Genomic DNA, 487,587 nt, shown 5'->3' on the forward strand with positions numbered 1-487,587 from the left:
GGCAACAACCTACTCATTGTGTGAAGCCAAATCCGGTTGACTGAATACATCACATACATCTAAATTACCTGCTTCATGGTTTACTCATAATTTGGTGAAATCACTTTGCCCAACAAGCATCTGTATACTGAGAGAGTTGTGCTGAAGACCACTAGTGGGGCAATACCATGGAGAAATAAAGGGAAATATGGCGTTCCTAAGGTCTCACCCTTTTGAGAAGAGTCCAGAAATTCCTTCACACCATCTGTGGAGGAACTAGCAGCTCACAAGAGGTCGCCTTCTCTGTGATCCATTCTATTACAGTGGTTCCTTCTTCTCTGCAGTTATGCTTAACAGGAAACCAGGATTCATCTTCCCAAATTTTGGCTTTGAGATGCACCACGATATAGCATGTGGTGTTGTGATTTCTTGACCACACCACATTTGCCAGTCCACCAGATCCACCATGGCTGAGCTTAGAGCTCAGTAACCAGCATCATCACCAAGCTTCTCAGAGCTTCTCACTGAGGCCCAGGACAGCATTGATACATCCATTTCAGGCCACCAGGGGGAGGTAAAACTCTCTCAGAGCCTCTCCTTACTAAGCAGTGTTATTTTTGCAATGAGGTAGCCTGCTGGACACAGAAGACAAAAGTCAGCACTCAAATGAGCCAACTCCTAGGTCCCTCCCTGAAATTCTCCAGTCTTGAGAGTGTTTTCCCGGTACTCAGTGTCCACCTGGGGCCTCTGGTCCCCTGCGCCTGCTGTTTATTCTGGCTGAAATGTCCTTCTCTAATCTCTCTTCTTCTTTGGATCTGTCTATTCTCAGTCCTTGGTCACCTCCTCTAGGAAGTCTATCCTGACTGCCCCAAGGTTATAGTATAATCCACTTATATCTATGGTCCCTAGCACCCTGTGCTCGCTTCATTATAGCATTTATCCAGCTATGGTGCAATTTCTTTTTTACTTTTCTCCCACTAGCCTATAAGCTCCATGAGGGAAGGGTCTGCATCTGGTTCATGGCTGACTGATAGCCAGTACTTAATAGAGTGCATATTCTGGACCTTGACAAATATTTGCAAGAGGAGTTAATGTTGGAACCCAGCTGATGTAGAGAAGTGAAGGCATCATTCAAGAACACAGTTGATTTCAGACAGGCCTGGGTTAGAATTCCAGTACTGCCATGTACTAACAAAGTGATCTTAGACCTACCAAAACCTTAATTTCCTCATTTAGTAAAATAACAACCGCAACAATGACAATAAATAATAATTATTAGATTTGTGTTTATTACTGTACTTATCTCAGGATTGAAATGAGGGTTAAGTGAGATATTCTTAGTGCTTACAACAGAGCTTGTCACCTTCTAAAGGCTTGACAAATATTAGCAATACGCCCTCCCTTTCTCTAATGCTGGCCTAGTTTCTCCCCTGCTCAGGTGGGTTTTGAAAAGAAAAATTATTAATATGTTTAGAAAATCCTGAACTTCATATTTGTAGAAAACAAAATGGAATTATTTTTCAAAGACAGCCTCCAGTTGGCCAGAAGCACTTAGTCATCTCTTACAGAGATGAGTTAATATCCATCACGCTCTCATCCGGAATGACTCACAGTGACAGTGTCTCATCTCCAAGGGTGAGTTTGAAGTGTTTCTCAAGTCATTTTTTTTACTGACGAAACTCACCATTAGGTGGCAGCCAAGCCAGAGCTCCTCAGAGAGAGCAGCCTGACCCTTGAAAGAGGGCCACTTGCAGAGGCCATGCTGCTCGGAGGCAAACATCTGACTCATCCCGGGAGTGTTAGCTCAGAAAATGGCAAGGGCTTATTTAAACAGTGTGTGAAATATAACATCTCTGGGCCCAGGGTAGGACAATAGATATGGTAAGCCTGAGTGTCATCTCCCCAGAAATAAAAAATTAATGTGGTTGATAAATGAAGACATCAGAGCTTAGACTAGTAAACTATTTCAGACACATGCTATGCATTTGATTCCAAGATAATTAATTGATATTGCAAGCAACCTCACCAAGTCAGGTGTCTCCCCTCCCTACTTGAAAGCCTACAATGACCCCATTTCTCAACCAGTGGTGGGCATAGGGGGTGAGAGACTGATGTCAGGACCTTCAGGGGAGCAATTATGGTGTGAGGAAGCACATACAACACTCGTTTCATAATATACTAGTAAACGCAGGAAAGTAAAGCTTGATGGAACTATCCAGTGGCTATATGCAAAAGATAAGTGAAAAAGCATTGAAAGGACATGAATTTTTAAAAATATATCGGAACATGGCATAATATTAACAACAATAATGATAATTAGCACTTATCAGGTCCTTAATATGCACAATGCTATCTGCCTTACTTACATGCTTTATCTCATTTAGTCCTCACAATCCCCATGAGGTGGAAATTATTAATATTCCCACTTGACAAATAAGCAAACTAAGGCTCAGAAAACTTAAATAATTTGCCTCAAGGCAAATATACAGCTAGAATCAGAGACAGTATTCAAATCTCAGCATCCTGACTCCAGAGAGTACAGGAAGTCTGAGGTGGTTGGCAGGACTCCTGAATGCTCTGCAGTTATTTTCCTGCACCCTCTTTTCCCAGGTGTACCCAGACCTCTTGGGGAACTAACTTGCCTGCAGAAGAACAGCTTCCTGGGCTGGCTGGACATTGCAGGAGCTGAGGTGTCACCAGAGGTAACACTGAAGGAAGAAGGGACCAATGGATAAACAGCTCCGTCAAACAGGTATTTGTGCCCTAGTCAGTTTGGCTCAGTGGAAAGAGCATCGGCCTGCGGACTGAAGGGTCCCAGGTTCGATTCCGGTCAAGGGCACATGCCCAGGTTGTGGGCTCCTCCCCTGCCCTGGTTGGGGCATGTGCAAAGGCAACCAATCACTGGGAAAATATCCTCAGGTGAGGGTTAAAAACAAACAAACAAACAAACAAACAGGTATTTGTCCCTGGTCCTCAAGACACCTCCACTTAAATGTTTTATTACCCCCATGAAATGTGTCCCAACCTGACTCCTTATTTGTTTATGGCCAAAATTTCCTTGTTTTTTATGGCCAAGTGGTATTCCATTGTGTAAATGTACCACCATTTCTATTTTTTTTTTAATTTTTAAATAAATCTTTATTGTTTCTTTGTCTCCGCATTTTGGCTGCTTCCCTGAGTTGATAGAGTGGCTTTGTGTGCTAGGTGTCCTATAGGGCCCAGTGGCTCAGCCTCCCCACTTACCTGAGGTGGACACTCTTGGTGCACCCCTTTGTGGGCTGTTTGCACAGTCTTGTTGTAGTTAAGCCTTGATTGTTGTTGGTATCACTGGGAGGAATTGACCTCCAGGCCAATTGGCTGTGAGGATCAGTTGTGTCTACGCTGGGAGAACTTCTGTGCTGGAGACATCCTTATGGGACAAGACTTGCAAAAGCCTCTGTGCTCAGCTTGGATGGGGCGGAGTCTCAGGGCGGAGCAGGCAGCAATGGCTTCCTGTCAGCCCTGCTCTAAGAGGCCCCTGGGTCTCAGTGTCCCGTGGTAATCGCTGCAAGCACCTCTGAGAGAAAGCCGCCCTCGAGTTTCGCCCGCTGCCAGACAGTCCAGTTTCTCCCCGAATGAGTCTGGATCCCCAGAGTCTCGCCCGGAACTGGAGTTCAGAGCCGTCGGGAGCTTTTGTCTCCCTCCCGGTTGAGAAAGCCAGCCGCGTACTCAGTTGCCAGCCCTCTTCGGGCGCGCCTCTTGGTACCTCTGCCTTCTGCAGCTCCTCTGAGTCTCAGTGTGCTTTTCTCTTTCCTTCTAGTTGTAGAATTTCCACTCAGCCAGCCTTCCTGTGGTTCTGGATGATGTCCATTTTGTCTTTTTGTTGTAGTTTTAAAATTGTTATGCGAGGCAGCAGTTTAGGTGTTTACCTATGCCACCATCTTGGTTTCTCTCTGTACCACCATTTCTATACCCTCATCTACTGATGGACTCTTGGACTGCTTCCACCTCTTAGCTATTTTAAATAATGCTGCAATGAACATAGGGGTGCATATATTCTTTCCAATTGGTGTTTCAGGTTTTTTTCAGATAAATTCCCAGAAGTGGAACCTCTGGGTCATAACACAGTTCTATTTTAATTTTTTAAGGTAACTCCATAAAGATTTCTCTGAAATCAATAAAAACATATTTTAAAAAAATAAAGTAAGCACTCTATAAAGGTAAGCTATTATTATAGTTTCGGTTAATGGTGGTGAATGAGTTGAGTCATTCAAGTTGAAGACCTAGGACTCATCATTGATTCCTATATTGTCGCTCCATATGAATTTACCAAGTCCACTGACTCCACTTCCTTGACATTTCTCACACCAGTTATTTCTTCTCGTTCTCACTGCCCATTCTATAGTTCAGGTCTTCATGGCTGCTTATCTGGATTGCTGGCCTCCCAGTAACCCCTCTTGTCCTTCCAATCCTTTCTCCATGGTACTGCCAGAATGATATTTATAAAACAAATTTTATCGTGACAGTCCTCATTGCCTTCAGAATAATATACTTACTAGTTGTGGGACTTTGAGTAAGCTACTTAACATCTCTTGCCTCCATTTCCTGATCAATAAAATGGGAATAATTATTGTACCTCTTACAGCTATTGCAATCATATGATATAATTTATGTGTGATGTGCATGGTGCATGATGTACACTTTGAAAATATTACTTCTAGTTATTAGTTTCTCATGTTCATTATTTGCTAATACCTGTAGTGATTCTGTGATGCTGGTTGTATCTTCAGCATCCTATTATTTTCCTTATTTTAAACAGTATCTTAAGTCTCAGCCATGTCGTTTGGGTTCAGTTGACCCCACCCCAACTCTAGGAGTGAGTCCCAATTGACTTAAGCCAATTTAGAGTATCACCTTAAGTCAAGAACAATGAGAGGCCAATTTAATTAATTCCAGTGGTTCAGTTTTCATTATTAAAGAATGGGCTTGCCCTGGCCTGGTAGCTCAGTTGGTTGAAGCATTGTCCCATACACCAAAATGGTTGTGGGTTCGATTCCTGGTCAGGGCACACACCTAAGTTTCGGGTTCAATCCCTGGTCGAGGCACATAAGGAGGCAACTGATTGATGTTTATCTCACATTTCTCTTGGATGTTTGTCTCACATTTCTCTCTCTCTCTCTCTCTCTCTCCCTCCCTCTACTCATCTCTCTTTAAAAATCAATGAATACTGGTACATATCCTCAGGTGAGGATTAGAGGATTAGACAAAAAAAAAAAAAAAAAAAGGCTATTCTTTCCTGGAGATTCTGAACAAGAATAGTTGGAACTATAGGCTGCCATTATAAGATCACAAGTGAAACTAGCTTTATTATGAAGAAACTCAATGAAGGGTAAAGTGGAGGCTTGGAATGAATCATGATTGAGCTGCTGATTTCAGCCTCACCTGAAGCTAGACCTATATCTTGACTTTTTGTGAGCCCATAAATTTACTTTATTGTTTAGGTCAGTTTCATATAGGTTTTCTAGTGCAACATATATTCTAATATATAGTACCTAAAAATGGATTCTTGACTATGTCTTTTTCTTCAGGTCATTCTGTTCTAAATGAAGCTGACTCTAAGGTCCTTACCTGCTATGGTGGGTTGAATGGTGGCTCCCCAAAATATATGTCCACCTGGAACCTGTGGATGTGAATTTACTTGAAAAAAAGGGGGGCTTTGCAGATGTAGGATCTCAAAATGAGATATACTGAATTAACTGGATGGGCCATAAATCCAGTGACAAGTGTCCTTATGGGAGACAAAAGAGACATGGAGAGGAAAGAGTGGAAAGCCATGTGACAGCAAAAGTAAATGTTGGAGTTATGCATCCAGAAGCCAAGGAATGCCTGGAGCCACCAGAAGCTGCAAGAAGCAAGAAAGGAATATCCCCTGGAATCTTAAACAATAGAGTCTCAGGACACTTTAATTTCGGACCTTTAGCCTCCAGAATTGTGACAATAAATTTCTATTGTTTTAAGCCATCCAATTTGTGGTAATTTGTTGTGATAGTCCTAGGAAATTAATACACCTGTCTTATGAGGGCAATTTGCATATATAGAACTGTAATATATAGAACTGTTGTTAGAATGAAGAGATGCTTGTCTCCATAAATTTCCACCTTATGTAAGAGAAATTGTCTGAGTATATTTCTTCATAGATCTTTCTTCACTATGGTTCTTCCATCTATATCTATAACATGTGACTACTTCATATCCATATGTTGCAATTTTATCTAGGTCTTTTTTTCTCTCCTTTTCTCTCACAATTTAAGCCATATATGCCACTTTGCCTGAGACTGTTCCAGTCTACACCTACTATTCCAATGTTATTATTAATAGCACCATTTCTCTCTCAAGTGTCTTTATCTGTTCAGTTAATTTTATGGCCACCCAAGCTTCAACCCTGGTAATGAAATCTGTCAGCTTCTACCAAACTCATTGCATTTAAGATCTGTCATCGCCTTCCTACTTACACTTCTTGAAGTCACATGCCATGCCCAGAGCTCTGGTCCCTTAATGGCCAGCACCACATGTTTCCCCAGTAGTGATGGACTGGGGTGGTCACCTGGCTCAAGTGTCCTTCATCCATAGGCTGGCCAGAAGCAGGTGATTTTTGTCATCTGTTTCAAAAAGATGAGCTGGATATGTTAAGTTCCTCTCTCAAGAATTTGAAATTGGGAAATTAAGAGACTTGGGTCATATAGTACAGCTATAATGAAAGGGCATGAGACAGCATTCAATATGTGAGTAACAATCTGTTTATCACCCAAGTAAAGGGATGGAGAGAGTATCTATCATCAATATTGCCACAGGATTGCACATATGGAGCTGTACTCTAGGGTGGACCATTCACACAGAACACCTTGTGACTGATGCTCCCTAAAACTGCAGTACAGTAGCCTTGATCATTTTGTTTCCTGGCATTTTCCTACTCCAGTTCCAGTTGTTATATATCTCTATCAATAGTTCTTAAACTCTGCTTTATGTTAGAATTACCTAAGGTATTTTTTTAAAAAAATTCTGATCCCCAAATCTCACTCCAGACTGAATAAATGGCTATAGCTGGAGTGAGACCCAGACCTCAGGAAGTTTAAAAATTCCTCAGGTATGCCCGGCTGGCATAGCTCAGTTGAATGTCGACCTATGAACCAAGAGGTCAAGGTTCAATTCCTGGTCAAGGCATATACCTGGGTTGCAGGCTTAATCCCATATAGGGCATGCAGGAGACAGCTGATCAAGGATTCTCTCTCATCATTTATGTTTCGATCTCTCTCTCCCTCTCGCTTCCTATCTGAAATCAATAAAAAATATATTAAAAAATAATAAATAAATAAATATTCCTCAGGTGAAGTGAATGTGTAGCCAAGTTTGAGAACCACTGATAACTCCCTGGGCCGCTTTTTCTGAGGTCACTTGAATGTGTCTTTGTTGCGATCAAAAGGTCCTCATACTTCACTCTCCCAATCTTTTTGATGGGCTTTGACCTTTCCTTGGTGTTCTACATGGTAGGTAGGTTATGGTCTATGGCAATCTTCTTATTGGCTTAGACCTTCTTCTTGCTTCTCTATTGATTACAATGCCCAGGTGTCATCATCCCTATCTAAAAAAACCTGGTGTACTTTGCCTGATACTGTATATAATGAGGTAGTTAAATTGCTGGCTAATTTCATGAGCCTTTTGAACAGCTCTTAGAATGAAAATGAGAATTATGCAAAACAGATCCTTGTTTTTGTTCGTCCCCTCTGCTTCATTTTTCTTGGTGCTTCTGTCAACAGAATGAGTCATCTCTCAGCTACCACTGGACTAGAATTTCTTTTAAAATACCCATCAAAAGTTGATTGTGCATTCTTTTCTTCATATTGCTTTCAGGATGCTAATTTCCTACCATGTTTTTGTGTCTCAGCAGTAGCTGGTGGATGCCTGTGGTTTATAAAAGCATATAGACACATAAGAACTGTATCTGGGAATGGCCACTTTTAATGACAAATTAATTCATGCTTTGAAATTTTCTTTATTAAATGAGCATGGAGGAACAGACTTTTCTGCCCACTAGGTGACTTTCTCCTATATTTGCTGGAAGAATCATTGATCATTTGTTGTTAGTAGCAGTATCCACCCACCCATTACCTCAGCACTACTTTTAAAAATGAGATTAAATGATTCCAGAGAGAAAAATCTCTCATTGTCAAAACAGGGATAGGCAGAACCTATTTATAGCCAGACACCGCTCTTGTGATTTGCTTTCTTATCCCTATGAAAGGGTAACAGAAAAGTATGAGCTAAGCATTTTCTAGATCAACTTGTAGGCCTGGGCTCATTTATGGAGCTCCAAGCTCCAGTCTGCAATGGGCATTAATAATTATTGGCTTCTCTATTGATTACAATGCCCAGATATTTGAACGTGGATGTGAGCCAAAAGAGAGACTGTAATAATTCCAGTTCAGGCATTCTAGAAAAGAAAGAGAAAAGCTAATCAGTTTTAGAGCACTCCATGCTCCTTCTGTCTTGGCTTTTACACTGCTCTTCTTACCTGTCTGGTGAACTTATTCTCATCCTTCAAGGTGAAGTTCAAGAGACACTTCTGTAAAGTTCTCTCTTATTTCCTTTGCTGGGAGATGAGGACTGAGAACATGTTTTTATTGTACATACCATTTCCTTGAGTTCACTTAGCCACACCTGTCTTTTTCACTATATTAAAAACCCTCTGAAGCTGGGATACTCTCTCTGAGGCACCCCTACACTCCATAGTCACAGCACTTGTGTAAAGTGCCTTCTGGCACATAGCTGGTACTCAATAAACAGATGGTGAACGCAGAAGGCTAAGTAAATGGCTAGAAACGTAGACAGGAATAAACATTATTTAACGATGCCTTATGTGCCCAATACTTGCATTATCTCATTAAATTTTTTAACAATCTAACAATCTCTCTTCACTCTATAATAACCTGAGTTCCTCTAAAAGCCTCTTTAAAAATGGAACCATACGTTCCTCTTCCTTAAATAGAACATGCTAATGGGTCCAACTCATTTCATTTGAAAATAGACATTCTGAATATATTAACTTAATTGTAGCCTCTTATATGCAAAATCTTTAAAAGTGTAGGTATCCTTAAGTGCAAAGGGAAGTGGGTTTTTTCCAGGAATAAATGGAGCAGGACTCATTGTACATACTCAGTATATTAAAAGCATCAAGGGGGCTCATGAGATAGGAGTCCACATCATGGTGGGCTTCTTTCAAAGAGCCAGATCAGAAATGCAGCACAGAATGTGTTAGCATCTTTCAATAGCAGAAACATCCTGCAGGGCTAAAAAAATGATCTCAGTCCCACAAGGGCTGTAGTACAATCACTCCAACTGCAGGTGAGCTTGGAAAGGTCTAGTAGTAGTAGTAGCAATGAGATTCACCCTTCATCAGAGACTGCTGAGTATTACAGGCCACAGCTCATTGATACTGTGAAAGTAGGGTCTTGAAGAGATACTTGTATACCCATGTTCATAACAGCATTACTCACAATAGCTACAACATGGAAGTAACCCAAATGTTCACCAATGAATGAAAAGATAAGCAAAATGTGGTCTATGCATACAGTGAAATATTATTCATCTTAAAAATGGAGGAAATTCTGGCATATACTACAATGTGGATGAACCTTTAGGACATTATGCTAGGTGAAATAAGCCAGTCACAGAAAGACATATACGGTATGATTCCACTTATATGAGGTACTTAGAGTAGTCATAGTCATGGAGACAGAAAGTAGAATGATGGTTTCCAGGAGCTGTGGGGAGGGGGGAATGGTAAGTGAATGTTTAATAGGTCTGGGCTTTCAGTTTGTGAAGATGAAGAAAGTTCTAGAGATGGATGGTGGTGATGGTTGCACATTATGAATGTGTTTAATACCACTGAACTGTACACTTACAAATGGTTAAGATGGTAAATTTTATGTTATGTGTATTTTGCCACAAAAAGTTGGGGATACAAAACAAAAATAGAATATATGTATATAGGCATACTTGGAAAATGGACCAAAAAGGGAATAGAAGGCTACATACTAATTTGATAACAGTGGTTCCCTCCAGTGTTGGGATGGGAAAGGAACCAGGATTGGAGAGGTGGGCAGATAAAACCTGAGCCTAGCTGGTGCAAAATGAATGCCTGCCTCCTGTTTTCCCCTCCTCTTCCTCCTGGTTGAGTTCCAAACCCCATTCTACCATGAACACATCTGATTGGCAGCCTCTCAACCACATCCTGAAGCCTAACTATAAGGAAGCGTGGGAAATGTCAATTTTCCCCACCTCCCCATGCTGTGATAGAAAAGGGTTTGGGCTGCATGTAGAACTTGTCAGTACGACAATAATATTCTAAGCAACAAATGCTTTGGCCAAATTGCCAGATAAAATCAAGCTAAAGTGAAAAGGATGGAAGGGTTAATCAGATGGGCTTGTATATGATTTCTTACTCCACAAGGTCAACAGTAGTCTGAAACTGCAATAGTATGAACACACGGGAGAAAGAAGCTGCACAAAAGATCTTGACCTCTGTGAACCAAAACACTGTTGTCATCTCAGGCTGCCCCTCCTCCATCCGACCTGCCGAAAACAGTCACTCTCACCTCCTCTTGAGATGCTTTCATTCTGCCATAAAGAAAGGCACCACTATGAAATAATTTAGAGAAATATTTGGGAACAAACGTGTTCATATCACATTATTTATAATTACAAAATTGAAAATATTTTAAATATTCAAAAAATAAGAGAATTAGTTATGTATTTATGGACTGAGAAAAAAGTCAAAGGCAACATTTCAAAATCTTACATGCAATAATTATTGGTGATTTCTTTGTAGTTCCTTTTTTTATTTTCCACATTCTCCACAGTGAGTATGCATTACTTTTATAATCAGAAATATGGTCATTTGCATAAAAAACACATCTTCCCTTTCTCATCATCCCTATCTTCCATCACTCTTGCTATCTTGGCATAAAGTTTCCCCTCCACAATGTTTATTTTCCAGACAGGAAGTTCCACTGTGCTCTACTTTCCCTCCATCTTGCTCTCCATGTCTGACATCATTTCATTTCTGTTGGCAGCAGCTTCTCTTCCTCTTGTCAGCCCTATACCAGGGGAAGATTAAGCTGTTAGGCTTTAGAGATGGAGAATTTTTAGGTGCTTAGGGTTAATCCCACTGGCAAAGGCCATGGATAGGTAGAGGAAGGGAATATTTGAAACAGAATTAGACCGAGGCACAATCTGCACTCCACAAATACCTGTGTCACCATCTCTGTCAGGAGCTTTATAGTGCCATCCAGTTCCCAGCTCCGGAAGCCACCCCCAAATCAGTAAATGGATCAAATGGAAGTGAGAGATGTGGTGACAATAAAGTCTCCACCCCCAACCAAGAACACCCACAGATAGATCCCCTGTTACCCACAGGTCCCTTCTTCTGTTGCCATTTAAGGTCACTAGGCCAAACCTACAGTAATTTGAATTTCCAAATTACTGTAGGTTTGGCCTATAGTAATTTGGCTGGCCATCATTAATTTGACCTTTTAAATCAAAGGCCCAGTCCATGGTTAGAAAATCCTTATTCCTGGTTTGGGTTTAGATAGTATTCTGATAGCAGGGGAGAAGTTTGGCTGAAGTCAGAGGCTGTGCTGTCACGTGCAGACAGCTCCAGCGGATCAGGGATGATCAGGGATAAGGAAATGTCTGTGGGACACCTACAGCTCTGGGCAGCCCAGCCCTGGATGAAAGAGCAGGGCGACAGGCACACTAAGGACTCACAGACAGCAGGGTTATGAATGAGAGTCTGGGGGTTGGCTCAGTGAACTACGCTTGCTGGCCAGGGGCATTGGTAAGAAAAAAATTGCAAAATGCCTTCAGCTGGGGCTCCCCCCGTGCAGAATGATAAGCCTGTTGGCTGCCTGTGGTGCTCTCAGTCCCTGACTGAACTTGGCCGCCTGGCTGGCTGGAGGTTGCCAAGACTTCAAGTAGCTCAGGCCACAGAGAGGAAGGTGTGGTGAGAATAGGAACAAGTGACACGAACTTTCTGAGGAGCTTCTGCCTGTCGCGTTAAACTGTGAGACTGTCTGAAGATAAGGCAGCTTACTGTTCCCTGTCAGTGAGAGAGGGCTACTGTCTAGTAGCTGATGAGGCAGGACAAGGGCAAGAACAGTAAATCCCAACACACTTGTGTTCCACTAAGAGGAAACAACACATCAACTAAAGAGAGGACTGCTGCAGAGGTGGAGAAACGTGGCAGGGTACCCATTCTGTGCCTGGACCAATGATGGGAAAGCTCCTCTCACCAACTTAGCAGGAGTGGTGGTAAAAGGAAGGCACCTGTGGTGTAAGCTAGACTAAGCTCTACTAAGTTCTAAGAAAGCAGAGACCATGTGTGTTCTTTTTACCACTATGCCCGGAGTCCTAAGACAGTGTCTGAAACATTGTAGATGCTCAGAAAATATTGGTTGTCCACAGGGAGAAACATATCAAGTGGGAAACTATAGGTTAGAAAATCTGTAGGCAGGGCCTGAACCATTTCTTACTTCTCTCTATTCGGCATGACCTGGGTTGCAGGCCCTTCTCAGTGTGACTTTGGACAAGTTACAACTTCTCAGAACCTGGTGTTTTGTTTCGTTTTGTTTTGTTTTCATATGTAAGATAGAGATAATAATACTTTATAGGATTCTTATAAGGATTAAATGAGATCACACATATTGAGGTGATTTATAAATTATAAAGTGTTATATAAATGTTAACTTTTGCTGTTGTTTTTTTTTTAATTGATTTCAGAGAGGAAGGAAGAGGGAGAGAGAGATAGAAACATCAATAATGAGAGAGAACCATTGATAGGCTGCCTCCCGCATGCCCCACACCAGGGACCGAGCCTATAACCTGGGCATGCGCCCTGACCGGCAATCGAACCGTGACCTCCTGGTTCATAGGTCGATGCTCAGCCACTGAGCCACACCGGCCAGGCAACTTTTGCTGTTTTGTGATGATGATATGATGATGATAACAATTATAATGATGGTTTCTTTTAAAAGAAAATGATGTGAAATGCTGAAATGAACCTTAGAGAATTTCATATGTGGAACAGGAGTGAATGTGAAAGAAAGTTCACAGAAGCCAGAGACCCCAAAGCAGGATTTTGCTCAGGTGGCTTGCCCAGTGGGCAAAATGTTTGTTAGTTTTGAACCACAGATTAGGGAAGCTCATTTAAGACAAGGAGTGTCTTTTCCTTCTGTTTGCTCCCATGCACCTTACATAGTACATTGTTCATAGCAAGCAGTAAACATTTGTTCAGGGGAAAAATGAATAAATGATTTGATGGAGGGTGACATAGCTGCAATAAGCAAAGAGAAATGAGAATATTAATTGAGCAGAGACGATTCCCTGAAAGTGATTTGTTTAGCCAGAATCAAAACTGATCTTGTCACTTCCTGATTTAAAAACTTCTTTGGCTTTCACTGCTCAAGAAATAAAAGCCAGTGTATTAGTAGGGCATAGAAGGTCCTTCATAAACTATCTTTCTGGTCTCATCTTTCATCACTCCATCTCCCAGACCCTAATTTCCTTCCCCACTATCTTTATTTACCCTACATTCTAATGATGGTGAACTTCTTAGAGTCCCCTGGATATGCCAGGTCTTCTCATAGGTTATTTTCTCCCCTTGGCACATTCCTATGTGCTTGTGGAGATACAGCTGTAATGCTCTCTGTTTTGTAAATTGCTCCCTGAATCCCAGGCATTTCCTCATTCACAGAACAAGTATTTCCTTAGTGCCTGCTATGAACCAGACACTGTTCTAGGTGTTGGGCACGGTAGTGAACACGTCAGACTGAGTCTCTGTCCTCATGAAACATTCATTCAAATAAGAATGGGAGAAAGAAAATCAACATATCCTATGCTAGGAAGTGGTAAAAGTAAGGGGGATAGGGTACTGGAGAAGGGGTTGAAGGTGATATTGTATTTAAGGTGATGTATCAGTCAGAATAAGCTGAGTTATGTTGAAATAACAAACAACCCCCTACAATTTTAATGGTTTATAACAACAATTTGCTTCTAGCTCATGCTACATGATCACTGAAGGTCAGTTGGGGCTCAGCTCCACATTCTTCACTCTGAAAATAGATCCAAGTAAACGGTTCTCTGCTCTGGCAGAGGCTACAGAAAATGAGGAGAAGCATATATTAAGGGTTTCACCTGAAAATGGCAAAAGTCTTATCTGCTCATATTTCATTGGACAAAATGAGTCACGTGGTCACTCCTGAGTTAAAGAGGACATGGAAGAACAATCCTACCATCTTCCTGAGAGTGAAGAGAACCAAGTATATGTGAGTAACTGTAATGACTGCTACCCATGGTCAGGGAAGGCGTCTCTGAAAAAGGGACATTTAAGCAGAAACCTCAAAAAAGTAAGGAGCTAACTGGTAGATACTGCGAGTCAAGGACATCTCAGGCCAAACAGTTTAGAGTTATCCCAGACTCTTTGATCTCTTCCTTTCACAGCCTACAACACATCCATCAGCAAATCCCATCAGGTATACATTTGACATCCAGATTTAACCACTGCTCACTGCCTCAACCTCTGTCTGGTTCAAGCTGTATCATCTTACCTCTGGATTATTGAAATTAGCCTCCCAGCTGTTTCGCTGCTTCTGCCTGTGGCCCTTGCAAATCTCTTCTCCCACAGGTGTCACAGATGGAAGGATGGAGAATGGAGAGGCAGACACCCTGCTCGGTCCCTCCCTGGGTGGGGTCAGGCAGATGGAGGCCAGCCAGCCGGCCCCACAAATGGATGAGATAGCATCCTCTGTGTCCACCTCTCACCCCATGGGCCCGGCAACTCCCCTCAGCTCCGGGCAGCCCTCTGTGTTCCATGACAGCACGCTCGGTCCTCACATGCTGCTTGCCCTAAAAGAGAAGGAAGAGAGCAGTATACAACTACACAGAAAGATACGCAGTCACCACAGAGCCCAGCACCCATGCACGTTAGGGCCATCCTGTGAAGTGAGGCCTGTGGCCGGCCTGGTATTAGTTTCTAGAGCACTTAGATTTTGTTACCATGTGGGTGACATTCTTCTTGAACCCCTCAGCCTGTTAGATTTTCCTGGGTTGATAACTGAGACATTGTGTGAAATTACCTATATTCTGCTTTCAATCTATTTGCAGTGCAGTTTCATCCTCTGTGGTAACGTAGATCCATTTCTGATTATGGAATAAACAGTTGAAGTGTCAAAAAAAAAAAAAAAAAGCAGCTGCCAGGTAGATCCTGAAAACTGGGGGGAATGTCTATGGGATGGATCTGGATCCCAAGCAGGCAAGGGCATCCCACTGCCCGCCCAGAGGGCCGATCAGGTCCTGGATCCCCCGCCCCCCTTGGGACCCTACTTGTGCATGAATTCATGCACCAGGCCTCTAGTATTTTCATATGTCTCTTGGCCTTCCATATGTCCTCTTTCAAAAAGTATCTATTTAGGTCCGTTGCCCATTTTTTTAATTGGGTTTTTATTTTTATTTTGTTAAGTTGTATGAGTTCCCTGTAAATGTTGGAGATTAAACCCTTATCGGTGATAACACTGGCAAACATGTTTTCCCATGCGGTGGCTTTCTTGTTGTTTTGTTGATGGTTTCTTTTGCTATACATAAGCTTATTTTGATGTAGTCCCATTTGTTTATTTTCTCTTTAGTTCCCACTGCCCTAGGAGCTGTATCGGTGAAGAAGTTCCTTCAGCATATGTCTGATATTTTGCTGCATGTGGATTCCCCTAATATTTGTATGCTTTCCCATCTTGCGTTTAAGTCCTTTATCCATTTTGAGTTTATTTTTGTGTATGGTGTAAGTTGGTGGTCTAGTTTCATTTTTTTTTGCATATTTCTGTCCAATTTTCCCAACACCATTTATTGAAGAGACACTCTTGACTTCATTGTATGTTCTTGCCTCCTTTGTCAAATATTAATTGAGCATAGTGGTTTGGGTCAATTTCTGGGTTCTCTATTCTATTCCATTGGCCAATATGTCTGTTCTTGTGCCAGTACCAGGCATTTTGAGAACAGAGGTTTTGTAATACAGCTTGATATCTGGAATTGAGTTCCCTCCTACATTGTTCTTTCTCAGGATTGATGAAGCTATTTGTGGTTTGTTTTTGTTTTTTATTCCAGATGAATTTTTGGAGAGTTCGTTCTAGGTCTGTGAAATATGCCATTGGTATATTAATGGGGAGTGCATTGAATCTAAAGATTGCTGTGGGTAGTATGGACATTTTAATGATGTTGATTCTACTAATCCATGAACACGCTATGTTCTTCCATCTGTTTATGTCTTTCTCTATCTCTTTTTTCAGTGTCCTATAGTTTTCCGAGTACAGGTCTTTTACCTCCTTAGTTAAGTTTATTCCTAGGTATCTTAATTTTTTTGGTGCAATGGTAAATGGGATTGTTTTTTTAATCTCTCTTTCTGTAAGTTCTCTATTGGTGTATAAAAATGCCATAGATTTCTTGGCATTAATTTTGTATCCTGCTATATTGCAAAATTCATTTATTAAGTCTAATAATTTTTTATGGAGTCTATAGGGTTTTCTATGTACAGTATCATGTCATCTATGAATAAGGACAGTTTTATATCTTCTTTTCCAATTTGGATGCCTTTTATTTCTTCTTCTTGTCTAATTGCTATGGCTAGCACTTCCAGTACTATGTCGAACAGGAGTGGTGAAAGTGGGCATCCCTGTCTCATTCCTGTTCTTAGGTGAAATGGTTTTTGTTTTTGCTCATTAAGTGTGATGTTGGCTATAGGTTTGTCATACAAGGCTTTTATTATGTTGAGGTATGATTCCTCTATTCTTATTTTGCTGAGGATTTTTATCAAGAAAGGGTGTTGGATTTTGTCAAATGCTTTTTCTGCATCAATTGATATGACTATGTGATTTTTATCTCTCAATTTGTTTATGTGATGAATCACGTTTATTGATTTGCGGATATTGTGCCATCCTTGCATTCCCAGGATAAATCCTACTTGGTCATGTTGTATGATCTTTCTGATGTAATGCTGGATACAATTTGCTAGAATTTTGTTGAGGATTTTGGCATCTATGTTCATGAGGGATATTGGCCTGTAATTCTCTTTCATTGGGTTGTCTTTATCTGGTTTGGTATTAGGGTGATGCTGGCTTCATGGAATGAGCTTGCAAGTGTTCCTTCCTCTTGAATTTTTTGGAGTAGTCTGAGGAGGATAGGTTTTAGTTCTTCCTTGAATGTTTGGTAAAACTCCCCTGTGAAGCTGCCTGGCCCTGGGCTTTTGTTTGCTGGAAGCTTTTTGATAACTGCTTCAATTTCTTCCATAGTTATTGGCCTATTGAGATGTTTAGATTCTTCCTGATTGAGTTTTGGAAGGTTGTATTTTTCTAGGAATATGTCCATTTCCTCTAGGTTGTCTAGTTTGTTGGAATAAAGTTGTTCATAGTATTTTTTAACAATCCTTTGTATTTCTGTGGGGTGTGTTGTTACTTCGCCTCTTTCCTTTCTGATTTTGTTTATTTGGGTTCTCTCTCTTTGCTTCTTGGTGAATCTGGATAGAGGTTCATCAATCTTGATTATCCTTTCAAAGAACCAGCTCTTGGTTTCATTGATATTTTGTATTGTGTTTTGTTTGTTTGTTTGTTTGTTTTGGTTTGTTTGTTTGTTGTTGTTGTTTTGTTTTTGGTTGTTTTTTGTTGTTTTTTTTGTCTCTATGTCATTTATTTCTGCTCTGATCTTTATTATCTCCTTCCTTCTGCTCACTCTGGGCTTCTCTTGCTGCTCTCTTTCTAATTCTTTAAGTTGTAGAGTTAGATGATTTATTACCTTTTTTCTTGTTCTTTGAGGTAAGCCTGTAGAGCTATAAACTTCCCTCCTCAGGACTGCTTTCACTGTGTCCTATAGACTTTGGATTGCTGTGTTTTCATTGTCATTCATTTCCAGGATGTTTTTAATTTCTTCTTTGATCTCTTTGGTAACCCAATCATTGTTTAATAGCATGCCATCCAGCTTCCAAGTGTCTGAATTATTTGATTGTTTTTATTGTAGTTTATTTCTAATATTATGCCATTGTGGTCTGAGAAGATGCTTGATATGATTTCAATCTTGAATTTGGAGAGACTTTGCCTGTGACCCAATATGTGGTCTATCTTTGAAATGTCCCATGTGCACATGAGAAGAACATATATTCCGTGACTGGAGTGAAATGTTCTGAAGATGTCAATTAAGTCCATCTGATCTAGTAGGTCATTTAGGATTGCTGTTTCTTTACTGATTTTTTGTCTAGGGGGTTTATCCAGTGATGTCAGTGGGGTATTAAAGTCCCCTACTATGATTGTATTATTGTCGATCTCTCCAGAAGTTTTTTTTATGTATTTGGGTGCTCCTGTATTGGGTGCATATATGTTTATCAGGGTTATATCCTCTTGTTGTATCGATCCCTTTAGTATTATGAAGTGGCCTTTCTTATCTCTTGTTATGGCCTTCACTTTGAGGTCTATTTTGTCAGATATAAGTATTGCTACCCCAGCTTTTTTTTTTTTCATTTCTATTTGCCTGAAAGATATTTTTCCATCCCTTCACTTTCAGTCTGTGTGAGTGCATTGTTCTGAGGTGGGTCTCTTGCAGACAGCATATACACTGAGTGGGCAGATTATTATGACCACCTCATCAGTACTTCGTTGGGCCACCTTTTTCTTTCAATACTGTGGAGATTCTTCTTGGCATTGACTCCACAAGAGGTTGAAAGGTGATGCAAGGAATCTGACACCATGCCTGATGAATAGCACTGTCCAGTTCTGTGAGATTTGATGGTTGTGGATCCAGCTGCCTGATGGCTCTTTTAACTTCATCCCACAAATGCTCAATTGGATTGAGATCTGGTGATTGTAGGGGCCACTTAAGCAAGGTAAAGTCTCCCTCATGTTCTTGAAACCACTCCTGCACAATACGAGCACCATGGCATGGCACATTGTCTTGTTGGAAAAAGCTATCTCCATTGTGATATGCCATCAACATGATAGGATGAACTTGATCAGCAATGATACTTAGGTATGTTGCTATTCAGACGTTGTTCCACACGAATTAAAGGGCCCAAATCATGCCAGGAAAACATGCCCCAAACCATAACACTGCCCCCACCAGCTTAAAGGGTTATACTCATGCTTGTGGGGTGCATGCTTTCATGCTGTTTCCACCAAATTCTCACTCTGCCATCTGCATGATGCAACTGGAAACATGATTTATCGGACCACATACTTTTTTCCAATGCTCGACTGTCCAATCCTTGTGTTCCTGTGCAAATTGGAGACATTTTATCTTGGTAACTACAGACAGCAAAGGTATTCAAACAGTCCTTCAGCTTCCATATCCCATACGATGCAGTGTATGACTAATTTGCCTACAAAAGTCAGGTGGTCATAATAATCTGGCCACTTATGGGTCATGATTTTTTATTCATTCAGCCACTCTATGTCTTTTGATTGGAGCATTTAGTCTGTTTACATTTAAAGTTATTATTGATAGGTACTTGTTTGTAGCCATTTTTATTTTTTGTGCCTGTGTTCCTTCTTCCCTTTTTATTTCTTCTATTTACGCCAGTCCCTTTAGCCTTTCTTGCATTGCTGGCTTGGTAGTGATAAACTCCCTTAGCCTTTTTTTTTTTGCCTGTGAAGCTCCTTATTTCCCTTTCAATTTTGAATGAAAGCCTTGTTGTATAGAGTATTCTTGGATTCAGTCCCTTGCTTTGCATCACTTTGTAAATTTCCTTCCATTCCTTTCTGGCTTGATGTGTTTCTGTTGAGAAATTATTTGATAATCTAATTGGATATCCCTTGTACATAACTTTCTGTATCTCTCTTGCAGCCTTTAATATTCTCTCTTTGTCCTGAACGTTTGCCATCGTAATCACGATGTGACTTGGTGTGGGTCTTTTCAGGTTCATCTTGTTTGGGACTCTCTGTGCTTATGTGACTTTTTCTTCCTCACACCAGGGAAGTTTTCTTACATTATTTTTTCAAACTAGAGGCCCAGTGCATGAATTTGTGCATGGGTGTTGTCTGGCTGGTTTGTCCCAATTGCTGTGGATCAGGGCTGGCCCTGTTGGGAGGAGGAGATGGCAGGAGGTTGGCTGGCTGGCCCACCCTGATCAGCACCCAATCAGGGCCAGGCTGGCTAGGGGAAGGGGCTGCGGGTGATTGGCTGGTGGGCCCTGCCCCATAAAGGGGTTGGGGGACCGATTGGGGTTGGGGCAAGCTGGCCCCTCCCCTGAATAGGGTGGGGGGTGCAAATTGGGGCCAGCAGCCTGGGGGAGGGGCCATGGTCAGTTGGCCAGCCAGCCCTGCCCCTGATGGGGTGGGCGGTTCGATCTGTGTGTGCTGGCTGGGGGGAGGGGCTGCAAGAGGTTGGCAGGCCGGCCCTGCCCCCTATTGGGGTGGGGGGGCAATCAAGGGTGGGGCTGGTGGGGGGAGGGGCTGCAGGAGTTTTGCAGCCCAGCCCCGCCCCCTATTGGGGTGGGGGGTGTGATTAGGGGCAGGCTGGCCACGGGGAGGGTCTGCGGGCCTATTGTGGTGAGGCAGGCTGATTGGGGGCTGGGCTGGCTGGGCAGGGGGGAAGGGAGGGGGTGTTTTGTCGGTGACCAGCTCTAGATCAGGGTGGGAGAGTCTAATCAGAGGCAGGCTGTCAGGGTGGAGGAACTGCGAAGTTGGCTGCTGGCCCCACCCCCTGATTGGCCGGTTCGCTGGCCACAGTGGGCATCATAGTGACTGGTTGTTATCGTCATTATGGCCATTAAGGTCGCTGGCTTTTTATATATATATAGATAGGTTTTCTAACCCTTGTTCCTCTTCCTGTCGTTCTGGGACCCCTATTATTCGTATGTTGCTTTGTTTCATATTGTCCAAAGCTCCCTTAGGCTCTCCTTCTGTCTTTTAATTTTTTTCTCCAATTCAGTTTGGGTGTGTTTTGCTTCCCTGTGTTCTAATTCGGTTCTCCACTTCTCTTAGTCTACTGTTGAAACTTTCCATGGTGTTTTTTATTGCAGCTATATTACTCTTTATTTCTTCTTGATTCTTACATATGTTCTTAATTTTTTCATCCATCCAGTTTATGAACTGTATGACCCTTATTCTGAATTCTTTTTCTGACATATTGCATGCCTCCATTTCACTTAGCTGCTTTTCTGGCGATTCCTCCTTTGGGGGTTACTTTGTCTCCCCAATTTTGCTCTCACTGAAGTATCTAGGTGTCGAGTCATGTGGGAGCTGCTCCTTGAGCGGCAGCAGCTATTCGGGCAGTGGCTGCTCTGTGGGCGGCAGCAGCTCCTTGAGCAGCAGCTGCTCCTTGGGCGGTCGAGGCAGCAGCTGCTCCTCAGTTGGCAGCAGCTCCTTTGGTGGGCGCTACTCACAGCAGTGGTGGCTCCTCTGGCTAGCGGGGGCAGGCTTCTCCCCCAGCTTCTGCACCTCAGACAGGGGCAGGCTGCTCATGAGGCTGCTGCTCCTCGGACGGGGTCAGGCTGCTTATACAGCTTCTGCTCCTCGGAAAGGGGCAGGCTGCATGCAGCTGCTGGTCCTCAGAAGGTGGCAGGTTGCTCACAGGGCTGCTGCTCCTCATCTAGGGGCGAGCTGTGTGTGGCTGCTGCTCCTCGGACAAGGGCAGACTGCTCATGGGGCTGCTGCTCCTCGGACGGGGGTGGGCTGCTCGTGCAGCTGCTGCTCCTCAGGCGAGGGCTGGCTCCTCACAGGGCTGTTGCTCCTCGGATGGGGGCAAGCTGCTTGTGTGGCTGCTGCTCCTGCGATGGGGCAGGCTGCTCACAGAGCTTCTGCTCCTCAGATGGGGGAGGGCTGCTTGCAGGGGCTGCCGCTCCTTGGACAGGTGCAGGCAGCTCGCACAGCTGCTGCTCCTCCAAGGGGGCAGGCTGCTCACATGGCTGCCGCTCCTCAGACATGGGCATTGTTGCTCTGCCACTACAACCTTGAACAACTGGAGAGAATTCTCTGCTCCAGATTCCATTCAAATCTTCTTGTCTTTAGATTGGTAATGGGTAGAAGCACAATACTCAAATGTGATATACCTTTTCTATGAAATTCAAACATTTCCACTAAACATTTTATTTTCCTTTAGTGATGGGGCTTGCAAGATACAGCAACAAGTCTTCAGTTTATAAGGTTATCCCAATGTGCCCCAGACTACTGGACCCTCAAAAAATCTTCCCTTTGGTATCAAGCCTAGTATTTTCATGGGGGTTATCTCCCAACATCTGTCATCCTAATCCATGCAATGCATATTGAGTTCCAGCAATGTTTTGCCCCCAGGGTCTAGCTCATCAATGTAGTGGAACAGCATGCTTTTCTGTGAGGTAATGAGATAATCATGTCCCTGAAGACTGACTTGTAGCACAAGGACAGGGAGTTGATGTAACCCTGAAGTAATGCACTGAAGATACACTGCTCTCCTCACTGGGGAAAGAAAACTACTTCAGGTATTTTTGTTTGGAGGGTGGATAGAGATCTACAGCTATATACTGATGACATGGGATGTGGGTATTTACAATTCATCTAAACCAGTAGATGCAATTGTAATTATTTCCTAATTAAGTTTACAACAAAATGCTGTCATTATCAAAGATGTATTCATTTTTAATATTGCCCAAATGGCAATCAAAAGAGAATATATAAGTCATCCAATCCTATATCTTTTCAGGTCCATAATGATAGCATGTATGTCTTTGATTTTACCAAGGATGCAGCATTGTTTTTGATTTATTGTTTTAATAGGAAGAGGGAGAGCCAGAAGTTTCTAATTGACCCTTCCAACTAGAATAGTCCTATACCATAGGTCAAGGACCCAATGAGAGGATTCTGATGATTGTTGAGTAAATCTATACCAACTATATGCTAAGAAACTATGGAAATAAATATGGGGTCTCACTGAACCTACTGTGAGATGGAACTTAAGTTAAATCTCCAAGACCCTAATTAGCCTTCACTCCGACCGTGGATTAGAGTGGCACTCTGGGTCTTTGGAAAGCAGTATTGTTCAGAAACAGTGTCTAATGTCTTGTATAGAGTAGGTAAGTAATTACATGACCATTTGGAGAAGCTGTGAGGTGATATACAATAAAGTACATGCATATTGTACTTGGACCTTCCATAAGTTGTTCCTGGCTACCTCCTTTCAAGGGGTTCTGGTTTGTAAATGGACTCAACCTGGGAATAGGAAAGCAGAGAGTGACTCTTTTGTGGTGTCTCATGTAAAACCTTTGTTCATACTTCTTAGAGTTTTGGGGGTAGGATTTATAAATTGTCATATTTTTATAGATAATATTGGTTCTCAGAATTCAAGACCACTGGTTCTAAAAGTGTGCCTGGGTCAGAAGTATCAATATAACCTTGGAGGTTGTTAGAAATTAAATTTCTTACATCCCATCCATACCTACTAAATAAAAATCTCTGGGGATGAACCCAGCCATCTCTCTGTGGTTTAACAAGCCTTCCAGGTGATTCTGGTATACACAAAAGTTTGAGGACCAATGAATTAGTCACTTATGAAAACTGTTGTTTGATGTTTATCTGATTTACATACTGGTAGCCATATTTGCTTTGCCTCTGACAGTGTTACTTTGCCTCTGCCACCCAGTTTCTTGTTATCCCCATGTAAAATAGGGATTACATTTCAACTGCAGTATTTCTCATTAGATTCCCTGACCTAGAGTTTGTAGCCCCTATAGTACCATTCTCCTCACTAATCAATATATTTCTCAAAGCTTTGGTGAAAGGGGTGTTTTCTGAGACTTCTTACAGGATATATTTAGAGTGTGGGTGAGCAGGCCACACACTCTAAATCCCTTTTAACGTGCCCACATCCTAAGCTTTTGGCTTCCTTACTCTATATTATATCAAAGGGTTTCTGGCCTATCAACTTTAATAAATAACAACAACCATTAACGTAAAGTTTTAATCAACCAATGAAGCAAGCACTTAGAAATACTCCCAGATGCTTAAACTAGTAAATTGAACTCAGCATCTCTACTAAGTGATAAATGTGGATAAAGCCAGCTTGATCTAAAGTTATATTCTTTACTCTTTGGTCTAGTACCTTCAGATTCCAGTCCTAAAAGTATTCACAATGTTTGCTGATGTAAGCTAGCAAAATGTTGCAGTTGTTTAGTTATGAAAGTCTTCCTTCTTGGGTTGACTTTGTATTTGGATCCCTGAAGCATAACGTAAGTCTGGAGATAATGAGGAGTAGGAAAGATGGGGTTTGAGGAGAATTGGCTGACACTTTCAAGGTAATTACATTAGATAAGCTCATTTTAAAATCTTCCAGCAAGATAGGAATATCCTTATAAAGAGAACAAAGAGGGGCTGCTTTGGTCAACAAGAGAGTCTCTGTGGGGTTTTGGGGTTGAGGCTACCGAATATGTGGGTGTGTACTCATCCAGAGTGTCCTCCTACATGTCCTCATTCCAATTTTCAGGGTTCCAGTATTTCCCAAACAATGTCTGGATTCTCATACGAGAGACCTGTCAAAACTGTGACTTCAATTGGTGTTAGAATTTTAAAAACCCTTCATTACTAAACTTTGAAGGATTTTATTTGTTCAGTTTGGGGTTGTTTGTTTGTTTGTTTTACTCCATATTCTTGGCTCAAGTCATGGACTGAAGATCAAGAATTGAAGCTTGTTGTTTTGTAGTGTTACGTTGTCCAGACCATTCCACTCCAAGTACAGATTTTTGGATCATTCAGAATTCTTGACTGCAAGCAAAGTAAATCAACTTATCTACCTTAATGAGAAAAATAATTTATTAAAAGGTTATTCCATTCTGGCCGGTGTGGCTCAGTGGTTGAGCGTAGACCTACGAATCAGGAGATCACGGTTTGATTCCTGGTCAGGGCATATGCCCAGGTTGCAGGCTTGATCCCCAGTGTGGGGCGTGCAGGAGGTAGTCAATCAATGATTTTCTCTCATCATTGATGTTTCTATCTCTCTCTCCCTCTCCCTTCCTCTCTGAAATCAATTTTTAAAAAAAGGTTATTATACAACTATACAACTTGTTGTGAGGACTGGAAAACAAGGCTAAGAATATCCAGTCAAGAGCAATACCAAAATCACGTTCAGAAAGGATCCTGTGAGTTCACACTGGCAGTGCTGCTGAGCACAAAATACTGGTGCTTGTGCCCTCAGCACTGCTGGTCCCCTCCACTAGATACTGCTACTAATGTCACTGTCACTACTGCATGAAGGACTTGATTTTCCTGCCATGCTACTATTGCTCTGTCACCAAAGAGAGTTCCTAATGACTCCCATGATTCTAAAATGGGTGCAGTCTAATTGGTGGAGTCTGAGTCACATACCTGGTTCCTAGTTGCAAGGGAGGCTGGAAAAAATGAGTATCTGGTATTTTTAGCCTTACAAAGGAAGACAGGTTCATCAAGCAGGTGAACTTTCCCAATTCATCCCAGGGAGGGGTTTCAGATGTTGGGCAACCAAAATGAATGTAAATACCCACTACAGTGAGCAGCATGGAATCAAAGCAAATACAAATATTTGAAGAATATCGATAGCCAATGACAGTGGTCTGTGATGTCTGAAGCATCTCTCCCTACTATCAGGAGATAACTATAGTGAGGATCAGGGCATTCCCTCCCCAGCACACTTCTGGGTGAGCACCATCAAATGCCAGCTCTCTGGACTCCCAATGTCTAGGCTTTATCCTATTCATCTATTTTTTAATGAAGCATTGATCAGACTAGAACAGTGGTTCTTATCTGGGGATAATTCTTCTACCCAGGAGATATTTGGCAATGTCTGGAGACATTTTTGGTTTTCATAAAGGCAGAGGGGGTTAGTGTGGTGCTACTGTCATCTAGTGGGTAGAGGCCTGCATGTTGCTAAACATGCTACAATGCATAAGACAGCACCCTACAATAAAGAATTATCCAGTCCAAACTGTCAATGATGCCAATGTTGAGAAACCTTGGACTAACATCAAGTCCTTCCCTTCTTGTTTTTGGACTTTAGAATATGCCTTATTCTTTTAAATGGCTTCTACAAACACCCAATCTTACCAGTCAAATATTGATTTTACTTTCTTGGCTTCCCAGGGTGCCTTGCCATCAACCCTGTATTTTCTCTAGTGAAATTTACTACATGTGGCCTTGGGGATTTCCTCTTGTCTCCTTGAATAGGATGGCAGTTGTAATTAATCTTAGAAGTCCATAAGGATTATCTGTCCCAACAGTTCTCAAACAGGTACAATTTTTCATCCTAAGGGAAAGTTGGCAATATAAGGCACTTCCAGTTTGTCATAACTGAAGGAGAGAGGGGCAGGCCCTGCTAAGTCGAGGCCAGGGATACTGTTAATCATCTGACAATGAACAGGACAGCCATGCAATAAAGATTTATCTAGCCCAAAATGTCAGTGGCGCCAAGGTTGAGAGCTGTGATCTAGCCTTACTGAGATGAGACCTGGATAAGAGATTATTCATGTTAAGGGCCTTGACATGCAGTGTAGTTACCAGAGGTGGGAGGACAGACTTGGCCAGGGAAAGGTGTTTTCATGTGGTTCCAGAGCCCAATAACTTGAGGGGGCATTCACAAGGAAGAGGAGGCAAGAGCACCAAAAATGGCAAGTGTCCAAAATGAAATGGAAGAACAAAGGGCAACCCTCTCACACCCCATTGTATAAAGAATAGTGTACAGAGATCTTAAAGCCTGGGAGAGGGCAGGGTTAAGTTAGAAACTCAGCTGTGGTATCCACCTCTCAGTGACAAGGATTGGGCTAAGATAATATTGGTGCTGTGGAAACCATATTCCTGTTCAAGTCAACTCATGTTGATTGAGTGAGCACCTGCTATAGGTAGTCTGTAGACTGTGGGGGACTCAGAGGTAAATAAGAGATAAGAGACATCCTTCTTGCAGGAACCTTGGGATCCAGAAAAAGAGAGATGGCAAGCATGCAGATGTCTCTCAGATACAGCAAGAGAGCATCACCCCAGAGGCACAAACAGCCATGGAGCACCAAGAAAATCAGAGTTAAGGAGGAAGAAATACATTTTTATGTAGGACAAAAGGAAGGGCAGAAATTTTCTAGGAAGAGACAGGGCTAAGTGAATTCTCTTGAAACTGCATTTGCATAGCAAGCATATTATTTTATTTACATTGCATATCTATTTAGGATGGCTTATTCGGGAGGCTGAAGGAGATTACAGGAAGCTAAAGACTCTCAAACCATGTCTTGTCCCCACTGAACTTCCCTGAAGATTCTATCATGGCAGGTCCACTGGGCCCAGCCAAGGGCAGTGGGGATGACTTGTGAGAGCCACACACATAAAGGGGAGATGTTCCAGGAGTTGAGCGGCAGGGAAGGTCCAGGAGGCTCACCTCTTCCACATGATACTGGAAATGACAACAGGCCTCACTGGGGAGCCCAGGTATCCCTCCAGATGCTGTAGCAGTGGGAAGGGGTCCACAGTAGACAATGCTCACACGCCCTTGCACAGGCACATGCAGTACACACACACTCATGTGCACATATGTGCACACGCACACACAGCTTCATATGGCCTTTATAGTACCTTAATAGCACTTGCCTGCATGCCAAGTACTAGGAGTTAAGAACTAGTGACCAGGCTTTTCTTCTGAAACATATATACCATCCGACTCTGCAAATAAGATGAGAATTGTTAGTTTGCAGCCAAAAATATACCTCAGCTATTCCATTCTTGTGATAACATGTTGCCTGGAGGCAGGACCACCTTGGTTAAAGACACTGGCTGTGTATGGCACAACTTCAGGGGTGCCATTCCAGCTGTGCAATGCAATGTTTTCATCTAGTGGAAAGAGTACTAGATATGAAGGGATACAGCCTGGCGTTCAAGCCCCAACACTGGAGCATGCGACCTGGACAGACTCTGATACATTAACTCTATGCCTCAATTTCCTCATTTGCAAAACAGGGGTCTCAGCTACCTCTTGTAAGCTTATGAGAAACTCAAATAAGAGAAAGTATATCCAAGTACATCCTAAAATTTATAGCACTATGGAATCATAGGATCTTATTACTATTATTTTCTTCATAGCTATCTACCAACACAGTTTCAGCATTCACTGAAAGGTCCATACATATTTTTAAACCTCCCCCTTCCATATTGATGCTACTCAGATGTTCCCATATCTCACCAGCCTGTGGGTTCAAATGGAACCCAAGAACATTAATTATGTAACTGCAGATCCTCATCCCACCACCCTTCTCTCCACATCCTTCCCATTTAGTGGGGTTTCTTCAAGTGTATCTGTGTGTTCATTGGCAGGTAGGTCCACCCCAGCCTTGTCAGCAGGGTCTGCTGCCTACAATTGGGCCTCCTTACCCTGTCATAGCTGCTGGGCCCTCAGAGAGAACAGAACACAGTGCCCCAGTAGCTCCAATTGCCTCCCCAGGCACTGCACCCTTCACAGAGGCTGCATTGAACCTCAGCATAACAAAGCTTCATCGCACTGGTGCTCCTCTCTACTCTGCATTGCATGTTGTCAACTGGACTCCAAAGCAGAACTGCTTGGACCCCAAGTCTCACAAAGTTCTTTTGGCCAAGTCTCCTTGGTTTCTGCCTTAAGACCTTCTTCCAAAAAATAAAATGTTGTCCCTGATTGGGCTCATCAGGGAACTGAACACCAACTCACCATCTTTCTCCCTACATCCCTGCCTTGCCCTACCCTCTCCTTTCTCCCTTCATCCAAAAAAAGGAGTCTTTATCCCTATCATCTTATGGCTGGTTGGCATTCTCTATTTCCACAGGTCCAAGTTCCACACAGGTTTGGCCAACACCACCCTATTGCATTTGATTTAGTAAAGTTATAAATAAAGGAACTGGGGAATTTTTAAATTTTGGAACCATCATAGCCAACAATGACTTGTTACAGTGGTTTGTCATCATGACTCACACTTAGGAAGCCTCCATTTAGCACTGCATCAGCATAATACTTTAATTCAGCAAGCAAGTGGTCTTTAGTCATTGTCCCAATGCTACGTAAATAGATGTGCTCTCATTAGCTCAGACATCAGCTTTTCCTGCTGTCATCAATCCTTGGAAGTTTATCTCAAGGATGATACACATCCCTTCCCCAAGGCACACATCCTCCCTCCACTCCTCTCCAGAAAGTTCTGTTCATGGGCCTGGCTTCAGGGGTTCACATCCAGCCTGATGCGTGGATGTGTCTCCTAATTCTCTCTGAGAATGAGTCCCAGGCTTGAGTCCCCTGAACAACTCTATGACCTACATCTCCATAGTGAACTTAAGCTCCCTTTGGGAGACCTAGTGGTCTCTTGAAGGATATTCAATAGTACTTCTGTTAATGAAGGGATGTGTTCTGACAAGATACTTTGTGATCAGAAGCACTATTCCTAGAAATAAACTTGGACCCATAAGCATGCACACTTTGAAACCAGTAAAGGTCCCAATAATCTCCTGATAGCCAAATTCAATGGATGCTTTTTAATCATCCCATTTGATTTCTCTTCTACCTCTGACATGGTTGAAACAGAAAATCAGGAGAGAGTAGTGGAAATACACAAACTGGGTTCAAATTCTTGCTTCACCTTACTAGTCATGGGACTCTGAACAAGTTACTTAACTTCTTTGGAACTAACTTTTCTTCATCTGTAAAATGAGTAAGTGACACATAAGAAAGTTCCAGGAAAGATTATAATGCATATAGAACTATTGGAATACAGAAGGCCCTTGATAGCTAGTAGTTATTATTTTTCTTTTATTATTTCTTTCATTGACCAACTTTGATTCTTAAACTCTTTCCTTGGATATTGTGACACCAATATACGATGGTTCTCTTTCTATCTCACTTTTCATTCCTCATTCATTCACTCAACAATAGTTATTAAATGTCTACTATGTGCCAAACATTTACTAGGCACTGAAGTTACAAAAATTAATAATATACAGTCCCTGTTCTAGAGAGGTTCACAGTCTAGTGGGGAGATGGGCAAACAATGATGACTCAACATGGTAACTGTTACACTAGTGTTTCACATACAGTGGTCTGAACACATTGGTTTAATGTGTCAACAGATACCTGGGAAGGCTTCAGGCTTGAACTTAGCTTTGAAAGATTGCTTTAAATTTGCCAGGCAAAGAAAAGGGAAAGATGTCCTGATCAGAAGGAGTATATGCACATTATCAGTGAAAGTTAACAAGCTAGTAACAAAATCAAAACACTCAAACAAAAGAAAAATGTTGGACAATACCATTTAATTTAGTCACAAAACATGATGTGGTCATTTTTACTCACAAACTTTTGATCAAAGTTATCTTTGAAAATCACTTAGGAATATTGGTCAAAATGGCCAACAGTGTTGTCTTAGCTGTAGGAGGCTTATGGTATGAAAACCTGACACATGACAGGCATTCAATAAATAGTGAATGGGAAAAGCTATACAATTCTGAAGTGAGATGAAGAGGATATTTTCAAATTGGAAGCTAAGAATCCCTGCTACACTCCCCTAACCAGAGCTAAAAAATGTTCACATCAAAGTTTTCACCTCCATGCAGGAAACTGGTATAGCATTCTTTGGGGGAATTTGCCAGCTCAAGGGAATAGAACCAAAGACTCTGACATTGGGTTCCCCATGAAAATTTCCAGACAGTACACCTTATAAAGATAATCACAACTAGGGTGACCTCAGCTGAGATTGAGGGGTTTCCTGAGTCATGGGACTTTCAGTGCTAAAACTGAGATAGTACAGGCATACCATGGTGTTTGATGACCCTACCATATCCAGTAAGTCCCACCCATATGCTCAGAGTTTCCAGTACCTCAGCTATGATCAAACTTTCTAATCTGTTATCAAGATTACCAGAAATCATTGGCTTGAAATACTGAGACCAAAATAATACCTAGTTAAAAAAATAGCTGGTAGAAAACAGAGTATGCATGAAGAAGGCCAAAAAAAAAAAATCATTGGTATCCTCAGAAAGATAAAAGAATATTACAACAATGAAAAGGGACAAAAATTAAAGATAAGAAAACTAGAGAATTAATCCAGAAGATTTAATAGTATGAGTTCTATTAAGAGAGGACAGAGAAAACAGAGGAAAGGAATCATTAAAAATAATTCAAGAAATTTCCCAGAGCAGAAAGACTTACATTTTCAGATTAAAAAGGGCTTACTCCATGACCAGCATAATAGGTGATATTAGGTCTACAAATAGAAAGACACAGCAATGTGAAATTTAAGATCCTTGGATACAAAGAGAAGATTTTAATGAGAGAGAAAAAACAAGTCACATACACAAAAAAGAAGTTAGAATGGCCATTGACTGATAAATATCAGCATATCAAGTTATAAGACAATAGAGGAATGTCTTCAAAATTCTAAAAGAAAATTATTTTTAACATAGAATTCTATATGAAGGCAAACCAACAATCAAGTGTGAGTGTAAAATAAAGACATTTTTATGCATGTACAACCTTAACATTTTTTTTCTCATGTACCCTCTTCTCAGAAAGCTACTAAAAGATGTTCTCCATTAAAACCAAGAAAATAAACCAACAAAAAGGAAGACTACATGAAATTCAGAAAATCAATGCAGAAGGTTTCAGGAATCCCCAAAATAACTTTGAAGGAAAATCTCAGGATAAGAACTGCAAATCAGATACAGAGGGCAATGAGCCCAGAATGGAGCAAGTCACAAGAATCTAGAAGAGATTTCAAGATTAAATTGATGGTTTAACAAATAAGTCTGATTATCTTGAAGGAAGACTTAAATAAGAGGTGAAACATTTCAGACTGAAATTTCATGAAAACTAAGCAAGCAAACAAAACAAAGATAATAGGGGAAAAGTGCAGTAAAAGAGAAGTGATCATGGTTTATTACATGGCTCAACTGCATAGCACTGTTTTGTTGAAAGGCCATATATGCAAAGCAGTCCCCAAAAGCTGTAAAAGCAGAGAGACAAAAGATCCAAGCGAAGAAGTCCAGCTTGTTGGTTAATGAGTTTAATAGGGAATTTACATACAGAAACACAGTCTTGAGCGGCCACAAAATGGATTTATCTCTGCACCTTCCACTCCCCAGACCATCTGCTTATCTACCCTAAGCAGTGAGCCTGCCTGCTAGGAAAAAAACGTTGGGATGACCAAAGGGGCCAAGGTCTGGGATACTGGAAGCAGAGTGACTTAAGAGATAGATAACATTGAGGGCACTTATCCTGGAGGAAGGATTATTGGGAATTACGTGATTAGCTCCTGTACATATTCCAGGGTACACCCAGGTAAAAGGGAGGAGAGAAGGGTCTGGTTGACTCAAAAGGCAAGATGGTGGATTAGCTTCAAATGGAGTCCTTATGTTCCACATAAACACTTATATGCAAAATATTATATAAACATTAAGTATTGAGATTCCAGTTAAGATGGTGGAGTAGGTAAACACTGTGCTCACCTCCCTCATGAATGCATCAAAATTACACTCAAATTATAGAAGTTATATGGAGACCATCTGAAGATTAGCTGAACAGAACTCATATAACTAAGGATATAAAGAAGAAACCATGTTGAGACTGGTAGGAGGAACAGAGATGTTAAACAAGCTGGTCCCAGACCCATATGTGGCTGTTGAGAATCAGGAAGAATATCTCAGCTGCAGAGGTCTCCTCCTTAAGAGCAAGGGTTCCCAGCCTTACACAGGACTCCCCAGCCTAGGACTCCAATTCCAGAAAAGGAGTTCCATAGCATCTGGCTATGAAAATCTGCAGGAAAAGCCAGGCATTCTCTTAAAGAGCCTGCAAACAGACTCTCTGGATCACAGACATCTATAAGATCCAGCAAAGGAATAGACAGCTCAAAAGGTGCCAGAGACATTTGGGAAGGGACTGAATTGTGTGGCTTCAGTGCAAGGGACACCATTGTCCCTGTAGTGAGTCCAGCCTGCAGGCATAGTGGGGGCTAAGTCTACATCTGCATTAACTTGGTAAAACCACCATGATCTCATGCAGAGATCACAGGAGAGCAAGACAAAAGACTCAGAGCTTACAAAAAAATTAATGAAACCATGAGTTGATTCTTTGAAAAGACAAACAAAATTGATAAACCTTTAACCAGACTCATCAAGAAAAAAAGAGAAAGGACCCAAATAAGTGAAATAAGAAATGAAAGAGAAGTGACAACTAATACCACAAAAATAAAAAAGATGATAAGAAAATACTACAAACAATTATAGGCAAACAAATGTGACAAGGTGGAAGAAATGAATAAGTTCCTGGAAACATATAATATTCAAAACTGAATCACGAGGAAATAGAAAATCTTAACAGACCAATAACTACTAATAAAATTGAATCAGTAATCAAAAACTCCCAACAAACAAAAGTACTGGATGGAATGGCTTCACACGTGAATTTTTCAAAATATTTAAAGAAGAACAAATACCTATACTTCTCACACTATTCCAAAACATTGAAGAGGAGGAAAGGCTCCCAAGCTCATGTTACAAGCCCAGCATTATCCTGATCCCAAAACTAGACAAAGACATTATAAAGAAAAAAAAATAGGCTAATAACCTGATAAACATAGATGCAAAATTTCTCAATAAAATATTAACAAACTGAATTCAAAAATACATTAAAAAGATCTCACACCATTATTAAGTGGGATTTATTCCTGGGACATGAGGTTGATTTAGTATGTGCAAATCAATTAACATTAAACAAAATAAAAAATAAAATTATATAGTAATATCAATAGATGCAAAAAAGCATTTGACAAAATCTAGTATCAATTTATGATTTAAAAAAAAACTCTCAGCAAAGTGAGAACAGAGAGAATAAACTTCAACATAATAAAGGCCATATATGACAAACCCACAGCTAACCTCAAATTCAATAGGGAAAAGCTAAAAGCATTTTCCTTAAGATCAGAGACAAAGCAAGGATGTCCACTTTTACCAATTTTATTCAACATAGGATTGGAAGTCCTAGCCACAGCAATCAGACAAGAAAAAGAAATAAAAGGTATCCAAATTGGAAAGGAAGAAGTAAAATTATTTGCAGGTGACATAATACTAAATATAGAGAACTCTAAATATGCCATAAAGAAACTATTAAGAGCTGATAAATAAATTCAGTAAAATATTAGGATACAAAATTAATATTCAGAAATTTGCTGCATTTTTATATACCAATAACAAACTATCAAATGAGAAATTAAGATAACCCAATTTACAACTACATTTTTAAAAAATACCCAGGAAGCCCAGCTGTGTGGCTTAGTTGGTTGAGCATTGGCCCACGCACCAGGAGGTGGTCAGTTTGATTTCTGGTCAGGGCACATCCCTGGATTGCAGGCTCTACCCCCAGTAGGGAGCGTGCAGGAGGCAAGTGATCCATGTTTCTTTCTCATTGATGTTTCTAGTTCTCTCTCCCTCTTCCTTCTTTATCTGAAATATATATATATATATATATATATATATATATATATATATATATATATATATTAAAAATACCTAGGAAGCAAAACATTTTAACAAAGGAGGTAAGAGACCTGTACTTGAAAAATTATAAGACATTGAAGAAATGGAAGAGTATAAAAATGAATGGAAGCATGTACCATGCTCATGAATAGAAAAAATTAACATCATTAAAATGTCCATACTGCTCTGGCCGGGTGGCTCAGTTGGTTGGAGCATCATTCCCTGCACCAAAAGATTGTGGATTCATTTCCCGGTCAGGACACATACCTGGGTTGCAGGTTTGATTCTTGGTCAGAGCACATACAGGAGGCAACCAATTGATGTTTCTATCTCATATCAATGTTCCTCTCTCTCTCTCTCTCTCTCTCTTTCTCTCTCTCAAATCAATAAACATATCCTCAGGTGAAAATTTAAAAAAAATTCCATACTACCCAAAGCAATCTATAGATTTAATTCAATTTCTATTAAAATGTTAATGTCATTTTTCACAGAACTAGAACAAATAACCCTAAAATTTACCTGAAACCACAAAAGACCCCGGATCTTGACAAAAAACAAAGTTGGAGGTCTCATGCTACCTGATATAAAACTATACTACAAGACTATAGTAATCAAAATAGCATGGTCCTGGAATAAAAACAGATATATAGATTAATGGAACAGAACAGAGCTCAGAAATAAAACCTTGCCTACATGGTCAGTTAATCTGTGACAAAGGAGACAAGAATATACAAAGGGGTAAAAACATGGTGCTGGTTTGGCGTAAATGGGGAAAATGGCACCACCCAAGAGTCACACAGTTTTTTCACGAGTCACCTGACCTCCTGGAGGGTCTTCTGCCTCGGAGCCCAGGCTGGCCACAGCGCACTGACAATACTGTGGAGTGCAAGCTCAGCAGCACGGGGCCACTGGGAGCTGGGATAGTGGAGCTAGTGGTCTCCCTTGGTGGGGATAGTTGATCTCCTTGGCGGGGGGGTGGTGCTGGGGCATCGCTACTCTGGCCCACGGAGTACCGAACACAGCTTCTCAGGCACCCTGGGCACACATTGCAGCTGCGCTGGCCTGTGCGAGGCACCTCCAGTGTGCAGGCATAGCTGCTCCTCAGGGGAGGGGAGTTGAAATGGTCTCTGTCCCAGTGCCACACAGCCCTGTATCTGACACTTTCTGAGTTCTCCATCAAGGTCTCTTCTAGAAATTCTGTACCACAGATTCAAGCAACAGACTCCTCCACAGGACATGAGCTCAGCTGGGTGGGGCGACAGAGGGCTGGGAGGATGGCTTGTGCAATCCACGCAGGCCCATGCAGTTTGGAGGGGTGTGCTTGACTTAGGACAGATGATGTCTGTGCAGAAGAAGGACGCAGTACAGGGACCCTGGTGGCTGTCCCTTTCACTTTCTTCCAGGAGCCACACAACCCAGTCTATCCTCTCAAGATTCTAGTCCACTCTGAGCCATCCTCCCTCTGCCAGAGCCCAGGGTGAGCAGCTCTGCACACTAGAGTTTGTGTGCCTGCCCTTGAGGAGGGCATCTGGGTCTCTAGCAGACTCCTTTCTCTCCTGGTCAAACAGAATTCCCACTGATTTTCACAGCCAGGTGTTATGTGGGCACCTCTCCGTGGCTCTGTTGCTCTGGGCTGGAAGCCTGGCATCAGGTTGAGAGCCCATGTTCCTAAGAGTGACCTCTGCAGCTGCGATAGCCCTCCAGATTCTCAGCTGCTGCAGGTGGGGGTGGGGCCAGCCCTTTTCGAATCTCTGCTCTTCCTACCAGTCTCTATGTGGCTTCTTCTGTAAATCCTTAGTTATAAGACTTCTGTTTAGCTCATCTTCAATTGGTTATTCTGTTTGATTGTTCTATAATTTAGTTGTAATTCCAGTTCGAGTCTGGAAGGAGGTGAGTGTAACTTCTTCCCCTTCAAAAAGAATGAATCTTACCATTTGTGACAACATGGATGGATCTAAAGAATATCATGCTCAGTGAAATAACTCAGACAGAGAAAACCAAATACCATATCATTTCACTTATATGTGGAACCAAAAGAACAAAATAAACAAATAAAGAAAACAGAAATAGGGTCATAGATACAGCGAACTAACTGATGGTTTCCAGATGGGAAGGGTTTGGACAGCTGGGTAAAAAAGGTGAAGGGATTAAGAAGTACAGATTGGTAGTTTCTACAAAATAATCACAGTGATGTAAAGTACAGTATAGGGAGTCTAGTCAATAATATTATAATAACTATGTATGGTGTCAAATGGGTACTAGACTTATTGACGGGAATCACTTTGTAAATTTTATAAATGTATAACTACTGTACTATATACCTGAACTAATATAAAATAATACTGAATTTCCACTGTAATTGAAAAAAATAAAATTTAAAAATGAAATATTAATCAAGCTAAAAAGATAAATAATTCACATTGGGGGGGGGGACATAGAGTTGAGAAGAATATACATATGTACAGGAAGTGGATAAAGGAAAACGAGCTATACATCCCTGTCTTCCAATTTGGGAATTCAATAGACAATGCTTAACACTGAAATGTTAAGAAGTGCAATCAAGCATGTCATTTAGACCTATGGATGTCAAAAGCAAAAGCATCAACTACGAAAACTGGGAGAGGTTACCTGTGGGAGGAGGACATTGCAGGGTGAGGGTGAGGGAGTGGGAAGCAGAGAAATGCTGGTTTTAAGTCTCATATAGCTATTTGAGTCTTTAAAAGATGTGCATGTAAAATTCATTAATTTCTTATTTTAAGTGAAGGTTTTGTTGAAATACAACATAAGTTGAGTAAGTATACAAATCATATATTCAATGCATTTTTTTACCATGTGGACATACTATACAATAGTACCAAAATATAGAAATAGAACTTTACCAGAAAGCCCCGTTTTTCCCACCAAGGATAACCAGTATCCTGACTTGTGACATCATAAATCAGTATTCACTATTTTTTAAATTTGTATAAATAAAATCATATACATGTGTTCTTTTTCTTTGTTTTGTTTTTATTTTAGTTGATCCTCACCCGAGGATATTTTTCCATTGACTTTTGGGAACAGTGGAAGCGAGAGTGAAAGACAGAGAGAAACATTGGTGTGAGAGAAACACATCGATTGGTTGCCTCCTGCATGAGCCTCATCCAGGGTCCAGCCCAGGGAGGATCCTGCAACCAAGGTACATGCCCTGGACCAGACTCGAACCTGGGACCCTTTGGTCTGCAGGCCAACGCTCTATCCACTGAGCAAAACCGACTAGGGCTACATGTGGTCTTTTGATTCTAGCTTCACTTGCTAGTATTTTTGTAAGATTCATTCATTTTGTTATATATAGCAAGGCTTACAATATTGCTGTGTAATACTCCAATTAATGAAAACACAATTTATTTATCCATTCTCCTATTGACAGACCTTTGGATTATTTCCAGTTTGTACATTCTTGTACATGTATGCATGCAATTTTGATTAAAGTAAAAATTGTAATGGAACAGCATGAAGATATGCATTTAGTAAGAAAAAAGCAGGATATAAAATTATATGTATACAATTACTGTAACTATTCATAAATTCATTCAACCACAACAAAAATTTTTAGCATCTTCTATGTGCCAGGCAATGATATAGGCACTGATGTTTCAATGGTGAAGATAATTATAGCTTCTGCCTTCCAGTGACTTAGAGAGTAAGAGAGAGAAGGCAGGGAGACCTGTAATTACATGTCTGACTATTTGAAGCAGAATTGCAGTGATCTATTCTAACACTGTGACATTTGTGTTGCGATCTGAAAGAAGACAAGAAGTTAACTGGGGGAAGAGGAATGAGGAACTGGGAGAAACAGCCTTCTAAGGAGGAGGTACAGAACATACTTAAAAGACCTGAGAAGGGAAAGAACAAAGTGTGTCCAAAAATATGAATCAAGTCCATTCCTGGAACATAGAGAAAGAGGACAGTGCTGCAGGCCTCAGCTGTGTTGAGTGCCATTGTTGGGCCATGTAAACTAAGAACTGAAAGGAGTCCACTGGGTTTAGGACTCTGAGGTCATTGGTGACTTTAACAAGAGCAATTTCAGTGGCATGGTGAGGGCAGAAGTCAGACTAGGGTGGGTTAGGAATGAGTGGAAGGTAAGGACATGAATATAAAAGTAACTGGGAGGAAATACATGAAAATAAAAAATGTGTATTAAGTAAGGATGGGATTATGCATACCTTTTTTCTTTAAACTTTCTTTTAGGTCTATCTGTTTATCTTTTTAAAGGAAAATTGAACTAATACATAAAAATTTAAATATTTACATGAAGGTCAAAAATTACTTTTTTTTAGAGAGAGAGCCTGCGCATCAATTTTACTCTTAGTCTTTCTGGATTATTCAAATATCCTATATTGTGAAAATGAGGTAGTTTAAATATATCAGAGATACATTGTTTTCATTGTGTAGTAAAAACATTGGTGAATGTGTTAGTAATAAAGAATTGGTCAGACTGTCAAACCTCAGAGGGAAGGTAGGAGAGGGTGGGGGTAAGAGGGAGAGATCAGCCAGAGGACTTGTATGCATGCATATAAGCCTAACCAGTGGACACGGACACCAGGGGGGTGAGGGCATGAGTGGGCGGGGGTGGGGGGCAATGGGAGGGATAAGGACACATATGTAATACCTTAATCAATAAAGAAGAAATAAAAAGAAAGAAATAAATAAAATAAGATAAAGAAAAAGAATGTAGTGCCTGGGTGTGCTGATTTTCATTTGCTACACACACACACACACACACACACACACACACACACACACACATTTTTTAATATAAAACACATGGTGTAGTGAGGTCCGTAAATCTGATGATTCAACTTTGGCCAAGAATCAAAGACAGTTTCACAACTTCAAGTGCCTTCGTGCCACAAAATGGAAACAAAACGGAGCTGTCAGAAACAGAGGAAGGTTTATGTTTATAGAAATGACGTCCCTCTTTAGGGAATGCATACCTTTGGTAGAAACACTCTCTACATATTTATGCCAAAGGCTTTATTCAGAAGATGAAAGGTTTATTTTATTTGAAAATCGAGGCATAAGTAATCCAAGTAGCAAGCAATATTTAGAAAAAGATTACTCTCCTCCTCATGAATTCTCATACCACTTGAACATTATTTCTCTTGTGGCCCTAATACTTTATTTATTATATATGTATATTTTGACTCCATTGATTTAGTAACTCATCTCTAATTTCCTTCAACACCAGATATTGCTCAGAAAAGCAACTTAATAAATTCTAATTAATATATTTTTACATGCATCCATCCAACATGGCAGTGGACCAGAAGTAGAAACCTTTACAACTGTGTTTGCTTTTCCTATTCAGACTTTCATTGGTTTTCAATATCTTCTTTGGCTACTAGGTCATTGCTGTTACTGAGTCTGCAGGAATCCAAATGGCCTATATAGCATCAAACTTGGGTCTACGGTCCTCTGAGTAAATGAAAAATCATTTTGTCCACCAGAATACTGGCCCAAGATTTGAACCAACTGCTCATATTATGTTCCTTTTCCAGCTACTTTCATCAACATCAGCTATGTCTTATAATTAACATTATCATTATAACAACATAAGCCTTTGTGATTAATTTGCTCATGAACCCTTTATTCCCAAGAAACAGTGACTCATTGTCTTTAATTTTCAATACATACTCTATTTTTCAATTTTCTATTTAACATTCTGAGATAAAAAAATCAATTTCTTCAGGGTCTTATAAAAACAAAATTGCTGAGATGGGATTAGAATACTATTACCGAGTCCCAGATATTGGTGTTGTGTCACAATCATTCTTCTAATAGTCACAGTCATCCATCCATCCATCCACCCACCCATTCACCCATCCACCTATTCATCCATTCAGTATAACTTTATCATGCTAGGCACTGGGTTTAACTTAATACAGACAAAAGTTATTGTTACTGCTCTCAATGAGTTCACAATTTAGTCGACAAATACACACAAGAAAACAGGGAGCTTTAAAAAAAAAAGAGGAATAAGTGCAATGATTAGAAATGTGTTTTGCAAACATAGCTGTAGCTTCCTGATATTTGAACTAAGAGTTTTAATACTTTCTATGAGACCAAACTTGTTTCCCAAAGAAAACCAGCATGCCACCACCAACTCTCAAATAGGAATTTTACAATTATTTGAGAACAGTTTTAGGATTGTTATGTGACACTGGTTTTTGAAGTTTTTTTCTTGTAAGCCACAGAACCTGTCCTTCAAAGGAAATTATACAGACATGTAAACAAAGCGAATACCAAGGAGCTGCCCCTGGATAAAGGCGGAACTAACCGTTTGGATCCCCATTCAATTGGCTTGTCCAATGCTTCCATGAAACCCCAAAGGCTGCTTCAAGCACCACGGAAAACCAATGAAGGGAAGTCCCCTCCTTCTAAGTTTGATTATCAATGTGTCAAATTAGTCCAATTTTTCTCGACTGTGAAAATTAGCTTAGGGTCTAATTAATACCTCAATCAAACCTGGCTAACCTAAAAGTGATCAGCCTGTGGGTAAGAATGCTCTACTCTATAAATAAGCCTCAGCAAAAGTTTGGTGGCTCTTTAGGTTTATCAGTGGCATTTTTTTTTTTTTTTTGTTCCCTTACCTGAGTGATATGTAGAATGCTTTCAGATATTTTGAATCACTTTGCCTTCCTTTCCTCAAAAACTGAGGAAGTATTTTTGAAGCCTAGTCATATAACATGATTGGAGATTTAGTGATAAGTAGGACAGATACACCCCTTCCCTAAAAGGAGAAATAAATACTGCTAGGGAATGTCTATGCATGTTCATTATAGCCAGCATTCATACAACCATCTTATAATTCTACTAGAGGACCGATGCACAAAATTCGTGAATGAGTAGGGTCCCTAGGCCTGGCCAGTGATCAGGGCCAATCTGTAGGGCAACCGGCCAGGCAATTGGAGGCCCCCCTGGCACCTGCCTTGGCCAGCCTGGTGCCACCTGCTCGCCGGCCCCACCCCTGCCACCGCCGCCAGCCGCCTCCCTCTGCGGGGTGACCACCAGGGCGATTGGGGGGCCCCCCACTGGCACCTGCCTTGGCTGGCCTGGGGCCTGTGGGCTTGGGGCAGCTCCTGCATTGAGTGTCTGACCCCTGGTGGTCAGTGTGCATCATAGCGACCAGTTGTTCCACTGGTCGTTATGCCATTCCATTGATTTGCATATTAGGCTTTTATTATATAGAATTGACTTGCGTTACCAACTAAATGTCACATACTACATTAGACTGAGGAAGACAAAATAATGAATGCTATCTTCACCCTCAAGGAGCTCACAAAACAATGTATAACAAGGAAAAAAAAAGCATATAAGTGGCAGGCCATTAAATGTCAAAGTGGATCACCATCATGGTTTCTAAAGAGGGTGAGATTAGAATAATTATAATCAGGTGTGGAAAAGTCTATACAACAGGCTTTTTTCTGGATCATTTGCATGGCTCATTAAGATGACAACTTTCTTTTTGGAAAACCAAAAGACTTTCAGAAATTTTCTTTTCTTTGAGAGGGAGCTGGGGAAGGAGAGCAAGAGGGAGAAAGGGGGGGTGAGAGAGAAAGAGAGAGAGAGAGAGAGAGAGAGAGAGAGAAATCAATTTATGATCGCTACACTCAGTTGTTTCCCTTGAACTTGATTTACTAATTGTCCTCCTCTGTCTTCCCTCTCCAGATAGGTTACCATTTATCCAGCTAGTTATCCAATCATGTCCTTGACTCCTCGCTCATCCACACTACCACCCCCACTCATCTATATATATAAAAGCCCAGTGACCGAATGGTGGAACAACCAGAATGACCGGTTGAACAGTCGCTATGATACTCACTGACCACCAGGGGGCAGACGCTCAATGCAGGAACTGCCCCCTGGTGGTTAGTGTGCTTCCACAGTGGGAGTGCAGCTCTGCTGACCAGGATAAAAGGCACTCCCACAGCTGTCAATCCCTGCAGGCAATGCCCCACCAGTGCACAAATCCATGTACTGGGCCTCTAGTATCTAATAAATAACTAGTATCTAATAAATAACTAGGTCTGTTGATTCAGCTTATTTAATACTAGAGGCCTGGTGCATGAAATTCATGCATGGAGGGGGTGGGTCCCTCATCCCAGCCTGCACCCTCTCCAATTGGTGATCCCTTGAGGGATGTCCGGGGCCTAAACCGGCAGTCGGACATCCCTCTCACAACCTGGGACCACTGGCTCCTAACTGCTCACCTGCCTGCCTGATCACCCCTAACTGCCCTCCTCTGCTGGCCAATTTGGTTTTGATTGGTCGGCTTCTATGCCAGTCAGCATCAAAAGCTCCACCTCCTAGGCAGCCATTGGCTCCCACAGCACCCACATTTGGTTCTGATTGGTTGGTGTCTATGCCAGTCAGTGTCAGAAACTCCGCCTCCTAGGAAGCCATTGGTTCTTCACAGCACCCACACTTGGTTCTGATTGGTCGGTTCCTATGCCAATCAATGTCAAAAGCTCTGCCTCCTAGGCAGCCATTGGTTATTCACAGCACCCACATTTGGTTCTGATTGGTCAGTTCCTATGCCAGTCAGCATCTCTGGGCCTATCTCTGGGCCTGGTCAGAGAGATGGGGCTGAACAGCAGCCCCTACAGAGGCCAGGAGAGAGAGGCCCAGCTGCTGGTGAAGCCTGGAAAAAAAGAGGGAGAGAAAGAGAGAGGCAAGTACTGATCAACAGCTGCCACTGAGGCTGCAGATCAGACCCTGCCTCTCTCTCTGGGTCTCAGCCCCCTGGGAAGTCAGTGCTGGGTTGCCAGGCTGCAGCATGGCAGTCAGCGGGGCATGGCAACCCAGCGCTGACTGAAAGACTTTCATGTTGGTCAGCCTTCAGTCATGATCAGTTGTTACAACCCTGGGCTTTTATATATTAGGATAACTTGAACATATCCACTTTTCTCTTTCATGCTCTAGCACCTCACTTTTCTACACAGCACTTATAAACATTATAATTAATTATCTGTGTAATTAGTGGTTTGATATTTTAAATCATCTCATCTACTCATTACCCTCATCTGAACTGTAAGGTCCATGAGGCCAAGGACTGTGTCTGCCATGGTTACTACTGTATCCCCAATACCCAGAACAGAGTCTAACACAAAGTGCGTGCTCAACGAGGGGATGGAGAAAATAAATAAATCAGAACGCAGTAGTAATCAGCTCTTTCATTGAAGTCTCTCATAACTATGTGAAGACAAAGTATAGATGGAAATATATATACTAGAGGCCCAGTGCATGAAATTCATGCACCGGCGGTGGAGGGGTGTCCCTCAGCCCAGCCTGAACCCTCTCCAATCTGGGATCCCTCTCACAATCCAGGACTGCTGGCTCCCAACCGGTCGCCTGCCTGCCAGCCTGATAACCCCCTAACCACTCCCCTGCCACCCTTATCGACACCTAACTGCTCCCCTGCCAACCCAATTGCCCCTAACTGCCCTCCCCTGCTGGCCTGGTTCCCCCCAACTTCCCTCCCCTGCTGGCCTGGTCCCCCCCAACTGCCCTTCCCTGCAGGCCTGGGTCCCCCACAACTGTCTTCACCTGAAGGCCTGGTTCCCCCCAACTGCCCTCCCCTGCTGCCTGGTCCCCCCGCAACCGCCCTTCCCTGCAGGCCTGGGTCCCCCCCAACTGCCCTCCCCTGCGGGCCTAGTCACCCCTAACTTCCCTCCCCTGCAGGCCATCTTGTGGCAGTCATCTTGTGTCCACATGGGGGTGGCCATCTTTGACCACATGGGGACAGCCATCTTGTGTGTTGGAGTGATGGTCAATTTGCATATTACCTCTTTATTATATAGGATATATATTTTATAATTCACTATAAGACAGTATCACTATTTCACTGAAATAGTTAACTTCTGACATGTCAAATATTCAAGATTACTCTATAATAGATTAAAGATTAAGAAACAATACAATGTGTGTATAATCACCATTATTTACATTTTCAGTATCTTACAATTTTATTTGTGAATTATACCTCAATAATTTCAGTATCTTACAATTTTATTTGTGAATTATACCTGAAATTTCATTAAAAATATAAAAGAAACAGAACAACATATCCCTTTAGGAGTTGATATAGTATGGCAATAGACCCAGTTGTTCACATTTTGAGTCTTTTAATTTATCGTCTGGTCTATAAACACTATATAACTTGTGCAATCAAATTTTCTATGTGCATATGGTGGCCCTGCCAAGCATCCAGCACTTGATTGAGAGAACATCCTGGACACATATATGAGTGAATCTAAACTTAGCATCTGTGATATGCAATAAGTCCTTGATTTATCCTTATGTTTATTTCATTTACCAGGAAATACATTAGGCTCTTGTGTCCACTGCTGATTTGGAAACATGTCCTTTGTTTGTGAAGGTTGTCTCATAAAACAGTCACAAGTTCCATACCACTAGGGCCAATATTTCCCAGATCAACACACTTCAAAGCAGAACTCAATTTCAACAATCTTTTTCAGAAGGAGAGGCCTCCATAAGAGTAGAACATCTGCTTTGATTTGGTAAACAGTAATGTTTCATTGCCTGCCTGTCTACTGCAGAGGCTGCATATCACAAAACCCTAAATGCCATCAAGGATTCAGCCTCCAGGCTGGATGCTCTTTATCCAGTCCAACCCAGCAATTCTTACCAAGCAAAAGCAACCTCATTGTAGCCTGTTCCATCTGCCTTTAGTCTTGGAAAAGGTTAAACTTCTGCAGAAGCTCAATGAACCATATCCTGCTCTGAGAAATACAGATTTGTTATTGTTTTGCACAGAAATGAAACAAATGGAATTAAAACAAGAGCGGATCTTATGAATCACAGGATGTGGGTGAAGAGCTCTTACTGAGTTGAGAACTTAAAAACTAATTCATTGAACTGACAGCAAGGATATTTGAGGTCACGGTCCTGCTGTGCACCAATGAGCTGTGTGAGTAAATCACTGAACTCCTCTGAGCCTCTGTTTCCACACCTCTAAAATGGGAATAATAATTTCCATTTCCATTCTTTTAACTTGCCTTCAGGACTGATAAAAGAATGAGATGACAGGTATTAAAGCACTTTATAACTCTAAAGAAAGCTATAAACTAAAAAAAAATTCCAAAATGGAGAAAAACCCCCAAAATTACTCTGATTGGGAACCTGAAACAAGTAGGTAGCTTTTTTTTGGCGGGGGCGGGGGGGGGGGGAGAGAGCAACGTATCTGTTTTTCTAAGTGAATATTTAACGAATTCAACATTTCTTGAGTGTGCATCTGTGTTTCAAGAGAAAGTTTTTAGAATTTGGAAGGACAGAAGAGGAAAGACATCTCATGATTCAAATTTTCCTACAGAAACTCCAAAGAAGTACATAATTGGGTTCATTTATTCCTATGCTCACACACTCATCCTATAAATAAACATTGAAATCCACAACTGTTTATTGAGCATCTACTACACTCTAAATACTGTGCTAGCCACTGCAGATTCAACAAGGAAAAAGTCTATCTTGATCCCTGCTCCTGTGGACCTTACATCAAAGCATTTTTTTGAAATGCAAGGATAAATTAGACATGATTTCTACCCAGAGCAGCTATAAACTCATAGAAAAGAAAGTGGACATAAAGCAAAATTAAATAATTCTCAGAGGACTCTGCTTTTAGCAGCAAGAAGAACAGATGAATGAGTTGTATCAATTCTCTCTTTTTCCTAGATCACCAAACAGCATCAATACCAGCATATACTAGTAGATATGGTTTAGTACCTTCTATCTTAAACTCTCCTTTGACCTTATTTCCTTTCATAGCAAAACTTCTTATAAGGCTTGCCTATAGATAGTGTCTCCACTTGCCCTCCTCAAACCAATTCAGACTATTCTACTGAGACTACTCTTGGCAAGATCACCAATCACCTTCATCTTGACAAATTAAATGGTCACTGAATCCAATGGTTAATATCTGGTAGTGATATTTTGTTCTATTTACTCAAGATTTTGAAATCTGTAGTCATACTTTAAAAACACCTCTTTCTCATGGAGTGTCAGTCTTACGCAGTTTATTTAGCATTATCTCAGACTATGTGTAGAGAATGCCAGTGGTAAGAGAAAGGCAAGAACATCATCTGGAAGTGGGGGAAGTGGAATAGGGTGAAAAAAATTCAGAGTTGAAAACAAAACACAGAAATGCAACCCTTCATTTAAGTGATTGATGTGCATATAGTGTTCTCAGTCTACTCTAGCAAAATGGTTCTATGAATCATAGATGGGTCATGGGAGGTATGTGGTAATTTTAGCTTCCACTTTGTTTTATTAAGAGCCATGGGGAATGGATCCTGAATCCCTCTTCTAAATTAGAGTCTGTGGAAAAAGACAGCTGTTGATCCCACCATTTCCACCTCCTAGACACCCCCCTCTCCACCGGGATGTCACTTAAAGGTAGCTCTCACTTCCCAGGTAGCCGGTGGGAGAGCACTCTGACTAGAGGTAAAATAGGAGGATTATCTGCCTTCCTTAATAGCCAGGGGTTGCTGTTTTGGCAGGAGGGGAGACCTCATTTTGTATCACACACATATAGCCACAAGGCCCCTGTCAGTCTGACATAGCTGTTATGTAAAAACACATCTGCTCCTACCTGGAATGCCCCAGTCCTGGCCATGGCTTTCTCCATTTTATTCTCAGCAGCAACGTGTATTTTTTTTTTTAAAATCTTACATAAGTTGAAATGATAAGAGAGTTTACCCATTTTTCCAGGATATATACTAGGGAAACAATTACTACCTGTACATAATGAATACAAAAAAAATCTCAGAGGCTTTAATTTAGAAATGACATCCTTCCCTATGGAAAGCTCATGAGACTCAGCAGCTGACCTGGGGTGTGAATGGAGGCTTCTCTGCCTATGAAAGCCTGCTCTTGCTCTCCATAGCAGGATGAGGCCTTAAAGGTGAGCAGTATTGTTGGCCCAAGTCAGAAGAGGCAGCCACTGAAGTAAACATGCCCCATATTTCTCCTTGGACTTCTCCTGGCTCTGAGCAGGAAAGTCTATCATTGTTTTCTGACTCTTATATTCACCAGCTTGGCCTAAGAATGTAAAAATGAAAAACTAAATGGGAAAGCCCTGTACAGTCATTGATTTTTCACAAGCAGCCATGACCTTGGGCTTAAAAAGTATTTTTCAAATCAGAGCCACAGATCTGGTGAGAACCTGGAGTAAACAGTTATCCTACAGAGAATGCACACAACCCTGCAATCTGGACTACATTCCAGAGATTCTACGCTGGCCTTCTTAGCATATTCTAGGAATTAATGGCTTCTCAACCAAAATGCACTGCATCCCATCAAAACCTATTGGCTCAAGATCATAGTGTAAATGCAAAAGGGCTACTTCTTCTCCTCCATATAAAGCATTTCACCTTTTAGAAGACATTTATTTTATTTTTAACTTATTAATATGATTGGGTGCCTGTGGACAATTATAAACCAGACTTTCTCTCCTCTGGCCAATAAAGATCTTTTCCTTTTCAATAGTTCCTCAATAGTTTCACACAGACAAATCAATTCTGAGCTGCCCTCCCTGACCCGTGAGACCCACCACTGCTTGGCTTCAGCCTACCTGTCCAAATCCATTTCCCACTACCTTCACCCTCTGCTCTGGGGAAGTCATTCATATCGGTCCATGACAGAACATCTTCAGTCCTCGCTTCACTCATTTTTTCCATCCAATGTTCCCTGGCACCTTCCATCTCCGCCCTTACAAGTCTTGCTATGCTTTGGACTATTGAAGAAGTCAGCCTGCACTCCACAGTTAACATTGTATAATACCATTACCATTCACTGTTGTTCCACATGTGATCTGCCCCCTGCCCCACACTTTTTAAAATAAACCTTTTACTTTAGAACAATTTTAGATTTACAGTAAAGTTGCAAAAATAGTACTGAGGGTTCCTGTACACCTCTCACCCCTCACTTTCAGTTTCCCCTAATGTTAGATTGTATATTAGTTAAAACTAAAAAACCAATGTTGATAGGTTGCTATTAACTGAATTCCAGACCTTATGTGGATTTCCTTAAAGTTCTTTTCCTGCTCCAGGATCTAATCTGGAATACCACATTGTTTTTATTGTCATGTTTTCCTTATAAGTACCTTCTTGTCTAATAAGTGATAGTTTCTCATTTATCCTTGTTTTTTCACCATCATCTTGATGGTTTTGAGGAGTACTAATCAAGTATTTTGCAGCATGTCCCTCAATGTGTATGGGTCTGTTGTTTTTCTTATGATAAAACTGTGGTTATAAGTTTTTTGAAATAATACCACAGAGATGGAGTATCCTCCTCATCACATCACACTGGGAGTACATGGCAGCAACAGGACATCACTGATAATGTTAACCTTGGCCATCTGGTTAAGGTGGTGTTTACCAGTGTTCCCCAATGCAATGTTTCTGCTTTTCCCTTACTATACTCTATTCTTTGGAAATACGTCTAGTTCACACTCAAAGTACCCTACACTCCTTTATAATCACCTAATTATTTTAGCTCTGATTTAGGGGGACCTTTCTAAGTTTTTAATGTCTCTTTCCAAAGTTCATCTCTAAAAGGAATATAAGCCCAGCCGGCATAGCTCAGTGGTTGAGCATCAATCTGTGAACCAGGAGGTCATGGTTCGATTCCCAGTCAGGGCACATGCCCAGCATGTGGGCTCAATCCCCAGTGTGGGCAGCTGATTGATGACATGGTGAAAGCAGTCCTGAGAGGAAAGTTCATAGCACTACAGGCTACCTCAAGAAACAAGAGAAAGCACTAGAAAACGATTTAAACCCACAACTAAATATATTAGAAAGAGAACAGCAAGAAAAGCCCAGAGGAAGTAGAAGATTTCACTTATTTGTGGAATCTATTGAACAAAATGAATTGACCAATAAAATAAGACCCAAAGCGTGGAGGCATGGAACAGACTGACATACCTTGATGTGGGGGTGGGAGGAGGAGAAGAGATAAACCAAAGAACTTATATACCTACTAGAGGCCCAATGTACGAAATTCGTGCAAGAGTAGGCTTTCCTTCCCCCGGCTGCCAGCACCAGCTTCCTTCCGCACCCAGGATCCGGGCTTCCCTCGCAGCCCCAGCTTTGTCCAGAAGGTTGTCCGGAAGGACATCTGGTCTAATTAGCATATTATGCTTTTATTATTATAGATATGCATAGCCCATGGACCCTGTTTATTAACACTCATGGACTCCGGGAATAATTTCGAAATCAGAGTGAAGAAACACGCAGAGGGCTTCACTCTTTATAACCTTCTGGGGTCTTTGTCTTGCAGATATGGTTCCGCCCCCTTTTCTGGGCTTACAGGAAGGCCCCCAGGTGTTGGGGGTTCCCAGGCCATATCCGAGGATCTGTCCTGGGGCCAGCTATAACGACCCTCCCCTCCCCCAGGGAAGTGCATTGTTCACAGTTTTTATGGCCTGACACGCCTTGCAAGACCAGTTTCCTGCTCAATACAAAAATAATTAATAATAATAATATTTTTTTAATACTTTAATATGAATTCAATCAACATGATCAACATTTTTAAAAATCTGCACATTATACACTGGTCTAATGTTTTAGTCTTGTTACATTACCCTACCCCATAACTCTTTTGCAGCTATTAGAAATTCACATCTTAAATATTTTTTAATTTGTCTCTTTCAAATTGTATTTAAAAATATATGGGAAGAAAGCAATCTTAAATACATATTTTAAGAAACAGTTTCAGAAAACATTTGGAGAACCAAGTTGTGAAATACCAGGTTTATCAAAGTATTTCCAGCAACATTAAAGAGATAGAAAAAATAAAAATGGAATTTTATTATTTTTAGAGTGAGTGGGTTGAAGCAAGAGAACAAATATACTGAAGTGTAGGTGGCAGAATGGCCTCAGGGGAAAGAAATGCAGTGTGTGGAATTATCTGCAGAGGTATTTCTCCCTGGTAGTTATGCAAATGAAGAAAAAATCATATATTTTTATTGAGTGGACCATTATTGGATACAAGGATGGGACTGAATGACCAATTAAATCTTTAATAATTTTATGACTGTACAAAATTCAAATTAATTGGAAAATTGCAAGACTTTTACTTTTGTTAATCCTATGTTGGTCTTCCCCTAGTCAGTGCCTCCTAGTGCAGCAAAACGCTGATGCCATGAGACTGCCCTCTACCAAAGGGCTCTGGAGCAGTGTATTTGGACAACTTGATTACTATACACTGGGGATTGGCAAGCTTTTTCTGTAAATGTTTTAGGCTTTGTGAGCTACATATGTGGGCTACATAATAGAGAATCATATTTCTTCTTCTTCTTCTTCTTCTTCTTCTTCTTCTTCTTCTTCTTCTTCTTCTTCTTCTTTCTCCTCCTCCTCCTCCTCGTCCTCCTGCCTCCTGCTCCTCTTCTTCCACCTCTTCCTCTTATTCTCCTTATTCTTCCTCTTCTTCAACCCTTTAAAAATGTAATGCATAGTCTTAGTTTGTGGGTTATAAAAAAAATGGACTGTGGGTCACATTTGTCCTATGACTGGTAGTTTGCCTACCCTTACTATGCACCCTTACTGAATATTCCAAGTGTATATTAGCACATTAAAGACTCTGAAAAAAATCTGTAAGATAAAAATCTCTTTACTATTGTTTAACCAGATTTATCTCAAACTTATTTAAACTTGCAACTTTTTTCTGTTACCCATTTAAGATCTTATATAATTAGTTTTCTATAGAAAATGTTTTGAGAAGTTCTGGTACTTTTCACAAAAAAATAATAAAGTTTATCTCTATCTCACCCCATATGCAAAGAAACAATCCAGATCACTTAAACACATACATAGAGAAAGTGTTGGTGACTACCTCTGTGACCTGGGAGTATGAATAGATTCCTAAGCAAGACTCCAAAACTATTAAGCAAAAGGCAAAAACTATGGATTTGACCACATCAAAATTAAAAATTTCTGTTCAACAAACAGCGCAATATAAAAATATAAACATTGAGTAAAAGATTGGGTGAAAATATGTATAAGGTGAAAAATAATGAAAGATTAGTATTTCAAGAAACCCTTGCCAATTAATAAGAAAAAGATTGGGACCCTAATAGAAAAATGGACAAATGATATAAATGAGCAATGTATATAGGGAAACACCAGAATGGTTAATCCTATCTAATAAAAGAATAGTATGCAAATTGACCGTCACTCCAACACACAAGATGGCTGCCCCCATGTGGACACAAGATGGCCTGGAGCGGAGGGTAGTTGTGGGCGATCAGGCTGGCAAGGGAGGGCTGTTAGGGGTGACTGGGCCAGCAGGGGAGGGCAGTTGGGGGGGACCGGGCCTGCAGGGGAGGGCAGTTGGGGGGGGACCAGGCCTGCAGGGAAGGGCAGTTAGGGGTGACCAGCCTGGCAAGGGAAGGCTGTTAGGGGGGACCAGGCCAGCAGGGGAGGGCAGTTAGGGGTGACCGGGCTGGCAGGGGAGGGCTGTTAGGGGGGACCAGGCCTGCAGGGGAGGGCGGTTGGGGGCAAACAGGCTGGCAGGGGAGCAGTTAGGTGTCAATCAGGCTGACAGGGGAGTGTTTAGGGGGTGATCAGGCTGGCAGGCAGAAGCGGTTAGGGGCAATCAGGAAGGCAGGCAGGCGAGCAGTTGGGAGCCAGCAGTCCTGGATTGTGAGAGGGATGTCCGACTGCCCGTTTAGGTGGGATCGGGCCTAAACAGGCAGTCAGACATCCCTCGAGGGGTCCCAGATTGGAGAGGTTGCAGGCTGGGCTGAGGGACACCTCTACCCCCCCCCCCCCCATGCACGAATTTCGTTCACCGGGCCTCTAGTATGTATATGAATAAGATGTTCAACCTCATTAGTAATCAGAGAAATGAAAATTCAAATAATAAAATACTCCTTTATACTATCCATAAGTTGAAAAAAATTAAAAATTGGATAATGGTCCATGTTGGCAAGGATGTAGGAAAATCGTTTTCCTCATGCACTGCTTGCAGAGGCATAAAATCATGGCAACAATTCTGGAGAAAAAGTTGGCAGAACTTAAGTGAAATTTAGCATATGCATACTCACTCTTGGATATAAACCCTAAGAAAAGTATCCACAAATCCAAGAGTGACAAAAACAAAGTAGTTTATCATAGCATTTTATTTTGTGGTAGGGGTGTGAGAGAGAAAGTGACTAGATACATAAAATATGGTAGAAGCTCATTTTGGAATATTATACAGCAGTCAGAACCAATAAACTGGAGGTACATAAAGCAACATGGAGCTTTCAAATCAGTGTTAGGTGAAAAAAGTAAACGGAGTAAGATCTATAGCAAAACATCAATTGTATAAACTTAAAACATACAGGGTAGGCAAAAGTAAGTTTATGGTTGTGAGTACATGAAACAGTTTATCCTTGTATTATTATTTATTAATTATTGTATTATTTTCCATACAAACAACTGCAAACCTACTTTTGCCCACCCCTGTATATGCATATTAAAGCATATGACATATGTAAAAATAGTTTTCAAAGATGCTTATCAGGAGATCCAAGATGGCTGCCAATAGGACAGCAGGCTGCAAGATAGTGTGTGAGTGAGAGAATGAAAGGAGAGTGCGAGGATGTGCGGGGAGAGTCTGTATTTGTGAGTGAGGGACAGCTATATTCCAAGGGACTGTTGGAGACTGGTGGACCAGGCTCCCCTGCCCAGGCAGCATCTACTTCTGCTGAAATCTCTCCCAGAGCAGCCTGCTCTGCCACAGAGACCACATCATCTTGAAGGGGAGAGTGGCTGTGATCTGAAGCCCAGCCTTACCTTCAACTGGGGATACCTTGGATATGTCCCGGGACCCTACAACCACAATGCCCAGGGACCAGCTGCCTCAGCTGCGAACCCAGGAACACCAGGACTCCAGCCTCCCCGACTGCGGGCACCTAAAAATTCTGTCCAGGGGAAGACAAAGTGGCATGAATATGCGGATGAGCTTAGCATCTTCTCACAGAGCAGACAGAAGGAACAGCTGAATTGAACAACAACCTCCTGGAATTGGCAAATTAAATACAGCTGGTGAGGCAATCTGTGGATGGAAAGGTCAGATATCGCCTAGAGAAAGGTGAGATCTGGGATCCAGGCTAGATTTCACACACAAAACGTGCTTAGCGGGAACTAGAGTCTCAGAGGAAGACTTCGCCCTACAAAATCCACGGCTGTTGGGGTCAGTGTAGCCCTCAAATGTGGAAGGGAGTCCACAGGGCTGCTGGCAAAAGGGGACTCTAGAAATTAACCCACAGCTGGGCTGGGCCCAGAAAGGCAGCCTGAAGTCCTACAGTATATGGGCTGCGCAGTGCCAGGGAAAGAAGATGTGAGTCTATGTGCATCCTTTGGCTTTTTTTTCTTTTTAAATCCTTGCTTTTGATTGCTAAGTCTAGTACATAGGATCTTCCAATTAAAAACACTCATCAAGACTGCAGGGGAAAGTTGTTTTTGTGGAACTTGGGGATCAGAGTGGGAAGAGACGAACAGAAAACCAGCTCTGGGACAATCCATCCCTCCAACCCAGTATTAAGTGTTGCAGGGAAAGCAATCTAAACACCAGGTAGAGGGGCCTTTTAGCCCCAGATATTAATACAGAAACACTGCCACCCAGGGGTTGTATCAGAAATAGACTCTTGTGTAAATACAACTAAAGGCAGGCGGAGAAAAAAAGAGATCCCGCCTGCTTGAAAACAGGGTTGTGGCTTATGACACAGAGGAGCGGTGGATCACAGGTAACTTCAATATGGTGCTGACTACTTTACAGGAAACAGACCTGCCAAGAAGAACAGTAGAGGAAGTAAACGACCTTCACTAATTCACCTTTTTATTTTTTATCTTTTACTTAAGAAATCAAATTTTTTTCTCACTTAATTTTACCTTTTTATAACATTTTTATTTTTAATTATTATTATTACTACTATTATTTTACTTTTTAAAGTTTTATTTTGTTTTTTCTTTATTGTATTTTATTTTATTTTATTATATCTTGGGATTAGTGTTCTACATTCTATTTTTATTTTTCCTTTAACATTATTTTACTCTACCTCAATTTCTCCTTTATGCCAACACTCTCTTCCTCACTTACCCTTTTTTTTGTCCTGTTTCTCTTACCCTGTTCCTGCTTTAGTTTTTCTCTATCCTTTCTTTTTACTCCCTGTTAAAAAATGATATTACTCATATATCTAATTTCCGCTCCCTGGCTCCAAGTCCATACACACTTATCTCTTCTCTTTCTTCACTATCCAAATTTTATTTTTTTTCCCGTTTTTTTTTCCTTTCTATCTTGCTGCTGTTGTTTGTTTGATTGTTGATTAGTTTGATCTTTTGCTTGTTTGTTTGTTTTTTGTTGTGTGTTTTTTCTTTTTTTTTTTATTCTGTTTATCCTCTCCTCACTTGTTCTCTTCTTCTACTAATAGCTTAAATAATTCCAGTCGCCAACTCAAGGCTATCTACTCTCTATTCTCTTTTTCCAATAGTAAATGAATACATCGATAGATGAAAGAAGTGAAAAAATTACATATATATTTTTTTTCTTTTACATATATTTGAATATATATATTTTTTTCTTTTTTTGTAATGTGTTTTTTACTTTTCTTCTTATACACTCATTCTCTTTCTACCTCCTCTATACTGAATTGTGGCTATTTCCCCATTCATTCAATTCCTTGACCTTACCTCCTGGAAATAAGCTCTGCTTCCTCAGATTTATCTGGATGTTTGTTGTTTGGGTGTTTGTTGTTTACATATTTTGGATTAGTTGTTGTTTTATTGGAGTTTTCTCCTCATATACATATATTTTTCCCCCTTCTTTTTTTTCTCTTCTTTTTCTCTCTTACATTTTTTTCCTTCTCTTAATTTCATTTTTGCACTCTTTTCTGTCCCCTAATTCTCTTTTCTCTGGTGGTCACCTTTATTTGGGGTTATTAGTATCGTGAATACATTTGTGTTTGTGCCCTGTGCGTTGTGTCTTATTGTGTTGTATTTTGTGCCTTTAAATCAACGCAGGAGAGAGAGAGCTACATAACCAGACACCCAGAGAGGAGTCATCATGGGGAGACAAAGAAAAAGCCTACATACGAAAGAAAAGGAAGAATCACCAGAAAAGGAAGTAAACAAAATGGAGGCAAGCAATATTTCAGAGAAAGAATTCAGAGCAGTGGTCATAAGGTTGCTGAGAAGAATGGAAGAAAAATTCAACAATATGTGTAAGAACCAAGAGGAAATGAAAAAGAACCAAGAAGAAATGAAAAATGACATCACTGCAATAAAGAACTCAATAGAAAGCATCAACAGTAGACTAGAAGAAGTGGAGGACTGCATCAGTGAGCTAGAAGGTAGGAAAAAATACCCAAGCAGAGCAGCATCTATAAAAAAACTTTGAAAACAGGAGAGCCTAAGGGAATTTTGGGACAACACAAAACAAAACAACATCCGCATAATAGGGGTGCCAGAAGAAGAAACTGAGCAAGGAATAGAAAACCTGTTTGAAGAAATAATGACAGAAAACTTCTTTGATATTGGCAAGAAAAAACTCAAAAAGTCCAAGAAGCTCACAGAGTCCCAAACAAGATGAACCCCATAAGACCGACACCAAGACACATTATAATTAAATTGGCAAACACCAAGGACAAAGTAAGAATCTTAAAGGCTACCAGAGAGAGACAGAAAGTTACCTACAAAGGATCCCCCATGAGACTAGCAACTGATTTCTCAACAGAAATACATCAGGCCAGAAGGCAATGGAATGAAATATACAAAGTCATGCAAAGGAAGAGTCTGAATCCAAGAATACTATACCCAGCAAGGCTATCAATCAAAACTTAGGGTGAAATCAGGAGCTTCACGGACAAAAAAAGACTAAGGGAGTTTATTACCACCAAACCAGCAATGCAAGAAATGCTAAAGGGTATGCTATAAAAAGAAGAAATAGGAAGAGAAGAAGGAACACAGGCATAAAGAATAAAAATGGCAACAAACAAGTACGTATCAATGATAAATTTAAATGTAAATGGATTAAATGCTGCAATCAAAAGATATAGGGTAACTGAGTGGATAAGAAAACATGACCCATATATCTGCTGTCTACAGGAAACCCACCTCAGAAAAAAAGACTCACACAGACTGATGGTGAAGGGATGGAAAACGGTTTTTCAGGTGAATGGAAATGAAAAAAAAGCTGGGGTAGCAATACTTATATCAGACAAATTAGACCTCAAAGTGAAGGCCATAACAAGAGATAAAGAAGGTCACTTCATAATACTAAGAGAGCAATCCAACAAGAAGATATAACTCTGATAAACATAAATGTACCCAACACAGGAGCACCCAAATACATTTTTAAAAAACTTCTGGAGGATATCAAGGGAGAGATTGACAGCAATACAGCCATAGTAGGGGACTTTAATACCCCACTAACAGCACTGGACAAATCCTCTAAACAAAAAATCAGCAAAGAAACATCAATCCTAAATGACTCACTAGATCAGAGGGAATTAATTGACATATTCAGAACATTTCACCCCAAAGCCACAGAATATACATTCTTCTCAAGTGCACATGGGTCATTTTCAGAGATAGACCATATATTGGGTCACAGGCAAAGTCTCTTCAAATCAAGAAAATAGAAATCACATCAAGCATCTATGCAGATCACAATGGCATAAAACTAGAAATAAACTACAATAAAAACAATAAAAAGAAATCAAACACTTGGAGGCTAAATAGCATGCTATTAAACAATGATTGGGTGACCAAAGAGATCAAAGAAGAAATAAAGAGCATAATGGCAATAAATGACAATGAAAACACAACAATCCAAAATCTATGGGACACAGTGAAAGCAGTCTTGAAAGGGAAGTTCATAGCTCTATAGGCCTATTTTAAAAAACAAGAAAAAATGGTAATAAATTAACTAACCCTACAACTCACAGAGTTAGAAAGAGAGCAACAATAAAAACCCAGAGTTAGCAGAAGGAGGGAGATAATAAAGATTAGAGCAGAAATAAATGACATAGAGACCAAAAAAAAAAAAAAAAAATGCAAAAGATCAATGAAACCAAGAGCTGGTTCTTTGAAAGAATAAACAAGATTGATGAACCTCTAGCCATGCTCAACAAGGAGAAAAGAGAGAGGACCCAAATAAACAAAATCAGAAAGGAAAGGCGAAGTAACAACCGACCCCACAGAAATACAAACGATTATGAAAAAAATAGTATGAACAACTCTATTCCAACAAAATGGACAACCTAGATGAAATGGACATATTCTTAGAAAATCACAAGCCCCCAAAACTCAAGAAGAATAAAAAACCTGAATACTACTGAAGAAATTGAAGCAGTGATATAAAATCTTTTAACAAACAAAAGCCTTGGTCCAGACAGCTTTACAGGGAAGTTCTACCAAGTATTCAAAGAAGAAGTAAAACCTATCCTCCTCAGACTCTTACAAAAAATTCAAGAGGAAGGCATACTTCCAAGCTTTCTATGAAGCCAGCATTACCCTAATCCCAACACCAGATAAAGACACCAGAGAGACAGAGAGAGAAAGAGAGAGAGAGAGAGAGAGAGAGAGAGAGAGAGAGAGAGAGAGAGAACTACAGGCCAATAGCCTTGATGAACATATATGCTAAAATCCTCAACAAAATTCTAGAAAATCGGGTCCAGCATTACATTAGAAAGATCATACACCATGACCAAGTGGGATTTATTCCAGGGATGCAAGGCTTGTACAATGTCTGCAAATCAATAAATGTGATACATCACATAAACAAACTGAGAGACAAAAATCACATAATCATATCAATTGATGTAGAAAAAAGCATTTGGCAAAATCCAACACCCTTTCTTGATAAAAACTCTCAGTAAAGTGGAAATAGAGGGGTCATACCTCAACATAATAAAAGCCTTATATGACAAACCTACAGCAAACATCACACCCAATGGGCAAAATCTAAACTCATTTCCCCTAAGAGTAGGAACAAGACAAGGATGCCAACTTTCACCACTCCTGTTCGACATAGTACTGGAAGTGCTAGCCATAGCGATCAGACAAGAAGAAGAAATAAAAGGCATCTAAATTAGAAAAGAAGAAGTAAAACTGTCCTTATTTGCAGATGACATGATACTATACATAGAAAACCCCAAAGACTCCATCAAAAAACTACTAGACCTAATAAATAATTTTGGCCATGTAGCAGGATACAAAATTAACACCCAGAAATCTATGGCCTTTTTATATACCAACTAGAGGCCCGGTGCACAAAATTCGTGCATGGGGGTGTGTGTCCCTCAGCCCAGCCTGCACCCTCTCCAATCTGGGACCCCTCGAGGGATGTCTGACTGCCTGTTTAGGCCAGATACTACTGGGATTGGGCCTAAACCGGCAGTCAGATATCCCTCTCACAATCCAGGACTGCTGGCTCCCAACTATTCACTTGCCTGCCTTCCTGACAGCCCCTAACCGCTTTTGCCTGCCAGCCTGATCACCCCCTAACCACTCCCCTGCCAGCTTGATTGAAGCCTAACTGCTCCCCTGCCAGCCTGTTTGCCCCTAACTGCCCTCCCCTACAGGCCTGGTCCCCCCAACTGCTCTCCCCAGCAGGCCTGGGTCCCCCCCAACTGCCCTTCCCTGCAGGCTTGATCGCCCCAAACTGCCCTCCCTTGCAGGCTCGGTCCCTCCCAACTGCCCTCCCCTGCTGGCCATCTTGTGATGGCCATCTTGTGTCCACATGGGGGCAGCCATCTTTGACCACATGGGGGCAGCCATCTTGTGTGTTGGAGTGACGGTCAAGTTGCACATTACTCTTTTAATAGATAGGCTAATGAACTCACAGAAAGCGAAATGAAAATAAAAACAAACAATCCCATTTACCATTGCACCAAAAAAATTAAGTTACCTAGGAATAAACTTAACTAAGGAGGTAAAAGACCTGTACTCGGAAAACTACAGGACACTGAAAAAAGAGATAGAGGAAGACATAAACAAATGGAAGAACATACCAGGTTCATGGATTGGTAGAATCAACATAATTAAAATGTCCATACTACCCAAAGCAATCTACAGATTCAATGCAATCCCCATTAAAATACCAATGGCATATTTCAAAGATCTAGAACAAACTCTCCAAAAATTCATCTGGAATAAAATTTAAAAAGACCCCAAATAGCCACAGCAATCCTAAGAAGAACAAAGTTGGCAGGATCACATTTCCAGATATCAAGCTATATTACCAAGCCACAGTTCTCAAAACTGCCTGGTACTGGCACAAGAACAGACATATAGACCAATGGAACAGAACAGAGAACCCAGAAATTGGCCCAAGCCATTATGCTCAATTAATATTTGACAAAGGAGGCAAGAGCATACAATGGAGTCAAAACAGTCTCTTTAATAAATGGTACTGGGAAATTTGGACAGATATATGCAGAACAATGAAACTAGATCACCAACTTACACCATACACAAAAACAAACTCAAAATGGCTAAAGGACTTGAATGAAATATGGAAAACCATAAAAATCCTACAAGACTCCATAGGTGCCAGGGTTCTTGATCTAGCATTAAGAAGGGTTCAGCAATCTGGAGAAAGGCTGTGCATAGATTAAGTAGAAGTCCAGAGATGAAAGATAATTTTGAAAGGCACTGGGGGTCAGAGGAGCCTAGCTGAAGGAGCTAAGTTCTAAGTTCTCCTTGTCTCAGGACCCCTTGCTTTTTATTAACACAAATTGTCCTTGCTTTTTATTAACACAAATTTATTAACGCAAGGTGGAGATAATACACTAAGGGTAGGGTTTTGTCTACAGAGGCATTGTCAGAATGGGGAATAGCCTACAGCTGTTCAGGTGTTTGGCCAACAGGAGGTAATAACATGTTGATTAAGATGCCCTGAGCTGTCTTGCACCAATCAATCAACCTTTTCAGGTTTGGGGAAATGCCTTTAGCCATTCCCAACAGGTGATAACATATGTGACTCAGCCCTTGTTGAGTCCCCAAGTTCCATCAACTTTTTGATGAAACTTTTGCAATTATGACATGCTGGAACTGGCTTCCAGCACATAGGCAGCAAAATAGAAGACATATGTCATAGCAATATCTTTACAGACACAGCTCCTAGGGCAATGGAGATTAAGGAGAAAATCCTATCTAATAAAAAAGAAACATGCAAATTGACCGTACCTCCGCTATGCCCACAAGCCACACCCACCAGCCAATCAGGAGCGAGTATGCAAATTAACCCAACAAAGATGGTGGTTAATTTGCATACACAGGTGCCGAGCAGCCTGGGTCCCGGGAACATCCTCGGGACCCAAGCCGCTCCTAGCCTGTAGGCCCGCACTTAGGCCCTGAGCAGCAGGGGTCCTAGAATGCCCCCGGACACTCCAGGACTATGGGTGCAGCCGCCAAGTGGCTGGGGGCGGGACAGGAACATCCCCACGTCACAATGGCGACGCGGGGATGTTCCCGCCCCGCCCCCAGCCGCTTGCGCGTGCTCCGGCGCCAAGTGGCAGTTCGGGTCCACGCCCCCAGCCCAGCACCCACGACAGGGGGCTGGCTGCCAGTCTCTGGGGTGTGCGGAAACCCTGGAGGCCACCACCGGGTGGCGGGGACACCCCCCTAGCCCAGTGGATATAACGCAGGGGCCGCATGAGCTGCAGAGGAAACACCATTTTTTTAAAAATATATATATTTTATTGAATTTTTTACAGAGAAGAGGGGAGAGGGATAGACAGTTGGAAACATCAATTAGAGAGAAACATCGATTAGCTGCCTCCTGCACACTCCCCACTGGGGATGTGCCTCCAACCAAGGTACATGCCCTTAATAGGAATCAAACCTGGGACCCTTCAGTCTGCAGGCCCACGGTCTATCCACTGAGCCAAACCAGTTCGAGAGTAAATACCTTTTCTGATCGCTCATTGGCTAATCTCCCGGTACACCGCCAATTGCAGTATTCTTGGTAGCTTGGGTTATAAGTATCCAAGAAGGTGATCTAGGGTTTTTCCACCGCACTCTTGGAGGAAAAAATGAAGGTCCACTGCTGGAGGGGCTAAGAAATGTCATAGCCTGCCTTAGCCGGTTTGGCTCAGTGGATAGAGCCTTGGCCTGCCGACTGCAGGGTCCGGGTTCAATTCTGACCAAAGGCATGTACCTAGGTTACAGGCTCCTCCCTGGCCAGGGCCCAGGTCAGGGCTCCATGCAGGAGGCAACCAATCAAAGTGTCCCTCTCACATTGATGTTTCTCTCTGTCTCTCCCTCTCAGACACTCTCTAAAAATCAATGGAAACATATCCTCAGGTGAGGATTAAAAAAAAGAAAGAAATGTCATATCCTATGAGAGACACATCTTGAAAATGCCTAAAGAAAGTTGTCATTTTTTCACAGTAAAGGGACTAGAGTCCATGTTGATGAAAACACCTTAGCAGCTGCAGTGGCTGGCAGTGGCTGCAGCAGTGGGGTAATGGGGCTGGCGCCTTCCCTTGATCAGCCCGGTCACCTCCCACAGAACGTGGCCAGACTGCGGCTAAGACTCGCTACCTCAGACTGCAGCTGAGGCCGTCAGTAGGACATCTCCTGAGGGCTCCAAGTCTGTGAGAGGGGGCAGGCTGGGCTGAGGGAACCCCCCACCACGCACGAATTTCATGCACCGGGTCACTAGTAAACAAATAAAAAGCTTTACATCAAAATAAAAAGTTTCTGCACATCAAAATAAAAAGCTTCTGCACAACAAAAGAAACCATCAACAAAACAAGAAAGCCCACTGCATGGGAGAACATGCAGTGGCCAGATTATTATGACCACCCCATCAGTGCTTCGTTGAGCCACCTTTTGCCTTCAATACTGCAGCGATTCTTCTTGGCATTGACTCCACAAGATGTTGAAAGGTGATGCGAGGAATCTGACACCATGCCTGATGAATAACACTGTCCAGTTCTGTGAGATTTGATGGTTGTGGAACCAGCGGCCTGATGGCTCTTTTAACTTTGTCCCACAAATTCTCAATCAGATTGAGATCTGGTGATTGTGGGGGCCACCTAAGCAAGGTAAAGTCTCCCTCATGTTCTTGAAACAACTCTTGCACAATATGAGCACCATAGCATGGTGCATTGTCTTGTTGGAAGAAGCCATCTCCATTGGGATAAGCCATCAACATGATAGGATGAACTTGATCAGCAACAATACTTAGGTGTGTTGTGCTATTCAGACGTTGTTCCACATGAATTAAAGGGCCCAAATCATGCCAGGAAAACATACCACAAACCATAACACTGCCCCCACCAGCTTGAAGGGTTGTACTCGTGAATGTGGGGTTTATGCTTTCATGCTGTTTCCGCCAAATTCTCACTCTGCCATCTGCATGATGCAACTGGAAACATGACTTTTTTCCAATGCTCAACTGTCCAATCCTTGTGTTCTGTGCAAATTGGAGACATTTTATCTTGGTAACTACAGACAGCAAAGGTATTCGAAGAGTCCTTCGGCTTCCATATCCCATACGATGCAGTGTATGACTAATTTGCCTACAAACGTCAGGTGGTCATAATAATCTGGCCACTCAGTGTATTTGCCAATGCTATTTCCAATAAGGATTTAATCTCCAAAATTTACAGAGAACTCACACAAGTTAACAAAAGGAAGATAAATGATCTAATCAAAAAAATGAGCAATGGATCTAAATTGCTCATTTTTGAAAGAGGACATACAGAAGGCCCAGAGACATAGAAAAAACATGCCCAAAGTCACTAATCATCTGAGAGATCCAAATCAAAACAATAATGAGGTACCATCTCACACCTGTCAGAATGGCTATCATCAGCAAATCAACAAATGACAAGTGCTGGTGAGGATGCGGAGAAAAAGGAAACCTCCTACACTGCTGGTGGGAATGCAGACTGCTGCAGCCACAGTGGAGAACAGTATGGAATTTCCTCAAAAAGTTAAAAATGGAACTCCCATTTGACCCAGTAATCCCACTCCTAGGACTATATCCCAAGAAACCAGAAACACCAATCAGAAAGGATATATACACCCCTATGTTCATAGCAGCACAATTTACAATAGCTAAGATTTGGAAACAGGCTAAGTGCCCATCAGCAGATAAGTGGATTAAAAACCGTGTTACATCTACACAATGGAATACTATGCCACTATAAAAAAGAATGAACTTTTAACATTTGCAACAGCATGGATGGAACTGGAGAGCATTACGCTAAGCAAAATAAGCCAGTCAGAGAAAAATAAATATCACATGATCTCACTCATATGTGGGATATAATGATCAACATAATTTGATGAATAAGAATAGATCCAGAGACAAATGGTAGGTTAGAGAGCAACCAAAGGCCTTGTATGAATGCATATTTGCATAACCAATGGATACAGACACTGGGGTGGTGGGGGCTTGCCCAAGGTGGGAATGGCTGGGGGGCAGGGGTCAATTGGGGAAAAAGGAGACATATGTAAAACTTTACACAATAAAAAAAAAAATGATGCTTATCAAACAGGTATACCAATTACAGAAATGGGAGTATCAGGCATGAAGAGGAAAAATCTGTATATATAAAAGCCTAAGTGACCATTACGACCAGCCGGTACTTATGACGTGCACTGACCACCAGGGGTCAGATGCTCAACACAGGAGCTTCTGCCTTGTGGTCAATGCGCTCCCACAGCTAACCTCCCCTGATCATCCAACCTCCCACGGTCCCTCCCCCTGGCTGGCCAGCCCTATCAGCCCCGATCACTGGCCAGGCTGAGGGACCCCACCCATTCACGAATTTGTGCACTGAGCCTCTAGTAATAAGATAAATTAAGAGGGCTTTGCATGAATGAATTATTGTATCATGAAAAGAAAAGTACAATCAATTCAGCTCTTGGAAACTGATGTTAAATTAAAAGTTATATCAATGTACGGTAAATACCTAGATTTTCTCCAGGATTCTTCCTATATCGCAGAGGAAAATTGAGTTGAACTTATGTTCTTTTCCCCCACTCTGATGTATTGATAGTACTCAATAAAAAATATCTTGATTTGAGCATATGAAGAATTTTTACATGGTAAAATATTCATAGTATAAAATTTGCCATTTCAAACATTTTAAGTGTGCAATTTAGTAGCATTAAGTACATTCACATTATTGTGCAACCATTCCACTATCCAAAACTCTTTTCATGTTCACAAACTGAAACTTTATACCCATCCTATATAATAAAAGGCTAATATGCAAATTGATCGAATGGCAAAATGACTGGTCACTATGACACGCACTGACCACCAGGGGGCAGACACTCAATGTAGGAGCTGCCCCCTGGTAATCAGTGGGCATCATAGCAATCAGTTATTCCTGGTTCCGCTGTTAGGGTCAAATTGCATGTTACCCTTTTATTATATAGGATAAGTATTTGTAGCCATTTTAATTTTTTGTGCCTGTGTTCCTTCTTCCCCCTTTTTTATTCTTTTTACAACAGTCCCTTTAGCATTTCTTGCATTGCTAGCTTGGTAGTGATAAATTCCCTTAGCTTTTTTTTTTTTCCTGTGTAGCTCCTTATTTTCCCTTCAATTTTGAATGATAGCCTTGCTGGATAGAGTATTCTTGGATTCAGTCCCTTGCTTTGCATCACTTTGTATACAAATACTTCCTTCCATTCCTTTCTGGCCTGATGTTTTTTTGTTGAAAAATCATTTGATAATTTAATGGGAGATCCCTTGTAGGTAACTTTCTGTCTCTCTCTTGCAGCCTTTAAGATTCTCTCTTTGTCATTAACGTTTGCCGTTGTAATTATGATGTGTCTTGGTGTGGGTCTTTTTGGGCTCATCTTGTTTGGTATTCTCTGTGCTTGTATGATTTTTTTCTTTCCCAAATCAGGGAAGTTTTCTGACATTATTTCTTCAAATAGGTTTTCTAACCCTTGCTCCTCTTCTCATCCTTCTAGCACCCCTATTATAGGTATACTAGAGGCCCGTTGCACAAAGAGATTCATGCAATAGGCCTTCCTTCCCTTGGCTTCCAGCACTGGTTTTCCTCTGGCACCTGGGACCCAGGCCTTCACTCCGGCCAGTCTGCCGCCTTTGCAGCAGACTCTGGCCAGAGTCTGCCGTCTTCGTCTTCGTCTTTGTCTTCTCTAGTCTGCCATCTTCATCTTCGCTGCTTCACTGCAGACTCTGGCCAGAGACTGCCGCCTTTGTCTTTGCTGCAGACTCCGGAGTCTGCAGTCTTCGTCTTCGCTGTGGCCAGAGTGCCACTCCTGTAGATCCCTTCGCCCGCCACCCTCCCTCTCATAGCAGGCATCCTGCCCCACCCAGCCGCTCCATGCATGGAGCGGCTGGGTGGCTGCCATCTTTCTCCTTCTAATTTGCATATTCCCTCCTGATTGGCTGGTGGGTGTAGTGGAGTGATGGTTAATTTGCATGTTTCTCTTTTATTAGTGTAGATTGCTTCATTTCATGTTTTCCTAAAGCTCTCTCAGGCTCTCCTCCTGTCTTTTGATTTTTTTTCTCCAATTGCAGTTCAAATTGGGTGTGTTTTGCTTCCCTGTCTTCTAATATGCTAATTTGGTCCTCTGCTTCTCCTAGTCTACTGTTTTAAGCTTCCATGGTGGTTTATATTGTATCTCTATCACTATTTATTTCCTCCTGGTTCTTACATAAGTTGTTGGTTTTCTCATCCATCTGGTTTATGAACTATACTAGAGGCCCAGTGCATGAAATTCGTGCACGGGGGTGTGTGTCCCTCAGCCTAGCCTGCACCCTCTCCAATCTGGGACCCCTTGAGGGATGTCCAACTGCCCATTTAGGCCAGATCCTACTGGGATCGGGCCTAAACGGGCAGTCGGACATCCCTCTCACAATCCATGACTGCTGGCTCCCAATGCTCACCCGCTTGCCTTCCTGATTGCCCCTAACTGCTTCTGCCTGCCAGCTTGATCACCCCCTAAACACTCCCCTGCCAGCCTGATTGATGCCTAACTGCTCCCCTGCCAGCCTGTTTGCCCCTAACTGCCCTCCCCTGCAGGCCTGGTCACCCCTAACTGCCCTCCCCTGCAGGCCTGGTCCCCCCAACTGCTCTCCCCTGCAGACCTGGGTCCCCCCCAACTGCCCTTCCCTGCAGGCCTGGTCGCCCCCAACTTCCCTTCTCTGCCGGCCTGGTCACCCCTAACTGCCCTCCCCTGCAGGTTTGATCGCCCCCAACTGCACTCCTATGCAGGCCTGGTCCCTCCCAACTGCTCTCCCCTGCTGGCCTGATCGCCCACAACTGCCCTCCCCTGCTGGCCATCTTGTGTCCACATGGGGTCAGTCATCTTTGACCACATGTGGGCAGCCATCTTGTGTGTTGGAGTGACGGTCAATTTGCATATTATTCTTTTATTAGATAGGGGGATTAGATAGGATAGAGGCCTGGTGCATGGGTGGGGGCTGGCTGGTTTGCCTTGAAGGGTGTCCCAGATCAGGGTGGGGGTTCCCTTGGGTTGAGGGGCGGCCTGGGTGAGGGACCTGTGGTGGTTTGCAGGCTGGCTATGCCCCCCGGCAACCCAAGCGGAGGCCCTGGGCCTGGGGGATCTGGGATTTATTTATTTTCTATAATTGAAACTTTGTAGCCTCAAGCGGAGCCAAGCCTCCTGCTCACTCTGTGGCTGCAGCCATTTTTGTTGGGATTTATTTATCTTCTATAATTGAAACTTTGTAGCCTTAAGCAGAGGCCAAGGCAGGCCAGGGCAGGCAGAAAGCTTGGCTTCCTCCATTGCCGGGGAAACCCAAGCCTCCTGCTCGCTCCATGGCCACAGCCATCTTGGTTGGGTTAATTTGCATACTTGCTCCTGATTGGCTGGTGGCCATGGCTTGTGGGTGTAGTGGAGGTATGGTCAATTTGCATATTACTCTTTTATTAGATAGGATGTCTTTTATTCTGAATTCTTTTTCTGACATATTGCATGCCTCCATTTCATTTAGTTACTTATTGGCAATGCCTCCTTTTTTTTCCTTTGGGGGTTTCTTTGTCTCCCCATTGTTGCTGTCTCTTTCTGGACCTGGGCTACCTGCTTGGAGTCCGAGGGGTTGAGGCCCCTCACAGTCCAATGGTCCTGGACTCGCTAGCCCCAGGGGCTGGGTCTGCCTTGAGTTTCACACCTTAATTGTCTCTGCTCTGAGTTGTTCCCCCTTCTTCCACAGTTCTGGTCCCTCAATTATCCATTTCTCAGGGTTGGTGGGGGCAGGTGTACAGTACCCCTAGTATGCAACTCTCTGTGAGAGCCCAGAGCCCTCTGGCATGCAATTCACTGTGCTGCTCCAGCCTCTAAGGTGGGATGGTACCCTAGGTCCCTCTGGCAGTGCACTTGCAGCATGGTCCTGTGACTTGTGGTTTGGCACATGAGGTTGCACCAGCAGCTCTACCAGTGCTGAGGGTAGGGCATGTGCCAGGTGACAACTCTGTCTGTGCTGGGGGCAGGGTGCATACCAGCCACAACTCTGTCTGTGCTTGTGGCAGAGCACCCACTGGTTCAAGGCTCTGTCTTTGCTGGGTGCATAGCACACACTGGGCTGCAGCTCTGTCTGTGCCAGGGCAGGGTGCACACCAGCCAAAGGATCTGTCTGTGCTGGCGGCAGAGTGCACTCTGTCTCTTTTGGGGTGTGGGGTGCTTGTCCAGTAAGGACTCTATCTGCTGGCGGAGCATGCTCAGTCTATGCCTGGAGCACACTCAGTCTATGCCAGGGGCTGGGCGCTCACCCTGTGAGGGCTCTGCCTGAGCTTGTGGTGGAGTGTGCTCAGTCCCTGCCAGGGGCAGGGTGCTTGCACTTTGAGGGCTCTGCCTAAGCTGGTGGCAGAGTGCACTCAGTCTGTGCAAGGGGCAGGGTGCTCGCCTGGCTAGGGCTCTGTCTGCCTCCAGTGCACTCAGTCTGTGCCAGGGGAGGGGTGCTCACCTGGCTAGGGGTCTATCTGGGCAGGGGTGTAGGACACACCCAGCTGAGGTTCTGTATTGGGACCAGGGATGGAGTGGGGAGTGGGGAATCCATGGCTTGCACCCACAGAGTGAGGACCTGAGTATGGGATCCTGGGATGCTGGGTTTGGGCTCTGGTTAGGAGGTACAGCTTGGGAGGGCTGTCTGGGGTGCTCTCACTGCAGACGTCTGGGACCCATGTTGCATTACCACATTGCTCACTGCCGGAGCATGGTGGTGGTTCCACGTGGGTTATGGCTGGCAAGTGGCTCCCTGCACAGGTCTGGGGGTGCTTTCCGAGGTCAGTAGGATGTTGGTATGGCAGCACTCCTGGCCTCCTTTCCTCCCACCTACAAGATGGCGTGCTTTCTGTGCCAAAGCTGAGCTGGCATGGGGGTGCCCGCAGCAGTAGCAAGAGCCCCCATCTAGGCGAGCCTGATCTGCCAGTCCCTGGGACTCCTGAGATATCTCTCTGTCCCTCACTCACACACACACACACCACACACATCCACACCACACACATCCACACATGCTCCTCTTGCTTCTTTATTCTGTCACACTCTCTTCTTCCCTGCAGTCCTGTCGGACACCATCTTCCTAACCTCAAATGTCACCTTTTTTTTACAGATTTCTCTTACTGTCTGCAAAATATTTTATAAGACTGAACATTATTTACTGGTTATAGTTATTAGATTTTGTACCAAAAGTATATGGCTTTCACAAAGAATACATTCTCCTAACTACCTGGAGATATCATTTTCTTAGTGTGGTCTTGAACTATTCATGTCTCATATGTAAACAAATGCTCTCTGTGAAAAAGAAGTTAATTTGGGGATGTACTATAATATATGTGAGAGTATTGTGAGTGATTGGAAATAATACGGATTAATTTTCCCAGACAGAGAAATAGCATTAGGCAAATGCACCGAAGATCTCACCATTTATCCTACATTTGCATATTTTAATCAACTTCAAGTGAGATCACAAACTATTATCTGCCTATTATAGGACTCTAAAGTCAGAGTAAATTCCCTGTTGCAAAATAATCAAGGCCAAAAAAAAAAAAAAGATAATACAAATGTACACATGAGGAATTCAAAAGGGAGCTGAATTAGAGCTTTTGAGCACAGACTGAAAAACATGAACACAAAGAGACCACAGGCAGGCTACAAATTATCCCGAGTTACACAACAGAGTGATAAGACACATGACCTGCAAAGTGTGAGCTGGCGGGGCTGCCTGAGATTGATTAGTTTGCTGCCCTAATACTCAGGTAATAGAATGCCTTTCAGCATCATTCTGCCTATTTTAGTCCATATTTGTGTTCCCTGCTGCCTTAAAAATTAGAAGAGCTCCTGTCACTTCAGCCTGCAATCATAGGGAAGCTCGCTCCCTTCGAATTACTCCATAATATACAAATGCAATCCTTTTTGCTCTGCAACACAAAATGCAGCTCTTGTTCATCTAATGTCCTCAACAAACAATCTCACGAAGTATTTCCTAAGAGAGTGACTCCAAAACAAAGCAAAATGTCAAGAGATGGCAAGGAGGATGAGGAAATAAAAGCAACAAAGTAATAGATGCAAAGAAGGAAGCCATAAGCAAGTTATAAAATTGAAGAGATGGATGTGAAAGTGAATCAATCTCTATCTATAGTACAGACTTATGAAAACTGAAAAGCAAAAATCATTCCAAACTCACAAAATGGAGGCATGATGAGATACAACAGTGGGAAAGGGAAGACTTTCAGACCAAGCTTTGGGAATCACCAGAAAACCAACCAAACAAAATGATTTAGGAAATAGATATGGAATGACTCGATGCAGAGATGACAATGGTAAGGATGAAGGACAAACTAAGGAGTAGACATATGATTTGCAGCATCTCGAACATCTCTGACATGAAAAGTGATGCTTTAGGCAGCCTTCTCTAACCTCCATCTATGTAATCCTAGTTACGTTGCTTCCTGCTGGGGAGAACTCCAGGCTAACCTAACCTGGAGCTTTCTCATATAGGTCTGTGAGCTGTCAGCGTGATTATTCTAATGTCTGAGGGGGAGTTGTGCACAGAAAATATTACTTAGAGTTACCAGGTTTTAAATTAAACTAGTTAATTAAATTGCAAATTTAAAATTCTGTTTAAGGCCCGAAGTTTAACTTCTTTCAAGTACTTCAAGGTTAATTGACCTTTCTCCAAGGTTAACACTTCCTTCAAGTACTTGAAACTTTGGTAATCTAGTTAAGTAAAACTGTAAGTTCTTTTTAAAAAAGTATAACACTATTTATAGGCCAAGTCCATTTTTATGCCTTGTTGCTTAAATGACAAGCCTAAAATCAATTACACATCTTAAATGAAATGCACAAGAGTAATCTGTGAGTTTCTCTAATGTACTAATTCTCTAAGACATAACATAAACTTTTACTATCAAGCATTCATGAAATATTCCTATACTTAGCACACACATATTAATACTGTGGGTTTGTTATACTTTTTATCTCTAAACTTAAGTATTCTTATCTTTTATAGTTTCATAACTTAAGTAAGCTGAGGTTATTGCCCTGACAGTGACCAGAATAGGATCATTTTCTCAGGCAGCCTGGGATTGCTTATTGATCAGAGATCTGTGGCCGGCATGCAAGTCTAGGAGATAAATAAATCCAAGGTGATTCTTTCTGAGTCATTGAAGGACATACTGAGCCTTTTTGAAATAGCTTCTGTGACAATAAAAAACATCAAACCCTGTATCCTTCAAATGGATAAACCAGTTGGCTCCTGGTTTAAAGTTACACTTTATGTAATTATTTCATGTGATAATCTCAAATTATCAACCCCTTACCCAGGCTAAACTATTTTCTTTTGTATCTCACTTAATTTTTGGATTCTTTTCTTATTAATCATGTCTGTAGACCACATTTCCTGTCCTTTTAATAAAATCCAATTGGATTCTGCACTCCTCTCATACCTTTTTCATGATGTGTGGTTACAACTCTACAGTTGATTTAGAAACATGAGGAAATGCACCAAAGGGGGTAGGCTTGCATGTAGATTCTGTCATTGATGCTAGACTCAGTGACAGCCTAGAGACACCAAAGGGAATGTTTTCTCCATAATCCCTCCCCCTTGATAGTCCCAGTCAAACTGCCTTGTCTTCTGTGATGCCAATTCCACAGCAGTCCAGTGCAGGTACAAAGTGCAACATGTCCTATCTAAATATATAAAAGCTTAAGCGACCGGCCGACCGGCTGACCGACCGACCAGCTGACTGACCAGTAGCTATGATGCGCAATAACCACCAGAGGGCAGACGCTCAATGCACAGGTATGGAAACATGGAACAGACTGATGAATCTCAGAAGGAAGCGGGGAGGGGAATGGGGGGTGCAGAGATTAACCAAAAATCTTATATGCGTACTAGAGGCCCCTCAGCCTGGCCTGTGGGGATCCAGCCGAAACTAGCTCTCCAACATCCCCCTAGAGGTCCTGGATTGCGAGAGGGCGCAGGCCAGGCCGAGGGACCCCACTAGTTTTTCTATAATGAGCAGGATCCCAGGCTACATACTGTAAATTAGTTGTCTACTCTCAGTTCCAAGTAACACTGTCCAGTTTGACTCAGCTTCAAGTATTCACCAAGTATTCACTTGCTCTCAGGTGCACTCCCCTGCAAGCTGAACTTTCCAGACTCTCATTATCTAATTTCCAGCAGGGTGCAGCCAATGGGAGGCACTGGAAGACTGGAGGGCAGGATGGAAGAGGAACCCACTACATTTCTTACTCTCTGTGTCATGAAGATAGTAATCTCCAGGAATCACTGCATCTCCTCCAAAATTCCAGCTCCCACCTGTCAGGATGTTCCTGCTAAGTCCTGGTCTCTGCAGTACAGAATGCCTCTCCGCCCCCCTATTCAACTACCATTGTAGTTCTACCTGCTCCTTCCTTGTTCCTGTAGTCAGGGCTGGGAGGTTTCTGTTTGATTATTTCTGTGTTTTCTCACCTTCCCAAGTTAGCTTTTTCAATTTTTCTAAATATGTCACATCTAATTTTTGTGTGTGAAATTTCCACAATGGAAAAACTTGAGTTGTTTCTGTATTGCTGCCACTTAATGCTGTTTTTCTCTGTATCCTTGATCATTGTGGTGGGGGAAGGTAATGTAAGTATTTTCTGATTCTGAGTCTACTTTGAAACCTGATAAGTTTCATCCTTCCAATTTCTCTCAGCTCTGGAATCCTGACCCAGAAACATCATCTGACTGTGGCCCAAAATTTTCCAAGCCCTGCTTTTTCCTAAGTCTTTTTCGTTTCATGCCATCTGAGTAGTGTTGATTTACTAGTGGCAAATTTTCTAATAGTAATAGTAAATAGTGATGGTATTAATGGTAATTTAATTCAATTTAATTTATCATTTGTATTCTTCAACAACTCCAGCTATCTTAAGCCAAAGGACTAGGTACAAGAAGAGCGACAGCCACACAGGACTGTGGTTTGGTCATCCACTGCTCCAGCCTCTGTGATGAGATCCATTTCTCATGTCCTTTTAGAAACTTTCTCAAGATTGCAATTCCTGACACAGAGTCCAATTGGTTGAGCCTGGATCATGTGCCATCCCCCAAGGAAAGGGAGGCTGGATTCATTTCAGTTTCCTTGGAGGAAGGCATGCAATCTCTATGTTATCATGATGGCATATGTAGGGAAGGGTAATCCCCTCTAATTAAATCAGGATGTTACAAAAGGATATTAATGTTGGATGGCCAAAAGCAACCAATGACCATTTTCTACCCATTATCTTGTGTTTTAAAATCCATAACTGATTCTTTTGATATCAATATCTCACAACTCCACATTTCTATTGTTTCTCACAGACTCCCACTTACCTTGATTTACCTTTTAATCTGCATCTTTTGAAAGGGCATTAATCTTGGGCTGATACATCAATGGTCTAGAATTGTTAAAACCTTTTATAATTAGTTTTATAATCTGCAACCTATTTAACTAATGTGAAGTATGAAGACATATTCTACTACCAGTCTCTGAAAAGCAAGTCCAAGTGAGACATCACCTTTCCAGGCATTGAGTAGGTTTCCCAGTTTAGTGCATTGAGTTTTCAGTAGACATCTGGGATAAATAAGAGTGTGGGGGTTTTTTCTTAAGCTTTTGGTTTAACAGTCAACTAAAGAGCATGTTCCCCACAAAAATGCTCTTAAGATACATGGTATTTCTCCAGTGAGACAAACATGCCATTCAACAATTCTTGTATGTTTATAGCATGAGTCCTTACTTCACTATTGCTCCATTGCCCATCAGAAAAAGCTTCAAAGTTCAGCCTTCATTCCTGGCTCTTTTGTACCTGCTTTCCAGGAGCCCTCACCAAGGTTCATCGGCACCATGCCTGGTATGACAGACGAAATCATATTGTTGCACATGGTGCACAAGAGTGACTTGGTGCTCTGACCAAAGTTAACCTTTGACAAACAAGCCTACTGCCTTCAATTCTCCTTGAATCACTTTTGCTGTTATACAACCATTTAGTAAAAGGAAATGCAATCCATATAGATGAGTGATGAAAACAGCATCGGTCTACAGAGCAGGAATGGGACTCCTGCTTCTTTTGTGGTTATGCCACAGGCATATAGATGCTGTCCCTTTCCAGGACCTGCTGTAGAATGGCTTCTCTCCCTCTCACCAGCTCATGCTGGCTGCCTAGGATGCATTATATAATGCTTACTTGGAACTACCTGTGGTGAGTCACCAGTTCACATTGCACTTGTCTAGTACAGAGGAATCCTTAATAAAATTGAACAAAGTGGTTGAAGAAAGAGGAAGCAGTTGATAACTTCCATTATTTTGAGTTACATCACTAACTTGGCTTCTGTGTTATTTTTGGAAGTGATTTTATTCCTTTCTCATTGATCTCTGGTTACTTATTTTATTCTAACATATTTCATAAAGAAGATGAAAATATCAGCCTCTTTTTATGATACCTTATTTGTCTTCCTTAGAATCACAGCACAGCATTCACATACCACATACCATGAGACTATTAAAAAATACAAAAATAAGCAACAATACTGCCTGCCTCATACAGGTTCAATAAATACTTGTTGATGAACTGCCAAACTCTATCCAAAAAGAAAAGAAATGACAATTATGCAATGATTCTTCTTTAGAACACACACAAGGACATTAATTAATTCACTCATTAAATTTATTGAGTACCTACCATGGCCAGGCACTGGGCTAAGCACATGGGAAACAATAGTAAGCAAAACAAGATATTTCCTTGCTCTCATGGAGCAACAGAAATTAGTCAAATAATTACACTGATACGTAAACTGCAATGGTGAGCAATGTTAGGGTTACATACAAAATGCTATAAAAATATACCCTAATGGGATTTGACTAACTAAACAAATCAGAGAAGTCTTCCCTGAAGAAATGGTATTTGAGCTGAGATCAGAAAGATTAGAGGAAGAACAGAGATTACCACAAGCTAAGAGAATGGGTTTGGGAAAGGAGGAGCATTGGTGGCAGATATACAAAGAACTGGAAAGCCTTGTGTCTGGACGAAAAGAATGAGGGGAAATGGTGGAACAGAAGCCTGAAAACATAGCCAAGGACAACACTAAGGAGTTTGTCTTATCACAAGAACTATGGGACATCATTGAAAGTGTTCCTAACCCCTGATAGAGAATACCGAGGCTGGGCTTAACTATAGGGAGCATAAAAGTTGTGGCACCAATCAGTTTCTCTCACAAGCTTTTTGAAGCATCAAAGTGGATATAAGAACAACACAAACTTGGAAAATTATAAGACATTGAAGAAAGAAATTGAAGAAGATACAAATAAATGAAAGCATATACCATTTTCATGGATAGGAAGAATTAACATTATTAAAATGTCCATACTACCCAAAGCAACCTATATACTTCATGCAATTCTTATCAAAATACCAATGATGTATTTCATAAAGCTAGAACAAATAATCCAAAAATGTATATGGAATTACAAAAGACCCCAAATAGCCACAGCAATCTTGAGAAATAAGAACAAATTGAAGGTATCTGGTATTGGCATTAAACAGATGTATAGATCAATGAAACAGAATAGAGAGCCCAAAAATAAACCCACATCTATATGGTCAATTAATATTTGACAAAGGAGACAAGAACATACAATGGGGTAAAGACAGTCAATTCAATAAATGGTGTTGGGAAATTTGGACAGATACATGCAAAAAACTGAAAGTAGAACACCTTCTTACACCATATACAAGAATAAACTTGAAATGGATTAAAGACTTAAATGTAAGACTCAAAACCATAAACTCCTAGAAGAAAACATAGGCAGTAAAATCTCTGCTATTTCTCTTAGCAATATTGTTTCTGATATATCTCCTCAGGCAAGGGAAACAAAAGAAAAAATAAACTAACAGGGCTATATCAAACTAAAAAGCTTTTGCACAGCAAAGGAAACCATCAACAAAACAAAAAGACAATCTACTGAATGGAAGAAGATATTCACCAATGACTGGTACATCTGATAAGGGGTTAATATCCAAAATTTATTTTAAAAAACTCATACAACTCAACACCAAGGGAAAAAAAAAACCCAGTTAAAAATGGCCAGAGGCCCTAGCTGGTTTTGCTCAGTGATTACAGCTTTAGCCCGCAGTCTGAAGAGTCTTAGATTCAATTCCGGTAAAGGGATTGAATGAGCTTGCAACTGAGGTATGTACCCTTGACCGGAATTGAATCTAATTCTCCCAGTTGAGGCATGTGTGAGAGGCAACCAATTGATGTGTCTCTCTTACATTGATATTTCTCTCTGTGTCTCTCCTCTCTCTTCTACTCTTTCTAAAAATCAATGAAAAAAATATCCTGGGATAAGGATTAACAACAAAAAAAAATGGCCAGAGGACCTGAATAGACACTTCTCCAAAGAGGACATATAGATGACCAATAGACATATGAAAAGATGCTCAGCTAATCATCAGAGAAACACAAATTAAAACCACTATAAGATATCACCTCACACCTACCAGAATGGCTATTATCAATAAATCAACAAGTAAGTGTTGGCAAGGATGTGGAGAAAAGGGAGCACAGTTGGTGGGAATGCAGATTGATTCAGCTACTTGGAAAGCAATATGAGGTTCCTCAAAAAATTAAAAATGGAACTGCCCTATGACCCAGCAATTCCACTTCTGCGTATTTATCTGAAAAAAACCCAAAACACTAATTTAAAATAATATGTGCACCTCTATGTACATTTCAGCATTATTTACAATAGTCAAGATATGGAAGCAACCCAAGTGCCCATCAATAGGTGAATGTATAAAAAGTTTGAACTACATATATGCAATTGAATATTACTTGACCATAAAAAAGAATGAAATCTTACCATTTGTGACAGCAATGGATAGACCTAGAGAGTATTATGGTCAGTGAAATAAGTCAGTCAGAGAAAAACAAATATCATATGATTTCACTTATATGTAGAATCTAAAAAACAGAATAAACAAGCAAAATTGGAACAGACTCATAGACACAGAGACTGGACTGGTGATTGCCAAAAGGGAGAGGTGTTGAGGAAATGGGTAAAAGGGGTAAAGGGATTAAGAAGTACAAACTGGGAGTTACAGAATAGCCACAGGGATATAAAGTATAGCATAAGGAATGTAGTCAATAATATTGTGAATACTATGTATGGTGCCAGGTGGATACTGCAAATATCAGGGAAAATACTTTGTAAAGTATATGATTGTCTAATCACTATGCTGTACACCTGAAACCACTACAAAATAATACTGAAAAAAACTGTAATTAAAAAATGTAAGAGTTTACCTCCTAGGTCTCTCTGGTTCTCTTGTGTCACCAGCAGCTTGTCAAAGTGACAAATTTTTAAAATGTGAAAGGCCCTGAACAATGGGGTTTCCAGAATTTATTTGCCCACCCATGCAAGGCAACAATTCTGCCCACCCAGTAGTCCACATTACCCAGGCCTGAAGTTCCAGTTCTGAGTAATGAAATTCTCACTAGATTATCTATATAATAAAAGCCTAAGCTACCCTTACGGCGGAACAACCAGAATGACTGGTCACTATGATGCACACTGACCACCAGCGGGCAGATGCTCAATGCAGGAGCTGCCCCCTGGTGGTCAGTGCGCTCCCACAGGGGGAGCGCCACTCAGCCAGAAGCTGGGCTCACAACTGGTAAGTGCAGCAGCAGTGGCGGGAGCCTCTCCTGCCTCCACGGCAGCACTGAGGAGCAGCGAGCAGGCGGGCAGTAAGGAGTGAGGGGTCCCAGACTGTGAGAGGGTGCGGGCCCAGCTGAGGGACCCCCTCCTCCAGTGCATGAATTTCGTGCACCAGGCCTCTAGTATGATTATAAGAAGCATTTTCTCTTTTTTCTTTTTTAATTTATATTCTTTTTTAAGAATAAATCTTTATTGTTCAGATTATTACATATGTTCCTCTTTTTTCCCCCCATAGCTCCCCTCCACCCAATTCCACCCCCCACCCCATGCCCTTACCTCCCGCCACTATCCTCATCCATAGGTGTAAGATTTTTGTCCAATCTCTTCCTGCACCCTCACACCCCCTTCACCCCAAGAATTGTCAGTCCACTCCCTTTCTATGCCCCTGATTCTATTATATTCACCAGTTTATTCTATTCCTCAGATTTTTTATTCACTTAAGATTCACTTGTTGATAGATATGTATTTGTTATCACTTTGTTGTTCATAATTTTTATCTTTACCTTTTTCTTCTTCTTCCTCTTCTTAAAGAATACCCTCCAGCATTTCATATAATCCTGGTTTGGTGGTGATGAACTCCTTTAGCTTTTTCTTGTCTATGAAACTCTTTATCTGACCTTCAATTCTAAATGAGAGCTTTGTTGGGTAGAGTAATCTTGGTTGTAGGTTCTTGCTGTTCATCACTTTGAATATTTATTGCCACTCCCTTCTGGCCTGCATAGTTTCTGTTGAGAAATCAGCTGACAGTTGTATGGGTACTCCCTTGTAGGTAACTAACTGTTTTTCTCTTGCTGCTTTTAATATTCTCTCTTTGTCTTTTGCCCTTGGCATTTTAATTATGATGTGTCTTGGTGTGGTCCTCTTTGGATTCCTCTTGTTTGGGGTTCTCTGCACTTCCTGGACTTGTAAGTCTAGTTCTTTCACCAGGTAGGGAAAGTTTTCTGTCATTATTTCTTCTAGTAGGTTTTCAATATTTTGCCCTCTCTCTTCTTCTGGCATCCCCATAATTCGGATGTTGGTATGCTTGAAGTTGTCCCAGAGGCTCCTTACACTATTTTCATATTTTTGGATTCTTTTTTCTTTTTCTTTTTCTGGTTGGGTGTTTTTTGCTTCCTCATATTTCAAATCTTTGGTTTGATTCTTGGGGTCCTTTAGTCTGCTGTTGAATTTCTGTATATTATTCTTTATTTCAGACAGTGTATGCTTAATTTCTGACTGGTCCTTTTCCATTTTTTTGGCATTCTCATTAAGATCCTTAAAGGTCTCACTAAGCCCCTTGGAGGTTTCTAGAAGATTCTTGAGTAACCTTATAACTGCGGTTTTGAACTCTATATCCAGTAGTTTGCTTCCCTCCATTTCTTTCATTCGTGACATGTTTCTTTGTCTACACATTTTGGCTGCTTCCCTGTGTTGATGGAGTGGCTTTGTGTGGTAGGTGACCTATAGGGCCCAGTGGCTCAGAGCGCCCCCCCCCCCCCCCCCAGTTACCTGAGGTGGACATTCTTGGTGCACCCCTTTGTGGGCTGGGTGCACAGTCTTGTTGTAGTTAAGCCTTGATTGCTGTTGGTACACTGGGAGGAATTGACCTCCAGGCCAATTGGCTGTGAGGACCTGCTGTGTCTATAATGGAAGAACTGCTGTGCTGGAGACACCCTTATGGGGCAGGACTTGCTTCAGTGGGGCTTTGGTGCTCACTGAGTCTGCCTCTTGAGTGTGTCACTTATGGATGTGAGGAGTTGAAATCTGGTATGGTCTCACACTGACCACTAGGTACACTGGCTCCTGGATCTCCAAGGAGGGGCAAGTCAGCTACTGCCTGAGGCCACCCAGCAGGAGCTACGGCGAGATCTGCAGATTTCTCCTCTTTGTTTGGGGTTTGGAAGTTTTGGAGCTGTCTGACCCAGCTGCAGTTTGTTAGGTTAAGCTGCAAAAGGGCAGGCCATTCATATGCAAAAGCCGCTGAGCACAGCTTGGGTGGGTTTGTAATTTGGGTGGGACAGGGTCTCAGGGAATCAACAGGGTGTAGCAAACAGTGATGGCTGCCAGTCAGCTGTCTCTGTGTCTTCGCATCCACGCGTCTTGCGCCCCAGCGCAGTAAACAATGATTCCTGCGAGCACCTCTGCAAGAAAGCCACCTTCACTTTCCGACCCGATGGCAGACAGTCCAGCTTCTCCCCGTAGGAGTCTGGGTCCCCAGAGTCTCGCTGGAAACTGGAGTTCAGAGCAGTCGGGAGCTTGTATCTCCTTTCAGATTAAAAAAAAAAACAGTGCACCCAGTTTCCAGCCAGATTCGTGCGCCTCCCTACCTCTGCTTTTCCGCTCCTCTGCACGTCCTGCCCGGTCTCAATGTGCTTTTTTCTTTTGTTCTACTCAGCCAGCTTTCCTGTGGTTCTGGGTGATAGTTGTTTTGTCTTTTAGTTGTAGTTTTGGTGTGGTTGTGAGAGGCAGCACATACAGGTGTATACCTTATGCCGCCATCTTGGTTTCTCCATTTTCTTTGTCTTAGTTGCAGAGCCTATGAATTCTCTGTTTATGTCTGTTTAGGGATTTTTCATTGGAAAGGCCTGGCTCTTGTTCACCACAAGGGTTTTGAAAAAGGGTTAGTAATATAAAGCTTTTTGTTCTGAAAACATTGTTCTGGTTCTTGTGTGTGAAACAGTCACAGGAGGACCAAAATGGTGGTTGTCAGAGAATTTAAAAGGTGATGGTGGTTTGGACCAACATGGTGATGATGAAAGAAATTAAGTGAACAGATATTTAAGAGGCAGATGTCAACAGGACTCAGTGGTTGATGTAGGGATGGGATTCTAGGTTTGTGAATCTACTAGATGGTTTCCTGAACTCATTAAGAACTCATAATCTGAGGACTTCTCATTACCAGTTCTGCAAGTAAAGCTTGAAAGCCACTACTCTATCCTAATAATAAGTAAAAAGCTGAAAAATCAGCAACTCTTTTTGGATCAGTAAGAGAGGGAAGGACACAGGGCAAACTGCAGCCCCCAAGACTGGTTCTGGCCAAATGAGAGACAGACCGGAGAGTACAGAGAGTCACTGCTTACTGAAGCAGAGGCTCCTGAACAGAGATGGCCAGGAGCCAATGCCAGGGCAGGAAAACCTGAACTCTAATTGGTGAACTGCTGGGGGATCAGAGCAGACAATTCTGAGAGTTAAAAACATCTGGGGGAGAAGGATTGCAAATATTCAAATATCGTGAGACTTACCTCCAGGAGCTCGACCCGGTTCTCACTGAAAATATCAGAGAGAAAACAATCCTCTCATGCTTCTGGCAGGGTGGGGAAAAGGAACTATTTTGAAATATGCCAGAGCACTCTGTTCTTCTCAACACAGTCTGCCCTCAGGGGAACCAGTTCACCAGAGCCTATCCTGCTGGGATATCATCAGAGCCTAACTAGCCAGGGGGAGAGCAAGACCCAACTCCAGCCCATTCTAGCCATCTTGTCCCACCCAAGGGGAGTTGGGGGGAGAAAGAAACTGAGAAATACTCGTGAACCTCACAGTCCAGAGGCACAGACTCACTACTAATCTGACACCTAATCATAGGACTATAGAACATTCTCCTCCCCCACACTTCACCATCACATTGCCAAAGGCCTGTTTACTGCAGTTAATTTTACCCTGTACATCATGACCACCTCTCAGGAAAAAATTACAAGGCATACTAAAAAGCAAAAAACACAGTGTGAGCATACAGAGCAAGCATCAGAACCAGACATGAATCGATGTTGGAATTATCAGACTGTGGATTTAAAACAACTATGATTACTATGTTAATTATAAGATATATCTTTCCATTATAATTGACATACAATATTACATTAGTTTCAGATATACAACATAGTGATTAGGCACATACATAACCTATGAGTGATCATCCTGATAAGTCTAGTACCCATTTTACACCATACATAGCTATTACAGTATTAATGACTATATTCCCTATGCTATACTTTATATCCCCATGACTATTCTTTTTTAAAAAATAAAATAAAATATATATTTTTATTGATTTCAGAGAGAAAGGGAGAGGGGGAGAGAGATAGAAACAAAATTGATGAGAGAGAATCATTGATCAGCTGCCTCCTGCACACTCCCCGCTGGGATCGAGCCCATAACCCAGGCATGTGCCTTTGACCGGCATTGAACCCAGGAATCTTCAGTCCACAGGCCGATGCTCTATCCACTGAGCCAAACCATCCAGGACACCATGACAATCCTTATAATTGGTGATTTGTACTTATTAATCCCTTTACCTTTTTCTAATTATCTACATACTAGGGCCCCGGTGCACGAAATTTGTGCACTAGGGGTCGGGGGTCCCTCAGCCCAACCTGCCCCCTCTCACATACTGGGAGCCCTCAGGGGATGTCCTACTGACGGCTTAGGCCAGCGCCCCACAGGGAGCGTACCTAAGCCACAGTCTGGCCTCCCTTTGTGGGAGGCAACCGGGCTGGTCAGGGGAAGGCACCAGCCCCATCACCCCACTGCTGCAGCCACTGCCAGTCACCGCAGCCACCAAGGTGTTTTCATCAACACAGACTCCAGTCCCTTCACCAAGAAAAAATGACAACTTTCTTTAGGCATTTTCAAGATGTGTCTTTCATAGGATATGGATTTTTTTATTTATTTTTTATCCTCACCTGAGGGTATGTTTCCATTGACTTTTAGAGAATGTGGAAGAGAAAGGGAAAGACAGAGAGAAACACTTTGATTGGTTGCCTCCTGCATGAGCCCTGATCTGGACCCCGACCAGGGAGGAGCCTGCAACCTAGTTACATGCCTTTGATCAGAATCAAACCCAGACCCTGCTGTCTGCAGACTGAGGCATTATCCACTGAGTCAAACCGGCTAGGGCAGGATATGACATTTCTTAGCCTTCCAGCAGTGGACCTTCATTTTTTTTCTCCAGAAGTGTGGTGGAAAAACCCTAGATCACCTTTTTGGATTATTATTACCCAAGTTACTAAGAATATTACCAGTGGCATACAGGAAGCTTAGCCAGTGTGCAGTCATAAAAGGTGTTTCCTCTATAGTTCACACCAATGGAGGGCTGGACCCTGCCCAGGCCTAAAGCCTCGGGCCGAAGCTTTAGGCCTGGGCAGGCCTCTCCAGCTCCCTCTGATCACCAGCTCAGCCCCTGCCCAGGCCTGCCCAGACCAAAAGCCTCTTGGGCAGGAGCGGACCCCCAGTTCCCTACAATCAATCGCAGGGGGTCCATTCCTGCCCAGGCCGAAAGCAGACCCCAAGCTCCCTGCCCAGGTGATCAATCGCAGGGAGTCCGCTGGTGTACCAGGCCGAAGAAACCCCCAGCTCCCCACTTTCAATGGCAGGGGAGCTGGCCCCGCTTTTGATGGCAGGGGGGTCCACTCGCCACGCCCACCATCCAATCAGAGCGAGGAGCTGGGTGTCCGCCACGCCCATCATCCATCAAAAGCCGGGAGCTGGGTGACCGCTCCGGCTCCAGGCCAAAAGCCTCTGGCGGAGGCTTTCGGCCTGGTACCAGAGCGGACCCCAGCTCCCTGCAATCCATCGCAGGGGGTCAGCTCAGGGCACCTATGTATGCAAATTAACCGCCATCTTGGTCGGGTTTATTTGCATACTCGCTCTGATTGGATGGTAGGCGTGGCTTGGCTGGTGGGTGTGGATGGTGGGTGTGGCTTGGGCGTAGCGAAGGTGCGATCAATTTGCATATTACTGTTTTATTAGGTAGGACTAGAGGCCTGGTGCATGATTTTTGTGCACGGGGGTGTGTGTCCCTCAGCCCAGCCTGCAACCTCTCCAATCTGGGATCCCTCGAGGGATGGCCGACTGCCTGCTTAGGCCCGATCCTAAACAGGCAGTCAGACATCCCTCTCACAATCCAGGACTGCTGGCTCCCAACTTCTCGCCTGCCTGCCAGCCTGATCACCCCCTAACCACTCCCCTGCCAGCCTGATTGATGCCTAACTGCTCCCCTGCCAGACTGTTTGCCCCTAACTGCCCTCCTCTGCAGGCCTGGTCACCCCTAACTGCCCTCTCTTGCAGGCCTGGTACTCCCCAACTGCTCTCCCCTGCAGGCCTGGGTCACCCCAACTGCCCTTCCCTGCAGGCCTGGTCACCCCCAACTTCCCTCCTCTGCCAGCCTGGTCACCCCTAACTGCCCTCCCCTGCAGTCTTGATCGCCCCAACTGCCCTCCCTTGCAGGCCCGGTCCCTCCCAACTGCCCTCCTCTGCTGGCCATCTTGTGGCGGCCATCTTTTGTCCACATGGGAGCAGCCATCTTTGACCACATGGGGGCAGCCATCTTGTGTGTTGGAGTGATGGTCAATTTGCATATTACTCTTTTATTAGATAGAATAGAGGCCTGGTGCACAGGTGCGGCCAGCTGGTTTGTCCTGAAGGGTGTCCCAGATTAGGGTGGTGGTTCCCTTGGGGTGTGGGGCGGCCTGAGCGAGGGGCCTGTGGTGGTTTTCAGGCCAGCGATGCTCCCCGGCAACACAAGCAGAGGCCCTGGTATCTGGGATTTATTTATCTTCTATAACTGAAACTTTGTAGCCTTGAGTGGAGGCCTGGACCTGCCAGGGTGTGTGGAAAGCTTGGCTTCCTCCATTGCCGGGGAAACCCAAGCCTCCTGCTCACTCTGTGGCCACAGCCATCTTGGTTGAGTTAATTTGCATACTTGCTCCAGATTGGCTGGTGGGCATGGCTTGTGGGTGTAGCGGAGTGATGGTTAATTTGCATAATACTCTTTTATTAGATAGGATATATAAAAGGCTAAGTGACTGACCATCCATCTGTCTGACCTTCTGACCAACTGACTGGCCAGTACATATGACATGCACTAGCAATTTAAAAATAAACATTGACTTGCACATGCATGATACATATAAAGCTCTTGTCGGTGCCAATCGCATGTGTGTGTTTCGATCTGTCATTGTCGATCATGAATTTGGTTGTTTTTGTTGACAGTCTGAAGCTGAAAGAAAGCAGTGGCATCAACAGAATATGTCTGAAGACCAACTATTGGCACAACTGTCCCTGTCTGACACTGGCCTCCCATTTAAATCAATTCGAAGATAGTTTCCCATGATGCCAGCATTTGTGATGACTATTAATAAATCACAAGGACAAACTCTAGACAGAGTAGGAATAGTCCTACCTGAACCAGTTTTCAGACATGGTCAGTTATATCTTGCTTTCTCTTGAGTTCGAAGAGCATGTGAAGTTAAAGTTGTAAATACTTCATCACAAGGGAAATAAGTCAAGCACTCTGAAAGTATTTTTAGTCTTAATGTGGTATACAGGGAGATATTAGAATAAGTTTAATCAATTTATCAGTCATTGTTTTATCAATGTTTTTATATCATGTTTTTGTCGTTTTTATATCATGTTTTTGTTGCTTTCATATCATGTTTTCATTGTGTTTATATCATGTCTTTGTTGTTGTATCATGTTGTTATTGTTTATTAATCAATTTATATATTATTTTCATATACATTTTACTAATTTTCTTTCATCTCTGACACTTGTATCATAGAGAAAGGGCAAATAGTGATATTAAAATATTTCTTCTAATGAATTTCCTTTCAATGTGCATGAATCCATGCACTGGGCCACTAGTATTACAATAACTTATAATGGCTCTTATATTTAAAGTAGAAAGTACATAAGGACAGATGAACAATGTAAGCAGAGAGATGGAAATCCTAAGGGGGAAAAAAACAACACAAAAAGAAATGCTAGAGGTAAAAAACACTGTAAGAAGAATGCCTTTAATGGGCTTATTAATAGACTGGGAACAGCTGAAAATAATCTCTGAGCTAAAAAGTCATAATATGCCAAAACCGGTTTGGCTCAGTGGATAGAGCGTCGGCCTGCGGACTCAAGGGTCCCGGGTTCGATTCCGGTCAAGGGCATGTACCTTGGTTGTGGGCGCATCCCCAGTGGGGTGTGTGCAAGAGGCAGCTGATCGATGTTTCTCTCTCATCGATGTTTCTAACTCTCTATCCCTCTCTCTTCCTCTCTGTAAAAAATCAATAAAATATATTTTTAAAAAAACACCTCATAATAGTGCCATTCACTAAGATAGGGAATATGGGAAGAGGACCAGATTAGATCTTGGATATGTACATCGTCAAAAGGAAAACTTTTAAAGATGAATTTTTTTCTCCATGCTCAGAAGGAACTGTGGCAGTTTACCCTGTCTACAGAGAAGTGTGTAGGAAATGTGGGAAAACAAGATGAAAGAAAAGTTTGGCCGAGGAGGAAAAACACAGTTTCAGTGGAAACCACAGCTATTATTATTTTCTACACAATTTTATTAAGACTACAGAATGAAGCACATAAAGAAGCTGTGCAGGTAAATGTGGGAGAGGCACTAAGATGAAAATAACTTCCCAAGTATTCATCATTGACCAATTAAAAAATGTTTTTCTCTGAGGCCAAGTAAAGCAGAGAAACTAGAAGACTCTAACAGGTGTTCTGAGTTCAGGCTTTATGGAACACTAGAGGCCTGATGCACAAAATTGGTGCAAGGGGCTTGGCCCTCGCAGCCCCGGCTTTGTCCAGAAGGTCGTCCGGATGGTCGTTCCGCTGTTTGGCCGTTTGGTCAATTTGCATATTATGTTTTTATTATAGATTAACACTGCTCCAGGCATGGTTGATGCGGTTCTTTGTGGAAATATACTAAATTACTCCAGTATCTGTGGAGTCTATTCCACTCCTAAACTGTGGCGATGTTGAATTCACTTCAAACAGGACTCAAAACACAGGCTGTCACGTCTCTGATGGCTTGGTATGTTTTTGTTCTAGAAATTGTGTAACGCATGTGCTTCTTAAGGCCACTAGCTTAAGTTGGCATCGAGTTGGAGTACTGGGCACACCCAGCTAGAACTTTCCTAATAAGCCTGGAATTCAAGAGGTGAAAATGGAGCTCACGGGGAAGAGAAGGCAGGGACAGGACAGAAGCACAGAGCACAGCAGGGTTCACGGAATAGGTCTCACTTCAATACTCTGTTCTTGCACCCCAGTTGTCCAGTCAGCACTGACATTATGTTGGGCAACAGAAAGGTAAGGTAATATAGAGTTCTAATTCCAACTATATCTAGCAAGTGTTTTCAGCCTCCTCATTTCTACCAAAAGTAACCACAGTCTAACTATTTTTATTCAGTAAATGTATTCTAATCTTAAATAGTTACTAGAAGCTAAAACTTGGCTCTTAGCTTGAGTGATACTGCGTTGGTAATTTTTAATTAGTCTGCTACATTAGTGTGTACATTTAAAGATGACAGATAACTAAAGCCTTAACACATTTGTTTGTGTCTGCAGATGTAAGTCTACAAATGAGAAGGGACAAAAGCAACTCATTCACTGAGAGGCAGAAGTGCTGGGCCTTTTTTCCATTTGGAGACAGCAGCACAGTCCTGTGCGTGGACAAGGTTTTGCCATCTGCTTCATAGAGACGGTAGGCATTGAGCTATTGGTGCTAAATCTGCCATTTTGCACTATTCCTTACAATGCAACAATGTGAGGACAACCACATAAATATTATCTGCACCGTAAGCGACCATGACCATACCATTAAGCTAAAGACTGGGGGTACTAGGTTCATTTTAGTAGAAACCATACATATAAGGTGTTTTTATTCCTTAATGCAAGCGTCAAAAGATGAAATTAAGCTAAATCTAAAGCTATAACTGACATGAAGCTCAAACTTACAGGTCACTTGAAATTGAGAGGAGCAACTAAAAGAGTGGATAAGGAACCAGAAGAAAAAGGAGCTTTGCAAAATCCTTGAATTATATATATCACGTCAATGTTTAAGGATAAGTATAAGGAGTTTCAGTGGCATCAAAAAACCAATTCCACAGGTGTAGGTCGGATGATATGTGGTTTAGGAATAACACAGGAAAAAAAGTTTTAAGATCTGAGCTCATTTTACAGTCAGTCTGAAGTGAATACACACAAATAATTAGTCTCAGATTCCATTTATAAAATATTATAGAAATGGCAAAGTAGAAATAACTAGTGAAACCACAACACAACCTGATCATTGTACCCATTTTCAGGAACACCTAAAGAGGACCTATTTTAGTTAGGGTAAATATAGCCTACTTATACAATGAGATCCGCTGACATGTTGGCTTAAGGAACAAAAAAGCTTGCTTCTTTCTCACTATGCCTGTAATAGTCCCAGGTGAGGGTCGAGGCTGGCAAGTGTCTGTTTCATGTGGTCATTCAGGGAAACAGGTTCCTTCCACCATCATTGTTTCATGATGCACCAGGGCATTACCATCTACTACAGGGTTGAAACAGGGTCACTATATGACCATGTTACAGTTAAAGGGATAGAGGAAGGACATGCAGGAGACATATCCTCTGTCTTAAGGTTCTGGTCAAGAATTGGCACTCATTGCTTCTGCTCTTATTCCTGTCACTCAGTATGCCCACACCTAACTGCATGGGAGGGTGGAAAAGTTAGTTCAGCTAGATGCCTCATTTACCCAACTATACTTCCATAATAACAAAGGAAAGGGAGAATGAATTTTGCTAGCTAGACCACAGTCTCCACTCCAAAATATTGAAGAAACAGCAATCAAAATAATGGGGAAAGTTGCATATCATGTTAAGACTGTATCACATCAGAAGAAAGTAAATATTATGTTTCTTGTGGAAATAACGAGACTAGTTTAATTCTTTGTGGCTCTGAGGGCTCAAACTAAGATAAACAGAGAAAGGACTTTCTAAAATAGTTATTAAAAGAGGGCATCCTTCCAGAAGTGGAAATTCCCTTTAACTGAAGGTGTTTGAACAGAAGATCTTTGGAATTTTTTTAGGGGGTTTAGCAATTCTTCAAGCATTCTGAATGACCAAGTTAGATTATTCATGCCCCTTTCCAGTGCTGGGATTCTATGGTTCTATCTAAACTTGTGTTAGCGAAGGGAATCCCACCATTTCTTAGATGCTTGCTATGTGTAACTCCTCACAACAACCTTGTGAGATTGACACCATTTGCTTATTACTGATGTACAGAAAGGTTAAGAACCCAGAGCTGGGACTGAAATCAACATGGGTCTGATTGCTAAACCTGTGATGTTTCCATCATGCAGCTGCTTCCCAGAATGAAAGTCAAAACTAAATTGCATTCCCTCTGTTCTCCACCCACCCACCCACCCCCCCACCCCCACCCCCCCACCCGCCTCTGCCCTTTCTCCAAATCCTGCCTCTTATCAGGGTTGACTGCCTGGGTGGAACTGGCTGTTCTGTGGGATTTAGCACAACAAGATAGAATCAGTTTAACATCTGGCCCCATTCCCAGCCCCTTTTCTGGCTCTTTCCACTGGGCTAAGTGACTGATTTGTCACCTATGCTTTCCCTTAGCTCAGAGGTAGAGCCACCTGTTCCTTCCGAAGCTTCTGCCTCTTTGCTCCTTCCCTAAGAAGGGTGCAGGGATCCTTCTGCAGCCCCAGACTGCAGCCACAGTGATTCGTTTTCTGCTTTTACCTGCCCGTGTGGTAGGGGGGATGTAAGGTTTGATTTGAAGTCAATGCTTCAGCCCTTGTGTATTAAAATGGATGACAAAGTAAATTAACCACCCCCGAAGCTTTCACCACAGAAAACTTACCCACACTCCCTCCAAAGAGAGAATGACTCATGGGAGCACCTGCTTTGTCTCCTTAGTAACTGGTCTTAGATTACCCTCTTGCAGTTGAATACAGGCAAGCACAGCAAACTGGGGAAAGGAAGAGGTTCCGGCATACAGAGTGTACTCTGGGCAGAACGTCACCTCTAACACTGCTCGCCCGTCATCCTGTGCTTTATGTTCTCACTCCGAGTCTCTGTTATAACACCAGCATTGATTCAAATGCAGACTCAGTGTGGACAGTAAGTCTGGAAAATTACTCAGAGCCTCAGGAAACGTTTGGTGATACACAATGAAAATAGCACTCGGATAATCTCTGTGTTGGGAAGATGATTCATCTCTGTGTCAGAAACGTGCCTTTCTTGTCTTTAACCTTTGCTGTAATTAAAGTGAGGCAACAACTCTATGAAGAAGGAGATGGACGGGGTGGTAAGGAGATAGTCAAAGAAACCACTTTTCTGGCTTAACCACAGGAAATAGTATTCTAAGAATTGGTTTTATGTAGTTGAATGTGGTTTTAGGTATCTTTCACAGAGGCCCCTCTGGCTGGCACTGTGATAAAATAAAAAGAATATTTGGATCAAGAGCTCGACACCCATGTTCTAGTATGTTCTCAGTTACTAGTGAGCTGGTGCCTATAAAATTATTCAACTTCTCTGGGTTTTCTTTTTGGAAATTGAGGTCCAACTAGATGATGTAATAATCCCTTCCAGTTTTGAAATTTGGACTCTATTTTCTGGGATTTTATTGAGCTTTAAAGTTAGAACTAGTAGCTTAACACTTACATTTATTGGGCCAGAGATCATCCTAAATGGAAGATTACCTATTCTATCCTTTTATTTTACAAATCATATTCAGAGAGGTTAAGTTACTTGTCCAAGGTCACATAACATTTATTTCATAGTTTTAATTTTTAGTTTCTATTTTCATCATCATTCAACATGTATATTGTTGCAGTAAAACAGCTCTACAAGATTTGTTATGAAAAATAGTAGTTCTCACCTCTTCTCCTTTTCCTACCCTAAAAGATAGCTACTTTAAAAAAGTGTTTTTAACTGATTCTTTTAATTACTTACCTCAATATCTCTAAATATTATATTGTTTCAGTTTTAGGTAGTACCTCAAGCACAAGACACATATTTCTCATTCTACTCTTCTCTCAGTGTAGTTATAATTTTATTTAGATCAGTAATCAGTATTAATTTGATGACTAAATATAATTCACAGTTGAGATGTATAGTATATTATGATTCATTTCCCTTTTTGTCTTCTTTTTCTTGAAGTTAATAATTATTGTGTTTTTCTTTTGCTTAATTTTCTATGAATAATCACAAATTCAACCCATACTCCATATTCCATATAGTTGCATCTATCTTATATTTTAGAACTCAATTAGGTATGTTACAAACTTCATCTTCTTGAAGACATATCTCCCAGGATCATCTGATCTGCTTCAGTCTGGACCAGTTGTTCTCAAGCCTGCTATGCAGTGGTCTCAACTTATGCACTCCATTGACCATCCTCCTGGGAATCAATACTCTTCATCTCCCCCTGTGTTAATGCTTCAGTTCCCCGGATTCTACCGGATATCTTCCTCTTTCTTTGTTTAATCTCTAATTTTAGCAGAACATTTTTTCTAGTAAATTCCTAAGAAAAGGTACATGGGAGATAATTTTTTGAGACCTTATATATCTTAAATGTTTTTATTCTATCCTCACATGTGATTGATAATTTTTCTGGGTATCAAATCCTATATAGAATATTACTACTTAAAGGTATTTGTGCATGTTAATATGATCCAATGTTGCTGTTGAGATAAGTGGCTCTTAAGCTATTGTGAAAGAATGCTCTCTGGCTTTTATACAGCAGTTCATGGGCTGTCTACGAGATCACTAGGCTTTGTCACCTGGATTCATCTGCATCTTTTATTGTACCTGCCACTCACTACTGTTTTGCCATAGAGCTCGGTTCATAAATCTCTTCTTTTACTCCAGCTTCATTTACAATGAAATCATGACTAACATACGGACTTATTACTCACATAGTGATGTTAGTTTTAATGAAATCACAAGCATGCCCTTTGGAAGTGCTTGCTTGATAAGTAGTATCTGAATACTGATAAAAAACTGACAAGAATTTTCCTTCCCTAATGCCCACTAGTTTCTTTCACAAGAGCTTTAATAACCCTATATAATAAAGAGGTGATATGCAAATTGACCCTCATGCCCTTATATCACAAGATGGCCGCCCCCACGTTGTCAGAAGATGGTCACCCCCATGTTGTCACAAGATGGCCGCCCCCATGTCATCACAAGATGGCTGCCCCATGTCGTCACAAGATGGCCACCCCCATGTCGAGACAAGATGGCCATCACAAGATGGCTGCCCCACGTCATCACAAGATGGCCACCCCATGTCATCACAAGATGGCCACCACAAGGTGGCCACCCCCACATCGTCACAAGATGGCTGCCCCCATGTCATCACAAGATGGCCACCACAAGATGGCCACCCCCCACATAATCACAAGATGGCCTCCCCCACATTGTCACAAGATGGCCAGCAGAGGAGGGCAGTTGGGGGTGACCAGGCCTGCAGGGGAGGACAGTTGGGGGTGATCGGGCTGGCAAGGGAGCAGTTAGGTGTCAATCATGCCAACAGGGGAGCGGTTAGGTGTCAATCAGGCCAGCAGGGGAGTGGTTAGGGGGCAATCAGGCAGCCAGGCAGGTGAGTGGTTAGGAGCCAGCAGTCCTGGATTGTGAGAGGAATGTCCGACTGCCGGTTTAGGCCCGATTGGGGCCTAAACCGGCAGTCAGACATCCCCCGAGGGGTCCCAGATTGGAGAGGGTGCAGGCTGGGCTGAGGGGCACCCCCCACCCAGGGCACAAATGTCGTGCACTGGACCTCTAGTAAAAAAATAAATAGCCAATATAACTATTTCCAAAGAGAGTGTTCACTGATGATATATTAATAATATTAAAATATTACAAATTGTTTTAAAATATGTAAATATCAGATACCCCCACAAAGATGTTTGTTGAGATAATATTGGATATAAAAGACAAACATCTATCTTCTTGTCTCCCCAAGTCCCTTTATATGAAAAAAAATAAAAAAGACTTTTAAGAGGATAAAATTGTAATAAACTTATAATGTCATTGAAAGATGGAGGTGTGGTGGGGGGAGGGTAGCCACCAGAGTATTGAGGAATTGTTGAAGGAGAAAAATCAGGTGGAAATTGTAGCTACAATAGCAACTGTAAAAACATTGTTATTATTATAGTTAACTCTATGCCAATAAAGTTGAAAACACCAATAATTTTTAAGAAAGATAAATTATCAAAATTAACACAAAAAGAAAGATATAATAAGCCTAAATAACTACCAATTTTAAAGAAATTTAATCAGTAATCAATAATTCCCCCATCCACTAAACCCTGTCTGTCTTTTGCTTAACTTTGTTTATAAGACTTATCCATGTTGGCTATAGCAGGAGATAAAACTCCTGTGTGAAAGATGTCCTCTCTGGAACCAGAAGTAAGGAAGACATTTTAATTACCAGAGATGGTGGTGGTAGAGGGTAGGGACTGAGTGAATGTGAGAAATCCAGAATATTCATTCTAGTCTGTTTTTTACATCAAGGAATATCTCTGGAATCTTGACCTTTAAAGTCCTTGCTACCTTTTTTGTTCTCTGATATCTTCAAAAAGTTGAATTTTTTAAAAAATGTTATCACCTTTTATAATTGTTCTCAGGAGAGAGTTTGTGTAATACAAGCTACTCATTGATAGCCACAAACAAAACTTCTGCCTTTTACAAACTTGATGAACAAACAAAACTTCAAAAAAATTTCTAACCTTTAGTTAACTTTTTGACCTGTTTCAGTTTCTGAAAAATTCTTTGGTTACTAAAAGTGTACTTTTCCCTTTCAAGTCATTTAATGCCCTCATATGATAAAACAGAACTGTAGAAAAATACATAAAATTTTATTATAGTCATAACATTTTATCCCCATAAAAAGGAAAAAAATAGCTTGAAAATATTAATATGGCCATCTGTGATATTTTCAAATATTAATCAATTATTATAGTAAGGAGCACTAGAGCACCCTCAAAGATGGAACTTAAAAATTTCATTGGACAGAAGAGCAGGAGCATTTGACTATTCATAGTCTATAACAACTACTAAGAGGAGAAAAACATTATATTGGCAACAAGATGAGTAGATTTTACACATTAATTTTTTTATAGTAAAAAGTATATATATTTGTTTCATATATAATTCTTTATTGTTGAAAGTATTACAGGGGAGAAACCAAGATGGCGGCATAGGTAAACACCTGAATTTGCTGCCTCGCACAACCACTTCAAAACTGCAACTAAAAGACAAAACAGACATCATCCAGAACCACAGGAAGGCTGGCTGAGTGGGAATTCTACAACTAGAAGGGAAGAGAAAAGCACACTGAGACTCAGAGGAGGCGTGGAAGTAAAGGGCAGAGGTACAGAGGCACACGGAAAGGGCTGGCAACTGAGGACGTGGTTGTCTTTTCCAATTGGGAGACACAAGCTCCTGACTGCACTGGACTCCAGTTCTGAGTGAGACTCTGGGGACCCAGACTCATACAAGGGGAAACTGGACTGTCTGGCATTGGACCAGAACACGAGGGCAGCTTTCTCTCAGAGGTGCTTGCAATGATTACCGTGGGACACTGGGACCTGGGGGCCTCTTAGGGCAGGGCTGAAAGCTAGCCATTGCTGTTTGCTCTGCCCTGTTGATTCCCTGAGACCACGCCCCACCCAATTTACAACCCCACCCCAGCTGTGCACAGAGGCTTTTGCATATGAATAGCCTAGCCCTTTGCAATCTAAAATTACCTAACAAACTGCAGCTGGGTCAGAGAGCCCCAGATCTTCCAAATTAAGACCCAAGGCTCCACAGCAGCTTTCATTGCTTCACAGCTGGGCCTCATCTGGGCCCCTCCAAACCCCAAAGAAGAGGAATCTTCAGATCTCTCCATAACCCCTGATGGGTGGCCTCAGGCAGAGCTAAATTTGCACCTCTTTGGAGATCCAAGAGCCAGTGTACCCAGTGGTCAGAGTGGGACCATCCAGATTACAACTCCTCAGATCCATAAGGGACACACTCAGGGGGGCAGACTCAGTGAGCACCAAAGCCCCACTGAAGCAAGTCCTGCCCCATAATAAGGGTGTCTCCAGCACAGAAGTTCTCCCACCGTAGACACAACTAATCCTCACAGCCAATTGGCCTGGAGGTCAATTCTTCCCAGTGATACCAACAGCAATCAAGGCTTAACTACAAGACTGTGTACACAGCCCACAAAGGGGTGCACCAAGAGTGTCCACCTCAGGTAATTAGGGAGGCTGAGCCACTGGGCCCTATAGGAGACCTAGCACACAAAGCCACTCTATCAACACAGGGAAGCAGCCAAAATGCGGAGACAAAGAAACAGGTCAGAAATGACAGAAATGGAGGGAAGCAAACTACTGGATATAGAGTTCAAAACCACGGTTTTAAGGTTTTTCAACAATCTTCTTGAAACCGCTGATAAATTTAGTGAGTCCCTTGAGGATATGAAAAAGGACCAACTAGAAATTAAACATACACTGACTGAAATACAGAATAATATACAGAGATCCAACAGCAGACTAGAGGATCGCAAGAATCAAGTCAAAGATTTGAAATACAAAGAAGCAAAAAAACACCCAACCAGAAAAGCAAAAAGAAAAAAGAATCCAAAAATATGAAAACAGTGTAAGAAGCCTCTGGGACAACTTCAAATGTACCAACATCCAAATTATGGGAATGCCAGAAGAAGAGAGAGGAGCAAGATATTGAAAACCTATTTGAAGAAATAATGACAGAAAACTTCCCCTACCTGGTGAAAGAAATAGACTTACAAGTCCAGGAAGCGCACAGAACCCCAAACAAAAGGAATCGAAAGAGGACCACACCAAGACACATCATAATTAAAATGCCAAGGGCAAAAGACAAAGAGAGAATATTAAAAGCAGCAAGAGAAAAACAGTTAGTTACCTACAAGGGAGTACCCATACGATTGTCAGCTGATTTCTCAACAGAAACTATGCAGGCCAGAAGGGAGTGGCACGAAATATTCAAAGTGATGAATAGCAAGAACCTACAACCAAGATTACTCTACCCAGCAAAGCTATCATTCAGAATTGAAGGTCAGATAAAGAGCTTCACAGATAGGAACAAGCTAAAGGAGTTCATCACTGCCATACCAGTATTATATGAAATGCTGAAGGGTATTCTTTAAGAAGAGGAAGAAGAAGAAAAAGGTAAAGATAAAAATTATGAACAACAAATACATATCTATCAACAAGTGAATCTAAAAATCAAGTGAATAAAAAATCTGATGAATAGAATAAACTGGTGAATATAATAGAATCAAGGGCATAAAAAGGGAGTGGACTGACAATTCTCAGAGGGAAGAGTGTGTGGGGGTACAGGAAGAGACTGGACAAAAATCGCACACCTATGGATGAGGACAGTGGGAGGGGGGTTAAGGGCAGAGGGTGGGGTGGGAACCGGGTGGAGGGGAGCTATGGGGGGAAAAAAGAGGAACAACTGTAATAATCTGAACAATAAAGGTTTATTTTTTAAAAAAGAAAGTATTACATATGTTCCCTTTATTTCCCACATTGACCACCTCCCACCTGCCCTCACCTCCCGACTCCACCCCAGGCCTTCAGCACCTTATTGTCTGTGTCCATGGGTTATGCATATATGCATGCAAGGTCTTTGGTTGATTACCTCTCACCCACCCACCCTCACTCACCTTCCCTCTGAGATTCCACACTGTTCCATGCTTCTATGTCTCTGGATCCACTCTGTTCATCAGTTTATTTTGTTACTTGGATTCCACATATGAGTGAGATCATTTGATACTTGTTTTTCTGTGACTGACTTATTTCACTTAGCATGATACTCTCCAGGTCTCTCCATGCTGTCTCAAAGGGTAAGAGATTCTTTTTTACTGCTGCATAGTATTCCATGGTATAAATGCACCACATCTTTTTTATCCATTCATCTACTGATGGGCACTTGGGCTGTTTCCAGATCTTAGCTATTGTAAATTGTGCTTCTATGAACATAGGGGTGCATACATTCTTTCTGATTGGTGCTTTGGGTTTCTTAGGTATATATTCCCAGAAGTGGAATCACTGGGTCAAATGGCTGTTCTATATTTAATTTTTGAGGAAACGCCATACTATTTTCTATAATGGCTGCACCAGTCTGCATTCCCACCAGCAGTGCACTATGGTTCCCTTTTCTCCACATCCTCACCAGCAATTGTCATTTGTTGATTTGTTGATGGTAGCCATTCTGACAGGTGTGAGGTAATACCTCATTGTCATTTTAATTTTCATCTCTCTGATGATCAGTGACTTTGAGCATTTTTTCATATGTCTCTTGGCCATTTGTATGTCCACTTTGAAGAAGTGTCTGTTTAGGTCCTTTGCCCATTTTTTAATTGGATTGTTTGTCTTCCTTTTGTTAAGTTGTATGAGTTGCTTATATATTTTGGATATTAACCCATTAATTTTAAATGTTTTTTTTAATTTTATTGTTTAAGGTGTTACAAATAGTAGTACATATGTCTCTTTTTTTCCCACCCCACTGACCCCCCTTCCTGTCCTCCCCTATCCCCCAGCACTTGCCCTCATCCCACCGCCCCCAGTGTCTTAAGTCTGTTGGTTGTGCTTATATGCATGCATACAAGTCCTTCAGTTGTGCCAAGTATATTTCTTGGATCTGGCTAAAGAATATGAGATTCATCCTATAGTTATGAAATACCTGATAATGTCAATCTGAAATTGATATAAACATTTAAAAAGAGAAAGGTTGAGGTGAGAGTAGAGAAGTTGAGATATAGCTATCATTTGTGGAACTCCTAATATGTGCTAAGTACTTTGCATGGGTCTTTGTTAGCATTATCTCACTTAATCCCTGTAAACATAATGAGGTATTTTTATCCCGTTTTACAAAAAAGAAAATTGAGGCTTGGTTAGTGACCTTCAAATCTAGCTCTGTTTGACTCTAGAACCCATACTCTTTCTAATGAATTGAGCTGATTTTAAAGAGAAACCAGATTTTCTTATCAGAAAATACCAGATTTTTATTAGTAAGCTTACAAAAGAGGGTGCTGGGAAAGAAGAGTTTAGTTACATATTTATGGTTTGTTGGGTAAGGATTTTACGTTGTATTTGTATTTTCTTTGTCTCTGGAGTTCTTTGTCTCCTCAAATAAAAACATTTCCTGTTTACTACTGACTGTGCTAACATCCAATGTTCAGGTAATATAAAGAAGTTTCAACATTTTTTATTTTATGTAGGATTAGATTCTATATATGCTATGGTTGACCTGCTCAGTCTTTAGGAAATAATGCCAATTAAAGGCAGGTTATGAGTTAAATCTGCATTTCCTAAATGTGTTTTACAAAACACACTAGTTCTACATGATATTGACAAAAATGTTTAGTAAACTCTGGGTTAAACTAAGTTAACAAATTTATTTAATTCAGGCTTTTCTAAACCTTAAAATATTAATATATATGGTGAATCTTCAGGGAGAGGTATAGTATAAGCTTTCAAAATGTATTTGGCTTTATTTGAGGAGCATCTTTTAGAATAGGTGCTATGTAGACCATATTTAGGGGAAGGATGAAGTACATGCTTTATAGGCCAATTAGCTTTATAATAAATTACTACATCATTAGTCATAGAGGGGAAGGTATGAAAGTATAATAGAGCAGCCACATGGTCTGACCCTCCTAGTGAAGTGTAGAGAGCCCCTCACAAAAGGGGTGACACAGAGCCTGGTGATCCTCTGAAGGATATTGCAAAAAGGATTCCTGCATGGGAGGGAAGTTGAACAAGATGACCTTTAACTTTTTTCACATTCTGAGGTTTTTCGTTTCTGTGAAAACCATAATCTCTTTTAGGAAAAAAATAAACAAAAAGTGGCATCGTATAACTCTGTGTATTAATTAGGTAGTCTTAGCAGCCATAACAAAGACACGCACAATACAATGGTTTAAATAAAATAGTCCATTTGTTATGTAAAAGTCCCAAGGTGACTACTTCCCATTGGCAGTTTGGCTCTCTTCCAGAAGATGCCTCAGAGGTCCCAGGTTCCTTCCATCTCCTTGCTCTGCTTCTCTGGGGCATCAGCCTCTTCTACATGGCTGCAACTGGCTCACTAGCATGTCTTCTTTCACCTCATAATAAAAGGGAGTCCTGGGCAAGTAATTTCTTTTCTGTTCAGTAAGACTAAAGTTACCTGAATCAATTGGCTCACATTTCATTGCAGTCTTTTTAAGCACATGACTACATCTAGCTGCAAAGTTGGTTGGGAAATCTAGGGTTTTGTGCACAAGAAGAGAAGAGATCTTGGAAGGACAATTAAGACTCTGCCACATTATAATTGGGACAAACACTACTTGGTTATTACTACCATTTACTAACGAATAGCCTGTTCAAATTAACCAAATCCTTCCAAGAAAAATATTTAATTTCTGTCAAGGTGATACTCAAGTACTTCAATTTATGAAGCATGGAATTTCTCAGAAGAGCTCTGATTTCCTGTCAGACCTGGAGGATCAGTGCGGCAATTATGTGGGAGTTTTGAGGGTCAGAAAACGATTGTCAATATCCTTGCAGGCTCATTTCTTATTGTCCTTCAGTTTTCTTAGCTGATTTTTTTTTAATGGCTCAAAATGGGAGGAAAACTGGCAAATCTCCTAGATTTTCTAAATTTTATACAATCTTAGCAATGTACGAACCCATTGGATATAGTAAAAAATAAAAATAATAAAGCCCCTCAGATAGGAAGCCAATTGTATTGAAAATATTTTTTTAAATCTCTGGCTGCAGGACAGACTGCACAGCCAATTCTTAGAGGTAAAGCAAAGGACCCACCCGGAAACATACCCTTGATATGCAAACTAACCAATCCAGAGCCCTACCTTCTCTAGCTTGCCTACAACCCCAGGAAGCAATATTCCTCTGCCTTAATCAACTGAGAGCCAGGTGCCCAACAACTAGGGACCACTTCTATAGCCCAAAACCTAAAGAAATTATTCAAAGTAGAGAAACCAAGATGGCGGCATAGGTTAAACACCTAACCTACAGCCGGGCACAACAATTTCAAAAACACAACTAAAAATCAAAACGGACATCATCCAGAACCACAGGAAAGCTGGCTGACTGAAATGCCCACAATTAGAAGGAAAGATAGGACCACAAGGAAAATCAGGGAAGCCATAAAAGCTTGAGGTATGGAGACACGGGCGGAGACACGAGCCCGCGCGCGTGCGGGGAAGACGGAGCCAGAGAGGAAGGGGCGGCTGACGGCCTGGCTGGCGTTCTCTGGCGGGAAGGAGATAAAAGCGCCAGATTGTGCTGAACCCCAGCTCCGACTGCACTGAACCCCAGTTCAGGGCGAAACCCTGGGAAGCCGGGCTCATGCTGGGGGAGTCTGGGCTGTGGGGCGGAGACACAGAGGAGCTGCGCCGGAGCCACGCACGGGAATGTGCGCAGAGGAGGGACTGTTGCCTGTGCCGCTGGATTGCCCTAGCGGGAGGGAGACAAGGGCTCCGGACTGTGCTGAACCCCCAGTTCCAACTGCACTGAACCCCAGTTCCGGGAAAGACCCGGGGAAGCCAGGCTCATACTGGGGAAAGCTGGGCTGTGGGGCAGAGGTGCAGAGAGGCGGCGAAGAGCAGAGCACCGGAGGCGCGCACAGGATTGTGCGCGGAGGATGGGCTGCTGACTGTGCCGCTGAGTCGCCCTGGAGGGAAGGAGACAAAAGCGCCAGACTGCGGTGAGCCCCAATTCTGACTACACGGAAACCCAGTTCCGGGCGAGAATCTGGGAATCCAGATTCATTGGGGGAGAGAGTAGACTGTTTGGCAGCGCGCGAAACTCCAGGGCGCTTTTCTCTCAGAGGTGTTTGCTGGGAGTATGGAGGGACACTGAGACACAGGAACCTCATAGGGCGGGGCTGACGGGAAGCCAAGGCGGTAGGCTCCGCCCTGTAACTCCGCCCCATCCAAGCTGAACACAGAGGCTTTTACAATTTTGCAAGTCTAGTTGAATGGGGCTGTCTCCCGGCATAGACACAGCTGATCCTCACAGCCAATTGGACTGGAGGTCACATCCTCCCAGTGTACCAATAGCAATCAAGGCTTAACAACACCAAGACTTTGCACTCAGCCCACAAAGGGGGGTATCAAGAGCGACCACCTAGGGAGATTGGGGAAGCTGAGCGATAGGGAGGCAGCCAAAAGGGGAAGACACCGAAACAGGTCACGAATATAAGGGATGCTGTAATTCATGCTGAGGGGCCACAGGCAGTAGCTGACCTACACTCCATTGGAGACCCAGAAACGAAGGCATCTAGTGGTCGGTGTGAGATGACACCAGATTTCAACCACTCCCATAAGGGACACATTCAAGAGGCAGACGCAGTGAGCGCCAAAGCCTTGCTGCACCAAGACCCGGCACATAAACGTGTCTCCCGCACAGCAACTCTTCCTTTATAGACACAGAGGGTCCGCACGGCCAATTGGCCTGGAGGACAATTCCTCCCAGTGACACCAACAACAATCAAGACTTAACTATACAAACAAGGACCAAGATGGAGGCATAGGGCAGAAGCCTGATTGCTGCCTACCACAACAATTTTGAGACTACGACGGGAGAGCAGAGCAGACACCATCTAGAACCACCGGAGGGCTGACTGAGCAGATGCTCTACAACTAGAATAAAAGAGAGGGGTACGCGGGATGAAGCTGATGCCGGTGACCCAAAGACCACACTTTAAAAACTACGGCTCAGGCGACACAATGGCGGCCTGGATCGTGCTCGGCGCAGTTCCACCAGCGGTCTCCGGCTGAGGGGAAGGCTTCACTCGCTGCCGAGCACGGACAGACGAGCCCCTGGGAGACATAGGGTGGGAGACTACGCGCTTGCTGACCTCCGAGTCCTTCAAGAATCTCAACGCCCCGGAAGCGGCCAGGTGCGCACGCTCGGTGACTGGCCACCGCTGCAGACCCAAGGGCCGACGCAGCCACCCTGGACCAGCCCGCCGCTGCGCACCGGGCACACCAGAGCTTCGCCGAGCCCGCCGCCCAACGAGTTGTGCGGTGGCTGCCCTGGAACTCTGAGAAAATGGCCGAAGGAATTGCTGAGAGGGAATTGACCAACAGGAATTGGGATCAAGAAGATGAAACCCCGCTGGGTCCCGGATACGGGTGAAGCCGCGTGCCCCTGGGTCCGGGTGAGGATGGGAACTGGGTCAGGGTGAGGCTGGGCCCCGGGTCCGGGTGAGGCCACGTGCCCCTGGGTCCGGGCAAGGCCATGCGCCCCTGGGTCTGGGTGAGGCTGAATCCTGGGTCTGGGTGAGGCCATGTGCCCCTGGATCCGGGTGAGGCTGGGTCCCGGGTCCGGGTGAGGCCGTGGGCCCCTGGATCCGGGTGAGCCTGGCCCCGGGTCCGGGTGAGGCCGTGGGCCCCTGGATCCGGGTGAGGCCGTGGGCCCCTGGATCCGGGTGAGCCTGGCCCCGGGTCCGGGTGAGGCCGTGGGCCCCTGGATCCGGGTGAGCCTGGCCCCGGGTCCGGGTGAGGCCGTGGGCCCCTGGATCCGGGTGAGCCTGGGTCCCGGGTCCGGGTGAGGCCGTGGGCCCCTGGATCCGGGTGAGCCAGGGTCCCGGGTCCAGGTGAGGCCATGGGCCCCTGGATCCGGGTGAGCCTGGCCCCGGGTCCGGGTGAGGCCGTGGGCCCCTGGATCCGGGTGAGCCGGGGTCCCGGGTCCGGGTGAGGCCGTGGGCCCCTGGATCCGGGTGAGCCGGGGTCCCGGGTCCGGGTGAGGCCGTGGGCCCCTGGATCCGGGTGAGCCTGGCCCCGGGTCCGGGTGAGGCCGTGGGCCCCTGGATCCGGGTGAGCCTGGCCCCGGGTCCGGGTGAGTCCGTGGGCCCCTGGATCCGGGTGAGCCTGGCCCCGGGTCCGGGTGAATCCGTGGGCCCCTGGATCCGGGTGAGCCTGGGTCCCGGGTCCGGGTGAGGCCGTGGGCCCCTGGATCCGGGTGAGCCTGGATCCCGGGTCCGGGTGAGGCCGTGGGCCCCTGGATCCGGGTGAGCCTGGGTCCCGGGTCCGGGTGAGGCCGTGGGCCCCTGGATCCGGGTGAGCCTGGGTCCCGGGTCCGGGTGAGGCCGTGGGCCCCTGGATCCGGGTGAGCCTGGGTCCCGGGTCCGGGTGAGGCCGTGGGCCCCTGGATCCGGGTGAGCCTGGGTCCCGGGTCCGGGTGAGGCCGTGGGCCCCTGGATCCGGGTGAGCCTGGGTCCCGGGTCCGGGTGAGGCCGTGGGCCCCTGGATCCGGGTGAGCCTGGGTCCCGGGTCCGGGTGAGGCCGTGGGCCCCTGGATCCGCGTGAGCCTGGCCCCAGGTCCGGGTGAGGCCGTGGGCCCCTGGATCCGGGTGAGGCCACGCGACCCTGGGTCTGGGAGAGGCCACGCGCCCCTGGGTCCGGGTGAGGCCATGCGCCCCTGGGTCCGGATGAAGCTGAATCCTGGGTCTGGGCGAGGCCGTGTGCCCCTAGATCCGGGTGAGGCTGTATCCCGGGTCCGGGTGAGGCCGTGGGCCCCTGGATCTGGCCGAGACCAAACCAGAGGGAGTCGGACCTGCATTACCACCATTTGTCCACCATCCAGAGCTGAGGGGTCAGTGCCGACATGTACTCATAAGGAACTGGTGGACATTGATATTGGGTCTCAAAAGAACTGTTGGACCAGAAAGAAACTCACTACAGACTGATTCATTTGCCTGTCAGCATAACTATTATTGCTCGTCGCACATTCAATTCTTATAAGTATATCTCTAGTGACACATGATTTCGCTCATCTAGGGGAAATGATGAACAACATAGACTGATGAACAAGAACAGAACCAGAAACAAGGAGGCATCGATCAGACTATCGGGCCTCAGAGGGAGGATAGGGGAGGGTGGGGGGAGGGGGGGAGAGATCAACCAAAGGTCTTGTGTGCATGCATATGAGCCTAACCAATGCTTAAGTTCAACAGAGGGTTGGGGCATCCATGGGGAGGGGTGTGGGATGGGAATGGGGGGATGAGGACAAATATGTGACACCTTAATCAATAAAGAAATTTAAAAAATAAAAAATAAAAAATAAATTAAAAAAAAAAGAAATTATTCAAAGTAGGTAACTCAAGGCAGTTTCTTTTCCTTTAGAATCCCCAATAAAAGCTCTGGTCTAAACTTCCCTCTCACTTCCGTCTTCTGCCTCCTGACCACCCTGATGTTTTTACTATGTGGCCCTGTGTGGTGTGCCACACCTATGAGTCTCTAGTCCTGTGAATATAATAAACTGTATTTTTCCTGAGCATTTCCTCTGTCTCTTCTAGTGGCTACACCTGACTGACCATTTCATAAAAGAATATATGACACCAGTTGAGAGCTGATTGTACATATGCAGCCAAGCAGGGAACCCTGAAAGCAGATCTGCTGGTCTACCTGCCTTGTATGTTTCACTCCATCCTTTCCTAAGGATGCTGCCACATGTCTTAGGTATTTGAGATTCTGCTCCTTTCCTTAGAGTTACTCCCAGGCAATGGTAACACTTCCCTTTGCAAAGCCATGGTCACTGAGCAGGTGGAGTATGGAACAGTTGAGGGGATGAAATCCCCAAAATTATTTCTCTGACTATCTGAATTAGAAATTTCATCATCTCGGATTCACTGGGGATTTGTCAGTTTCAGATGTCTTCAAGAGATCCCGTTAAAGTGAAAATGCCTTTGAAAGAAACAAATATCAGAAATTAGTTATCCTCAAACTTGAGCATTAGAAGCACCTAGAAAGTTTCTCAAACTTACAAATGCTCAGACTCCACCTACTAAGTCTCTAAGAATCTCTGGAATGGGACTTGGGCTTTTCTATTTTATGTCCAACTTTCCAGATGATCCTATGCCAGGATTCTGGAACCAAAGACTTATGCCATTCTCAGTTAATAATTCAGAGATTCATCAACAATCAAGAGTTGTTTTGAGCCCTAACTGGTTTGGTTCAGTGGATAGAGCGCCGACCTGCAGACTCAAGGGTCCCAGGTTCGATTCTGGTCAAGTGCATGTACCTTGGTTGCAGGCATATCCCCAGTACGAGGTGTGCAGGAGGCAGCTGATCGATGTTTCTCTCTCATCGATGTTTCTAACTCTCTATCCCTCTCCCTTCCTCTCTGTAAAAAAATCAATAAAATATATATATTTTTAAAAAGGTATAGCAACTAGAATATTAAAACAAAAACAAAAAAAAAGAGTTGTTTTGAGGGATGATCGTTTGGGAAAAGGAGAAGGAAAGAGAGTAGGAGCAGGAAGTCTCTGGAAATACCATGGAAACACTTGAAAACAAGTATGGTTCCTTCTTGGCCCCTTATTTACCCTTGAATAAAAATTGGCCATTTGTAAAACAATATACTTCATTAGCTCTTTCAGTTCAGAGACCCTCACCATATGAGAATGTCTAATCCCACTCTCTCTCTAGCCACCAGGAAATATTATGTCACATTTTGTTTCTCCCTAGTTTACAAAATCAATAAGGCATGAGTATTAGCGTTGGAGTAATCTTCCAAAATTAGGAGGAATCCTTAAAAGAACTTTCACTCCATCCTCACTTCCAGGCAGGGCTACAGGACTTCTGGAAAAGCCAACATTCCCAAGTATCACAACTGAAAAGGAAAGGCAATCTGCAGCATTCTGCAGCTTCCTTCTTCTGTGTACATTGGACTTTCAGGTCAGGTACCTTTTCCTTACATCTAACTTCATCTTCTCTGCTTGATATTCAAGTCTATTTTATCTAGTTTTCATCCTTTTGGAGATATGGAAAACAGCAGGTTGGGGGCTTCCTGATCCTTAAAGAATTCCCCAAATTCTTTCTTTTTTTTCAGATGAAATAACTCTGATTTCTAGAACCTTTCTTATAGTCTCATTTACTATTCCTTTATTTTCATAGCTCTACTTTGGATGTAATTTCTTATAACAGGAAATAAATCAATGCCAAATATAACCAAAAAGTTATTTTCTGTCTTTTCTAAGACATTCTCCAGTTAACATGGTCATTATAGGTTTTTTTAAAGAAAGCTTTGCTGGCAATTGCTAATTTAGATTTAATTTGTGGTCCACATGTTCTTGAGTTACTGAGGAAAGCTACTTGGTTTGAAAAAAATAGCTGCAGACTAGACATTCAGAGACTTGCCTTCTAGACCTAATTTTGTCACAATTAAACTATATATCCTTTGTTTACTTTTAAAAACAAAATACGGAGGGCTGCTGTGAGAGATTGGAGCGCTCCATGCCTATTTGTTTCACCAATAAAGTGAATCAAATGAACAAGTTGACCTTTAAATTCATCCCTACTCTAAAATTCTTATTCCCTCTTTCCTTTATTTTGGTTCATTTTTTATTTTTTAATAACAAAGTAATCTGATTTTGTTCGTCAGTTTATTTTGTTCATTAGATTCCACATATAAGTGAGATCATGTGATACTTGTCTTTCTCTGACTTGCTTATTTTGCTTACATTTCTTATAGTTACATTATTCCCTACCAACAACATAATTATTTATCTCATAATGCATGCCACATTTTCCTAGTATAGAGTAAAATCTCCTTAAAGGCAGGTCCCAATAAACTCCATGACTGGCTTTAGCACAGTCCTTTACCAATAAACATTTGTTGAATGAAGTTATGCATGAATATTTAATGTTCCTCTGTCAAGTTAAAAGTAACAATTTTGGAGTAGAAAAACTGTGCTGATAAATTTGTCCTATGTGCCCTAAATTTGTCCTCCCTGGCATATCTGTCCTCTCTGCCCCCTCTGTCTGAGATGTCTTCACTATTTGTACTGGCCTCTTCTGAAAATTCTATTGCATGTAGATATGTCAATGACGGACAGATAATTGTGGATAAACAAACTTATTTTCTGCAGGAGAAACTCAAAGATTTTAAAAGATTTTCAGTACAGAAAGAGCAAATACTCCAGACTACAAGATAGAAAGAGGAAAAGGCTAGAAAAGCAGAGAGGAGTTTGAGTTGAAAAAGAAGTCTCTGGAGTAAAATGAGAACAGATGTCCTGAGCAGCCCAAACCCAAGAGGTTAAACTGCCCAGAAGTTTGGAGATTTGGGCTCAAGGAACTTGATGAGAATAGTCTCAAAATATCTGTTCTGGGCACTTGTGACTTTCTAACTTGTAAATACTTTGAACGGCTATTGGCTCACCTGCTGGATAGAGCCCATATTACTGCACACTAGAGACCCAAAGGGTTTGGAGTATTGCCATGGTGACAACTTAATATGAAAAGTGGCACAAATTGGAATGGAGGGTTGCTGTGAGAGATTGGAACGCTTCCATGCTGAAAGAAGAACAGTATGACCCCAAGCTCTGGGGAACCAACTAAAGATGAGCTGACTGCTGGTTCCACCTCCATTCCAGAAGGCCAGCTTAGGCACAACCAATCTACTATTGACCATTCTTACTCTATTCTTGGAAGAAATCTGGTAGGCTTTATCTTAGATAGTTTGCAGTTTATTTTTGTTAAGTCTTTGACTCAGTAAAATAGAATTTGATGTGGGCCAAGTCACCAGAATGCAATAGAGACACGACAGACATGTATGTGCATGCAGAGATTGCTCCAGAGTATCAACAACCACCCAGGGATTCAGGAGTAACCTGGCCAATCCAACATATCCTCATTCTATACAATGAGGATATGGTCTGAGCACCAGAGCGCACATCACTCCCCATCACCCTTGTTTGTAACGCAGTGTCGAAACAATTTGATGGCACTTCTGGATGAGTTGGAGGCCAAGGACTCCGGAGAACAGAACCATGAGTACCCTTGTATCTGAGATTACAGGATTTTATTGTTGCAGGCTAGAAGTGGCCTTCCAAGAAAATTGTTCTTGGGATCTTGTTACTGCCAGAAAGAATGGTCACAAATTAGCCATTCTGAGACCCAGGGCACCACTTCTGGCAGTCATCTTCCAACTTTTTCCAGGCTTTTAGCTAGGTAAGGACTCAGTGAAGCATCTTATTCTAAGTATGGTCTCTGGGGTCAATCTGCCAGAGTTTAAAGCTTTGTTCCACATGTTAGTAGCTGGGTGACACTTATTTAACACCTCAGTTTATTCATCTGTAAAATAGGGATATAATAATTATTCTTATTTCATAAGATTGTTGTGAGGATTAAATGTGTTTACATGTAAAGTGCTCAATAAATATTAACTATTTATATATGGTTACTAGCCACATCTACCAGGTGATGTCCTCTATTACCAATACATCGTTGTTAATCTTTCAAGACATCTAGGAAAGGTCAATTGCTCAAAGCTAAGGATTCTGTAGGTATCATTACTGTGTAGGGTGTTTTTTTTAAGTTTTTCATTGTAGTTGTTGCTGTTTAATCGTCCAAATGAACAATTGACTATATCTACTTTAAAATGCCCCCAGGTTAGTTATTCTAGCATTGCCCAATGGTGTAAAACTTGGGAATCTCTCTCCTTCACCTGTCTATGAGTTAGTGAACATCTAAAATAATTTCCTGAGGACATTCTTGGCCCTGCCTCCCTTGGCTCAACTCAGAGAAACAGTGAGGGTGGATTCTATTTAGGCATGGCTCTTGACTGATTTCTAAATTTTCATAACAGTATATCAATTCTACCCCCAGATTGACTGATTTTTAAAACATACAATTTTGTATTCAACTTGTAACATTGGAGAGCTGCATTGCAGATGTTTGTCTAAAGATATAACTTCTAGCATATTGCTACAGGTTATAAAGATATCAAAAGCCCTGCTGAGAAAAGTAATATTCATGGAGGACTGTGTTGAGTTCCATTCTCTTAGGTCAGTGGTTTTCCAGATTTTTATATTTCACAGACAAGATTTTTAAAAAATTTATGATGGTTACTGGCATATGTTGCTAACTTATTTTACAAAGTAAGGATGTAACAAAATAATCATCTTTTAAGTTGAGGTTTTATAGAAATTTAGTATTATGGAAAATTCACTACTCACTGCACTGTTTTTTTTTAATTTTCATCAGGAACCCATGGACATTTCATCACTGACTACCAGACTGGCACTCAGGAACAACTAGGTAATTTATAACATCCCTAGATGAAACCAGCTTACCACTGACTTCATGCCTGGGATGCATCATTGTGGGTCCCTGCAGAAGTGCTTCTACTGAATTGCAATTTGATACAGTAGAAGAGTATTTGAAGAGTATTATTGAAGAGGGCCCTTTGAAGCTTGTCAATTTCTTTAGCCCAAAGATGGTGCAAAGACAGTGTTTTTACCTTATTCAGTGTTCTCTCTTGGAAGACTTTCTGAAGAGACCTGACTCTGGTCCCAATGACCTAAGTATTTGGACTTATCTAAGCAATGGATTGGTATGTTTTGTTTTGTTTTGATCTTCTATATTATGTGACTTATTTTACACATTCTCCTAGAAACTTTTAACTCAACTACATGGCCCACACAGAATTTAAGCACATAAAATTTTAAGAAATGTAATTTGTATATTTGCTCTACTCCTGGCTCTGTTCTATTCTCCTACTGTCATTCTTTTTACCCATTTAACCTTACTGTTCTATATATTTATTTTTAACCCATCTTAAATCCTTTCTAGAGCTAATCTATACTAATAAAGGAGTAATATGCTAATTAGACCAGGATACCTTCCAGGAGACCTTCTGGACAAAGCCATGGTGGCGGGGCTGAGGCAGAGGCTGTTAGGGGTGATCAGGCCAGGAGGGGAGGGCAGTTGGGGGCGAGCAGGCTGGCAGGGGGGACAGTTGGGGGCAAGCAGGTTGGCAGGGGGGGCAGTTGGGGGCAAGCAGGCTGTCAGGGGGGCAGTTGGGGGTGATCAGGCTGGTAGGGGGGGCAGTTGGGGGTGAGAAGGCCAGCAGTGGGGGCCAGTTGGGGGCAAGCAGGCCGGCGGGGGGGGGGGCAATTGGGGGTGAGCAGGCTGGCAGGGGGGCAGTTGGGAGCAAGAAGGCCAGTGAGTGGGGCAGTTAGGGGTGAGCAGGCCAGCAGGCAGAGTGGTTAGGGGCGATCAGGCAGGCAAGCAGGTGAGCAGTTAGGAGCCAGTGGTCCTGGATTGTGAGAGGGATGTCCCACATTGGAGAGGTTGCAGGCCGGCCTGAGGGACAACCCCCCACCCCATGCATGAATTTCATGCACCAGGCCACTAGTAGTGATATACTTGAGAACATAAATTAGCCAATGGAACCCCCCCTGTGACCTAGATAGAGCTTCATGAGGACCCCTGCTTCCAAGGGTGGGGGTGTGATAACATATCTAGAACTTGTCTGCACAGATTTCTTAGTGATGAATGGACAGAAAAATATACATATGTTAACCTAGAATATACTTACAGCTGATACTTGTCCTGCTCCCTATCTTTACAGGAGCCATCAAGCCCTTACTTTATGAAGTGAAGAGGGAATTTCAGATGCTGTAGAAAAGCCAGTAGGAAGATGTTTGGTAGAGAAGGGCCCTTAAGTGAGAGTGTTTGACTAATTGCAGATCTCAACCTATTAGGGTGTTGTAAAGTTAGGATTATAACTAACAATTTTTTAAATAAAAAAATTTATGGAACATAAACAGAGCCAACAGATAAATGTGTGTGGGCAGGGGGAGAGAGAGAGAGAAGGAGAGAGAGAGAGAGAGAGAGAGAGAGAGAGAGAGAGAGAGAGAGAGAGAGATTGTGAGAGAGAGATTTTTAAGGAACTGACTCACACAATTGTGGAGGCTTGGTAAGTCCAAAATTTGCATGACAGGCAGGCAAGCTGGAGACCAAGGGAAGAGCTGATGTTGAGGTTTGAGTTCAAAAGTAGATTGCAGGCAGAATTTCCTGTTCCTTGTGGAAAGCTATTAGTCCTTCAACTGATTGGATAACCCCCACCCATGCTGGGGAAATCAATCTGCTTTACTCAAAGTTCACCAATTTAAATGTTAATCTCATCCAAAAAACACCTCCACAGAAACATCTAGAATAATGTTTGACTAAATATCTGGGTACTGTGACCCAGCCAAGATGACACATAAAATAAACCATCACATGCACCTTAGTTCAGATTCATAGAAATAAAGGAATATAGTGGGTTTGCCTAAACTATTCAAGTTATTGTGACCAGATCCTAAACTGGCAATGCCAGTGTTGTGCTGGAGCCAGCTCCTATGGGTCTTGATTGCCAATTGTGCCCATGTCCTCCCAAGTCCATGTTCAATGACATCATATTGGTATCCTGAAATCAGCCATCAGGGAGTGTTTACACCATGGAAGTGCTATATATTGGGGATAAAGGGTCCCCCAAAAGCTTATTTGCATCATGTCACTAGATGCATCAGCTTTTTAACAATGTGCTGATAAGCCTGTAATTTGGTTTAGTAGGTATGATATCAAGTCCAAAATATGGAATATTTCTAATTCTAATAACAGAAACAAAGTTTAAATGTCCCAAAATATACATTGCTTTCTTTTAGTCACACTTTCAAACTAATAGAACAAACAGTAACCAATATTGTTAGTTGATAGTAGCTCATCATGCTTACATTTTAATATATAATTGAATTGATTCACATGGAGTAAGCATGTGTACTATTCATTTTAAGAAAGAATTATTAAATTACTATAGAAATGCAATCAGCAAGATTTAACCTATGGGGAACTATATAGGATATATGATCAGTTTCTTCAACAGCTGTATTGCGGGGGTGGGGAGCTGAGAGTAGAACAGAGGAGAGAGAAGAAAGGAGAGAGAAAATATAAAGAGGTTGCTTCTTATCAAATTTCAAAGATTAGGAGAGGGGAGAACCCAAATGTGGATGCTGTCTCCTGCTATGAGGTCACAGCTGGGATTTGGTCAATTACAATGCCTACCAATTTTATTACAAACTAGAGGCCCAGTGCATGAATTCGTGTACCAGTGGGATTCCTCAGCCTGGCCTACAGGATCGGGCTGAAGCCAGCTCTCTGACATTTCCCAAGGAGTCCTGGGTTGTGGATTGTGAGAGGGTGCAGGCCAGGCTGAGGGACCCCACCAATGCATGATCAGGGCCGGGGAGGGATGCGGGAAGTTGGCCAGCTGGGGAGGGACCACAGGAGGGCTCCAGAGCGTGTCCAGCCCATCTCACTCAGTCCTGATCAGCCAGACCTCAGCAGCTAGCTAACCTACTGGTCAGAGCGTCTGCCCCCTGGTTGACTGCACGTCATTGTGAGCAATTGAGCAACCTTAGCATATCATTAGCATATTACACTTTGGTTGAATGGTTGAACAGTCAACCAGACACTTAGCATATTAGGCTTTTATTATATAGGATACTCAGGGAAAAAGGAATATGAAGACTTGATAAAAAGAAATTTTATTTAAATAGACAATAGCTTTTCTTTGTATAAATGTGTTTTCTTCTTCCCCAGAGGTAACCACTGATTCCTGCATTTTAGAACCTGAAGAAACCCCTAGAATAGCAACAGTACATTCTCTCTATTTGATAAGAGGAAATTGATACCCATATAAGTCAAACGACTTGACCAGGGTGAAAAAAAACTAGTTATTAATAGAGCCCTACTTGCATTTTAAAAACTTTTTGGTTACGTAGTACACATAAGGACTACAATATATTTTGAACTACTAATTTTTTCTAGAGAAAATACAAAACTATTTTTCTCAAAAGTGAATTTCTATACTTTATGCATTTTGTTATCACAACCATATAATTTCTCCCAACTTAATTTGAACTTTTAACTCTTAGAAGCCGCAAATTTTAGGTGGCAAGTTAATTACTTAGCATTTCTCAGATTAGTAATATATTTATATTTTAAGGATATATTTCAAATAAAATACAAGACATATTTAATTAATAGATTCAAATTTATCCTCTAGATTTTTCATATGAGGCAAACTCAGATTAATATTTCAGTATTTTGTCATTTTTAAATACCTAGATATTTAATAAATTTTATTATTTAATTCAGCAAACTCCAAAGTTTTAAGTTACCAAAGACTTTGGAAAACTATGTTTCTGGTGAAAAGGCAGGGGGAGGAGGGAGCAAGCCTCCAAGTCACTTGAATTTAAAACTGCCACATTCTTCCTTAGAGATAACATCTAAGGTTGCTGCTGCGGGAAATGCGACTGGCTCTTTCTTCTAGCAGAGAGTGCAGTCAGTCTCCTCTTGAGTGACTGGACTTTCATTATTTATCTATACTAATAAAAGGGTAATATGCTAATTATACCAGGTTAACCAGACATCTTCCAGACGTCCGACTTCCTTCCAGACAGTTAGGGGGTGACCAGGTCAGCAGGGGGGCAGTTAGGGGCCAACCAGGCTGGCAGGGGGCCAGTTAGGGGGCGACCTGGCTGACAGGGGACCAGTTAGGGGGTGATCAGGCCAGAAAGCAAAGGCAATTGGGGGTGATCAGGCAGGCAGGTAGAGTGGTTAGGGGAGATCAGGCAGGCCAGCAAGGGAGCAGTTAGGGAGTGACCTGGCCAGCAGGGGGGATGTTATGGGGCGACCAGACCAGCTGGGGGATACTTAGGGGGAGAACAGGCCAGCAGGAAGGCAGTTAGGGGGTGACCAGGCCATAAGGGGGCAGTTAGAGGTTGACCAGGCCAACAGGGGGGTAGTTAGGTGATCAGGCAGGCAGGTAGAGTGGTTAGGGGTGATCAGGCAGGCAAGCAGGCAAGTGGTTAGGAGCCAGCAGTCCAGGATTATGAGAGGGATGTCCAACTGCCGGCAGTCGGACAGCCCCCGAGGGGTCACGGATTGGAGAGGCCAGGCTGAGAGAATGCCTCCCCATGCACAAATTTTGTGCACCGGGCCTCTAATATATTTATAATTATTACTGAAAAGCTTTATTATAAATCCTTCATTTTAGTTACATCTATTTATTTATGTTTTAACAATTTTGAAATTTTAAAGCCAACTATTATTATCCAAGGCATTTTCTTTGGCAAATTTTGTAACAGAGATAACTTATTGACTTTCAGTGGCTTTAATGTTAAAGTATTATTTTATTTTTATTTTATTTTATAAAAACAGGAGTGCCCTGGGACCTGTGAGGCAACCTTAGAATGTGGTCCATTATTATTCAAGAACTGCCCATTATTATGGCAATACTAATTTTGTTTCCCAAACCCAGCCTGCATATTATCCTTGTGTCATTTTTGCCATCTTTTAAAGAAAAAACACCTGGGTCCGGGGGAAGCTAGATCCCGGGTCCAGGTGAGGCCATGAGCCCCTGGATCCGGGTGAGGCTGGATCCCAGGCCCGGGAGAGGCCACGCGCCCCTGGGTCCGGGTGAGGCCATGCACCCCTGGGTCCGGGTGAAGCTGAATCCTGGGTCTGGGCGAGGCCGTGTGCCCCTGGATCCGGGTGAGGCTGGGTCCCGGGTCCGGGTGAGGCCGTGGGCCCCTGGATCCGGGTCAGGCCACATGACCCTGGGTCTGGGAGAGGCCACGCGCCCTTGGGTGCGGGTGAGGCCACGCGCCCCTGGGTACGGGGGAAGCTAGATCCCGGGTCCGGGTGAGGCCGTGTGCCCCTGGATCCGGGTGAGGCTGGGTCCCGGGCCCGGGTGAGGCCACGCGCCCCTGGGTCCAGGTAAGGCCACGCGCCCCTGGGTCCGGGTGAAGCTGGATCCCGGGTCCGGGTGAGGCCGTGTGCCCCTGGATATGGGTGAGGCTGGGTCCTGGGTCTGGGTGAGGCCATGCGCCCCTGGATCCGGGTGAGGCCACGCGACCCTAGGTCTGGGAGAGGCCATGCGCCCCTGGGTCCGGGTGAGGCCACGCACCCCTGGGTCCGGGTGAAGCTAGATCCTGGGTCCGGGTGAGGCCATGTGCCCCTGGATCTGGGTGAGGCTGGGTCCCGGGTCCGGGTGAATCCGCGCACACCTAGGTCCGGGTGAGGCCACGCGCCCCTGGGTCCGGGTGAGGCCGTGTGCCCCTGGATCCGGGTGAGGCCACGCGCCCCTGGGTCTGGGAGAGGCCATGTGCCCCTGGGTCCAGGTGAGGCCACGCGCCCCTGGGTCCGGGTGAAGCTGGATCCCAGGTCCAGGTGAGGCCGTGTGCCCCTGGATCCGGGTGAGGCTGGGTCCTGGGTCCGGGTGAGGCCACGCACCCCTGGGTCCGGGTGAAGCTAGATCCTGGGTCCGGGTGAGGCCGTGTGCCCCTGGATCCGGGTGAGGCTGGGTCCCGGGTCCGGGTGAAGCCGTGCACACCTAGGTCCGGGTGAGGCCACTCGCCCCTGGGTCCGGGTGAGGCCGTGTGCCCCTGGATCCGGGTGAGGCCACGCGCCCCTGGGTCTGAGAGAGGCCATGTGCCCCTGGGTCCGGGTGAGGCCACGCGCCCCTGGGTCCAGGTGAAGCTGGATCCCGGGTCCAGGTGAGGCCGTGTGCCCCTGGGTCCGGGTGAGGCTGGGTCCCGGGTCCAGGTGAAGCCACGCGCACCTGGGTCCAGGTGAGGCCACGCACCCCCTGGGTCCGGGTGAGGCCACGTGCCCCTGGGTCCGGGTGAAGCCGTGCCCCTGGGTCCAGCCGAGACCAAACCAGAGGGAGTCGGACCTGCATTACCACCATTTGTCCACCATCCAGAGCTGAGGGGTCAGTGCCGACATGTACACATAAGGAACTGGTGGACATTGATATTGGGTCTCAAAAGAACTGTTGGTCCAGAAAGAAACTCACTACAGACTGATTCATTTGCCTGTCAGCATAACTATTATTGCTCATCTCACATTCAGTTGTTATAAGTATATCTCTAGTGACTCATGATCTCGCTCATCTAGGGGAAATGATGAACAACATAGACTGATGAACAAGAACAGAACCAGAAACAAGGAGGCATCGATTGGACTATCGGGCCTCAGAGGGAAGATAGGGGAGGGTGGGGGGAGGGGGGAGAGATCAACCAAAGGTCTTGTGTGCATGCATATGAGCCTAACCAATGGTTAAGTTCAACAGGGGGTTAGGGCATCCGTGGGGAGGGGTGTGGGATGGGAATGGGAGGATGAGGACAAATATGTGACACCTTAATCAATAAAGAAATTAAAAAAAAGAAAAAGAAAAAACTGTCTTGGGTTTATTCTATAGCATCCATGAAGAAATGGGGCTCAGATCAAGAGGCCACCCAAAATTGGGCAGATGCACCTTCTCTTAAGCTAGCCTTTTTCTCTTCATGGGTACAGAAATCCCAGACGCATCCCTAAATTGTGAGAAATGTCTCATCTATCCAAATTTCAAGTGACACATGATGCCTTGAAATTAGAAATCAACTGCAAAAAAGGAAGTAAAGAAACCCATAAATACAAGGAGATTAAATAACATACTACTAAAAAAATGATTGGGTCAAAAAAGAAATAAAAGAAGTGATCAAAAGATATAGAGAGACTAATGAAAATGGCAATACAACACATCAAACCTTATTGGATGCAGAGAAAGCATTAATAAGAGGGAAGTTCATATCATTACAGGCCTAGCTCAAGAAACAAGAGAAATCCCAAGTGAACAGCCTAATATCACATCATAAAGTACTAGAAAAAGAACAAAAGCAACCCAAAGTCAGCAGAAGAAAGGAAATAATAAAAATTAGAGAGAATTGAATAAAATAGAGAACAAAAACCTATACAAAAAAAATCAATAAATACAGAGCTGGTTCCTTGAAAATATTAATAAAATGGACATACCCCTGGCTAGACTCACTAAGGAATAAAAGGAAATGACCCATATAAACAAAATCAGAAATGAAAGAGAAGTCACCACAGACATCACAGATAGACAAAGGATCATACTAGAATATTATGAAAGACTATAGGCCATCAAATTCAATAACCTACAAGAAATGGATAAGTTTCTAAAAATATATAACCTTGCTAGACTAAATCATGAAGAATTACAAAATCTAAGTAGACCAATCAGCAGTGAGGAAATTGAAACAACCATCAAAACCTCCCAAAAAAACAAAAGTCCAGGACCAAATGGCCTCACCAGTGAATTCTACCAAACATTCAAAGAATATTCTCAAACCTTTGCAAAAAATTGAAGAAGAGACAATACTTCCTAACACATCCTATGAGGCCAATATAACCCTGATACCAAAACCTGGCAAAGATAACACAAGAAAAAGAAAACTACAGCTCAATATCTCTGATGAATACAGATGCAAAAATCTATACTAATAAAAGGGTAATATGCTAATTAGATGGACATCTTCCAGACATCCTTCCAGACAAAGCCACGGTGGTGGGGGCCAAGGCAGAGGCAGTTAGGGGCGATCAAGCTGGCAGGGGAGGGCAGTTAGGGGGTGATCAGGCTGTCAGGGGAAGGCAGTTAGGGGACGATCAGGCCGGCAGGGGAGAGCAGTTAGGGGGCAATCAGGCCAGCAGGGGAGGGCAGTTAGGGGTGATCAGGCCAGCAGGGAAGCAGTTAGAGGCATCAGGCCGGCAGGCAGAGGTGGTTAGGGGCGATCAGACAGGCAGGCAATTGGTTAGGAACCAGCAGTCCCTGATTGTGAGAGGGATGTTCGAGGGGTCCCAGATTAGAGAGGGTGCAGGCTGGGCTGAGGGACCCCTCCCCTGTGCACAAATTTCATGCACCGGGCCTCTAGTCCTAAATAAAATACTAGTTAATCAAATACAACAGTACATCCAAAAAATAATATATTGCAATCAAGTGGGCTTCATTCCTGGGGGAAATGATGGCTCAACATATGGAAATCAATCAACGTATTACACCACATTAATAAAAGAAAGAATAAAATCATTTGATATTATCAATAAATGCAGAAAAAGCATTTGATAAGATAAAACATATTATTAAAATTCTCAATAAAATATGAATAGAAGGATCTTACCTCAACATAATAAAGGCCATCTTACCTAATAAAAGAGAACCATGCAAATTAACCATCACTCCGCTATGCCCACAGCCAATCAGAGTGAGTATGCAAATTAACCAAACAAGGATGGAGGTTAATTTGCATATGCAAGCGTGGATTGGCCAGGAGGGGCATGACACCTGCTATGAGGGGAAGGGGGGTGGCAGAGGGAGCTACAGGAGCGGTGCTCTGGCCAGAAGCGAGGAGGTGCTGGCTCCCCAGCTGCCGGGGAGCGGGGATGTGCCGGCTCCTGGTTGGCTTGGAGTGAAGCCAGGGGAAGGAAGGCCTATTCTTGCACGAATATCATGCAACAGGCCTCTAGTATATGATAAACTCTCAGGTAATGTCATATTCAATGGTGAAAAACTAAAACTTTTCCTCTAAAATCAGGGGGGAAAAAAGGATGTCCACTCTCACCACTCTTATTCAACATAGTGCTGGAAGTCCTAGCCAGAGCAACAAGGCAAGAGAAAGAAATAAAAGGCATTCAAATAGGGAAGGAAGAAGTCAAACTGTCACTTTCTGTGGATGACATGATTCTGCATATAGAAAACCCTAAAGACTCCACCAAAAAAAAACTATAAGAAACCATAAACAAATGCAGTCAAGTTGCAGGATACAAAATCGACGCACAAAAATCCATTGTCTTCCTGTACTAACAACAAAACTTCATAAAAAGAAATGAATAAAACAGTTCCTTTTGCAATTGCAACCAAAAGAATAAACTACCTAGAAATAAACATAACAAGGAATGTGAAAGACCCTATATACTGAAAATTACAAAGCATTTTAAAAGAGATTGAAAAGGACACAACAAAATGGAAATATATCCCATGTTCATGGATTGGAACAATCAACATAGTTGAAATGTCCATATTACCCAAAGCAATATACAGATTTAATTCAAACCCCATCAATATCTCAATGTCATTTTTAAAAGAAATAGAACAAGAAATTATCAGATTTGTATGGAACTACAAGAGACCCTGAATAGCCAAAATAATCCTGAAATAAAAGAATGAAGCTGGAGGTATCAAGCTACCTGACTTCTACAGAGCCACAATAATTAAAACAGCATGTTATTGGCAGAGAACCAGACACACAGATTAATGGAACAGAATAGAGAGCCCAGCTATAAAACCTCATGTATATGACAGATACTTTTTGACAAAAGGAACCAGAAACACACAATAGAGTAAAGATAGTCTCTTCAATAAATGGTGCTAGGAAAACTGGAAAGCCACATGCAAATGAATGAAACTGATTACAGTTTGTCCCCATGTACAAAAATTAATGCAAAATGGGTCAAAGATTTAAATATAAGGCCCAAAACAATAAGTTACGTAGAAGAAAATATAGGTACCAAACTTATGAACCTTGGTTGTAGAGAACATTTTATGAACTTGACCCCAAAGGCAAGGGAAGTAAAGGCAAAAATAAATGAATGGGACTATATCAAACTAAAAAGCTTCTGCACAGCAAAAGAAACTGACAACAAAACAAAGAGGCAGCCAATCAGATTGGAGATGATATTTGCAAACAGTAGCTCCAAAAAATATTTAATTTCCACAAAATATAAAGAACTCATAAAACTCAACACCAAATAAACAAACAACCCAATCAAAAAGTGAGCAGAGGACCTTAAAATACACCTCTCCCAAGAAGACATACGAACAGCCAATAAATATATGAAAAGATGTTGAACCTCACTGGCAATTAGGGAAATGCAAATCAAAACTACAATGAGATGCCACCTTACACATGTTAGAGTGGCCATTATCAACAAGACAAGCAATAACAAGTGTTGGAGAGGTTGTGGAAAAAAGGGAACCCTCATTCACTGCTATTGGGAATATAGACTAGTACTACCACTATGGAAAACAGTCTGGCGATTCCTAAAAAAATTAAGAATAGAGTTACCATATGACCCAGTAATTCCCAAAAAACTCAAAATCATGTATTTGGAAAGATATTTTTCTAAGAATCTGTCCATTTCATCTAGGTTGTCCATTTTGTTGGAATATAGTTGTTCATAGTATTTTTTCATAATCATTTGTATTTCTGGGGGATCGGTTGTTACTTCACCTCTTTCATTTCTGATTTTATTTATTTGGGTCCTCTTTCTTTACTTCTTGGTGAGCCTGGCTAGAGGTTCATCAATCTTGTTTATCCTTTCAAATGGAAGAACATACCATGTTCATGAATTGGTAGAATCAACATCATAAAATGTCCATACTACCCAAAGCAATCTACAGATTCAATGCAATCCCCATTAAAATACCAACAACATATTTCAAAGATCTAGAACAAACTCTCAAAAAATTCATCTGGAATAAAAAAAAAAAAAAAAAAAGATCCCGAATAGCCACAGCAATCCTGAGAAAGAAGAACAAAATTGGAAGGATCACAATACCAGATATCAAGCTATATTACAAAGCCATGGTTCTGAAAACTGCCTGGTACTGGCACAAGAACAGACATATAGACCAATGGAACAGAACAGAGAACCCAGAAATAGACCCAAGCCATTATGCTCAATTAATATTTGACAAAGGGGGCAAGAGTATACAATGGATCAAAATAGCCTCTTCAATAAATGGTGCTGGGAAATTTGGACAGATACATGCAAAAAAATGAAAATAGATCACCAACTTACACCATACACAAAAACAAACTCAAAATGGCTAAAGGACTTGAATGTAAGACAGGAAACCATAAAAATCCTACAAGACTCCATAGGCAGCAAAATAGCAGACATATGTCACAGCAATATCTTTACAGATACAGCTCCTAGGGCAATGGAGACTAAGGAAAAAATAAACAAATGGGACGACATCAAAATAAAAAGCTTCTGTACACAAAACAAAAGAAACCATCAACAAAACAACAAGAGAGTCCATAGCATGGGAGAACATATTTGCCAATGCTATTTCTGATAAGGGCTTAATCTCAAAAATTTACAGAGAACTCATACAACTTAACAAAAGGAAGATAAACGATCCAATCAAAAAATGATCAAAGGATGTAAATAGACACTTTTCAAAAGAGGACATACAGAAGGCTGAAAGACATATGAAAACATGCTCAAAATCACTAATTATCTGAGAGATGCAAATCAAAACAACAATGAGAGACTATCTCACACCTGTCAGAATGGCTATCATCAACAAATCAACAAATCACAAGTGCTGGTGAGGATGTGGAGAAAAAGGAACCCTCATGCACTGCTGGTGGGAATGCAGACTGGTGCAGCCACTGTGGAAGACAGTATGGAGTTTCCTCAAAAAGTTAAAAATGGAACTCCCATTTGACCCAGTAATCCCACTCCTAGGACTATATCCCAAGAAACCAGAAACACCAGTCAGAAAGGATATATGGTATGCACCCCTATGTTCATAGCAGCACAATTTACAATAGCTAAGATTTGGAAACAGCCTAAGTGCCCATCAGCAGATGAGTGGATTAAAAACGGTGGTACATCTACACAATGGAATACTACACTGCTATAAAAAACAAGGAACTTTTAACATTTGCAACAACATGGATGAACTGGAGAACATTATGCTAAGTGAAATAAGCTAGTCAGAGAAAGATAAATATCACATGATCTCACTCTTATGTGAGACATAATGATCAACATAATTTGCTGAACAAGAACAGATCGATCTAGAGACAAATGGTAAGGGGGGGGGCGTGTTAGAGAGCAACCAAAGGACTTGTATGCATGCATATTAGCATAACCAATGGATACAGACACTGGGGTGGTCGGGGCTTGCCTGGGGTGGGAATGGCTGTTGGGGGGGGGGGTCAATTGGGGGAAAAGGAGTCATATGTAAAACTTCAGACAATAAAAAAAATGGGGGAAAAAAGACATATGCACCCCTATGTTCACTGAAGCATTATTCATGGTGACCAAGACATGGAAACAACCAAAGTGTCCTGTGATAGAGGACTGCATAAAGAAGATGTGGTTCATATTCATGGAATACTACTCAGCCATAAGAAAGGATGAAATAGCTCCATTTGCAAGAACATGGATGGACCTTGAGAACATTATGCTAAGTGAAATAAGTCAGTCAGGAAAAGGTAAGAAATATATTATTTCACTCATATGTGGGATATAAAACTGAAACTCATGAACACAAACAGTAGTGTGATGGTTGCCAGAGGGAAGGGGGTAGGGGAAGAAACGGGTCCTAATATAAGGTGACAGGAGATTTGACTTTGGGTGGTGGGCACATAGTGCAATATACAGATCTTATAACATCTAAACCCACACCTGAAACCTATATGTTCATGTTGACCACTGTAACCCCAGTCAATTTAATAAATAAATATTAAAAGATAAATAAATAAATAAATATTTTTAAAAGAATGTATATGTATCAGAAGTGAAATGAAAACAGTTGAATTAGTTTTGTATAGTGTTTTCACTATTCTAAGGATGTAAATAGAAATAGAGGTATGAAATTGTAATTGTATATCAGTGATTCCCTATTAGTTAAACACTCTAACATTAGCATTTAAAGCTGACATTGTCCTATATATTAAAGAAATAATATGAAAATTGATCGTCATGCCTTCACAAGATGGCTGCCTATGACCAGGCCGGCAGGGGAGTTAGTGAGGGACGACCAAACAACTGAACAAGCAGGCTGCATGGGGCGACCAGGCCGGCAGGGGAGTTAGTGAGGGATGACAAACAACAGTACAGCAGGCTGTGTGTGGCGACCAGGCTGGCAGGGGGTGCAGTTGGGGGCGACCAGGCCAGCAGGGGGGCAGTTGGGGGGTGACCAAGCCAGTAGGGGGGGCAGTTAGGGGCAACCAGGCCGGCAGAGAAGGGAAGTTGGGGGTGACCAGGCCGGCAGGGGGGCAATAAGAGGTGACCAGGCTGGCGGGGGGGGGCAGTTAGGGGCGACCAGGCCAGCGAGGGGGCTGAAATTGGGGGCGACCAGGCCAGCAGGGGGGAATGTTGAGGGCAATTAGGCTGGCGGGAGGCCAGTGAGGGGCGACTAGGCTGGTGGGGGAGCAGTTGGGGGTGGCCAGGCCAGCAGGGGTGGCAGTAAGGAGTGACCAGGCTGGCAGGGGGGGCAGTTAGGAGCAACCAGGACGGCAGGGAGGGGGCAGTTGGGGGCGACCAAGCTGGCAGGAGGGGCAGTTAGGGGCAATCAGGCCGGCACGCAGAGGCAGTGAGGAGCAATCAGGCTGGCGGCGACCAGGAAGGCAGGCAACTGAGTGATTAGGAGCCAGCAGCCCAGGATTGTGAGAGGGATGTCCGACTGCCGGTTTAGGCCCAATCCCCCAAGGGGTCCTGGATTGGAGAGGGTGCAGGCTGGGCTGAGGGGACCCCTCCCCATGCACGAATTTTGTGCACCAGGCCTCTAGTACAATATAAAGATGAATGGCAAAAGTCATATTAACAATTTAAAATGTTTCTTTACTTAAGTAGACATTAGATAGTAAATAAAATATATCATGACAAGTTTAGAGACTGTGGGAAATAGGAAAATGTGTTATTTTGTTGTACCTTTAAAAGCACTTTTTTCCTGCTTTTGAACGAGGGGTCCCAGGATTTCATTTCACTCTGAACCTCACAAATTCTGAAGCCAGACCTGTTAAATATAACTATTCAACCTCCCATTTTACATATGTCAAAACTGAGGCTGGAAGACACTGCCCAACCTAACTGTTCCCAAGATCACAGTTAGAAGCAGACCTGGTTCTATAGCCCAGGTTCAACTCCCAGGCCAGCACTCTTTCTACCATTTTTACAGCTGTCAGGGAAAAAAAGAAAGAAACACACAGGAAAAACACAGCAACAAAACCAAATTGGTTTAAAACTAGGGATTTCTATACAGTATTTCAATTCAGGAAGTTCAAAGAATGACCAAATTAGACACATTTGCTTCAAATGACTCTCAGAGGCTTTGAAGATGGCTTTGTGACATCTTGTTTAAAGCAAGTAAGCATATTTTATGAGCCTTAAATTCTCCCCTGTTACTAGAGAGCTTAAATAGATTATAAATACAGAATAGAGAGTATTCATGGGAAATCATTAAGGCTAACTGCCTATTTGTAAAGCTGGTTGGTTTCCAGTTAAGTTTTTTGAAAAGAAAAATAAAGATGCTGTATTTAAATGTGGACAGAGGAGGGCTTGTGACCTGCCTCTTTGAATATTTAAATGTTGGTGTCCACCAGGGTTACAAGTATCAGATGACCACACTGGACAGCAGGGACAAAAGACTTGGTCTTCCTTTGATGTGACTGACATTCTTGGTAGTTAGAGAAGTACAACCTGCCCTTTACTTTTTGAATTCACAAATAAAAATTATCAGACGCAAGATCTGAACCACCTCTAGAGAAATCTGTATTTAGAATCACAAGATGTGATATGCAAAAGTAAATAAAATAAAAACCTAAATTAATCTAGTTTGAGTTAAAAATAATCTACTTGGTTAAATGAGTGTTGCTGATTAAATAAATCTCCTTGTAGCCCTTAATGCTTTGAATCCCATCCCACACTCTGACTTCCTCCTTCCTCTTCTCCCTTTCCTCCAGGCAGGGTCACAGACTCAACAGCTCTTACAGAGTGATAAGTAAACACTAAGCATTATAGTTAGGGATTGGGAGATGCGAGTGACAATCATCATAATTGGAGCTAACCTTTATTGAGCATTTACCATTTGCTGAGCACTGCACTAAGAGCTTTATGTTCATGACTTCAATTAATGTTCACAACAGTTCTACAAGGCAGGATTATCCCATTTTAGGATGAGGATACAAAATCAAAGAGAGATAAGTATCTACGCCCTAGGTCATACCATATCTAGAATTCAAAGCCAGTCTGATATCAGTTATCTAATAGTATGAAGTTAAGATACTGAGCTCTCTGTGCATTTATTATCTCTTTTACCTCCACCTTATACCTTCTTATTTTTTTCTTGATGTTGCTCACCATTACAGCACCCTGCTACTGGACACAATTCGTCCAGTATAGTGATATACCGAAACCAGTACTAGGCCACCATAGGCCAGAGTTTTTGTGGGAATTAGAAAGAGGCACCATTTTCTGAATATTAATTTTATAACCTGCTACTTTTCATTTATTACAAATTCATTTATTACAAACTAGTAAGCTTGCACCCTGCATTCATTTCACTGACTTCCAACTCCCAGGAGATTGTCTGGATAGAGACTGGAGAGTTGGGTGCTATTAAAGAAAGTCATTAAACTTAATAACACTTAATCGGCAGACATGCAGGGTAAAACTCCATATGTCTTGTCTATTAGAGTTCCTGAGAGAGAGCTGAATGCAAACATTAGGGAAATAAATAAAATCAATAAGAGTTTGCCTGAACACAACCCAAGGCTAGTGGATAAATGAAGATAAGAACTAGATCTGCTTTCAAAATAATGGCCTGATTCTGACCCTAATAATAACTTCCCTGCCATCTAACCAAGAACTATTCAGCATTCAACTTGTCTGAATCTCCATAAAGCCATTAAATATAGGAGACAGAGTCATTTCTTTTATTGTGGGAGAAGCCCTCATTACTATGGAGGTTTCTAGAATCTGAAGCAGGGAATTAAATCTTTCTTTTCATTGATGGGACAAAGAAAAAGAAGCTAGTCATTTGGTATGGTTCAAAATTCTAACATTTCCAGGTGGGTACAATACACATTCTAATTTCAAAGGCAGATTGTCAAGATACATTATATTAGAATCTTCCAAGAAATATTAAGTGAAACTATCTTATCACTCTGTCAAAATTTGGCTGTATAAAAGTCAATGCTTCATCTTGACTGTGGACTTTAGAAAGTTTCCTGTCAGAACTCTCCCTATGGGTCTTAGGAGCTCATCTGCTCACAATGGCTGACATTTTGGATGACATGGACTTGGATTGTTTGAGTCTTAAATGAGAAAAGACCCAGGTGAACCATCAGAGTCTTGCTAGTCTTTAATAACTGTATAATAGAGCTATCATTTAGTTTGAAGTGTGCATGGGGAGAATGGCAGGAATCAGAGCCTCAGAGAATGCAAAGTCAACCCCTTTACTAATAGGAAGTCACATTGGGGGCAGCAAATCCCCTGAAGTAGCAAGTTTCTTTCAGAAGCTTCTGTACTAAGATTAAAGGGGGAAAAAGTTTGGAAAAGAAGGAAGCAAATGTCAGACAGATAACAGATTTATTTTCAGGATTATGTAAAGCACAAAAATGAAAGGACTTCCACTGTGCAGTGTTGTCATGGTTACCTGATCTCTTATCAGAGAGGAGAATCAAGCCGGGATTGGAAACCTAGAAGAGGCAGTAACCAGAGAGGCCTGCAGTTCCGCAAGAGCTTTTCACCCAAATGAAGCTGTTTATGAGAGTATAAAATAGGAATAACATTTTGCTGCTCGAGATAATTTTTAAAAGATCTTATTTTGATGTGTAGAATAAGGACTTCATTCTGCTATGCTTTCTAAAATGTGAAAACATGGTGGTTAAAACAGCATTGTTTGCAAGGTATTGTAAATAAACAGGGGAAAAAATGTACCCTTAAAAATTCCTCTCAATTCACTAAAAGAAATCTTTTCCTAAACAGCAAACTTGGAGTAGAGGCTGAGTTCTTTAAGAGAGCTTCATTTTTCTCCTCCAAAATATTTTAGAGGATTTTATTTGGAGACTACCAGTTTAAGAGAGAAACTGGCAAATTCTTTTTAGGGATTAAAAAGAAAACCCTCTTGGTTTCTGCTTCCTGGTTAGCATAGAATGCTGATAGCATAAATAGCATGGAATGGCAGAACAATTTACCACTGCTGTCCTCCACCACCTGCCCCACCTGCCTCTACAAATGCATAACCATCATAAACCTTTGTCCTGGAAAAAAAAGACACTACAGATTGCTTTGCGAATCATAATCCGGTCCTCACCGTGCCTAACAACAATTTGCCAAGTGCCCATACCTCCAAGACATGTAGTTGGAATCTGTATAAGGCCACTAGTTTGAAAAGATTCAGCTACAGAGAAGCATGGGAAATTTGACCCATACTTATTTTACCAAATTGGAAAGGGGGGCTGGGGAATCAGAAAAGGTCAGTGTTTCTTTAACAGCTCAATCTTTAAATTACTCGTATTTCTCATTTCCTCACTAGAAAGACACTAAGCCCAACTGGGTAAACCATTCAAAGGTGACAAATAAGCTGGGACTCACTGTACCTTTGACTTCTCTGGGGGAGAAGAGGGGGGAGGAATGACGAGAATCAACATTTATTGAGAGCTTACTGCGAGCTAGGTATTGTACTAGGTGCTTCATATGTAATATGTTATATAATAACAGACAGTATTAAGTAGTGTCCTCATTTAAATATGAGGATGCTAAGGCTCAGAGAAGATAGGTAACTTGCTCCAAGACGCAAAGAGCTTGCTTCTAAACTCACTTATCGCTTTGTCCAAAACCAGAGAGGACAAAGTGCTAAGGGTTCTCACCCATATACTTTCACTCCCTAGAAAAAGTTGTGGAAATGCATACAGTTACCTTCCAGTTCAGCCCTTTACAAATTTAAATAGATATTGTTTTAAGTTATATTCATCATATTTATTTTTATATTATATTTTGTATTTCATATTTTAAAATTATGTATATAGTTAGATTACATTACCTGTGAATTTCATTTCAGAATTATAAAGGGGCATCTCAAAATAGGAATGATGTACAGGAGGCTTTGAGTCTGGGAGGCCTGAAAACCACTGCACCAACTTGTTATTTCCAGGTTAATGAAGAGTTGACTCTAATTTTTCTTTACAATTTGGAGCACAGAAGCATTTCTCAACTCTAAAGTGAGAAGTCATTACTACTGGTGTACAGCTGTAAAGTTTTTAAAAATAAACTAAACAGCCCTGCTGGCGTAGCACAGTGGTTGAGCGTCAACCTATGAACCAGGAGATCACGGTTGATTCCATCAGGGCACATGCCTGTGTTGCGGTCTCGATCCCCAGTGTGGGGCGTGCAGGAGGCAGCCAATCAATGATTCTCTCTCATCATTCATGTTTCTATCTCTCTCTCCCTCTCCCTTCCTCTCTGAAATCAATAAAAGTATATTTTAAAAATATAAATAAATAAACTAACTAAACCTATTTCTAAACAGTCACAGAGGAGAGGAAAATCCAAATTCCTTTGTAAGGATAACTTTCCTTTTCACTGTACCAAGTCTAAGGGTGAGAGGCCAGACTGCTAAGGGAAGCAGCAATCAATTACAACGTTTGGTGCTATGCAAGAGTTAGAAATAAGCAATAAGACTTTGTTTAGCCACTGGGAAAATGAGACAAGAGGTAGGTACTCATTTTTTGTTTGTTTCTGAGTCTCATATAACCAAAGCCATGAGAAGGGAATCCCCAGGTTATTTTACTTGAAACGTCTCTAGAACTGTGGCATATTCTCCCCCATACACATTCACTTGGGCTTTTCTCCAGGGAAACTGGGACTTTGGGCTACTTTAAAGTAGTTAGTATGTCCAACAACCTCACCTATTTTGCTTTATGTGTGGTGCAGAGATGCAGCCCCATCTTCTAACTCTTGGGAAGAAGAGTAAAGGGAATACCAGGAATAATACATTCTTTTCTGCTTTTCTTTTGTTATTTTGTATTAGTAGCGTTTAACAAGTGCCCTTATAAGTATGAATAAAATATAAGAAAGCACATGATTTCTCTAGAACCAAATTGACTTCTCAACGTTTATTTCTTTTGATAAAAAACCATGTTTTAATGGAGGGAGGAAACTTTAAAGTAGGAAGCTGAGGTTGCAAATTTTATTCAGGTTGTATTTTTACTAGAAACAATTTTTTTTTTCTTTGTGGAGTTCTAAAAGATTAAATTTCATATTTCAAGTCCTGTGAAGGCTCCAAGATCCAAATCCAACATTGAATGTGTGTGTTTGACCCATATCCTCCTTACACTAATAATGTAGCTTATACACATAATTATGAAGCAGCAGGAGCAACACGTGACTTAGAGCCATGTGCTGTAGGATAAACTTTAATATTTTGAGCACATCTAAAGAGGAAAAATATTAGAAATATAACATGGACCATGATAAGTAAAACAAATGAAATTAAGATATTACTTAATATCGCCCTATTTTGTATACACATTTATGGATTTTAGACATTGTTCTCGGTTCTGTCCTTAGCGAATAAAATCTAAGTACTCATAACTGAAATATAAAAGCAATAAAACACTTTATATTTAGGAGTTTTTTAAATAAACTTCTCATTTTTCATAAAAGAGGCAGCATAGAATAATAAATGGTGAGCTATATAAAAGCCCCGTCCTGGTACACTTTTAAGAGATTTGATTAGGATGGTCACATTTTACTGTCAGTAGAAAAATCTTTTTAGGTCTACCAAAAAGATTTTAGATAAGTAGTAATCACAGGGTGTCCATGTGACATTAATAGAATCCAAAGAGAGGTCTGTGTAGACTAAGTGGTCTAAATAACTCTCAGGAGGGCAGCTCTTCTAAGAATCCCCTTCTCTGAAACTCAGAGGCCAAAAGGTCAAATCTATTTGGCATCAAAAGCTGCTAGAGTAGAGCCTCAAACCAGGTCCATTAAAAAATCTCTTAATATAGCCCCAATCATGCATCAATAAAATACAATGAAAATTTTAGAACTTTCATGTTGATAATTTCATTTCTCTCTAACCCCACTGTGGGTATCTATTAATATCTCGTGTTTCATTTTTCCACCATTACTGCTCACATTCATATTATCCTATTTATTAATCCTATTTTCCAACAAGTTGAAGCATGTAGTGGTCAAAATGCTCTACCTTAAGTAACAAAACAAGTCATTCACTGCAGAAACCTGCTAACTACTTGGTAATCAACTGATTAATTAAAGAAGGGTTTAAAACTCCATAGAACTTCATTAAGTCACCACATCCAGGAACGACTATGCCTTTCTTTTGTTTCCTGCAAATGTTCCATCTTTATTTTCCAACTGCCGCCTCTGCCTGGGCCCCTGCCCGCTGCGGTTTTGTCTGGAAGGAAGGAGGTCCGGCCTAATTAGCATATTACGCTTTTATTATTATAGATTACAAAAATTATACAAACTCAAGAATATGAAAGCTGAGTATGAAATAATGAAACTATCATGTGGCTTGTATACACTTAGCTCCAGTACAGGGTTCATGGTTACACTTGGATAAAATTTAGAACAAAATCAATGTGACAAATAGCATTATGTCCAGTACCCCTGACCCAAGCACAGCCAAGCTTTCCCATGTTCCCTGCCCACTCCACTAGGCATTCAGGTCCTCTGTCTTGTCAACCCTCCTTCCTCCCTCACCCCCACCTCTCACCCCTTCTTGCATTTGTTCTTGAGAAGATATGTAATTGCCTATTTCCCCTTGGGTTAAGTGTTAAAGACCCGAGACCAAGAGAAAATCTGGAATTTGGGGGTTGTGATTATGTGCTGGGAATATCAGCAGGATTTCCATGTTGAAGGGGAAGAAAGGGACATTCGGGAAGAAGAGTGTAGTAACATTGGCTCTGTATCCTTAGGATATGATAATTCTTGGGTACAAGGTATAAAAGTGGGCACAGTGGAACCAGTCAGTCCTTAAAAGGATTATAGTCTAGCCTCACAACCAGGCAAACCAATATTAATACTAACACTGATACTAATAAAATCTGTTTGATGCTTCAGAACTGATATGTCTTCAAGAGTAAAGCAGTTGTACCTCAGGTGTAAAATGATTTCAAGGTCAAGAAGAAGGCTTCTGTGCTTTCTGAATAAATTTCCACTAATCTTCCTTGTAGAGCAAGCAATTCCTTTAACACAGGAACAGTTTTATTCCCACCACAATTAAAGATAAAAGGCTTAACAGTGTAAATGTGTAGGAAAGGTGACACTCTGGTATTGATTTGCTTCAGTAAATGTACAAATGATAGTATCAGGAGTTTCTTGGTTCCCTATTCTGTCCTGCTTCTTAAAATTAGGATTTAGGAGTTTTTTGCTGTCCCTTCTGAACTCCCATCAGCAATAATCCCTCTGTTCTCCAGTATTATCAATCTCATTTATTCATCATCCTAAGTGGTAAGCATTGTCCTAGACACTGGGGATATCACAGTGGATAAAATAGACCAAGTCCTTGTCCCAAGGAAAAATAAATAAATCGGGGAAGAGGAAGTAATGCATCAAGGACAGAATGCTGCAATTTTAAATGGAGTGATTGGTTTCACCCTGAGAAGATGACATTTAAACAAAAACTTGAAGATGGAGAGGGAGTGAGCATTCTAGGCAGGAGGAGCAAGTGCAAAGGCCCTGAGGTGTGACATGCTTGGAACAGCACATGTGCTCCAGGTATACCAAAGGAGTCAATAAAAAGAGATCAGTGATGTTGTATAGCTCATGGAAACTGGCCTTTATTCTGAATGAGATGGAAAGCAACTGGAGGATTTTGACTAGAGGACTGATATGATCTGGATTACATTTCAATAGGAGCATCCTGGCTGCTGTGCTGAGAGTAGACTGAAGGACACACAAATAGAAGCAGGGAGTCCAGTTAGGAAGCTGATGAGGCAAATCCAGGTAAAAGATGCTGGTGGCCTGGAAAGGCCTTAGTAACAGGAGTTAGTAGTGGATTTGGTAAGAAATTATCAAATTCTGGATATATTTTGAAGGGGAACAATCAGATTGTAGGGTCCAAGAACAAGAGAGGAGTCAAGGAGAACTGTGAAGCATTGGGCCTTGGCAACTGAAAGACTGGAGCTATTGTTAGCTGGGATAAGGAAGGTTTTGAAAGGATCAGTACTGTGGTAGAATACCAGGGGCTCAGTCTTGAATGCTTATTAGACATCCAAGTGGAGATGTCGAATATGCAGCTCAGTAAGTAGTCTGTAGTTCTGAGGAGAAGTCCAGACTTGTATTTAAAGTGATGATATTAACGTGAAATCACCATGGCAGTGAGTATAGATAAAAAAGACAAGAGGACTGAGGACTGGAGGTCAAGCAAAGAGAGTATGTCCAAGAGAGTGTGTGCCAAATGCTGTGGATAGGTCAGAGAAAGTGAGCACTGTTTGTTGACCATCTAATTCAGCCACCTAAGGTCTTTGATAATATTGACACAAAACTTGCAAAGAATGATGGCACACCTCTCCATCCCACCATCACTCACTGGAGTCAAGTGAGGAGAGAATGAGAAATTAGGGACAACTAACACAGAAACCTCTTTCAAGATGTTTTGTTGAGAATGGAAGGGGGGAAACAGACTGACTTGAGAGGAGAAAGTAAGTTTAAAAGCTTTTATTTGTTTAAAAGACTTTGTGTCCTTTTGTTTGTTTTCAAGGTGACAGAAGTCTTAGTGGATCTGTATGCTGATGGGTAAATTCAAGTAGAAAGGAAAAACTCATAAGTAAGAGAGAAAGAGAAAATTACTGGAGCAATGTCCTTGAGTAGACAGAAGTAATGGGATTGAATGGAAGCAAGGGGATTGACCTTATCTAGGAGTATGGACAATGGCCCATGCTTTCCACAGCTCCTTCCATTCAGCCTCATTTAGGATCTTTTGGCTTCCCCGTTGCAAAACAAAACTAACTTCAATTGCATCTAGCTATGTGCCAGGGTGTTTCTCAGCGTCTAGAAGGGTTCGGGAATCTGGAGAAGGGGCTGCGTGTAAATTAATAAAGAGACTAGACATGAAATATAAATTTGGAAGGCATTTTGGGGAGCCAGAGGAGACTTAGCTTCAGTAACCAAGTTCTTCAAATCTCTGGACCCCTAGATTTTTAATTAACACAAATTGCCCTAAGGCAAAGCATTTATACATATCAGAGGTTAAGGGTTGGTATACAGTAGGCTTTGTCAGGCTGGGGGAACTGCCCTCGGCTGCTCAGCTGTTTGGCCAGCAGCAGTTAATAACATATAGATTGAAATTCCCTCAGCTGTCTGGCAGCAGGCAATAATATATGCATCTTTTTCAGGTTTGGGGAAATGCTTTTGGCCATTCCAGCAGGCAACAATATGATTCAGCCCTGCTGAATGAATATAGAAGCCCATCAACCTTTTGAGGACTTCTTGCATTTATTATGACATGCTGGAATTAGCTTCCAGCAGCTATGCCCTATTATTTCTCCTTCCTTCCTCAACAGTCTAGTGTCTTTGAATATTGTCTACACTTGCTCTGCTCCCTTAGCTTCCTCTCATTTGTCAGCTGGAGACAATCTGGCTCTGCCTGCAATAGCTCCTGAATTGCCTATTTCAATAGATCATCTTCTGTTTTTTGTTTTTTTAACTTAACCCTTATGAATATTGACTGCTTCCCTTTTAGAAGCCCTGCATCCTTTATTATGTGGCATACATCTACTCTTTTTTTTTTTTTAACTTCATCCAAGGATATGTGTGTTTTAATTGATGAGAGAGAGAAACAGAAAGAGAGATTGGTTGCCTCCCAATCGGGGATCAATCCTGCAACCCAGGTATGTGCCCCCACCAAAAATCAAACCTGAACTCTTTGGGGGTACAAAACAATGATCCATCCAACTGAGCCACCCAGGCAGGGCCATACATCTACTCTAGGCCTAGCTTCTTGGTGCTCTCCCAGACTCCTGTTCCTCTGACAGACACTTCAAATGCTAGCAGTGTCTGTTGGGTTTTTTGCTGTATTCTTCTCCTTTGACAAAAGAATATCACATATCCAAACCCAGTGGAGATGCCAGAACTTCCCTATATGGAAAACTAGGAGATTTGTCTTGAAGTGGAGTTTGCAGAGTAGGCCAGGTACTTTTACTTGTAATCTCTTGTTATTTGAGACAGCTTGTTGGGTGCTGATGTAGGTTTTAGGAGGTCATATCCTCCCCCAATCTCCAGTCACCCCTTATTCTTCAGAAGTCAAGTCTTCAACGGCCACTTATAAAAAGGATATTTTAGCCAATAAGAACTGAAGTCATACTAAAAGTACCATTACTTTTCAAAGGTTAAAGAAGTTTTTTAGAAAGCAAGGAAAGCAAGGAGGAAAAGAAAAAGGGAGGAGGACTGAAAAATGAAATGAATAAATATTTAATCAACTGCCTACAAATAATGTCAAATAATCATCTGCAACTTAACTCATATGATTATCTATTCAATATATTGTACATAATGTGAACGAAATTCACATGCTAACCTGACAAGCTCAGGGAAGGCCTGCATGGCGGTCTTGCAAACTCAGAGACCTAAAGCAACCACAAAGGATGGTCTGAAATTAAACTTTAACTAAAAGCATCTATGGTGGGTAGTTACATCCTAGGCCGGTATCTTCACTGACAAGGTCAATCTTTACCTTAACTGAGACTATCTGTGTTTTTGCATCTATAACAATATACCCTTGAAATGTCTGGGTAACTTCTAACTTCCCTTTTTCTGGACCCCTTGGGGCACAGCCTAATGTGCCTGGGCACCAGGGCAGATACCACAAATTTCTTTATTGTTATCATATTAATTGTTCCTGCACCCACTAAGTATGTGTCTATCATTTTACCTTTTTTTTTTTTTCTGTTTTGTTTTTTTTCTGGGTGTTGTTGTTATTGTTGTTGTTGTTAATCCTCATCCAAGGATATTTTTCCATTGATTTTTAGAGAGAGTGGAAGAGGGAGGGAAAGACAGAGAGAAACATTGATGTGAGAGAAACACATCGATTGGTTGCCTTCTGTATGTGCCCTGATCAAGGCCTGGGCCGGGACGGAGCCTGCAGCTGAAGTACATGCCCTTGACCGGATTCAAACCCAGGACTCTTTGGTCTGCAGGCTGATGCTCTATCCACTGAGCCAAACTGGCTAGGGCTATCATTTTACCTTTTATCCAATCCCAGGGGTTTTCCCGCTTTGCTTTCTCCCGCCTCTCTAGTCTATCACCAATGAATTTCATGTAACCCACCTATGTTTCTTTCTTTGATTACAATGTATAAATATAGATGTAACCCGCCATTCTCTGGAGCATTATCTCAATTTGTTGAGGTTCTGCTTCCCAGCATATGTCAACAGTTTGGCTCAAATAAACTCACAAAAATTCTTGACAGGTTTGAATGTTTTTAACGTTAACATTACGATATTTTGACGTATTTTATAAGATATGAGGGGAAGAACCACCAAAAGTAGGAGTGCTTAGGGCCTACCAAAAAGAGGTGTTTACTGAAAATCCAACCCAAAACTTCTTCCTGAGCTCCATACTCTCATTCTCAATTGCATAGTACACACAGTCACCTTAATGATCACAGGAATCTCAAACACAACACATCCCCCATCCTGTGCAATTAGGAGGACCATTTCCCCCCCAAATGTGCAGTAGAAATAGCATGGGCTTGAACACCAGGCAATTATTTTCTAGGTTCAAATTTCAATTCTTTAAGTTAGTCATGTTGTGGAAAACAAGAATTTAAAATAAGACTTTGTCATTTATTAAAAATTTCATTTCAGGAAGGCAAGGAAAAGAGTACTCACCAACCAGAACTGTAAGCACATGAGTGTAATAAACTTCGGTAGGGGCTGTGATAGAAGGATGTCAGGATTTAGTGAAGAACAGGGCAGAAGAGGTCAAGAATGTTTTCAGTGAGGGAACAGGAGGGACTTCTCAGAGAGGGTAATACTGGAGTAGTGGCTAGAACAAGAAAGACTTGTGCAGCCCAGTGCTTGGCTAGGAGGGGGTTAGGACAACAGAGGGGTTTGGGAGAAGGGCTTGCATGGGATTAGGGATCCTTGTTTATCAGGAGCCAAAGATGCAATTGGATGCTGAGGATAATGGAAAGTCACAGAGGAAATGTAAGCAGGGGACAAATGTGATCCAATTTAAATTTGAGAGAAATAAATCTGGTAGCGGTGAAGAGGATAAATTAGGACCAGATTGGAGGTGAAGAGAATCCTTCAATAGAGGATTGCAAATATCCAAACCAGATGATGAAACTGAATTAATACAGAGCTGCGAGGAGGAAAGGAAGGGAGAACTAAGAAGGTATTAAAGGGTAAAACTGACCCCGTGATTAGAGACTGAGCAAAGGGAAGTAGAGAAAAGGGGTTCTCTGTCTCAGAGGCTCATCTGATTACTGAGAGGACTAAATGAGATCATGAATGCCTGACACATGGTCAAAGGGAAAGAGATATTATTTCCTCTCATTTTTCTCCCCTAGTACTGGCACCGTCACCTATCCAGTAACTGAGGCCAGAAATGTGGGAGTAATTCTAGTCTTCTCTGTCCTTTACCCTCCATATTTAGAGTTACCCCAAGTTGATGCCACCAAGTGAGGAAAAGGGAAGATTAGATACCAAAAGAGGGAAACAATCCTCATGCAACTTAGAGTCTAGCTCTAACCTGGGTTTATGTTTTGGAAGAGTGGACACACAGGCGCCTTTGTGAAATGTATTTTGTGACTTGCTCACCTTCAGGGGTTGCAGGAGGATGGGTGCTTGGTAAAGCAAAGCCCCCCTCATTCTCCGCACTTAACTTCCGTTTCCCTCTTCATGGCTGGCAGCTGGGACTGGAAATTAATCTGAAAGGTTATCTACACTCCCCCCAAGGGAAATCATTGATAAACTAGATTTTAAACAGAGCTGAATACAGTTTAGAGTTAATTTTTGAGGAGGGAGAGTCTTATTTTTAGAAATACTAAGGGCTGAAAAAGGCAAAACTATGGGGACAAAAAAAAAAAAAAAAAATGGGTCCATTGTGGCCAGGGACTGAGGGTGGAGGGAAGAGGGCTGAGTGAACTTTTTCGGGGGCAGGGGATGATAAAAATGCTCTATGGCTTAATTGTGGGATTGGTTATACAACTACCAAGTTTTGTCAAAAGGCATGGAATTAACTGTACACTGAAAGGCATAAATTTGACTGGATATTATTGAGGTATAAATAAATAAGTAGGTGATAAGGGTTCAGTAAATGCTTGCTAAAGTGCTAGTGATGGATGGTGATTAGATATATTAGCTGTCAACCACTGCAGATTTTACTCCTTCCTTATATGTTTTACTCCTTCCTTATATGTTTGCATTTTAATAGAGGATTCTTAAAGCTGGAAAAAACCTTTAAGGCCCAAAGAAGTTCATCTCTAATAGGATAATTGTTTTTCAAATGCGAAGTGTTTTATTACAATTCAGAGAGAGAGTTCTAGTTGAAAGGAAAAACTGGTTGGAGAGCTAGGAGGCAGGGAGTGGGGAGAAGTTGCCTATCTCAAAATTTACAAATCACCAAAAGGTTATAGTAAGTGAAGGCGTTCTCCTCCACCATTTTTACCCAACATTTCTATCAGAGCCCTGACTTTCCCTAGATTATTATTCTGGCCTATGATGTTGGGTTCTTATTAAGGGGAGGGAGAATCTGTACTTACTAGAGGTAGAAAGACATTACATCTAAGTTCAGGTTGGAGAATGAGAATCGGGCCTGGCAGCTACAACAGGGGCTATTTAAAGTCAACCCAGTCTGAGAGTCGCCCCTGCCCTACCCCTTATGGACCAAGTCAAATGTGGTTTTCAGCTGACCAACTTTCTCCTGTCAGGTTGATCTGCCAATCAGATGGCACCTGCCAGTCAGGTGCCAGAGGATAAGAACTGATTTAGTATTGTTCTGCCACTCAGGTCTTCTGATAACCTGGGGAACTATCCAAAAGCTTTAAAAGAGAAATTCTGTCTGTTTTTTTCTAAGAATTGTTATTGATGGGTGTTCTCTGTGTGCCCACCTGTTGCTGGTAGAAGTGGGGCTTTCGGGGTGTCACGGGGACAAGAACTTCCTGAGTCTCCCATTGAGAGGATGAGGTGTTGTGAAAAGCTTTATTTCTGTGGAATTAAACCCCTGAGTTTCCAAGGTCCATCTTCCTCTGTCGCACCATAGAAAATAGATTTTGTCTTCAGCAGAGTTAAGTTAAAGCCATTGCCCAGAGTTTCTGCTCCATATTTGCACAGTCCAGTCCAGTGTCTGGCTAGCTTAGCTTGTGTTCACAGCTGTAGTCCATTGCCCAGGGGATCTGCATGGCCCCGGGTCATAAGGCTTCTAGGCCACATGGCAGGCTAGCGTGGGTCATGGAACAAGAGATTACAAGGGCAGGCAAGGGGCCAAGAGAGGAAAAGCTTCTTTGGGTGTTTTAACTTTCTAAGGTGTCACGTGCTTGCAGTCCCTCCATCCCCTAGCCAATGATCTTTGTTCCCCAGGCTAGACTGGCAGGCAAGCACCTTCCCTATGTCACCCTGACTTCACTGCACATGCGCCCATCTTCCCCCTTGTTTGATTCTTTCCCCCAGTGATTAGCAGATGGTATACCGGGGAGTGTAAAGTTGCAGCTTCCTGGTGAAGCTGCCCAGATGACCATGCTTATAATGTCTGGCCTCCCCTTTGCCCCTTTCCTATCTATATATATAAAAAGCCAGGAACCAGAACGCTGGAACAACCGGAATGACCAGAACAATCAGTCAGTATGAGGCTCACTGTGGTCGGCCAACGGGCCCAATCAGGGGTGGGGTTGGCCAGCCAACATCCCGTGGCCCCTTCCCCTGGCCAACCCTGTCCCCAATCACCCTCCCCCCCCCCAATTGGGGGTGAGGCCAGCCAACCTCCCACATCCCCTCCTCCCTGACAGCCCAGCCCCGATTGGCCCCCATTGGGGAGGGCTGGCCGGACCCCACCCATGCACAATTATGTGCACCAGGCCTCTAGTTATTAATATTAGCTAGCTAGTGATTACAGTAACAGAATCACTCTGTAATCTTATAATACCACGGCACTTGGCTTTATTTTTAATTCAAATTTCCTCGTCTGAGATGACAAGGATCCTCTTTTACATACCATTCAGATAATTAATGTCTTTCTAAAGAATTCAAAGACCAAAAATGACAAATTCTTGATTTTTCTGCCACCTGAATAATTATCCCTGCCTCATTTCCCCTGAGTGCATGTGAACACCTGTTTGAACTGATGAGATAGCACCTGCTGTCCTTGGCACCACAAAGTGGAGGAGTTTGAAGAGGAGGGGTATCACTTTCTGCTGCTTGCCCCCGACACTGCACCCTGCTGACCCAGGCAGGGATGGAGTACTGCTTCTTCCTTGGGTTAAGTTCATAAATGTTACCAGAACTATTTATTCCTCACCCTCCCTGGGTTCTAGGTTCAGGAAAAGGAAACATTTAACCACTGCGCTAAAGAGAAAGTGACCAGTGACAGAAGCCATGGTGGCCTCCTCTTCTTGTCCCTTGGGCCCAGGTGTCTGGGAGGTCCAGGAGCAATAGTAGTTCTCACATCTCGTGACTGGTAGTCCTTAAGACAGTTGTTACCTAGCTCTTTCCACTTCTGTCCCCAAACTGCCCCTCCAAAATGGAAGTATATTGTGAGTATTACTATTGTTTCCAACATCAGCTGTGGATACCATACCTTCTCTGGCCCAGTCTCACAGCATCCTGGCATGGAGGACAGTTACCTAAGGTCATTTGTCTCCCCAGCACCCTCTCTTGCAACCCTTTATCTGTTGTCTCCAACTCTGCTTCCAAAGCATAGCTCTTTTGGGGTTTTTGGAGCAACACCTCCCTCCCCACCCCCACCAACAATACACAAGACCTAGCCTATTACTTGCTTCCTTTCTACAGTGAAGGCAGTTAATGGGCTACACCTGTAGAGATTATCCTAGCTCATACTTGCAGAGTAGATGAAAGAGTTCTACTTCTTTTGAAGTTCAGTAGGAGCTAACTTTTACTGAGTGCTTACCATGGGGCTGGGCATTGTGCTAATAATGTCGGTTAATCTATGTGTGGAAAGTAACTAGTAGAGAGGTAGGAGCTAGTGATAGGAGCTGAAATTGAAACCCATGACTCATCCATAACCATAAAAACATTAAACTGGGTCCCCAGCCCTCCCACCCACACCCCTGTCTGGTCTATTTGGAATTAAGAAGGACCTAATAATGAGGAACACCTAAGGTGCTTTACTAGTCTGAAGAACCTAGGGAATTCTTCCAGAAAGTTCTGTTGTCTGCCCAGTCAAATGGACAGGTATAAGAAAGGGCCCAGGCAAGGTTAAAAACCAGTGTGCTCTGCTGACCAAGTCCTTTGTTTTTATTCTTGAAGTCAGTAGAAATATAATGCTCTTAAAGTTTCACCATAATGTAAATTTTGTCCATGTAATAACTACAAATGTTGTTTGAGGTATGTTTAAAGTAGTACTTTTTCTGACTGTAAAATTTAAACATTCTCATTGCAGAAAACTTGGAAAATACAAAAGCATTAAAGCAAAAATAAACGTTACATATATTTCCATCACCCATTGGTAACCTCAGTTAATATATTGGTGGGTTTCCTTCCAGCTTCCTGGGTCTTCACTGAATAATATGTTATCCAGAGTTTGTCCATGTAATTAATTTTTCTTGAAAATACCATTTAATGGCTGGACATTATTTAATAAACAATAATTTACTTAATAATCTCCCTAAAGTTAGGCCTTTGAGTTTTCCCTAATTTTTCACTATTACAAGAAATGCCATCTCTTCCATTATTTTCTCAAAATTGTTTACTAGAAATGGACTTTCTGAGTCAAGAGAACTTTTTAAAGTTCTTAAGACATTTTTTCTACATACAATTTAATGATTCTACCTAAGTTTTACTATAGTTCTTTATATGGTGGACCAAAAGAAAATGTTGACTTTATACTAAATATATCCCTGTTAGCTTTTTATAGCTAAAGCCATTTTAGTAAACTTGAATGACTAAATTTAAAGAAGAAGAAGAAGAAGAAGAAGAAGAAGAAGAAGAAGAAGAAGAAGAAGAAGGAGGAGGAGGAGGAGGAGGAGGAGGAGGAGGAGGAGGAGGAGGAGGAGGAAGAGGAGGAGGAGGAAAGAAAACAGCTGGATATCATATCTACCTTTGCAGGATATAAGTGTTTAAAGGCCAAAAAAATCTTGAGTGAATTTGTTATGATTGAAGATAAAGTCTACAAGAATAAAAAAGGAAGATTTCCCCTAAAATTAGGAATTTTATAAGAAACATAAAAGTAAGAGAACGTTGAATTGGAAGTGAATGTTAAACTTGAAGAGATTCTTGAGCTTTTGATTCATTACTGTCTGAAAGTTTTTTAAGATGTCAGCTTCCTAAGGTTTCTATGTTCTCTGCTGCACTTAACAAACCAGGTTAAATGTGAATGAGAAAGACGTTTAGGAAGAACAGTGTGCTTCGATGAGTCACTCTTCTTAACCTTCAATAGCTAGGGACCTAATTATCTGAAACCTAAGCTATGTAGATGCTTACTTTCTTTCCTTTTACTAATAATTACCCAGATTTATGCTCATTAACATCTCCTTGGGTCTTAGAACAAACGTGGGCAGAAGATATGAAAGAATATAAACCTGAAATCTATCAATTTTGTTATAGTCAACTCTAAATGAAACAGATGATCTCTATCACATAGAAAATGCTGATTAACAGCACCTACTCCCCACCATTGGGTGCTGAGGAGACAAATGACCTTAGGTAACTGTCATCCAGCCCAGGATGCTGTGAGACTGGGCCAGAGAAGGTATGGTATCCACAGCTGATGTTGGGAACAATAGTAATACAATATATTTCACATTTAGGTAGTGCATTTTATAACTTTCAAAGGGTCTTTACATGCATGTGGTCATTAAATGATCTAATATTATAAAGAAACTAGAGGCCCAGTGCACAGAAATTCGTACACTCCATGGGGGGGGGGGGGGGGGGGAGGCGGGTCTCTCAGCCTGGCCTGTGCTCTCCTGCAGTCCGGGACCCCTCAGGGGATGTCCACCTGCCAGCTTAAGCCCGCTCCCCAGGGGATCAGGCCTAAGCTGGCAGTCAGACATCCCTCTTGCAGCCTGGGAGCCCTCAGGGGATGTCCAACTGTGGCTTATGCCCACTCCCCCTGGGGAACAGCCCTAAGCCACAGTCGGACATCCTTAGCACTGCCGAGGAGGCGGGAGCTGCACTCACAGCCATCAGCCTGACTTGTGGCTAAGCAGAGCTCCCCCTGTGGGAGCACACTGACCACCAGGGGGCAGTTCCTGTGTTGAGCGTCTGCCCCCTGGTGGTCAGTGTGCATCATAGCCACTGGTTGTTCCGCTGTTAGGGTCAATTTACATGTTACCCTTTTATTATATAGGACTAGAAGCCCAATGCATGAAATTCATGCAAGGGGTTCAGCCCTTGCAGCCGCAGCAGCTTGCCTCAGCCCTTGTAACTCCGGCTTCATCCAGAAGGTCGTTCAGCTTTCTGGTCTAATTAGCATACTACGCTTTTATTATCTACACTAATAAAAAAGAAACATGCAAATTGACCGTCCCTCCACTATGCTCACCAGCCAATCAGGAGCAAGTATGCAAATTAACCCAACAAAGATGGTGGTGGCCATGGAGCTGGAGCGAGCAGTAGGCTTTTGTTGCCCCCGGTGATGGAGGAAGCAAAGCTTCCCGCCCACTCTGGCTGCTGCTCAAGGAGTGGCTTGAAAAAAAGGAGGGGCTGGGAGCCTGGGTCACTGGGGGGCGTGGCCAGCCTGAAAATAGCCATCAGTCCCTTACCCAGGCTGGCCAGGCACCCCATCAGGAACCCCCACCCTGAAGGGGGTGTGGCCAGCTTGAAAACAGCCCTCAGCCCCTCACCCAGGCTGGCCACGACCCCCAGCAGGGACCCTCACTCCATGGGGGCATGGCCAGCCTGTAAATCAACACAGACCCCTCACCCAGGCCTCCCCACACCCTAAGGGAACCCCCAGCCTGATCTGGGACACCCTTCAGGGCAAACCAGCCAGCCCCCATCCATGCACCAGGCCTCTATCTATACTAATAAAAGGGTAATAAACTAGGTCCAGGAGACCTTCCAGACGTTCTTCTGGACAAAGCCATGGTGGCGGGGCCGAGATAGAGGCAGTTAGAGGCCAAGAGGGGAGGGCAGTTATGGGTGATCAGGCTGGTGGGGGGGGCCATTGGGGGTGATCAGGCCAGCGGGGGGGGGGGCAGTTGAGGATGAGCAGACCAGCATGGGGGCCAGTTGGGAGCTAGCAGGCTGTCAGTGGGGGTCAGTTGGGGGTGATCAGAACAGTGGGGGGGGGCAGTTTGGAGTGAGCGGACCAGCAGGGAGGCAGTTGGGGGCAAGCAGGCTGGCAGCGGGGGGCAGTTGAGGGCGAGCAGGTCAGCAGGCAGAGTGGTTAGGGGCAATCAGGCAGGCAGGCAGGTGAGCAGTTAGGAGCCAGCAGTCCCAGATTGCGAGAGGGATGTCCGACTGCCGGTTTAGGCCCGTTCCCTGTAAACCAGCAGTAGGACATCCTTCGAGGGGTCCCAGATTGGAAAGGGTGCAGGCTGGGCTGAAGGACACCCCCCCCCCCATGCACGAACTTCGTGCACTGGGCCACTAGTTACAGCTAATCATCCATATTCCAGAGACAGGGCACAGATCCTCAGACAGCTTAAATGCCTGTCCAATATCATGAAGCCTGTAAACAGCAAGATTAAATGTCAAAGCCAAATGTTCTGTTTGCAACACTTGTGAACTCACACACTGCCTTCTGACAACAAAATTTTATTGAGTACTACTAGGTGCCAGATCCTCTACTGCGTAATAGAGGATGGAAAAAAAAATAGGTCTTTCTCTCAAGGAGTTCAAGACATATTAAAAAGGGACAGAAACAAACTGAAAGTAGAACATTAGATGATGGAAACCATTCCTGAGACTCATGGTAGGAAAGGGCTCTAGATTTCAAGTGTGGCCAAACTATCTTATGAAGAAGCATCCACTGATGTAGTAGAAAGAAAGGACTTCAGACTTACCACATGCCTTCTCCTTTCTAGTTCTTGACTTAAACTTCATAACTCCAGACCAATTCTTTTGACAGTAACAACATAGTGGGTTAAAACTTGCACTTTGGATCAGGCAGACTGGGGTTTAAAACCTGGCTCTGCCCCTTACCAGCTCTTGAGCAAGTTGACTTTGAGCAATTAACCTTGAGCAAGTTGCTGACTGTCCTAAGTGCCCTCCCCAGTGTAGTGGGAATGATAACAATAGTATCTGCCATTTAAGGTAGCTGTGAGAGCTAAATGAGATAATGCATTAGAAATGCTTAATATCTTGCCAGGTGTACGGCAAAGACTTAAGAAATATTAGGGTGATGATGATGGTGATGTACCTTCATTATTGGAAAGGAGAAAGGAAATTGGAGAGGAAGAAGGGTGATAGAAATTTAAGAGAATTTTCTAAAAATTTGTGCCTTGAAGATTTCAGGTAGACATCAAGTAATCTGTGACAAGCTAGGCAGCCACATGTTTAGGGGTTGAAGGGTGAGCCTCTGTTCATTAGAAGGCAACAAAGTTGGGTCCCTGAATATGGTAGTTTCCAAGGCAAGTTGAAGTCTCCTCATTGGGCAATAATGATATTAGCCAACAGCCCAGTCACCCTGACTCTGTCCTGCACAACAGACTAACACATTCTGAATATCCTCTCAGACCCTCCAGCCCTTCTCTGACCCACCCATAGCCCCTCAGGGATTATTGTCCAAATTGAAGTCTTCCCTTGAGTCTTAGGCCATATCTCCTTCCCCAGAACACCCAATCTGGTTTTTTTATCTCTAGAATTCTAATTTTCTTATTATTTTCCTACTAGAGACCCAGTGCACAAAATTCATGCACTGGGGGAGGGGGGGGGCGCGTCCCTCAGCCTGGATTGTGAGAGGGTGCAGGCCAGGCCAAGGGACCCCACCAGTGCATGATCAGGGCGGGCCAGGGAGGGATGCAGGAGGTTGGCCAGCTGGGGAGGGGCCGCAGGAAGGCTCCAGGGCATGTCCAGTCCATCTTGCTCAATCCCGATGGGCCAGATCCCAGCAGCAAGCTAACCTACTGTTCAGAGGGTCTGCCCCCTGGTGGTCACTGCACATCATAGCGACTGGTCGACCAGTAGACTGTCTTCCCCCTGGGGGTCAGTGCACGTCATAGTGAGCAGTTGAGCAGCCTTAGCATATTATTAGCATATTACGCTTTGATTGGTTGAACGGCCAACCAGATGACCGGACACTTAGCATGTTAAGCTGTTCTTATATAGAATGAAATAATAAACTACAGTATTAAAGAGAATTGCCCCAGAATTTCTGAGTTCAAATTCTGGCCCTGTAACTTACTCGATGCTTAACCCTGGTCAAGTTATCCTCTGAACCTTTATCCATCTATAAAGTAAAAACAAAAAATATCATCTATGACATAGGGTTTTGTGAAGATTAACTAAGAGCATACAATTGGGCCTGGGACAAAATTTAAGTGTTCAAGAAATGTTAATTGTTATGATTTTCCCCCTTGGAAAATGCCAATTCTGGTAAATGCTAAGTGGAGAAACATAACTATTACCCACATAAAATACATGATTATTTGTATATTTCGGTTATAAGTTTTAATTCCATATTTTTTCAAGCATGGATAATTGAGAGTTCTGTTTTGAGATTTTTGTTTGTTCACTTGAATTGGTTCCCAACCATGATACAAATGGTGACAGAATGTCCATCATAATACACATTAATGACACTTTTTCTGGTTGTCAAAACCCAAAAGTAAAAAAAAAAATTAAGAAAAGGTATGTGTGAGTGTGTTTGTGTATTTCTGTCAGAGCTCCATATGAGAACATCTAGAGGAGATAAACAGAGAGGGGTTTACTGGGGAGTAGCAGAATTGGAATTCCTGTGAATCAAACCAAGGAAGCCCTGCTGTATGTGCTCTTGCCCAAACAGCCCCTCTACTACTGCTTATATACAGTAGAAACTTGAAACTACTGCCTGCACTTGTGTTCTCTAAAGTAACTTCCATGTTTTTTTTTATCATTATAAAAGTTATAATTGTGCACTGTAGGAAACGTGAAAATACACTCAAGGTAAAAGAAAATAATCGTCCATAATTACAACTCTCATATTGTTTTATGTCATCCAGTCATTTTTCTGTATATTTGGTATGTGGTAACTTCTCAGAAAAAATAGATATTATTTCAAGAAACAATTCTAGAGTTGTAGATGGATATTTTATAGTGATCAAAGGGTCAATCCACCAGAAAGACATCACAATTCTAAACCTGGATACGCTAAAGAACATAGCTTTAAAATACATAAAGCAGAACACAATGAAACTAACAAAGAAACTTTAAAAATACCTTTCTCAATGGCTAGGTAGTTTTTAAAAAGACAAACACTAGTAAGGATATTGAAGATCTAAGCAACACAATTAAAAATCTTGACCTAATTGACAAATAGAACATTGCGGTAATGACAGAATGCACATTCTCTTCAAGTACACATAGAACATGCCAAAAATTGATCATAAAGAAACCTCAACAATTTCAAAGGATTAGAATTATGAAGAGTATATTTTCTGACTAAATGAAACTAAGATTAAAATTAATAACAATAAGAACTAGACAATCTCAATTGCTTGGGAAGTAAGCCATACAAGGTAGGAAACAAAAGAATAATAAGAACATAAAACCATGAAATAGAAAACAAATGTGTATAGAGAAAATCACCAGAAGCAAAATTAGTTCTCTGAAAAGAATAATAAAATAAATAAACCTGTAGAAAACTGAGAGAAAAAGAGAGGGAAAATACAAATTACTAGAATCAACAATGAAAAAGAGGACATCATTATAGGCTTAATAGACATTACAATATTAAGATATTAAAATGTATTATATAGATATATATTAGGAAACACTTTATACCTATAATTTTGACAATTTGACATACAAAATAACTTTTTTTTAAAAGTTACCAAAACTATGAAGGAAGAACTAGAAAATCTTAATTAAATTTTTTATAAACTTCCAATTAAAAAAAAAATCTCACACACACACACACACACACACACACACACACACACACACACACACACTTAAAACCCTAGACCCAGAAGATTTTGCCTGTGAATGCTTCCAAATATCTATGTAAGAAATCACATAAATTCTGCTATAACTTTTCTAGAATATACAAAAGGACATTTTTTATGAGACCAGCATAATCTTGATTCTAAAACCATACAGACTCACAAACCATTTACTCTCAGGAACACAGACCCAAAAATCCAAAACAAAATATTACCAAATAAAATCCAGACATATAAAATGGTACTATATTACAAATAGGTAGAGTTTACTCCAGCAATGCCAGCATTGTTTAAATTTTAAAATTAATCAATATAATTCATCATATTAAAACAAAAAATATGATCATCTTGATAGATGTAGAAAAAAAACATTTGCACCCCTATGTTCATAGCAGCACAATTTACCACAGCTAATATTTGGAAACAGCCTAAGTGCCCATCAGCAGATGAGTGGATTAAAAAATTGTGGCACACAATGGAATACTATGCTGCGGTAAAAAAGAAGGAATTCTTACCATTTGCAACAGCATGAATGGAACTGGAGAGCATTATGCTAAGTGAAACAAGCCCATCAGAGAAAAATAAATATCACATGATCTCACTCATTTGTGGAACATAATGAACAACATAAACTGATGAACAAAAAACAGATCCAGAGACAGAGAAGCATTGATCAGACTGTCAAACCTCAGAGGGAAGTTAGGGGAAGGTGGGGGTCAGGGGGAGAGATCAACCAAAGGACTTGTATGCATGCATATAAGCCTAACAAATGGACACAGACACCAGAGGGGGTGAGGGCATGAGTAGGAGAATGGGGGAGGGGGGGGTGGAATGGGAGGATAAGGACACATATGTAATACCTTAATCAATAAAGGGGGAAAAGTCCAATGCCTGTTTGGCATAAAAATTTTAGTAAACTAGGAATAAAATAAACTTACTTTAAGTTTAACTTACTTACATAAAGAACATCTACAAAATGACTACATAAACATAAAGTTTAAGAACAGATTATTAAAAGTTTTCTTTCTCTAGTTAGGAATGAAGAAGGTGATTTAACAATTTTCTCAAGGTCCTAGCCAGTTAAACATACATACATACATACATACATACATACATACATACATACATAAATAGCAAAAATCTGTGAGGATAAAAATACAGCTGTCATTATTGGTGGGTGACATGATGTACATATGAAATCCAAAAGAATCCGCCAAGTATTAGAAACAATAAATTAACTTCACAAAGCTACATTTTTATTTCTATACATCACCAAAAAAGGAAAACTATATTAAAGCTATTTTTTTACAGTACTTAGAATCAATCTGAAAAATGTATAACACACCTATATTGAAAACTATAAAATATTATTGAGAGAAATTTTAAAAGTTCTAAGTTAATTGTAGGCTATCTCATTGAGATGTGAAAGTGAATTGAAGTCAATACAATTATGCACTGAAATTGTGACTATGACAACTCTCCCCCAAATTGATCTACAGATTAAGATAACCCCAATCTCAAGTCTTGTAGAGATTTTTGGTGTGTGTAAATTGACAAGCTGATTCTAAAATTTATAGAGAAGTGTAAAAAAATGAGAACACCATTTTGAGATAATCTTGAAACAAAAGAACAATGCTAAGGGACTTATGCTAACAGATATGAAAACTTATTTTAAAGCTCTAGTAACTGAAACAATGTGGTATTGGTACAAGAAAAGGCAAAGCCCGATGGAACAGAGTAGAATCCATAAACATAGAAAATTACCTAATTAAAATAAAGATGACTTTGTATTGCAATTTAGGAAAGATAATCCATTTTTAATGGGGCTGGGTCAATTGGATATCCATATGGGGGAAAAAAGAATTTGACTACTATCTATTATGTTGTATTACACCATAAAAAAGATCAATTCCAGATGCATTATAGACCCAAATGTAAAACAATTTAACCTTTTGCACTCGGATGTCGAGTGTGACTCAACACGGTTAGCATTAGAATAAAGGAATCGAGAAAAAAGCAAGCGAGTGCAAAGGGTTAAATTTTAAAAGAAAATATAGAAAAATGTTATAATGGTAGGGAAAACATTTAAGTAGGGCATAAGAAGCACTGTCAACAAAGGAAAAAAATTGATAAATTGGACTAGTTGTTAGAACAATGGGCCATTGAGAGCTAAAGTGTTGGATCAGAGTGAGTATGTTGATGGCTCAATGAGTGGTAGATTTACCAGGAAACTAAGTTGTAGGACCTTCCTGTACACAGGCCCTTCCCAATGCCCTGGTAATCTGTTCATGTGGTCACATATTTTTATCCTATATAATAAATAGGTAATATGCAAATTGACCATCACTCCAACACACAAGATGGCCACCCCCATATGGTCAAAGATGGCTGCCCCCATGTGGACACAAGATGGCCGTCTCAAGATGGCCGGCAGGGGAGGGCAGTTGTGGGCAATCAGGACAGCAGGGGAGGGCAGTTGGGAGGGACCAGGCCTGCAGGGGAGGGCAGTTGGGGGGAACCAGGCCTGCAGGGGAGGGCAGTTGGGAGCGACCAGGCCAGCAGGGGAGGGCAGTTAGGGGTGACCGGGCCAGCAGGGGAGGGCAGTTGGGGGGGGACCCAGGCCTGCAGGGGAGGGAAGTTGGGGGTGACCAGGCCTGCAGGGGAGGGCAGTTAGGGGCAATCGGGCCAGCAGGGGATCAGTTAGGCGTTGATCAGGCTGGCAGGGGAGTGTTTAGGGGGTGATCAGGCTGGCAGGCAGAAGCAGTTAAGGGCAATCAGGCAGGCAGGTGTGCAGTTGGGAGCCAGCAGTCCTGGATTGTGAGAGGGATGTCCGACTGCCCATTTAGGCCCGATCCCTAAATGGGCAGTCGGACATCCCTCAATGGGGTCCCAAATTGGAGAGGGTACAGGCTGGGCTGAGGGACACACACACCCCCCATTCATGAATTTTGTGCACCAGGCCTCTAGTTTAATTATACAAATACTAGTGGCCTGGTGCACAAAATTTGTGCACGGGGGGTGGGGGGGCCTCAGCCAGGCCTACACCCTCTCCAGTCTGGGACCCCTCAGGGGATGTCCCACTGCCGGGGGGATGTCCCTGTGGGATCAGGCCTAAACAGGCAGTCAGACATCCCTCTCGCAATCCGGGACTGCTGGCTCCTAACTGCTCACCTGCCTGCCTGCCCGATAGCTCCTAACCACTCTGCCTGCTGGCCTGCTCGCCCAAAACTGCGCCCCCCGCTGGCCTGATCACCCCCAAATGCCCTCCCCTGCTGGCCTCATGGCCCCCAATTGCCCTCCCCTGCCGGCCTCATGGCCCCCAACTGCTCTCCCCGACCAGAGGCCCATCTGCAGCCAGGCACAGAACGCTTGCCTTGTCGCCACGGTGACGAAGCAAGCTTTCTGCCAGGCCGCTCACACTGCCCGCTCTCAGCGGCTGCCCCCCCCAGGACTGGGGGACTCTGGCGGGGGTGAGAGGACTGGGTGCCGCCATCTTGTGCCTATGGGTGTCGCCATCTTTGTGATGGAGTGACAGTCAATTTGCACATTCCCTCTTTATTAGATAAGATTAAGCTTCATAAACCTTGGTCCTGTCCCAAGGCAAGATCACTGCTGTCCCTTTTCTTAGGTCATTCTGTCCCACCTATCAAGTCCCAGACTCTGTTCACACTGAGCTCCTGATAGCCACTGCTGACCAAGCAGAGCTGAAGTCTATTTTCTATCCTTTATGTTTCCTTTGGCCCGGAGTTGGGATTGGTGCAGAGAAGTGGGACTGTAGAGGAGGTATGGTTTAAATGGCTCAGAAAGGACTGTAGCAGGGAAAGATGATGGGCTACAGGGGGTGAACAAATATAAATATAGGTGGTCTCTCCTTTACCAAATTTTTCGTCAGGCTCCTGAAACCTTCTTCTGGATTAGGCCCCAACACTGGACTTCCATGTCCATCAGCCAGTTTTATCAAAAGTCCTGCAAAGTCAGTTTAGCAAGAATCCCTACCCTCGATATCTGATCATGGTCTTCATCCCCTACCCTGGCCTAACTTTAGCAAGAACTTTATCAATTTGGTATAGCCAGAATCCCTCCTTATTTCTGATGTTCCCTCTTAGGTATTCCAACCCCTGAACCCCCACCAGGTGCTTGGCTATAAATCCCCTCTTGCCCATGCTGTGCTCCGAATTGAGCCCAGTTCTATGTTGGAATCTCTTTCTCCCTATTGCAAATTTTGTGTGTGTGTGTTTTAAAATAAAATTTATTTTCACTCTTTTAATTGGTGTCCAGCTCTGGTTCTCTTTGACAGGGATGAAAGGACCTGACACCCACCAGAATTCTAGAAACACATGTTTTGGCTGTGACAAAACAGACTCATATATAGGACTGAGCACCATGTATACCTAATTATCATTTCGCACAATAACAATTACATATATTATTATTAAACATGTTTCCAATCAACGTTGAAGACAACCTTCAACTCCATTGAGGATTGAGCCCTCTTCATAGTGTTGCTCTCTCAGTTTGCTAATTCAGTGCTACTTTAAAAACTCAGAGGATGTTGCTTTCATACACTAAGTAAGCTGTGCTACTACAGTGTCACAGTTCCCACTCAGGGATGGAAGTGACTCATTTTCTCCTTAACATGTGTTATATATACTTCAGAAAAATGAGTTGGCATTTCTAAGAATACTTTATAGGAAAGAACAGAACTATTTCTTTTTCTTCCTGTCATCTGAAACTCTTAAATCATAGACAGTGCAATGTGTAGAGTGCTAAAATATGAGCACCTCTTCAGAAGCAGAAAGTATAGCAGCCACACCCCAAACTGGTATTAATAGATTCTCTAACTCTGAAGAAATTTTCTTTATAAAAAATATAACAGTGGTTAGATAGCCTTCCTCATGCAAACCAGCAAAGAACTATTAAATATCTTTAAAATATATATAGTTTGTTTCTTCTTTTTCCTGAAGCTTGTTTTTGATCCTTTGGTGGAAATTTTAGGCTAGATAAAAAGGAAGCACAGAACTACAGTATAAATCATGATTCACAAAATATTTTATTCTCTCACCTCACAGCTCTAGAAATGCCTAGGAAAGATGAAGAATAGATGAAAGTTTGACTATGTATTTTAAAAATCCATTCACTTAAGTAATCTGAGATAAATAAAGAGACACACATGTTAAAATATAATTTACATCCATAAGTGTTCCCTTTATGGAAATTGGAATTATGGAAGGATCAATGGTAAGGCCTTATGGAGGTCATGATGGTTGACTTATGTCTTGAGTACAGAGTTTTGGGGTAAAACACTGCAGTACGTTTTCAAGAAAAGGTGATATCTTGTGTATCAGTCGGAAACAGGAATCATAAACTTTAGATTTCCTTCTGTATAAACCTAACTGGATGTACACCAAACATTTGCGCTTGGTGTGGAGTTGTCATGGGAAGTGGCTGCCCAGCCAGGGGCTATATTTCTGACCCACCTTTTCAGTGAGATGCAGCTGTTGCTGGAGGATTAAGTTGATGTATTCCTCTGTTGCTAGTGGGAATGGGGTGGCTCTTGCGATATCTTCAGGAAAGGAATTTTCTAAGACTGGCATGGGAGAATGAATGGTTTTTATTTGCATGGAATTATATTTCTCGGGTTGCAAAGTCCCACTGTCTTTAAACCAGTCCTGGAAAATGTGTAGGTGGGGCTCCGGCAGAGCCAAACGTAGGGCTAGTGCCCAGAGTTTCAGTCCCACGGTGGAGTTGAGCCTGATACAGCATCAGGCTAGATTTAGCCCATCAGGCCATTGTGTGGGGTCCACATGGCCATGAGCCATGGGGGCGAATGCAGGGGAGCGTGCCCCTTGCAATAGGAGTTCCAACAGAGCAAGAGGACCCAAGTGCAAGAGAGCAATGGAGAGAAACCTCTTGGTTCAGGAGTTAAAATATCAAATCTTCCCACACTTGCAGTGGCCATGCCTATTCTGGACACTGACTTGTTCCCAGGTGTGACTGACAGCTAAGCATCTTCCCACATCACCCAGACCTTACTGGGCATGTGTCTATTGTCCAGACCCTTCCCCCAGCGATCTGCAGGGAACACACTTGGAGAATGTTAACTGCAGCTTCTTGGCAAAGCTGTATAAGTGGCATGCCTGTATTATCTAGTCTTCCCTTTACTCCTTCCTTGTTATTTAATAACCAGATTAATTATAAAGGTATCACAGCCAAGTAATTAAATCCTAGCCAAAGGAAGTTGAGCAAAAGTGATGTTCACCAAGTTGGGGCTCCCATTCACAATCCTTCATGTTTCCACTCCTCAGCTACCTGAATGCTGTCATTCAGGTGACCTTGGAAACCTAGCAATGAAGATGTCAAAGTCGGCATTGGACTGAGATCCCCTACCCACCCCCCTCCAACACACATACACATCCCACCACCTATACTTGACCTACAGCAGCAGTGAATTATTATAAGAACATAAAGTAAACTATTATTAAGTCCTGAAATGACTAAAGTAAAATGAGGACAGAGTTCTAAATGGTAAATTCCAGCTAGATCGACCCCTTGGCAGGGCCATGGAAACCGCTGTAATAGGCCCCATGGTCATGCTGCATGGTCTTCTATTTTGGAACATTATTAAAATTCAATTTTAAAATTTCTCTCTTGAATAAATATAACCCAAGGGGCCTCTGAAAGATGCTGACAGAGTGACTCCTTTCAAGTGCACTTGCTTTCTTAGGAATCTACACTGACTGAGTTGCCCATAAGAGTACCCCTTTAGAGAGGCCCTGACTTTAGTTATTTGGAAAACCCATCTTATTCTCTGGAGGTGCCAGCTATATTAACTTTTCAGTAGACATGCCTATTAATTTTGTATTTGTGCAAATTCCTTGATCTCTGGGAATCTTGTTTGAAAAACACTTGACTCAGCAAATGTTTATTAAGCATCCACTGTGCATCAAGTGCTGGCAGCTAAGAGAGGTTTTGCTCCAAAATAACAATAATCAAACAGCAAGTAAGCAAGGGACTTGAAAGCCACATTCCCAGGCTAAACCGAGAAGCAGGCCACACTCATCATTAGTGCTAGCCCTGGTGTATAGCCCTTCTATCTTGAACCATGACTGTCTCTACTCACAAAAGTATAGCCTTGCAAAAACAGGTCTGAAGACTCTAGATCAGTGGTTCTCAAAATGTGACCCCCAAGTCAGCAGCATTAAGATCACCTGGGAACGTGTTAGAAATGAAAGTTCACAGGGCCCATCCAAGGCCTGCTGAGTCAGAAGCTCGGTGATGGGGCCCAATAACCTAAGACCTCCAGGTGATTCCATGGCATGCTAAAGTATGAGAATCATTGCTCCATACCAGCAACTCTCTCTTCCCTTCCTTGGAATGTAATCTCCTTCCACCAATTCCATCTGTACTCTTATCTCGGCTAAGATAACCAACCAAATGCTTATGGTAATTGTTGACAATTGCTAAAATATTGGCTCTCTCTCAGTTAATAGGTATGTTGAAGGCCAGAATTTTAACACATGAGTGAGAATTTCTGCCCGGGCCTTGTTTTGGAGAAGTAGGAATGTCTCGGAAGTAGGAATGTCAAGCCATTATTCATGTCTGCTGCCTCTTTTCCAGCCCTGGACAGGCCTGCACTTTTCTGAGATTCCAGGTCCCTCTACATTGAAGAGTAGAGGTTTAGCCTGACACTTTCCCACAGTTCCAGAGGTAGCAGCTGGACCTCAGGTGGTGGTAGCCCAAGTGAGCTGGGTCCATGGGTTTGTCTCCAGGTTGAGCCTACTTATCACTTGTCAGACAAGATCCATTTTTTATATAATAGCCACTGTTACCTAATAACCAGCAATGTTCAATTTTGAACCAAGATGATATTAATAATAACAGTAAAAATATATAGCATTTAGAGATCTTTCTGTGTGCCAACCATTTTGTTAAATGCACTATTACTTAATTTATTTCTCACAACAACCTCATGAAAGAAGTGCTTTCATGTTCCATTTTACAAAAAAATGGAAATTGAGAAATAGAGAGAACTACTACTTGGAATCCTCCCTCCCACTTTGATATATAAAGCAAAATAACAATAATCAAACACATTTCTTTCTGGCATAGTGTTCGGTACGGGTAATTCTGACTGCCACAGGTAAGTAGAGTAGTAGACGAGAAATATCAGTAGAGTAAAGCTTAGAACAAACCTTTCAAACCCCTGTACTGGGGTATGCCAGCCCAGACTCTCTCCTAACTTTTGCAAGGCTTGAAGATACATAGGGTATAAATAGATGCTCACTTCCTATGTGTATAAATACTTTTAAGTTATAAATCAATCTAGCAAACTGTTAAATAAAGTATCATAATTCCTTTGCAAATATACCTTCATAACAACTTTAAAGACTAGGTTCAAATTTAGGATTCTTAGACTCCACAGCATTCTGCACTGGAATTTGATCATAGAAGATGAAAATGTTCTCAGCATCTCCCTTCTCTTCCCTTCCTTGGCTTCAGATTGCACAAAGAGAGGGCTCGTGTGTGGATACAATCGTGCACACATTCAAGCTCTGTCCCCAACCCCCTCTGTCCCCTGCCCCTGCCCATCCCTTGGCTTGGGTGAAAGGAGCACACTTTCAGGAGGACAAGCTAGAATAGAAACATATTCAGGCCCAAATCAAGATATATCAGAGTGAACCATGATTCTAGGTGAGAATATCCCCCATGGCCCTGCAGAAGGGGGCACAGGTAGTGGAAGATTATATTGGGGCTTCTAAAGCATAGATCCCATGACAGGAGACTTTCTTGCTTTACCTAAGGGTAGTTCTTCCCACATCATCTCCCAGATGCTCTGAGATAAAGGATTTCTAATCAAATAAGAAAAACAACTATCTTAGAAATATATAGTGAACATCATTATCATAGTAAACATTAGTATAGTAGTCAGCACAGGCTGCCATAACAAAATACCATAGACTAGGTGGTTTAAACAAGAGGAATTAACTTATCACAGTTCAGGAGTCTGGGAAGTCCAAAGTCAAGATGCTAGCCAATTCAGTTCCCTCATGAAGGCTTTATTCCTGGCTCACAGACTTCTCACTGTGCTCTGCATGGCAGAGAGAAATCTCTGGTCTCTCTTCCTCTTCTTATAAGAATGCTAATCCCATTATAGGGTCCCCACCCTTATGATCTCATCTAAACCTAATTTGTAATTTTTCTCCCAAAGGCCCTACCCCCAAATACTGTCATATTGGGACTTCGGGCTTCAACATATGAATTTGCTGCATAACAAACACATAGTAAAGAAAAGATAGGATGTAAATAAATCTGTGTGACTTTATTTCATATTTTTGAAAAATTTTCCAGTTTGGTGCATCAATCATACTGAGGAAAATCATAGCATTTACCCTAAATCACAAGTTCCTTAAATCAATCACCACCTTTGGTTCTACCCTCTTGGCCACAGTCTGTTTCACCAAATGGCACCTCACTCCAGTCTATGACCTGTATCGACATGTGATAAACACAATCAAGAAAAGATGTATCTAGAATTCCTTGTCTTTTATTATCAGACCTATTCTTTTGTTTTAACAATTTGAACAATTTCTAGAGTGCCAGTCAAGCATATTTCATTCACATTTACTAGAGTAATATCTGCACTATCACCCCACCTCAACAAGCACATAGATGATGTTATGACTGACTTCTAAATGCAATCAATAAGCGAATGGTTGAGATTCTGACTTCATTTCTGGAGATCTAATGGAAAGCATGATTATTTATAGTTAATATTACAATATTGTATACTTGAAATTTGCTAAGCGCTACCATCACACACACACAAATAGTGACTATGTGAAATGATGAGTATGTTAGTTAGCTTGATTATGGAACTCATTTCACAATGTATACATATATCAAAACATCACATTATACATCTGAAATATAGCCCTTTTTTATTTGCCAATTTTACCTCAATGAATTGGGGTGAGGGAGGAACAAAACTATTTTCTATTGAGCCTAATCATACATAATTATGTTTAGAACTGCATAAAAATAGACTAACCAACATAATGTACTTTTCAGTAATAACTTTATTTCATTTGTATTTCTAAATACTAATCTATTGGAAAAATAATGCCTATTATTTTATAACTCTGCATTCACGTCACAATTAAATCTTGTTTATCCTCTCTTTTTCAACAATAGACATTATAGAAAATTATGAACACATGGTTAAATTCTGTGATAAATTATTCCTGATTTTCCCCCAGTCTTTGGTTCCTGATGTGAATCATTTTGATTTTAGTATTGGTAAATCCATAGTGTGAGAAATTTTGTTTTAAAGAAACAAAACAAAAAACTAACTTCTTAGACTAGATTCAAAACAACTCTTCAAGTTCACTGTTCTTCTCCCCTTAGCATCTTTGTCTTTCTTTCCATTTGGCAATAAGTGCAGCCTATTAGGTAGAAAATAAAGGGAAAATTCAGAAATGCAGAATTGAAAATGAGATAAAAACCTATGTTTTTATGTAGCCTAAAACAAATTCTTCATTTTTCCCTCTTCCAACCTTTAAATTTGGGGGCTATTTTGAAGATTTACATAGTATTTCTAAAATCTAAAAGAGTAGACAGGTTGCAAAAAGTTAAGAGAAGTGTTTCATGTTAAAGAACAATCACAATGCATACTTATGGATTTTTGTTTGTGTTTTTTTAGTCTTTATTGTTGAGAGTATTACAGGTGTCTCCCCCTTTTTTCCAATCATTGCCCTCCTCCACCAGGATCCTGCCCTGCCCCAGGCCTTCACCACCCTATTGTCTGTGTCCATGGGTAATGCATATATGCATATAAGCTATTTGGTTAATCTGTTTCCACTCCCACCACATTCCCTCTGAAATTCGTCAGTCTGTTCCGTGTTTTGATGCCTCTGGTTCTATTTTATTCATCAGTTTATTTGCTCATTAGAGCCCTTGTTCATTTATTTTAATTTTTAGATTCAATTATTGATAGATATAGACTCTTATATATTTACTAGTGGCCCGGTGCATGAAATTCATACACAGGGGTGGGGGTGTCCCTCAGCCCGTCCTGCATCCTCTCCAATGTGGGACCCCTCAGGGGATGTCCAGCTGCCGGTTTAGGCCTGATCCTTGTGGTAGTCAGACATCCCTTTCGCAATCCGGTACCACTGGCTCCTAACTGCTCACCTGCCTGCCTGCCGGATAGCCCCTAACCACTCTGCCTGCCTGCCTGATCGCCCCCAACTGCCCCCCCTTTCTGGTCTGATCACTCCTAACTGCCCCCCCCTGCCAGCCTGATCACCTCCAACTGCCCCTCCCTGCCGGCCTGATTGCCCCCAACTGCCCCCCCCCCCCGCCAGCCTGCTCGCCCCCAACTGCCCCCTGCTGCCAGACTGCTTGCTCCCAACTGCCCCCACTGCTAGCCTACTCGGCCCCACTGTCCCCTTGCCGGCCTGACCGCCCCCAACTGCCCCACCTGCTGGCCTGATCACCCCCAACTGCTCTCCCCTGCTGGCCTGATCGCCCCTAACCACCTCTGCCTTGGCCCTGCCACCATTGTTTTGTCCAGAAGGATGTCCGGAAGGTCTCCTGGTCTAATTAGCATATTACCCCTTTATTAGTATAGATTGCCATTTTATTGTTCATATTTTTCTTCTTCTTCTTCTTGTTCTTCTTCTCCTTCTTCTTCTTCTTCTTCTTCTTCAAGAAGGCTCTTCAATATTTCATGTAATTCTAGTTTGATGGTGATGAACTCCTTTAGCTTTTTCTTGTCTATGAAGCTCTTTATCTGACCTTCAATTCTAAATGATAGCTTTGCTGGGTAGAGTAATCTTGGTTATAGGTCCCTGCTTTTTATCACTTTGAATATTTCTTGCCACTCCCTTTGGCCTGCAAAGTTTCTGTTGAGAAATCAGCTGACGTCATATGGGCACTCCCTTGTAGGTAATTAACTGCTTTTCTCTTGCTGCTTTTAAGATTCTCTCTTTGTCTTTAACCCTTGGCATTTTAATTATGATGTGTCTTGGTGTGGGCCTCTTTGAGTTCTTCTTGTTTGGGGCTCTCTGTGCTTCCTGGATTTGTAAGTCTATTTCTTTCACCAGGTGGGGCAAGTTTTCTGTCATTATTTCTTCAAATAGGTTTTCAAATTCTTGCTCACTCGCTTCTCATTCTGGCACCCTTATAATGTGAATGTTGGTATGCTTGAAGTAGTCCCAGAAGCTTCTTACACTATATTCATATTTTTAGGTTCTTTTTTCATTTTGCTCTTCTGAATGGATGTTTTTTTGCTTCCTCATATTCCAAATCACTGATTTGATTCTGGCATCCTCTACTGTTGAATCCCTATAAATTATTCTTTATTTCAGTTAGTGTATCCTTCATTTCTGACTGTTCCTTTTTTATGATGTTGATAGTCTCACTAATTTCCTTGAAATTCTCACTAAATTCCTTGACATTCTCACTAAGTGCCTTGAAGTTCTCATTAAGTTCCTTGAGCATCCTTATAACCATTATTTTGAACTTTGTATCTAGTCATTTGCTTGCTTCCATTTCATTTAGTTCTTTTTCTGGAGATTTCTTCTGTTCTTTCATTTGTGACATGTTTCTTTGTCTCTGCATTTTGGCTGCTTCCTTGTGTTTGTTTCTATGTATTAGGAAGAGCAGCTATGTCTCCTGGAATTGTTAGATTGGCCTTGTATAATAGGTGTCCTGTGGGGCCCAGTGGCTCAGCCTCTTCAGTCACCTGAGCTGGGCATTCTAGATGCATTCCTGTGTGGGCTGTGTGCAGTGTCCTGTTGTATTTGAACCTTCACTGATGTTGGTGTCACTGGGAGGAATTGACCCCCAGGCCAATTGGCTGTGAGGTCCAGCTTTGACTACAGCAGAAGAGATGCTATTCAGGAGACACCACTTTGGAGCAGGACTTGCTTCAGTGGGGCTTTGGTGCTCACTGAGTCTGTCCCTTAAGTGTATCACTCATGGATGTGGTACAGTTGTAATCTGGCATGGTCTGAAGCTGTCCACCGCGTGCACTTGCTCTGGGGCCTCCTAGGAGGTACAAAGTCAGCCACTGCCTGTACCCTACCTGAGGCCACCCTGCATGAGCTACAGAGCAATCTACAGATGGCTGCTTGTAGGAGCCCAGAAGAGACCAAGCTGTGAAACTTGGCAAGATGCTGCTAGTGCCAGGCCTGGGGCCTCTTTTCAAGAGATATAGGGCACACTGAGTCCAGCTGCTACTTGTTTGAAAGCAAGAAAAACATATAAACTGGAATATATATTATTTTTCATTAAGAAATATAATCAAGAGTACTATAGTTCTCATGCTGGTTGGTCAGTAAATTCATATGGAAAAGCCACTGCAAACAGCTTGGGTGGGGCAGGATCTCAGGGAATCACCAGGATTGGGCGGGGGGGGGGGGGGGGGGGGGGAAACAGTGTGGGCCAGGTTGATGGAGACACAGATATGGCACCTGCCAATCGGCTCTGTGTGGGGAGAGATCTCAGCAGAGAAACAATGACCTCTACCAGCACGTTTGTCTAGGAGAAAGCTGCCCCCAGTTCTTGCCCTGGTGCCAGATAATTTATTTTCTCCCTATATGGCCCTGGGTACTTTCAAGCTGCTACCCCAGTGCTGGAGCTCTGAGGGAGTGAGTCCAAGAAAGCCCTGCATGGGCCCTTGAAGAGGAACTTCCTGATCTCAGGCAGCATTTTTTAAAAAATATATTTTATTGATTTCTTACAGAGAGGAAGGAAGAGGGATAGAGAGTTAGAAACATCGATGAAAGAGAAACATCGATCAGCTGCCTCCTACACACTCCCTACTGGGTATATGCCCACAACCAAGATACATGCTCTTCACCAGAATCAAACCTGGGACCCTTGAGTCCTCAGGCCGACGCTCTATCCACTGAGCCACACCAGTTAGGGCTCTGGCAGCCTTTATTATTACCCAGCCAAAATTCCCACTCTTTTTCACAGTTCAAAGTTGCAGGGACTCCTCTTCCCACCACTGGAATCCTGGGCTAACGGTTCTGGTGTGGGCCAAGGACCCCTTGCTCCTCGCAGGGGGTCTCTGTGGCCAAGATATACCTCCTAAGTAAAAACACACCTCACAAGAGTGTCGGGCCAGCCTGTTCTGTGCCTCCACCCCTTTTACCAGTCTCAGTGTGCTTTCTTCTTCTTCTTCTTCTTCTTCTTCTTCTTCTTCTTCTTCTTCTTCTTCACCCGAAAATATTTTTCCATTGATTTTTAGGGAGAGTGGAAAAGAGAGGGAAAGACAAGAGAAACATCTATGTGATAGAAACACATCGATTGGTTGCCTCTTGCACAAGCCCTGACTAGGGCCCGGGCCGGTGAAGAGCCTGCAACCGAGGTACCTGCCCTTGACAGGAATCAAACCCGGGACCTTTTGGTCCACGGGCCAACGCTCTATCCACTGAGCCAAACCAGCTAGGGCTGCTTTCTTCTTTAATCTCTAGTTGTAGGGCTTCCATTTGGCCAGATTTCAGGCAGTTCTGAATGATGGTTGTTCTGTATTTTAGTTGTAATTTTGATGTGTTGTGGGAGGCAACAAGTACTGCCTTTACTTATGCCACCATCTTCTATAGATTCCATACTTATGTTTACTAGAAAAAAAAATAAAGGATTCCCAGTAGCCAAATTCTAAGAGTCACTATTAATTCCTGTTGAAGCCATCATGATCCCTCCCCTTATTCCTCAGCAGAAGGTTCCCAAGGGTTTCAGCCACACCGTTGCTGTGGTGACTGCTGCAACCACTTGCTCATTTCAGCTGAAAACATATTCAGGTTGTCAGCCTGTGCCACTAGATGATTTGGGCTCCAAACATTGAGGTCACTGACATTGCCTTCTCAAAGCATGTTATAAATCCAACATGCTGCAATAAGGGAAAGTTAAGACAGAGTTGTTGTCTAGGCCAGGGGCCAGTCAGGATCTCAAGGGATGACAATGTGCTTGGTCATCTCATTTAAAGTCTAGCCCTCAAGTTTATGTCTAGAGGGTGAGTTCTGTTGGTATGCCTAGAGACAGTTGGATTCTAGGGTACCAATTAACCGTAATCAAATTCATAAAAGAATATATAAACTAGAATGTCTATTATTTTTCATTAAGAAATGTAATCACCAAGAATACTGTAGTTCTCATGCCTGTTGGCCAGTAAATTCTTTGTGTGGTATCTAGAAAACCAAATTCAAGCGGGAAGAATTTCCTGTCTGGGAACCAAACCCAGTGAAATAAGTGGGATGATTTTAGTAGCTGTTATTATCAAACTCAACAACTCTGCTTCAACCCTTTACTAAGTTCATTGCAGTGCATTTTCCTGTATAAATCATCTTCCTTTACACAGTGCAGAAACCAATTAACTTGTCTACATCTTTACATAGGGTGATATGAGCATACTCTTCTGAGTTTATAGTTTGAATACCTTAGTTTAATGTCGTCTACTTCCCAACCCTTTTGAGTTCCCATTTACAAATTATTGCTTAGGATGTGTTAGTTCTACAGATAGCTGATGCCATACTGACTTTTCCTAATGTAATCTTATGTTTAGTTTTGGAGAAACCTATACCAAATACAGAAAACAGTTCATTGTTTCAAATTTTAGAAGGAAAAACAGGAAGAAGAAAGACACTATAGAATAAAGACTTGGTACCAATTTGATACATGATCCCTAGAATGAGATTTTAATATTTTATATTTATTAATTCTTAATATGCTCTAAAACATGAAAGACAGTCACCATTTGTGGTAGGTAGAATTCTAAGATTCCTACCCCCTGATATACAGATCTAATATAATCCCCCTCCCAATCTTGAGTATGGGCAAAATCAGTGAATATGTTGGGATATCACTACTGTGATTAGAATCCTAATCAGTTGACACTGAGTTAATTAAAAAAGAATAATACCCTTGGTGGGCTTGACCTAATCTGGCAATCCCTTTAACTGAAGACAAAGCAGCCAAGAAATGCTCTACTGCTGGCCTGGAAGAAAGCATGCAGCCATGTGGTTAACTGCCTATGGAGAGGCCATGAAATATACTCTTACTTCAACAACATGCCTCCTCAGATTTCATCTGTATACATTTGTTGTTGGCAGGAACACACTGGGTATTAGACTGGTGAGGTCAGATTGGACCTGGGTTCAGCAACCTCGGTACTTGAATTCTGGCTAAGAAAGAATTCAGAGCCAAGGCTAAAACTATAAGAGAACATTTATTTAAAAAGTCACAGAGGTAGAAGAAGTAATTTGTAGAAGAAATGGGCTTAGGAAACAAGTTATAGAGGTAAAGGAAGGGGAAGGAAGGGTGTGTTCCTGGGAGGGAGAGTGCACTAGGTCCTCCATCCTAAGGGTTTTAAGGGTAGAGATTTTGGGGGAGGTCCCAGGGAGAGATCTCAATAGAATATTCAGGTCTAGAACTCCACTGATTGATCCAGGGCAGGGGAACATTATTCAAGGCAGCTGGTCCTGAGGTCAGCCTTGGCATGGCTTGTCTGGTTTTGTTGCTTTTCTGGGCCTGGAGCTGAAATACATCTGAGACCTAAATGTTATCTCAGGGAGGAAAGGTCAGAGTCTAAATCACATGGCCAGCCATATGCTAGGAGTAGAAAGGTCACCCTGGGGGCAAGGTCCCACCCCACAATTGTCATTTGCTAGGCACCCAGGGCTTTCTGCCCTGGTGACCTTCTGGACTTGGCTATCATCCTTGCTCTGCTCCTGTCTGACTAACTGCCTACCACACATTCTTGCAAAAAACTTACACTCTATATGACACAAGAAAAACAATAAGACTCATGTGTCACTGGAAAGGAAATGATATAGCTGTTCTGAAAACATGCTTGTTTGTTTGTTTTTTAATGCTATACTTTATCATATTTCCTTCTAAAAGTTGTTGAATGCAGAGGAAGTTCAGGCCTTACTCTAGGGTTGTGTTTTTATAAATAAGCCAAGCTAAGACAGCATTCTATAAAGGATGTGCTCCCTGGTATTGCCCATGCAGAAACAAGTGGTTTTCTGAAGACAAGCAGAGTAAGTTGTTGAAAATAACTGAAGCCACAATGAGAATGATGGATCATGCACTCTAAATACTTATATATCTACTAGAAGCCCAGCACACGAAATCACGTGGCCCCACCCACCTGCACGACATTGCCACGCTCACAGCCCCGCCCACCCGCCCACTGCCCACCACCCTGTCACTCTCACAGCCCCACCCACACGCACTGGTCTTTGGTCATTATGGCGTTAGGGCCACAGGCCTTTTATAATATAGACTAGAGGCCCAGTGCATGAAATTTGTGCATGGGGTTGTGGGGAGAGTCCCTCAGCCCAGCCTACACCCTCTCCAATCTGGGACCTCTCGAGGGATGTCCGACTGCCTCTTGCAATCCGGGACTGCTGGCTCCTAACTGCTCACCTGCCTGCCTGCCTGATCACCCCTATCCCCTCTGCCTGCTTGCCTGATTGCCTCTAACTGCTCCCCTACCCACCTGATCACCCCTAACCGCCTCTGCCTTGCCCTGCACCCAGGACCCAAGATTCCCTCTTCCGGCTGGTCGCAGGCACCCAGGACCTGGGTTTGCCTCCCTCTGGCCAGCCACAGGCACCCAGGACTCTGGCCAGCTTCACCTGAGACCGCAGGGCAGGTGGCTTGTCCCTCTCCCAGGCTGCAGCCCCAACCGCTGATGCCTGGGACTGTGGGGCATGCAGCTTGTCCCTCTCCCGAGCCAGGCCACAGGCGCAGGCTCAGCCGCTGGCACCCGAGACCGCGGAGCGGGCAGCTTGTCCCTCTCCTGGGCCGTAGCCTGGCTGGTCCCCATTCTTCTTTCGCGAGCTCATTTGTGCCTGGCTGGTCCCCATTCTTCTCTCATGAGCTCATTTGTGCCTGGCTGGTCCCCATTCCTCTCTCCCCAGTATTAAGTGTCTGAGCCATTAAGGCGTGAAGGTGTGATGGCGTGATGACCATTTGCATATTAGCTCTTTATTATATAGGATGTTTATAAATAACTAAAACTTGGGGGGAGTGATATTGATCTCAAGTTCTCTCAGGGCTTGGCTATTCATATTATTCATATTCACTAAGTTATATGAATGGAAACTTCATGTTCTGATCTCAGAGAACCCCCATGTATGTCTCATTCATGCCAACTTGTCTTGTGCCATGTGGACTAACTGGAATGCTAAATTTGTAGTCTTTGCTTATGGAGTTTGCCAAGACATCATTTTTAAAACTGAATCTTTGTCAGTGGATTTTCAGCAGGGGACTTCTTAAGGTCCTCTTAAGAAATATTAAGTTTCCTATCAACATGCTTTATGAAATACTGATTTCCTTTGTCCTCCTGTGATAAAAATGTAAAACCACTTCTGCTTCCCTAGGGGCACTGAGGTGGCATATTTATCTCAAAGGAAAAATAGATTCCTACCTTTTTACTCCCTTTTATGTACAGAGATGCAGGAGAAAGGAAACTACACCTAAGTCTTGATTCTATTAAAGGGAAGAACACAATGGTGCTTTAAGAATCAGGACAGTGAATTTGGCTGAGCAGCTTAATAAAATATTTCTCCCAGCTATCTGATATGAGGCTCAGAGCTACCTTGGATCAGTGGTGCTTTGGGGTATAAAGGAATCTGGCAGTTCCTAATATAGTATCCTGTGGAGGAGATGGACAGCACAGGCAGGGGGTAATAAGAAGAGTGGTGATGAAGAATTCAGTTGAACAGAAACTCTGATTTGGAGATGACTTGACGAAACGTAAACATAATCATGAGAGATATTTCAAGGCTTCTGGGGCACTGCATCCCTCACCCCAGTAGGATAGGAGCTGGAACCATTTTAATTTAAAAATTATAATGGAACAGATGAGCCAATAACACAGAAGGCCTTGGGAAACCACAGAGGACCCACTGTGTGATGCTGCTGCTGTCTCTTCATCTGCTTAATCCCTGCATCTATGGTTGTATTCCCCCTGCTGGAGCAGCATGCACTTTGGCAAGAGGAGGAGCATCTCAAACTTCTTATGGTAGGAAGAACCACTGCTTTGTAAGAATGCGAGCTGAGAACAATACCTTGGTGCAAGACCAAGGATGCCGTTTCACTGCCAGAACACCACCATTGGACATGCCCCTGACCGCAAAAGATTAGAAGCAGCTGGTGTGTTCCATTGTTCAGTTGCTGCAGACCCGCCAATCATCATCCAAGCTACACTTCATCAGATTGGAAAGAAGCCCCTCTGGGGACAGAGGAGAGGAGGGCCTACTAACTCCGACCTGGAGGTGTATGCAAGAAATTTTAAAGCATTCCCCATGCTCTCATCTCAGGTAATAAATGATGCCAATGTGAATTCATTGCACTCATCTAACAAGGTGGGTCAGGCCTTGTTATAACAAGGCTTGTTTTAACAGTACTCCATACAATATCAGACTCCCCTCCCATATGATTTCCATGATTATATTTTTTGAGCATTGATCCTGTATGATCGTGTATTTAAAAAAAACAAAACTCAGATGCAGATAATAAAATCACAGAAACTCTCCTGAATGATCTCAAACATGCACAAAGCAGACTCAACAGTAAACTTCGTAAAGGCAGAAACTTATCTCCCAGAATCTAGCACAGTGCCTGGCAAATAACAGGCCCTCCATGACACAGTCTTTTTACTGTTCCTAAATGTCAGGCTTCGTTTGCGTGGTCTGGTCCCCCTTCTTCAAGCACCACAATTCACTTCATCCAGGCAGCTGTCTGCCTCTCTCCCTGAACACTTCTAAGACAAGAGGCTATTTAGCCTCCTTGACTGCTGAGTCATCTTCCTGTCAGGAAATTGTTTCTGCCTTTGCTTAATAGGTAAGCAACTTCCTGCCTATTTCAAACATAAAAACTAAATTTAAAAAGAGGTTAAATGAATAGCTCAAGGTTATACACAAGCTCTGGCCTAGTTAGGAATAGAACCCAATTGGTTCCTAACATTCAATCCTACAGTTTCAATCCTGTTCGTTTTGCAGAGGAACCTATCTTTATAATTTACATATATTGTTCCCAAATCACTCACTGGAAAAGCTGCCTAAATATTGAAAGTAAAGCAGCTTCGTGTATCCAAAAGAGATAGAAGATATATAAAAAGAAATTTTCCCACATGTGGAATGAATCACTATAAAGAACCTTTGTTCAGTTGTTTCATTATAAAATAAGAGCATTCTTCCTGACTGCCACAAAATCCAAATGTTCCATTTTGCTACTAAACAATCCTCTTAACACCAAGCCCAAAATAAGTCACAATGTTAATGCAAACATCTTGCAAGCCAAATAAAAGGACTTGTGCCAAATTTATCAGATTTAGAGGGAAATTGTGTTGGATCTATCTGTCTATGAGGAACTTTCTATTAGATCACCAGTCAATAGGGTATCAGCATTTGTGGATGCTGACTGAAAGACATGAGTAATAACAGACATAATGAGTAATAACAGACATAATGCTTTAGAAATACATTTTTCTTCCATAGTTAGAAATGCATGACTCACTAGAACTCTCCAGACACTATACTGCATGAATGACTCAAAAGTCTACCAAGGACAGAGCACAATCAGTTCTCTCCTTCACCAGAATTTCTCCTTTCAATTAACATTTTTTAACTTGCTTTATTATCATTTGTTAGCTTACTTTAATGGCAGAAAAATTTGGTACACTCCCTTTCCTCTTTTAAAAACAGGGGTACACCGAGTGTCGACCCATGAACCAGGAGGTCATTGTTTGATTCCCAGTCAGGGCACATGCCCAAGTTGCAGGCTCAAGCCCCAGTAGAGGGCATGCAGGAAGCAGCAAATCAATGATTCTCTGTCATCACTGATGTTTATATCCCTCTCTCCCTCTCCCTTCCTCTCTCTGAAATCAATTAAAAAAAACTTTTAACATAAAAACAAATATGAAGTGCTGCAGGAAAAGAGAAGTTAAATATTATAGTGAATGCTGAAAGCAAACTTCAACTGACACAACTCCCACATTTTGGAGGCCATGTTGGGCAATGATCAGGGTAAGTTTCCTTCTGGAATATTGACCAATAAGTAGATATTATTGAGAAATACCTTACTGTTACAGGTCAGTGACCTGCCCATCCAAATTTTTAATAATTGATAGAAGTACCAAAGATATTTTGAGAAATGGTTTAGTAGTTACTCTGCATGACAGAGGTCTCCATTTCCCTCAAATAACTGTTCTCTGCAATAATTGCAGTAGCATCCAAGTTAAGGTCCACACTTTCAGGCTCTTTCCTATGTATTTCATCTGGCATTCCAACTCCAGATTAATTTTTCTGAAGGATTGTTCTGATTATGACCTTACCTTACCCAACTCTTAGAAATAGAGCACCTGACTTCAAATCCTGGATTCCCTAACTAATTTTTAACCTCTCTATGCCTCAATTTTCCAATCTGTGACATAAAGTTTGTAAGATGCTTGAATAATTTTTATTTTAACTCTGTTAAAAATGAGTATGTAAGAAAATACTAGAGCATTTATGATTAAGAGGATAAACTCTAGAGTCATACCTGGGGTTAGAAATCTTGGTTCTGCTATTGAACTGTCTACAAGATTATACCAGCTATCTAATCTTATGTTACAAATCACCCGAAAACTTTCTGGTTTACAATATTAATAATCATTTTTTATCTTCCATAGTTTCTATAAGTCAGAAATTTGGGAGTGGCTTGGGTAAGTGGTTCTGGTACAAGGTCTCTTCACAAGGTTGTAGTCAGATGTTGGCTGGGGCTGCAGACAGCTGAAGACTAGACTGGGGCTGGGAACTCACTCATGTGGTAAGTAGGTACAAGCTATTGTCAGAGAGACTCAGCTCCTTTCCATGTGGGCTCCACAGGCTGCTTGAGAGTTCTGATGATGTGGCAACTGGCTTACTCCAGAGTGAGTGATCCAAGAGAGCAAGGCAGGGCTACAATGACATTATTAACTCTCCTTGGAAGTTACATACCAACACCTCTGATTTTCTACTGATCACAATGGCCAGCTCTTATTCAATGTAAGAGAGGATTACACAAAGGCACTAACACCAGAAGGTAAGGATCATTGGCAGCAATCTAGGGAAATGACTATCACAAAGATCTTGGACAAAAGTTTTTTAAGCTCTTTAAACCTTATTGTCCTTATTTACATAATACAGAAAATAATAATACACTATTGCATAGGATTGTTATGAAAATTGGATGATATGATGTATTTAAAGCACTTGGTTACATAGTAAATGTTCAAAATATATTATTTAGTATTCGTATAATCTAGTAATAGTCAAACTATTCCAGGGACTGTCCTGAGGAAGATGATGTATTCTGGGGAACAGGCAGAGCTATAAATTCCCTCCTTCTTCCCCCATTTTTACTTCTTCTTTATTTTATCTCATATATATTAGGTTTCCTCATAACATTTTCACTCAAAGAAAGGCTTTTTCAGCTTTAAAAAAAGTGAACCACAGCTGTAAGTTATTATTTATTTCAAATATTTAAAAATTTAGGATAGCCCTAGCCAGGTAGCTCAGTTGGTTGGAGTGTTATCTGTATACCAAAAGAGTGTAGGTTCGATCCACAGTAGGGGCATATACCATACATACAGGAGGCAACTGATCAATGTTTCTCTCTCACATCAATATTTCTATCTATCTATCTCTCTACCTATCTATCTTTCTATCTCTCCCTTCCTCTCTCTATACAATCAATAAAAAACATATTCTCAGATGAACTCTAAAAAAAATTAGGATAAATAACTATGTATACACACATTTATATATATATATATATATATATATATATATATATATATATATATACACCAGTGGCCTGGTACATGAAATTCATGCACAGGGCAGGGGGTTCCCTCAGCCCAGCCTGCACCCTCTCTAATCAGGGACCCTTTGGGGGGTGTTCAACTGCTGGTTTAAGCCTGATCCCACAGGTGGTGGGACATCCCTCTCGCAATTTGAGATGACTGGCTCCTAACCTCTCACCTGCCTGCCTGCCTGATCACCCCTAACTGCCTCTGCCTTGCCTGCCTGATTGCCCCTAACCCCTCTGCCTGCCTGCCTGATCGCCCTTAACCTCTCTGCCTGCCTGCCTGCCTGATCGCCCCTAACTGCCTCTGCTTGCCTGCCTGATCGCCTCTAACTGCCCTCCCCTGCCGGCCTGATCTCACCCCCAACTGCTCTCCCCTGCTGGCCTGATCTCGCCCCTAACTGCATCTGCCTGCCTGATCACCCCTAACTGCCCTCCCCTGCTGGCCTGATCTTGCCCCCAACTGCCCTCCCCTGCTGGCCTGATCTCATCCCCAACTGCCCTCCCCTGCTGGCCTGCTTGCCCCCAACTGCCTTCCCCTGCCAGCCTGATATCACCCCTAACTGCCTCTGCCTCGACTCCCACCACCATAGCTTTGTCCGGAAGGAAGTCAGATGTCCAGAAGATGGCCGGTCAACCTGGTCTAATTAGCTTATTACTCTTTTATTAGTATAGATAGATTATATAGGATAGGATTGCTTAAATCAGGGGGGGAGGGGGAGCCTTTTTCAGCAGGAGGAGTTGCTCTTGGCAGACAAAAATACATAATCCCTATATCTGGACTTGATGTCCATCCATATGCACTATACTGCCAAACAGCTATTGTCATTTAAAACCCTCCTCAGCCCCCACCTTAGTTTCTGCCTTTGCAGTTCACCCAGATTAGGTTCTGATTGGTCGGTTTCTATGCCAGTCAGGGTGAGAAGCTCCGCCTCCTAGGCAGCCATTGGCTCCTCACAGTTCACCCAGATTTGGCTCTGATTGGTCGGTTTCTATGCCAGTCAGCATCTCCAGGCCTATCTCCGGGCCTGATCAGAGAGGCGGGGCTGGTCAGCAGCCCCCGCAGAGGCCCGGAGAGAAACAGAGGCGTGGCTGCTGGCTAAGCCCGGAGAGAAAGAGAGAGGAAAGGGCTGAGCAACAGCTGCCACCGAGACTGTGGATCAGACCCTGCCTCTCTCTCTGGGCCTCTCTCCAGGCCTGATCTGCAGCCCACTCAGCAGTCAGTGCTGAGTCACCACGGCAATACAGCACTGACTGCAGGACTGACTTCCAGTGTTCAGTCGAGCCTTCGATCATCACAGACCCTGGGTTTTTATATATTAGGATATATAATATATATATTATAATATATATATATATATGCTAGGAATTTATATATATATATCATATGTTATATATATAAATTTACATATTAGATAGAAAATTTATATATAATATTATATAGTTATATTATATATACTACTAATAAGCTATTTTGTAATATATATAGAATTTCCTAGCTGATAGAATATCAAGGAATATCAGATTGAAAAGCCCATAAGTGACCACCTAGTCCATCTTAAAAATCTTAAGATTATTAAACCACTCATTTTCCACAGCAATCATATAGAAGTGCTGACATTTGAAGCTATTGGATTAATGGATTAAGTAAACTCCTGCACATCCAAAAGTTCATCCATTCACCATGTTCACAGTGAACAAAATGGATAAAAGTCCCACCTTCCAGAGGAAGGACCAAGATGGCAGCATAGGTAAACACCTATACTTGCTGCCTCTCACAACCACATCAAAATTACAACTAAAAGACAGGACAACTATCATCCAGCACCATGGGAAAGCTGGCTGAGTGGAAGTTCTACAACTAGAGGTAAAGAAGAAAGCACATTGAGACTGGTAGGAGGTGCGGAGGCATGGAATGGGCTGGTACCCGGGTGCACTGCTTTTTTAATCAAGAGGGAGATACAAGCTCCCACTTGCTCTGAACTCCAGCTCTGGGCAAGACTCTGGGGGACCCAGACACATACAGGGAGAAACTGGACTGTCTGGCATTGGGACAGGAATGGGAGGGTGACTTTCTTTTAGACGGAGTTGCTGCAGCAGTCATTTTTCCTGCACTTGGACCTCTCCAGTGCAGGGCTGACTGGCAACCATTGCTATTTGTTCCTCCCTGGTGATTCCCAGAGACCCCTCCCCACCCAATTTACAACCCCACCCTAGCTGTGTGCAGCGGCTTTTGCATATGAATGGCCTGTCCTTTCTCAGCCTAAAACTTGTCAAACAGGCAGCAGCAGCAGCAGCCTGCCTTGCTACACAGCTGGGCCTCAGCTGGGCACTTCCAAACCCGATACAAAGAGGAGGAATCTGAAGATCTCTCTGTAGCTCCTGCTGGGTGGCCCCAGGCAGTGGCTGACATTGCACCTCCTTTGCACAAGAGCCAGTGTACCCAGTGGTCAGTGTGAGACCATACCAGATTACAACTCTTGACATCCATAAGTGACACACTCAAGGGGCAGACTCAGTGAGCATCAAAGCCCCACTGAAGCAAGTCCTGCCCCATAAGGGTGTCTCCTGCCCAGCAGCTCTTCCATTGTAGACACAGCTGGTCCTCACACTCAATTGGCCTGGAGGTCTGGAGGTCAATTCCTCCCAGTGATACCAACATCAATCAAGGCTTAACTACAATAAGACTGTGCATACAGCCCACAAAGGGGTGCACCAAGAGTGTACACCTCAGGTGACTGGAAAGGCTGAGCCACTGGGCCCTATAGGACACCTACCACACAAGGCCACTCTTTTAACTCAAGAAGACTTAGCAGCTACCCAATACATAGAAACAAACACAGAGAAGCAGCCAAAATGTGGAGACAAAGAAAGATGTCACAAATGAAAGAAATGGATGAAAGCAAAATACTGGATATAGAGTTCAAAACCATAGTTATATGGTTACTCAAGGATCTTCTATAAACTTCCAAGGAACTTAGTGAGACCTTCAAGGATCTTAGTGAGAATGCCAAAAAATAAATAAAAAAAATGGAAAAGGACCAGTCAGAAATTAAGCATACACTGACTAAAATAAAGAATAATACAAAGAGATTCAACACTAGACTAGAGGATCGCAAGAATCAAGTCAAAGATTTGAAGTACGAGGAAGCAAAAAACACCCAACCAGAAGAGCAAAAAGAAAAAAGAATCCAAAACTATGAAGATAGTGTAAGGAGCCTCTAGGACAATTCAAGCATACCAACACCCAAATTATGGGGATGCCAGAAGAAGAGACAGAGCAAGATATTGAAAACCTATTTGAAGAAATAATTACAGAAAACTTCCCCTACCTGGTGAAAGAAATAGACTTACAAGTCTAGGAAGCACAGAGAACCCCAAACAAGAGGAATCCAAAGAGAACCACAACAAGACACATTATAATTAAAATGCCAAGGGCAAAAGACAAAGAGAGAATCTTAAAAGCAGCAAGAGAAAAACAGTTAGTTACCTACAAGGGAGTACCCACAGGACTGTAGGTTGATTTCTCAAAAGAAACTATGCAGGCCAGAAGAGAGTGGCAAGAAATATTCAAAGTGATGAAAAGCAGGGACCTACAACCAAGATTACTCTACCCAGCAAAGCTATCATTTAGAGTTGAAGGTCACATAAAGAGCTTCACAGATAGGAACAAGCTAAAGGAGTTCATCACCACCAAACCAGTATTATATGAAATGATGAAGGGTATTCTTTAAGAAGAGGAAGAAGAAGAAAAAGGTAAAGATAAAAAATTATGAACAACAAAGTGACAGCAAATACATATCTATCAACAAGTGAATCTAAAAATCAAATGAATATAAAATGTGATGAACAGAACAAACTGGTGAATGTAATACAATCAGGGGCATGGAAAGAGAGCAGACTGACAATTCTCAGGGGCAAGGGGGTGTTGGAGGTGCGGGAAGAGATTGGACAAAGAGCTTACACCTATGGACGAGGATAGTGGGAGCGGGGGGGCAAGGGCCTGGGGTGGGGTGGGAACCGGGTGGAGGGGAGCTATGGGGGCGGGGGGGAAGAGGAACATCTGTAATAATCTTAACAATAAAGATAAATAAATAAATAAATAAATAAATGAATAAATAAATAAATAAATAAAAACATATAAATAAATAAGAACTTACCTTCTACAAAAAACGGTCCCACCTTCCATAGAACTTACATTTTAGTCAAGAAGAAACATGAAATAAACAAATAAATGAATACCTCAGGCATTGATAAATGCTATGATAATAATGAAACACAGCAATGTGGTAAAGTGAGTGATGGAGGACTAATTTAGCCAGGATGGTCAAGAAGATGATATCTGATCTGAGATATAAACAATGAGGAGAAACAAGCCATGTCAGGAACTGAGAGAGGAATTCATAGACATCTATTAACGTGGAACTTTGGGAAGAACTTCATTCCAATGGAAGTCTCATTATTCATTACAGTCTTTGAAATTTGGTTTGAAAGATACCCAGGTTAGACCTATGTACCTTTGACTATTCACCTGCTCAGGGACATTTGGCTAAAATTGCTGACCAGAGTCAAGCTTTCTAGCAAAACAACAACAAAAAAGATGCAATTGGCAATAGATGGTGTGGCTGAAACTAATGCTCCAAATTACAACTAGGTCTGCATCTGTCCTACTCTGAAAATATTCTAGACTAACTAGAAGATCAAATGGACCCCATGAAAACAAAAATCAGTAGAATGAAGACCTAAGTGTACAGCAGATAACATACACTCTCTTGCCTACTTTGCCCAAAAACTTTCAACCCTCATTTTCCACCACTAGCTAATAGACTTAGAAAGGGGGGAGCAAAAAACAGGGCCCAAAAGTCTTAAAAAGGAAAGCAGTGAGTTACAAGGTAAAACCAAACTATGTTGGAGTTGGAAGAGACCCTAGCAATTACCTTGTCCAACCCCCTCATGTTATACATGACCAAACCAAGGTTCAAAGAAACTAAGAAACTTGTGAAAAGTACAGCCAATGACTGTAGGCAGCCCCCTCACATGCTAATAGTAACGGGGAGGGGTCCCTTGATTCCCATTCAGCTTCAGCTTCCTATATGGTAAGCAAGGACCTCCCCATCCTGAATTCAAGGAATGTTCCACTTCTTAACAGGTAAAATGCCTTAATCTAAAACCTTTCTTCCTTTCTTTCTTTCTATCTGTTTTCCCTTCCTTCCTCCCTCCATTCTTTCTTTCCACAAATACCTATTGAGTACTAGGGATATAATAATAAGTAAGATGGCCCTAACAGGTTTGGCTCAGTGGATAGAGCGTCGGCCTGCGGACTGAAGGGTCCCAGGTTTGATTCCCATCAAGGGCATGTACCTTGGTTGTGGGCACATCCCCAGTAGGAAGTGTGCAGGAGGCAGCTGATCGATGTTTCTAACTCTCTGTCCCTCTCTCTTTTTCTCTGTAAAAAATTAATAAAATATATATTTTTTTAAAATAAGTGAGATGGATGCAGTCTCTGTTTTAAGGAGCTAAGAGTATAAGAGCAAAATAAACTTTAAAAAGTCTTTGCAATATACAGATGTCCCCCAAAAATGTATATATACTTTAACAGCTGATAGCTCAATTTTGAAAATGAAATGTATTTTAGTAAACACTGCCTTTATAAATATTTGAAGTGTGTATATATATTTTGGGGGATACCCTATACTTGATAAGCACTGTATGAGGGGAAGTTCCGGGCATTATGGAACTGCTAAGCAGGGATACCAAACCTGGTCCAGAGGAGGATGGGAATGAGAGAAGACTCCCAAAGTAAATGGCATTTCAGCAAAAAAAGGATGGGATATAGCCTGAACATTCCAGGCAAAGAGAACCACCCTTTTAAAGGCCAAGGGGAAATCAAGTTCATGGCACATCTCAAGGACTAAAAGCAGCTCAGTGAGATTGCATATTAGTTACAAGAGAGCAAGTGGCGGGAGATGAGAAGTCTGGACAGAAAGATACCAGTACCTCAAACTAGTATGGTGAAAATAAGGAGGGAGAGAAGTGGAGAGATACTTAGAGTATAACACTGATAAGACGTAGTAATTAACTGAAAATGAGTGAGGCAGAAGGTAAAGTCAGGGATCTTGCCCAACTCTGGCTTAGGGGACCGGCTAGAAGGAGGACCCATTCACTAATCTAGGAAAATTGCAGGAAGAGCAATGCTTTGTTTTATTGGGGATAGGGATGATGGTGAGTTTGATTTTGGACAAAATGAATTTGAGTTGCCCATTAAACACCTACATAGTGTCAAGTAAACAGTTAAACATAAGGATATGGAGATTAGGAGAGAGATCTGGGCTGAAATGTAGATTTGTGAGTCTTCAACATATTACTTCCTGCTTTCAGGTGATGAATCTGAGACACAGAAATGTGAAAGAACGTGGCCAGGGTCATACTAGTAGAAGCAGAGATTTAAACCCTAGTCTTCATGATTCCTAGGCCTATGCCCTTTCCATGCAGCTGTAATTATGTGCTTTAATGAGGACTGTTAGGAAGGCATTGCAGCAGAATCATGCTCTTTAATTTCCATTGCATATTTCTATTTCTAGAATATGTAGAGAAATATGAATATAGGTCTTATGTGTGTGGTTATATACATTGTGCAGCTTGTGCGGCCACCATATTGCCTACCAACAAGCAATCAGCTACTCATCCTTGTCCTTTGGATAAATTTCCAACAAAAAATCTCCATTAAACTGAGAGAAATCCAGTAACAACTTCTGAACATTTTCTTCCTCACTCCTGTAATGCATGGCTTTTTTCTGTACAACCCAAGGAGTCTGTGTTGGAAGAAACAGCAGGCATCAGTGTGTCAGTTCCATCATAACTAGGAGCCCAACCAGTCATTTGTGCAGCCATAAAGTATAAGCTGCAAACTCTGAGATTGCTGAGAGAGTGGATTAAATTATTTTAAAATAACTATATTGAATACTAAAAAATGACCAGAAAAGACATAAGGGTGAATTAATCATTTCAGCTACATTATTTTATGGTCTGCAGGACACAGTGGAAAACAATAGCAGACCCACAACCATAAATTAAAACTCTAGAGGTACCACCAGGAGCTTTCCAGTCACATGGAGATTGGCCCACAATTCAACCTTCTTTTGTTCAAGAAGCGTTCCTTGTAAAATGCCATCCTCTCTATTCCTACTCTTCTTTTTGGACCTGTCTTTTCTGTTCCTCTGCCTCAAGCCTATTGAACTTTTCCCCAGACCTCTCAATATTAATTTATGACTTGAAGGGTAAGAAATTTAGCATTATTAATCCCTGCATTCCTCCTACAACACTTAGCTACCCTGCTTTTCCTATTAATCACATTTGTCTTGTTTATTTCCTACCTCTCTGATAACTTCTTCTCTGGCCCTGTCATTGACAGCCCTTCTTTATGTCCTCTGAATAGTGGTACAATTTCTAAGGTTCTCATTTTGGGTCTATTTTCTGAAATCCTTACTGCTCTTCATTCCTTGGTAATCTCTTCAACTTCTCCCTTTTCCCAACTCAGCTTTAACTATTTTAGCTGACTTCCAAATCCACGTCACCAGTCCTGAACTTAAAGGCACATATTTTCAAATGCCTGGCAAATAGTTCTCCTTAGAAATCCCACCAGCCCCTTTAACTCATAGGTTTTTTTTTGTTTTTGTGGGGGGTTTATTGTTTTTGTTTTTTGTGGGGTTTTTTCACTACTCTACTCTTAGGCCACTAGCCTTAGAACTATCCAGAAAATTTGGAGTCATGGCTTCATTCACTTTAATCTTATTAATCTCCTGAGCCCACTGTCTAAAGTCTAAACTCCTTAGATGACAGTTACAGCTCTACACAATCTAGTGCCAACCTATCTTTCTAACCTTATCATTCACATTTCTCTCCTCCCACCTCCCCTAATACTTCTATTTTGCTCTTTCACTTTTCTTGTACTCTGGATTATATTACTCCTACAACTTGCATTTCCATTTTTTCCCCTTACTTTAAAGGCCATTTCTCAGCACAAGCCTCATATTTAACTTTTAGGATAGAACCCAGTTTCAGACACATCTCAAGTGTCATACTTCCAGAATATGTTATGTTTCCTCCAGCAGGCACCCACTTTGATATCCAAATGTCCTCTCTTTCACTCTCCATAGTTAATCAACCACCAATCTGCGGAATTTACTCTCTCAATCTCTCTTGAATCATCCATTTTCTTTATACCGCTACTAGTGGCCTGGTGCATAAAATTTGTGCACGGGGGGGGGGGGGGGGGGGGGGGCGGTGTCCCTCAGCCCGGCCTGCACCCTCTCCAATCTGGGACCCTTCGAAGGATGTCCTACTGCCGATTTACAGGGATCGGGCCTAAACCGGCAGTCGGACATCTCTCTCACAATCTGGGACTGCTGGCTCCTAACCGCTCACCTGCCTGCCTGCCTGATTGCCCCTAACCACTCTGCATGCCAGCCTGCTCGCCCCCAACTGCCCCCTGCCGCTGGCCTGCTTGCCCCCAAATGCCCCCCCCAGCCAGCCTGATCACCCCCAACTTCCCCCCATGCCAGTGTGCTCGCCCCCAACTGCCCCCCTGCTGGCCTGCTCACCCCCAACTACCCCCCTGCTGGCCTGCTCGCCCCCACCCTCCCTCCCCACTTGCCTGCTCGTCCCCAACTGCCCCCTGCTGGCCTGCTCACTCCAAACTGCCCCCCACCACTGTCCTGATCACCTCCAACTGACCCCCACTGATGGCCTGCTCACCCCAATTGGCCCCCCTGCTGGTCTGCTCACCCCCAACTGCCCCCACCCGCTGGCCTGATCACCCCCAATGGCCTGATCACCCACAACTGCCCTCCCCTCTTGGCCTCTAACCGCCTCTACCTTGGCCCCATCACCATGGTTTTGTCCAGAAGAATGTCCAGAAGGTCTCCTGGAAGGTCTCCCAGTCTAATTAGCACATTTCCCTTTTATTAGTATAGATAGAGGCCTGGTGCATGGGTGGGGCCAGCTGGTTTGCCCTGAAGGATGTCCCAGAGAAGGGTGGGGGTTCCCTTGGGGCATGGGACAGCCTGGGAGAGGGGCCTGTGGTGGTTTGCAGGCCAGCCACGCCCCCGTGGGTGAGTATCCCCGCTGGGGGGGCGTGGCCAGCCTGGGTGAGGGACTGAGGGCTGTTTTCAAGCTGGCCACACTCCCTTCAGGGTGGGGGTCCTTGCTGGGGTGCCTGGCCAACCTGGGTGAGGGGCTGATGGCTGTTTGCAGGCTGGCCAAGCCCCCCAACGGGGACCCTCACCGCATGGGGGCGTGGCCAGCCTGGGTAAGGGGCTGAGGGCTGTTTTCAGGCTGGCCATGCCCTCCGGTGGGGACTCTTACTCCATTGCGGTGTGGCCAGCCTGGGTAAGGAGCTGAGGGCCGTTTTCAGGCTGGCCACACACCCCGACGACCTAGGCTCCCAGCCCCTCCTTGAGCGGAGGCCAGGGCGGGCGGGAAGCTTGGCTTCCTCCATCACTGGGGGCAACAAAAGCCTCCTGCTCGCTCCAGCTCCATGGCCACCGCCACCTTTGTTGGGTTAATTTGCATACTCGCTCCTGATTGGCTGGTGGGTGTAGTGAAGGGACGGTCAATTTGCCTGTTTCTCTTTTATTAGTGTAGATTAGTGTAGATAATACTTTTTTCCAAGTCACCACCATTTTTCACATGATCTTCTAGAGGACCTCTAGGTCCTCTGCTTAACACCTTCAGTGTGTGCTTCATAACATATGTAGAGTGATTTTTTCAGAATGCATATTCAGTAAGATCTCCCCCTGAGTGCCTTCCCATAGTGCCCAAACCTGCAGGCCCTTGGTGCTCTGGATTCTGCCTCTGTCTCCAGATGCTCTGGCTTTCTCTCAGCCGGTACCTTGCTCTCTCCACTTTGGAGGCCTTACACTTCCTATTCTTTGTACCTAAAATTCTCTTCCCCTTTGACCCTGCTCTTTTACCTTCAGAATTCATCTCAAGTGTCCCTCCTTCAGAAAAGCTTTCCCTGCCTGTTGTCCTCCAGTTGTCAATGGCACTGTGTATGAACTTTTCCTTCGTAACACTTTTCGCTGTTCACTTTTCTACTGTTTGGTCATGCCTACCTCCTCCACTAGATGCTCACCATTTTATTGGCTTTATTTCAAATTTCTAACAAAACCTGAACATAGCAAGAGATACTCAATAGATAATTGTTCACTAAATGAGTGAGTTGTTACTCTCTGTCCTCAGATTTCCTAATTAAAAGGGTATCTCTACTTCACACCTTTTGCTCTCTGGTAATATTGACTGTTTTTCTGAAAATTAAGATGATAAAATTGTTTTACAGGTCCTGTGTAACAGCAGGCATAATTTCATATTCTGGCTTTTAAAAAAATTATTAATGGGTCCAAGAACTGGCAATGAGAGGGAAAATAGAGGTGGATGTGAATGAGGTTAGTGGAGGTTCATGATTTGGCACCACAATAGACGAAAGTAATTTGTATGTCTTTCCTTCATTCCATACACCACTAGTTTTCAGAAATTGGAACCAAGCTATCCTCTCTAATAAAGAGGGAATATGCTAATTGACCCTCACACCATCACAAAGATGGCAACACCCACAGCCAATAAGGAGGGAATATGCTAATTGACTGCCCCGCCCTCAAAGTTGGCAGAGTCCACAGTCACAAGATGGTGGCACCCAGTCCCCTCAGCCCTCCAGCCTCCCACGGCCAGCCTGAGGCACAGGCAATAGTAAGATGGTGGCTGCCTAGCCGCCCAGGGCTGCCCGAGGCTCAGGTAACCAGGGCCTGCCAAGGCTTGTGCTGCCGGCAGTGGTGGCAGCAGAGGTGTGTTGGGGCGTTGACTTCCCCTGATTGCCGGGTTGGTTGCCTCCCACCTCTGAGAGCTCCTGGACTGTGAGAGGGGGCAGGCCTGGCTGAGGGACCCCCAACTCCAATGCATGAATTTTCATGCACCGGGCCTCTAGTCTATATATATAAAAGGCTAATATGCTAAGTGTCTGACCGTCTGACTGGTTGCTATGACACACACTCACCACCAGGGGGCAGATGCTCAATGCAGGAGCTGCTGTGATGCGCACAAAGAAACAGCACCGTGGGCCTGGCACCCTCAAAGCAACACTCGGCTTCCCCCAAGTGTGACACAGACCCTGCTACCACCCAGGAATGACACCCCACCAAATCGCAACCAAAGCTGCTGAGACTCACTGGTGCAAAATGCGGCCCACAGCCCAGCCCAGCCTGTAATTGGTTTCTGTGGGTGCTGGGTAATGATGTCACGTAGCAATGCCCAGCTTCCTTTCCCTAGCAACAACTAGCCTTTTTGCAGTTTCTTCAGCCCAGGAACTTGACTTGCTATAAAGCCAGGGACAAACATTTCACACTTTAACCAAATGTCTGTGAAGCGTTTTCCCATGCCTCATCTCATTTGATCCTCACAGAAGTCCTGGAGTAGGTAGATAGGAGACTTGGTGGAATCCTATTTTCTTTTCATTAGCCAGAAAACAGAGATTTAGAAAGCTTAGAAACTTGACCTGATTGAAAAGAAGTAAGAAATGGTGGGCCTTGAAAATGATTTCAGGTTTTCTCACTACGCAGAATATAGTCAAACACTGCTGCAGTTAAATATTTTACCCTTTGTTCTCCCATGTGATCTACAATAATAATCTGCTTTGTGTTGATATTTACTGCTGTGTTGTTGACAATTACCTGAAAGAGAAGTTGGGGTGCTTCACTGGGCTAGAAAAAGTTTAGCTACATTAGAAAGCAGGTCTAATTAAGCAAAGTGATTCTATACCTATAAAAGGCTACGTTGACTTGCACATGCACAATACATATAAAGCTCTCACTGGCGCCAATCACATGTGTGTGTTTCAATCTATCATTGTCGATTATGAATTTGGTTGACATTTCTATTATAGAGAAAGGGTGAATAGCGATATTAAAATATTTCTTCTAATTAATTTCCTTTCAATGTGCACGAATCGGGCCTCTAGTGTACTAATAAATGTGATGTTCAAAGGTCATAATGAAAAATTTTTAAATGCTCTCCTCCTACCCCCTTCCCCATCCCAAGTCAACTAATTTATTTTCCAGCTCTTACTGATTTACACTGGGTTTTAAAACTAAAAAGTTTCAAAATATTTTTATCTCTGATATTTCTGTGAAAACAAAAGATGAGAGTGCGAGTGACAAGAGGTAGTGAAGATTTACAGAGAAATGGAAAAAAACATTAGACTAGGTGACAGAAAAACAAAATTATTGTTTTCATCTCTACCACTTATAATCATTTGACAAAGCATTTAATCCCTTCATGCCCAAGATTCAGGAACTATACAATGGCAATAACTGAGCTTTGGTTCAGAAAGACAGACTACATTCATGCACTTGCCTCACTTTCCTCCCAGACATCCCACAGCTCAACAATAAAGGTGTATGAGAGCAGACACATCCATAACAGTGATGGGAATTGAAGACTTTGAAATGGCTCATGTTGAGAGAGGAAGTCACAGCCCAGGATCCACACAGGAGGCTACAACAGAAAAAGTGGTTGGAGATGTTCTTCCCTGTCAGAGCAGGAGAGATTCTAAGCCCAGAGATAACAGATATGAGAGCAGGAGTAGGCTCTGCATGAGAATAAGCATGATTAACTAAACATTTTCTATTGAAACAGATTGAAATTCTCCCTCTCCATGAAGTGGACTTGGCAGAGGAAAGATATACTAGCTCCCCATAATAATAACCTAGTACTTTATTTGAAAACTAGAGGCCCAGTGCATGAAATTCCAGCACTTGAGGGGGGTGTCCCTCAGCCCATCCTGCAAGGTCTCCAGTCTTGGACCCCTCGGGGGATGTCTGACTGCCGGTTTAGGCCCGATCCTGCAGTCGGACATCCCTCTCACAATCCAGGACTGCTGGCTCCTAACCGCTCACCTACCTGCCTGCTAATTGCCCCTAACCGCCCCTGCTGGCCTGGTTGATGCCTAACTGCTCCCCTGCTGGCCTGAACGCCCCCAACTGCCCTCCCCTGCCAGCCTGGTCACCCCTAACTGCCCTCCCCTGCAGGCTTGGTTCCCCCCAACTGCCCTCCCCTGCTGACCCGATCACCCCCAACTGCCCTCCCCTGCTGGTCTGTTCACCCCCAACTGCCCTCCCCTGCCGGCCAGCTTGTGGCGGCCATCCTGTGATGATCCAAGGGCGAGATGCCACCTAGGCTTTTATTAGTATAGATAAACATGGAAAGCTAATGATTCCTTACAGTTGAAGGAAAACACCAACAGCCTAAAAGAGAGGGACCAAGATGAAGGTGAAATTATTAAAATCTCCCAGAAAGTAAAGCATAATTAAAAAAGAAAAAGGAGACTAAGAGAACAACAAGTGAAGAAATGTGGACAATAAATCTAGGAGAACCATTATGCAACTACTAGAAATTCCAGAAAGAGTGTAGAGAAAACAAAAGAGCTTTAACAATTAAAGAAATAATTCAAGAAAAGTTTCTGGAGTTGAAGAAAGGCTGAAGTTGACTGATTGAAAAAGCCCACTGAGTGTCCAAATGTATAAAATTTCAGGAAATTCAAAGGAAAACAAGCTAAAATCTTTGGGGACAAATAATAAATGTCCTACTTCTCCCCTAAGCCTCTACCCCCGAAGAATCAGATTGACATTGGGTATTTCATCAGCAACCTTAAAAACTAGAATACTATGTAAAATTGCCTTTAAAGGAATGAAGGGAACTTATTTTGAAGTTAGAATTATATGTGAGGCCAAATTGTTAATCATAAAGTTAGTGAAAACCAATTTTCAGACTTGTTATGACTTATAAAATTTACTCCATCCAACTTTTGTGACAATTGCTTGAAATTTTATTGTAATTTTTTGTTTGTTTTTTGCTTTTTTATTTAATCCTAACCTGAGGATATCTGGAGGGGGTGGGGGGGTTGTTTATTTTAGAGACAGAGGAAGTGGGGGAGAGAAACGTCACTCTGCTGCCTCTCATACACACCCTGACTGGGAATCAAACCCACACTTCATTGATGTACAGGACAACACTCCAACCAACCGAGCCACCTGGCCAGGGCAAGGAGTGTTGGTTTGTAACACAAATGAGAACCCTAGGAAGAGGAAGATATGTGATACAAATATTATGGTTCCTAATCCAGGGGTGAAGTAATTAAAGAAAGTTAAGTATTTAGAAAGCAACTGATCCAAACTTCATCAAGAAATTCAGAGGAGGAGAAGCGGTTGCATCGCGGAGCGGAGGAGGCAGGAAACCGAAGGCGAGCAGGAGCTGGGTGGACACCATGACCGGGATCACCGCCGTTGATGCGGTGGAACGCGAGATCCAGGTTCTGCAGCAGCAGGCCGAGGATGCTGAAGAGAGGGCTGAGCGCCTCCAGCAGGGAGTGGAGGGAGAAATGCGGGTTCGGGAACAGGCTGAGGCTGAGGTGGCCCCCTTGAACCGTAGGATCCAGCTGGTTGAAGAGGAGCTGGACCGTGCTCAGGAGCTCCTGGTCACTGCCCTGCAAAAGCTGGAGGGGGGAAAAAAAAAAAAAGCTGGAGGAAGCTGAGAAAGCTGCCGATGAGAGCGAGAGAGGTAAGAAGGTTATTGAAAACCGAGCTTTAAAAGATGAAGAAAAGATGGAACTCCAGGAAACCCAACTCAAAGAAGCTAAGCACATTGCAGAAGAGGCAGATAGGAAGTATGAAGAGGTGGCTCGTAAGTTGGTGATGACTGGGGGAGACCTGGAACGCACAGAGGGACGAGCTGCGCTGGCAGAGTCCCGTTGCCGAGAGATGGATGAGCAGGTCCGACTGATGGACCAGAACCTGAGGTGCCTGAGTGCTGCTGAAGAAAAGTACTCTCAACAAGAAGACAAATACGTGGAAGAGATAAAGATTCTTACTGATAAACTCAAGGAGGCAGAGACCCGCGCTGCGTTTGCTGAGAGATCCGCAGCCACGCTGGAAAAGACAGTTGATGATTTGGAAGATAAACTGAAATGCACCAAAGAAGAACACCCCTGTACGCAAAGGATGCTGGGCCAGACTCTGTTGGACCTGAATGAGATGTAGAGCCACCCAGTCCCGCCCTGCCGCGGCTCCTCCCTCTGACCCGACTCCGCCTGAGACCAGCCTGCTTGAAGCTGACCTTTAAACTGAGGCTGATCTTTCACTGGAAGGCTGCTTTCTCCTTTCACTGCCTCCCACCCCCCCTCCCACCCCCCACCCCCCACCCGTGTCTTTTTCGCCAAATTGTCTCTGCCTCTCCTCAGACATTTTGATGGGGCTAGAGGCTGAGCACCTTTGGGAAGAACATTTAAGGGAATGTGAGCACAATGCAAAGTGTCTTTAAAAGCATGTTGTAATTACCTTTTTTGTTGTTGATGTGGCAACCATTTGTGAAACATTCCAAGTAATTCCACAGTTCTCAAGCAGCAGTCTAATCCCTGTCTCACTTTTAGGAGGTAATTTTTCAGCTCAATCCATATTGCCCTCTCCAGAGAGGAGGGAGAGAGGATGGGCCTGCCTTCCGGAGAGCCACACAGAGCCCAGAGAAAGGCTTTTCTCTGGGGAACCATTGCTTTGTGCAGGGTACCAGCCAAAACAGAGAGGTAATTCCAGGGGGAGTTAGCAAAAAAAAAAAAAGTGACGTTTAGGTTTCAGCTTTTAGGTGTCTTTGGGCAATTTATTTTTTTCATCAGAAGTGACCAAATTAAAATGGTGAGACCTCTCTGTGAGAGACCAAGTTCTTGTCCCATCTCTACCCTTTCCCCAATGGTTCACAAAATGGATCATGTGCCCCTTATGTTGAGGTGACCCGTTATTTGCTCTCCTGCCTCCTTGAAAGAAAGAAAATTATGCTTTTGCCACTGATTTAGCCAAATAAAACTCATCTCATCACCCTCTCCTGGGTCTGAAGCTGCTGTCTCTAAAAGTGCCATCTCATTGTGCTTTGTACCAGTTAGTGCTGGAGAAATCTTGAATAGTTTATGTACAAAACTTCTTAAATTTTGTATTATTTTGAAACTTTGCTTCTTTGGGATTGGGGCACACTGGCCACCCTATGTGGCTGTGAGAGCTCGCTGCAGTCTGGGCTGGCGGTGTGCTGATCTTTAAGTTTCTTTCCCGCCCTAATGCCCCGTTTTTAGTGAGGTTTCTGTGAGGTCTGTTAGGTGCGCATCCTGTAGGTTATTGGCTTAAAATGTTCTCTCCTTTGGTGTGGTCCCTTTGGAGGCCAATTGGGAGAAAGAGAAACCAAATAGTGCAACTGTTTTGATACTGAAAATTGAACAAGTATCTTTTTTAAATAAAGAACCAGTCCCTCCAAAAAAAAAAAAAAAAAGAAAGAAAGAAAGAAAGAAAGAAAAAAAGAAAGAAAAGAAATTCATAGGAATTTAAGAAAAATGTGTATTTAAAATGAAAGTAGATTTCTTCAAAAAATAGTAAGGCAAAAAAAAAAAAGGTAACCATTAGTAATTTGGTGAAGACTTGTAATTGTCTATCAACTAACATCTTAGGTTGGGTTTCCTAGCTGCCTTCACAAGCTCAAGGTTCTATAACAAAATATCATAGATTGGGTGACTTAAACAACAGACATTTATTCCTTACAGTTCTGGAGGCTGCGAAATTCAAGATCAAGGTGCCAGCATATTTGGTATCTGGTGATGGCCCTTTTCCTGACTTGCAGTCAGTGAACTCCTTGCCCTGTGCTCACATTGCCTTTTCTTGGTGCATTTGCATGAAGAGAGGAAGGGCTTTGGTCTCCTTCCCTCTTCTTATAAAAACACTACTCTCACCATGTGGGCTCCACCCTCATGACCTCATCCACACTTATCTCCCAAAGACCCCACCATAATATTGGGGGGTGAGGCTTCAAAAATGAACATTGGGAGACACAACATTCAGTCCATAACACTATCAGAGCCTAAGATGAGGATGTTTTCACAAGTGATTTATTGAGGAAGTGCACTTTGGAGAAGAGGGATGATGAAAACAGTACATAGCAAGAAAAAAGCTAAGCAAGAATGTGGCTCAGCTGAATATGAGCTGTACACTGACTTCCCAGGGAGATAGGAACCAGATTGCACCAGAGTATGGTCCCCATGTTGAGGCAAGCTGGTCTATTGCACCATGTCAGTCAGTCAATCAGCTGCAGGCCTGTGTAGGAAGAATTAAACTTCCTGATGAGGCAACTTCCATTAGGCCAAATGCAATTTTCTGGAAAAGTGGGCAGCTGTGAGCTATTAGAAGCCAACTCTGATTGCAGCTGAGGCATAAGCTGTTACGTGAACCAGTAGCCTGGAGGGCGGGGGAAGTTAGGCAATTTAAAATTCCAGGAAAAATAAAAAGCTGTATAAAAAGCCATAGATCCAAATGTGAAGCAAATTGCAATACTTTGGTGTAATTTTGAACAATCAACATTACATAAGTTTCATTTAACTTTGATGATTAAAACATTCTCATTTGAATTACATAGGTTTATTTATAAGATGACAGTTTCTCCTTTGTAAAACTAATCACTAATTAGACTTGTAGTAAATAATATTTTCATAATCATTTTAACATAAGTATCATGTTTTAATTTTTTAAATCAACCTGTAAATAAAGCATATAAGACTTAATTATAGTTACAGAACAGAAGGTAAACGTTTAAAACCTTAACAGTACAAAAGTGATGGTAGAGCTGATAGAAGTTAGAAATAAAAGGGGGGCATGCAGAGATGAGATGAAGGGAAAGTATAAGAAGAAAAATTATTCATCTTCTTTAATTGACATTAATATATATATTTTTTTTTAAGTTAAAACACGAAGAAATACAGATTTAAGCACTATGTCATTTAATATTATAAGGATATGCAATATAAGAACTCAAAGTAAATATATAACAAAATTTTGAAGGAAAAATGAAGGTAATATAAATGAGCTAAATTTATCATCTTTCATTTTTTTTTAGAAAAAGCATTTTAAATATGTTCTTTCACCCATCTATTCATAGAGAGGAACCTAAAGGCTACAAAATCAAGAAATAACCAGATAATATCATTTGGAGTTATGGAGATAAATACCAGAAGTTGAAAATAGAAACGGTTAAAAATGATTATCTCTGAGGAGTATTGTGGAAAAGGGCAGAGAAGCAGTAAATTTTCTTTTTAATTTGGTAACCATCTGTATTATTGGAATTTTTCTTGTCCTACACATGTATTGCTTTTGTAGCACTGATAAAAATGGCAATGAGAATACTTTCCAGCCTATCCCATCAAGTAATTAAGAGAATTAATTAAGATAATATGTAGAAAAGCACTTTGAAAACCCTCAGGTGCTGAAATAAAGTATTATTAAGAGGATAGTCTTAGGCCAGTGGTTGGCAAACCGCGGCTCGCGAGCCACATGCGGCTCTTTGTCCCCTTGAGTGTGGCTCTTCCACAAAATACCACAGCCTGGGTGAGTCTATTTTGAAGAAGTGGCGTTAGAAGAAGTTTAAGTTTAAAAAATTTGGCTCTCAAAAGAAATTTCAATTGTTGTACTGTTGATATGTGGCTCTGTTGACTAATGAGTTTGCCGACCACTGTCCTAGAACATAGTAGTGCTAAATGAAGGTTTGCTAAATGGATAGATGGGTGAAAGAACATATTAAAATGCTTTTATTTTAAATGAAACTAGACTACAGTTTGTCCCCATATACAAAAAATTAACTCAAAATGAATCAAAGGCCTAATTATAAGACCTGATACAATAAATTACATAGAAGAAAGCATAGGCACTAAAAAGATGACCTTGGTCTTAGAGAAGATTTCATGAATTTGACCCCAAAGGCAAGGGAAGTTAAGGCCAAAATAAATGAACTATATCAAACTAAAAATCTTCTTCACAGCAAAAGAAACTGCCAACAAAACAAAAAGGCAACCAACCAAATGGGAAAAGATATTTGCAAACAACAACTCCAACAAGGGTTAATATCCAAATATATAAAGAACTCATACAACTCAACACCAAACAAACAATCCAATTTAAAATTGGACAGAGGACCTGAACATGTACTTCTCACAAGAACACACAAATAAACAACAGATATATGAAAAGATGCTCAACTTCACTAGCTATTAGGGAAATGTAAATCAAAACTACAATAATATACCACCTCACAGATGTTAGAATGGCTATAATTAACAAGACAAGTAATAAGTGTTGGAGAAGTTGTGGAGAAAAAGGAACCCTCATTCATTGCTGATGGGAATGTAAACTGGTAGAGCAGCTGTGGAAAACAGTATGGAAGTTCCTCAAAAAATTAAGAATAAAGTTACCATATGACTCTATTCTTAATTTAGAAGTTATCTCTTCTGGGTTTCTATCTGAAAATTTGAAAACATTTATTTGCAAAGATATATGCACTCCTATGTTGATTGCAGCATTATTTACAGTTGTCAACACATGAAAACAACCAAAGTGTCCTTTTCTAGATAATTGGATAAAGATGTGGTACATATATACAATGGTATAATACTCAGCCATAAGAAAAAATGAAATATTGTCATTTGAGACAGCATGGATGGACCTTGAGAATGTCATGTTAACCAAAATAAGTCAGACAGAAAAAGTTAACCATGTGATTTCACTCAAATGTGGGATATAAAATGGAAAGCAATAAATGAATAAATAATAAAAATAAACAAACAAAAAGTCATAGACAGACAATAGTATAGTGGTTTTCAAAGAGAAGGGAGGTGGAGGGGTCGTAAGGGGTAATGGGGGTCAAATATATGGTGAAAAAAAATGATTTGAATTTGGGTGGTGGGTACACAATGCAATATACAGATCATGTCTCATAGAAATGTATACTTGAAACCTATATAATTTTATTGACCAATATCATCCCAGTAAATTTTTTTAAAATGCTTCTTTATTATATATCCTTGGCTTGATGTGCAACAAAAATCTAGGACTGTCTCTGAGCCACCTGTATTTGTTCCTATGTGGCAATAGGAGAGTAAATTGACCCCTCACTAAAATTGTCCAGTTGAGCACTTTGGATGGGAGAGCAACTGCATTTTCTGTGTTACTTAAGATCTTTCATGAACCTAGGCTTTAGCTTCAGAAAGAGGTTAGTTCAAATCCCACTCTGCTAGTTAGTACCTGTGTGATCTTGGGCAACTTTCTGAACATCCTATCTAATAATAGAGTAATATGCAAATTAACCATCACTCTGCAACAAAATGGCGGAGCCCATAGCCACAAGATGGCAGCGCCCAGTCCTCTCAGCCCCTCTGGAGTCCCCCAGTCTCAGGGAGGGCTGCCCCTGAGAGCCTGCAGAGTAAGCGGCCAGGTGGAATGCTGCCCAGAGGCCCTCCTGACCCTTTATAAAAAACAAAAACAAATTCACTCCCCATGGCGTGATCCCCTGCCAATGGCGGCAGCCTGGGCTGGGGTCTCAGCCTGGTAGGGGCGCACACCCTATGTGCCAGCAGCGGCAGCCTGGGCTGGGGTCTCAGCCTGGCAGGGGTGCGTACCCCCACAGCACGATCCCCTCCCAGCGGCAGCAGCCTGGTGTCTCAACCACTGAGTCACACCAGCCGGGCAGATATGGAGGAATCTTAAGTGTTTCTTTTTAAAATATATATATTTTATTGATTTTTTACAGAGAGGAAGGGAAAGGGATAGAGAGCTAAAAATATCTATGAGAGAGAAACATCGATCAGCTGTCTCCTGCACACTCCCCCTGGGTATGTGCCCCCAACCAAGGTACATGCCCTTGACCGGAATCGAACCTGGGACCCTTGAGTCTGCAGGCCGATGCTCCAACCACCTGTCCAATATGTTAAAGAAAAAACCCTATCTAATAAAGAGAGAATACGCAAGGGAGGGCATTTGGGGGTGACCGGGTTGTCAGGGGAGGGCAGTTGGGGATGATAGGGCTGACAGGGGAGCAGTTAGGCATTGATCAGGCTGGCAGGGGAGTGGTTAGGGGGTGATCAGGCTGACAGGCAGAAGCGATTAGGGGCAATCGGGCAGGCAGGCGAGCAGTTGGGAGCCAGCAGTCCTGGATTGTGAAAGGGATGTCTGACTGCCTGTTTAGGGGATCGGGCCTAAACAGGCAGTTGGACATCCCCCAAGGGGTCCCAGATTGGAGAGGGTGCAGGTTGGGCTGAGGGACCACCCCCCCCCCCAGTGCATGAATTTCGTGCACCAGGCCTCTAGTTTATTTAATAATCACAATCAGCATCCAACAGGTATTTATTGAGGACATACTATTTAGATATCCTGTTGGGTGCCTGACTTCTCAAAGGCTCATCTGAAAAATGAAAATAATGGTTCTACATCAGAGAATCATGATACTGATTTACTGAAATAATATATGCAAAGTTCTGGGCACACAGTAAATTTTCTTTAAATGGTTATTGTTGTTGTTATCAACCTGCAACTGCTATTACTGAGAGACCATTACATGCTGTCACTGCCCACAAAGCTAGCTCAGTAAAGATAAACAAAGAAGTTGCTCACAGCACAGTAGGGGAAATCAGCTGCCAAGCCACCCTACTGTGTCTTTCCATGTACTCCATGGATAAGCTCCTCTAAGAAACTATTCCTTGGTCGATGGTTGTTGGTGCCAGTTCAACACCATCAGAAATCCCCAGTTTGGGATGTGGTGAAGAAGGAAACTTTACTTGGTGCATTCAGCTCAATTATGATACAGCATGACTGTGAGATCAGCACAGCTGTGGAACAGCTCAATAATGTTACAGCTCAATTATGAAGCATCATGGCTGTGAGGAGGCCCTGGGGTGAGGCATCCTTGAGGCAAGGCCCTTCTCCAGCTAGACAGCTCTTCTCTACAGTGGTCCACTGAGATGTCTTTGCTATTTCAGTTCCAGCCAGAGAAACACAGTCTTCAGTGGAAAGGAAAAGTGTGCTCTCTAATCCAGAGGGAAGTTGACATATAGACAGAGAAGTTCCTGCCCCAGCTCAGATTGGTCCATCCTCATGCAAATGAGGACTCCAAATTCTCCCACTTTTATTGGTCCAAAAAGCACTGTCCTGATTGGTAAGAATGGAGCTGTTTTGACTGGTCAGTGAAGATGCTAATGGGATATAGCTGGATAGCTTTGATTGGACAGAGAAAGCCTCGGTGCTATTGGTTGATATACAATTCCAGGAACTCCTTTATAAGGGCTGGTTCAAATGGCAGAACACAGTGCAGGTAAGCAATTTAGTGCAGGCTTCTCCTTGAAGTGCAGTTTGCTTGATGAGAGGCCCCTGTTTATAAACAGCTTCTAGGCTCTGCTTTTAAATTTGAGCCCAGTTAGCCACCAGGAATCCTTCTTGGAAGTATCTTCTTTCTCAGGATCCACACCCTAATGAGCAAATGTGGATACCTAATAGGCTACTAGCCAATAAGAGAGGATACATATGGTAAGAAGTGGCATTACAGAGGTATCTGCACTGAATTTTCTGTGAATATCCTCTTCTGATTCATCTTTGTTCCCACCTAGTCTCTGGCATGTGTGTCCCAGAGAGTCCTAACTGAATATTGGTTGCATGAGCCATAGTTAGTCAAGGGAAGGGATTGGGCAATATGGATCAATCCTGAAAGCAGTGGTAAAGGAGACTCTGGTCTTAGTAATTCACAGTGAAAACTGCATGAAAATCCATGGGCTGAGGAAGTCATGGTCTGACCCTGGGCATAGAGGTTCTGATTCTACCAGCCCCCAAACTACCCCTTAACAAAGAGGCCATAAGCAGGTTTTTATTTAAAGCATCAAGCTTTGTATCATGTGACCCTTCCACCCTGGTTCCAACATACTGGACCTGGGGATTGGTGACCAAGCCTGAGGGTATGCAAATAAGCAAAGAGGTGATCCCTTGGTTCGGGCTTCTGCTAAATGCACCACTTTCAGGGCCTTCAGAAAAAGATGAAAAAGGGGACTCATTTCACCCCCCACAGCTCTGGAATTCTCTTCATTCTAGGTGCCATAGTCTTACATTCTTTGGTACGTGTGAGATGGTAAGAAGATTGAAATTTTCCAACTGGAATCTCCTCAGTTCTGCACTTTTTCTGATTACATGATAAATATTTTCTCTCTCTTCTCTCTCATTTTCTTGAATGCAGGTTTGTTTTTATAAAAATAAGGAAGATAGCACCAAAAATTGTCAATAAGTTGACATCATTTTATGCCTAGATTCAGTTTCTTATATCACAAATGTTTCATCTTTAGAATGTTCATTTTATGTGGGAAAGAAAGGATTTAAAAGACTCTGTGAAATATTGAATGTGCAAAAATTTTGTGATTGTGTGAATTACCGAGAGTGTGCCATGACATCCTTTCCCTTGAGTTCATTTCGGAGCCAGGTTTGAGATTGAATTGATCATATTCTTCTTATCTCTGGTGTGCATACTTCATTCAGATCCTTGTTACACAGCACAGTATCAATGTCTCCTGATTGTCCAGCACCCCCACTGATTAAACAGCAAGGATTATATCTCCTGGCCCTGTAATGATTTTGCAGTAAAGGGCAGAATTGATTTCAGAGCTATGACTCACGAGCTGGTAAAATATTGGCCGAGAAGTGGGTGTAAGCAGCCATTGGCACTCTGGAGATTTCTGTTCCTAGTTAGCAGCTAAAAATATTCATGTAACCAATTATGCTAATTTAAAGAAAACATCTAAATTATTTGACTACTTAGAGCTTTCTTCTTCAGAATCTTTAAAGTATTAAGTAGTCTGCTATATTCATACTCTTCTTTCAGCGATTTTTTGCGGGAGCGAGGGTGAGTGGGCTGGTATAATTAACACGGCAAGCCTACTATGTGTCTACCACTGCAATGGGGGTGTAAACAGAAGCGTAAGAACTAACGCATGCCTTCCAGAAATGTATAGAATAGTTCAGGGGCCTGGAAATAGTTCTTTCAAGGTTACCAGTGCCACAAGGGCTCAAGAAGAGAGGTTATGGTGTGTCCATGGTGTGTGTGGGGGGGTGGGGGTAGGGGGGGACAGGGCCAGGGGTAAGTAGTGGAAAAGCGACTTAATGCCCACCAAGCACAGGCCATAATGAGTCACTCAGACAACTGGGGCTTCTGCCATGTGCCCCTGTCACTATCATCTCCAAGGATGAGAGGGGGGCTCTTGAGAACTTTTTTTTGCTGCAGAACCTCTAGCTCCCTGCTCCTTTTTTCTTCAGTCATGCAGAAAGAGCAAATGCTTTGGGCTGTAATATTGGTGTAACTCAGGAATCACAAGCTGGTCCTCCCCCACACCTCACTGCCCACATGTGATGCCCTAAACATGCATTGAAGAGCTTCAGTGACCTGGCCCCAGCCCACCTTTCCCCGTGTTCTTCCCAACGACATCCCTCCTAAACTTCCTTGCGCACCTCAGAACCAGATTCTTAAAACCTGCCCGGTGCTTTTTTTACCCTACACTTTCATGCTTACTGTCCTTTTTACCCCGAAGAGACTTTCTTGCCATTTTCCCCTGTTTAAATCATATTTATCCTCAAATCCTAGCTTACTCTTCCTTCACAAAATCTTCTGTAACTCAATCTGTCAGATACTAATTGCCTGACTGAAAATAATCTTACTCTGTCAACCATACCAATAGCATTTTCACACTCTTCACATTATACCTCGACCTGAATTCTCTGTGAATATCCTTCTCTCCCCACCAAACTATTTGAGGGGCAAGAAAATGTCTTTTATATCTTTGTGCTTGCCCCACTTTCCTGCATGTTTCTTCCATAAAGTATTACATTAATAGTATTGGTTGCATGGTCCTAAGTTAGTCAACATAAGAGACTGAGCAATGGAGAACAATCCAGAAAGAGGTGGTAAAGGAGGCCCTAGTCTTGGGCAGCATGTTCAGAAGTGGCTAGGCCAAAACTTAAGTGACTCGTAATTTAAGTTGCTGCTTTCACATTAGCCTTGATTCTTTAATATAAACAAACTAGAGGTCTGGTGCTCAAAATTTGTGCACAGGTAGGGTCCCTAGGCCTGGCCAGCGATCAGGGCCAATCGGGGCCTTCCAGCTGCCAGCTGGGGCCTTCCTTCAATCCACGCCACCCCCTGGTGGTCAGCACATGTCATAGCGAGCGATCAAACTCCTGATCTCCCAGTGGAACTCCTGAGGGGACACTTCGCCTATTAGTCTTTTATACAGACGGTAATCAATTATAAACAGGGCTTTGAAAATGCTTTAAATTTTCATTTAAAATTAAATGGAGAGCTGTCTGGTTTGATGTGATCCTTCCCCTAGAACACTGCTCCACCCCGAGGCAACACACCCTGGCTCACCTCTGTGCTCACCACAGCCCCAAGCTTAGAAATGGCTCTGAGGGCAAGAACAAGGCTCAGGTACCTATATCTTTCCCTGACCCTGCCAAGCTGACTACTTGAGCTAATGAGAAAGATAAATATCACATGATCTCACTTATATGTAGAATCTAATGAAAAAAATAAACTGACAAACAAAATAGATCCAGAGATACAGGATCATGCAACAGACTGTAGAATTCAGAGGGAAAGGGAGAGAAGGAGGAGGCAGGAAGAGATTAACCAAAGAACTTATATGCATATATGCATAACCTGTGGACACAGACAATTGTGCAGTGAAGGCTTGGGGATGGGGCCAGAGCAGGGAGAAGGGGGTCAATGGGGAGCGGGAAGGGGCACATCTACAATACAACAAAAATCAATTAAAAAAAAAAAGAATAAGAACTCTGCCTCAGGAGCTCTGTAACATAGACTCCTACCTTGGCTAATTATTAGCTGTCTGACCTAGGACTGCTTCTTAACCTCAGTTTGCATAATGGGGATGTTAAAATTCACACACTTGTTTCAGGAATTAAATTATTTAATTCTTACAAAGTGCTTATAAAATGTTGACTGTAGTTACTATGTATCAAGAACTAACAAAAAATTAATAGCGTGTGTCCAGAAGAGAAAAGTGAACATAATACACCAAGGAAGCAAACCCTAAACTGCACTAACTATAGTGTAGTGGTTAAAGGCATAGCTCTGGAGTCAGATTGCCAAGATTGAACTACTTAGCAAGCTAGGTGACCTCTGCACCTCAGTTTCCTCCTCTGTAAAATGGAGATTATCATTAGTAAGTATCTTATAGGGTTGTTGTGATAACTAAGTGAGTTAATATGGAAAGTATGTACATAAAGCTCCACATACAAGCACTATATGTTAGCTTCTATGAATTTCCAGTGTTGCCCAAGAAAATGAACCAGTAGTTTTTACAAAGTCCATATATTTACCTGACTCCTTGCAAGTGACTTAGAGCTACACACACACTGACAATCACACTAAATACCACACCATTTCTGTTCCTACTCCACAGTACTAAGGTCTCTGTGCTTTCCAAAATCAATAGGTTTATATTCTATAGCATAGAAGGTGGGAAAACAGTTCATCACACAAATTGGACAGGAATCACATCTGTGTCCAATTTCCTTTCCTTTTGGAGAGCCATGCATGTTCGCGTACATCTTCCTTGGTTCTGTAAAACAGGCTTCTGAATGAACAAAACTGTTCTTTCAGAGAATTAATTTGCCCAAAGATTGTCCCTGTTGATTCTGACTTTAGGAAAGTTATTGAGAATAAAATCCAGAATTATATTAGGTCTTATCTTTATTTTTAACCACTGAATTCTTGAATAATAACATATGCCAAAAAGCCCTTCAGTACAATGGTTACATTTTAGCTGCAATTAAACTTACCCATTTAATTACATGATAATTTGTAATCAGGGGGAAACATCAAAATGGTAAGAACAAGTCCCTAAAAGTCAGATTCAATCAATCTAGTTAGTCTCTGATAAACGTGATTAGTTTGTGGACCATCTTATTTGTGTACAGGATTGCTTTTTTGGGAAAGGTGTTGTAAATCAAAATTATGTAAATTGAAAATTCTATTTCCACAGATTTAAAGTCAGATTAGGGCATTAAATTCCTAATCAAATGTTTAATGTCCAACTTTTTATTAAAATAGACCTAAAGACTATATTCAGTTGATTATAAATTATATACCTAATATATGCTAAAAATATTTAAAGTCAAATTTTTATCTTCTGCATAGTTTCTGCCTTATTTCATTGCATAAATTTAAAGTGAAAGAATATTATCATTGAATTCAGAAGGGCTCTTTCTTTTCTTTTTTTATTTTGAAATAACTTTAGACTTACAAGAAAGTTGCAAAAAATATTACATGGAGTTCCTTGTCACCATCACTCAATTTTTTCTAATTTCATCATTTTACATAGGCATAATACATTTGTTAAAACCAGAAAACTAACATTAAAACAATGAAACGAACTAACCTATAGATATTACTTACATTTCACCAGTTGTTCTACTAACATCCTCTTTCTGGTACAGGATGCAATTCAGGGTCCCTTTTCACATTTAGTTATCGTTTCTCCAAGTCTCTTCAATTTGGAGCAGTTAGTCTTTTGAGTTGAGTACAGGCCAACCCCAGGCAGATGACTTAGTTGGTTAGAGCATCATCCCATACACCAAAAGGTTCAATTCCTGGTCAGGGCACATACCTAGGTTGTGGGTTTGATCTCCAGTTGGGGTACAAACAGACATCAATCGATTGATGTTTCTCTCTCTCCCTTCCTCTCTCTCTAAAATCAATAAAAACATTTCCTGGGTGGGAATTTAAAAAGTAGAAGAAGAACATAGACCAGTTATAATGTAGAAGTCTGACTTCTTCTCATGATTAGTTGAGATTATTTACTTCTGGCAAGAATAACAGAGAAATTTCACCATCTTGGTGTATCACACCGGATGGTACATGATGTCTATGTCTTATTATGGTGATGTTAACTTTGATCTCTTGGTTAAAGGGATGTTTCCTGAGTTTCTACTCTATGAACTTACTGCTTCTCCTCATAATTAATGCTATCTTGAAGGGGAATATATTTTTAAACTATACAAATACCAGTTTCTCATATCTTCACCCTCAAATTTAGCATCTACTGATGGCACCTGTAAAAACTGTTACAGTGGTCTCTGCCAAAGAGTGATTTTTCTATTTCCATCATTTCTTCTACATTTTTCAATTGGTATTCTAATGTTAAAAGAATGTTTTTTCTTCCTCATTTATTATTTATTCAATTATTTATTTATATCAATATGGATTCTTGTATATTTATTTTATGGTTTATAAACAAATTCCTATCATTATTTTGTTGTTCTAATTGTCCTAGATTTGGCCATAGGAAGCTCTAGCGGGGCTTAAGGGTTTCACAGTTGTCTCTGAGGAGACCTACGGGGGAGACCTAAGGCCACCGAGGGCTTTTTGAGAAATAATCAAGGGATGTGTATTGTCATTCTCTTAATCGTTATAAAAATTTCCTGTAGCCACCTGGCTGGAGCACTCAGTGGTTAGAGCATTGGCCCACAAACTGAAGGCTCCCAGTTTTGATTCCCAGTCAAGGGCATGTACCTGGGTTGTGGGTTTGCTCCCCGCCCCCTACCAGGGTGTGTACGGGAGGCAACCAACAAATGTGTCTCTCACATCAATGTTTCTCTCTCTCTCTCTCTCTCTCTCTCTCTCTCTCTCTCTCTCTCTCTCTCTTCCTCCCTCCCTCCCTCCTTCTCTCTCTCTCTCTCTCCCCCTCCCTCCCTCCCTCCCTCTTTAACCCTCCCATCCTCCCATCTCCTCTCTCTGAAAACAATGCAAAAAAATGTTTAATGTTCAGGTGAGCATTAACAAAACAAAAAAGTTTTTTAAAACATTTCCTGTAGCAAGCATGGGTATTAGAGATACAGTTTTTGGACTCTATTCAAAGTCGCCTGGGAGACATTCATTTATGTATTTACTACCATAAATCCAGGAAGTATTAACATGGGTAAATCCTTTGGAGTTCCTCCATTCAAGCATACAAAAAAATTACTTTCACCCCTTTGGGGAAGGCAGACTCTCCCACAGATGAAGTGTCCAGTCACCTTTCTTATAAACTCCTCCTCAAATGAAAGGAGAATCACCAATACGATTAGAGACTGAAAGCTGACTCACTACTGAGCGAGCTTACTGTGCCTTACAAAAGGCACACGGCATACTCTGCTTTTTCCCTTGCCGTGCCTGAAATGTAAGCCAGCCTGCAAGGTTTGCCTCTGGAACAACCTAGCCAAGGCTTCTCTCGGATCCATTCTTTCCTTTTCCAGATAAACATAGACACTGCCTTTCTATTTTCAAGCAGAAATGAATCGAAATTGTTTCAGTCTCCAGCCTAAGCCATATTTGAAAATATAGCTTTTTTACTGGAGAACTCTGTTTTGCATAGTGTTGGGTGCTTACCTCTCTGTTAATAAGCAGTACTTTGTCTTTCTTTGGGCCATGCATGCTTCTGGGGAAGAGGTGTAATAAGTGGGGAAAATCCTTCTCTAAGTCCCAACATCCCAGAATAAAGAGGTGATCACCTCTGTGCCACCCGATTCCTCATCCTTCCACAGTCACTTGCTCATCATGATGATCACCTTCACATGGGTCACCTTGGCTCAGGTGGATCAGCCAATCCTGACAAAGAGGGAAAACTCACTATATGACCGGTGGCCCAGACCATCTGTTAAAAGTGCAGATTTCTGGGCCTTACCCCAAATGGACTTACTTTTTGTCAGCAGATGTCCCAGGTGCTTTCTATGTGCATGAACCTCGAGAATCATAATTCTGTTGGTCGGGCATAAATTTAAATCATCTTCTTGAGAGTGGGTGGTCTTGTCAGGACTACAGGGCTCCTCGGGTCCCCTCAGACTGTCTTCCTTCTTATTAACCAGTCCGGGATATCCCATATTCTTCATGTAGCCTCCAGACTTTCAGTATTCCACACCACCAATAGAAGTTTATCTAAAAAACTATACCTTCTAACCAAACCCCTCCCCCTCTTTAGTACCCCTGCTTGTCCCGCCTCATACTCTGCCCCAGTCTAGTATGGAAGCATGACACTGGATCCCAGGCTCATGGGGACCAGACCCTACACCCTGCCTCACATGCCCTGGCCTATAAACAGGTCTTCCCGAATCATACTTGACTCCCAAGCATTCCACCCTTTCATGAATTTCTCCTGTGCTGGCACATAGCCATAACTCAGCATTTCAGGATCCCACCGTTAGATCTGGAACTAGATCCCCTAAACTTTCTTCATTGCACCCAGAAAATCCAGTGCTCCCTAATCCCTGTTAGTTCTGTTGTCCCCGTCCTTTCCTATCCTTCCTTCAGCCTACTCCTTACCAGCTCCATGTGGCTGATATCTCAATCTACTCTTGCCCTCCCCCAACATATACACAGGAAAAAAGACCAAACTCTGATGTGTGGGGATTACCCTGACCTCTCCTACTTTCTACCAAGCTTGTTCAAAGCAGGGTCCAAGTCACATTATTTATTTATTTTTTACAATCCCTTAATATTCAGCATTCTGCTTTGACATTTACAATCCTAACCTGTATTGAGAGGTTCAAGATAGACTATCATATGCTACCTCTCTCCTCCACTGAATACAGCATGTGGCAGCTATTTGAGGATTCTGTAAAGTAAATAGTAGTAGGCAGATTGGGGAAAAGAATAAATTTCAAAGTGTGATCATACCCACAGTGAGTTTATTATTATATTTTTCCCCCTCCGTTATTCCCTGGCCTGAACTCAAGGCAGCCCAGAACCTGGAAGTGGGCATTGGGGTGGACAGAGAGGCCTCAGGGAACAGCCCTGGAGTTCAGGCTCAAGGAGGAGTCAGGGGTCTCTTGGCAATGACAACAGAGGTAGTAGAGGCCCACAAGGCCTGGTATATGGTTGGTGCTGTATTGACTAATAATAATAATAATTGTAATAATAACAGCTATTATTTATTAAGGTTGTGTTGTGTATCAAGAATTCTACTAGCCCTAACTGGTGTGGCTCAGTGGATAGAGCGTCAGCCTGCGGACTGAAGGGTCCCAGGTTTGATTGCAGTCAAGGGTATGTACCTTGGTTGCGGGCATAAAAAAATTCCATGAAGTAGGTAATATTACTATTCTACTTCAGGGGTCTACAAATTGTTTCTGTAATAGGTGAAATAGTAAATATTTTCAGCTTTGTGAACCACATGGTCCCTGTTGTAACTACTCAACTCTGTTGTGATATAAAAGCTGTCAGTGATAGACAATGTGTAAATAAATGGCATGACTGGTTTTCATTTAACCTTTATGTACAAAAACAGACAGCAGGATGGGTTTGGCCCAAAGGCCATAATTTTCTGACCCCTTTCAGATTTTGAAGATGGGAAAATTGAAATCCATGCAAGTTAAGTAATTTGCCCAAGATCACAGAGCTGATAAATGGCAGCATAAAGCTTAACACCTGGTTCTTGAGTTTGATTCTTAATCACTATGCTACATAGATATTTTTTGAGTCAATAAATGAAATGATGACATAAAGATGGACCCAAGTGTTATATTTGGCATGAAAATTTTCAGAGTCCACAGGAAGATGATAAATGTCAGAATGTGCCAAGAAGATAAAATTGCAGGCCTGAATAAGACTGTATTAGTTTCCTATTGCTGCTGTAACACATTGCCACACCTTAATGGCTCAAAACAACACAAATCTTTCTGAGAGTTCTGGAGGACATTACTCCTAGGCTGAAATCAAGGTACTGTCAGGGCTGCATTCCTTCTAGAAGCTACAGAGGAGAATCCATTTGTTTGTTATATTTTGCACTTCTAAGGCTGCCTGCATCCTTGGCTGTGACCCCTTCTTCCATCTTTAAAATAGCACCTTCAAATCTCTCTCTCTGACTGACCCTCTTGCCTCTAACAAAACCCTACTGATTACATTGGCTCACAAGGATAATCTCCTCATCTCGGAATCCTTTACCTAATCACATCTGCAAAGGCCCTTTTGCCATGTAAGGTAACATTTACAGGTTTCAGGGATTAGGTCATGGACATTGTGGCGCGGCTGTTTCTTCTGTCTACCACAAAGGCCTTCAGAATAAATAGCACTGACCCGGCAGGCTTTTCCCTCTAACGTCTGCTCACAACATCTCTTGCAATTTGAGCTAAAGCAGACCTGTCGCTGCAATATGCCCTTGTGTGCACAACATACACCACAGTCGGAGGAAAGAGAAACACTGCGGGACCTGAGGGAAACCGAAAACAAAAGGCTGGGTCACCTTATCCAGGTCTAGCCACCAAAGTACTAGTAAATGAAACCTTAAACCTTTCCTTTCACAAAATGGTGATGTTAAAGTTTTTGTTTTCTCAGCAAAATTTTCAGCCCTGATAATGATGTGAATATTCATTAGAAGAGATGCTTGTGGAGGATTAAGGGGCAAGGGAGAAGGAAAGGGCTGGGAGATGTCTGAGAAAGGCAAGGAGGGAGGAAGGGGATTGTGTAGAAAGAGCCTTCAGCTCCAGTACAGCTTTGGGAAAGTCTTGGCCAGGCCAGTGAGGGCTCCAGAGAAAAGACTGTTCTTTAGAAGAATGGCCAGACTCTGTTTCCCACACTGTGCTCAGTCATTGGCTAGGAGCAACCCAGGGAGAATATGGTGTTGGTGTGAATGCTGTGACAGGGGTGTGGCAAAGCTGGAGATCTGAGCGGCACACCTTCATGACCACCGTAATACATCACAAACTTTGTGGCTATAATAATAATGAGAGAAATCTGCCTCTCTTCAACATTAAACAGACTAACTGCAGGGTATATAATCTAAGTAATATTGTGGGGGGTTTCCCTTTAAATAGCTGGGGTTTTTAAATATCCAATAAGCTGGGTTTTTTTAGAAGCTTCTTTGGGACTTTCTTTGCAAGTAAATTTATTTTCTTCCTAAATGGTTTGTCTCAGAATCTTCCTTTGACATTTGTTATGATGATGAAGAGGAGTGTGGGGAGGGAGAAGGACCTAAGAGGAATATATGAAAATTGCAATAGAATAAGGAATTTTTCACTTGGTCAAATGAACTTATCTGAGCTGGACTTCTTATAGTGCTTGCTCCCGTAATGCCATCAGAACCATGTGGCCAGCCCTAGCTGGTTTGGCTCAGTGGATAGAGCGTCGGCCTGCGGACCGAAGGGTCCTGGGTTCGATTCCAGTCAAGGGCACATGCTAGGGTTGCGGGCTCAATCCCCAGTAGGGGGCGTGCAGGAGGCAGCCGATCAATGATTCTCTCTCATCATCGATGCTTCTATCTCTCTCTCCCTCTCCTTTCCTCTCTGAAATCAATTTTAAAAAAAAAAAGAAAGAAAGAAAGAGGCCAACGTGCTGAAGATCTCTGAGCTGAACAAACTGTCATCTTTACTGTAACCCAGGACTCCAAGAGGCAGCAGGTCCTGGGAGGTTTCTGGTGACTATGGATTTCTGGCTCAGCTTCTTCTAAAGAGGATTTGAGGAGGGAACAAAATAACATAAATTAGTAACTTGTAAACTAAAATTGGTCTTCAAATGGTTTTACTGAGAGTTTAAAATAGTACATTGACAAAGTGACAAATTCAGAAAGGGGGTTGGACAGAAACAACGCTTAGGGAAAACAGAAAGCGTGTCTCTCCCACCCCTAACACGTTTCCTAAAGTACGGCATATCCCTCCTTTTAGAACCCCACGGTACTTCGTAGACTGGCTTATGGCTGCTCCATAAACATTGATGAAGTTGAGTTCAGTAGGCAAGCTCTTTTTTTTTCATGTTAACCTTAAAATGATGGAAAGACTTCAGAGGAAACAGTAAAGGACACAATGAAACACCAGAAGACAGATTAGGAAACAAACAGAAGAGTTCAAAGGATGGGGCTTTTCTGGCAACTTCAACAATTAACTGTGGGGCCCTGTCCCCTTTCTCTGCATTCTGGGCTTCTAGGGTAACTCTGGAGAATGTGACAGGCCAGAGTGGGGGAGGGCGGGAATACCAGCGACAGAAGTGAATGGAGAGAGAATAGTACAGCTATTTAAAATAATTGTAAAGAAAGATATAGAAAAAGAGGAGGGAAAGGGGGACCAAAGCTGACTTGACAGTTTTGCTTTGTTCTTATTTGCAAGCATCTCCTCTCACATCTTGACATATCCTTTTGAATGTCACACTCTTGATTCACCTGGGCAGCACCACCTGGGCACTAAATCTATCTTGGTGAAACTTTAAAAATAGAAAAGAATACAACACTATGTCAGTCAGAGCCCAACAGGAAACAGAGAATTTAAAACGGAGGGAACTTAGTGCATTAAAATGATTAACACGTCACGAAGAAGGCTGGGAATCCAACCAGGGAAGGAAGTAATCAGTGATTAGCAACAGCAGGAAGCTGCCACCACCCCTAGGCTGGAGGAGCAAAGGGAGAAGGTAGTGTTTCCAGAGCTTGGGGCCAGCGGAAACTGGGACAGCTCTAGGCCTGTCCTATGGAAGCTGGGGAGATACAGCCACAGGTAGAGACACTGTTGAGATGGAGAAGGGAGATATGTCCTTGCTTCTCCTTCTTCCTGCTCGTCTGTCTTCCACCACTGCCTCTCATTGGCCAACTGAGGCAGAAATCAGCTGGCAGGAAAGCCTGGAAGATGCCGCCTTCAGGGGTCAGCCCCTGCAATACAGAGCAGGACAGAGAAAGAGCAGGGCAAGCACGTCTAAGACACACTCAACTATGTGTTCTGGCCAGCTGGTAAGAGCCATCTAACTAGCTTGTAAGGAAGGCATTGTCCACAGACAGGTTGGAAGTTTCTTTTGCGTGTGACATAACTACATTTTCAATAAGCAGGCCTCAGGTATGCAGCCTCTGATAGGACCTTCATAAACGGTTCACCTTCTCCAAATGAACTGATTGTCTTTACAGTGCTTCCTCAAAAGTCAATTGCTTATGACTTCATGATCATTCTTCCAAAGAAACGGTATTACATGATGGTTCTTTTGACTAAAAAGCCTTCAGGAACCTTTTAAACTATAATTATGGTAACCATATTTCTCAAAGCATGAGCTCTTTGAAAGGAATTCTGTACCTCTTCAGGATTTAAAATAATCTGGGATATTCAAAATATTGGAATTTTCAAGGACAGTGGAACAAAATATTTAAAATTATACAGTCCTTGAATAGTTGAGATATTTGCACCAATAGTACATTTGCTACCAATTCCTAAGCATAATATATATCTATAGGAAAATGCATTGCAGTATGAAAGTCACAGTGGGATTGCTTCATCAGGTGGAGGATCCAGGGAGATAAAAAAATATTTACCTCAAACAAACACTATCTTCATCCATGTACGAGAAAATGGGTTAAAGATAATAGTCACATGAGTAGCCCTGCCTAATGTTGTACTGTAGTACCTGGTCCCTGGGGCTACTCAAAAACAAGTCAGGGGACTAATAATATCTGTCTTCAGTCAGATCAGAGTTTGGGACATAATTAGGATGACTCATTTTTGTGTCAACAGATGTGAGTCACCATTCTTGGACTTCTTTTTCTGGATTTCATCCTCTTCCTGTTCTCCTGGGCCTCATTCAACTTTGGCCATTCAGGTTCCTGTTGGCCATAGGAAGTTTTGGCCATGGCTTTTATGCCATGAATTACAGAGAAATGGAAGAGAAACTTTGAGTAAGATTTTAACTACTCAAGATTACAAAATCCCAGAGAAAGAGCATTTTCCAGTGCAGAGATTTGCCTCTCTACCAACAGAGACTGGAAAACAATGTCACAAATAATTCTACCATATTCAAGGCTCTGTGAACCAGGAACACAACAAGTCAATAGTGAGCCTTACAGAGCTCTCCACAGTGGACACCCAATGACTGTATAAATCAGTGGCTCAGGCCCTATTTCAGTCTTCTGAGATATTTTCCATATTGCCTTGTTGAAGACAATATTTATTTATTATGATTGATTTGACCTTTATTCCCATAATAACCAGCTGAAATCTAATTACCCGACTCAATAAATATTAATTGCTTTAAACTATCAAATTACAATAATACTTCATCATTTTTAAAGGCACCTCGATATGACACTGAAATGTTTTAAGACAAAGACAGATGGCTCAGCATATTTATTTGACAAGAAGGAATTAGCATTTTCACTATCCTCCCTGGTTCTTTATCTCATCACCAGAGAAACAGAGAAAAGTCTATGTTCAGGACCAACTCAAGTCCATCCCAATGTGCTGTACTCCCATGTCCTCCTCAGAAAGCCACTGGCAACCAAACACCCGCAGGTCACACAGGAGAGGCACTGGCTCTGCAGAGAGGACTCTCAGAAGCCACACCCACGACACAGATTTCCTCTGGGCTAGTTTAGTTTTAATCTATTTTACTAATACTTGGTCAGCCCACTACTTTTTGGCTCCATGCTCTTAGTTCTTTTTGTTCGATTCTAGTTCCCTGGTCATGTCTGGAAAAGCTTGCAAACTGGATATTTCCCTTGATGCTGCATCCAGAAAGACTTCAAGTCTTTGTAATGTTGTTTTCTTCTTTTAAGGGAATTATTCATTCATTCAACAAATACTTTTAAAGCATCACTATTCTAAGCTTTGGCAATATTGCAGTGAAAAAGAAAAAGTCACAGTATAGGGAGGAGTCAAATAATATATAGTGTGTGGTAATACTACAAACATATATGAAGCAATGTAAGAACGTGAAGGGAAGAGGTGCTATTTCAGAAAGGGTTACCAAAGAAGATATCTTTGATAATATGACATTTGAGCATACAGCTGAAGGAATGAGAAAGTAAACCATAAAGCTATTGGAGGGCAACTAAAGCATTCCAGGCAAAGAATAGCAGATGCAAAATCCCTGAGGCAAAAGTGGAGTGGAACAACCAGGAGACCAGTAGGACTAGAGGGGACTAATTTAGTGAAAGAGTTGTAGGCGATAAGGTCAGAGAGGTAATAGAGGGCCAGTGGCTTTTACTCTGGAGTAGATGGGAAGCCAGTAGAGGATTTTGAGAAAATATATAACCTAACTTACATTTTTAAAGAATCACTATGTATTAAAAGGCAGCTTTCTTTTGGGGGGGGGGGCGCGGGGGGGCTGAACAACTGGAAGAAGGGAGAAAGATTAGACTTGAAGGTAGAAATCAGAAGTTAAGTTTTGGCCCTGGCTGGGTAGCTCAGTGGGTTAGAGCATCACCCCAATACACCAAGGTTGCAGGTTTGATCTCTGGTCAGAGCACATACAAGAATCAATAAATGGTAAGTGGAACAACATATCATTGTTTCTCTCTCTCAAATCAATAATTTTTTAAAAAAACAAGTTTAATTTTATGCATGTTAAGAGTGAAATGCCCATTAGTCATTCAGGGGAGGTACTGAATAGAGAAACAAAAAATGTTGTTTTCTGGAAACCACTGTTTCAAGGAGGAAGGAGTATTATTTTCACATATTGCTGAAAGGGTAAAATAAAGACTGAGAATTGGCTTTCAGATTTGCCAATTTATGGGTCATTAATGGCCTTTACAAGGAATGTTCCAGTGAATTCAAGGGGCAAAACCCTGATTGGGATTCAAAAGAGAATGAGAGACAGAGAAGTAGAGACAGTGAGTGGAGACAACTCTGACAAACAGCTTTGCTGAAAATGGGAGCAGAGAAATGCAGTGGTGGTGGTACAGGGGGAATATGGAAATTATGGGAGGATTATTTTGATGGAAAAAATCCACCTGAGCTCCTATCTTCCTGTTCTAAGAATAGATAGGAATCTCTTACTGAAATTCTTTGATCCTCTTTTCCAGGTATCTACGCCCACAAAAGCAGTTTTTTCTTATCTGCCACAGCAGCTCAGACATGGAATCTACTTTTCCCCCACTTTCTAACTACTGACCTTGCTGGTTTTCCTTGATTCCAACAATATTTTCTCCATTATGGTCCCTTCCATCAGTTGTTCATTCACATATAGTATGCCAGGCATTGAGCGACGTGCTGAGCACAAACGGATGAGTAAGACTCAGTTCCCACCTTCAAAATTCTCCCCACCTTATGAGAGAAGAAAACAAAACATGTAAAACAATATAATTATGATAAAATGTGAAGTGTATTAAAATGGAATTTGGGGCACAGTATAATGGGAGGATCATGGGACAGACCAGAGGAAGCAGCTGTAAAATCCAGCTTCATGGAGGAATCAAGCAAGACCTGATAAAAGAAATGACATTTGGTAATTTGGGGGACATCGGTGTGAATATTGGACCTCAGAGGCAAAGAGATGAGTTGGTTGTTCTCTTTAGTTTATGACTCCTTTCCCATTTTGCTTTTTCCCTTTTATTCCCATTAATTACTTCCATAGTCCCCTCTCACACAAAAACATTCTTTTTGAGATATTCAGTATTTGTCTTTGAATATATACATGCATCCTTGTAAAGTTTGGAGTGCTATTTTGTGTGTACACGTTTATAACTTAAATAGTATCAAGCTATTGACATATTTCTGGTTTGTACTTTTTTCACTCAACTATGTTTTTAAGATCTATCAGTATTACTGTACAATACAACTAGTCCGTTCCTTCTAATTGTTGCATTGTATTCAACCATTTAACTATCTCTTGCCTATAGGAAACAGCTTGCTTCCAACTCCGCACTACCTCAACTAACCACATTGCCATAAATAGCCCTAAACCTGTCCCTCATAGACTTCTGCACAGATTTTTCTGGACTATATACCAAGAAGTGAACTGTAGTGTCATAAGATAAATGCATACTTAATTTTACAAAATCTGTCAAGTTTCTGTCCAGCATAATTGTAGAAGTTCACCCCACCAATAGTGCTTAATGATCCCCATTTCTCCACATCTTTGCCAACACTTGCTATTATCCATGTTTTTAATTTTTACCAAAACATTAAATGAAAAATGGTATTTCATTATTTTTAATTTGCATTTTTGTGACTATGAATAAGATTGAGCCCCTCTTCATTATTTGTCATCCATTTGCATTTCCAATTCTGTTCATATCTTTTGTCCATTTTTCAATTGTCTTAGCAAATAATAATAAATTGATGATATTTGACTTTGAAAGTGCCTTCTCTTGCTTTGGCATCTGTCTATTAAAACTGAAAATGTTGTGTATTAAATAGAAACCTTTCATCTTTGCATAGTCAAATGTTTCAGACTTTTGCCTCATGGTTTAGATGTGTTTGAGTCACAAAAATATTCTCCTACATGTTCTTTTATTAAGTTAATAGATTTATGTTTTACATATTTAATCCATCTGGAGAGCACCTTTCCTATTGAGTAAGCTAGGGGTCTGAGAAGGTGACAATTGAGCTTGAAGAATATCTGCTCATTTCTGACTCTCCAATTCCCACAATCCTTAAATCACCAAAAATAATTACCATCCTAGAATTCTACATTCAGTGAAATCATTTATCAAGAATAAAGTCAAAATGAAGACATATTCACACAGAGTTTGCCACCCTCGTGGAAGAAAATTCTAAAGGGTGTGCTTCAGGCCAAAATAAAGTGATTGCAAGTGGAAGAAGTAGAAAGCACTGAAAAGGGTACATATATGAGTAAATATAAATAAATATCATATAAAACAACAGTAATATTATTGTATAATGTTTAAAACAAAGCAAAAATTGAAATATTTGACATCTATATATCATACTGGTGAGGAGAGTAAAGAAACAGTTTAAGAATCTAAAGTATTTATATTGTTTGGAAAGAAAGCAAAGATATTAAGTTTATATTTAGATAAGTTAAGATTCATAGTGTAATTTCTGGAGGAAAAAAAACTGAAAAACTAAAAATAATAATGTGGCTGCCAAACTAGTATGTTAGTTCAAGTCCACTGAGAAGCAGAGCCAAAGTAGGATTAGAAATACAAGAGGTTTGTTGGGGAATATGCCTGTGAAGAATAAAGGAGCGGAAGTCAGAGACAGTAGAAAGAACCTTCAGACTCTGATGCTGATCTGACACTGTGAAAGAGGGGGGAAGGAAGAAGGATTGGGTAGGATCCAAGCTATTATTTGGGGAGAAAGTTCCAGGAAGAGAGGGAACAAATACAAACACAGACAGGAGAGAGAGCTCATGAAATATCCCATGACCTGCCAAGGGTTCATTCAATATGACAGGAGCATTATCAGTATGCAGGGAGCTCTGAAGAGCGAGGTAGGAGGAGATTAAACAGGTTGGTAAGAGCACAGTCACAAAAAGCCTTACATGCCATCCCATTTGGATTTTAACCTGAAAGCAATGGGAAGTCATTGGGTGATATTTTTAAAGAAAATAACATCTACTCAACAGGTATTGGAGCACGTACTACATACCAGCCACTCTGTAGCTGCCTCAGAACAAGGCAGACACTGACCCCACTTTTCGGTTCCAGTCAGGATTGGCCAAGGGACATAGATTTTGGGATAGGGCCAATCAGTAGGTAGCATTGTGGGGAACTGGAGTCCCAAAAATGAAGCAGTGCACGTAAGTGAAGTATAAAACCCAAATGAAGACCAATGGCAGAGCTCCACAGTGCACTAACAGCGCCTGGATAAGGTGAGGTAAGCAGGTAACCAGGGTTAAATTTTAATGAGGCACTTACTCTTAAGGTCATGCAAATATAGGATACACACCTGATTATGAATGCCTCCATAAAATTTTCTTTTAATTAGTAGCTTTATTAAGATATAATTTACTGCCATAAAGTTCATCCTTTTAAAGTGTAAACTTTAATTTTTAGTATACTTACAGAGTTGTGCCTCCATTACCACTAATGCCAGAACATTTTCATTACCCCCAAAAGCAACCTCATACCCAATTAGCAGTCACTCCCCTTCCACCTATCCATTCCCAATTCCCTGGCAACCACTAATCTATTTTCTGTCTCTATGGATTTGCTGATATGGACATCTCATATAAATGGAAGCAGACAATATGTCTAGCTTCTTTCATTTAGCATAATGTTTTCAAGGTTTACCCATACTGTGGCATGTTATCAATGCTTCATTCCTCTTTATTGAGGAATAATGTTCCATTGCATAAATCTACCTTTTATTTATCCATTCATCAGTTAATGGACATTATGGTTGTTTCTACTTTAGGTTATTATGAATACTGCTGCTATGAACATTCATGTACCAGTTTTTGTGTGAACATTTGTTTTCATTTCTCTTGGGTATGTACCTAGGGTCATATGGTAACTCCACGTTAACTTTCAGGAACTGCTAAAGAGTTTTCCAAAGCAGCTGTACCACTTTGCATTCCCACCAGGAGTATATGAGGGTTCCAATTTCTCTATATCCTCACCAACACTTATTTTCCTTGCTTTTCATTGTAGTCAATCTAGTTGGTGTGCATATGTCTTATTATGATTTTGTTTTGCATTTACCTAATGACTAATGATGTTGAGCATCTTCTCATATGCATCTTTCAACCCACTTATCACCCCAACCATCACCTTGGAATCTAAAGAAATAAGAGACAAAAAGCATCTCCTCCTCAATAATGTAGGAGACTCTGGACATACCTGTCCTATAAATCTCCTGCATCAAAGGTTCAGAATTTATACATTTCACCAATATGGAACCAAGCATTCTTAGGTTTTGGTCACAGGTCTGGCTTACATCAAAATCACCCTGAAACATCATTTACTTTATCAGGAGAAGGCTCAGGATTTCTCTGAAATCAGCTTGCATTGAAAGACCTTTAGAAAGCATGTCTCTTAACCTCTTTCTTTGGCATAGTTAAACCAACTTTTTTTTCATACAATGCCTCTCCTCGGACACAGGAGCATAAACCTAGGCTTTTGTTTTTGTTTTCCTGGGTTGAACTTAAATGACAAATATTCTCCATGCAGACAAAAATACTTGCAAGACTATGAGGCTAGCACAGTTAAACTTAAATGTTTATTTGGTAAACTCACAGCTTGTTTATATCAACTTTGTCAACAGCAAAATGAAGCCATTTGCCAAAAAGCCATATTGATAGAGGATGCTTCTGTGGCACAGGACTGAAATCAGACTGAAAGACATCAAGAAGCACCATCTGTGTTGTGATTTATGACAATGCTAAAGAAAAAGGCTGTTAGGTTGCTTTGGAAATACTGAACACATTAAGACTAAATGCAACATTTGGTACTGCATTTTATTATTTGAATGCATTTTAAGTATTTGCCTCTGAAATGCATTGCAGTTTCAGGAAAAAAAAAATGTTTTTCTGTCTGATTTGTTTTGAATGAAGACAGTCATGGGAAAGTTAGGCATCAGCTTATTAAAACTTAAGCCAACATTCAGAACAGCTTAATTACAGAGAATCCTTGCAATTAGATCCTGTAGGAAATTTAGCCCTGACTAAAATGTTTCCATATTTTGTCCCTTATTTTTAGGGCCAATTTCACCAGCCATAAATCTATTATGAATCACTGAATTAGAACAAATGTATCTTAAGTTGAAAAGAAAGAGAGTGAGCCTCTTTTAACTAGTGGGGTATCAATTAAATTTGAATTTTGCCTTTTAAGAGAGTTTTATCACAATAAGGATCAAGATTTTATAAGAAATCCATAAAATGTCAAATGCCTGCAAAGTATAGAATAAGAACAGAAATAAATTCTATGTTTAAATTCCAAGTTGCCTTTTTTTTTTATTTTCCCTTCTAATTAAACTCTTCAAACTTTTCCAGCTTTCAGTATTTCCAACATTGGAATATATAGAAATTCCAGTTCTTATAAGCAATAAGCAGAATTCTTTAAAGGCTTTGTTTTTGTAACATGAAGTTCTGATTTAATAGTTACCCTTACCAAAGTAATAATTATTTCTAACTAGAGGCCCGATGCACAAAATTTGTGCAAGAGTAGGCCTTCCTTCCCCCAGCTGCCGGCACCAGCTTCCCTTGCAGCCCCGGCTTCGTCCAGAAGGTCATCCAGAAGGATATCCGGAAAGATGTCCAGTCTAATTAGCATACTACGCTTTTATTATTATAGATATTTTGTACATAAATGTTTATTTAATTATCTCATTGCCTTGCTTTCTGATAGACTCGGAGTAATAAGAATTGAGGGAAAAGAGTCAAACAGAGGTCTGTGGGATTGTCTGCTTTGCCAGCTGGCTCCTTGTCACACTTTGCCATGAGGCAGCACTAGAGGGAGAGTGCAACTGGAGAATAAAAAGGGGAGGTGCACTCCTGTTTGCTTCCTCTTTGCTTCTTGTTGGCTTCCAGGCTTCCAGTGCCTTCCAGGACCACCCTCCACCTTGGCTAGTACGATCCCTTCCTGTAGCAGCAATTGGATCCATTTTGCAATTTTTCCAACACTTGCAGGAAGAACCACATTTTGCCTTAGAGACTAAAGTCTTAAATGTCCCCACCTCAGAAGTCTTGGCCCCAGTCTCACAGGGCTTCTTCAATTTCAGAGACATCAGAGATAGTCAAGCTGTGCCCCCTTCCCAGAGGTCTGTGTTCTAGCTCCACGGGCCATCCTCTCCAAACTATTAAGTTTTAATAATTCCAACGTCTCTCTTTTGCCCCTCAGTAACAGGGATAGTAACTGTTCCAATCATTGCTATCTTCATGTTATATTAGTTCTCTTTTACCTCTTCAAGTTACTTCATTAGCAATTTAATACATACTTAATAATTTTTAAATCAAATTATCTGTTAAAATAACTGGTATGATTTCTGTTTCCTGACTAGACACCAACTACATATAAATTCATACCAGGAATCACTGTAGGAGAAAAAAATGTTTATAAATGTGATTTGGGGGATGATTTGGTTGTGTCCTTAGGCTTCAATGCATTACTGAACTGCTTGACATGGAATATGGGATACTGGTGATCTGTGTATTGGCATTACAATTAGTCAAATTATACCTGTGGTTGATTATGATGAAGTTCTTAATGAATTAAGTACCTTGGGGAAACAAGTGCTTGCTTTACTTAATTGTTAATGAAATAATGTTGACTACAAAGATTGTGGCATTGAATAGATTATTCTGAGTACACTGGACCACTTTTAGAGAGAAAATTACAAGTGCAGCTTAAGTCACAAATTACCAGAGAATCTTTCCACATTCAGTTTAAGCCACAGATTAATAGAGAATTTTTATTGAAATAACCTCCTATTTCTTGTAACCACAGGGCAAATATTGTTGAAAAGCAAACACAAACTTAAACAATACAGGTTGCAGAATTATAGCATAAATTGAATTAATAGTCTCCCTAAGTCTCAAATGTAAAAAGTTAAGGCATTGATTGGGTAAGTGTGAGACTTGAAAGTTAGAATAGGGACATCTCTTGGGTTCAGAAGACATTGGGAATCGTAACCCCATTACTACCACCACCAAATCGTTCTAAGATTAACTTGCCAGTATAGGGAGCCTGCCCTGAACATCTAAGGAAGTGATACATTCTTTGCTGGGTCATTTGAGGCTGTTGCCTTGCAAGGTGGTTCTCATTCTCCCAAAGAGCCTGAATACTCCTTGTTGTCACCAGGTTCATAATGAAGATCAGATTTTATCGTGTTCAAAGGGGGAAAGTGCAGAGTCTGATCTGGAAGATAATAGCTTATAAATCAAAAGAAGTGCAAGAGTTGCTAATTATATTGACATTCACTTGAAGAAAACATGTGATAATGCAAATCAGAAGGCGAAAGATAAACCCCACAACAATTCAGGGACCCATCATCTCAGTAAAATTTCTGGGTTGCAATAATCCAAAACATACCAAGATATCCCTTCCCTCTGAGGAGAAAACACGTTGCTGCATCTTTCACCGCCTACCACTAAAAAAGTGGCATGACAATTGGTAGGCCCTTTTTGTTTTTTTTCTTTTCTTTCTTTTTTTTTTTTTTTTTGGAGGCAATGTATATAACTTTGAGTGTGCTACTTCAATTTATTTACAAAATACCTGTAAGACTGTCAGTTTTGAGTGCAGACCACAGCGAGAGAAGTGTAAGTCAAGCCCAGGTGGATGGGCAGCTACTCTTCCAATGGGGCTTTACGACCCAGCGTTTACAGTGGTTTCCAATTGTACACAAGAGCAGTGTAGTTACAGGCCAATTTTATTCAAGAGCACAGATGCAGAAATTATGAACAAAGTTTAGAAAACTCAATCCAGCTACGTGTAAAACACTAGTGTGTAAGCTCCATGAAGGTACTGATTTCCACTTATTTGTTTTTCTATTACATATTCCAACACCTAAACACTACCTAGAACACAAATGTGCATCCAATGTTATATTTTAAATGAAAAAAAGTGAAAAAATAAGTGTATCCCAGGAACACAAAAGTTGTTTAACAACAGCAAATCTATAAATGCATTTTGCCACATTAACTGGTTAAAGATGAACACACATATGATCACTTTAATAGATGCCATGAAAACATTGGATAAAGTCCATTCATCAGAAAAAAAAAACATTTTAACAAACGATTTAAAAATAGATACAACCTACAATAACAAATATAGAAATAAATCTAACACAAATCTATAAGAACTTAATGAAGAAATTTTTAATATGTTACCGAAGATGATTTTTTTTAAAAAAAAAAAAAAAGAAGAAGAAATTCCACAAGCACCACTTTAAGATGAAATATGTTGAGGGTTTTTTTTTGTTGTTGCTTTTTCTTTCTCTGCACATATTTGCCCTGGAGGACTGTTGAGGTTTCTGTAAACTTGGAGAGATATAAATGACCCAGTTTGATAAAAGTGCATTAGAGTTTGTAAACAATATTTACAAGACCTTGCTGCTCCAACCAAGTCTTCATCAGCCTCTTGAGGAATGCATACTGTGCTAATCATAGGAGCAGAGGTTCTGGGTCCATATGGTTTCTGCAACCAGCACTATTGGGAGAAGCAATTTATTTGCATGATATCTCCTCTCTTTCCTTCTTCTTTCCCTTTTAAAGATAAAAAAAGATCTCCCAGACTAAAAAGGCGGGGATGGTAATTACACAAATAATCACCTTAAAAAATTAAAAATTCAACCTGAACCATAAGTACCTTAATAATAATTGCTAACATTTATTGAGCTCTTTCTTACTGTATGCCAGATTTTGTGCAAAGCATTTTACATGTATTGTCTCATTGAATCTTCACAATAATACTATGAGTAGGTAGTATTATTCTCTTCATTTTACAGAGGCAGAAACTAAGGTATAGAGCAGGCATCCTCAAACTACGGCCCACGGGCCACATGCGGGCATTTTGCCGTTTTGTTTTTTTACTTCAAAATAAGATATGTGCAGTGTGCATAGGAATTTGTTCATAGTTTTTTTTTAAACTATAGTCCGGCCCTCCAACGGTCTGAGGGACAGTGAACTGGCCCCCTGTTTAAAAGTCTGAGGACCCCTGGTATAGAGGGTTAGTTAACCCAAGGTCACACAGCTAAGGTTTTAGTTTCCTAAGGCCATTGTAACAAATTTCATCAATCGGGTGGCTTAACACAACAGAAATTTATTATTGTATAGTTCTGGAGATTAGAAGTCCCAAAATCAAGATGCTAGCAGAGTTGGTTCCCTCTGGAGGCTCTGAGGGACAATCCGTTCCATGCTTCTTTCTTAGCGTCTTGTGGCTGCCTACAACCCTTAATTGACTTGGAGCTGCATAGCTCCCATCCCTACCTCCATTTTTACATGGCCTTCTTGAATATCTCTGTGTCTTCCCCTTTTCTCTCTTATAAGGACACTCATCGTTAGATTTAGAGCTCTCCTTAATTTAGGGCTCATCTCAAGAGCCTTACCTTAACTACATCTGTAAAGATTTATTCCAAATAAGATCACTTTCTGAAATTTCTGGTAGACATATCTTTTGGGGCCACAATTCAACTTACTACAGTTAATAAATGTAGAGCCAGAAATTCAAACACAGTTCTGCTTAACTTTAAATCTCAATCTCTCATTCACTATTCTATACTTTTCTTTTTTACTAAGTCTTACACATAGTAGATGCTCAATAAAATGTTAATGGCTGAATGAGAATTAAAGAATAAATAAGATACTTGGACAGTCCCTTGGCGTTCGTTGTACTGGAATTTATTCTATAGTCACTGCTCAGAAAATTATTTTTGAGTACTCACACTGTGTATAGTTATAATTCCTTCTACAAAGATGTCACTAACTTGCCACTTCCTCCTTGTCATTACCCAGTTCCTCTTTGATCCTTCGCAATCTGTTGTTTTAAAAGCAGAAATCAAAGGCAAATTACAAATTCACTCAGGAAAGAATTAAAGAGCAAGGTTTGGTCGGAGAGCCCCACTAATGAGGTGAAATCTTCAATACCAGGCTTTACTCCCACTGATCAAAAGGCAAAATGAGCGGTCACAGGCCTCTCTCAGTGTCTCTGTTTTAACTCTCAAGTAAAACTTGGACTGTAACACTAATCCACTTTTCATGTTTTCCAAGAATTCTCTAGCAGAATTCCTAGAACACAAAGGTATCAGGGTCATAGGATTTTGTTGTTGCTGCTGTTATTTGTTTTGGGGTGTTTTTTGTGGTTTGGGGAGTTTGTTTTGTTTTGTTGAGCCCCACGATATACATGAGGTGGTTAATCTTTCAAATTTATGTCCCAGCAGTATAAGGGCATGAAAAAAATAAAAGGGAAGAAAAAATGAGACTTTCATCCTAAGTATTTATTTAATTTAAAAATGTGGTCACATAAACAATGAATAAAATGCAGAGATAAGATTTCCAGTGAATGCTATCAACTCTTTAAAATTTTTTCTTCAACCCTATGTGCAGAAAGATATAGTTTTAAAACCATTAATCATGTGAGATTACTTTAGTCTTTGTACATTGATGGTGAATGGTGTATTTGCATAGTCAAAAAGTAAAAACATTTAAAAGAAAATTCAGTGAATAAATATGTTATTGTAATCTATCTCTAATTAGAATATGTGAAGTACAATCATGTTCTTAGATGATGACAACAGAAAAGGGTTTTATAGACATACTGCATGAATTAAATTCTTCCCAAATTGTCTGATTACCCCCCTTACCCCCAATAAGCAGGACTGGGGAAGGATTTGAGGGCCACATTTTGGAGTTTGTTGATTAATGGTTCTATCCATGTCAGGCTTTCTAGAGACTATTTTCAATTTTCCCACCAGAAACTAGACAGTGATATCTTACAGTGATAACCTATTGAGGAGTCAATGTTCATATGTCTTTCAGGACAGTTATCTACATTTTTGGATTAAATATAAGACCATATACTTCACAATTCCACCACTCTAGAACACAGAAAATTTGCTATCCAGAATTGATATTTTGTGCATCCTGAGCAAGACCTGGGTCTTAGATACCCTGAAATGTTTATTGCTTCCTTCTATCCCTAATCTTCCCTGAATGGCCTGGGCCCCAGAATTAAACTTCAGCCCACCTTACCTTAGCTCCAGCTTTCTGTCCACCTTTGTCACAAAGTACCTTGGTCTCAGGATGGCTTATGCCAAAACTCACACAGATTTCAACACATCCTACTTCATCTCTCCTCAGCCTTTGATAATAATGGAGATATACTGCTACTTGACTTGCAGGACACATCCATATCCTAATTTTCTCTCTACTTCTCTGACCATTCTCCTTCATTAAATTATTTTTCTAAACCAACTCCTTCAACAATGATGTGTCTCTGGATTCTCTCCAGAGCCTTCTGGCCTTCTCAGTCTATTGTCATAGGCAATCTCATCCAATGCTCTGGTCTAAATAAGGCATCAGCAAATGATAGCTCACAGGCCAAGTCTGACCCACTGTCTGTTTTTTGAATTTTTACTGAAGTACACACACTCATTTATTTACATATTGTCTATAACTATTTTGTGCTACAACAGCAGAGTTGAGTAGTTAGAGCAAATGGTCTATAAGCTATTTACTAGTTGACCCCTTCCAGAAAAAGAAATTGTGGACCCCTAGTTTAAACAATAACTTCTAAATGGATTATTCCAATTCTAGTTACTTCACCTAGCTCAACGAGAGACTAAGAAGATGCAAAAGGCAAAGCCTGCAGATGTGCAGGATTAAGGTAAAAAAATAAGTGAGGAGTCAGTGGGCTCAGTCCATGACCTACAAAGCAAGGATAAGGTTTAGCAACTAATGTCTACCCCAGAATTCCACTTAGAATCACTCAGAAGACTCCCAGTTTTCTTTTTGGCCATGAGTAATTGATAATATTACTTGAGGAAGTGAATGTATGTAGAGGAATAATTTTAACAGGAATGAAAGGTGGCAAGAGAATATGTTTGACTTTGAGGTCTATTCGATTGTGTCCCAATGAGACAGACAGTTTATGTCCAGAAAAGAGTCAAATATACAAGGCTAAAACTCAAGAGGTCACAGTGAGGATACAGATTTGGGAGTGATCATTGTTTACATGAGAGCTGAATCCTAAACTGGGAATAAGATCAATCAGCAAACGTGTGAAGTGTATTTCAGCAACCCAGGTAAAGGAGGCCAAGGTAAATAAATAACTTCTTGAGTGTAACACCAACTCACTAATTTGGTAAATGCTGATACTGCTTAAGATAAGACATAAGTTATTCCACAGAAGATAACCAAACTGTGCCTTAAATGCTCAGTGCTTCGTATCAAATGTGAAAAAATTTTGTTGCTGCAGTAGCTACTGTTGCTTTAGTCAACCAACCTTGTAACTTCAGATAGTTTAATAGAAAGATAAGCAAGTCCCTGGTAAATTTAATCTACTTAAACCACCAGTTTAGATAAATCTCAGCATTCATTCTCAGTAACAAATTCTTTTATCTGAATTTCCTGGGTAACCATGGCTATTCCCATTAAATATTTTTAATTAATTTTTTTTTTTTGCTTTGGCAAATACAGCTATACCTCAATTAATATGTATTATTTGATGCTTTCTGATATTTCTGTGTCTATGTCCTCTTATTTTCTCCATTTAAGAGTCAGCATCAAGCCTCTTGTTAGTGTTCATTGCATTAAATGCCATACGAATGCTATGAAAAAATCAAGCTCATACAATATCATTCAATATATATTTGTGGGGGTTTTGGAGGGTAGTGAGGATTTGGCATTTTTCAGGGAGAAGCATACTTGACCTTACAGAGTACAGAGTAAGAATATGTGTGTGATTGGAAGCAGATAGAAAAGCTAATTGTAGCTTCCCTACCCAAACCCACATTCCCAACCATTATCTTCTTTTATTTGTCTCCTTAGAATTTAACACCATCTGGCATAATATTTTTCTGTGTATTTGCTCTTCCTCTACATTCAGATGAAAAGCCCACGAGAGCAGGGTTATTTATCCCCTGCTATATTTCCAGTGTCTAGAAAGACTTGGGCTATTGGACACTCTCAATAAATATTTGTCAGATAAACAAGTGAATCAATAATATAATCAAAGTAAACATAAAAGAAACAATTATGTTAAGGAGAATTCTAGACCATTTCTCTAAAATTTTATTTATAGTTAATTGTGATATTGTATTTAACAGCAAATAAAAATTTTTAAAGTCCTTCTTAATCAACCTGAAAATGCTAGATTCAAATGCTGGCAGCCTTTGTGAGACTAGCTGACTGGTCTGAAATATGAGAGGAAGATAGAGATTAAATAATTTATCTCTGGAGAAGGAGCAAGCATGAGGGCCCCTGGCCCCTGGACAGGATGGCTGGAAAAGGAGCAATAAAGGAAATAAGTCATCTGACAAGAGCACAGAATAAATTTTTCCTTCTTTCTTTTCTTTCTCCCTCTCCTTCTTTGAAGTGTAACTGATTTCTTTGTCTTAAAATTAATTGTAATAATTAGAAAAGACACTAATTAAGAACAAATTCTGTTTTAAGTAGTGTGAGTAGATTACAACCCTGTTTGACGGAACCTGTAATCTTTGGCTGAGGGTAGAAGTTATTCTGAATGGCTGGGGAAGTCAGGCCACAAGCTCAGAGCCAATTAAATTTGTGGAATGTCCGAAATACAGCAATCTCTAGTTAAATAATTTGTGTGTTGTTGTGTTCTTTTCACTAAACAGCCTTTCTGCTATTTAAAACAAGCTCATTATTATTATGAGGCTCTTTTAGTAGCTATAACCTGTCATTCACCAAAATATTTATTAAGAGTGTCCAATAGCCCAAGTCTTAAAAAATCAATTTCAAGAATCACCCTGTCACTCAGTTTCATAAATCTTTCCAAATCCCTTTAGAGTCAATCTGACAGCACAACCTCATACAATTTAGGCTATAAGTCAGCTGTACCTGTTGCCTATAAAATGTGGTTTATTACAATGAATACAATTGTAAACCTATACGCACCAATGCTGATTTTATGGCAAAAAGCAAACACTCTTAACTCTTGTATTTGATCCTTAACTCTCAACATGGCTGTTCTTGATTCTGGTAAATCATAAACTGTACCTTTATGAATCATAGCTTTCCTAAGATAAACCATATTGCCCATGGAATGATTAAAAAGTAAACAAATCTATCACATGATTTCTTTAAAATCTTGCATTTTCCCCAAATGAGAATACTGTATCTCTCTAACAAAAATTTCCAGACCAGATTACAAATCTTCTAATTATATCCTGACTTCTAATGATATCTACCCGCCTTTCATTTCAAATGAATGAATTATACTCTTATCTTAAGTGCTGTGGACATTTGCTCTGTGCAGTTAAATTGCTGCCATCCTTCTCCCCAGTTAGTAATAATAATTTACATTTGTATAACTCATCCCAATTTGCAAATTCCTTACACATAAAACTTTTTCTTTTAATCTATGATAGAGTACCAATAAGCTAGGTATTATTAATCCCAGGTTTTGTTTTTGTTTTGTTTTGTTTTTTGTTAATCTTCACCGAGGATTTTTTTTTTCTATTGATTTTTTGGATAGAGCAGAAGGGAGGGGGAGAGACAGAGAGAGAGAAACATCCATGTGAGAGAGACACATCTATTGGTTGCCTCCCTCACGTGCCCCAACTGGGGCCAGGGATCAAGCCTGCAACCGAAGTATGTGCACTTGACTGGAATGGAACCCGGGACCCTTTAGGCCACGGGCTGATGCTCCAACCACTGAGCCAAACCAGCTAGGGCATTAGTCCCAGTTTTACAGATGAGGAAATTGAGGCTAAGCAGAATTAAGTAACTTGCAAAATGTCAGACAATACCATTCTCCTGTTCATTTCAGCCTCAGTCAGTGCTGTCTTTTACCGGGAGCCTCAGCCCTGTCCAATTTCTGCCCAAAGTAGAGAGTATTCATGCACTAGGGATCCCAGGCACTAGCTAGTAGGGCTTTGGAGTTGGTCTTACTGCAGACCTGAGTCAGTCAATCCTAGGCAATCTGGTGCCCTTGGACCTTCTGATCTTCCCTGCCTCTGCCTCAGCCCCATCCCCAAACTGGTTCATGTCTAAGTTCTCCCATTGGCACTGTAACTGTAGTGAGAACCCAGTCCTACTTATCTTTTGTTGTTGTTGTTAATCCTCATCTGAGGATATTTTTTCCATTGATTTTTGGAGAGAGTGGAAGGGAGGGAGGGCAGGAGAGAGGGAGGGAGAGCAACAGTGATGTAAGAGAGACACATCAATCGATTGCCTCCCATACGTGCCTGACCAAGATGGAACCTGCAACCCAGGTACATGCCCTTAATGGGGAATGGAACCCTCAAACCTTCGGTGCACAGGTCAACAATCTACCCACTGAGTAGCACCGTCCAGGGCCTACTTATCTTGGTTTAAGACCTGACAACACACCTAGCTTGTGCCAGCTTCATCTCTTTAGGAAATGGACCTAGAATCCCTAGCTGCCACTGGAAACTTGCCCTAACCCATAGCATTCCCCCAAAGCTATGACGTGATAAGACTGACACTCTCCCGCACTCACACACACAATAAAGCCACTCTAGAGAATCCCAGGAATGTGCTGCAGATGCCAGATAAAACCCGGTTGAGGTAAAGCCTATGGAAAAAAACAACCAAAAAACACATAAACAGCTCGCAGAAAGCAAACTCCTACTATGCAATATTGAACAAGCTTATCTTGTTTTAAGAGTTGATTATCAGTTTATAATGTTCTATATATTCCACAAATGAGTGAGATCATGTGGTATTTATCTTTCACTGACTGGCTTATTTCACTTAGCATAATGCTCTCCAGTTCCATCCATGCTGTTGCAAATGGCGGGTAGGGAGACCAGGGGGAGGTCAATGGGGAAAAAAAAAAAAGGAAACCTATGTACTACTATTTGTAATACTTTAAACAATAAAATAAAAATTTTTTTTTAAAAAGAGTTGATTATCAAAACCCAAACTTGCTCTCAGCAATTTCTTGGCAAATAATAGGACACCATGTTCTTGAGAGATCACCACCTCTTACTGGGATCCTTCAGATATGCATATATAGAACAAGAAACTTCTCTGTATCAGTTAGGATTAGTTTCATTTGCAGTATTAGAAAACACAGGTTAATAATAGCAAAACACAAAATATTTTGTTAAAAGTTCTGAATTGGTAGTACAGAGTTCCATGAAGTTCTAAGGAAACCAAGTTCCTTCCAGCTTTCTGCTCTACCATCCCTAATTTTGTCCACCTAGATCAAAAAGGCTTCTTGACCTCCAGCCAATACTTTTATAGTACAGCCAAGGATCAAGAAGAGTGTACCTCAAACCTTTAAAGACTTTCCAGTCATATATGACACTTCCACTTATATCCCATGGCTAAAATTTAGTTACATGACCAAGTCTAGTTGCAGGAAAGGCCAAGATTTAGTCTTTATTCCCGGTAACTATTATGTGCCTCACTGAAAATTAGGATTCTTTTAGTAAACAATAAAAATTACATGAATACTGAGAGGCAAATGGAAATTTTTGCCCTAATTCGTATCTCAAACAGCTGTTGGAACGCTTTCCAAATCAGGGGAATTCCTTACTCGACCTTCGTCCAGGACTCTATGACTTACCCTTATAGCTCTCTCTCCACCAAATTCACGCACCCCAGGATTCAGACAGTGGTTCAAAATTTTAACCCAGTGCCCAGCTAGCTCCAAAGCATATCCCGACAAATTTATTTAAAATACAGATTCTTACCCTGGCCAGGTGGCTCAGTTGGTTAGAGCATCATCCCATATAGCAAAAAGTTATGGGTTTGATCGCCAATCAGGGCACATATTAGAGGCAACTGATCAATGTTTCTCTCTCTCTCTCTCTCTCTCTCTTACCTTTCCTCTCTCTCTCTCTCTAAAATCAATAAAAACATATCCTCAGGTGAGGAAATAAATAAATAAATAAATAAATAAATAAATAAATAAATAAATAAATAAATAAATAAATAAAATACAGATTCTTGGGCTCCAGATTTTAAGATTCTGATTCAGTGGCTCTGGAAAAAGTCCTAAAAGCTATATCTTTAAATAAAAATAATTTTAAAAAAATACTCGTTCAACTGATGCTTGTTAATAGTATGTTCAGTTTGCGAAAATGCATTGTTTACACTAATAATATATGCATTTCCTCTACTTATATTATACTTCAATAAAAAAGGGTTTTTCTTTTTTTTCATGTTTTATTTTTTTTATTATTTTTTAAAATTTCTTTATTGATTAAGGTATCACATATTTGTCCTCATCCCCCCATTCCCAGCCCACACTCCTCCCCACACATGCCCCCACCCCTCTGTTGTCCTTAACCGCTGGTTAGGCTCATGTGCTTGCACACAAGTCCTTTGGTTGATCTCTCCCCTTTACCCCTACCCTCCCCTACCCTCCCTCTGAGGCCCGACAGTCTGATCCACGCCTCCTTGTTTCTGGGTCTGTTCTTGTTTATAAGAGTAAGCCAACAGAAACTACTATAATAGTAACACGTCAATAGGATCAAATAAAGAAAATAAAACAATTTTTTGGGGTGAAAATATTTTTTAACATTAAGAAAAACCCAAGAACTGATAAACAAAAAAGGGTTTTTCTTAATGTTAAAAAATATTTTCACCCCAAAAAATTGTGTTTTTTTCTTTATTTGATCCTATTGACGTGTTACTATTATAGTAGTTTCCGTTGGCTTACTCTTATATCTAATTTCTTCTCCCCTGCTCCAAGTCCATGCACCCTTCTCTTTTCTCTTTCTGTGCTAGCCAATTTTTTATGCTTTTGTTTTTCCTCTCCTCTCTTGCTCTCTTCTTCTCCTAATTACTTAATTAGTTTCACTCACCAATCTCAAGCCTATTTGCTCTCTACTCTATTTCCTTTTCCAAAAATAGGTGGATAGATAGATAGATGGATAGATAGATAGATAAAAGAAAGGAGAAATATTTTTATTGATTATTTTATTTTTTTACTTTTCTTCTTATCCACTCATTCTCTTTCTATCTCCTCTAAACTGAACCATGGCCATTCCCCCATTCATTTGATTCCTTTACCTTACATTCTGGAAATAAGCTCTGTCTCTTCAGATTCAGTTCCCTCATTTTTTTCTGGGTGTTTGTTGTTTGCATTTTTTGTTTATTTGTTTGTTTAGTGTAATTTTCTTCCCATATATGTATATTTTTCCCATTCTTTTTTCTTCTTTTTCTTTTCTCTTTTACCCTTTTTTCTTTTCTCAGTATCATTTTTGCTCTCTTTTCTCTCCCCTAATTCTCTTTTCTCTAGTGGTCACTTTTATTGGAGTTATTGGTGTCATGAATACATTTGTGTTTTGTTCCCTCTGTGTCAATACATGTGATACATCACATAAACAAATGGACAGACAAAAATCACATAATCAGATCAATTGATGCAGAAAAAAGCATTTGACAAAATCCAACACCTTTCCTTTATAAAAACTCTCAGCAAAGTGGGAATAGAGGGATCATACCTCAACATAATAGAAGCCTTATATGACAAACCTACAGCCAACAGAAACAAGACAGGGATGTGCACTTTCACTACTCCTGTTAAACATAGTACTGAAAGTACTAGCTATTGTAATCAGACAAGAAGAAGAAATAAAAGGCATCCAAATTGGAAAAGAAGAAGTAAAACTGTCATTACTCAGAGATGACTTGATATTGTACATAGAAAACCATAAAGACTCCATCAGAAAACTACTAGACTTTATAAATAAATTCAGCAATGTAGCAGGATACAAAATTAACACCCAAAAATCTATGGCTTTTTTAATACACCAATAATGAAGTCACAGAAAGAGAAACTAAAAATAAAAATAAATAAAAAATCCCATTTACTATTGCAACAAAAAAATTAAGATACTTAGCAATAAAATTAACTAAAGAGGTAAAAGACCTATACTCAGAAAACTACAGGACATTGAAAAAAGAGATAGAGGAAGACATAAACAAATGGAAGAATATACCATGTTCATGGATTGGTAGAATCAACATCATTAAAATGTCCAAACTACTCAAAGCAATTTATAGATTCAATGCAATCCCTATCAAAATACCAATGGCATATTTCACAGACCTAGAACAAACTCTCCAAAAATTCATCTGGAATAAAAAAAGACCCCAAATAGTCACAGCAATCCTGAGAAAGAAGAACAGAGTTGGAGGGATCACAATACCAGACATCAAACTATATTACCAAGCCATGGTTCTCAAAACTGCCTGGCACTGGCACAGGAGCAGACATATGGACCAATGCAACAGAACAGAGAACCCAGAAATTAACCCAAGCCATTATGCTCAACTAATATTTGACAAAGGAGGCAAAAGCATACAATGGAGTCAAGACAGTCTCTTCAATAAATGGTGCTGGGAAAATTGGTCAGATACATGCAAAAAAAATGAAACTAGATCACCAACTTGCACCATACACAAAAATAAACTCAAAATGGTTAAAGGACTTAAATGTAAGACAGGAAACCATAAAACTCTTAGAAGACTCCATAGGCAGCAAAATATCAGACATATGTCGTAGCAATATCTTTACCAATACAGCTCATAGGGCAATGGAAACTAAGAAGAAAATAAACAAATGGGACTACATCAAAATACAAAGCTTCTGCACAGCAAAAGAAACCACCAACAAAACAACAAGAAAGCCCACTGCATGGGAGAACATATTTGCCAATGCTTTCTCAGATAAGGGTTTAATTTCCAAAATTTATAGGGAACTCATACAACTTAACAAAAGGAAGATAAACAATCCAATTAAAAAATGGGCAAAGGACCTAAATAGACACTTTTTGAAAGAGGACATACAGAGGGCCGAGAGACATATGAAAACATGCTCAAAGTCACTAATCACCTGAGAGATGCAAATCGAAACAACAATGAGGTACCATCTCACACCTGTCAGAATGGCTACCATCAACAGATCAACAAAGGACACGTGCTGGTGAGGATGTGGAGAAAAAGGAACCTTTATGTACTGCTGGTGGGAATGCAGACTGGTTCAGCCACTTTGGAAAACAGTATGGAGTTTCCTCAAAAGTTAAAAATGGAACTCCCATTTGACCCAGTAATCCCACTTCTGGGAATATACCAGAAACACTAATCAGACAGGACATATGCACCCCTGTGTTCACAGCAGCACAATTTATAATAGCTAAGATTTGGAAACAGCCTAAGTGCCCATCAGCAGATGAGTGGATTCAAAAACAGTGGTACATCTACACAATGGAATACTACGCTGATATAAAAAAGAAGGAATTCTTACCATTTGCAACAGCATGGATGGAACTGGAGAGCATTATGCTAAGCAAAATAAGCCAGTCAGAGAAAGGTAAATATCACATGATCTCACTCATATGTGGGATACAATGAACAACATAAACTGAAGAACAAAAATAGATCCAGAGACAGAGAAACATTGATCAGACCATTAAACCTCAGAAGGAAGGTAGGGGAGGGTGCGGGTAAGGGGGAGAGATCAACCAAAGGACTTGTATGCATGCATATAAGCCTAACCAATGGACGCAGACATCAGGAGGGTGAGGGCATGAGGGGGGGATAGGGGGGCTAATGGGGGAATAAGGACACATATGTAACACCGTAATCAATAAAGAAATTAAAAAAAAAAATAGATCCAGAGACAAGGAAACACCGAACAAACCGTCCAACCCCAGTGAGAAGGCAGGGGAGGGGGAGAAAGGTAGCAGATCAATGAAAGGACTTGTATCCATGCATATTAGCATAACTAATGGGCACAGACACTGGGGTGGTGGCGGCTTGTCCTAGGGGCTGGTAGTTGAGGGGAAGGGGGTCAATCGAGGAAAAATGAGACATAAGTAATACTTGAAACAATTAAAAAATGTATATATTTCCAGATGATTCTGTTGTACATCAATTTCGTCCAATTCCTGGCGTCAGAACCTTTCTTATATGCTATTTCTTCTGGTTAGATTGTCATTTTTTACACAACTTTACTGAAAGAAATATTCGCTTATTCATTCACCTGTTAGCAACTGAATCTAGGTTTGGGATAGATGAAAGGAGATTATGAGTTGAAATATTACCCTATAATATTTTTTTAGAAAAATCTTAATTCATCTTACCACTTTTCAGCATCTCTAAAGCATCTTGAATATGTTTTGTTTATATTTTCCTATTGGTTTGCATTCATTTCTCCCTTTCTCTCCTGGCTTCTCTTCTCTGCCTATCTGGACCTAACCATCACAGGGAAATGAATTGGCAGTTGTCACAAAAGAGGTAAAAGTAAAGGAGAAGTCAGATGGACAGAAAAGTTAGAGTTGTAGAAAAAGTGACCCTGCCCACCTAAGCCAGTTTAGCTCTGCTAATGTGGAAGATCAATGCAGCCCTTCCGCCCACATAAAATGACAGGAAAATTGCCAGGAAAGGGCATTACATCAGAAATTCTGGGCTCTATTCCTACCTCAAGTGGCAAAGGAGATACTGTAAGAAGATACAACCAAACATAGGGAGGCCTTGGAGTAAAAACATATTTTTTAATCCCCTATAATAACCATTATAGTGAGTGAAGATAAAATTATCTCACATTCCACCAAGAAGGCTTTTCCTATTAATAATTATGGGTAAAGAAGTTTTGAAATACTTACCTATCTTATCAACCACATATAAAACATTCACTGTAGCCATAACAATTTTTTACCTTAGATCCATTTTGAAATGTTTGCTGATGGTGCAAATGTTCTTCTTGGAAATGTGCTTACTTTTTTTTTTTTAATGCTCACCCAACAAGATTTTTAAAATTGATTTTTAGAGAGAGAAGAAGGAAGAGAGAGAGACAGAGAGAGACAGAGAGAAACATTGATACGAAGAGAAACATCAATCAGTTGTCTACCATACACACCCAGACCAGGGATTGAACCCACAACCTAGGTATGTACCCTGACCAGGACCCAAATCCACAACCTTTTTGGTGTACAAGACAATGCTCCAACCAATTGAGTCACCCAGCCAAGGTGATGTGCTTACTTTTAAAATAATGCAAAATGAAACAATTTTCTGTGCATGTAGAACATTTTATTTTTAAAATCCTTGCTTATGTATACAGGGTCTGTACAATGTCAAGAAATATATTTAATCAAACATCTCTGGGAGAACAGCTCAGTACCATTAGTTTCATTATACAGATAAGAACACTGAGATCTAAATAGATTAACCAGGGGTTGCAGAATACTTCATAAGAGCAGAGTACTCTAAAAATATTGTATGTTCAAGAAGAAAAGTGTGATCTCTTGTAGCAAAGATATTAGGGGCAATAACCCAGAGGTAGGTAGAATTTATATTTTTATTTTGAAAGCTTTCATGGCAAATGTCAAATAACATATTGTTCTCCTGATCCATGTACAATTTTCTCATCCAGTATTTTGAGGAATTATGCTACTTTATCTCCAGAAATCAAGCATATTAGATACATATTCCTGGCTTTCTTCTGTGGAGTACAAAGTAGAAGGGTAATTCTGGTTATGTTATTGCTATCAACATCATGCATAATCAGGACATTGTTGATGGTACCATAATCCATACAAATATAATAAGTTGCAGGAAAATATCAACTCTGGTTTCTTTATCAAATATTTATTGAGTGGCAACTCTGAATCAGTCAATGTGCTACGACTAGAGATACAATGATAAATAAGAAAGCCCCTACTCTCTAGCACAAGCATGTCAAACTCACAACCCATGGTCCGCATGTGGCCCACAATGAATATTTTTGCAGCCCAGCCAATATAACCGTATGTAAGGAACGTTTTAATAAAAATTTTGTAACTTAATTTTTACAATATCCTGTTATACATAATTATTAAGAACGAACTACCACGTTCGCTAATGACTGATTACTATAATCGAGTTGCATTCATTTCCCTTACGCGCCTTACGTGCAGGCACACCCTTTCTCTCCACTAATACTAGCAGCGAATATTTTAGCAGCCGATTGCCATGTCATTAGTCTTGTACTGACTTGTTTGGTGTGCACAACAGGAAATATTTCACTTTCAGAGAACAAGAAAAATAGGTTTATTTGCATTACGCTTATTCATTTGTGCAGTTATTCAGTGTCTGGTAAGTTAATGTTCAAGAAAAAAATATTAATTTTTATTAAAATGTTCTATTATTTTATGTTAACAATTACTCATTTATATTTATATTCAGCATGTCTCTATTGAAATAAACCTACATTTCTATGAAAATTGAAGGTTGTTTTTTTTTTTGCGGCCCACATAAACCTTGTTTATTTGGCCCTTGTTAGCCTTTGAGTTTGACATGTTGCAGTCTAGTAACTTAGTATGTGGAAGAGAAAAACAAAATGTAATCAAATAATTAGGAGGTAAAATGATTAGTTAAATTAAAAATACAAACAAAGTGCCCTGAAAGCACAGAGAAAAGTAGAACATGCTTGGACTGGAAAAAAAACAGCAAAAGAATCAGAGGTCGTGATATTTAAACAGCATCTTAAAACAAAACAAGGAAACAAGGTGGAAGACATTCCGTGCTGATAGAGTCATACCTGGGAGGACAGAGAAGTACATAAAGCATATTCTGTAACCTGGGTGTGTGGTGTACAGGTGGGAAATGAAGATGGAAGATAGAATAAAAAGCTATGTCATCAATGAGAAGCAAGTGAAGGTTCTAAAATAGGGAAGGGATGTGATCATACTTCCGTTTTGGAAAGACAAATCTGTGTATAGAATGGACTGAAGGGGGAGGTATTGAAAGTAATGGAGTCGGTTAGAAAATCCTGAGTGTGGGCAGAAGTGCAGGACAGAGATGATGAAGACCTGAACCTCCACAGTGGCTCTGAAGGTAGGAAGCAGTGAACACATTTAAAAGATGATTCAGGGACTAATACTGGAGGAGGTGACTTGGGTACCGCTGTCTAAGTTAGGATTATAAGGGGAAAAAGCAGGTTTGAGAAAAGATAATGACTTGGGATTTTATGTGAAAATGATTTTCTTTCTGAGTAAATAGAGCCCAGAAAATATAATTGAATCCTTTATTGATGGTCTTGCAATTATCATCTTGAAATGAAGAGCTCTTCAATTCCATGAGTAACTTGTAAGCATGTGGGTTTAGTGGTACTTGTTTTTAAGTTTCCTTTTGCTTGCTTTGAGAGAGCAGCTTTTGTCTTTATCCCCAAACATACAGACCTATTTCTTCATTTTATAAAACCTGTTGGGATGTCAGGATAGCAAAGCGGCATTTTATAGATCACAGTGAAGGGAAGTAGCTTCATTATTTATCATTAAAATAACATACTTAAACTCTGAGTAATTACATAAGCAAGAATTGAGAATTTTTTGGCAAATAATGAGCTCAAATTTAGAATAAAGTCACTTTAATTGCTTACTTGATTTACATTTTTTAAATTAAATGGCACACATAACTAAAGATTTCTATCACTTAGAACCATTCAAAGTCTGCTCTAATTAATGGACTGTCATACTTACCTACCTGTTTACCTCAATTACCTTCACAGGTATGCTCTCATATATAAGGATGCAAATGTGGTTTCTCTATTTATTCTTTAAAGAGAAATTTTCTCTTTCCTCAAAAATTCAAGTTTGAGTTTGTTGGACTGTCCAAAGGAGACCAGTTTCCCTTCTCAAACTACAGATCTGGGTTTCTCAGATCATTATTTTGTTCGTTTTCTTGGAGCAAAACGATTTAGGTACAATTAGACATTGATTAATTATTGTCATATTATTTACCTCCTGAAGAAAGCTGTCAAAAATAACGTATCTAGAAATCTTTTTTTACTATACCTTGCATTGGTTTGTAAAACAAGATCTGGTTATGAGCCATATGACATGAATGAAATTTCAGTTATTGATCCTCACATACAGTCTGCAATTTTATATTATTGGTCAAATGGAAAATCCCCCTTACAATTTAGACAAAAAAATTCAATTTATATTTCCATAATTTGAATACATGGCCTCCACTCTAATGCTAATGATATTTCTACTTTGTTTTTTATTCTATTTATTTACTTGTTTATTTTTCTTAAATGTTTTAGTATCTGATTATCTTCAGAAAAAAAGGCTTCATATAATTTTTTCTATTATTTAAAGTATTTACATATGTCTCCTTTTTTCCCAATTGACCCCCCCCAACCCCCATCCCTCATGACAAGCCCCCACCGCCCCAGTGTCTGTGTCCATTGGTTATGCTCATATGCATACAAGTCCTTTGGTTGATCTTTAACAACCCCCTTCCCCTGTCTGCTCTCTGCGGTTGGACATTCTGTTCAGTGTTACCTTGTCTCTGGATCTATTTTTGTTCATCAGTTTATGTTGTTCATTATATCCCACATATGAGTGAGATCATGTGATATTTATCTTTCTCTAACTGGCTTATTTCACTTAGAATAATGCTCTTCAGTCCCATCCATCCTGGTGCAAATGGTAAGAGTTCCTTCTTTTTTATAGCAGCATAGTATTCCATTGTGTAGCTATACCACAGTTTGTTTTTCTTTTATGGAAAAGCCTTTTATTTTCTTTATTGAATAAGATATTACATATGTATACTTATCCCCCCTATTGTCCCCCACCCCACCCCCACTTATGCCCTCACACTCCCTGGTGTCTGTGTCCATTGGTTATGCTTATATGCATGCATATAAATCCTTTGGTGGCTCTCTCCCCCTTACCCCCACCCTCCCCTACCTTCCCTCTGAGGTTTAATGGTCTGATCAATGTTTCTCTGTCTCTGGATCTATTTTTGTTCTTCAGTTTATGTTGTTCATTGTATCCCACATATGAGTGAGATCATGTGATATTTACCTTTCTCTGACTGGCTTATTTCACTTAGCATAATGCTCTCCAGTTCCATCCATGCTGTTGCAAATGATAAGAATTCCCTTTTTTTTTTTAACGCAGTGTAGTATTTCATTGTGTAGATGTACCACCATTTTTTAATCCACTCATCTGCTGATGGGCACTTAGGCTGTTTCCAAATCTTAGCTATTGTAAATTGTGCTATTATGAACACAGGAGTGCAATGTCCTTTCTGATTGGTGTTTCTAGTTTCTTGGGATATATTCCTACAAGTGGGATCACTGGGTCAAATGGGAGTTCCATTTTTAACTTTTTGAGGAAACTCCATACTGTTTTCCACAGTGGCTGAACCAGTCTGCATTCCCATTGAGCAGTACACAAAGGTTCCTTTTTCTCCACATCCTTGCCCGCACTTGTCCTCTGTTGATTTGTTGATGATAGCCATTCTGACAGGTGTGAAATAGTACCTCATTGTTGTTTCGATTTGCATCTCTCAGGTGATTAGTGACTTTGAGCATGTTTTCATATGTCTCTCGGCCCTCTGTATGTCCTCTTTCAAAAAGTGTCTATTTAGGTCCTTTGCCCATTTTTTAATTGGATTGTTTATCTTCCTTTTGTTAAATTGTATGAGTTCCCTATAAATTTTAGAAATTAAACCCTTATCTGAGAAAGCATTGGCAAATATGTTCTCCCATGCAGTGGGCTTTCTTGTTGTTTTGTTGGTGGTTTCTTTTGCTGTGCAGAAGCTTTGTATTTTAATGTAGTCCCATTTGTTTATTTTCTCCTTAGTTTCCATTGCCTTATGAGCTGTACTGGTAAAGATATTGCTACGACATATGTCTGATATTTTGCTGCCTATGGAGTCTTCTAAGAGTTTTATGGTTTCCTGTCTTACATTTAAGTCCTTTAACCATTTTGAGTTTATTTTTGTGTATGGTGCAGGTGGGTGATCTAGTTTCATTTTTTTGCATGTATCTGACCAATTTTCCCAGCACCATTTATTGAAGAGACTGTCTTGACTCCATTGTATGCTCTTGCCTCCTTTGTCAAATATTAATTGAGCATAATGGCTTGGGTTAATTTATGGGTTCTCTGTTCTGTTCCATTGGTCCATATGTCTGCTCCAGTGCCAGTGCCAGGCAGTTTTGAGAACCATGGCTTGGTAATATAGTTTGATGTCTGGTATTGTGATCCCTCCAACTTTGTTCTTCTTTCTCAAGATTGCTGCAGCTATTTGGGTGTTTTTTTTTTTTATTCCAGATGAATTTTTGGAGAGTTTGTTCTAGGTCTGTGAAATATGCCATTGGTATTTTAATAGGGATTACATTGAATCTATAAATTGCTTTGGGTAGTATGGACATTTTAATGATGTTGATTCTACCAATCCATTAACATGGTATGTTCTTCCATTTCTTTATGTCTTCCTCTATCTCTTTTTCCAATATCCTATAGTTTTCTTAGTACAGGTCTTTTACCTCCTTAGTTAAGTTTATTCCTAGGTATCTTAATTTTTTTTGTTGCAATTGCAAATGGGATTTTTTTTTTCATTTCTCTTTCTGTGAGTACATTATTGGTGTATTTATAAAGCCATAGATTTCTGGGTGTTAATTTTGTATCCTGCTACATTGACAAATTTATTTATGAAGTCTAGTTTTTTTATGGAGTCTTTATAGTTTTCTATGTACAATATCAAGTCATCTCTGAGTAATGACAGTTTTCCTTCTTCTTTTCCAATTTGGATGCCTTTTCTTTCTTCTTCTTGTTTGATCGCTATGGCTAGTACTTCCAGTACTATGTCGAACAGGAGTGGTGAAAGTGCACATCCCTGTCTTGTTTCTGTTCTTAGAGGAAATGGTTTTAGTTTTTGCCCATTGAGTATGATGTTGGTTGTAGGTTTGTCATATAGGGCTTCTATTATGTTGATGTATGATCCCTCTATTCCCACTTTGCTGAGAGTTTTTATCAAGAAATCATGTTGGATCATATAATTTTTTGAAAGTAAAATTTCCTTTTAGATATGTCCTCCAAAAGGTAATTGATTCATATTTCTAATTCCAAGCAAACCATTAATTCATTTAGTAACTTAAATCACACTTAGAATTCATCAGAAATTTATTTTGTTTTAAAACATATATATATTCCATGGAAGCAAGATTTTTCTTGGCCAAAATTGGTTCAGTCTTACCTGATGGGGTAAAACTTTGGAAATTCAATCCCATATTTGTTCATGAGCCCAAGAGGCCATACTTTTTTTTTTTTTAAGAAAATTTTTCACTCAGAAGTTGCTTTTGATAGTTATTATCATCACTAGCTTTTTCTGTGATTTACCCATGTTTCTCAACTGCAGAATGCAACAAATACATTTTAGGCTAATTGATATTTCTAGGTGATTAAGCTCTTGCTATTAATAAAGATTAACAATTTTCTTTTTCTTTTTCTTAAATATATTTTATTGATTTTTTACAGAGAGGAAAGGAGAGGGATAGAGAGTTAAAAACATCGATGAGAGAGAAACATCAACCAGCTGCCTCCTGCACACCCCCTACTGGGGATGTGCCCGCAACCAAGGTACATGCCCTTGACCGGAATCGAACCTGGGACCTTTCAGTCTACAGGCCGACACTCTATCCATGGAGCCAAACCAGTTTTGGCAAGATTAACAATTTTCAACATAGATTTCATTATTGAATGGATGCCTTTTAAAAATAACTTGTCCCATTTCAAATTAAGTGTCCCTACAGACCACCACAATGGTTGTGACTATGAATTCAACAAATTTAAATGTGTTAAACTTTTTGAAAGAGATCATTATTTGGTTCACTATTACACTCATCACACTTACTAGGTGTATCGGTTAATAATGCAGATTTTTTTCAATAGATGGAGTTACACATATGTTGATATATATTCAATTTGATATGTATGCTATTTTGTTGTATTGACAACAAGCTTCAAAACTTCATATGTCAAATTTGCTGAAGGTGTTAACATCATAGATATTTTTACACTTAAAAATGTCGAATTTCGTGCCAAAAAAAAAGAGCATTTGTGGGAAGTTTTAATTCATTATTTTATTTTGAAGAAAAGTGCTGCTGAATACTTGGGGAAGCTTATGGTGAACATGCTCCATCTCAAGATACTTGTGAACACTGGTTTAAATGCTTTAAAAGTGATGATTTCAATGTGAAAGACAAAGAACGTCCAGGTCAACTGAAAAAGGTTTGAAGACCAACAATACAAGCATTATTAGATGAAGATGCATGTCAAATTCAAAAACAACTTGCAGAAAGCTTAAACGTTGCTCAGCAAACAATTTCCAATCATTTACAAGTAATGGGAAAGATTTTAGAGGAAGGAAAATGGGTGCCACATCAACTGAACGAAAGACAAATGAAAAACTGAAAAGTCATCAGTAAAATGTTGCTTCAACGGCATGAAAAAAAGTCTTTTTTGCATCGAACTGTGACTGGCGATGAAAAGTGGATTTATTTTGAGAATCCCAAATGCACAAAATCATGGGTTGATCCAGGTCAGCCATCAACATTGACTGCAAGGCCAAATTGCTTCGGAAAGAAGTCAGTGCTCTGCATTTGGTGGGATCAGGAAGGTGTGGTGTATTATGAGGTTCTAAAACCAAGTGAAATCATTAATATAGATCGCTACTGACAACAAATAATCAATTTGAACCATGCTTTGATCGTGAAATGACCAGAATGTGCCAGAAGACACGGCAAAGTAATTTTGCTTCATGATGACTCACCATCATATACTTCAAAACCAGTTAAAGAAACGTTAAAAGATCTTGCCTGGGAAGTATTAACCCACCTGTTGTATTCACCAGACCTTGCTCCTTCAGATTACTACTTATTCTGATCGATGGCACACGCATTTTCTAAGCAGCACTTCAAAATGTAAAAAGAAGTTGAAAATTGGGTCTCTGAATAGTTTGCCTCAAAACAAGAAAAGTTCTATTGGGACGGTATCCACAAATTACCTGAAAGATGGGGAAATGTGTGGCTAGCAATGAACATTACTTTGAATAAAGCACTTTTGACGTTTCTCTTCAAATTATCGTGTTTTCCTTGATTACAAAATCCGCCGTTATTAACCAGTAGAATTAGTATGTATATGTTTAAGTAATCACATGCTAAAGGATTTAGCCCAAAGTTTTATTTTTTAAATACATGCAAAATAATTTTAATATTTTTAGTTAGATATTTGAGTTTGGAGGAAGAAGTAACTGGAGTGTTTTTAATAAGCATCAATTAAAGAAGAAATGATCTTTCCTGGGAAAGTGGAGTGTAGTAAAAGGAAAGAGTTATTATTCTCATCACAAACTATTCCTAGGAATTTTTCACCTGAGTATTTTGGTCAGTGAAATTAAGGGGAAGAAAGGAATGTATCAGGACTTTGTCCAAGAGAAATAGGAGATTAGTTATTGCGTCTTGAAATGGAGTAGTTTTATAGCCATTTAAGTCTCTAGACACAGAAGTGTTCTGCAGTCCGCATCTTTGTTCTCGGGCACAAGGCAGAACCTAGTGTTCAAGTGGAGGAGTGGGTATCTGGAATGAACAAAAAGAACTCATTTACGGCTCAGAGTTTACATAATGCATGTAACCTTCCAGCGGGTCTCTTTGTTCTCACTGAGCTGTGACATGTACTGAAATTGCTGGAGATCTATTATCTCTCACAAGATATTAAAATTATTAACAATGTGGGATTAAAACTGCCACCTCAAAAATATCATTTGGATTCTGTCAACATAAAAATATATCTATCCATTTTTCCTATCAAAAAACATTGTGTTAAATCCTCCATTTGAAAGATTTTTGAAACCATAGATCTAGGGCCTGTAGAACACTATTTTTTTCTTTTCTAACTTAATAATTTTTCCATCTTATGTTTATCTTGTCATTTACTCATGTAACGGGTACTTATTGAACCCCTATCATGTGCATAGTTCTGTGTTAGTACTGTAAGGCACTCAAAAGAAGTATGAAAAAAGGCATACTCCTATTAAATATTTAAAGGACATATGACAAAATAAGATTCAGCACCAAAATGAGTGAGAAAGGAGTTCAAAAGAGAAAAGTATGTGGGCAGTAGTTCTCTAGAGTAGCTTAATTTTAGTCATCTTAAAGCAAAAATTGTCAAGTAGCTCCTTTATGCAGCCTTCCTTTTAGCATCCCTAACTCCAGGTACTCAGTGCACTCCTGTGACATTTTCCATTCCTCTTTCAGCCACACACAGATACAACACTAGTTGGTTCAGGGAACCCCACTATGAACTTCTCCCAAACAAGCCACATAAGAGCTTTCTCCCCTCTCCTTTTCCCATAGCTCATCCAATCTTACCTATACAGCAGACTATCTTCTTCTTGGGTTCTTGTTTTCTGCTAGGAAACTCATATATTAGTTAAAGGTGTAAACTTTCCCAAATACCATATGCTTTCTTGAGTAAATCAAAGAAATGATTCATCCATGGTAATATTCAACATGAGCTTCGGCAGGGTAGTGGTGGTAATATTTGACCAGAGTCAATAAATGCAGCAACATGTTCTGCCAATGCTACAGGCCCGACCATGATGACAATATCTGTGTTAAATTAGCTTCCCTGAAAATATCAATAGATGGGATGTTGATTGCAATTAATGAGGTATTAATTGCAAAACATCATTTGGAGAGTGCTCCTAGTAGATACAACTGTAAAAAAAGTGAGGAATGCAGTTGAGAACAGAGGAGTTTACCAAAAACAAAAACAAACAAAAAAAAAACTGTCTCAATTGCAGTTTCAACCAATCCTTTAAGGAGCTCTTGGACTAAGATGACCCCTCAGAGTTATACCAAATTGAATCATGAAGGATGGATCTTTTATTCCCATCTCATCCAGTCATTGCCACAAGCCACCCTTTAAAGGGGGTGGTTCCTTGGTCAAGGTAGCTTCCTTTGACAGAGGGCAATTTTCAGTGGGAAACACAATGCGAGCTTACAGCAGTCAATATGCCCAGCAGCTGGGGGATGGATGTGTTATTTCTGAAGAGAGAATCTGAGAGGGAACCAAAGTGTGAGGCAGGATCAGGGGAGTATCCATTGGTATAAGGTGGTCCTTAACTCCCAAGTTACTTTTAAGATTAGGCTTCCCCCACTAACAGAGTGGATGTTGATATTATTTTCTGACACCAAGCCTACATTTGTATTCTATGATCAATAAACTAAGTTGTGCAAGGGGCTCCCTAGATAGAAAACCATGTTTTATTATACAGTGAACTCTTAATCTGAGGCTGCTGTTAGAGCTACAAGAATACTAGCAACCCAATGAGTTCTAGGCTTTTAAATTCAGAAGGCAATTATATTTTTAACTAAAATAATCCTTGTAATGAGGCAGGGAGGTTGGTCTTTATGGAATTTTTACACACATGGAAGCAAAAAAGCCTTCTGAATAATCATAATTTTGCAAACCCTTGATTTCTCAAGTAATTAAAGATAAGACTTCATACTTTCAATGTAGTACACAGCCTAAATTTTAATATATCACACTGTACTTCTAAAAGGGAATTTTGTGAAAAGAACAAAGCTATTCATTTTCAAACAGGTAATTTAGCATGATGCTATTTCATTTAAAATATTCAGACTCAACCTTCTACCAAAAATAACTGGTATTGAATTCGAAACACATTCCACTGGGCCAAAAATTATATCCTCTAATTATCTGGTCTAAATTTATGATGGTCTTAGTCCAGTCTCTAATCTGTTTAGACATATTATTTTTTGAATAATTTTGTTTGCAACAGATATTCAAAGTTGTTATTTTGAGACTCCTTAACATCATTTTGAAATTCAATTTCTATCCCTGAACAAATCAATTTCTTGAATCCTGAGCTCTTTGGCCAGTTTAAAGCTGGATGACTTTGGAATTATAACTCAGAAGGTTGAAGGCTATGGGGCATGGCTGGATAAGCATCAAGCATACAAGTCATAAAAATTAACTTCAGCCGAAACCGGTTTGGCTCAGTGGATAGAGTGTCGGCCTGCGGACTGAAAGGTCCCAGGTTCGATTCCGGTCAAGGGCATGTACCTTGGTTGCGGGCACATCCCCAGTAGGGGGTGTGCAGGAGGCAGCTGATCGATGTTTCTAACTCTCTATCCCTCTCCCTTCCTCTCTGTAAAAAAATCAATAATATATATATATTTTTAAATTAACTTCATGTAAAGAATATGATAATTCAATTACTTTAATGAGCAATTGTATTAAGATTGTTTCTAATCCCCTGAAAAAGAGTAAAAAGAATAAAAAGTGTATTACCCACTCAATTTGAGGGACAAGTAGTACTGCTTATGAGAATATTGTTAAACTGCATTAGCAGAAGCAAACAGATTTCGCTCAGACTGTGTGTACAAACATGCAGGGAAACTCTGTATTAAATGGGTTTATTAGAGCTAAAAGGAAAATTAAAGGTTGGAATCATGTCTCTGTCCATGACTGAAATGTAATGGTGGAGGTGTTGGGAACACTTAGGAAAGATTAGATGGTTTGGAAATGATCTTTCTCAGTTTAATTGAAAATACTAATAAAGGATAGGTCCTTTTGTCTTTCCCTTTGAGCTTTTAAAAGGCAGGATGTCATAACAATGCTTAATACTTAAATAACACCTTTCTTCTTCAAAGAGTTTTAAATATAGTAACTACCTGCTAGAAGAGCCTTTTACCTCAAACCCAGCTAAATCATTGAATGACACATGTTAAAGTACAGTCATAGTGGAAAAGATGAAGAAAATAATTGATCCGAAATCACCCTGTGCTATAAGATTGTACAGTGACTGGTTAAAATCCTAAGCCCTTTTATATTTTTAAATACCTACTTTTTTTATTACAAAAGGGATATGTTTGTACAAAAAAACTTAGAAAATGTGAGCAAGGAAAAAAACAGTATAGTGAATTGCTAATTCACTTTATACATTACGATGGTGGCCTCATAACCTTTAACATTTCATTGTTTTTAGAGTGCAATGAGTCCTTTGCTTTATCCCCTCAAAGTGTTGTTTAATTTAATAATATTCTAAGAAAAAAAGGTACTTTTTATAAGAACATTCTTCACTTCTTTTTTAAAGTAGCTTTATTATTTTTGGTATTATAAAGAACATATAGCCACAGTCATGTAGGAGATGCAAGCAATATAAAATTATAAGAAATAAAGTAAAAATAATCTGAAAATTCCACCACTGTTAATTATTGGGGACTATGGTAAACATCTTTTTAGACAGCTGTGTATATTTATTAATATATGTATATTTCCTTATTTGTTTGTTGTTTTTTTAATAATTCTTTATTGTTGAGAGTAGTACATATGTCCCTTTTCTCCCCCATTAACCCCCTCCTGCCCACCCACACACAGCCCCACCCCTGCCCCAGGCCTTCAGCACCCTATTGTATGTGTCCATGAGTTATGCATATATGTATACAAGGTCTTTGGTTGATTACCTCTCACCCATCCACCCTCCCCCACCTTCCCTCTGAGACTTCCCACTCTGTTCCATGCTTCCATGTCTCTGGATCCACTCTGTTCATCAGTTTATTTTGTTTCTTAGATTCCACATATGAGTGCAATCATGTAATACTTGCCTTTCTCTGACTGACTTATTTCACTTAGCATGATACTCTCCAGGTCCCTCCATGCTTTCTCAAAGGGTAAGAGGTTCTTCTTTTTTATTGCTGCATAGTATTCCGTGGTATAAATGTACCACACATTTTTTATCCTCTCATCTACTGATGGGCACTTGGGCTGTTTCCAAATCTTAGCTATTGTAAATTGTGCTTCTATGAACATAGGGGTGCATACATTTTTTCTAATTGATGCTTCGGGTTTCTTAGGATATATTCCTAGAAGTGGGATCACTGGGTCAAATGGCAGTTACATATTTAATTTTTTGAGGAAACTCCATACTGTTTTCCATAATGGTTGCACCAGTCTGCATTTCCACCAGAAATGTACTAGGGTTCCCTTTTCTTCACATCCTCGCCAGCACTTGTCTGTATATTTTCATATATACACACATACATATATGCCTTTTAGAAATGTGACATTACTATAAATGCCACTTTATAACTTAGGGATGGAAAGGCCAGATAGAATATATGTTTGTTCTCTATATTGGCCAAATAAATAACCAAATAATGGCCAGTTTTTAGTTAGTTTTCTGCTGCATTAACATAAGTTAGCAGGAGCATACAGGCACATACTCATTGATAAGGCTAGGTTTTGCATTCTACTGCAGAAACCCAAAAAGAGAAGATAAGAAATGAAAGGAGGAAGAAAGAAAGGAAGGGAGAAGAAACGGAGGCGGGAAGGAGGGAGAGAGGTGGGGAAAGAGGGAGGGAGGAAGGGGAAAATAGGCAAAATATATTAGGGCTTCATTTTTCTCTAGTTACACGAAGTCTAGAATGAGAAAACCCCTGGATGGCCAGTGGCTCCATGATGCAATCAGGACCAAATCTCCCTGTATCTTTCTATCCAACCATTCTAGTGTGCTCATCAATCATATTGTGGCCCCAAGATGGTCACTTCACCACCCAACATTGTTAAAGAGAGAAAGAAGGGTAAGGTCAAAGGGAAAAGGGCAAAAATGTTCAAACTATTTAAATCTGTCCTCTTTTTAAGGATTTTCCTGGAAGTCCCACCCAATAATTTCCATTCACATCTCAGAAATGGGTAACATGATTGCCCTTTTCTGTAAGGAAGACTGAAAAATATAGGTTTTTGTTTTGTTTTGTTTTTATAACTTGTAAGCAAGAAGAGGAGAATGCACACTAGGTAGACAATTATCTCTGCCACAATAACAAATATGAGGTATTTCTTATATGTAGGTGTACGTATATATAACATGCCAAAGAAACTTGATCTAAGAGAGGAAAAGATAAAATGAATAAAACTTTAAATAAATAGAGAAGTTTCAATCTACAAGAGATTGATTTCAGAATAAAGTCTATAACAACTCTCAACAAAATAGAATTTCTTCATCTTGAATTCAAGTTAACAAGTATCTAAGACGTAGAGGAAAAAACTCACGATGGATAGAAATAGCCTCTGCCCTTGAGTATCTCAGCCTAGTGACAGACATTTAAACAAACAATTTTAATATATTATAAAAATTCCTATTGCACTAAGAAATGCATAAAGCACTATGGGAGGAGTGGGATGGCTTTGGGAAGAAATAAATATAAAGATGTCTACATGTGCTCTAGGCTTAACCCATAAGTAAAAGTGCACCAGGGGAATTTTGAAATAAGCGAAGGACTTTTCAGAATAATGGAGCAGTAAAGTAAAATGTATAGCAGGTGCCAACTGGTCCCTTTAAAACACTGTGCAGGAGTTGCATGTATATAGCCCATGTTTCTAGGAGTTTGGTTTATGAGTCATATGCATCACAAGCATGATACTCAACCCCTTCTAATTCTGATTTAGTTAAATCAGTGTTTCTGAAAAAGCTTGTCAGAATTCTTAAATACATCAAAGTTTGAGAATCCCAGGTCTAGCCTGTTCAAGAAAAACTAGGTCTAATATCCAACACTCTATCAATATACCTTCTTGCATTCCTGTATTTTACCAGGTTTGCTATTTTCCTATAGAGATAGTCTAACTATATTTATGAGTGATATTTATTTTTTACTTCTTCTTGGATAGTCCCTCACTGAGGTCCTGGGTCTGACCCTATTGCAGAATTAACTTAGGCAGAACAATGCAAAGACATTGTAGCCCTGGCTCTGAGATTTTAGACTTTTTGTTTGTTTGTTTTCTGTAAAAAATCCCTTTGGTAATTTAGTGAAGCTATGGACCTCACTTCTAAAAATAAAGTTTTTAAATGCATAAAAGAAAATACATAAAGCAAAGTAAATCAATTTTATTCAAGTCAAGTTATCAACATATTTTAAAAGGAAGTAAATTTGTACTACTATTATGTGGTTCTTTTTTTAAAAAAATAAATCTTTATTGTTCAGATTATGACAATTGTTCCTCTTTTTTCTGCCCATAGCTCCACTCCACCCGGTTCCCACCCCACCCTCTGCCCTTACCACCCCCTCCCCCACTGTCCTCATTCATAGGTGTAGATTTTTGTCCAGTTTCTTCCTGCACCCCTCATACTCCTTTCCCCCCAAGAATTGTCAGTCCACTCCCTTCCTAAGCCCTTGATTCTATTATATTCACCAGTTTATTCTGTTCATCACATTTTTAATTCACTTGATTTTTAGATTCACTTGTTGATAGATATGTTTTTGTTGTTCATAATTTTTATCTTTACATTTTTCTTCTTCTTCCTCTTCTTAAAGAATACCTTTCAGCATTTCATATAATGCTGGTTTGGCGGTGATGAACTCCTTTAGCTTTTTCTTATCTGTGAAGCTCTTTATCTGACCTTCAATTCTGAATGATAGCTTTGCTGGGTAGAGTAATCTTGGTTGTAGGTTCTTGTTATTCATCACTTGGAATATTTCTTGCCACTCCCATCTGGCCTGCATAGTTTCTGTTGAGAAATCAGCTGACAATCGTATGGGTGCTTCCTTGTAGGTAACTAACTGTTTTTCTCTTGCTGCTTTTAATATTCTCTCTTTGTCTTTTGCTCTTGGCATTTTAATTATGATGTGTGTTGGAGTGGTCCTCTTTGGATTCCTTTTGTTTGGGGTTCTCTGAACTTCCTGGACTTGTAAGTCTATTTCTTTCACCAGGTAGGGGAAGTTTTCGGTCATTATTTCTTCAAATAGGTTTTCAATATCTTGCTCTACCTCTTCTTCTGGCACCCCCATAATTTGGATGTTGGTACACTTGAAGTTGTCCCAGAGGCTCCTTACACTATCTTCATATTTTTGGATTCTTTTTGCTTTTTGCTTTTCTGGTTGGGTGTTTTTTGTATTTCAAATCTTTGACTTGATTCTTGCAATCCTCTAGTCTGCTGTTGGATCTCTGTATATTATTTTTTATTTCAGTCAGTGTATGCTTAATTTCTAGTTGGTCCTTTTTCATATCCTCAAGGGTCTTGCTAAATTTATTGGCCTTTTCTAGAAAATTATTGAAAAACCTTATAACCGTGGTTTTGAACTCTATATCCCGTCGTTTGATTTCCTCCATTTCTTTCATTTGGGACCTGTTTCTTTCTCTCCGCATTTTGGCTGCTTCCCTGAGTTGATAGAGTGGCTTTGTGTGGTAGGTGTCCTCTAGGGCCCAGTGGCTCAGCCTCCCCAGTTACCTGAGGTGGACACTCTTGGTGCACCCCTTTGTGGGCTGTGTGCACAGTCTTGTAGTTAAGCCTTGATTGTTGTTGGTATTACTGGGTGGAATTGACCTCCAGGCCAATTGGCTGTGAGGATCAGCTGTGTCTACACTGGGAGAACTTCTGTGCTGGAGACACCCTTATGAGACAAGACTTGCAAAATTGCAAAAGCCTCTGTGCTCAGCTTGGATGGGGCGGAGTCTCAGGGCAGAGCCCACAGCAATGGCTTCCCGTCAGCCCTGCCCTAAGAGTCCCCTGGGTCTCAGTCTCCCGTGGTAATCGCTGCAAGCACCTCTGAGAGAAAGACACCCTCGAGTTTCGCCCACTGCCAGACAGTCCAGTTTCTCCCCGAATGAGTCTGGGTCCCCAGAGTCTCGCCCGGAACTGGAGTTCAGAGCTGTTGGGAGCTTTTGTCTCCCTCCCACTTGAAAAAGCCATCCACGTACTCAGTTGCCAGCCCTCCCTGCGTGCGCGCCTCCATACCTCTGCCTTCTGCAGCTCCTGTGAGTCTCAGTGTGCTTTTCTCTTTCCTTCTAGTTGTAGAATTTCCACTCAGCCAGCCTTCCTGTGGTTCTGGATGATGTCTGTTTTGTCTTTAGGTTGTAGTTTTGAAATTGTTGTGCGAGGCAGCAGTTTAGGTGTTTACCTATGCCGCCATCTTGGTTTTCTCTTATTATGTGGTTCTTAATCCACTAAATAGCAAGCAAATCTATAAATTATAGGCAGAGATATATTAATATGAAGGTTATTATGCTTAGCTTGAATAAGAGAATAGAGAAAACAACATACATGTCATATCAAACATGAAGTATATGTATTTTTTTCTTCCAACTTAATGGACCTCCTGAAATCATATGGGTCTCTATGGATGCCACATTAAGAAGCCCTATTTGGAGATTATTTAGTTGAGTAGTGCTCAAACCAAGCAGTATTGCCCTCTGTAGTGCATTTGAAAAAAGTGTGTGTGGGGGGAGCAATTTGAGTTATCACAATAATTGGGGGAATGCTGATAATCATTAGAGAGCAGGAGTGCCAGGAATGCTGGATGGTCTGAAATGTGCTGGGGAAGTCCCATACAGCAAAGCATTGTGCTGTTCTGCATGACTCTCTAATGTCCTGCCATATATGCATGTAGATGAAAATCCTCTCTACAATCACCTTTCCATATAAACACAAAAATACTTGAATTACTCAGAAATGCCATTATGGTGCAAATTAAGGAACTGTGATTTGTTTTGTTTAAAACTTTACTGAGAGTTGTTCACTATTTTGAAAAATTTTGTCACCAATAGCAAGGCCATTAAAAAATCTGAGTCTCAAATAAGACACCTGCACCTTATAGCTATTATATTTATGGTGATTTTATATATGGACATTCCTATGTGGGTATATGTATTATATTTAGCTTTCTTATTAAGATGTCAGATACAAAGTAAAATATAAAATAAGTAGTAAATAAGATAAATGATAAAACGTAAAATATAAAGTAAAAATACTGATAATATTCAATTGAATATTGTTTACTTCTCTTGAATCCAAACTTAAATGTATGAGTAGGTATAAGTATGTGACTACTTCATTATGACTTCTAGTGTGGTCATGTTCAAGTATTTATTTATATATCAAAATGTACATTCTTTTTTTATAACTTACTTTCCCTTTTTAAAATGTTATCTTTATTGTTCAAAGTATTACATATGTCCCCCTTCCTCTCCCTTATGGTTATGGTATTGTATTGACTGCTTAGAAATTTTATACATTGTTGTTATATTATCGATGTATCTTATTTCATGAAGTAAAGAAGGCATTACAAAATATTTATTACAAAAAGATGTATCTGGGTCTGATATGGTTTAAAAACCATTTGATTCAGTCCAAAATTTTCACAAATTTTCACTAAAAGAGCTATTAAAATACATGCTTCAGTCTACAGGAAGAAAAGTGAACCTAGAGGGAAAATGTAAAATATATGAATCAACAAGAAGAACAGATACAGCTAATAATGTTAGTCAACATAAATAACTGAATATAAATTAATGCACAAATATATTAATGTTTCATTAAGAAATACAGTAAAATTTTAGATATGACAAAAACTAAGAAAAGGAGAGCACTGAGGAAACAGGGGAATTGTATATATTAAAGAGTAATGTATAAATAGGTATTGTGCTCAGCAAGAGGATAGACATATAAATACAAATAAGTAAATAAATATATTTTTAAAAGAGGAAATCATTTATAATTTCCAAGTCATCAGAGAAAATTATCGATCACATAGAAAATGTCATTTAATCCATTAAAAAGCAAGAAGTGGGGAGAAAGCAAAGAAAAACCATGATAAAAAGAAAATACAACTCAGCATGTAGAAATATGTTTAAACAGGTAAAGAATCACAATAAATATAAACAGGTGATATTCACCTGTAAAATGATAGAGATTATCAAAATGGTTTAAAAGATAAATAAAATTTAACTCTATACTCTATACTGCTTATAAACTGCCCATCTAAAACATAACTGCAAGAAGGCTAAAATAAAGGGATATAAAAATAATATATGCTAAATCAGACAAATAGGAAAAAAGTTAGAACAAAAAGTAAAATAAGCCAAGATTAATACTTTTTCAGGTAAAAAAGTATTAATAACATAAAGAGAGATATTGAACAATACTAAGAAAAAATAATCCATTAAGAAAATATAGCAATCTTCAATACATATTACTTAAAAGTCTACCCTCAAAATATGTAGAGCAATATTTTACTGAATTACTAGGAGAAATGGACAAACTGACTATCTCAAATTTTAAATTAAGAGCTCAAATTAAATGTAATTAATAAGAATATTGAAGAGTTGAACAACAAAATTAACAAATTCCATCCAATAGCTACACGTAGAAAAAATACTTTCTATTCTTTTCAAGTGCACATTGTTAAAAAATGACCACATATTTCCATCACCAAGGAGAGTCCAACAACTTCAAAGAACAGCTATCACATAATACATGTTCTTTGCCCAGGATAACAAAAGATTATAATTCAAGAACAAAATGTGAATTTAAAATGTTTGGAAAGAAAACTAAAAATGAACTCCTAAATAACTCTATATATTATAGAAAAAATCCTAATATAAATTAAAACACTTGTAGGACTGAATAGCAATGAACACACTATATATAAGGCCTTCAGAAATACTTGTTGAATGAGTAAACTAGCCTGTAGAGCTTTTGACTTTCAGGCTGATGGTATTCAATTGTCATTACAAGGAATGCTAAAATGAAGTATTTGAAAAGCAATATATAAAAATAAAGGACCAGGTAAACTCTAAATAAAGACAATAATTTTCAACCTGTCAAAAGATACTTAGGATATCTAACAGAAGAAATGTTTTAAGACCTCACTATAAATGAAATTATTCCTACCAACTTACATGACAAATTTCCAAAAAGAAATGTGATTTCTAAAATAAGTAAACAAATAGAATTCCAAGGGGAAATTAACAAGTGAATCTTCATTAAAATACTAGCATTTAGTTTACCTAACTGACCAAAAACCAGAACTTTACATAATTTATGGAGTACCTCCCAAACCAATCAGCTATGAATTTAATGAGTTAACTAAAGTATTCAATAAAGTAAGTTGATGGAAGAGAACATTTCTTTTTTTTTTTTTAATGATTTTTTACAGAGAGGAAGAGAGAGGGATAGAGAGTTAGAAACATCGATGAGAGAGAAACATTGATCAGCTGCCTCCTGCACACCCCCTACTGGGGATGTGCCCGCAACCAAGGTACATGCCCTTGACCGGAATCGAACCTGGGACCCTTGAGTCCACAGGCCGACGCTCTATCCACTGAGCCAAACTGGTTTCGGCGAGAACATTTCTTATTTTGCTTGTGTCTATTTCAAGTATTTTCTTGTTTAAGAAGAAAAGAGAAATTACTTAAAAGGGTAAAATTAACTGGAAATCCAATCCAATGTTTTATATCCTTTCCCTGAACAACAAGCATTTCATTCTTTTAAAAGAGACAATTTTTAATACAGGTATCATTTATGGATGTTTGCCTGCATCTTCTTGAATACTCTTCAATGGAAAATTATTGCAATAGACTTTACAACAATTCTAGTCTAGAAAAATTTCACCTACAGTATACAAATGTCATTATTAAGAAAAGTTTAAGCAGGCATTTTAAGGATAATCAACATAATTCTTTACTTTTTATTACCTTTGCATTGTATAGACAATGCAAAAAAAGTAAATAAATAGTCTTCTATTATATACTCAGGTATTTTTTAATTCATCATTTTATTCTTTCTTTTTATAGTCAAAATTTTTGCTTCCTTATAACCAGGCTTTAATGGGAAAATGATATTGGATTTGCCTTTTATTCAAAAGTAACTTCAGGTGGGTTACTTTTTTAATCCCCTTTTATCAAATAAAGTATTGGATTTAAAAGAAAGGTACTAACTAATTTGAAATCCTCTGAGAGTCAGGGGAGATAAAGAGCTGGTTTTAATAGACAATCTACATTCAAAGCATAGACAGTCCCCAAGTTGCAAATGGGTTATATTCCAAAAGTTAATTTGAAAGTCAGTTGTTTAGAACTTGCAAAGGCACTTTGCCATGGAAACAGAGTTATAAATGACAGTTGAGTTTCCAGGGTAGCCCACAAAAGTCTATCTAACCCATAATGTGTCTGAATCTAATTGCTTCAAGGAGAGGTTTATAACAGAACATAATAGTTCACTAACAGGATGAATGGAGCCCACGTAGTCAGTGTCTCTCAATTTAGTGTTGTTGACTTGCCATTTTAACATTTCTTCATTTTATCCCCTAAAGATGTTATTAGTCAAATAACAATACCCTTTTATAAAAAGTACTTAATTTCTCATAGCCATGTAAATTATTTTAGGACTTCGTTTTATCTTAAAACAAGGAACATATTCTTTCTCTGCGATAAAAGTCAGTTTCTTTCTTTAAAAGATTTTTGTTTGTTGTGTTTTTTAATTATCCTGAAATTTATGAAAAGTGAAAATTCCTTTTCTAATCAGTTGTTTTGATAGTAGTAATCCATACAGGTTTATTTTCTCTTGTTTTAATTTTTTGATCATTTAAGAAGCCTTTGATAACATCAGTGGCTTGACAAATATCAGTGATGAAGTCCATTAAACATATAATACCAAATATGTTTCACTTTTGCCATTTTACTTCTCTGACCCCTGATTAAACAATAAGTGGTTCCTGGTTCCAAAATTAAGTGAAAGCTACACTGACCCTCTCCCAGGACCAAACTGGAATTACAACTAAAATACAGAAAGCCATCCTGAATAATCAACTGAAGACGACCTGGAGAAACCCCTGATAACCAAGAATGGAAAGTGCAGACCACATAGAGACTGGTAAGAAGTGGGGAGGCAACAGGGGGCTGGCCTGGCACCCACAGGCAGTAGCTGAAGTTCTGGAAGAATAGCTCAGCCGTAGGGGGGAATTCCCACTGAGAACTCTGGTGTCTAAACCCCAAGACCAGAGCATCAGAACTGAGAAAGGTGCACACATAACATCTGGTTGTGATAAGCAGTGGGGTTGCTGTTCACCGAGGAGAGATAGCAAGAAAGGCAGGCACCCTCTTAAAGGTCAATGCACAAAATTGTTGTGTGAAGCAACTCCCCTTGGACTCTGGCAGAGGAAGGGCAGAGTGTACTAGAGCTGTGTGAGGAGAATCCAGGGTTGGGAGCTCCGGGGTTAGAGCTCGGAGCTCCGGTCTCCTGTGCTGAGGCCTTCCCTCATACTGCAGAGGGCATCTTTCTCAGGCAGCCCTTTTCCATTCAGGCAGCTTTTGCCTGGGGGTGGGGGGAAAAACAATTGCTCCATCCGGTTGCAAAACGTCTCGCCCCACCCTGTGGAGTCTATACCATGCTGTGCTCTATAGGCTGAGGCTTATTAAAACTGGGAATAACAGACTGCAGGCAGAGGCTGATCTCTGGAGGCTTTGAGTCTTTGCCTGATCTCCTTCTGGGCTTGATGCTAAGAAAAACAGACCCTGGTGCACACCTTTCCAAAGGCATCCAGCCCCAGCAGATCAAGCCACAAGCCATGGATAGCTGATAGCTCCAAATAGTACTCAGGGCCAGTCACAAACAGTGTCTGAAATTGTCCTGCACCAGAGACTGGGAGTTGTAGCAGATCTACATAATACATAGACACAAACCCAAACACGCAATCAAAATGGGGAGGGGGGAAAAAAAAGTCCCAAAGGAAAGAACAAGAGAATTCTCCAGAAGAAGAGCTAAAAGAAATGGAGATAAGAAATATATCAGATATGGAGTTCAGAATAATGATTATAAGGATGCTCAACAGCATGAAAAAAGATATAGAAACTATGAAAAAGGACCAGTCAGAAATGAAGAATGACATGCCAAATATTAAAGAACAAATTGGAAGGAATACACAGAAGATTAGGGGAAGCCAAGGATTAGATCAGTGAATTAGAAGCCAGAGTAGAAAAAAATCAGTCACAGAACCAAAAGGAAAACAAAAACAAAAACAATTATAAAACAGGTGTACTGCTTAATGGAGCTGTGGTATAACATAAAATGTAACAATATTAGCATCATATAAGTGCCAGAAGCTGAAGAAAGTGAGCAAGGGATAGAAAACATGATTGAATAAATAATAGCAGAAAACTTCCTCAACCTGGTGAAGGAAAATGTCACACAAGTCAGGAGGCACAGAGAATTGTAAGCAAGAACCCAAGCAGGCCCATGTCCAGACACATCACAATTTAAATGACAAAAATTAAAGACAAAGAGAGAATCTTAAAGATAGCAGGAGAAAAGCAATTTGTTACCTACAAAGGAGCTGCCATAAGGTTGTCAGCTGATTTCTCAACAGAAACTCTATAGGCCAGAAGGGAATGGCATGAAGTATTCAAAGTATGAAAAGCAGGGATCTGAAACCAAGATTACTTTATCCAGCAAGGCTATCATTCAAAATTGAAGGTGAAAAATTTTTTAAAAGGTTAAAGGAGTTTATCACCATGAAACCAGCACTGCAAGAAATGCTAAGTGGACTGCTGTAATAAGAAGAAGAAATGGAGAGAAAGAAAAACAGGGATAAAGAATTAAAATGGTCATAAATAAGTACCAACCAATAACAACCTTAAATGTAAATGGCTTAAATGCTCCAACCAAAAGACATAGGGTAGCTGAATAAATACAAAACCATGACCCAAATATATGATGTCTACAAGAGACTCACCTCAGAACAAAAGACTGACACATAGTGAGAGTTAAGGAATGGAAAAAAAAAAAGCTGGGGTAGCAATACTCATATCACAAAATAGACTTCAAAATGAAGGCCATCAGAAGAGACAATAAAGGTCACCACATAACACTAAAGGGATTGATACAACAAGAGGATATAACCCTGGTAAACATATATGCACCCAATATAAGAGCACCTAAATATATAAAAAACTTCTGGAGGACTTTAAGGGAGCGATTGACAGCAATAAAGTCAGAGTAGGGGACTTAAACACCTCGCTGACTTAACTGGATATATCCTCTAGACCAGGAGTCCTCAAACTACGGCTCACGGGCCACATGCGGGCGTTTTGCCGTTTTGTTTTTTTACTTCAAAATAAGATATGTGCAGTGTGCATAGGAATTTGTTCATAGTTTTTTTTAAACTATAGTCCAGCCCTCCAACGGTCTGAGGGACAGTGAACTGGCCCCCTGTTTAAAAAGTTTGAGGACCCCTGCTCTAGACAAAAAAATCAACAATAAAACAATGATTCTAGATGTTACTCTGGATCAGTTAAATTTAATTGACATTTACAGAAAATTTCACCCCATAGTTGCAGACTATACATTCTTCTCAAGTGCACATGGATCATTCTCAAAGATAGAACACATGTTAGGACACAAAACAAGTCTCTACAAGTTCAGAAAGATTAAAATCATATCAAGAATCTTCTCAAATCACAATGGAATGAAATTAGAAATCAACTACAGTAAAAACACTCAAAAACATTCGAACACATGGAAGCTAAATAGTATGTTATTAAACAATGAATGGGTTATCAAGAAAGAAATCAAAACTTCCTGAAAACAAATGAAAATGAACACACATCAACCCAAAATCTATGGGACACAGCAAAAGCAATCCTGAGAGGGAAGTTCATAGCACTACAGGCCTTCCTCAGAAAACAAGAAAATTTATTACAAAAAAACCTATCTAATCCTACAATGTAAAGAAATAGAAAGAGAAAAACAAGAAAATCCAAGTAGAAGGAAGGAAATAATAAAGATTAGAAGGGAAATAAATGACATAGAGAAAAAAAAAAGATCAATAAACCAAGAGCTGGTTCTTGAAAAGATAAAAAAAGACTGATGAAACTTTAGCTAGACACATCAAGAAATAAAGAGAGGACCCAAATAAATAAAATCAGAAACAAAAGCAGTGAAGTAACAACTGACAACAGAAATACAAAGGATTGTAAAAAAAAATACTATATGCCAACAAGACGGATAATGTGGGTGAAAAGGACAAATTCCTAGAAAAATACCATCTTCCAAAGCTGAATCAGGAAGAATCAGAAAACCTGAATAGGCCAAAAACAACTGATGAAATAGAAGTGGTAATCAAAACACTCCTAGCAAACAAAATCCCTGGTTCAGACAGCTTCACAGGAGAATTTTACTAAACATTCAAAAAGAACTAACACCTATCCCCCTCAAACTATTCAAAAAAATCCAAGAGGAAGAAGCACTTCTAAGCTTTTTTTCATGAGGCTAGCATTATCCTAATTCAAAAACCAGATACACACACTCAAAGAAAGAGAATTACAGGCCAATATCCCTGATGAACATACATGCTAAAACCTTCAATAAAAGGTCATATACCATGACCAAGTGGGACTTATTCCAGGGATACAAGGTTGGTGCAATATTCTCAAATCAATAAGCGTGATACTCCAAAAATGTATATGGAACAAAAAAAGACCCTGAGTAGCCGCAGCAATCTTGAGAAAGAAGAACAAAGTTGGAGGGATCACACTACCAGATATCAAGTTATACTACAAAGCCACTGTAATCAAAGCAGCCTGGTACTGTCACAAGAACAGGCATATAGATTAATGGAACAGAACAGAGAACCCAGAAATTGAGCCAAGCCATTAAGCTCCATTAATATTTGACAAAGGAGGCAAGAGCATACAATGGAGTCAAGACAGTCTTCAATAAATGGTGTTTGGAAAATTGGACAGGTACTAGTATATGCAAAAAAATGAAACTAGACCACCAACTTACACCATGCATAAGAATAAACTCAAAAAGGATAAAAGACTTAAATGTAAGTCCTGAAACCATAAAAATCTTAGAAAAAAACATAGGCAGCAAAATCTCAGACAAATTGTGTTCATAGCAGCACAATTTACAATAGCTGAGATCTGGAAACAGCCCAATTGCCTATCAGTAGATAAGTGGATAAAAAAGGTGTGGTACATTTACACCATGGAATACTGTGCAGCATTAAAAAAAGAAAAGAAGGATATCTTACTCTTTGAGACAGCATGGAGGGACCTGGAGATCATTATGCCAAGAGAAATAAGTCCGTCAGAGAAAGACAAGTATCACATGATCTCACTCATATGTGATCTAATGAACAAAATAAACTGATGAACACAACAGATCCAAAGACATAGAAGCATGGAACAGAGTGTTGAATCTCAGAGGGAAGATAAGTGGGAAGAGAATAACCAAAGAACTTGTATGCCTATATGCATAACCCATGGACACAGACAATAGTGTGACAAAGATCTAGGGCTGGGGGTAGGGGTTGGCTAGAAGGTGTCAATGGAGAAAAAGAGGGGACATATGTAATACAGTATTTTCAACAATAAAGATTAAATAATAATCCTAATATACAAAAACCCATGGTCCGTAACTTCCAAAATGACAGAAGGCTCGACTGACCGGAAGTCAGTCCTGCAGTCAGTGCTGGGTAGCCATGGCAACACAGCACTGACTGCCGCCAGTGTGGGCGCGGCGACCCACCACTGACTGCCGAGCGGGCTGTGAATCAGGCCCGGAGAGAGGCCCAAAGAGAGAGGCAGGGTCTGATCCGCAGCCTCTGTGGCAGCTGTTGATCAGCCATTGCCTCTCTCTTTCTCTCAGGCTTCACCAGCAGCTGCACCTCTGTTTCTCTCCGGGCCTCCACGGGGGCTGCTGATCAGCACCGCCTCTCTGATCAGGCCCGGAGATAGGCCTGGAGACGCTGACTTTCATAGAAAGCAACCAATCAGAACCAAATCTGGGTGAACTGTGAGGAGCCAATGGCTGCCTAGGAGGCGGAGCTTTTGATGCTGACTGGCATAGAAACCGACCAATCAGAACCAAATTGGCCGGCAGAGGAGGGCAGTTTGGGGCGAGATCAGGCCTGCAGGGGAAGGCAGTTGGGGCAAGATCAGGCAGGCATGAGAGGGCAGTTAGGGGTGATCAGGCAGGCAGAGGCAGTTAGGAGCAATTAGGTCGGCAGGGGAGGGCAAGTTAGGGGCAAGATCAGGCCTGCAGGGGAGGGCCATTGGGGGCAAGCTCAGGCCGGCAGGGGAGGGCAGTTTGGGGCAATCAGGCAGGCAGGCAGAGGCAGTTAGGGGCGATCAGGCAGGCAGGCAGAGAGGTTAGAGGCGATCAGGCAGGCAGAGGGGTTAAGGGCAATCAGGCCGGCAGGCAGAGGCAGTTAGGGGCAATCAGGCAGGCAGGCAGGTGAGCGGTTAGGAGCCAGTGGTCCCAGATTGTGAGAGGGATGTCCGACTGCCGGTTTAGACCTGATACTTGTTGGGTCGGGCCTAAACCGGCAGTCGGACATCCCCCAAGGGGTCCCAGATTAGAGAGGGTGCAGGCTGGGCTGAGGGAACCCCCACTCCATGCACAAATTTTGTGCACCGGGCCACTAGTAATAAAATAAGTGGTATTAAATTCCTCATGTGTCCCCTTCTTAATCTAGCCCAACATTGTTTTTCTGTCCTGTATTTCCAATACTTTCCATCCCAAACTTTTGTACCAGCTTATTTCTTACCTCTAGACACAATTGGCATGTTCCCAATCTTATCCCTTTGTTGTCTGTTGTTCTCATTAAAGTACTTTCTCTTGACCATTCTATTTGAAGCCTATTCTTCAAGGTTCATCTCAAATGTCACCCCTTCTGAACTAATATGGAATGAATTAGTCACACAGACCTAGGTCTGAATACCACTCTGCTACTTTCTTAGTTGTCTATATGTGAACATATGTAGAGCCAACATTTCTCATCTATAAAATGGAACTAATAGAACTTTGATCACAATGTTGAAGATTAAGTAAAATAAATTAAATTTTAAAAGCACAAGTCTTGTGTCTGGCCATCCCATAACAACTGATTGCTTGCCTTTTTGAATTCATGCAGCAAATTTTATCTGAGCTGTTCATTTCAAATGCTATATCACTGAATGTCTTTTTGCATGAGTATATTTTGTTTCCCTATTCAGAATTTATCTGGTTAAAACCTGCAATCAAAGTGTAGGCAGGATATTAAAAAAATCATGCTAGGTATTCCAAACAGGGGGATTTAATTCAAGAAATTAATCAGAAAGATATTGAAAAACTGAAAGCTCAAATGAGGGACACTAGAGGATGTTAGCTAATACCCACTGAGCTTGCGGGAGGTGGGGCAGGGAACTAAATGAAAACAACAACAACAACCTAGTTGCTTGGTGGAAAGGGTCCTCAGTACTCATATAGTTAGTTAGTACTCAGATTTCCAAGGGAGATTTTGTAGGCTAAGTCTTATATTAACAAGGGGCACAGTTGTCTAGTCCTGGTAGCCATGAAGGGATGTGAATCAACTAGTGCTAAATATGCCAAAAGAAATTAAGGCTATTTTGTAGCTCTCATTTTTTGATAGGAATTGCAACTAGGAAGCAAGTCCTGTTCTGCTTCACTTGTTTTCCAATCTCTTTCTAGTTACTACAGCCTCTATTTGTGGATCCTAATTGGAAACCTGTTGGATCCAGACTTAGCCCAGTATACCAGAGTATTAGATTATGGGTTTGGAGCTGAGAGCAAAAGATAATTAGCACAAAAAGTAAATGTATTGTTGTCAAGACATTTGTTCTTTGTGCAGAGCCTTCAACATAAAAGGTATTCTATAAATACTAGTGGCCCAGTGCACGAAATTCATGCACATTAAAAGGGGATTAATTAGAGGAAATATTTTAATATTACTATTTGTCCTTTCTCTATAACAGAAGTGTCAGAGATGAAAGAAAATTAGTAAAATGTATATGAAAATCTTCCTCCTGTCAGAGTTTGGGGTGCACCATGGGACCCAGAGTCAAATCCCCGCCCACCCAAGTGCACCTCAAAATTGTGCGAGACCCAGACCCAGACAGCCCCCCTCATTGGGCTAGATCCAGATCTGGCCGGTTCCACCCTTATCAAGCCCCGCCGGGCAGGGGGGCGCAGCCTCAGGTCCCCTGGCCTAGCGCCAGGGTGGGGGTGCGGCCTGAGGTCCCCCATCAAGCCCCCATGGGCGGGGGGCAGGGCCTGAGGTCCCCCGTCAAGCCCCACTGGGAGGGGGGCACAGCCTCAGGTCCTCCATCAAGCCCCTCTGGGCGGGGGTCGCAGCCTGAGGTCCCCCAGCCCGGGGCAAGCGGAGCAGCCTGAGGTCCCCCAGCCCAGCACTGAGACAGGGGAGCGCACCTTGAGGACCCCGTCAAGCCCCGCCAGGCAGGGAGCATGGCCTCAGGTCCCCTGGCCCTGTGCTGGGGCGGGGGGCGCGGCCTGAGGTCCCCTGGCCTGGTGCCAGGTTGGGAGGAGCAGTCTGAGGTCCACCAGCCCAGCACCGGGGCGGGGGGGCGCACCTTGAGGTCCTCCGTCAAGCCCCGCCGAGCTGTGGGCACAGCCTCAGGTCCCCCGGCCTGGTGCCGGGGCAGGGGGCGGGGCCTCAGGTCCCCCATCAAGCCCTGCCAGGCAGGGGTCATGGCCTGAGGTTCCCTGTCAAGCCCTGCCGGATGAGGGGCATGGCCTGAGTTCCCCCGACCTGGCGCTGGGGTGGGGAGCACAGCTTGAGGTCCCTAGTCAAGCCCCGGCAGGCAGGGGGCATGGCCTGAGGTCCCCTGTCAAGCCTCACGGGGTCTGGGGGATGCAGCCTCAGGTCCCTGCTGATTGCTCGCTAAGGCTCGTTACGGGAACTCAGCCTCCGCCGTGGGTGCAGCCATCTTGTGTTACGGAATCCCCCACCTCCTTTGTGGTGGAGTGATGGTCAATTTGCATATGCCCTCTTTATTATATAGGATGTCCTGATTGATTCTCTCCTTTGCACTGAACCCCTCTCTGAAACATATTTGGATTATCAATTTAAATTAGATTCTTAAAGGAGTTTGCTCTTATTCTATGTTAAGAAAGATGCTTAGTGTAAAATCAATGCTCAATAGACTTTGTTATTAAGAAAAGTAATATCTCATACCTTAATCAATAAAGAAAAAAATTATTTTTAAAGGCAAAATTTTAATATCTCTATATATAAAAGCCTAATAGGCAAATTGTCCCCTCAGGAGTTCAAATGGGAGACCGAGAGTTCACTCACTCGCTATGACATGTGCTGACCACCAGGGGGCGGCACAGAATGACGGAAGGCCCCAGCTGGCAGCTAGCAGCCAGGGAAGGGAGGCTCTGGCTGGCAGCTGGAAGGAAGGCCCTGGCTGGCAGCCGGAAGGCCCCGATTGGCCCTGATCATCGGCCAGGCCTAGGGACCCTACCCATGCACGAATTTCATGCACCGGGCCTCTAGTAATAAATAATTTCAGTAACATCCACATCTCTCATCCAACATACTTAAATGCTTTTGTAGCTGGGGTTACAGCTTGAGGTTAAACTGTTTTTTTGCCCTAGGATTTGAGCATGTTTGGGCATGTCTATAGAGCTGGTAGAGCAGGCCTATTTAGAAAGAAAGGGAATAAAACTCATCCTAAGAGAAGAGACATATGAAAAGTTTGCTTCAAGCTCAATTGCCAAGTGTTAAAAGCCTTAGTGCAACAAGTTGTCTATTCTATGAATTCATGTCCAAGTGCTAGAGCTGCAAACAAATTATATAATTACTAGAGGCCTGGCGCACGAAATTTGTGCACGGGTATGGTCCCTAGGCCTGGCCGGTGATCGGGGCCCATAGGGGCCTTCCTTCCCCTGGCTGCCAGCTGCCGGCCAGGGCCTTCCTTTGTTCTGCGCCACCCCCTGGTGGTCAGCACACATTATAGCGAGCGGTCAAACTCCCGATTGGTCGAACTCCCGAGGGGACAATTTGCATATTAGCCTTATATTATGTAGGACAGTGATGGGCAACCTTTTGAGCTTGGTGTGTCAAACTTCGCCAAAAAACTGAGCGTAACTCGGGTAGTGTGTCACTTTGAGGAAAAAACATTATTTCGCAAATGTTTCATCCTCAGGAGCAGCAAATGTTTCATCCTTGGCATGCGGCCACCTCAGCGGCCACGTGTCATCAGAAATGGCTACACGTGTCAGTGCTGACATGCATGTCATAGGTTCGCCATCACTGATGTAGGATATGCTTCACTATGATGGACATGGGAATTTGGGAACTGAAGACACAGCAACAGGAGATGGTGACCCTGAAAAATTATATCATGGTACAGGCATGGGTGCCCTTTAAGTCAGAGGTTGATAGTCTTAGCAGAGACAGCACTGTAGTGGGAGAAGCTTTGCTGGCTGTGTAAACAATAGGAGACAACACTTCAATAAGCCAAAAGGGAAAGGAGGAAGATGGTGAAAGTCATGTAATTGGTCAGGGACTAATTCTTGGAGTGTAGCTGTGCAAATCCTGGGTATTCTTAGAATCACCTGGAACAAATCTATAATAATAAAAGCATATGTTAATTAGACCAGAGAGCCGAATGACCTTCCAAACATCATTCCAGACATCCTTCCAGACGAAGCCACAGATGCAGGGGCTGAGGCAGAGGCAGTTAGGGGTGATCAGGCAGGCAGACAGGCAGGTGAGCAGTTAGAAGCCAGCAGTCTCCATTGCAAGAGGGATGTCTGACTGCCTGTGGGTTCAGTCCTAAACCAGCAGTCGACATCCCCTGAGGGGTCCCAGATTGCAAGAGGGTGTAGGCCAGGCTGAGGGATCCCCTCCCCCATGCATGAATTTTGTGCACTGGGTCTCTAGTTTGAGTATAATGAGAAAAGAGTAAGAGGCTACTCTTTGAGAGTTTAACCATGACCCATTTTTACTCTTAGTCTGATGTAGCTTGGGAAAATTGGTTACATTTAAATTTCCAAAGTTTTAAGTCATTACCTTTTCTAATTTGAAGACTCTAAATAAAGCTCAAGTGCTCATCAGTAGATGAGTGGATAAAAAAGCTGTGGTACATTTATACAATGGAATACTATGCAGCTATAGAAAAGAAGAATCTCTTACCTTTTGCCACAGCATGGATGAGCCAGTATTATGCTAACTGAAATAAGCCAGTCAGAGAAAGACAAATAGCACTTATATATGTAAAACATAATGAACAAAATAAACTGGTGAACAAAATAGGTCCAGAGGCATGGATGCATGGGACAGACTGATATATCTTGGAGGGGAGGGGAGTGGGGGACAGGAAGAGATCAACCAAAGAACTTATATACATATATATATATGGTCTATGGACACAGACAATAGTGTGGTGAAGGCCCAGGGTAGGGAAGGGGCTGGGTGGAGGGAGGTAATGGGGGGAAATAGAGGACATTTGTAATACTGTCAACAGTAAAAATATATATATATATATATATATATATATATATATATATATATATGTGTGTGTGTGTGTGTGTGTGTGTGTGTGTGTGTGTGTGTGTGTGTATAAAATAAAAAAGAGCTTTTTTATTTTACTTTCTTTTGGTAATGGTAATTACTATAAGAAATTAATTTTAGCTTTTGTCTTTTCAACATAATAGTACTTGGTTTATATCTTGTATGGTGAAAGAGAAAGTAAGATCAAAGTTCAGATGTGCCTTAATTTTAAAAATTTCATACATAAAAATTTGAAATAATAAATACAATTGGTATTTTTATTTACTTCATTAAAATTATTCAATTTACAAATGATTTCCCTGATTTTTCCCATTATTATACATCATTGTCCTTATTTAAAAGACACCTGTTTCATTTGTATTTTACATATAAAAATAAGAAACAGCCTGGCCGGTGTGGCCAAGTGGTTGGAGCGTCAGCCCACAGACCAAAGGGTCTCGGGTTCAATTCCTAGTCAAGGGCAGGGGCCTGAGTTGAAGGTTCAATTTATGGCCCTGGTTGGGCATGTTTAGGAGGAAACCAATCCATGTGGCTCTCTCACATTGATGTTTCTCTCTCTCCCCCTCCCATTCTCTTTAAAAGTCAATGGAAAAAATATCCTGGGGTAAGGACTAACAACAACAACAACAACAACAACAACAACAAAAAGTCCAGCCGGTGTTGCTAGGTGGTTGAGCATTGACCTATGAACCAGGAGTTCAAAGTTTGATTCCAGGTCAGGATACATGCCTTTGTTGTGGGCTCCGTCCCCGTCCCCAGTAGGGGGTGTGCAGGGGGCAGCTGATCAATGATTCTCTCTCATCATTGATGTTTCTATTTCTCACCCTCTCCCTTCCTCTCTGGAATTAATAACATTTTTTTAAACTTACTAAAAAAGGATATTTACTATTTATGAAAGTTGATTTGTCTAGTAATTTAAAAATGTAATTTGGCTTAAATATTTAATTCTGAAATTTGAGGAAGAGCTTTAAATTTGGTGACAACTGAATGTAAATTATCTGAATTTTCATTTCCTAAATCATTTAAATTTTATTTTTCCAAGATTAAAATCTCATTGTAATCTTGATAAAGCATTGCTCCATTTTGAAATTTTCTTTTTGGAATTAAAAAGGCAGGTAATTTGTGGACAGTTTCTTCAAATCCCAAGCACCTTTGGCCCCATTATCTTTACAGATGCCTATCACCTTCTTCTGTCTTTCACATTGATTCATATGTCACCTAGTTATGCTGGATTATGATCATGGTGTGTTCAACCCCAAGGCAGCTATCAGAGCCTTCTATGTAAAGCTGTATAAAACATCAAAGAGCTATTGATACTCTAAAAGACAGCTATAGAAACCTTTTTCTTTTTTTTTCCAACCTAAAGAAAATCCTTATAACCGGTCTATTATTGTATAACTCCTTCAGGTCAGGAACCTATTCAATAAGTCCTGGACAGTAACTAGATAAAACGTTCTCTTCTTTGGAAGTAAGACTGACTCTACTAGCAATGCTTTGAAACTGTATCATTAACATTGATTAACATTCAAAATCTTTTATAATCAACTATTAGTATTATTATTTTGTGATTAAAGAATTCCTTGGTCTTTCCTAACTGGTTTCCCTATTAAAAAAAAATTATTAAAGACTTGAATTATAGATGAGCAGTTTTCTTGACCAATTTAGTCAATTCTAGTTTAACTCCATGTCACAGGGAGAAAAAACTATCTTATTTGTGAAAGTTGGCTGATGTTTGAGCAGCTTTATGATGTGCAAAGCATGGCTCATGGATTACCCACATCAGAATCTGTTACAGTGCTTATAAAATGCAGATTTTGGTACCCAAATCTCAGTGTGGAGGACACATGGTAGAACCACTATATCTTAAAGAAGCATCCTATGTGATTTTTATTCATGCAAAGTTTAAGAACTACTCAAGAACAGAGTTACTCTTTATTTAGCAAATCACTTGAATGGATCTTTTTTATTTTGTAAAGGAAGCTAAGGTGTCCAAGGCTATTCTGGATAAAAATGAGGACAGAAAACAAATTTCTCTGAGTAATAATAAATTAACAGGAATTTGATAACTGTCCTCAGGTAGCTTTAAAGGGAAGTGGCTTTAAAGGGGTCCCCAAAATTTATGAAACTGTAGAGAAGGTCCTTGTTAGAATGAGGGTCCATAGCAATATCATGGCAGAATGGGGATCTGAGAAGAATGATGGCCAATGAGAAATTCCCTGCAGTGGAAACAGCCAATGTTCAATACCAAGTTGTTACCTATTTTGTGCCTTATTTCCTTTGCTTTTAGGAATGGAGCTGTTCCATCCACAAAGTAAAGCATGGCTGGGAAAACATAGTGACGGGTAGAGATTGCAACAGGATCAAGAATTTGGAGCAAGACTTGATCCTGGCCAAATCTCTTCCAAGTGTCTTTGTAAACATTGAGGAATGTTCTTGACTTCCCTAACTTCACCAGGTCATAATTAGCCAGGACAGTCTAATCATATAGCTATCATTTATTTATTGAGCATCAGGCATGTGCCAGGAATTTTCATGCATTATATCAATTAAACCTGCAAAGTAGGTATTTTCTCCCTAGTTTACTGAGGTGAAGAACTGAGGCTCAGAAGAATAACACATCCAAGATCAATCATTCAAAAATGGAGCTGAGATTCAGCCCACATTTACCTGACTCCAAAGCCTGTCTCTCCTCCCCCACATAACACCTCTCAGGGACAAAACACTTCTGGCTGCTTTAATTCATGTGCCTTCACCTCTGATCAGCTGCTTTCACCTCTTCCAGATTTGCACCAGTTCCCCATCTAAAGAGAAGAGCAATGGCTGTGTTCTCTCTGCCTGCCTTTAGTATTAGGACCCCCCAATGTTGCTTAGAGAATTTAGTCAGCATAATCCTCCCACCTCAGTCTCCTGCTGTCCTAGCTTTCTCCCGCACCAAACTTCTCTTTTCCCAACTTCTTCAAAGATGTCTCCACTTGTGGTTTGACTTCTTCATCTCCTTCTTTCTCTTCAACCCACTGTATCTTGTCAAGAACTGTGAAGGGTCTGCAATTTTTTGCTCCTTGAAAATCAATAACTTAGCTTACTATAGTTTCTTTGATGCTAGCAGAAGACTTGAGTCTTCTGGGTCGAAGGACTATATCACACATGGCACAGCAAACAGCACAAGCTTTATGTCAATGACAATTTTTTTGCCTCCCAGGTCTCAGCCAGGGACAACATGGAGTGGCCCAGGTGATGCTGGTTTGCATCACAGTTGAGAAACCCCATGATTCAAAATCTTTTATAATGGGCTACAAGGAAACTTGCTCAATCCTTTCCACAGAAGGAGACATCATCATATTGAATGGTAAACACAGGTGCCTGCCACTCTGGCAGAAAACACTATTTCTGTCTTCCAAGGCTGTTTGCTATACAACCATCCTGGAAAAGGTAGTCTGAAATAAAAGCTGCTAGTGCCACTGCTCACAAGATGTACAGAAATATGACAGTCCCATGGAGAATTGTGTCCTAATATATTCTTGTATCTCTTCCCACTAATCATACAGAAGATTGCTCTCTTAAAAGTGATCAATTGCGTGTTTCAAGAACCTTCCAGAATCTTCAAAGGGACCTCAAAGAACAACATTAAATCATTCAAAAAACATTTGTTGGGCACCTACTACATGTGTTAGCAAAATTATGCACTATCTTCCTCATGACGGGAGCAACAGACGTACCTAGTATTCACACATACCGAAATGTTACAAGTTGTGGTTAAGGCAGAGGGAAAGGTACATGTTAATAAAAGAGCTGACATCAACAAGGGGTCGTGAACTTGTCTGGGAATTCAGGAATGCCTTTTGCTTACTTGAACGAGTAAGAGAAGATGGTTAAAAGGGAGAGGAAGAGCGTTGCAGAGAGCCTGTGGCTGCTGGGATCACAGCACATTTGAGAAACTAAAAGAAAGTCAGAAAGTCTCCCACTTGGTAAGAAGAGTGATATGAGAATGGAAAAGGCAAGACCTCTCACACGGTCTGGTAGTCACCTTAAAAATTCTAGTCTTTTCTCGGAGCAATGAGAAGTTGTTTAAGGGTTTCATGTGAGAAGTGATATGTAGTCTTATTTGCTTTTCGAAAAATCATTTTGGCTGAAAAGTAGAGAATGAATGGAAGGGCTCCCATTGTATGTGGTGAGACCAGATTAAACTGGTGGCAATTGCAAAGAAGTAGACCAATTTGAAAGATTTTGGAGATAAAATTGCCAGGACTTGGTGCTGAAATGAATATGGGGACTGAAGGTAAGGAAGATATGACTACTACATATTTGATTTGAACAATTGGATAGAGAGCGGAAAGAAAACAAGAAGAATTTATGAATTCAGTTAGCCTAAACTGTTGTGACATTAGTGAACATGTCATTGAAACAGCTGCTATCAGATCTGGAATTTAAGGGGAAGGTCTGGGCTAGAGACACATATTTGGAAATCATCAGCACATAAATTATAACTAAAATCACTGGTGTGAGTGATGTTTAGGTCAAGAGATTATAATGAAAACAGAAAAGAACCTAAACGAAATTGAGAGGTAGTCCTATATTTAATAACTAGGGAGAAGAAAAGAATTTGCAAGGGAATTAGAGAAGCAGCACCCAGAAATATAAAAAAAAGAAATTATAATGCCAAAGGAAGAATAAATATTCAAGGAAGTAAGTTGTCAAAGTGTTGCGTATTGTTGAAAGCTCAATAAAGATGAGGACTGAAAATGACCCTTATTTTATTGATTAAAAAAATGAAGCACTGAAAAGTGATTTATTCATAGCCAACATAAATTCTTGTCCCTCTCTGGATTCTCAGAAAATTCCTGCTGATGCCCATGCTAGGGTTATGTGTGTGATCCATTCTCTCCACAGGACATACATTTCCCAGTCTTCACTTGACTCTGCTTACAGCATTGTATATTGTTAACTACAATCTGTAGGTCTACTTCAATATTCCTGAATTATGTCTTATTCTCTTTCAAAATAGCTGTTCTTCGTTGTTGCACACACACCTGTAGGTATGCCCAAGAAATGCTTTAAATCCCCATACTTGAAAACAATATAGAGTTATGCTTTAGTTATTCAGAGATCAGCTTTCCAGCAATTTTGTCTGAAAGAGGACCAAATCTGGAAGCTAAAAAAAGGGGAGGGGGTTGAGTACAAACTTCCAGTTATAAAATAAGTTTCAGGGATATAATGTACAGTATAGGGAATAGAACATATAATATAATAACTATGTCTGATGACGGTTACCTGTCATATTGTGGTGGTCACTTTGTAAGGTATATAAATGTTCAATCACTATGCTGTTGTACACCTGGAACTAATATGTTGTACATCTACTTTAATTAAAATAAAAATTTTAAAAGATATTAATTTTTAAAGAAAATTAATTTAAAGAAAAGGAAACACCTCTCACAGGAAAATCACTTTTGATAATGAACAGCAATAAAAATATCTCAAGATACCACTTGATATAGAGTCACGGTCCCACTTACTGATGGAAAGAAAACAATTTTCATTAGCTGGATGTGGATAGAAACATCTGGTCAATCATCACCTGGAGCCATCGAGAAAAGCAGTCAAGAAAGGAGAAAATAAACAAACAAACAAAAAAAAACACAGTAAAATAGGAAGGATGAGGGGAAGGACCAGAGTGGAAAAAGAAGCAGATGGAGATGAGAAGCAGTGACAGACACTAGAAAAGGTGATGAGCACATTCCAAAGGAAAGAAAAGAGACCCCTAAAGTAAGGACCCTGTATATTTCAGCAATCCCCTGGAACTTGAGCGCAAGGCCACGGTCTGGAATTTAATGGTCAGTCATCCACAAAGGATTTCATCCATCGCTGTATGCTTTAAGAGTATATAGGGAGTGAGCACCTTTCAAAAGGGTTTCTGTGAAAAGGTTAAAATAAAAACACTGCTATGTTAAAAGGCAGCACCATTTAACAAATAAAACCGAACTAAAGCCCGAGCAGGGACCCCGGTGGCACCCAGCCTTGCTTCGGAAGGAACGGTTCCCGGGTGGGGCTCTGGCTCCCGGGGACTCCCCCTCCCCAAGCCCTCCGCCGCCAACTGCGGAAGTGGGCGCCCGGCCGGCCGGCCGGCCCGCGGGCAGCGGCGCAGCGCCCCCCGGAGCTGGAGGCTGGAGGCTGGAGCGGAGCTCTGCCGCGTTCACCTGTGCGTCTTCGCGCCGCGGGACGAACGGAGGTGATGGGTTTTCACGCCATCTGACCGGGGAACAGACCGGGAAACTGCCTCCCGCGTCTTCACCTGAGGTAAATAAGTATTTTTGCTGGCTGGAGCGGTCCGGGCTCCAAGCGGTCGGCACTGGAGACCCCCCAGCCCACCAGGGCTGTCTTCTCGCTCCGAGGGGGAGTGTCTCGAAGGGCACTTGCCCCGCTTTAAATTCGCGAGCTTGCGTTCGGAGGCTGACCCGCCGCGTCCATTGGAGCGCGGTTGCGAGGGGCCGGGGAGGAGGGGGGGGGTTGCCATGTGGGCTGAGAATTGTGTGAGGGGCCCCAGGAACTTCAGCGAACACATTTCCCTGGGGTGGCTCGTGTGTGGCCGCGGCAGAGGCTTCGAGAAGCAGGCGCAGCCGGGGCTCGGGAAAGGCCCTGCAGCCTCGGAGGGCGGGCGGGCGGGGGTGCCGAGGGGGCGCTCGGACCTCGCGGCCCCGCGGGCGGCTCGCGCTCCCGGGAAGGACCGGGGGCCGCGGGGGCCGGGCCGCCGGGGGCGCCGTCGGCGGGGCTCGCGCAGCCGCACTGGGCGCGCCGACGCCGGGCTCCTCCTCCCGGCTCCGTAGTAAGCATGGCGGCGGCGGCGTTCGCGGTCCCTCGGGTGAAACAGAAAGCGGGAGCTGCGCGGAGAGGGAGCGAGGAGCGGGGCTGAGGCGGCGCCGCCACAGCCGGGAAGACACCCCAGGAGTCCGCGCGCCGGTGGCCGCGGCGGCCCCCGAGCCGGCTCTGCCCCTGAGGTGGAGCGGGAGCGGCCAGTCCCCGAAGAAGAGGCGCCAGGGTAGCCGCCTTCCTCCGCCCCGAAGCGGCGTGACTCGGAGGTGAGAGCGCGGGCACTCCCTTCGGGGAAGGTGGGGGACACCGAGCCACCCCCGCCCCGCCCCTCAGCCGGCGTCACGGAACCGTTAGGCTGGGGCTGCTGGGGCCGGGGCGCCGAGCGGGGCGCGGGCCGTCGAGGGCCTGGACCTCCCCGTCCTGTGGGCGCGGCGCGGGCCGAGGGGAAGGGGGGCCGCCCGCACGGGACCCGGCCGCGGGCGGGGCACCTGCGGGTGGGAGTCTCACCTCCGAGCGATTCCGGGGGCGCGGCCCGGCCACCAGCCTGAGGAGGCGGCGCGGGGGCGCGGGCCACCCCCGTCACCCTCCACCCCCCGCCTCCCGGGCCCCGCGGCGGGCAGCGCCGCTCCCGGAGGCGCGGGGGCGGGAGAGGCGCCCTCGGGAGAGGATCGGCGAGCGGCCGCCGCGCCTTCGGTTTTGGCCTCCCGGCCGCCGCCGAACTTGAAACGCTGTTTCTGAAGAGAATTTCCCCCCGCTCCGCTGGGGGTTAAAACCTCGAAAACCCGCCCTGTGTGTCTGATCGTGTGGGGTTGGTGGCAGGACCTGGTCGTCCCTCTGCCCGGCGGAGGCAACCACCTGTTCGGTGCGGAGGGTGACGGGAGGCTGCAGCCCGCGCCCCGTGCAACAGCCTGAATCGTTGAACTTTTGACACGGCTGTGGAGGGACATCAAGCGTTAGGTAAAGGAAAATGAACCAATAATTTAGTCTTAACATCGCGGCGGCTGTTTTGGTTAATGTAGTCGTTCATCGTTCTTTTATTAAATTGTTTGCGTTAAAAGCCTTGGGATATTTTGTCGGGTGGGGGGGGGGGGGCGTGCGTAATGGTTGCTGAGGTGCTAAGCATCGTGAATTGAGAAATTTTCTTCGGTGAAATTTTGTGAGAACCTTTGTGTCTCAGCATCGATTAAAAATAACAGGCTGACGAGATTTATTTTTCTTACAGTATAATCCTCATGCGTGTACGTGTTCACTGTGGACTCTTAAAACTGAGCAACGTAATTATTTTGCTTCTTAACTGTGGTCTGTGTTTTTAGTTCTTGAAACCAAAGTTTTTCTGTATTATAAGAATGAAATAGCAAAAGCTGAGCTGTTACTATAATATTTTATCACCATGCCATCACCAGCACCAGTGCTAAACATATGCTACTCAGGAGTTGGAACCATATGTTAGGCAGAAACTAATTGAGTTTGGTGACTACGTGCTTGTGTTTGGATGAATATTTAGTTTTTGTGTATTTGTTAAACCTGTAATTCTTGCCATTGTGCAAGTTTTATTTAAATCACCTAAAAATATTCAAGAGAAGTGAGTCCCTGCCTTTTTGATATTTTCTTGGTTGAATTGACTTTTCTCATGTCATGAGATAAAGTGCCCACCGAGACAGATGGTGGACTTCACAGAAAACAATGATAGGAAGTATTTTTAACACATCTTTTATAATACAGGACCTACAATTTTGCTTTCAGCTTTTTAGCCCACTTATATTGTTGCCATCAGTAATAATACCAGTTAGTGGGAAGAAGGGATGACAGGAAAAAAAATCTTGTTCAAAATTTTATTTAAAATTCTATATTTAAACACTTTAGCACTATCACAGTACATTTTACTATATTATTTTCCTTTCCTACATAGATCATCTCAGTTTTCTTGTGTAGGTTAATTGAAATTTTTAAAATCTCAATCTGGCTGCCTTTAGCCACCTGTATGCTTCTGAATTAACTCCCTCTTTTTCCCTTTAGTCTGAATCCTCAGAATCATTTAATGCTCAGGAAAAATAAACTTTTGGTTAATACTGGCTTCAGTCAAACATAATTATGAAGGTAATTTGCTTCTCCCAAAATAATGATATGGCTTTGAAAAAACTGATTCTAGGATTATCTTTTGGTATCATATGTTTTATCACTTGCCCTCTTCATATGAGTAATTGAGAGTGGATTTCTTTTACCATGAATTTAATAATTGTTTTGATTGTGAAATTTCTACAGTATAATACTAAGCATATTTTATTACTAATTTAAAAGATTTCCCCCTGTTTTCTGACTAGCTAGGCATAGGTCAGGTCAAGAGACTATAAAATCCAGAAAAAAGAGAAGGGATCCACGATTAATATTATCATTGTCTTTTGTGGCTTTACTTAGGTAAAGAGCATTTAATTTATAATTTGTCTATTTTTAGTCTAGTCTCAGGGTGAGGTAAAAGTAGATTTACAGTTGTTCGTATGGAAAATAATACAATAATTAATAAGTAATAATATAAGAATAAACTGTGTTTGTTGTACTCACAACTGTTAATTTACTTTTGTCCCACCCCTGTATTTAAGCTTCTTTTAAAAATTTGTATTTTTTAATGTTTATACATACAAGGCTTTTGCACCTTATATTTTTGCCTATATTTTTAAATTACAATTTGAAGTAACTTAAAAAGTCTTTTTGAAAAATGTTTTTGGTGCTTTTTAAATAAAAATGAATCTAGGTGGTATCTTTAAGAGTGATGTAAGAATATGCACAAGATTTTTCATTTTACTAGTCAGGTAATCAAAAGATAAATGATTGTGTGTGTTTTTTATTCCTAGCATTTTCTAGGAGACTTCAAATAAATTCACAATATTGTAAATCCAAAAATGTAGAATACTGTGCTTATCTATCCCATTGAATCTTTTACTGCCTCAGTTTATGGCTTTGCTAAAAAGAAAAGAAATAAATAAAAATGGCCCCTATGGATATCAATGTCAAGAGCTGCCTTTTTTAAAAAATATATATATTTTTATTGATTTCAGAAAGGAAGGGGGAGGGATAGAGATAGAAACATCAATGAGAAGGAATCATTGATCAGCTGCCTCCTGCATACCCGCTACTGGGGATCAAGCAGGCAACCCAGGCATATGCCCTTGATCGGAATCGAACCTGGGACCCTTCAGTCCGCAGGCCCATGCTCTATCCATTGAGCCAAACCAGCTAGATCCCACAGGCGGCTCGGGCTTCCTGGAAAGAGCGGGGTCCGCTACAGCAAGAGCTGCTTCTTGAAAAGCAATGAATGGCCAATAGTGTTGAAAGGCAAATTCGGGTGGATTTTGTTTGTTTGTTTGTTTGTTTTTACATGATTAAGAGCTTTTATAATTTTCTTAATATTTTGAGCTCATTTTATTTTAGAGTATTATTTAGTGGTCTCTTTTTATCTCTTGATCCTTATCTCTCTGTTCTCCCCCTATTATAGTTTTGCTTGTTTTTCACATACACTTTCTAAGTTCTCAGTGTAATAACCCTATGGTCTTCCATCAAGTTCTTTTGTGGGTGTCATCTTTAGATATTTCCAATCACTTATTACCCTTTACCCAGCCCTCAGGCTATTTTTCTCCAAGATAGGGAGGTACACTTGGGAGATGACATGTGCTTAGAAGATGAGCTATTATTAAAATGGAGATACAGATAAAAGCAGTGTGGTGTGTTTCCTTCCTTCAAGTAGTTTACAAACTAGTTGGGAATACTAGATTAACACACGGGAAATCATTAGCAAAAAATAACATGGTATTATTAAGTTGTGTGGCAAGGACTAAAATATAAAGGAAAATGAGGGCCACTAAAGGGCTAGAAAGATCTTGAAAGGCAATCGGAGGAAGTTAGAATTGAAGTTTAGGAAAGATTTAGATAGCAAAAGGAATGACATTCCTAAAAAGACTAATAGACATAGCTGGTACTAGTAGCAAGGAGACCATTCTGAGAGCATCCAAGAACAAGTATTAGAACGAAAGAAGGGTAGAGATTTTGGCTAAGCGTTAGGGCATGGTCAAGAGAGGAATAGGCAGGGCTGGACAAGACAGTTTGGCTGTATCATGATGAACCCATCACTGAAACAACCTTACATCTACTTTGACATATTCATAGCTTAAGCTTTATGTATAAGGGATGTCTTTATATGTGTTTGTTTATTATAGCTTAGATCAAGGTTTGGCAGACTTTTTCTGCAGACCTGGAGGTAGTATTTTAGGCCTGGTGGGCCACTTAGAGTCTCTGTTGGATATTCTTTTTTTGTTTTTTTACAATGTTTTAAAAACAAAAACAAAAATCTTTAGCTCAAGGGCCAAACTGAAACAAGCCAGCTTTGGGTAGGGTTTGGCCAGTGGGCCTAATTTGCTGACTCTTGGCTAATAATTGTCTAGATAATTGTCCATATAGCATACGTGAGGGGCCTTATATCATTTGTCTACATCGTTGTTTAGTGTGTTTTGTTATGACTGTAATTTGTATTTTCCCCCATGTTATAGTAAAAATAAAAATATGCAGAAATAACTACTCTTGTAATTGTTATTTTGTGGCCATACCTCTAGCAACAACCCAGATTAGGTCTTAGAACTAGGAAGTGAAAGAAGAAAAACTTTTGAGCCAGGCCTTAGAGCAGTGAAAATTGCTACATCCAGGCTGATTTAGAATTTGTGTATGGTTAAGTATATCAACTGCCTATTTTGGTTTTACATATTTTAAACTACAACTGGCATTTTAGAAACTTTGGCTAGGGTGCTGGGAGCAGACAGTAGGAATCCTTGTTTTTTAAAGTAGTTTAGGGTGAGTTAGTAAAGAAACAAAACAATTGGACAACCCTCAATAACTCTAAAAAGACTCACTGTTTGTAGGTCAGCCTAATCCTATATAATCCTATATAATCCTATATAGTAAAGAGCTAATATGCAAATAGTTGTCACACCCTCACGCCATCACACGGTAAGGGCTCAGACACTCAACACTGGGGAGAGAGGAATGGGGACCAGCCAGGCACAAATGAGCTTGCAAGAGAGGAATGGGGACCAGCCAGGCACAAATGAGCTTGCAAGAGAGGAATGGGGACCAGCCAGGCTGTGGCCCAGAAGAGGGACAAGCCGCCCGCCCCGTTGTCCCGGGTGCCAGCGGCTGCGCCTGCGGTCCAGGAGAGGGACAAGCCACACACCCCACAGTCCCGGGCCTCAGCAGCTGCGCCTGCAGCCCAGCCTGGGAGAGGGACAAACCATATGCCCCATGGTCCTGGGCGCTAGCAGCTGCGCCTGTGCCTGTGGCCCGGGAGAGGGACATGCTGCCCATCCCGCGGTCCTGGGCGCCAATGCCTGTGCCTGCGGCCCGGAAAAGGGACACACCACCCGCCCTGTGGTCCCTGGCGCTAGTGCCTGTGGCTACGGCCTGGGAGAGGGACAAGATGCCCACCCTGCGGTCCCGGATGCCTGCGGCTGTGGCCTTGGTGAAGTTGCCCGCCCACAGTCCCCTGCGGCTGCGGCCGGCCCGGGCGAAGCTGTCCTGTGTCCTGGATGCCTGCGGCCGGCCAGACGGAGGGAAGTCCGGGTCCCAGGTGCCTGCAACTGGCCGGAGGAGGGAATCCTGAGTCCTGGGTATGGGGTGAGGCAGAGGCGGTTAGGGGCGATCAGGCCAGCAGGGGAGCAGTTAGGGGCAATCAGGCAGGCAGGCAGGCGAGTGGTTAGGAGCCAGTGGTCCTGGATTGTGAGAGGCAGTTGGACATCCCCCAAGGGGTCCTGGATTGGAGAGGGTGCAGGCTGTGCTGAGGGGACCCCCCCCCATGCATGAATTTCATGCACCAGGCCTCTAGACTATAATAATAAAAGTGTAATACGGTAATTAGACCAGATAGTTGAATGACCTTCCAGATGTCATTCCAAACAAAGCCGTGGCAGCGGGGGCTGAGGCAGAGGTGGTTAGGGGCTATCAGGCAGGCGAGCAGTTAGGGGCGATCAGGCAGGCAGGCGAGTGGTTAGGGGTGATCAGGCAGGCAGGCAATCGGTTAGGGGTGATCAGGCAGGCAGGCAAGTGGTTAGGGGCAATCAGGCAGGCAGGCAAGTGGTTAGGGGCGATCAGGCAGGTGAGCGGTTAGGATTCAGTGGTCTGGGATTGTTAGAGGGATGTCCAACTGCTGGTTTAGGCCTGATCTTGCAGGGATCGGGCCTAAACCGGCAATCGGACATTCCCCAAGGAGTCCTGGATTGCGAAAGGGTGCAGGCCGGGCTGAGGGACAACCCCCCCCCCATGCATGAATTTCGTGCACCAGGCCTCTAGTCTCTATATATATATATAAAACCCTAATATGCAAATTGAACGGCAGAACAACTGAACAACCAGTTGCTATGACATATGCTGACCACCAGGGGGCATTTGCACAGAACATGGTGGGTGTCAGCAGCTGGCGGCAGAGTGCGGAACATGGTGGGTGTCGGCCGCGGTGGGATGGTGGAGCAGGTGAGTGGGGTCGCCGGTTGCTGTCATCGGGCAAGCCTCTGGTGGTTACTGAAAATTATTTGCTCCCGTGCACCGCAGTCCTGCTTGGTCCTCGCACCTGCTGCCGGCACCAGTCCTGCTCACACCCGCTGCCAGCGCCCGAGCTGCCGCTTGCACCTGCTGCTGGCACCGGCCCCAATCGCTCGGCACTGTCAATGGGTGTGAGTGGCGGCTGCCAGCCCTGATTGCCCCTGAGGGCTCCTCCACCTCCCCTTGCTCCTGAGGGGCGATCAGGGCAGCAGTTGCCGCTTGCTTGCACCCGCTGCTGGTGCCGGCTCCGGCCCCACTCTGCGCTGTCAGCGGGTGCAAGCGGGGCTGGTGCCGTAAGTGCATGGGAATGGCAGCAGCGGGAGCAGGGCTGCTGGCAGACAGGGGACTGGGGGGTATGCGGAGGAAAGGAACCTCGCAGCCCACAGTTCCTTTCAAGGTGCATGAATTCGTGCACTGGCCCCTAGTAATTGATATTTACACTGATGAGTTGGAGTCATTAGAAAAGGATATAGAGTGTGCAGATTAAGGCAGAGAAGAAAGACCTAGAGATCTTTTTAAAATATTCCATTACGATTAAGTTATGGTGATTTAAAGGTATCAGTAATTTTGAAAATTCATTTACATGAACTATCCCTTTGAAATTTCTAAATTTATAGATGTGTATTTCTAAGGCGTTCTGTTTTTTTCTGCACACTGTGTTTTATTTAATCATTGCCAGGTGAATAGTGGTGCGTTGGGTTATGGTTGCATGAATCAGTTGGCTAGGGTTACTCTGTATTTTGTGTCATAATAAAAACGCAAATACATTATGTATATCAGATAGTATTAGGTGCTGGAAAAAGTAAAGGTGTATAGGATGGAGAGCTGCCTGGATAAAATCAGTGGTGCTTTTTTTCCATTTAAAAGCATTAAAGCCAAACACACCCCCAAAACTTAAGTTAACTTTGTATTTTTATTTATACTAGCATTTTCTATACTTCATAAATGTGTATGCTATCTTAAGTTTTAAGGCAGTTTGGCTCAGTGGCTAGAGCATTGGCATGCGGACTGAAGGGTCCCGGGTTCGATTCTGGTCAAGGGCAGCACATGCCCAGGTTGCAGGTAGATCCCCAGTAGGGGGCACGCAGGAAGCAGCCAATCAATGATTCCCTCTCATCATTGATGTTTCTATCTCTCCCTCTCTCCTTCCTCTTTGAAATCAATAAAAATATATTTTTTAAAAATAATAAAGTTCAGCCTTCATAAAGTACTGCCTAATAAAAGCTTATTTAAAAAAATTTTCCTATAAAGAGAAATTAACAATTCACTCTCCCACTCCCTTTAATTTTAGAAATTAAAATCACACCATAATTTCTGCTGCATCAATTATAATGCCTTCTGTCTCTATTTCAATAGAGTCTATACTCTGTCGATATCCTGTGACTATTTTTCCTACTGCTTTCCAACTTTGTGTAGTACAAAGGGCATATGTTTTGCATTAAGGAGATATGTGTTTACGTACTGGCTGTTTATCTTACTGGCTGTGTATAAATGAGCAATTTACTTTACCTCTCTGAGTCTTACCTTCATTAGGCAAGGGTAATAATAGGACCTACCTCTTAGAATAGGCTATTATAAGAATTAAAAAAGGGAGTCCATTTAATATGACAAGTAAAATGCTTGCCATAGAATATTTATATCTAGAACTTTGTCACACATATCTAATCATTGCAACCTAGGCATCCTATTTTTGTTTCACCATTGTTATCCATCTATCATTTGTTAAAAACCTTAAATGACCTAGATACTTAGAATATGAATATCAGAAAAATGAATGTCATACTCCCTTTCCTCTGGTAAATCATACACTAGGACAAGAGATAAAGTCATGTAAACACATGCATATTTTAAAATAATTAAAAGTAAATACAATATCTCTTCTTTTGCCTCTTCACTTTTGTGAATCCTTCCTGTCATTTAGTACTGAATTACTGTATTTCCATAGTAACACAATATCATGACTGAGTACTTATCATACTGTAGCATTTATATTTCTTCACTTGTCTTTCTCAACTATTAAACTACTAGTGGCCCGGTGCACAAAATTCATGCATGGGGTGGGGTGTCCCTCAGCCTGGGCTGCACCGTTTCCAATCTGGGACCCCTCAGGGGATGTCCAACTGCTGGTTTAGGCCTGATCCCTGTGGGCAGTCAGACATCCCTCTCACAATCCAGGACTGCTGGCTCCTAACCACTCACCTGCCTGATTGCCCCTAACCACTCTGCCTGCTGGCCTTCTCACCCCCAACTGCCACCCCTCGCTGGCCTGCTCGCCCCCAACTGCCCTCCCCCCCACCCCCCGCTGGCCTGCTCATTCCCAGCTGCCCCCCCCCCGCCAGCCTGATCGCCCCAACTGCCCCCCCCCCCCCCCCGCTGGCCTGATCACCCCCAACTGCCCTCCCCTCCTGGCCTGATTGCCCCTAACTGCCTCTGGCTCGGCCCCGCCACCATGGCTTTGTCTGGAAGGCTGTCAGGAAGGTCTCCTGGTCTAATTAGCATATTACCCTTTTATTAGTATAGATTAACTTTCTGAGTTTGAACAGTTCTGGGGTTGGCAATTTTTTTTCTGTAAAAGAACAGATAATATTTTAGGCTTTGTGGCCACATGGACTCTGTTGCATTTACTTAACTGTGCTGTAGGAGCATAAAAATGACTACAGGTATAGAATTTACCTGGTTTTGGCTGTGTTCCAGTAAAACTTTATTTATAAAAACAGACAAAAGGCCCGATTTGGCCCACAGGCCTTACTTTACGAACTCCAGCAATGCTGCCTTGTGCCTGGCTAATATAAGGTACTTAGTAAAATAATAAGAATATGTATTAAACAATTCTTATATTCTGGGTGCTGTTCAAAACAACTTTACATGTATCAATTTACTGAATTCTTAGAACAACCCTCTAATGTATATACTGTTGTCACCATTTTAAAAATTAGGAAACAGAAGGATGGGGAAGTTAAATAACATTGTGAGATCATATAAATAGTGACAGATTTGGGATTTGAACTCAGGCATTCTGACTCCAGAGCCTGGGCTTTCAGTTATTAAGTTACACTAGTTCTGATATGTTGAATCCCAGTAGTGCAATATTGATTCAGTATTAGAAAACATATTAATGTAATTCACTATGTTAATAGATTAAAGGGGAAAACTGTATGACAGTAAAAACAAAATGGCAAAAACAAAATTTAGGAGAAGTGAATTAAAAATTGGGGGAGTGGGTAAAGAAAGCCTTTTCAGGTGAGACATAAAACTTAAATGCCATTTTAAATCAGTTAACTGCCATAAGCATCTATAAACAGACGCAAGCAGCAGACCTTTTTTCATTAAATTCAAAATATCGTGGCAGTTAACTGGTTAAAAAGGCAAGCAATAGATTGTGATAAACTTTTTGACATGTAGTAGACAAATTTAAAATTCAGAGTTTGCAAGGTGTGTCTAAGTATGAAAAAGACAACCTGGTAGGAAATGAGAAAAAATGGAAGTAGGAAAATCATGGAAATAGAAAACTAGCCTATAAAGTTTTGGAGATACTCAACCACACCAGTAATCTGAGAAATTTCAATTACAACATTAATGAAATAGAATTTCAAAAAAATATTTACTACTACTAATAAAATTGGCAAAATGTGGAAAATTTTAAATTAGTGTCAAATTGGAAAGTGTGCATTGAACTATTGAAATGAGTATAAATAGATTCATCTTTTTAGGAGAAAAATTTGGCAGTATCTATCAATTTTAAAAGTGCATACTTTTGTATATCTATAATACAGAAATGCTATAATAGGTTCCTAGAGAATGTTACATGGTTATTCCCTCCAGAGGGAGAAATGTATGAAGAAAAATAGAAGCAATCTGTCTCAGCATTCATTAGAATAGTGAAATAATGGTATGCCCTTACAGTAGAATATTAGGCAGCCATGAAAAAGAATGAAATAGATACAGAAATAGTTCCTTAGGAAAATTTTAATATTTTACATGAAAAAGCAAGACACTGACCAGTACATGTGATTTCATTTATGTAACAACTACTGCCAGAAAGCCTCATATGCAGGTAAGTGCAGAGAAGAAGTTTGAAAGGGTACATCCCACAGAGGGTAGATGTAGAAATGGGAGTTGGATTTGGGGGCAGGAGGAAGAGTTAAAAATAATTTCTGTATGTTTTTCAGTATTGTATAAAATGTATAGCTTTTGTGATGTAACAAAAATAATGAAAAATAAGAGGGTTTGAATTTGGTGATTATGATTAGTTCTTTTTTGAACCATATTTGCTAGTTGGACAGCCTTGATTTACTAGTATGTCCGTTTTAATAGCATCTCCTCCTTTCACTCACAAAAACTCCCCAATTGTGTGTGAATTCATTGGTACTTTAAAAAATAGCTATCTCAGCTCTAGCTGGTGTAGCTCAGTTGGTTGGGTGTCATCCTGGGCACTAAAGCATTGCCAGTTTGATTCCAGTCAAGATACGTGCCCAGGTTGCGGGCTTGATCCCGGGTGTGGGGATGTGCAGAAGACAGCCAGTCAATGTTGCACTCTAACATTGGTGTTTCTCTCCCTTACTTTCTCTCAAAAAATCAATAAACAAACAAAAAATAGCCATTTCAGTATATTATTGGGTCTAAAGCTGTGTATAGTGGGTTAAAGAAGTGAGAATTATAACTAGTCATTCTCAACTTTTATAGCCATAAGTGCCAATTAGGAAAATTATAGTGTACTTTATTTTGTAAATCTCTAATATAAAAATGGTTTCTTTTCCAAATAAAAAACAGTCTCAAATACCTGGATATTTTGACTCTCCATTATAATATTAGAACCTAATGTTTTAACCCTTTGTACTTGCTTGCTTTTTTCTCGAGCTGCTACCAATGCTAACCGTGTCGAGCCACACTCGACATCCGAGTGCAAAAGGTTAAAAAAGTTGGTAAATTTCAGCTTAAGCTGAAGACGGAGTAAAGAGAAGGAAGGTTCTTTAAAAAAAAAAGATGAGGGAATAAGAGCTTGTTTAGATAATTTTTAACTCAGGCATAGGTGTAGATTTATAAACAAAGAATTTGCTTATTTCAGAAGTGAGTACATTACAATACTGGGTTGTACAAACATCTTTTTTTTTTTTTTCATGGAAAATACAGAAATGTTTCTTGATTTTCTTATGATAAAATTTTCTATTTGAAAGTAATTAATGAAGGAAACATATTAAATATGGTAAAGTTATAATAAGCCAGTAGCTTTTAAAGAGGAATTCAAATCCTTTTGTTGTGAACCTAGATGTTTAGGTTATGAATTAAATGGTCAAGAACATTTAAATAGTATGATTGTTTTGGATACACTGAAGAAACTGGAAGAGAGATTGAACATGTTAAGTAGAAGTATCTTCTAGATTAAAATTATAGTGTCAAAGATACAACACAGTGGATGAGATTAATGGCATGTTAGACATTACTGAAGAAAAGATTAGTGGACATGAAGACATAGCAGTATAAACTACCTAAAATGAAAAACAGAGAAAAGAGAATTGTTTAAAAACATGAACTGAGCCTGGTCATGTAGCTCAGTTGGTTGAGCGTCATCTTGTCCCCCAAAAGGGTGGTAGATTTGATTACTAGTTAGGGCACATACCTAGATTGCAGGCTCAATCCCCAGTTGGGGAGTGTATGGGAGGCAATCCATTGATGTTTCTCACATCGATGTCTGTCTCTCTCACTCTTTCCCTCCCTCCCTCCCTCTCTAAAAATCAATAAAAACATAACCTTGGGTGAGGATTTTTTTTTTAAAAAAAAAAGATGGATTGAAAAATTATATGAAGAAACAATCCCCAAAATTTCCAAACTTGATAGACTATAAACTAAGAAATACAATAAGCATCCTACCTTATAATAGACAAATATGCAAATTGACCGCACCTTAGCTACGCCCAAGCCACACCCACCAACCAAGCCACGCCCACCAACCACGCTCACCAGGAAACCGTTGCAGGGACGCTGGGTGTGGCGGACCCAAGGCCGGGAAAGCCTCGGGCGGAGGCTTTCCCAGCCTTGGGCACCAGCGGGGAGCCTGCACGGATCGCAGGAAACCACTGGGGGTCGGCTCCTGCGATCCTTAGCAGGGATGCTGGGTGCGGCTGAGCCCAAGGCCACCGCCCGGGGCCAAGCCCCGACCCTGAAAGAAGGCAGAAGGCGGTGGCCACAGCCAAGGCCCAGGTCCCCGGTGCCGGCAGAAAACTGGTGCAGGCAGCCAGGTGAATGAAGGTCTATTGCACGAATCTTCGTGCAAACGGGCTACTAGTAAGATGAATAAAAAATGACACCAAGGAACATCATAAGCAAGTTGCTTAGAACAAGTGATTAAAAAAAATATCTTAAAAGCAGCCAAAGAAAAACAGAACAAAGATAAGGGTAACAACAGATTTCCATTAGGAGCAATGTAATCTAGAAGATAATGGAGCAATATCTTTAGAACACTAAAAGAAAAAATGGTCAGACTTCTGGTCAAGATGACAGAATAGGTAAATACTGTGTTTACCTCCTTTTATGACCACATCAAAATTTCAGCTAAATTATAGAATCACCCTTGAGAACTGCCTGAAGACTAGCTTAATAGAACTCTTATAACTAAGTATATAAAGAAGAAACCACCTTGAAACTGTTAGGAGTGGTAGAGATGAGAAACAGGCTGGTACACACCTGCATGTGTTGGTTAAGAATCAGGAGGGGGGTCTTGGCAGTGGAGGTCTCAATGAGTTAGGGGTCCCACCCTCACATGAGGCAGCCTGAACCTAGACCCCCAGTGCTGGGAATGCGTTCCAACAGCAACCTAACTGTGAAAATCATTGGGAATTCTGTCTGGGTGACACAGAGGGCTGCTGGAGTCCCAGGTATTCCTTTTATATGGCCCACATGGACTTACTTGCTGAAGATTACACTTGCTCTGACCTCTAGCACTGGGTAGCAGTTGGAAATGCACCAGGGACATATGGAGAGAAACAATGTTTGGTTTCATGGTGAGGGCTGGAGGGGCAGCACTCTTTACCATTTTGTTCATTTGTTGAGTCCTCCCAACAGAGGGGTGCCAAGTTCTTTTGCTGAGCCCTCCTCCTACTCAGCAGTCAGGTGCCAAATCTGAGACTCCATCAGACTCACCCCACCCTGGTGATTCCCTGAGAATCTACCCTACCCAACTTGCACACAGGCCGGAACCTCTTTCAGCCACTATTATAAGCAGTTGCTCTCGATCCATGCTAATAGACATTCCTAAAACCTCTGAAAAGTCCACAAACCCCAAACAAGCAGCACTTGCATCATTGTGCCACTGTACCCCTTGTTAAGTGGCCCCCAGCCTGGCACCAGTGGCTTTTGGCCTTGGTTTGAAGCATAGCCTCTCTGAGGCATATCCAAGCCCAGCACAGGTAGCTATCAACTGTAGATCACTTTGTAGCTCCTATAGGTGGTGCCAAGCCAGAAACAGGAAGGGTCTGACCTGGGCTTGCACCACAGTCCTTCCTAAGATTCCTCAGAATCAGCATACCTGGTGATTAGCTTCAGATTACACCAGAGCATCACCCAGTTAGCTCTACAACAACACACATGAAGGATGGACTTAATGGGCACCAAAGCCCTGCTACAACAAATCCCATTCTGTTGGGTCAGTCCACGCAACCGTTCATTTGCTTTAGTTCTGACCAGTCCTCACAGCCAATCAGCCTGAAGAACAATTCTACCCACTGATGTGCTGAAAGCAATTAAGGCTCAACCATAACAGGAGAGCATACACAGCCCACACAAGAGATACCTTGAAGCACCTGCTCAGGTTACCAAGGCTTCCATGCCACTGGGTTTCACAGGATACCTACTACATAAGGCCACCCAGCCAAGACTAGGAAAAGGAGAAGATCTACCAGTATGTAAAAACAAACAAAGAGAATCAGCCAGAATGAGATAAACATGTCCCAAATGAAAGGATAGATAGAACTCCAGAAGAAAGAAAAAAACTAAGCAAAAGGGAGGCAAGCAATCTAACCAGATACATACATAGTTCAAAACTGGTTAGAAGGATGCTCCATGAATTTAGGGGAAAAATAGATGAGCTCAATAAGAAAGATAGGAAATATTAAAAAGGACATAAAAGCCCTGGCCAGATAGTTCCGTTGGTTAGAGCATTGTCCCAGTATTCCAATGTTGGGGGTTTGATTCCTGGTCAGAACACGTACAAGAACCAGCCAATCCTATATAATAAAGAGGTACTATGCTAATTTGTCCGTTACGGTGTCCGAGTCATGACCAGTCAATGGGTTGCGCATGCACAGGAGCTGTGGGGCGGGGATGGGGGCGGGGACTTCCGCTCCAAGTGGAGACACACCCAGGCCTGCCCAGTACTAACATCCCGCCCAGCGCTGAGGTGAAGCTGCCTGCCTGCATCCTTGGCCAGGGATGTGACGCTGTCTGCCTATGTCCGTGACCTTGGACTTGACACTGCCTGCCTGTGTCCCTGACCTGGGACGTGGTGCTGCCTGTGTGTGTCCCCCGACCCCGCTCCAGCGCAGAGCTGCTTCGGTGTCTCGGTGAACTTTGCAACTGACCCAAGGAGGAAACCGAGAGGGGGGAGACTGGGAGCTGTGGATTCCCAGCACTTTAGTCACTTGAAAACAGCCCCACTTGGAATGCAAGGCGGCTGTATGTTTAGCTGGGAGGTGAGGGGGCTGAACACTACCGTCGCTGGGCTCTGGTTGGTCTAAGGCCCAAGCATCCACCATGAGAAGGAAAAAACGGAGGGGCCTGGAGGAAGGGAGGACAATCGAAGGAAATGTGTCTAGACTTTCCCCAGCCCTCTCCCTCTTTCCACTGCCTACAAAAGCCCCAGGCCTGGCCACAGTTCTGTCTCCACCTTTTAGTCCCCTGTTCTCCAACCACAGAGGAAAGAGATAAGGAAGGAGTCCGTGCTGCCTCCAGAAAGTATCTATATACTGATCGGCCAGTCGCCTCCTGCAGAGCTGGGCTGAGGAACCCCCCTCCCCCATGCCCATGCATAAATTTTCATGCACTGGGCCTCTAGTGAATGCATAAATAGTTGGAACAACAAATTGATGTTTCTCTCCCTCCCTCTCTCTAAAAATCAATCAACTAAAAAAAAACACATAGAAACCATAAAAAGAACCAGTCAGAAATGAAGAATACATTACATGAAATCAACAGAAGATTATATAAAGCAGATCTAATCGGGGATTTGAAAGACAAGGTAGCAGAAAACACCCTATCAGAACAGCAAAAAGAAAAAGAAAAAAGATAGTTTAAGGCAGCAGTCGCCAACCGGTGGTCTGAGGACCACTGGTGATCCGTGAGGTCCAAAAGGTTGGTGACTGCTGGTTTAAGGAACCTCTCAGACAACTTCAATCCTGAAAAGGTTCACATGATAGGTGTGCCAGAAAGAAAAGAGAATGCGCAAGGAATTGAAAACCTATTTGAAGAAATAATGACGGAAAACCTAATCTGGTGAAGGAAATAGACTCACAAGTCCAGGAAGTGCAGAATGGCGAACAAGATGACTCCAAACAGGCCCACGTTAAAACAGATAATAATTAAAATGCCAAAGGTTAAACACAAAGAGAATCTTAAAAGCATCAAGAGAAAGGTAGTTAGTTACATACAAGAGAGCTCCCATAAGACTGCCAGCTGATTTCTTGACAGAAACTCCAAGCCAGAGGGATTGGCATGAAATTTTCAAATTGGTGAAAATTAATGACTTATAGCCCAGATTACATAGCAAGGCTATCATTTACTAGGTGTACCAGTTAGTAATGTGGATTTTTTATTCAATAGAGTTACAAATCCTATATAATAAAGAGTTAATATGCAAATTGACCATCACTCCAACACACAATATGGCCGCCCCCATGTGTCCACAAGATGGAAATCACAAGATGGCCAGCAGGTTAGGGCAGTTGTGGGCGATCAGGCCAGCAGGGGAGGGCAGTTGGGGGGGACCAGGCCTGCAGGGAAGGACAGTTAGGGGCAACCAGGCTGGCAAGTGAGGGGTGACTGGGCCAACAGGGGAGGGAAGTTAGGGGCGGCCAGGCCTGCAGGGGAGGACAGGGGCAACACGGCTGGCAGGGGAGGACAGTTAGGGGAGTCCAGGCTGGAAAGAGAGGGCAGTTAGGGGTGACCAGGCTGGCAGGGGAGGGCAGTTAGGGGTGATCAGGCTGGCAGGGGAGGGCAGTTAGGGGCAATCGGGCCGGCCGGGGTGCAGTTAGGCATTGATCAGGCTGGCAGGGGAGTGGTTAGGGGGTGAACAGGCAGGCAGGCAGGCGAGCGTTTGGGAGCCATAAGTCCTGTATTGTGAGAAGGCAGTCAGACATCGCTCAAAGGCTCCCAGATTAGAGAGGGTGCAGGCTGGGGTGAGGGACACACACCCCCGTGCATGAATTTCATGCACCGGGCCTCTAGTCCTATATAATAAGGACAGAATATGCAAATTGACCGTAACTCCATGACAAAGGTGGCGGTGCCCACAGCCAATAAGGAGGGAATATGCAAATTGACGCGACCAGGCAAGAGGCAGAAGGTGGCTCCAGGCTGGAGCAAAGGCGGTGCTGGCAGCCAGGGGAAAGAAGGCCTATTCTTGCACGAATATTTGTGCATTAGGCCTCTAGTATGTTGATATATATGCGATTTGATATGCATGCTATTTTGTTGTATTGACAACAAGCTTAAAAACTTCATATGTCAAATTTGCTGAAGGTGTTGACATCATAGATATTTTTACACTTAAAAATGTTGAATTTCGTGCCCAAAAAAGAGCATTTGCATTAAGTTTTAATTCATTATTTTAAAGAAAAGTGCTGCTGAATACTTTGGGAAGCTTATGGTGAACATGCTCCACCTCGGGACACTTGTGAACACTGGTTTTAATGCTTTAAAAGTGATGATTTCGATGTGAAAGACAACGTCCAGGTCAACTGAAAAAGTTTGAAGACCAACAATTACAAGCATTACTGGATGGATGAAGATGCGTATCAAACTCAAAAACAACTTGCAAAAAGATTAAACATTGCTCAGCAAACAATTTCCAATCGTTTACAAGCAATGGGAAAGATTTTAAAGGAAGGAAAATGGGTGCCACATCAACTGAACGAAAGACAAATGGAAAACCGAAAAGTCATCAGTAAAATGTTGCTTCAACAGCACGAAAGAAAGTCTTTTTTGCATCAAACTGTGACTGGCTATGAAAAGTGGATTTATTTTGAGAATCCCAAATACACAAAATCATGGGTTGATCCAAGTCAACCATCAACATTGACTGCAAGGCCAAATTGCTTCGGAAAGAAGACAATGCTCTGCGTTTGGTGGGATCAGGAAGGTGTGGTGTATTATGAGCTTCTAAAACCAGGTGAAACTGTTAATACTGATCGCTACTGATAACAAATAATCCATTTGAACAATGCTTTGATCGTGAAACGACCAGAATGTGCCAGAAGACATGGCAAAGTAATTTTGCTTCATGATGACTCACCATCACACACTTCAAAACCAGTTAAAGACACGTTAAAAGATCTTGCCTGTGAAGTATTATCCCACCCACTGTATTCACCAGACCTTGCTCCTTCAGATTACCACTTGTTCTGATCGATGGCACACGAACTTTATGAGCAGCACTTCAAAATGTAAAAAGAAGTTGAAAATTGGGTCTCTGAATGGTTTGCCTCAAAACAAGAAAAGTTCTATTGGGACGGTATCCACAAATTACCTGAAAGATGGGGAAATGTGTAGCTAGGGATGGAGATTACTTTGAATAAAGCATTTTTTAAAAAATATATTTTATTGATTTTTTACAGAGAGGAAGAGAGAGGGATAGAGAGTTAGAAATATCGATGAGAGAGAAACATCAATCAGCTGCCTCCTGCACACCCCCCACTGGGGATGTGCCCGCAACCAAGGTACATGCCCTTGACCGGAATCGAACCTGGGACCCTTGAGTCCGCAGGCCGATGCTCTATCCACTGAGCCAAACCGGTTTTGGCTGAATAAAGCACTTTTGATGTTTCTCTTGAAATTATCGTGTTTTCTTTTATTACAAAATCCGCATCATTAACCAGTACACCTAGTAGAATCAGAGGAGTTATTAGGAGTTTTCCAGACCAGCAAAAGTTAAAGGAGTTCATCACCACTAAAGCAGTATTGCAAGAAATGTTAAAGTCTCTTTAAGAAGGAAAAAATAAAGATAATATGAATATTAAAAAGGCAGTAACCATATACCTATGAGTTAAATGCTTCAATCAAAAGATTAGGTGGCTGAATGGATGAGAATACAAGACCCATAGAAATGCTGCCTCAAAGAAACCAGCTTTAGATCCATATGTGTGTGTGTGTGTGTGTGTGTGTGTGTGTGTGTATATATGTATATGTATATATATATATGCATATATAATGTAAAAGCGTAGAAACATTTAATGCAAGTGGAAATGGGGAAAATACCTGTAGTAACAATATGTACATCAGAGAAAATAAGTGACAAAGGACATTATGTAACAATAAAGGGATCAGTTCATCAAGAGGCTATAACTGTTGTGAACAGTAATGCACCCAATGCAGGAACACCTAAATATATAAAGCAAATATTGAGGGACATAAAGGGAGAGATTGATAGTAATACAGTCATAGTATGAGACTTTAACAGCTCATTTATACCTATGGGTAGATCATCCAGACAGAAAGTCAACAAAGAAACAGTGACCATGTATGATACATTATAACACACTGATTTAATTGCTATATTTAGAACATTTCACCCCAAAGCAGCAGAGTATACATTCTTTTCAAGCACATATGGAACATTTTCCGGGATAGACCATGTTAAGCCACAAAACAAGTCTTAATAAATTTGAGGAGATTGAAATTATACCAAGTTTCTTCAGTCACAATGGTATGAAATGAAATCAGTAGCAAAAAGAATACAGAAAAACACAAACACATGGAGGCTAAATAACATGTATTAAACAATGAATGGGTTAACAACAAGATCAAGGAAGAAATAACAAATGAAAATAAAAGCACAATAACTCAAAATCTATGGGACACAGCGAAAGCAGTTCTAAAAGGGAAATTCATAGCAATGCAGGCCTAACTTAAGAAATAACAAAATTCTTAGTCTAACTGTACACCTAAAGTAACTAGAAAAAGAACAACAAACAAAGCCTAAAGGAAGGAAGGAAATAATAAAGATCATAGTCTGAAATAGAGTCTCAAAAGCAAAACAAAAGATCAATGAAACCAAGAGCTGGTTCTTTGAAAAGGTAAACAAAACTGGTAAACCTTTAACTCAACTCTTCAAGAAAAAAAAGAGAGGACCTAAAGCTGATAACACAGAAATACAAAGGATTATTAGAAAATACTACAAGTATATGACAATAAGTTGGACAAACTGGAAGAAATGGATACATTTTTAGAAATACAATCTTTTGAGACTGAATCCAGTTGAAACAATATATGAACAGACCAATAATTACCAACAAAATTGTATCACTAATATGAAGATATATACATCCTTAAGTTCATTGTAATATTATTTATTATTTACTAGAGACCCGGTGCATGAAAATTCATGCACTGGGGTGGGGGTGTCCCTCAGCCCAGCCTGCCCCCTCTCACAGTCCAGGAGCCCTCAGGGGCAGGAGGCAACCCAGTGATCAGGGAAGGTGGCATTCCATCACACCTCTGCTGCTGCCACTGCCGGCAGCACAAGCCTTGGCCGGCCCTGGTTACCTGAGCCTTGGACGGCCCTGGGCGCCTGGGGGGCTGAGGGAACTGAGGGACTCCAGAGGCAGGTGCGAGGAGCAGCCAGACTCATTTGGGGGCCGGCCTGGCTGTGCCGCGCACCTGCTGCCCTGGCGGGGTTGAGGGGACTTGGCGCCACCATTTTGTGGCTGTGGGTGCTGCCATCTTTGAGGGCGTGGCAGTCAATTAGCATATTCCCTCTTTATTGGCTGTGGGTGCCGCCATCTTTGTGATGGTGTGATGGTCAGTTAGCATATTCCCTCTTTATTAGAGAGGATACCCAAGCTATTGTAATTTGAAGCCATCTATAGAGTGCACTGGTTCTGGCGCCTCCTCGGAGGTACAGGTCAAGGTCAGCCACCGCCTATGCCTTACCTGGGGACACCTGTCATGAGTGATCTGCAGATGGCTGTTACTTGTGCTGTGATTGGCCCAGAAGAGACCAAGCTATGAACCAAGCTTGGCTACAACTAATGCTGGGCCTGGTGCCAATCAGCAAGAAGTACGGAATACACAGAAGCCAGATGCTGCTTATTTGATCGATTTTAGTAAAGTCGGAAGAATGAGCTAAGACAGACCATTTGTATGGAATAGCCATGGAAACAGCTTAAGTGGGCCTTCAAGTTGGGTGGGGAAGAATTCCCAGGAATCACCCAAGGGGCCTAACAGTGTTAGCCTTGTTGATGGAGACTCAGATCTGGTGCCCGCCTGCTGCCTCTGTGGGCAGGGCTCAGCAAAGGAACCATGGCCTCTGCCAGCACTTGTGTCTGGGAGTAAGTTGCCCAGCCCTTGCCTTGATGCCAAACAATTCAGTTTCTACCTTTATGTCCCTGGCGCCTTTTGAGCTGCTGTCCTGGTGCTAGAGCTAAGTGTGATTCGGTCCAAGTAAGTCAGTGGGCCCTTTAAGAGGAATTCTTAGGACTCCAGTAGCCCTTAGTTAAACTTAGCCACCGTGTCCTTTGGCTTTTACAGCCAGAAATTAGGGGGACTTCTCTTTCTGGTACTGGAACCCTTGGTTGGGGAGCCTGCTGTCGGCCTGGGACCCCTTGCTCCTCAGCTGAGACCTCCAACAATCAAAATATCCTTCCTGATTTTTAGCCGCATCTCCTACCAGTCTTGATGTGACTTCCTTTTTATATCCATAGTTATAGGACTTGATTTCTGGTGGCTATGAGTGATATTTTTCTGTAATTTAGTTGTAATTAATATAGTTGTGGGAGATTCCAAATATTCCTTTTACCTATGCCACCATCTTGACCAAGCCTAATGTTTTCTAAATTACCTGCATTGAGTGTCTCAATATATCAAGTCGATAAGGTTCATTAGTTATACCTATACTAGAGGCCTGATACATGAAATTTGTGCACTTGTGGGGGTGTGGGGGTCCCTCAGCCTAGCCTGCACCCTCTTGCAGTCTGTGAGCCCCCCAAGAGGCTCCCGCCACCACTGCTGCACTCACCAGCCGTGAGCCCGGCTTCTGGCTGAGCAGCGCTTCCCCTGTGGGAGCCCACTGACCACCAGGGGGCAGCTCCTGCATTGAGCGTCTTCTCTCTGGTGGTCAGTGTGCGTCATAGCAACCAGCCATTCTGCCGTTCAGTCAATTTGCATATTAGCCTTTTATTATATAGGATGGTCTAGTTATTGTCACCTTTAAGGACAGACATAAATTATTGTTTTTAAAATCATTTTATAGGAATCACAACAATCAAATAGAAAGTAATTAAGGTTAAAAGAGGTTTTAAAAGACATGAAAGCCAATATTAATGTGTGTATTTAGTATGAATTTTGATTCAAACAAATCTAAAAAAATAATGAGAATTTGAAATTTGAACACAGTTTTGGTAATTTTGGGGGGTTATTTTTTTCCTTGCTAACATTTTGTTATTATGCCTTACATTTTTAATAGTCTACAATGTTTATATTTACACTCTGGATCATTAATGACATTATCATGGTTATGTCGCGTGTGTGTGTGTGTGTGTGTGTGTGTGTGTGTGTGTGTGTTTAATTCTCATCTGAGGATATGTTTTCATTGATTTTTTTTTTTTTTAGAAAGAGAAAGGGAGAGAAATATAGATGTGTGAGAGAAACATCGATAGGTTGCCTTCTGTACATCCCCAACCAGGGTATCAAACCCACAACCTAGTTTTGTGTCTTGACTGGGAATCAAACCCACAACCTTTTGGTGTATGGGACAACGTTCCACGTGGCCAGGGCTTTGGTTATGTTTTCAAGATGGAATCCATATCTTTCAGAGATACATTCTGAAACATTTGCAGATGAAATGATATTTTATATATGAAAATAATACAAGATAGGAATAAGTGGGTGATAGTGTAGTTGAAACTACATGGGCTATGAGTTGAAATGGTTGAAGCTGGGTGATAACAAGAGAGTTCATTTTACTATTTTGGTTATTTTAGTGTATGTTTGAAATTTTGTAGAAATTAAAAAAAAGATATATTAAAGATTAAGTTGTATTTTTGAAGCATGATCTAAAAATCTAACTACCACTTATTACATTTTTCTATAGGAAAATATTTTCCAAGTATGTCTGACTTCTAAATGCAATTTTGGAGGACAGCCTATTTCCAAGTTGAGGACTGCCTCTATTTTTAATTTCAAATACTTTTAGGTGCTGGTTTTTTTTTGTACGCAATCTTGTATCAGTGTTCCTTTTATATTCCCAAAGACCAAAGAATTTAAATATTGAGAGAAAGAACAAGAAGAAGCCTGAATTAATCATAAGTCTTTTTAATGATTGAGTTGTCTTATATTTTTTCTATTTGATACCAGTCCTTTAAAATCATTGATAGCACTCTCTCTCCTTACTGTCATTTTCCTGTCTTACTTTCTATACAAGTAGCATTTTTTAATACATTTTTTAAATGCACAGTTGTCCTTTTACAACTTAATGAAAGTTTACATTAAGATGTGAAAATTTAGGTGAACCAAAATAATGCATTTAATTAATTGCATATATTTTTAACAGTTATTTTTCTGGAGTACAATGAATATCAAACAGGATTATTGCAAGAATTAATTAGTTTTAGGAAAAATATAAAATAATCTATGTTTTTATTAAAATATTTTTTAGGTTTCTAATGAGGATGATTTTGTAGATTGATTCCTATGACTTTCATCATAGGAAATTCCACTACAGGTGATTTAATGTGCCCCTTTTTAAAACCTAATGTAGTCAAATTTAGAAGTTAAAAAAATCCAAAGGTTGAAAAAATGAAATACAAGTTTAAATTGGAAAAATGCATTTTAGGATATTAGTTTGTAAGGTGAACTAGTCATTTGGATAAGGTTCAAATTCAAGCAAAATTTATTGAAATTTTCTGAAAACATATTTAGATGGTTGATAAGCCAAATGTGACTCTGTCATTGCCTAGGACTCTTCAATACTGACCGCTTCTAAATAAAAATTTTGAATGAAAGTGTTATAACCATATCCACATTACCAACAAATACTGGGAAATAAAGAAAATTACTGTAATTCCATCATACTAATACGATATCTTCTATGATATTAATGTTTTTACCTAATGCTTTTTCATATGTAGATTTTTAAGTACTTCTTAATTCTAGATTTAACTGTGATACTATATATACTATATACTAGATTTAACTGTGATAACTCTTTAATTTTTAGTTTTGTTGATTTAGACAAATCAAGAGAACAGAAAAATACATTGGATTTCTCAGTCTAAATGTACATATTTTTACTATGGTTCTCAATTATGCTATGGCTGTAATACAAGTAGGATCTTGCTTTATGTTTTTCCATACACTTTTAAAGAAGTAGAGCTGAAGTTTCAAGCCTCAGGCCATGCTTATTGTCATGAGTTTGCTACCTTGGACTCTAGGTCTAGGCTATTGTTGTTATAACAGCAGTATTCTTAGAATAGAACAAATTCATGTAGAATAGATGGACATGAATGAGGAGGTTAAGGAAGAAAAACTGGCAGAATATATGAGTAACAAAGCTAGTAAGATTCAGAATTACAGCAGTGACGAGTGAGAAAACAAATTTTTCTAAATCTGTTAGTTATAGACTGACTTTATGTGTTGAAGCCTTAACCCCCAATGTCCTCATATTTGGAGGTAGGGTGGAGCCCTCCTGAAGGATTAGTGTTTTTATTAGAAGAGTTGAAGAGACCAAAAACTAACTATCTTGCCTTGTGAAGATACAGCAAGAAGGTAGCCATCTACAGGTCAAGATGAGAGCCCTCAGGAAGAACCTGATAATGTTGGCACATAGACAATGGGATCCCCAGCCTAAAGAACTCTGAGAAATAAATGCCTATTGCTTAAGCCACCCAGTCTATGGTATTTGTTCCAGCAGCTGGAGCTAAGATAGTAATTGGTACCAATAAGTGGAGTGCTGCTATAAAAACAATATCCACAAATGTGGAAGTGGCTTTGGAACTGGGTAGTGGGTATAGGCTGGAAAAGTTTGAAGTACATGCTAGAAAAAGCCAACATTGCTCTTAAGAGGTTAGATGGGACCTGCCCTCCCATGCCAGACACTCGCGCTTCAATCGCTGGCCAGACCTAGGGACCATACCTGTGCATGAATTTTGTGCACCAGACCTCTAGTCATAATAATAAAAGGCTAATATGCAAATGGTCATCACATCGTGATGTGCAACGACTGATCAGCAGGGACCAAAGACTGCGTGGCGCCTGGCGGGGTGAGGGACCTCAGGCCGTGCCCCCCCGCCCAGCGGAGCTTGATGGCGGACCTCAGGCCGTGCCCCCCGCCCTGGCGCCGGGTCAGGGAACCTGAGGCTGCGCCCCCTGTCCGGCAGGGCTTGACAGGGGTGGGGCCTGCCGGGTCTGGGTCTCACCCAATGGGGGTGGGGCTGGCCGGGTCTGGGTCTCGTGCGATTTTGAAGTGTGCATGGGTGGGCAGGGACTTGACTCTGGGTCCCATGGTGTGCCCCAGACTCTGACAGGAGGGATATTTTCATATACATTTTACTAATTTTCTTTCATCTCTGACACTTCTATTAAAGAGAAAGGGCAAATAGCAATATTAAAATATTTCCTCTAATTCCCTTTTAATGTGCACAAATTTCGTGCGCCGGCCCACTAGTATAGCTATAAACAGTGAAATGCTAGAGCCATCTTGTATACAAAAGTTGGTTGTTAAAAATTCACAAGTTTTCAGGTCAGTATTAAATTATGATAGCTTGAAGTGAGACATAGAGGAGTATTTATTTCATGGAAATTAGCAAGTTCAAGAAATCACTCTTTCTCCCTTTTTTATATCAAAATATATTATTTAAAAAAGTAAAAATAGATACATAACTTAAAATAAGGGGGTGTGTGTCGTCACAAGAAAAGAATGTAGGAAGTGAGTAGTAACACAATTAGAAGAAATTGATTGAAAGAAGGTAACAGTGTTCTCTGTGTAAGAATTCAGGAATTTTTGGGTCCCTAAATGCGACATTTCAGTTACATGACTGAAGTTTCCAATTTGCAAGCTGAAATAAAATCAACTATTTTGCCTATAGTATGATGAATATGGCCATACAAGAAATCAATTCATAAATGAAACCATTTTTAAGTGAAACTTTAGATGGATTATTGCTTTACAAAAAATGAAATGAGATAACACTTCACTAGAATGATAATATTGAAACATAGCATATGGCTTCAGTTGCAATCTGTAATAGCAGTGTTTTGGGAATTAATTGGTTCAGGATAAATTTTTATTTGTAAAGCTTGTATTGTAGTCTTACTACCTCTTGAAACCAAACTATGGTTTTAATTTCAGGATTACATTCTAAAATTTAAGTAATGTGATTTGCAGTTTTAGTAAAACATATTAAAATTATAAATATAATAAAATTACAAAATAAAAATTACTCAATGGTTATTTTTAAAAATTTACTAATTTACAGAAAATGAAGTACTTACAAACTTTTAACTCTGGTTAATCCTGAGTAGTTAGCTTCCCTAAAATGTTTCTTCTTAAACTAAATACAATAGTGAAAATAATAAATTGACTCATTCCCAGTTTAACATTCTTTTGTATATGCCATGGAGTAAAATTATTTGACATGATTTAAAGTATTCAGTAATTTTATTGAACTTTAGGAAATATACCAATACAGATTAAGCCAGAAGTTAGATTTGTGGACCCCCTTCTCTATATATTCATATGTACTCATACACACACACACACACACACACACACACACACACACACACAATAGGCAATATTTATATAAGTATATATCTGTTATGTTTACATTGTACGCATTTTATGAGAATGTTTTATATTATGGATTTACATATCAAATCATGAAGTAGATACCTGTATTGAATATTTTTAAAAATCTTATAACAGTTTTTATGTATCTCCTTAGAAAATTGTCCTTAAATTAATCAATTTGTATGAGAGTTTCTGCAAAGACTCAAGATTTTAAATTAATAAAGCATTTTCTATGAACAACTATATGCCAACAAATTGGATAACCTGGGCGAAATGGACAATTTCCTAGAAACTTCCCAAATTCAATCAGGAAGAATCAGAAAACCTGACTACACCTCTTAAAACTAATGAAGCAGTAATCAAAAAACTTCCTGCTACAAATGGCTTCACAGGTGAATTTTACCAAATAGTCAAAGAAGAACTAACACCTATCCTCTTCAAACTGTTCCAAAAATTTTCAAGAAGAAGGAAGACTTCTAAACTCTTTTTACAAGGCCAGCATTATCCTAATTCCAAAACCACATAAAGACACTACACAGAAAGAAAATTATAAGCCAGTATCCCTGATGAACAAAATATTAGTAAGTAGGAACCAGCAATCTATACTAATAAAAGCCTAGGTGGTTCTCACGCCCTTGCACATGACATTGTCACAAGATGGCTGCCACAAGATGGCCGCCACAAAGATGGCCACCACAAGATGACCGCGCGCACAGCGGAGGTGGGGCCTGGCAGCCGCTCCGCGTGGTGAACCCTGGGGGTTCCTTGGGGGCGATCAGGCCTGCAGGGGAGGGCAGTTGTGGGTGATCAGGCCTGCAGGGGAGGGCAGTTGGGGGCGATCGGGCCGGCAGGGGAAGGCAGTTGGGGGTGATCAGGCTGGCAGGGGAGGGCAGTTGCAGGCGATTGGGCCGGCAGGGGAGCGCAGTTGGGGGTGATCGGGCCGGCAGGGCAGGGCACTTGGGGGCGATCAGGCCAGCAAGGGAGTAGTTAGGTGTCAATCAGACCGGCAGGGGAGTGGTTAGAGGGCAATCAGGCTGGCAGGCAGAAGCGGTTAGGGGCAGGCAGGCAGGCTAGCAGTTAGGAGCCAGCAGTCCTGGATTGTGAGAGGGTTGTCCAACTGTCGGTTTAGGCCCACAGGGATCGAGCCTAAACTGGCAGTCGAACATCCCCCGAGGGGGTCCCAGGTTTGAGAGGGTGCAGGCCGGGCTGAGGGACACCCCCCCCCCCCCCGCCCGTGCATGAATTTCGTGCACCGGGCTCCTAGTATATTATAAAAATCATACACCATGACCAACTAGGATTTATTTTGGGGATGCAAAGTTGGTACAGTATTCATGAATTAATAAATGTGATAGACTACATAAAATAAAGGATAAAAATCACATTAATATATCAATAGGTGCAGAAAAAGCATTTGACAGAATCCAGCACCCATTTATGGTAAAAAAAACAACTCTAAGATGTGAATAGAGGGGTCATACTTCAACATAATAAAGTCCTACATATGAAAAACCTACAGCCAACATCATAATGGTCAAAAACTAAAAGCATTTCCCTTAAGATGAGGAACAAAATAGGGATGTCCCCTTTCACTTCTCATTCAACATAATACTTAAAGTACTAGCCACAGTGATCAGACCAGAAGAAAAAATAAAAGGCATCCAAATTGGAAAGGAGGAAGTAAAGCAATCATTATTTGCAGATGGCATGATATTGTATATAGAAAAACCTAAAGACTCTATCAAAAAGTAATTAATAAATGAATTTGGCAAACTAGCAGAAAACAAAATTACATCCAAAAATTGATGGCATTTTTACATACCAATAATGAAGTCTCAGAAAGAGAAACAAATAAAAAACAACAACAGCAATCCCATTGCCTTGGCTGGTGTCACTCAGTGGTAGGCCCTCAAGCAAAGGGTCACAGGGTTGATTCCTAGTCAAGGGTATGTACCTGGGTTCCATGCTCAATTCCCAGCCACAGTGGGGATATGTATGAGGCAACCACATGTCTCTCACATGAATGTGTTTTTCTCTCCCCCACTCCTTCTCTCTATACCATTCTTTCTAGAAAATCAGTGGAAAAAATATCCTGGGGTGAGGATTAACAACAAAATCCCACTTACCATTGTAATAAATAAAATAAGTTTATACCTAATAAACTTAACCCAGGAGGACAAAGACCTGTACTCAGAAAACTATAAGACACTGAAAAAAGAAATAGAGGAAGATACAAATATTATCTTCTGACGACACACATAAATATGAACTGGAAGCATAAACCATGTTCATGGATTGGAAGAATTAACATCATTAAAATGTTCACACAACCCAAAACAATCCATAGATTCAGTGTAACCTCTGTTAAAATACCAATGGCATATTTCACAGGTCTTGAACAAATACTCCCAGAATTTATATGGAACAAAAAAATGAATAACTCCAGCAGCCACAGCAAGCTTGAAAAAGAAGAACGAAGTTGGAGGAATCATAATACCAGATATCAAGTTATACTGCAAAGCCACTGTAATCAAAACAGCCTGGTACTGACATATTGATCAATGGAACAGAACAGAGAACCCAGAAATTTATCCACCTCATTACGCTCAATTAATATTTGACAAAGGAGGCAAGAGCATACAATAGAGTCAATTCAATCTCTTTAATAAATGGTGTTTGGAAAATTGGATGGATACATGCAAAAAAATGTAATTAGACCACCAACTTAAACCATGTATAAGAACAATCTCAAAATGAATTAAAAAAAAAAACACCTTGGTGATACCATAAAAATCCTAGAAGAAACCATAGGCAGCAAAATCTCAGACATCTCTCATAGCAATATATTTGCCCATACATCTCCTAGGGCAAGGGAAACAAAAGCGAAAATAAACAAGTGAGACTATATCAAAATAAAAAGTTTTTGCACAGCAAAAGAAACTATCAACAAAATGAAAAAGGAGCCCACTGTATGGGAGAACTTATTTGCCAAAGATACATCTGACAAAGGGTTAGCTTCCAAAATATATAAGGAACTCATACAACTTAACAAAAGGCAAACAAACAGTCCAATTTAAAAATGGGCAAAGGACTTAACTAGACACTTCTCCAAAGTGGACATACAGAAGGCCAAGAGACATAAAAAAATGTTTAATGTCACTAATCATCAGAGAGGTGGAAATTAAAATGACAATGAGATATCACATCACACCTGATAAAATGGCTACCATCCACAAATCAACTAATGACCATTGCTAGTGAGGATGTGGAGAAAAGGGAACTCTAGTATACATTGTTAGTGGGAATGCAGACTGGTGCAGCCTTTATGGAAAACCCATATGAAGTTTCCTCAAATTAAATATGGAACTGCCATTTGACCCAGTGATCTCCTTCTAGGAATATATCCTAAGAAACACGAAACACTAATTAGAAAGAATATATGCACCCTGATGTTCATAAGCAGCACAATTTATAATACCTGCGATCTGGAAACAGCCCACTTGCCCATTGGTAGATGAGTGGATGAAAAAGCTTTGATACATTTACATAGAGGAATGCTATGCAGCTGTAAAAAGAAGAAACTCTTACCCTTTGCCACACATGGAGGGACCTGGAGAGTATTATATTAAGTGAAATAATCTAGTCAGAGAAAGACAAGTGTCACATGATCTTACCGTACTTTCCAGCGTATAAGACGACTGGGCGTATAAGATTTTCCTGGGTTAAAAAGTCGTTTTATACGCTGGAAAATACCGTATATTGGACTATATTGATGGGATTAGATATAATGGATTAGATATATTGGACTACCGTATTTTCCGGCGTATAAGATGACTTTTTAACCCAGGAAAATCTTACACGCCCAGTCGTCTTATACGCCGGAAAATACGGTATATGTGGAATATAATGAATAAAATGACAAAATAGGACCAGAGGTATGGGTACATGGAACAGATTGGCAGATCTCAGAAGGGAGGTGGTTGGGGGACTGGAAGAAATCAACCAAAGAACATATATGCATAACCAATGGACACAGACAATAATGTGAAGGCCTGGGGTGAGATGGGGGAAGGAAGTAGGGGATTAAAGATGTGGGGAAATGGGGACATCCATAATACTATAAACAATTTTTAAAAAGTTAAACATTTTGACATTACTGAATTGTAGAATGCTGCAAGCATCCAAAAATGTTTGTTATTTTGCCTTTCAGTATAGATTCAATAAAATTTATGATTGAGCTCAATTGTGTTCATTCTAACATTGGCTGATGTTTTATTGGTTGACATATGTGATAACCTAATATTGCATATGTCAGGTCCTCTACTTTTTATACAAGTGACATTCTGTTTAAGGATTTCTAAATGTATGTGCTTTTATCACTGAAATGATTTGGTTTATAGTAAAGTAGGTGTCACTTAGAAAAGAAAAATAAAACCAGAATGATAGAAGTCCAGTGTCAGAACATAAAAGTTAGGACTTGAAGGGTCTTATTCTAATCCTGGGCAAATTTTTCTGCCATTTTGCTCTGTCTGAGGAATCAGTGAAAAATCTTAATTCCTATGTAGTTTCTAGAGACTGATAGGATGATGATGAGGGATTGGGTTTTCATAATCATCATCTTTCCTCGTTAAAAAAAAAAAAAAAAGTGGTAGAATTGCTTCACTCAGTCATTGCATTTAGTGCTTATCCCAGTGTTTAGCTAAAGTGGTGGTAGTTGAATTAAATAAATACTGCATAGAGATGAAAGGGATAGAGAAACAGATTTTAAATAGAAGTTGCTAATATATTGGCTTTATTAAATCTTAGTTTATTGTCTACAATGACAGACAGTTGGTTAAATTGTAAGAAATGTATTTCCTTAAATGGTCTGTTGACTAAAAAGTAGTCAACAGAATATTGTAAGATTTCCTTTGACAAGACTATCTCTTTAGGTTAAAGAATAAGACAAATCTTGAGGCTCTCTCTGAAGCATAACCATACCTTTCTTCCCCTCAGGTGTGCATCTTTACTTTTCTCTCCTATACTCTAAGGTTCCTCAAGAAACTTGCAGCCAGGAGAGCAGCTGGCAGCAGCAGTTCATCCTGGCCTTACCTCCCCGAACCTGTCTCCCAGACCCCCTTTATCTGACTTTTCATTGAGTTAACAGCAACCCGCTATGGCTCACTTTTCCCCATAACATTTCTAGAGAACCAAAATCAGAGCACCACCTAGGCACTCTCCTGTTGCTTTTTCTATCCTAATCCCTTCTTTGGTTTCACTGTCCCCAGGTTTAATAAACATACTCTCAAAATAAATATATAACCTAAGAAAACAAATCTTGGATATATCATATTTTAACACTAGAGGCCTGGTGCATGAAAATTCATGCACTGGAGAGGGGGTCCCACAGCCCAGCCTGCCCCCTCTCATAGTCTGGGAGCCCTCAGGGACGGGAGGCAACCTGGCGATCAGGGGAAGTTGACTCCCCATCACACCTCTGCTGCTGCCACTGCCGGTAGCACAAGCCTCGGCCGGCCCTGGTTACCTGAGCCTCGGGCGGCCCTACACGGCTGGGCAGCTGCCATCCGAGGCTTGCCTGTGCCTCGGGCCGGCCCTGGGCGGCTGGGGGACTGAGGGGACCAGGGACTCAGGAGGCAGGCGCATGGAACGGGGGCGGGCCCGGCCTTTCCGCGCGCCTGGGGGCAGTCCCGGCCTTTCTGTGCCTGCTGCTCCAGCAGGTCTGAGGAGACTGGGCGCTGCCATCTTTGAGGGTGTGGCAGTCAATTAGCATATTCCCTCCTTATTGGCTGTGGGCGCCGCCATCTTTGAGGGCGGGGCAGTCAATTAGCATTTCCCCTCCTATTGGCTGTGGGTGCTGCCATCTTTGCGACAGCGTGAGGGTCAATTAGCATGTCCCCTCTTTATTAGATAGGATATTTTAAGGAAATATACATATGCTATATATTTTTGTTTTTCAGAGTTGCAGAGTTATCCGGTATATTAATGTCTTATTGATAATGGCAGAACATCCACCACTGCTGGATACATCTCAGATTTTAACTAGTGATATTTCTCTTCTGTCTGCTCCTATTGTAAGTGCAGATGGAACACAACAGGTAAGGAAAACAAATGTTTATTTCCTTATGTCTAGTACACATGTATTTATTTCAAAAGAATGCAAAATTTTAAACAGAATAAATATCACCTTAGCGGATTCATGTTTTAAACTCCAGTTTAAAATGTTGTTTTGGTTTCATAAGACAATGAAATAATGAGACTGTTTTTGAAGTCACTTCTAAAATATCATAGTAATTCATGCTTAAATTTTGTGTGTGTATATAAAGTTGTTTTTGTTTTACTTTAGAAAAAAGTGGAGTTGTCTCTGAGTGTTTTTTAACTAAGTTTAACCTTGTACCTTCATGATTATTATAAACTAGAGGCCCGTTGCACGATATTCGTGCAAGAATAGGCCCCTGGCTTCACTCCCAGCCGCCCAGGAGCCAGCAAGTCCCCGCTCCCCACCCCAGCCGCCCGGGAGCCAGCAAGTCCCAGCTCCCCGGCCCCCCGGGAGCTGGCAAATCCCCACTCCCCAGCTGCCCGGGAGCTGGCAAGTCCCCACTCCCTGGCCGCCTGGGAGATGGCAAGTCCCCACTCCCCGGCCGCCTGGGAGCCGGCATGTCCTCGCTCCCGGGTCACCCGGAGCCAGCAAGTCCTCGCTTCTGTCTGGAGCACCACACCAGTAGCTTCCTCCACTGCCTCCCTTCCCCTCATAGCAGGCTTCACACCACTCTGCACCTGCATATGCGAATTAACCTCCATCTTTGTTGGGTTAATTTGCATACTCACTCTGATTGGCTGTGGGCGTAGCAGAGTGATGGTTAATTTCATGTTTCTTTTTTATTAGGTAAGATTATGACTTGAAATCATTGAAGTCATTATTTAATTACATAATTAAATGACTGCCTGTGATATATAATAATTAACTTTATCTTCTTTCTACTCCTGTCCACACTCCCTCCTCCCAAAAGGAAATACACAGTTTTTGAAAAGCTCCTGTGTTTTTTCCCACCAACCCGTGGCTTTATAAGTATAGTTCTGTAAAGGGATGGGAATGATGGGCTTATATTAAGTACCTCTTACTCACCAAGCAATGTGCTTAGTTCTTACAGGAACCCTAGGTGTAGGGATTTTAATATTGTAAGTGAGGAAACAAAGACTAAGAACAGCAGAATAATAATGAGGAGAAGAAGGAACATTTTGAGTGCTCACTATGTAAAAAACATTATACTAAGACCTTTATGATCTTACTTAATTTTTTTTAACAATCTTATAAAGTAGTATACTTGTACCCATATTGTAGATGAAATAAAATGAAAGGCTCAAGATCACATAAAGCTTTTGCTCATACTACCTCCCTGGGAAACTACGAAAAATTAGTCATATTTTGTTACTTTACAAACTTGGTGGATAATTATGATTTTCTTACAAGATAGGAGGCTTCTTTGTTAACTTTGCTATTGAAATTGCAAGAGTAGGTTGAATTGTAATTTTTTCTGTTTTGAATAAACATGGCATGATAAGTGTATCCTGGGTTTAATTAGCTTATAGCCGCAACTTCATTTCACCAATTCTCTTTATGGTCAAATTTAAGTCTGTTAAGATTCTTTTTTTTTCCTGCAAAAATAATAAATATGGCAGGTATTCATTTACTTTGAGGTTCCAGGAGTGTCTTCAGTTGTCATTGTTGTTTCAGGCAGGTCACTGGCTTCATGTTGTTTAGATAGTCCAATGCATAAAAGAATCTATTAAGCAGTTAATTACAGTACTGTACATTGATGTTGCTACAGTGTGTAGGCCACTAAGGGTTCGCATGTGGCCCACAACGAATATTGTTGTGGCCCAGCCAATATAATGGTATGTAAGAAACATTTTAATAAAAATTTCATAACTTAATTTTTACAATATCGTTCGCTAGTGATTGATTACTATAATCGTGTTGCATTCATTTCCCTTACGCACCTTTCTCGCAGGCGCACCCTTTCTCTCCACTAATACTAGCAGTGAATATTTTAGCAGCCGATTGCCACATCATTGGTCTTGGACTAACTTGTTTGGTGTGTGTAACAGGAAATATTTCACTTTCAGAGAACAAGAAAAATTGGTTTATTTGCATTACGCTTATTAATTTGTACAGTTATTCAGTGTCTGGTAAGTTAATGTTCAAGTAAAAAATATTAATTTTTATTAAAATGTTCTGTTATTTTATATTAACCATTACTCATTTATTTCAGCCCTTTGTATTCAGCATATCTCTATTGAAATAAACCTACTTTTCTATGAAAATTGAAGCTTTTGTATTTTTTTTTTGCAGCCTACATAAACTTAACATTTTGCACTCGGATGTTGAGTGTGACTCGACACGGTTAGCATCGGTAGCAGCTCTTTTTATACTCTTTGAATGTATCAATAATTTGAAATATAAAAAAAATTCAAATAAATAAGTTTGTATGAAAAGAAACTCCAGTTTTTTATTCTACTGCCGCGCTTTGTAAAATCTGGGGTATTTAAAAAATTAAATCCCGAGTAGAATAAAGGAATCGAGAAAAAAGCAAGCGAGCGCAAAGGGTTAAATCTTGTTTATTTGGACCATGTTAGCCTTTGAGTTTGACATCCTTGATGTAGTCTGTTAAAAGGAAGGCACTAGGCTGAAATAAGACCACATGCCCTCCTGAAATCTTGATGGGGGCACCATGCTAGCAAGTGACAGTAGTGGCATGGATGGATGCAGTAAACCCTTGATTTTATGGACCTTGATTTAATGGACTTCGAATTTAATGGACAAAATTTCTGGTCCATATGTAGTATGTGAAAATTAACACCCTGTTAATTTTAAAATGCTTTTAACCAAGGTTTGCTTATAATTAAATTAACAGGTTATTTTTTTATTATTATTTCACTGTTATTTTTAACAAGTTTTAGCAAATAGGCTATATGTTGGAAGAAACAGTAATTTGCCAACATAAATAAATATTACATATCTACAGCTATAGTCTACATATTTAAATCAACAAATCACTGCTCATTAACAGTGTTCAGCGAATGATTACCACGTGATCACACTGCATCTCATTCGATAATTGGTTCTGTTGTTTTATGACTTGACTTTCTGCAGCAGTTTTAACATGCTCTAAGCCACACCCCAGCCATGTGCATTTGTTTACTTGCGGTGACTGGTGAGTGCAAGCATTTACTAGACCTATTCAGTATAAATTTAAGTTACAGTAATACATACAGAAAACTTTTCTGTCAAATTAAACTTTTCATACATACTTAATTTTAATTATATAAATGTATGTACAGAAGTAAAAAGTAAACTAGTCTAGCCAGTGTGACTCAGCAGTTGAGCATCGACCCAGGAACCAAGAGGTCATGGGTTCAATTCCAGGTCAGGGCACATACCTGGGTTGTGGGCTTGATCCCCAGCAGGGGGCATGCAGGAGGTAGCTGATCAATGATGTGTCTCTCATTGATGTTTCTATCTCTCTAGACATCTCCCGTCCTCTCTCTCTAAAAATATTAGTAAAAAAACCCTCCAAACATTAAAAACAAAGAACAGCTAATTTGTCAATTTTTTTAGCATACACATTTGGGGAAACCTACTTTATTACATAACGGACTTTTGGCTTTAAGGGACAACGTCTCACCTGAATTAATCCATTATATCAAGGTTTTACTGTATAGAGAAAGGAGCTAGAAATAGAAGAATCTACTAGAACAAGATTTGAAGGATCAGGTAGGGTCATTATGTCTAGAGGACAGGTTTTTAGATAGGATTTGAAAAACAGGTTTCAGGAGGTGGCGTAAAACCTTAAATTCTAACCAGCAGAGTATCTTGTAGTTTTATAGGGAGAGATAAAGATGAGTGGGAAGTGTACATGACTTGGTTCATAGATTTATACTTGATTTGGGTGCACTCAGAAGTTTTTTAACTTCACTGAGTATGTTTGCTTCTCTATAAAATCCTATCTAATAAAGAGGGAATATGCTAATTGACCATCACTCTGTCACAAAGATAGCTGCACCCACAGCTGAGACCAAGTTCCCATAAGGAGCCTTGATGAGCAATCAGCAGGGACCTGAGGCTACACCCTCCCCCACCCCGATGGGGCTTGACAGGGGACCTCAGGCTGTGTCCCCAACCTGGCAGGCAGGGCTTGACAGGGGACCTCAGTCCGCGCCCCCCACCCATCAGGGCTTGACGGGGGACCTCAAGGTGCGCTTCACGTCTTGGTGCTGGGCTAGGGGATCTCAGGCTGCTCCCCCTGCCCCAGTGCCAGGCTGGGGGTCCTCAGGCCGTGCCCCCCGCCCGGCGGGGCTTGACGGGGGACTTCAAGGTGTACCCCTAGTGCTGGGTCGGGGAACTCGGGCCGTGCCCCCGCCCAGTGGGGCTTGACAGGAGACCTGAGGCTTCGCCCCCCTCCCGGTGCTGGGCTGGGGGACCTGAGGCTGTGCCCCCCCACCCCTGCCTGGTGGGGCTTGACGGGGGACTCAGGCCATGCCCCCACCCAGCGGGGCTTCATAGTGGATCTCAGGCCATGGTCCCCCACCTGGCGGGGCTTGATGGAGGACCTCAAGGCACGCCCCCCCGGTCTGGGCTGGGGACCTCAGGCCACGTCCCCCATCCTGTCACTGGGCCAGGGAACCTGAGGCTATGCCCCCTGCCTGGCAGGGCTTAACAAGGGTGGGACTGGCCGGGTCTGGATCTAGCCCAATCGGGCGGGGGGGGGGGGGGGGGGGCGAGGGTTAGCCGGGTCTGGGTCTCACACGATTTTGAGGTGCATGAGGGTGGGCAGAGACTTGACTCTGGGTCCCATGGTGAGCCCCAGACTCTGACAGGAGGAAGGTTTTCATATACATTTTACTAATTTTCTTTCATCTCTGACACTTCTATTATAGAGAAAGGGCAAATAGCAATATTAAATTATTTCCTCTATTCCCCTTTTAATGTGCACGAATTTCATGCACCAGGTTACTAGTGGAGGTAATAATAGCTTCCTTAGAGTAGCTATAGCAATGAGGGTGAAATGAGCCTAAAGGAGCTCAGTAAATGTTTGCTGAATCTGAATTGAAGCACTCAATAAATGTTTGAAATACTGAAGAAACTCTATAGAAATGCCTGTCAGGACTTAAATCAATAGATATTGTAAACAGTAGATCAAAAACATAAGAGGTAGTTATACTAAAGTGTAAATGTGAAGTAAAAGTGGACCTATTAGTTTTAGGCGTACAGCTGTGGTAGGAATGGAAGGAACTGAACAAAAGTAGGTAATAATTGCCCTAGCCAGGCTAAGTGGATAGAGCATGGGCTTGCTGACTGAAGGGTCTCAGGTTTGATTCCCTGTCAGGGCACATGCCGGGTTGTGGGCTTGATCCCCAGAAGGGGCGTGCAGGAGGAAGGCGATCAATGATTCTCATCATTGATGTTTCTATCTCTCCCTCTTCTTTCCTCTCTGAAATCAATTAGATATAGATATAGATATAGATATAGATATAGATAACAATTAGAGGTGGGAAGTAAATAAACTTAAAAACAGGCATAATTTTTTTTTCTTAACTTAGGAACTTATTGGTATGCTATACATGATCAAGTCAAGTTCGAGTTTTCCTGTAGAGATAAGACACCTGGTTGGTGCTTGGAGTAAAAAAGCAAACCCAAAGACACTTCCTGATAGGAGGAAGTGTCAAGTGCATGCATGATGTTAAAAATTCTTATAATTAGCCATCCAGATTATCCATTGCCTCATCTGTATTTTCTGGTTTTATATAGTAAACATTTGATACTATGCCATATTATATATAGTGGGTCTTTTGGCACATGAATTATACTAGAGGGAATCCCTCCTGACATTATAGTTACTAGTGTTGCTTTTAGGGAAGCTGTAATAGACATTTATTATTCATTTTGACTAGCAGCATCTGAACTCTTTTGTGTTTGAGGAATCTTCATCACCCTTTTAAAAAAATTATTAAACTTTCTTTTTAGAGCAGTTGTAGGTAACAAAAATTAGAGAGCTTTCATATACCTGAGATGTTAATAGTACCGGTTCCCTATTATTAACATCTTATATCAATGAGATACATCTGTGATAATTATTAATTTCCACAGTTTACGTTAGAGTTCAGTTGGTATTTTATAGTTCTTTGGTTTTGACAAATGTATAATGTCATATATCGCCATTAAAATATCATAGAGAATAGTTTACCCTAAAAATCTTCTGTGCTCTACTTAGTCATCCCTCCCTCACTTTCCATCCCACCCCAATCCATGGCAACCACCAGTATTTAAACTGTCCCTATAATTTTATCTTTTCCAGAATGTCATATAGTTGGATGCATACATTATGTAGCCCTTTCACACCAACTTCTTTCACATAGCAGTGTGATCTAGATAATTTATTTTCAAGGCTTAATCGCTCATTTATTTTTATTATTGAGTGATACTTCATTGTACCATAGTGTTTATTCACCTACTGAAGGACTTGATTGTTTCCAGTTTTTGGCATTTATAAACAAAGCTGCTTTAAACATTCATGTGCAGGTTTTTAGATGGGAGTAGATTTTCAACTCAATTGGGTAAATACGTAGGAGCATGGTTGATATATCATGCATGATAAGGTTATGTTTATCTTTATAAGAAACTGCTAAACTCTTTTTCCAAAGCACATTTTACCATTTTGCTTTCTCAAGCATGTGCTTGATTTGAGATTATATCTTTTTATAAAAATATTTATTTTTTTATTACAGTTGACATACACTATTCTATTAGTTTTAGGCATACAGCATGTGATCAGACATTTATATAACTTAGGTAATAATCACCCTGATATATCTAGTATCCATCTGACACCACACATAGTTATTATAATATTATGGACTATACTAGAGGCCTGATGCACAAAGATTTGTGCAAGAATGGGCCTTCCTTCCCCTGGCTGCTGGCACTGCCTTTGCTCCGGCCCGGAGCCACCTTTTGGCCTTTGCTCCGGCCCTGAGCTGCCTTTCTGCCTTCCCACGCTGCCCAGAGGCCCGGAGCAGCTGGGGCGGTGCAGAATGCCTGTGTCGTTGCCATGGCCTCTTGTCGCCTGTGTGTGCAAATTAACCTGCCATCTTTGTTGGTTTAATTTGCATACTCACTCCTGATTGGCTGGTGGGTGTCGCGAAGGTACGGTCAATTTGTATCTTTCTCTTTTATTAGTGTAGATTCCTTATGCTGTGTTTTACATCCCCATGATTATTTTGTAACTACCAATTTGTATTTCTTAATCCCTTCCCCTTTTTCACCCATTCCCCCTCTCATCTAGCACCCATCAAAATGTTCTGTGTATTTATGAATTTGTTTGTTTTGTTGGCTCATTTTTTGTTTTATTTTTTAGATTTCACATATAAGCGAAATCATATGGTGTTTGTAGTTCTCTCTCTGACTTATTTTACTCAACACAATACCCTCTAGGTCCATTCATGTTGTTGCAGATGGAAAGATTTTATTCTTTTTTATGGCTGACTAGTATTCCATTGCATCTATGTACCACTTCATCTTTATCCATTCATCTATTAATGGACACTTAGGTAGCTTCCATTATCTTGGCTATCCTATCTAATAAAGAGGGAATATGCTAATTGACCCTCACACCATCGCAAAGATGGCAGCACCCACAGCCAATAAAGAGGGAATATGCTAATTGACTGCCCCACCTTCAAAGATGGTGGCCCCCTCAGCCAATAAGAAGGGAAAATGCTAATTGACTGCCCTGCCCTCAAAGATGATGGCACCCACAGCCAATAAGGAGAGAATATGCTAATTGACTGCCACGCCCTCAAAGATGGCAGCGCCCACAGTCACAAGATGGCGGCGCCCAGTCCCCTCAGCCCCACATGCCTGCCTCTGCACTCCCCCAGTCCCCTCAGCCCCCTAGCCGCCCAGGGCCCGCCCGAGGTGCAAGCAAGCCTTAGATGGTGGCTACCCAGCCTCCCAGGGCTGGCCCGAGGGGGCAGGCAAGCCTTGGATGGCGGCTGCCCAGCTGCCCAGGGCCATGTGAGGCTCAGGTAACCAGGGCCGGCCGTGGCTTACGCTGCCGGCAGTGGCAGCAGCAGAGGTGTGATGGGGCGTCACCTTCCCCTGATCGCCAGGTTGCCTCCCGCCCCTGAGGGCTGCCGGACTGTGAGAGGGGGCAGGCCGGGCTGAGGGACCCCCCCTCCAGTGCATGAATTTTCATGTACCTGGCCTCTAGTTGTAAATAATACTGCAATGAACATATGGATGCATGTGTCTTTTTGATTTAGTGTCTTAGGTTTCTTTGGATAAATACCCAGATGTGGAATTGCTGGGTCCTTCTTTGTCTCTTGTTATAGCCTTTATTTTAAAGTGTATTTTGTCTGGTATAAGTATTGCTACCCCAGCTTTTTTTTCCTGTTTCCATTGTTATGAATTTTTTTCATCCCTTTACTTTCAGTTTGTGTGTGTGTGTGTCTTTCAATCAGAAGTGACTCTCTTATAGGCAGCATATACATATAAGGGTCTTGATTTTTTAATCTATTCAACCATCTTAAGTCTTTGATGGGAACATTTCAATTTTACTTTTAAAGTAATTGTTGACAGATACGTAGTTGTGGTCATTTTATTATTTATTTATTTTAGAATAGTTTAATGATTTTTTAAAATATATTTTTATTGATTTCAGAGAGGGAGAGGGAGAGATAGAAACATCAGTGATGAGAGGGAATCATTGATTGGCTGCCTCCTACATGCCCCCTACTGGGGATCGAGTCCACAACCCTAGCATGTTCCCTTGACCAGAATCGAACCCGGAACCCTTCATTCCACAGGCTGATGTTCTATCCACTGACCCAAACCAACTAGGGCATGATTTTTTTTTTAAAGAGAGAGATAGAGGGAGCAGCAGAGAAAGGGAAAGAGAGACATCAATGAAAGAGCATAATATTGATCAGCTGCCTCCTGCACACCCCCTACTGGGGATTGAGCCTGCAACTCAGGCATGTGCCCTTAGTGGGAATTGAACTGACAACTTTTGGGAGAACCAGACAATGCCCAGCCCACTGAGCCACACTGACCAGGGTTTACTATTTATATTTTTTATCTTTCTTTTTCTTCGTCTTAAGAAATCTTTTTAACATTTCTTCTAATAGTGTTTTGGTGGTGATGAAGTCTTCAGCTTTTTCTTATCTGGGAACCTTTTTATCTGTCCGAAATTCTAAAGGATAGCTTTGTTGGGTAGAGTAATTTTAGTTGTAGGTCCCTTCTTTTCATCACTTTGAATATTTCATGTCAGCCCTTTCTGATGAGAAGTCAGTTGATAATCATATGGGAGCTCCTTGGTAAGTAACTAACTGCTTTTCTCTTGCTGCTTTTAAGATTCTCTTTTTGTGTTTAATTCTTGGCATTTTAATTATGATGTATGTTGGTTTGGGCCTCTTTGGGTTCATCTTGTTTGGGAGACTGCACTTCCTGGGTTTCCATGTCTATTTCACCAGGCTAGGGAAGTTTTTTGTCATTATTTCCTCAAATAGATTTTCAATTCCTTGCGCTCTCTCTTTTCCTTTTGGTACCCCTATCGTACAGGTGTTGGTATGCTTGATGTTCCAGAGGCCCCTTAAACTATCCTCATATTTTAAAATTACTATATTTTGCTGTTCTGATTGGGTATTTCTGCTATTGTGTCTTCCAAATTGCTGATTCAATCATTTGCTTTATCTAATCTACTGTAGATTCCCTCTAATATACTGTCCATTTCAACTATTGTATTCTTCACTTATGGCTGGTTCTTTTTATGTTTTCTATCTATATTTTTATACTTCCTATCTTTTTTGTTGAAATTCTGACTGATATCATTGAGCATCTCTATAATCAATGTTTTAAACTGTGATTCTAATACATTGCTTGTCTCCATTTTGTTTAGTTCTTTTTCTGGAATTTTGTTCTGTTCTTTCATTTGGGATGTTTCTTTGTCTCCTTATTTTGGCAGCCTCCCTGTGTTGTTTTTATGTATTAGGTAGATCTGCTATATCTCCTGGTCTTGGTAGAGTGGTCTATGTAGTGTAAGGCCCAGTAGTGCAGATTCCCTGATCACCTGAGCCAGGTGCTCCAGGAGTGTCCTTTGTGTGGGTTGTGTGTGCCCTCCTTGATTGCTATTGGCACATAAATGAAAAGGATTGACCCTTGTGCTTATTGCTTGTGAGGACTGGCGATGACTACAGTGGAGGAGCTTTTGTGCAGGAGGTAACCCTACAGTGCAGAATTTGCTTTAGTGGGGCTCTGGTGCCTGCTGAGAATGCTCTTTGGTGTGTCTTTTATGGAGGTGGTTGGGTGATATTCTTGTGTGGTATAAAGCTGGCCATTGGGTTTGCTATTTCTGGGATTTCTTGGGAGGGGCTCTGGTGCAGGCAAGAGTTAGCTGCTGCCTGTGTCCTGCCTAAGGCCACTTGGTATAAGCTATGAAATGATAGTTGCCTTGTGTACTGTGCTGGGAGGTGCCTTTGAGAGGCTAAGCTGCAAATTGAGGCTGGCTACCACTAGTGTTGGGCTTGGGGCTGCTTAGCAAGAGATAGGGGCATGCGGAGGCCACATACTGCTTGTTTGGGATTTGTGAACCTTTGAGAGATTTTTAAAAATTCTGCAGCATGAGCCAAGGCCATTGTATGGAAAAGCCACCGGAAGCAGTTTAGGTGGTCCTGCAGGTTGGGTTGTGTGGGCTGGAGTCTCACAGTGCCTTTTGAGCCACTGCCCTTTGCTGGAACTCAGAGTGAGTGATGGATGTTAACTGAAGTTACTGTGATAATTTCACAATATATTTATGTATCAAATTATTATGTTGTACACTTAAAATTAATACAATGTTACATGTTAATTATTTCTCAGTAAAAAGAGTAAAAAGTAATAATTATGGCAAGCTTGATCTGTATGGTGGTCTTTAATTGCCTGGTATTTGGCTCTGGGATGATTTAAGGCAAGGGAACACTGGTTTTGCGTGTAACAGTTCGATAAGTACATTGGAACTGTAGACTTGTAATTGGTTGGTTTGCATAAAGAACTGTGTTCCTGGTCCAGCTCTTGTTCTCTGTAAGAATTAATCAACCGTTGGGGAAGAGGCAGTCTCTTCCTGGCCAGCTCCATCACAAATGCCAGAGCATCAAGAGCACAGGCAAGAAGAAAGCATAATTAATATATTTTGCCATTGATGACAGTGGGGTTTAAAGTCCCCTGCTATGACTGTTTGGATGTTGATCTCTCCCTTAAAGTCCAGCAGTTTCTTGTTAAGGCCTTTGTTTTGAAGTCTGTTTTGTCAAATATAAGTATTACTATCCCAGCTTTTTTGTTTGTTTGCCTCTTTTGTCATAGATTTATTGACCGTATAGGCATGGGTTTATTTCTGAGCTCTGTTCTCTCATTTAACCTGTGTGTCTGTTTTAATGCAAGTACCATGCTGTTTTGATTACTATAGCTTGTAGTATAGTTTAATATCAGGTAGTGTGTGACACCTCCAACTTTTTCAAGGTTTCTTTTGGCTGTTCAGGGATTTTTGTGGTTCCATGTAAATTTTTGGTTTACTTGTTCTACTTCTGTTAAATACACCATTGGTATGTTAATAGAAATTGCATTCAGTCTATAGTTTGCTTTAGGAGCATGAACGTTTTAGTTATGTTAGTTCTTTCTATCCATGAACACGATATATGCTTCCATTTATTTGTATATTGGAAGTTTTCCCTCTTGAATTTTTTAGAATAGTTTGAGAAGGATAGTTGTTAGTACTTCTTTGAATGTTTGGTAAAATTCACCACTGAAGCCATCCAGTTTAAGACTTTTGTTCGCTGGGAGTTTTCTGATTACTACTTCGATTTCATTCGTTGTAATCGGACTCCTCAGATTTTCTGATTCTTCCTGATTCAGTTTTGGAAGATTGTATGTTTTTAAAAATTTATCCATTTTGTCCTGGTTGTCCAGTTTGTTGTCATATAATTGTTCGCAGTATTTTCTTACAATTGTTTGTATATTTGTGCTTTAATTGTCAGTTCTCTTTCATTTCTGATTTTCTTTGCCATGGGGGTTCTATTGACATGACAAATCTTTAACCATTCCTTTACTTTCAGTTTGTGTGTGTCTCTCTAAAGTGGGTTTCTTATAGGCATCATCTACAATAATAAAAGAGAAACATGCAAATTAACCATACCTCTGCTACACCCACAAGCCACGCCCACCAGCCAATCAGGAGCGAGTATGCAAATTAACCCAACCAAGATGGCTGGGGCCACGGAGAGAGCAGGAGGCTTGGGTTTCCCCGGCAATGGAGGAAGCCAAGCTTCTGGCCCTGACCTCCGCTCAAGGCTACAAAGTTTCAATTATAGAAGATAAATAAATCCCAACAAAAATGGTGGCAGCCACGGAGCTGGAGAGAGCAGGAGGCTTGGGTTGCCCCTGGCGATGGAGGAAGCCAAGCTTCCCGCCCGCCCTGGCTGGCCCTGGCCTCAGCTCAAGGCTACAAAGTTTCAATTATAGAAGATAAATAAATCCCAGATACCAGGGCCTCCGCTTGGGTCACCGGGGGGCATGTTCGGCCTGCAAACCACCACAGGCCCCTCGCCCAGGCCGCCCCATGCCCCAAAGGAACCCCCACCCTGATCTGGGACACCCTTCAGGGCAAACAAGCCGGCCCCCTCTCGTGCACCAGGCCTCTATCCTATCTAATGAAAAAGTAATATGCAAATTGACTGTCACTCCAACACAAGATGGCTGCCCCGTGTGGTCAAAGATGGCTGCCCCCATGTGGACACAAGATGGCCGCCACAAGATGGCCAGCAGGGGAGGGCAGTTGGGAGGGACCAGGCCTGCAAGGGAGGGCAGTTGGGAGGGACTAGGCCTGCAAGGGAGGGCAGTTGGGGACAATCAAGCCTCCAGGGGAGGGCAGTTGTGGTCGACCAGGCCTGCAGGGGAGGGCAGTTGTGGGCGATCAGGCCTGCAGGGGAGGGCAGTTAGGGACAGTCAGGCTGGCAGGCGAGAAGTTAGGCATCAATCAGGCTGGCAGGGGAGTGGTTAGGGGGTGATCAGGCTGGCAGGCAGAAGTGGTTAGAGGCAATCATGAAGGCAGGCAGGTGAGCAGTTGGGAGCCAGCTGTCCTGGATTGTGAGAGGGATTGTTTAACGGGCAGTCGGACATCCCTTGAGGGGTCCCAGATTGGAGAGGGTGCAGGCTGGGCTGAGGGACACATACCCCCTGTGCACGAATTTTGTGCACCGGGCCTCTAGTCCTATATAATACAAGCCTAATATGCAAATTGATCCAATGGTAAACGACTGGTCACTATGATGCACACTGACCACCAGGGTGCAGACGCTCAACGCAGGAGCTGCCCCCAGCCCACAGGCCCTAGGCTAGCCAAGGCGGGTGCCAGCAGGGGTCCCCCTGATTGCCCCGCTGTTCGCCCACAGAGGGAGGCGACCTGCACTGGCGGTGGGGGGCAGGGCCAGCAAGTGGGCAGTGCAAAGCCAGCCAAGGTGGGTGCCAGCAGGGCCCCCGTGATCACCCTGCTGGTCGCCCCACAGATCTGCCCTGATCGCCAGCCAGGCCTAGGGACCCTATCCATGCACGAATTTCATGCACCGGGCCTCTAGTGTGTGTGTGTGTGTGTGTGTGTGTGTGTATTGGGCCTTGTTTTCTTATTCATATAGCTGCCCTCTGTCTTTTGCTTGCAACATTTAATCACTTTACATTTAAAGTGACTATTGATTGGTAAATATTGCTATTTTGTTATAAATACTACAAATGTCCGATGCACGAAATTCGTGCATAGGTAGGGTCCCTAGGTCTGACCAGCGATCAGGGCTGATCAGGGCCGTCCTTCCCTGGCTGCCAGCTGCCATCCGGGGCCTTCCTTCATTCCACACCGCCCCCTGGTGGTCAGCACACATAATAGTGAGGATCGAACTCCCAGTCTCCCGGTCGAACTCCCAAGGGGTCACTTTGCATATTAGCCTTTTATATATAGAGATGTTTTTCTTCTCTTCTTTCTCCTCCTCCTTCTTATTCTTAATGAAGTCTCTTTAACATTTCTTTTAATACTAGCTTCATGGTGATTAACTAAAGCTTTGCCTTGTCTGGAAAGTTCTTTATTTCTCCTTCAATTTTAAATGATAGCCTTGCTGAATAGAGCAGTTTTGGATGTAGGTCCTTGCTTTTTATCACCTTGAATATTTCCTACCAGTCCCTTCTGGCCTGAAATGTTTCTGTTGGGAAATCAGCTGAAGTATATGGGAGCTCCCTAGTAAGTATCTAGCTGTGTTTCTCTTGCTGCTTTTAAGATTCTCTATTTTTTCTTTGATCTTTACCATTTTAAGTATTAATGTGTCTTGGTGTGGGTCTATTTAGGTTCATCTTGTTTGGGACTCTATGTGCTTCCTGGACTTGTGTCTTTCCTTCACCAGGTTAGGGAGGTTTTCTGTCATTATTTCTTCAAATAGGTTCTCAATCTCTTGTTCTCTCTCTTCTCCTCTGGTACCCATATAATGTGGATGTTGTTATGCTTGATGTTGTCCCAGAGTTCTCTTAAACTATCCTCATTATTTAAAACTTTTTTTCTTTTAGCTGCTCTGATTGGGTGTGTGTTTTTTTTCTACCTTGTCTCCCAAATCACTGATTTGCTTTATGTTATCTGCTGTTGATTACTTCCTACTTGTATTCTTCATTTCAGATACTATATTCTTCATTTCTGACTGGTTGTTTTTTGTTGGTGTTTTTGTTTGTTTTTTTCTATTGTTGAATTTCTCACTGAGTTCATCCATTTTTCCCCTAAGTTCCTTGATCATCTTTTAATTAATTTTATTTATTTTTTTATTTTTTTATTTTTTATTTTTTTTCTCTTTCAATATGTAATTTTATTTTTTTATTTTATTTTTTTTATTTTTTTTAATCAAGCGACTGTAAATTTTTTTCTTTTTCTTTTTTTTTAATTTCTTTATTGATTAAGGTGTCACATATTTGTCCTCATCCCCCCATTCCCATCCCACACCCCTCCCCACGGATGCCCCAACCCCCTGTTGAACTTAACCATTGGTTAGGCTCATATGCATGCACACAAGTCCTTTGGTTGATCTCTCCCCCCTCCCCCCACCCTCCCCTATCCTCCCTCTGAGGCCCGACAGTCCGATCGATGCCTCCTTGTTTCTGGTTCTGTTCTTGTTCATCAGTCTATGTTGTTCATCATTTCCCCTAGATGAGCGAGATCATGTGTCACTAGAGATATACTTATAAGAACTGAATGTGAGACGAGCAATAAGTTATGCTGACAGGCAAATGAATCAGTCTGTAGTGAGTTTCTTTCTGGACCAACAGTTCTTTTGAGACCCAATATCAATGTCCACCAGTTCCTTATGTGTACATGTCGGCACCGACCCCTCAGCTCTGGATGGTGGACAGATGGTGGTAATGCAGGTCCGACTCCCTCTGGTTTGGTCTCGGCCGGACCCAGGGGCACGGCTTCACCGGGATCCAGGGGCGCATGGCCTCACCCGGACCCAGGGGCGCGTGGCCTCTCCCAGACCCAGGGGCGCGTGGCCTCACCCGGACCCAGGTGCGCGCGGCCTCACCCGGACCCGGGACCCAGCCTCACCCGGATCCAGGGGCACACGGCCTCACCCGGACCCGGGATCCAGCTTCACCCGGCCCCAGGGGCGCGAGGCCTCACCCGGACCCAGGGGTGTGTGGCCTCACCCGGACCCAGGTGCATGCGGCCTCACCTGGACCCGGGACCCAGCCTCACCCGGATCCAGGGGCACACGGCCTCACCCGGACCCAGGGGCGCGTGGCCTCTCCGAGACCCAGGGGCGCGTGGCCTCTCCCAGACCCAGGGGCGCGTGGCCTCACCCGGACCCAGGGGCGCGCGGCCTCACCCGGACCCGGGACCCAGCCTCACCTGGATCCAGGGGCACACGGCCTCACCCGGACCCGGGATCCAGCTTCACCCGGACCCAGGGGCGCATGGCCTCACCCGGACCCAGGGGCGCGTGGCCTCTCCCAGACCCAGGGGCGCGTGGCCTCTCCCAGACCCAGGGGCGCGTGGCCTCACCCAGACCCAGGGGCGCGCGGCCTCACCCGGACCCGGGACCCAGCCTCACCCGGATCCAGGGGCGCGTGGCCTCTCCCAGACCCAGGGGCGCGTGGCCTCACCCGGGCCCGGGACCCAGCCTCACCCGGATCCAGGGGCACACGGCCTCACCCGGACCCGGGATCCAGCTTCACCCGGACCCAGGGGCGCGTGGCCTCTCCCAGACCCAGGGGTGCGTGGCCTCACCCGGGCCCGGGACCCAGCCTCACCCGGATCCAGGGGCACACGGCCTCACCCGGACCCGGGATCTAGCTTCACCCGGACCCAGGGGCGCATGACCTCACCTGGACCCAGGGGCGCGTGGCCTCTCCCAGACCCAGGGGCGCGTGGCCTCACCCGGACCCAGGGGCGCGTGGCCTCACCCGGACCCAGGGGCGCGTGGCCTCTTCCAGACCCAGGGTCGCGCGGCCTCACTCGGACCCGGGATGCAGCTTCACCCGGGTCCAGGAGCGCGTGGTCTCACCCGGACCCAGTGGCGCGTGGCCTCTCCCAGACCCAGGGGCGCGTGGCCTCACCCGGACCTAGGTGCGCGCGGCCTCACCCAGACCCGGGACCCAGCCTCACCCGGATCCAGGGGCACACGGCCTCACCCGGACCCGGGATCCAGCTTCACCTGGACCCAGGGGCGTGTGACCTCACCCGGCCTTTTAATTAATTTTGAATTCTATCTGGTATTCCTCTTTTTTTCATTTTACTTATTTCTTTTTCTCTGGATTGCTCTTGTTCTTTCATTTGTGGCATGTTTCTTTGTATCCCCATTTTTTCTGCCTCTCTGTATTTGTTTATGTGTATTAGGTAGATCTGCTGTGTCTCTAAGTCTTGGTAGGGTGGCCTATGTATTACGTATCCTGTGGGGCTCAGTGGCATAGTCTCCTTGATCACTTGAGCTAGGTACTTCAGAAATATCCCTTTTGAGGTTTATATGAGCCCTTCTATTGTTGTTGAGTCTTGATTGCTGTTAGCCCATCTATGTGTGGGATTAACCCTCAATCTCGCTGACTGTGAGGACTGACCCAGACCACAGTATTTGAGTTACTGTGTGGGGGATGAGCTTTCGAAGCAGAATTCACCCCAGCAGGGTCTGGTGCCTGCCAAGATCTCCGTTTGGGTGTGCCACTAATAGAGCTAATCTGGTTGTTTTCTGATGTGGACTGGAGCCAGCTACCAGGTGTGTTGGTTCTGTCAACTCTTGGGAAGGACTTTCCTGTAGGTCAATGTTAGATACTGTTTGTGATCAGCACTATGGTACATGTTTGGAGCTACAAAAGGATCCACAATTGGTAACTACCTCTACTGAACCTGGTTGCTTATGGGAGGGGCCAAGCTGATATCAAAGCTGGCTGCACCAGTACATGTCCTTGGGCAGGTCACAAAAAGGCTCTAGGAACCTGGAGATCTGCCTTCACCTGCTGGTTGCTCATTAGGCTCGGCCACTGAAAGAGCCTCAAGCTTTACACAAGTTGTATGAAGCAGTTTTAGTGAGTCACCAGTTAGGGTCCATTTGTGTTCACCAAGTTAATATCGATTAAAACTCAGTTCCAGTGCTGGGTCTGAGACCACTCAGCAAAAGTCTCAGTATATTGCAAGGACAACCGCCACCCACCTGGGACCTGCAAATTTTTGCAATGACATAGGGTCTCAGGGATTCATCAGGGTGGAGCCAGTAGAGTTCATCAGGCTAAAACAGATTAAGATTTGGTCATGTGGAGGGAGAGCTCTGTACAGCAATAGTGATGCTTGTTGGGCAGGAGGAAAGAAGTCCCTCTTCCTAAAGCTGCACAACTCAGCCTCTCCCTGAACTTGCTTAGAATTTGAGAGTTTTTAAGAAAGATAGCAACATGGGCCCAAGCTGGCTTCCAACAGCACATCCCACAGCCATTTCTGAGCTTGGCACTATGGGGCCTCAGGAAGGTGCAGAGTGGGGCTAGTGCAGCTCCCCAGGCTCATGTAGAGTGGGGCAGGCAACACAGAATTGGTTGACACCGGTCAGGTGCATGGTGAAAAAATGGCCCTCATCCTAAAGCCACACAACTCAGTCTCTTCCCGTGTGTCCAGGCATCCCCTGAGATTACCTGGAATTCCTCAAGCATGTTTTTTTTTTATTTGTTTGTTTTTAATACTCACCTGAGAATACGCTTATTGATTAGAGAGAGAGAGAAAACAAACAAGAGTGAGAGAATATTGATTGGTTGCCTTCTGTATGTGCCCCAACAGGGGATCAAACCTGCAACCTCTTGGTATGTGGGATGACTCTCCAAACGAGCCCACACTGGCCAGACTCTTCAAGAGATTTTTTAAAGGAAGACTGCAACATGGGCCCAGGCTGGCCGCCTCTAGAAAATCCCACAGCTCTATGGGAGCTTGGCAGGGTGGAGCCTCATGGAGTCTGCAGGGTAGGGTTAATGTAGTTCCCAAGGTTGATGCCACGGCGGTGGTGTCCCAACACAGAAACAATAGTGCTGGTTGAGCATGCTGGGTAAGCAGCCCTCACCCTAAAGTCACACAACTCAGTCTGTCCCTGTGTGTCTTTGGCAACCTCTGAGCTTGCGTGGAATACCCCAAGAGTTTTTCAAGACTGATTGCAATGTGGGCCCAGACTGGCTGCCACCAGCAGATCTCTTATCCATTAGCTTAGAAAGAAAGGACTTCAGGGAGTTGACAGGGTGGGGCTAGTTAGTGTAGCTCCCTAGGCTAATTTCATATGTAGGGAAGTGCTTGATACAGTAGGAGATACGGTGTTTATCAGTGGTGTGGGGGAGAAGAGAGAAACTCAAAACAGGGATACTGACAGCTGTCCCTCTATACCTGTCCCAGAAGCCACACAACTCAGTCTCTCCCTGCATGACTTCAGTCCCATTTGGTGCCATCCCTCTACTGGAGCCCAGGTTGAGTGCCTTCAAGCACGATTTTGTATGCTTGCCCTTTAAGAGGATGCCTGGGTTTCTAGCAGACTACTGTATCACCCAGGTGGATGGGATCCCTGCTGATTTTCACAGCCAGTTGTTAGTGGGCTCCTCTTCTCATCACTGGTGCTCTGAGCTGAGGAACCTGGCATGGGCTTTAGACCCCTTGCTCCTCAGGGCGGCGGGGGGGGGGGGGGGGGGGGCGGCGGGGCTGAAGACGACCTCTGCAACTGAGATATCCCTCCAAAGTGTCAACCTCTGCAATGGATGCAAGGCCAGCCCTTTTCATGTCTCCACCTCTTCTACCAGCGTTCGAGAGATTTCTGTATATATCCTTAGTTATAAGACATGTTCAGCTAGTCTTCAGATGGTTATCCAGGTTTGTTGTTCTATAATTTAGTTGTAATTTTGATGTGGTCCTGGGAGGAGTTGAGTGTAACTTCCACCTACCCCACTATCTTGGATCCTATCTCCTTAAGCAACATTCAAATATACCATACAGCAGTGTCAACTATAATAATTATGTTGTACATTACACCCCCATTACTTAATTTGTAAGGGGGCCATTCTAACTGCACCCACCTCCACCTCTGGTACCACACACAAATCTGATCTTTTTTCTATGAGTTTTTTTTTTTTTTTTTTTTTTACATATAAATGAGACCATACGGTATTTGTCTTTTTAACTTACTTTACCTAGCATAGTACCCTCAAGGTCCATACATGATGTTACAAATGGCAGGATTTTCTTCTTTTTTTATGTCTGAATAATATTCCACTGGAGATACATATATCACAACTTCTTTACCCATTCATCTACGATGGACACTTAGGTTGTCTCCATGTTTTCGCTATTGTGTAAATAATGATGCAGTGAACATGGGGGTGCAGCTTTCTCTTTGACATAGTGTTTTCATTTTGTTTGTTCAGATCTATACCCAGAAGTGGAATTGCTGGTTCACATAATAATCTAATTTTAAATTTTTTAGGAACCAACATACTATTTTCCATGATAGCTCTATCAATTTACATTACCACCAGCTGTGCAAAAGGGTTCCCTTTTCTTCACATTCTTAACAGCAATTGTTCAAGAGACTTCTGTATATATCCTAGTGTCTCTTTGATGATATCAATAATAATAGGTATGAGCTGATAACTCATTGTGGTTTTCATTTTCACTTCTGTAATGATTAGTGATGTTGAGCAACAGCATTTATCTGTAGGCCATTTGTATATCTTCTTTGGGAAAATGACTTCCTTTGCCCATTTTTAAATTGCCTTTTAAGTTCTTTTATATATATATATATATATATATATATATATATATATATATATTTCATTGATGTTTTACAGAGAGGAAGGGAGAGGGATAGAGAGAAACATCGATGAGAGAGAAACATCGATCAGCTGCCTCCTGCACACTCCCTACTGGGGATGTGCCCGCAACCAAGGTACATGCCCTTGGCCGGAATCGAACCTGGGACCCTTGAGTCCGCAGGCCGACGCTCTATCCACCGAGCCAAACCGGTTAGGGCTGCCTTTTAAGTTCTTTTGCTGTTGAGTTGTAGGAGTTCTTTATATATTTTCGGATATTAACCCTTATCAAACATGACTTGCAAATACTTTTTCCTATTCTACAGATTGTCTTTTCATTTTGTGAGTCATTTCCTTTACTGTGCAAAAGCTTTTCAATTTGATATAGTCACACTTGTTCAGTTTCATTTTGTTTGTGTTTTAGGTGTGATATCCAAAAAATCATTGCTAAGACACATGTCTCAAGGAACTTTTTTCTATGTATTCTCAGGAGTTTTATGGTTTTAGGTGTTATGTTTAAGTCTTTAATCCAATTTGACTTAATTCTTGTGAGTGGTATAAGATAGTTTCATTCTTCGTGTATTGTGAATATCCAATTTCCTAGTTCCTCATATTGAAAAGCCTCTCTTTTCTGCATTGAGTGTTCTTGACTTACTTGTCAAAGATTCGTCAGCCATATATCCGTGGGTGTGTTTCAGTGCTCTTGATTCTGTCCATTGCTCTATTTCTCTGTTTCTGCCAGTACCAGTTTTGATGATGATAGCTTTATAAGGTAGCTTGAAATCAGGAAGTGTGATGCTTCCCACTTTGTTCTTCTTCCTCAGAATTGCTTTGGCTATTTAGGGTCTTGTAATTCCATATAAATTTTAGGATTATTTTTCTACTTCTGTAAAAAAATGCTATTGGAATCTCAGTAGGGATTGTATTGAATCTGTAAATGGCTTTCGGGTAGTATGGACATTTTAATATTAATTCTTCCAGTCCATGAATATGGGATACCTTATTTGTGTGTGTGTGTGTGTGTGTGTGTGTGTGTGTGTGTGTGGTTATTTCTTTTACTGATGTTTTGTAGTTTTCTGTGTAGAAATCTTTCACCTTTTTGGTTAAATTTATTTGTAAATATTGTTTTCCCCCCTATATAATGTATTGTTATTGTATAGAACACTAGATTTTTGTATATTAATTTTGCATTCTGCACCAATACTGAATTCATTGTTTAGATTTAACAATTTTTGGTGGTGTCTTTAAAATTTCCTAGATATAAAATCATGTCATCTGCAAGTAGAGACAGTTTTACTTCTTCCTTTCCTAGTCTTTTACTTCTGCCTTTTAATTCTTTTTCTTGACTGTGGCTAGGACTTGCAATAATACTATGTTGAGTAAGAGTGGCGAGAGTGAGCACCCTTGTCTTGTTCCTAATCTTAGAAGAAAAGCTTTTGAGCTTTTACTGTTGAGTATGATGTTAGCTGTGGGCTTGTCATATATAGTTTTTATTATGTTGAGATACATTTCCTCTATATTTAATTTGTTAAGGGTTTTTATCATGAACAGATCTTGAATGTTGTCAGATGTTTTCTCCATGTCTATAGAGATGTCATTTTTTATTTTATTCTATTAATGTGATATATCATATTTATTGATTTGTGTATGGTAAACCATCCTTGCATGCTAGAGATAAATCCCACTTGATTAGGGTGAATGATCCTTTCAATATGCTACTAAGTTTGGTTTGCTAGTATTTTATTGAGAGTTTTTCATTTTTATTCATCAGGGATTTTGGCCGGAATTTTTTTTTGCGGGGAGGGGTGTTCTTATGGTGTCATTTTTTGGCTTAGGCATCAGGGTTATATTGGTCTCATAAAACGAGTTTGGGAGTGTTACCTCCTCTTTAATTTCTTTTGGGAAGAGTTTGAGAAGGATTGGCATTAATTATTTAAATGGTTGGTAAAATTCACCAATGAAGCCATCCTATCCTGGGCTTTGTTTGATGGGAGATTTTTAATTACTGACTTCTTACGATGAATTGGTCTGTTCAGATTCTCTATTTCTTCCTGATTCAATCTTTGTTAAGTGTGTTTTTAAGCAATTTTCGTTTCTTCTAAGTTGTCCAGTTTTTGCATATAGTTGTTCATAATAGCCCCTTATGATCCTTTGTAATTCTGTGGTTTGAGTTGTAATGTCTCTTTAATTCAAATTTTGATGATTTGGGTTCTCCTTTTTTTCATGGTTAGTCTAGCTAAAGTTTTTTCTGTTTGCACACGCTTGATCCTGTACATAGAAAATCTCAAAGAATCTTCAAAAAATGACTAGAGGCTTCGGGTCAAGATGGCAGCAGAATTACAACCAAACTACAGAACAGCTATCATTCAGAAGTAATTTCTAGCTGAACAAAAGTCCTAAAACTACAGATACAAAGAATGCAGGTTGAGAGTGTTAGGAGGGACAGAGATATGGAACGAGCTGGTCCAACACCCACCTGTGGTGGTTAAAAATCAGAGGGATATCTCAGCTGCAGAGGTCCCCCTGAGGAGTGATAGGTCCCAGCCCCACAGCAGACCCCCGAGGTCATGGTTCCCATGCCAGGAAAAGAAGTCCGCATATAACTTCTGGCTGTAAAAGCCAGTGGGAACTATGATTGAATGAGGGAGGGCTTCTAGAGTCCCAGGCATTCCTCTTAAAGGGACCACACACAGACTTACTCAGATTCACTCACTCTGAGCTACAGCATTGGGGCAGCAGTTCGAAAGGCACCTGGGACATTTGGGGAGGAATTGAAGTGTCTGGCATCAGGATGAAAGCAGCTGGAGGGGTAGCTTTTTCCCAAGCAGAAATGCTAGCGGAGGCCATTATTCCTTTTCTGAACCCTCCCACGCACAGAGCTGGCAGACCAGCACCATATCTGAGTTTTTCACCCTCTTGACTTGATACATGCTGTGTGGTTCTCTCCTTGAAATGTCCTCTTCTCATTTTTAGCTTGTTAACTTCTGATTGTCCTTCTGAACATTATGTAGTTATCATCTCCAGGATTTTTTTTTGCTGATTATCTGGGATGAGTAGAACCTATAGGACGTTGTTTATATCCCTATTATACCAATTACTAGTGGCTCAGTGCACGAAATTCATGCACAAGGAGGGGTGTCCCTCAGCCCAGCCTGCACCCTCTCCAATCTCAGACCCTTCAGGGGATGTCTGACTGTCATCCCTCTCACAATCCGGGACCACTCGCCTGCCTGCCTGATCGCCCCCAACTGCCCTCCCTTGCTAGCCTGATCACCCCAAGGCTTTTATTAGTATAGATATGATCCTTCACAGAAAATTTCACTAACCCTGCTTTACAATAAGGGCTTGACAATTGAATCATTGGGGCCAGACACCAAGATTTCCTTTCTTTGAATAGTGGAGGGAATAATGATCTTGTCTTTAAGTTGCCCTGAACGTCAAATGAGATACTGACTTAGAAAAGTATAAAAGCACCATATAAAGACATCTGTCTTTTTCATGTACTGAGAAGACAATAAAGTGGTAAAATGAAAAACACTATTTTTATTCTCCCCCTTCCTTCCTTTACAGTCTTTATTTAAACTTTGAAATTTATAAAAATTTCACTCCTATTTTCATTCAATATTATTTTGTATTAGTTTCAGGTTTTATATTAGTTACAGAATAGTGGTTAGACAATTATATACTTTACAAAGTGTTCCCCGATATTTCCAGTACCCACCTGGCATCATAATATTTCCAGTACCCACCTGGCATCATACTGTCATTATAACACTATTGACTATATTCCCTATTTTAAGTGACAACAGGTTAACAGGTTCCTTCCAATCTTTCTTTTGTGTTGCTTGCCCTTCCTTTTCTTTCTCACTTCTTCCCTCATTTTATTTACATAGTATTTCAATTGGCCCTCAAAGCTCAGTAAAGGCACTGGGACACGCTTAATCCACTTTACAGATCAGGAAACTGAGGCCAATTCCAGTTGGCTATGGAACTGGACTCAGCGCGCTGGCAGCCCTCACAACTGCGCTCTCTGCCTTTCCTAAGGGACAGCCACAGGGCAAACAGAACAGACCTCCCTGTGAGGCTTCTGAGCCGAGCCTCGAGCCTCGTTCTCAAGCACTTCTTCATCGTGGATGCTCCACATTCTTCCCTCTCCCCTGCGCCCCGCCCCCATTCTTTACTGCCCCCACTTCTGGGGAGCAGGTGGTAGGCTTCGCACTCACTATGCAGGCGCGCGCACTGTGGGGCAGGGTGGGAACTGGGGGCGGGGCAGGCGCAGGCTTGCTTTTGGGCCAAGGCGGGAGCAGGAGTTGCGGCCTCTCAAGTGTGCAGGCTGCAGCGAGGCCTGGTTAGCACCGGGAGCTGCGCCGAACTGCCGCAGTGGGGTACCCAGCAGTGCGGCGCACCTCCACTGCGGTGGCACCGCCCCTCAACCTCCGCCTCAGGGCTACACGTCCACACCCCTCCGCCCGGGCATCCTTCACGCTGGTAGTCATCACCTCTTGTTTCCCACCAGGCCGACCTGCATCTTGGGGCCACTGCAGAACCTCATTCTCTGCGGGCGAGGCACATCCCCTCCCGCCGGCCCCCTGCCCTGACCCAAGCCCCCTCCAGTGCACCTCAGTGACACACTGCGCCCGTTGGGCCACCCACCTCCTGGCCAGCCACTTTGCCAAAGCCACGGTGCCCGCCTGGGAGCCACCCCTCAGGCGGAGGCCTATCCGCACGCCTGCAGACCCCCCCGGCCATGGCTCCTGGCTGGCCGCTTTGCCGAAGCTTCCTCTTCCTTCAGGCACTCTCCTCAAACCCCTGGGAGCTTGGCTCCGGTAGCCCCGCCCCTTGGTGGCTCCCTGCAGCCCCCCCCCCCACTCGGCTCTCCTGGGTTGCCCGTCTGTCCGAACGCTGCTGGGGCGCCCTGCTGTGGGCAGCGTGGTCCTGGGGCAGGGGGTGGGGGTGTGGGGAGCAGCTCGAGTAAAGTTTAGTAAACCCCAGGTCGACGTTGGGATTCGGCTGTGGGCCGCGGGGGAGTCTGCCTGGACAGGAAATCACGCTTAGACCCGGAGTGCCACCCCGAGGCTCTGCAACCATGCCCACCTTGTGAACGGTTGTGACATGACGGTGTCCCAGGCAAATTTGCATATCCCTCCATTATATATATATATATATACTAGAGGCCTGGTGCACGAAATTCGTGCATGGGGGTGTGTGTCCCTCAGCCCAGCCTGCACCCTCTCCAATATGGGATCCCTCTCACAATCCAGGACTGCTGGCTCCCAACTGCTCGCCTGCCTGCCTTCCTGATTGCCCCTAACTGCTTCTGCCTGCCAGCCTGATCACCCTCTAACCACTCCCCTGCCAGCTTGATTGATGCCTAACTGCTCCCCTGCCAGCCTGATTGTCCCTAACTGCCCTCCCCTGCAGGCCTGATCACCCCTAACTGCCCTCCCCTACAGGCCTGTTCCCCCCCAACTGCTCTCCCCTGCAGGCCTGGGTCCCCCCCCCCAACTGCCTTTCCCTGCAGGCCCGGTCGCCCCCAGCTTCCCTCCTCTGCGGGCCTGGTCACCCCTAACTGCCCTCCCCTGCAGGCTTGATCGCCCCCAACTGCCCTCCCTTGCAGGCCTGGTCCCTCCCTACTGCCCTCTCCTGCTGGCCATCTTGTGGTGGCCATCTTGTGTCCACATGGGGGCAGCCATCTTTGACCACATGGGGGCAACCATCTTTGACCACATGGGGGCAGCCATGTTGTGTGTTGGAGTGGTGGTCAATTTGCATATTACTCTTTTATTAGATAGGATGACACTGTACAGTTTATTGGCTGAGTACCTGTCTGTCTCCCTCACTAGAATGTGAACTTTTGAGGCTTTGGACTGTGAATTTTTTTTCTTGGTACCTACAGTACATATAAAAATAGGTGCCAACCAGTGGGTATTTAATATATGATTTTCAGATAAATTAATTTTATTGCATACTATTTTCTGGAACATATAATTTAAAAGAGGCCTCTTTCTCCTTTTTATTTAATAGCAGGATATATTAGTTATGTATATGTCATGTTTGGTTTTCTTAGTTTTATTTCTTTTTGCCAACCTTGTAGTGAAATTCATTAAAGAAACAATTCGTGTTTTATAGAATTTCTCAGTAACAGTACTGTGAGATGATCATGATTTTAAAGAAATAACATGTATATAAAGCACACAGCATTGTGTGACACACTAAGGACTACTTTAAGGTTTGGACACCATTAAGAATTTAATGAAATCTAAAGAAAACAGTGAACCCTTTTCTAGAAAATGGTAATATCTACAGAAAGTTTCATATACAATTCTGGGTAGTTCATAAAGCCTGTGAATAGTTATCTATGGCCCCAGCTTAAGAACTCTCCTGTTTTAACCCAATGCTGTTCTCAGGTTACATCCTTCAGTAATTCACCACCTCTACAAATTCCAACACTAATTAGGAAAAGAGTGAAAAAGACAGAGTGGGTTAAAAATATTTTTAAAGAACTAGCATTTGTTTGGAATTGACAAAAAAATCTATTGGAAATAAAAGCAAACTGAAAATCCTCTTGCCCACTTTACAGATTTTGTTTTCTTTAAAACCATTCTTGGATCACAGGAAATTAAGAACAAAATAGCAGAAAATCATAAAAAATAATAGTGAAAATATTCTGTGTCATTAAAACTGAGTTCAATAAAATTCAGAGTCTTAAAGTGCATTTATTACTAAAAAAAGAATGAAATAGGTATTAAACTGAAAAAGTTAGAAAAACATTATTGTAAGTCTAAGGAAAATGAAAGAAAATAATAAAAATTGAAAATAAAAGTTAATGCATTAAGCCTGGCCATGTGGCTCAGTTGGTTGAGTGTCGTCCCATACACCAAGAGGTCACAGGTTCGATGCCTGGTCTAGGTATATGCAGATTTCGGCTCAGTCCCCAGTGGGGGCATGTGTAGGAGGCAGCCTATCGATGTTTCTTTCTCATCAATGTTTCTATCTCTCTCCCCCTCCCTCTCTCTCTCTCTAAATGTTAATAAAATACACTTTAAAAATATAAATAAGTTAATGCATTAAAAGAAACCTACTTAAATAACGGCTATAGTCTCCTCTCAGGTCTTCCTATACCTGGTTGCTACAGTGCAGCCAGAGTGATTCTCCATAGCACTACCTGCATAAATAACACTCTTCATTGCCCTTAAAATGACTCATAACATCATTTATATCAGACTTGTGCCTACCTTTAAAAAAAGGTAGGCACATTAAAAAAGTAAAAACAGATGAAATTAACTGTGGTAGTGTTTATTTAACTCAGTATGCCCAGACCATTATTTCAACAAGTAATCAATATAAAGACTGTTAACAAGGTATTTACATTGTTGGGTGTTTTTTGTAATGCCTTTGAAGTCCAGTATGTGTTTTACACTTACAGCACATCTAAATAGAGACTAGCTGCATTTCAAGTGCTTGATAACCAGCTACAAGTTAAATTTAGAAGCAGCAGAAGATGGTCACAAAGACAAAAATAGGTAACATTGGCTATAAGAAAATAATCAACTATGTTAAAAACTAAGAAGAAAAGGAAATAGGAATATAATTGCAGTATAATGTAGTACAATATCATTATTTTTAAAAATATATTTTTATTGATTTGAGGGGTGGGTGAAGAAAGAAACATCCATGAGAGAAAAACACCAGTCACCTGCCTCCTGCATGCCGCCTACTAGTAATTGAGCCCAAAACCCAGGCATGTGTCCTGACCAAGAATCGAGCTGGCAACCTCTCTCTGTGCATGGGATGACACTCAACTGAGCCACACCGTCCAGGGCTTATTACTATTATTAATATGCAAAGAATACAAATCACTAAGAACACTTAAAACCCCAAAAGATAACTTAAACAGCCAGTTTATAAAAGAGCTAGTAACAAAAATAAAAGATAGCATTAACCTCATTAAAAATCGAGTACAAATTTTAAAGATAGTAATATACTATTTTCATCTAGCAAGGTGGCAAAGATTTTGAAACTGTAATTTCCACGTTTGTGCAAAGTGTGGAAAAAGGCTGTTCCCAAAGATTATGGAGGGAGAATATGAATTAGTAAAACCTTTGTTAAAAGCAGTTTAACAATAGACACAAGAATTAGGAACATATCAAAAGGGAGCAATATTAATTATATAGAAGGGAAAAGTACATACCAAAATGTTCACTTCTGCATTGTTTATAATAATAGCAGAATTGAAAACTACCTAATTTTCTTATATTAAGAGAATGGTAGAATAGTTTATGGTATAGTCATTTGATGAAATACTGTGAGTAATAACATGGAAAAGTCTTTTTATAATATTTGATTATTAATATATTATAATATAATATAATCCTCTCTAATAAAATGGTAATATGCAAATTAACCATCACCCCACTACATAAGCCACGCCCACCAGCCAATCAGGGCGAGTATGCAAATTAACCCCAATCCAAGATGGCTACAGCCACAGAGAGCAAGGTTTCCCAGGTAACAAAGGAAGCCAAGCTTTCCATAGCCGTTGCAGGCCTAAGCCTCCACTCAAGCTACAAAGTTTCAATTATAGAAGGTAAACAAATTCAAACAAATGGCGGCAGAATGGAGCTTGAGAGAGCAAGCCAGGGTTGCCAGCGGCAACAGGGGAAGCAAAGCTTTCCACACACCCTGGCCAGGCTCACCCGCTTAAGGCAACAAAGTTTCAATTGTAGAAGGTGAATTAACTGCCACAGAAATGGCTGCCGGAGCCCCAGGCTTGGCTCCGCTCCAGGCTACAAAGTTTCAATTGTAGAAGGAAAATAAATTCCAGATACCAGGGCCTCCCCTTGGGTTGCCAGGGGGCGTGGCCGGCCTGCAAACCACCACAGGCCCCTCACTCAGGCCGCCCCACACCCCAAGGGAACCCCCACCCTTATCTGTGACCCCTTCAGGGCAAACCAGCTGGCCCCCACCCGTGCACCAGGCCTCTATCCTATCTAATAAAAGAGTAATATGCAGATTGATCATCACTGCAACACACAATATAGCTGCCCCCATGTGGTCAAAGATCCTGCCCCCATGTGGACACAAGATGGCCACTACAAGATGGCCAGCAGGGGAGGGCAGTTGGGAGGCACCCGGCCTGCAAGGGAGGGCAGTTGAGAGGGACCAGGCTTGCAAGGGAGGGCAGTTGGAGGTGATCAACCCTGCAGAAGAGGGCAGTTAGGGGTGACCAGGCTGTCAGAGGAGGGAAGTTGGGGCAAACAGGCTGGCAGGGGAGCAGTTAAGTATCAACCAGGCTGGCAGCGGAGTGGTTAGGGGGTGATCAGGCTGGCAGGCAGAAGCGGTTAGAGGCAATCAGGAAGGCAGGCAGGCAAGCAGTTGGGAGCCAGCAGTCCTGGATTATGAGAGGGATGTCTGACTGCCCGTTTAGGCCCGATCCCAGGATCGGGCCTAAACGGGCAGTCGGACATCCCTCCAGGAGTCCCAGATTGGAGAGGGTACAGGCTGGGCTGAGGGACAACCCCCTGCCGTGCACGAATTTCGTGCACCGGGCTTCTAGTATAATATAATATATGTCTAAGGAGAAAAATTAAGCCTATGTGTAGAGAAGAAGACTAAGAAATTTATCAGAATGTTAACAATATTAGGATACAAGGACCTCAGATTTTTTTCCAGGTTTCTGTTTTCCAAATGCCATAAAATTAGTGAGTATTACCTATAAAACTACAAGTAAACTACTTAAAGTGGTGGGATTCTTAAATATAATTTGAAAAGTCATATTGATTCAAATATGCTCTATTTACAAAGCTGTATTTTAAGTTTTAATTAACGCAGTGCTTAGCAGCTGATGAACTAAATGTAAATGACCCAAATACTCTGTGGTTTGACTCTATACATGTTTCATAGTGAAGTTTATTGACTTTACAATAAAAGTTTGCCACTATCTTTTTCTTATCGCCTTATTTTTGACTTAAGTCTGACCTCCAGAAAAGTGACATAATACTTCTTTAATGTGTAATATATGTAATCCCCATTTTCCTTTCCCATTTCATAGGGTTAGATAGCTCATTATCTACTCTCTTACTAGCTCTTGATATACTAATTTGCTCTTCTGTTGTTTTGATTAATGCTTCTTCCCCTCTTTTAAGGTTATTCTGGTACAAGTTAACCCAGGAGAAGCATTTACAATAAGAAGAGAAGATGGACAGTTTCAGTGCATTACAGGTAAGAATCGTAATTTATTATTATTTGAAACGAGAAAAATTTATAGTACATAAAAATATATATGCTGGTGGTCTCTTCCTTTCTTTCTCACTATCACTACACCAAGTCAAACTCTGAATATCTTATATCTTAACAACTGCAGCATCCTAATTAGTCTCTTTGCCCTGGTTTCTTGATTAATCTTACTACTAGAGGCCCAGTGCACGAAATTTGTGCACTAGGGGGGGGTTGTCCCTCAGCCCAGCCTGCACCCTCTCCAATCTGGGACCCCTCGGGGGATGTCTGACTGCCGGTTTAGGCCCAATCCCACACAATCTGGGACTGCTGGCTCCCAACTGCTCGCCTGCCTGCCTGATTGCCCCTAACCGCTTCTGCCTGCCAGCCTGATCAATCCTAACCACAATAAAAGTTTGCCACTATCTTTTTCTTATCGCCTTATTTTTGACTTAAGTCTGACCTACAGAAAAGTGACATAATCGACGACTAACTGCTCTCCTGCCGGTCCAATAGCCCCCAACTGCCCTCCCCTGCAGGCCTGATCGCCCCCAACTGCCCTCCCCTGCAGGCCTGATCGCCCCCAACTGCCCTCCCTTGTAGGCCTGGCCCCCCCAACTGCCCTCCCCTGCTGGCCTGATTGCCCACAACTGCCCTCCCCTTCTGGCCATCTTGTGGTGGCCATCTTGTGACCACATGGGGGTGGCCATCTTGTGCGAGGGCATGATGGTCAATTTGCATATTACCTCTTTATTATATAGGATAATATTACTAGAGGCCCGGTGCACAAATTCATGAACATTGAAAGGAAATTAATTAGAAGAAATATATATTTTTAAATATATTTTATTGATTTTTTTATAGAGAGAAAGGGAGAGGGATAGAGAGTTAGAAACATCGATGAGAGAGAAACATCAATCAGCCACCTCCTGCACACCTCCCACTGGAGATGTGCCTGCAACCAAGGTACATGCCCTTGACTGGAATCGAACCTGAGACCTTTCAGTCTGTAGAGTGGCGCTCTATCCACTGAGCCAAACCAGTTAGGGCAGAAGAAATGTTTTAATACTGCTATTTACCCTTTCTTTACAATAGAAGTGTCAACCAAATTCATGATCGACATTGACAGATCGAAATATGCATGCGATTGGCACATCGCGCATGTATGAGTCAACTTAGCCTTTTATAGATATAGAATCAACTTGCTTAATTAGACCTGCTTTCTGATGTAGCTAAACTTTTTCCAGCCCTGTGAAGCACTCCAACTTCTTTTTCAGGTAATTGTCAGCAACACAGCAGTAAATATCAACACACGCAGGGAGAACAAAGGGTAAAATATTTAACTGCAGCAGTGTTTGACTATATTCTGTGCAGTGAGAAAACCTGAAGTCATTTTCAAGGTCCACCATTTTTTCTTTTCAGTCAGGTCAAGTTTCTGAGCTTTCTAAATCTTTTTCTGGCTAATGAAAAGAAAATAGGATTCCACTGAGTCTCCTATCTACCTACTCCAGGACTTCTGTGAGGATCAAGTGAGATGAGGCATGGGAAAACACTTCACGGACATTGGGATAAAGTGTAAAATGTTTGCACCTGGCTATAAAGCAAGTTGTGTTTCTAGGCTGAAGTAACTGCAAGGAGGCTAGTTGTAGCTAGGGAGAGGAAGCTGGGTGTTGCTACATCACGTCATTACCTGGCACCCACAGCGACCGTTTCAGGGCTGGTCTGGGTTGTGGGCCGCATTTTGTGTCATGGGGTCTCGGCAGCATCGGCTGCGATTTGGTGGGGTGTCACTCCAGGGTGGCGGCAGGGCCTGTGTCCCACTTGGGGGAAGCCGAGTATTGCTTTGTGGGTGCCAGGTCCACGGTGCCATTTCTCTGTGCGCATCAGAGCAGCTCCTGCGTTGAGCATCTGCCCTCTGGTGGTCAGTGCACATCATAGCAACTGGTTGGACAGTCAGACACTTAGCATATTAGGCTTTTATATAGAGAGATATTGTTTATGTCACTCAACTGCTGAAAAATCTTCAATGAATCCAATTCAGGATCCTTAATCTTTTTCTTAAAGATCATTTTATCTTTCTAGTCTTTCAACTCATTTTCCCTTTAGCACTGTTTTACTTCTCACTTGGTAAATTATTCACTGTCTTTTGAGTCTGTCTTGTACTTACTGTAGTGTTCTTCTTATCTAGAATTCACCCTTATCACCACCGCCCCTAGCCTATCCAAATGCTACCAGTGCTTCAAGACTGAGCTCAGATCTTATCTTTAAAAGGTTTTTTGTCATTTTAATTTGCATCTCTCTGATGATTAGTGACTTCGAGCATTTTTTCATGTCTCTTAGCCATCTGTATGTCCTCTTTGAAGAAGTGTCTATTTAGGAAATATATCCTAAGAATCCTGAAACACCAGTCAGATTGTTTATAGCACCACTATTTACAATAGCTAAGATCTGGAAACAGCCCAAGTGCCCATCAATAGATGAGTAGATAAAAAAGCTGTGGTACGTTTACATAATGGAATACTACATAGGTTTAAAAAAGAATGATCTTTTAATCTTTGAGACAGCACGGAGGGGCCTGGAGAGTATTATGCTAAGCGAAATAAGCCAGTCAGAGAATGACAAGTATCACATATTCTCATTTATATGTGGAATAAAATGAAAATAAACTGACGAACAAAATAGATCCAGAGACATGGAAGCATGGAACAGACTGGCGAATTTCAGAGGCTCAGGGGGATTGGGGAGGGGGGGAGGGGGAGGGGGAGAGGGCCAGCAAGAAGTTAAACAGTGAACTTATATGCATATCCATAATCCATGGACACAGACAGTAATTAGTGTGGTAGGCCTGGGATGGGCCAGGGCCAGGTGGAGAGGGACAATAGGGGGGAAAAGGGAGGACATCTGTAATACTTTCAACAATAAAGATAAAGTAAAAACAAATTTTAAATAAAATAAAATAGGTAAATTAACGTTTTTTATAGTCTTTAGTGAGTATTCCCTCCACAATGCTCACTAGCCATCCCTCCGTCCCCCCCCCCCCCCCCCCACGTTACTCACTAGCCACCCTCTACAAACACATTTGTAACAAACAAAAGATGTCTCCAGATACCACCAGATGTTCTGGGGGGGGGGATGAGGGGGGGGCACAAAATCACCCCCAGTTGAAACCATCTGCTGTATGTGAAGACAAAAACAATATAAAGGTCACTGGCTTTGTATTTAGAGAACCTGGGTTTAAATCCCAACTCTCACTGATTGTCTGTGTAAACTTTCATATGTTATTTAACCTCTATCAGGTACATTTCTTATCTGTAAAATTTCCATTCTTTTGAGAATAATAGTACACCTCATAGGATAATTGTAAGGGTTAACTAATGTGCTTGTAAAACATTCTAAACCAGATCTGGCACATATAAGGCACTCAGTAAATTGTGATGTTGGGTGCTGTGGTGTTAATTATTTCATAGAAAGTTACTCCATCTTCTGTGAAACTTCATAATACCAATTATTGTGCCATTCATTTAGCAAGTAACTATGTTCTTTCTTAGAACATTTCTTCTTGTTACATTTTTTAAAGCCATTAAAATTTTGTGTGTTTAACTTGAAATGTTTATTCAGTCTCTTCAACTAAGTTTTGAGCACTTTAAGAGCAGATACCATTTCTTACATTTCTTATATACCCTTCACTTATTGGCCTTCCACATATTGAGTACCTAAATAATAGGCTTTCATTTGAAAAGAGCACATTAGAAGTAGGGTGACCATATGCCTTATCATCCAACCCAGCATACTTCTGAGAACGAAAGAGGACTCTAGCAATTACTCCAAGACAACTGTTGTCAGCCAAGATTATCCCAGGCAAACCAGGACTTACAATACCTCCCATTTTACCTGGTCTGTCTACTCAGTCTAACTCTCTAGAGAAGCAGTTAGCTCAGTACTTACAATTAAAAATTTTAGCCTGCCATCTAAACCTTACATGTCTTGGAATTACCACTTTCTCTAAGTTAATTTAAATCTTTTGTATGGCAAAAAAGATAACTTCAAAAAAGGAAGGATCCACATATTGTGAGCTTAAAAGAAACCAATAACAGGTCTTTATGCAATATAATAAACTTTGCCTCTTTATTGGTCAATTAAGTTTTCATAAAAATTATTTTTTACTGGGTACCTCTTAGAATGTAAGTTTCTAAGAGCACCCACCTTAGGTTTGTTTGTATAGCTCTTTTCAAATTGTTTTCAATAGATATTGTTTATGATGGAAGCATTTTAACTAATATAACATTGGTCTTTTTAAACACATCTGCAAATGAGGATACTGTACTCATTACTGTTTTAGTGTGACTTAAAATATAAAAACTGCTAATTGTAGTTGGATACCCAGACTCTGATTTTTAAATAACATATTTTAAAAGTCAATTGTAACTATAAATTTTAAATCCCCCCCCTCATAAAATTAATTAAATTGATTTTTATATGGCATTTACCCTTTCAGTCAGGACCAAAAAAGTCTGTCTAATTTATAATGTGCCTGTAGTACTAACAGTATCCTAATAGTAGAAACTGCCTATGATGTGAAGATATTTTTAGGCAGGAACACATTTTTTGCTTCAGTAGAGAATAAGGAGACTCCTTTCTCTATATGAGCAATTATAAGAGTGAAAACTTGGTTTTAAAATTACAAGGTAGTTTTCTAAAACACAGGAAAGGATAAGGCGAACCAGACAGAAAGTAAAAAGCTCTTCCCTCTTTGTTTGTTTTGTTAGTCCAAAATTAAAACAAGGGATGTGGAAAGAGTAGTGGTGGACGGGGGACTAGGGTTTAAGTCTTTGTAAAGACCAGTGTGCTCTCACTCCAAGCAAGACAAGGAGATAGGATAAGAAAATAATTGCTGGAGCTCATCTTTTTCCTTTTCTTCCCCTTTGCTATCACTAATTTCTATCATATGGCAGTCATCTTCCTGAACTAGTTCTGAAGCTAGGTAAAAAAAAAAATAAGAGTAGAAGTAGAAGTGAAGGCAGCAGATAACAAAGAGAAAGTTTTAAGGGAGAAAATAATATGCCAGTAAAGCTGAGAGAAAAGTAGGACCTTATAGCCCTAAGGCCATCAAGTTCTGAAAGCTTTTCTCTTTACAGCCAATATTGCAATAAAATAAACCTTTATAATGAAACTAAAGAATTGAGGTAAATCCAGTATAATTTAATAAGCATTTTTATTAAAGACTTTTTAAATGTATTTTTATTACCTATCAAGAATTGTTAGAGATCATAGGGAAATTTAGAGATCTAGGTCACTTATTTTAGTGGAAGTTCAGAATTTGTTAGTTATAGCTAATTATGGGCAGGGCTCAATATAGTACTTTTTCTACTATAGCATACTGCTTGAAAAGACAGATTGCTAATATTTATTTCATGAATTTACTAAGTATCTGCTGAGGTATAATGTGCTAGCTGCGGGGAACTCAAAGAAAATGAAAACACAATTCTTGCCATTCAAGAATACAGTGTAGTAAGGAAGAAAGAAGGAAAATTAACAATTGTATCCTATATAATAAAAGGCTAATATGCAAATTGACCAAACAGCTGAACGACCAGTCGCTATGACACGCACTGACCACCAGGGGGCAGACACTCAACGCAGGAGCTGCCCCTGGTGGTCAGTATGCTCCCACAGGGGGAGTGCTGCTCAGCCAGAAGCTGGGCTCATGGTTGGCAAGCGCATCGGAGGTGGCAGGAGCCTCTCCTGCCTCCACGCTAAGGATGTCCAACTGACGGCTTAGGCCCGCTCCCCACCATCAGTTGGACATCCTCGAGGGCTCCTGCACTGCAAGAGTGTGTAGGCTGGACTGAGGGAACCCCCTCCAACACACACACACACACACACCACCACCACCACCACCACCACCACCACCACCACCACCAGTGTACAAATTTCGTGCACCGGGCTTCTTTATAGTTACAATATAAAAAGAACCATTAAAGCTCTGGCCAGTGTGGCTCTGGTTAGAGCGTCAGCCTGAACCCTGGTTGCAGGTCCAATCCCTGGCCAGGTGTGTGCGGGAGCAACCAATCAATGTGTCTCTCTGGCATCTCTCTGTCCCTCTCCCTCTCCCTCTCCCTCTCCCCCCTCTCTTCCTTCCTCCTTTCCACTCTCTAAAAAATCAGTGGAAAAAATATCCTGTGAGGAGTAACATCAACAAAAAAGAACCATTAGAGATATGCATAGAGTGTTAAGGGAACATAGAAGGGGTACTCTAACACAGATTGATAAGTCAGAAAAAGAATTATTCAAGAAGAAGATGACATGTGACCTCTCTTTAAGGAAAAAAGTAGTTGGTCAAATGGAAAAAGCTCAAGAAAGCATTTTAGGCAGAGGGAATAGTGTGCAAAAGCAACTGAAGGAAACAATAACTTGCCTTTTTTAAGATAACTGCAAAGAGATCAAAATTGCTAAAAAGTTTTAAAAAGGGAATGTGGATGGAGACAAATCTGAAAATGTAGTCACATCTTGAAATGGCTTTAAGGCTATAGTAGGAACTGTAAACTTTATTGTAAAGATAAGTAAGAGCCATTGAAAGAGATTATGCAGAAGAGTTAACATCCATTTAACAACTGGGAAAGATCATTGATGTCTTCCTGTTTACAGTTACTTATTAACCTAAAAATCTTACTACAAACATCTAGAAATGCTTAATAAAATGTCACAAGTATCCTTTTAAATGCATTCTCTCTCTCCCCTCTACCCCCACACATACCCCTCCAAAAAAAGGGGGGGGGCGAAGGAAATAAATTATGGGCTAGAAAAAGGACTTTGAGGTATTTGTTTTTCAAAATACATTTCATATTTATAATGAAAAGAATACACTTTGTTCATTTGATTTGATCATTTTTTATTGTCCATACCATTCTTTCTGAGCCCCATCCAAAATCAGATGTCTGTCTCCCCTTATTATTTGCCTTATTTCATGTCCTTTTAGGCCCTGCACAACTCTTAAATATCTAGATGTGTAGCTTCCTACCTTTTACTACTTTCCAGTTTGCCATTCTGCTCATTGGTTAGATTTATCTGTACTGCTTGATTTAGACCCATATCTCATTTTTCCATCTTAATCCAGTATTTGTTGGTTTCAACACAGACACATTATTCCTTTTAAAATTAGGGTACTACCTTAAATCTGCCTCAGTTTTTATTCCTATTAAAAGGTATTTTTGAGCTTGGCCTATATGGCTCAGTGGCTGAGCATTGACCTATTAACCAGGAGGTCACATGCCCAGGTTGCAGGCTTGACACCCCTCCCCTCCCCCGCCCCCCCCCCCCCCCCCCGCTCCCCCCAGTAGCGGGTGTGCAGGAGGCAGCAGGTCGATTCACTCTCATTGATGTTTCTATCTCTCCCTCTCCCTTTTTTTCTGAAATTAATAAAAGTATATGTATTTTTTTTAAAGGTTATTTTGAAACAGATCTAACAACTTGATTTTTTAGTGAGGTGTGTTGATAATATGTCAACAGATTGTCTTATATGATGATAGATATTGTGAAAAATAATTCATTTTTGCCTGGTAATTGTACCTAGGAATGTAAAAGTACATTGAATGAGTAAATCTTTGGGTTTAATGTGAACAGATCTCTGTAACATGCTAAAGACTGCTCTTCTTTGTTTTGTGGGGAGGTGTGCAGATTAGAGAATTAGGCAAGGTTTCTGAATTTCAGTTACTAGGAAGGTCCTAGAAGCATATTTCATAGAGAATAATTGGTGAACTCTTCAGATCTTTGTTGTAGAGTTGGCTTTCTTGATGATAAAGTCCCATCCTTCAGACATCATCTATTCTGTGAAGTATTTGCAGACAAGATCTTTCTTCATTTTTTTATCCTCTCCTCCTGCTGGATAGACATACAGAAATAATTGAGGGCAGAAATTAAATTTTACTTAGGTTTATAGCTCTGGGCTTTTCATATAACCCAGCACATAGAGAATGCTCAATAAAGGTTTAAGTTGAATGAAAAGGATAAAAAACTAATGTTTCTTGAGTGTTTCTTTATGTCAAGTAAATAGAGTCTGTATAGACAATTTTACCTAAAAACTCTCCATATTAAGAGGCAGGTATAACTCTCTTTTTTTTCTTGCTTTTACATATATTGAGATATAATTTACATACCATATACACTGAGTGGCCAGATTATTATGATCTCTGAACGCATAATAATCTGGCCACTCAGTATATATCCTATATAATAAAAGGCTAATATGCAAATTGTCCCCTCGACCAAGAGTTTGACCAGCAGGCAGACCGGCCAACCGCCCATGTAGTGGCCCTGCCCCCAGCCGCTGCCACTGGTCACCGTCTGCGGGATGATTGGCGGGTGATCAGGCCCCATTCGCACCCGCCTTGGCCTGGTGCCACCCACTCACCTGCTCCACCATCCTGCCGTGGTCCCACTCTCATAAGGGCCCATCGGGGCCAGCAGCGCCTCCACTGCTGCCCGCTGCCAGCGCCACATCACCGACGCCCACCATGTTCCACACTGTACTCTGGTGGTCTGCGCACGTCATAGCGAGCAATTAAACTCCCGATCTCCCAAACAACCCCACAAGGGGACAATTTGCCCATTAGGCTTTTATTATAGGAGGATAATCGTCTATTATATGAGTGTAATATTTTGTTTACCCATTCATCAGTTGATGGACATTTAGGTTGTTTCCACTTTTGGGCTATTATGAACACTTAGGTTATAAACATTCATGTACAAGTTTTTGTGTGGACATATGTTTTCATTCCTCTTGAGTATATACTGAAGTGGAATTGCTGGGTCATGTGGGAACTGTATGTTTAACTTTGAGGAACGCCAAACGGTTTCTGAAGTGACTGCACCATTTTACATTCCCTCCACCTGGATATGAGGGTTCCATAACCTTGCTAACACTTGTCTATCCATCTTTTTTATTATACCTATCCTAGTGGGTATGTGGTTTTGTGGTTTTGACTGCATTTCCCTAACGCTTAATGATATCGAGCATCTTTTCATGTGCTCATTGGCCACTTGCATATCTTTGGAGAAATGTCTGTTTTGATCCTTTGCACATTTTTATATTGAGTTATTTTTTTTTATTTCTGAATTTTTAGAGTTCTGTATATATTCTGTATACAAGTCCCTTGTCAGATATATGATTTGCAAATATTTTATCACATTCTGTGGGTTGTCTTATCATTTTCTTTATGATATTATTCTTTTTTCTTTCATGACACTCCAAAATGAATAAATAGGACTAAAGAAAAATAATTTATTAATTAAATATCTAGTGGTTTTGCATTGTTATGGAACTTCTGCTTTGGTGTTATTCCATGATGCTACATGCAAGAGAAAAGGTTATAAAAGAGCAAAAAGAATATACCGGTCAGCTCAAGGAAGATCCCATCCACTTCTGGGGGGAGCATAGGAAATGAGAGCCTGAGTGGGATGAGGAGGGCCTGGATCCCCATAGAGGAATGGCCTGACGTGGATAATCAGGCTAAGCAGCGTAAAGGAGGTAGTCCACATGATTGGCTGAAGGGTAGAAAGGACTCATATGGAGAGTCGGAGCTTAAATGTAGTGAGAAGAGAATATACACAAAAGCAGAGCAGGTAGGCACAGCACAGGGTATTGAGCTTGTGTGGGACCATGTGGAACCAAGGAGAAGATGACCTCACGTGAGGAGAGTGGGGGTTGGCTCAGCATGGGAGGTCACAGCCTTGCATCCATGCTAGAAGGGTCATCTATTGTGGGGAGACAGTGTGGGGTTACAGGAACATCTGCCAGGGGTAGGAATGGTGGCAGAGATGGAAGATTGATTACATAACACTGGGGACTAATCAAAGAAGCATTATATTAAGAATTATGAAAAACAGTTTTCTTAACATCAGAGAAGCAGTTTTAGATGTAGAAAGGGATGAAACTAGAATAAATCCTGTGGCTTTTAAATCAGAAAAATCAGACATTTTGGACTCAGGGTCTGGAGCAGGAAAAGGATGTGACTGGAACATATTGTTACCCCAGAAAGAAGGAAGTGCACAGTTAACCAATAAATTTAATTTTAAAATATTAGCTGCAGACATGTCAGAAGACATAGTATGCAGCTGGAAGGAGCTTTCGCTAGCTAAAGTAAGCACAATTTTAACATCAAAATAATGGTAGACATGGATTAGAGTCTACTGAATAAAATAAGAAATGATGAGTCCACAAGTTAATTATTTTTAAAAGTTTGGTGCCGGGACTGACCGGCAGGCCCTGAGCGATGGGTGAACAGATTGCTCTGACACACGTTTCTGTGAAAGAGAGGGCTAAGGCACTACTTGACTGTCGCCACCAAGTAGCCCTGTTCGCCTGCCTCCTTTGGCTTTTACTGTCATAACAGCTTGAACTAAAATTAATCTCCAGATCAATCAGCAGGGTAACTATCCTTGAGAAAGTATATGCTTCTACAAGGTTGGGTCTTTAAAGACTAAACATAGCGATTCTAACAAAACACCCCGGAGGATTGGGCTTGTTTGGAAAAGTCAAGATAGGGGCTGCCGCCTTCGGCAAAGTCCCCTCAGAGGCCCCAGACCTTTCAGAGAATCCTCCTTACAGACATTCCAACCAAGTCCCGTGCTTCCCCACAGTTTGGTGAAAAAAATAAAAAAGGGCTGCTTACATAGTTTCAAAGTACCTTTCCACAAAATACCATTAAAGGCAAAACAAACAAACAAAAAACACATAACTTTACAGTGGATAAGCCTGGCAGGCACAATCTTAATCTTAAGTGATCAGATTGTATGTCATCAGTAATCGCAGAAATCAAATTGTATGCTACTATCTGATATGATGCATTGAGGGGAACATGGTGTCACTTCTATGATATTTCTGCCAAAAATGTATAATCTGAATTTAGACCCAAGGAAACAGTAGACAAACTTAAAGACATTCTACAAAATTATATATATAAAAGCCTAAGTGACTGGCTACTGTTCCACCATGCAACGGTAGCTATGACACGCACTGACCACCAGTGAGCAGACACTCAACGCACAGGCATGGAAACATGGAACAGACTGATGAATCTCAGAGGGTCGGGGGAAGAGGGGAGGGTCGGAAGAGATTAACCAAAGATCTTATATGCATACTAGAGGTCCAGTGCACAGATTCATGTACCAGTGGGGTCCTTGGCCTGGCCTGCAGGTATCGGGCCGAATCCATGCACTGGGCCTCTGACATCCCCCGAGGGGTCCCGGATTGCGAGAGGGCACAGGCCAGGCTGAGGGACCCCACTAGTATACGAATCCATGCACCGGGGCTCTATTTAATCTATAATCTCAAAGTCAAGATCATGAAAGTCAAGGAAAGACTGAAGAAATGTTCAGACTATAGAATAAAGGGACATGCCAACTAAATGCAATATGTGATTCTGATCAGATTCTTTTCCTAGAAAGCACATTATTAGGACAGCAGTTAAATCTTGAATGCAGTTTTTTAATTAGATGGTTTATTTTTCTGATTACAAAGTACCATAAGCTGGCTCAAAACAACAGAAATTTAATGTCTCCGTTCTGGAAGCTAGAAATCCAAGGTCAAGGAGTCAGCAGGATTGGTTCTTCTGAGGGAGAATTCATACCTCTCCTGCTGGTGATGGCCAGAAATCCTCAGGATTTCTTGGCTTGTAGATGTATCACTACAGTCTCTCCATCTTCACATGGTCTTCTCCCTGTGTCTCTTTGTCTTCACATGCCTGTCTTTTTACAAGGATATCATATTGGATTAGGAGCCCACTGTACCATAACATGACCCATATATTTGCAATGACCCTATTCCCAAATAAAGTCACATTCTAGGGTACTAGTACTTAAATATATCTTTATGGGTAGATGTAGTTCAACATGTAACAAAAGTGGTAAGTTATTAATGTTAATTTTCTGGTTTTGATGGTTGTGTTTTTATATTAGAGAATGTCCTTATTTATATGAACTACATACTAAACAATTCCATGGGTGATAGGCCATCATGTCAGCATCTTATTTCAAATAGTTTAGGGAAGAAAGTTCTTTCTGCCTCTGGACATGCAATATCTTTTGTAAGTTCGTGATTCTTTAAAAATTTTTTAAAAAGTATGTTGCTTGAAGAAAATATTTGATATCTTAGAGGCTTTGGGAGGACCAGGGAGCCAGGCTGAGCATCAGGAACAATGCCCCTAAACCATGTTAGAGAACAGATCTGATTGGGAAATCATCATCAACTTGATGATTGTACCCATGCCCATGCTATTTCTTTACAAAGAACTCAATATTACTTGCTTTCAGCACAGATACCTCTTCTGCAATAGGAATCTTGTAGCTATCTACCACTGCTTCCTAGGTTATCAGCACCTATAGGAACAAAGGTACCTTACACCAAGGTGATTCCTCCAACTCACAAAGGAGTTTCAGATCCTATGCACCAAAACAAATGACAGTGTCTACTACATGCAAGAGTGGAGGACTTAACTTTATAAATAGAACTTGCTTATTTTAGTAGAACTAGAGCTAAATATGTGTTACCTAGTGAATCTCATTTGCAAAAGTGAAAACAAATGAAATCTTAGACTACAAAAATAAGTATAAATTCAAAACAGATGGTGTAGTACTCTGATTATATGGTATTCTTTTAACATGTTTCTTAAAAGTATTGACAACTTGAGCTTGAACCCAGGAAGGTAAGTAGGAGAGCATAGAATCATGAGATCCTCCTATATAATAAAAGGGTAATATGCAAATCGACCGAACGGCAGAACAACCGGTCGCTATCAGCGCACTGACCACCAGGGGGCAGACGCTTAATGCAGGAGCTACCCCCAGCCCCCAGGCCCCGATCACCCGACGGGGAATGGGGGAACCAGGGGTGGGTGGCCAGGCACGGGTGGCACCAGGCCAAGGCCCCAGCCCGACCCGTTGCCCCACACACAGAGGGTGACCCATGGCAGGGAATGGGGCCGGTGAGCGGGCGGGAACAACCAACCTCTTAGTCCCTCCCCCAGGCTTGCAGGCTCCAATTTCCTGATGGCAAATGGGGAACCGGGGCAGCGGGATGCGGGGGAAGCAGGGCCAGGCAGCCAGGATCGGGACTAAACCGGCAGTTGGATATCCCTCGAGGGGTCCCGGATTGGAGAGGGTGTAGGGTGGGCTGAGGGGACCGCCATTCTGTGCACGAATTTCATGCACCAGGCCTCTAGTTTTATAGATAAAATAGTCTTTTTTCTTTTGATACCTTCTATTTTCATTTGTCTATATAAGTTCTTTCCTTTTCCTCCTCTTTTATATTTTTGTTGTCACAAATTATCTCTGTTTACGTTGTGTGTTACCAACTTGAAGTAGTTATAGTTATTCTTTTTTCTCCTTTAACTTTTGTGCTATAATTTAGTGTATAACACCCTGTTCTGAAAGATGGTTACAATTTTCTGATTATGCCTACCACTTCATTCAAAATTTTGTGTACTTTTGCCTTTTGTTTTCAGGTAGAAGAACTCCTTTCAACATTCTTGTATGGCAGGTCTTATGGTGAACTCTCTCAGCTTTTGTTTGTCTAGGAAAGCCTTTATTTCTCCTTCGTATTTGAAAGATAACTTTTCCATATAGAGTATTCTTGGCTGGCTATTTTCAATTTTTTAATATTTTAATGTCTTTCTACTCTCTCCTGGTCTGTAGAGTTTCTTCTGATGATAACCTAATGGGGGTTCCTGCGTATGTTATTCTCTTTTTTCCTGCCTATCTATAGAATTCTTTGATCATTGACTTTTATATTGTTAACATAATGTGTCTTGGAGAATGTCTTTTGCATTGAGATAATTAGGTGTTCTATTAGCTTCTTGTATTTCTATGTCTAGTTCCTTCCTCAGGTTCGGAAATTTCTCATCTATTATTTTTTAAAATAGGCTCTCCCTTCTCCCCCTCTTTTCCTTTTGGAAAACCCATTATTCTTACTTTGCATTTTTCTAATAGATCAGATAGTTCTTATAGAGTTCTTTCATTTTTAAAAAGTATTTGGCCCTAGCCCATTTGGCTCAGTGGATAGAGCATCGGCCCGTGGACTTAAGGGTCCTGGGTTCAATTCCATTCAAGGTCACGTACCTTGATTGCAGGTTCCGCAGCCTTGGTCGGGGTATGTACAGGAAACAACCAATTAATGTGTCTCTCTCTTTCATCAGTGTTTCTCTCTGTCTCTCCTTCTCCCTTCCACTCTGTCTAAAAATTAATGGAAAAATATCCTTGAGTGAAAATTAACAAAAAAAATAAAATAAAAAATAAAAAGTCTTTGTTCTTCTCTTCCACCTTAATTATTACATTTCTGTTTTTGAGTTCACTAGTTCTACTCTATTTCCAATGCTTTCTGATGCATTCTTTATCACATTTATTGAGTTTTTCAATTCCAAAACTTCTACTCAGTTCTTTTTTAGAGTTTCAATTTCTTTGGTAAAATAATATTTCTGTTCATTAATTTTATTCTTGAGCTAATTGAACTGAATTTATGAGTTTTCTTTATAGCTTGTTGAGTTTCTTCATGATAGCTATTTTGAATTCTCTATCATTTAGGTATGGTTTCTGTAGAGTTATTTTCTTTTTCTGATATCATGATTATTCATTGTGCTTGTTGGGTTGTTACTCTACTGGTGCCTTTGAAGTGGTACAGGATAAACAAGATTGATGAAACTCTAGCCAGGCTCACCAGGAAACAAAGAGAGAGGACCCAAATAAACAAAATCAGAAAGGAAAGAGGTGAAGTAACAACTGACTCCACAGAAATACATAGGATTGTACTAAAATACTATGAACGACATTACTCCAACAAATGGGACCACCTGGACGAAATGGACATATTCCCAGAAAAATACAACCTTCCAAAACTCAATCAGAAAATCTGAATAGGCTGATAACTACTGATGAAACTGAAGCAGTAATAATAAATTTAAAAAACACACACATCAAAAACAAAAGCCCTGGACCAGATGGATTCACAGGGGAGTTTTATGAAATATTTAAATAAGAACTAACACCTCTACTCCTCAAATTATTCCAAAAAATTTAAGAGGAAGAAACACTTCCAAACTCTTTCTATGAGGCCAGCATCACCCTAATTCCAAAACCAGATAAAGACATGACAGAGAAAGAGAAATACAGGCCTGATGAACATAGACGCTAAAATCCTCAACAAAATTTTAGCAAACTGGATCCGGCAATACATTAAAAAGATCAAACATCATGACCAAGTGGGATTTATTCCATTGATACAAGTCTGGTACGATATTCACAAATCAATAAATGTGATACAGCACATAAACAGATTGCAAGACAAAAATCACAGGATCATATCAATCGATGCAGAAAAAGCATTTGACAAAATCTAACACCCTTTCTTGATAAAATTCTGTCAGCAAAGTGGGAATAGAGGGAACATACCTCAACATAATAAAGGCTATATATGACAGTCCTGCAGCCAACATCATACTCAATGAGTAAAAACTAAAACCATTTTCCCTAAGAAAAGGAAAATGACAGGGATGCCATCTTATTCAACATAGTTCTAGAAGACCTGGCCATAGCGATTAGAGAAGAAGAAGAAATAAAAGGCTTCCAAATTGGGAAGTAGGAAATAAAACTGTCATTATTTACAGATGACATGATACTGTACATAGAAATCCCTAAAAACTCTATCAAAAAACTACTGGATTTTAATAAATGATTTCGGTAACATAGCAGGATACAAAATTAACACCAAAAAATTCTTAGCATTTTTCTCACCAATAGTGAACTCTTAGAAAAAGAAACTAAAAAAACAATCCAATTTATATTGCAACAACAAAAATATTAAGAAACTTAGGAATAAACTTAACCAAGGAGGTAAAATAACCTGTACTCGGAAAACTACAGAATGTTGAAAAAAGAGATAGTGGAAGATATAAACAAGTGAGAGAATATACCATGTTCATGGATTGGTGGAATGAACATCATTAAAATGTTCATATTACCAAAGCAATATATAGATTCAATGTAATCCCTATTAAAATACCAATGGCATATTTCACAGACCTAGAACAAACACTCCAAAAATTTATATGGAACCAAAAAAGACCCCAAATAGTCACAGCAATCTTGAGAAAGAAGAACAAAGTTGGAGGCATCACAATACCAGATATCAAGTTATACTACAAAGCCATTGTGCTCAAAACAGCCTAGCACAAGAACAGACATATAGATCAATGGAACAGAACAGAGAACCCAGAAATCGACCCAAGTCACAATGCTCAATTAATATTTGACAAAGTAGGCAAGAGCATACATTGGAGCAGAGGCAGTCCCTTCAATAAATGGTGTGGGTTAAATTGGACAGGTACATGCAAAATAATGAAACTAGACCACCAGCTTAGACCATACACAAGAATAAACTCCAAATGGATAAAAGACTTAAATGTAAGAAGTGAAACCATGAAAGTCATAGAAGAAACCACAGACAGCAAAATGTCAGACATCTCTCGTAGCAATATGTTTACCAATACATCTCCTAGGATAATAGAAACTAAGGAGAAAATAAACAAATGGAACTACATGAAAATAAAAAGCTTCTGCACTGCAAAAGAAGCCATTTTACTACATGGGCAAACATATTTGCCAATGATACATCTGATAAGGGTTTAATCCCCAAAATGTATAGGGAACTCATACAGCTTAACAAAAGGAAGACAAACAATCCAATTTAAAAATGGGCAGAGGACCTAAATAGACACTTCTCCAAAATGGACATACAGAAGGCCAAAAGACATATGAAAAAATGCTCAGAGTCACTAATCATCTGAGAGATGCAAATCAAAAGGACAATCAGATACTACCTTACACCTGTCAGGATGGCTATCAGCAACAAATCAACAAACCAACAGGTGTTGGTGAGGTTGTGGAGAAAAGGGAACCCTAGTACACTGCTTGTGGGAATGCAGACTGGTGCAGCCACAGTGGAAAACAGTATGGAGTTTCCTCAGGAAATTAACAATAGAACTCCCAGTCATCCCACTTCTAGGAATACATCCTAAGAAACCTGAAACACTTATCAGAAAGAATATATGCACCTCTATGTTTATAGCAATGCCATTTACAACAGCTAAGACTTGGATACAGCCCAAGTCCCCATCAGCGGATGAGTGGATAAAAAAACTATGGTACATTTACATAATGGAATACTATGTGGCAGTAAAAAAGAAAGAACTCTTATCATTTGCAACAGCATGGATGGACCTGGAGAGTATTGTGCTGAGCGAAATAAGCCATCAGAGAGAGCTAAGTATCACATGATCTCACTTATATGCAGAATCTAATGAACCACATAAACTTATGATAAAAAATACACTCAGAGTATGAACAGACTGTTGAACGTAAGAGGGTAGGCAGGAGAGGGTGGGTGGGAAGAGATCAACCAATGAACTTATATGCATACTAGAGGCCCAGTGCATGGATTTGTGCACATTGAAAGGAAATTAATTAGAAGGTGGCTGGTGGGGTGGGACTGGGTGAGATGGGCCAGACACGCCCTGGAGCCAACCTCCCACGGTCCCACCCAAACCGGCCACACCTGGGGCGGTGCAGGGCTTGAAGGGCATCTGGGGAATGAGCGGGGTCCTTCCGGCAGGTGGGGTTCCTTAGCCTGGCCTCTGGGGTTCAGGCCAAAACCGGCAGTCTGACATCCCCCGAGTGGTCCCAGAGTGCTAGAGGGCACTCTGCAAAGTTGCTGTCACTCGGCAGCTCTTGCGTTGAGCATCTGCCCCCTGGTGGTCATTGTGTGTCATAGCTACCAGCCGGTCGTCTGTTTGCTTAGGCTTTTATATATATAGATAAGCATAATCCGTGGACACAGACAATGGGGTGTTTAGGGCCTAAGGTGAGGGGATGATAGGAACAGGCTGGAAGAGGTTAATAGGGGGAAAAAGAAGGACCTATGTTATAATTTCAACAAGAAAGACTTTTTTAAATTCTATATAATAAAAGCCTAATATGGGAATTGTCCCCTGGGGCGGTCTTTCGACCAGGAGTTCGACTGGGATCCTGGGAGTTTGACCGCTCACTATGATGTGCGCTGACCACCAGGCAGCAGTGCAGAACATGGTAGGTGTCAGTGACGCACTGCGACCTCTCCTGGGTTCCTGGGGGCGGGGGTGACGGGACAGAGGTGCGGTGAGAATGCGGGGTGTCTGCTGAGCTCGCTCTCACTCCCCCTGCTACCCTCCCCTGGGACGCCAGGGCTTGTGCACCAGAGAAGCCCCCTCACTGAGGTGCTGGGCCCCCACAAGGAGCCTGCCCCGCACCCACACAGTGTCTTCCGGGTGAGCTGGGCCTTAGCCGCTGGGACCACGGGGGCCAGTAGGGCTCCCCATGAGTTTGCCCAGGAGCCAGTCTGCAAGGCCGGCCAGGAGAGAGCGCACTGCCCGCCTGGTTTTCATGCAGCACCACTGGGTGGCCAGAGGCCCACTCTGCGCTCTGGTCTGCGGCGTCCGGCTGCACTCACCACATCTCCGCGTGGGGACTTGAGCGCTGTGACTCAGGCAGGGGGGGGGGCGTGTGGGGGCCTGGGGACTCCGGTGCTGCCCAGGGCCCAGAAGTCAGCTGGGACCTGTCCTTCCACACCAAATGCTCGCACTTTGATTGCCAGCCAGGCCTAGGGACCGCACCTGTGCAAAATTTCGTGCACTGGGCCTCTAGTAAATAAATAAAAAAATTTTAAAAGAGTTTAACAGGTTGGTAATTATAGGCCTTTCTTTTGTTTTCCAGTAGATGGTGCTATATTATAGGTTTTTGTTTTTCTTCCTGGGCTGACTCTCATTGTATTTGAGAACCAGCATGTTCTACCCTTCATCCCCTCTGGCAAAGGTGTTGCAGGTGCCCTCTTCATCATTACTTTTGCCTCCAAGGTCACTAGTGCCTTTCATCTGCTGTTGATGCTATAGTCATGGGTATTGCTGCTTGTGTCACCAGAATGGTGAATGCCCTCACTGTGTCAGGGGGTTACCTTGGTCTCGAGCTCCACCACCATAGTGGAGTGCTGGTGTGGGTGAAAGGGAAGCCGAGGTCTTGAGCTATGCTACCACTGCTATCCAGTTCCCTGTGACCACTGCCACTACTTTGTCCAGGAATCAAGTGTGCTACCTCCGCTGCTACTACCAGGATCTCTGGTAGTATGGGCAACATCACCAACTGTGGGAGGGAGCTGGATTCACGGGCTCCAATTCCACAGCTACCCTTCTTTTTCTTCACCATGGTGGTTGGAAGGATGGGCAGAATCAGGGTCAAGGGCCCTGCCTCCTTTGCTGCTACTGCACTCTCACTGAGGTCACAGATACTGTTCCTGCCATTCCCCCATTCCACCTCCTCTGTTTATTCCAATCCACCAACCTTCAGATGTGCAGACATGTGGATCTCTCAGGCATCTATAATAATAAAAGCATAATATGCTAATTAGACCAGACAGCAGAACAACCTTCCGGATGAAGCCGCAGCAATGGGGGCCAAGGGAGAGGCAGTTAGGGGTGATCAGGCAGGCAGGCAGAGTGGTAAGGGGCTGTCAGGCAGGCAGGCAAAGTGGTTAGGGGCGATTAGGCAGGCAGGCGAGCAGTTAGGGGTGATCAGGCAGGCAGGTGAGTGGTTAGGGGCGATCAGGCAGTCAGGCAAGTGGTTAGGAGCGATCAGGCAGGCAGGCAGGCAAGTGGTTAGGGGTGACCAGGCATGCAGAGGGGTTAGGGGCGATCAAGCAGGCAGGCGCGTGGTTAGAGGCGATGAAGCAGGCCGGCAGAGTGGTACAGATGATCAGGCAGGCAGGCAGGCTAGCAGTTAGGAGCCAGCGGTCCCAGATTGTGAGAGGGATGTCCGACTGCTGGTTTAGGCCTAATCTGGACATCCCCTGAGGGGTCCCGGATTGCAAGAGGGTGCAGGCCGGGCTGAGGGATCCCCCCTCCTCCATGCATGAATTTCATGCACTGGGCCTCTAGTCTAGTATGTTGAGTAGAGGAACTTTTGTTAAATTCCGATGTCCCCACTAGTTGTACATCGAAGGGAAGAGGCTAAAGGCACATCTTTCCCCACCATAATGACATCACTCTCCTTTAAACTTTTTTAATAGGTAGATCAATACTCTAAGAATATTATTTTTTATAACCACTGATTATCTTTGACTCACTGACTTTTCCTCTCTACAAATCTGACTGAATTTAACCATGTTCTTTAGCTTCTACGGAAATTATAAGTAACTCAAGTTGATTCTTATTCCTATATGTGTAGGTATCATTTCGTTTTTCATAATTTAGCAAACTAAACCATGGAGAAGTTGTGTCCTTTATACATTACTTAGAAAATCTTAACTAGCCTTAGAAAATGCTCTAAAGTAAAAGTAACTATTTTTCATACTGCTGGAAATAATATAATTATATTAAAAACTTTGCCCTTTACAAGTACTCCTTCTAAGATAAAAACATCAGTTCTAGTAGGGAAGCTTAAAATATTAGTTTTGAAACATTAATGAGTCTTGTTTGTGAAAATGAATTATAACATCATTCATAAATTCAGCTCATTTTAGGTGAAGTGAATGATTAGGACTCATCCTAAGTACATTGTGCGATTGGCCCAGGTGTCCCTTAAAAGCTATTAAATGTTGCTTTTCAAGAGAAACCATGTTATATATGACTTAGTTAAGAGAAAATTGCAACATTTATGCTAAAAAGGAACATATAGGCAAATTAAAATGTGATCATTTTATATGTTCCTAGTGAATAAAATGACACTGTTACAGTTCTTTTGGAAGTAGGAAATCTAAAGCAGTTTAATGAGTTCTGTTAAAGTAACTGACAAAACAAAAATCCCATTTAATGAATGATGGCAAAAGGAAATTAAGATGCAGAAATATAAATGTGAAATAGTTTCTTTAACCCATTGCATCTGACACTTTTAAATATTAGTTAGTGAATAAAATGGATCTATCAGGATCTGTGCCTTCTCTGAACTGGTATTCACAAAATGGTATTTTATTAAATAGGCAGAAATCTGAATAAAAAAGGTTTATTTTGGGTGCAATTTTCTCTTTTAAGTGACCCGTTTTAGGAAGGAAACCACCTATTAAAGGTAGATAAGAGATGTGGACTGAGGATAGGAAAACAGATTGACTTAGAATTGGGGGGAAAATGGCAAATTTGATCATTTTAAAGGCAAGAAAGAAAGATGAATTTGAATGCTTTAAATAGAATCAAAAGTAAAAGAAGAGCTAGAGGATCTTCATTTTAAGGAGCTTTTAAACTAATTACTCTTAAGAGCTACATTTCGAGGGTAGTTTCTGCTCAGTTTGGTTTTTATAGCTACTTTTTAAAAAATATGCTTCACAGTTATACCATGAGTATATCTAAGTAAAAGAAAATGGTAACATGTTTTCATGAGTTGGAGGTTGGTAGGTGTTTAAAATTAAATGACCATTCACATGGTTAGTTATATTTGTTTCAGAGTAGTTATGTTCTAGGTAATGGATAGGAAATTAGAAACAATCAGTTTTCTAGAGAAGAAACATTTTGCTGTGTTCTTAATTTTTCAGATGCTTCCCTTTCCCTATATTATTATGATTGGATTTTTATTAGAATTAAATTTACTGAAGCCCTAGGATAGAATTGGCATCATTACTTGCTTATTTAGATGAAAACTGTTTTTTTACTGACCATTCAAATAAAAAAAACACACATTTTTTATATCTGAAACAAATGTACAATTATAATGAAGTTATTCCTGGCATGATGTAAACACTCAGTAAATATAAATGGAATAAATGATCTTAGTAGATAGTTATGTACAATATATAGGTAATCTCTAATTTTTTAATTTTGATTTTGTATTGGTTTCAGATGTACAGCTTAGTGGTTACATATTTACTTTACATAGTATTACCCTTGATATTTCCAGTACCCCAACTGCAATATTATTGTCTATATTTTCTATGTTTAGCTTACTTCTCCGTGACTCTTTTGTAAATATCAATTTGTGCTTCTTAGTCTCTTCACCTCTTTCACCCAGAGCCCCAATACCCTCTCCCCTCTTGCAATCTCAAGTTTTCTCTCTCTGTATCTATAAATCTGTTTCAATTTTGTTTCTTCATTTATTTTGTTTTTTAGATTCCACATATAAGTGAAATCATATGGTATTTGTCTTTTTCTGACTTATTTCACTGATTGTAATACCCTCTAGGTTCATCCATGTTGTCACAATGGTAAGATTTTATTTGTTTTTATGGCTGAGTAACATTCAATTGTACCACAGTGTTTTTATCCACTCATCTATTGATGGGCACTTGGATTGCTTCCATATCTTGGTTATTGTAAATAGGGGTATATATATTCTTTCAAATTAGTGTTTTGGGTTTCTTCAGATAAATCTGCAAAAATGAAATCACTGGGTCATAAGGCAAATCCATTTTTAATTTTTTGAGGAAACTTTGTACTGTTTTCCCCAGTGGCTACACCAATCTACATTCCCACCAACAATGTACAAGGATTCTACATTTGTGGATTAGTTGATGATTCCCATTCTGACAAGTGTGAGATGATATTTCACTGTGATTTTAATTTGCATTTCTCTGAAAATTGGTGACATTGGGCATCTTTTCATATGTCTATCGACCTTCTGTGTGTCCTGTTTGGAGAAGGTAATCTGTTCATTTATTTTTATTTGATTTTTTTGTTTGTTTTGATTGGTATGAGTTCTTTATAAATTTTGGATATTAACCCCTTATCAGATAATCATTGGTGATTATGGTCTCCATTTATCCATTTCAACCAGGTTGTCCAACCTACTTTTAGTAGGTTGTCTCTTCATTATTGTTTTTTACTATTTCCTTTACTTTTTAGTTTGATATAATCACATTTATTTTATTTTTTCCCCTTACCTGAGGAGATATATCAGAAAAAATATTTTTTCAAAAATATCTCAGATTTCACTGCCTATGTTTTATTGGAGGATTTTTATGATTTCGAGTCCTAAATTTAAGTCTTTAATTTATGTGTTTATCTTATGTACGGTATAAGAGTGGTCTATTTTCATTTCTTTGCCTGTATCTGTCCATTTCCCAGCACCATTTATTGAATAGATGGTATTTACTCCATTGTAAGTTCATCTTTTCTTTGTCAGATATTGACTACATAGATATGGGTTTATTTCTGGGCTCTTTACTTTGTTCCATTTTTAATTTTTTGAGGAAACTCCATACTGTTCTCCACAGTGGCTGCACCAGTCTGCATTCCCACCAGTAGTACACAAGGGTTCCTTTTTCTCTGCATCCTCGCCAACACTTGTCCTTTGTTGATTTGTTGATGATAGCCATTCTGACAGGTGTGAGATGGTACCGCATTGTCGTTTTGATTTGCATCTCTCGGATAATTAGTGACTTTGAGCATGTTTTCATATGTCTCTTGGCCTTCCTTCTGTCTTCTTTCGAAAAGATTCTATTTAGGTCCGTTCCCCATTTTTTTATTGGATCATTTATCTTCCTTTTATTAAATTGTATAAGTTGCCTGTAGATGTTGGAGATTAAACCTTTATCAGTGATAACATTTGCAAATATGTTCTCCCATACAGTGGGCTTTCTTGTTGTTTTGTTGATGGTTTCTTTTGCTGTGAAAAGCTTTTTATTTTGATGTAGTCCCATTTGTTTACTTTCTCTTTAGTTTCCATTGCCCTAGGAGCAGTATCAGTGAAGAAGTTCTTTTGGCATATGTCTGAGATTTTTCTGCTTGTGGATTCCTCTAGTATTTTTATGGTTTCCCGTCTTATGTTTAAGTCCTGTATCCATTTTGAGTTCATTTTTGTGTATGGTGTAAGTTGGTGGTCTAGTTTCATTTTTTTGCATGTATCTGTCCAATTTTCCCAACACCATTTGTTGAAGAGACTGTCTTGACTCCATTATATGCTCTTGCCTTCTTTGTCAAATATTAATTGAGCATAATGGCTTGGGTCTATTTCTGGATTCTCTGTTCTATTCCGTTGGTCTATATGTCTGTTCTTGTGCCAGTACCAGGCTGTTTTGAGAACAGTGGCTTTGTAATACAGCTTGAAATCTGGTATTGAGATCCCACCTACTTTATTCTTCTTTCTCAGGATTGCTGTGGCTATTCGGGGTCTTTTTTATTCCAGATGAATTTTTGGAGAGTTCTTTCTAGGTCTGTGAAATATGCTCTTGGTATTTTAATGGGGAGTGCATTGAACCTATAGATTGCTTTGGGTAATATGGACATTTTAATGATGTTGATTCTACCAATCCATGAACATGGTATGTTCTTCCACCTGTTTACATCTTCCTCTATCTCTTTTTTCAGTGTCCTGTAGTTTTCCATGTATAGGTCTTTTACCTCCTTAGTTAAGTTTATTCCTAGGTATCTTAATTTTTTTTTGGTGTGATGGTAAATGGGGTTGCTTTTTTAGTCTCTCTTTCTGTAAGTTCACTATTGGTGTATAGAAATGCCATAGATTTCTTGGCGTTAATTTTGTATCCTGCTACATTGCCGAATTCATTTAACCCTTTGCACTCGCTTGCTTTTTTCTCGATTCCTTTATTCTACTCGGGATTTAATTTTTTAAATACCCCAGATTTTACAAAGCGCGGCAGTAGAATAAAAAACTGGAGTTTCTTTTCATACAAACTTATTTATTTGGATTTTTTTATATTTCAAATTATTGATACATTCAAAGAATATAAAAAGAGCTGCTACCGATGCTAACCGTGTCGAGTCACATTCAACATCCGAGTGCAAAATGTTAAGTCTGTTAGTTTTTTGATGGAGTCTTTCGGGTTTTTTATGTACAATGTCATGTCATCTGCAAATAAAGACAGCTTTACTTCTTCTTTTCCAATTTGGATGCCTTTTATTTCTTCTTCTTGTCTAATTGCAATGGCTAGTACTTCCAGTACTATGTCAAACAGGAGTGGTGAGAGTGGGCATCCCTGTCTTGTTCCTCTTCTTAGGGGAAATGGTTTTAGTTTTTGCCCATTGACTATGATGTTTGCTGTGGGTTTATCATATATAGCTTTTATTATGTTGAGGTATGATCCTTCTATTCCCACCTTGTTGAGAGTTTTTATGAAGAAAGAGTGTTGGATTTTGTCAAATGCTTTTTCTGCATCAATTGATATGACTATGTGATTTTTATCTCTCAATTTGTTTATGTGATGTATCACGTTTATTGATTTGCAGATATTGTACCATCCTTGCATTCCTGGGATAAATCCTACTTGGTCATGGTGTATGATCTTTCTGATGTACTGCTGGATCTGATTTGCTATAATTTTGTTGAGGATTTTGGCATCTATGTTCATGGGGGATATTGGCCTGTAATTCTCTTTCATTGTGTTTTCTTTATCTGGTTTTGGTATTAGGGTGATGCTGGCTTCATAGAAGGAGCTTGGAAGTGTTCCTTCCTCTTGAATTTTTTGGAATAGTCTGAAGAGGATAGGTTTTAGTTCTTCCTTGAATGTTTGGTAAAATTCCCCTTTGAAGCCGTCTGGCCCCGGGCTTTTGTTTTCCGGAAGCTTTTTGATGACTGCTTCAATTTCTTCCATCGTTATTGGCCTATTGAGATGTTTAGATTCTTCCTGATTGAGTTTTGGAAGGTTATATTTTTCTAGGAATATGTCCATTTCCTCCAGGTTGTCCAGTTTGTTGGAATAGAGTTGTTCATAGTATTTATTAATAATCCTTTGTATTTTGGTGGGGTCTGTTGTTATTTTACCTCTTTGATTTCTGATTTTATTTATTTGGGTCCTCTCTCTTTGCTTCTTGGTGAGCCTGGCTAGAGGTACATCAATCTTGTTTATCCTTTCAAAGAACCAGCTCTTGGTTTTGTTGATCTTTTGTATTGTTTCTTTGGTATCTATGTTGTTTATCTCCACTCTGATCTTTATTATTTCCTTCCTTCTGATTACACTGGGCTTTTCTTGTTGCTCTCTTTCTAACCCTTTGAGTTGTAGGGTTAGGTAATTTATTACCATTGTTTCTTGTTTTTTGCAGTAGGCTTGTAGAGCTATGAACATCCCTCTCAAGACTGCTTTCGCTGTGTCCCATAGATTTTGGATTGTTGTGTTTTCATTTTCACTTGTTGCCATGATGTTTTTTATTTCTCCCTTGATGTCTCTGGTAACCCAGTCATTGTTTAATAGCATGCTGTTTAGTCTGCATGTGTTTGATTTTTTGGGTTGTTTTTATTGTAGTTGATTTCCAGTTTTATGCCACTGTGATCTGAGAAGATGCTTGATATGATTTCTATCTTCTTGAATTTGAAGAGACTTTGCCTATGACCCAACATATGGTCTATCTTTGAAAATGACCCATGTGCACTTGAGAAGAATGTATATTCTTAGGCTTTGGGGTGAAATGTTCTGAAGATATCAATTAATTCCATCTGGTCTAGTGAGTCATTTAGGATTGATGTTTCTTTGCTGATTTTTTGTTTAGAGGATTTGTCCAATGGTGATAGTGGGGTATTAAAGTCTCCTACTATGATTGTATTGCTATTAATCTCTCCCTTGATATCCTCCAGGAGTTTTTTTTATGTATTTGGGAGCTCCTGTACTGGGTGCATATTTGTTTACCAGAGTTATTTCTTCTTGTTGGATTGCTCCCTTTAGTATTATGAAGTGGCCTTCCTTATCTCTTGTTGTGTCCTTCACTTTGAGATCTAATTTGTCAGATGTAAGTATTGCTACCCCAGCTTTTTTTTTTCATTTCCATTCACCTGAAAAAAACCTTTTTCCATCCCTTCACCCTCAGTCTGTGTGCGTCTTTTTTTCTGAGGTGGGTTTCTTGTAGACAGCAGATATATGGGTCTTGTTTTCTTATCCAATCTGTTTCCCTATGTATTTTGATTGGGGCATTTAATCCATTTACATTTAAAGTTATTATTGATAGGTACTTCTTTGTCGCCATTTTTATTCTTTACCTCTGTGTTCCTTCTTCGCTTCCTATTGCTTTTTTTTTTTTTTTTTTAACAGCAGACCCTTTAGCATTTCTTGCATTGCTGGTTTGGTGGTAATAAATTCCCTTAGTCCTTTTTTGTCTGTGAAGCTCCTGATTTCACCCTCAAGGACCAGAGACCTCACCTTATCCCAGGCGAAACCTGACCTTTCCGTGGTGGAGTGTAGAGCTCCTCTGAATCCGCGTGTTTGCGCCAATTGGGGACCGGTGTTCTAGGGTTTGCAGCTGTTCGGTGGGTGCCGCAGTTGTAGATTTTCAGGCTTCCAATAACATCCACTTTCTCCTTCAAGATGGCACGGTCTCCACGTCCGAGCCGGTGGCTCTGGGAGGGAACCCAGCAGCAGCGGGGGCTGCCCGGTCAGGGGAACCCCGTCCAGCAGTCCCCCACCTTCTCCTGCAGTATAGCTGTCCCTTAACTCGCTGACAAACACTCCCCGTGCGACCCTCAGCTGTTCTTTCTTTCTGCTCCAGGACAAGGCTTGGGACACGTCTGTCTATTCCGCGGCCGTTTTTCTGTCCCTATTCAGTCCAGTTGGCAGTCTTATGGGAATTCCCTTGTATGTGTCTAGCCGGTTTTTTCTTGCTGCTTTTAACATTCTTTGCATTTAACTTTTGCCATTTTAATTTTGATGTTTCTTGGTATAGGCATCTTTGGGTACATGTTGTTTGGGAATCTCTGTGCTTTCTGGACCTGTGTGTCTTTTTCCTAAACCAGGTTAGGGAATTTTTTAGCCATTATTTCTTCAAATACATTCTTGATTCCCTGGTCTCTCTTTTTTCCTTTTGGTACCCCTATGATGCATATGTTTTTATGCTTCATATTGTTTTAGAGGTCACCTAGACTATCCTTTTTTTTTTTTTTATTCTTTTTGCTGCTCTGATTTTTTTCTGCTACCTTGCCTTCCAAATTGCTGATTCAATGCTCTGCCTCATCTAGCCTGTTGTTTATTTCTTCTGGTATGTTCTTCATTGTTAATATTATATTATTCATTCCTGACTGATTCTTTTTCATGGCTTTTATGTCCTTTTTAATGTTGTTGAAGTTCTCACTAAGTTCTTTGAGCATTTTTATAACAATTGGTTTGAACTCTGTATCTGATAGCTTGCTTGCCTTCATATTCTTTAGTTCTTTTTCTGGGAATTTCTCCTGGTCTTTCATTTGGGGCATGTTTCTTTGACTCCCCATTCTGGCCTCTCTGTATTTACTTACGTGTATTACCGTATTTTCCGGCGTATTAGACGACTGGGTGTATAGAAGATATTCCTGGGTTAAAAAGTCGTCTTATATGCCGGAAAATACGGTAGGTAGATATGCTATGCCTTGGTATGATGGCCTTATGTAGTAGGTGTCTTTTGAGGCTCAGAGACACAATGTCCCTAATTGCCTGAGCTAGATGCTCCAGGAATGTTCACCTGTGTGGGTTATTTAAATCCTCCTAATGTAGTTGAGTCTTGATTACTGTTTGTCCTTTCGTGGGTGAAGTTGTCCTTCTGGCTGTCCAGTTCAATGTATAAGTTGTTGTGCAGAGACTGGCTCCACAAAGCTGAATTTACCCCAACAAGGTCTGATGTTGGGGAGATCTCTGTTTGTGTGTGCCAGTTGTGGAGCTAATTGGGTCGTGCTTTGATATGGTCTGAACTACTGGTTGTGTTGGTTCTGGGGTCTCTTGAGAGGGGAACCAGTGCCTGTCAATGTAAGTGCTATCAGTGATAGGCCTTAGGCTAATTGTTTTGGAGCTACAAGCAATCCGCAGTTGGTGGCTTTCTCTGCTGAGCCTGGTTGTGTGTGGGAAGGGCCTAGCTGCTCACCAAGGCAGGTTTTCAGCAGCACCAAGCCTGAAAATAGGTCAGTAAAAGGCACAAGGTTCCCCAAGATCTGCTCTCACTTATTAGCTGCCTGTTAGGCCAAGTTTCAGAAAGACTCTCTGCCAGTCACCAGGTAGGAGCAAGTAATGTTCAGAAGACTGATACAAATTTGAACTCCTCATCAGTGCTGGATTTGAGGCCACTGAGCAATGCTCTCAGGGTTTACCAGCATTAGCCGTCAAATGCCATGTCCCCATGGATCTTTGTAGTGGGGTCAGGTATCACAGATTCATCAGGGTAAGGCCAGCAGTGTTCATCAGGCTCACACAAACCAAGGTTTGGCTATGTGAAGGGTGGGCTCTGCACAGGACTGGTAGCACTGTTTTGGTGTGTGTGGATAAAATGGCCCCACCCAAGGGCTACACAACTCAGTTTTTTTCCAGAATTTACTGGACCATCTGGAAAGTCTTCTGCACCAGGGGACCAGGCTGGGCACATTAGGCTGACAACACTGAGGAGCACAAGTTCAGCAGGGCAAGTCCATCAGGAAATAGGAGAATGGAGCTAATGGTTTTCCCCTGATGTGGCTAGTGGGTCTCCCTTGGGGGGTTGGGATGTAGCTACTCTGGCTGTAGGGGGATTGGGGTGTTCTTGCTGGCCAGTGGTTCTATTGCTATGGCCATGGAGGTCAGGGAACTCTAGGCCAGTGTGTGTGAGGGTTAGGGGGAGGCTCTGTTCCCATGGCAGGAGCAGGGCAGAGGGCTCCAGACCAGTGGATGGCTCTGCTGCTCATATACATCATCTCTTAATTTTTACTACCCATGTTTTTCCCGGAAATATTTTATTTAAAATCCCATTTCATTGTGAAATGATTTGGAAACTGAGGACAAAGCGATTGTCTTTGGGCTGCATTGATTTTTACTCAGTTTTATGCCACTCAGATGAACTCTGGAAATCTCGTACCAGAGGAAATAATCCATAATAGTAGTAACCATGGTAATCAGATAATACTAATACTTACAGAGAATTCTTGTGTCACACTCTTGTCAAGGTCACAAGTGACCTCTATGCTACCAAAATGTATGATCTCAGTTCTCATCATAACTTGAATTCTTCAGTGTTATTTGACACAGTGTATTATTTCCTCCTTCTTGGAACATTGTTCTTTGGACTTTTCCTTCTATTTACATATTCTCCTGATATTTCTCCTACCTCACTAGCAACTCCTTCTCAGTCTTTCTTTTATGTATATTAAGACACAAGTTCAAAAGTATGTAACAGATAAGTGAAATAAGCCAGTCACAAAAAGCCAAATACTGTATGATTCTACTTATAGTATTCAGATTCATAGAGTCAGAAAGTAGAATGGTGATTACTAGGGGCCAGAAGGAAAATGGGGAGTTAATTGTTTAATGTAGAGTTTCAGTTTTTTAAGATGCAAAAAGTTCTGGAGATGGATGGTGGCAATGATTGTGCAACATGTGAATGTACTTAATGTCACTAAACTGTGCACTTAAAAATAGTTGAAATGGCCGTGGCCTGGTAGATCAGTTGGTTAGAATAGCAGTCACCAACCTTTCGGACCTCACGGACCACCAGTGGTCCGCGGACCACCAGTTGGCAACTGCTCGGTTAGAGCATCATCCCAAATGCCAAGGTTGCGGGTTCAGTCCTGGTCAGGACACATACAAGAATCAACCAAGGTATCTATAATAATAAAAGGGTTATATGTTAATTAGACCAGATGTCTTCCGGACGTCATTTCGGATGTCCTTCCTGACGAAGCCAGGGCTGCAGGGAAGCCAGCGCGGATCCCGGGTGCCTGTGGGCGGCCCGAGGGAAGCCAGTTCAGGACCTGGATGCCTGCGGGCAGTCCAAGGGAAGCCAGCCCAGTCCTGGGTGCCTGCGGGTGGCCCGAGGGAAGCCAGCGTGGGTCTCGGGTGCCTGTGGGCGGCCGGAGGAGGGAAGCCCGGGTCCCAGGTGCCAGAGGGAAGCTAGTACCAGCAGCCAGGGGAAGGAAGGCCTACTCTTGCACGAATTTTCATGCATCGGGCCTCTAGTGAATAGAGAAGATTCCGACACACATAATTATTATTATTGGGAGATTCCACAACATTATGTGTTTAATAATTCTTCACGGAGAAAACGCCAAAAGGATGGGAATAAAGTATTAGGTAGACTGTTCACTGTGAGCTTTAGAGAACCAGAACAATATTACCTTAGACTTTTGCTTCTGCATGTAAAAGGTGTAGTAAGTTTTGCTGATCTGCAAACTGTAGGAGGTATAATTTATGATACATTTCGTGAAGCTGCTAAACATAGAGGATTATTAATTGGCGACACTATCTGGAAAGATACAATTGATGATGCAATCCTCCTTAATATTCCCAAACAACTATGGCAACTTTTTGCATATACACTGAGTGGCCAGATTATTATGATCTCTGAACGCGTAATAATCTGGCCACTCAGTGTGTGTGTGTGTGTGTGTATGTGTGTGTGTATACATATATAAATATATAAATATACATATATATATATGTATATGTATATGTATATGTATATATATTAGTATATATATTAGTGACCCAGTGCACGAAATTCACGCACGGTGGGGGTTTCCCTCAGCCCAGCCTGCCCCCTCTCACAGACTGGGAGCCCTCAGGAAATGTACTAATGACGGCTGAGGCCTGCTCCCAATGGGGAGCAGGCCTCAGCCGCAGTCTGGCCACCCTCTGCGGGAGGCGACAGGGCTGATCAAGGGAAGGCGCCAGCCCCATCACCCCGCTGCTGCAGCCACTGCCAGCCACAGCAGCCGCCGAGGTGTTTTCATCAACACGGACTCCAGTCCCTTCACTGTGAAAAAATGACAACTTTCTTTAGGCATTTTCAAGATGTGTCTTTTATAGGATATGACATTTCTTTTTTTATTTTTTATTTATCCTCACCTGAGGATATGTTTCCATTGATTTTTAGAGAGTGTGGAAGAGAGAGGGAGAGACAGAGAGAAACATCAATGTGAGAGGGATACTTTGATTGGTTGCCTCCTGCATGAGCCCTGACCTGGGCCCCGGACAGGGAGGAGCCTGTAACCTAGGTACATGCCCTTGATCAGAATCCAACCCATACCCTGCAGTTGGCAGGCTGAGGCTCTATCCACTGAGCCAAACCAGCTAGAGCAGGATATGACATTTCTTAGTCCCTCCAGCAACGGACCTTCGTTTTTTCCTCCAGGAGTGCGGTGGAAAAACCCTAGATCACCTTCTTGGATTCTTATTACCCAAGTTACCAAGAACACTGCAAGTGGCGGTGTACAGGGAGCTTAGCCAATAAGCAGTCAGAAAAGGTATTTACTCTCGAACTAGTTTGGCTCAGTGGATAGACCGTGGGCCTGCAGACTGAAGGGTCCCAGGTTTGATTCCTGTTAAGGGCATGTACCTTGATTGGAGGCACATCCCCAGTGGGGAGTGTGCAGGAGGCAGCTAATCGATGTTTCTCTCTCACTGATGTTTCCGACTGTCTATCCCTCTCCCCTCTTCTCTGTAAAAAAATCAATAAAATACATATATTTTTAAAAAGGTGTTTCCTCTGCAGCTCATGCAGCCTCTGCGTTGTGTCCACTGGGCTAGGGGTGTGTCTCCGCCACCCGGTGGTGGCCGCCGGGTTCTCTGCACACCTCAGAGGCCAGCAGCCAGACCCCGTCATGGGTGTCGGGCTGGGGCGTGGACCAGAACCGCCTCTTGGTGCTGGAGTAAGCGCAAGCGGGTGGGGGCAGGGCAGGAACATCCCCGTCTCCGAACGCCCCGAGGCCAGCAACCAGCCCTGTCGTGGGCACCGGGCTGAGGGGCTTGCAGGAACCCCTGGGACGCACGTGGCGACGGCCGCTGGGGGCATGGACCCAAACCACTACTTGGCGCCGGAGCATGCGCAAGCAGCTGGGGTGGGGCAGGAACATCCCAGTCTCTGAACGCCCCCAAGGCCAGCAGCCAGCCCCATCGTGGGCGCCGGGCTGGGGGGCATGCAGGGACCCCTGGGCTGCACGTGGTGGCGGCCGCCAGGGTCTCCGCATACCCCAGAGGCCGGCAGCCAGCCCCCTGTCGTGGGCACTGGGCTGGGGGTGTGGATCCAAACTGCTGCTTGGCGCCGGAGCACGCGCAAGCAGCTGGGGGCCTGTGCCCATAGGCCCAGAATGGCTTGGGGGTGTGTGTTCTGGGACTCCTGCCGCTCAGGGCCTAAGCACGGGCCTACAGGCTAGGAGCGGCCTGAGTCCTGAGGATATTCCCAGGACCCAGGCCGCTCGGCGCCTGCCTATGCAAATTAACCGTCATCTTTGTTGGGTTAATTTGCATACTCGCTCTGATTGGCTGGTGGGCATAGCAGAGTGATGGTTAATTTGCATGTTTCTCTTTTATTAGATAGGATATATATATACACATGCATGGGTGGGGTCCAGCCAGCCTGGCCAGGGGGAGGGGACATGGGCGGTTGGCCGCCCCTGCTGGTCGAACTCCTGGTCGAGGGGACAGTTTGCATATTAGCCTTTTATTGTATAGGATATACACTGAGTGACCAGATTATTATGCGTTCAGAGATCATAATAATCTGGCCACTCAGTGTATATGCTGTGCATGTTTGGATGTCCTTCTGATACAGACAAATTATGGGATGAGAATAAATCTCATTTTATTGAAGATATTTGTTGGAAATTACACCAAAGAGAAGGTACCTGTGTGAACTGTGGAATGCATGCCCTTAATGAAATTCAAGAAGTATTCACATTGCATGGAATTAAATGTTGACATTTCAAACTTCCAGACTATCCTTTATTAATGAATGCAAATACATGTGATGAATTGTACGAGCGACAACAGGCAGAGGTTTTGATAAATTCTCTGAATGATGCACATTTGGCAGCCTTTCAGACTATAACTTCCGCCATCGAAGATCAAACTGTAGACCCCAAATGCTTTTTCTTGGATGGTCCAGGCGGTAGTGGAAAAACATATGTTTATAAAGTTTTAATACATTATATTAGAGGCGATGGTGGTACTGTTTTACCCACAATGACTACAGAAATTACTGCAAATTTACTTCTCGGTGGAAGAACCTTTCATTTTCAATATAAATTCCATTAAAGGAAACTTCAATTTCTAGACTCAATATAAAGAGTGAAGTTGCTAAAACCATTAAAAAGGCCCAACTTCTCATTATTGATGAATGCACCATGGCATCCAGTCATGCTCTAAACGCCATAGATAGATTACTAAGAGAAATTATGAATTTGAATGTTGCATTTGGTGGGAAAGTTCTCTTTAGAGGGGTTTTTCGACAATGTCTCAGTGTTGTGCCACATGCTGTGCGATCAGCCATAGTGCAAACAAGTTTAGAGTACTGTGATGTTTGGGGATGTTTCAGAAAGTTGTCTCTTAAATATGAGATCAGAGGATTCTGCTTATAGCGAATGGTTAGTAAAACTTGGAGATGGCAAACTTGATAGCAGTTTTCATTTAGGAATGGATATTATTGAAATCCCCCATGAAGTGATTTGTAACGGGTCTATTATTGAAGCTCCCTTTGGAAATAGTATACCTATAGATAATATTAAAAATATACCTAAAGGTGCAATTCTTTGTCCAAAAAATTAACACGTTCATAAATTAAATGAAGAAATTTTGGATATACTAGATGGAGATTTTCACACCTATTTGAGTGATGATTGCATCGATTCAACGGATGATGCCAAAAGGAAAATTTTCCCATCAAATTTCTTAATAGTATTACTCCTTCGGGAATGCCATGTCATAAATTAAAATTGAAAGTGGGTGCAATCATCATGCTACTGAGAAATCTTAATAGTAAATGGGGTCTTTGTAATGGTACTAGATTTATTATCACAAGATTGCGACCTAACATAATCGAAGCTGAAGTATTAACAGGATCTGCGGAAGGAGAGGTTGTTCTGATTCCAAGAATTGATTTGTCCCCATCTGACACTGGCCTCCCATTTAAATTAATTCGAAGACAGTTTCCCGTGATGCCAGCATTTTCTATGACAATTAATAAATCACAAGGACAAACTTTAGACAGAGTAGGAATATTCCTACCTGAACCCGTTTTCAGACATGGCCAATTATATGTTACTTTCTCACAAGTTCAAAGAGCGTGTGACGTTAAAGTTGTAAATACTTCATCACAAGGGAAATTAGTCAAGCACTCTGAAAGTGTTTTTACTCTTAATGTGGTATACAGGGAAATATTAGAATCAATTTAATCAATTTATCAGTCATTGTTTGTATTTGTATCAATGTTGTTTTTATATCACATTTTTATTGTTTTTATAGCATGTCTTATTGTTATATCATGTTATTGTATACTAATAAATTTATATATTATTTTCATATACATTTTACTAATTTTCTTTAATCTCTGACACTTCTATTATAGAGAAAGGTGAATAGCGACATTAAAATATTTCTTCTAATTAATTCCCTTTCAATGTGCATTAATTTGTGCACTGGGCCACTAGTCAATAAATAAAATTTTTTTAAAAAATAGTTAAAGTGGTCAAGTTTTTTACGTATATTTTAAAAACAACTTTTTAAAATAAATTTTAAAATGTATTGTCTCCCTGGATGGTGTGGCTCAGTTGGTTGGAGCATCTTCCTGTACACCAAAAGGTCACAGGTTTGATTCCTGGTCAGGGCACATCCTTAGATTGCAGGTTCAGTCCCCGGTAGAGGCATATATGAGAGGCAACCAATTGATGTTTCTCTCTCACATCAATGTTTCTCTGTATATATCCCTTCCTCTTAAAAAAAAAAAAAATTCAATAAACACCCTCAGGTGAGGATTTAAAAAATTTATTCACTTTTAACAACAAAAAAGTACATGAGGAGAACCTGAGGTCAGAGCTTTGGTGATGTGGTAGGTAGAATTCTAAGATGTCTCTCAAGAGTATTGCCCCATTGCACACACGATACATAATTCCTGGGACTATAAATATGATAAATTTTACTTTCAAGATTGTGTTATATAATATGGTAGAGTTCACTTATAGGAAAGAGATGGTCTGGAATAATCTCACCTAATCAAGTGAGCCCTTAAGAAGCAACTGTGCTCTTCTAGAAGTAATATATTTGGGAAAGGGCCACATGGCAAGGTATGTGGGTCTGGGAGCTGAGAGTAGCTCCCAGCTGACAGCAAACAGGAAATGAGGATCTTAGTCCTATAACTGCAAGAATCTGAATTCTGCCACAACCACGTGAATTTGGAAAGGACTCCAATCTCCAGATGAGAACACCCTGGCCAACACTTTGATTTTCATCTTGTGAGACCCTGAGAAGACAATTCATTCACACTATGTCTGGACTTTTGAACTACAGCTGTGAGCTAATAAATTAGTACTTTTGTAAACCACTAAGTTTGTGCTAATGTTGCACATCAATAGAAAACTAAGACAACTTTTTTATTGTTCGAAAGTAGGCAATTAATGCTTAAATGGAGTTCTCTGCCCCAGGAATGATACAGGGACCCAGGTTACTTCGATCTTGTTCTGCCATCCTAGGATATTGTGCTCATATAGATGATCCAGGATGGCTCCCCACCATGTCCATGTCCCAGACAGAATGGAAAAAGGGAAGAGAAAGAAGAAATATGAGATTTGCTCTCTTTCTTTAAAGATAATCCTGGAGATTGTACAGATCATTTCTCACATTCTTATTGCCCATAGCTTAGTTCACTACTTTTAGCTAGAAGCAGGGAGGGGGGACAGTGCCCTTGGTTGGGATAACCATGTACAGACTAAAATTCAGGGGGTTATCCTAGCTGGTGTTGCTCAGTGGTTAGAGTGTTGGCCCTCACACCGAAGGGTCCTGGGTTGATTCCCAGTCAAGGGCATATACTTGGGTTTGGGGTTTGCTCCCCACCCACTGGTTGGGTCGTGTGCAGGAGGCAACCAGCAATGTGTGTCTCACATCTATGTCTCTCTCTCCCCGCCCCACCCCCCCTTGTAGCCTCCCTCCCCCTTTCTCCCTTCCACTCTCTTTGAAAAACAACAGGAAAAATACCCTCTGGTGAGGATTAACATAAAAAAACAATTCAGGGAGTTAAAATATTCAGGAGATAATTACTGTGGAAGAAGGAAAGAATAAATAGTAGAAGGTGACTGACTAATAGATGCCACAGACTCTAAAAATAATAATAAATCTTGAAATATCCTCCAAAAGTAATTACAGTGTTTACTTATGGAGTGGTAGTGCATAAAATGAGGAACAGGAATGGAGTGAAAGTTTTCCCTCTACCTTTTTATCATTTTTATTTTTGAATCTTCTAAATGTACTTCCTATTAAAAATAATGTATTTTATTTATTTAAAAAAATAAGGGCTATATATAAGGTGTGTGTGTTTATTATTTATTAACTCTATCTTCCAAACAACTGTAAACTTATGTTTGCTCCACCCTTTTTACCACAAAAAAGGTACTTATCTACGTTTTCTCAATCACATTTCACCTGTCCTTTTGGGATTAGTGTTCTTCTTCTTCTTCTTTTTTTTTTTTTTCTTTGTACCTCTTGAGACTTTTGTCATTTGGAGTTTAGACAGTGATCCTGATCCTGGCCCAAAGGAGGCTATGCCAGATATAGATTGATCTTTCAATCAATAAATGGATTGATCAAGGATTAAATATTTTAAGTGTTTGATATATTCCAATGTATTTTACAACAATTAATAGAAGGAGGTTTATTCCATTTTTGTTGTCAGTGCATATGCACAGTATTTTAACTACATTTTAGGCCATGTCAATTTTTATTGGTGCATTTTTATTTATTTATACTACCATTTGTAAAGTTGAGATAGCCGAGTAGTGCATTCTGGGTTTGAAATATCCATCTTGCCCATTCACTTTCTAACAAGTTGAGAATTAGCTGTCGGAAGCAACTTCTTGTTAAGTGAGGAAACCAAGGCTAGATATATTGTGATTTAATTAAATCTACCTAACTACCTATATAATTGGGAGAATGCCCACAAATAGCCACATTGCAGAGTTTTTTAACTATGTTTGATTAAAATTGGTCACAAAAGTCCATGTTTAACATGTATTACACCTGAGTAGTTTTATGGCCTTTCAAGAGCATTAGTCCCACGTTAATCTTACTTAACGTTTAAAAGAGTGAGAAACCGAAGGTTCATTAGAGTCTCATACCTATTTATTGGAAGATCTGGGACTCAAATGGAGGCTTTCTGTCTGCAAAGACTATGATTTATATCACTACACCAAGGGATCTCAGAATCAACTGGGAAGTTTAAGCATACAAATTTCTGGACCCACATCTATCTTAAGTGATTATGGTACAAAATCATGGTGTACAGAGATTCGGAAGAATCAAACAATGCAGGAGAGTTTGGAGATCCACTTTATTCACCGGGGTGGGCTTAGAGAAAATGAATTCAAATTCTAAGCAAGGCTACAAGCCGAACTTCCCTTTTGATTAAAGAGCCAGCCCTATGTGTGCTTAGTGGTTATCTCGCAGCTGGCCTTGAAAACAACACAGTTCTATCCAATTAAAAAATGTACCTGGCATGGCATTGAAATTATGGGCATATCTAGTCTCTGCCCTACAAAGTCAGACAACTAAGTTTATCTTCCTTATTATTCAAGCAGGCTAAAGCAGGCTAGAAAGCAAAGTTATTTTTTTAGAATAAGAGTCTGTCTAAAACAACAGCAGAGAATTCCAAACAGTAGTTTTACAAAATAGGGGTTTGCCTTCTCAATGGCCCTATAGTATCCTCCCTATGTTCCAAATCTCCTTCCCCTCCTCATAGCACCTAGAGCTGCCCCTTACATATATAGAAACTCGGGAAATGTTTATTATTTTAGGAATAAATGGTAGTATTATCTTCATTTTAGCACTTATTCATTTCTAATTGCAAGATCGATGCCTTCTGGATCCTCAAGTAATGAAAAAAGGGGAGAATGTGATTTTATAATTTATTTAGCATATGTGATATTAGCTAATGGTTATTGAGCAATGACTACAAGTTTCTGTTGTAAACATTCTACATGTAAAGTAACCTATTTAATACTCCCAACAACCCTGTGAGACAGCTGTTGCTTATCTTCATTTTATGGACAAGGAAACAGACATAGGTTAATAACTTGTTTAGAGTTACCAGTTAATGAGTGGCTGAGTTGGGTCTTGAACTCTAAAATGTCTTATTTCTAAAGATCTACAACCATGCCTGGCTAGTGTGGCTCAGAGGTTGAGCATTGACCTATGAACTAGGAGGTCTAGGTTCGATTCCCAATCAGGGCACATACCCAGGTTTCAGGCTTGCTCCCCCGTAGAGGGAATGAATGCAGGAGGCAGTCGATCAATGATTCTCCCTCCTCATTGATGTTTCTATCTCTCTTCCCCTTCCCTTCCTCTCTGAAATCAATAAAAAGTTTAAAATTAAAAAAAAAATCTACAACCAAATACTATAAGCCAAGAACCTTACACATAATTCCCCTCTGAACCCCAAACCCATCCTATAAAAAGTGTGACTTGACTTTGTGTACATAGTATTACATGATGATGGGTCAAACAAAATCTCTTTTATTTTTAATTGCAAAATGTAACTTTTCCTCTCAGCATTGAAAGAACATGTTTCATTTCACTTACTAACCCTGTTCTTTGTGGTGGGAGTCCACCAAAAGAATATTAAGGAGTAAACAATACCATCTAGTAGTATAATAATAAAAGTGTAATATGCTAATTAGACCGGATGTCCTTTCGGACAACCTTCCAGATGAAGCCGTGGCTGCAAAGGCAATCCCGGGTCCCGGATGCCAGAGGGAAGCTGGTGTCTGCAGCTGGGGGAAAGGAGGCCTACTCTTGCACGAATTTCCTGCATCGGGCCTCTAGTATTTTATAAAACACTTAAGTATTAGAATTTGAAAAGTTTCCCTATCATTTATACTTGAGGAAGATCTTAATTTTTATTACCCTAAAATTGGAGGGAAGATTAGTATCATTTAATTTCACTTCTATCTTTTGGGAAGAAATCTTTATCAGTTGGCTTCAAGATGTTTTTGCTAAAAATGATATTATTAGAGTTAATAACTAAAGGCATAAAAGTGTGCTTTAAACTTTAACCTGGTGCAGAGTATTCTTATAAAATACCTTTCTGATTTGTTGAAAACCTTTTTCCAACTTATATTACTGAAAATGTTTATAAAATAAACACTTAAATTTAACCTTGGTAAACAGAATATACTGAAAATAATTCAGAATATTCCAGCGCTCTAAATTATTGTGAGCATTCATACTCATTGTATGGTAATATAGTGCGATTATGTAGAAGATTGAGTCAAACTAGAGGCCCAATGCATGAAAATGTGTGCATGAGTAGGCCTTCCTTTTCCCGGCTGCTGGCACCGGCTTCCCTCTGGCACCCGGGACCCAGGCTGGCTTTCCTCGGTGCACCCGCAGGCAGCTGGGACCTGTGCTGGCTTCCCTCGGGCCGCCTGCAGGCACCCAGGACCTGCGCTGGCTTCCCTCTGGCCCTGGCTTCATCAGGAAGGATGTCCGGAATGATGTCCGGAAGACGTCGGTCTAATTAACATATTACCCTTTTATTATTATAGATTATTTTGAATTTAATATATAAAGTCAGTATTCCAAAACTCTGAAGATTTAGTGATGAGTAAGATAGACCCTATCCCTGCCCCACACAAAGTTTACAGTCTCCTAGGGAAGACAGTAAAAGTATTCAATAAAGTGAAAAAAAGTGCTGTGATTAAAAAGAACAGAAACGGTGCTATGGAAGCTCATAGCAGGAGTATTCAAACCAGTCTAGGGTTTAGGGTATGCTTCCTAGAGGACACAAAGGATGAGTCCTGGTTGTTACATTTTACCTCCCCAAAATTGAAGCTTTAAAAGTTTTATTAATTTGTTTAATCAAGATTTGAATCTTTAAAAAAAAGTTTTATTAAATTTACTGTGGCGACATGGTTAATAAGATTATATGGGTTTGAAGTATACAATTCATAATACATCATATGTATATTGCATCATGTGTTTATCACCCAAAGTCAAATCTCCTTCCATTACTATAAATTTTACTCTTTTCTACCTCATCCCACTCCCCTCCCCCCACAAAAATAAAACTGACTATCCCTCTGGTAACCACCATGCTTTTGTCTGTGTCTATGAATTTTCCTTTGTTTGTTTGTCTTATTTGTTCATTTGTTGCTTTCAGTTTGTATTCCACATGAGTAAAATTACATGGTTCTTGACTTTTTTCATCTGACTTATTTCACTTAGCATGATATTCTCAAGATCCATCCATGTTGTCATCTTTTCTTATGGCTGAGTAGTATTCCATTATATATATGTGTACCACATCTTCTTTATCCAATCACCTAGCAAAGGATACTTCAATTGTTTCCATGTCTTGGCCACCTTGAATAATGCTGCAGTGAATATAGGGGTACATATGTCTTTATGAATAAATGTTTTCAAATTTTTCTGGTAGATCCCAGAAGAGGGGTTGCTGGGTCATATGGTCATTCTTAATTTTTTGAAGAACCTCCCTATTGTTTTCCATACTGACTGTATCATTTTACATTTGCACCAGTGAATTAGAGTTCCTTTTTCTCCACAACCTCTCCAACACTTGTTATTACTTGTTGATAATAGCCATTCTAACAGGCATGAGGTGATATCTCATTGTCATTTAGATTTGCATTTCCCTAATAACTAGTGAAGTTGAGCATCTTTTCATATATCTGTTGACCATTTGTATGTCTTCTTGGGAGAAGTGCCTGTTCAGGCCCTCAACAAAATTGGATTTTATTGTTGTTGTTGCGTTGTGAGTTTCTTTTATATATTTAGGACATTAACTCCTTCTCAAAGGTGGTGTTTACAAATAAATATCTTCTCCCATTCAGTTGGTTGCCTTTTTGTTTTATTGATAGCTTTTTTAGCTGTGCAGAAGCTTTTTAGTTTGATATAATCTCATTCATTTATTTATTTTTGCTTTACTTCCCTTGACTTTGAGGTAAAATTCTAAGACCAAGGTCCATAAATATCGTACCTACGTTTTTTCTCTATGTAATTTATTGTTTCAGGTCTTATATTCATCAGGTCTTTGATCTATTTTTTTAGTTCCTTTTTTTGTATGATGACAAATAGCAGTATAGTTTCATTCTTTTGCATGTGGCTTTCCAATTTTCCCAGCACATTTATTGAAGAGGCTTTCTTTTCCCCGTTGTATGTTTTTGTGGATCCTTTCTTGAAAATTATTTGCCCATTTACATGGGGGTTTATTTCTGGGCTCCCAATTCTTTTCCATTGGTATATGTATCTGTTTTTGTGTGCCAATACTATGCTGTTTTGGTTGTCTCTTTGTATTATAATTTGAAGTCAGAGATACTTCTGGCTTTGTTCTTTTTTCTCAGTAATATTGCTTTGGCTATTCAGGGTCTTTTGTGGTTTCATACAAATCTGATGATTTTTTGTTCTTTTTTATTTTTTTAATGCCATTGGGATTTTGATGCATTAAATCTGTATATTGCTTTGAGTAATATGGCCATTTTAACTATGTTGAGTTGTCAATCCATGAACATGGAATATCTTTCCATTTCTTTGTGTCTTCAATTTCTTTTAATGATGTTTTTGTAGTTTTCAGTGTTTAGATCCTTTACATGCTTTAAATTTATTCCTAGCTTTTTTTGTTGTTGTTGTTGCAGTTGCAAAAGGAATTAGATTTGGTGTGGGGTTTTTTAAATTTCTCTTTCTGAAATTTCATTGTTAGTATATAGGAATGCAATGGATTTTTGTACATTGATTTTGTATCCTGCAACTTTATTTGTTTCTTGTTTTTAATAGTTTATAATGGCATCTTTAGGGTTTTCTATATAAAGAATCGTGCCATCTGCAAGAAGTGATTATTATTTCTGCATTCCCAGTTTGGATGTCTTTAATTTCTTTCTCTTGCCTGATTGCTCTGGCTAGAACTTCCAGTACTATGTTGAGTATCAGTAGTGAGAGTGGGCATCCTTGTCTTATTCCTGATCTTAGAGGAAAAGCTTTTAGTTTTTCACCATTGAATAGGCTGTTAGCTGAGGATTTGTCATATATGTCCTTTATTATGTTGAGGTACTCTCCTTCTATACCCATTTATTGAGTGTTTTCATCATAAATGGATATTTTATCTTATCAAATGTTTTTTCTGCATCTATTGATATAATCATATAATTTTTATCCTTTATTTTGTTAATGTGGTGTATTATATTGATTGATTTGCATATGTTGAACTATCTTGTGCCCCTGGAATGTACCCTACTTGATCGTGATGTATTATTTTTTTAATATATTGTTGTATTCAGTTTACTAGTGTTTTGTTTAGGATTTTTTGCATCCTTATTCATCAGGTAAACTGTTCTCTAGTTTTCTTTTTTGTGTTATTCTTGGTATCAGGGTAATATTGTCCTCATAAAATGTGTTAGGAAATATTGATTCTTATTCAATTTTTTGGAAGAGTTTGAGAAAGATAGTATTAAATCTTCTTTGAATGTTTGGTAGAATTCACTAGTGAAGCCATCTGGTCCTGGACTTTTACTTTTGGAGATGATTTTGATGGTTGTATCAATTTCCTCACTGTTGATTGATCTGTTTAGCTTTTCCAGTTCTTCATGATTCAGTCTAGGAAGGTTATATATTTCTAAGGACTTGTCCATTTCTTCTAGTTTATTGAATTTGGTAGTGTGTAGTCTTTCATAGAATTCTTGTATGATCCTTTATTTCTCTGGTGACTTCTCTTTCATTTCTGATTTTGTTTATTTGAGTCTTTTATCTCTCTCTCTCTCTCTCTCTCTCTCTCTCTCTCTTTTTAATGAGTCTAGTCAGAGATTTGTCAATTTCATTAATCTTTTCAAAGAACCAGCACTTCGTTGCATTAATTTTTTTGTATTGTCTTTTTATTTTTCATTTCATTTAATTCTGTGCTAAATTTTATTATTTCCTTTATTTTGCTGACTTCAGACTGCATTTGTTCTTTTTCTGGTTCTTTATTTGGGATTTGTGTTGTTTGAGAAAGGCCTGTTGTGATATGATATAAACTTTTCTCTCATTACTGCCTTAGCTGCATTCCAAAAGATTTGATATTGCATATTGTCATTCTCATTTTTCTTTATGTATCTTTTGATATCTCCTTTATTTCATTTTGACCCAGTCATTTTTAGTAGCATATTGTTGGATCTCCACATATTTGTGGTTTTTCCCACTTTCTTTTTGCAGTTGATTTCCTATTTTAAAGCATTGTGGTCATAGAATATACGTGGTATGATTTTAATCTTCTAAAATTTGCTAAAGCTAGTTTTGTGTCTCAACATATGGTCTGTCTTTGAGAATGTGCCATGTGCTCTGGAAAAGAATGAATAATCTAGTGTTCCAGGATGAAAGGCTCTATAAATGTTAATTATGTCCATTTGGTCTAATGTGTCATTTAAGGCTGATATTTTCTTGTAGATTTTCTATTTGGATGATATGTTCATAGCTGTCAATGGGGTATTTAGGTCCTCTACGATAATTGTGTTTTTTGTCAGTTTCTCTTTTTAGTTCTGTTAGTAGTTGCTTTATATATTTTGGTGCTCCCCGATTGGGTGCATATATATTGATAAGTATTGTTTTCTTGGTGTATTACCCCTTTATCATTATAAAATGACCATCTTTGTCTCTTGTTGCCTTTTTTTCTTGAAATCCATTTTGTCAGATAATAAGTATGGTTATATCCACTCTTCTCTGGAAGCCATTTGCTTGGAAAATCATTTTCTACCTTTTCACCTTGAGTCTATATTTGTCTTTCCAGCTAAGAATTATCTCCTGAAGGCAGCATATGGTTGTTGGGTTTTGTATTTTGAACCAATCTGCTACTCTGTGCCTTTTTATTGGTAAATTCAGTCCATTTACATTTAGGGTGATTATTGATGTATGAGGATTTCATATAGCCATGTTATCTTTCGTTTTCTGGTAGCTTTGTGTCTCCATTGTTTTCCTTTCCCTTGTGTTTCTGTCTGTTGTTTTAGTTTAACATTATTCTATGATTTTTTCTTCTGTTTCCTCTATGTTTAAGTTATATCTCAGTTTTGTATGTTTTTATGTGTGTGGTTTATGCAAAAGAAAATTTCATATATACAGTAATCTTTTTTCTTCTGAGTGCATCTTCATTCTCCTTTGCAAATTCAGACCTTTATGTTTTTGTTATCACATACTAGTGGCCCAGTGAACAAAATTTGTGCACATTAAAAGGGGATTAATTAGAGGAAATATTTTAATATTGCTATTTGCCTTTTCTCTATAATATAAGTGTCAGAGATAAAAGAAAATTAGTAAAATGTATATGAAAATCTTTCTCCTGTCAGAGTCTGGGGCATGCCGCGGGACCCAGAGTCAAGTCCCCGCCCACTTGTAGCACCTCAAAGTCGCGCGAGACTGAGACCCAGACCCAGACCTAGCCAGCCCCACCCCTACTGGGCGAGATCCAGACCTGGCCGGCCCCACCCCTGTCAAGTCCCACCAGGCGGGGGCCGCAGCCTCAGGTCCCTGGCCTGGTGCCGGGCGAGGGACATAGTCTCAGGTCCCCCATCAAGCCCCGCCTGGTGGGAGGCGCAGCCACAGGTCCCCCGGCGCCAGGATGAGGGGAGCAGCCTGAGGTCCCCTGGCCCAGTACTGGGGTGGAGGCGCACCTTGAGGTCCCCCATCAAGCCCCGCCAGGCACGGGGCATGGCCTGAGGTCCCCTGTCAAGCCCCGCTGAGTGGGGGGCGTGGCCTCAGGTCCCCTGGCCTGGCGCCAGGGGCGGGGTGTGTGACCTGAGGTCTCCCAGCCTGATGCCGGGGCGGGGGGTATGGCCTGAGGTCCCCTGTCAAGTCCCACCGGGCAGGGGCGGGGGCACAGGCTCAGGTCCCTGCTGATTGCTTGTTAAGGCTCATTTCAGGAACTCGGCCTCCGCTGTGGGTGCAGCCATCTTGTGTTACAGAAACCCCGCCTCTGCTGTGGGTGCCTCCATATTTGTGATGGTCAATTTGCATATTCCCTCTTTATTAGATAGGATTATCCCTATTTATGCTATTAGTTCATTTCCGAATTGTAAAAGCTATTGTCTTCTATTTTTACCTCCTTTAACCCATATGTTATATTTAAGTGTAAGATACCCTGTTCTGAAAAAGGGTTGCAATATCCTGCTTCTGTTTGTCTGTTAATAATCTTACTGGTAGTTTTAAATTCTTTTATCTTATTTCAGGTAGAATAACACACCCTCAGTTATTTCCTGTAATGGAGGTCTTGTGGTACTAAATTCCCTCAGCTTCTGTATGTTTGGCAAAGTCTTTATTTCTCCTTCATATGTAAAGGATAACTTTGGTTTATATACTATTCTTGGCTGGTAATTTCTCTTTCAATAGTTTGAATATTTGACTCCACTCTCTCCTAGCTTGTAGGGTTTCTACTAAAAAATCTTTTCTTTATAGTTTACCATGTTCTTTGCCTGGCTGTTTGAGAATTCTTTCTTTGTCATTAATTTTTGACAGTTTTAATATAATGTGCCTTGGAGAAGGCCTTTTTGAATTGAGAAAATTGGGTGTTCTGTTTGCCTCTAGGATTTAAGGATCAGACTCTTTCCAGTGCTATGGGAAGTTCCCCTCAATTATTTAAATAGGCTGTCTATTCCCTTCTCCCTTTCTTGTCCTTCTGGTATCCCCATTATTTTTATATTGCTCTTTCTGATGGATCTGACAGTTTTCATGGATTTCTTTTTTTTTTAACTCAGATTTCTCTCTTCTTTCATCTGTGTCATTTCTAGATTTCAGTCTTCGATATCACTAATTCTTTTCTCCATCTGGTCAATTCAATTTTCTAGTTCATTCTTCATCTCTTTTATTGAGTTGCTCATCTCCAAAATTTCTTTTTGATTAAAATTTACTCTCTAAGAGTGAATCATCTTTAAATAATGTTTTTAAAGTTGCAGTCTCTTTAGTAAAGTACTTCTTTTGGTCTTTGTTTTTATTTCTGAGCTCATTAACTGCCTGTGTTTTCTTGTATCTCATTTAGTTGTTTTAGAATTGGATTCTTGAATTCCCTATCATTTAAATCATGAATTTCCATGTCTCCAAGTTCTTTTCTGGAGATTTTTAAATTTTCTTTCTGAGCTGTTTTGTTACAATGGTTATTCATGATATTTAATGGATTCCTTCTCTGTCCACGCATCTCTGAGAATGAGAACTGCTTTTTATTATTAAGGCTGGCACTTTTCTATTTGGTAGGCTGATAAGAAGTCTTCCTGTTGTTTTCCAGTAGATGGCCCTGAGCGTCAGTTTTTTAGTTTCTCTTGCACTGCTCTGACTTCTCCTATCTCTGCAGGGTGGTAGAAAATGCATTCTCTTCCCTGGGGAGAAGGGGTCTCCTCTGTGACCAGTTTGCCTCAGTCTCAGGTACCACCCCTATGGGGGCATGTGGTGAGTGATGGGGTTCTGAGCCTGTGAAATCCCAGGCTGTCCACTACAACCAGACACCGCCAGCAGTGCAGCCGCAGTGGCTGAGGACAAGGTGAGCTGGGAGTGGCCAGCTGGTGTATTTGTGGTTTTGTTCTCACAGCAATGGCGACTGCCAGATCTTGGCTGCCTTAGTGTGAGCCTGCTAATGCTCAGGGGAGAAAATGCTTCTGTCACTCCAGTTCTTAGGGTTGCAGTTAATGTGCTCTGTAGCCTGGCTGTCATTCCTACAGCTTAGTCTGAGGCCCACTGCTAGCTCCGGGAGGGTGTGGAGGGGTGGCCAGGCTCTGTGGCTTTGTTCTTACGCCTGGCATTGGCAGCCACCAGACAACCAGGCCGTACCTCTGTACTGCAACTCTGCCCGGGTCACTGGGTTCAGCTGCACTGCCTATAGACCACTCAGGCAGGAGCCCTCGCCTAACTGAATCTCTCTGTTCCTCCTGGCTGCAGGGAGTGCAGGCGACATCCTCATTAGTCCCTTTTCCTGAGACCTACGTGTCCATGACACACATCTCTGCTCTTCTCCTTTCCCTCCTCCCCACTTGCTCTGACAGCCCACCTTAATGTTTCAGTGAGCAGATCTCTCAGATATGTTTGTGTGTTGAGCAGGGAATCTTTGGTTGAATTATAGCTGTTCAAATTGTATCTTCAAGGTAGAGACCAGAGGAACCTCTCCTGCCACTATTCCTCTAGGACTTGAATCTTGATGGCCTTTAAAATATATATGTACATTTCAGAGAAGAAGGAAGAGGGATAGAAACATCAATGATGAGAGAGAACCATTGATTGGCTGCCTTCTGCATGCCCCACACTGGGGATTGAGCCCATAACTCCGGTACCCTGACCAGGAATTGAACTGTGACTTCCTGGTTCATAGGTCGACGCTCAACCACTGAGCCACGCCAGCTGGGCTTGATGGACATTTATTTGATTACACATTATTAAGAATGTCAACAGAATTAGACCTTTTTGTAATAAGGAAAAATATTACTTTCAATGAAGATATATACATTAGAAATAATTTTGGCACATTTCTTTGAAGTGCCTGTCATATGATAGGATTACAGGAGTGTGCTTTTTTGTGATATGATAGGATTACAGGAGTATGCTTTCTATATAATTTGATAATTTTGACAAGTATAAATTAATTAAATAATCATTAATGATGTTTTAACCCCTTATAAATTTTGTTCAATTTTATTTTATAAAATTTATAGATTTTTTTCTTTAAAGCTCATATCCTAAGCTCATTAAGGAAATCGGTAAACCATACAGTCTATTTTGGTGCAGGTAAGAAAATGCAAACTGAACTACATTAAGATGTTATTTTCACTTTTCAGATAGAACTAGTGAGGATATGTTAATGAGAATATTCATTAGTTCAAACTCTAAGATTTGGTAATGTTAAAAATGTAAATTCTCTTTGATATAGCAATTCTACTTCTAGTAATTTACCCTACAGATATACTAACACATCTATAAAATGTCTGTGCAAAGATATTCATTGCAGCATTGTTTGTAATAGCAACAGGTTGAATATAACTTGACTTTCTATCTCCTGGGAATAGTTAAATAAATTGTGGTTCATTGTTATAGCGTAATACTTGGCAGCCATTAAGAGACTGAAGTAGCTCTACATGTACAATATGGAAAGATCTCTAAGCTATATTATTAAGGTACAGAACAATATGTATAGTATACCAACATTTGTATTTTTAAATATACACATAATTGCTTTTATATGCATAGAATATTTTTGAAAGGATTTACAAGAAACAAAGAATGGTTGTTTTTGAGAGGGAAATTGTATAGCTGGGGCACAAGGTTGAAAAGGAAGGTCCCAAACCTCCAAAATGTTTCATAATCACAGGCAAAGAGACTGGGGAAAGCCGGTCTCCTACCGTTCTCTACTTAATCTTATTATAAACTAGAGGCCAGGTGCACGAATTCATGCACCAGTGGGGTCCCTCGGCCTGGTCTACATGATTGGGCCGAAACCAGCTTTCTGACATCCCCCAAGGGATCCCGAGAGGGTGCAGGCCGATGCCAGAGGTTGGCCAGCCAGGAAGGGGCCACGGGAGGGCTCCAAGGTGTGTCCGGCCCATCTCGCTCAGTCCCAATTGGCTGCACCCCAGCAGCAAACTAACCTACCAGTCAGAGTGTCTGCCCCCTGGTGGTCAGTGCACGTCATAGCAACTGGTTGATCGGTCGATTGTCTGCCCCCTGGAGGTCAGTGCACGTCATAGCAAGCAGTTGAGCGGCCTTAGCATATCATTAGCATATTATGCTTTGATTGGTTGAACGGCCGACCAATTGACCGGACACTTAGCATAGTAGGCTTTTGTTATATAGGGTTATTTACATAAATAAGACTCTATTTCCCAATCTGGTAATGTTTGAACCTGAAGTGAATAAGAGGGAAATGAGGCCTCTATTCCTATCTTTGCCTTTTGTGGAGTTTTCTCCTAACTCTTTGCAGTCTTTCACATGTCAATAACACAATGAGTTTTTAATCTCCCTTTTCCATTTAAGACCCTATTAGCTGACGGGACTTGCCCTGAGAAGGTTGGAATGAGTAGGGTAAAATAGGGAAAAACAGCAGATGATCACAATATATAAATCATGATAGAGGAAAAATAAGACCTTATAGTCCAGTCTTCTCCTGATGAAAGTTGATATATAGTGAGTAAGTATAGAAGTATTTTCAACTATGAAATGGCATTTGGTTTTTACCATAGAAAATCCAGATTTAAAGGGTACCCCTCAAAAAGAAATATGAAGACAACTATCTTAGTAATTTTTGTTTTTGTTTTTTTAATCCTCAAGTGAGGATATGTTTATTGATTTTTTTATGTTTTAGGAGAGAAGGGGTGGGGGGGAGCGAAATATTGATGTGAGAGAGAAGTATCTATTGGTTACCTCCCATACTCGCCTGTCCAGGGATCAAACCTGCAACCTAGGTATGTGCCCTGACCAGGAATCAAACCCACCACTTCGTGGTGTACAGGACGATGCTCCAACCACTGAGCAACACCAGCCAGGGCACTGTCTCAGTAATTTTTATATTTTTCAAATATTTGTTTCAGATGATTAATAGTTTAAAAGACAAATGAACCTTTTCCTTTTTCTTTTCTTTTTTCTTCTTTTTCTCAATTTCTCATAAGAAACAAACTAGCAAGTGCCTGAGAGCATAGGAAAGGATCCTTGGCATGTTTTCAAGTTAGGATGATTATGTCAAGTTAATGATGATACAAGAAAAGATATTAAACATCTCCAGTTGTCATCTCCCTTTGTCCAGTTCTCCCGGGAAGTGATAAAATAGAAGGAAGGATAATGCTTTAAAGTCTAGAAGCCTAGTTTCTTTTCAGAAGAACCTACAGCAGAATGGGAACATTCTGTGTCAAGCCTCCAGGGATAGGTTCCATTCCTTTAACGGGAGAGGAAATCTCAAATTTCAGGTAAATATGTTTAATTCAGGAAGAAGATATTTTGAAACATTATATATGGTTACTCATAATAAGCCATCTTCTCCAATCATCTGTAACCATAATAGATATTAGTATTTTGATGTCAATAAAACTAAAAGCAATAAAAGCCCCAAAAAGGTGACAGTGGAAAAAAGACTCTGAGGTAACAATGAATTGTGAGGCCACCCTGTAGTGCTCCAAATCTAAACCTAAATGTTATTTGTCAAGTATAACATCCTACCTAATAAAATAGTAATATGCAAATTGACCGCACCTTCGCTAGGCCCAAGCCACGCCCACCAGCCAAAGCCACGCCCACCAGCCAATCAGGGCAAGTATGCAAATTACCCAACAAAGATGGCGGTTAATTTGCATATGCTGAGGGAGGGAGGAGTGAAGACTGAAGACAACTTAGAAGGAAGAGGGAGGAAAAGCGGAAAACTAGGTGGCTGCCAGAGGGAAAGCCCCGGCAGGGCCGGGTAGCGGGGAGGAGCGGGGCGGGCAGCAGCGGCGTGCGGGTGCGGGTGCAGGCTCGGCGGCCGCAATGGCGGCGGCAGCGCACGCGGCCACAGTGGCCGCTTACAGGATTCTTCCTGCAAATGGGCTAATAGTGTTATATAAAACTAGAAGCCCAGTGCATGAATTGTGCACCAGTGGGGTCCCTCGGACTGGCCTGTGGGATTGGGCCAAAACCGGCTCTCTGACATCCCCCGAGGGGTCCTGGATTGTGAGAAGGCGCAGGCCAGACCGAGGGAACCCACCGGTGCACTATCGGGGCCGGGGAGGGATGCAGGATGTTGGCCAGCCAGGAAGGGGTCGTGGGAGGGCTCCAGGGCATGTCTGGCCTGTCTTCACTCAGTTCCGATCTGCCGGACCCCTGCAGCAAGCTAACCTACCAGTCGGAGCATCTGGCCCCTGGTGGTCAGTGCACGTCATAGTGACTTGTCAACTAATTGACTGTCTGCCCCCTGGTGGTAATTGCTTGTCATAGCAAGTGGTTGAGCGGCATTAGCATATGATTAGAATATTATGCTTTGATTGGTTGAACGGCTGACTGGTCAACTGGACACTTAGCATATTAGGCTCTTATTATTTAGGATGCTTAATTAATGGTGGCTTATTCTACAACAGATGTGTCTAAAGAACCTAGATAACTCATATGGGCTGGTGGAACCTTAAGACATGTTTTAAAAAGTCCAAATCTTAAACCACAGAAACTGTGAGGAAACTTAAAGATAAATATACTCTGTTATGTGGGAAATCTATAATCTAAAATTTGAAAGCTTACCTAATATGTAAAAAGAACCTAGTACAACCCTTTTCAACATCAGCAGTAATGATTTAATGCAATCTGTGCACATGTTGGATGACTGGTTTGCCTTGTCATATGGGCACTTTTTTTTCAACCCTTATGGCCTTAATGTTAGATTCTGACAGGATTTGCGTCATTGATCCATATCACTGCCTGTCTGATGTCAGGATGTAGATGTGCAGTTATTGAGACATATGTGCTACTATAAATCCCAAGCTCTATTTCCTACTAGGATAACAAAGAATGATTCATCATTGTTCACATTAGACTGATACTAAAAATAGCAGTGTTCACAAGCTGTTGTATGTATGTACATTAATATCACAGTCTTCATAGCTTTCTAAAAAGCACTAAAAATACTTTTGTTTAGAAACAGGTGCTTGGTAAACACATCTCCTACTTCAAGTTTTTTATCTATATATAGTTCAATTTAACCATAATAAGAAGTCATGCTTCAAATTTTCTTAGTGTGCTTATCAATAATATATCTAAATTCTTAGCAAATATAATTATAGAAATTTTCAATTACCTGTATACAGATAAATGAAATTGCCCATAATTCTGAATCATACTTAGGCCCCAAATCATCTAAGCAGTGAATAATGACCATGATTTTTTATCTTCTGTAATTTCCTGCCTGATTCTATTCTCAAATTATAATCACCAATTAGTTAAATTCCTAGACTTAAGGCAAGTACTAATTGCCTACCTCATGTGAATAAGTGTTGCCAGGTATTGTGTAGCCTTAACAAATAAGCATTTCCTATTAATAGGATATCCTTATATCCCACTTTATCTAGAACAATCATAGTTTATCCTGTCATCTTGGTATGTAACCAGCTTAACATTTGTCCTAGACTATTCATTTTTAAACATAATATAATTAGTAGTTACATTTAAATAAGCTGTGATACATCTGGTCAACCATAATATTATGTTTCCAGATTCTGGCATGATCTCAGAATTCTAAGTAAGCAAGTTATTCATCTCTTGTTTTTATGTTAACCTGTGATTAAATCTTAAAGGCAACCAGAATAAACCATTTCTCTTTTTCTGACCCTTTGCCAGAAGCAAGTCAAGGAGAACAGTTAAGGGACTTTGTAGCAAAGCAAAGTACTCTTAGATAGAGCTAAGGACTGCTAACTCCTTCCAGTCTTCTGGAGGTGGTGGTGGCAGAAGTCATATGTGAGGTTGCTGGCCACTTGATGTCATCAGACCACTAGTTGGAGGGATCAATGGGAAGCATTTAGGTTAGATGAATGTGAAATATATACAATAAGTAAAATCTAAATATTCCTGCAACAAAATATATTTAAAAAATAGTCTGAGTGGTTTTGTCATTTATTATGTAAATCTATAACTATTTGTTATTGCAGTGCTTTTTTTTGTTTTGCAGTAAACCCTTTCAGCAACAATGAGCTAAAAAATCTAAATTTTGTGAAATATTTAAAAGAATCATAAAATTCAATGAGGTTTTTTTTGTAAAAAATATTTGAAGGTATATCAGTACAAATAATTTGGACTGAATATGTCACATTTTTAAAATATATATATATTTTATTGATTTTAGAGAGAAAGGAAGAGGGAGAGAGAGAGAAACATCAATGATGAGAGAGAATCATTGATGCTGCCTCCTGCACGCCCCCTACTGGGGACCGATCCTGCAGCCCAGGCATGTGCCATTGGCCGGTATCGAACCCGGGACCCTTCAGTCCACAAGCTGACGCTCTATCTATCCATTGAGCCAAGCCAGCTAGGGCTGAATATGTCACATTTTAATAAGATTTTAAAAAATAGATATCCTTCACTTAGCAGAATTTGCTTCCAGCTCACCAGATAGTACCTCAGAATCAGGGTATTTTTAATATAACTGTTATAGTCCTAAATTAAAATATTATAGAAAAGATTTAATTGAAGGTATTCTCATTCTCAAAATAATTAACCATAAAATATAACAGCTGCAGGCAATTTTATGAAAAAAATTAAAAATAGACTGTATTGAAAATTTTCTTATGGAATTCTAGACAGTATAGCTAACAAACTAATTAAAATACATGGATATGTACTAATAATAATTGTTCTGCTTATACTATTTAATATTCAGATATTCAATATAAGGTAGTTGATAAAATGATCTTTAATGCACTCTGTGTTTTTATTTTTTATTTATTTAACCTTTTGCACTCGGATGTCGAGTGTGACTCGACACAGTTAGCATCGGTAGCAGGTCGAGAAAAAAGCAAGTGAGTGCAAAGGGTTAATTCTTTATTGTTTAAAGTATTATATATAGTATTACAAATGTCTCCTTTTTTCCCCATTGACCTCCCCCCAGCCACCCCCACCCTCCAACATATGCCCCTCCCCCCCCCTGCCCCCCCGCCCCCAGTGTCTGTGTCCATTGGTTATGCTTATATGCATGCATACAAGTCTTTGGTTGATCTCTTACCCCTGCCCCACCTCTAATGTATCTTACCTTATAATAGAGAAACATGCAAATTGACCGCACCTCCGCTATGCCCACGATTGGGCCGGCAGGAGGCTGGGGGCGGGACTCCGGGTGGCATATCCGCCGTTGAGTAGATCAAGATGGCGGTGCCCAGTGGCCGGGCCCATGCCCCCGCTCCCGGGGGTGCCTGGGGCGATCGGCACCCCGGGGGGGCATGGCCGGACCCATGCCGCCGCTCCCCGGGGTGCCTGGGGCGATCAGCACCCCGGGGGGGCGTGGCCGGGCGATCGGCACCCCGGGGGGTCGTGGCCGGACCCATGCCACAGCTCCCGGGGGTGCCTGGGGCGATCGGCACCCCGGGGGGGGCGTGGCCGGACCCATGCCAACGCTCCCCGGGGTGCCTGGGGCGATCAGCACCCCGGGTGGGCGTGGCCGGGCGATCAGCACCCCGGGGGGGCATGGCCGGACCCATGCCGCCACTCCCCGGGGTGCCTGGGGCGATCAGCACCCCGGGGTGGGCGTGGCCCGTCGATCGGCATTCCGGGGGGCGTGGCCGGACCCATGCCACCACTCCCCGGGGTGCCTGGGGCGATCAGCACCCCGGGGGGCGTGGCCGGGCGATCGGCACCCCAGGGGGCGTGGCCGGACCCATGCCGCCACTCCCCGGGGTGCCTGGGGCCATCGGCACCCCGGGGGGGGCGTGGCTGGGCCCATGCCGCTCCCGGGGGTGCCTGGGGCGATCGGCCACCTGGGGGGGTGTGGCCTGGCCCCTCCCGCCCCTCCCGGGGGTCCGGGGGTCTGATTGGCCACTTGGGGGGGCGTGGCCAGGCCCATCCTGCCCCTCCCGCCGCTCCCGGGGGTCCCAGGGGCCGAGGCTTTCTGGGCCTTGGGCACCAGCGGGGAGCCTGCACTGATCGCAGGAAACCACTGAGGGTCGGCTCCTGTGATCGGTAGCAGGGTCGCTGGGTGCGGCGAGCCCAAGGCCAGGAAAGCCTGGGGCGGAGGCTTTCCTGGCCTTGGGCACCAGTGGGCAGCCTGCAAGGATGGCAGGAAACCACTGGGGGTCGGCTCCTGCGATCCTTAGCAAGGATGTTGGGTGCCGCCCGGGGCCAAGCCCCGACCCTGAAAAAGGCAGAAGGCAGTGGCCACAGCCAAGGCCTGGGTCCCTGGTGCCGGCAGAAAACTGGTGCAGGCAGCCAGGTGAATGAAGGTCTATTGCACGAATCTTCGTGCAAACGGGCTACTAGTTTTTAATAAAACATTTTACTTTTTAAATATTTTAATAGAACTCCTTTTCTTACCCCTCAATATAATAAAAATAGTCAATTAATTATGTTAACCCCTCCTACTGTTTTGAGACTAAAAATATCCTTTCTTTATGAAATGATATGATGTTATATAGGATAGATTTCCTTCTATCTGTCCTTAATTCTCCCTCCTTCATTTTTATATCATTTAATTTTTTTAAAAGCTGGTTACCTTAATAAGTCTCTATAAAATTTTATTGGCACATAAATCTAAATACATGGGAAATAGTATATTAAAATATAGTTGTGTGTCTGTATGGATTCCCAGCCACCCTCATTCCCAGTCAATTCAACTAGTCTTATTGTAACCAAACAAAAAATGGAGGTTCAACTGCCTGCCACAACAAAAGTCAAATTCATGAGGCAGGTGCTGGTGCAGAAGGAAAGAAGTTTTATTCAAGAGCCATATGACCTGGGAGAATGGCAGACTCCAGTCTCAAAGACCAATCTCTCTTCCTGCCCAAGCCCACCATTCTTACAGGGATGGTGGGGGAGCTTTTTTTCCTATCCAATTATCTTGCTAACTTTTTGTGCACTTGGGCCCTGTCCATTCAAATTTCTAGCTTTTGGCAAGCTCCGTGTAAGAACCTCCCCTTGCCTTCATCTTGGCCAATGGGGGAGACTCCTTGGCACTCCGCCTGACTGTCTACAGTAACATTAGGATAATCCTCACAGTTGCATTTTTACTTTTTAAGGAACCTCCATATTGGCTTCATCAATCTGCATTCCCACCAACCATGAGAGTTCCCTTTTCTCCGTATCCTCACCAGCACTTGTTATTTGTTGACTTATTAATGATAGCCATTTTGATAGATGTGAGATGATATCTCATTATGGTTTTAATATTCATTTCTCTGATGATTAGTGATGTTGACATGCCAAGTCATTGGGGCCATGCTCTATGCAGTTTGAGACATACAGTTCTTGATCTGTAGAAGATAAGGGCTAGCTTGACACTATGGCCCTTGGAGTCTTAATTTTAATCACATTTCAGCTCATACAAACGGGAGAGGTTATATGTCCCAACTCTAGAAAGGGCATAAGACCTCACTCATTATATAATTTTTCTATCTTAATTTTCCCTTTTCTTCAAGTTGTCACCTATTTTGTTTCGGGGTTTTATTTTGGGAGGGGGCGTAGCTTTTGTTTTTGATATGTGTATCTCTTAAATCTCCTAAAATTATCTTTTAGAACAAGTTTGGCTATTAAGTGATTCACTGACTTAATAGTTTTCCATAAGATATCCTCACTTAAGAAACTTGTAGAATCTTATCTTTGTAACAGTTAAGTGAGTTACATTTAGATACACTTTGCTTTGTTATCATTATATACTCAGCAGATATTTGGGTGTATTGTGTGGGGTCTTCCATTCAAATGTTCAGTGTTTTTCTATTTGTGGTTTATCTTCAATTGAACTTTGGTATTATTGTGCTGCAGTTTTCTCATTTTGTAATTGGTAATATATTCTGAACAACAGAGGTAGTATAGTATAATGGTGAAGAGCATGGATTTCAGAGCTAGACCACCTAATTCTGTTTTCAGTTTACTAGCTGTGACACTTTGCAAGTTACTTAATATCTTTGTAGCTTAGTTTCCTCACCTATAAAATGGAAATAATAGTTGTTCTATTTCATAGGAATATTATACAGATTAAATAAGTTAATATCTGTAAAGCCCTTAGACCAGAGCCTGATACCCAGTAAGTGCTTCTAAATAATGTCACCCAAGTATAGTGCTAGTGATTGTGTTGACAAGCCTACCTGAAAATTAGTAGTTCAGAAATGGGTTAAAATGTTATTAATAATTCCATACAATTGGTATGATATGTTATGGTATTAATTTAAGAGAGCCCTCTGCAAAATAGTTGATAGTGTTTTGAAAAAAAATCAGGCTCATATTAAGTTGTCTAAAATTGTCATTTTACCAGGTAAGAAAGGGAAAATGGAAACTATGCAGCCAGCACAGGTCCACAGTTCAGGCTCTTGAGGTTCAGGCAGTCTCAGGGAGTGTCGGAGATGGGTACGTGGAGAAACTGCGTTTTGGGGCTCTGGGAAAGGGGCCATTTTTCTCCCCTGTGCACCTGACCAGTAACACTCCCCCCTTACAGGAGGTCCACTAGCCCCACCCTCCTCACTCCCTGTGTCCCCACCCTACCAACCTTGCACCTTACAGAGAAGTCTGCTGGCTGTAGTCAGCCTGGGCCCAATGTGCAGACATGCTTGGAAGGCAGACTCAGGAGTTGGTTGTACAGCTGGCAGGCAGAGACAGATCTGGGATGTCTTGTGACTTTTGTTGACCTGCCCCTGGGCTTGGCATAGGTGGCAGCAGGCCTTGGTACACAGTTTGGCCCCTTTCATGTGGAACCAGGTTTAGAAGAGGCAACCACAAACTGTGGATCTTTTTGTAACTCCAAAAAGGTAGCCCAGGGCTGGTCACAGGCAGCACATGATATTGACCTGTGCCAGAGATCCTCCCAGGAGTGCCCAGAATCAGCACTGTCCTGTGGAAACCTTCAGACCACATCAGAGCACAACCCAACTAGCTCTGCAAGTGGCACACCCAAAGGGAGATCTTAGCAGGCACCAGATCATGCTGGGGCAAATTTCACTTCATCAGGTCAGCTCCCACAGTACAACTTGCGCACTGTGGTCAGGGTCAGTCCTCACAGTCAGCCAGGCTGAAGGTCAACCCCACCCACTGACAGGCCAAAAGCAATCAAGACTCAGTTACAACAGAAGGCTCACATAACCGACACACTGGACATTCCTGAAGCACCTCCACAATAATCATCAGACTGTGTCATTGAAACTCACAAGATACCTACTACATAAGGCAACCATACCAAGACTGGAGACAGCAGATCTACTTAATATACACAAACAAATACAGAAAGGTAGTTAAAATGGGGATACAAAAAAAAAGCATGCCCCAAATGAAAGAATCAGAGCAATCTGGAGAAAAAGAACTAAATAAAATAAAAGGCTAGCATTCAAAATAATGTACAGAGATTATAAAATGTTAAAGGAATTTCTTTAAGAATAAAGAAAAAGAAGACCAACATAATTATCCTACCTAATAAAAGGGTAACATGCTAATTGACCGTACCTTCGCTATGCCCACAGCCAATCAGGGCACTATGCAAATTAACCAAGATGGCGGCCCCTACGTGCTACCCTGCCCCCCCATCGCTGAGTGGCTGAGGGACCCGGGCCGGCGGGAGGGGTGGGGCCTCCTGCCGCTCTGAACGCTGAGCGGCTGACGGAACCAGGCCGGTGGGAGGCGCCCAGATCGCTACTGGCGGTGCAGGGCGGGCAGTGCCTGCCCCGAGCCACCGCCGCCCGGGGCCAAGCTCCAACCCTGAAAGAAGGCGGAAGACGGTGGCCAGAGCCAAGGCCTGGGTCCCCCCTGGTGCCGGCGGAAAACTGGTGCAGGCAGCCAGGTGAATGAATGTCTTGCACGAATCTTCGTGCAAACGGGCTTCTAGTAAAGAATAAAATGGCAAGAAATATGTACCTATCAGTAATCACTTTAAATGTAAATGGATTAAATGCTCCAATCAAAAGATGCAGGGTAGCTGAATGGATATGAAAACAAGACCCATGTATATGTATGCTTTCTACAAGAAACCCACATCAAAACAAAAGACACAAAGATTGAAAGTAAAGGAATGGAAAATTATATTTTATGCAAATAGAGACCAAAAAAACTGGGGTACCAATACTTAAATCTAATAAAGTAGATATTAAAACAAAAACTATAATAAGAGAAAAAGAAGGACATTACATATGATAAAGGGATTAATCCAGCAAAGGATATAAGCCTTGTAAGCATTTATGCACACAACATACAAGCCTCTTCTCTAACCACAATGGTATGAAACTAGTAACCAATTTCAAGAAAAATTTTTGAAAACCACAAACACATCGAGGCTAAATAACATGTTACTAAACATGAATGGGTTAACAATGAGATGAAGGAAGAAATCAAAAGTTACCTTGAGACAAATGAAAACTCAAAATCTCTGGGACACAGCAAAAGCAATCCTGAAAGGGAAATTCATAGTATTGTAGGCCTCAAGAAAAAGCTCAATCTAATTTTACACTTAAAGGAACTAGAAAAAGACCAACAAATAAAGCCCAAAGTGAATAGAAGGATGGAAATAATGATCAGTATGGAAATAAATGGAATAGAGTTAAAAAAAAAAAAACACAATACAAAAGATCAAAGAAACCAAGAGCTGGTTTTTTGAAAAGATAAACAAGAAAAAAAGAGAGGGGCCCCAAATAAATAAAATCAGAAATGAAAGAAGAAAAGTAACAACTGACACCACAGAAATACAAGGGATTATAAGAAAAGACTATGAACAACGATGTGCCAACAGATTGGACAATCTGGAAGAATGGGATAAATTTCTAAATACGTACAATCTTTCAAAATTGAGTCAAGAAGAAACAAAACCTGAACAAACTGGTTACAACCAATGAAATCGAATCAGTAATCAAAAACTCCAGCAAACGTTCTGGACTGGATGACTTCACGGGTGAATTTTACAGGATATTCAAAGAAGAACTAACGTCTACCCTTCTCAAACTATTCCAGAAATTCAAGAAAATGCTCATTGCTGTATAATGCATTCCTATGTATCCTCTTGCTTTGTTTTATATGAAAATTTTTGACTTATGCACTTCCTTGAATTAACAAGTTCTTTAGAAAATATAAAATGCATTTGTCTTATACTTTCCCCATTATAACTGAAAGATCCTTGAAAGTATGGATCATGTCACTAATCTTCAGCATTAGAACTTGGTGACAATTGCACAATAGTAAAGGTATAGAACTAAGTCTCCTTAGAATGGTCCTGAAGACAGGTGAAAATATGAATGGGACCAAAATGACCAATAAAGCAAAGACCAAGTGGAGAAGAAAGTGGTGGAGGTAATAACAAGTGTAGATGTGGAGAGAGAGCTTTGACCTAGTGAAGGAACAATAATTCTGAAAATAGCATTGAAAGGGTCCAATTTTATACTGAGATATGTGGATGAGGTCAGTTTGGGGAAGGTCTTGAAAGCGTAGTGAGGATCTCTGATAATCTCTCTAGAAAACAGGATCATTATTAATCATTGATAAATTCCTGAAAGAATTCCTGAGCAATACTGACTGCTGAGTTGAAGTTCTAGATAACTACATTTATAAGCAAGACAGTCTGAGTGCTATTTTTTAAATATATTTTTATTGACTTCAGAGAGGAAGGGAGCAGGAGAGAGAGATAGAAACATCAATGATGGAGAGAATCATTGATTGATTGCCTCCTGAACACCCTCTACTGGGGTTCGAGCCCGAAACCCAGGCATGTGCCCTTGACAAGAATCGAACCCAGGACTCTCTGGTCCACAGGCTGGCACCCTATCCACTGAGCAAAACCAGCTAGGGCCTGAGTGTTATTTGATTTCTACAGTTCAGGTCTAAGAGAAGGGAAGGTCATTATCTGATTGATTGGATTTGGGGATTTTTCAGGGGAGAGGATGGGAAAGAAAGTCAGTCTATGAAGGCAGTGTTGAATCAGAAGAAAGGGGAGATCATTATGAGAAAAAACAAATGTAGAAGAGAACTGGAGAGATGAAAGATAGATATGGTGGCCAGACACTAAAACATTAAACTTTTTAAAAATGTACCTTTATTGTTGAAAGTATTACAGATGTCCTTTTTCCCCCATTGACCCCTTCCACCCTGCACCCACCTCTCCCAGGCCTTCACTCTGCACTATTGTCTGTGTCCATGGGCTTTGCATATAAGTTCCCCAGTTAATCACTCTCTACCCACCCCTGCTATCCTTCTGAGATTTGTCCGTCTGTCCCATACTTCTATGTTTCTGGATCTATTTTGTTCATCAGTTTATTTTGTTCATGAAACTTTAAGATTTCAAACATCAGAGTGGAATTCTAAGTGAAAGTTTCAGGATGTGTCTTTGAACATGGGTTACTAAAAACAGAATGGAAGAGAAGAATTCAAGAAAGTTTGAGGCTAGGTTTTTGAGAACTGTGAAATAGTGCCAAAGTTCTCAGTGAGGACTGAGCATGACAGCAGTTAGATGGGGTAGAAGGTAACATACTCATATGGTATAACCTCAAGGAAAAAGAAACTTTAGCATGAAATAGGAACAGCAGTGGTAATGGAGAAGCAGCCTTGGGGTATCTGGAGACTGCCTCAGAAGAGAAAGGGAGGTCTCTGCTCCCAGGGCTGCTAGAAAAACTGTCCTAAAGGAGAGCCAGGTTTCATTTAAGGGAAGTACATGAACAGGTGTTCTGTGAAAAGGTTGAGAACATAAGGGAATTTATAACGGGGGAAAGGTTCTACTGAGCACAATTGAAAAGGTAGCCAGTGGGTGGAAGGGGGCAAAAGGGAGAAATAGGGACATCTGTTATACTGTCAACAATAAAAATTAAATGTTTTTAAAAATAAAGAAATGGAAACACAGCTGTGTGAGAACACAGCCAAAATGAGGAAGTGGGCTTGCAGGGGCTTGCTTTTTGTTTAGGGACTGAAGATCAGAGGCATGGTTGGAATTACTGAGGATGAGTCCAATATTTCAGGCCAGCCTGGCCTTTTAGTAGGAACTCAGAAGTCAACAATTCCCTTCCCCGTGTGTGAGAATGGTCTTTTAAGGTCTTATCTCCAATGGAGTGTCTAGCATATATTTATTGACATCAGTTATTCCTTGCCAGTTCTTGTTCACTTATTTTGGTCACTGGCCTTTTGAACATGGTTAACTGTTTAATATAGCCTTATATACTGGATTTTCTTCATTGTGTGCCCTTAGCATATTACTTAACTGCATTTAGTTTCTTTGCCTGCCTGATGCCTACTGTACTTATTGTGAGGATTACGTGTGTTAACACATGTAAAACACTCCTGATGATATACTCTGCATTATATAACTTATAACTTTTATTGGGGGGGGGGGGAATAGTGATCATACTTTTACGTATATTAACTATCATTTATTGAGCAGTGCCAACTATACTTAGTACTTTAAATTTATCAAATATGATTCTTACAATGCTATGAGGTTATTTTAACCTTTTTGCAGAAGTAAGCAGATTAGAAGAATAAATTGCCTTGCTAATAAATATGGAAGCTGTTATTAAAACTTAACTATTTATACCAAAATTCATTTTCTTTCCACTCTGCAACTTGTTACAAATCATAATAATTACCGTTACCTGTATATTTGTTAGCTATTAATAAATTTCTTTAACTAACGTATCACCATAAAGTGATAAAAAGGCCTCCAAAAGTTTTTACAGTCTTCTCCTCTCTTGTAACCTTTGGTCGCCTTCCTGGTGTCTAACTATGCCTGGGTAAAGTGCTCTAAGCCTAAACCCATGATCTATCTTTTCAGATTTCACAGATATGAGTAAAAATGCCATCCAAAAATATCCATATTAAAATCCAGGGTAAATCTTAAATTTTAAAGAAAGAGAGGGGGAAAAAAAAAAGAAAACCAGCAATAAAAGTAGTAGCCGTTATTATTAGCTTCAGGGGTAAATACCATCCTGAAACATAAATCCCCGCTTTGGGGACTACATTGATCAAGCTTATGTTCTTAGTCAATTCTTTATGGGCATTTTTAAGGGCCGAGTATGGAATGTGGATCAAGTTACACAAAGATATTCCACAGTGAATCTTCTAAATTAATGTTATTCTATCCTAAACTTTCTAAAGGAAAAGCGCAGGCTGGATAATAAAATTTGAATTAGAATATTTTGCCTGGGATATTACCGCAGAAGCACGTAAACAAAGAGAATCGTTTTACATCAAATATTTTTGTACGTGTATTTTAATGAGTGTTTGAGTTGGCTCATAAGGGAGTCTGAAAGATGGTCAAATTCAAGGCAGCGATAGAAGAAATCATTTAATCGTTTACTATATCCGAAAAGCTGCCTGCTGGAACGGCTGCTTTTCCTTCTTTCCTTTCCGCGGTTAACTGCGGGTCACGTGATAGCGTCACGTGACTCGGTCAAAGGCTCTTTTCCTCAGCTTTGGGGGGGGAAGCGAACCGTTCTCCAATTAAAACTGTTAACGTGTACTACGCTGTTTCCTTGTTGGATTTTCTTGTTCCCTGCTGCTACTGTAAAAACAAAATGAGTGGTAAGATTTGCTGACTGTTTTCGAACGTTCTGTTTTTATTTTAAAGCATAGGAAGTGCTGTATTAAGCTAAAGTGTGTGCGTGTATGTGTGTGTGTGTGTGCGTGTGTGTGTTTCAGTAGCTGCCAAACCTATCGCTATAAAAATATTTTAAATTGTTGCCACGTAGTTATAAAAGATAAGACTCTAGAGTTGGGCTGATTTTATATTCCACAGAATATTTCTTTCCAGCGTTTTTATCTCAGTAGGTTTTTCGTTTTTACAACTGAAATCTGAACATTGGCATCAGATTATTTGGAAGCCATTGTGAAAGCTTGCTTATAAAGAGAATGTGTAGCACATCAGCAGCTCGTTTCATTTTAAGAATTTAAACTCAGAAATATTTGTACATTCTTTTAAAAGAACTCAAATGTGAACGTATGCTAATAAAGAAAATAGAATTTTACTTATACTAGATGATATATCACCTTTAATAAGTCATTGATGGCACTTTTAAGGAATTGAGGTGAGGGGGCTCTCAAATTTCTTAAGACGATTGGTGAATAAAAATGTTTCTTCTGCAAGATTTTGGAATAAGAAATATGCCCTTAAAAATAATCAATAGCTCTATGACTTGGGACAGATTTTGCTCAGATCATTTAGATTATTCAGAAGCTGCTGGGTGTATCTACGGGTTATTCAGATATAGCTACTCATGCAGATGTGCATTTAATGGTACAATCTATAACACCTTTAGCTTCATTGGAATAAAATTCCCCTCACTGCTTTTAATTAGAGTTTGTAGCTAATCTTTTAGTACTTCCTAAATTAAAAAGTATTATTGTACTAAGGAGGTAATCAAACATTTGTATCAAGTATGTAAGGTTTTAGGGCTTTGCTACTATAGTCAGGAATAGCAACAGAAATGTAAATATTGTAGTTCGAAACATCAGTACTTGTATTTACTATATTTACACAATGGTAGTTTTATGTAAAGTTCAGTGTTACTTCACACCAGTATTTTAGATATAAATGTAGTACCCCTGAATTGCCTCTTTAAAAGCTAATCATGCACCATTTCTACCTCAGAATAAGGAAATTTACTTGCTAGAGTGAAATGATTACTTCCTAGGGAAATTAGTTAATCATTATTCCAGGACTGCAATTAGTAATATATTTACTACTGGTTTATTTTGGGTTGGGTTTGTTTTATTCTGTTTTCAGTATCACACTTAAATATAATTAAAGGCTAAAGTAGAATTTCATATTACTAAATTACAAACTATTTGACAGCTTTCAAAGTATAATATTGTTTGAATTATAACCACATAGTATTTACATATTGATGTTTTTAGTAAAAGAAGGGCAACCCAAAGTAGTTATGCAGTTTTACAGGTTTAAATTTAATCAGAAGTAACTTTTTTACTCTGATACTAAGAAGAAACAAAACAAAACACTATACTAATGACTTGATAGAATGATTAAATTTGACAACATGTGAAAGGAATCACAGTCCGTGGCATATATACAGTAGTAGAAACTCAATAAATGTTAAATTCCTTTATTAAAATTACAAACAAGATTTTCAAGGAATTCTCTTTCTGGTTCCCAGCTAAATTTCACATATGATTAATAATATCTGTCTAACTCTAAACCAACTCTCAGGATTCAGAAGTAAACCAGCATTAGTTTAAAACTGTTCTCATTTTCTCTTGAGTCCAGCATATAGAAGTTAAAAGGTGAGTTTTAGATGAAGCCTTTCTTGCCTAGAGTTATAAAGCACCTCACAAATTTTATTTAGTACATTAATAAGTAATGTCTTAAATTTCAGAAAAATTTGTTTTTCCTTTCTTTTTCAAGAATATAAAGATAATGAGGCCTTAACTTTTCTTAGAAGCATTAGAAGCATCATAGCATGCTTAAGTCTCAAATTACATTAGTTACCAGTAATGCATAATATTTTATTTTAATATTTCCTGAATATGTAATTGAACTATATCCTTAGAAATGAAACGGCCTGGTTTTGTATCCTAATTTTACCACTTAGGTAAGCTTAACCTCTCTGCCTTAATTTCCACATCAGGAAAATGAGAGTAATAATATTTCCCTAATAGAATAAGTATGAAGAGAAAAAAAAATACATAAAAGGCCTGGCACACAGTAAGTTAGTATTAGCTATATAAAATTAGATATTGTAAGATAATATTCTGAAGAACTTCATGTATTTAGTGGACTAGTTTTGAATGGAAAGAGTATTTTATTGAAAAGTCATTTTTATAATCTATTACATAGCATAATTTGGTAGTCTGCCCCCCCACACATACATACACGTGCACTCCATACGTCCTCTTAACTACTTGAGTGTTCCCTACTCTCTTCCTTCCCTACCCCTTCTCTTCCCTTTCTTTACTCTCCCCTTCTCTCCTTCCCTTCCAGCCCTTCTGCATTCTCTTCCTGTCCTCTCCCTTACCCTCCCTATTCTCCTGTTGCTTCTCCTACTTGGCCCTCCCTTCCTCTCTCCCTTTTTGCCTTTATCTTGTCCCCTGCCCTCCTCACCTCTCTCCCCTTTTTCCTTTCCACTGTTTGGTATTTCCTTTCCTGGATCCCCTTTTTTCCTACATTCTCCTTTCAGTTTCTTTCCCTGATCCTTACCCCTTCTCCTTCCTTAGAAAGAGGAATGTAGCTATCTATGGAATTGCTGGCAACCTCCATGCTCTTTATTTTGTTTTTCTGAGTTATGTGTAATGTTACCCGTGAAGTTTGTTTCTTTTCTGCCCTATAATTAAGTTTTTCCTCTTTTACTTTTTTTATAACTGAGATCCATTATATGTACTGCAGGTTGAAATTCTACATATAAAAGGAACTCTTTCCCCATTACGTTCTTCATCAGACTCTTGGGTACCTCTCTTTCCTTAGAAATGAGTAAGGCTCTTTGAGAAAGTTTCATTTCAAGTTATTAAAACCATTGGGTGTCAGGACAATGCAGTCTAAAGTTACCAGGAAAGGGGGATCTGAAGGTGAGATTTTCTTTTTAAGTTAAATAAAGCAAGTAACATTTTAGTTCCTGGAAAGAATAAAACACACCTTCCAAAGTGCCTGTTTTATCTCAGAAAGGTTAAGAGAAAAGGTAAACAAGATACAATATTTATAAAAGTTGTTTGGAAAAGATAACACTATAAAAATGAAAGGAAACGTAGAATAAAACAAGCTGAATTTTCTTTTTTTGTCTTAAGAACTTTTAAGTGTAAGAAACAAAACCTTTTTCTGTGACTAAAAATACATGTATGGTGTTTTTATTTGTTCTCAGGCCCCCACAGACATGGCTTACACATTACATAAGAGGCTTATTTAACCCTAACAAAGCAAGTTCCAAATTCCTAACTATTCTTCCTTTTATTGTTTTTTCCTCTTGAGTTTTTCTTGATTTTTCCCTATTGCTTTTCAAAATTTTGCCTTTTTTATCTTTCATTTGTTTTATATGCAAAGTTTGGTTTTATTTTCCTCAAGGTCAGTATTTCTAAATTTGCACAATAATAAGAGTCACCTGGGATATTTATAAAGTAAATATACTGATTCAAGACTCCCGTTTACTATAAGCATACTAAATAAAAATCTCTAGGAGAGCCTGGAAATCTGTATTTTTAAAAGTTTCTCTGGTGACTATCATGATCACCAGGCAAGTTTGAGAAACACAGCTGCAGGTAAAGCAGTCAGTGCACTTTATAAGATAAAGTTTCATATTTTATAACACATGAATCATCTGAGTTTCTTTTTATAGTTATATAGTCCCTATTAGTTTGAGTGATTAGATGAAATATTCAGGTGTAATTCAAATTGTTTTCAACTTTAGCTTGCTAAGTAATCCTGGATTAATACATCATTTCTGTGGCCCATTCAGGTCCTGCTCAGGTTCCAATGATGTCTCCAAATGGTTCTGTGCCTCCTATTTACGTGCCTCCTGGGTATGCCCCACAGGTATGTTTTTATGTTATTTTTCTTTTAATGCCTATATAAGAGAGATCATAATGTTACTTTAATTTCCCAGTACAGTGTATCTTTGGTAAATTTGTTTCAAGTACTTTAGTGCATTTGGTGTATTTGGAAAGGAGAAAAAAATTAAATTGGTAGCACTCATCATTTGGTTTTTCTTTGGGTGGTGAATTATAATAGAGAATAAATTCTAGAGTTTTGTTCCCTGAATATGTGAATAATGTAAGTACTATAAAGGTTAAAAGGTACCCAAGATATGCTTCCAACCTTATTCATACAATGGCTCACAGATACCCATAATAACTGTATGGCACATTGTAGTAAATCGAAGAGAATTGAGACCTGTAAACCTGCAACTCTAAGGACTAAGGGGATCAATATTATCACACACCTGTAAGGCACACCAGTTGGGAATTTCTCACTTAAAGAATAAAGTATAATTAACTAACTTACACAGGCAAACTGAATTAAACTATAATATACTGCAGGTGTTCGGTATATTCTGCTAAGATTCTGTGTAATTTGTACTCGTTCCTAAAATCTTTTTGGAAGTACAAAGTTTATTTTCCTTGCAATGAATTTATACTTGAAATTTTCTTCAGGCCCTCTTATTTCCTTCCTAATCATGCCAGAATATTGATTGGCTATTGTAGTGGATTCATTGCCCATTCTATGAAGCCCACCACTATATGAATGGCAGCAAAAAAAAAAAAAAAAAAAGACCATGCTTGTGGGGAGAATGGAAGCAGTATGAAAATTAGAGTCAGAAAAGCTAGATGCATACTTATTTTAAAACTTGGCTAGCTGCATGGCCTTAGACATATCAACTTCCTTGAATCTCATTGTCTTCACTGTAAGATGAGATGATAGCATATTTGAAAGTACTTTGTAAGCTTTTCAGAAAAATATTCTGCTATCTCTACTTTTGTTTAACACACTGACTCCTTAATTTATTGTAGTGTCCATTCTGCTTATTACCTAACTAAATCTGCTTTGCTATGTACCAACCCCAGGGGCATTTTTTTCAAGCTTGATCTTCTTTGACTTCTATACATTTGACACCATTGATATGGGTTACTCCAGATTTCCTTGACATAATGCTATTCTGATTCTTTCTACTTCTCTGGTTGCTTCTTTGCAGACCTTTCTCCACTTATATAAGACCAGACCTGTTTCAACAAACGTATTGAATGACGCTGTGTGCCAAGTTATGTATTGGGTACTAGTGACAGAAAGATGATTAAGACAAACTATTTTGGTATAATTATAAGGTATCCTGCTGTTTTCTCAGCTAACAGTACTTTTTGTTTTTATGGCAAATTCTTGCCCTTCTCATTAATGACCTCCTAGAAGTATCTTTCCTTCCTTGAACCTTTCCAGGTGCCTGTGCTTTTGGGTTCTCATGGCACATTGTGATCCCTCTTTCAGTGAATGAATCACAGGTTAGGTAATAAATTATCTTTCCTAAGAAGATTATGAATTATTACAGTTCCCCTATTCAACAGTAAAATGTATTGAGTGCTCACATATGCCAGGCACTCTGCTAGGTGCTTAGGATATATCCGTGGATAAAAGAGGCAAAGACTTACGTCCCTCTGTAGTTTACATTCTTGTGAGGAGAAACAAGCAACAAGCATAATAAATGGATAAATCATATAATGTATTAGGTGGTGAGTGATATGGGAAGGAAAAGAAAGAAATAGAATTGGTTACATTTTAAAAATAGGGTGGTCAGACTAGGTCTCATTGGAAAAGTGACATTTGAACCCAATCTTGAAGGGCAGATTTAAGCCAGTCATGCGTTTATTTGGGGGAAGAGGATTCTGGGAACAGGGACAGCAAGGAGGCTGCAGTGGCTATACTGAGTACTCAAGCAGAAAATGGTAAGTAATGGGGTCAGAGAGGTAACAGGACCAGATAATAAGTAATCTTACTCATCTTTATTTCCTCAATGCTGACCACAGTGCTTGTTACATAGTAGAAGTTCAATAAGTACTTAGAAATTAATCAAATAATCATCCAAGGTGTGAGGTTCTATATCTTTAGGCCAAGAGCCACTAAAATAATCTTCCCATTTTACTTTGAACTTTTCACTTGTTATCATAAAGAGCCTTTAGTTGGCTTGTTCACTCAAGGGAGTCTAGATTTCTTGACATATAAAACCTTACACAGTTCTGCCCTACCCTTCTCTTGATAGGTCTAATCACATCCCTTTTTGCAGCCAAACATGATTACTCACATACTCACTTGATGTTTTCCTTTCTCCATGGTTTTGTTAATGCTGTTGCCTAGGGCATGTTATTCATTCCCTCATTTCTGCCTCTTGAAATTCTACCCATCCTTGAAGACCTAGGTTATGTATTTACACACTTCTTGGTTATGTATTTACACACCACCTAGTATTATGATGTACTTTTTTTTTTCCTCTTACAGGATTTTAAGTTTCTTGAGGCTAAGAGGTGCCTTTTAATTATTTTTGTTCTGTGGTAACTAGAATATAGTAGTGTTTTATAAATATTTGTCAAATAAGTGAATGAGCTTTAACAGTAATCTTACTAGAAGGACTATGTGAGGCTACTGGGCTACTATTATCTATCTTAATTTAAGATTTTCTCTAGGAAGTGTATCATTTTCCATTACACAGGGTAATCCAAAGACAAAAATCTAGTCTTATAATGATTGAAATAATATAAGTATCCACTATGTAAGAATGGATTCTAGCTAGCATTTTGACATCACTGTGAAAATGCAATTTCTGATTTTAGAAAGTACTTACTAGTTCTAGCACATCTAAGCACTTGATAATTATCCAAATCTTGACATATAAGCAAACATAATTATATAGCAAATTTAGAAGCTAGGAATTGAATCAAATGTTAAGACACATAGGTGGCTATAATAAAGTATAGGTTGTATATTGCTCAGCAGGAGCCATATAGCACATATACCAAGCCTATAAATAGCTATCTGTAGTCTACTTTCAGACTTTTGCACTGATTTCTCCTCATGGCATCAGGTTTAATCACCTTCATCCCCTGCCTTATGTGTTGTTGTTGACTCAGGGAAGGTCAAATAATGTTTTTGCTGTATCATCATGTGATTTAGTTTATACTAATGGGATTCAGCAAATATATGTATCCTAAAAAGTTCGGTCAGAACTGTTTAGGATACAGGGCTGCAAAAATAAAAATCCAGTGGCTGGCCGTTGTGGTTCAGTGGTTGAGCGTCGACCCATGAACCAGGAGGTCACAGTTCGATTCCCCTTCAGGCACATGCCCGGGTTGTGGGCTTGATCTCCATTAGGGGGTGTGCCTGAAGGAACCAAACAATGATTCTCTCTCATTGATATTTCGATCTCTCTCTCCCTCTTCCTTCCTCTCTGAAATCAATAGAAACTTCCTATATAATAAAAGCCTAATATGCTAAGTGTCCAGTTGTCTGTTCAACCAATCAAAGCATAATATGCTAATGATATACTCAACCACTGCTATGACATGCACTGACCACCAGGGGGCAGACAATTGACCGGTTGACCAGTCGCTTGCTGCTGGGGTCCTACCGATCAGGACTGAGCAAGATGGCCAGACACGCCCTGGAGCCTCCCGTGGTCCCTCCCCAGCTGACCAACCTCCTGCATCCTTCCCCGGCCCCGATAGTGCACCTCGGTCTGGCCTGCACCCTCTCGCAATCTGGGACTCCTTGGGAGATGTTGGGGAGCAGGTTTCGGCCCGATCCCACAGACCAGGCAGAGGGACCCCACTGGTGCACGAATTCGTGTACTGGGCCTCTAGTATAAAATAAAAATCCAATGTTGGGACTTTTTAGCTCTATCACTGAGGAAATAATGTGGCATACATACACCTAAGAGTATATTAAGTATATTAGAGAAGAAAAACAAAAAGTCCCAAAGATAAATCGATCTTAATTTAAGATTAAGAGCAAATTTAATCAAAGTACTTAATAGAAGGAACTTATGAAGAAATCATGATTTACCTAGGATATAACAACCTTCAAATTTGTGATATTTGTCCTAATGCCATGTCCCTATTAAGTTGAGAACCACTTCAGAAATGAACTCATTATTAACTCTTGCATATATTTTAACTTCATTAACATTAGACAGTCAGGGTGTCATACATTAGGTAGCTTTGGGAGTAAATGGTTTTATATTTCTCATTTGCAGAATTTGCACAACCCAGACCTGCTATTAAAATTGCCAGTTGTATTAGACAGCCTTTATATCTTATTCAGGAGTTCTACATTATTATTTATTTTATAATCTTTGCAACTTACTCCTATGATACTGTAGCATTCTACTCAACAATAATGGGAATAGTGAGACTTAGTTTTTTAGTAATACACATAATTTTTATTATCAAATCAGAAAAATGGATCACCATTTTAAAAAAATTATTATTTTAAAAAAATTTTGTTTACCATACCACTACTGTTCAATATAATAGGGAGACCTAAAGCTAATTAAAATGATATGCATAAAGCAAAATGAAATTGTTCACCAGCAGCTTAAATATAAAGGAATATTAATTTTGCAAATAAGGCAATTAAAATATATTTTGTGATAACAAATACAGTTGTACATTTTAAACTACTTTTCTGATCGTTATGTAGAAAAACTTGGGAAATATTTAAAAAGGTAGATGAAAAAATTACATTGAATATTGTAATCCAGAGATACTTTCTGTAAACACTTAGTATATTTTTCTTTAGCCCTTTTTCTAATTGCAAACATAATTTTAGACATGACCTTAATGAGCTTTATTATTGTAGTTTAACAAATAAGAAAGGAAAGTTTGTGAGAGTTTGACATATTGCATAGAGGCAGAAATGTGTGCCAACTGAATAAACTAAGATATTAAATGGGGAAACAACAATTGTAAAACTCAAACACAAAGCAGTTAATGACAGAAAGCAAAAAGTGACAGGAGTCAAAGGAACTTAACTGACTGGCAAATAATACTAACTTATAGTCACTAAAAGCATAACTTTTTATTAACACTTGGTGTTTTGGGGATGAATATAGACAACCTGAATGGGACTCCTGAAAGGTAACATCCAAAGTTCTTTCCTGCCTTTCTTGTAATGGCTCCCCTATTTTTTATGGACTGTGGGTAGTTATGGTATGAAAAGGTACTCAACAGGGAGGGGTTGACCTCATAATGCAGGGAAAGGGCCTGTATCAAATCAGGGGAAGTTTCAGATTATGATTTTGAGCTGCATTTGACCTTCATGTCATCATGCATCAATGGAGGTCAGTAAATTTTCCAAAGATTCTCCAAACCAGTCTGAGCTCAGTCTTCTCTGTCTTTCCTGTAGAAATCAGCCAAAAAAGATGGGTAGGATAAGAAATTGGAAGATAGGGGGACATAGAGGTAAAGCTAGAAAGTATGTAGTCGTGTGTGTGTGTGTGTGTGTGTGTGTGTGTGTGTGTAGATATGTAAAATAAATATCTGTTGAATGAATGGTCAGAAATACCTGTATTGTTGAATAGTTTGAAGTAGGAATAGTTTGGGTTCAGGGTAAGGCCATAGAGTAGAAGGGAAGCAAAATTTTTGAGAATTGAAGAAATCACAGAACCCTGTTAGCGTGGTGTTCTTTCTTTCTTTTTTTTTTTTTTCCCACATTTTTATTGATTTCAGAGAGGAAGGGAGAGGGAAAGAGAGACAATGATGAGAGAGAATCATTGATCGGCTGCCTCCTACACGCCCCTCACTAGGGATCGAGCCCGCAACTCAGGCATCTGCCCTTGACTGGAATCAAACCTGGGGACCCTTCATTCTGTAGGCCCAACATTCTACCCACTGAGCCAAACCAGCTAAGGCTTGGTGTTCTTATAAGGGGGGAAATAAAGGTAGCATTCTAGTAAAACTAATAGAAGGCAATTGTTCCTTTTCATTATCATTCACTCAACAAAAAAAACTTCTGAGAAAGAGCTGAGTGTACTACACCAAGAAAAAATGGTAAATAAAATAAATTTGTCATGGACTGTATAGTATGGTGAAGAAGACACATCCTACCTAATAATAGACAAATATGCAAATTGACCATACCTCTGACACACCCACAAGCCACGCCCACCATCCCATCAGAGCGAGTATGCAAATTAACCCAACCAAGATGGCTACAGCCACAGAGAGCAAGGTTTCCTAGATAACAGAGGAAGCCAAGCTTTCCGCCTGCCCTTGCCAGGCCTAAGCCTCCACTCAAGCTACAAAGTTTCAATTATAGAAGGTAAACAAATTCAAACAGAAATGGCGGCAGAATGGAGCTTGAGAGAGCAGGCCAGGGTTGCTCCCGGCAACAGGGGAAGCAAAGCTTTCCGCACACCCTGGCCAGGCCCACCCGCTTAAGGCAACAAAGTTTCAATTATAACCCCAACAGAAATGGCTGCCAGCCTCGGAGGGAGCCCCAGGCTTGGCTCCGCTCCAGGCTACAAAGTTTCAATTGTAGAAGGAAAATAAATTCCAGATACCAGGGCCTCCGCTTGGGTTGCGAGGGGGCGTGGCCGGCCTGCAAACCACCACAGGCCCCTCGCTCAGGCCGCCCCACACCCCAAGGGAACCCCCACCTGATCTGGGACACCCTTCAGGGCAAACCAGCTGGCCCCCACCCCTGTACCAGGCCTCTATCCTATCTAATTAAAGAGTAATATATGCAGATTGATCATCACTGCAACACACAATATAGCTGCCCCCATGTGGTCAAAGATCCTGCCCCATGTGGACACAGAATGACCACCACAAGATGGCTAGCAGGAGAGGGCAGTCGGGAGGCACCCGGCCTGCAAGGGAGGGCAGTTGGAGGTGATCAACCCTGCAGGAGAGGGCAGTTAGGGGTGACCAGACCGGCAGAGGAGGGAAGTTGGGGGCAAACAGGCTGGCAGGGGATTGGTTAGGGGGTGATCAGGCTGGCAGGCAGAAGCGGTTAGGGGCAATCAGGAAAGGCAGGCAGGCAAGCATTTGGGAGCCAGCAGTCCTGGATTGTGAGAGGGATCCCAGATTGGAGAGGGTACAGGCTGGGCTGAGGGACAACCCCCCTCCGTGCACGAATTTCGTGCACCGGGCCTCTAGTACATAGTATAAAATATCAGTAAACACAACCACCTTTCTCTGCAGCCCCTCTCAGTTATGTCTGTGTTCAAGGAAAGAAAACAGGACTTTGCCTAATTAGAAATTACGTGGCTTATGTGGTTAGGTGGTCAGACTAGGCTGTGACATCCCCATTTGATTTATATTTCATTGTCTTTGTTTTAATTTTTATTTACATAAACTAATTTGGATTATATTTTATCCTTTTTTTTCTTTTTACAACTTGTTGATTTTAATCATCAGTGTACCCTGTTAACGTAAAATTAATTGTCTACATGGTTGGCCATTTCTCAGCAGCTGGAGGACTTAGCAGATAGTTTTGAGGTCTCCACACTCAGTCTTCATCTTGCCCCTGTTATTCCCTCAACATCTTAGCTTTTTGTTATTTTTAATTGTGGTAAAATACATATAACAAAAAATTTACCATAACCATTTTAAATATATAGTTCAGTGGCATTAAGTACATTCACACTGTTGCACTATCACTACCATCTTTTCATCTTGCAAAGCTAAAACTATACCTATTAAACAATGACTCCTGCCCTGGCTGGTGTTTCTCAATGTTTAGAGTGTCGGCCCATGCACCGAAGGGTTGCAGTTTCGAATCCCAATCAAGGGCACGTACGTGGGTTGCAGATTTGATTCCTGGGCCCAGTTGATGTCTCTATCACATTGATGTTTCTATCTCTTTCTCCCACTCCCTCGCTCCCTCCTTTCTACACTCTCTAAAAAAAAAAAAATCAATGGAAAAAAATATCCTTGCCGAACCGGTTTGGCTCAGTGGATAGAGCGTCGGCCTGCGGACTGAAAGGTCCCAGGTTCGATTCCGGTCAAGGGCATGTACCTTGGTTGCGGGCACATCCCCAGTAGGGGGTGTGCAAGAGGCAGCTGATCGATGTTTCTCTCTCATCGATGTTTCTAACTCTCTATCCCTCTCTCTTCCTCTCTGTAAAAAATCAATAAAATGTATTTAAAAAATATATATATCCTTGGGTGAAGATTAACAACAAATAATAATAACTCCCCATTCTCCCTCCCCCCCAGCTTGTCTTTGTATTTTAAATGTTCTTTTTCAGCAGAAAAAAAATGGTTTTAATTTCATAAGCAGTTTAGCCATTTTGTTTCACCAGTGAGAACTCACCTGTGTTGTGAAATTTTGAAAAACAAAGCAAAACAAAAAACTAGAAGACCAAGTACTTGTGGATGCTATACCCATAAAGTGGATAAGAACATTGAAGCCAAATTGCCTGAGTTCAAATACTGTGTAACCTTAGCAAGTTATTTAACATTTCTGTGCCTCAGTTAGCCCATCTAAAAAATAGAGATGATAATAGTACCTCTTAGTAGCATTGTTATGAGGGTTAAATAGTTAATACATGTCCCTTGAAGAACTTAGAGTTAAGTTATAGAGTAACACATATGCATTTGGAAAATTAACGAATACTACAGTATCATTAACAAGTGATAAAAAACAAATGCAGTAGAAATGATAGGAGAGAGACATCAGTTAGATTGTGGTGCCCAAGAAAGGGTTCATGGAGAGCAATCTAAAGAAACCATCCACAGTCTCCTAGCTCCACATCTCTATGAGCATCTAGAATTATGTGCTTTACCTTATCATCTCCAGCCACACACTCTTAGGCTCAATGTCCCTACTGGGATCCTGGATCCTGTCCCCTTTTGCCTGTTCAAGGACATTACTCTAGCATTTTTCTTTTCTCTTTTCTACATCATCAATTTCTTCCTTTCTGATGGATCATTTTTATTAGTATGTCAACATGTTGTAATTGCTCTCAATAAAAACAACAACAAATTTTAAAGTTTCTTGACTGCACTACTATCAGCCACCAGCCAATTTCAATATTTCCCTCTGCAGAAAAAGTTTCCAAAATTGTGCTATTCTTTAATTCTCCTCCCCATTTTCTCTCTTAAGCCCACTCCAGTCAGGCTTTGCCCCTATGATTACACCAAAACTGCTCTCTCATTAAGGTCACAATGACTTCCATATTGCTAAATCCAATGATCGGTTCTTAGTCTTCATCTTGACCTGTCAGCAGCATTTGACAAAATTGATCTTTTATCCTTGATACATATCACCAAACTCCATACTCTCTTAGTTTTCTTCCCACCTCACTTGATTGTCCTTTCCCAATCTTTCTAGAACTGCAAACTACTATATCTAGTTGCCAACTCCAAATTTCTACTTAGATGTTTCATAAACTTAACCAAACTCATCCAAAACCAAAAACTCCAAATCTGTTTTCCCCAAATAACTTATTCTTACCCTACAGCCTTCCCCATCATAGTTAATAGAAGACCATTCTTCTATAAACTCTTTTCTCACTTCTCTAATAGAATCATCAATTAATCTTTGTGTTTTACCTTTACATATATGCAGATTATATATATAGCACCTCCACTGCTACCACCCTGGTCCAAGCCACCACCATATCTTGTCTAAATTACTACAATAGTTTTCTGAATGGTTTCCTTGATTTAGCCCTTGCCCTATATTCTATTCTTAATTCAACAGCCAGAGTAACCCTATTAAATGTAAGATTATATCAGGATTTCTTAACCTTGGCACTATAGACATTGTAGTCCTGGTAATTTTTTGTTGTAGGGGTTTGTCTTCTGTGTTATAGAGTAACTAGAGGCCCCATGCACGAAATTCATGCACGGGGGGTCGGGGGGAGGTGTCCCTCAGCCCAGCCTGCACCCTCTCCAATCTGGGACCCCTCGAGGGTAGGATCAGGCCTAAACGGGCAGTCGGACATCCCTCTCACAATCCAGGACTGCTGGCTCCCAACTGCTCGCATGCCCGCCTTCCTGATTGCCCCTAACTGCTTCTGCCTGCCAGCCTGAACACCCCCTAACCACTCCCCTGCCAGCCTGATTGATGCCTAACTGCTCCCCTGCCAGCCTGATTGCCCCTAACTGCCCTCCCCTGCCGACCTGGCCACCCCTAACTTCCCTCCTCTGCTGGCCTGGTCACCCCTAACTGCCCTCCCCTGCTGGCCTGATCGCCCACAACTGCCCTCCCTTGCAGGCCTGGTCGCTCCCAACTGCCCTCCCACTGGCCATCTTGTGGCGGCCATCTTGTGTCCACATGGGGGCAGCCATCTTGTGTGTTGGAGTGATGGTCAATGTGCATATTACTCTTCTATTAGATAGGATAGAGGTCTGGTGCATGGGTGGGGGCCAGCTGGTTTGCCCTGAAGGGTGTCCCAGATTAGGGTGGGGGTTCCCTTGGGGTGTGGGGCAGCCTGGGCGAGGGGCCTGTGGTGGTTTGCAGGCCAGCCACGCCCCCTGGCGACTCAAGTGGACGCCCTGGTATCTGGGATTTATTTATCTTCTATAATTGAAACTTTGTAGCCTTGAGCGGAGGCCAAGGCAGGCCAGGGCGGGCGGAAAGCTTGGCTTCTTCCATCGCCGGGGGCAACCCAAGCCTCCTGCTCCCTCCAGCTCTGTAGCCCCTGCCATATTTGTTGAGTTAATTTGCATTCTTGCTCCTGATTGGCTAGTGGGCATGGCTTGTGGGCGTAGTGGAGGTACGGTCAATTTGCATGTTTCTCTTTTATTATATAGAATTAGCATCATCCCTGGCCTTTGGCCTGTACCCAATAAGATGACAGTAGTACTCCCAACCCGAAATTGTGACAACCAAAAATATCGCCAGATCCTGCCAAATATCTGCGGGGCAAAATCACCTCTTGCTAGGAACCACTGGCTTTTATAATTTTTACCCCCAAGATTCTGTGGTGGTTCCCCATTTTGCTGAGAGTAAATGCTGAAATCCAAGTCCTTAATAGCTAATACAGCCCTTCCTGACCTGGGTAACCCTCACTCCCTAATCTCTTTGACAGTATATGCTTCTGTCCTTCGTCCTCCTCCTTTATGCTGATCCAGTCACTTCTAAGGTACTTTAGGGGCTTTGTTTTAACTCACCCCTCTACCCAGAACACTCTTCCAGATTTCTGCATAGCTAATTCCTTCAGTTTCTTCAAGTCTGTTTTCAAATTTCATTTTGCCAATAAGGCCTATTCTGATCACTCTATTTTATTCTATGACTTGTCCCCTTCTAATTCACCCTTTTTTAAATGTTTTTATTGATTTCAGAGAGGAAGGGAGAGGGAGAGAGAGAGAACATCAGTGATGAGAGAGAATCATCCATCTGCTGCCTCCTGCACACCTCACACTGGGGATCAAGCCTGAAACCCAGGCATGTGGGCAGGAATTGAACCATGATCTCCTGGTTCATCAAGCAACACTCAACAACTGAAACACACCAGCCAGGCTAATTTATCCTTTTTATTTCCATAGTATTTATCACTTTGCTAAATAATTTACTTTCGTTGTTTTCTTTGTCTGCCCTTATGTGTATGAGCCCCCACAAAGACACCACTCTAACGTTTTTTCTCTCCTAAATTATCAATGTTTTGTTGTATTCATAAGCAAATATGTTTTATAAATGAATAGAGGAGGTAAAGTTAGAAGTATGTTTGGAAGAATATATGAGATAGATCCATGTAGTTTTAGATTAAGGGAAAGCAAAGCGAAGAAGAAAGATACAGAAATGTATATATGAAGATAGGTTTTTAAGTATACCAGCTTGGCTAGAGTTAAGGGTTCAGGATTTGGTTTAGAAGAAAGACACAGCTAAGAAGATAGGTTATAGAGCCAAGTTGAATGCCAGGTCAAAGGATATGGACTTTAATCCTATCAGAAATAGGGTCATTTGAGATTTGTGAGTTGGAGAGTTGATAAAGGTAATAGTAATATATTGTAACAGACCCTGTGGTTTGGCCACTTAAAATTCATTCTAAACTTCTTCTAATGCCCCTTTCTGTAAGTGAGAGGCTAAGAAGCTATGAACAGTTTCCAGATTCTCTTCAGCTAGGGCTTCAGATATGATTTTGTGTCCAGATATATACACTTGTCTGAGGTTGAATCCAGAACTGAGTTAATTAGGGATAAAAATGGAATATTGAGGCATCCATTTTGCTGGAAGCAAGGCATTCCAATTCTAGAACTAGCATATTTTTAAAAAACGCAGTGAATTCATCAACAGGGTAGGGTAATTTAATGGACTATTTAATAAGAACTATCTTCTTTCTAAAGCAGTAATTTATTTTTACTTTAGGCTTATCTGTACCCCAAATAAGTATGTTTTCTAATATATCTACCAAGCACATAATATATGTTTATATATAAAATTTGCTATTTGTAAGCATAATAAAATTTGTTTTTCCTGAAAAACATCTGAATTTTCCTTCAAGATAGCACTTTACATTTTAATTATTTTCTGTTTCCTTAGGAAAGGTATTATTAGCCATTTTTTATACCTCAATAGTAATCAATTAAGTCTAAAGAGAGTAAAGACCCCATTTTAATAGAGGAATTCCCATTTTTGAGATAATGTCCTATATCCTTTTGGGGTTTCCTATATGTCCTTTGCTGCTTCAGTGAGGTTCAAAGGGAAAATACCCATCATTTAAATCCTTTCCCACAATTCCTTTTGTCTCATAATAGATTTATTTTAACAGCTAGAGTATACACTTCTTTGGTTCATGTATCATTCATCTCTTCTTCAGCTTCCAATTATTTATGTACCTAATTAATGTACACCAATGTGAATTGCATCATCATTCTAACCCAGTACCTTTTTTTCTTTATAATGAAGGAAGTTGAGTTTCAGGGACATTGTTTTCTAAATGAAATAAATGAGTATTGTTTCCAGGATTTATTTTTTTTAAAAAAGAGACCTTTCCCACAATGTGGCCCCTATTTTAAAATGTGTAATTTCTAAGACTTTGAAGCCACAAATATTTTTTCTTAAGTGGGTGTTATATTAGATGTTTGTCTCCCTTAAAATGATCTTCAACTGTTAAAATTGTACTGGTCATGGTCATAAGAATTTTGTACCTGAATTCAATATATGGTTGAGCTTTAGGAGTCTGGATCCAGTTTTTTACCTATTTCTATTTTGCAGTGTCTTGTTTTCCCTCAACTCGCACCCATAATACAGTAAAGGAAAATAATTCCTAACCCTATTGTGTCCAAACCAAAAATTCCCTTGAGTCTCCCTTCATTTTTACCACGTCACTAGATGCACATAACACATTGGATAAATATCTAATATCATAGCTCATTGTTTATATTATTATTTTGCTAATCTCGTTAGTGTTTTAAGATTTATATTGCATTATATAACAAAAACTACTTCATATTGTTCAATGCCAATTCAAATATACTTAATTATTTAAAAAGTCTTTTCAAATTGATTCTGTAGTGTTTTTTAAATTAACTTTTAATGGTGTAAAAATTCTTACTCTAAACTAACATATTTCAAAAGAATTGCTTACAGTTTATGGAAGAAACTTTTAATCTAATGTTTATTTCATAGGTTATTGAAGACAATGGTGTTCGAAGAGTTGTTGTGGTTCCTCAAGCACCAGAGTTTCATCCTGGTGGTCACACAGTCATACATCGTTCTCCTCATCCTCCTCTGCCAGGCTTCATTCCTGTCCCAACCATGATTCCCCCTCCGCCACGCCATATGTACTCACCAGTGACTGGAGCTGGAGACATGGCAACACAGTATATGCCACAGTATCAGTCTTCACAAGTATATGGAGATGTAGGTAAGACCTCTAAAAATATTCTTGTTTTATGGAGTTGGCTATTCTCTGCTTGATATAATAGGGGCTATTATCATTATATAAAAGAAACAAAAATGATAACAGTATCACAATCATTTTCTGTTATCTAAGCACTAGGCTAAGTATTTCATACTCGTGCTCATCCTTCAAGGCAGATGAGTAAACAGAAAGTCAAGTAACATTTATCATGTAGCAATATTTAGTGGGGACACATTCAAACAAGAGGTCCTCTCCTCTGTTAGGCTGACTAGGCTCTTTAAAAAAATTGCACCCAGGAATAATCACATCATTGTTAAATCCTGAAGGCTGTCATGCCACTAACCCAAGTTGCTAGGTTCTGTTGAGAGATTGAGGGGAAAAAAACAGTAAGACATACATAACCTCTGCTCTTAGGGAGTTAATAAGTTGTTGGGAAGAACAGACAAACCCTACACACAAAATAATTTTCTTATTTTTTCCTGTGGCTTGAAATACCATCTGTATACTGAGAGCTCTCAAATTTGTATCTTCATCAAAACCTCTTCTCTGAGCCACAGACTTATATTTCTAACTGGCTTCTTGATAACTCCACTTAAATGCCTCATACATCTCAGTTGTACCATTTCTAAACATAAAATATAAATCTAATCATGGAACCTGCTTTTCTCTGTCATCTTTATCTCAATGTATAGTACCACCGTCCATTTCATTTGCTCAAGTGAAAACCAGATGGTAAAATTTGATTCCTCCACATCATTTGGTATTAGTCTTATTTTTAAAAATTTCCCAGATCTATCTACTTTTTCTTAGCTGCTACTCAGATCTAATCCACCATCACCTCTTGTCAGGACAAGTGCAACATCATCCTCCCAGTTGGCTTTCTGCTGTCATTCTTGCCTCCAGCCATCCAGGAGCATCCAGAATAATCATTTCAAAATATAAATCAGACTATTCTGTTTTAGTGACTTCCCTTTGCATTTAAAATAAAGTCCTAAACCCTTTCCCAGACTAGGATTTCTCCACCTTAGTACTCTTGATGTTTGGGATGGATAAGTGTTCGTTGTGGAGAAGAGGACTTGGCTTTGTTGTAGTATGTTTAGCAGAATCTCTGCCTTCTACCCACTAGATACCAGTAGTACTCGATCTACTACAACCCTCCCCTCACCTTAACCAGTTGTGACAACCAAAAATATCTCCAGACATTGCCAAATGACCCCTAGGAGCCAAAATTGGCCCTAGTTGCAACCACTGCCCTGGACAAAGCTCTGTCCTATGGCTTCTGATTGCCATTTCCCTCTTGTCTCCCCCACCCCTCTGCAGTTTTTCAGAACCTCCAAGCTCTTTCTTGCCTCAGAGAAAAGCACATGGTTTTCTCTCCACCAGGAATGCTCTTCGCCCTTTTTCTTGGAAAGCTCTTTTTTTTTCCTTTAGATTTCATCTTTCAGAGAAACCATCCATGACCTTGCCTTATCAGTCTCTAGCACTGAAATCTGTTTGTTTCTTTCATAGAACTGAGCACAATTTGAATTTTTTGTATGACTTTCTCCCTTACTTGACTGTAAATTCCCTAAAAACTGAATCTGCTTTATTCATCGCTGTTTCTCTTGCAGTTAGTTAGCAGAACCTGTTATTTATGCTTAGTAAATTTGAAGAAGATATAACTCTAAATACAAAATTTTAAATATGCAATACTGCCCTAACCGGTTTGGCTCAGTGGATGGAGCGTTGGCCTGCGGACTGAAAGGTCCCAGGTTCGATTCCGGCCAAGGGCATGTACCTTGGTTGCGGGCACATCCCCAGTAGGAGGTGTGCAGGAGGCAGCTGATTGATGTTTTTCTCTCATCGGTGTTTCTAACTCTATCCCTCTCCCTTCCTCTCTGTAAAAAAGCAATAAAACATATTTTAAAAATAAACAAAATAAAATATGCAATACTGCCTGCAAGTAGTAGATACAATCTATTTTTCAAACTTATTTTTATTGCCCAATTAATGCATATTAATTCTGTAAGTCTGGGTTGGGTTTCTACATTTCTAGCAAACTCCCAGGTGAGACTCATGCAGTATTCTAATGAACATACTTTTGAGTAGCAAGAGTTTTTTGTTTTAATGATTTTTAGAGAGCAGAAGAGGGGGAAGAGAGAGAGACATCCATGTGAGAGAGAAACATCTATCGTTCGCATCCCGCATGCTCTCCAACCAGGGATAGAACCTGCAATTGGGTATTTACCCTGACTGGGAATTGAACCCACCACCTTTTAGTGTACATGATGATGCTCCAACCACCTGGACCACACTGGCCAAGGCTTGAGTAGCAACAGAGTTTATATTACAAATCAGTCTCTTCTATTTTCTTACTCTTAATTATGACTTAGTTTTTTTAAATGTGTTTGAGAAAATTTAAGAAAAATTACATGTTACAGTTACTACTATTTTGCATTGTTAAAAACCATTCTTATTCAAAGGGGGTATACATTAGACTACATAAATATGATTCACAGTGATGTGAAGGAAAGTGAAGCATACAAACCCATGAAGAGTACAAATCTTAAAAACTAGCTACCTGGTGGTGGAAGACAAGAGCCATATTGTATATGAGGTTATAAGCCAAGGAATTTACCACTGTATCCTAATAACAGACAGTTCATTTTATAACCAGTAGCTATTTCCATGATCCTTTTCCATATTTTGTATAAATTCCCAAAGTGGTACTTAATCCAACATTTCACTGTTAACTACCATTATTGAGCCTGAACTTTGCTAGACACTGTGCTGAGACATGTATTATATCACTTAAGCCTCAATAAAATTCTGCAAAATAACAGATGAAGAATCTGAGACTCAGTAATGTTAAGTAATTTTTGCCTGGCCCCTGCTAGTTCATTGCTGAAAATTTTAACCCTATTAGGATCTTTTTTATAATAAAGTTCCTGCTCTTTCTACTGCATATTCTTTGTAATACCCTCCTCCCCACCATGGTTGCTTTATTATTTTGTTTATATTGAGTAATAAATAAAATATGAAGGCAGTTGGATAACTACATTTTAAAAGTATATACTAATTACAGTTTCTGTGTTTTTACTTTTATTAAGATATAATTTATGTAACAAAATTTACCACTTTAAAGTGTACAATTCAGTGGTTTTTAGTATATTCACTATATATCATACTCACTACTGCTATCTAATTCCGGAACATTTCTATCATCCCAAAAAGAAACTCTGTGTCTATTAATAGTCAGTTCCATTTTCCTTTACCCTATCTTCTAATCTACTTTTTATCTCTATGGATTTTCCTATTCTAGATATTTCCTATAAGTGTACATACAATATGCATATTTGATATAAATGTTCATACAATGTATAGCCTTTTGTGTGTAGCTTTCTTCACTTAACATATTTTTTTCAAGGTTGTAGCATACTAGTACTCCATTCCTTTGTATTCTTAAAAATACTCCATTATGTGGATACAATTTTATTTACCCATTTATTAGTTGATGGACATTTGTGTTATTTCCACTTTTTGTTTATTATGAATATCAATGCTATGACATTTGTATACAGTTTTTGTGTAGACATACATTTTTATTTCTTCTGGGTATATACCTAAGAGTGGAATTGCTGGCTCATATGGTAATTCTATATTTAACTTTATGGGTAACTACAAAATTGTTTGCCCTGTTTTACATCCCTACCAGCAATGTATGAGGGCTCTAATTTCTCCATTTCCTTGCAAAAACTTCTTATTGTCTGGCTTTTGATTCTAGCCATCCTGGAATGTGAAGTTTTATCTCATGATTTTGATTTGCTTGTCCCTAAATAACTACAGGTGTTGAGCATCTTTTCAACTTCTTTGGAGAGATGTCTGTTCAAATCCTTCACCCATTTTTTTAATTGGGTTATTTGGGTTTTTATTGTTGAGTTGTAAGAGTTTTTATATATTCTGGATACAAGAACCTTTTCAGATATATGATTTATAGATTTTTTTCTCTCATGTTGTCTTTTCACTTTCTTGATGGTATCTTTTGATACAGAAAAGTTTTTAATTTTAATGAAGTTAAGATTTTTTTTTATTGCTTGTGCTTTGGTTGTCACTTCTAAGAAACTATTATCTAATCAACTGTCATGCAGCTTTACACCTATGTTTTATTCTGTAAGTTTTATAGATTTAGTGCCTTCATTTAGGTCTTTGATGCATTTTGAGTTAATTTTTCTATATGGTGTTAAGTAAGAGTCCAAACTTGTTCTCTTTTTAACATGTAGATAGCTAGATTCCTATGTGGGTTTTTTTCTAATGTTATTGTACATATCCTTATAATATTCATTTCAAAAAAATTATACTGCCCTGGCCAGTGTTCCTAAGTGGTTAGAGCGCTGGCCCATGCACCAAAGGGTCACAGGTTCAATTCCTGGTCAGGGACACATACCTAGTTGCGGGTTCATGGCCTGCAACTGTAATTAGTATATACTTTTAAAATGTAGTTATCCAAATGCCTTTATATTTTATTTATTACTCAATATGGCCTGGTCCTGGCACGTGCTGGAGGCAGCCAAAGATGTGTATCTCTCACATAGATGTTTCTCTCTCCTCCCTCCTCCCTCCTCCCTCCTCCCCCTCCCCCCTCCTCTCTCCTCCCCCTCCCCCCTCCTCTCTCCTTCTCCTCTTCCTCCTCCCCCTCCTCCCCCTCCTCCTCTCCCCCCCCTTCCCTTCCTTCCACTCTTTCTAAAAATCAATGGAAAAACTATTCTCTGGTGAGGATTAATAGAACAAAAAAACTAATATTGTACTAAATTTGTTAAAGCATTGATAAATTAAAACTTGACTGATATTTTTGTGACTTTGTTTTAAAATGTTATTTTTACAGATTTTAAATTTAAAATAAAAATAAGCTGAGGACAGTTGCTTTAACAGTATTTATTGAGTATATTAATCTTATTGTTGTGTGACTTTTATTTGAATGAATAAATTTTTTAAAATCATAACCTTGAATTTACAATATTCAAAGATTCTATTACTAAACGAGCCACTCATTTCTTTTTGCTAACTCCTAAAACTTTATTTTTTAGTGATGATTTGCTTTTTTGAATCATAAGGGAATTTAAGTTGAGGCAGGTGGTGGTTTTCTTTTTACCTATTTTATGTTTGAAGTTAAAGGAGATGCTAAGAGTAATGGGTACAAAAGATTAAAGAAAAAGAACTGTCCACAGCTCAGTTCACGTCTTATTCCCCACCTATGATAATCATAGCATACCGCTATGCTATTTCTATGAAGAGTAACAATTGGGAAGAGGTGAAGGAAAGGAATGTCTCTGTAAACTTACTATATATATATATGTGTGTGTGTGTGTGTGTGTGTGTGTGTGTGTGTGTGTGTGTAATCAAGTCATAAAGCTTGGTTCTGTCAGTTGAAGAAACAAATAGGTTTTGTTTTTTTGCAAAATTATTCTTTGAAATATTTTGTTTTATATAATTATGATAGATTTATTTCTGTTCTTTTCTCATTCCATAAATGTATTTGGAGAAAGTGACCTTGTAAATGTCTTTTTAATTTTTATTCTTTCCTAGATGCTCACTCTACACATGGAAGGTCCAACTTTAGAGATGAAAGATCTAGTAAAACTTATGAACGTTTGCAGAAAAAATTAAAAGATCGCCAAGGAACACAGAAAGATAAAATGAGCAGTCCACCATCATCACCCCAGAAATGCCCTTCTCCCATAAGTGAACATAATGGACTTATAAAAGGGCAGAATGCTGGTGGGGTAAACACAGGATTAGCAAAGAACAAGTCAGGAAAAGGTAAAGGTGGTGCACAAATGGATACAGAAATCGAAGGTAACTATTTAAAATAACTCAGATATTCTTCTTGGTATTTCTCCTCAATATTTAACTTAATAAAAGTATATTCTAACCTTTTGGTCATTTAGTCATGCTCCAAATGTCATGTTCTCTACAGAGAACAAGTATTTTTTACCACTATGAATAAAAATATACTTTCTATTTAAAAATCTTATTGACTAGTTCATATAGTATTTATAGTGGTATTATAATTAGTAATCATGGTTAAAATGGAAATAGAAACTGAAGCAGAAGAATCCTGGAGAGCCACAGCTACTAAGAATGAACTAAGGAGTAAAAGCTAGAAAGTAAAAATCTCAAATACTAACCTATTTTACAAGACATATGTGTGGGAGTGGGATGATTGCATTTAAGCCCATTTTTTAATTTTCAAAAAAAATTTTTTTAGAAAAAGATGAAGAAACTAAAGCCTTTGAAGCACTTCTTTCCAACATTGTCAAACCGGTGGTAAGTATTTTGTTTATTTTCTTTACATTCATATTTACTATGTTCATAGAGGATTTTGGTATATTTTGATTTAAGCCTTACTTAATACTTAATTCTATATGAAGAATATGAGGTCAATTATGAATCAATATAGGTCTGACATAAGGAGAGAAAAGTTATCAGTGAAGCAGAATATTCAAACAAGAATTCATTTTTTAAAAACAAGGATTTAGATATGCTATTGAAAATCATTTGGACCAGGCAAAGATCTAATAAAGAATGTGGATACAACTAATTGTCAAGATTTTAAAAAACCATGTGATTTCCATATAAAATATATCCAAGTAACTCCAGATACAAAAATAGTTAAATAATATCAAACTGTAGAAGAAAATTAATATTCCTCAATCTTTTATAAGTGTAGGTGTATTAGAAGAAATCAACAAAGGGTATGTCAGCAAAATGGCTATATATAATTTTTCTGCATATTTTTAGATAGCCTAATAAAAATAATTTGCATCAGATATAAGAAAATTTGCATCAGATTAACAATAAGTGAAGTCCTCATAAAGTTATATTTTTTTAAACCCATTAAGACCCCAAAGACTTCTTCACTAGTAATTAAGAGAAATATAAATTTAACTTCTATGAAACTGTGTAGTCCGGTTTCTCAATAAAAAGCTATACAAACAAAAATGTGTGAACAACTATATGTTAACAAAGGACAACCTGAGCGAAATGGACAAATTCCTAAAAATATATAATCTTCCAAAACTGAATCAGGAAGAATCAGAAAACCTGAATAACAACTGATGAAATAGAAGTAGTAATCAAAAAACTCCCAGCAAACAAAAGCCTTGGTCTGGACAGCTTCACTGGAGAGTTTTACCAAACCTTCAAAGAACAACTAACACCTATCCTCCTCAGACTATTCAAAAAAATCCAAGTGGAAGGAACACTTCCATGCTCTTTTTATGAGGCCAGCATTATCCTAATTCCAAAACCAGATAAAGACACTACAAAGAAAGATAATTGCAGGCCAATTACCTGATGAACACAAGTGCTAAAATCCTGAACAAAATATTAGCAGAATGGATCCAGCAATATATTAAAAAGATCAGGCACCATGACCAAGTAGGATTTATTCTGGGGATGCAAGGCTATTACAATATTTACAAATCAATGAATATGATACATAACATAAACAAATTAAAAGACAAAAATCACATGATCTTTCAATATGTGCAGAAAAATCATTCTACAAAATCCAGCACCCATTTTTTATAAAAACTCTCAGCAAAGTGGGAATAGAGGGATCATACCTCAACATAGTAAAAGCCATATATGACAAACCTACAGCCAACATCACACTCAATGGGCAAAAACTGAAACCATTTCCCCTAAGAACAGGAACAAGACAGGAATGTCTGCTTTCACCATTCTTATTCAACATAGTACTAGAAGTCCTAGCCACAGTGATCAGAAAAGAAGAAGAAATAAAAGGCATCCAAATTGTAAAGGAGGAAGTAAAATTCTCATTATTCACAGATGACATGAATATTATACATAGAAAACCTTAAAGACTCCACCAAAAAACTACTAGATTTAATAAATGAATATAGCAATGTAGCAGAATACAAAATTAACACCCAGAAATCAATGGCATTTTTATACACCAATAATGAATTATCAGAAAGAGAAACTAAAAAAGCAATCCCATTACTATTGCAACAAAAAAATAAGATACTAAGGAATAAACTTAAGCAGGGAGGTAAAAGACTTGTACTTCAAAAACTACAGGTCATTGAAAAAAGAGATAGAGGAAGATACAAACAAGTGGAAGAATATACCATGTTCATGGATTGGTAAAATCAGCATCATTAAAATGGCCATAGTATCCAAAGCATTTTACAAATTCAGTATAATCCTTATTAAAATACCAACAGCATATTTCACAGACCTAGAACAAATACTCCAAAAATTTATATGTAACCAAAAAAGAACCCAAATAGCCACAACAATCTTGAGAAAGAACTATGTTGGAGGAATCACAATACCAGATATCAAATTATACTACAAAGCCACTGTAATCAAAACAGCCTGGTATTGGCACAAGAACAGGTATATAGATCAATGGAACAGAACAGAAACCCCAGAAATCGACCCAAGCCATTACACTCAATATTTGACAAAGGAGGCAAGACCATACAATGGAGTTAAGACAGTCTCTTCAAGAAATGGTGTTGGGGAAAATTGGACACACAAATGCAAAAAAGTGAAACTAGACCACCAACTTACACCATTCGAAAGAATTACTCAAAATGGATAAAAGACTTAAGTGTAAGTTGTAAAACCATAAAAATTCTAAAGGAAACCATAGGCAGCAAAATCTCAGACTCCTCCTGTAGCAATATGTTTGCCATACATCTCCTAGGGCAAAGGAAACTAAGATGAAAATAAACAAATTGGGCTACATCAAAATAAAGAGTTTCTGCACAGCCAGAGAAACCATCAACAAAATGAAAAAGGAGCCCACTGTATGGTAGAACATATTTGGCAGTAATACATCTGATAAAGTGTTAATATCCAAAATATATAAGGAACTCATACAACTTAACAAAAGGAAGACAATCCAGTTGAAAAATTCGCAAAGAACCTGAATAGATACTTCTCCAAAGTTGATATACAGATGGCTAAGAGACGTGAAAAAATGCTCAAAATCACTGATCATCAGAGAGATGCAAATTAAAAGGACAATGAGTTATCACCTTACACCTGTCAGTATGGCTCCCATCAATAAATGACAAGTGCTGACGAGGATATGGAGAAAAGGGAACCCTAGTACACTGCAGCCACTGTGGAAAACAGTATTGAGTTTCCTCCAAAAATTAAATATGGAACTGTCATTTGACCCAATGATCCCACTTCTAGAAATATACCCTAGAAGACCCAAAACACCAATCAGAAAGAATAAATGTACCCCTATGTTCATATCAGTGCAATTTACAATAGCTAAGACTAACAGCCCAAGTATCCATCAGTAAAGCTATAATAATAAAAGCATACTATGCAAATCGACCGAACAACCGAACAACAGAATGACCATCCGGACGAACTTGCGGACGACCATGCTATGACACGCACTGGTGCCAGGCCAGCTAAGGTAGGTGCAATGCTATTGGTCAAGGGACCCCTCCATTGCCCGACAATCGCCCCTCAGAGGGAGGCCCAGGCCACTTTCTGTGGGGCGATCGAAAGCGGGAGGCCCAGGCTAATGGCTGGCGGTGCTGCGGCAGGTGGGCGGAGCCTCCCTCTGGGAGGCAACTGATCTGGTGGCCCTGTGATCGATTGCCCCACAGAGGGAAGCCCAGGCCAGCCAAGCGACCTGTTGCCCACAAAGGAAGGCAACCCTTGCAGGGGGGAGTGGGGGGAGCAGTGCCGCACAGATGGCAAGCAGTGGCAGCGGCGGGGGCAAAGCCAGCTGCCGGCAGCCGGGGGAAGGAAAGCCCAGATAGGCCCTGATCACCAGCCAGACCTAGGGACCCTACCCGAGGGTCCCGAATTGCGAGAGGGCACAGGCCAGACTGAGGGACACCCCCCCCACCCCCCGTGCATGAATTTTGCGCGCCAGGCCTCTAGTGAATAGATAAAAAAGCTGTGGTACATTTACACCAAGGAATACTATGCAGCAATAAAAAAGAAGGATCTCTTACCCTTTGAGATAGCATGGATGGACCTGGAGAGTATTATGCTAAGCAAAATAAGCCAATAAGAGGACAAGTATCACATGATTTCACTCATATGTGGAATTTAATGAACAGAATATTTCCAGAGTCATAGAAGCATGGAACAGACTTAGGAATCTCAGAGAGAAGGTGGGAGTGGGTGGATGGGAAGAGATCAGCCTAAGAACTTGTATGCATATATGCATAACCCATGGACACAGTCAGTAGGGTGGTGATGGCCTGGGTGGGAGGATCAAGGTGGGTTAGAAGAGGTCAATGGGGGGAAAAGGGACCTATGTAATACTTTCATCACTACAGATTTTTTTAAAAAAGAAAAAAAATATGTTCCAGCACTAATATTAACAAAAATAAAGGAATGCATAGATAAATTAGAATGTTTTTACTGGCCAGAATGATAATAGCCACTTAAAAATATGGTTTTTGCTCTGTCTGGTGTAGCTTGATTGGTTGAGCGTGATCCCGGCACTGAAAGGTCACCAGTTCAATTCCTGGTCAGGGCACATGCCCAGGTTGCGGGTTTGGTCCCCTTTGTGAGGCAGCTGATCAATGTTTCTCTCTCACATTGATGTTTCTCTTCCTTCCCCCTCCCCCCCCAATTTCTCTAAAGTCACTAAAAATATATATATTTGTATATTTGAAGACTGCAAAAACTTACAACAATGCTTTTGTAAGTAAAATGCTGGCGATCAAACTATTTGGACATTATGATTACAACCATATGAAGAAAAGCCTTTGAAAAAATTAGAGTCAGAGTAGAAGGGAAAACCAAAATATCACAGTAGTTGTTCATATTACTAGTCTTTTTCTTTTTCTGTTTTTTGTAAGAGTTACGTCTTCATTCCATTTGAAAAGCAGCTAACAAGCGCCAGTGACTAATTGAATCCCAATATTTTATAATTAATATGGTAAAATATGTAAGTAACACATAAATGTAGAGAGTAAAAATAAATTTCTTTTTACCCACTTGTCCAATTTAATCACGCTTAACAGTTTGGGATTCCTTCCAGTACTATTTCAGTTTATTTGTATGTGTCTGTCCAGCAAAATATAAATTTTTTCTTTTGTCTCTTTATGAAAAAAGGGTTATACTGTACCCTAATGCTTGTGGCAAGAACTGTTATGCCTTAGCAATCTTTCTATATTATTACATAATTCTTTGAAGAGCTACATAGTTATCCATGTAGTCAGTTCATCAAAATATTCATCACCATGACAGACAAAATATGTATTGAGCCCTTGCTATATGCCAACAAATATACAAATCATGTGTGGTTGTAAAAAATGCTACTACAGAAATAGGGTGATATGATAAGTTACTGGGGAAGGGGGAGTTATTTAAATAGAACAATCAAGAAAGTTTTCTCTGAGCCTCTGAAGAGTTAGAAAAGTCACAAAAGTTGGAAGGAATAGGAAAGGGAGAGCAGGAATAAGCATGACAAGCTCGTCAGATAGAAAGAACCATTATCATTTATTAAACACTGATAAAAGTATTTTTTGGTTTCCAAAAGAAAAAACTCCACCTAGCCCCCCCCCCTCCAAAAAAATCCATGGTAAAATATTTTGTGCTAAGTTATCTAAAAAAATTCTTTGCTTGGACAAGGACAGTTGTTACTCTTAACACTTTCTCCACAAAGGATTACCTTTTCATTTTACCCAATTTTAGGAAGTTTCAGTAAGACAGTCACTAATCTAATAGGCTACTATGGTCATGTTTCTTCTGACAACCCTAAATATTAGATTTGGTTGCTATAATTTTATTTCCTTCTAATTTGTTCTCTCTTAAGAATTGAGCTGTATATATACATATAAATTAATGTAAACATATACAAAATTATTTCATAACTAGAGGCCCAGTGAATGAAATTTGTGCACGGGGGAAGGGTGTCCCTCAGCCCAGCCTGCACCCTATCCAATCTGGGACCCCTCGAGGGTAGGATCAGGCCTAAACAGGCAGTTGGACATCCCTCTCACAATCCAGGACTGCTGGCTCCCAACTGCTCGCCTGCCTGCCTTCCTGATTGTCCCTAACCACTTCTGCCTGCCAGTCTGCTCACCCCCTAACTATTCCTCTGCCAACCTGATTGATGCCTAACTGCTTCCCTGCCAGCCTGTTTGCCCCTAACTGCCCTCCCCTGCAGGCCTGGTCACCCCCAACTGCTCTCCCCTGCAGGCCTGGGTCCCCCCTAACTGCCCTTCCCTGCAGGCCCAGTCGCCCCCAACTTCCCTCCTCTGCCGGCCTGGTCACCCCTATCTGCCCCCCCTGCAGGCTTGATCGCCCCCAACTGCTCTCCCTTGCAGGCCTGGTTCCTCCCAACTGCCCTCCCCTGCTGACCATCTTGAGTCCACATGGGGGCAGGATCTTTGACCACATTGGGGCAGCCATCTTGTGTGTTGTAGTGATGGTCAATCTGCATATTACTCTTTTATTAGATTGGATAGAGGCCTGGTACACAGGTGGGGGCCGGCTGGTTTGCCCTGAAGGGTGTCCCAGGTCAGGGTGGGGGTTCCCTTGGGGTGTGGGGCAGCCTGGGCGAGGGGCCTGTGGTGGTTTGCAGGCTGGCCACGCCCTCCGGTGACCCAAGCAGAGGCCCTGGTATCTGGGATTTATTTATCTTCTACTATTGAAACTTTGTAGCCTGGAACGAAGCCAAGCTTCCTGTTTGCTCCTTGGTGGCAGCCATTTCTGTTGGGATTTATCTTCTATAATTGAAACTTTGTAGCCTTAAGCTGAGGCCTGGGCCGGCCAGGGTGTACGGAAAGCTTGGCTTCCTCCATCGCCGGGGGCAACCCTAGCCTCCTGCTCTCTCCAGCTCCGTGGCTGCCGCCATTTCTGTTGGGATTTATCTTCTATAATTGAAACTTTGTGGCCTGGAGTGGAGGCCTCGGCCGGCCAGGGTGTGCGGAAAGCTTGGCTTCCTCCGTCACCGGGGAAACCCAAGCCTCCCTCCTGCTTTCTCAGTGGCTGCAGCCATCTTGGTTGGGGTTAATTTGCATGCTCACTCCTGATTGGCTGGTGGGCGTGGCTTGTGGTGTGGTGGAGTGGTGGTTAATTTGCATATTACTCTTTTATTAGATAGGATAATAGCTAACATAAGTTTCCTAGTGTCAGACTTTGTCCATAGTACTTTGAATACACACATACATTACTTTCTTTAATTTCTACAACAACCCTCTGTACTATTTTCCCTATCCTATCTAATAAAAGAGTAATATGCAAATTGTACCTCTGCTTCGCCCACAAGCCAATCAGGAGCGAGTATGCAAATTAACCCAACCAAGATGGGTGCGGCCACAGAGTGAGCAGGAGGCTTGGGTTTCCCTGGCAATGGAGGAAGTCAAGCTTTCCGCCTGCCCTGGCCTGCCCTGCCTCCTCTCAAGGCTACAAAGTTTCAATTATAGAAGATAAATAAATCCGAACAAAAATGGCTGCGGCCACAGAGCGAGCAGGAGGCTTGGGTTTCCCCAGCGATGGAGGAAGCCAAACTTCCTGGCCTGCCCTGGCCTGCGCTCAAGGTTACAAAGTTTCAATTATAGAAGATAAATAAATCCCAGATACCAGGGCCTCCGCTTGGGTGGCCAGGGGCGTGGCTGGCCTGCAAACCACCCCAGGCCCCTGGCCCAGGCTGCCCCATGCCCCAAGGGAACCCCCACCCGGACACCCTTCAGGATAAATAAGCCAGTCTCCACCTGTGCATCAGGCCTCTATCCTATCTAATAAAAGAGTAATATGCAAATTGACTATCATTCCAACACACAAGATGGCTGCCACAAGATGGCCAGCAAGGGAGGGCAGTTGGGGGCAATCAAACCTGCAGGGGAGGGCAGTTGGGGTGTGACGAGGCCTGCAAGGGAGGGCAGTTGGGGGCGATCAGGCAAGCAGGGGAAGGCAGTTGGGAGGGACCAGGCCTGCAAGGGAGGGCAGTTGTGGGCGATCAGGCCAGCAGGGGAGGGCAATTGGGAGGGACCAGGCCTGCAAGGGAGAGCAGTTGGTGGCGATCAAGCCTGCAGGAGAGGGCAGTTGGGGTGTGACGAGGCCTGCAAGGGAGAGCAGTTGGGGGCGATCAGGCCAGCAGGGGAGGGCAGTTGGGAGGGACCAGGCCTGCAAGGGAGGGCAGTTGGGGGCGATCAAGCCTGCAGGGGAGGACAGTTAGGGGTGACCAGGCCAGCAGACAAGGGAAGTTGGGGGCGACCAGGCTTGCAGGGAAGGGCAGTTGGGGGGGACCCAGGTCTGCAGGGGGAGGGCAGTTGGGGGTGACCAGGCCTGCAGGGGAGGGCATTTGGGGGTGACCAGGCCTGCAGGGGTGGGCAGTTGGAGGGGACCAGGCCTGCAGGGGAGGGCAGTTGGGGGGAACCAGGCCTGCAGGGGAGGGCAGTTAGGAGGGACCAGGCCTGCAGGGGAGGGCAGTTAGGGGCAATCAGGCTGGCAGGGGATCAGTTAGGCATCAATCAGGCTCGCAGGAGAGTGGTTAGGGGGTGATCAGGCTGGCAGGCAGAAGTGGTTAGAGGCAATCAGGAAGGCAGGCAGGCGAGCAGTTGGGAGCCAGCAATCCTGGGTTGTGAGAGGGATGTCCCAGATTGGAGAGGGTGCAGGCTGGGTTGAGGGACTCAACCCCCCCCCCCCCCCGTGCACGAATTTCGTGCACCGGCCCTCTAGTTTTACAGATGAGGAAAGAGTAGGTTTAATAAGTAGTATTGAAGCTGAAATTGAAATTCAGGCTTTATTTTTCCAAGATCTAGATATACCCAAATTAGATTAGCTTTAAAAGTAATTAGATAGCCTTAATAGAATAATTTGAATGATATAATAACTAGTGCTAGAAGCATTTCTCATTATATAATACTAAAAGTATAATTTTTCAGGCACATAAAGCTTGAAACAATTTTTAAAAAGAGTTTCTTGCCCAATATTATGGGGAAGAGGTAATTTAAGCCCTATATCATAAAACATAAAGTAATGCTGATGGTTTTGTTTTGCTTTACTTTGTTTTAGGGTGTGTTGTTTTTTTTTTTAACAGTTTGGGTAGCCATTCCTTTTTTATTAATCATTTAGAATACCAAATTAAATTTATTCATTCACTTAATCATTCCACAAATATGTGACCATTTACAAAATGCGAGATACTGTGCTAGAAGCTGTAGATAGAATGGAAAGCAAAAGGGAGGCATGGCCTCTGCCCTCAGAACTTAAGTCAATAGATGAAGCATCATGCAGTACATATAAAGCTATATCTATGAGGTGTCACAACAAAGAGAGTACTATAAGAATCTGTATATATAAAACCCTAGCCCTAACTGGTTTGGCTCAGTGGATAGAGCGTCGGCCTGCGGACTGAAGGGTCCCAGGTTCGATTCTGGTCAAGGGCATGTACCTTGATTTGTGCAATCCCCAGTAGGGGGTGTGCAGGAGGCAGCTGATCGGTGTTTCTCTCTCATCGATGTTTCTAACTCTCTCTCCCTTCCTCTCTGAAAAAAATCAATAAAATATATTTAAAAAAAAAAAACCCTAAGCAACCATCTGACTGGTAGCTATGATGTGCAATGACCACCAGGGGGCAGATGCTCAACGCAGGAGCTGATGAGCTGTGATGACTTGGCAGTGGCGGTTCTTGGGAGACACACCCGGAACCAGAAAGGAGGGAGCCTGATTCCGGGGTGTGTCACCCGAGAACCGCCCTCTCGCAATCCAGGACCCCTTGGGGGATGTCGGAGAGCCGGTTTTGGCCTGATCCCCCACAGGCCACGCCGAGGGGCCTCTAGTATGTAATAATGGGGGGAATAGACCTTGACAGGGATGTCGAACAAAGTTCCCTAAGGAAGGATGATTGAACTGAAATTTAAAGAGAAAGTAGTGGTCGGGCACTGTGGACAGTGGGAGAGTGGGGGGGTATTATTGCAAACAGCCAACATTTGAAAAGAACTGAAATGTGGCACATTTGAGGAACCAAAATCAAAGAAGAAAAGCTCAATCATGTGACTCAAATGTAGTGTATGAGGGAGAATATCAAGCTAGTCTCAGCCTTAGCTGTGCACTCAGGAGTTGAGTGATCTGGGATAAGTCACTTAACCTTTCTGAATCTTTTTCTTCTCCCATAAAATGGAATATGATGTTATTATAGATCCTCACATGCTGGTGGATAAAAAGTGGCATCTTGTTTTACTTAACATGTATTTAATTATGATGCAGTTACAAATAATTTCATATATTACCCATTTATATTTATGAATCTTTGGACAGTCCATGTCCTTTCCTCATTTTTCTCTTGAGTTTTTTGTCTTTTCCTTTTGGTCTTTAAACTTTTGTTTAACCCACCTGCCCATTCAGAACAAATTATATCTCATCTACAAATGAACAGATTTCTATTTGTAATCCATTGTATGTAAGTAGACACATGTATATATTTTATTTAATCTTGAAACCCCATTAGATTTTTCACCGTTCATTGTGCATGTTACAGTTGTTTCCAAGAGCTTTTCAATATTGTGTTTTTGCAGGCCTCAGATATCCAGGCAAGGACAGTAATACTTACTTGGTCACCTCCTTCCAGCTTCATTAACGGCGAAACAGATGAGACTACTATACCAGAGCTCTATGGTTATGAAATTCTGGTCTCAAGTACTGGAAAAGATGGGAAATATAAAAGTGTATATGTGTAGGTATTTGTTATATCTTACTCCCTCCATTATATGAGTTATGGTTTATCATAAAGAGCTTAATACTACCTTTGTTCTACTTTTCTCTTTTCATGTTTTTATTTTAAACTATGAATTGAGCAGTGATAGTGATTTCAATGTAAATAGTTCAAATGCTGGCTGGTACACACAGTGAAAGCCCTTGCTTTCACTGACCAATTCAGCTTTTTTATTTTTCAGTAGGTTCCCTAACAGATGGTTCACTATTCACATTTTCCTGAGGCATAAATATAAATTGTAATATATAGAAGCCAGGACCAGAAATGAGAACTCTTAGATTACGAACTCATGAAATATGCTCCTCTGAAGAGTTAGATTTAATTTTTATATGTATAAGCTCATGTCCTATTGCAAAATGAATTTAGTGCCATTATTCCTCATTTGTATGTTGGTTTATTAATAATCATATTTTGAAAACCTATCATAGTTCTCTTTTCTTACTACAAAGTGTATTTATTATATATCAACTAGCCTTAGAAAGGGTCAGTGGCTAAAATTGTGACATTTTTGATTGGCTAGTTATAAAATAAATTATTTTTCTGCTCTGCCGGTGTTGCTCAGTGGTTAAATGTTGACCTATGAACCAGGAGGTCACGGTTAGGGCACATGCCTGGATTGTAGGCTCGATCCCCAGTAAGGGTGTTTGGTGTGTGTTTGGGGGGGTGCGCAGGAGGCAGCCTATCAATGAATCTCTCTCATCATTGATGTTTCTATCTCTCTTCCTCTCTAAAATCATTAAAAATATATTTTTAAAAATAAAAAATTATTTTTCTGTCCTTATTCATATAGAAATTGCTTATTCTAATGAAAAAATAGAGTAAAGTTGATTATTAGTTATAATTTAAGCACCAGAAAGATTGTAAATGAGGTTGGTCAGTCATTCAAATGATCATAATTAACACACAATACTGGATACATCAGCCTTTTTTGTGTCTTTTTTCCAAAAATAGCTAGTATAGGGAAGAAAGGAAAGTGAAATTACCCCAGTGATTATCATCTGGTAACATAAGATTATAAAAATGTTGTCTCCTATCTCTCTTGAGACTTCCTTGTGTTTATTCTATTAATTTTTCTTAAAAGAGACAAACCTAACTACTTTTATCCCCTTTTTACCCCCTATCTAAGGGGTAAATAGGTGATAAAGGACCATCAACATAAAGGGAGTTTTTGTGTGTTACTGGTTGTATAATTAGCTATCGTTGCTTTTTAAGAGGATTTACCTCCATTTGCAGCCTGACAAGAGAGAACCGGAGGGAAATAAGTCACTTCCTTTACCCTCCATCAATTAAGGTCTCTCTCTGAGGATGCTGCTGTAATGTCCAATTCATTAAAATGCATTTTCACCAATGAGACCTGTTGTTGTTTTTTTCTCATAATATTTACTGGTTTTCATTTGAGAAACAAGATAGCTGGAAAACAGGGAGGAGGGGATTGCAGAAGTCCAAAAAGTGGAGAGGAGAGAAACTTGGATGAAGGAAACAGCAGAGAACAGTGATTTTTTTTTTTTTTTTTAAGAAATAGAAAAGAGGCTTGTTTGTTGGCTACATACCAAGTAATAGTTGTATGAAATGATTATTTTAAGAAGATGAGGACTGTTGTGTTTATAAAAATGTCATAGTGGCTATAGGAAATGCTTTACTTGAAATTATGATTATTGCTTTTTCTTATTTACTCATTAAACTGTAACATCCTGTATAATAAAGGGCAAATATGCAAATTGACCAAACGATGGAACGACCGGTCGCTGTGATGTGCACTGACCACCAGAGGGCAGATGCTCAATGCAGTAGCTGCCCCCTGGTGGTCAGTGCACTCCCACAGGGGGAGCACCTCTCAGCCAGAAGGCCTGAGCCGGGCTCACGACTGGCGAGCCTCTCCCGCCTCCACGGCAGCACTAAGGATGTCCGACTGCCAGCCGTCAGTTAGACATCCCCCAAGGGCTCCCGGACTGCGAGAGGGCACAGGCTGGGCTGAGGGACCCCCGCTGAGTGCACAAATTTTGTGCACAGGGCCTCTAGTTTTAAATAAAGTTCCATGTTATATTCTAATAAAATGCAATAGTGGCAGACTGCATGTAAAAATTTGGTAGTTTTTATTTCAGTATTATATGTGTTATTTCTCATTTCAACTATGTGCGAAATGGATTTTTAAATCATATAAAATGGTTCTATTTCTTGATTTGCTTACCACACTTATTTGTTTTATAGTAGTATTCAGGTACATACTTAAGTTTGGCACATATCCTAATTAAACAAATTCCATATTAGGGGAATTTGAATATGGTCACAGGTTGTAAAGTAAGAAGCAGTAGAATTTTATAAATTACCTACAGTGTACATAATGCATATCCTCCAGAAATGCTTTATTTACCAGGCAATGAAATATTACCTTTTTTCCCCAGAGGAGAAGAAACAAGTGTCACTTTAAATGATCTCAAACCAGCTACGGAATACCATGCAAAGTAAGAAACCTCCTACATGTAGCTTTTCTATGATAGAACATAGGTAGTGTTATTTTTAATTATTTTCTTAAAAGTCTAGAATGTAATTTAATTATTCACTTTGTATTAAAAACATGGACTTTCATAGGGGTGTTTTGGCACAATTATTAATACTTTCCCACAAAAGTAGAACATTTTAACTAGGTTGTTATATTGAAGGATTAGTCACCCTGTTTGTAGGATATAAGGATTGGAATGAATATACAGTTAATATATATTATATGTCTACAATATCTGGTTTAGCACTAGAAATTGTCCCAGCTTTTGAAAATTTTATAAAACAGAATCAAATAATATGTGACTTATGTTTAGGTATTTGGAACAAGTTTCAGACATTTAAATTCTTACAATTTCACATTTAATTGGGGATAACTTAGAAACTGTTTTATTCTGCATAGGTCTTCCATTGTAATTTACCAAAATTATAAAATCTACGGACTTCCCTGGTTGGGACTGAGTAAAATGCATTTACTTAGTCATCTCCATTTTGAAAAAGAACATTTGTGGATAGGATTATTCCTACTAAATGATTAAATTAAGTCTGCAGTTCTACTTCCTGTGGATAAACACAATGTATTGTCTAACCTAGTATTCTTCAAACTGTGGATTGCAGCCATTATTGGATCATGTAATTAATTTTGCAGGTTATATTCAGCATTTAAAAAAATTAAATGTTATCAAATGGAATAGAAGAGTATCAGTATATGTATTACTCTAGTTAAGGATATTGTTTCAGGACACTTGTTTTGCACATGTGTACACACAGTAGTTTTAATGTGCCTGTGGATAATACATATTGCACAGACACAGTGATATCACAATTTAAAATGTATTTTTTACTTTGGTTTGCAGTAAAAAAAGGTAAAAGCCACTAGTCTATCTTTTTTCTTTTTCTTTTTAATGGCCACCCTTTTAATGTGCATATTTTCTTAATAAACCATTTAGAGGGGAACTTTCTAATTTGCAAGTACTTAAAGGTGATGCTTTTGAAGGGCTGTTTGCAATGATTCTGCAGGATAAAACTATTTATTTTATCGCCATAGAGTCCAGGCCGAATATAATTGTATAAAGGGAACTCCTTCAGAAACTGAAAGCTTTACCACCTTGAGCTGTGAACCTGACATACCTAATCCACCAAGGATAGCAAATCGGACGAAAAACTCTCTCACTTTGCAATGGAAGGTAAGAATATTCTCTGGAGTATTTCCAACTGGACATTTATTTCCTTTTTTTCCCCGAATAGTATTAAATTTCGATTATTTTTGGAGACAAAAAAATCTTTAAGCCAACCTGCTCTTTACATATTCCTATATAATAAAAGCCTAATATGCTAAGTGTCCGGTCGTCTGGTTGGCCGTTCAACCAATCAAAGCGTAATATGCTAATGATATGCTAAGGCTGCTCAACCACTCACTATGACATGCACTGATCACCAGGGGGCAGACAGTCAACTGGTAGACTAGTCGCTATGACGTGCACTGACCACCAGGGGGCAAACTCTCTGACCAGTAGGTTTGTTTGCTGCTGGGGTCCGGCTGATTGGGACCGAGCGAGACAGGCCGGACATGCCCTGGAGCCCTCCCGCGGTCCCTCCCTGGCTGGCCAACCTCCCGTGTCCCTCCCCGGCCCCTATCGTGCACCGGTGGGTTCCCTTGGCCTGGCCTGCGCCCTCTCGCAATCCGGGACCCCCCGGGGGATGTTGGAGAGCCGGATTTGGCCCAACGGCGGAACGACCGTTTGCTATGATGTGCACTGACCACCAGGGGCAGACACTCAATGCAGGAGTTGCCCCCTGGTGGTCAGTATGATCCCACAGGGAGAGCACCACTCAGCCAGAAGTCAGGCTCATGGCTGGCGAGAGCCTCTCCCACCTCTGCGGCAGCACTAAGGATGTCCAACTGACAGCGTAGGCGGCCTAAGCCGTCAGTCGGACATCCCTCGAGAGCTCCTGGACTGAGAGAGGGCGCAGGCCGAGCTGAGGGACACCTCCCCAGTGCACGAATTTCGTGCACTGGGCCTCTAGTCTATATATATAAAAAGCCAGCAACCAGTCACTATGACACCCACTGCAGCCAGCAAACCGGCCCGATCGGGGGGTGGAGCCAGCCGGACAACCTCTCGTGGCCCCTCCCCTCAGCCGTCCCTGACCCTGATCGGACTCTCTAACCCTGATCAAGGGCGGGGTGACCAGCCAACCCCTCCATGGCCCTTCCCCCCGGCCAGCCCCGCCCCCAATGGGCCACCCCACTCCGATCAGGGGTAGGGCCAGCTGGCCATTCACCCATGGCCCCTCCCCCAGGCCACTGGCCCCCGATCAGCCCCTGCACACCCCATTGGGGGCAAGGCCAGCTGGCCCACCACTCATAGCCCCTCCCCACGGCCGGCCCCACCCCCGATCAGCCCCCACCACCCCGATTGGCCCACGGCCCTTCCCCCCAGCCAGCTCTGCCCTTGATCGGCTCCCCCATACCAATCGGGAGTGAGGCTGGCCAGCCAACCTCCCACAGCCACTGACCCCCCCGATCGGCACCCCCACCCCAATAGGGGGCGGAGCCGGATGGCCAACCTCCTGCAGCCCCTCCCCCAGGCCGGCCCGCCCTCAATCGGCCATCACCCCAATCAGCCCGCAGCCCCTCCCCCAAGCCAGCTCCACCTCCAATCGACCCCCCACTCTAATCAGGGGCAGGGCCAGCCGGCCAACCACCCATGGCCCCTCCTCCTGGCTGCTGACCCCAATCGGTGCCGCCCACCCCATTGGGGGTGGGGCCCACCAGCCAATTGCCCACAGCCCCTCCCCCCAGCCAGCCCGGCCCTGATTGGGCCCCAATCAGGGTGGGCCAGCCGGCCAATCTCCCACCATCTCCTCTTTCCGACAGGCCTGGCCCCAATCCACCCCCATTGGGGCCCGGCCGGCCAGTCCCCACCCGTGCATGAATTCATGCCCTGGGCCTCTAGTCTATATCCTGTATAATAAAGATGTAATATGCAAATTGACCCTCGTGCCATAACGCCATCACAAGATGGTGGCGCACACAGCAGGGCCGGGGCAGCAGGGGTGGGGCCGCGTCTCACGCGATTTCGCACAATGGGTTACTAGTCCTATCTAATAAAAGAGTAATATGCAAATTAATCATCACTCTGCTATACACACAAGGCATGCCCACCAGCCAATCAGGAGCGAGTATGCAAATAAACCCAACCAAGATGGCTGCAGCCATGGAGAGAGCAGGAGGGAGGCTTGGGTTTCCCCGGCGATGGAGGAAGCCAAACTTTCCACACACCCTGGCTGGCCCAGGCCTCCACCTAAGGCTACAAAGTTTCAATTATAGAAGATAAATAAATCCCAACTGAAATGGCTGCTGCCACGGAGCAAGCAGAAGGCTTGGCTCCACTCCAGGCTACAAAGTTTCAATTGTAGAAGATAAATAAATCCCAGATACCAGGGCCTCTGCTTGGGTCACCAGGGGGGCATGGCCAGCCTGCAAACCACCACAGGCCCCTCGCCCAGGCCGCCCCTCGCCCCAAGGGAACCCCCATCCTGATCCGGGCCACCCTTCAGGGCAAATCAGCTGGCCCCCATCCATGCACCAGGCCTCTATCCTATCTAATAAAAGAGTAATATGCAGATTGACCATCATTCCTACACACAAGATGGCTGCACCCATGTGGTCAAAGAACCTGCCCCCTTGTGAACACAAGATGGCCACCACAAGATGGTCAGCAGGGGAGGGCAGCTAGGGGTGACCAGGCCGGCAGAGGAGGGTATTTGGGGGGCAACTGGACCTGCAAGGAAGGGCAGTTGGGGGGAACCCAGGCCTGCAGGAGAGAGCAGTTGTGGGGACCAGGCTGCAGGGGAGGGCAGTTAGGGGTGACCAGGCCTGCAGGGGAGGGCAGTTAGGGGTAAACAGGCTGGCAGGGGAGCAGTTAGGCATCAATCAGGCTGGCAGGGGAGTGGTTAGGGGGTGATCAGGCTAGCAGGCAGAAGCGGTTAGGGGCAATCAGGAAGGCAGGCAGGTGAGCAGTTGGGAGCCAGCAGTCCTTGATTGTGAGAGTGATGTCCGACTGCCTGTTTAGGCCCGATCTTACTGGGCTGTGTCCCTCATCCCAGCCTACTGGGATCGGGCCTAAACAGGCAGTTGGACATCCCTCGAGGGGTCCTAGATTGGAGAGGGTGCAGGCTGGGCTGAGGGACACACACACCCCGTGCACAAATTTCGTGCACTGGGCCTCTAGTATATATATAAACGCCTAAATAACAGTTACAATTGAATGTCCGGAACGACCGTTGACCAGTCACTATGAAGCACACTGACCATGGGGGGCATATGCTCAACGCATGAGCTGCCCCCTGATGGTTAGTGTGCGCCCACAGCCAACCTCCCACGGCCCCTTCCCCCAGCCGGCCGGCCCCCATTGGCCCCTGGTGCTAAGCCATTCGTAGAGACCTGCTTCTGGGTCAGGGTTTCGTACATAACAGAGCAGCTCCCTCGCTGCGATCTATTAAAAGTCAACCCTCGACACAAGGGTTTGTCTCGCTTCCATCCTCTCCCTTTGCCAGGAGCCGCCCGCCCAATGCAGTGGTGGTGCGGCAGCGAGGGAAGGAGGAGGGAGGGGTGTCGGAACCGTGCAGTGGCAGGGTGCTGACAGCAGCCTCAGTGTCCGGCGTCCATTCCTTCTGCACCCAACCTGGCGACTGTTACCTCCTCTCCAACCCCACCAGGGCCCTTGGGCCCGAGCTGGGACAGGGAACCAGGAGTGGGTGTTGGCAGACGCGGCCCCTTTCCCAGGGGGGCCGGGGCCGGCTTCCTCCTTGGGGCTGGCAGCCAACCTCCTGTGGTACCTTCCTCCCTCGCCCCCCCACCCCCGTGCACAAATTCATGCACCGGGCCTCTAGTATTAAATAAGAATTTGTTTCTTATATCTTAAAATAACGCTGTTATTGGTTTTCCTTACTATATGTAAATATAGCTAGAAAAGATTGATTTATAATTCAATTATAAATTATAGAGTTCTTCCTATATTGGACATGTAATAACATTAAGTGTTGCAACAGTTATACTCAAGTTCATTACTCCTTTTTATATTTTGTAATGATGCCTTTATATCCTGAATTTTATCCTAAATGAGATTCATAACTAGACTCATAGCTTAGAAAATACCAATATGAAAAATTTTTTTAATAAAATATCAATATGGTGCCTTAAAAGAGGAACAAAATTATTTTTAATAGAATATTCATTTCAATATAAAAAATGTTTGGACCTAGCTATACAACATGTAATGAAGTAGACAGACACTATAAATAGAATTGGTAATTCAAACACCACAGACAGCATTGTCATGGGTGACGTGATTTTCTGACATAACATATAGGTCTTGGGAAATTTCTGAGCAAAATTAAGTATAGTCTCTTTTAAATTGCATAGTAGTTGCATTTTGGGAAAATTCAGTAACTGTTAAAACTGTATAAACACATTGTAAAATGGAATTAGGTTCTAGGCTTTGATAATTATAAACAGATATTTCACCTACATAGCTATCAAGTAGGACCTCCTAAAGTCCATCCTAGAGGGAGAGAACAATTCTTTATTGTACTGATTGTCCCACACTCTGCAGGACTGTTAGCTTCTTGATCCAACCCCTCTATTAATAAGCTCCTCTACCCATTATTATTGTGATGGTCAGAAGCATCTCCCACAAAATTACAAAACATTCCCTAAAAAGGAGTACCACCTCTGTTAGCAACCATTGATTTACAGTGAAAAAAGAACTAATTATCTTGATTTCATTATCTCATGTTACCTCAAGAGTAAAACTCAGGACTAGCTTTCTTTGTGAAAGCTTTTGAATATTTGGAGCTTACTAGTTGTTTGGAATTTGTTATTCCCCAGTTCTTTATAGGATATTAGATGCTTTGTGTAGTTAAAAACTGTTAGCACATGTAAATCAGACAAGTATGATTAATTTTATTTCATGTCACTTAGAGTAATGTTTTATTTATAAACTAGTGACCCCCTGCATGGATTCATGCACATTGAAAGGAAATTAATTAATTAGAAGGTGGCTGGCGGGGCTGGACTGGGTGAAAAGGGCCGGACATGCCCTGTAGCCAACCTCCCATGATCCCTCCCCGGCCGGCCGCACCTGGGGTGGCGCTTTGGCTCGAAAGGCTTCTGCGGAGTGAGCGGGGTCCCTCCGGCGGGTGAGTTCCCTTGGCCTGTCCTGCGGGGATCGGGCCAAAACCAGCTCTCCAACATCCCCTGAGGGGTCCCAGAGTGCTAAAGGGCACTCTGCAAAGTTGCTGTCATACAGGGTGTGGAACACAAACTCAGGTGTGCAGTAAACCAGATTTGGGGTCAACAGTGCCCCAGCAACAACATAACCCATGGCCGAAAGTAGAATTGCGCAGCCCTGCGAGGAATCGGGCTCCCTCCTCTCTGGTTTCGGGGTGTGTCATCTGAGAACTGCCGCTGCCAAGTCACTGCAGCTCAGCAGCTCCTGCATTGAGCGTCTGCCTCCTGGTGGTCAGTGCGCATCATAGTGACCGGTCAGATGGTCAGCCACTTAGCATATTAGTCTTTTATATATATAGATATGTTAAGGCCCTTTCCTTTGGTAGGGCAAATGGGGTAGCAGTGCAGTGCTCTTCATGTAGGTTGGGATTTCTCTAGCGTACTCTATACTGATGATAGTCACAATTGAATTTTGAAATTTTTGTCTTTAACAATATCTCAAGTGTTCTGTACAAGAGGTAAACAGTGCTACCTCTTAGTTGCCCACACAGATTGCCCAGCTTGTGCACTTCTAGAAATGGCCCATTATATATATATATTATACATACACACACAGAGTAATCAGCATGATTGTGGAGATAGGTATTATTGTTATTGGTAATAGTGTTGTATGCAGTTATGTGCCACCTAATGATATTTCGGTCAATGACAGACTGCATGTATAGCAGTGGTCAAAATAATATGGTAATGGAGCTGAAAAATGACTATCTTCTAGTGAAGCCTTAGCTGTCATGAGGTTGTAGCTCAATGCATTACTCACGTGTTTCTAGTGATCCTGGTATAAACAAACCTATTGCACTGTACAGTACATAATACTTGCTAATGATAATAAATGACTATGTTACTGATTTAGGTATTTGCTATACTTTTTATTGTTATTCTAGAGGGTACTCTTTCTACTTATTAAAAAGAAAAGTTTGCTATAAAACAGTATGCCTAATACAGCTCATGTATGTTTACAATGTCTCTTGATTGCATCATTTTCTCTTGTGCTTCATTTTAATCACCAATTGTTTCATACAGTAACATGCTGTACAGGCTGATCGCCTAGGAACAATAGGCTGTACCATATAGCCTAAGTATGTCATAGACTCTACCATTTAGATTTGGGTAAGCACACTCTAAGATGTTTGTACAGTGACGAAATCACCTAACAATGCATTTCTCAGAACATATCCCCATTGTTGAGCAGTGCATAACTGTACCTCAGAGTTGTTGGGAAGATTATCAGATAATATCTGTATAGCCTGTAGCACAATGCCTGGAACATAATAAGCACAATAACTATTGTTTTTTTCATTTTAAGTTTGAAGGAAAGTAGATTAGTGACTTAAATATCGAATCTTTTGACTCCGCTGCCTCATTTAATCTAAAAACATGACTATGAAGCTTATCATGGTATGAGAACAGTGGCATTCATTAGCAGTTGAGAGAAGTTCTTTATTAACTGACATTGTTTAAAGTTGCTAGTGCATAGTGATGATAAAAAGTTGACTGAAGTTGGTTGTTAACTCTGTTGTTAGTGCTGGAATACTTCTGGGTAAGAACACTGATTTTGTGTCAGATAGAACAAATTCAGTTCCACTCCACTCTTAGTGACTGTGATCTGGGATAACTTATTTGGGCTCTTTAAAGCCTCCTTTCTTTAATACAGTTGGATAATAGTACTTTGTAGAGTTGATGCATTAAGTGAGATAAGGTAAAAACACTTTATATATAATAGTTTCCCCCCTAACTCACAGAAAAGCTGGAGGATAGGTCACAGGTCATTCATGGTGGACATTTTCACAGCCTCACAAAGAAATAGAAAAAAATAAGTAAATGTGAGACCTTAATAATTAAATTAGAACAATCTGGAGTCATTTACTATAGAGAAATGTATTTTTATACCACTCACTTCCTGCTGAGACTTGCAATCTTACTACCTTTGGATTTGCTCTCCTGCTACGTAAGAGTTGGCATTTCCCAAGGATTCTTCCTCTACCCTTTCTCCATACAGTCACGTTTAACTGTCACTGCTGTGCCAGTCATTGAGCTATTCCTGTAACTTACATAGAAAATTTAGGTCATGCTAACTAGTTAAAAATTACACTTTAAAAAATTTTTAAACACAAGATCTGTTTTAGCATTTAACAAATAATTTGGAACTCCGTGTTATAAAAATTGAGTTAAAAACTCGACAATCCTTGATTGCTGTCTTACATCGTAGTTGGCAATATTACATAAAAACTGGATAGAGTCCAGAAAATTATCGACCTTCACTGGAGAACCATTTAAAAAACTAAGAATGTTTTCCCCTTGGAAAATTTTCATTTTTTATTAAATTTATTGGGGTGACATTATTTAATCCTATGTAATAAAAGAGTAATATGCAAATTGACCATCACTCCAACACAAGATGGCCGCCACAAGATGGCTAGCAGGGGAGGGCTGTTGGGAGGGACCAGGTCTGCAAGAGAGGGCAGTTGTGGGCGATCAGGCCAGCAGGGGAGGGCAGTTGGGAGGGACCAGGCCTGCAAGAAAGGGCAGTTGTGGGCGATCAGGCCAGCAAGGGAGGGCAGTTGGGAGGGACCAGGCCTGCAAGGAAGGGCAGTTGGGGGCAATCAAGTCTGCAGGGAAGGGCAGTTAGGGGTGACCAGGCCTTCAGGGGAGGGCAGTTAGGAGCAATCAGGCTGGCAGGGGAGTGGTTAAGGGGTGATCAGGCTGGCAGGCAGAAGCGGTTAGGGGCAATCAGGAAGGCAGGCAGGCGAGCAGTTGGGAGCCAGTAGTCCTGGATTGTGAGAGGAATGTCCGGCTGCCCGTTTAGGCCCGATCCTAATGGGATCGGGCCTAAACGGGCAGCCGGACATCCCTTGAGGGGTCCCAGATTGGAGAGGGTGCAGGTTGGGCTGAGGGGCACAGCTCTCCTCCCCCCATGCATAAATTTCGTGCACTGGGCCTCTAGTAAAATTAATATAGGTTTCAGGTGTACAATTATATGATACATCATTTGTAGATTATTTAACTTTGATAAGAGTTTTAGAGTCAATTGTGTTCAAATAGATGAAATTTCATTATAAGGACTGTAATGATCACTTTTTCTGAATCTAAGTGAGTACTAAAAAGGAAATAGGTTGAAATTATAGAAAGAAAATTCAGCAATGGTAATAAATTATCTAACCCTACAACTCAAAGAGTTAGAAAGAGAGCGACAAGAAAAGCCCAGCGTAAGCAGAAGGAAGGAGGAATAAAGATCAGAGCGGAGATAAACGACAGAGACAAAAAAAAAAAACAATACAAAAGATCAACAAAACCAAGAGCTGGTTCTTTGAAAGGATAAACAAGATTGATGAATCTCTAGCCAGGCTCACCAAGAAGCAAAGAGAGAGGACCCAAATCAACAAAATCAGAAATGAAAGAGGTGAAGTAACAACCAATCCCACAGAAATACAAACGATTATGAAAAAATACTACGAACAACTCTATTCCAACAAAATGGACATCCTAGATGAAATGGACATATTCTTAGAAAAATACAAGCTCCCAAAACTCAACCAAGAAGAATCAAAAAAACCTGAATAGGCCGATAACTACTGAAGAAATTGAAACAGCGATCAAAAATCTTCCAACAAACTAAAGCCCTGGTCCAGACAGCTTTACAAGGGAGTTCTACCAAGCATTCAAAGAAGAACTAAAACCTATCCTCCTCAGACTATTCCGAACAATTCAAGAGGAAGGCACAATTCCAAGCTCTTCCTATGAAGCCAGCATTACTCTAATCCCAAAACCAGATAAAGACACCACACAAAAAGAGAACTATAGGCCAATATCCTTGATGAACATAGATGCTAAAATCCTCAACAAAATTCTAGCAAATCGGATTCAGCAATACATTCGAAAGATCATACACCATGACCAAGTAAGTGGGATTTATTCCAGGGATGCAAGGATGGTACAATATCCACAAATCAATAAATGTGATACATCACATAAACTAAGAGACAAAAATCACATAATCATATCAATTGATGTAGGAATCCCTTTCCACGTCCAGCGTGGTCCAGGGTTCCGGTTCAGGGTTCGAGTTTCTGGAGAAGGGCCGCACACAAATGAATGGAGACTTGAAGAAATTCAATTTGGCGAAATGGGGGGCCAGGCGGTAGTCCACCTCTAGTGGGAGAACTGACAACTGCTCTGGCTCTGCCATCCCTTTTATTGAGGTTTTGGGGAAAACATCTTAGGCAAAATAACAGAAACTTACATGTAGCCCTTAGGCAGGAAATAACAGAAACTTACATGTAGCCCTTAGGCAGTAAATAACAGAAACTTACATGGGACAAACAAAGGTGGAGGCTGCTTCAGCTAACAATGTAAACAACTAAAGGGTGAGTGGTTAGAGCAATTAAGGTTGTTGACCAGCCTTTCTGGCTTCCTGTCAACATCTCTCTTTTAGTGAAACTGATTTGTTTCCGACATCTCCCCCGTTTTCTTTTTCTTAAAAAATCTTGCATATGCAGACTAAAAATAAACATATAGGAACAAAAATGAGACAAGCAACAATGGCTATGCTGAGAGTTCAAATGAAATCAGTCTGCAGTAAGTTTCTTTCTGGGCCAACAGTTTTTGAATCCCAGTTTCAATGTCCAAGAGTTTTTTTGAGAACATGTCAGCAATGGTATCTGGATGGTGGACAGATGGTGGTAATGCAGGTCCGACCTCTGGTTTGGTCCTGGGCAACCTGCAGTGACGCACAGCTGCTGACTGCTAGCTTGGCAAGGTGTCGTCAGTGTCTTCCATCTCTGGACTGCTTCTCTTCTGTCTTTATGGCTGGAGCACTCCTGTTAATTCCTCTCTGTTGCAGGAATCCACATGGTCTTGGAGTTTTTTTCTGAAAATATACAAACATATTCTCGACCAAAAGTTAATAAAGGAATCTTTTCTATAATTTTTTACTTGGGATCCTTTTTATTTTTTGCCCAAACAATTTTCCTTTGGCTTATTCTGACACCATGTGTGTTTTTTCATAGGTGTCCTGCTCTTAGTATTACAAATGAAAATTAGTTTTCAAAGAAAAAAATTTTTTCTGGATATTTTTCCTTACATAATATTTTTCCACTATCCCCCCTTTTTTGATATAATTATTAGAAGGCTTTTGGAAAATTTTTATAATGCAAGCTTGATCACTTTAAATTTTAATTTTTTGTACAAAAATATGACTGTTTTAGGTTCATTGCATGTTAAGCAATGTTACCATGAAATTAACTACCAAAAGAATTTTTTAGTTAATACTGTAGAAACAGCTTTTTGTCCAGTATAATTTTTCTTGAATATTTACTTATTTCAATTAGCCAATTTAAATTAATCTGAAAACTTGACTATTTTTACTATCAAATTTAATACTCTAACAGCATTCTTAGTTCACCCTATAAATATTGATGTAAAGGATTATTTGCATCCTTGAGAAGGCTGTAAGCATTCCTGGTATTAGACTGGATTTAGATATAGGGCTGCTGCTGTCAGCCAAGTCTCTGTTGCCTGGGTCCTGATTTGAGCTGGACAAGTCTCTCTTGGCCACCTGGGTCCCGATCTGAGCTGGACGTGGGAAGCGCGAAGCAGCCATGGGGCAGGAGACCTCCCTCAGAAGGGGCGAGTGTTCAAGCCCCTGCAATGTTGGGGGGGTGAGGATCTGTGCCCCACCTCTGTTGACCCCCAAGTTCTCTCCTGATGGCCCCTCTGCGACTGTGCCTGTCTTAGGTTGTTCCTCCCTTGAGGAATCTTACCCGTCTTTGACTAACCAGCCATCCTCCGGGGCCAAGCAGGGTGATGTGAGGTCCAGTTTTGTCTCCTTGGTAGCCTATGCCCCTATGGCCTCCATGCCCAGCACCTGCCTTGGGATCCCCTCGCCTGCTGGCGGGGCCCTGGCATTGATCACATATCTTGGGGAACCCAGGTTTCTTCTCCAGCGAGGGCCCAGCTCACGCCATTGTGCGAGAGACAGATCCATGGTACCAGCCACCACGAGGCTTCAACCTCAGCAGGAACAGAGAGCTCAGGCAACAGCTGTGGGCAATTGGATGGTGAGAAGAGGGTCCCTCTTGGCAAAAAGAGCAAGAAGGGCCAATATAGAATGCTAAAGTGCCCTCTCAGGGGGCCTTCCACACAGTGGAAGGAATTAAATCCTTTCATGTGCTTTAAAATTGCTGCCAAACATTCAAAGAATTAGTTTGTAAGTTTGTTTGGTATATGCTGTTATAAAATATCAAAAATTATAATGACATTGTAGAATAATATCATGTAAGGATTTTCTTTGTTCTAGGCCATGGCAATTCAATTTTAAACTGGCTGTCAATTATTTAGTTACTCCGTTCTGCCATTTTGGGGGCCAAAAACCTTCATTTAAAGTATATTTATTAATTTTTATTTGATAAGGCTTTCCATGCAATTTCAAGTATATTAGATCTTTTTTAAAAGATTTCCTTTAAGAAGAGAGAATAAATTTCTTGTATTACTCTGGGCCCTTGGAGCTTTCCAAGAATCTTCTCTGTTAAGACCTTGAAATTTTAACATGGTAAAAAAAACCCATCAAATATATATATCCATATATGATTTACAGATTATAATATTTTTTATAATTAAGATATCAGTTAGATTTTAAACTAGTTTTTGCATAGAAAAATTTTGGTTGGGAATCACAAAATTAATCCTCTTTTTTAATTAGACCAATAATAAGCAACTTATTTTTAATTCCTAATTATTAGAGAAAACACCTTTTATTTTCTCAAAAATAAGTTCTTATACTTTTAAGCATTTAATTACCACAACTATATTTTCTCCCAATTTAATTTGCACTTTGAACTTCTAAAGCTGGCAAGTCAAATATTTTTAGCATGTCCTAGATTAATAACACAATAACACTTTATATTTCTAAGAATAAATACAAGACATAATCAATTAAGAGCTTCAATTCTGTCCTCTAGGTTTTTTATGAGGCAAATTTAAACTTTACTTTTCATTTGCCAGTGGCTCTGGAAAACCAGGTTTGGTTTATTCGAATGTAAATTACCACATTTCTTAGCATACCAGGAGAGTGGGCTTCCATATAGGATCTCCACTTGTTTCCCTTTCCCCACATCCTACTTACTTCGGGGGAAGCATCAGCAACAGATCTGGCCAAATTTCTTTTTATGCTTAAAAGATAAAGACAAATCTCAAATTTTTTCTTTCTTTTTCGCTTTCCGAAATAATAACAAACACCCAGTTTGGCCAAGACTTGCATTTCTCTGCGAGTTCTTTTATAATTTTTAAACAAAACTTTGAGTAACCTTACTGCAGGAAAGCAGCTAGCCTTGCCCTCTCCTGCCACCTTTGAATTTCCCCCCCACCAGAGGCGGTTTCAGCAGTGGAGTTTCATTTCTTACTACAGATTTTAAATTCCAAATACAAACTAAGATTTTAATTTGAACAAGAAACCACATTCTTTAAGCATGCAAACCAAAAGTCTATAATAAAGTTTTCTTTATATTTATAACCTAATTCTTCCCCATTAGCCTGGCTGAAAAAGACTTTCCCACCCTACTTACAGTTCGCGACTCTGCAGCTGGCCGTGGGCTTTTGTGTGCGGTGAATTCCCTCACCTTTTTCCGGTGAATTTTCCACACCTTTCCTCGGTGTACTTTTTCCTTCCTTCGCTCTTAGGCGAAAAACACCTTCTCCTCCAGAAGTCCCTGTTCGGGCGCCAGAATGTAGGAATCCCTTTCCACGTCCAGCGTGGTCCAGGGTTCCAGTTCAGGGTTCGAGTTTCTGGAGAAGGGCCGCACACAAATGAATGGAGACTTGAAGAAATTCAATTTGGCGAAATGGGGGGCCAGGCGGTAGTCCACCTCTAGTGGGAGAACTGACAACTGCTCTGGCTCTGCCATCCCTTTTATTGAGGTTTTGGGGAAAACATCTTAGGCAAAATAACAGAAACTTACATGTAGCCCTTAGGCAGGAAATAACAGAAACTTACATGTAGCCCTTAGGCAGTAAATAACAGAAACTTACATGGGACAAACAAAGGTGGAGGCTGCTTCAGCTAACAATGTAAACAACTAAAGGGTGAGTGGTTAGAGCAATTAAGGTTGTTGACCAGCCTTCCTGGCTTCCTGTCAACATCTCTCTTTTAGTGAAACTGATTTGTTTCCGACAAATTGATGCAGAAAAAGCATTCGACAAAATCCAACACCCTTTCTTGATAAAAACTCTCAGCAAAGTGGGACTATAAGAATCATACCTCAACATAACAAAAGCCCTATATGACAAACCTACAGCCAACATCATACTCAATGGGCAAAAACTAAAACCATTTCCTCTAAGAACAGGAATAAGACAAGGATGCCCACTTTCACCACTCTTATTCGACACAGTACTAGAAGTACTAGCCATAGCGATCAGACAAGAAGAAATAAAAGGCATCCAAATTGGAAAAGAAGTAAAACTGTCCTTATTTGCAGATGGCATGATACTATACATAGAAAACCCCAAAGACTCATCAAAAAACTACTAGACCTAATAAATGAATTTGGCAATGTAGCAGGATACAAAATTAACACCCAGAAATCTAGGGCCTTTTTATACACCAATAATGAACTCATAGAAAGAGAAATGAAAAAAACAATCCCATTTACCATTGCACCAAAAAAATTTAAGATACCTAGGAATAAACTTAACTAAGGACATAAAAGATCTGTACACAGAAAACTACAGGACATTGGAAAAAGAGATAGAGGAAGACATAAACAAATGGAAGAACATGCCATGTTCATGGATTGGTAGAATCAACATCATTAAAATGTCCATACTACCTAAAGCAATCTATAGATTCAATGCAATACCTATTAAAATGCCAGTGGCATATTTCAAAGATCTAGAACAAACTCTACAAAAATTCATCTGGAATTAAAAAAAGACCCCGAATAGCCATAGCAATCATGAGAAAGAAGAACAAAGGTGATGGGATCACAATACAAGACACGGGGGTTGGGGTGAGGGCATGGGGGGTAGGGGAGGCCAAGGGAGGTTCAATGGGGGGTGGGGGGGGATTAAACATGTGTACTACTATTTGTAATACTTTAAACAATTGGAAAAAAAAAGAAAAGAAAATTCGGGTAGAAATAAGATTGAAAATCTGGAGTGATTAAATACAGGAATAAAATGCCAAGGGAGACTGAAGATTAACAGATTGATGAATTAGTAGTCCTAGATAAGTGGTACATTGAGTTTAGAAGCAGAGATCCAGACAGTATGCCCTCTTGGAGTTCCTTACAGCACCCTACTTTTTTCTTTGGTGTATTATACCAGCAGTCGCCAACCGGTGGTCCGCGGACCACTGGTCGTCCATGAGGTCCGAAAGGTTGGTGACCACTGTATTATACAATACTAGAGACTGGTGCATGAAATTCGTGCATTGGGAGAGGGGAGGGTCCCTCAGCCTGGCCTGCACCCTCTCCAATCTGGGATCCCTCTCGCAATCCAGAACCACTGGGTCCTAAGTGCTCACCTGCCTGATGCCCCTAACTGCTCTCCTGCCTGCTTGTTGCCCCTAACTGCTCCCCTGCTGGCCTGATGGCACTAACTGCTCTCCCCTGCCAGTCTGATCCCCCTAACTGCTCTCCCCTCCTGATCTGATCCCCCTAACTGCCTATCTGTTCTCCCTTCCTGGCCTGATCCCCCTAACTGCCTAGCTGCTCTCCTCTCCTTGCCTGATCCCCCTAACTGTCTATCTGCACTTCCCTCCTGGCCTGATCCCCCTAACTGCCTATCTGCTCTCCCCTCCTAGCCTAAACCCCTATCTGCACTTCCCTCCTGGCCTAAACCCCCTAGCTGCCCATCTGCTCTCCCTTCCTCTCCGCGCCTTCAGACCCCGGTGCAGGAGTGCTGAGAGCTGTCCACCGAGGGCCCGCCCCTGTCCTGATGCCCCCCTCTGGACCTGGAAGTGCAGTGGGCCTGCGCGTGCTCCCGCCAGGGGTTGGGGGCTGCCCCCATCCTAACAACCCCCTCCGGACCGGGCGGCGCCACAGGCCTGTGTGCGCCTCCGCCAGGGGTCCACCCCCTGCGGCAGCCTCATGTCCCGGTGGCACAAGTCCCCGCCCCCTTCCCTGCCCACCAGCTCCTGTGCGCAGGCAGCCTGTTGAATGGTTGTGACTGGGACACCGTTAGGACCAATTAGCATATTACCTCTTTATATATATAGATTACTTTTAGATTCTAAGGTGAGTTTTAATAAATACTTAGTCCTAGGAGCTTAAAGCTGATAAAAAGCAAAGTGATTTTTTAAAAAGGATTATAAAAGGTAAGATAGTTCTTGCTTAAAAAGGTATTTCAGTATTCAGAAAAACTTGAATAACCTCTCGCTTTGTTCTTTCCTTGCATTTAAGAGGATTATGTGGTATCCAAGATATAAATTTCTGTGCAAATTTTTCTAGGGCCAAGTCACAGAGAACATCTGTAACAGTATAGATTCCTTAGTTTAGATCATCACAGTATCTTTTACAAACGTACTAATTTGTACTCATTTTGTTTGTTTTAGACACCTAGTGACAATGGTTCTAAGATCCAAAGCTTTATTTTAGAATGGGATGAGGTAAGTAAATTGAATCTTTAAATTAGGCTAAAATTGTGTGCATATCCTCAGGCAGAAATAACTTTTTTGTTTAATAGTTAAGTTTTTCCTCTTTTAAAAACAATGTGAATGGTTTCATGTGGAACATGAGTGAACTGATAGTATTCTTAGAAAATATTACTGACTGGACCTCCCTATGTTTTGTTTTTAACTAAACCATCATTAAGCTGTTATTAGGGTAATTACCTTGATTTAAAAAAAATTACTTTTTTACATTAGCTTTAAAGGCTAATAGTCATTGTTTATGCCTGCTTTTACAAATTACCACATTGTTTTTGTGTGTGTGTGTGTGTGTGTGTGTGTGTGTGTGTCTGGATTTTTTTTTATTTTATTTTTTTCCCCACACTTTTTTTTTATTAAGGTATTATATGTGTACATATCTTACCACTGTCCCCCCCCCCCCAACCCCACACCCATACATGCCCTCACCCCCCAGAGTTTTGTGTCCATTGGTTATGCTTATATGCATGCATTCAAGTCCTTCGGTTGATCTCTTATCTCCCCCACCTCTCCCTAACCTTCCCCCTATAATTTGACATTCTGTTTGATGCTTTACTGTCTCTGTATCTATATTTTAGTTCATCAGCTTATAATGTTCTTTATTATCCATAAATGAGTGAGATCATGTGGTATTTTTCTTTCATTGACTATTACCACATTGTTTAAGCCTGTTTTTACAAATTACCTGGTGACTTAAAACAATACACATTTATTCTCTTATAGTTCTGAAAGCTAGAAATTTTTTTTTTTAATCCTCTACTGAGGATATGTTTATTGATTGGGGTTGGGGGTGGAGAAACATCCATTGACCAGGGATCAAACCCGTAACCTTTGGGAATGCAAGATGACACTCCAAACAACTGAGCCACCTGGCCAGGGCATGGAAACCAGAAATTTTAAATGGGTTTCACTGAGCCAGAAACAAGATATCACAATGGCCATGCTTCCTCCAGAAACTCTAAAGGAGAATAATCTATTGCTTAGCCTTTTCCAGCTTCTGGAGCTCTCCTCATTACTTGGTTAATGGCCACATTAAATGCCTTTTCTCCCCCTGCTGCCATTATCACATTGCCTTTTATCTCTTCTGTCTTCAAGTCCTCCTCTGCCTCCCTCTAAAAAGGATACTTGTAATTCCATTTAGGGCCCATCCAGATAACCAGGATAATCTCTCCATCTCAAGAGCTTTAACTTAATCACATCTGTACAGTCCCTATTGCCATATAAGGTAACATTCACAGGTTGCAGGTAGTATTAGAATCTGGATATCTTGGGGACCATTATTCAGCCTACCACAGCAAGATTACTGGGCTTTATTGTTTAGTACTCTGTTTTACTGTCATTTATCATGTTTTCTCATGCCCTGCTGCTTACACAACAGCTAAAATAGGAGGGACCAAAGAGAGTAGAAGAAATTCCTTTGGTAATTTGGGAATTCAGCAGTAATGAGGCCCAATCAAGTGGGTTTAATTCCAAAAGTTCTAAGAGAATTCAGAATTAGAAAGCCTATTACTATAAGATAGCAATTTAGAAGAAAAACTCTAGCATCTTGACAAATTATGAAAAGGTAGTTGATAAAAATTTAGCACCCATTTCAGTTAAAATTCAAAACAAATTAGGACTTGAAAGGTAATTCCTAATTTGATAGTTATTTTTGTATTAAGCAAAATACCATCACTAAACAATGAAAGCATTCTGGTTACATCAGAAACAAGTGAAAGTTGCCTGTTATCCCCACCTTTATTTAACATTATTCTGGAAGTTATAGTTAATGCAGTATGATTTGGAACCAAAACAAGAAGTATAACCATGGTGGCTAGCCTGGGGAGTACAATTATCATTATTTAGAGATGATATGATTTTCTGTTTAGACAACTCAGTAGAATTAACTATAAACGCTATTAAAACTAACAAGAGTTCAGTAAAGCAGACTGACAAAGACTAAAGGTTTTCTTTGAAGCAGAAGTTACTCTAACCACCCTTTACCTCTACTGACACAATAACAAAAATGGGTGGAGAATGAGAACCTAGTCCTTTTTATGTAGCACCCTAAATTTCTAAAACTCTTTTGTTTTCCTGACCTGCAGACTTTTCTCTTTCCCTTATACTCCTTTTTCTTTTCTGCTTATACTCTTTCATTGTTAAATCTAAGCAGTAGCAGCTCCAAAATCTTTATTTTAAAAAAGCTTAGTAGCTATCTAGGTGGAGGTCTGAAGATGTGTATGGACATTTTCTTAAAACTTTGCATAGCACTTTTCATGGGCTGAGGAACACCACCAGTGGTGCAGATCAGGGATCACTGTTGCCACCACTGCCAATCCCCCCCTTGAGATTATGGGTCCATACCTGGAAAGAGTTTCTTTTGTTAAAGCCAGAGGTTTAGCATAGCTAAAATAGGCACTTAGTTCAAGAAGTTATACAAAGATACCTATTCTCCAATTTTTGAATTCTGCATTTAACAAAGAGTAACTATCATATAAAAGATGTGTGTGATCTCATCATTTCTCTTGAGATCCATGACATGCAGGTAATTAAGATGACTTTTGGCCTTGCCAGTTTGGCTCAGTAGATAGAACATTGGCCCATAAACTGAAAGGTCAAGGATTCGATTCCGATCAAGGGCATGTACCTCAGTTGCAGGCTCAGTCCCCGGCCCTGATCAGGGCACAGGCGGGAGACAACCAATTGATGTGTCTCTCTCACATCAATGTTTCTCTGTCTCTCCCCCTCCCTTCCACTCTCTCTAAAAATCAGTGGGAAAATGTCCTCGGGTACGGATTAACAACAACAACAACAAAAAATGACTTTCAGTGTATGATAGTTAATATGTTACTATCAAGTAGGAATTGATGTGGATTTATCTATCTACAATAATGTATCTGATATGTAATAATTAGCCATTTCTTTTAGGGAAAAGGAAATGGAGAATTTTGTCAGTGTTACATGGGCTCACAGAAGCAATTTAAAATTACTAAACTGTCACCAGCAATGGGATGTAAATTTAGACTATCAGCCAAAAATGAGTATGGCACAAGGTAAATACACTTTAATGTAGATATTTTAGCTTATCCAGTCAACTTTATTTGTATAAATTACTTACAGTCCAAATTATCTGCTAAAATTCTGCTTTTTTATCTTTTTGTTGATATAGTTGTATTAAAAGCTATAAGATAATGTGTTAGTTGCATAAACTGCAGTTTTAAAAGAATGCTAATTTATTTTTAGGTATTTGACTTGGTTACTGTAAAGATATTACCAAATTTAAGATATATTATTTAAATTATAACTAGTTATCAAAAATGTCATTTATCAAAAGTTCTTTATAAAAATAACTTTTTCTCATTTCTTCTTAAACAAATTTCATTTGTTTCAACAGTGGTTTTAGTGAAGAAGTTTTATATTACACCTCAGGCTGTGCCCCTTCTATGCCAGCAAGTCCTATATTAACTAAGGCTGGCGTTACTTGGTTATCCTTACAATGGCGTAAACCCTCAGGAACACCATCAGATGAAGGAATTTCTTACATTTTAGAGATGGAGGATGAAACTTCAGTGAGTATGAATAGTATTTTAAATGGGGTATTTAAAACATTTCAGTGTGGTATTAATCCTAAATACTGTACATATTGCCTCAATAGTTAGATCCTTCCCCAAATCTTTTGAATCTTTGGTTATATTTTGGAGGTATTGGGAGTGAGGGAGAATTCAGTCTTTATTTTTCTTGATGTGTAAGAATGAGTTTTGTTTTTTATGTTTTTGTATATATATTTGTGCCTGGGAATAACAAAGTATATGTCAAATATATATGTTTTGGGGGAAATAAAGAGAAGGGAAGATCACCCAGCCTTCTAAACTAAGCAACTCTAAAAGACAAGGAAATAATATGTCTGCCTTCTCCAACTGTGTTTATACACTGCTTTCCCAAGTGCCATGGGAGACTTAAAGAACCTCACATGAGATTCTATAGTACAACCTAAATCTAGTTTCTACTGGTTCATCTTCTGTGAACTAGAATCAAGCTGAATAAGAGTTAGGCTGTCCTGTACTAGTTCTATATAATTCCATAGCCTTTTAGAGCTACTTTGAAACAATATGAATAAAAAATAGCATTGGTTTATTCCTAAGTGTATATCCAGGAGAATTGAAAACACATGTTCGTACAAAAATTTCTACATGAATTTTCATAGCATCATTCATAATAGTCAAAAAGTGGGAACAACCCAAATGTCCATCAACTGCTGAATGGATAAACAAAATGTGATATAGCTATACAATGGAATATCATTCGACCATATAAAGGAATGAAGTACTGACACATGCCACAACATTAAGTGAATCTTGAAAACATTGTACTAAGTCAAAGAATTCTGTCACAAAAGGCCACATACTATGTTATTTAATTTGTATGGATATAGGCAAATCTGTAAAGACAACGTATATTAATAGATGAGAAAAGAGGGGAAGTGACTACTAACCAATAATCAAGTACAGGCTCTATTCTGGAATTAGGTATTAAGTGATGGTTATAAGTGAGGTATTAACTGATTCACAACCTTGTGAATATACTATAAACCATTGAATTTCATACTTGAAAATGGGAATTTTTGGGTACATATATTATATCTCAGTTTTAAAACGTTAAAAATAGCATTGGAAAAATAATGAAGCATTGTCACTGGGGCTATAAATAGCAATCCCAAACCTAAGTGACATTCCTACCTACCAGGACAACCAACCGTCCATTTATTCACCTAAACACAACTATGTGTTCAGGGCAACTTAAATCCGTTAGTTATAGTTGTGTTTAGCTCTTAGAACATCTGTCTGGGAAATTTCTGTTCTAGAGATAAGGTTACTGATAGTCAAGTTACCATTGGCTCTCACTCTTCCCTCAGTAAAAAATTTTCTCTTGGATACTCTTTTTACTGAGAATAAGTGGTCTCCTTCATCCTTCTACATTTGTTAGTAGCATTTCTGGACCTGTCCACTCAAGTTAGAAACCGCAATGTGAGAATTACACTAAATAGCATTGATCACATAGCACATAGGTGAAGATGAAGAAAACCTGGGTCTTTTCACATATTCATTATTCCCCGTATTTCTGCTGTTAGACATCTAATGAAGGTTTGTTTTTTTCCCTTTACAGGGATATGGTTTTAAGCCTAAATATGATGGAGAAGATCTTACTTACACAGTGAAAAATCTCAGACGTAGTACAAAGTATAAATTTAAGGTAAGCTTTGGAAACCCCCTAAAAGATTTATTTGTTGTTCTTTTTATTCCTTGGTTTTAAAGCCAAGTATATACTTCACTCCTTTGGTTTTAAAATCTTAAATAATTTTGGCCTTTTCTAATGTGCTTTGTTTTACTTTCTTACTCTATAATAGTGCTTCTCAAACATTATGTACAGTAGTCCCATCTCCCTTATCTGCAGTTTTACTTTCCATGGTTTCAGTTACTGATGGTCAACGGAAATCTGAAAGTATTAAATGAGAATCTCCAGAAGGAAATAATTAATAAACTTTAAATTGCACACTATTCTTAGTATCATGATGATACTAAAATTGTGAAGAAGAAAAAAGAAATTCATGCTAGTTTTACTGTCACACCTTAAACAGTGGAAGTTACAGGCACAGTGTGTGAAGACATGAACAGAAAACGTGTTCCACTTATTGGCAACAGGTTGTGCCAGAAAGTATGGAGCTTATTGGGAGACTTGAGCAAGGGATCCTCTGAAACAAGTGACCACATTCACACAACTTTTATTATAGTATGTTGTTATAATGTTCTGTTTTTATTATTAGTTGTTTTAATAACACTTGCTTACTGTGCCTAATTTATAAGTTAAACTTTATCATAGTTATGTATGTAAAGAACATAGTATATAGAGGATTCAGTAATACCCCAGTTTCAGGCATCTACTGGGGGTCTTGGAACTTATCCCCCACAGGTAAGGGGAACTACTATATTTAAATTCAAAAGAGTTTTAATGTTTTATGGGACTCATGTAAATGTGAACAGATATTTTTTTTAAATGTGCATGTTTTTAAACATAATCAGAATACGATTTTTGAGAGGGATATTAGGCAAAGTAATGTTACTTTTTTTGTAGTGCATCATATCAAGTGGTACACAATTTCAGTTCATTCCATTACTGACACTCACTTGGAGAAGGTGATATCTACCATATTTCTTCACTGTAAAGTTGTTCTTTTTTCCTTTATAATAAGTACCACTGGCCTGGTGCACAAAATTCGTGCATGGGGGGTGGGAGGTCCCTCAGCCTGGCCTGCACCCTCTCCAATCTGGGATCCCTCTCACAATCCAGAACCACTGCTCCTAAGTACTCACCTGCCTGCCTGATGCCCCTAACTGCTCTCCCCTCCTGGTCTGATCCCCCTAACTGCCTATCTGCTCTCCCCTCCTGGCCTGATCCTCCTAATGCCTATCTGTTCTCCCCTCCTGGCCTGATCCCCCTAACTGCCTATCTGCTCTCCCCTCCTGGCCTAAACCCCCTAACTGCCTATGTGCTCTCCCTTTCTCTCCGCGCCTTCAGACCCCGGTGCAGGAGTGCTGAGAGCTCTCCGCTGAGGCCCTGCCCCTGTCCTGACGCCCCCCTCTGGGCCGGGCAGTGCTGCCATGGCCCGTCCTGACGCCCCCCTTCAGGGCCGGGTGGCGCCAGAGGCTTGCATGCGCCTTTGCCAGGGCGGCTGCCCCCCTACGGCAGCCTTATGTCCCTGTGGCGCAAGTCCCCACCCCCGTCCCCATCCACCAGCTCCTGTGTGTGCGCAGCCTGGTTGTGACTGTGACACCGTTAGGACTAATTAGCATATTACCTCTTTATTATATAGATTTTGTAAATACTATGTAAACATCTTGTTCCTCATCAAACTTTAACCCATAGTTTTAACACCCATTAATAAATCTTGCTTGAATCATTGCTATGATTAAGCATTGCTAAGTGGTGATTTTTTTTATTTTATTACTAGAGGCCCGGTGCACAAAATTCGTGCATGGGGAGGGGGTGTCCCTCAGCCCCACCTGCACCCTCTCCAATCTGGGACCCCTTGGGGGATGTCTGACTTAGGGATCGGGCCTAAACCGGCAGTCAGACATCCCTCTTACAATCAGTGACTGCTGGCTCCTAACCACTCGCCTGCCTGCCTGCCTGCCTGCCTGCCTGATTGCCCCTATCCACTTCTGCCTGCCAGCCAGGCCGACCCCTAACCACTCCCCTGCTGGCCTGATCGCCCCCAACTTCCCTGCCCTGCAGGCCTGGTCACCCCCAACTGCCCTCCCCTGCCGGCCTGATGGCCCCCAACTGCCCTCCCTTGCTGGCCTCGTTGCCCCCAACTACCCTCCCTTGCCGGCCTGGTCCCTCCAACTGCCCTCCCCTGCAGTCCTGGTCACCCCCAACTGCCCTCCCCTACCAGCCCGGTCGCCCCCAACTGCCCTCCTCTGCAGGTATGATCGCCCCCAACTGCCCTCCCCTGCCGGCCCAACTGCCCTCCCCTGCCGGCCATCTTGTGGTGACCATCTTGTGGTGGCCATCTTGTGACAACGTCACGCGATGCCACCTAGTCTTTTATTATATAGGATTGGATCAAACTCTTCCCCTTTCCCTTATACTCTTCCCTTCAGGGTGCTTGAGTTCCTACTGGGCAAATGCTACTGCCTCCACTTCTGTCCACAAGTACTTGCCTTGTTTAGTCCATCTGTTGATTTTGGACTGAATTATTTTGGAAGAAAGGCAGAGAATACTCTGCATGTTATTCTTGCTTACGGAGGCATGGAGACCCTACATATTAATTCTTGCTCACTTGAGACAGTAGCAAGCTTTGAAAATTATTGGATATATTTTAGCTCTGACTTGGTCCATGTTATATATCATTATTTCTTGGCAGACAGTGATTGCATTAACATACCAGTTAATGTAAACCAGCCTACATTTTTGTGCAGAAGTTTCCACAAAAATATACCAGGATACTATTAGTTGATAAACTCAGCATTTGAGTTTTTTCTATAGTTCTTGTTTAATCAAATCATTTCAAATAAATGATAAAAGGCACTATAAATTGTTTTAACTTGAACCTTTTGCACTCGGATGTCGAGTGTGACTAAATTTAGGTTAGCATTAGAATAAAGGGATCGAGAAAAAAGCAAGCGAGTGCAAAGGGTTAAAAGATCTAAACTAAATGTATTACTCCTTAAGAACTTTAGAAGAACATTTTAATGATAATGGTAAATTTGATTATGCAGGGCATAATTATATCTGTTATACTTTGCTTTATATATTAGCTTCATTTTCAGAACTTATAGTAACACTGGATTATTTTAATTTCTAAATAGTTTTCATATTTATCTACACTAATAAAAGAGTAAGATACAAATTGACCGTACCTTCACGACACCCACCAGCCAGTCAGGAGTGAGTATACAAATTAACCCAACAAAGATGGCGGGTTACTTTGCATACGCAGGCACCGAGCAGCTGGGAGCGGGGCAGGATGCTTGTGTTCTGCACCGCCCCAGCCGCTCCAGGCCTCTGGGCAGCGTGGGAAGGCAGAAAGGCGGCTCTGGGCCAGAGCGAAAAGGCAGCTCAGGCCGGAGTGAAGGCAATGCTGGCAGCCAGGGGAAAGAAGGCCCATCCTTGCACGAATCTTCGTGCATTGGGCCTTTAGTAGGAATTATAAAATACCTGAGAAGTATATATATTCCAGTTTTCCTCTGATGATTATACTAAATTGTATTTTTGCTTCAATAATGTTTATCAACAGAACTTCTGAGCAAGTTGTCAGTGTCTTCATAATTTAGTAAATTTATTAAAATTCTTAGAATTCTACTACCATGTAACAGCATGGTGTTATTGCAACATAGAGACAAAAATGTATACATACAAGTAGGAGTTAAATTCCTTACTAATTCACTATAAAAAAATCACCAATTTATATTCAAAACTGTTTCAAAATTACAGTTATGAAGTAGCCACGAAAATAATTTTATGGTTGGGGGTCACCACAACATGAGGAACTGCATTAAAGGGTCACGGCATTAGAAAGGTTGAGAACCACTGCCTTAGATACTTTCACTTCAACTTGTTACCTTTTTTTTTTTTTAGGCTTTTTCATGAATGAAGAAAAGCAAAACAGTATCTGGATCTATTAACTTCTCTGATCTTTCATCCTTGAAATGTACTTATATATAAGCATCTATGACAGTACATAGTCATGTTCCCTTCCTTTTTTCTCATCTTGTCTGCCTTCCTTTCTCCTCTGTCATTTCTGTCTTGAAGAATACTAAATCTCCAGACCTGTTCTATATTGCTTTCAGGCTAGTCTCTTGCCTTCTAATCCAAGTTTTATTTTATAGCTACATTAACCTTTCTGAAACAGCTTTCCCTCTAAAAAACAGTTTCCTTAGTTTGGCATAGGTGGTGGTGTGTGTTTTTTTTTTATTATTCTGACCAATTCAGTTTTTTAAATGTACTGCTTTTTATTCCTTACATGAACAGGCCACCTTACCAGATTGATGACTCATCTTTTCCTGAGCAGAGCTCTCTATTTGCTGTTCACTTTTGCTCTTATACTCAGGGTTTTCTGTTTTGTCTTACCCAATAGTAGATTTATTTAAATCCTCATCGATAGTCCCCTTTCACTAATGCCCCATATCCTTTTCAAAGAATTCCTGAATCAATTTTTAAGCCATAGTCATCTTTTTTTTTTTTTCATAATTATTTTGATATGCATATTGCCTGTCTTTTGCATAAAGACTATAATTAAGGTAAGGTGTGCACCACACCTAGAATTTTTAGCACCATGCTCCCTCTATGGTGGGCACTAAATGAATGTGTTGATTATTTGTAAAATTGGGATGGGCTGAGATAACCTTATAGCTTTTGTGCACAGGTGGGATCCAGCCACCTGCCCCTATCAGGGGCAGGGCTGGCCTGGGGGAGGGGCCGTGGGAGGTTGAGGGGGGCTGATCGGGGCCCCGATCAGGCCAATTGGCCACTGCAGTGCATGTCATAGTGACCAGTCGTTCCGGTCGCTTGGCTTTTATATATATAGATACATTTATGACTAACTGAAGTAAAAGGAGTCAATGATGAAATATTATATACCTTTAAAAACATAATTAGTGAATCTTTATGGTCTTTAGGCACTCTGTTCTTTTTTTTCTTTTTTAAATCTTCACCTGAGGATATGTTCTTATTGATTTTAGAGAGGGAGAAAGGGGGGCGGGGGGGGCAGAGAGAGAGAGAGAGAGAAACATCAGCCAGTTGCCTTGGATACACACCCCAACTGGGGACCAAACCCAAAGCCTGGGTATGTGCCCTGACCGGGAATTGAACCCGTGACCTTTGGGTATATGGGATGACACTTCCACCAACTGAGCCACACCATCCAGGGCCTGTTCTTATTGTTAAAGTTTTCTCTAGTTATTAGGTTTTAGTAGACATTCTATACCATATTGGGAAGTGTTTTGATCCCCTTTGTAGTCTAAATTGTATAGCAGCAGAGTGAAGAGACATCCTAAAAATGTATCTGTGGGAGGACTGAGCAAAATTGAGCAATTAGACTAAATTTTACTGAGTTCTCATAGGCTGCATGAGTTATTTGGGGTAGTAGATTTATTTAGATCCTCATCTATAGTGTCATGGCATGTCATAATGGTCCCTGTCTATGAATCACTCAATAATTATTGAGCATCTACTCTATGATAAGCACTGTTCTAAAAACTACGAATACAACAGTGATCAAAATAACTAATATTCTAGTGGAGGCAATAGAAATGAATAAGCAAACAAATATCAGATAGTTATAAGTTAACTAAAATAGGATGACATGGCAATTACTTGGTAGTCAAGGAAGTCTTCTCAGAAATGACATTTGAACATATACAAATAGAAAGAAGGAGGTAGCATGCCAAGATCAGAAAGAACATTCCAGGTAGGGGGAATAATTGCTACTGCAAAAGGTCCTAAAGTGGAGGTAGTCAGAGGTAAAATCACATAGGCCATAATAAGGAATTTAGATTTTATTCTGAGTAAGATAAGCCATTGACGGGTTCTAAGCTGAAAAGTGATAAAGTCCCACTGGCTGAAGTATAGAAAGTAAATGGGGTTGAGGGAAGGAATGGAAGCTGGAAACTAGTTGGTGGTATAATGTAGTCATTCTGAAATGATAGGATAAAGGAGGCATTGACTAAGGTGGTGGTAGTAGTAAAAAACAGAAAAGTAGAGGAAGTTGACAGTATTTACTGATACAGTATTCCCCCCTCCCCCCTTATCTGTGGGGGATATATTCCAAGACCCCCAGTGGATGCCTGAAAATGCAAATAGTACCAATCCTATATATACTTTTTTTCTATACATACATTCCTATGATAAAGTTTAACTTATAAATTGGGCACAATAAGCGATTAATAACTAATTATAAAATAGAACCATTATAACAATTTACTGTAATAAAAGTCAGGTAAATGTGCTGTGAGACACATGTGCATTATCTCTCTCTCCCCCTCTCTTCTTCACTCCTCCCCACTCTGATAACCAAGAGGGCAGCTAAGTGACTTAACAGGTGGGCAGTATGTATACATTGTGGATGCGTTGGACAAATGGATAATTCATGTCCTGGTCCAGCTGCAGTAGGACAGTGCAAGATTTGATCACGCTCCTCAGAACAGTCACAATTTAAAACTTATGAATTGTTTATTTCTGGAATTTTCCATTTAATGTTTTCAGACTGCAGTTGACCACAGGTCAGTGAAACTGTGGTAAGTGAAACTACAGATAAGGGAGGTGGGGTGGAACTACTATAGATTTGATATGTACATTTAGAGAGCAAAGAATCAAAGATTCTCCTAGATTTTTTACTTGAGCAAGTGCTTTTCACTAATGAGGAAAAACAGAGAATGGAGCAGATTTGGAAAAGAGAAAATCATATCAAGTTTGATACTGGACTTGAGGAGCTTTAAGTTCAGTAGAAGAGATAGGTCAAAATAGAAATATATTTAAATTGCTAAAGTCAAATATAATAATACCCAGATATGAATTATATCTATTGCTGTACAACTTAGCTTGAAAAAACAAATGGTCTCTAAGGTCAGGAGTTCAGGACCAGTTTAGTTGGGTGTTTCTGATGCAGGGTCTCTATGAGGTTGCTCTCAAGAGGTCAGCTGGGGTTGCAGTCATCTGAAGGCTTGACTGGGGCTGGAGGAATTGCTTCCAAGTTCACTCCAGTGGTTGTTGCCAGGAGCCCTAAATTCCTCTCTCAGTTACTCCCAGTTCTTCACCACATAAGCTTCCCGTAGGGATGCTACACAGACTACCATATTTTTTACATTTGGTTTGTTAGAAGTAAGCCATTAAGTACAGTCAGAGGGAAGAGGAATTAGCCTTTGTTTTTTGAGAAAAGTATATTCAAAGAATTTGTGGACATCTTATTACACCCCTGTAGAATATTGAAAGAATAAGTAAAAACAAGCTTAAAGCCCATCAAGTATCATCAGATTATATCTTGTTCTTGTGATGATTCTTGCTTAGTATCAGAATGTTAGATTTACACTGAATACTTCTAGGACTGAAGACTCTTTTTATATTCTTAGTCCCTATCAAAGACATAAATAAGCCTAATGGCTTATCACAGTGTGAAAATTTTTATCACTTGATTGAGCTTTTATGTCTCTCATCACTTTGTTCATTAAGCCAGTATCATTGTGTCAAACATTATTTTATGTTTTTGTATCTCATCATAGGTTATTGCTTACAACTCAGAAGGTAAAAGTAATCCAAGTGAAATAGTAGAATTCACTACATGCCCTGATAAACCAGGAGTACCCATAAAGCCTTCAGTTAAAGGAAAGATACATTCACACAGTTTTAAAATAACTTGGGGTAAGATTTTATGCATATTTGTACGTCTTTACTTCTATATTTGATTAAAATGATTTGAATAGTAAGATAATTTTTAAAATACTTAAGTAAATATGTTAGCTAGAGCAAGTTTAATAGGAAATGTGAGAGTCATGGTTTGAGGATCTTTTTTGTGAACAGCTATGTATGTACTCACACATACTAAGTTCAGATTTGATTCACGAAGAATTTGGTGTCTACTGTAGAACTATTAGCAGGGGCAGCACTGTGTAAAAGGAAGATTGCTAAACTTATAGTTAATGTCACCTAGGACATCCTGGCTCTCATGAGAAATGAAAATCACTTATTCATTTAAAACAAATATTTATTAAATACCTGCTTATATACTACTTAATGCAAAAACAATAGATTAATGAGTTGCTGATATCAATAAAAAACAACAACATTGTAGGTGATTTCTTTTTAAGCAATCCTAGATTTGATATTATGTTTATTAGGATTTTCTGTCATTTTAAATTGCATGTACTTTGCCTAATACTACTTTTGTTTCTTTGGATAGACCCACCAAAAGACAATGGAGGGGCATCCATCAGTAAATATATAGTGGAGATGGCAGAAGGTTCTAATGGTAAGAATAACTATTAAAACATAATAGGTTTATACCAGTCAGTCTACATCTGTTCATGACTTCACATGCTATATAATCAAAGGCTAATATGCAAATCAGCCGAACAGCAGAATGACTGGTCGCTATGATGCACACTGACCACCAGGGGGCAGATGCTCAACGCACGAGCTGCCCCCTGGTAGTAAGTGCACTTGCTCTGGGGGGAGCGCCGCTCAGCCAGAAGCCAGGCTCACGGCTGGCGAATGCAGCGGTGGTGGGACACCACTACAGCGGACATCCCCCAAGGGCTCCCAGACTGCAAGAGGGCCCAGGCTGGGCTGAGGGACTCCCGCCGCACCCAAGTGCACAAATTTTGTGCACCGGACCTCTAGTTCTATATGATCTCTTTTCTTTCCTCTTGATTTTTTTTCCTTTGTAGCAATTAGGATTTTGCATGTTACAAACCACTTTAAGTTGTAATCTCCAGAAATATAGCAAATCAAATGTGAGAGTGCTGTATACTTAAATGATTTCATTTACATTTTTTTATTTTTTTGTTTGTTTGCATTGCTCAAGTCCAGTGTACCTAAACTCTTCTGAAATTAGTTTATTCAGTTAGATTATACCCAGATGTACCAGAGAATTTATCTTCTAAAATTTAGTTACCTTACATTATACTAATTTTAATAAGAAATTTTATGCCTACTGAACTTTATTCTTGAATGACACATTTAACAATCTTTATTTCTTGAAATGACCTATTGCCTGCAAAAAAATAAGGATGTCTTTTAATTAAGACTAAACTTCCTGTGGCATAATGTTATAACTTTGTGTGTTATAATGTTATTACTGGACCAGTAAACACATTTAAAATGCTTAATGAAAAGCAAATTATCAATCTCAGCCAAAGTCTGTACAGAGTTACAGAGATATTTCCCTTCAACAAAGCCATGCAAAATTTGTCTAGGAAGCTACACACATAAAGAAAATTAGATCATTTCCAGGAAACTCGCAACAAGCTTAAATTGTTTCTGACAAATTACATAAACACTTATTTAGTGAAGCTAGGATACCTGCCGTGTCCATGATACCAAAACGTTAAACATTACCTTGGAGCTGATTGAACATAATTCTTCACCTTACAGGAAACAAATGGGATATGATATACAGTGGAGCTACTAGGGAACATCTTTGTGATCGACTAAGTCCAGGCTGTTTCTATCGTTTACGAGTTTACTGCATCAGTGATGGAGGACAGAGTGCGGTAATATTTATAGAGAGATTTTTTTTTCATGTTTGGTCAAATTAAATGAGATTACCAGATGATACTTCAAATATTAAAATGTATTTATACATGTATAAGAGTAATTTCTGTCACCAGATAGTTAATTTTATAGTGGCCAGACTATTCTGTATTCAGTGAATATCTGTTTTCTGCTTGGTGTTTAACTTTGGAAAAACAAATATATGAAAACATTGCAGAAAATTTTATAAAGATAAATTTTATGCCCTAGCCAATTTGGCTCAGTGGATAGCACGTCAGCCTGCGGACTGAAGGGTCCCAGGTCCGATTCCAGTCAAAGGCACATGCTGGGGTTGCAGGCTTGATCCCCAGTAGGGGGAATGCAGGAGGCAGCCAATCAATGATTCTCTCACATCATTGATGTTTCTATCTCTCTTTCCCTCTTCCTTCCTCTCTGAAATCAATAAAAATATTTTTTTAAAAAAAGATAAAATTTAGTATGTTGCTCAATAACCATACATAACAAATAGAAATAAAATAATTATAAACTGATTTATTGCTCCATAAATTACCAGGATAAACCATAAAATGTCATTTACTGTTTAATATTTATTAAGTAAATGTTATAATATTTACTTATTTGTGGTATTTGTTTTTATTATTAGAGACCCAATAGCCAAAATGAACTTTAAAATGTACCATTGACTATATATGAGATATATGTAATGTTCTGAAAAAGTACAAGGATTTTTGTTTGTTTAATTTATTTTAGAGAGGGAGGAAGAGAAGGAAAGGGAAACATCAATGTGAGAGAGATACACTGATTGGTTGCCTCCCATATGTGCCCAACTGGGGATCAATCCTGCAACCTAGGTATGTGCCCTGTCTAGGAATCAAACCTGAAACCTTCCCATGCATGGAACGACACTCAACCAACCGAGCCACAACGGCCAGTATTCAAAAGTATGTTTTTTAATGGGAGTAATTTTTTTCTTTTTAATGAATTTAACCAAGAGTGGTTTCTTAGAGCATTCATAATTGTTACTATATTTCAAATGGAATTTAATGTAGTAAAAGTACTTTTAAAAAATGAATTGTTGAAAATGCAAGTATTCTGAAACTGCATGCAAGTCCTGCCCAACTGATTTGGGATACAGTTGCTTCATTTTCTCTAATAAGAAAATCTTCCTAGATTAAAAAAAAAAACACCTCCTACTCCCTCCCCCCCCCCCAAAAAAAAGCTATTTTTCTAATACAACATAGCATTCTTATATAGGATACATTTCTGAATAAGGTGATGACCAAATATTTTATTTATTTTTGGAAAGAAAGTTAAGTGTAAACCTTAATACAGTGCAGATAAGGCATATATGGCACTGGGTTTGTGTCAGTGTTTTTAAGAAAATGTCTTTTAAAATAAAACTAAAAGACTTCTTTTTAAAAAATGGCATAGAAGCTAAAAATAATACCAAACACCTGGAAAGATGACAGATACTTGGAAAAACTTATCTAATTTTTTAAATTATTTTTAGGTGGAAAGGAAGAAGAAAATCGCTTTTTTAAATTAATAAATAGGTGAAAAATACAGTATGCAGTAGAATGGCCAAAATAGTCTAAATCTCCTGAAAACATGGTAAATTGCATTCACAGAATGTTAAAACATCCTTCCTTAAGAAGAGATTTGCGGTTCCTTTGGACAGGGTCAAAAACAATGTCCATTAGGTTGTGTTGGATGTAAGGGTTTTTGGTTTTTATTTCTTTTTTTTTTTTTCGTGTTTTCTTTTTCTCTTTTTTGTTTTGTTTTGTTTTTTATTTATGAAAAAAAGAAAAGGAAGAGCTTTTCTTTTTGTTTTGGTAACTTATTTTGTATATAGTATTCAGTGTCTTTATTTGTGTATATAAAATTTTAGTTTTAATTACTTGCTCTTGATTTTATAAGGTTTGATTTTATTCAGAACTTTATTTTCAGTCAGTAGTCAAGTATAATTTCAAATTTGGTACAATCTTTGTGTTTATGTTATTTTTCTTTAACCAAAGCAATCTCACTATTTAGTTTGGGGCATTTTTGTTTTGTTTTTGCTTTTGTTTTGGCAGGTATCTGAAACTTTACTTGTGCAGACTCCAGCTGTGCCTCCTGGCCCATGCCTCCCTCCCAGATTACAGGGTAGACCCAAAGCAAAAGAAATACAATTACGATGGGGTAATTTCCATTTTGGTAACAAATTATAATTAAGTTAATACTGAGTATATTCCTCTTGTTAAGTTGCACAAATCTTTCCACCTTTAGGACCCCCTCTGGTTGATGGTGGATCTCCCATTTCCTGCTATAGTGTGGAAATGTCTTCTGTAGAAAAAGATGAACCCAAAGAAGTTTACCAAGGTTCTGAAATAGAATGTACAGTGAGCAACCTTCTTCCTGGAAAGACTTACAGCTTCAGACTGCACGCAGCTAACAAAATGGGGGTAGGAAGACTGTGATGACTGAATTATAATCACAGTGTGTTTCATGTAACATATATAATTGCAACTCTTATTTGTGACTCCATATTTCACAATTTATAGCTGTAAGTCTATACTGATAAATAAGAGATGGTGAAATCATATAATTGTTATAGAACGTCATTATTTTTAAATCCCGCTTATAATTTGTGACATTTTAGACTTGAACTGAGCTAAAATTTGCCTTTCAGGTAGTGCTAATAGGGTTTACTTACTAGTAAATTTAGGAGAAGAAACAAGATCATAAGATGAAGTATTTGTCTTTGAGCTGGTTATATGCAGCATTTACTTTCCATTGACAACTAATTGTGATTCTTTTTTTGCCTAAGGAAAAAAAAACTACATTTTAAGCATTTCTGGTTTTGTGAGGATTTTTCCTAATATCTAAATATCTGTACAACTCCATAAATGAACAAAATATAGGTGATATCTCATTTTACAACTAAGGCAGCTGGGACTCAGATCTTGTCCACAGTTACACAAACTAAGAAGTGGTAAAGATAAGCCTTAGACTTAGGTTTGTCAGACTCCACTCAGCTATGACAACCTCTCTGCATTAAAGCAGGTTCTCTAAGGTCAAAGCAGTAATTTCTTACCTCAGTTGAATAACACTGTTTCTTTGAACTATTCTGTAATTAAAATTTCACAAAATTAAACTGAGCTTCTTCCCTCCCTATTATTTAAGGTTTCAGTGAACTGTGCTATATTATATGTTCTCCAAATAGCTATAACCTTATTTTTAAATTTCTTACGTAAACTTTATATACTTGGTTGGCAGTTCGTACATAAGTCATCATCTTGAAAGCCCCACAAGGCTGCAGTATTTTGGGATCACAACTTTAATACTAGTATCCTTAATCTGTATTTTTAGGTTTGTAATAATTTGTCTAAATCATCTTAAATACTTGCTTTCTGTATTTTTCGAAGAATATACCTGTTAGACCCTTCTAAAATTATTGTAAATTTTAAGATAGAATTTATGCCTACCATCTCTTATGCTGTTAATTGATATCTGTTTCTTCACTCCTCACAATTTTTTCTGACTGATCCCACCTACCTAATTCCCTAATGCTATGCCCCTCTTACAAAAAAACAGTTCATGGAGGAATAAGGGACAGGAGAAGAAAATATAGTAAATGAAACTTTAAAATACCCAACATATTCACTCCTATGATCATTAAATCTTTTTACTTTCTGTGAATGCTTTTAGACTTATATTATGACCAATCAGTCTTGAAGGAGAGGGATTATGCACTTATTTGTGAGTTTTTATAGAGAGCTATGCACTCAGTAGGTGAAAATGGAAATGGTGGTTACATTTGTTTTTCTAGTTTGGACCATTTTCAGAAAAATGTGATATTACTACAGCCCCTGGACCACCAGATCAGTGCAAGCCCCCTCAAGTGACATGCAGATCTGCAACTTGCGCACAAGTGAATTGGGAGGTATTGTCCTTTCCACTGACTTATATCTACTTTCTTAGTCAATAGAATAGTTTATATAAAATAATAAAGATACTGTTTATGTCCTCATATAAGTTATACAAAAAGTAAGTCTCCTTAAATTCACATGGTAAAAAGTGAGTTTTTTTTCTCTTTGAAGCATTTAAGTAAGGTATATTTGCATTGCAGATATTTAGATTCTTATTCATGATGTGCTTTGTGTTTTATCTAAGGTTTTGTCTCAGTAATGAGATATTTAGCCACTGACTAGCTTAATGTTCAGAACAAACATGGGAATTAGAATAATACTATTTCTCATTATCTCCAGTTTATTTATTGTGTGTAATAATGACAATTACATTTTCAGTTTCCTTTGAAATTTAACAGAAAATATCCTTATATGATCTACCATTTTGTTACTTAATAGAATTATTTAGAAGTATATTTACCTTAAAGTACTCTTTATAAAGTGATTCAATCATATTTCTAATTGAAAACAAAGTTATATATTTTTTTACTAATCTTAAATTCAGGTGGCCTTAATAAATAAAAATGTAATATTGAGTAGTCTTAATTCTGCTTAACGTTTTAACCTTTTGCACTCGGATGTCAAGTGTGACTCGACACGGTTGGAATCGGTAGCAGGAATCGAGAAAAAAGCAAGCGAGTGCAAAGGGTTAAAGAAATTCAAAAGCAGTCCAATTTTTTATATGTTTGGGTAAAGAACATTTTTGCCCAAAAGCTGTTTAATCAATGTTGAAACTTAAGACCTTTATCCTTTTCTTAATTTAAAGGTCCCTTTGAGTAATGGAACTGATGTCACTGAATATCGATTGGAGTGGGGAGGAGTTGAAGGAAGTATGCAGATATGTTACTGTGGGCCCAGTCTCAGTTATGAATTAAAAGGACTTTCACCAGCAACTACCTATTATTGCAGAGTCCAGGTAAAGGCAATAAGGGCCTTGTCACTTACTCTCTTTACGGTTTGTGAGCATTTTCATGGCCAAATCTTTGTTAACCATGGGCTCTGTTCTTTGTAGGCTCTGAGTATTGTGGGGGCAGGTCCTTTCAGTGAAGTAGTAGCCTGTGTGACTCCACCATCAGTTCCTGCTATTGTGACTTGTCTTCAAGAAATAAGTGATGAAGATATAGAAAATCCCGATTATTCACCTTCTACATGCCTTGCAATAAACTGGGAAAAGCCTTGTGACCATGGTTCAGAAATCCTCGCCTACAGCATAGACTTTGGAGATAAACAGCCCTTGACAGTAGGAAAGGTTACAAGCTATATTCTAGACAATTTGCAACCAGATACAACATACAGGTATACTATAAAAACTATGTTAATTTTTGCCTAGACCAGAGAGACACTGTAAATAGAATAATCATAAACTAAACTTTTCTTTTTCATATGGCACTTAGAATACGAATTCAAGCCTTGAATAGCCTTGGAGCTGGTCCTTTCAGCCACATGATAAAGTTAAAAACTAAGCCCCTCCCTCCTGATCCACCTCGTCTGGAATGTGTTGCCTTCAGCCACCAGAACCTTAAGCTGAAATGGGGAGAAGGAACCCCAAAGATACTGTCAACAGATTCTATTCAGTACCACCTTCAGATGGAAGATAAGAATGGAAGGTTGGTGTTTTAAATTCCTTCTTTATGTAGTTTCTTGGGTCTTGAATATATTTTTATAAACAATAGAAGTAAATAAAATAAATTTTCAAAGAGAATTTGCATAAGGATTTTCAAGTGTGCTGTTTTTGAAGCATTAGAGGAAACGACGATTTTCTGTTTTTAACTTGTGAGTGGGATGTCAAAAGAGAAAAAATTAAGTGGTCTATTCTATGGCTCACTTATCTTACCCAGTGATTTTCACCTTTTCCATCTCATGGCGCACATAAACTAATTCCTAAAATTCTGTGGCACATGAAAAAAAAAGTTATATTTTTTGCCAGTCTGACAAAAAAAAATAGGTATAATTTTGATTCATTCACACTGGATGCCTGTTGTGTTGGCTGTTGTCATTTTGTTATTTGACAGCATAAGGGAAAAGAGGTTAGTGACTCTGACTAAATAGTCAGATATTGCACATCTTAAAAATTTTTACGGGATACTAGTTGAAAATCACTGCTCTAACCCTTTTACTCTCTACATGCTTGTAAAAGTAACTTAATCTTTGCTAGGTCTTGAATGCTTATTTCCAGCAAGAGGCAATTTTTACAGTAAATGATTGATTGGCTTAGAGTGTCGGCACATGCACCAAATGGTCACAGTTTGATTCCTATCAAGGGCACGTACCTGGGTTGCAGGTTTTAATCCCCAGGTCAGTTGAGGCGGGTGGGGAGGCAACCAATCTTTGTGTGTCTCAAATTGATCTTCCTTTCTCTCTCTTTCCCTCCCTTCCACTTTTTGTAAAAATCAGTGGAAAAAATATTCTTGGTTGAGGATTAACAATATATATATAGAGAGAGAAAGAGAGAACTGTATGAGCATTCATTATTCATTCTCCAACTTCCAAAAAGCTGAACAACAGTCAGTCAAAAATATTGGGGAACTTTCAACTTAATAGGTAACATATGATGTTAAACTTCCCATCAAACAGTTTGAGTGGATAATTCATGGGAAATTATATATTCTCTTATACTGCTATATAAATCTCTAGAAAACATCACCAAATCAACTAAAATTATGCCTGGGAATTGAGAGTTACCTTTTTTTATGTGATAAATTGTATGCCTATGACTCTAATTAGAAATAATTTATAATGAAAATTATGGTGTTCTGAGTACCTTTAAAAATGTGTACATCAAAACACAGCAATCAAGAATCCTGAAAAGAAATAGTTACCATGGTTGGATATGAAATTTAACAATAATTTTTCAGAAAATTATGCCAAATTCAAAAATTATGTGTTCTGTAATTATCATCTGATGAAAAAGCACATTATTTATCTGGAGTGACAAACCAATCCTGGCATTAAATTCTAGGAATAAGTTATTATTTCCAAATTATGTCCCAATTAGTATTTTATAAACATAATGTAGTCAAGGATTTTTTTTAAATATTTTATTGATTTTTTACAGAGAGGAAGGGAGAGGGATAGAGAGTTAGAAACATCGATGAGAGAGAAACATCAATCAGCTGCCTCCTGCACACCCCCTACTGGGGATGTGCCTGCATCCAAGGTACATGCCCTTAACCAGAATCGAACCTGGGACCCTTGAGTCCGCAGGCCGACGCTCTATCCACTGAGCCAAACCGGTTAGGGCTCAAGGATTATTTTTAATGACTCCTTTCCATTTTAGGTTTGTATCCTTATACAGAGGTCCATGTCATACATACAAAGTACAAAGACTTAATGAGTCTACATCCTATAAATTCTGTATTCAAGCTTGTAATGAAGCAGGGGAAGGTCCTCTCTCCCAAGAATATATTTTCACTACTACAAAATCTATTCCAGCTGCCTTGAAAGGTAAGTTATACATCTTCATTTTCTTCAATAACAAATGATTTTTAAAGGCATTTTCGTCAAGTGCTTTATGTACTGTTATTAAAATTTATCATATGTCCAACATTTAAATTAACCTAACATAAAAATACTAAATTGAGCCCTGGCCAGTGTGGCTCAGTTGAGTGAGCATCATCCCATGCACTGAAAGGTCACTTGTTTTATTCCTGGTCAGAGCATGTGCTCAGGTTGCAGGTTAGGTCCCAAGTTGGGTTGCATGCACGAGGCAACAGATGGATGTTTCTTTCTCATACCAATGGTTTTCTCTCTCTGTCTTTCTTTCTGTCTCTGTCTCTCCCTCTCCTCTCCCTCTCCTTACCTCTCTCTCTAAAAATCAATGAAAACATATATTTTTTAAAAATACTAAAGTGAATAGTAGATAGGCTGGTTTTCTAATAAGGCCATTAGCTGTTTCTGCTCTTATTACTTAAAGGGGGGAAAAATCACAGATTCTGGTTGCGTTGTCATTGTTATTTCATTCATTTCTATTTTAGGGAGAGAGCCGGGTTGTTTGTTAAGCAAAACATAAATTCTTAGTTGATTTGAATCTTTAAATCAAATTTACACACACACACATTTGTATATACATATATCTTTAAAATCAATTTCAGAGGGGTTCTTATTTTAAAGTGACTGCAGCAAGATTGTACTTTGTGCATTTAGCCAAAAATACTGAATTTCCTCACACTCTGAGGACAAATCACAAAGACTTCTAATACAGTGTCCTCAGTCATGTACTTGAATATACCATTTGTTAAGCAGATCCATAATTAATAGGTCTGTTCTTGAATAGTGTTTCTAATAATGTTGACAGAGTTCCACTGAGTCATTTTTCTGTTCTCTCATCCAGTTTAATGTCTCTTAGCCTTAATAAGATTGCTGATTTTGACCCCTTTGTACCCGACTATTGAGTGAAACAGTCATATGTGGTTGAAGAACTAGGGGTAGTTTTCATCTCATCCTCTTAGATTAAATTATAAATTTCATGTTCTAGTTATGCTCTTAAAAATACCATAGTTGTTTTTTTTAACTGCCATATACCCTTCTATTGGCTTTTTAACGCAATAAAATAGTGCTTACCTTGACAGATCTTTAAGTCAATCTAGCCATTGTAGCATCTGTAGAGTTTATGACCTGAAGATAATAAGAGTGAACTATTGACCATTTCTCTGCAAATTTCAAAAATCCACTGATGTTTATTTCAAGTTAGTAATTAAGTTTTACAGTTTTATTGATTTTGATTAAGACAAGTGTCTGTGTAATGTTCCAAGTAAAAATTAAGTAGAGCAGATTTTTATTTTTATTTTTTGCTCTCTACAGCCCCCAAAATAGAGAAAGTAAATGATCACATTTGTGAAATGACATGGGAATGTTTACAGCCAATGAAAGGTGATCCAATTATTTATAGTCTTCAAGTTATGGTGGGAAAGGATTCCGAATTCAAACAGGTATGTGCCACAATATAATTCTGTGGATATATACTTTTACCTTTCTCATTTTTATGAATTTTTCAATGTAAGATTTTACTCTCTTTATCTTCCTAATTCAAAAACATTTGTTCAACTGATAGAAACAGAGAATAAATAGATTGTCACCAGATAATGGGTTGGAGGTAAAAAAGGTAAGATTAGGAAGTACAAATTGACAGCTATACAAATAGGCTCAGAATGAAAAGTTCACCATAGGGAATATAGTCAATAATCTTTTATACATATAAAGAGGTAATATGCTAATTTGTCCATTACAGTGTCCCAGTCACTACCAGTCTGTGGGCAGGGACGGGGGCAGGGACTTTGTCCCCAGCGCTAACATCAAGCTACTTGCATGCATCCCCACCCAGCGCTGAGGTGAAGCTGCCTGCCTGCATCCCTGGCTAGAGACATGACGCTGCGGTGGGGGGGGACCTCAGGCTGCACCCCTCACCCAGTGGGGCTTGATGGGGGACCTCAGGTCATGCCCCCAGCCTGGCAGGACTTGATGAGGGACCTTAGGCCACACACCCCGCCTCAGCGCCAGGCCAGGACACCTCAGGCCATGACCCCACCCCAGCACCGGGCCAGGGTACCTCAGGCTGCACCCCTCCCACCCAGTGGGTCTTGACGGGGGGACTCAGGCCGCACCCCCCGCCCCAGCACCAGGCCGGGAGACCTCAGGTCGAGTCCCCTGCCTGGCAGGGCTTGACAGGGGACCTCAAGCTACACCCCCCCACCCCAGCACCGGGCTGGGGGAATTGAAGCTGTGCCCCCCCCACCCGGCGGGGCTTGACGGGGGACCTGAGACTGCGACCCCCACCTGGCGCCGGGCCGGGGAACCTGAGACTGCACCCCCCCCCCTCGAGGGGCTCGACGGGGGTGGGGCCGGCCGGGTCTGGGTCTTACCCAATGTGGGTGGGGCCAGCCAGGTCTGAGTCTCCTGCGTTTTCGAAGCGCGTGTGGGTGGTGGGCAGGGACTTGACTCTAGGTCCTATGTCGTGCCCCAGGCTCTGACAAGACGGAGATTTTATATACATTTTACTAATTTTCTTTCATCTCTGACACTTTTATTATAGAGAAAGGGCAAATAGCAATATTAAAATATTTCTTCTAATTAATTCCCTTTTAATGTGCACAAATTTAGTGCACCGGGCCACTAGTATTGTAACAACTATGTATGGTGTCAGGTACTAGACTTATCGGGATGATCACTTCACAAGTTATATGAATGTCTAAATCAGTACACCTGAAACTAATATAATATTGTATGTCATGTGTAATTGAAATAAAATTTTTTGTTCAGTACTTACAATGTTCCAAACATTAGTAACTACACAGCGTCTCAGGATCCAAAATCTTTTGGATGTGAGCTACACTTAAACAGAATGTTCATTCATTTGACAAGTATTTATAGAATTTTGTACCAGGCACCCAGGATACAACACTGAATAAAAAGTCCTTGCCTCCATGGAACTTACATTCTAGAAGAAAAAGAGATACTAAAAGTAACAAAACACATTAGTATATCAAATGTTGGATAGTGGTAATTGCAGTGGAGAAAAAATAAAACTGGGTAAAAAGTAAAGGAATACTGGGGGGACAGGCAGCTAGTGTTATTTTATACAGGGAGTCAAATGACATGTGAATAGAGACCCAAAGAAGAGTGCTCCAAGAAGAGGAAATAATAGGTACAAAGGCCCAAGGCAGGAGTCTGATTGTTAAATTTAATGAAAAACAAGGAGGCCAGTATGGCTAGGGCAGTGTGAGCAAGGGGAAGAATGGTAGATGAAGTCAGGTAGTTAATGAATGGGCAAGGGGGTGGGGATTTTATGAGTGGTGTGGATGTCATGTAGGGCATTATAGGCCATACTATGACTTTTACTCCATGTAAAATGGGAAGCCAATAGAGGATTTAGACCAGAGTTGTCACATGATCAGACACAAGGTCATTTTAGCTAGAGTGGGACAAGTACAGAAGCAAACCATTATGAAGGCTTTTACAATAATAGTAATAGTCATAATACACACAGTTATTGTGGAAGCCTAGAGGAATTATCAACTTCCTGCTAAAAAAAATTCAAAGATAAAGAACTTGTTATGCAACTTAAAAGCCTAATTTAACTTCTATATTTATTTCATCTGATTTTCCATTTTTTGCTGTCAATCTTCTTGATTTTGAGAGCTTTTAAACTGTGGTTTTGATTTTAGTATCTCATCTTGGGGGGTGGTTTCCCCACTAGAAAACCAATCAGTCATCTTTATTTCAGTCTTCTGTTATAACTATTAATAATAAAATATTTTCCAATTAAAAATACATTTTTTCTCTCAATTTTTCTTAAGTATGGAAGTGAAATTTCTTAACTGAAAATACAAAAGGCCCCAAAGAGTCATATTAAATTTGGCATGTGATTGTTTTTCTTTATTAAGCCATCTGCAAATTGACATGATAATTAGATTTAAATATAATTTACAGATAAGCAGGTTTCCTTCCAAGGAGGAAGCAAAATTAATATTAAAGAAAATGTAATTGTATTACCTGTTTAAAGGAAATAGGGACCCCACATTTGAGTAGTAAATGAATTTTAATAAACTATCACTACATAAAGAGCAATGCTAATTCTAATTTAACTTAAAAGCTGAATCCTATCATCACTTTCACTTATTTTAGATTATAAGCACTGTAAAACTTAAAATACTAATTTCCTTAGAAATTTCATTTTATGTATGCTCATCTAAGTCTCTTGAAAGTCTTTTTTAAGAATTCAATATTATCCATAGAATTTGATATTTTATTTAAAATTTATTTGATACTCAACACATGTATTTAATACTACATAAGGAGAATTATGGGGGGCTGTATTATTAACTTACTGTTCTGATTTCAAAAAGCTTGTTTAGAATTAAATTTAAGAAGCAAGCAGAAATTTTATAAACATGCCATTTTATTTAGCCAAACAAATAAAAGGTTATGAAGATAAAAATTTACCTTATAAAAAGGAATGCTTTATTCTAGATAGACTTTAGAATATTTTCCAAAAGGGGTGTCATTTAAGTGAGTCTTTTGGGTGACTGGTGAGCTTAGGAGGAACTATGAACTCTCAAGTGTGACCCAAAAATGGAGTATGTAGAAGAGGAGGGGGCCAGGTCTAGGTGGGTCTTTACTCTATAGCAGTAAGAACTGTTGATGTTTTTAAGAAGGGGGGTTATGAGGGAGAAACCATGATGGCGGCCTAGGTAAGCACCTAAACTGCTGCCTTGCACAACAATTTCAAAACTACAACTAAAAGACAGAACGGACATCATCCAGAACCACCGGAAAGCTGGCTGAGTGGAAATTCTACAACTAGAAGGAAAGAGAAAAGCTCACGGAGAATCAGAGGAGCTGCAAAGGCCTGAGGTACAGAGACACGCGCGTAGAGAGGAAGGGCGGCTGAGTGCCTGGCTGGCTTTCTCTGGCGGGAGGGAGAAGGAAGCTCCCGACTGCACTGAACCCCAGTTCCAGGTGAGACCCTGTGGACCCAGGCTCATACGGGGGGAGTCTGGACTGTCAGGTAGAGAGAAAGGCACACAGAGACTCGGGGGAGCCTCAGAGGGCAGGGGTCTGGAGGCGAGTGCGCGCAGAGAGGACTGACTACTAAGGTTGCCGCTGGCTTTACCTAGCAGGAGGGAACCGGAAGCTCCCGGCTGCGCTGAACTCTAGTTCCGAGCGAGAATCTGGGAATCCAGATTCATTGGGGGAGAAACTAGACTGGCAGCGGGCGAAACTCAAGGGCGGCTTTCTCTCAGAGGTGCTTGCAGCGATTACCAAGGGACACTGAGACCAAGGGGCCTCATAGGGCAGGGCTGACGGGAAGCCAAGACTGTCTGCTCAGCCCTGAGACTCCACCCCATCCAAGCTGAGCACAGAGGCTTTTGCAATTTAGCAAGTCTTGTCTCATAAGGCTGTCTCCAGCACAGAAGTTCTCCCGGCGTAGACACAGCTGATCCTCACAGCCAACTGGCCTGGAGGTCAATTCCTCCCAGTGATACCAACAGCAATCAAGACTTAACTACAACAAGGCTGTACACAGTCCACCAAGGGGTGCACCAAGAGTGTCCACCTCAGGTGACTGGGAGGCCGACCCACTGGCCCATATGGGACACCTAGCACACAAAGCTACCCTACCGACTCAGGGAAGCAGCAAAAATGCGGAGACAAACAGATCACAAACAAAATAAATGGAGGAAAACAAATGACTGGATATAGAGTTCAAAACCGCAGTTATAAGGTTTTTCAAGAATTTCCTAGAAAAGGCCAATAAATGTAGCGAGACCCTCGAGGATATGAAAAAGGACCAACTAGAAATTAAACATACACTGACTGAAATAAAAAATATTATACAGAGACCCAACAGCAGACTAGAGGAATGCAAGAATCAAGTCAAAGATTTGAAATACGAGGAAGCAAAAAAGATAGTGTAAGAAGCTCTGGGATAATTTCAAGCGTACCAACATCAGAATTACGGGGGTGCCAGAAGAAGAGAGAGAGCAAGATACTGAAAACCTATTTGAAGAAATAATGACTGAAAACTTCCCCCACCTGGTGAAAGAAATAGACTTACAAGTCCAGGAAGCACACAGAACCCCAAACAAAAGGAATCCAAAGAGGACCACACCAAGACACATCATAATTAAAATGCCAAGAGCAAAAGACAAAGAGAGAATCTTACAAGCAGCAAGAGAAAAACAGTTACCTACAAGGGAGCACCCATACGACTTTCAGCTGATTTCTCAACAGAAACTATGCAGGCCAGAAGGGAGTGGCAAGAAATATTCAAAGTGATGAGTAGTAAGAACCTACAACCAAGATTACTCTACCCAGCAAAGCTATCATTTAGAATTGAAGGTCAGATAAAGAGCTTCACAGACAAGAAAAAGCTAAAGGAGTTCATCACCACCAAACCAGCATTATATGAAATGCTGAAAGGTATTCTTTAAGAAGAGGAAGAAGAAGAAAAAAGTAAAGATAAAAATTATGAACATGTATCAACAAGTGAATCTAAAAATCAAGTGAATAAAAAATCTGATGAACAGAATTAACTGGTGAATATAATAGAATCGGGGCATAGAAAGGGAGTGGACTGACAATTCTCAGGGGGAAAGGAGTGTGGGGGGTGCGGGAAGAGACTGGACAAAAATCGTACACCTATGGATGAGGACAGTGTGGGGGGGCGGGAGGGGTAAGGGCAGAGGATGGGAACCGGGTGGAGGGGAGCTATGGGAGGAAAAAGGAGAAACAATTGTGATAATCTAAACAATAAAGATTTATTAAATTTTAAAAAAAGAAGGGGTGTTATTATTTATAAATTGGTGGTTGCATTTCTAGACTAGCCTCTAAAACCCTGTTTTAACCTATAAATGTTGCTAGGTTTGAGGATTTGGAAGCAAATTAGTGGGGCAACAACAATTGATTTCTTTGCATTCTTCTCTTTCTTTATCCCTCTTTGATCAGTCAGTGGCTCTCACCAACTCTTGCTGCCTTCTTGTGGCTCTGTACCCTGCATGCTGAATAGCACCTCACCTAGACTTGCCCCATTCTCTAAAATTATACTCTCCTTCTGACTCCTTCCTCCCTCTCTCTCACATACAACTCGCATATATACAATATAGCTGACCTTATTGGCATTAAAGAAAGACTATTTTCTTGGGAAAATTCATGCCAAAAGTGAGGTGTCTGCTGGCTCTTAAACCTTCTTGGAAGTGTGTGTGCTTTTAAAAACAAGTAGTTTTAACCAAAATGGCATTTCAAGTGGTATAACAAGGTGAAATGAAAATATTGGGGGACAATAGAGCCACTTTCGAAGCAGATCAACCCCACTGGAGAGTCTGTGGCTAAGGCAGTTCTGTGTCAGAGCTCATTAGGTTGCATATACCAAGAAAACCAACTCAAACTGGCTTTTATACGCAATTAAGTATAAATCCTCTTAAGGAGAATCCTGAAGGTAGTCAGGCTTCAGGACTGGTTGATCCAGAAACTCAATGAAATCATTAGGGTTTCTCTCAACAGTGCTGCACTTAGCCATAGGGAACTTACTCTTCCTTATTCACATTGGGCAGGGGGACACTTAGGGTTACAAAGCCATCCCTGGACCAGTGACTATGCCAGGGTTCAAGCCAACCAGGACCCACTGCAGGCCAGCTTCTCCTAGTACGTAGCCTGGGTAAGGGAGAGTTGGACACCCATCCAAAATCAGAATACTGTTGGCAGTCAGAGAACGGGTACTGGAACAGAGGCCTATTGGATTCTGTACAACTTCTTCTCTGAACTTAAATTCTCAAAAAAGTGCTCCTCAGAGTGCCCTGCAGACCTAATGAACATGAATATCTGGAAGTGGGATCCACAATACTTACTCCGTTTGTTGGTTTGTTTCAAGTGGTGCTTGTGCACAATAAATTTAAGAACTGCTCTAAAAGCTCCAAGTTTACCCTGGCTGGTGTAGTTCGGTTGATTGGGTATTGTTTTGTGCATAGAAAGGTTGCTGGTTTGATTCCTGGTCAGGCCACATGCCCGGGTTGTGGGCTTAGTCCCTGGTAGATAGCTTGCAGGATGCAGCCCATCGATATTTCGATCTCTCACTTCAATGTCTCTCTCTCCCTCCCCATTCCTCCCTCTCTAAGTATCAATAAAAATCTTTTTAAATAAAAGCTCCAAGTTCACTTACAAATCCCTCAGCAATAATAAAGGGGAGTAATGATCGAGACAAGAGCTATGTGGTTATTTGTCTATCATCACTTTTTTGTGAGGGTTTTTACTGTTCTCATCATGCATTGACACTACAAAATCATTATTTGCAATAGCATATGCATAAATTATAGAAGGACCACGTGACCAAATTATATGACAGCATATGCTTTATTATGTGTCATTATGAATAATTACTTTTAAATGTAATCAAATGCATATTAAATATTAAGAAAAAGTTTAAGTTCACTCAGTCTAAAAGTAATGTATTGCTGAAATCATTGTCTTATAGTTACTGCTATAAATAATGTATACTGTGCATATTCTTCAATGTAAAATCAGATATGGATATGTAATGTACACAGAAAGTAAAACTAATTAAACAGAATTTGTTCCTCTGTAATGACAGCTTCAAAAATGGTTATCTTTGATAGTAAACATGTACACATATCCTTAAAAGATAAGAGTATTTTGAAATTTTAGTATTAAAGTATTTGGTAAATAAATCTAGCCAACCAAATAAGTTTTTAGAATGTGGGTATAAAAACCTGCAAAGAGATATAAACGGGCAAGATATGATTTAAGTTTTTATTGGCCCTAGTTCTACAACTGTTATTTTCTCCATGCTATGATATACTCAGAAAGCTAAAATAAAGAAAAATACCAATTTGTGGGAGTCTAAATTTTCTTTAAAGGTTTTCCTATAAAATTATGTTGCAGTTGGCATACTATCTCAAAGTTCTTGGTCAGCTAAACATGCACAAACTTCACAAGCTTTGGTTTAGTCTGTAATTCTCTTTTTTTTTTTTAAATGTATATATATTTTTTTATTTCAAAGAGGAAGGAAGAGGGAGAGAGAGAAACATCAATGATGAGATAATCATTGATCGGCTGCCTCCTGCACGCCCCACACTGGGGATCTAGCCCGCAACCTGGGCATGTGCCCCATCAGGAATCGAACCGTGACCTCTTGGTTCATGGGTCGATGCTCAACCACTGAGCCACGCTGGCCAGGCTTGTCTGTATTCCTTAATTAAAATGAGAAGTGAAAATAATCTCTTACCTTCCATTGTCTTAACTGTAAATCTGCACTAATTGATACTTGCCACACTTTCCTTATGATAGCAAATATAGGGCTATTTTGTTTTTGTTTTTTTAATTTATGTAATACAATCTTCGAGCAATATGGACCAAAAAATTATGAATTAGAGTTTTTACTTGCCCTTTACTATTTATTAAGGCCACAACAATTTTACCTTGTCAATATGAAAAGGGTGGGAGAGGCAAAAATGGCGTTACTCATTTTAATCTTATTTTTCATTCTGAGACCCTACCCAGCTCATCTCAAGCTTAATGCTTATTTTGAATAGCTTCATTTAGGTATAAAAATCTCTTTAAATTAGTTTTAAGCAAGTTCATCTGTTTTCTTCAGTCCTGTATCTACAGTTGTCTATAAGATGTCTCCCTATATACATATCCTCCTAACATCTAAAACACAAAATTGAAAATCTCATCACCTATCTTCCCTCCCCAACTTCTTTCTTATTTCATCAGCGTCATAAACACTAACTTCACTTTAGTGCCTAAGCTTTAAACTCTTGGAAGAATTAGGGGTTAGGGGGTATTAACTCTTAAGTAAGTAATAGTCATTTCTAAAAATGATCCATAAAAACTATGCTAAGGGCTCATAACCTTATGCTTTTATACACAAGAGGCCCTGTCCTGCCCACCCCCCTCAATCTTATAATCAGGATTCCTTAAAACACTTTTTAAATATCATACACCTAAAGTAGCCCCTGTGGATTCAAACCGAAATTTTCAACTAGTGTATTAACATATTCCTCCTATCTTATCTCTTACCTATCACCTTCATGCCACTTGTTGAGTTTTTTCTCCTAACCATATTACTATGTTTATTTGGAAACAAATGGAAAGCAAAGAAAATTTTAAAGACAAAAATAAATATCACCCATTGTACCCATTAGATAAATACATACTTTTTTTTACTCTTACAAAATTGTCCTCATTGTATATATGCTGTTTCTCATGGCAGCCTAATGCAACCTTCTGAATTAAGTTAATTCTTTTACCATTGCCTAATGAACCTATTCTGAATTCCCACTCAGAACATTCATCTGCATCCTCAAAACTAATGCATAGTCACCGTTTTCTTTAAGACTCATCTTACAGCTTACCTCTTTAAATAAAGGTTATATATACACACACTCAGCATCCACTGATAATACATTTTGAAGTAAAAATAATTAATAGTTCATTAATTTAGTTGCCTTTTATTAAGTACCTATTACATTCTGGATTCTAGAGACACAAAAATGAGACAGTTCTTACCTCATTCCCCTTGGAGCAAACTAGTATGTAAAAAAATTAAATTTACAACATAGATATAATTGAGGCAGCTAAGATAGCTTGAAAGAATGGTAGCCCAGGTTTTGGTTAATCAGACTTACAACCCACCAGCTAGCTGGGAGAACTCAATTGGAAGGTCACTGTGAGCCTTGGTTTTTCCCACATACAGACTCATGGAAGGGACTCATTAAAGGAAAGGATAGCTTCATATATTGAGCACTCACTATATGCTGGGCACTGTGCTAAGTGCTTTAACAAGTAGTAATTTATTTCATTATCATAATTACCATGCAAGATAACTACTGTTATGCTTGTTATACTAATGTAATTGGGGTCTAAGATCACATGGACTGTAAAGTGATAGAGCACAGCTTGGACCCAGGGGTGACCAATTCTAATACATATTCTCTTAATCCCTAGAACACACTCCTGAAAATCCATGGAATTTCATTTTTATTTCCCTTCTAAGGCAGAGGACTTCGGGTTTTAAGATCCAATTCTGTGATTCTAAGTGATCTCTTCTCTTTAAAGTCTATTAAATGATTTGCCATAGACACCTATAGAAAGCTCCTTATTCATTCATTAATTGTTTCATTCAACATACATTTGAAATTATACAAAACCAGTTATACAAAGAAATTATGAGGGAACGAGATTAGATACTTCCTCCTTTCATAGAAAGATTTCACAAAAGTTAGACTTCTTACATTTGAGGAAACCAGGGACATGCCCGTGGGCTGATTTTGCCTGTTGTCCAGCCACTTTGGGGTACATCTTCACTTCTTAACTGTTCTACAAGTTCTGTGAGGGTAGATCCTACATTGTAACTTTTCAGATTTCTCCATACGTATTTTTTAAATGTCATTTGAAAGATAATAGCAGCTTCCATGTTTAAAAATAATTCTGAAACTAGCCAATTTTAACACAGATTTTTTCTTCCCATCTTCCACACGTAATTCTTTTTCTAATACCTCACAGATTTACAAGGGTCCCGACACTTCATTCCGGTATTCAAGCCTTCAGCTGAACTGTGAATATCGTTTCCGCGTGTGTGCCATTCGCCAGTGCCAAGACCCTGTGGGGCATCAAGACCTAGTAGGTCCCTACAGCACAACAGTGTTCTTCATCTCTCAGAGGACTGAACCACCAGCCAGCACCAACAGAGACACTGTGCAAAGCACCAGGACCCGGCGAGCACTTAGTGACGAGCAGTGTGCAGCCGTTATCCTTGTGCTGTTTGCTTTCTTTTCCATTTTGATTGCCTTTATCATTCAATACTTTGTAATCAAGTGAAAATATAACTTTATTTTTAATACTGTATTACATTTTATTTTGTCATGTACTAAAATTATTTCTGTATTGCTTTTCCAAAACAGTGGCATTTAGCACTGGCATTGAGACTGTAGTACATCATTTTTGCCATTTTCAGTGCTTATATTGTTAGGTAGAGGCTTGCACCTCATTAGAATGCAAGCCACAGAAATAGCAATTTTTGTTTGTTTTTTTGTTTGGTTTGGGTGTGGGGTTTTTTCCCCTTGTCTTTTTTTCTTCTGTCCTTTATTTCTTTCTTTCTCTTTTCTTTCTTGTCTTTTTCACATGCCTTCTTGTCAAACAAACCTTCTAAGAGGCAAGAATACATAATGGATGTTTTGACCAGTCAGCATGAGTGTAACACTGACAACCTGATCTGTTTGTTTTAAAGATTATTACCTAGTGAATGATTTAGGATGATTAAAATTTACACTAAAACATGCTATATAAAAATGTTAAAGTCTGATGCTGTGAAAGCAATCTAGTGCTATATTCCTACCTCCTCGTTTGTCTTAATTATTTGGTAAATGGGATTATGATGAATAACTGGAGGAGCTTAGCAAACAACGGTGAAAGAATATGCATGAAAAAAAGAATGACTTGTTTGATTAATGTGGAGTTCTTTATTATACTATATTTTCATGAATTCACAGATAAATCACTTAAAGAAAGCACAGACAGTTTACTTGGCCTAAATTAATTTAATGTTTACTCAAAAGGCACCTCTTCAGGTCTTGAGAATATGGAAAAGAACAGAGGGCTTTTAGATAGTTACTTTTTTTAAAGTAATCATAGTCAACTCTGAATTTCAAACCTATTTAATTTGGTTTTGTGAACCTTTGAACTATTTGTATGTGTATAAGGACATACATGTACATATGTGGCATATAAATAAACTATACATACCAAGTATAGAAATATACACACACATTCATCTATCTGGTATAGGCTCAATTTTTAAGAACTCCTATAAGTTTTGCTGCTGCTTCCATAACTACTGCCATCACCATCAGAATTCATAATCAAATCTAACCTTTTTGTTTGGAACACCAAATTTAAAGACAAAATTAATTTGCACCAGTAAACTTCAAACTGCTTTCTTTCTTAAAAAACTAATGTTTAATGTAATGTCTGTTTGGATACTTCCAAATTGTTGATTGCATGTGTTTAATGTTGCATTAGCGCACTTTGCAATTGCATAATTCATTAATGTTTTGTGAGCTTGCATTTGTGAGTTATTGGATGATCAGATTGTATTTTGACAAGTATCACATTGTACATCTTGCGTAGATGTCAATGACTGCCAGTAATAATACTGTTTGTAATGAAACTTTCTAAAATTCTTGTTTTATCACATCTGTTATCTGTAAAACACTTGTAACTAGCCTTTTTAATTTATTATTTGAATTTTAGGATAGTGAATCACTAATTTTTAGTTGCTGAAGTTAGCATTTTAGTGATTACTAAGCACTTGTGTCAGTCTTTGATAAAGGACATATGTTTTGTACTTTGAAGATCTCTGAAGAGTTTCTCTTATATTAGAATGGGCATGTGTTGTAATTGTTTTATGTCAAATGATCCATGCCGTAGAAAAAAACATTAACCTTTGTTCAAAAAAGAAATGGATAAACTTGGCCTTTCCAAGTGGTAAGAATGATCTGTCAATATAATATATTGTATGTTTACATTTTATTTAAATTTAATCTCTTATGTATAGGCTGATAACTTCCCAAAAAACAAGTGATTGTGATTGTTTTCTAGAAACTTCTTAAAAGTGCCACATTTGGCAGTACAAATGAGTTTGAGTGTAATAGCCCAGAGATTTCTATAATAGTTGAATGTCTAAAATGGTAAAATGTACCACTGTGACAGTTACAGTGGCTTATGTTTTTCATAGTAATGGAAATGAACTCCTATTTTTGATAGTAAATGTCATTTAATAGTGTATTTGCCATTTGAACCTCACTGCAAAATTAGTGCAGAAGAGAAAACAATTTTTAATGTAATCTTGATTTTACCTCATATACTGTACATTCCAAAAACTCTAAACTTTTTAAAGATTATAGACACACTACCAAACATATCACTTTAAAATTGTATAAGGTTGAACTTCATACAAATGAAAAAATATTATCTCATAAAAATACATAAACTATGTAGCAAAAATATCTTTAAATCCATGCAAAATAAAAGTGGTATCATTCTTTTTTGAGATATGTTTATTATATTCATGTATATTATTTGCTGCATCTTTTTTATTGTTGTTAATCCTCACCCAATGACATTTTTTTCCATTGATTTTTAGAAAAAGTATAAGGTATGTGGGGGGGGGGGCGGGGAGGAGGGATGGCAGGTGGAGAAGAGAAAGAGTGAGAAACATCTATGTGAGAAAGACACATCGATTGATTGCCTCCTCCACGTACCTGGACCAGGGCTGGGGATCAAACCTGAAACCCAGGTACTTGCTCTTGACCAGAAATCGAACCCACGACCCTTCAGTCCTTGGGCCAACGTTCTAACCATTGACCAATGCCAGCCAGGGCTGCTGCCTCTCGCTTGCTTTTTTCTCGATTCCTTTATTCTACTCGGGATTTAATTTTTTAAATACCCCAGATTTTACAAAGTGCGGCAGTAGAATAAAAAACTGGAGTTTCTTTTCATACAAACTTATTTATTTGGATTTTTTTATATTTCAAATTATTGATACATTCAAAGAGTAATTTTAATCTCGACATCCGAGTGCAAAAGGTTAAATTGGGTGGGGCGGGGTCTCTGGGAATCACCAGGGCAGAGCAAACAGCAATGGCTGCCAGTCAGCCTGAACCGGAGAAGTCCCTGGTTCTCCGTGTCCCGTACCCCCGTGCAGGAACAATGACCGCTGCGAGCACCTCTGAGAGAAAGCTGCCCTTGCATTCCTGTCCTGATGCCAGACAGTCCAGTTTCTCCCCATATGTGCCTGGGTCCCCCAGAGTCTCGCCCAGAACTGGAGTTCAGAGCAAGCGGGAGCTTGTATCTCCCTCCCGATTAAATGAGCAGCACATCCAGGACCCAGCACTTTCTGTGCCTCCGCACCTCTTACCAGTCTCACTGACCTTTCTTCACCTCTCTCGTTGTGGAACTTCCACTCAGCCAGCTTTCCCACGGTTCTGGGTGGTAGTAGTTCTGCCTTTTAGTTGTAATTTTGATGTGGTTGTGAGAGGCAGCAAGTATAGGTGTTTACCTATGCCACCATCTTGGTTCTTCCCTCCCTGCTACTCTTAAAGTGGAGAAAAGACTCAGAGAAAATGAAAGTTGACAAGAACTAACATTTTAATAGTTGTCACTAAATTCTCACTTCAGAGTGGTGCCTTCAAATGTTTACATGTTACAAAGGGCTATTTTTCGTTTTATGTAATAAATAGGATGATATTTGCTATGGGAAATTTGCCAAAAGCGTTTTGAAAATAGATTTTTAACCCATTCAAATCATAATGGCTAGCATCTATTCATCACTCATTGTGTGCTAGGCATTGTGTTCATTGCCTGACCATATTTACATAATCTTCCTAATTGCTCCATTAAGTATAAACTGATGCACAGGAAGTCAAGCGCTCTGCCAGCGTCATATGGCAAATAATGGAGTTGAGGTTTGAATCCAGGTGCCCCCACACTCGAGCACTAGCCTCTGATGTGTCTCCTAGAAGTCCTGTATTCTAAGAAGGAAATGGAAATAATGGACTTTAATAATGCATTTCTGATAGCATTTATCGAGCAGTTTATGTAAGCCAGATATGATGCTAAACACTTGCCCATATCCATAACAACCCACAACCCTCTAAGGATTGAAGAGAAGGAGAATCTGGTATATCAGGCTAAATGAGAAGCTCTAGCTTCTTTCCTCTAGGATTTCATCCTGATACTTGGACTCCCATTTTAAGCCCACACCAGCCCTTAGGAATAACCCATTTTCAAACATTCATCCAAGTATAAAAGTACCTTTATTAATAGCCCCTGACTACAAATGAGTCAAGCTAACTGTTCAAAAAGGGAATATAGCTACAATGTGGATGAAACTTGAAAAATTATGCTACATGAAAAAAGCACAAAAGGTCACGTATTGTATGATTCTATTTATATGAAATATCTAGAATAGGTAAGTCCATTAAGACAGAAGAGATTAGTCATTGCCAGGGGCTGGAAGGAGAAGGCAATGGAGAGGAACTGTTTAATGGGTATGGGGTTTTGTTTTGAAACGTGGTGGTGGTTACACAACATTGTGAATGAACTAATTGTCACTAAATTTTTCATTTTAAAATGGTTAATCTTGTGAATTTCACATCAATTTTTTCATTTCAGAGAGGAAGGGAGCAGGAGAGAGATAAACATCAATGATGAGAGAATCATTGATCGGATGCCTCTTGCACTCACACTGGGGATCAAGCCCGCAACCCGGGCATGTGACCTTGACCAGAATCGAACCTGGGACCCTTCAGTCCATAGGCCGACGCACTATCCATTGAGCCAAACCAGCTAGGACAACATCAATATTTTAAAAGACTGATAAACAGCATAGGACTAGAGAATCCTGGAAATCAGTGGGTCAAAATAAATTGACCTAGTCATTAATCCATTTTGCAAAGAATATTGGCCACTTCTCACTTCCTTTTCAAACATCCCAGACCTCCTTAGGTGTTCCCACTCTTTCAGTGGGTGGGTTGTGCCTAGTTTACAACTGAATTTTTTATGTTTGTTTAAGTGATATGGCCTGCCCTGACCTAAGTTATCAGCTCTATATTATTCTTAATATTTCTCAGATGACTCCGTGATCTTAGAGAAGAAATAACACTTTACAGTTTTACAGTTTACCAATGACAGCTGCTTTGCAGTAAGGATGTTCATATATCGTAGTATAAGACCTTTTTCTCACAGCCTATGTTCTGAAATTTATATGGAAAACAACATTGAGGATATGCATGTATTAAGTGCTCAAGTAATACTAACATAATCTACATATATAATCCTATATAATAAAAGGCTAATATGCAAATAGACTGAACAGTGGAACAACCAGTAGCTATGATGTGCGCTAACCACCAGGAGGCGCACATGGAACATGGCAGGTGTCGGCAGCAGGCGACAGAGCATGGAACATGGCAGGTGTCGGCTATGGCAGGATGGTGGAGCAGGTGAGTGGGGGTGCTAGACCAAGGCGGGGTGCTGGTCACTGTCATCGGGGCGAACCCCTGGTGGTTACTGAAAATTATTTGCTCCCACGCGCCATGGTCCTGCCCAGCACCCACACCTGCCAGCACCGGCCCCGCTCTCACCCGCTGCCGGCATCGGCACCGGAGCTGCCACTCGCCCCTGCTTCCGGCACCTGGCGCCGGCCCCGATCACTCAGCACCGTCAGCAGGTGCAAGTGGCGGCTGCCAGCCCCGATAGCCCTTGAGGGCTTCTCTACCTCCCCCTGCTCCTGAGGGGCGATCAGGGCAGCAGCCGCCACTTGCACCTGCTGCTGACGCCAGCCTCAATCACTCCGCGCCGTAAGTGGGTGCGAGCAGGGCCAGCACCATCAGTGGGTGGGAGTG

The 487,587-nt window shown here is 41.0% G+C and overlaps 1 protein-coding gene, 1 long non-coding RNA gene and 1 pseudogene across 6 annotated transcripts; all 3 read left to right on the forward strand.

Moving 5' to 3' along the window:
- Positions 1-183,339: 183,339 nt before the first annotated feature.
- On the forward strand, positions 183,340-184,147 carry LOC307104575 (annotated as a pseudogene). Its single transcript has one exon. The product of its transcript is annotated as an uncharacterized misc_RNA (transcript).
- A 45,684-nt stretch (positions 184,148-229,831) lies between these two features.
- Positions 229,832-484,237, forward strand: FNDC3A (fibronectin type III domain containing 3A). 4 transcript variants are annotated; one of them, XM_079778647.1, is made up of 26 exons: positions 229,832-230,063; positions 299,470-299,607; positions 330,023-330,098; positions 397,992-398,068; positions 411,596-411,833; positions 417,393-417,662; positions 418,075-418,133; positions 428,351-428,508; positions 430,950-431,009; positions 432,092-432,230; positions 447,888-447,941; positions 450,888-451,012; positions 451,354-451,528; positions 453,123-453,209; positions 460,733-460,871; positions 461,410-461,478; positions 462,603-462,721; positions 464,795-464,900; positions 464,988-465,163; positions 466,531-466,644; positions 467,436-467,585; positions 467,682-467,965; positions 468,064-468,276; positions 469,947-470,113; positions 471,470-471,597; positions 481,688-484,237. In XM_079778647.1, the coding sequence occupies exons 2-26, from the start codon at positions 299,509-299,511 to the stop codon at positions 482,000-482,002; spliced, it is 3,597 nt and encodes a 1,198-aa protein (XP_079634773.1). In that variant the 5' UTR covers positions 229,832-230,063; positions 299,470-299,508; the 3' UTR covers positions 482,003-484,237. The 4 variants fall into 4 exon arrangements, with proteins under 4 accessions (XP_079634773.1, XP_079634771.1, XP_079634772.1 ...); XM_079778645.1 differs by lacking the exon at positions 229,832-230,063 and adding an exon at positions 266,979-267,212 and having other exon boundaries at positions 481,688-484,236; XM_079778646.1 differs by lacking the exon at positions 229,832-230,063 and adding an exon at positions 267,420-267,903.
- LOC307103941 lies at positions 275,977-279,288 on the forward strand. The gene is made up of 2 exons (XR_013813851.1): positions 275,977-278,487; positions 278,922-279,288. It is a non-coding gene; the product is annotated as an uncharacterized lncRNA (long non-coding RNA).
- Positions 484,238-487,587: the final 3,350 nt, after the last annotated feature.

This window comes from Cnephaeus nilssonii (genome assembly GCF_951640355.1).
Source record: "Cnephaeus nilssonii genome assembly, chromosome: 8".
Classification (NCBI taxonomy): domain Eukaryota; kingdom Metazoa; phylum Chordata; class Mammalia; order Chiroptera; family Vespertilionidae; genus Cnephaeus; species Cnephaeus nilssonii.

What these genes read in the sequence shown, in the direction of transcription:
- FNDC3A (XM_079778647.1), top strand. Translation starts at nt 299,509, where the DNA reads ATGGCAGAACATCCACCACTGCTGGATACATCTCAGATTTTAACTAGT. An exon ending in AAAAATGAGTATGGCACAAG is followed by an intron (nt 451,013 to 451,353) that starts GTAAATACACTT and finishes TTGTTTCAACAG; the next exon opens with TGGTTTTAGTGAAGAAGTTT. An exon ending in GTGATGGAGGACAGAGTGCG is followed by an intron (nt 462,722 to 464,794) that starts GTAATATTTATA and finishes TTGTTTTGGCAG; the next exon opens with GTATCTGAAACTTTACTTGT.